The sequence below is a fragment of the Podarcis liolepis genome (assembly GCF_965112155.1).
Source record: "Podarcis liolepis genome assembly, chromosome: 1".
Lineage (NCBI taxonomy): Eukaryota > Metazoa > Chordata > Lepidosauria > Squamata > Lacertidae > Podarcis > Podarcis liolepis.
Window position 1 is genome coordinate 48659271 of NC_139554.1, and position 576716 is coordinate 49235986.

The 576716-nt window shown below is 41.4% G+C and overlaps 9 protein-coding genes and 2 long non-coding RNA genes across 72 annotated transcripts; 5 read left to right on the forward strand and 6 right to left on the reverse strand.

Annotated features, from left to right (window-relative positions):
• Positions 1-16291: 16291 nt before the first annotated feature.
• LOC310686919 (retinol dehydrogenase 12-like) lies at positions 16292-28842 on the forward strand. 4 transcript variants are annotated; one of them, XM_083461453.1, is made up of 8 exons: positions 16606-18068; positions 18103-18351; positions 20330-20448; positions 21212-21367; positions 23514-23618; positions 24185-24394; positions 25853-26042; positions 27177-28842. In XM_083461453.1, exons 2-8 carry the CDS (start codon positions 18191-18193, stop codon positions 27277-27279), a joined length of 1044 nt encoding a protein of 347 aa, XP_083317579.1. In that variant the 5' UTR covers positions 16606-18068; positions 18103-18190; the 3' UTR covers positions 27280-28842. The 4 variants fall into 4 exon arrangements, with proteins under 4 accessions (XP_083317580.1, XP_083317581.1, XP_083317582.1 ...); XM_083461454.1 differs by lacking the exons at positions 16606-18068; positions 18103-18351 and adding an exon at positions 16292-16487; XM_083461455.1 differs by lacking the exons at positions 16606-18068; positions 18103-18351 and adding an exon at positions 16295-16424.
• Positions 28830-72283, reverse strand: ZFYVE26 (zinc finger FYVE-type containing 26). 4 transcript variants are annotated; one of them, XM_083459481.1, is made up of 42 exons: positions 72145-72283; positions 70714-70911; positions 69733-69811; positions 68478-68567; positions 65243-65783; positions 64944-65074; positions 63918-64082; positions 63693-63781; positions 63206-63369; positions 62189-62401; positions 59576-60235; positions 58467-58559; positions 57758-57829; positions 56905-57053; positions 56035-56233; positions 54838-55101; positions 54554-54664; positions 52639-52803; positions 51290-51517; positions 50827-50932; positions 49942-50681; positions 48823-49019; positions 48492-48596; positions 48018-48140; positions 47288-47464; positions 46877-47123; positions 46200-46298; positions 45740-45897; positions 45361-45530; positions 45038-45069; positions 43963-44096; positions 42852-43072; positions 42500-42647; positions 41433-41642; positions 38746-38961; positions 37791-37988; positions 37034-37236; positions 35883-36024; positions 34982-35041; positions 33342-33524; positions 32777-32821; positions 28830-31300 (listed from the first exon to the last, which is right to left on the reverse strand). In XM_083459481.1, exons 2-42 carry the CDS (start codon positions 70902-70904, stop codon positions 31091-31093), a joined length of 7728 nt encoding a protein of 2575 aa, XP_083315607.1. In that variant the 5' UTR covers positions 70905-70911; positions 72145-72283; the 3' UTR covers positions 28830-31090. The 4 variants fall into 4 exon arrangements, with proteins under 4 accessions (XP_083315607.1, XP_083315605.1, XP_083315608.1 ...); XM_083459479.1 differs by having other exon boundaries at positions 38746-38964; XM_083459482.1 differs by having other exon boundaries at positions 70714-70908; positions 72145-72267.
• On the forward strand, positions 72142-79800 carry LOC310687121 (galectin-related protein A-like). Of its 5 annotated transcripts, none has more exons than XM_083461743.1 (5): positions 72142-72280; positions 73827-73920; positions 77440-77528; positions 78835-79009; positions 79491-79800. In XM_083461743.1, the coding sequence occupies exons 2-5, from the start codon at positions 73894-73896 to the stop codon at positions 79632-79634; spliced, it is 435 nt and encodes a 144-aa protein (XP_083317869.1). In that variant the 5' UTR covers positions 72142-72280; positions 73827-73893; the 3' UTR covers positions 79635-79800. The 5 variants fall into 5 exon arrangements, with proteins under 5 accessions (XP_083317869.1, XP_083317868.1, XP_083317871.1 ...); XM_083461742.1 differs by lacking the exon at positions 72142-72280 and adding an exon at positions 72309-72417; XM_083461745.1 differs by lacking the exon at positions 72142-72280 and adding an exon at positions 72407-72428.
• Positions 79801-80820: 1020 nt separating this feature from the next.
• Positions 80821-91967, reverse strand: PLEK2 (pleckstrin 2). Its single transcript, XM_083461440.1, has 9 exons — positions 91419-91967; positions 89219-89380; positions 88445-88626; positions 87289-87380; positions 86159-86346; positions 85384-85485; positions 84014-84097; positions 83029-83107; positions 80821-82157 (listed from the first exon to the last, which is right to left on the reverse strand). The coding sequence occupies exons 1-9, from the start codon at positions 91464-91466 to the stop codon at positions 82030-82032; spliced, it is 1065 nt and encodes a 354-aa protein (XP_083317566.1). The 5' UTR covers positions 91467-91967; the 3' UTR covers positions 80821-82029.
• Positions 91968-96898: 4931 nt separating this feature from the next.
• On the reverse strand, positions 96899-108267 carry EIF2S1 (eukaryotic translation initiation factor 2 subunit alpha). 2 transcript variants are annotated; one of them, XM_083461494.1, is made up of 8 exons: positions 107979-108267; positions 107046-107287; positions 106728-106807; positions 103115-103266; positions 101124-101230; positions 100080-100177; positions 99310-99453; positions 96899-97289 (listed from the first exon to the last, which is right to left on the reverse strand). In XM_083461494.1, exons 2-8 carry the CDS (start codon positions 107284-107286, stop codon positions 97164-97166), a joined length of 948 nt encoding a protein of 315 aa, XP_083317620.1. In that variant the 5' UTR covers position 107287; positions 107979-108267; the 3' UTR covers positions 96899-97163. The 2 variants fall into 2 exon arrangements, with proteins under 2 accessions (XP_083317620.1, XP_083317619.1); XM_083461493.1 differs by lacking the exon at positions 107979-108267 and adding an exon at positions 107436-107569.
• Positions 107713-108486, forward strand: LOC310687155. Its single transcript, XR_014516276.1, has 2 exons — positions 107713-107851; positions 107917-108486. It is a non-coding gene; the product is annotated as an uncharacterized lncRNA (long non-coding RNA).
• A 692-nt stretch (positions 108487-109178) lies between these two features.
• Positions 109179-119388, forward strand: ATP6V1D (ATPase H+ transporting V1 subunit D). Its single transcript, XM_083461661.1, has 9 exons — positions 109179-109395; positions 112098-112215; positions 112414-112493; positions 113419-113486; positions 114248-114292; positions 115205-115308; positions 116246-116312; positions 117027-117105; positions 118715-119388. Exons 1-9 carry the CDS (start codon positions 109355-109357, stop codon positions 118854-118856), a joined length of 744 nt encoding a protein of 247 aa, XP_083317787.1. The 5' UTR covers positions 109179-109354; the 3' UTR covers positions 118857-119388.
• A 1340-nt stretch (positions 119389-120728) lies between these two features.
• On the reverse strand, positions 120729-173249 carry PALS1 (protein associated with LIN7 1, MAGUK p55 family member). 7 transcript variants are annotated; one of them, XM_083460399.1, is made up of 16 exons: positions 172927-173205; positions 159084-159149; positions 158436-158545; positions 153234-153753; positions 143975-144183; positions 140234-140311; positions 139369-139515; positions 135472-135633; positions 134276-134353; positions 132124-132307; positions 131662-131733; positions 130577-130687; positions 129930-130097; positions 128926-129128; positions 127520-127630; positions 120729-125151 (listed from the first exon to the last, which is right to left on the reverse strand). In XM_083460399.1, the coding sequence occupies exons 4-16, from the start codon at positions 153634-153636 to the stop codon at positions 124975-124977; spliced, it is 2103 nt and encodes a 700-aa protein (XP_083316525.1). In that variant the 5' UTR covers positions 153637-153753; positions 158436-158545; positions 159084-159149; positions 172927-173205; the 3' UTR covers positions 120729-124974. The 7 variants fall into 7 exon arrangements, with proteins under 7 accessions (XP_083316525.1, XP_083316523.1, XP_083316526.1 ...); XM_083460397.1 differs by having other exon boundaries at positions 158436-158651; XM_083460400.1 differs by lacking the exon at positions 159084-159149.
• A 90-nt stretch (positions 173250-173339) lies between these two features.
• LOC310687141 lies at positions 173340-190930 on the forward strand. 2 transcript variants are annotated; one of them, XR_014516250.1, is made up of 3 exons: positions 173340-173615; positions 175485-175552; positions 190773-190930. It is a non-coding gene; the product is annotated as an uncharacterized lncRNA (long non-coding RNA). The 2 variants fall into 2 exon arrangements; XR_014516251.1 differs by having other exon boundaries at positions 173340-173596.
• On the reverse strand, positions 181765-199859 carry GARIN2 (golgi associated RAB2 interactor family member 2). 6 transcript variants are annotated; one of them, XM_083461541.1, is made up of 9 exons: positions 199581-199856; positions 198008-198189; positions 194524-194673; positions 192680-192882; positions 189011-189266; positions 188326-188585; positions 186254-186300; positions 182365-182423; positions 181765-181968 (listed from the first exon to the last, which is right to left on the reverse strand). In XM_083461541.1, the coding sequence occupies exons 3-8, from the start codon at positions 194605-194607 to the stop codon at positions 182365-182367; spliced, it is 909 nt and encodes a 302-aa protein (XP_083317667.1). In that variant the 5' UTR covers positions 194608-194673; positions 198008-198189; positions 199581-199856; the 3' UTR covers positions 181765-181968. The 6 variants fall into 6 exon arrangements, with proteins under 6 accessions (XP_083317667.1, XP_083317670.1, XP_083317666.1 ...); XM_083461544.1 differs by lacking the exon at positions 198008-198189 and having other exon boundaries at positions 189197-189266; positions 199581-199859; XM_083461540.1 differs by lacking the exon at positions 198008-198189 and having other exon boundaries at positions 199581-199855.
• Positions 199860-205450: 5591 nt separating this feature from the next.
• GPHN (gephyrin) lies at positions 205451-445446 on the reverse strand. Of its 39 annotated transcripts, XM_083460123.1 has the most exons (29): positions 445246-445424; positions 402361-402439; positions 401898-401975; positions 377723-377780; positions 360404-360496; positions 342860-342898; positions 319958-320052; positions 307434-307500; positions 296154-296426; positions 294291-294398; positions 284812-284946; positions 271685-271741; positions 269000-269071; positions 262911-262952; positions 240675-240717; positions 236163-236300; positions 234342-234434; positions 233642-233697; positions 232932-233051; positions 230757-230815; positions 230429-230582; positions 228674-228795; positions 216130-216162; positions 212566-212653; positions 211355-211428; positions 210506-210570; positions 209958-210061; positions 209547-209643; positions 205451-206451 (listed from the first exon to the last, which is right to left on the reverse strand). In XM_083460123.1, exons 1-29 carry the CDS (start codon positions 445307-445309, stop codon positions 206318-206320), a joined length of 2640 nt encoding a protein of 879 aa, XP_083316249.1. In that variant the 5' UTR covers positions 445310-445424; the 3' UTR covers positions 205451-206317. The 39 variants fall into 39 exon arrangements, with proteins under 39 accessions (XP_083316249.1, XP_083316271.1, XP_083316260.1 ...); XM_083460145.1 differs by lacking the exon at positions 401898-401975 and having other exon boundaries at positions 236133-236300; positions 445246-445423; XM_083460134.1 differs by lacking the exon at positions 216130-216162 and having other exon boundaries at positions 445246-445422.
• Positions 445447-576716: the final 131270 nt, after the last annotated feature.

The following is a 576716-nucleotide window of genomic DNA, read 5'->3' on the forward strand; positions in this document are numbered from 1 at the left end:
GGCTTGCCAACATCTCCCCCAGGCAGGGGGCGGGCTCCGCAGCTCACCCCCTGCTTCGGGATGCAGGCTGCCGCCCCAAGCCTTGCGCGCAAGGCTTGCCGGCATGGGTCGGGATCGAAGCGCTGCCGACCCCCAGCATTTAAAACCTTCCCGGGACACGGGGAGATTTTAAAATGCTGGGGGTCGGCAGCGAACGCTTCGCTCCCGCCCGCCAGCATTTTAAGATCGCCCGGGGCAGGCGGGGGGAAGGCAGGCGGGGGGAGCAAAGACTTTTGCCCCCCGCCGGCCTTCAGAAGAGGTCCTCTTCTGAAGGCCGGCTGTGGGTGAAAGTCTTTGCTCCCGACCGCCAGCATTTCCCTATGGGCTTTCGTCTTGCGATGCAAGCCCATAGGGAAATTCGTCTTGCGAAGCGCCTCCAAAACAGAAAACCCTTTCGTCTTGTGGGTTTTCCATCTTGCGAGGCATTCGTCTTGCGGGGTACCACTGTATTATTTTTTTATGTGCTGAGTCAGAATCTTCTTCCTTCACTTCACATTGAAAACTCTTTTTTAAAAACCCACAAAACACTGCACGCTTTATCTGAAAATGGAAGTCTGTAGTCACATCCACACCAAACATTTAAAGCACATTTGTACCATTTTGACAGTCATGGCTCCCCACAAAGTATCCTGAGAACTGTAGTTTACCCCCCAAGCTACAATTCCCAGCACCCTTAAAATTACAGTTCTCAGGATTCTTTGAGGAAAGCCAAGCTTAGGGTTGAAGGTCCTGTGTGAGTGCCTGGAGGTGGTTGGAGGATGGATGGCGGCTCACAGTGAAAGGAAACAGTTAGGGTTACCCCAAACAGCCCTAAAAACTGTTTGTGGGTGCGGCTGCTAGCATCTCGGAACGAGCATGGGGACATGGGTCTGGGAAATGCACAGTCCGATTGGCCCAGTCAATCTGAACATTGTGAGCCTCCAGCCAGTCCATCCCGATCACCAGGGGGAACCGGGGCATGGAGTAAGAGAGTTTGTGTACTGGTCCAGTAAACGCTTCCGCTGCGCCATCAGTAACGGCTCTCTTTGCAGAGCATTAATTAAGTCCAGTGCAGAGATTCTTGTTGCAGTACAAGCTTCAAAGTCTCAGCAGCAAATAAATAACGACACAGGGAAGCCTGTCTTTCCAAAGACAGGTTTATTGCAGAAAGATAACAGAAACACCTCCGGAGCTTTCGGACATTTTTGCTTCACGCCCCACACCACGCAGAGAAAACAAACACTCTTTATATACTGAGCAACTTAACAACTTAACAAGCTTGACTACTTAAAGTTACATGACATTGCTAACTTGCCAGCGTCTTAGGTTTCACACCCTAACACCCCCTCTCGCTGGCAATACAAAAAACAAAATTATTTCAGACCCATTTCTTCACAAAAGTTTTCATGCCGCTGAAACCCAAGCGGTTTTGTAAAACCATCAGCTTGATTTTCATGACTGGGACAGTAATTTAATTTAACAATTCCTGCTTTTACCGTTTGACAAACATTTTGAAAGCGGATATCCAAATGTTTTGTACGACCTTTAAACTGCCCATTTTGTGCTAACTTAAGACACGGTTGATTATCACCCCATACAGTGATTGGAGTGATGGCCTTTTCATACATCTCTTGTGCCAAGCATTTGTAAAATTCTAGATCTCTACATAACTCAGACAAGGCACAGAACTCAGCTTCTGTTGATGACAAAGTAAACAGGTTCTGTTTCTTGGATCTCCACCCAATCAGAGAGTTACCAAATTTTATTACACAGCCAGACACTGATTTTCTATCCTTTAAATTTGCCCAATCACTATCTGCCCAACAAGTAATCTGTGCTTGTCCTTCCGAAGATAATTCAAGGCAAAAATCTTTGGTGTATTGTAAATATCTTAACACTCTTTGAATTCCTTTCCATGCATTTACACTAGGTTTCAAAGCTTCTCTGCTGAGTAAGTTAACAGCGTAAGCAATATCTGGTCTACTCCATTGCGAAATATGAAGTAAGCTTCCCAGTGCTGACTGAAAAATTTCAGCACGCTTGAATTCAGCACTATCCTTGAACTCATTGTCTTTTACAAAACCCATTTCCATTGGTGTTCTAACACCCGCACACTCCATCATGTTAAACTTTTTCAACATTTGCAATATCTTGCCTTTTTGATTCAGTAGAAAACTGCCATTTTTGGTCCTATCTATCTGAACACCAAGATAGACCTTCACATCACCAAGATTCTTAACTTTGAAGTGTTTATTTAACTCTTTGGCTAGTTTTTTTACTTGTTCTTGTGTCTTTGAAGTATAAATCAGGTCATCTACATAAACAAGCAAAGATTCTTGAGCATCTCCTGAACTTCTTAAATATAAGCAATTGTCAGCCTTGCTCCTGCTAAAACCAATGCCTACCAAAACGTCATTCAAACACTCATTCCAATTATGAGCAGATTGCTTGAGTCCATAAATAGATTTATGTAGTTTCCATACCTGATTTGATTTACCAACTTTCAATCCTGGTGGTAGCTCCATATAGAGCTCTTCAGCCAAGTCTGAATGAAGATAAGCTGTAGAGACATCAAATTGATTCACTTTGAACCCTTTCTGAGCAGCAACTGCTAATAGTGCCCGTAGGGTTTCACTCCTTGAAGTGGGTGCATAGACTTCGGAATAATGTAACCCCTTTCTTTGCGTAAAACCTCGAGCTACAAGCCTTGCTTTGTACTCTGGTTTCCCCATCGCTGTTGTCTTTATCCTGTACACCCACCTACAACTTACTGCCTTGGTACCTTCTGGCAGTTTGGTGATGGAAAACACACCCAGTTCTTTCATAGAATTCAACTCCTTTTGCATGGCCTCACGCCACCTACTGGCCTCCTCCTGGGGTAATTGCTCAACCTCCTCAAAACTTTCAGGTTCGCAGTTTGCCAAACCAGCCCAAACACTAATAGCTTGGTACCTTTCAGGAGGTTTACCTTTGTTGGTACGCTTAGAACGCTTTAACAGTTCCTGCGATGTTCCTTCAGTTTCCCCCTCTGACCCAGAATCACTAGTCGTCACCTGTTTGTCACTAGTAGTTGAAGAACTTTCTGATTCTGACTTTACACGTCTCTCTTGCTGTACAGGTGAACTTTTAGAGCTAGAAGATTCTGACTTTACAGACTTGGGTGAACTAGACGATTTCTCACCCTCGTCCTCAGACTCAAATTCCTCAGTCTGTTCTGGAACTAATACCTGCCCTGGGGCCTGAGTTTCATTGTTACTGCTCACCACATCAAATAGTATGTCAGGATTTCCATGAATTTTATTCCAACCATCCTGTTCACAAAATTCCGCACTTCTGCTGATTGTGACTTTCGTTTGATTGCCTTCTACATTCACAAATCTCCAACCTTTTGTGTTTGCTTGATAACCATAGAAAAACATTTCTTTAGACCTAGGATCGCCTTTCCTACATTGTGCCCTAGGCACCAGCACATAAGCACGACATCCAAAAACTCTTAGATGATCAATTTTTGGTTTTTTCCCAAATAGCATGAAGTAAGGAGTGTTGCCTACTGTGCTATTGTACACTCTGTTAAAAGTATAATTCGCATACAGTGCAGCCTCAGCCCAAAAACGCTGTGGAAGTTCAGAATCAAACAGCAAAGCAGCACTGGCTTCCTGTAATGTTCGAAATTTTCTTTCGGCATCTGCATTCTCCTGTGGTGAATAGGGATTGGTAAGTCTATGAACTATACCTTTCCTTTTTAACCACGTCTCCAGAGTGTGGTTCACATATTCCCCACCACGATCTGATTGTATTTTACGTACCCTGGTGTCAAATTTACATTCGACTTCTCCAATCCAATCCATCAGGATGGAAGCTGCTTGTGATTTTTCTTTCAGAAAGAAAACCCAACTAGCCCTTGAAAAGTCATCCACCAAAATTTGCATAAATCTCACACCTCCAAGCGATTTGACTGGCATAGGGCCACACACGTCTGTGTGCACAAGTTCAAAGGGTTTCTTGCTTACTCTATCAGATCTAGGATAGTTACATGTCTTAACCTTAGCATGTTTACAAGCACAACAATCCAGAAAATTTGGACAGGGTTTAATGTTACACTCCTCAGCTAAATCTGGCATCTTGCTTACATACTTAAAGCATATATGAGCTAACCTTCTGTGTAGTAGATGTGCACAACCTGTATGAGGAGCCTTATTTACACACTTAGCTTGCGCTTCACCTGTTGAACATCTACCTGCTGCTAACTGCTCTTCAACCAAAACGAAAAGCCCATCCTCACAGGGAATTTTAACTAGCTCCTTTCCCTGTTTCGAAATGGTGCACACATCATTTTCAAACTCAACCTTAAAACCACTTTTTACCAGGCATGACACACTCAAAAGTCCATTCTTCATTCCTGGAAGAACAAAAACAGGAAGGTTAGTTTGCAAACAGTTAACAAAAATTGTGCCTTTAAGGTTCATTTCTCGTTTACTATTGTCTGCTATAGTCACGGTTTTTGCAACTGGCAATGTCTTGCAGTTCATCAAGCAGCCACTAGATGTCGCTGGAACTAAACTGTGACTTGCTCCACTGTCAATTATCCACTTCAAGTTTGTTGGCTCCTTTTAGGACTCTGTTGTGCTGCCATTGCAGATAGTCCCTTATCAGCACCTGCTCCCCCTCTGGATCGTTGATTCTTGTAGTTCTCACGTCGTCTTCCCCTGTAACTCCGGAAACTGGCCTTGGACTGTTGAAATTCCTGTTGCTTTTCTGGACACTTTGCTATCAAATGAAACCTGCTGCCACATCGAAAACATGACTTGCTGGCCATAGCAGACACTTGTGAGGCTTCCTTACAGCTCTGCCTGCTAGTTTCCCCACGCTGGGAATTATCTGAACATCCAACCCTTGGGGTATTTGAATTATCAATACGTTTTCAATGATGTTGATATTCTTGTTCACACAATCTACCAGTCACATAATTCATATTCAGCTGGTCCTCTGGCAAAACTTGTAAAGTTAGTACTAAGTTTTCAAACCCTGCATGCAGGCTGCTAAGCAGAGTATAAACTTTAATATTTTCAGGAAAATTCACACCTAAAGATGACAGTCGGTTGAAATACTCAGTCATCTGTGACGTGTGTTCAACCACACTATCCCCTGGCTTCAATTTCAACTCATACAAAGCACGTATAATGTTCACCTTCTCTCCGGGCGTGGCTCTATGGTGAATTCGCCTAAGAGCTTCCCAAATTTCAAATGCAGACCTTAAATTTTCCACATGAGGTAATTGGGAATCGTCTATCGATACCATCAACATGCATCTAGCTTTAGTGTCCATTTTATCATGTTCCCTGTTCTGAGCATGTGCAGCAGCCTGTTGCTCTGCTGTGGCATCTGCTGCAACAGCCACAAACGGCTTTCGCCTCTGGACATAGTCAGCCCACACTTCTTTGGCTTCCAACCAGACTTGAGCCCTCTTATGCCACTGCACGTAATTAGCAGAGTTCAGCTTTGTAAAGGGAACCTGGAAATTTTCCACTGCCATTCTTGGGGTCTGCTGCTACTCCCTCTGTGTGCCCTTTCTTCTCTTTCCCCTTGGGATTTGTTTTACTCACTTTTCAGACGCCTCCAGCCTCCTCTGAAGCCTTTTAAACTTTTTTTCTCCGTCTCTTCACTAGCAACCTACCACCGTCTTCTGTTTTTATTAACAAAACACAAACACAACGGGAGGTCAAGCTAGCCTTTTGCAGCTAATGAAGCTGTAAATCTTCACTTACGCAGCTCACTCAATTTTCTGCAGCCTCTCAGTTCCTTTAAGAGCTGGATTTATGACCAAGCCGGTCTTCTCTCATCCGAAAGCTGCTTTCACTTTCTCTGCACACAATACAGCTGTAGAAACGTAGAAGGAGCCATAACCTAAGAGAGTTTGTGTACTGGTCCAGTAAACGCTTCCGCTGCGCTATCAGCAATGGCTCTCTTTGCAGAATCTTCACTTACGCAGCTCACTCAATTTTCTGCAGCCTCTCAGTTCCTTTAAGAGCTGGATTTATGACCAAGCCGGTCTTCTCTCATCCGAAAGCTGCTTTCACTTTCTCTGCACACAATACAGCTGTAGAAACGTAGAAGGAGCCATAACCTAAGAGAGTTTGTGTACTGGTCCAGTAAACGCTTCCACTGCGCCATCAGCAACGGCTCTCTTTGCAGAGCATTAATTAAGTCCAGTGCAGAGATTCTTGTTGCAGTACAAGCTTCAAAGTCTCAGCAGCAAAGAAATAACGACACAGGGAAGCCTGTCTTTCCAAAGACAGGTTTATTGCAGAAAGATAACAGAAACACCTCCGGAGCTGTCGGACATTTTTGCTTCACGCCCCACACCACGCAGAGAAAACAAACACTCTTTATATACTGAGCAACTTAACAACTTAACGAGCTTGACTACTTAAAGTTACATGACATTGCTAACTTGCCAGCGTCTTAGGTTTCACACCCTAACATGGAGGCAATGTCCAAAGTTCGCACCTCCCGGTGCTCCTGGAGACACAAGACAAAGGGCTGGGTCTCCCGAGTGACGCCCCATCAATTGCCTCCACCTGTACCAGTTCTAGCTTTTTCTGAAGTGGCACCTGATGATGAGCAGCAAAGGCAGCGTCCATATAGGAGCGGGTTGCCCCCGAATCTACCAGAGCGTGGGTAAGAATCCAGGGCCCACCTGGAAGGTAAAGACGCACCGGAACCATGAGATGTCGCAATTCCACTGGTGTGGGCCCCTCTTGCATGGTTTGGGACTCCAGGTTGCTAGGCCCTTCGGCTACCGAGGTTGGCGGTTTCCCTGCAGCTGGCATCTTCTCGGGACAGGACCGGGCGTAATGTCCACTCCCACCGCAGTACAGACACAGGTTTCCCTCCCAACGCCGCGTCTTCTCCGAGGGGGAGAGGCGAGGTCGCGCAGCCCCAAGCTGCGTTAGCTCGTCCGGCAACTCGGCTGTGGCCGTGGACCTGCTGGGAATGACTGGAGCCAGGAGCTGGGAGTGCTGGCAGTCCCGGGCCTGGCGATGGTCCTCCAACCGATTGTCTATCTGCAGGCTCCGCTGAATGAGGGCATCCAGCGTGGTGGAACGATCCATCATGGCCAACTGATCCAGTATCTCGTCCGACAGTCCCTCAAGATACTGGTCCCAAAGTGCAGCGTCATTCCAAGACAAGTCCTGCGCCAACAGCCGAAATTCTGTGGCATAGGCGGTGGCTGTGGACTTGTCCTGTCTCAACCGTCGAATCACCCGATTGGCTTGGCTCTCCTTCAGAGGGTTGCCAAACGCAGTCTCTAAGTGGTTACAAAACCCCACATAGTCTGTTAGCAAAGGAGAGTCTTGCCGAAGCAGTGGCAAAGCCCACTTGGCCGCCTGGTCCTTTAACAAACTGACCAAAAAATGCACCTTGGTGCGGTCGTCAGGGAAGTTCCGGGCTTGCCCCTGAATATACAACTTGGCCTGGGCGAGGAACATGGGAAAGCTGGCCAGGTCCCCATCAAATTTCTCTGGCAAGGCCACTGGGTACTTGCCTGGAGCTGGGGCATCGGCCCCAGGAGCTGGTAGGACGTCCAACCGCTGCTGAAGCGCTGTAACCACATCGCTTAGCTGCTGAATGGTGTGGGTCAAGGCCTGGTTCTCCTGGGCCAATGCCACCTGCGCAGCTGCCTGGTCAGCCATGGCCTCTGGCTCTTCCCGAACGCACCCCAACAAAGGGGGAGTGTGGGTATGGCAGGAGCAAACTGTGCTGGTCCAGGGGGGAGGTTAATGTGGGGCGAGGTCCAGGACCTGAGTCGAGGGTTGGCAGACAGTCCTCCATGGGTGAAGCGGGGTCCACAGCGAGGAGCCAGGCAAGGACAGGAACTCTGGGGGAACAGGACTGGATGCTGACCAAAACAGCTCTTCAACGACATTGCTCCCGCAACCTGGGACCAGGCTGACTGGCCTTTATCTTCTCTGAGGCCAGGGGCGGTCCCAGCCCCCAGGTGACCCGCCTCTCCTGGCCTTAAGGCGAGCACTCCTCCTGGGAGAAACCAGTTCCCTCCGCCTGTCTGCCCTGAGCCTCTGCAGCTCAGGAGAGGCCAGTGGGTTACTGGACCCAGGAGGAAACCCACTTTCCCCAGACAGGGCTGGGAGAGGCGCACCTGTAGGCAATGCATCCTCAATCGCCTCCGGAGCCAGAGTGGATTCACCTGGTGCCTGCTCCTGAGGATCCGGCACAGGTGCAGGCACTTCAGAATCAAGGCCCTGCCCCAGCTCAGCTGGCCCTGGAGGCGGGGACTCCTGTGCAGGCTGGGATTCCTCCGGTTCAGCCTCTGAATCGGATTCCCAGGCCATCACAAATATTTTGATTTAAACATCAACAAACAAACAAATATCGATATAGTTTGGGATGCCAGTAAGGCAGTTTTAAGAGGTTTTCTGATTCAATAAAACAGTTATAGGAAAAAGTTGAGAGAACAAAAAAAAGAAGAGATACTCACTCAATTAAGAGATTGTCAAAAAAAATTAATAACTAAACCTAGGGAGGAATGAAATAAGCAATTGTATAAGATGTTGCAAACACAATATTCAGTGTTAATAGACCAAGAAGTGGAATGGATAATTAAGTCAATGAAACAAAAATTATTTGAATCAGCAAATAAAACGGGGAAATTTTTGGCGTGGCAATTAAGAAAAAAAACCGTGATTAACAAAATAAAAATAGAAGAGCAACGTTTGGAAGACCCTAATGAAATAAAGAAAAGCTTCCTTAAATTTTACTAAAAATTATATAAAAGAGAAGAGGAAGATATAACAGAAATAGAAAAATACTTAGAAGACAATAGAATTGAATGTTTAACGAAAGAGGAGAAAAGCCAACTAAACAAACCCATAAAAATAGAGGAAATCCAAGAGGCGATAAAGAGGATGAAACTAGGGAAAGCCCCAGGGCCTGATGGTTTATCGGCTAAGCATTATAAAGTCCTGGAAGAACATCTAACACCGGAGTTGTGCGAAGTAACAAATAACATTTTAAGAGGAGGAAAGATACCAGATTCCTGGAAAGAAGCATACATTACGTTGATACCCAAACCAGACTCAGATAAACTCAATATTAAGAACTACAGACCGATATCATTATTAAATAATGACTATAAAATTTATGCAGAAGTAATGGCGAATCGGCTCAAAAAATGTTTAATCAATCTTATTCTTACGGACCAAGCCGGATTTCTACCCAATAGGCAATTAAAAGATAATGTAAGACACATAATAAATATTATTGAATACTTGTAATGTAAAAATGAAATCCCTGCGGCATTAATTTTTATTGACGCCGAAAAGGCTTTCGATAATGTATCTTGGCAATTATTATTAAAATGTATGGAAACAGGAGGGATAGAGGGCACATTCTTTTTTTTTTATAAAATTTTTATTTGGTTTTCTGCTTTTATAAAGACAAAACATACACAAAGAAGACAAAAGACAAAAACATGTATAAAATCAGCAAATCCCCATTTCATAACCTTGTTCCTTGACTTCCCCCCACCTCCCCTCGTGCATCCCAGTTTCAAGATTATATCAGCAAGTTGGTGTTTCTCCTCTTAACAATCTTATTCATCTTATTACCTTTTTTATAATAAAAATTGATTTTCATAAGTTGGACTTAAGCTCTCTTCCATCGATTTTCATTTTATCTTAATTAAGAGTCATCTTAACCAAACCTAGAAGTCTTAAGAGTTTATAAGAGTCTCTTCTTCCCTCCCTCCCATCCCCGGTTTTTGTCCCTTCCCAATAAAAATCCAAATTCGAGATTCTCAGCCTGGGTTCCTCACGTCCGAGGCTTTCAAATCTCTTTCAGTCCCTCTTCGCCTGTCCTGTTGGTAGTCCTTTATGTCAGTCGTCAAGTCTGGGAAAAGTTCTTTCACCATCAAAGTGTATCCTCTTCCCACAAGAAGATTCCAAAGTGACTGCTGAAGAATTTCCGCAAAGTCTATCCCTTCAAAGTCTAAATCCAAACGGAGGCCCCAATCATATTTCTTTATTTTAAATTCCTGTATTCCATTTTGTCTTGGGACCTCCTCCTTCTTCTTCTGTGTCTTTCGCAGACTTGTGGTAGATATGTTCCCAGCGTCTCCTTGCTTGTATTCCGCAGATGTCAACTTTTGGTTGTTGCTTCCCAGGATTACTTCTTCTTTTTCTTGTTGTTTAGTCTCTTCCAGCTCTGTAGATATTGTTTCCCAATCAGCTGTGGATTCTTTCTCATTAAGGTCCTCAATACAAAGAGCAGAGTTGCCTGTTCCCAAGGTCATAGTCTCAAGTTGTTTATTCATGGCCAAGCTCTGCTCTTGTAAGATTCCCACCAGTTGAAACATCCTTTCGATTTCCACTAGTAACTTTCCTTCCACAGCCATTGTATCCATTGTAGTTTCACAGAATTCCCCCTAGGGGGAATCTGGTTACTTATTTGCCTTTTCACTAACAATCCTTTAACTGATTATTGTTACTTTGTTTCCAACAGTTTTGTCTCAATTATAACTCGTCTTAGTCCAGAGGGATCTTAAATGGCAATTTCTCACTTTAAACCGCCCGTTTGGCAGCTTTGACAGCTGTCAAACTCCGCAGCTCTTACGCAGGCAGAAAAGCAGGACGTTCCCGAGCCCGGGAGGGGGGGTTGTTTAAAACAAAAGTAAGGTTTCCAAAACTCCGCTCTCCAGCCCAAAATTTCCTTTAATTAAATCTTGGAAGTTAATGTCCTTTTTCACTCACCCCGCCAAGGGTAGGCTCTCCAGCTTAGCTCTTGTGTCGTTGCTTAGATCGTCTGCAAGGGGGGGGGGTGCGGACTTCCTTTTGGCACACCCCCCGGTCGTCTCTAATTCAGGGTAAAAATTTTTAAAGTCCCAATCCGTCTTACTCACGGGTAGTTCTTTCAGTCCAGATTTTCAAGGAAGGAAGTCGGCGCTCTCTGGTTATGGCTCGCGGCTTCGCTCCACCGAGGTAGCGATCGACTCTCAGTGCCACGCCACCCCCGTATCCCCTCCGCAGCCTTTAAAAAGGCTCTTTGCGAATCAGGGGGGGGCGCTTAAGGCACCCGCCGAGTCTTCAGTCCGCAGGCTTCCGCGCCTGCGGTTTTTAAGGGTCCCCGCGTCGCCGGCGCGGCAAAGACCCATCCTCAGTGGAGCCGATTCCCTCCGGAGCTCGGAGGAAATCCGCCATTTCCAGATCGCGTCAACCCGGAAGTCCCCTAGAGGGCACATTCTTGGAGGGAATAAAAGTGATCTATTCGGATCAAAGAGCTAAACTGATTATCAATAATAACTTAACTGACTCATTTGAAATCTCGAGGGGAACAAGACAGGGATGCCCTCTGTCACCTCTTTTGTTTATAATGGTGCTAGAAATAATTTCGAATAAGATAAGGAAAATATCAGAGATACGTGGAATTAGAATTGGTGTAAAATAATATAAACTGAAAGCATACGCTGATGATTTGATGTTATCGTTAGAAGATCCACAAAAAAGTGTTGGTAAAGTGTTAGAATTATTAGAGGAATTTGGAAAGTTATCCGGCTTTAAGCTAAATAAAACCAAAACCAAAATGATGACTAAGAACATGAAGGAAGATTTAAGAAACCATCTCGAGTCACAGACTGGGATTAAAGTGGTAAAAAAGGTAAAATACCTGGGAATATGATTAACCACGAAAAACATAAACTTAATGGAAGATAATTTGTATAACACCTGGAAAGAAATAAAAAAGGACTTAGATACTTGGAACAGGATAAAACTCTCATATAGGGACGCGGGTGGCGCTGTGGGTAAAAGCCTCAGCGCCTAGGACTTGCTGATCGAAAGGTTGGTGGTTCGAATCCCCGTGGCGGGGTGCGCTCCCGTCGCTCGGTCCCAGCGCCTGCCAACCTAGCAGTTCGAAAGCACCCCCGGGTGCAAGTAAATAAATAGGGACCGCTCACTGGCGGGAAGGTAAACGGCGTTTCCGTGTGCTGCTCTGGTGTCGGTTCGCCAGAGCAGCTTCATCACGCTGGCCACGTGACCCGGAAGTGTCTGCGGACAGTGCTGGCTCCCGGGCTATAGAGTGAGATGAGCGCACAACCCTAGAGTCTGTCAAGACTGGCCTGTATGGGCAGGGGTACTTTTACCTTTACCTTTAAAACTCTCATGGTCTGGAAGAATGGCGGTAATTAAGATGAATATACTGCCGAAACTGCTGTTTTTATTCCAAAATATTCCGGTAATTAGGGGAACCTCGGTATTTAAAGAATGGCAAAAAACTCTCTTGAAATTTATTTGGCAGGGGAAAAGACCGAGAATTAAATTTAAATTACTCATGGACCGAAGAGACAGAGGAGGATTTGCGGTTCCAAATCTGAGATTATATTATGAAGCCTCGTGCCTTTGTTGGATCAAAGAATGGATTGTTATAAAGAACACAGATTTCCTGGACTTAGAAGGTTTTAACATCAGATTTGGATGACACGCATATCTGTGGCACAATAAAGAAAAGGTCCATAAAGGATTCTCTAACCATATTATTAGAGGGCCACTGCTTGAGGTATGGGAGAAAAATAAAAAGCTGCTCGAAAGAAATACTCCCTGGTGGTCATCACCAATTGACATCTTAACAGTTAAAAAAATAAACACAGAAGGTGAAAGATGGACTTATGAAGATCTTCTAGTAAGAACAGAAAAAGGATGGGAAATCAGATCATATGAAGAGATAAAGAATAAATTAACAGGTTGGTTCCAGTTTCACCAAATTAATGCTCTGTGGACTGAAGATAAAAAGGCAGGGATGAATGAAAAAAAATCCAGATACCAGGTAGAAATATTAGAAGGTAAATCTAAACTTCTATCCAAAATGTATAACCAGTTACTAGAATGGGATACCAAAGATGAAGAGATAAAAGAAGTAATGGTAAAATGGGCGATAGATTTTGGATATAATTTAGAATATGACAGTTGGGTGAGACTTTAGAATAAAGGAATGAAATTCACAGCTTGTACGGCACTTAGAGAAAATATGGAAAAAATGATGTACAGATGGTACATCACACCTGTAAAAGTGGAAAAAATGTACAAGACTGGAGATAAAACATGTTGGAAATGTAAAACACATAGAATGTAGTGGCGTCCACCCTGTGGAACACCCTCCCCTCAGATGTGAAGGAAATAAGCAGCTATCTTCTCTTTAAAAGACATCTGAAGGCAGCCCTGTTTAGGGAAGTTTTTAATATTTAATGCTGCATTGTTTTTAACACTCGATTGGAAGCTGCCCAGAGTGGTGGGGGAAACTCAGCCAGATTTGGGGGGGGGGGGTATAAATAAAAAATTATTATTAGTATTATTATGTGTTCTCTTTTTTTAGGACACATTCTCTTTTTTGGGAGGAAATTTTCTGTCCCAGTAGATTTTTTAAATTTGCCAAAATGTCTCTGGCTATACTTTCTGAATGAGATACATATATAAGTGGTGGTTAAATACTTGCTTTCCTCCTCTCTCTTCCTGCAACCCCCCCCCCCCCAATATATCAGAGCTTCTATAGCATACATATAGTAGGGGTATTTAAAATGAGAGTCTCCACAGTGTCCTCTTTTTTTGCTCTTCAAAATATGGAAACCCTAACATGATGTGGATGCGATTACAATAAATAAGATGCTGGAAATGAATGAGGAAACACAAATAATCTATAATTCCAGTATAATGTCTAGGAATACAGTTGGAAACTATTAATCCCATGCACTCGGGGAAATGCAGTTTGGGAAAGGCGGGACACAAGCTGCATTTGTGAGAGCAAAAATAATAATAACCTCTTTTACCCAGTGCTCGGAGATTTAGCAAATGTATCCTCTCACACACTGCTCAGTTTACTGTACGGGTTTTTCTTTGCTCATCCAATGCTTTTCTAAGAGTAAAAGCAGCTGCAAGGGAAGCCAATGGAACGCAATGCCACAACGAAGATGCCTCATTGTCAGACAACGGAAAGGCCAGTCTTCACTTTTCTTCTGTCTATGGCTTCCCTTGAAGACTGATGGAACTTCCACTCCAATACTTAACTCTTCACTTTCCGGTGCACTTTTCAGAGTGGGGAGCGGGTTGGGGAGAGCCACGTTAGCTTTTACTGCAAAAGGCAACCGACGGAGTCAGGTACTGAAGGTATTGGGGCCTTTATATGTCCGGCTGTCCTTTGTCAACTACAAATTGTCACTGTTTTTTGTGTTGAATATATGCTATATGGCAATTTACACGGGTGGCGCTGTGGGTCCCTGCTCCTGCCAACCTAGCAGTTCGAAAGCACCCCAAAAGTGCAAGTAGATAAATAGGTACCACTCTGGCAGGAAGGTAAACAGCGTTTCCGTGCGCTGCTCTGGTTTGCCAGAAGCAGCTTAGTCATGCTGGCCACATTGAGGCATCTAATCATAGCCTGCATTTTTATCAAGGCTTATAGTTTGATTAGGGTCTGTATTTTAAAATGAGCTTAAAGATTTTCAAATGTTTTATGCCAGGCAGAAGACCAGCTGCCTAAGTACTTTGGCAAGATGTTTATCCTCCTGGACAAGGGGGCCCCCTGATTTATAGCAGAAAGCAATTCTCAAAGTCGTAAAAAGGGAATTACATGCTGAGAGCAAGGTTACACAGACCCTACATAATTAAGAGTTTGGTAAATAGTAAAATAAAACCATGTGCCTCCATTAAACTTGAAGCATATCTTCCTAAGGTTAAAAGGCCAAGAGCAAATGGAAAAGAAACTGGCTGGAGAAGGGGAATGTAAACAGAAGAGGCTTTTTTCCTATTTTATTTTGAGGCTGTAAACTCTTCCTTCCTATTACTTTGAGAAGGCTTATTCTTCTAAAAAGCTATCTATGATAATGTATGAAATATACTGCCTTAAATGTAATTATGCAAAGGATCTAGAAAGAAAGAAATGTTAAATTCTTATTTCATAGAGTCATATTGCTGTAGGAGACCAGAGGGGCAAAAGAGCCCAGCCCCCTGCCAGACAGGAGACGCCATCCAAGCAGTCCTGATATATGGTTGTCAGGCCATTGTTTAAAGACCTCCAAAAAGGAGATCTTTCATGATGATGCATGAGAATGTGAACCCAAGATCCCTGACATCTGTCTAAGATAAAAATTTAAAACTATTAACCATCTGTTTTGAAGGGCAATAGGGCAAGGAGGGCAAGAGGTGAGCTGGTAATTAAGGTTCCTTGTTGAGACAAATGTAAGATATATGACTACTTATTTGTCATTTATAGATAGAAGAATATATAGCTTTTTGTATCCCATAAAAGGCAATAGGAAATGGGTGTATCTTTTAGGATTGGTTATAGCAATCAGCCAATAGGAAATTCAACCAGGCTGATTGGACAGAGGCAGCCAAAGGAGGAGCAAGGGGCCTGGGCTGAGGGAATATAAGTGCTGGCCATAATGACAGGAGACCAGGCCAGAGCTTGGTAACCATATACCACTGTGCCTCTCATTTATTTGTCTGACAAATAAATAATTATTTTAATTTCTCTATTGCTGCGTTGAATATTTCATTCCAGCTAAGCGTTAACCACAAGCAGGGTGCTACAACATGACCCGGAAACTGCACGCTGGCTCCCTCGGCCAATAAAGCGAGATGAGCGCCACAACTCCATTTGGTCACAACTTTACCTTTACCCTTTACTTTATATGCTATATGGTAATTTATGGACCTAATAGGTATCTAAACCATTTGCACATGTTGCCATGCAACCAGTCCATGCAGAATGTAGGCACCCTATATATAGAAATGAGCAAACCAGTGATATTTTAGGGATCAGGCTATCAGGCGGGGCCCATTACTTACACCATAGGAGTCTACACAACACAAAACACTGTTGCTGTACGTAGGTTTTATTTTTTTATCTTATATTTTGGAAATGTATATCCAGTTTTTTTCCCTTTAATCCCCCCCGCTTAAACTATAGCTTGTTTAGTTTATACGTAAATCCAGCACTAGGTGGCACCAGCACTGAGAAGAAATGCTTTCAAATAAGCAAAGACTACCAAGTCGGCTTCCAATGCAAAACACACGGAGTTTTTACCGCAGAAGTGCCTTTAAAACGTAGCTTCAGCGACACGACGGGTGAAAAATGGCCAACGGCGTGTTCGGGCGCTTACCGGAAGCTTAGATTGAGTGTCGTTCTATTTCTTTCCTAAATCTACGGCGCACCAATGAATGGGTTCTCGCCCCGCCCCCTCTCTGCCCCGCCCCATCTCGCTCTCTCCCTCCCGCCAATCCCAGCACTCTGGGCGCTCACGCTTCTCCTTTCCGGCTGCTCCTGTGCGGCTTCGCGCGTCGCTGAGAGGTTCTTGCTGCGAGAGCCGGAGTCGGCGGAGAGGCGACGATGCTCGGCTTCGTGGGGTCCGTGCTGGCGCTGTTCGCGTCTTTCCCCCTCCTGGTATTTGTGGTTGCTCCTATCTTCAGGTCTGTGATTGGTGGGCTTAGACTTGCAGCTTTTTCAGCTCCTGCCTCTGCAACAACTTCCTTGGCTAAACGAGCTTCGACGTGATGAGGTTATATGGCAGATTTCAAAACTAAAAATCTCCTTTTGACACCGGTTTAGCTGTTAAATATTTCTTTCTTAACGCCTGTTTCTTCCTTCACTTACTGTTTTGGCTGTTTCGAAATTTGTCTGTTTTTCACCTAATCCATTCATTTCTTAAATGCTTTTGTCATAAACTCCTGTCTTTCCATTCCCCTGTTTATTTCGGTTTATTTTCTTATTTTTGTATTTCTCTGGTTTTCCTTTATCTTAGCCTTTAAATATGCTTTTTCCGGGGTGAGATGGGACACAACTGCAGCAAATAACTTGATTTTATGAAATTCAAGAAGCAGGGTGGGAAGGTGGAAACGTGGCTACCATGTTCTAACTGAAGTTAAAGTTCAGCAGATAAGGGACAGGTGGAAATTAAGGGAATGCAGATCTTCCCATCTCTGAGGTTTACTGACAGGAAAAACTGCTGTAATTTTAAAATGTATTGTGGAGAGGATTCCTAGTCACATCCTAAAGTACAAATGAAAGAGACAGGGTATCTTTGGGCACTACTTTATATAATTCCCTGAACCAGTTAACTGATTAGGAGGCTGTCAAAGGTCTTGGAATAAAATGATCCTGTCTTTGTATTTTCCTTGGGTAACTGTTCCTACCCATTGTGTAAGATTCCCACAATCTTCTGTTAGAAAGTTTTTACAGTAAAAGTTTTAAAGATCCATGTGGGGGAGGGTCTAAGAACTCAAGGGATAAAAACCGAATAAAACTGGAAAAACACTGCTAATACTAATTCTACCTTATAATAGTAATAATAATTTTATTATTTCTATGTCGCCCATCTGACTGGGTTGCCCCAGCAACTCTGGGTGGCTCCCAACAGAATATTAAAAACAATAAAACATCAAACATTACCCGAGAATGTTCTAAAACCAACTTAATTTACCTTTCACTTAGTTGTCTGTTATGTTTGCATAGTGTGTCTGTGTGAATGTTCTAACACTGTAAAAAAACAAGGACATAGCTTTCTGGTAGCTGATAATAAGGTTTTCTTTGATCAGGGGAGCCAATGGGGGGGGGCGGAGGAAGAAATGGGTTTTCAGCTCATGCTGAAAGGTGAACTGTGTTGCACCAGGGAAGAACATTCCACAGCTGTGTGATATTTTATGTTATGGTGATATAGAAATGCTTTTTAGAAATAGAAAATCTGGACTTCCACTGTGAAAGCCAAAGCACCTTGGACATTACTCAGTGACTAGAAGGAGTCACCCAGCAGATCTTAACTGCTGGGCAGAAGAATACCAAAAGAGGTGCTCCTTCAGATAACCGAGTCATAATTTCAGGGCTCTGTACATAAGTACTAAAACTTTGAATTTGCACAGTAGCATATAGGCAGCCAGAACAAACTCTTCAGAACCAGTGTCATATGATTCCAAGCAGCTTTATCCAAACACTCTGTTCTCTGGCAGTTGCAGCTGATGTAAAATACAATCTAAGCTGGAGGCTAACCGAGGTAGGCTGTCACTGTGGCCAGGCTGTCACTGTGGCCAGGCTGTCACTGTGGCCAGGCTGTCACTGTCCAGGCACAGCTGTAGCTGGCAAACTACCTGAAGTTGGAAATAGGTGCTCTGTGCCGTTGATGCTACTTGGGCCTCCAGTGGTAACATCTGGATCAAAGAGTACTCCTAAGCTCATGGGGAGTGTGACCCAGTTCAGAACTGGTCTCTTACAAGGCACTAGAACCACCAACCCACAGCATCTCTGTCTTGTTAGGATTCAGCTTCAGTCAAGAATCTCAAGGCAAGAATTGGTATAAACTTGTTGAACCAATTCTTGCTTCAATGTGATAACTGTGAAGATTAAAAATCTCTTTATAAACAACAAAGAACAAAACCTACCAGGTATTGGTTGGGCCGTATTGGTTCCATGCAACACTGAATATGATGCTATATTAGTTCCCATCCCATTGGCTGAGTTTTCTGAGTAGATGTTATAAAAAGAAGCCTTATTCACCAGATGCTCCCCAGCAGCTTTTGTTAAGAAAATTTCTCCTTATGGCTTCTTCCTTGAATAACTCCAGTTCAGTATAGGCTGGCATTACTGACTAATTGCCCCATAATTATTTGGTTTCTGTTCCCAGTATGTGTATGTTTTGGGTGTGGGGGGGCAGAGGTCCTATTAGCTTTTAAATTAATTTCATCCCCCCCCCTTTAGTGTGAAATAGCACTATTTTGTAATTAAACAATTATAGGAAGCAAGTAATGGAAGCCCCACACTTAACCACTGTGGGGAACAGGATCCAATTAATTGTGTAGAGACAAAGGGGCAATTTATCAGTAATGCCAAGAAGGGATGGAGGTAATAATGCCACACAAAAGCAAGATGGCAGACCTGTCCCCCTTCACACTATCCTAGTGGCATGGTATGATGTGATATCATAGAATCATAGAGTTGGAATAGACCACAAGGGCCATCGAGTCCAACCCCCTGCCAAGCAGGAAACAGCATCAGAGCATGTCAGGGAACTGCCATCAGTGACGGAGGGAGAGAGCAAGCTCCAGAGGGATCCCAGAGAGCGTCCCGGGATTGGGAGAGGCAGCCCATGGGGAAGGGAATCAGCGTAGCTCCAGTGGAGAAGGGGGGCAGATGGGGGAATCAGCGAGGTGGTCACATGACTCCTTGCCGGGGACCAGCAGGGAGAGGAAGGGTCCTCCGCTGCCTACGCCCTCCTTGCACAGAAGGCTTCCGCGCAGGGAGAGTAGGAGGAGACTGGGCGTCAAAGAGCTTCTTTGCTGGAAGAAGTTTAAGAAACGCCCACTGACGGATTCTGCCAGCGATTGAGACAGCCACGGGTGAGTGGCTGTCCGGACAGGAAAGGTTCACTCAGGCAACCCAGCCAGGTGTTGGCACAGGCTTACGAACGAGCAACCCCTAGAACCATTACAGAGCACTCCTGACATATGGTTGTCAAGCCTCTGCTTAAAGACCTCCAAAGAAGGAGACTCCACCACACTCCTTGGCAGCAAATTCCACTGTCAAACAGCTCTTACTGTCAGGAAGTTCTTCCTAATGTTTAGGTGGAATCTTCTTTCTTGTAGTTTGGATCCATTGCTCCGTGTCCGCCTCTCTGGAGATCTCACATCTCTAAATGGAATATCACAGCTATCTAAGTGAGGCTGATAAAGTGGGTCTTTCCACCCAACTGATACCTTCTCAAGGTGGCTATGATATGCTTACATGGCTCCTGATGGTGTGGGATTGTGTCCCAGAGAAGTGACTTCCATGTGGCTGTGTATGTGTGTGTGTTTAGGATTGCTAATGTATATTGGTCACATACAAGTTAGAAAAATAAGCGACAGTCCCTCTCCCCATCATCAACAGTTAACTGTAGGTGCAACAGTGGCCTGTAGGTGCAATCAGAAAAGTCTGATTAGAAAACGGGCCATTCAAAGCAAATCTGGAGAGAAATCTGGAGAGAAATTGTGAAGAGTGTTTTCTTTACGTCTGCATATGAGGGAAGGGTCTGTCATTCCAATAGGCACCTGCAGAGCTGTCTAGTAAGCAATTATCTTTCTACTTCTGGGCCTTTCTACTTGAGATACAAAGGTTGTGGTCTTGCTTCACCTTTTTGTTGTTGTTTTAGAATTATGGAGGTGAACTTTTCTCAGAGTCATTTTCATAGCGTAGACTTGACTGTGCATATTTAACATGTAAACAAAGTAGCAGTTTGCCACATTCATTGAATCTGTGATTGACTGATGTGTCCTTATTTTTGTAGGAAGTTTATTGCAGGAGGAGTATGCAAGTCTGCCGCGAAGCTCAATGGGAAGGTTGTTGTGATCACAGGGGCCAACACCGGCATTGGGAAGGAAACTGCCCGAGACCTTGCAGGAAGAGGCAAGTTGCTTATCCCCACCCACCAGCAGTTTTCTCCTGTGACAAGCCTTTCACAAGGCATGCAGGAGGGATAATAAAAAGGGCAACCCTAACCATGTATTAAATTCAATGGGGCTTACTACCTGGTGAGTGCAATTAGGCTTGCAGCCTTGAGCACTATCTGTGCTGAAGATTTAATTTGGCCAGAACACCTTCTTCTCATGTTTTCTGGTGTGATGTGGGAAGCCTTGGGAGACAAACACATGAGGCGTTCCCAAAGTAAAGGAAGGATTGAACTCTGATTAATAAGAATACACACAGAGGCTTGAACCAGCAAGATCCTGGGAAGGGTGTGTTTTCTTCACCTTACTAGAGCTGTAAATTAATAGTTTGTTTTGGAACAAGTTGGTCTGAAGCCTTCTTATTCCCTTATATTCTGCCTTTCTCAAGGCGACTCACAGCATAGATTTGAATAGATATGTCAAAGAACATACAATATATATAACTATTAAAAAGCAAGTAAGTAACCCTATAAAACAACACTGAAAACCATTAAACACGTATAAATTATAACACCCACCCTCCGAGGTGTGACTGACTGGCTAGAGATCTGAACAAATGGCATCATTTTATTGCTGGTCCTGTTCAACATACTATTGAAAATCTGTTGTAATTCTAAGGATGGGACTTGAGTCATTTACCTGGAACCTTTTTGAGCCACATAGTTTCTACTTTCTGTACCCCTTTGTGTTGTTCATTAATTCCCTGCTTTTCCTTTTTGCAGGTGCCAAAGTCATCCTTGCTTGCAGAGATATGGCAAAGGCAGAAAAAGCAGCCTGTGAAATCCGGACCACAACAGGGAATCAGCAGGTTACAGCAAAGAAACTGGACTTGGCAGACACCAAGTCGATTCGAGAATTTGCTGAGAATTTCCTCAAAGGTACCGTATTTTGCGCCCCATAAGACGCTCCGGCCCATAAGACGCACCTAGTTTTTTTGGGGGGAAATAAAGAAAAAAAAATTTATTTCCCCCCCAGGTGCGGGGCTGGAAGAACCAGGTCGGGGAACAGTGGGAAGGCACGCTCTGCCTCCCCGCTGTCCCCCGAGCTTGTGGGGCTGGCGATGCACCAGTCCCGGGAGGGCAGGCAGCTCTGTGCCGCCATCCTGAGCGGGGCGGGTCTTAGCGCCCCGCTCGGGATGGCGGCTGAGACCTGCCTGCGGTCCCGCGACGGCAGGCAGCTCTCTGCCGCCATCCCGAGCGGGGCGGGACTTAGCGCCCCGCTCGGGATGGCGGCAGAGACCTGCCTGCGGTCCCGCGACTCAGGCAGCTCTCTGCCGCCATCCCGAGTGGGGCGGGACTTAGCGCCCCGCTCGGGATGGTGGCAGAGACCTGCCTGCGGTCCCGCGGCGGCAGGCAGCTCTCTGCCGCCATCCCGAGTGGGGCGGGACTTAGCGCCCCGCTCGGGATGGTGGCAGAGACCTGCCTGCGGTCCCGCGATGCAGGCAGCTCTTTGCCGCCATCCCGAGTGGGGCGGGACTTAGCGCCCCGCTCGGGATGGTGGCAGAGACCTGCCTGCGGTCCCGCGACGCAGGCAGCTCTCTGCCGCCATCCCGAGTGGGGCGGGACTTAGCGCCCCGCTCGGGATGGCGGCAGAGACCTGCCTGCGGTCCCGCGACGGCAGGCAGCTCTCTGCCGCCATCCCGAGTGGGGCGGGACTTAGCGCCCCGCTCGGGATGGCGGCAGAGACCTGCCTGCGGTCCCGCGACGGCAGGCAGCTCTCTGCCGCCATCCCGAGTGGGGCGGGACTTAGCGCCCCGCTCGGGATGGCGGCAGAGACCTGCCTGCGGTCCCGCGACGCAGGCAGCTCTCTGCTGCCATCCCGAGTGGGGCGGGACTTAGCGCCCCGCTCGGGATGGCGGCAGAGACCTGCCTGCGGTCCCGCGACGCAGGCAGCTCTCTGCCGCCATCCCGAGCGGGGCGGGACTTAGCGCCCCGCTCGGGATGGGGGCGCAGAGCTGCGCTGGTCCCAGGACCGCAGGCAGCTCTGCACGGCCACCGGGAGCGGGGCGGAGCTTCTCCCCGGCTCCCGGTGGCCGGGCAGAGCTGTGCTGGTCCCGGGATTGCAGGCAGCTCTGCGCAACCCTCGGAGCCGGTCTTCCGAGGGTTGCGCAGAGCTTCCTGAAGCCTGGAGAGCGAGAGGGGTCGGTACGCACCGACCCCCCTCGCTCTCCAGGCTTCAGCGAAAGCCTGCATTCGCCCCATAAGACGCAGGCACATTTCCCCTTCATTTTTGGAGGGGGAAAAGTGCGTCTTATGGGGCGAAAAATACGGTATGTTTGAGACTCCTTGGTCGTGTTTGCATGTAATGCTAAGCCAAAGTATGGCTTGGCAAGAATGAACAAGCATGGAATAAAAAATGTGACCACTTTGCTCCTTCCCTGGTCCTCCTGCTGCTGTATAACTAGAGCAAAGCCATAATTGTTTTATGTCCAAACCTAGTTTTGTGGTTGTATTTTGTGGTTTATTTGCTCAAAATGGGGGGCTTGAATCCATGGCCCTGAGATTAAGATTCTCATGCTCTACTAACTGTTTCAACCCTTATTTGAAATCAGTTGCTTTTCTTCAAATATTTTGCTTCACTGTGTATAATACATGAGCCCAGCATAGAAACATTTCTTTGGTTGTTCAGAGACTTGGATTCCAACAGCACAATCCTATGTAAGTTATGTTGAGTTCAATGGGACTTAACACCCAGGTGAAAATGTATAGGATTTCAGTCTTACCATGACATCTGACACTGTAAAACAAGACTGTTGGGTTTGAGGTAATCAGAAAATCAGTTTGCCCATGACTGGAAATAAAACTTACTATATTGCATCAGGCCACCATTCAAAGTTATTGCACAACCTGTCCTCGTACATGTAGACCCATGCTCTGAGGCAGTCTGCAAGACTAATGAATCATGGGAGGAACTGCAAAACAGGAGTTAAGCTGACAGCCATGAGGCAGACCGTGTTGTGCTATCACTAGGGTTTTATCTTGGTTTTCCTATTTCATAGTGTGCCCTGCATGTGCTTTCTTGTAGAGGAGAAAGAACTCCATATCCTCATTAACAATGCAGGGGTTATGATGTGCCCCTACTCCAAGACAGCCGATGGCTTTGAGATGCATCTAGGAGTCAACCACCTGGGTAAGGTCCTGAGGTGTGGGTTGGGTGAATGGGTTTTCCCTTTTTACATTAATAATGTTTTGGAATGTTTCTAGTTGGCTAACAGTACTGTCGTATCTCGCCAGGTCCCGGGCACTACTAAAGATTAAGTTAAGGTTTGATTTCCCTCTGGTTGGTTCCATCACCAACTATTCCAGGACACACACACATTTAGGGTATCTAGAAATTTTACCTCTTTGTCATGACTTGAACATACATTTACCCCATTGGATGTGTGATGGGAGCTGAAATTGCCTATTATAATTACTAAAATACTTTGGCCCTGATTTCATACTCCCATCTCATACTCCCATCACCTTGAGCATTTTGGTTACACTGTTACATCCCCAGTCTTAAATAACTTTTGGGACCTGGTATTGCCACCCACAGAACTTCTCTGGAGGAATCTCCCTCTTTGGGGATTTTTACTTCATTTGGCCTTGTGTCCTGTTTGTCATACCGAGCGACATTCCTGTAACATTAAAAAGAGTTTTTGCTGCATCCTGGGTAGAATTGCACCCAAAGCTTCATCGCCCTTTCTCTTCCAGGGCACTTCCTTCTAACATTCCTGTTGATAGACTGCCTGAAGCAGTCGGCACCAGCACGCATAGTCAATGTATCCTCACTGGCCCATCATGGTGGGAGGATTCGCTTCCATGACCTCCAGGGCGAGAAGTCCTACAATCGGAGCCTGGCATACTGTCATAGCAAACTGGCCAATATTCTCTTTACCCGGGAGTTGGCCAGACGACTGCAAGGTGAGCTGGAAGGATGTAGCGGCCTCTTGTTCAGAATCTCATCTTAAAAAGAGCTTAGTGTGACTTTGTATGGTGGGAAACTGGGATTGTTTTTGGGGAGGAGGGAGGTTTAAAAGAGTGACCTATGCAGACGATGTCTCAGTTTTCTTAAATATTTGTTCAAGGATCTGGACAGACAGTGCAGATTGTGAGCTGAAATCAAAGGGAAGACATACTGTAGCAATCTATAGGTGCTCTATAGTTGCAGTCCTAAGTACACTTGAGTTTTATTTATGTACTTGTTTCTTTGTGCGAGTTGCACGGTGCCTTTCTGCCAAGGTGGTTTATAACTTTAAAACACTAGAACAAATGCACTGTATAAAATTCAAGGTGACAGAGCCCTCCAAGGCCAACTGGGAGCTGATGTTACGTCTGCTCCCTAGCCTGAGTTCTCTCACTTCTGCCTGCCTTCAGAGCACGCAGGTCTTCAACAGCCCCAGGAAGGTGGGGGAGAGGCTGCCCAACATCTCTGTCTGGCTGTTGATGGTTGTGTCAGAAGCTGATGCTGTGTGCTTCCTGGCTTGGCTACCCAGAGCTCTCATAGCTCCCAGTAAGTTTCTGAGCACAATTCAAAGTGTTGGTGCTGACCTTTAAAGCCCTAAACGGCCTCGGTCCAGTATACCTGAAGGAGCGTCTCTACCTCCATCGTTCTGCCAGGACACTGAGGTCCAGCGCCGAGGGCCTTCTGGCAGTTCCCTCGCTGCGAGAAGCCAAGTCACAGGGAACTAGGCAGAGGGCCTTCTTGGTAGTGGCGCCCGCCCTGTGGAACGCCCTCCCACCAGATGTCAAAGAGAAAAATAACTACCAAACTACTTTTAGAAGACATCTAAAGGCAGCCCTGTTTAGGGAAGCTTTTAATGTTTAATAAGTTATTGTATTTTAGTGTTTTGTTGGAAGCCGCCCAGAGTGGCTGGGAAACCCAGCCAGATGGGCAGGGTATAATTTATTTATTTATTTATTTATTTATTTATTTTTATTATTGGATTGCAGTAGTATGGAACACATTGGACTTAATCCCAGTCAACGATTGATGGGATTGAACTACACCTTCAAAAAGACAGCACATGTTGGCACCAGGGACTTTTTTTGGCAAAGGCTCTACCCACTAAATAGTTCCAAGGAAGTATACCTTAGGGTTGTATCTGGGTGTGTGTGTGTGCGCGCACGTGCTTGTTTGTTTTCAGGAGCAAACGACAGCCAGCGGCAATAGATTGTGTGTCATATCAGTACCGTTAAACGTACTTTTTTATATAGACACATGAGAAATACTTGTGTTTTCATTTCCAGGTGCAAACTAATCTTTTTTGTTCTGTGGCAATTCAGACAAACAAAATAAGGGATCCATTTTGCTTTTTATGTTGGTTTATGTGCCTGCTTCCAAAATGCTTTTCTAAAGCACGCATGATTCCTCCCTTGTAGGCACTGGCGTCACTGTAAATGTCCTGCATCCTGGAACAGTCTCTTCTGAATTACCCCGCCATTCAACTATATTAGATACTGTATGGAAAAGGTCGTCTTTCTTCTTGAAGACACCGGTGGAAGGAGCCCAAACCAGTGTGTATTGTGCAGTGGCAGAGGAGCTGGAATCAGTGAGTGGGAAGTATTTCAGGTGAGTTGAGGCTGTGGAAGAATTGGCATTGGGTTGCAGAGTGGGGAAACAATGGTTTAATCCAGATCTCAAGGATGTCTTCAGGGCTAAGCAACGACACGAGGCTTGGGAGAACAATGTCAACCGAATGAGTCAGATTGCAACCAGAACAAGCTGGACTCCTTTTGAGCCACAGAAAATGCAAAAAATTACCTATCAGGGACGGATTTTCCTAACGCCTACATCTCTTGTAAAGAAGGGAGGGCCCCAATCTAGCTGTGTGCATGATAGTAGACTGCTAACAGCAGTATCATATGGGCAGCACCAACTTTCTCTTGGGAAGGGCTGGACGTCCAAAACTGGCACCCTTGCCTAAATGAATGGTGATCTCAGGCCATTGTTGACCATGTGTTCTGCACTACATCTGTGCTTAACCCAGTTTTGCCCACCCTGGTGCTCTTGAGTTGGTGCTAAGACTCCCAGTTTCCATCAGCCCCAGTCAGCATAGCGAATGGTAAGGGTACTGGAAGTTGTAGTCTACTATCATTTGGAAGGCTGCAGGTTGGGAAAGACTGCTCTAACCAGTGATGCTGGTAGCGATCCATATTTGGGAGCTATGTGTACAGCCCTCCCTGCCCTGGGTTCTTAATGTAGCTGGGGATATGTAGCCCAAAGGCATTTGCTTCATGCTTGTTAAATCAGGCTGGCTGAGAAATTCCATCATAGTATTGGGTATTAAGGTGTGTGATGTCTCAGCTCTTCAAAAGGTAGAGGTAGGTTCTAATGCAACATGGAGATGCAAAGATACCGCTGAGCTGAATACATAGCAGCTACACCAACTGTTACGTTTGCAGGAAGTAGAGGCTGCATTTAGGGAAAGTGCAGACTGCTATAAACTTGTGCCAGCAGATAAGACGACTCAAGCGATGGAGACTTGAGCATGTATTTTCACATACCTGCTTCCCTAAACTGCTCCAATTCAGACACTAGGTGGGAGCTGACCGTTTTGTTTCCACTCCTCATAAAATCACTCCGCAGATAGGAAGATGAGAAGGGTTCTAACCTGATAGTTTTGTGTTTTTTTCATATTTGCTAGCCCCAGCTTTCGATTATGCCATCCTGAATTCCTAATAGAAACTTTCCTTTATGTGACAGTGACTGCAAACCAGCATATGTATCTCCTCAAGGACGCAATGAAGAAACAGCGAAGAAGCTGTGGGACGTCAGCTGTGAACTATTGGGCATCCATTGGGACTGAACGAGGGGTGATCTTTCCCTAGAGTTGTACATGCCTAGTGAGTTATTTCTTGGAAAAGGCAAACACTGTCAGAGCTGAAGGATGCAGCTCCTACACGGTCATTTGATACCCATGTTTTGAATTTTGTTTATTATAAAGAGAGCCGTTCAAGGCTTTCATATACACAACATAGCTATCAGCATGCTCTGGTTTCCAACATGAGAACAGCCATCCTCCTCTTGGTTTGATACATAAATATGGAAGGAGCAGTTGCCAAAATACAAGCATGCATTGTACCTAGTCTCTCACTCCTCAGTGTTGATTTGTTTGATAAATTAATCACTATTACATTTAGGTTCCTGATGGAGGTTAATTGAGATCTGTCAATCCGGCTACAGTAGATACTTGCTTGTACTGCTACTTTATCTTTTACGAGAAGCCAGCTTTTTGCTGGCCTCTGGAACATAAAATGTGATCAGAAATGGTGCATTGAGAGGTTTAGACCTGCAAATGGAATATTGTTTCTGGAAGCATTATATGATAGCTAGTTGAGGCCAGTTCAGTTCAGGGCAAGTTGAGTTTAAACACATAGGTTTAACTTCCATGTAGATTTGGGGTCCAATTACACTTTTGAACTTGAGTTGTGAGGATATCACAAAATGGCTGCCACACATTAAACACTCCACATAAGGCAAGCTGCTGAGATGAAGATAGGAGTTGCTTGCTCAAATCAGTAAGTACAAGGTGTGTGTATTCTGAGCTCCAAAACTCTTGCTTTAAGCCTCGCATTTTCTAGTCAACCAGCCAATTCCCACCAATGCAGAGAAGGCCAGCCTTTCTTCTTAAATCAGTTCTTCAAAATCTGTTTTGATTTCCTGCCCCATGACCAAATTGCCTCTTGTACTCAGGTACAGACATTTCTTGCTCCCTCCCTCTCCTTGGTGTCAACACAACTTCAGGCTGCTAGTGTATAATTTAGAACTATTTAATTGAATGTTGTCTGTGGGGAGAATGGCTAGTGGACCCTGAAAAGAAGAATGAACCAATCAAAGTGGTGGTGGGGGGCCTAAACAGACAGCATGGGGGAAAGCATGAAATAACTTTAATTCTCTCTGGGTTAAAAAGAGCTTGGTGGGTGTCCTAGTAGATATCTTGGTATTACAGTAGGGAGCTTAGCTGTAAATTGATCATACCATTATTTTGTATAACGTAAGTGCTTTGTTAGTATCTAACAGCCCTTTGTCAGAACAATAGAGCCATGGGGTGGGCATGGTATTCTTAATTTTCTGAGGGTAAATGAGAAATAAATCCAGCAGCATGCCTTTTGAGTATTTAGTTGTTGGACAGATAACTTTTACAAGGAGTCAGATTCTGCATAAATGTTTGGTGCTGTGACCTCAAGTTGGCTTACAGGAAAAAAAAGTTCTGCTTGCATCGAGGGGACTTTAACATAATTTAAGTAAAGTAATGCAAAGTCCATTTTCTTTGCTTTTAAACATTGATCTCTATGATTTAATTTAATGTAATTTAATACAAAATCCCAACATGTGTCAAAGTTAAACTAAATGAAATAAATTGACAAAATATGCTTTATTCCTGTTCATTATGGACAGAAGTTCATCTCTCATCAAGGGTCAACATTTGTTCATCTCATCAACACCAGTATTTATAAGGCAGGGCAATTTATAGGACAGGTTTTGCTGGTGGAAAAAAACACCTTAGAGTGAGCCACTAAGGAATTTTGAGTTGCAAACAATGTAAAGTGCATAGAGTACAGTGCAAAAGGGAACACAGAATTAGTCTAGAATCTTCACCATAGCAGGGTCTATTGTTTCTCCTGTGAAGACGTAAGTAAGAGACAGGCAAGGGAATGAGAGATGTATAGCAACTTAAAATACTGTATATAGGAATTAGTGCTTTTCTCTCCCCCCCCATGCTTTCCCATGAGAAAACTGATCAATACCACGTACAGTCACATCATGTTCTTCTGAAGCCCAGTAGAAATTCAGTTCTGACAGACAGAAAAGCAGCTTTTGTAAGCCTTAAATTCCTAATAGGATAATCTTCAAGACTGAGGAGGTGGAAGAACTTGAAAGCTGAATGTATATAACTTAAGCTGCAAGCTATTTCTGGACACCAAATCCCATGAGCTAATTGTTCCTAGCATTTGTGGCTATGATGTAATGCTAAGACCCATAAATAAAGGTCAACCATGTTAAAGTTAAAAGGAAAGGACGATATTAACCTTAAAAACCCGAGTGTTTTAAGGTGTAAACAATTAAGTATGCTTATGGACTGATTGTGCATCATGGCACAGCAGTTAACTTACCATCACTTTAGTGCAGCGACATCACCTACAATTCAATTCCTACACCCCCTTGTAATCAATTAGGTTCCCTTTTCACAGAAACTGATGGGCCCCATCAACTGAGTTGAAGGGTTTTAGCTGGATGCCCTGCCTTAGATTTAAAAGGAATTTTAAAGCCCACTGCAAATTATGCTTCCAATTGTGGTAACTGGAAAGACAGCAGGATAGACAGGTAATTAGCGAATGGGATGACAAAAACCAGGTACTGGGCATTACATTTAGAATCAGTCCAGACTCCCGAAGGGTCTAGGCCACGCTCTAAGTGGCTGTGGGGGCAACTTCCTCTCTGGATTCTATTTACTATTTAACTTTATACGTTGATTGCATCACATGGCAATGTGCAGAATTATGCACAGCTCCACTACTACTCATACTTACAGCAAGACATTGTGGCTTTCATTGAGTGCTTCTGGCTGACAGCAACTGCTTAAAGTTGCTGCTACAGAGGCAACTTTATTGAAAGATTTGTGGCAAACAGATTCCAAGCTTGCACAACTATCTCACCCCTATAATTGCTTGGCCTAAGCTGCCACTCTGCACTCTGCTCCAGTTAGTTCACATATACACACAATAGTTATTTCACTCAAATGTCTTCTGTTCTGCAAAGTTGGTTTTGGTCAATGAATAGATCATTAAAGTTTATGACTTGTGAGAAAATATAATTAAATCAACCACCCACTGGAGGTGTATTTTCTACAACAGAGAGGACAATTTTCTACAATAATTTTCACGCTATGCACATGTCGTAAAAAGCTTTGCTAAGTCCACAGATGGCAGCTTTAACAATTGGAACTTGTTTCCAAATTTCACATATCAAACCAGTTTAAGGATCTTACAACTGACCAGTGGTACAAGTACAGTTTGCTCCAGGAATTAGGCTATCCTAGTATCTGTCAATTAGCAGCAGTACAAAGTGCATCTCAGCAAACTTGTGTGTTTCTCGAAACAGGAAAGGAAGCTTCCTCCTCATAAGAATTTCCCATTGCTTTCCAATACCTATAGGAGAAACAGCACATACCTGTACAAAAGCAAATCCTAGAGATGTATCTGCTACATATTCCAAAATTCAAAACCCACATTACTATCTCTTTATACAGCTTTGCCTGTGATACAGTTTTGCTTTAGCAGAATCACAAGATAAGTTCCAAACTAGATTTAACCGTTGTGGGTTTTAAATTAATAAAACAATGCCCAGGGGATACATGTACTGATAGCAGCACAGGAGAATATGGTTGATGAAAGACTGAAACATTAACAGAACACACCCTGAGGTAGAGATAGTTGGTTGTCATCAGGACATGATTGGCACTTTTAGTCAGCAGTCTTTTCCTTTTCAGAAGAGGCATTGGAGCAGCTCCTTTCCAACCCGCCGCCATACATAGACTAAGCTGATCTGACCAACACAATGCAGAGCCTTCCCTTTATAAAAAAGCAAACCACCAACAATGATACGCTTGATGGAAGTCACTTCTTGGAGCCCTGAGTGAGCCAGCTTCTTGGTTTGGTGTGGTGCACTGAAAGCCACTGGCTGCAGATGGCTTGCACCACATCTTCCCCACTATCCTCAGCCAACTGCCGTACATGCAGGACCAACTGCACAGCGCGAGCGTTTTCTTGTCTCACTGAGACCAGGTAAGCGGAACGTAGCTTGTGGCATTTCAGATATGCTTGGATCTGAAACAGAGAGAGAAAAGGGTGGGATTTTTCCTTCTGCAAGTGAATTTCTACTTAACAGGATGGGGCTCTCTCACCACCTTCCTGGTATAGCCCCGTACACTTCCACCCTCTCCCTTGCCAATCTGCTTGAGGGCTGGGGGAATCCTCTAGAAAAGCATGGGATGTGATGGAAAGGATTGCAGCTGGACGTGGGAATCGGTCAAAACACAGGGAATAGAGAGAAGAGTCAGACCACTGATCCACCTAATTCAGTGTCCTCAACACTGCCTAGCAGCAGCTCTCCAAGGTTTCAGACAGGAGAGCCCTATGTGAAGATGGTGAGGATTGGACCTTTTGAATGCAAAGCATGTGCTCTGCCATTGAGCCACAACCTTTCTCTAAGAGTGACAAACCTCCACAAACCTTATGTGAGTGGAAATGTGGGAACTTTTGAATCAGAGCCAAAAAGCATTAGCTGGGTCCCTAGAATGGCAATACACACGCAAGGTTGGGACGATTCCAAGTATTGGAACAGCTGGCATGGCTGCTCTGTTGATCAGGAACTGGAATGCATTAATTACCAAATCTTAAAATAAATCTCAATACTGATCAGCCTGGGAAGTTGGCTAGGACAAATTCAATTTCTGTCTGGAGCTTTTAGAATTGACAAACAAGTGATCAGAATGGATATTGCTTTAGTCTCAAGGATACTATACATCTTTCCTTTCCCGTTGTTTATTTAACAAAGGGTGGGGAATCTGAGGCCCTCCTGGTTAACTACACTGCTTTTGGCTGATGGAATTACATCCCTGCACCGTCTGGAGGGTCCAAATTCCCCACCAGCCATTCAACCTACCATTTTTTCCATTGCATAAAAAGAATGAAGCTCGTTTAAGAGAATTGGGGTTTCAATATCCACTATTCGAGAAGCCCTATTTGAAAAATAGCACAAAGCTATGCTGTTTCATTCGTGAAAAGCAAGTATTTTAGTTGTGGCTTTCTCTGAGAGCAGCAGCCTTTTGCAAAGAGAATTTACCAGCATTAGAAACACTACAATGGATGTGTTCACTAACAGGAGAGAAAGAATCAAATTCTGGAATAATGAGCAGCTCAGGGCACACAAAGGATTCATTGACGGTCTCATCTGTCTGCAGCCTCTGCAAAAGTTTGCCACGAAAAACAAAAGTGCAGGCTAAATAATTATGCTCCAGATTCTGCAGGGGACCCTCCAGGTCTTTTGACAAGGTTTTTCCATTGACGGGACAGCTAGATGAGGAGCCTAATCTTCAACAGCTCATGAGTTATATAAAGGGTTATATAGCCAGACTTTCAAAGCAGCTTTCTTTTATTCTTTTGAGGCCACATCCTTGCAAGTATCACTGAATCTTCTGATACTTGCTGCTAAATCTAGAGAGCACAAGATAATGAAAGAAGCAGGAAAGACTACAAAAGTTGGGTCTTCTCCAGGATCAATGTATCCTATTCTTCACTTACCTTGTTTTCATCACTGTCCATATCCTTGATCAGATCGTCCAGATCCTGTAACCCACAAAGAAAAAAAACCAGTTGTAAGATCGCCATGACATGATATTTCATTGTTAAACAATGAATCCCTTATATCTATTCCAAATTTGATGACACATTAAGAATTACAGGGCTCTACAGGATGATGCCAAAGAGACAGCTAGCCACTTTTGCATGGATGGATTTCAGTTTGTTGCACTCTATGGATATAGACATGGTGCTTTGAGAGATGGGGCCCACCATGTGTTTGCTCCACACTTGCCCTCCTTAAGTGATAACAACTAGAAGGAGAAAGGCGATTGGTTGGGCCAGGAGGTAAAAACTTCCTGGATTATGAGAGGAAAGGGTCTCGGCCAGCTTGAAAGAAGCTCCTCATAAGAAGCCCCTCATGAAAGCATGACAAGCAAAATGAGAATAATTCAGTCTTGGAGATTACTAAAAGTTGTTACCTGCATTCCAAGCACACAATTCTTATTTGCAGAATGTAAATAAAATAGGGTTGCGCCTTTTCTTTCCAGGAAAAGAACAAGATTACCTCAGCAGGAATAGAATCAGACTCGTCCAGACAGTTTAAGAGGACGTTGTCCCCATCAGTTTTATCTTCAGCACCAGATTCCTTGATGCACTTAAGGAGCTGCCTGATCTTACTGTACTTCTGCTGCTTCACCAGCTGTCTGGCCACTTTAATGTATACATCAGCAGCCTCCAGCTGGAAATCCTAAGGTGGAAGAACCAATATGATTTCAAAACACACAAACACTTCCCTACAACCAGAATTGAGCTTTACTGATACAGGAGCAATAAGGATCTGGGAAAACTGCCTTGTCATGCAGAAGTCCTGTGGTAGTGTGTACTATCAAACCTTTGCATGCCTTTATATAAATTTAGCCACTGTGATGCTACAGAATCCTCCTTCAATGGCCCCTACTCTGTATCTACCTTGCTCTGTCCCCATTTAAGATTAGTCCTCATTAGGGCTATAGCATCACTTAAACAAGTTCATGCAATTCAGTCAGCTAAGATATATTTTAAATCGTGTGACAGCCATTCTCTCATATGCATCCCACCAAGTTCAACACACAGGCCAAGCTATCAAATGACTCTGCAATAACTACACCCTTACACACACCGATATGACAGTAAGTCCCACTGAGCTGTGTGTGACTTAGTCCAACACTATTTACAGTATGCAAGCTTCCTTAGGTTTTAAAAGTCAAAAATTCTTTGGCCAAAGGTTATCTGTTCCTAGTTTAATCACATAAAATTCACCATCCCAGACCACTGGTCATTATGGCTGGGACTGATGGGAGTTCAGAGTCCAGCAACATCTGAGAGGACCACAGGTTAGCCTCCTCAGATTAAACAGCGTATATGAAAGTGAGTGAAATCAAGTCAAACCCATCAGGTCAAACTGGTTTTACAGCAGCAGATTTTCAGAGGTTCAGACAGGGGTCCTTTCCAGAAACAAGGACATAAAGCCTTCTGTATGCGAAGCAGGTGCTCTAGCACTCAGCTACACCTCTTCTACCTCATTTTTAAAAGCCTGGGAAAATGCTTGAGCCACCTGAATATCAACAAATGTCAGCTATGGTGGCATTGGGTCCCTCACACAGTTATTTCAGCAAAGACTTGGCAATAATGCGGGAAGGGTGTGTGGAACTCACCATTCATGTCTGTATACCTCTACAAGAGATACTGAATATTTGGCAAATATAAAGTTGGACTCAACTAAAGCTGCAACTCTAAGTGGAGGGTTTAGGTTCATGAGACTTTTGGCAAGAATGTGTTTGCTGTGAGTATTGTGAACCTGATCAGGAGAGCTTTAAACTAAATCCTGAGGAGAAGGGAGACAAAATTACAGACAGGAGAATACTGAGTACTGGGGAAAATAACGTCATAGATGCTCAGGCAGCAGAGGTGGTGCTACAGAAACGTGCTAAAGGGCAAGAAACTACAAGAAGGAAGCAGCTGGAGGGAATGACTCAAGGTTTCAGTTGTCTCTATACTAAAGCTATACTAAAAACCTAACGCAATTATGAAAACAGAAGCTTCTAACTCAAGTTTTTATAGACACCTAAAAGATACATGGCAAAAATGCTGGGGTTTCCTTATCTGCTTTGGTGAGAATTGTAAGGAATCAACATTATGTATAACATCATCTTAGGTTCACCGTACCTGTAGAACTCTAAACGCAATCCCAAAGCCTTCTTCAATGTTTTTACCTTCCAGCATGACCTGAGAAGAAATAGCAGCAGCAAAAAGGTTGAGTATTGTTCAAACAACCCACAGTTAGTACTGTCAGCTCCATAACACAAACAGGATTCTTATTCCCTCTTTCCAAGCTTAAGGACAGCATCCAGTTTTGGAAAAGTGATATTTATTATTTTCAATTTATTTATTTAATATACTTATACCCTGCCTTTCTTCCAAGTTGGGATTCAAGGCAGCTTACAATTATAAAACACAGCATAACAGAAACAAACTAGCTGAAAACGATTAAATTGCAACATATCTAAAACCAGGAATGAAAATATAATTTGCCCTGGGTCAGGGATCAGTATCTTCTGCACCTTAGTTTCCAAAGAACTGTCTGAAGATGAAGGTCATAGCCTGGCAGTGGAGGAAAAAGGAAAAAGCCTCTCTTCAGAATGAATTCTACAATATGAAAGCAGCCATGGATAAAAATCTCTCTTGTATCTCCTCATCCAGTCCTGCTGCTGCTGCTGTGTGAGAAGCCAAAATTAAGCTTAGCATGAGGTCCAAACCAGAATTTGTGCATTATCTTGCAAACCACAAGTTGTAACTAAGGTTGGTTTTTGGGTTTACTCCTTGTGGTTTGTATGCAGTGAGACAAACCTTGAGTCCAGGTTTGGACAACACACTACACGAAACCATGGTTTAGTTAGAAGTACAGAAACCATGATCTCTTCTCTGGGAACCTGTGCGTTTGCCCTAAGCCATAGTTTGTCCTAGTGTTAGATGGAAACCAGCTCTCTGTAGGCTACACTCAGTGCTGTTTATAGTATTCAGTTTTGATACCTATAACTATGCCATGATTTTATGAGGCACTCAGTACCTTGCAAGCTACTTCCATCTTCATTTGATTGTTTCCAAAGAGCGTAGGTACAGACGAGACAGTCAGAGATGAGGCTCCCAATTTTTCGCACCGATGAAGGAATCTTGTCACTTCCAGTTGAAGCTCAACTGTATTGATATGCCTGATTTAGGGGGAAATGCTTCATTACACAATACAATCATACCTTGGATCTCACTGCCTTGGTACTCGTCTGTTTTGGTTCCCGTACGCCACAAACTCTTAAATGAATATTCCGGTTTGTGAACGTTTTTTAGAAGCTGAACGTCTGACGCGGCTTCTGATTGAGTGTATGAAGCTCCTGCAGCCCATCGGAAGCTGCGCCTTGGTTTTTGAATGTTTTTGGAAGTCGAACAGACTTCTGTAATGGATTCTGTTCGAGAACCAAGGTACGACTGTACAGAAAAGTTTTTTTTTTTAAAAAAAGCAATGCCTTCACATATCACTGAGTCTATTAATAATAATATTAATAAATATTTACTTATTTTTCCTTTCCCAGAATAAAAATCTTTAAACACTTTGTGAGCAAAAGGAAACAAAAAGAATGTCCTCATTAAAGAAAAACACACAAGCATTACTCAAGTATATCATGGAAAACATTGCATGCTAGATTTACTCTGTAAGATAAGAGAGGGTGGACGTGTCAACACATAAGACAGTATTCAACAAATACCTCCTGTCAGCTTAAGAATTTCCACTTGTTCAATCGGGATTTCCTCCCTTTCTACTCCTCACCCCCATCCCAAATCTGCTCTGGAGGTTTGAAGGAAACCCAAGAAAAGATATATTGGGGGGAGGAGAGGTGGGAACATTTTGTTGTTCAAGCAGAAATCATTTTGCTGACAGGACACATTACTTAATGCTATTTAGACAAAACCCACACTCCAAAATATCCACAGAGATATGCCTTGTTAAAATGGAGTTGAGCATGAGAAACTTTAAGAGAAATGAATTCAAGACACTAGAGTCACAATACCTCAAAAATATTGAACTTAAACCAACTGATTTTTAAGAGCATGGATGCTTATGGTAAAAGTCCTGAAGAATGCCTTATCACACTGTTCAGGGAAACTGTATGATCAATAAAACGGAGAATGAAAAATATGTCATCAAACGATAACATCTGCTGGTACCTTGAGACGTCAGGAGCAGACATTTTCTTACGGAAAGTACATGTAACCTTTTTTCTTCCCGAACTCCTTGAAACTTCCTGTAGGTAAACTTTGAGATGGTCCTTGACCTTCAACAGCCAGGTATGCCTTTCTCCCAATTCAGCATAAGACTTTGCATTGTGAGTGAAAAATCTAATACAGGTCATAGCAGCACGGACTTGATCCTGAAAGACAGGAGTGTTAAGATGGGTAAGCCTTCAAATTGTGTATCATTGGTGAAAACCACTTAGCAACTCTTCAGAACATATTTAACTATACAGAAGGGACTGGACATAAGCAGTGATGGGATGGGTTTGCAAACTCTATTATAGCAGAGATTCCTAAGTTAGGAACCCAAAAGAACCCCCCTCACTGCGTACATGAACAAACAGCACATATTGAGGCTCTTTCCCAAAATACAGGAAATATTGTCCAACTTTCCTGACAAAAAGTTCAGAACATTTAAAACTGCAACATGAGAAGTACATCACCCACCCTGTGGAACGCCCTCCCACCAAATGTCAAAGCGAAAAACAATTACCAGACTTATAGAAGACATCTGAAGGCAGCCCTGTTTACAGAAGCTTTTAATGTTTCACGGACTATTGTATTTTAATATTTTGTTGGAAGCTGCCCAGAGTGGCTGGGGAAACCCAGCCAGATAGGCAGGGTATAAATAATAAATTATTATCATCGTCATCATCACCATCATCACCATCATCAACCCCCCCACTCTTACCTTCATAAATTGTTGCAATTCATATAAGATATGATAGTAATTCTTTTTCTGCAAATGTTTGCAAGCTGCAATGAGATAAGCACCCCAGCTAGCTAGACCCGGGTCAATCGTTTCCAGCAAGTTTTCCAACATGTGAAGTTTTCCACTGGTATAGCTTGGGATAAATATCCCTTCAATAAATACTTCATGTGGGCTCTCCTAAAACAGAGAAAAATTCAAGCGTTTAGACGGTCTTGCCTCATTCATATAATTACTTTAGGAAGAAAAGCCTCTGTTATTGGGCTACAGTAGACTGCACGTTTTTCATAAAAGTTACATTTGTCCAATTCTCAGATCAGGCTGAAAATTGTTTTTGGGTATGAAGGCAGACACAGCAGAAGTTGAGTTAGGGGAGTCTCAACATGAGACTTCTCTTGAAAGCCTGCGAATACCTACCAAACACTATGCTGTTCTAATAGTCACAAGACATCTTAAAACTGAAATATTTCCTGGCACTATTTACACTTGCCAATAAATCTTGGAGGCACTTGAACAAGGCCTCAGCCATTTTATGAAGGGAGTCATAACATGGAAAATAAAAGGGCTATTTTCAAGGCAGAAGGGAACACAGCACACATTGTTCAAGGGCGGCTAGTCATAGCAATAAAATAGGCAAGATTTTCAAAACAGGACAACTTCAACAAAAGATTGAGACCAAGGTCAAGGTCCTCACAATATTGAGAAAACTAGTTTCATAGCAAAGTAACATGTCCCCATAATATACCACCTGGAACCTATCCAAATTAAGAGACATGGAAACCTGAACCTGCAACCCTCCAGCTGTTGTATTCCAGCTCTCATTGTCCACATGACCAATGGCCAAGGGTGATGGGAGTTGTAGTCCTGCAACATCTGGAGGACCACAGGTTCATCACCCCTTACTAGAAAAACCTCCAGGAGGAACAGTCTGTCTCACCTTATTTAACAAATGCAGCAGTGCTTCTCTCATGCAGTCGTGCCTCATATAAAAACGAATGATTGCTAGATTGGTGCCATAGTTGTGCAGATAGAAGAGGCACTCTTGGTAGTAGCTGTTGTGTTGAATCTTCCCCTCAGGTATCAGCTCCAGGGATAGGCTTCGTGTCCTTAGTGTTGCTTCCAGTTCCTTCAAAGTGGCAAAGTAGTCGTCATCCTGCTACCAAAAAAAGCAGAGAATCAAACATCACAAGTTCTTGTGAGGAGATGTCTGTTCACCATATGGTCCTGCTGGAGGAAGGAAGAGGAAAGCAATTTCTACAGATTCCTACATTCCTTGGCAATACCACCACCGAAAGCTGCTCCAAAGGATAGAGGGACCCTCCAGTACAGTGTGGCAGGTGATGCAGGACGATTTTTTTTTAAAAAAAGTTACCAATCACTCCCTGTACCACAAATACCTTCCTCCAGAGGCCCTTCCATTTTTCTGAGCAGAAAGACACTCTGATCCAAATCATAATCTAGAAATGAGCTGCACAGTTATGCTATGTGGGCAATATCTAACATCCAGTTTCCTCTTTCTCTGACCCAGTGCAAGTCAACATAGAGTGGAAAACTGCTTAACCCCTGCAAACAGGTAGGTTTCAGTATGGCACCACATCGTCTATCTACACCACAATAGCACATAACACAATGTGGCCACTATTATCAACAGCAGTTCACAAGCAGCAAGTTGCAAGCAACATTCCTTTATCAATTCCAATTCCTCTCCAGCCCTTTCTCCAAGGTGGTCAAAGCAGCATGCATGGTTCTCACTCCCTCTTCATATCATCCTCCAAATCACTTTGTGAGAAGCAAGTGAATGCCCGGCTCCCAGTCACCATGCGACTTCTGTGCCTAAATTGGGTCTTGGATCTGGGTCTCCCCAGTCCCAAATCCAGCACTACATAAGATTGGATCTGCACATCAGGGATGGAGAATGTGTGGCTCTCTGGATGCTGTTGAACAGAAACTCCCACCAGACCCAGCCAGCAAGACCAGTGGTCAGGGATGATGGGAGTTGTAGTCACTTTCTTGCTCTACATGCTGTTGTCCATGTCAGCTTTTAGTAAGAATGGCAACAGGCCAGATGGTAATCCCAAATGTCAAACACCAGAATAATACATGCCTGGCATTTTGTCCCATGTCAGCAAAGAGCCATAGATACCCTGATTTCACTTTCTTCTTCCCTAGTGTACAGCTTGAAGGCACAAAGAAAATAATTCCAAACCAAGACAAGATGTTCTTGATGCACACTTTGTTGGCATGGATTTAACTGTGTCTTCAATATTTTCTGCATCTAACCTTGACTTGGACATTCTACCACATGCCATTTTTAGCTGCAGCCTGCATACCACCTAAACAGAAGGTTCAGGTTACATTAAAAATAAAGTACGCACATCTCCAGCGCTGTTAGTTGTAGAAATAAAAAGAAAAGCACAGGCAATGTTCTAACTATATGCTCACTAAATCATAAACTTGCCCCTGCAATGACCACACACAAAAACATAAATAGGCAGTAAGCATTAGCTTCTTATTTTTAAGTATCTTTTAAAAGTACATTTAGGTACTTATACTGCACTTTTCAGAGCAAAAGGCTTTACAAAGTGGCTTACAATACTGAATGGGTAGGCATATAATTTAAAAGCAATAACAATTCAATATAACAATTTTCTTCTAAATAGCAGATTTTATTGAATTGTTATGTTTAATTGTTTTTACTTTTAAATTGTATTCCTACCCATTAAGTATTGTTAAGTTCAACAAAACGGGACAGTTTAAAGACTTTATAAAACAGGAAGGCCTTTGGAGCAAGTCCCCAAAGCATGGGGGAGGGAGATGCTGATGATTTACTATTTATACCTTGCCCATCTGATTGGGTTGCCCCAGCCACTCTGGATGGCTTCCAATATAATAAAAATAATAAATTATTATTATTATAAAAACACAGCAAAACATCAAACATTATAACTTCCCTAAACAGGGCTGCCTTCAGATGTCTTCTAAAAGTCAGATAGTTGTTTATTTCCTTGATGTCTGATGGGAGGGCGATCGACTACCGAGAAGGCCCTCTGCCTGGTTCCCTGTAACCTCACTTCTCGCAGTGAGGGAACCGCCAGAAGGCCCTTGGAGTTGGACCTCAGTGTCCACGCTGTACAATGGGAGTGGAGCTGCTCCTTTAGGTATACTGGGCTTGGCACAGTTCCATAGAACAGCCTTTGCCAACCTGGTGTCCTCCAGTATTTTGGACTACAACTACCAACAGTCCCAACCAGCACAGTTGTAATCCAAAAGCCTATCACTTGGATCTGAGTTATGGTGGGCAGCAGGTCTTTAGATGCCATCACTCAAGGTTTGGGGAGAATAATGTGGACATAGGCAATCACAGAGATAACTTGGTCCCAGATTAAATACAAACAGGACCTTTTTTTTAGCTGGAAATACTGAACTCAGTTCCGGCACTCTCAGGGTGCCCAGCCATGGCCCTTCTAAGAGAACGAGTGAGGCGTTCATGGTGAGTTCCAGCACCTCTTTTTCTAGAAAAATAGCACTGAATACCAGTACCCTAGCATGTTTAATGTTCTGGCTGTAGCTTAAATCTACCCCAGGAGACCAGCTGTTGAGGAAGGAGGAAGACTGGATTCTTACCACTGAGATAATGGGCTTCACTGTGGACTCCAGGTACTGTATCACATCTTGGACCAGTCTTGAGCCTGAGTCTAGCTGGTTCAAGTCAAGAGGTGGCTTTAGGCACCGGCTGAATTTCTCTCTGGCGGCAGAGAGGTTGCCAGCTTTAAGACAGGCCATGCCCCAGGCATGCCATGCCCCACCTGGATCCAGGCCAGTCTTCGTGGAAACCTAAAATGAACAGGTTATTGAAAACAGTCACCAAAATATGAGATAATCTCCCCCTCAGTCTTCCATAGTCATCTTTTGTTTTCTGAAGAAAAAAAATGTACACACGTGCAATTGCAACGTCTACCTGCTCACTTTTGTTGCTCTTTTCTAACTCTGAAGTTTTTCTAGCTCTACAGTATTATTTTTGAGCTGCAGTAATCATGACCCGAAAGCTGTACGCCAGCTCTCTCGGCCAATAAAGTGAGATGAGCGCCACAACCCCAGAGTCATCCGCGACTGGACCTAATGGTCAGGGGTCCCTTTACCTTTAATCAGAGCTGAACACTATTGGCCTATTACTATTGTACACTATTGTGGTCACTATTGGCAGTTTTATTGGAGTGCATTTGTCACAATACTGAGAAGGTACATTTCAGATATTAAGAATTTAAGAAATCTTAATATATATTCTTAGAAACAAAGACCATGACTAATGGGTTTTAAAAAATTTCCTATTACAGCTACAATAGAACCAAATAGTCCCCCAATTAAGCATGTCTTTAAATCCCAGCCCCACCAATAAAAGCTGACCTGTACCAATTAATCAACAAATGCTTAGTTAATTAATCTACTAATTATATAGTTGCTTTTTAAAAAAAACAACACCGAGCATTGGTTTTCTATATTTTATAAAACACAGAACCAAGCCCAAAAGGCTAATAGGTGTCTTTGTGAGGGAAGAGATGCTTCAAGTTGAAGTTCAAACACCCCAATATGTGTGTTCTCTAAATGAAGGCAATCTCTGTGCAAGAACAGAGCAATGATTTGAAGGAGCCCTGAGGCTGTACTCCAGAGCTGCTTCTCTCCCCATGCATTACCTCTACGGCTAGCTGATAGTATTCTGCTTCCAAAAGCTGATTTCTTAGCCTTGTAACTGCTGTAGGCTCCAATATCTGATCCAGACAGGGAACACGACGATATGAAGCAGTGACTAAAATATGTAGCACATCGACTTTGCTGATGTAGCTGTTGGCGGAGTTAAAATAAGATACAAAAGTTAGAGGCAGCACAAACACTGGGATCCACCAAACTGTGAAAAATTCAGCCCAGTCCTTATATAAATGTTTCAGTCTCTGCTATAGACCACTTTCTGCTGCATCCCCCTCAACATGAGCCAGGCCTGTCTGACTACTTTGGGAAGGCATCTCAGGAGAACCGCAGACCACTTACCTGTCACAGAGAGCTAAATCTTGGCTCATCCCAGCTTTTACAAACATCATTTTGGCACTGAAGAGCAGTTGTTTCATGATATCCGTGAGGAGGCCAGCATCCACTTCGGGGTTTGTCAGCCCTCGAGAAAGCTTGCAGCAGTGATCTATCAACTGGTGACCACAGGCTACGCTGTCCGAATGGAGATTGAAGATGGCAATACACAAGGAAGCACTGGGTGCCTGAACATTAGGAGAGGCAAGGGAAAGGCAGAGGTAATTGTGAGTCCACCTGCAGGCTGCAGCTGAAGAGCTAAAGTGTACTCAGCCAAAAAGACAGGAGCAGAACAATATTCTTCACTATAAAACTCAAAGAGATAGAAGAGACTGTTGACCCCTGCTGTGTTGACCAGATGCATAGTAAGCTCAGACCCAATAACCATGTCCAAAATGCAGGCAGCACAATATGGCCCCCTTCCCAGCACCACTACTGCCAGCACATAGTACAATATCCAATTTATTAGAATGACTGCGACCCTGTCCACAACGGGAGCTTACATCTGAACTGCACAGGGTCCACACGCACAACATACTAAGCTTTAACAGAAGATCTTCAGGCTGCTAAAATGCAAGCTTTAGCTTCTAATTAGAGAAGCAAATCATCTTACAAAGAAGTGCTACCACATAAACTGCTATCATGAAGTAGGAACCCAGTCAAAGGAAGAGACAGAAGTGCCCAGGCCGCTTATTTTCTTCATTCTCTCTGCTAATCTGCCACAAATGAACTTGAAAGCCCCAACATCACCTCATTCACTTGCTAGAGCAAGGAGTGTACACCAATTATCCTGGTGCTCCAGTAGATGATGCATTGGGGTGGAGCAGGGACACTTCCTTGTGTTCCCTCGCTACTATTTTTGCAATATAACAGAACTGTTTCCCCAAAGCCCAGGGATGTCATCTGGATCTTTTCTCCCTCCCTGGTGTTCTTGGGTTCCATTTCTCAATTTCTTTTCTATCTTCTCTCCCCACTGGTTTCCTATTCTTCTTTTCTGCCCCGCTGCCAACTTTTCCTTGCTTGCCCTATCATGTGCCATATCGGAAGTCCACTTCCCCCTTTTAGAGCACACACTTACCTGCTCATAATAAAACTCAGTGCGCACAATTTCATTCTCCTCTTCTCTCAAAGAAAGAAGCCACTCGAGTTCTGTTATTTTGGGTATTTGCACCACTGCAGAGTAATCTGAGCATTCATTATCGGAGGACGCAACTGCCGTTGACAGAACACACAAGAAATCAGGACAAGAAGTCACATGTTACAATTTGGAATCAGACATCTGTTCCGACCCCTGCTCAGTAAAGGGTCTGTGAAGCAGGGTGCAACTACAGCAGGAAAGGGGAACCCTGCTTCCAGGGGCTGCCAACCATCAGCTCTATAGCAGGTAAGGGAAAAGACTTGGATGTTGTGTACGAATTGCAGCTCCTTCCTTTGCAAAAGATGATTAAAGCAAAGTGGGGAACTGGCTCAGTGCACTTCTGTTCCCTGTCAATATGGGGGGGGGCAGTCCTTGCAAATTTGAAACTGCATGCATACGATTTTCAGAATGCAATACATTTTGAAGTTTAAGACCTTGAATAGCTCTAAGCTTACACTTCTTCTGGGATGACTGAGTTGTTTCTGCCTTGTGCACCGTAAGGGCAGATAAAGGATACTGAAAAGCTTTTCTAACCAACTTTGTAAAAGCCTATGAAGAAAACAAAGAGAAACTTGAATGATTTGGAATTAAATACAGGCATCTGTTTCCATGGAGAAAGGAAAGGGGGGTGTATGACCCCGTTTACTACCAGAACAATGTTCCATCAGCTTTACACCAGAGTAATGTGGCCTTCAGTTCCAAAAAAGGTTCTCACTCTTGAACTACAACATTACGAAAAGACAGGGCATGGGTGAGGGGTTGGGGAGTCCCAAGGGCAAATAGCCCAAGGAGTCCTCTAGCCAGTCATGACAACACATTGTGACTTCCAAATCTTGCCATGTTTTCCAGCAAGTAATTTGGCCAGGTTAGCCATGCAATGCATTAGAAAGCTCATGCCACTATGCATTTGTTACGTCTTTGAAGATGCTTCAGGGCTTGCCCATGTTGCCCACAAGCAACATTAACTGTGAAGTCAGTCCTGTAATACATGCCAGCAAAATGCAAATCTCCTCACCTTCCTCTTGGTCCTGATCCTCCACTTTTGTACTATGAAAAGAGAAAAACAAAGATGCTTCATACCTATTCAAACATGCGCCGAAAAGTTAAATTCAGTAAAGCAAGTGTTTTCATAACATTAAATCAAACTCTGAAGCCCTACCCATAGTCCCACTGTTGGAACTAGAAACAGGAAGAGCAGGAACTAGAAATAGACTTTTCCTCCTCATTGAAACTCTCAGGGGGTGGGGAGACCCACAAGAAATGCTAAAATGATTCACTAGTTGATATCAAAGGCTAGCATTCCAGATACAAAAAAATGGGGAAAGATTGTTTACACACATTTCTGCCTCAGGGGGCAAGTCCTCTGAGCCCTCCTTGTTGTAATAATTGTAGCACTGGTCACAAACACGAGCCGGGTTTTCCCTACACTCTTCCACCGTCATTTTCTTGGTTGAACACGAGCTGCACACCAGCCTCCCGCAACGTCTGCAGTGATGTCGTCTATTAAACTGAGACACAAAGAGGAACTTTGAAGGGAGCAATAGCATTTCAGTGGTTAACATTTTACCCATTCAAGACCCACAGCCATTTGGATCTTTGGGGCACACTAGCAAATACGACTGACAGAAGTGCAGCAAGCTGGCCAAAGAGCCAACGGCAGACACACCCGTTCAAGTGTTCCCGTTACATGTCAAGTATGGCCTTGGGGGTTCCTCACCATAGTAAAACGTTCCGTTTTGCAGACCATGCACGTGACTTCAGTCTCATCGGGAATCCATTGCTGTTTTGGTGGGGGCTTCTCTGGTGGCACAAACTCCTCTGGGGACACAGTTTGCTGTAGGCTTCTCTCTCTCATGCTGGAAGAATGCGTTGCATCTTGATGATAAACAAGAAACGAAACCAAAAAATGGAGAATTGAAATATTATATTTATTTATTTCATAAAATGTATATACCACTAGATTGTAAGTAAAAGCCTCAAAACAATCACTGCTACCCTTCAGTGACAAGGCAATGCAAAGGATGTGCTAGTAGAAGTTCTTGTATGAGCTTTTGGTGGGGCTCATCCATTGAATCCCACCCAGAAATTATTATTTTTTAAACTACTACAGCAGAAAGCAGATTTATGAGAAAAACACAAGTATGAACACAACATCCAGCCATTAGACCTTCTCTCACCAGGAGAATTAACTGGAAACTGTTCCGTTGATTCTGATTTAGACAACGTATCAGACTCGGATCCCCGACACAAATTCTCCTGCATCTGAATCACAGAATCTAAAGGCAAAAGAGAAAACCATTTTTATCTGCAGCAAAGAAGATTAGAATGATTCATCCAAAACTGGATCAGCACATGTGATTCAAGTGACTACAGTTTTTGTACAAGCAATTTACTAACCCAATGGCATGCACAAGAAGGTTCAGACTTTTGCATCTAAGCAAAAGGAGAACAATACGGATATTTAGAAACATAGGGATACTAGGCCTTCTAATGCTCTTTTTCCTCAACTCTTTTGACTACACCATCTTAAAAATATACAAAAAGTTGAGCCAGAAGAAGTAAGGGGCTTGGTTCACTGCCTTATGCCCTTTGAATGCAGGCTCCACTGCCACGGTCAGTAAAACACATTAGTAGTACTGCACTGTGTGGCATTAAGGAAAACAGGAGAAGAAATGGAGCAGCACAGGGGCTTTTCAATTAAGTTGCAAGCCAAAACCATGGGGTCACAGAACCCAAAGCGATAAGGTGGATTTGGCTAGAATCCAATCTGCCTTACCAGCTGAGAATCTGTCATGTTTGGTTAAAGAGCACATGGAATATCTTCACTGATTAGAGATTCCCAAAAGCAAGTCACCTGATCTTTTCTCTTTTAACGAGAAAGGGAAGTCAAGGGCTTTCCCAGCATACTTGGAGAGCAAGGCATCAATGTCTTCTACCGTAAAGCCTATCTCTTGCCCAACCAAGAGCTGGTGCAGTGTCTGTACAGCCACAGCTACCCAATCCACCTTCATGTTCATCAAGAGCTGCTCCAACATGAGCAGTGGCTTGCAGGACAGGTGAGAGTAGTTAGCACGGTAAGGCTCGGGCAGAGTCAGTAAGACCTTGGATGTAGAAACAGAAGAGAAACAAAATTAATTTATTTCATAAAATTTATATAATGCCTGATGATTATTATTTTTTTAACCCAACCCTGAAACCTCTCTCCTTACTTGAGGGAAGAACCCCAAAACCCAGCAATGCAGTTGCAAATTTCACATCTGCTTACCTTTGATCCCATATAAAGGGCCTGAATTTCATTATGGCGCATAATTGTTAAGTGTTTGTAGAAGTGTGTGGTGAGATAATCTGCAAGGAAATGAGAAGCTGCCAGGCTGGGATGTTTATCAAGACACTGTTCACTTATGACCAGCTGAATGTCTGGGTCTTCTATCCTTTGCAAGAGCTACAAAGAAAGTGAACAATGGAGAGTTAATTCAGATCATAAAATAATTTCACACTACCAGCTGAAGACATCTGCAACCTAAAATTAACTGTTTAACACAGCTCTACACTGCACTTTATGAGGCTAGGTTTTCACGGCAGCACCAAAGAAATATATCAATCACAATACAGGAAATACAGATAATGAGGCAGAAAAGACAACTAAAAACATTCCAAGCACAATGGGACCTAGCAAATGGCTGCTCATTTTATGATGAAGGCTGCTGAGCAGGGCTACAAGAAGGAGGCCTTCCTGCTGGTACACCATATGACTCTACCACAAACAAGTGTCATACATGGAAGGGAAATGGATTTGTGTCCACAGGAACCATAATTTGCCAAAGGCTCCTGGGCACGTGCTTGTCATTTGCTCAGACACAGCCACCCACCGGAGACACCCACTGAATACAGGAAATCATTTTCCTCCCTAATGTGCAAAGTGTCCCATTACTGACATCTTTAAGATTGCAAAATGATTTTGGAGGAGGATAAATCAGAAAAAACAAAGCAGTTACCTGCAAAGCCTTTTCTGTGTCTCCCATTTCCAACAAATGAAGGAGATGCTCTTGGTGAAGATTGATCAAATCATCTCTTGGAACAGGATACAAGTTCCCCCATTCTTCACATAATTCATGATCCTAGGATAAAGACAAACAGCTCTTTCTTGTATTGCCATCACTCTGATACTGGAAATCCGGAAAACCTTAGATGAGAAGAGCTTTCTGCAAGACCAACCAATTTATTTGTAGAAAGTTGTTTCTCTGCTAGGCAAGGAAACAATGGATGTGAAAGGTGCAGTTCCTTTCTACAGCATGACTAGGAAAGAAAACCCCAACTGTGGATTTCTCAGAAGTCACCAGTTAGCCATTGCAAGAAAATTGGATGTGGGACTAGATGGGACTCTGGGCTTGGGGGAGAATCTGGGGGAAATTGCGTATTGTGCAGGATCAAGCTTCCAAGGGAGGAAAGACGCACAAAAAATAGCCTACCTTTGCCTCCAAAATCACTCCTACAACAGTTTGGGGGTCATCAGTGCAGGCTCTTTTCAGGTCCTGCCAGTCATGCCAGAGTGTGACATCTTGTAGACTTAGAATCTGACAAAATAAAACAAATACAACTGAACAGCCCCTTCAGCAATCTCTCTCTCTACTTTTAAAAAGGACTAAGGCAGACAACTGAACCAGGAATTATTCTAAATTACAAGTGGTCTGCTGTCAAAAGACCAGAAAGAGCTATCATTGCCTTTATATAACCTAGCAGCCGAAAGACACCAAAAAATCTGGGAGAAATATTCTACCCCCAAATAAAATGATTTATTACCTTTTGATAAACCTGAAGCTCTCTTGTTTTGCTCTTCAGCTCAGATCTGAGTTCTTCGGGCACCTCAGGGTCGCAGGCACAATAAGCCAAGATTTCTAGACAAGCTTCCAAGGGCCAGTTATCCAGACAGCGCAGGGCCAACCTGCTCCTCAGCAAGGCATCTCTCACTCGGAACAGGTATTGCCAACCATCCTTACCTGGAAAGGAAGAATACACCAGAGATCTGAAGCTTGGCTTTAGAGTACTGTATGCTTTAGCTGCACAGCATTAAGGTGACGCAAAGTAGGGTAGCAGCAACGGCATTAGGAACATCAAAAGCTGCCTTATACTGAATCAGACCCTCTCTCCAGGGTTTCAGGCAGGAGTCTTTCCCAGCCTGATCTGGAGATGCTGGTCACTGGATCTGGGACCTTCTGAATGCAAAGCATGTGCTCTGCCCACTGAGCTACAGCCTGCCTCTTCCCCCTCTGTATGGAACCACAGTTGGGGGAATAACATGGCTATTGCTGCTTTTCTATTTCTACTCTACCTCCACCCTACTCTCAAGCAGGCCCACTTATCAGATGTTTCCAGCTCCAGGGTTACCAGAGGAATGGTTTCCAAACATTTCCACACATGGACCACTTAAAAACTGCTGATGGTCTTGGTGGAGCACCTAATGATTTTTATGTCTGCCACAGCAACTGTAGCGAATGGTGCTTTATGCTGTAATTACATTTATTACTTTTATTTCTGATATTTCATTTTATTGTATTGCAATCTGCATTCCATAGAATTCCCAATGCAATAAAATATTTAAAAAATGAAAGAAGCTATACAAATACAATAAAAATAATATGCGTATTTAACGCATTTAATGCCACACACAGAAGCCTGCACACCACTGAATGAAGCATGTATACCATGGTTGGTCCATGGACTACAGTTTGGGAACCCCTGACCTAGAGGAAACATCATGGGCCCAAGTCTCAGACTGAGTGGCAAAACCATGGTTTGTCACTGTATCCAAAGTGCCTCAACACATTTTCCATTTCCTTCCAAAACTAGACGACTGAGTCGTCAGTTCCTGGTCTGCAGCCCAAAGTGCCATTTCTACAAGAAAAATAACCCCTTCTTTACCATCAGCAGCAGCACAGCTGAGTACGGCATCCTGCACGGTGATTAGCTCTTCCGTGTCCTGGCTGCAGAGATTCAAGATCTGGAGGGCTCTGGGCCAGTCCCCTGTGCTGAGAGCTTGCTCAAAGTTCTCCATCAACACCTCAACAGCCATAACAGAATGCAACCCCAGGAAGAGCAGCGACACATAAGGCTTGCCACACAGTGCACTAGCCAAGCCTTTCCCCTCATCCTGAGGGTCCTGAAGGGGCTCACACATGGCAAGAAGAAAGCTCTCCAGAAATGGAAACTCCTTTAACAGTGCTTCACATTCCTTGGCAATGTGCTCCATAGACAAGGGCACTTCCCGTTTGCCTCGAAAGTCCATCCACAACAGGCCCTGCTTGGGGGTCTTCTGAGCCTTCGACACACTAAGACAAGCCACGGCAGCTGTCAGTTTTGACTGAGATTTCAAGAAGGCGAGGGTGGAAGATGTGAGCATGTGCTGGTTCTGGTCAGGCAGAGTGGGAGAAGGATGCCCAGAGAGGTCCTCAGAGTCCATGGCGGGATTGTGGACTGGCACCTCCACGTCAGGCAGACAGTGATAGGCATGCAGGTGTGCCAGGCTACTAATGTTGGTCAAAAGGATCCTGGTCTGGTTGCTTTGCCTGGTACAGCACAGAGGCAATGCCTTACAGCAGCAGCTGATGATCACTTCTTGCACATTTAGGTTGAGTTCTTCTTTGGCCAGCAGCAAAGACAGCCTGCACGATTGAGGAACAGAAAGTACAATAAATTTAGCAGTACACTAAGCGCTGCATTAAAGAGAGTGAGTAGTATACAAGGTAAACCCAGGTTTGCTATTGATCGTACACAATACACCCGCCCGTGTTTGAAGAAAGTCAGTACCTGTCAGGAGCAACCTGTCTCTCAAACAAAAGCTGGGACAGCAAATGGGGAGGACTCTGCTGAAGTAATAGGAAAGGGTTTGCCACTCTTAACTCCGTAGATTGATCTAGAATTAAAGAAAGGATATTGTAAAAGTGTCATGTCAACTTGATTCCACGCTATGCTCCTAAAATCTGCTCTTGGCATGCAGCAATGCTGCATGTTTTTGAAACAAACTTCTTAGTGCTCCCGTTTCTGCTGCACAGATGCAAAATAGGTTACCTTAGAAAAAGGTTGTCATAGGCAGAGAATCAGTGACACAGGCACAGGTAAAGTTACCCACTAGGACCTGGGAGACTAGGGTTTAAATCCCCACTCAGCCATGAAACTCACTTGAGGTTAAGAAGCTAGTTCCCCCACCCATATTGATATTTCTTGAATTAAAACGTGGATTAGCTTGTTCCAATGGTGAGAGATCTCCCACCTAGCTCTGGAGTGAGGCTTCGGAGAAGAACAGCAGCCAGCCTGTTAATATAGTCAAAGAAGCTTTGCACATAGAGGTTTTGCACAGGGCTCCCTTCAAGGGTCTGAGCATGTTGCTCCAGGGTTCTCAGCAAGAGTTTGAACTGATTAGAAATGGGATGTGCCTCCAATTCTGCGGGTTTCAAAGAAGCCTGTTCTGCTAACGCAGCCAGCAGGTTCCCCTTGGAATCTATTAAAACCAAAAAGAAAGAAAAAGATTAGAGGTGAAATGCTCTCTCTCAAAGAACACAGAATCACTCTTTATTTCTCCGCATCCCACATAACCCTTTCCATTCAAGTGAGAGCCAGTGTGGCATAAGGGTGAGAGTGTTGAACTAGGACCTGGGAGACTAGGGTTTAAATCCCCACTCAGCCATGAAGCTCACTGGGTGGCCTTGGGCCTCTCAGCCTAACCTACCTCACAGGGTTTCCTGAGGATTAAATGAGAAGGGCTGAACTGTGAACGCCACCCTGAGCTCCTTGGAGAAAAAACATATGGGATAGAAATGGAATGCACAAATAAGAAATAAACAGCCTGTCTTGGTACAAACATTCTTTCCACCAGCAGGTGAAGTCTTGAGGAAATTTTACATCTAAGAATGTTAAATGGGAATAATTAAGAAGCACTTTTATCCATTATTTTGTACCAGATTATGAGGTAGATATTTATGACTTGATCAGGGTAAATTTTTAAAAACCCAATATTTAACATTTTCCTAGAAATATATACTCATGTTGAATAAGAATTATTTCAGAATTTTCCAAGTAATCTAAAATTGGGGGCTAAATTTAAAATTTAAATATGGAGAAACACATACTGTATTTTTTCATGTATAACACGCCCCCGTGTATAAGACACCCCCGATTTTGGGGGACTACAACTTAAGAAAATGGGGGGAGATTGCTCTGAGTTGTTGAGCTTTTTTAGGGGATTGCCTAAACTCACTCACCTGCCTGACCTACGCTGCCACTCGCACACGTCGCAAAAGCCACCTATCGTCTGTCCCCTCACCAGCAGAAGCCACCAATCACCCACCCAATTGCCGCAGTGAAAGCCAATCAACAAAACAGCCCTTGCAGCAGCCACCAATAACACGCCCAATAGCCACTGACAAACTCCAGCTCACGGCAGCAACCAATGCCAGGTCCTCGCTATGCACTATCTGTGTATAAGACGACCCCACATTTTCACATAATTTTAAAATAAAAAACTCATCTTATGCAGTACAGTAGTTCAAATCAAGAAAAAAGTTTGAGTGATTTACTTTAAGATAGCCATTAAGATACACACAGACTCATGCACACACTTACCTGAAGACTCTTCTACATGTGCCAGTCTTTGAAGGATTTGGTCAAAGTCTTGTGATAACACAATCTGGCTGGTAATACAGTTCTCGGTCAGGACAGGGTAACAAGTCTGCATGAGGTCAGCAATGCTGCAGTGGAAGTGATTGCTTATTTTCTCATCGGAGATTTCTGTTGGGAAACAAGACGCAAGAGTCAATTAATACCAAATCTGAATGTTGTTTCAAATATGGTATAGATATATGAAGGACACATGAAGGGGCCTAAGTGGCATAACTGAGGTTCACTGTTGAGCTGAGTCAATGCATCATGCAGACAGATGTCTTGCATTGAATAAGACCATTGCTCCATCTAGCCCAGTACCATCGAATGATTGGCAGCAGCTCTCTGAAGCATCAGCTCAGGATCACTAAAACTCCCAACTTAGATACTCTCTGGTTTCCAAGGGCCGATTCACATATTCAGTTTTGCTATCTGGAACTCAGCTTCCATGAACACCAGGTGTGGGGAACCTGGGGCCCTCTAGACATTGCTGAACTACAACTCCCATCAGCCCTAGCAAGCATGGCCAACAGTCAGAGATGATGGGAGCAGTAGTTCAGCAACATCCAGAGAGTCAAATGTTCCGCACACTTGATGTGCACCAATATTTGTGAGGGTTTTTCCTGCTGGGGTACCCACCAGTTGGGCAGTGAACAACAACTGCTGAAACAATACTCACAACAGAACGAAGACTTATGAGGAACGGCTAAGGGAGCTGGGCATGTTTAGCCTGGAGAAGAGGAGGTTAAGGGGTGATATGATAGCCATGTTCAAATATATAAAAGGATGTCACATAGAGGAGGGAGAAAGGTTGTTTTCTGCTGCTCCAGAGAAGCGGACACGGAGCAATGGATTCAAACTACAAGAAAGAAGATTCCACCTAAACATTAGGAAGAACTTCCTGACAGTAAGAGCTGTTCGACAGTGGAATTTGCTGCCAAGGAGTGTGGTGGAGTCTCCTTCTTTGGAGGTCTTTAAGCAGAGGCTTGACAACCATATGTCAGGAGTGCTCTGATGGGGTTTCCTGCTTGGCAGGGGGTTGGACTCGATGGCCCTTGTGGTCTCTTCCAACTCTATGATTCTATGATTCTATGATTCTATGATTCTATGACTCAATACACAGTTCATAGCCGTAATCTAATAAGGAGAGTCCTTCTGAATAAAGTATGGGCAGTGGTAAAACTGCTTCCCCATGCCAATATAGCCAGCTTAACAGAATGTAGGTCTGCATCTGTCCCTATCTTCTTGCTCAGGTTAATTAAATACATTTATATCCATCTTTCCTAACGGTTCACGGTGGCGAACAACAAGCACACACAATCATAAGAAGAAATCACGCAAGCAAACAAAAATATAAAAGCCACATAAAATACTCATGTTTTAAAAAATGTTTAAAACCAGCAGCAGGAAATGCAAACATTAAATTCACAGAGCAAACATTCAAATGAAGTCAGTGAACTGAGGTGCAGCAAAACAGACGGTCAAAGGCTGAAGGCCTTTCCAAAAGAGTAAAGGTGCTAAAGCTGCCATTGGCAGAATGGAGAAAGGAGTGGTTTTCAGTTATTCCCCCTTGCCATCCAGCCTCAAGATGCCCCACACCTAAACTTACTCTGAATGAGAAGATGTAAGGTGTGAGAGGGGGCTGCAAAGAGAAGAGGGATTCACAAAAACTGCTTCTCTCCATTTTCCACTGACAGAAGCCTTACAGTCAGCTGAGCAACACCACAGGATGCAACCCAAAGTCTTCACCCTTCAGCCGATGTCCAACAGAGAGGAAGCCAGATGAGCTGACCTCAGGAGGGAGATCTATAGCCCAGGGGTGACTCTCAAGAATCGGTCCTCGAGGTGTAAGCCAATAAATGATGTTTAAATCAGTTACCTGATTTAGGCTGCCCTTGTGATGTGTTGATAATTTTACTTATTTGTTGAAGAACTGCTGGGAAACCCCTCATGCCAAGAAAGCCCTGGAGAACAGAATCAAGTCTTCGGCCTGGTATCAGATGCAGAAGGCAAAGAAAGAAAACACAGGAGAGAGAGAGAAACTAATTATGCTGACAGGATTACATGCAAAGTCTATGGTGGCCATAGCTGTTGTAGTTACTTTTAGTGCTAAACATTTTGTTTTTCAAGGTCAAAGCACCTAAACAGAGGAGAGAAACTTACCCTTAGTTTCAAGGCTGTTATGCAACTTCCTATCTGCCGTCTCCAAGAGCTGCTTGCACGTTTTCCATAAGTGGCACTGAGTAGACGCCAAGTCAAAGAGAGCCATAGCGGAGGGGCAGAGGCCCTCAACAACATTTCTCAGAGGGTCTGTATGCTCTAGCTGGAGACTGTTGGCCCAAAAGCTCTCTTGGAGCATAGGGACAAGGCCTTCTGAAGGGGCAAGGAGCTTGTTGGTAACATCCGAAATCGAGTAGAACACCATACCTTGGGAAACCAAGAGAGAAAGCTTCATCAATGATTTGGGGCCACAGTTAACAGGCAACATGGGATTTCAGTCCTGAATATGTCAGACCCCTCCCTAGGTTACACTCTCATTATTGTCCAAAACTGAGAGTCCACAGCTCCCTTTCATGCTTAGTATGGCTTTAGATGACACAGCAGAGAACAGAGGCTGCTTATTCCCTCACTGTATCCAATACCAACATGGATTCCTTACTTGCATGTTTTTATTTGTCCCTCATCGCTCTTAGGTAAGCATGCCCCCACTTCGTGTGTGTGTGTGTGTGTGTGTGTGTGTGTGTGTGTGTGTGTCCACATACTCTATTACTGTGATTTACAAAACGGAACATTTTTTATTTATACTGCAAAACATTTTCGTTTCTGAACTGTTCTGTGATGCTTTTATAGCACTCTCTTTATTTTACTGTGATCAGGAAAAAGTGAGGGACAGAAGACAATTGACAAAATGTGCTGCAACCAAGAGCGCCTGATGCAAACGTAAGGAAAGTAATTTCTTGCTGAGCTACTCCCCTTGCAGCATTAGTTTTAGAGAACACCTGTGACAATCTTATTTTTTAGACACCCTTCAGGGGCGGTGGGGGTGGGGAGAGACACTGAATTTCCAAGAGGCCTGCACAGCTTTCGTCCCATCAAGCCAAATCCAGACCGCCAGCTTTGGACTGCAGCCCACTGGGGGCTTGCTTGCACCCACTCTATGTTTGCAGTCCCAGCAGGCAGAAAAATCAATAGGGGTTGGGGTTTGTTTATTTTTAAGCCTATGGTGGGACACAAAGCAGATTACATAGTAAGCTGCAGTTTAATTCCCTTGAAAGTCATACCCGTGCTGTGTGTGTGTGTCTGTCTGTCTGTCTTCCCCACCCAGTTTCCAAATTTTAAAGCCAACAGCCAAGTCTGCACCTGCTGCTGCAGCACTTCCAATGGCCTGCAGTGTTGAACGGCCACTTCCAGACTGTTTGAGGTTTCCAGATCCCTCAGATGACTGGTGCTCAATCTTGTGCTCCACTTTTGCCAGCTCCTTGATCACTTCTTGGTAACGCTCCAAGAATATCAGCTCACCATAGGAAGAAGACGCCTCCAAACTAAACATCATCGCCACCTGTCATTGTGGAATTGAGAGAAACCACGTACGTACATATTAGGCGGGAGAAGTATTTTTTAATTAATGTTCCAGATGTTCTCTTGGGGGGGGGGGAATGATAAATTATCCTCTACTGGCAAACTCTTCTTTCCTTTTTCTGAAGTTCCTATTGAAACACAGCATAGATCCAGAGATTTTTCTAGAAAGATCAGTGGGGCAAATAAATCTACTGCTACCAGGTTTCTACCCCTGACAGGCTGTGGGTGACCAACACATTTCCAATATTGTGTGTCTCCTGCTTCTCCCATCCCAAACGGAATTTCCTTTATTATGTAAACAAAATCTTTTTTTTTTTTTAAATGAAGAAATTATTAACTTGCAATCATATCTTAGATATAGAAGGATTAGTAAGCCCCTAATATCTTTTCTGGAAGAAGTCTAGACTTAAAACAATCAATTTCCTGAACATTAAAAAAAAAAATCCCTACTAAATCTGGCAGGGGAGGAAGCAGACGGCTGGGAGAGGGCCATTTGCCACATCAAGACTGTAGATGCAGGGTCAGTATGCAGAATGTGCACAGAATAGCTAGAAACCATGGGAGATTAATCCCATATAATGGATGCACAATAACTTCCAGGAGAAACCAGCTACTTTCAAAACAAACACCACACAGTGGCTATTGAGTTACCTGATGAGCTTCTACGTAGTTACCCCTCAAGATACAGGCAACAAGAAGAGATTCAGGTGGGGAAAGCATCATTGGGATGAGGGAGTTCTGTTGAGGCTTTATCCTGTATTCTACATCACTGCAGCCAGTTAGTGAACTCTCACTTCCATCTAAAAATGGCAGGAAGGTGGAGGGAGGGAGATGTAACAGTTAACAGGTAATCACTATTGAACCTGAACTGGGGAAGATGTACACAAAGTAAGCAGTCGGTGCCAGCTCCTGCTGTTTTTGGGTAATTGCAGAACAGTCAAGAGGTTTTTAATCAGTTAAAAATGTTAATGTATGTGCTGTCCTTCAGCATTTTTAACCAGGGTGGCCAACAGTTGATAAAGAAATTAATAATAAAACCCTTAAAAATTATATCTCTGCAGCAAAATAAAAATTAACACTTCAGCAGAATTTCAGAAGAGAAAATAAAGAATATCTTAATATACTGTGCTTCTTTTGAGGGTGATAGGGTGGTTTACAACACAAAGGTGAAAACACAAAATGCATATAACAACAAAGAATATTAACCCCCTCCTACAAACACAAATTAATAGGCCATACATTGTTTAATCAGCCAAAGGCTTGGTTATAGAGAAACAATTTTTGCCTAGCACCTAAAGATATGTAGTGAAAGTGCCAGGTGAGCCTCCCTGAGGAGAGCATTCCACAAATGGGGAACCACTGCAGAAAAGGCCCCTTCTCGTGTTGCCACCCTCTTCTCCTGGCTCTTGAAAGACATATGAGCAGGCAGTAGTCATGCCACCATGGAGGGGGCATTTCATGGCAAGCGAAGCATGGCAGTGCGACCAAGGAAGATGCCCTGTACCTGATGTGCTGGTGAGACTTAACTCACTGCTTGTGCTTGCCAGTGATGGGTCTGAGGTTTCCTTCTTCTGACCTGAAGAAGAAAACAAGCAGTTTGAGAAACACAATTTGGCCACACAAAGCAATTGAGAACATTTTATTGCAGGTTCCATGGGAATGATGGAAAGAGAGAAGCCAGTAACATTGATATGCTTGTTTGGCGATTCATCGTTGTTAAAAGAATAGCTTGTCAAGCCTTGGGGAGGGAGCCTCAGAGGGGCTTCTCTCTCACATAGAGGACACTGACTAGCACTTACAACATATTGATACTTGTTTTTCTTTGGCCCCAAGCCTAAGGTGAGCACTGAAAGTTATACAGTTGGGTTTTTTAATATATATTTTAAAGATATATTTTATTAAATATCCATAAAATTCACATAAACATTCCAATAAATAATGGATTTTGCTTTTATATCTATCTATCTATCTATCTATCTATCTATCTATCTATCTATCTATCTATAGATATATAGATATATAGATATATATAAACAGACTGATTTTTCTTTTTTCAACAAAAGAAAAATCAGTCTTTTTTATTATAATAATATCTGATTCAGGGCTCTAGTTGTAGACCAGGATGGGTCACAGCCCCACAAATCCCCACAATCACAGACATGAAGTTCTGAAAGAGGGGAACACAAGGTTCTCACACATTTTCTTCACCTCACCTGGCTTTGGCCTTTGAGACAGGCTGTGCCTCCTCTTTGAGCTGGACCCCCTGGTTAAGTTTCCACATGTTTTGCTGGGAACACGTTGACCTCCTAGAAGAGCAACAGTCAGCTACTGCGTTGGGACTCCATTATTTATTTCAGTTCGAGCACACATTCAACGCAAGCAATGCTAGCATAAAGTAACCATGCAAGTAGAAGGTAGAAGCTGCCATCTCACGCATTCCTAGCTTAACACACGGAATAAAACTCAAGTTCAAGTATAAAACCATTAAATGATGGAGTTTTAAGTTCTAGCCACAACATTGAAGCTATTGTGTAAACCAGTGGTAGTCAACCTTTTTATACCTACCACTCACTAATGCATCTTTCTTGATGGTAATATTTCCTTACTGCCCACCAGTGCTCAATGGAAGGAGGATTCAACTTGTGGCATAGAAACCCCTACCGCCCACCTAGAATCCCGAAAGGCCCACTAGTGGGTGGTAGGGACCAGATTGACAACCCCGTGTAAACAGACACATTTACTTCTGGATGGGCAGTAAGAGCTATGTTTTGCAGAGCTCGGGGAATTTATGAAGGGTGAGGATTTGTGGCAGATAATCTAAAAAGGGCACTGGGAAACACTGGAATGGGCTTACTGACAACAGAGAAGCACCTTCTAGTGCAGTCTCACAGTAAGCTGCCTAGAATTAGGGACAACCATCAAAAATAATGATGGTTACGCTTGACTTCGGCCGGTGAAACCATTCTGGGCAAACCACATCCACCTGTCCTAGCCCCAGAGTCATACATTAAGTCAGGTGTGGGGCAGGTAAGGGCTTTGCCAAAAGAGGCATTGCAAGTGCTGCCATCTGAAACAGCTGCTATAACAAAGGCAGGAGCCTTCATTATAGGCATCTTGCTGCCTGTGAGATGCTGGCCCTGCCCACCTGTCAAACTGGCCCCACCCACCCCTCTCAAGGCACATCCTAATAAGGATCTGACCCATGGAGCCATGGACATGTGCTCTATTTCTTCCCTGGCTCCTTGACGGTATGAAGACTCTTGCTGCTTGCTTGGCCTTATCAAAGCACCACTGAAGTAGTAAACCACTTGGAACCCCTTACCTGCATTTCTGTTGCTGAGCACTATTTTGTGCCGCCACTGAGCTTCAGAGAGGTACTTGGAGAGCAGCTGCACACGACAACCAAAGCCATCTCTGTTAACAGACACATTCAAGCAGTCCAGCAGTGCAAGCTCCTCCTGAGCCACATGCTTCGAGTCCCAGGGGGAAGAGCCCTCCATTTCTTTCAGATGGTCCTGGAGCACGTTGAGAATGATCTCCATTGCTACATCATCCGCTAAAAACCCAGAGGTGTCACGGACAAAATGCTTCAAATCCAGATGGCTCCAGCTGAAGGACTCACATTTGTTGCTATCTGACTGCAAATCTTGAAGCTTTGGGATGCTGAAATGCTCGTGAGAGGTACTGTAGGCAGTGCATGTCTCAGGTCTCCTTCCGGGCTCTGCCGAGTGCTGTGGACTCGCTGAGGTGGAAGAGCCTTGGCTAGCACAACGCTCAAGCCTCCTGACAGCACAGTTCTTTTTCTCAAGGACAGACTCTTCTGTGTTGTCCTCCTCGTGGGGATCATCACTGCAGAGGTCGCTGTAGGAGACAAAGAGCAAGGAGAAGATGTTCTCCAGGAGTTCCAGGCGTAGAGGAACAGGGACAGTCCTTAAAAACTGCTGGCACTTGGCAAGATACTGAGCAAAGAGACCTGCATAATCTGCATTTGGGAAAACAAAACATTAGAAACAGATTTACTATTTCCCCTGCTCTCCTCATTCAAGGACTAGATGCTCAATATAAAGGTAACTATGGAACTATGGGAGTCATGCACCTGACCTCTCTAGCCCTGTCTTCTTCCACTTCTTCCTCCTCCAGCATTTTCTTCTACCCTTTCTACCTTCTCCCCCTTCACATTTTATGACTTCCCTAGGAAACCCGTACACGTACCCCCTTGTAAGTTCTTTGGGATAGGGACCTATCATATCTGTTCTTTGCAAAGCAACATAGACACACAGATGGTGCAGTATATATAAAAACCTCTTCACATAACAAATCTCTGTAGGCATGCCAATATCCAGTATAAATATCATTTATTTCTAACTCCATATAAAAAGAATATGTACGATAAACTTTTATATCGTTTACAAAAACAAAACTCAAGAGGGGAAAAAGAAATATAAATGTGCCTGAAAATTAGGCAACATTCATATCCCAGCCACCTGTCTTAAATGTCCCCAGCTTAAAAACTCTCCGGAGGGTTTTGATACAGCCGCAGAATAAAGAAGGGAGGGGTAAGCATTTAGTTGGACATTCAACATCACGTAGGCAACACTGGCCATTTCCAAAAACAGAATGCAGGCTGTGCCTTATACCAAGTCAGAGAGTCGATGCGTCTAAGTCAGTGACTGGCAGCAGCTCTCCAGGGTTTTCAGGGAGAGGGTCCTTCCCAGCCCTAGAGACTCTGGGGATTGAACCCGGTACCTTCTGCATGCAAGTCATGTGCTTTACCACTAAGCTACAGCTCTTGCCCTGACACATTAGCCCATCTCATCCAGAAAATAGAAGCAGGGTACAGAATTAGACTAGAAGCACTAGGATAAGGGAGTCAAAGAGAAGGAGTCTACAGATTCATGTCTAACTCAATCTATAAATATAACCCAAATGCTATCCTCAACTGTGAGCCCATATTAAATAATTCAATTCACAGCTAATCAGGAAACAATTCACATTTTGACCTTGTGCAACAGCTGTCGTGCTATTTTACACACCTGTAAAAATAAAGAAAGACGTAATTGCTCCTACAGTAAGGGTGAATTCTCAGCACAAGGCCTCCACAAATCAGCCCATGGGTATACCTAAACCTTCCACATATGATTGCAACTGCCAATGTAAACTTTCCCTCAGCTTTAAAAGGATTTTTATGTAACTGTAAAGGGATAAAAAAGGGGAAATATGCAATAATACTTCCCTATACGTTATGATCCACCTATTCCAGTTTGTGCACTCATAAAGTCTCCTTGTAGCAGCAATGAATGGCTTTAGGGAGGGTGGAAGAAAGAGAAGTGCATGTGGCACCTGCCCCTCCACAAAAGCTTACAGCTTAGTGGGCCAGAGTGTGGTACCCAAAGAGCTAAACCTCTGGGGCAATGCCTTGCTACTTTGGAGCACCCTACACCAGTGATGGCCAAACTTGGCCCTGCAGCTGTTTTGGGACTACAACTCCCATCATCCTTAGCTAACTGGTCAGGCACGATGGGAATTGTAGTCCCAAAGCAGCTGGAGGGCCAGGTTTGGCCACCACTGCCCTACACCTCTAGAAATCACTTACTGATCCTATGGACTCCTTTCTACACCATTATCTATAAATCCTTACTTGGTGATTGTCTCCTTCCATAAATCCCACATTTCCCCTATGAAGTCTGGGCCAGTGGAGATATCACTGCCAAAGAAATTGATGGGGCAAAGGAACGAAAGCACACCATCCCATCCGAACATGGAACATGGTGAAATGATGGCACAGCAGATTGCAGTCTCTCCTGCTGCACCAGCATTACAGTTCTGGGGAAAAAAACCCTATTCAGGTGTGTCTTGTTCTGCAGAAAGAAGTAGATGAACACCAAATAAAAAGCAACAATGACTTTTGTTACAAGGTATGTGGAAGCTACCAGACCTGGGCAAAGGGGCTGATCTGCAGATTGGCATTCACCAGGCATCTCCTCAGGGAGGCCATTGACAAAAAAGTTCCTGCAGTCTTTGCAATGTGAATCTTTGTGTGCATTGACACAGAGGGCATATATGGCATATTTCATGGCACAAAATGCCTGGAACAGAATGAGATTGCGACGCAGACTCAAATGACTGGAAGCTACCATCGCCGTTGAATCTATAAAAAAAAGAGAAAGTGGGAAATGGAAAGTTGAGTTTGCTCAGCTGTAGGGAAGTTATTAACATTTCGGTTGTTTCCAGAGCCTGGAATCAGTGCTCCCACCCAATCCCAAACAAGGTTAGAGAAGCTGCAGACCAACAATGGGTGTAGCACATGGGGTTGTGTGTGTGTCTGAGGGAGAGAAGGAAAAACAGAGAAACAGGTTGGGGCTGCATTGTGAGTGGATGTGGGCTTTAACCTTTTATCCTCATTGCAGCCCCAATAGAAATTGTCTCTGTCTATACCTTCATTTCACAATGAGAAGAGAGCTTTGAATTGTACCAGTGGGAGACACCCCCCCCCCCCGAAACGTACACACACACATATGGTTCCAATTAGGACCACAGCAGGAGCAAAGGCTTGCAGTTCACCTCCCCGAGTGCCACAGTCCCCATCTGCCTCATCCCCATATACATTGGCTATTAATGTCACCTAAAAAAGCATGCACACCAGTTCATGAGTTGCTTTCAGTTTCAAAGAATCATAGCCTAGCATTCTGTAGGAACCAAGCTCTGGTTAGTTTCTAAACAAGCCAACATCAAACTATGTGCTATGAAGCTGACTTCTTTAACTGACCATAGTTTTCTTTCAAACCACAGTCTCTGGTTCGTAGGCAACACTAAGCCAAGATTCTTAGAAACTCAAAAGAAAATGCTAGCAAAGCCCTTCTTGCCATGACAAACAAGAGTGTATCCAACAAACAGGTTAGATGGACACTTGGTCTTATCTATAGCCATCTCTTCCCCCCCCCCCCCCATTTACCATGAGCTTCTTCAGTGTCCCTGGCTGGAATTGCCTGAAGAAGTTCAGTGACAGCTTCTTCGTTCAGGGCCACAAGATTAGTAAGGTGGTGCAGAAAGTAAAGGGATGTGTGGGACTCCAAACTGTGCAAGTGCTGCAGAAGAACCTTCTCTGGGATAATATTACTGCAAGAGAAAAGAAGCCTAGTTTCAATGGCAGCAAGATTAGCTTGTAACCACACATTTTTTCAAGAGAAGGATTCACAACCCTCTGATTCAGATTTTTCTGCATGAAGTCTTTTATATACCTGTTAAGGGGAATGCAAGTTGAGTGCTTAATGTGTGTAGCAACTGGCCATTGCACACATTCCCCAGGCCTCATGGACATCAACCATGACGTGCACATCCAGCCTCGCTGAACATGTGTATATCAAATGAATTTCATGCTTTCTCCAGCCATTGTGCATAATTCTCAACAGGTTTCCCCACCACCACCACCATGCTGTTACCTATTCTGTTGAATACACCATTCAAGAACTTCCACTTGGGCACACAGTCCATCACAGAAGTCTTTTAATACTGAGTCATTGTGGAGACCCTGTTAAAAAGAAATAGGTTTGCATCCATTCAAAGCAAAAAAGCCCTCCAATTCCTCTTCTTAAGAAACTGACTGGAATCAAAGCCAGGGAAAACATTGTGCCTTCCCCTCACAGGCTTGATAAGGCCTGACGTACCTGAGATTTGTGAAGAGTCCACAGCAGCATTTTTGCCGACTCTAAACTGTGACACTGAGTCCACCCTAACAATATCAGGAGGCGACTGAGGTGGCTGAATTCTCGCCGTAGTAAACTGTTGAGGCTGGAGAAGTCTTCCCTTTTCAATAAAGTTAATGCTGTACCCTAGAGAAAAGAACGACTTGTTTGTTTTAAGACTGTGGAATGCCTGAGTGGGAAGGAGAGTTAAAACTGCAAAGTTAAATTTGCCAATGTTAAAAACAGTTCTAAGAGATTTTTCATGTTCTGTTCCTCTGGCCTGTAGGGAGGCAGCCCCTGGAAAATCTATGGATAAAATGTGCTATCACAACCCCTCTCTCTTAGTTCCAAATGACTCCTTCAGCATTTTATGAAGACATAGTGATGATCCAAAACCTGTACTAGGCATGGACCAATTCAAAGGGACTACGGCTATGGAGAATGCATGCCTTGTATGCGTCAAGGTTCCATGTTCAATCGAGAGCATCTTGGGTACAAAGACCCTTTATTGAGATCTCAGAGAGCTAGCTATTGCCAATTGGGTTGGACAGTACTTACAGTGGACATTCAGCCTGACTCCATAGAAGCAGATGCTAATATCTATATTAAGTGCTTCAACTCACTAAAATGCCATTCACCTTTATACACTATTTACACTCTGGTTTCAGACCTTTTCAAAGGCACCATTTCATAACATATGAAGGGTGTTACCCGTAGCAAGCCCCTTGATTTAGATAGGTAAGCCCACCTTCAAAAATAAACAAATCCAAGAAAGAAACACCTAAATTACACCATGAATCAGAGTAAGCATCTACATGAAGCACACAGATTTATAGTTTGCAGTTCACTGACCTAACTATTAAGCCACTAAAACTGCAGCACATTTGCCAAAGATCTTGATGATAATGCTGGTAGTGAGTTCACAACGTTCTTTGCCTATCTCAGAAACAATGGCAGCCACATGATCCATTACTCAACTCCCATGTGAATGTCTCATAAGTGATTTACCAGAATTTGTTCCAAAAAGTGCTTGTTGCTGCTCAGGCAGTAGAAATAGGCAGCTTTCCAAGAAGGAGCGTGTTCACGATCCAAGAACAATGCCATCACTGCCCGCTCTACATCCAGCTGTTCAGATGTACCTGAAACACCCATAAGTTGGGTTAATTTCACATATAGTAAGACACAGAATAGCACCAAGATGGACAGGCTCTCTATACATTTTAGCTACAGTCACCAATTATCTCCTGGTTAAACTAAGCCAACAGTTATCATTGTACAGCAAAGAGAACATGCAAATTTAAACAAACCTTTGCCAGGTGACTTCAGTCCCAGTAGCTTCTCTCTCATCTTCTCAATGAATACACTGCTGAACAGATTGAGCAAGGCATGGCTGTCTTTCCTGAGCAGACAGCCAAGCAGCCTCTCTTCTTTCAGCGGGCTCCGCTCAGCCCAACAGGCATCCAGAAGTTCTCGGCAGAGAAGCCGTAGCTCTCCAGTCTGATTCTCCACCTCCAAATTCAACATGCCAAGGGCACGATAAATTTCATCCACGGCCTCGCTCCCACCAGATTCTGACAACTCTGGATTTAGCTGGAGGCGCTTCAAATATTTTAGGGACTCCCAGAGAAAGTCAACGAAGATGTGTTGTGGAGAGCCGCTGTGTGAGAGCGAAGAGCTCTGCTCGGCAGAATCTCTCTGGAGAAGCTCCAAGATGGCTTGCAGCTTCCGAGGAGCCTGCAACAGCATCTTTCGGAGAGCAGAGAACACCTCGGCACTGAACAGCTGCACGGCTCCATCTCTCGGCTTCCTATTTGGCCCATGCCTGTTTCCAAAAGCTTCATATAGTTCCTGGGGAAACAGCTGGATTAACAGAAGATTCTTTCCACAAATACAACTGGGAGACGTAAAGAGGTAAGCAGATATATAAAATATGGAGCAGCTGTCAACAGTATTGGCCCAGTTTACACTGGAGGTCTAAGAGAGCCCCAAACATAGTTAAACATCTGCAGCTGGACAGCCCCATTCCAACTCTATCTGCATACTGCAGCTACAAGGATTCTTCATGTAGCACCAGAGGAGAAATGATATTGTTGGGTCCCTGAGACTTCCTTGCTCCTCTCTGGTGCTACAAGAAGTATCCCCTAAGTGGCAGAGAATGAATGAACTGATGGTGAAAAAACAGAGAAAAGACTGGAATTAGGTTCACTAGATGACTGTAGAACCAATAGCTGCTACAGAGAAGCAGAGATGTCTGGCCACAGCGAGGATCTTTTTAATTCTCCTGTGTGAACTGGGCCATTGTCTGCTATCTAGGCCAAAGAACAAATACTGCAAACACTATTAATGCTCATAGCTATTGAAAAGAAATCAGTAAGAAGATGCAAAATTGACAGAAACAAGAGGAGAAATAAATGATCGGATAGTGATGCTGTCCAGCAATTAGAGGGCCAAATGTTCCCCACCCCTGCAGTGGAGAAACTCCCTTTCTCCCCATGCTGCTCCTGCTGATAAAGGTGAATTATCAGGTTATTATAACTCCCAATCAGAGACACTCTATCCCACTTGTCACACTCTGGTTAGATTTCCTTCATTTTTGCCAGGAAATAGCTTCTTTGCAAGAAAACTTATGAACATGACTGTTAAACAAGTAAAGGGCAGAATGAGCATCAAGCATTTCATTATCAAAATACTTTCACATGTGCTAGCCTCTCTTGTGGGACGCGGGTGGCGCTGTGGGTTAAACCATAGAGCCTAGGACTTGCTGATCAGAAGGTTGGTGGTTCGAATCCCCGCGACAGGGTGAGCTCCCGTTGCTCGGTACCTGCTCCTGCCAACCTAGCAGTTCAAAAGCACGTCAAAGTGCAAGTAGATAAATAGGTACTGCTCCGGCGGGAAGGTAAATGGTGTTTCCGTGTGCTGCTCTGGTTCGCCAAAGCGGCTTAGTCATGCTGGCCACATGACCCAGAAGCTGTACGCCGGCTCCCTCGGCCAATAAAGCGAGATGAGCACCACAACCCCAGAGTCGGCCACGACTGGACCTAATGGTCAGGGGTCCCTTTACCTTTACCTAGCCTCTCTTGTAAATTTATTCTACACCTAAAGAGTAGGCCAGGGAGCACTTTAAAATCAAAGCAGTAGTTATCAGCTTTAAATCATGAAGTAAAGGTTTTAGAAAGCCTTATCAAAAGCTAGTTACATTTTCAAAGGGAAGCTAAACCAGCTGCATCTTGTACAGAAAGCTGCATGGTTTTCTCTTCTTCTTTCAGTCCTATTTAAGGGGTTTCTCACCACAGCCATTATGTAGCTGGTTACAGATGTCTGAGTCACATGAGTTTCTGACTGCATTTTGTTAATCATGACACATGATCCTAGAGCACCTTTCTCTTCCACAAACATTCATTTTCTTTAATGAAGTTTTTTACACAAGTAGAATGATGTGGTAATATAGGATGCAATAATATCAAAAATAAACTGGTGACCTCTTAAAACAAGTAGAACTCATAAACAGTGTTCCTGAAAAAAATTAAATCAGTTGAACCATTTGGTATTCGATCTCAGGTTGGCAATATCCAGTCCAGAACCGAAAGCAAAGCACTTACAGAAAAAAACTGAGAAGCCTAAGAGTTTGACACGAAGACTCAGAACTTTTCCTATTACCTAGACCTTTGGGACTAGAAGATAGAACTATGCAGGTCCACTAGCAGTCTGAACAATACTTCATTATGGACCTTAAAACTGAACAACTTTTCCGGAATTGAAGTGGGCCTAACAATTTTACTACACAAAGGCAGGCAGTTCCCCAACTGTTGTTTATGAGTTATGTTGGGAGGTCCAGAATCCGACATATTAGGTTAAAAACAAGCAACCATCCATCAACCTTCCCAAGAGAGGTGACAAAGCGATAAGATAAAATCGTAACATAGGAATCTATTTTATACCAAGTCAGACCACTGGTCCATCAAGCTAGGTACAACCCACACAGACTCCAGAGTTTCAAGCAGGATTCTTTCCCAACCCTTCCTAGAGCTGCCAGCATTTTAACCTGGGGCCTTTTGAATGAAAAGCATGTGCTCCCCCACTCAGCTTGGCCCTTCCCCAAATTAATGCTTCCAAAGTATGACTGTTCCCCTTGAAAGGATCAGTGACATTCCCAATAATCAGTCATCTTCAGAAGGCTGGAGCTGACTGGCAATAAACTTAAGCATAAGGGGGAAGCCTCGCTGGCAAACATCCATAGAGATGGCAATCAAAACACTCAAGAAAACTAGGTAACATAGGTTATATTTTTTTAACAAGCCACACAAAGTTCACTTAAATAGGCATGGATTCGGACCAACAACTGAAGTGGTGACTGCTCATCTGAATCACAGCCAGCTAACTCCTGGATCACCCCACATTTCATATGAATTCCAGGAGTTGGAATTATCTCAGGGCTGTACTGCTCAGCTGAATTCACTGTTCATACACAAGCTTTGCACACATAAGAGCAACATTAAATGTAACACCTGTTGAACCAAGTTCACCCTCAAGAAGCAATCACACCTTTAGAACAGCATGTGAGACATCCTTTTCTAGTTCTTCTAGGAGGAGCAAGAACTCAGTTTCTCTCTGGAGAGCTTCTGGAACTGTTTTCTGGAATGATTGGAGGAGAGAGAGAAAAGAAATTGGAATATGTATTAGAATAGGTATGCAAATAAAATACTGTATTTTTCTGTGTATAACCCCCCCCCCATGTATAACACAACCCCTATTTTGGGGGACTCAAATTGATGAAAATGGGGGAAGACGACCCCCGTTTTTAACATTATTTTAGAGTAAAAAAACCTAGTCTTATACACAGAAAAGTACGGTATATCTACTGAGAGCTTCTTGGTAGACATTTTAGATGTTTTAAAGCTTTTAGGAGCTGGGGAGAGATTGCAACTTATTTCCCAGTCTACTTTGATACTTCCTGCTCAAATAGACCAATTTCAAATAGACAGGCATACAGTCAACAACTTTTACTTGCCAGTACTTATAAACCAAATATTTGGTTCAATTAGTTTTAAAAAATGACAGCTACAATCTAAGGAAACAATTTGTGGGAACCTTGCAGAGAGCTGGAGGGTGGTGCTTTGGGGGGGGGGCATTGCCAAATCTAAAAGAATTTTTTTGCCCCACTGATTCAGTAAGACTGCCAACTTTCTTACTGAGTCAACTCCTATGACTATACCAGCTGCTTAGCACACAGAAACGAAGCAGAATATTTTCTTATCACTTTATCCCCATGTCAGAATCTATATCTGTGTAAGTTCTGCATGTCAGTCTGCCTTTCAATGCACAAGGGCAGGAACATCAAAAACTTAGAACTGCCACTGGTGTTTTGCAAGAACTGAAAAGAAAGCATCATTATATGCATCATTTTGCTATTTGAACAGAGCTAGCTATTTTGCATTGTGGCCTATCCATTCAGAATATCAACAGGACTTGCACTATCAAACTAATTGAAGAAGAGCATAATGTTACGGTCATAGCCAGGCATAGGCAAACTCAGCTCTCCAGATGTTTTGAGACTACAGTTCCCATCACCCCTGACCACTGGTCCTGTTAGCTAGGAATCATGGTAGTTGTAGTCCCAAAACAGCTGGAGGGCCGAGTTTGCCTATGCCTGGTCATAGCCAAAGCCTTCTTTAATAGCCTTCTGATTTATTTATTTTTGTAAAACAGCAGCAATTATCAAACTTCATTGGGTGCTACAAAATTTCTCAAATTAGGACAGAAGTATTTTCTTATCTGGAATGGAACAGATTTTTTTTACCTGCTCCCATGCGAGCCACGTCTGCAAAACAAGGAGCCAAAACCAAGCAAGTTTTTGAGGACTGTGGTTCGATCCACACCTACAAGGAGACATCCCCAAATTAGTCATTTTTCATACTAAATTCATTTATCTAGAAATGTCAGTAACTTTTGAACTGCTTTGAACTGCAGCCCTAGCGAGAGCAGCTCATAACCCCCCAAAGCAATGGTGCTCAAAGCTCTACCACAATCGAATCCATTCTTGAACAAAGGAAATTCAAAGGGAGACTGCAAGAGGAAAGCAGTAAATGTAAGTATATCAAGAGGTTCAGTACTATTGCTTGTCTATGGAATTGCCACAATCATTTGTCATCACATTACATGTAATAACTGACTTACAAATGTCAGGATACATTGCTTTTTGTGAATCGTCCCTGTTATGTAATTCTTACCATCTTCACATCTGCATTCCACTTCCTGCTTTCCTCAAAGTTCACAATCACTCTTCCCCTCTGCAAATATCTATGTTCCTGCTATTCAGGATAACACTTCATGTATCCAATGGTGAACTGGAGTTGACAGAAGTCGATATCATAATAAATTTGTTAGTCAATAACCTTTGTTATTTGTGTTGCAAAAGACTAACACCGCTGCCCTTTTGAAATTACTGTAATAAGGAACACACTCAAAACATACTTTAAGGCTGCATTCACTTTAATATTTCAATATTTTAATGTTGTATTTTAATCTTGTTTTTAAGTTGTATTCATTCAACTTGTTTTTATTATTGCTTGTTAGCCACCCTGAGCCCGGCCTTGGCTGGGAAGGGCAGGGTATAAATTAAAATTATTAATATTATTATTACCTGGGAATAAGCCCCACTGAAAATAATGGGACTTTCTTTGGAGCATCTATGTACAGGACTGCACTGTAATATTTTAAAACTTGCAACTTTTTCACACACTTTCAACTGTTAGTTACCAAAAGTCGATGTAGTGCTCACCTTAGATGAGAAGGGCAGACTATTAAAGCATGAAGGATCCTTTCCACTTTTTCACAGCCATCTTCCTGCCACCGGTGTAATTGAGGAATGCAGGCCTGTGCAAGTTCCCAGTCTTCCCTCTTCACACAATCACAAAAAAACCAGAAGAGCCGTTCCAGGGATGCAGATTCCTCCTTACCAAATGGATGCATCTTCCTGCTTCAAAATGCAAAGACTGGAACACATTAGATCCTATTCTTAAATCATATCTGTCAAACATTCACTTACAATGCACTTCCTAAAATGAGAGATGGAAATTTACAGAAAGATTCATGTCTAGAAGTGGAACTTTAGTCTTTCCATACACAAAGTAAAAATGTCTAGCAGGACAGACAGCTAACCTAATACATTTGATTGTCCACAAAAACAAACAAACACTTTTATAAAATAACAAGAATAGCAATTGTCTTGTTTGCCCATTGAAAATCCTTAAAAACATTTGCAGGTAAACAGGTGAGAGTGAAAACAGGAAAGTGTAAACTGCAGCTGTCTAGCCTTCCCTCAGGCCTAACAATAACAAGTTGAGAGACTAAGCTGATCTTGAGTGGAAATACAGGGGACAGTATGGATGGCAAGGGAAGCTATAAAAAGGGATTAAATCTCTGTGAGGATATGGAAATCTCTGAGGGTGCTGGGGCTGAGCCTAAGCCAGAGACGGTTAGCAAATTCTGCATTAAGAAGAGCAAAACCTTTTAGCCCAGCAAGAATTATTCCTGCAGGTTAAAAAACTCCCCAAAAACTTTAAGTCATCTAGTGGACTCATTAATAAACCAGGGCTCATTTATTATACCTGAACAGTTCTTATGGTGCCACATTCGACTTAACTGCTCTGTGGGAAACTTTTCACTGCCAAATAAACTTTGCCCAGCTAATCTATGATGAATCAAGCCCCATTGGTCATGCAACTTGCTCCAATTCACATTTCAGTTTCTTAAAGAAGTACCTTGAGAGGCAGTACTATTCAAGTATCAAGCTTAAAAGTAGGTACCTTCACTCAGAATTACGTCCCACCAAACCAGCTCAGTAGAGCTAACTCCAAAGAGGGCAAAGGAATGTAGCACTGACGTTCCGTGGCTGCTTTTTATACTTGACAACTTTGCTAAAAGGTTACTCTCATCACGTGGGCAACTGTTAATTTAAAAGCCTGGCTATATTTAAATAACCACCCGCAACAGTCTACTAGTGCCTTCCTCGCTCGTCTCGGCAAGCAAGCTGCCGTGCCCATCTCATGTGAACTTCTCCGCCTAAATACCCCCGGCAGGAGGCTCTCCTGCGTCTCTTCTCACCCAGCGGAGTTTTTCCTTTTCGCCCCCACCCTCCGCATACTTTCCCCCGGCATGCAAAGGCAGCGCAGGCAGCGAACCAGCAACTCGTGCCTCGCATAGGACCCACCTGGAAGAGAGGTCCAACCACCAGTAGAATATACACTCGCCTCGCCTCAGGAGCTTATCCTACTGTCATCAGCGCTACCTGCACTCCCATACATAATCAAGTCCGGTTGCCGCGGCCATGTTGAAAAGCTAATCAGGTGATCGAAGCGACAGGCGGAACAACCGGCTTATTGGGCAAGGGGGACGCCATCTTTCTCTAGGGCATCGAAGCCCAACAGTTGCCATCTCTGAAGCGGGCAAAAATATCACGTGTCTGGAAAGACAGGCGCTCGTGGTCCGCATAACGTACAATTTATTTACTGATTTTTAAAATTTTGTATTCATCCGAAGATCCCGTTCTCCCTTATCCTCTCTAGTTCGGTTGGCTGGGATTTACCCAGATTTACCATACAGTCCTCCTTTATTCCACTAGCTGGCCGGATCCCTAGCTTTCGTTATAGAAAATAAAATAAGCTAGTGTCTCATCAGGCAAAACGTGTAGGCCTTCCGAGCCATTCTTTTTTTTAAAAAAAAAAGCTACTGTAGCCTGCTGTCATATTTTAATGTTGCTAGCAAATGAAGCAAGTAATAGCTGTGACCGACATTTAGGAAAGCAGAGCACACAGACTAAAATGCTAGACTGACACACCTACTGTCTGGAACTTCTTGATTCATTTTGAAGTCTGGAGGCGACTTCAACGGAGAAATGGTTATGGCCCTATAGAAAACAATTCTGAAATTGAGGGTTATTGTGTAGCTGTGATTGGGCCTGTGCACCCCAAAACAAAAGGTAGTAAGTCTCTCCAAGTCATCTTTTACATCAAGAAAACGGATCACCCCAACCTTTGCAAACATATTAAACAGTTAACATGCCAATACTTAATGCTAATAAAATTAATCATTAAGAGAATAGGGGGTATTTTATATGGCAAAGTGGTCTAATATTGTTATACTCATATTGCTAAGAGGTGGAAGAGAGTACAGTAGTTTACTACAACCCTGCAGTGCAGTTCAGAAAATCCAGGACTGGTATATTTCAGGAAATACCTTTGTGGGACCCACATTACATGTGAATGCATCTAGTCCCTTTGGAGGGAGGTGACTCTTTTATAGTGTTTATTATTAGAGCTTCTAATAGCAAATAACTCCTTAGGTCAATGAAGACTGCAATCTCTCTTACCTTGGAGTAAGTCCTGCAGAACTGAGTGTTACTTGCTTCTGATTATAGGATTGTGATGTGTAGGGTGAAAAAACTTGTTATATTTTCATTTCATTGGGTGCCATTTACTTCACCATTCAGGTCTGATCGTGAACTAATTTACTTCAGCCTTATTGTCAGTCTTAGTGCTTTTCAACACAATGACTTTCATGTACTTCCAGGCATTATTTATTTATATGCCATTGTATGTGACAAGGGTACAAGTATATCCTCTATTATATGTGTATAAAAACTGTTGTTGTTTTTGCACCTCTGAAGCCATTATTTGAAACTTACTGGTTGATCCATGGCAAAATGAAAATTCCCCTATTCCCAAAGCATTATGTCAAATATTCTTCCCTCTTACTCTGTCCAGCATCCATCTGAAGATGTCGACTGTTGTGTGACTCAGCTATCTGCATGGGTGGTGTCTAACTGGTGTTTGCTAGAGATAATGTTCCCCACTACATCCTCTATTCTGGCTCTTTTGTTTGTTTTGCTTATAGGCAGGAAAAGAACAAAACTTTTTCCATAGACTTCTAAGAAGGCCTGCGTGTAACAGGCCAAAAAAACATGACGGAAAATGACAGGTGCACAACTGTAAGTATTGAAAAATCTACTTTCTTGCAAGCCTATTTACCGTATTTGTTGCTCTATAAGACTCACTTTTTCCCTCCTAAAAAGTAAGGGGGAATGTGTGTGCGTCTTATGGAGCGAATGCAGGCTGTGCAGCTATCCCAGAAGCCAGAACAGCAAGAGGGATCGCTGCTTTCACTGCACAGCGATCCCTCTTGTTGTTCTGGCATCTGAAATTCAGATTATTATTTTTCTTGTTTTCCTCTTCCAAAAACTAGTTGCGTCTTATGGTCTGGTGCGTCTTATAGAGCGAAAAATACGGTATTTGTGTAAGTATGTAAAGAGGAAGAGGCGAATGAGTTTTTATTTAACTTATTCATTTTAATGTTACATCTCTTTGAATCCTGGGGGGAAAAATCAGATATGGATTTGCCTGCCAGTGCTAATCCCGTAAATGTCTTTGTTTGGCTGCAGCATCCACATTGTTCAGACAGAGTGCTATTAAATGCTTCTGATGCACTGAAATCAGAAGCAGAAAAAGAGGGCTCATAGAGTGGGAGGCCACACAAACTGAACCAGTCTGTTCCCCTTTGCGAGTACAGCAGCATACATTTCCTCCATACATTTACCATATTGTAAATAAGCCAAGCGATTCTCTACCCATTTTAAGTGACTATGTCAGTGAAAGGTGTCAGTCAAGGCTGCAGTTCCTGCCAACCATGAAATTATTAGTTGTGAGATAACATGATTGTTTTAGATGTTTGAAACTGCTTTAAGTCCATTTTTATTTTTCATTTTTAAAAAATCACTTGCCACCTTGGCAAGAAGGGCAGGATATAAATTTAATAATAATAAATTGCCACGGAATGCAGTGAGACTTACTTCTGAGTAAATCAATTGAGAACCAGGCTGCACAAGGAAAGCTACTGCAAAGTACTTCTGTGGCTGGCATTTTAAGATTAAGATTCTGTAGAAATAACTGGTTAAATTGAAAATGGGAAATGTTTTGCAACTGTGAGGCTTTAACAAACCAATGACGGTCATGGAAACTTTTAAAAAATGCATATCAAGTAACCACACCCATCCTTGTGGATGGCAGGGCCAGGAATCAATCTAGATTGAAAGCAGCATGCTAAAGACAAGCATGAACTATTCCAGACTGAGAAAACACTATATTTTTGTGCTACAAATGGCTTGGTGTTTGTGCAGGCATTGTGGTGCAGTACAGAATCAATCTGCAAGGAGCTTTTATTTTTGGAATGAAGCACTTTTCAGGAGCAAATAGATCTAGATTGTTTGTGTACTATGTAGAGAAAAACAAGCACTCAGTTTCCTTTGATTCTAGAATAAAATGTCATGTGCACAGCTTAAGAGTCATCCAGTACAGTACATTTTTGTACTGGCAGTTCATAATTGCTCTGGGAGGTGTTTGGACACACATTTCAAACATTCCAGATTACATTCCATTCTGTGATCAGTGCTTTTTCATTGTCTAGCAAGTATTCATGCGATAGGTCCCCTCACTCCATCTCTCCAAAGGACTGGAGGGAAAGAGTTGAAAGTTATGCCTGAATACGAGATTAGTGGTTTTGTTCTTGGAGTATTCAAGAAGGTTTCAATGAAGGATTGCTATGCCTCTAGTGAGCAAGGGATGTGGCATCTTTGACCCTCCAGATGTTGTTGGACTCAAGAGCTCCCATCAGTTGCAGCCAGCATAGCCAATGGTCATTTTAATACATCAACATCTGGAGGGCCACAGGTGCATTATCCCTGCTGAGTAGCCATCTCTCTTAAACAGGATTTGGCAGTGGGTATAGGGTGGGAGGAGATTGTAATGTTTCAAAAACTGGCAAAGTATTTACAACCAGAGACCATGCTTTAGCATATAAATAAAAAACAATAGTTCTGAAATAAGAGGCATATTGTTATGTGCTACCCCAATCTCTGAGTGGTGAGAAATTCCAGGAGTTCCAGTGCTTACCTAGGGTTTGGCTTCCTTGAAATGAAAGTCAGTGGAGACAACACTTTCTTTAGGATCAGGGGTAGCATTTCCCATTTCATCGCTTGTGTCCTCCCCTGCAGTTTTATCCTCACAAAAGCCCTTTGAGGTAGCTAAGGAAGAGAGAGATGGGTCACCTAGTGAGCTTCATAGCATAGGATTTGACTCTGGGGCTGTGTATACACCATACATTTGAAGCACTTTACCTCTCACAGAACCACAATTTCCAGCACCCTTAATAAACTACAGTTCCTAGATTCTTTGGGGGGAAGTCATGTGCTTTAAATATATGTTGTGTGTACACAGCCACAGGTCTCCATTTCCAGTCTGACATTGTAAGCATTGTATTACACTGACTGTTCACTACACATTTATTAAGTCTAGAGCAGGGGTCAGCAACCTTTTTCAGCTGTGGGCCGGTCCACTATCCCTCAGACCATGTGGTGGGCCAGACTATATTTTGAAAGAAAATATGAATGAATTCCTATGCCCCACAAATAACCCAGAGATGCATTTTAAATAAAAGCACACATTCTACTCATGTAAAAACACCAGGCAGGCCTCACAAATAACCCGGAGATGCATTTTAAATAAAAGGACACATTCTACTCATGTAAAAACACACTGATTCCCGAACCATCTGCAGGCCGGATTGAGAAGGCGATTGGGCTGCATCCATCCCCTGGGCCTTAGTTTGCCTACCCCTGGTCTAGAGTAACCAAAGTGTGAAACGAGGTTATTCAACCTTTTCGGGCTTGAGGGTACATTTGGAACTGTTGGAGGTACCATAAATATCCATTTGACGGAAGAAAAACAGGTGATGCTCACCCACCCCCATAACATGCAAAACACCTAGTCCTCCCCGCAAACTCCCCCAAATAAAACCGAGACAAAAAAAGCAGGCAATCTTTCTAAAAGTCAGCTCCCTAACCAACCAAAAGCCCAAAAAACTACTTTAAAAAATTGAGAGGGGTCAGGGCCAAGGGGGCTGTCTGAAAATGATGTAGGGCCCACATTGCGGGCCCCAGGTGTAAAGAAATGCTTTCATGAGGCAGCGCAATCCTCAGCAAGACCTACGGTCCAAGGTAGCACTCTTGTGTACAGTTATCTGGGTGTAACCCTCAGTGAACTCCAGTTAAAAGGTTTGAGCTTCACACCCATTTTCCTTTCTCCTGCAGGGTGGCTCTTTGGATGAAAGACTGTAGCTCGGTTGTAGGTAGAGCACTTGCTCTGCACGCATAAGGTCCCAGGGTCAAACCCCAGCATCTCCAGAGAGGACTGGGAATGTCCGCTGTCTGAAACCCTGGAGAGCCACTGCCAGTCACATTATTCCAGTACCGAGCAAGATGAACCAATAGTCTGACTTGGCATAAGGCAGATTTCTATGTTGTTGTTTTTAATGCAGAGCTTAAAAGACAGGTACACCTAGGAAGAAAACTCCTGTGTACGTATAGTATTAGTAATAGATAAATATGCAGCTTTGTATTTTATTGTACAGATGTCATTTTCAAACACATATTCAGAATTATTGTTTCCCCCATTAGGTGGAGAAATACGTCGGTGAGATTAAAGGAGGACTAAGGCCAACCATGAAAATCACTATCATGGGGGTAATATGCCCTGCCCCCAAGAGGCAAGTGTGTCAGCCGGCATTCTAGCAGCTGCTTCATGGATGTATCTGGCGAAAATTGCTCATAGGTGCAGATCTATTGAGAATAGCATTAGCTGGGCAAAAAGGGAGAGATAGTATCGTCAATATGGAGAACATCAGAGGAGCACTGAACATAATTCACTATTTCTGAGCACTGTAGCTCAGCACAGCATAACTGACCATTCTTAGCTCACACATCCAGACACTAGTCCCTTCCAATTCTAATCTTCTATGATTCCATAATTAAGTCTCCTGTGAAGCCAAAGTAATCACTCAAAAAGATGGCTGCCTGCTGGAACTCTGCATGCTTCTTTCAATTCGCCTTCACTGGGGATGGGTAATCCTGCTGACCCATCTCTGCTTCAGTTGTGGCTGGAGCACTGAATGATCCTGATTCATCACAGAATTGCCTCTACTGTCACCAAGGCTCCCTATTGCCCCCCCCCCCCGCATGAGCCAGTGCTTGTGCTTCCATCCTTCCCATTGGGAGGGCAGGGGAAAGGGGTCGTAATTTTGCTGTATTTGTTTGTTTGACTGGATCATTCCAACACTTCTGATGCAAAGATGGAGGAGAAATAGCTGTTCCCAGAGGAGGCATTCCCAGAATAATGCCCCATGCACAGAGCCAGCCATACCAGTAGGCAGAAAGCGGGAACCCAACTGTTCCTTCTGTACCCCCCCCCCCAGCTGTTTTCTTCTGTTGCTGTTTTGTTCTGCCTTGTCCCTCTAATCTGGCCTGCTGCTTTATGTGTACTGCAAGAAGCTATCCCATCACCCCTGGTGCTGAAGGAAAATTAATCTGCATGTCTGGTCAGCTGTTTAAAATTTGCTTAAGTAGCCACGCACAATGCATCATCGCCTCATATATCTGTGCTGTTTCTTACAGAGCACTATGATGATGTCACACTAAAAAGGCAGGCTCTATGTCATTTCTGATGTATGTTTCTGGACAGCTCTCATAATGCTTTTTCAGCGTCTAGGCGAGTGCAGTTTAGCTACTTTTCTCCAATTGCAGCTGGAGGTAAGCATTTAATGCAGGGTTGGAGAACCTGTGGCCCTCCAGAGAAATTGCTGGGCTCCCACCAACCCCAGGCTACATGGCCCATGGCGAAGGATGGTGGGAGCTGCAGTAACAGCATTTGGAGGGCCACAGCTTTCACATCCTTAGACTAGGCCATACTTACCCTGGAAACAAATATGACATTATAATGCCACAGCATGTGATAAATGAGCTCACTATTATGTTAGATTGTTGAATTGTTACTTATCACATGTTCATTCCTTCAAGTTTTTCAGTGACTTTGCTCTGTGACCCCATGGATGCCAATCTGGACATTGGGCTGTTGTTTGCAGTCAGCTTTCTTGAGAAATCCATTGTCCGGAATTCACGGATTGCTGGGAAATGGGGTAAAGAGGAAAAGACCATTCCCTACTTCCCATTTACAACAGGGGAGTCATTTAAGGTAATTTTACTTGCTAGTATGGGAGACAGATATATAGACAGAGATATAAACTGCCTAAGACTCGCTGGCCCAGTATTGTCTCCTTTGACTGACAGCAGCTCTCCAAGGCCTCAGGCAGATTTTCTCTTTCAACTCTTCTGATCATCTAACTATAGGTGCTTGGAACTAAAGTTGTAGTCGTGTTTGTAATAAACATGTCCTCTATTTGCTCCATCTGTATTTACAGGATCAAAAGGAAGACCATTTATTTATTTATAAAGATATTTCTAGACTGTCAAGTCATAATAAAATATGGTTGCCATTTAAGTACGGTAGATCTTCCAGTGTAATATTTCCAATTGATTTTCAAAAGCATCTACGCATAATCAAGTCCCATTGAAATCAATAAGCTTTCGACTCATTACTTTGTGGGCGCCCAACTTTATTGGGATTGCTGTCAGTCTCTGCCCCTGCCACCCATGGATCTCCTTTGTTTTTTCAGATGGAGCTCTTGTGTGAACATCAGCAGATTCGGGTTTTGCTTGATGGACGTCAGCTCTGCAGTTTCACTCACCGTGTGCAGCCTATGCAAAGGGTGACAGCTTTACAAATCTCCGGAGACATCAAGCTCACCAAAGTGGCTTGAAGAAAAGAATATATAATCCCCTATCTCCCCTTGGTTGGTGAAGAAATGTTCTCCTTATGCCATTGGATATTGTTCCTTACTTTTGCTCTTATGTGTGCTTCTTGAGATTTTAAATGAAGGCTGAGCTCTATAAATAGCCTTATTATACCTTGATAAGTTGCAGCAATATATTTCAATGTGCATTCTTTTCAAGCTGCAGCACTTTTGTCTATGGCTGTTTACACATCACCAGCTTAAAACTCAGATTCTTTTTCTCAATTCAGATTGAAGCTGGATTGAGGAGAAACGCATCAAAACACAGTATTTAATAAGAAATGACAGGGTAGATTTGAAGCGTAGCTATCATCATGTGTACACTATTTCCTAAACCAGCAATGGGAGGATGTAGAGTTAATGAGACTATGTACACAGCCTATAATAAGCTACCATATGGTAAAAGGCAGCACATATGTAGTTGTACTTTTTTCTAGCTGTACATCATCTGATCTGAAGCATTTCTGGTGTGGACAGTCATGCAATGACAACATGAAGAAAACAATGTGGTGAGAAAAAGGAGCATTCCTAATAAATCAGTCCCTATTCCACATCATGTGCATGCCCCCAACATAAGGGTGGATCAGACTAGGAAGACAGGACTTTACATGCACCTTTTCCCTAACAGTTGCATTTTAAGAAGCCAATATACAGAATTTATATGAATTAGTCTCAAGGTCTCATCAAGCTTTCCTATGTGAAGGGGATGGTGAATGTGGACTATAGCTCTCATCATCCCTGACCATTGGTTATGCTGACTGGGGCTGAAAGAAACTGGAGTCTCACAACATCTGGAGGGCAACAGATTCCCCATTCTTGCTATGACTTCAGAGAAAACACACAGAATTCTCTGTGGGTGCATTTGGGATCTGGGCAAATGTTTTGGTATGAAAGGTTGGATGCACAGAAAATAGTAATTTCCAAAACTGAGTGGGAGGGTTTCATATTATAGTGTTTAAAAATATATGCTCAGGCTTGAACCGGCAACCAAACACAGCAACTCTGCACATCATCTTTCCCTCTGGTTGTGACTGTTGAGTTTTATTATATAAAGTTGTTTTCCACAAACAACCAAATCCATAGGCCAACTTTATGCTTGTCAGCAAGTCTCTTGTGCTTTTGAAATTATTAACATTTAAAGGCATACCACAAGTGGCTCATCACTGTTTATTTTATTTTTTAAAAAACTTTTTTTGCAATTTTACAGCTGCAGAATAAATAAACAAATCGGAAATACAAACAAATCATAGAAAAGATCATACAAAAAAAATATGGAAGATCATTAAAACATACCCCAAATATCACTTTTAAATATGGTAATTACCTTCTGTGAAACCTCATTGTCAGAGCTTCTTAAGTGTTTCATGGGACATTTTTACTTAAAAAAGAAAAGAAAATACTATATTTGGCATGCAGTTCAATCTGCAGGAGTTACCCATCTTGAGACATCTAGCCTCATTATCCTCTACAGAAATTAATTTCCCACAGGTAAAACACAACATAAAAAATATTGGACCTGCCATTTCCCCTTTTCCTCTGCCTTCTGGCAGAAGGTACTTCTGCTTGTAAGAGGTGAACTGTTCTCAGGAACTCAAACTGGCCAGTGGGCTCTATACATGAACTTTCATATGGTCATACACAAATAGGCCAGCTTAAAAATGTATAATATGCTATAAAAAAACAGAACTGAAGCTTAAAACCATCTAAAAGCTGGCAATGAAATTGGGAGGAATTCAGTGTTGCGCTATGATGAACCTTCCGTTTGTACAAGTATTTCATCTTGACAGGCAGAAAAGTTTCCCCTGCTCTTCTCCCTCTGCATGCTATTCTGGGTGTTCTCTGGACACACACACCCTAGGCAACTTCAGGGGGAATGGAAGGAGGAAAGGAGAAAGACCCATTGCACAAGTGGGAATCCTTATGCAGGGCTTCTGCTGATGGGGCTTGTTAGGCGAATCCCATCCTATATCCTTCTGGGCTGTAAAGGTGAATGGAAACGGATGGCAGAGGTCCAATTCAATTTCCAAGCTTGATGTCCCCATTCTAGGTTTGTCCAATTCTGTGTCATGTGATTTAGCTTTACTCAGATGAATGTACCTGGTTGAGTATTCAGAATTCCCAGAATGATTCTAGGAAAATGATGCATAAGTATTGTGGACCACATACAGGAACTGACTTATGAAAAAATCTGAATGTACAAGTCTTCAGATAGGGAAAGTGTGGTGAAGGCCCGAGTAGATTTGTTGGATGCAGGCTTTCTGTTTGGCTGAAACAACTCACTTATGCACCTCAAAAACCAACCATTATATTACCCCCAAAGCAATGATCCAAGTCTATGGTTTTGTCCACATAATGCAAATGTCTATGTTAGCTGTTTGATGGCTTCAATCCAGCTTGCCCTCTCTGCCTTGGAACTGGCCTGTATAAAGTAGTGAATGTCATTCTTTGTTATGATTTTGAAGAGGTTGCCCTGCACATTCCCTTTCACTCCTGCAACAAAAAGGAAAAGGAGGGGAATGTTAGCAAGGCGCAGGGACAACACAATTGCTGCAGTAACAGCAAAATCTCACAAGGGAGAGAGTTTGATAACTCAACACAGTTTTGCTTTTGTTGATAAAAGAGTGTACCACTGCATTGATATGAATACAGGCTTGGATCTGGATCCAGCTAACCCGGTGTGCTAGCAGAAGCTAGTGCAAGGGCTCCCGCTAACACAGTGGGTTTCTTCCCCCTCTTGTCTGCCTGAACACCCACACACCTTGTCCAAATCCACTTTGGAGGGTTGGGAGAATCCCTAGAACAGCAGAAGGGGAAAGGGTGTACCATTTCATCTGAAAAGCAGAAATGCTTGCACTGATCAGAAGAGTGATGTGATGTTGAATTCTTTACATGACCTCCCATCCACGCAAGTGCCATGAAAGGCCAAAAAAGCAACACTTATTTTCTCCATGCTATACTGTCCTTAATCTGGCGATATGGCTGCTTGAGCCAGCTATTTATAATCAAGAGAGCTACAGCCAGTCCTATTGTCACAGTTTTTCAAGGTGCCCTAATTGGTGCTCAGACTGGAGAAGGGGCAAACAGGGCCTGGCCCCCTGGCCTTTATGACAATTTCCTAAACTACTGTTTTTGGAAACCTACAGGGGAGGTGTGATTTGACTAAAATAGGAGGGTGTGGATTTCATTATGCCCATCACCATTACCATTTAATCTCCCATAACTGGGAGCCCAGGCCCTAATATCTGAAATGGCTTCAGCTTTCCCAGTGTAATCAGCTGATTCACACTAAACTTTATTCATAAATAAGAAAAGAACATGTGAAGAGCTCCACAACCAAAGGAACTGTTATGTTCATACTTGCCTGTTGGGACTCCATTATCTTCCAATGCTGAGACAAGGCAACCACGGAGAGAGAATCCTCCAACCGGTCGGTTATCTTCCTATGGTGGGTGGAAAGAGTCCAAATGGAGAAGTAAGGAATATGAATTATATGTTCTATGCAACACATTTTATTTTGGCAAGACATGCAGTAGCTGGCCACATCAGCACAACATGAATCTTGTCCCAGCCTGTTCCTCTTTGGGCTAGGCCTCTGGAGGTTCTAGGTGTTAATTATGTAAAGAGGTAGTATCTTAATTTAAAAAATTATACATGTCTTCCTCCAAAGTGTTTTAATAACAGAGCTGAATTCTAAAGACAAGGGGGGAATTATAGGAACCTAGGAAGCTGTCTTATACTGCATCAGACAGTTTGTCCATCTATTATTTAATAGTTGATTCCATTTATGACTTGCCTTAATAAAAACATTATCTAGGCAACATACACAGCAAGATCAAAAAACCAACACATATTATATAATTCAATGAAATCATAAATAAATTGATAAAATCAACCCAGCAGTGTTATAAATCCAATCTAGATCAACACAGGCTGTGAATTATACCTTTGAAGCATATTTCCCCCCCTCAAATAATTCTGGGCACCGTAGTTTCTTAAGGGTTTCTGGAAATTATAAATCTGTGAGGAGTAAATTGCGGTGCCCAAAATTCTTTGAAGGAAATGAGCTTTAAATATATGGTGTGCACACAGCCACAGACCAAACTCCAGCAACCAACCTAATTAGCATAACAACAAAACACAGCGCCATGTGGCCTTGCCCCTACAATTGAGGGAGCGGGGGAACGAAATGCACACACACCCCAGGATGCCACATTTGTTGACCACAAGAGGTTTAGTTTCAGCCTCACATGATTCTAACTTAAGCACAAAAAAATTCAGATCTATTTTACCAAAAAGTTACACACAAGACATGAGATAGTTTATGTACTGGGAGTCCACCATCTCACCTTTGTGGGGTCATAATAGTGTAGGAAAGCAGGGTCAGCCCTCAGGACAAAGCGCCTCACCTTCCAGTTTTTCCTCTTGTGTCCCTAAAAGTTGAAAAGATTAATAGATCCATTTCACCTTCCATTTCTCAGTTTGTCCTTCTGAAATGGCCTGTAGATCTGCATACACTGAGACATTTCTCGTTATCTGTTTTACCACATTTTATCTTCACAACAGTCCTGTGAAACAGGTTTAGCCCAGAGGAATATTGTCATAGCCAAGTAAGTTAGACAAAGAAACATCGTCGGAGGCAGAATTGAAGTCATTGTGCATTTTGCTAAGCCACTACATCAACTTCCTTTCCTAGCTCAAACAATTAAAGACAGAAGTTTCTGAATAGCAACTGTAGGCTAGATTCAAATGCTTGTTTTTGAGAACCAAATTTGCTTCAGAATCGGAATATAATAATGTACACATTGGGACCGCTGTTTCATAGAAGATCTGATTTTAGTGCAAATTATTTTGGAATTCTGCTGAGAATGACAATTCAAAAGGATCACTTGGTGCACAAATCCTTCTGGGGGATTCTATTCACCAAGGCACTTCACAATGGTCTCTTAATTCCATTTTAACTTTCAGTGCACTGAAGTGTGTGGGGGAACAACCTGATTTACAAAACTATTTGAAATCAGTATAGATAGTTCTGTGTCGGGGCGGGGGGGGGGCGGGAATCAAAGGCTTTCCTGGTCAGAAAATTGTTTTTTCCGATTATGATTTGAACAGCATTCCTTATGTCACACAGAAAGCTAAACCATACATTTACATTTAGAAATATCACAAGGCCCAGGGCTTTTTGTGTTGTACCACATCAGGTGAAAGATTGTGTTTCTCAATTATTCTCCACCTCAAACATTATTTGCTAAAGGAAAGGTAACATATCTGCAAGGATTCCAGTTAGTGTACTAAAGGCATATATATATTTCCTACTGAAGTATTAGGCATAGAACACCACATTTTTTTCCTATACATTTGGTCCTATGTGCACTCTTTTGCAACACTGTTCATGTGATTGTGATCTTAGGGTTGTATTCAACAGTACGTCAGCAGACTTCACTTCTCCTCTCTCTCCTCTCCTCATGTGCCCCCCTCAGTTCTACTCCAGATCCTCCCCCAATGCACTGGAGCAGTTTTCGAGGGTGGGCACGAGCAGAAGAGGAGAGAGAAGTCCCATTGGACAAGTGGAAGTTTATTGTACAAGCAGATACAACCCATATTATTTAATTTTATAACCCAACTTTCTTCTTTAAAAAGAGCTTAAGAAGACACTAAATACAGCATTGCCCAGTCTCCCATTCTCCACTTGCCAACATGATTCAGAAGTCATGGTTACCTGTTTTATTAAAAATCCTTGTTTTAAAATGGTGCCACTCAGTTCAATAATGTTAAGATGAATATTTTCTTTGGAGGTGGTTCTCTTCTTATAGTTTTCTGCCTGCAATAAAAATTAAAGATATTGGGGAAATTGGGGGTAGCGGTAGCAAAACGAGTACAAAATACAGAAGCGTTCCTTTCCTCCTTTAACATGGAACTTTTCATTTCTCAGTCATAGAAATTTCCATCTTCAAAGCAGTTTTTTTGCCAGACACAATAAACAGCAGGGATGGTCTCAGCACCCAGTATCCTCAGGCAGTTGGCAGGACCCCAATGCTCTTAAAGTGCCCACCGCTACTGATGTCACTCCTAGGCAGCTGGCTCACAACCACCCATTGCAGGTCTCAGCACTGCTGCCACCACTCCCAGCAAATAATGCTGCTAGAGAGGCCCAGAGGGCCTTTTGCTGCCCCCTCACTAATAAACAGGCACAGAAGTGCATAAATTAAGTTTCATTATTGCAGCTACAATGAGCTGTTCCCATATTGCATCCAGATAAACGCCAAACTGTTGCTGTTGCACGTCCACACCCAACCCAAAGTCCAACTACAGTATTAGTCAGATATAACTTGGAAAGCATTAGAAAGATTTTGCCCCAGTTATCTTTTGGCCTGATTTTCATTTGCTGCAAATCTTTCCTATCAGTCTCTCCAATGCGTATGCACACTGTGCCCCCGTTTTTTTTTAGTGTCCTCATGTGCAGAAAGGAGACTTCCAGAAATCCCATCACTTACAAATGTGTACAGAGCTGTAGAGTCATCCAAAAACTGCTCTGTCAAATCACCATTCCTCATGGCTTCAACACTGCGGGCTCCCACAGGCTTAATGAAATTTTCGTCCACCAACACAGAGGCCAGGGTGACAGCCTCTAGACGGGAGGCTGCAAAGCTATTGGAAATCAGCCAGTCAACCAGCACAGAGCCTGAAAAGAATCAAGGCAAAAACAGGTGAGCAAAAACAGCAAACAGCCAGTCAATTCCCAAGGAAGGTAGAGGTTTTTAGTACTCATCCTCTAATAGAGAAATGAGTCTTAAATTGTAATCTAACCTGACTGAAGAGCAGACATTTGCATGCACATTTTCATAAACTTGGCAGGTAGCACTGTCTTTCTGGATAACCTCATTCTAGACCAGCCCAAGACACTTTGCAGCCAAAGGGAACCCTTTCAACTGTACAATTCTATGATTCTGTGAAGCGCGCACACATACAATTCACAAATGATACCTAAAATTAGAGGTGTTTGGGCTCTAGACTGTATTTTCCCCTTACATTTTAATCTTGCCTTTCCTTTAAGGAGCATAGTACAGTGTAGACGGGTCTCCCTCTTTCATTTCATCCTCATCACAGCCCAGGGAGGTAGATTAGGCTGAGACGCCATGATTGGCTCAAAGTCACCCAGTGAACTTCACGGCCAAGTAGGGAATTGAACCCAAATCCCCTGGTCCTAAAGCAATTGAGGAGTAGCCAATGTGGTGCCCTCCAACTGCAGTTGGACCAACTGCAATCACCTCTAGACATTTGTTTAGCTGGCTGGGGCTGATAGAAGTTGTAGTTCAACACCATATGAAGGGCACCATGTTAGCTACCCACCCCACACTCCAAACACTACCCAAATACTAGGTTTGGAACCAACTCCCACTAATGCGTAAGTACCTCCATCTAATCACCAACATGTGAGGTCTGGCTGTAGCTACTAGTGGGAGAGAAATCACTGAAGATGTATTGTTCATGTCCCAGGGCTGTGCCCTAATAATGAAAACAAGGTTCTGAAGCTGCACCATGGTGGGCCCTGGGAGAAAACAACATTCCTTTGCATCAGATTATATTGAAGTACTAGGAGGCTAATAACATGCGGTTTGCCTACCTGTAAAACTTTCTTTATATGTGCTGCCTTGTTCTGTGTTGGGTGTGAGCTTAATTCCACTGCTGCTGTCATGCATTTTGTCCACAATGTGACTGGAAAAAAACCAGCAAAAAGGTTAATGTTTAAGAAAACAGAGAATCCGGTTTTGTGAGGGGACTCAAATCCCTCTGTCTCAATTCATACAGCCAATAAAGAGCACAGTTTCGATTGAAAGTACCTCAGGCATGAGTGGAAGGCAATTCCAGTTACACACAGGAGAGTACCATTGATTTCTGTCCCTTCAGTCCTCTACCCTTGATTCAATCAAGTAGTGGCGTAGTGGTGGGGGGGCGGCATGGGGCAATTGCCCTGGATGCACAATTGGGGGTGGCAGGCGAACCAGGCTGGGGAATGCGGGGGATGATATTCACCCTCCACATGTCCCTCCCCCGCCTGTGAGTGCCTGCCCGGTGGCGGTGGCAAGGGCCAGATGAGCACACTCTACACCCGCCCCGGGTGCTGGCAAACAGCACTATGCCCTTGCTTGAATGCATCTCATTCTATGTTGCTGTCAAGTAAGCTCAGTCTTGGGACTATATTCCAGTGGGGTCCCTCTTTAGATGGTAAGGCGTATTACTTCACTTCAAAATGTGGTAAACCAGCCTTGCTGCCTTTGGGGGTCCTCCTGGTCATTCTATGAAGTGGGGCTCTGAGCTTCTGCCCCAAAGTCCTGCCCTGATGGCACCCACTGTCCAGAGAGTCCCCTGAGCCTCAGGTCTATAAAAACATAAGAGCAGCCCTGCAGAATCAGACCAAACGTCAACCTAATCCAGCATTTATTCTCCTGCAGTAGCCAAGCAGATGTCCATGGGGAGCCCACAAACTTCTTCCCCTTAACAACCATGAGTGGTTAGCCCAAACAAACCTTGGCTACAACTTATGGTTTGTCTGAATTGAGACAAACCACAATCTTGGATTCAGACATAATGTTAAACTAAACCATGGCTTAGCTTCAGGTAGCACAGCAGCAGAACTGGGGGAGAAGTGAAGCAGCCATGACATTTGCTATGAGCATGTTCACATTTAGCAACAGTCTGGCTTAGTGTTATATACAAACTGGGCTACACACACCCCACAAATTGCAGGAAAGAAGATGGAAGGATTATTTAACACTTACTTCAGGCTGATATTTGAGGGCAGTTTGAAGGAATTTTTCATGCGGTGAAGTTGCTGGACTTGCACTGGGTTGCCAGCATGAATAGCACCAGTTATATCCAACGCCCAGGCATCACGCTCTTCTCGAGAGCAGAAATCGAGGAAATACTCTGTGTTTGTTTTTGTCTTCAGTTTAATGACCAACTACAAATAAACCCACAAGAAACAACATTACATTATTTGCTAGAAATTATCAGTGCATCACTCAGAAATATTTACTGAAATTTGAGAGATCTTGAACCGCTTTGCCTTTCTGGTGATAAACAGATGTGATCAAACATTTTCACAGGTAAAACTACATGATAAATCTACCTGTGTTTTATTTATCATATCTATCTATCTATCTATCTATCTATCTATCTATCTATCATCTATCTACCTACCATCTCCTGGAAATTAAGGATAAGTGTGGGTTTCAGGTGTGCTGCTTTGATGTGTGAATACTATAATATGTTCAATTTTTTAAAATACAGTATGATAAAGTTGTATATCTATCACTTGCCTTTCCTAGCTAAACTAGAGAAAATGTGTAAGATTTGTGATAGGATCTCACAACATTTTTTCAGAAGTAGCCAGTTTCAACACTGCTCTTCACCCCTAGCTAATGGGAGAATGTCCTAGCTAATATGACCCACACATACACGGTACCAGCACTGCCCCCTTCTAATATGTTCCATTTTCTAGAGCCAACACAGCAACAGTAATTTATACCAAATGGGAAGAGAATTGGACATACCGGCCTGTTATACTCCAAACATGGACAAGTCATTGTGCAGCCATCCAAAATAATCCTGCCCTTTGGAGAAGGCTCTTTCTTTCCTCCCACAACTTTATAATAGAGCAGTCTGTCCTGGAGAAGAACAAACCACCTTGCTTTCCAGTTGTGGACAACATGTCCCTGCAAACAAAAAGTGTCAATCTTAGGTGCAACTTATAAACAACATTTATTACCTGCTTTACTCACTGCACTCAGTTGATAATTTATATAGCCTCTAATGTGCTCTCATCTGGTAGGACTTTAAAACGAGTTCTTACCTTCTTTCCACAAATCCAAGGTTTCCCCAGATGTACTTTAGTGATTCCACAAGCGAGCTTTTTGCAACGATAGCACATTTTCCCAGGCAGTCATTATAGGTATATGATCACAATAACCTGGTGCCAGTACTGAGTACCCTAGTATCCCCGGGGAAAAGCACTAACTACTATTATACAATGGGAAAGATGCTGATTCACCCCAACTAATGAAATAGATTTGTCTCACTCAGATCCAAATTCAGTTTTACAGTCACTAGACATGAGTGGTTCTCAAAAGGTCCTACTCTACCATGCAGCAAGGTAGGGCAGTAGATTTTTATTTATTTTTTGCAATAGTTTTTTTTTTGGGGGGGGGGAATCCAATACTTTTTGAAGTGGTGGGCCCTAGCATGGGGGAGGCATCATTTGGTACTCTGCCTCAGGCAGTGACATGTTTTTGGTGTTCCTCACCTTTAATTTTTACAACAGAGAGGATTCAAACCATACATAGCATGGAGTGGGGTTCTAGCTTTAAAAACCCTGATTTCAGAAAATGCTCTCAAGTCCCATACAGCAGTTCTCATCTGTTTTTAGTTTACCCAACATATTGCTATCTCAACAACATGACGGGACATTTCACTGTTGGAGGCAGTTTGCCTCTGAATATCAGGTGTTGGAAGCACAATGGACAGAGATTGCAGGTTTCCCATAGACATCGTCTGGCAACTGTGAAAGCAAGATGTTGGACTAGGTGGGCCTTTGGCCTGATCCAGAAGTTCTTTGCTTATCTTCTTCACTCTACCCCCAAGCAGATGGCTCTGTCAGCCAACTGCAGTACTACGTAGTCTCTGTTCCATTTTCCCTGTTTTCCCTTAGTGGGGCTAATGGAAACCTCTGGGAGCAACTTAGATCAGGGAAAGAGCATGGTGGGGAGGAGAAAGAATAAATGCCCAATCAAATTAGGAATTCTGTGGCTTCTCTGAAGTAGAGAAAAGAAATTCATTCATTAATTTCCTGCATCATGTGCAATTTGGCCCTTAGACATGAGCATAGGGAAAGCACATTGGACTGGATAAATTGTTAGAAATTAGGGCCCTTCTGAAGATCTGATAAAGACAATGACAGATTAAGAGAGGTGGTATATTTCAGATATTGCAAAAGGATAATTTGAATAACTTGGGCTACATTTTGAACCTGGAGCCCTCCTACCATAAATTGAGTGTGCACAATAAAAGGCAAAAGATCAAGATGAGCAGACAGGTAGAGCAAGAAGAACTAGATTGTTGCTCTGACCTGTTGCACCCTAGGTCAGAAGGGCAGGATATAGGGAGAGCTGCTTGAAAAGAAGACAAGAATAAAAGATGACAGCAGCGGTGGATCTTGAGGAGATCTGCATGCATGCAAGACAGGACCTGACATTGAATAAGATGCTGCAGGTCAGAGCAAGAGAGGAATGTTAGCAGAATGTTAGCACAGCACTCTAGAGCAGTATCTAAACCTTATACATCCTTTGCTTAGCTATGGGAGACATTCATGTTGGAAAAGTAATAATCTGGCAAAATGTATTTACTTCTGACATTTATAGCTCACTCTCTTTCCCAAACAAGGGCAAACACATTTTTAAAGAGGAGGTTGCAAGTCTGAAACCACCTAGAGATAAAACTGTGGCTGCACATTACAACCGTGGCTGTGTGTGTGCTCTCCCATTCATTCACTCTGCCTCCGGGACTCTCACACCACTGATTTGGGAAGCGGTGTACACATGCCATTAGCCACAATCCATATCTATCTTGTCGTTCCTTATGAAACATTGCTTATTGATGTCCCCCCCCCCCCAAAACCAGCAAGAGAAGCTGAGAAAAAGAACAAACTAGTTGTGTTTTAAGCTGGTAATGTACACATCGCCTGTGACTGCAGCTTACCTTTTTAACAAGAAAGCCTTCCTTCAGAATTCCACTCCCTTCCTCCATGCTGATCCAGTAGGAGGTGAATGTGCCTTCCAAGACGTCTGCGGGCAACTGCAAGCCGATCTCTCTGCATGAGGAGTTTTAAAACAGTGACTGTTTTCTTAGCCACCTCCTCCTCTGCTGTGACGTCTACACCCCTCCCTACCCAGGAGACAATAGGCAAATAGTGAGCTGGCACTGGGAGATCACCTGTCCTTAAGGGAATACAAAACAGGGAAAGTTTAACAAGATAATTGTACCATAGCAGTACTTCCCCTAGAACTGTGAATGGATCAAGCTCATTGAATGACTCAGAAGATATTAGTCAGCCATCCGGATTATACAACACAGGAAGGAGACAGACCTTCTGTATATAGAAGCCAAGGACTGGAGGTTCCCATGTTTTGTTCACTGGGCATTTCCATTTTTAATATATTGTTTATTGTTATCTCCGTGTACTACAACATACCAGGGACAAACACTGTGGCTACCACAGGACTTGGACTCGGTCCAGTATACCTGAACAAACGTCTCCACCCACATTGTTCAGCCACATTGTTCACTGAGGTCCAGCTCCAAGGGACTTCTGGCAGTTCCCTCACTGTGAGAAGGTTACAGGGAATGAGGCAGAGGGACTTCTCAGTAGTGGCACCCAACCTGTGGAATGCTCTCCCATCGGATGTCAAGGAAATAAACAACTATCTGACTTTTACAAGACATCTGAAGGCAGCCCTATTTAGGGAAGTTTTTAGTGTTTGATGTTTTATTGTGCTTTTAATATTCTGTCAGGAGCCCCCTAGAGTGGCTGGGAAAACCCAGTCGGATATTATTATTATTATTATTATTAGTAATAGCAGCTGCAGGGAAAAGGAGCAATGTAAGTGAACTGAACTCAAGAAAGGAAAAATGAAAAACCTGGGGAATCAAAATACAAATATTTCTCTATTCTATGAAAATATTTTCAATACCAATGAATTTACTATGCAATGGCTGTGACCTTACCCAGCACATGTGTGCACCAAATCAACATGAATGTTAGGGTTCTTAAGCTACATTAGTCCCATCAAGTACACACAAACACATTCCAGTCTCCTACTAAGTCATAAACTCGTTTTTAAAACAACACCACTAAAAGAAAAAGCAGGTTTATAGTTTGACATAGGGTCAGCGCCCGTGATAAAAATGGCTGAAAATGCAAAAACACATTATTGTGCTTGCATAATCTCTTATACATACATTGGTCATTGTTTGGATTTGTAGATAAGAGTAGAATCTAAAGCCTATAATGTGCATGGGTTTCTATGAAGGGAAGTTCTAGCATACAGAAATCACCTGAGGAGAAAGTACACAAATGTTGTTATTGTTGGCATCTGTCCGTCTCAAGAGACAATGGAGTGTTTCTCCGGAGGCAAAGTCTGCATTAGCAGCGCCCTGGGGTGCAAGCCTGGGCAGTGTGCGTGGAGGTCCAAGGACATATTGGAGCTGATGGCTCATGCTCCACAGTTCCAATCCAGTAGATCCAATGTACATACATGGGCTTCCGAAACGCACAGAGGGCTTCTGTTTGCACAGGGACTTTTCTCATAACCTCAAACCCAGGGACATTTCCAGGTTTACGGCACTGCTTCTGACATTGACATGAACAAGGAAGTCCTAAATTGTATAGAGCTCTGTATTTTTTGTTGTTTTGAATTTACTGACGTATTCTGTATTTTGTATATTTGTATGTTAATTGTTCTCTATTTTAATGTTTCTTTGCTGTAACCTGCTTTGGGCCCAGCTTGTTATGGGAAAACAGCACATATAAACAATCAGTCACTCAATATGTGCATTGGAGCCTTATGGATCCATAGAGAAGGGAGAAAGTCTTTAGAAAAGTGGCTTCAGATGTTGCTTTAAGTTAGCCTTTCTGCTTTAGAAACCTTTAGTCTCAAGGCTAGCAACATTCTTCCATGCTATTGTGAGGTTTACCAGTCTCCTCAATCACTGTGTGGCAGAAAGCAGGCTTTGTTGGTCAAAACATATGACTTAAAGTAGGATCATAGAGATAAGAATTCAGTAAGGGCAAAATTCATGCCATGCTTGTAATACTTCTGAAATACTTGCTGTTGTCCCGCTTGAGATAACAATCTGAACTCTAACAGCGTGAGTCACAGGATAGGAAACATTAGTCACCTCATCATCGTCCCACATAGTATCCAGGCTATGGGCACACAGAAGATTGTGGAGTGGGTAGGAGACAAATAAGAAGGCATTTGTTTTTCCCTTTATAGAGCACTGATAGAATGATCTGGTATAAGAAGTCAACCCAACAACTTGCTTATTTTCTTGGCCGGGGTGGCCAACTTCTGTATTCCTAGAGACACCTTTCAAACACTGACCTTAGGGCTGGAATGATCTGTATATTATTCCAGCCAGCTGCCCTGGCTGCCTGTTCCCTTCCAGGCCCACCTACCCACCATGTGAACCTGCCTGAGCCCTGGGTTCAGCTACGGCAGTCCTGCTTGTATGCTGGCAGTAGGGGTAGCTCTTTTATAACTAAGATGATAGGTTGCTGATTTTGCTATTTTGGCAATTTTGTTATTATGCACAGGGGGAGAGGACAGGGAGAAGAAGTTCCATTGCGCTAAAAGAATTACTTTGTGGATATCATCCTATGGTTTTCAATGCAAATGAGCAGTGTGCTGGCACATACTGAAATTGTGGCTGCTTTGCTTCTACGCTGCTGTTTGTTACATAGCCAGGAAACAAGTGATGGTCTAGCGTGTCATGCTGTCTGAAAACAGCCTTCTGGTATGTTTCTTTCTAAATAAGCCAATGACAAAACCTTGGTTACCACTCATAATTTGTTTGGAAAGAAACAAACCACAGGGTTTGATGTAACAAGTTAGTCTATGGCTTGTTTCCTGGTAGTGGTTGGAACAAAATGCCCACTACCTCAGCACCGGTATGCTCTTAATTCACATGAAACCGGTTTAACTATGGCTGTGATGTGCAGTCAAGTAAGTGGTTGTGGATTAGGGTTTGTATAGTTTAATCTTTCTTGAAATGAAATGGTTTTACTGCTCTATTTATATTTTGATTTTCTTGTTAATTTTAAAATGTTTTTATTGTGCATTGTGTATCACTTTGGGAAGATATTTGTAGCCTGAAAGGTGACTAAGAAGTTTATCAAATAAAATAAATAGAGCAAACTCTAATGGATGATAAGGCTCTAGAAGTTATCACTGAGCGGCAAGGACTTAAAAAATGCAAATACTGTACTGGATAGTGGGAAGTCATAAGGGCGTGTGTATCAGGGAAAGGGCTAACTCAGAGATGAATGTGTTTCCTGAACGATCCCTCACAGATCCTTTCTAGCGTACTTTCGAAAAAGCAATTCAGCAAAATGTACATTCAACAAATGTGGAAAGCCAACATTACTTTTCCTAGAAGAGAAATGGGGTTCAAAATCTTTTACTACATGTTAAAGGTCACCAAAAACCAGATTTTTAAAAATAAAAAACCCCACTACTTTGGGTTTCTTTTCTAAAATCAAGCAGTATATAGTTTATGAAATAAAATAAATAAATAAAATAAGCTTGTATTCTCGCTCTCAATACAGCAAAACAATCTTTGGGGGGGGGGAGGTTTGAAGTCCTGAAAGTTTTCTGTAAGGAACAAATCTTCACAATTAAAGGAAGTGACTAGATAGGTTTGTTTTGAATGCCAGGGTCTGAGAAGGGGTGTTGTGGTGGTGCAAGGAGTCTTAACCATCTTAAGGTTATGCCTAAGAGCTCTCAGACCTTCCTAGCTATAGGAGGCTGTTGTTACAGCCAAGGGACAATTGATAAGAGAGCGGGAAAATAACATTTAGAATCATTAATACAATTAAAGATTGATATATACTAATTATTTCTAGTCTCTGCTGTGTGATGGTTTTTAATGAGGTAGTTCTAGCTTTCATATTGTTTTGTGCTGCTTTCAGATCTTAGCATTGAACTTTACTATACTATTGTGCTTTTTAATCTTTTTATATTGACTTACTGTATGCCACCTGGAGTTTCAAGTAACCAATATAAAACACACACATTACCATGTATATTATAGCATTCCACACACAAACAAGGTGGAGGCTGAATATCTGAGTGTAGGTAAGAGTTCAAAGCAGAGATCTGATTTTCAGCATTGCTTAACTTGTCATCACAAGCAGCTCCAGATTTAGTAGTAAACATAACCTCATGTCATAGAAGACAGGTAGAAGCCTGTATGCGTGTAAGACTCAACACAGACAGTGATGTCAGGCTCATGAAAACAGACATAGCTGCAGGATCTAATCAGAACCAGGTGTTTGCTCTTTGTCCTGTAGAGTAGACCACCCACATCAAGAGAGGGAGAAGTGAGAAGTCACCTGTCTGAGATTTCTGTCAGAACTTTTCTGAGGTCCTCAAGATTTCCTTTGGTGGGGAAAAGTTTGCAGCCGTATTTGTATTGTGTGCCATAGGCGTAAGCATTAAATTTATCAGCTACAGGTCTTAATGGTCATCAACACTGGAATACAACCATTTTCGTTTTCTACCCTAGGAGCAGAAAAGGCTATTTTCCTCAGTGACATTCCTCCCAGTTGGGATTACTGGGAAATACACAATTACATGTGAAGGTTCTCAGGATTTCTCTGTTCCACCAAAAGCTGCTGTGAAAATGAAACATGTGATTGTAATCTCTGTAGAATTTTTAGGTGCACTGCAGCATGTGTTCCTATAATATTGTTCCTAAATTGTTCCTATAATATTGAATCTATAATACTGCTGAATTTGCATGTTCACTACCTACATTTCCCCTCTCATGAAATAAGGGAACCCCTACATGAGAAATTGGCCTTATACCTTCACTTAAACATCAAATGATTAACTTAAAATAATGGCAGGATTCCTACCACCTCATTCAAATTTTGTAAGTTAAGATACCTTCTTTCTGTAGCAACACTTAAACCCAACAGCCGTAAACAGAGTATCTGGATTTTCTGATGCACGACAATGAACACAGAAACTTAGACGTGTAGAGTTGGGTCACGTAGTTCAACCACCTGCAATGCAGGAATCACATCACTGATGTTTCTTGGGGCGGTTGTGAGCTAGCCCAGGACATTTTGTTGCATCAGGCAAATGACAAAATTGTGCCCTCTGCACCTCCCTTCCCCAATTCCACATTCAGAAGCTGACTGGACTGGCAGTTAAATTGACTTGATTTTATCACCTTTAGCAGCAAGTCCTTCGCCCCATGTGCATTAAAACTCTCTTAAGAATGTGAAAAGAGGAAGAAGAAAAACCTAGATAAATATCCAAGAAATTTATTGAATATTTGCATGAGTACAGTCTGCGGAGGAATACTGGTTTAATTTCCAGAAACCTCACTACCAGACATACTGAATGGTTGCTCATCTTGATTTGTTAGATATGAAGATAGTAAATACAACCTTTAGACAATGCCTGGTTTATTGTGGGGAAGGGAATTACATCTTCAGAGAGAAGCATCTTCCCTTTGAGGAAGTTAAGCAGCACTTTTGAAGCAGATAGCAGATGGTTTCTTGTCTCTTCAAAATTTGGTCTCATCAAAATTCGAAAATATTAAAGTCTTTTCTTGTGGAGTTTTCAATATCAAGACACCTTATCACTCAAAGGTGTTGTCACTGGCTGGTGTTTGTTTGTATAACTGCAACCCTTTTCTTTAATCCCATGCAATTTAGTCTTCAGTTTTTGCTTCCATCTCCTCGGCATCATCATCTCCATCCACTTCAGCATTCTCACGCTCCAATCTTTCCAGCTGTCTTGCAAGCTCAGTCTCATCAGTGTCAGTAACCACCTTGGGCTGAAACGTCACAAATATGATCAACATTTAAGTTATCTTTCAGTGTGACCTAGAAACCAGTTAAACAGATGTGCTTGCATCAAAAAGGCTTCACACAACTAGAGTGAATGCAGCTTACTTGCCCAAATGTTAAAAACAATGATGTATCAATCTGCTAGATACATTGCCAAAAGGCTGCAAGACCAATGAACAGCAGTAGTTTGTAATAATGTCCTGCAAATGATGCTGTTGAAGCTCCATCTCAAACACTTATGTGCAGGCCTGTGTCCTCAAGGAGGTTTCACTACAGCTCAGTTTGCAGCATGCTGCCTGGTTTGCGATTGTAGTCTTAAGATCACCACCCAGTTCTCTGCAGTATCTTTTCCAACTGTTGCCGCTACTAAATAGCCTTTTTGTGTTGTATTTTATTCTGTCAAATTGCTTTGAGACAGTTTATAATAATAAATAATAATACTTATGTTTTATACTGGCTGAGCAGGTTAAACCTGGAGATAGTATATGAGATACTACCCAACAACTTAAGAGGATTTCTCTCACAAGACATAAAAGTGCTCTACTTTAAATCCAAATCGTACCTGCGATGGAGCATTGTGCTCTGAGAGTATAGTTTCCCCTGGAATCAGCGTTTGGGCTGAATTCCCAATAGCAGCCAGTTGTGTGGTTTCAATGTTTGCAAGCAAGATGTTTGCAAGCAGAATTTACTCATAGGCATTCTACATATACAGTTTCCAGTACAGTAGTACCTCAGCTTACAGACGATTCAGGTTACAGACTCCGCTAACCCAGAAATAGTACCTCGGGTTAAGAACTTTGCTTCAGGATGAGAACAGAAAACGCACGGCGGCGGCATGGCAGCAGCGGGAAGCCCCATTAGCTAAAGTGGTGCTTCAGGTTAAGAACAGTTTCAGGTTAAGAACAGACCTCCAGAACGAATTAAGTTCTTAACCCAAGGTACCACTCTATCTTTCTACTTGAGATAAGAAGTAGTGACATTTCTAATAAATGGAAGGATCAGTATCAATTGTGTGCTGAAAATACGGCTAGTGTTTAATAATCCTTTAGCATATTTTCTTTTAAGATGTCAGCTTCTGCTGCTATGCTAAAGTTAGGAACAAAGGCAACTGCGGTGAAGAAAGCGCACCATACCCCCTCCTGCTGGACAAAATGAGCAACCTGAAAACCTGTCAGCTGCAGAGCCGGTGACTTTACCTTCACATAACCTTTCTTTGCAAACTATTCCCCAGTCCTTACAGACCCATTTAAGCCACTTTTCAGGTCAAGGGAAGGAAAGTGGAAAGATGGGAGAGAAGGATGCTGTAGTGTTCTGACTAATGTATGGCTGACCAAGGGTAAATAAGAGTCCCTAAAGAAAGACACCTCCCCTCAGCACCAAAGTACAGGGTACACAAAAAGATGGTGTTCAGATACGGTATAAGGATATTAACATTATGGTCCAAGTACTAAAAATAATGGACAAGTAAATTTTTTGGAAGCTCAAGCTACCACAACACACCTTGACCTTGGCCTGATATGGCAACCGGTGCAGATCTCTGGGGTGCTATATGCTGAAAGGGTCTCACTCCTGTCCATAACTATGCTGCAGCATTCTGCACAAACTGGATCAAGGGCAAGGCAAGCCACACCACACAGAGTGCACTGTAGTAATCTACTCTTGAAGTCACCAGTTCCTGAACTACTGTGGAGTATTTGTTGTTAAGTTATAATTAGTGTTTGGTCGCTTTTAATTATTGCTATTCTGGTTTTAAAATGTGCATTTTGTTTTGAATCATTATTCTGGTTCAAATGTATTTTAGTTTTATTTCTTAAAGTCTATAAGCCATTTGGAGGCTTTTTTTGTGAAAAGTGACAAGTGAAATAAACACAAGACAGTGGATTGGATGGGAGTATCTTTCTTTCTCCAAAGTTGGGGCCCACAATCCCAAAAATTTGAAGGAGCAGGAAGGTGGTCTTCAGGTTAGCAACCAGCACTGGTTAGGAGAAGAGACTGCAGTATACTTACTTCCATCTGCACATTGAAGACTCCCCTTTTCTCTTCAATCTTTTCTTTGATAACAGCCATGGCTTGGCTAAGGACAGAAAGGCCTTCAGTCCTCTCCAGTGTTGTTGTGGTCATCACATATCGAGGAGGAGCTATCAGATTAATCTACAAAAGGTGTGCAAAAAACAAGCCTACAAGTCTGGAAAAAATATTGTACCACCACAGAGAAAAACGGGATTTCCAGGATGTGTGGAAAATGCTACTTTGATATTACAGTAATGAGTAATGAGCAAAAGAGGACATAACTATGTCTTGTTTTCTCTTGCAACGATTTTCGCCCCAGTAACAGAAAACGGTTCATAGTAAAAATGCAACAATGTGAAATAAATACAGGCAACAGCTATTTTGCATGTGTTCAAGGTACATGCGCGCTGTTGTCAGACACGGAAGAGGGCGTAACAGGGCGAGCTTACATGCGCCCTGCTGTCGCAAGTGACGATCCAGAATACAACCCCTGCACAAATCGGGAGTTGTCTGTAACATAATACCCCCAGTAAAATGGGGACATTCCCAAAGTCATAACTAGATTTCCTCTCAAGTGGACTACTCCGAGAGGATTTCTCTCACTCACCACCCTTCTCCATCACACACACAATTTACATGAGGTCTATATCATGAATGCGTGTGTTAAAACCACAAGCAGGTATCATCCAATGTCACAGCTGATGCAGGACGCTGCAAATTTCTCATATTCATAGTTTTCCAGAACACACATCTTGGCTGTCACTTACTTTAATAGGCATGCTTTCTGTGGAACAGCACAGGCCAGCTCTGAGAGCTTCTTTCACTGCATCAATACCCTCATAGCCATAACAGGCAACTTCAATATCTAAATGGGTCATAATGACAGATTACGTTAAAACACAGATAAAATATTATCCAAGAAAGATGGCAGAGATTAAAACCTGTCATTTATTCTATTATTACTCGGCCCTCTGTATTTTAATACTCCTCTCATAAATTTATCTCCAATCAGAACAAGTGCACTGAAACTTCGTAGCTAAGACATGGCTTGTCTGATAGATCAATAGAACACTGTGCACACAGTCCATACAGACTCTTGCAAAGCAATCTTGTTAACAAGATGGCAAACTATGGGCATGACAATACTTCAGTTAGATGGTTCCACAGCTGGCTGAACATCCAAGCCTAATGAGAATGACTTCATGTCAAACTGGGTGCCACAGGGCTCTGTCCTAGTTCCTGCACTGTTCAACATGGTCATAAAAGGGATGCAAAAAAGCCCTTGTGCTTCCCATTTTAACTTGTTTTATTCTTCAGACAGAATTTCCATGTAGCACTAGTTTATGAGCTAGCAGACATGTCAGGATTAGTCTCAACAATCCTGCAACCACTCCCCAGTGATTCATAACATGCAACTAGTATTGCTGCGGTCAAGCCTGATCTTGCATAATAGCATAATTAGCTCTGAGACTGTCATATTCCTTCAAGAAGCTTTAGGGAAGTCCTAAGTTAAAAACATGAAAAGTTAAATGACTAGTTAGATTGCTCAAGTAACTCACAACTATAAACTCTAAAGGCAAGGATGACAAGCTTCAGGTAGTTTTACAGGAATCCAGTCAAACAGCTTATTTGTGTGATCTCATTCACAACATTTTGTACAACATATGTGCAGAAAACTTGTTGTCAAAGTAAACTCACCAAGCATATCTTTATTCATCCATGTAGGATATTCTTCCATAAGACTGCAATGAGGAGCTCAGTCTAAATTAACAAGCCTCGTTTCTTTAATCAATTCTGTTCTGGGGACTTACCTGCTCGAATTTTGACTGCTTGTGGTGTCAGGCGCCTATTGATATTATCAATTAGCACACGCTTCTCATCTTCTGTCAGATCTAGTCCATCAAGGATTGCAGGATCCCTAGTAAAAAACCCAAAAATGTAAGCCTGCTAGCATTCCTTAAAATGCATTTTAACAGGAGAGAAAGGACCAACACTGAGGCATTTGTGTTGGAAATAATGGAAAGCAGGAGGGATTTGCGTGAACATGTTCTCCAGTCTTTCTCCTGCCTATGGTTAAGAAATAGGTACTGGCCTAAATCATTCCAGCTATCATTTGTTTGTAAACACAATTTATAGTACAATACTGTCCAAGCATTATTACAAAATGTAACTTTTTAATATAACTTTAAATATTGTAAACAAAAAGTATGTCTACATTCTCAAGAGAATTTTTTTTATAAAAAACCCCCAAATTACTACTTTATAACAATTGTTTTGTCAACATAAATTTAAACTGTTACATCCTTTAAAAATTGTATTTTATAATATTCTTAATAAGGGTATCACTGTGTACATGCACTTATTATTCTAGTACATTAGTCCATTTTTCAGTGAAACAACTATCTTGTAATCTTTGATCTCTGACTCTAATGTAGTATACCGTAACTAGTTATATTTTATATTTAATTTATTATAGAAAAGTACTATGTTCTTTATTTCAGAGAATTACCGAACATATTAAATACATCTGAGCTATGCAGTGCTTTTTTTCTAAAATAACGTTTAGGGGTACTCTCATTTTCCTACTCATATTGAAATACTGCTCCTCAATGATGCCAAACTTAGATTCACAAAATATCTAGGGGTATGCGTACCCTTGTGTGTCCCCCAGAAAAAAAGCACTGCAGCTATGTCAATTATCTTCAACAATTGTTACTATGCCCTGTATACATTTTATTAAGGCTAACGGGGAGTTAGATGCCATAAAAACAGAATTTTTACAAAAAACCCTCCTTGTACCATAACAGACACTTTGAATTTTATACATGTTTCCAAATATAATCCCATACATATGATAACAGCTTGCTATCACTTATCCAAGCAGTTAAAATCTAACACAAACCTATTCCTAAGTAAACTAGTTGCTATTTAAACATACTAATCTCATAGAAGCAGACCTTGTGCATCATTAGTCTTAACTTCATCTGCACATTCTGCTATAGCTGTTAAGTTTGTAGTGCTCTATGGTATCTCAACTGCCTTAATTCAGTTTGCAGGTAGGGGCTCGTGTGACCACATGAATTTGATACAAAACAAATCCATTTCAAATAGATCAGTGAAATGAAGGATTCTTGCAAAGCCTTCTCAGGAACATGTTTTAATATGAAGAAATATTCCATCAATAGCAATAAGCATGAACAAGAAATGAATGCAGAAAGGTAGTCCTGCAGGTTATTCTGTAGTCTTTAATATTTATTTTCCCTTAAAGATAAAGGTAAAGGGACCCCTGACCATTAGGTCCAGTCGTGACCAACTCTGGGGTTGCGGCGCTCATTTTGCTTTATTGGCCGAGCGAGCCGGCATACAGCTTCCAGGTCATGTGGCCAGCATGACTACGCCACTTCTGGCGAACCAGAGCAGTGCACGGAAACGCCATTTACCTTCCCGCGGGAGCGGTACCTATTTATCTACTTGCACTTTGATGTGCTTTCGAACTGCTAGGTTGGCAGGAGCAGGGACTGAGCAACGGGAGCTCACCCTGTCGCGGGGATTCGAACCACCGACCTTCTGATCAGCAAGCCCTAGGCTCTGTGGTTTAACCCACAGCGTCACCCACGTCCCTCTTATTTCCCCTTAAACCTCATTAAAATCTAAACATTACCAAAAGTAGCTGTATCTGAACTGACATTTGGTGATCAGTCAGGCAAAGAAGGTTCGTTGCATATGACATTTTATAACAAACTAAACCCACTGAAACGTTTCTGATCAGGGGCAATACAAGCTGAAAAAGTAGTGTACTTACGAAACTGCATGCTTGAAAGCATCATATGCACCATATCCAGGCCTTTTATACTTGTCATCAAATACCCAAGCAGTTCTCTGGAACAGGCTCTCCAGCTGTTCATCCTTTGTGTATTCCAAAACCTCAGCAACATGGCGAAGGATGCTGTAAACCTACATACAACAAGGAAAATGTTCAAAAATGCATACAATTACTTCCAATGTGGAGAATAATGCATATGAAAAAATACAGATGGGTGACAATTGCTTGTGCATTTTGCACATTAAGATACCTTTTCTGAAAGAAACACTGGCCACCTTCACACCTAACACTAAGTCAAACCATGGCTTAACACAAAGATGCTGGCCCCTGGTAAGGAGAACACAAGCCACTTTGCTCCACCCCAGTTCTTTTAGCTCTACACAGCAGCTTACCATGGCCAAGGAGGAATCATAGTATTGTAGAGTTGGAAGGTACCCCGAGGGCCATCTAGTCCAACCCTTTACAATGTAGGAATCTCAATTAAAGCATACATGACAGGTGAATATCAAACCATTGCTTAAAAACCTCCACAGAAGTAGAGTCCAAAAGGGAACGTGTTCTATTGTTAAACAGGTCTTACTGTCACAAAGATCTTCCTGATGTTTAGTTGGAATCTCCTTTCTTATAACTTGAATCCATTGGTTTGTATCCTACCCTCTGGAGAAGGAGTAAACAAGCTTGCTCCATCTTTCACGTGACAGTCCTTTAGATATCTGAAGATGGCTGTATTATCTCCTCTTTTCCAGTCTAAACATACCCAACGTCCTCAACCATTCCTCATAAGGCTTGGTTTCAGGACCCTTGGTCATCTTGGTTGCCCTCCTCTGCACTTGTTCCAGCTTGGACAAAGTACTATTACTTCCCTTGATCTGGACATTTTACCTCTGTTGATACAGCCTAGAACAGTGTTAGTTTCTTTTAGCTGCATCACACTGTTGACTCATGCTAAGCTTGTGGTCTACTAAGACCCCCAAATCCTTTTCACCTGGACTACCAGCAAGCCAGGTGTCTCCCATCTTATATTAGTGCAGCTGGTTCTTCCTGCCTAAGTGAAGAAGCTTACATTTGTCCCTATTGAAATGTATTTTGTTGGTTTTGGCCCAGTTCTCCAATCTACTACAGTCATCTTGGATCCTGATTCGGTCCTCTGTGACATTGGCTACCCCTCCCAGTTTGGTATTACCAGCAAATTTGATGAGCATCCCCTCAATACCCTCATTCAGGTCATTTATAAAGATGCTGAACAACAATGGGCTCAGGAAAGACCCCTACAGCACCCCATCTGTCACCTTTTTTTGACAATGATGAACCATGATTGATCACTGTGGGTTTGGTCAGTCAACCAGTTACAAATCCATCTAATAGTTATCTCAGCTAAGTCAGATGCTGGTATAAGTGCTGCACTATGCTAAAAATATCAAGGAGCAACAAGGAGGGTGCAAGCTCCTTTCTGGAATGTTTGTGTGGTCCCAGTAAGTCATAGTTTGGCTTACTGTGAAATGTGAATGAGGCCACTAAAGATTTCTTTTCCTAAAAATGTTTAAATAAGAATCTGTGTAGTTATTTTAATTTTATTGCAGTACAATTCAGTAAAACAAGTGTACCCCAGGGGCACAAAACCTCTAACCTAGAAGGGATCCTCTGAGGCTTCCCATCTGGTCCTCTCCTCTTTGGCCCTGTCCCTCCCCCTGTGCTGCCTAAAGGAAAGAGTGGGGAAAGCAGCAAATTCCAGGTGCTGGAAGTCCAATCTGCTTTGGCCCCCTGGTGTGTGTGAGAGTGAAAGAGAGGTAGAGGCTCTTTTGCCCTTTGTTCCACCCCAATTTGGATTAGGATCCTACTGGCACTGTCCCACAAGGATCAATTTAAAACTTTTGGGCAATGCAAACTGCAGATGTGGGAGATGTCGAGCTGGATTCTCGACAGGGAGATCCAACTGAGACTCAAGTGCAAAACCACTTTACAAACGCTCATCTTGGTGCAGAAACCATTCAACAGTAGGAAAAGGTTGCACAGAAGAACATGCTACCACACTCACCTAACAACTATAAGGCTGCATCATATTATCACACTACACTGAAATTTTGCCAGCTTCTTTAATATTCTTCATGAAATTCTGAAATGGAGCCAGTGCTCTCTTACTTTTATAGTCATGCTGTATATTGCACATTGAACTGCAACTTGCATTTGCATGCTATTTAAAAACAAATGTGTCCAACAAATATCAGTGTTGTTCGTGCAAATCAACACATCAAGTTTATGGCTCTCCCTTCTATTTCTTTATATATCAAATTCTGGATTGAGGTGTCACCAGTATGTTGATGACATGCAGTTCTATTTCTCCATTAACATCTGAATCAGGAGAGGCTGTGAAAGTTCTGGACTGGTCTCTGGATGCAGTGGTGGACTGGATGAGAGTCAATGAACTCTGTTTAAATCCTGGGAAGATGGAGGCTCTTTGGGTAGGTGACTCCCATATTCAGGAAATTGGCAAGTTACCTGTTCTAGATTATTATTATTTATTAATTTTGTATACCGCTCTTCATCTGAATTTCACAGGGCAGTTCACAACATAAAAATACAAAATGAGAACACAAAAAACAAAATAATAAAGCAAGTCAATAACTTCCCTCCCACAAACACATTTAAAAGCCCATGGAATGATTAATCAACCAACAGCCTGGTTACAGAGAAATGCTTTTGTCTGGTGCCTGACAAGAATGAGAAACTGAGCCTTTAGCATCAGTCCTGTGGAATGTCTTTACCAATGGAGATTCAACAGGCCCCTTCTGGCCAACTTCTAAATGCCTGCTGAAAACTTATCTATTCCTCCAGACCTATGAAGACAATTAAGAGTACATCCCCCACAATGGTCTATGGATGTTGGTTTTCAATTTCTTTTTTCTTTTAACTTGTTTTTAACTTTTTCTGATGCCACTGTCAGGTTTTATATTTTTATACTGTAACCTGCTGTGGTATATTTTTATGATACAATGGTATATAATTTTTTATAAATAACTAAGATGAAACAGACAAAAGGTAACACAAAATCACTTTCATGCAGGTAAATTCAGAGGCATTTTCAGTAATACAGAACAATATATATCACATTTCTTCTCAATGTTCTTGTTCATTTAAATCAGGCTTAGAAAAGTTCTTGCCAGTCCTAAACACTCTAAACAATTATTAACACTACTGCATAAACTGTCATTGCAGGGGTGGGGAACCTGTGGCCCTGCGGATCAGGGTTGGCAACATGGTGCCCACACAGTATAGCTGACTACAACTCCCATCACCACTGGCAATACTAGCTGTGGCTGATGTGAGTTCAGAAGCATCTGGAGCATATACACTGGCTACCCTTGCTCCAGATGACAGATTCCTAACCCCTCATCTGCATGGTCAATGACTAGGGATGATGAGAGCTGCACTCCAACATCTGGAGGGCTACAGGTTCCCCACCTGCATCATGAAGCAAAATAACTCAAGGTACATTTTTTTCAAACATAAGAATATCATGTACACAGTTACCAGTAGAATTTACATCCACTCCATTCTGCAAAGTACTAGAATAACCAATAATATGGTAACTTACTGTTTTTGATTTGGTGAATTTGTCTTCACATTTTATTGCCTCTTCTGGAGAGACTCTTCTTTTTGACAAGTCAATATAACCTAATTAATACAAAATGAAATATCTCAAAACAGTGAAGATTCAACACAACTTCTAAACTCATAAAAATGCCACTTTTATCTACTTAAAGGCAGCAGAAAACACTTCTTGTTTCAGGAAGAAAAGTTTTACAAGCCCACTTTACTTTTCTATATAGAAGCCAGCTACAGGTAGGCTATGACAGAATGCATTAGACTGCATACTCAGAATTTGAAATAACACTCTAGAATTTTAACTTACCTTTCTCTTTATCCACCCTTATGACAACAACACATTCATTTCTTCCAATTCGAATGAGTTTGTTTATAGAACGGATACGTCTTCTGGACAACTCACTGAGCAGAATCATGCCCTCGATATTGTTATATTCCAGTAGGCTAACATATGCTCCCATTTCTGCAATGGAGCGGACGTTGACCATGACCACATCTTCAACTTCTGGAAATTTATGCTGGTAAAACCTACAACTTAGTCCAGGCATCCTGCAAAATTATATCGAGAGACAATTTATTAATTTGTAACAGCCCAAACCGAATCATGATATGGCGAACAGTAACATCTATTTAGACTGTTCTGGTACTGGAAAAATTTCCCATTTTCCTGCAGCTGGCAGAAAAAAGGAAAACATACCAGACACGCATGTTTGCAGAACGCTGCTTAGAAACCTCCTTGTCACTCTCTGTGTTCTGGGCCGACATTATGGTCGCCGCAACAACTACATCGCTATGAAACCCTCTCGTTTTTCTCCGTCCAGTTCCCCTGCGGACGGTTATTGACTAGTTCTCCTCCCGAAACACCAAACGTGGGGGCTGTGTGACAAAGCGCAACTTAAGGAGAGGCGTCGCGGCGGCGGTGGGGGACGGGGGACGGGACGGGTGTCCTTTTGTGACATAACCCGCACCTCACCGAGGGAGGCCTGTGTCCCAAGAGAAGCGCGGCCGGGAAGCCGATGCCTCACGTCGGAAGAGGCCCCGCGGTCCCCTCGCGCGGCAGCCAAGGAACGGGATGGGGAGACTCCGTCTCGGCCTGCCGGGCGCGCCCCGCGAGTATCCCGCATGGCGGAGGACACCCACCCACCCCCTCGCTCGCCGCGGCCGGGCGCCGGTCACAGAGCGGCCCTCCTCCCGCTCGTAGGCCGCCCCGGAGCGGCCGGCCCTCCTGCCGCTTGCTCACCTGTCTCTTCCACAGGCCGCGCTCTCTGCGCTCCGGGCTGGGGTCTCGGCCGACTGCTCGTATCCGCCTCTGGTCACAGCGTGTACCCCGCCTCAAAATGCGCAGCCGCCATCCCGCCTCTTCCGGAAGCATTTTCGGGAAAAGTAGCCGGAAGCATTTCTACCCAGCTGCTCCCATAAGTCTTTGGTTGCCCTGATAGACGGGAGGGCGGGAAGGAAAAGGCTCGCGCGACACGACCACCAAGCCTTATTAGCGCCTCCCGCCCGCAGCGGAATTCCTTCTCTGCACAGAGATAGAAAAGGGTAGAATGGTCACAACGGCTATTAGTATTGGGAAGACGAGGCAGAATACAAGGATTTCTCAGGTTGCAGTCAGACTTGTACATTTACCATAGTTAGAGGTGGAGCTGAGGTTCGTTTGGCTTTCCAACCCGCCCCCCGCCGCCAAAAAAAGAAATCGCATGCAAGGGTGCTGCGTATTTAAATATTTCAAAACTTAAAAAAGCAAATACATCTCTTTTTACTCAAGCTCTCCCTGCTGACCCATAATATTGGACGCTGTTTTATTTGAATCCTCTGAATCTTTTGCTTTTATACTGTTGCTTTAATGGTTTTAAGTTGTACTTTTGTTTTAATGGATCTTGGCTTGTGTCCAGTGCCTTTAAAAAAATACTTAAAAGCGGGGGAGGGGGGAATCGAAATTTTGCGCACAAAATAAGATCCGGTTGTGAAACTGCAGCAACTCCTGTTACTGCTGATATCGCAGCGGCTGATGTGTACACTGTGCAGCCACGGTTAAGCTCCGCTCGTGGAGGTCTCCGCACAGTCTCTCTTCTGCCCCAGGATACCAAATAAATAAATAAATAAATAAATAAATAAATAAGGAATTTGGACCGCCTGTGTGAGCCTAACGTACAACAACAAAGGCAAAGGGTAAATGGATTGTATCATTAAAAATCCAAGGGATGGAGCAGCGCCACAATGGGGAATTAGAGCATGTGGCGGATTTCCACTTCTGTTGAATCCGTTTCTCTGCGACGTACAGTCGGCGGGTCCTCCGCAGTTGCACTTATCTCGGAAGTCAGGGCTTTGGACCATAGAGTTTTTGCCAAAGCTCTCCTGTCTAGGATTCTGGCTCTATGCCTTTTGACGCGGTGCCCGCCGGGCTACGCGCCCAGACGAGCCGAGGAGGAGGTGCCTCCTCGGTGACGGGCGGCGTGGGGGGCGGGGCTTCGTGGTTGGAAGCGGAACTGGAGGCCGCGGTGCCCTTGGTAACCAAGAGGAGTCACGTGACAGGAGCGGGAGCCCAGCTGAGAGAAGGAAGCGAAGGAGCCAGCGGCGTCTCCCGAGCAATCTCCGCCGACCACCCCGGGCAAGATGTCAGGCAAAGACAGGATCGAGGTTTTCCCTTCGCGGATGTGAGTGGCCTTCCTGGTCCTTTCGGGGCCTCCCTTGGGCGGTGGGGGGTGCCGGTCAGTTCCTTCCCTGCGGCCCCACAGCCGGACACTGTGCGCTGGGGGGGGGGGTGTTGAGCTCTCAAATTCAAGCTGCCACGGATCAGCCACAACACCCTTTAGCCGCCGTCACGCGGGTGCATTTTCTCACCCTTGTAATTCCCAATGGAAGGGTGCGATCCGTTTTCAGCGGCCTTAAGAGCCCAATAGAATGGTAGCTATTTTGGATTGCTTCAATTCGCGTTGAATTTGGAGAGCGCTTTGGGGTGCAGAATTTGATACTCGTCAAATTCTGTTTCGAATCCCATAACTATCACCAATGTATTGATTGGCGTTGGTTAAATTTACAAGGGGTTGTGGGAGGAATGCGTTGGAATAAAAAGGTGATGTTACCTGTCATGTAAGTGTCTCTCCCCCCACCCCCCCCATTCAGACAAGTCAGGCTTGTAGGCTTAAAAAATGGGGAAGTGAAATGTGAGTTGTTTCCAGGTCAAAATGGCAAATGCTTTGTCATATGGTCAGATGTCTTTGACAATTATGGAACAAGGTTGTCATTTTATCTGACTATGCAATGCTTGAAATGTCTCCTATTATTAATAATATGTTTGTATTAGAGACACTTTTTACTAGTCAGAGGATGATAGGAAGGGGCAGTACTAAAGGGGAAAAAAGAGGAAAGTGAAGCCTCAAAATGATGCTCAAAAGTAGAAAGCTTATTCTAGTACATAAGATTGCAACCTTAGTAATTTCAAAATAGAAACTTCTTAATAACAAACAACTGTGTTCAGCTTTCAAACTGAATTTTGAGAGGGAGAACTGAGTTTCCTTATGAGCACTCATATTTTGAAGGCTGTAAGTCTTCTGTTTCTTTTAAGTGCCATAAAATTAATTGTACTTCTAGCGCCTAGCTTGGCAGTTTCTCATTTTCGCACATTTCCATACTGTTGTGTTAACTTGGAAGTCCCACTGATTTCAGTGGAATTTTCTCTAGGCAGCTATGCATTAAATTTCACCCTTGCAGTACAATCATATGCAGAGTTTTTATTATGAGTATAGATTCCTGCTCCTTACATAGATCAGCCATATTTCCAGTATGTTTGCTGAATCTGGCATGGCATTCTTGATAGTAAACAGAGGCATGTTTAGTATCCACACACAGTTTTGCTGAATCTTGTTCCAACTAGTAAATGAGTTAGTCTGACATAGAGAGGCAGTGGTGCAAGCCAGTCAGTGCAGGAATACAGACACCAGACCTTCCCTTCATTTAAAGAAGTTCCAGTTCTCTTCCTCAAGTTGTTTTCCAGCTTAGGCGGTTCCTGGGAGACATATTATAAACTCTCTAAGGAATTACCATGAAATCTCCTTATTCAATATTTCTAGTACTGCCCAAAATTAGTTTGTTGTTATGTTTCCAATTACTTTTCCTTGGAGATCATGGGAATCATGGGTGGACACAGCAATTACTGAACAGGCAAAAACCATTGAATTCAGGCAAATCCATAGAGTGAGCACAGACCGTTGTTTACTGTGTGGCAGCTGCTTGCTACCATTCTTTGAGATAATTGCAAGCATGTAGAAAGCAAGTTGTGTCTAGCCATTAGGTGAAGCCAATGTTATTGCTTCTTGCTACGATTATAAAAGTGAGGCAAGGGCCTGCAGTGGTTGTCTCATTATGTGCCAGTTTTCAAATATCCACCATTTGTCATAGGATTGCCTCTGTCCATGCTGCTGTTCATACATTACCAGGTAGCTCCCTTTTCTAACCTGGAACTTCATATTGAGAAAAGTAGTATGTGATGTGATTTGGTTTGTGTTGAATGGTAGAAGAGACAGCTCATAATGCAAAACAAATTATTGAGTTTCCAGTAAGGAACTTAGCTTATGATATGGTTTCGATATTTCTAAAAGTGAAAATTCGGACACAAAGGTTGCTGATCTTCTTTTGGCAGAGTGAACGAATTCTAAAGTTCTCTTGTCAGCACTTCCATAGCAGCCTCCCCATAAATCTGGAGTTTGTCATCTTTGTTTATTTGGTATGGGGATGCAAACGTGTTTAGAATTGCAGCCTAAAGGTTATAAGCTTATTTCTTCTCCTTCTTCTCCTTCGGCAATCACTCATAGCCAAGTAAGATTGTCTTCCATGAACACAGTCTTAACAGTGAGTCCATAAGTGACTGTGGAGGCCAGTTCTGGATCCACAAGGCCTTCTACAGTGGAGACATAGGTTTCCGGGCAGGAGTTGATTGTGGTGAGGGTTTGCCAAGCATGCCTTCCTCTTAGCTCGTTTCTCCCTTTCGTCCTGAGTTCGAGCATCTTCAAAGTCCATGACACCTTTGGTAAAGGCTGTTCTCCAATTGGACACTCGTAGGCCAGTGTTCCCCAGTTATTGGTGTTTATACTACATTTTTTAAAGATTTGCCTTGAGAGATTCTTTAAACCTCTTTTATGATGTACCCTTCAGTGCACAGTAGGTATTATTACAGAGTAAACAAGCATAGGATTAGACTGTCAGACATGTGTTGTAAGTGTATGTTCAAGTTATGTGAGCCAAATAATATTTCCTCTTGTTTTTAGGAATGTGCCTTTTCAGGAACAATCTTCTCTTTCTCCCAGATCATCTCCAGTGACAAGATCAAAAGTATTTATCACTTTTTTGAATTTGACAGGGCTCAGACCATCATGAAGGCCCGTTTGAAAGGAGCCCAGACAGGTCGCAACCTTTTGAAGAAGAAATCTGATGCTCTAACTATGAGATTCCGGCAGATTCTTAAAAAAATTATTGAGGTAGGGTGTTTTAATGTACTGAATTTACCTGTGAAATAAAGCTAAAGAATTTCCAATGTACGAACCATTATAATAGCAGGAATGAGTTTTGCTCTTTTTAAAACAAGAACAAAACAGGCCCATTCCAGACTTAACTCTCAATTGTAACCTGTATATTGGTTTCAGAAAATGTCCTTTTTTTTTGGGTTGTGTTTGCAGACAAAGATGTTGATGGGTGAGGTGATGAGAGAAGCAGCCTTTTCTCTTGCTGAGGCAAAGTTCACAGCTGGAGACTTCAGGTAAACCTCACAAATGGGTGTAGTTGAGGGAACTTCTGTGTGAGACATTTGGCCTTCCTCAAGAGGTGAACCATTCCTTTCTGTTTATGGGGGAGATTGGGAGGAAAATGAAAATTCTGCAGCAGATCCTTTAAGAGGAAAAGGTAGAAAGCAAAGCCCATAGGAAATTAAATATATTTCCAGAGTGTCTGCAAAGATAAACGAGCAGAAGAAAAATATGAGGGCAGGAAATAACACTAAAGTTGTGATAGACTCCACAGTGTTCTAAATATTACTACCTACCTTCATATTTTAGCTTCTTCTAGTTGACAAATGACTCCTTGAGTTTCTGTGACTTTGTGTTCCAGTAGCAGTCATCGATTACTCTTTAAAACAAATTACCACTGCATTGCCCACAGCGCATCAGAGCATGTTTTGAAGACTGATCAGCATGGTTTGCTGTGATCACTGCTTTGAACATTATAAAAATGGCAGTTCACTAATCATGATTTCAGAAACGTTTTAGGAATAAATTGTAGGAATGTTTTAAAATGCGACGTCCCATTTCACAGGCATAAAACATTTCTGTTATCACATTTATGAATAAGAAAAACAGCAGTGCATTTTTATTGGCTCAAGAGCTGGAACCTTTAATTCAGCTTAGTACTGTATTTGGGGGGAAACAGAACCTCTAGTACTTTTCTGCTTTATAGGATACCATGATGTTGTGTTATGTATACACTGTCCTGGGTTTAAGCCTCACAAGTGAGACTTGCTCTGAGAAAACATACATGGAATTGTGCAGCAGGTGCTAGGACCAGGTTTTACATTTCTATGTATGCTGCTGTGTTCGCATTAAACATACTTCATGAAAACTAAGAAAATATACTGGCAATTGCTTCCTCAAATCCGTTGAATACGTACTGATACATATTTGTTTCTGCAGTACAACTGTGATTCAGAATGTGAACAAAGCTCAGGTCAAGATCAGAGCTAAGAAAGACAATGTAGCAGGTGTGTATCTTTATGCTACGCATGTTATAATTATTTTAAATTCTATTTATTTAATTATTTAAGTCACGGAGAAACTACCACATTGTTCAGTGAGGCTTATAGTAGAATCAAATAGTTGGAGTGGACTTTGAAGGTTATCGAGGTCCAATTCCTGTTCAATGCAGAATCTAATAGATTGCTAGCCAGCCACTCTTTAAATGCCTCCAGCACTGGAGAGCCCACCACTTCCCAAGGCTGTCTGTGATACTGTTGAAACAGGAGGAAGCTTCTAAAGTTTATCCAAAATCTGCTTCTCCGCCATTTTCACTTGTTTGTTCTAGATTTGGAGCAATAGATAATAATTGTTCTATATTCTGTGAGAGCCCTTCATATATTTGAAGCCTGTCATGTCTCCCCTTAAATACTTTTTCTTAAGCCTAAATATACCCAGCTCTTTCAGCTGTTGCTCATAGGTTTCCTGACTTTTCACACTACTGCTGGCCCTGCTCTGGGCGCACTTCAGTCATCAGTGTTTTTATTAAAATGTGGCTCATTTTATAAACTGAGCTTCAGAGGATGTGTTCTGCTTCATTTATGCCATCATTTCTCATGACATCTGAACTTGGAAACTGTGATTTAAGTGCTCCCTATAAACCAGAATCAAATTGGCTTTAGGTCCCAAAGGGTGTGGTCATGAGCGTTATGAGGACAAGATGGAAGCCAGAATAGAAATTAGGAAGTGGAATTCATTAATTGCACAAACTGCTGTGTATCTTTTACAGGTGTGACCCTGCCGGTTTTTGAACATTACCAAGAAGGAGGAGACAGTAAGAAGTGATTTTTCTTTTCTTTTCCTTATCTCAAGAGGTTTTGATGTGATCTTAGCTTTAATATGCCATGTTTGAGACCCTTGAAAACTGTGTCTTCTGTAACTGGCCTGTAGTATAATATAATAGCAATGGTTATGTGGACTATTTACAGCTTCTCTGTAAATGTTTAGGGGAGAATTTAACATTGCACTCTTCTGATCATTCTGTCAAGTGCAAGTATTTCTGCTTGCCTGATGAAATGATCCCCCTCTTTGCCCCTGTGTGCTGTTCTGAGGGTTCTCCCTGCCTTCCATGGCAGATTTTTTTTTGCGGGGGGGGGGGGAGTCCCTTTACACTAGCAGGAGCCCTTGCACCGACTTCCGCTAGTACTCTGGGACTAGCCCTCAATTTTTAAAAAACCATGGGTTGCTTTTAGAGGAGAGGTTAACATGTGAAAGACCACAGGGTGTGGTGTCTTTTAAAATGCAATCCTGAGCTTTGGGAAGTTATGGAAACTCATGCTATTTACTTTAGTAGCGTCAAGATTGCATTCTTTGGGCAATATCACTTGTGCGATGGGACTTCCCCTTCCTTTTGCAGTCCTACCTCCACCCCACTCCTAAATTTGTTCTGGAGGGTTCTCCAACCCTCTGGATCAGACTTTGAGGGTACAGGGATTGGAGAGGAAGGGGAAATTCTATCACACTGGTGGAAACCCATTCTGCAAGTGTCCTCCTGACACCATCAGATATATTCCTTTACAACTATTTGCATTTTCCATATTAGAAGTGGAAGCTGAGATGAGTGGCTTTGCAGCTGTCTCATGCTTGGAACCATCCTCCACCCCACAGTAAATATTCTGATGGTTTAGTTTTCTGTTTGGTGGTTGATTTTTCGTTGCTGCTAAATGTTCCGGGTGAATTCTTTCAGGTTATGAGCTGACTGGTTTAGCCAGAGGTGGAGAGCAGCTGGCCAAACTGAAAAGGAACTATGCCAAAGCAGTAGAACTCCTTGTGGAATTGGCCTCTCTGCAGGTAGGTGGAGAAAGAAAACTATTAAAAGGACCTCTGGTATGGCTGTATATATAATAATTCTTTGTGAGGTCTTTTTAAAGTATCTGCTTTCTTTTCTAATTGATCATCCGTAGTTGTTTCTAAGATATACTTTGAGGACAAGAGGAACTGCATATTGTGCTCTGACCTGAAGTCGGGGGTGCATGGTGGTGGCCAGGGAGTGGTTTTGGGGTAGGTGTAGCTATATGACTTTCGTTTAAGGGAAAATTAGATTGCAGCCTTTGGACTTGGCTTCCAAAACACTGATGAGCTGACAGTTGCACAGAATCCCACCTTGTTGCAATAAGTTTGTGCTATTCTCTCAACTTCTTTGAAAGGAGCACACAGCTGGGTCTTTTTGTTGAGTTGCTGAATCTGAATTATCAGCCTGGTAGAACTTTGTGTGCTCACTTTTGTGTGCGCTTGTGGATGTACACATTGTACAATAGCCCCTTCCCTTTGCCACTAACAGTATATAGGCTATAGTTTGCTGTGCAAGAATTAGCAACACCCCCCGTTTTCCACCTTACAAATTAACACTAGAATGTGGGTAAATCAGCACTAGGAGTGCGGGCAGCCTGTTTTTATTTTGCCATCTCCTAATGGTAGGCTGGTGCAAACAACAACAACAACAACAACAACAACAAAAACAAAACAAACACAAAACACAAAAACAACTGCTAGTAAGTTTGGAAGACTGAGCTGTCAATAAATACTCTATTTAGGGAAACTTGCATGTGAAATACCAAGTGAGTGACCAAGCCTGCATGATGCCAGATCAATTTATCTTTCTTAGCAATAAAAGTCCCATATATTTGCTGACATGTCTCTGCTCAGGGTTGAGGTACAAAGAGCTAGTGCATCATGCTTTTTTCGCACAAATATCTAATTTTCTACTCATTCTTTCCCCTTTCTATAGACTTCGTTTGTTACACTAGATGAAGCCATCAAGATAACCAATAGGCGTGTGAATGCTATTGAGCATGGTGAGTCAAAGTTAACTTAAGTTGCTCAGCCTGATACCTTCCAGATGTTTTGGACTACAACTGTTGGGGATGATGGGAGTTGAAGTCCAAAACATCAGTGTGTTCTAACTATGGTGAATGAGCTGGTTTGCATAACAGGGCGAGCAATATGTGGGCTCTCAGATTGCAGCTGCTTTGCTCCTCCTCAGTCCATTTGGCTTAGGGTCTCATCTGAACCAGGTCCAAATGGAGAGCATAACCAAAAAAATACTGCCCACCATAAATTGGGTAGTAAATGAAGCTTCCTAATATGCATCCTAATACCATGATGTGATTCAGAGCTGTGCTGATGGATGGCTTTTCCAAGGCCCCATTTCATAGTACTATCTTGGAAGAGGTCAGAATCTAGAAGAACCATCTCTCCAAGATGACCCTTTCCCCCCACAACCACTATGTTTGTGGCCCCTGGAACACCACATCACTGTGAAGCCTTTTTCCTTTTGCTCTGTCACACTCTGACCATCCTGTGTAGTGCTTAAATTACTGTGCCATACAACGAACTATGCATCTAACTCAGGGGTTGACAACCTGGGCACCCCTTGGCAGGAGATCAGACTATACACATATCTATGTATGTTCAAAAACCATAGATGGCAATCACCAGAATAACTTTTGCATGGCTGCCCTCCTTGTATTTATAGAATCATACTTACTAATAGCAATTTCTTTTTATAGTGATTATTCCCAGGATTGAACGTACACTCTCTTATATCATAACTGAGTTGGATGAGCGAGAGCGAGAGGAGTTTTACAGGTGAGTGACTTGGCCATCCAAAAATAGGAAATTATGAATCTGGAAAATATTGTTGGTATTGTGCAGATATTAAGTAAGAAAAATATGTCTAAGACCTTCAGCCTAAGTCATTATGCCAGTCTGGTTATTCAGAGCTTGGAGTTGCTTCAGGAAAGTTTGCTTTAGCAGGAGGCTCTGCTGATTATTGTTGTTGTGGACCACTTCAAAAACACTTGTTGGGAAGAGGTTTATAAACCCTTAAATGAAGAACATTTGTATATTTTTTTAAAGTACATATATTGGTGGCATTTCTTCTCCCGAGCACTTCCCTTTGAGTATCCTCAGGAACAGAATTATGTGGAGAAATAAAAATGTAAACTGAGTTGCATATGGGTATAGCCAATGGCTGCTGACACCATTTTCCAGAATCACAGTTGCACTTTTTTTGCCCTCTGTGATCTTGGGAATCGCTGCTAAGCACTGCAAGTGGAATTAAAATAGCTGCCCTGGGATGGAGTCTTTTGAGCCCACAAATGCCTCTGTTAACCAGAGAGGAGGGAATTTTTGCACACTCAACGTTTTTCTTGCAGCTCCACCAGTTTTCATCCTCATTTTGTAAGGTCTCCCAATTCTGTGGAGTCTATTGGGGTGGGAACCTGCAGTGAGGAAGAGTTAGCAAAAATGGCCTCCCCCTTCTTGGATTCCACTCTGTACGAGTGTGCAACCTAGTTCATACTGATCCCCCAACAGTCCTTGCTAACCTGATGTCCTCCAGATATTTTAGACTACATCTCCTATCAACCCACAGACAAGTTGGCTGGGACTAATGGAAGTTGTACTCCAAAAGATCTGGAGGACACCAGGTAGTTCCTTTTCTCACCCCTGCTCTAAGCAATAACCTCACTTTTTCTAGGAAGAAATTCAATTTTTAAATAATTGTGCCAAAAGAAAGCAGGTGTTTAGGGCTGCAAACAACTTTCAAAGCTACAATGGAAAGTACACCTCCACCTCCAAATGTTGGTACATTTTGCCCTTAAATTTTCAGCTAAGTTCCACCGAATTGATGGCCCATTACTGTCAACTATTTGAAACAAACAAACAAACAAAAATCCTTCCAGTAGCACCTTAGAGACCAGCTAAGTATGTTATTGGTATGAGCTTTCGTGTGCATGCACACTTATCTGAAGAAGTGTGCATGCACACGAAAGCTCATACCAATAACAAACTTTTGTTTCGACTACGGCAGACCAACACGGCTACCTGCCTGTAACTGTCAACTATTTCTCTTTGGCATAGAATACAAATTTATATTAACTTATGTTTACCAAAGCCTTCAAATGCAGTGTGTCAAATGGAACAATTTATCATCTAAGGGGTGGCACACTGGGACTGCGACACCCACACATAACAGCACAGTTGAGTTTCCTCTCCTCCTGGTGCATAGGAAAGCACTCAGTGCACCAAGCCATTGCAGGGGATGAGAAGCCCTAGCTTTTCCTCAAACTTTGTGAAATTGGAAATAAAATCCCGATAATGGCTGTGTCACATTTCAGGGTGGGGTGTGGAATGTAGGAATGACCTGCTATCTGCACACCAGCTTTACAATAATTTGCACTATTTTTCTCTGTAGATTAAAGAAGATCCAGGAGAAGAAGAAGATACTGAAAGAAAAGAATGAAAAACTGCAAGAGTTGCAGAGGGCTGCTGGACAGCTGCGCGAGCCTGCTAATTTGCTTGCGGAGGAAAAGGATGAGGATCTTCTCTTTGAATAGCTGTGGACATCTGTTACAATGCAGGACTCAGAACAGTGAGTTTGAGATACAGTTCTGGACACATTGTGATGCTTTTGTGGCTCTTCATTTGGTGTATTAGCCTGTGCTGTCCAGTCTGGATTTATTCCAGGATTTTTTTCTGTTGTGGAAAATAGCTGGTTTGTCCATTGAACACATGCATGAAGCAGAAACATTTCCAGTTCTACATATCTCCATTTAATTTAGTTGGCAGAGAAGTATTGCCACTTCTGCTTCTGCTGTTCTCTCAGCTGTACTTAACTTCATTTTCCCCACATACTGCCAAATTCTTGTGAGCAAAGTTCCTTGTTTTGACCTGCTTTGTGTTCACAAGTGACAGCAACTGTAATAACTTATTAAATGAACAGGCTTCTTTCTTCAAAATGCAATTTTAAAAAAATCTGTGTGATCACATTGTATCTTTTTGTTTCTAAAAGAAAGAATGGTTTCCATTTTATGTTGTATTTGCCAACTCATCTGTGCTGTAAAATCAGTAAAGGAACCTGTGTCTAAACTTGTGTCATTTTTGTAAAACATTTATTAAATCTCCAAAATAGGTAGGTGGGAACTAGTTGAGTGAACAGGATTTCTCTTTTGCATCTGAACAACTATTCTATAGTTACTTGAACTCTGAAGCAGCTGAAAAAGGCATCCTCTTGTCAAAATCTCCCTTACTCAGTGCATGCTTACTTGTCCTGCAATTTGACAGAAAGCTGGCCCTAACAAGCAGGCTGGAAAACATGTTATAATATCATGCCAATGTTAGGATTGTCCTACATACACTGTCATGTGATAGACAACAATCCCATGACTGCAAACATGGAGCAGGAATCCTAACAGCCATATGGTAAGTAATCCTATACAGTACAAGGCTATTGTTCTTAATAGAATAGGAGTTGAACATAGTGTTTTTGCCCTTGGGCTGTTATCAGAAAAGGAGCAACCATTTCCCTATGCAACTGGTGTGTTTATATGGGCTGCCATAGGTGGCACCAGCCTCTCTCTACTCCATAGGGGTTTATAGTTTCTTCAGCGCTGCCTACCTAACACAGCTATGGTTGTGTCCTGTGCTGCATGCATTTAGCATTCATAGTCTTACTGAATTAAGAATGTGGGAAGTTCTTGGGAGTAGATGTGGTTTAGCTCCTTGAGATAGTGCAGCAGCTGAAGGATGCCTGGATAGGGATTCCTCAAAAGATCTAACCAAACTTTTAACTTGATTCTAGCAAGTGTCTGGAAGCACCTAATGATTTGAGACAGACATGACTACTCATGAAGTTCCACACCAGCAAAGAATTGATCCACTTAGTGAACAGTTAAGGAAATCACTATCACAGCAACTAATGGTGACCTAACGGAACTTAGAACAGTTCCACTCTTGAAATAAGCTTGTAATAATGCTTAAACTGGTAAGTCTACAATTTTAGAAGCATAAGGCAACATTAGTATTGGTTTACTGAAGCAAGAATGAGTCACTGGAGTTATACTTTCAATTTACCTTGTACACCATACTTCTCTTCACCTTCAAACATAGCAAAACAGCACCCAGCAGGACTGAAATCCCCATCAGCTTGATAAGACACTAGGCATGGGTTGGGAGAAATGGCCTTGTGTTCCACCTTGGAACTTCTGGTGGTTTGGCTTGTGGTCTGGAGATTCATTAATTCTGCTCTGCATGCAACAAAAACAGTACTACATCCAGAAGTGGGAGGGGTGATTCTAAATAATAAGGCATTTAAAATGAGTTGTGAATTCCAAAAAAAGATGCATACAAATTCTCCTCTCCCCTCCCCTCATTGCACCAAGTTCACATAAGGTGCTGATTTATTTAAAGAATACACTTTGTGTGCAATATAAGTAATAAGTGACCTTTATTTTTGGTAAGCAAATAATGATGCAAGATATGCCAATTCCTTTCCAAGGGACAGAGAAAAACCTCCACAATTAAACATATGCTTATTCAAGTTTCATTTTTCAGTCAAGTACCTTATTTTCCATCATGATGTTACAAACTTGTGCTGAAGTTTTAAGCCATGTTAAAGATATGCTGAAACATTTATAAAGCAGGGTTGTTTTTAATAATCTCAGGACCACTCTGGCGTATTGGGACCACACTGGCTCCTGGAACTACTTTGCTCCTCCATGGTCTTTTTTTTAGTCAACTGTGTTCTCTGAATTCTCACGTGGTTAAATTCTCTTCACCACCCCCAAGCTGCAGCTAAGAATACATTGATTATACACCTTATCGTTAGTGAGGACAGAGCTTAACCAAGAGCTCAGCTCAGTGTAATTGGGGGAGTAAAAACCTGGTAGGAACAGAGATGGATTTTTGTTTTTTTTAAAAGAGGAGGCTGCAAGCTCTGGGAACCCACACATTTCCATAGGCCATTCTGGTTATGAGGTTGCCTTTAGGAACCAAATGACACAGCCAACTCTCTGCAACAAAAGTTACTGTGTGTGAAGCTGTGCCTATGCACTTCTGGGGAGCATATTCTGCCACGATGGAGCACACAAAGGGTCTTAGGTACCATGACCAAGTAGGCTTTGGAACACACCTTCCAACTCTACAAATAAGTGACTGCACTGACTGAGCTACAAGGGCAGTATCTGCTTGACAGCTCAATACAAAACATTAGATGCACAAGATTGCACTGATGAAGCTGAATGCCAATAAGGCTTCAGGATAGTACAAAGATGAGCTGGCTTTTGCTTCCCTGCCTTTTGTTAGCATATAGTGGCTGTAGGCTGTACCACCATACCACCCCTGGCACTGGCAGCCAGCACAGCAGCATGGATGCAACTTGGAGCAATCTTGATACTGCTTTCCATAACACTACAGTCTGCACACAAAGCTGCAGCTGTTTTATACAACCCTCTATATTTATTTCCTGGCACAGTAGCCTGTAGTACTAAGCCACTAGGAAGTGAAATATATTACCTCACAGTTACATTTACAATAGTATACTTGAAGGCTAGGAATATTATTTTACATGTTTACATTAATGTGCAGTTTATAATAGCTCAAAATAGAGTGCACGTAGATGTCAAGCTTCAACCTGGGCATTGTGTAGAGATATACTGTATTACCTTAAAAAGCTATTTTGTTATCCCTTCACCCTTTCTCTTTCCATTTTTAAAGAAATATTACAGTCATGGTTTGTTTACAAGGCATATCTTTCACTTGGTTAATCAAATATTTCCCCCTATTTAACTAGCCTAGAATAGAACAGCACTTGTTGCAAAGCTCATTATAATACACAATATTGTATCCTCTGAAAGAAGTTTAGGATTTTCTTCCCTCATCCAAACAGATATGCCCATTTTTCTGTAATTACAATATTGTGGAACATCCTTTTCCAAATGTCAGTAGTAGAGTAATTGACAGATATCAATTTAGTTATACTGGATGATTTCTGAAAGCCCTCTTAATTATTATTGTTTGCCACAGTTGCATTTCTATAGCCAGAGCTTGGTGTGGATTTTTAGGCCACCACTCTTCTCTCAAAGGACAGCAGGTGGCAGGCACATTTAATATATATAGTAATTTCTGCATTTAAAAGACTATGTCCAATTGATTTATTAATCATCTTAGAAATTCAGAAGGGGGATAGGAAAAACAAATGGGATTTTACTGTTAATACATCACTCTTAACCAGTATAGTATGCCAAAACCAGTATTTCATATACTGTCCTAGAATGCATCATGGATTACACCAGCATTTTCTTAACATTTAAACCTAAGATACTGATAGAGTTGTAGAATTATTTCACATGGCTGTAAAAGTAATTAAATTTAGACCTCATGGACATCAGCACCATAACTCTTAAGATGATGAAAAATACATACATTTGGGTAATGCACAGACTATACAATGCAGATAAAACACTTTCCATTCCTTAACCATAGGTAAAGAAGTGGGAGCAGGCCATGGCACTGTGTGCGCTCTCCCTAGCCTTCTCTTTGTGTGCGGATTCTACCATCCTTAACCATGAACCTTCATCTCTGCACAATCCTGAACGTTTGTTAAGTCTTAAGATAGGATTTGTAAACCACTTCAAATACTGATTCTGAATGCCAGTGATCAAGCTTCACCATGGTTTAACAGTAGTGTAGACATAGCAAAGCATAGTTAAGACAAGGGAGGGATGAGGAATTGTGCGAGAAAAAGGAAGGGGAAAGGACTGAATAATCCCATAGCCCATTCCTGATCCCCTATGCATGCTTAAAGGGTGGGAAGCCTTACATCTGCACTAGCCCAGAGTTTCTGAATTTTGTTGTCTACTATCACATCAAAGCAAAGCAAGGAAGAAACACAACATTCATTTTTCTGCTTTGTATTCTAAGCAAAGTTGACAATTTGAGATAAATCACTATTTTTCAGGTTGACAGTGATACATAGATTATTCCATATCACTTCTATTTCCTACCCAAAGGCTTCATTGGATAGAGGCACAGTGTTGAGTGATTTTACAATCTCTTGATAAATGTGCGACGCTTAAAGATCATATGCATATACTCTGCAGAGGAGGGGAGCTGTTGGTTGATTCCAGATTTCTCTTTTCTCCCATGGTGGGGGAGTGGATCATAATACTAAGAGAGGAATTTCAGTTCTTAAATAGTATTACCCCCCTCCCCCCAATTCTCCATATGTCAATGTATACTGTATGTTCAACTATGAACACAAAAAAGTTTCAATCCTGCTTGGATTTTCTGTTTAATCCTTCAGAGAAAAATATGAAAGAACATGGAAAGACTAATTCTTAACTATTAGGTTATATTCAACTACATGTTGAAGTAGTTCCAGTGTATGACAGTATATAAAAATAAAAGCTATGATTGAGAACAAAGAAAACTATTCATATTCACATTAAGGGTGCCACAAAGCAACAAAGCTAATCAGTTTCAAAGGCAGCTACAATTAGAGAAGTTTCATAAATGCAATAGCTGTAATATTTGAACCTTTATGGGTATTTTCAATTGCATATAAGGATATGCTGGTTCTAGAAACAGAACACATCAGGTTCCTAATTTAGTAACATTCACATTCTTCCACTAGTTTTGTTTTACAACAGTATCAATTAAATCCAGGATGATAACTGGGTTACTTAATATTATAAACTCCACTTTATAACTACCTACATGATCAACAGCCATGAGACACCTTGTGCCTAGGTATAAAAATACAAGAAAATATTCTAATATTCATCATCCCAAAGTCTGTTTCCTTGGTTATAAAAGACAAATTTACATTTTAAGGAAGCAAAGTATTCTTTTAAAAAATCCATATAAGAATTTCTATTTTCATAAAAATATAGCTTCCCATCTAAACTCTTCTATAGTCCCATGTGTTAACCGTGGCTCTCAATCAATTGATATAGCAAAGAGGAAAAAATTCATAAAATACCACATCTAAAATATCAGCAGATATATATATATATATATATAACCTTCCATAGGACTTACTGTTATTTAATTAGCTGTGAATCTGATTTACAAACTAACTAAAGACAAAAAAGTTTGAAATATTTACAATGTACACATCTTCAAAAATTGCAGTGCGATTAGATAATGGAATGTTTCAACAACAATTTGAAGCCCAAGAAGGCAACTTCAAATCAAAGTAGCCCCTTTATACATTTGAGAGTACTTGTAGATTAATTCCTTCATTCCCCTTGTAGGTATATTCCTTTATCCAATATTCTGTAAAGGTGTTTTTGCAAACTACCATCATGTCCGCAACATAATTAACTTAAAAACGTTAAATAACAATCAGTTTTTATAGTGATCAAGGACTGTATACATATATTTACCTTGAGAAAAAACTCTAGTCAGAAAAGGTAAATTTAAAGCAGCCGCTTGAAAGTGTTTTCAAATGATTAAAAATGTAGTGGCTTGTTCAAAATGTCAATGTCTGGGAAAAAGGTAGTGAAAGATCAGACATTCAAAATCACAGTAGAATGGTGTCAGACTGTATGAGTATTATTTTTTTAAAGCACACAGTTAATCCGTGCACACAGAGGACTAGAGGTTAATCCATCATCTAATATACAGGGTGAGCATTCTTCTATTGGCAAGGTCCTTTTCTTCCTTGTAACTCTTTCACCGTAGCCAGGAGGATGGAACCCACTGAGGTTCTGTATCAAGTTTGTTAATTAAACGAAGTAATTCTTGGTATGCTTTGTCAATATCAGAATTCACAATAGCTGTGTCGAAGTAATGGCCATTATTTTGCTCCATCTCTCGGGTTTTCTCTATAATTTCCCGAAGTTCATCAGGCTGAAATTTAAACGAAAGTATATTATATCAACTGATCAAATGTCAGTGTCTTGTGAAAAAGCAGCATTAGATTGATTAGGACGACACAAAGTACTGGCAGGTCTGAAAGTCGATGTATCACTAGGGCACAATCTTATAATCCCTGGGATAATGTCCCAGGGATCATAGGAATTTGCAGAACGCCCTTTTGCTGATAACCATGCTCATCTCCTCATTCCAAGCAAAGATCAGGACCTAAACAAGACTGTTGACTAAACCTGCAGGAAAATCCCCTAATGACCTCATAAAACCATCTGGATCGATTAGGGTTTGGGAGCAGACCTTCTAATTTGATCCTTCCCTCCTATGGAGGTTATAAGTCAAAATAGATCAGATGATGATCTGTCCATGACAGAATCACAACTGGCTCCCACAACATAGAAACAGTCTAGTGTGTTTCCTGCCACAATGTTAGCCCGGTTATAGTTTCAGAAAGAGCCATGGTTGGCATGGAGGCCATAACATTCTGAGCTTCTTCAGATGAAGCAACTTTCTGACATAAACACTGAGGATCCCAGTACAAGCTGCCTCAAGGTCCTCAACACTATGTCCAAGATTACCTCCAAGAGCTTAGGGAGGGAGACTTTTAGGCAGCAGAATAGATGATACACCAATATAACCCCTGTCCTTTCTTGGGTTCCCAATACCAGGTATACATATGCAATCCTGATCACCTGTCAAACGGGATATCTGATCTGGGGGGGGCTGAACCCCTAAAGGACAAATCTACCCCATGGCCAAGCTTAAATAGCTGATGTGCTGTGAAACCTGGAAGATTCTATTTTAAACAGGGAACTGAATGCAAAATTTAAGATAAATGCACTTTAGTGATCACCAACAGTCATGTCAGCCAGCTGAGATGGCTTCTGCTTTTTGTCCTTTTCTAAGTACAGTGGTATCTTGGTTTGCAACTGCTTTGCATTACAACCATTTTGGATTACAACCATGTCAAACCCGGAAGTGCGTGTCCCTTTTTTTTGGATTACAACCCATTTTTTTTTTATTACAACCCATTTTTTTTGTATTACAACCGATTTTGGGGGGGAGGCCCCACTGGCGAAAGCACGCCTCGGGTTACAACCTGTTTTGGTTTGCAACCGGACCGCCAGAATGGTTTACAAACTTAATCCATTCCAGAAATCCGTTCTTAAACCAAAACGTTCTTAAACCAAGGTGTGCTTTCCCATAGCAGTGGGGGACTCAATTTACAAATGGAACACACTCAACAGGAAGCGAAACATGTTATTATTCCAAGGCAAAGTTCACAAACCAAAACACCTACTTCCGGGTTTGCAGCATTCTTAATCCAAGTTGTTCATAAACTAAGCCATAGGTAGGCAAACTAAGGTCCGGGGACTGGATCCAGCCCAATCGCCTTCTAAATTTGGCCCACAGATGGTCTGGGAATCAGCGTGTTTTTGCATGAATAGAATGTATCCTTTTATTTAAAATGCATCTCTGGGTTACTTGTGGGGCCTGCCTAGTTTTTTTACATGAGTAGAATGTGTGTTTTTATTTAAAATGTATCTCTGGGTTATTTGTGGGGCATAGGAATTCGTTCATTTCCCTCCCCCCCAAAAAATATAGTCCAGCCCCCCACAAGGTCTGAGGGACTGTGGACTGGCCCCCTGCTGAAAAAGTTTGCTCACCCCTGTACTAAGCTGTTCTTAAACCAAGCTAGCACTGTAATACATTGACAAACTGAAAACACTATCAAAAATAGCTGGCCAGCACCACCTGGTGGCAGAAACTAGGAGGAACACATCAAAACAGAGAATCCAAAAAGAAAAAATTCAGCAGGAACTCAGCATCTGCCACACATTCTGCCTATAATAAAGGGAATACCAAGTAAAGTAGAATTTTGTCAGTAGAATTTGTAACCAATGCACACATGTGAGTGGAAAAAAATCAGCTCATGCAGCAAGACCTCTACTTTCTCCAACCATGCTCAACATGCTAGAGGTTTTGGGGACTCTCAAGAAGAATGTGGCAGTTTCCTTGCTTGAAAGGGTGACGTAGTGTCAGCTTCCTCACCCCTCATATATATATATTTACTTAAAAGTGTCCCAATTCAGTAAGCACTCATCATGTATTACTGATGTGTATTTGGACACAAGCAGTAGGAGGATGTCATAACCCTGAACAGGAGCAGCAGAACCCACCAACACTGAATTCTGTGGCATAAAGTTAGGTCTGCAATTCTGCCTGTGTCTTCTCATACTGAATTTTGTGACTGCTGCATGCTACACAGCTAGCATATTTGAAGAAAATGTGTGTCGGAGCACCAGGGGCTGAATGCACTGTTATAAACACTATATGTGAATATTACCTTTGGATTTTTGCCCTCTTTGGCCAGTAATGCACGAAGCCGCTCTTGTGAAGGTGGTGCAATGAAGATAATATATGGCTTCAAGTCTGAATTGCGAAGGCTCTTCAGTGACTGTTGGGAAATATAAATCTGTACTATTAATATTTTCATAAAACAAAGCAAAACCATAATTCATACCAATTATCTATTGTCAATACAATTTATGCATGCAACATTATACATAAATGGTGACTTTCTACGCTAATGGTTGTGCAAGGCTTCTACCTAGAAAAGCCAGTTTGCTCCTGGAGAAACGAGCTTAACAAGTTACAACATGTGATCTCAAAAATCGTTCAGTTGGGGCTGCACAAATAACCAAAAAAAGGAACTTAAACTTCATGAACTACACAAGCTAGCAAAGAGATAGTTACATTGAAACTAGAGCTGAAAACTGCAACTGATACAGGGTAGCCGAGTCCAATTTTCCTAATAGTAGACCATGCTACTTATCCAGATGACAGTTCTTCTGACAGCAGCAAAATGGAGAAGACAACAGAAAAATGATAATGATCATGTATGCATCTCTGCAATTCTAAAATGATTATGTGTACAGGAACTGTGAGGAACTGACGTTTTATATTCTAATGACTAAATTTTTTGAATTTGGACAGTCCACATTCTTACTATGAGTTGCTCTTTACGTGGTGAAGAATATAATATTCTACATCCTTGCTAAGTGTGGTTACAATAATTCTGCTATTTACAGTATTAGTGTATTTTTATAGAGTAATTTGCTATTTCTTCATATTTAGTCTTGAAAACACAGATAGCATATAATTCAAGACTTAGCAACATGTGGTCCACAGATGCTTTTAAATGACCTAACAAGATGAGGATTCTGAATAAAGTCTAACATGACCACAGTGAAAGTGGATGAAGCATGAAGAACCTTTGATTATAGCTGCTTCTCACTGTGTATGGTGCATGAGTTACACTGGTGATTGCTATGGTAAACATGAAATGTGAATGGGAGACTGAAAGCAACATTACTGCATGTCCACTGCATGTTTAAGGATGCATATCTTCCTTTTACATGTCTACTGGGGTAAGGAAAGTTACAATGGGGAGTTCTCCAAAGAGAAAACTGAAGAGTGATGTATTTAGGAATTAGTCTTACGAAAACTGCTCAGTACCTATAACCACTGAATATGTAGAGTGGGCAACTAATGTACAAATTTATTGCCTGCACAGAAGCATATTAGGGAAGTCGCATACATCTGATCTAGGAGAAATTTTAGTGTATACATAGGCAGATTTCACATTTGTATCAAAACCAACTAAACTAAGGCCTTCATCAACAACACATTCTAACTGAACTACTGCAACATAGAACCTAGGATTTCAATGTCCAAAAGAACTTCTATTACCTGTGTGTGGATATTTAAAAGACATATCTTTCCAGAATTGATCACTTGCCGGACAGAGTCTATGCTGGTACCATACAGATTCTTCTCAAATTCACCATGCTCAATAAACTTTCCTGCTGCTATGTCGGCCTCAAATACTTGCCGTGATACAAAATGGTAATCTCTGCCAGCCACTTCATTGTCTCTCCTATTTCGTGTTGTATCTGAAAAGACCAGTAAACAAATCTAATTTAAGACTTCTGTGTCTTTTAACCGTTTTGAAGGCATTTTTGTTATGTCAGTTTGCAAGATATGAAAAACAGCTACTTGGAAAGAAACCCTTTTCAGCAGACTGTATAAGTGCAAAATTAACAATGTTGACCTTTAGAGTCTTTCAGCCAGAAAGAATCGCAAACTCTTAACTGGGCTAAAAAAATAGTTCCATAATACAGCAGTTGCTGGCACATGTCCAACTGTGCATAACACATGTCCAGTCATGCAAATGTACTTCGAACAAAAACATGAAGCAGGGGATGTCAGATGCAACTGAAAATACAGGAGAATGCAAGGTAGCAAAATCACCTTCCTGTAAATGAGAATTTAACTAAGTTACTTCAATAAACTGCCTTGTTCTTATGAATGGGATCAAAGTAGTGGTACAATCAGAATAGGGACTTTGTGGCAGAAGTCCAGGGCTCCACTCAGCAGAATAAGCAGAAGGGCCCAAAATGGAGCAGGGCTGCCTTACTACACTTTTAGTTAATTTAATACACATAATCATCTAACGATGGGGGGAGAGTTATAATACCATTAAAAATTACATATCTGCATCACTGGGTCAAAGGACATTTTTTATAGTAACTCCCTACATTTGTATTGGGGAAGACTTTACTAAAGCAACTTTCCTCCATACTAAGGTATATAGCGTGGTACTGAACTGAACTTGCAAAAATGATGTAAGGTCAGGCAGCAAGGGTTTGACATCAGAACACAAGACAGTTCTGTGCCCCAGCCTTTCAACTTACGAGGAACTGCAGAAGCAAATCTGTCAGCTTCGTGATTCATTAACCTTTGCCGAAGTTCATTCTGGCCACAGTTTTGTGGACCGATCAGGACAATGGGTCGTTTCCTATTTGCTGGTTGGTGATAAAGCGACATTTCCTCATAAGTCAAGATCTCCTCGTTGTCATAATCTTGAGAAAACAAGGCCAAAATAAGTATGGCATATTTGATTAGGAAGAAATAAACATGGGGTGATAGTCAACTATATTTTACTCAAGAGTAGGCCTGCTGAAATTACTGCACCTAACTGCCATGTTCATTAATTTCAGTGGGTCTACTCTAAGTAAAACTGAATTGAATACCTCAGAACAGCTTTAAAAAACAAGTCTTTTATTGTTGTGTAATAGTTTTGTTATCATTTCTTCACATTAATTGAATGCCAAAGGATCAGTGTCCAAGGCTTATCACTTCTAAAATCAATGTTTATTACAGTCACAGACTAGCAGTTTACTTCTAAAACATAAAAACCCATAGAAAATTCACTATTATAATCAGGAAAGAAATATTAGAAAACATATTGTCCAGATAATATAGAAATAACTATGGGTGAATATTTATGCGCAATTATTTTAACACATCGTAAGCTGAAAAATAAATCAGTTGCACTAACCAGAAAAAATACTGGAAGATAGCTGAAATCCCTTCTTACCGTCATTTTTATTGGCATTATACAGAACCTTTTTCCTTTTCTTTTTATTTTTCTTCGCACACCAAAGTTTCCCTAGAATTTAAAAAATAGAGAGTCAAAGTTGTCCGAATATATAACTAAGATTCCAGCTGCAATTATTTATTTTATAAAGCATGTTAAACTGATAGCTGTTGTACACAAATTAAACACAAGGCAGACCCTGCTCACACAGACTTACGATCTAAAGGAGGAATGGAGAACATGTCTTACTTCAGATGCTGCTGGTCTGCAACTCCCATCATACCTGATCACTGGCCATACTAGCTGGGGATGATGGGAGTTGGACCAGCAACATGTGGCCACCCTGATCTCAAGGAACAGCTGTGACATGTTAGAGAGGAAGAAAAAGTAAGTAAAGTGAATAAGCCATGGTGAAAGAAGTGTCTTAAGGAGGCACTTGGAATATCAAAACAGTGGATAGTTGTCATATTGGAAATGTGATATCATTTTTTTAAAGAACTGGCTATACTAGCAAGAACAAGTAGAAGGAAAGTTCATAGAGGTTTGTACTCCCTACTTGGTCTGTATATCAGTATTAAGGAACTGCTACTTCTGTCTTCTGTCAGTGAGACCACACATGCAAAACTGTCCATTCCCCTTGGTTATTTATCTTTTTAATTTTTAAAAATGAACACTCCCCCACCTGAGTACAATACATCCATATATGTAATCAAGGAGGACAAAACACATGGTACGACTTCTAGGTTCTACCTGAGTCAAAGTGCAATAGATGGCTAAATCACACTCAGAATAGACCCATGTAGATCAATTGTCTGCTGATTTCAGTGAGTCTACACTGAGTACATTAAGTTTCACCCAAATATGACAGTATCTCAGCAAAAGTTGCTTAGTCAGTTTAGCTCTCCTTAAACATGTTATGGAAGTTGTGGTTAAATGCTCACTATCACTGAAGTATTTGAACTGAAAAAGAGGAGCTACAGTTCAAGGACTGAGTTTCTTTTAAGATTATTAGTTATCACAGGTATTTCATGAAGATTTTCATCTACCTGATTTTTCTGGTTCTTTGTCTTCCTCTATAGTTTGCTTCATAGCTTCTCTTTGTTGCTGAAAACTTTTCCCTTAATGATAAAATACATTTAACAATTAGTAATGAGAAATTATTGCAATTTCAGAGTACACCACTGTTTCAAGAGTGATCACATTTCAAAATGCACTGAGATTTTGATCCCTATAAGCGCTTTGAGGAAGATAATCCCACAATAAGAATTCTTCTCATACCTCTGCATCAGTTTTTTCATTTTGTTTTTGTTTTTAAATGCCAAAGTTAAAAGACATCTACAACATTAGGCCTCCTGTTGGGAATTTGGTCATATCAGCAGCTCACCAAAGGAGGAAACTATGCAACAACAATTCAAAGCAACATCCCAGTAGTTCAACAACAATGGTATCTGAAACTTCTTTGTAAAAAACAGATTCAATATACACATAAATATTTCATGATTAAATACCTGGAATGAGGCCTGCCAAAGGCTGATTTTCTTCATCTCCATCTCGATAAGCTTGCCACCAGTTTGGATCTTCTTGGCTGATCACATGGAGTATATCTCCCTTTTGAAAGGATAAGCCTAGCTCTCTGCATGGGACATAGGGGTCATCAGATGGATCATAGTCAAAGTGAGCTTTCACATGGATCTAGAAAATATAGAGGTATACACATAAATATGGACTGGAATTGCAAGTATTAATCTCTGACAATATGTTCCTTTTGTATATAAGAGATCCCACTTTCACTTCAAATACAGAATGAAAAGCTCAAGCATAAATAAAAATATAATATGGTATAGAAGGCAATTAAAAATTAGGAACAATTAACTGGGCAGTAAGTAACTTTGACGTGGCAAGAGGGGTTCCCCTCTACAACTTAGACCTGAAAAGGCAGACTCAAATTTAAATCAGAGAGACAGAAGAGAGCACTAATTTTCTATTCTCGGATCATCTCCAAAGGAAAGTTTGCCTCTGCCCACCTCCAAAACAGCCTAAGCCATTATGGAATGTGTGTGAACTCAGGCTGGGTCTGCCTGCTCTCCTGCTTAACTATCCCAAGCAAGCTCCAACCAGTTTCTCCATCCAAATTGTCAGGGAAAGTGCAGCATTACAAAGCTGCGGCACATGTACATGCACGTGGGAGATGGCTAGGGAAAGTGTGCTCCAGATACTTCTGTGCACTCATTAGCAAGGTGTTTTTTCCAAGCACAATCAACCAAATAACACAGAGATGGGAGACAGCTAGAACAAACTTTCTTGTAGCGAACAATACCAATTTTAAAATAAATTTGACACTTGCATTATGAAAACATTGATGACTTGATGTTTGCGCCTGGTTCCCCCCCCCCCCCGCCTCCACCACTTTCATTTTTTAATGAGAAGTCATTCTGCTTACATAGGGTGGGGTGGGAAATGTCACTCTGAGCTCAATGAAAGGGCACTTTGATGCATACCTATAAGAGGAATATCCTGGTGGCACAGAAAAAAGTGGGGGAGGCGCAGGCAAATGAATCTCAACTGAAAGCACACCCCAAATCAAGGCATTATCTACCATTTGCATATACAACTCACTACAGAAACAAGACACTTATAAAAAATATCTAAGGAGCTTAAGGAATAAAATCAATACAACAAATGTGGTTTCTGCTCTCAGAATCTAGTATGAAAACCTTATTTCTTCACTAAGACATAAGTAAACACTCAAGACATTTCTAAACTGAAAGGTTCCCTGCTTAAAGCTGATGCAGTTTTGTGATGAAAATGAAGATGGTTTGTATCAGATGGTAATGCAGAACCTGAAATGGGATTAACAAGTAACGGATTGTACTAAAAAAATATGTGCATGAAAAAGGTCATTTGCACAACAGGACTTCCTTCCCCTTCTCTACTGGCCACTGTGCCTCCCCAAAGCCTCCTGTGGAATCAGGGGACTGCAGGGAAGATCTGGGATATAGTACAGGGAGAGTTAAAAATCAGATGAAGATTGCTTGTATTAGCAGCACATGACATGCTAGAAACATCTGTTGTGTTTAACAGCTCACGTCTAATCACCCAGAAAGCCTTTTGCTCCATCATCCAATCCTTATCTACTTTTCTCCTGCCTCTTAAACAGGAAATCTTGCTTGCCAAAGACATCCCTCTAATATTCCCAGTCACTCAAAGGATTCTAAGTGTCCCAAAACCCATTTTTTCCTCCTCCGCAAAATGCCTACTCAGGAAAAGGTACTGCTTGGCAAGGCCAAGGATAAGAATAGTTTTATTATTCTCCTTACTTTATATAACAAATGGATTGCCTGTGTCATGTGTTTTCAATAGTGTCAAAAAGTGATGTTAAGGTAGGGTTGCCATACGTCTGGAATTTCCCAGACCTAGCCGGAAAACTGAAGTTGGAAGCACTGTCTGGACGTATGGCAACCTTATGTTATGGGACAACTTACAATTGCTTCCACCAACATTTTCAAAATCTCTTCTTAAAGCATGGCTAATTAAATGTAGTCTACTATTCAGTGAAGGAGACACACGAGACTTCAATAGCAACAAAAAGAGAATATAAAACTGACTGAACACCTGCGATTAAGGTAAGTTATATACTGGAAATATGCCACAAGAACATACCACTGTCTCTTTTGTGGGTGGTGGCTTACTCTGCTGACTGGGAATCAGGACAAATGTCAGCGTGCCGTGCATGTCCGCCTGTGAGGAAAAGCACATTCATTAGTAACTGACAACTTAAAAACAGCCTTGAAGTTAGACACTCACTCATGGGGAGCAACAATGGGTTGGGTGAAGGGGAGGGGAGGAATTTCAAGCTGCTGCTCTTACAGGTCTTTCTTCTCCCTGAACTCTAATCTTAGTTTCCCTACCTCTATTTGGAAGTGCTCTAGTCTAGCATATTTATGTGACAAATTGCCTCCACTTTTCAGAAAACAGCCTGGTCCCCAAACAAGGAGATAAATGGCTTCACATGCTTCAGGTCACCATTGAGACAAAGAATGCTTGATTAAGTGGACTCTGGTATAACCCAGGAAGGCAATTCTTGTGCTTTATGTCTCAAGTCTCACCTCTTAATGTCAACAGGCATGGCTAGCCCAGACACTACACCCATAAGTAATGTGCCAGGCTAGGTAATGCTAAAATAAAGTCAGATGGTGCTCCTAGGGCAGCACAACTGGAATTTACTAAGGAAATGGAAATGACACCCAAAGGCAGGATGATGCAGCTTTGTAGCTGAACCCAGTCCATGGGAATTATTCAATTCAAAGCTGACTGGACAAAAAGGACATGGAACCTTCTGGAGTGCCAGGTTAAAAGAAGAGTTGGACTTTGATCATTTCCTAGTATGTCCTAATACAAACTTGGAACATTTCCTAATAGGTTCTGGCATATTCAGGAACAGGTGGTGCAGAACAATCCACATTCTAGACATAAAAGTCTCATACAATTATACATAGCATTCAAGTAATATAATCCTAAATACTTTTATAAAGCCCTGCTTATATTAAATGTCTCACTCCTAGGACTGCACTCTGTTACACCTCCAGGAAAGAAGCATTTCAGAACTGATGAGCAAGTATTAACAACCCTGCAAGCTGCTACCATTTGTGCTGAAGGCAATTACAGGAGGCTGTCCTCCTCTGACCTTAGAAACTGTAACAAGACATAGGCTGTCTGCAAGGTATGCAGGGGTCAAACATTTTAAGCATAGCTGCTGGCAAAACATATCAAAGTCTGAACTGGAATTTAACAAATTTAAATGCACAAGTCGGATCATAGTAAGTAGCAGAATACCATGAAAGCAAGGCTCAACATACCAGTAAATCAAAAACCTCATTAACATCCTTTCCACGAATTTCAATTCCGTTAATTTCCAGAACTTCATCACCTTCATGCAACAGCCCACTCTTCTCTGCAGCACCTCCCTTCACTATTCGACTAATGATGACTGAATCCATTTCATTGCGTACTGTAGCGCCCTGCATAATTAAAAGTGATAATTTAAAAGTGTCAGACATTTTCTATAATTGTGGTGCAGTGGATAAAGTAGAATTGGGAAGACACAGGTTCAAATCCCCAATCAGTCTTGCGTTAGTCTATAACTCTAGTCTAACTCACTTCATAAGACAATGTATGCTGAATACTACCCTGAACTCCTGATGATGGGCAGAGCAGAAATATAACCAACAATAAATAACATTTCTGAAAATACAAGTTCTCTACAGTTTCTAAGGAATACTGTAATTTTATAGTTAGCACATCAGAGAAAAGTCTAAGAGAAGACAATAACAACAAAATGAGCCTGAATAAGCTTTTCTTGTTTTGCAGGGAGGCACAGTATCCAGCTCATCAAAACATTCTTCCCATTTTTAGTTGGGATTTTGAAAGCTTCTCTTCTTAATGAATTTTAATTATTGACTTACACTGTTTTTAATGATGCTCTTATATTGCTATCTTGCTGTGCTTCTAGATGATATGACATTTAATAGATTTATTACTGTTATTCTGGATTTGCCACACTGACATTTTAAGAAGAGAATGTGAAATGATCATGAAGTCACTATTAAAAACATTTAATGATTGCAATTAAAGGAACAAGACAGGGAGGGTCTTAGCTTTACCTGAAGCACCTCATGTAGTAATGGTGCTGTTAAATCAAATCTGTGCTAAGGGTATTTTGTTGTAAGCAATCTTTGTTGTAACCAATCTTTTTTAATTAAAGAATGTGTTACATTAGCATCAATACTTGTGGCTCAGTGAGTTAAAAGCTGCCCTTTCCTTTTGTTGCTATATAGCCGTAGTCAAGGACAGTTACCCACAGCGTTGGAGGGGGACAAGTAAAGGATCATTCATCCCCATGAAGTGACATTTTATTATTCTTTCTGATCCACAACACCAGAAACCTTGTTTAGGTGGTGATGAGGGTTGAGACATGATCAGGTCCTAGTGGAACTACCAAAAGGTGCAGCCTAGGCATGCTTGCTTATTGATCTTTGTTATAAATTACCACATGGAAATTCTGAAATGCATAAAGCAGTGAGGAAAATACTAGTGTATGAAGAAACACAGTAGCACTACCAAATCTGTATCTTAAATTCGAAATACTGTAGCTTCAGTCACTGATCAGATTTGAGAGGTACATTAGGGAATACAGGAACAGGCAATTAAGTTCAATTTTCCAATAAAAACGTCATTCTACAAACAAGTAAAAATGAAAACCACCACCTAGGTCTTCCAACAATAGGATATAATTAAATTTTCAGCATAGCCTGAGAACATGAGCCATCAATTTCATGTTCCATTCCACAAAATCAGGAGTGCTACAAATTAATGCTCTTGCACTATAGATTACAAGTGGAACTGCAATTGATCGTCTATTCTCCAAGAGGTCTCCTGCTTCTTAAAGCGTCCATCTCACCTTAAAGTGCAGGAATGAAATAGCTATGTGGGCAGTATTGCTCCCTCTCATTTTCCCACCTCTTATTATCGCTGCACACTCATTCTCTCAACATTTTTGAAGCTGTTGCTTCTCAGACATTTTAGTAGTGTGCATGAGGAAGATATGATTTGTGGCTTGGGGTGGTATGTGCATGCACATCAACAAACCTTTGACAACCCAATCTCTTTGCCAGCTACAGCGTCCTCTCCTTGTCAAAAGTGTCAAAAGCTGGAGAGTTAGACCTGTTACCACTGCTGTTCAAAGCTGCTCCTGAGTGCATTAAGTCATTTAAAAAAACAACAACACTTACCATATTTTTTGCCCTATAGGACGCACTTTTTCTCCTCCAAAAATGAAGGCGAAATGTGTGTGCGCCCTATGAGGCGAATGCAGGCTTTCGCTGAAGCCTGGAGAGTGAGAGGCGTCGGTGCGCACCGACCCCTCTCGCTCTCCAGGCTTCAGGAAGCTATCTGCAAGCCTTGTGAGCCCGGCGGGAGTTGCCGCCGGGCTCGAAAGGCTTGCAGGCAGCAACCTGCAGCCCAAAGCACAGGTGTCCGCAAGCCTTGCGCGCCCAGTGGGAGTTGCTGCCGGGCTCGAAAGGCTTGCGGATAGCAGCCTGTTCTGGGGGCTGGGGGGGGGGAATATTTTTTTTTATTCATCCCCCCCCCCCAAAAAAACCAAGGTGCATCCTATGGGCCGGTGCGCCCTATAGGGTGAAAAATACGGTAGTTGTGCTATTTCACCATGGAAAACGGAAAAAATTGTGCCATGGGCTGACTGTGAAGGTACATACAGATACACATATAAAGAGTGAACTCTAAGCAATGCTTTGTACATTGTGAAGGGAGGTAAGCAGGTTAAGGAAAAATCTGCCTAGAAACTTGAACTCCTTTATTTGTAATCTAAGATGGCAGGAAAAGGGAAGGCTGGCAGCAACATCTTTTCATTTTTAAAAAAAGAACTGCAGATGATGGTGACTGTCATGGGACATTGCTCTATATGGAGGGGGGAGGCAGATCTCTTCTCTCCCCAGCTTCCTCCCTTTCTGTTTGTGGGGGGCAAACCTTCCCACTGTGTTTTCTAGGAGCATATAAGGAACAGAGAAGATTCTGAGGAAAGCCTCCCACCCTGTACCTGTATTCATTTTTTTAAAAATCAGAGGTGCAACTGCAAGTTGTCTTTAGAGTAGGCATTATTTCACCCAAGAGGCTACAAGGAGCAGCCAGATCCTGTGATTCACTTTATTAACAGTTATCCAGTCTGATTTGGTACCTTTATGTAGAGCACAGCCACAGGTTGTTAGAGCTGTGTGCTGAGACTTTATTCAATAACAATGGACAATGGAGAATATGAGACATTTCCAGAAGTGGTGAGAAGGGTGTGGCTGGAGCGATGTCTTAATTGACCATGAATAGATTAGAATACACTGAGTACCATAATGTAAGATTTAGATAAGATATATATATATGTGTGTGCGAGATATTATATCATACAAGATTATATCTTGTATTTCATTTGGTTTGAAATTTTTGTTTCTGTATACTGTCATTGCTATCCTCACACATGAACACAATAAAAAACCTTTAAAAACCCACAATGTAAGGATACTGCTTTTACTCCAATTAAGAACTGCTGTTTTCAAGGGGAGCACTAAGGAACCCCTGAAAATATGTGTAACCGTTTTAAAAAGCAACAGCACAGCTGAATTTTCCCTCATTAAAAACCTAATTGAAGTGTGGGGGCTAAGGACATTTAGTTCCAGGAAGCAATTAATTAGTTGAGAGCCAGTGTTCCAGCTGTTTTAGATCAAGGGAAAGGAGAAAAAAACAGCTCTGAATCAGGAATGCAGGGCAAATGATAAATAAAGGAAGGGTACCCCTAAACCTCATTCATCCTCTTCAGGGTAACTCCTCTTACTGTTCACCAACTGCGCATTTTCCCATCCACATTTGCAAAAATATTGTGATGCTCCTCATAAGACTGTCCAAGGCAAGAAAAAAGATGGATGTAGACTAGGAAAATATGGGAGGATTACAAACAGATCACAGTGCCATGTGGGTCAACTGTACAATTTCATGAAGAAGGCATGTCAATTGCACATTAAAAGCAGAATCTGGGATCACCCTAAGAAAAGGTACTTGCACCTGTCCTTTCTTATATCTGAGTGTGTCAGCATTTTTTTAAAGAGAGAATGTGCCACAGAGATCAGACCGAGTAATACGAAAGTACTATGGTATTCATCTTTTTATTGGCTCTCTTGCCTCGGTATACTCACCAATGGAATATCTCTAGCCTTTTCAATGCGAACTATTTTAACTGTCTCTCCTCCATACAGACCTACATTCTCATAAATCTTTTCATCCGTCACTGGCTCTGGTTGCATTTCCTGCTCAGCAACTTTATCATGAGCCAACAGCAGTGCCTAGTGTAAAACAAACAGTGCCATTTATAGAAAGTGATATTCACACATTAGAGGTAATTTATTATAAGTGGGACACTTTAAAAAATCCAAGCAGATAAAGATTCAATGTGCAGGCTACGGTCCAAGGCAGTCATATCATACATGTTTTCTCTTGCTTTCAGCATGGATGGGTAGCTACATAACAGAGCTATAACCAAGAATTATGGTTGACTGAACAAAGGACTGTGCTTTCATAAATGCAGGCTGTGACCATTATTACAACAGAAAATAGCTGTTGCCCATTTGTTTTTGTTTTAATATTTAATTGCAGTTGTCCTGTGAAGGTGTAGCACATGAGGCAGCTGCACATTCCTCATGAGATGTTTGACTCATACCTGTATCTTACTGGCAAAACTTCAAAATAGCAGGATGCACACTTAGCAGAGAACTTATGTAGCTGGAATTTTGAAGTTTTTAGTCAAAAAGGAAAGCTACTGTTTAGGTGTGTGTTTGCAGTATGCAACTATTATTTATTTGAATCATGACCATGGAACTTTACTATATTAGGCAGGAGGGGAAAAGTCTGAAATTTACAATTGTTGTTGTTGCTGAAATTTACAATACAATTTACAATTTACAATACAAATTTACAATTGTTGTTGCTGAAATTTACAATACGTAGACATTAAGAAAACAATGGAAATCTTTTTTCATTTGCAAATAAACAGTTTATTCCTACCTGAATATGAGGGGCATTCAATAAAGAATTAAGTTCCAATCCGTCTTTCTGATGGCTTGGCTTCAAAACACTCTGTACCTGAAACACAGGTAAACACCAAAAATACGATGATGTCTAATATCCTACCCCATAACACACACAAACACCTGAAATAAGAATACATTCTTACACCCTTTAAGAATACATTTCCAGAATTAAAAAAGGCAGAACTTCATGTTACATAAACAAACACTGGTTCCCAAACCATTTTCATAGACTAAAGAACATACACACAGACACTTTTAAGAGCAAGAGAGAGTGAGAGTGTTTAACCCTTTCTTCCAACCACAATTATTTTTCCTCTAGCTAGGCCAGTCTGGAAATAGGCTTGCAGAGTGAATACTGGTGAGAGGGCAGGGCTGACAGGGCAGAGCTGAACATCCCCCTCCTTCACGATTGAGGCTATGAGACAGGCAAAATAATTTCAAAGAGAAAGGATGTCTGCAGAATATACAGATCATACTCATTTCTGTACTTCAAAGTGAATGATGTTTCCTTCAAAACCAGCGTGGCACTAGCTTTGATCCACCATCAATACCTTGTTAACAGTTAAAAAAAGGGAGGGAAGGACCAGAAATCGAGGTGGAACAGCAAAAAAATGTGTGTGAGTATTGGGGGACGTTTGGCACTACAATATTAACTCCCATACCCTGGAAAAGTTAATTGCTTTACAGACTGACATTCAGATCTGTAAGGAGTCTTGCTTAAAACAGGCTGAGTCTATTGGGCAGTTAGGATGTACAACACAGAGGCCATGTGAATGCGTGGTTCAGAGATCCATGGATCAGGTGTATTTTTTATTCTGGGCAGGGTTGCACTTTCCCTGAAAGAACAAGTATGAAGTTTGGGGTTACTCTGAGAACCATCATTGTTACTTACTGGAGGTCCATGTAAGTGCAGTGGCAAAGAGCATCTTTGACTAGTTCTGGCTGGTATGCCAACTACAATTCCTTCTGGATGGTTACAGTTTAGTCACAGTCATGCTGGTAAACTCAAGATTAGACTGCTGTAACAAGCTGTCCATGTGGGGCTGCCCTGAGACTTGGTATGGAAGCTGCAACTAGTGTAGAATACCACAGGTAGGTTGCTTACTAGCACATCCTACTGCATGCATGTAACACCTCTCCTGAATGAACTGTACTGATGGTCATTTTGCTCCCAAGCCAAGTTTAAAGTTCTGTTATTTACATAAGGGCCTAAAGAATCTGGGAACCAGTCAACTAAGATCTTCAGAGAGTCCCTTCCATGGCCTGCTCTGATCTATCTAGCAACAACCAGCAAAGGGCTCTCACTACATGTTATGAAATAGTTTCCCCTCAGTAATGTGTTTCTGCGAGCAATTAACAACTTTTTTGTTCACCCAGGTATCTGTAGATTGTTGAGTGCTGGATTGTTTACTCTCCATTTCCTGCATTTATTATATGACTACTTTTCTACATATTTTTATTTGTTTTAATGCAATGTTGTTTTAAACATGCTGTACACCGCTTTGGTACGTCATGTGAAAAGCAGCATAGAAGTGCTTTTATAAACAAACAAACAAACATTTCTTCCTTAGAAATCCTAAACAAACTGTCACTTAGAAGGTCCACTCTATTATTATGCTATGGGGTCTAGAACTTTAATATCTTGCCAATGTGCGACAGAGCATTCCATGCCAGAAACTACTTTCTTGAATCTTGCATCAGCTGATCTTTGAGGCTCAACACTCAGACTATTTCCCCCTAATCCTAGCCCTCAATTTTGCCGCGTTTAACTGGCTTTAAAATCAATGTAATTAAATTTGATGTTCAACAGCTATTTTTATAACAGAGACAGAGTGCACCACATTATTTTAGGGAGTTAATCTCCACATAAATTCCTTAAGCCTGCATGCTTTGCTCAGCCTCCTAATTAAATTAAAGTTTCAGAAAAATAGATAAATCATATTTTCCTTGCCTTGTTATTAAAACTACCTTTTGTCCGTAACAACAGTGAGGAAATAGTTGGATTGAGAATTATCCTACACAGTACTCACATTTAAGCAATAAAGCAAACAACATACTCTATTTTGAATATTAGTCAGAAAGTACAAGGAATGCCTCCCAGTAGGGCATATGCACAGCATCCATGCACTTATCCAAGCTATTGAAAATACTTTCTTATGGCCCTTTTTAAAAGGAAAACTAAAAAAATGAGGGCTCTTCTGATACAGACATAGACCTCAAATTAAGCAGCTGGTCCTATTTTCTTGTGGTATTGAATATGAAAAAACTTAGGATAGTTATTTATTGTTATTGACCCAGGCTTCCAGTTCTCATAGGGACCTTGCAAAGTAGCTGTTCAAAATAGACTGTTCTTAAAATTGCAGCCATATTTTCATTAGATAGATAAAAACTAATATTGTTTTCTTTTTGTTATAAGACAAGGCATCCTAATAAATGTTTGCTCAATATTATAAGCTATTCAGATATAACAGAATGCACAGTATCTGTGTATGAAAAAATAGAATCTCAACAAGCAAAATATATTTTAGCCTGAAATGCTTTGAATACTTTACATCTATTATATATTCTAAATATTATTGTTATTATTTTAAAAAATAGTATTAATAAAGCCATCCACATCTCAAACATCCTAGGAATTCCAGATGGCAAGAAGCAATGTAAACATTCAAAGTAGCAAAATAAACATATAGGCTGTTAAAGTACTTTATATAACTGGCTAGTCCAAAGTAGCAGTAGTTGTCAGTCTTCTGAACATTAGCAGAAACAAAATCCAATTCATTCTACAGAATTTAAGTTAACAAGACTCACTAGCTGATTTGTTGAGGTACTGAATGAACTCAGATCTGTGCCTGCATGCAATTGCTTCACATTTGTAAAAATTACACATGCAGTGTCTGCTACTATCAGCCTGGTAGTAACAAGAAAAGTGGACATTTACTGCCAAGTCCATGTTAACTTTTGCTTCCTTTACTAATTTAAATGTGTTAGAAAAATAGAACAAATTGCCAGAAGTGGTAGAAGCAGAAAAGGTAAAGGCTTGCTTCAAGCACCTATTTAGGTGATAACCAAAACACTGGTTTGTTATAGTAAGCTGCTTTACTTGCAATACACTTTCTTTTTTAGAGGCTATTAATTTAGTAAAAGCAATTCAATGCTGAATAGCATACCATGCTGATGTTATTTAGTTTTTGGCCAGGATCTTATGAGCTACTTTAAGAACATACAAGGGTTTGGGGGATTACAGTGAAACTTTAAACTATTTCTCTGACCAGACTACCACTCCATACCAAAATGTGCTTTTGGGAGACTCCTTAGGTTATTAGAAATGAGATATGGTAGGCTGCTGTTTAAGACACAACAGTAATAAGCTCAGTGTCCATTTCGGCATGCATAACTAGTCAGATGATCCTTTGGGTCCTGGGTATTGAATTGTATCCGAAGTACGAAGCCTAAACGAGGAAGCTTGCAGAAGAACAGAGATATCTTTTAAATCAATTAGGATACTGAACACTGTTGTCTGCCATCTTACATTTCTACTGATAAAACTTCTACCTTCTCAGAGTCTGAAGTTATTTTCTTCTGGACAAAGAAAACAGATAGTAATACAGGCTATATGCTGGTTCCCCTCCCCATTTTAATGACATAGCTATGACTGGCAATTTGAAATAAGCTACTACTAGTTTCATTATTGGATGGGAATGTACACTATACATACCTCTTGTGCAAGCTCTTGCGCATTGGAGATAAGTGGGTATGGTGGACTGGTTTTGTTCATATGCACGGTAACCGCATTATGTATTTTAAATGCATTTTGAAAGTCGGTGTTTTGAACCAGCTGTAAAATTAGAGCTATTTCCTCTTGGCTTTGGGGATCTACCAGGGTGTGCTGAACATGTTTCAGAGATGATAGAAGCTCCTCAACTTCTAAAAAGAAAATTGAAATACATTACTTAGCCTGAATATATAAGGTAAATGAAACAAAAAAAGAAAAGCCTCATTCTGAACAACTGAATATGATATAAGATGAAAGGCACAAATAGAAGAGCAAGGCTTTGCAGGAAAAAAATTAAAACTGCCCTTTTCAAATTATTTTTGCTATTATAAATATTGGGCTTGATAAACCTAAGTTAACAGTGGTATAAAATTATTATTCAACAATGTATCTTTTCTATGCTTTTTAGCATATTGCTTCAAGTCATAATTAGTGTCCAATAAATTCCAACATTAGTATGGTAAGATCAATGGTTGATTACACAATGGCCCTGTTCATACATCACTGTAAAGTTCAGATGTGTTTTAAATGTAAATGTACTTAATTACTGCAATTCCACATCACACATGAGTTGGCTCCTAATGAAAAGGCTTACAAAAATCAGACAACTTGCAAAAAACCCGTGGCTGCTTGCTTTGCTATACAGCAGGGAAAATGCTAGAGATCCCAACTGAGCAAGATTTAACCCTCAGTCATCAGCTGATGTGCAGGGGATTAAATTTTGCTGCTTTGTCTGGAAACAGGTGCACAGCAAAGGCAAAATTGAACCCTGCCCTCCTGGGCATCAGATGACATGCACGATATCAGCAGATTGACAGGTGGACATGATTTTGGAAAAATAGCCTCACTGGCCAAATTGGACCCCCTGGGGGCCAAGAATGACGTATGGGCTAGAGGTTCCTCACCTCTGCACTAAACCACAGTGAAACTTTGGCTTCACATTGTGGCTTGTTTGGAGTGCAAACAAAACCCTATTTCAGATACAATGCTCAGTCAGGAATTGTGATTTATTTCTCTCATGTAATACCAGGGAAGATCAAAACAGGAGAGTTCAGTGTGTTCATTGTAAACAACTCACTGTGGTTTGCTGTGATGTGCAAGGTAAAAGAGGAAGCCAGGACAGTGAGTGGGATCCATCCCGCTGGCTGTCTTGGCTTATGCCATAGTGAACGGCTCTGTCCCTTCCCCCACCTCCCAGAAAAGCCCCCAAGAGCCGCGCTCCCTTTAAAGAGCGCGCGGCTCTTGCGGGAGGAAAGCCAGTAGGCTTGCTTTCGCTGAAGCCAGGAGGGCAAGAGGGATCGGTGCGCACCGATCCAGCTTGCTCTCCTGGCTTCAGGGGTAGCCCCGCAAAGCCTCCTGAGCAAAGATGGAGGAGTGCTCCCTCTTAGCTCAGGATGCTTTGCATTGCTTTCTTATTTCTTGTTTTCCTCCCCTAAAAACTAGGTGCGTCCAATCGTCCGGTGCATCTAATAGAGCGAAAAATACGGTAGATCACTAAGGGTCCACGATCAAGGAACAGTCTATGTAGGTCTTGTTTGGTAGTAGCAGCACTTGCTTTAGGATCCTATTCCTCCCTGGAACTTCATGCCACTTCTTCTGGGTGTCCCACACAACTTAATTCAGAACTGCTCACACTCATGAGACTGTTTTCCCTGAACAGGAAGGGTTCATAACACCACTGTGCTATATACTCAGATGATTACACAAAGGAAGATAAATTATGCACTGTTGTCAGTTCTATGGATGTAAAAGTCACAACTTTCTTATGGCTTAAAGCCAAATAGTTTAATTGTGGGGGAGGAGGAGTAGAGGATAAGGCAGAGATAGCTCTATCATTCCACAACACACACACACACAGCCTGAAATATGAAAGGAAAAGAGAACAGAAAATGAATTCTTGAGTTGTGAACTCTCATTGGAACATAAATGATTTTTATCTCATTTTGTACTTTGAAAAGTAGTAAAGATTCTTTGAAAAGTAGTAAAGATTCATTCTTCAGAAGGGTTTAAAAGTACCGTATTTTTCGCCCTATAGGACGCACTTTTTCCCTTCCAAAAATGGAGGGGAAATGTGTGTGCGTCCTATGGGGAGGATGCGCACCGACCCCTCTCGCTCTCCAGGCTTCAGGAAAGCCCCACTGCCAGCCCCACAAGCTGGGGGACAGCGGGGAGGCGCAGCGTGCCATCCCGCCGTCTCCCGTGGTCCAGAGCCTGGTGGGGGGAGAAGCGAGCTTCTCTCCCCACCAGCCCCACAAGCTGGGGGACAACAGGGAGGCGCGCTGCGCCTTCCCACTGTCCCCCGACCTGGTTCGGAGGCTGGCCGGGGGGGGGGGGAGAAGCCCACTTCTCCCTGCCACCAGCCCCGCAAGCTTGGGGGACAGGGCGGAGGCGCAGCGTGCCCAGGCTTAGCTTTGCACAGCTCTCCGCAAGCCATGGGAGCCCGGCGCTGGGCTCCCACACTTGCGGAGAGCTGCATATTCTGGGGGCTGGGGTCGGGGGAAGCTCGGGCTTCCCCCGCCCCAGCCCCGCAGCTGGGGGGAAAATAATTTTTTCCCCTTTATTCCCCCTCCCCCCCAAAAAATTAGGTGCGTCCTATGAGCCGGTGCGTCCTATAGGGCAAAAAATACGGTAAGTAATATCGAGACACAGGTGGCATGCATATTTTATCAGAAACATTTAATGAAAGGCAACATAAAAAGTCGCCAAAAGACATACTATATTGGAAGTGAATGACCTGGTTCATATGTCACTTTAAACCATAGGATAAACTCTGATTTAAAGTCCATGAGTTTACCATTGTAGTTTGTTGGGAGAAAAAGAAACCATGAGCACAGGTTCACATATTGTGGAAAGAGAAGCCTCTGGTTTGTTTGTTTCCTAGCACACTAATGAAAGGAGCAGGGGAGGAGTGAAGCAAAGTCTTTTGAGCTAACCTATGGTTTAATGTGACACGCAAGCCAGTTTAATATGTTAATACGAATTGATAGGCAATTTGTACCCATAATTGCAGTGTAATTTTAACTCTGCAGAAATATTTCTCTCGCCCCGCCCCACCCTCAGAAATTATTAATACACATGTGATGGGTACATTAGCCTGCTTAGCATTTTGCCTCTTCTGCATAACCACCTCCTCCCAACAAAAACAAGGCTCTTATAACACTTCTTGTGCCCCTGTATTCTCTCTCTTCCAGATATGAACTCTGGCAGCTCAAAGAACCCAGAACAGAGCATGAAGGCTGCCCCCCCCCCACAACACACACATAATGTGTTGGGGGGGGGGGAGAATTTCCCTCAAGCACCACCTCTTCTCACAAAATATGAACACCTTAAGAGGCTAAAGAAGGACTGCAATAAGAGTGAATGTTGAAAAGGTAAAAGGGCAAAAACATTCCACTGTTCTCATACAGTAAAGACAACCCTATTCTATCTTGGCTTCACAAACAGCAACATAGGCATTACAAGTTTAATTCTAGATTTGGTATGTTGGTCTTAAAAATATAGATACATCACAATAACTCCCATTTTCTAGCTAAAGCGATGAGTCATACATTAATATTTACTCCCCACAGCTTTTCACAATTAAAAGAAAACATAGGCTGGCACAAAAAGGACTACAAATGGTATTCTGTATATGTACAGGAGCTTTTTAGCTCTTCTCTCATGCTGACGGTGGACAAAGGTCTGAAGCAGAGAAGCATCTCAATAAGTACAAAGATATGCTAGCAGAAGGAAAAAGCTGCCCACCCTTCCTCTCCCAAACTTGAAGAGAACATGGTTTACTCACAATAAAGCAAGATTTCTTCTCAATACTTTGGAACTGTTACTTTTACCTTATGCGATACTCTATATTTTCTGATTTCAGCAGCAACAGGGTAGACATCCAATGTGCATATCACTCAAATTAATACCAGATAATAAACAGAAGTGCAACTAAGGGGAGGATTCCTTTTCAGCATGACAGGAAAGCAGATTTGAAGGAGGCAGAGGAAATTGTGCTGGGTCATATTAAATAAATGTTGAACTAGGCATCTCTGAAGAGTAGGACAGGCAATAATATATGCCCTGCTCTCTGAAGCAAATTCTTATTTGGGAACATCACTAGTAATTAACAGGTGAAAGGACCATTTTCTTTTGGAAATTTACAACCCAAGGCAATGAATGCATGATTTAAATATGACAAAATCTAAAAGCAGCTATATTTAAAGTAAAAAAAAAAATGAGGAAGAGGAGGGAATAGCTGCAGGGTTGTTGTATTTTTGCTTTCTTCCTTGAAAAACAAAATTCAAACTATAGCCAACTTGCATCCTGAAGAAAAATACAAATGCAAACAGAAACAATAGTCCTGTGTGAGTATGTGTTATTAAAAATGCAGAATCACTTATGCTTAACATACAGAACAGTAATACCATATTTTTCCGTGTATTAGACGAGGTTTCTTAACTCAAAAATCGTGTCAAAAAACTGGCGTCATCCAATACACAGATAGTGGCATGGGGGGGGGGGGAGTGACACACCCGCCCGCCGGTTGGCTGGAGTGCAACTTCCCGTGATGCCACTGTGCGCAGGAAACACTCCCTAGATTGTTTCCCGCATGCAGCAACATCAGGGGAAGTTGCACTCCAGCCAACCGGCTGGCTGGCGGGAGCGCAACGTCCCCCGATGCCACAGCATGAGGGAAACGATCTAGAGAGTGTTTCCTGCCCGCAGCTGTGTGTGGGGGGGGGGGAAAGCTCAACAACTTTGTGCTATCTCCTCTCATTTTCTTAAAACTGAGTCCCCCAAAATAGGGGGGGGTGTCTTATACATGGGGGAGTCTTATAGATGGAAAAGTATGGTATATCAATGGGTGAAGTGTTTGATTTATTCATTTATGATTTTTGAAGAAAAGTACTCATATGACAAACTAGTGAGGGAAGGAACAATGTTAGCAAACTGCCACATTCCTGGGGTACAATAGCAGTTATATGCTGCTCCTTTCCAAATAAAATAAAATATAAAATAAAATAAAATAAAAGATATAGAATTCTTTGCACAGCCACACATTTAAACCAAGTTTGACAGCTTTCAGAGCAAGCTAGAATTTTGTTTTGAAGTTCAGCAAAAGTGTCAAATGTTGAATCTAGAAAGCAGAAAATATGCCACGCTTACAGAAAAATCCGTGCTATAAATACACAGTGCAGTTCTTTAGTGCTTATTTTCTTCTACCCTTTGAAATTTAAAGATGTCAATATTCAGCTACTCGTAAGCAAAACTACTTTGAAGACTTGAGACCTCACTTACATGTGATCTGCAAAATTTCACATAAATGTGAGTATTTCCCCTACAAGTTCCTCAAATTAGCAAGTATTTATTCTAGTATTTATGCACTAATGCATAAAATGTCAGTCTTATTTTACTGGAGACTGAAGAAAGACAGAGTCAAAAAATATTAAAACAGGTGAAAAACCATAATCCCTGCAGATGTCGTTTAATCCTTTCCACCCTTGCTGAAGGAAATCCCTATTCTGAATGTTGCTTTAGCAAGTTAATGTTAAAGTTTTGGATGCAACCAAAAGAATTCTAAACCTTTGGGACTTTCTCCCCACAAACCATCAGAATGAACTGATGGGACTAATCTGTAAGCACGCTCAAGCCAGCCTCAGTGGCTTGCCACCCTACAGAACCAACATGTATGGTAAATGGTATCAAGAAGGACTACACATGGAACAAGAGCGTTGCCGACTAGTAGGTCCTAACCAATGCCTAGGCTGTGAATGCTACTCAGGCTGTATTTTGGTGACAGTTGCCAATGTCTCCATGAAGTCCCATCTGGCAGAGCTTTTCCAAATAGTGAAAGCCATCCTTGGATGGGTTCTCTCTCAGCAGAGATTAAGCCATTCCACACCTGCTGTGATGGGCTTTCACATATATTAATCCTCCCTGCACGACACTGTAACTGCCAGGAATTTAGCAGAACACTCTCATGAGTAAAATCCATAAGGCAGAATGCAGTCAGATCCACATAACAATTCTGTAGCATTTCCATGCGGAATGCTATGAAAAATTATGTTTGGGGAAACAATGCCTGGGCATTGGTTAGGACTTTGGCTACAGAAAGCAGAATCTTTTAATGAAATAAAGAATTAAGAGAATGGATACTGGACCCCCTACATATACTGTATCCAAGACTGGTTACTGGTCTGCAAAAATCAAGTCACAACTGTAGCATTTTCTCAAATTAAATCTCTTCTCATCACCACAGCAACAGGTTCAGACTGCTTGCTCTAAGTCATGGGTAGGCAAACTAAGGTTTGTGGGCTGGATCAGGCCCAATTGCCTTCTGGATCCAGCCCGCGGACAGTCCGGGAATTGCCGTGTGGATCGCCAGGGCGTGTTCTTTCCCTCTCCCTTCCTCTCCCTCTCCCTTCCTCTCCCTCACACGAGGGCGGTGGCTCCTCCCTCCCTCCTCCTGGCTTCTCCCCGCCCTGCCTAGAGGAGGAAGGGGGGTGGGCTTTGTTGGTGCCAGCAGCAGCACTCAAGCGGCCACCCTTTTGCGCGCTCATCGCCCCGCCCCCCCCTGCTGCTCGCAAGTCACAGGTAAGCAGCCACCGGGGCTCATGGTGCTCTTGCATCATTCCCCCCCCCAAAAAAAAATATAGTCCCCCCACAAGGTCTGAGGGACAGTGGACCAGTCCCCTGCTGAAAAAGTTTGCTGACCCCTGCTCTAAGTCATATTTATAAAGTTAAAATACAACCAATGCCTTTAAAGGCAACACAGGTCAGCAATTTATAAAATTGATGCAAAGTAACAGTAACTGAACTGAAGAATTGAAACACTATTATATTGTAGCTAACAAATCATTTGTTGCAGATGAAAGTAAAAGTGCATATCTATATTGTTGTGATTACCTATGATGGATGTAGCTAATTTCATTAAAAACCATGTATTGTTCCAGAAACATTTTCTTTTAAGTCCAGCGGCAATTTTACCCAAGTTCCTTACTACAAAACAGTTCAGATGATCTACCCAGCCATATTTACTGACACTTAATCATGGTTGCATGTGATATCTGATTTGACAAAGGATGGTTAGCAACTGGCTAGCAAACCGCAAATCAAGTTACGGGTACGGACTACAAGAAAATGTTTCAGTGTAGAGTGCTCCTGTTCAAGCCTTAACCCTCTTCATTTACCCGCTTTTCTGTGCCCATCCTGCAAACCAGTCAGCATTGTGTGGGTTCCTCCCTTAAGGTTTAGTTGTAAAATGTTACCATATTTCTGTCATATGTGGGAATCTATCAACCCTGCTTCTACAGTGGTGCCTCGCAAGACGAAAATAATCCGTTCCGCGAGTCTCTTCATCTAGCAGTTTTTTCGTCTTGCGAAGCAACCCTATTAGCGGCTTAGCGGATTAGCGCTATTAGCGGTTTAGCGGCTATTAAAGGCTTAGCGGCTAATATATTAGCGGCTTAGAAAAAGGGGGGGAGCGAAAAAAATCGCAAGACTCGCAAGACGTTTTCGTCTTGCAAAGAAAGCCCATAGGGAAATTTGTCTTGCGAAGCGCATCAACAAACGGAAAACCCTTTCGTCTAGCGGGTTTTTCGTCTTGCGAGGCATTCGTCTTGCGGGGCACCACTGTATCTCCTCTTGTGTTTGGATGGTGCTATTTTAGCTACATAACAAACCTGGTTCTTTTGAATGCCAATTCTTATTAGTGTATATATGATTATGGTTTGAGGTGGATTGCAAATCATAACTTGTGTGGCATGATGTCTGACTTGACATGCTATTGTTATAGCCACTGCTTTGCCTCCAGAGGTCACTGCAACTAGAGACTTAGGTGTTGAAGAGACAGAAAATGAACTAGATAAGAATTTGCACAACCCAGTTTGGTGTGATTTATCAACTCCCATAATATAAAGAAAACTTTCAGTCTAACATTATAGCAGCTAGAAAATTACCTTTAACCACCTTTAGATATCTTACTGCTTTACACTTAATTTACTCCAACAATTATATTAGGTCATCATTTTACTCAAATAATATGCCCATCAGTAGGAATGTATATAGGAATATAGTCCAAACCTAGGGGAATAGATATTTGCTTTCATAAATTCTGCACTATCATTTAGTTATTAATTTATACAACACTATCCATGTACATGTTTCTTGACAGGTCCTCAGACTAAGGGCTTCAGGAATGGGAAAAATGGAGGTGGAATAAACAGAGGGTAAATGTGTGATTATTTCAGTTATACATACTTTGGCTAAGCTATAATAGGATTGTTGTTGTTATGTGCCCAGGCAGTAGCTTTGTTGCTTGTTCATGTATAGTGACACTAATTTTTAACTGTTAACTTCCAGTCCTGTCAGGCATAGCAAATATTATTGTTGCCCTTTGCCTGGTGTCTCCCCAGGCATGGCTGTTTGGCTTACCATGTATTTCTCCTTAACATCTCAGTATGTTAGATTTGCATTAATTTATTTGCAATACAAACATTTTGCTTAGAGCCTCTCTGTTGTTCACTCTCATTAGTATGCATCTCATATTCATGCATGGCATGTGCTTTGCCTAGTAAGTTTCTGAAATGCTTTCTGAACTTAAAACAAATATAAAAGCAGCATTTTAAAGCGCTCTCCAAATGTTATCCTGCAGAGCACATGGTTCCTAAATTTTATTTATTTGAACAATTTATACTGCTATACTACAATTGTCTCTAAGTAGTTTACAATGATACAATACAAAAAGTAAAAATCAATTAAAACCATTAACATCAAACTTCAAATGAAATGCCTGCTGGGGGAAAAAAAGTCTTCATTAGATGCTGCAAGTTCAGTAGGGAGGGGACCTGTCTGACGTCAATCAGAAGGAAGTTCCACAAAATTGGGCCCACAGTTCTAAACACACGGAACCTGGTGGTTATGGGCTGTGTATATGATCCTTGGGGAACCGCTAACAGTGACTCCCCTGAAGACCTGTGTTCAATTTAGGGATACAAGTGATTAAGAGATCCTTGAGGTTTCCTGGACACGAATTGTTAAGGGCCTTGTAAATTAATACAAGCCCCCTGAACCTGGCTTGGTAGCATATGGGCAGCCAGTGAAAAATTTCTGAGCACCAGAGTTAGGTGCTGGTGATAGTCTATCCCCATCAACTGTGTAGCTGCAGCATTTGGCACCAGCAGGAGTTTCATTAAAAAGTTTCATTCCAAGTTATACATACCTAGGATTTTCACAGCACAATGTGGGCTCTCTAGAATAACTCCTTCGCCTGTGTCAAACATAGGGTTGTCTATTCCAGTTTTGGGAGGAATTTGAGCTAGCTTCTTCAACCGCATAGAAGAATTAAGGTCCAGTTCCTGTTTTTTCCCATCTTCTTCCCGCCTTCGCCTTAGGTCCTCTTGTTGTTGTCTAATTCGCTCAAGTTGAGCACTCCTCCGCAGTGGCATCATCCTGGTTCCCAGATCACCAGGGCAATCAACAGCCATCTCTCTGTGCCTCTGAGGCTCCTCAAGCGGTACAAGATCCACATTTTTTGTTTCACTGTCAGAATCTTCTGTTATATGCCCATTCATATGAGAGGTTGTCATTGTTGTATGCAGTAAGTCGTACCACTTGTCAGACATAAACTCTATTATAAGGCCTATTTTCCTGAAGGTACCACTTAAAATCCATTATAGAATGAACCAGTTCTTCATATGCGTCACCAGATCAAGATGAAAATAAATTTCCAACAAGAAAATCTGAGAAAATATAAAAACAACACAGTAAAATTAACTTCACCTAATGTTACAGTTACATTCAGTTGCTATCAGTAAATTTAGCAGAAATACTTGGGTACAGAGATTTCCACATTCTCCCTCCAAGGTAAAAAGCCAATTGCTCATATTGTGGGCGAATTTGTACACTGCTACATGTACAAATGCAGATAACTACACTGGCAGAGGAAGGGAAGGACCCTCAAAACCAGCAGGTAACCTAAAAGTTCCCAAGGCTGTATGTGCAATGCACACAGGTGAATCGGTACTTGGATAAGCACAACATAATACGATTTAGTAATTAGTTGTTCTTTTAAAAAAATTTATTAAAGATTTGTTTACCAAAATATGTGCATTGTCTTTTTTCAAGTTGTATTTTATTTCAGATCAGTTTCATTTGTTGTGAGACGTGAGTGTTGCACAGAGTTTGAGGTTAGGAAGAAAAGAGGGGGAATGGTGATAGGGGTGGGGTCAGGTGGCAATTCTTCTATTCTTCTACTTAGTGTTTGTGTGGGGTTTTGTGTCAGCATCACTTGTATGGGTTCTCTTACTATTTGCTTGTTTACTTCCTTGGCTGTGAGAGGTTGGGGTGGGGCCTAAGGTGTGGTAGGTTATCTTTGGTTGGCTGTAGTGAGATTTGTTTTTGTTTGTGAGTGGGGTGTGTGTGTGTGTGTGTGTATTTTTGGATCAGGTTAGCCAAAATGGTTTGCATGCCGTCAGCGGATTCTTGTTGCCTTGTTGGGTTACATATGTGATAAAGGGGAACCATACCAGGGTGAAGGCGTCGTCTCCTATTTGTCTCCGTGTCAGTTTCAGTTTATTGGTTAGTTTTTCTAATAAGGCTTTTTTCCATACTATTTGATACCATTGGTCTATGCTTACTTCTGACAGGTCTCTCCAGTGTCTGGCTATGATGCTTCTGGCTGCTGAGAGAAAGTGGGTTATGAGCTCTTTATAATGTGAGTGGGCATTATTATCTTGGAAGATGTTCACTACGGCCAGTTCTGGGGTGTGTTCTAATACCTGTTTAGTTATTTTGCATATTTCTTGTAGGACTGCTGTCAAGAAGGATTTGATTTTAAGGCATTCCGACCGCATGTGGAAGTTCTGAAGATTTAATTTACAGGAAGTTTGTTACTCTAATTTTATCACATAGATTTTCCCATCAGTAAAAGTCCTTGCTTTAGGAATCACTGAGAGCTTCCTTATTTCCCTCCTATGAGTTTTCAAGGCTCACAGTCTTCCCTCAACTAAGACAGCAATTCTAACCCCAGATCTGGCTGCTGGTGGGAGCTACTAACTCCACCACAATAAAGGAACCCTGTCATGTCCAATGAAAGTTTGGAAAAGTGCATGCTACCACCTGCAATGTTCCCACTGGTGGCAATGACTAATGGAACTAATGCAGCAAAAAATGTCAGGAACAACTGCCCTCTCCTCCACACCTTTTACCAAGGCTGGTAGAAGGCGTAGGTCTTTAGATGCAGTTGTGGATCTGCCACCCTGTCCTATTCTGCTGTTCCTGGCTAGTCCTTTAGATTGTTCTGTTACCTAGCTTCAGGTTAACTGTGCCACTGTTGTAGACCACCATGTAGGTCACCATTATCAGTTTCTGACCTCTCTCATTTGCCTTTGTTACTCAGAAGAACAACAACAGTTCAGTTAAAACAACGACTAAAAATGTTTTTGATTTCATTATGCCCATCTTCAAAGCTTATAGTTTAGAAAATGATTATTCTGCACTGGTTTCAAACTGGGAGGATTCCTTCCCACTTTGATTCACAATCCACAGTTGGCATATCTCATTTTGAATATTGTGGTTTATACAAAAAACATAAAGGATACCGGCTTCAAATTATGTAACATACAGGAGGTGTACTTTTTAAAAACTTTATTGCTGAATGGTCTGAGTGATCATCATTTAATTAGCACATGATGGCTGTTAAGGAAAGACTGACCATGACAAAGTTTCAAACTTAGTAAAACAAGTTTCTGTTTACACTGTTTAATTCCCTTTACTCCCATCTACTTAAAATAAATGATAGAATCTGGAGGAGTACATCGGCCTTGGTCTTAGTAATTAGCAATAAAGAAAACATGCTATGTTTAACGTTATACTACAAGCTGAATGATTAAATTAAAAGTGTAATACTACAAAATCTGAAGAATCATAAATAACCAGGACTATATTGATTTGCAAGTGCATTCTTTAAGCAAGATTCCTTGTGGATTGACAGGAGAGAGGAAGTTGGTGGGTGAGAAAAACACACTAACAGTCAGGGACACTGGTCTCAGGAACAGTAGAAGTCATTCCAGCTACTAGGTTTTACAAGCTCAAATATGTGTAAGTAAATGTCTAGCTCATAAAGGGTAAGCAAGCAGAAGTAAGTCACCAAGCTATTTTGTCTATAGAGCATGAATGTACAAGAGAAACTGGGAGATATTTCATGATTTTGCTATGAAATAAGCCAGAAAAATAAAGATTTTAAGTAAAATGGTCTATTTATAAATCACATTGATTCATTAGACTAAAAATGAAAAACATAAGGATAAATTTAAATTAAATTAAAATTATTAGGATCAATTTAAAAGTTATAAAAACTCCTTTGTGTTATGCCAGAGTTAGGCAACCTGTGACTTTCCAGATAATGTTGGTCTCCAGTAATCATCAGCACAGCTAATGGCCCAGGATTACTCTCCCTCCGTCCGTCCGTCCGTCCCTCCCCCCCCCCTCTCTCTCTCTCACACACACACACCACCCTTCATCCAAAATTCACAGGGCAGTTCATGACATAAAAATACAAAAGAACAGAAATTATCTAATCTAATCCAACCAAGCTCCCTCTTTTCACAAACACATCTAAAAGGCCACAGAATTTTCATCAGGCTAAAAGGCCTGGTTATAGAGAAAGGTTTTGCCTGGGACCTAAAGATATGTAATGAAGGTGCTAGGCAAGCCTCCCTAAGGCGAGCATTCCACAACCAGGGAGCCAGTGCAAAAAAGCCCTGTTCTCATGTTGCCACCTTCTGGATCTCTAGTGGAGGAGGGACATGAAGAGCCTCTGATGATGATTGCAGGGTCTGGGTTGCTTCATTTGGGGAGAGGTGGTCCTTGAGGTATTGCAGACCTGAGCTGTTTAAGGCTTTATAGGTCAAAACCAGCACTTTGCACTGGGCCTGGAAACTAATTAGCAGTCAGTGTAGTTGGGCCAGGATTGGTGTAATATGCTGAAAGCCTCTTGCACCAGTGAGCAGCCTGGCCACCAAATTCTGCACCAGCTGAAGTTTCTAAACCATCTACAAAGGCTTACCAGAGCACAGACGACAGAAATTAGGTTATGCCTTTCCAGATAGAGGCACAGCTAGGCCACCAGCCGAAGCTGATGGCACTCTGCACCACTGAGGCCACCTGAGATTCAAGTGACAGCAAAGGATGCAAGAGTATCCCCAAGCTACATACCCGCTGCTGCAGAGGGAGCAAAACCCCATCAAGAGCAGGGAACCTTCCATCCATCCTGTCTAGAGAACTGCCCACTAACAGAGCCTCATTCGTATCTGGATTGAGCTTGTTTGTTGGCTCTCATCCAGTACATTACCAAGGCAAAACCAAGGTGTTTCATGTTGTAAGGGCCAGGGCCTTTTCAGTACTGGCCCCAATCTGGTGGAAGAGACTAGGGCCCTGCGGGACTTGACATCTTTCCATAGGGCCTGCAAGACAGAGCTGTTCCGCCTGGCCTTTGGTTTGGACTCAGTCAGACCCTTATGTTTCCTGCCCCTTATGGTTTTTTTTATCTAGGAGCTACTATTAAAATGAGGCTGCATTTTAAATTGTATTTTAACCCATATTTTAATAAATTGGTTTCTCCCCCCTCCATTATGTTTTTATTGTAATTTTACTGGTGTTAGCTGCCCTGAGCCCGGCTCTGGCCAGGGAGGCCAGGGTATAAATAAAAAAAAATATTTTTTATTATTATGTCACCCTGTGGTCTCCATGAAGGTTGGTATATAAATAAAATAAGTACTACTCAGAATTGTTTTAAAGGTTTTCTTGCACATCAAATCTGAGGATATTGATTTCAACGGTACAGCAGAGCAAGATGTCTTCAAATACAAACAAGTTCAAAGGTCATTATAAATGTGCAGTTAATTAATTTAATTTAATTAAACAAGTAATACCACAATACAGTTTCTGTAAAAGGAAAGAGAGCATTGTTTTTAATCAAATTTAGAATTTGTTGGAAAGAGTTGGAGAACAACACTAAGAGTCCCAAATCAACTCCTTGCTTGTTGTCAGTCTCACCAATTTAGCAGGACTTAAATCTGTGACTGAAGAACGTTGATTAATCACACCAGTGCACCAATCTACACAGCCTGATTATTGCACTAACTAAGAACAACACTGAGTTCAAAGTCACTTCATAATTTCTAGTAAACATCTAAAATACGTAGATGGTGGGAAATGACCACACTAACGGAAGACTTTAATTTTTGTATCTATAATGGAAGCATTTTATTTCCAGCTACTGCAGTCTTTGAAGCTCATATAAAAAGATGCCAACATTGAGTAGATAGATCCTGAAAAAGATGCCAATCAATATTGAGTAGATATATACTGAAATAATGGAACATGGTTTAATTCCCTTCATTTCCTCTCTCATGTCTCCCACCTTTGGGCAGCAGCTGGAACTCCTCATTTATACCAGATTAGCATTCCATTGGCACTCTCAGGAGCTGACTGTTTGTTTCCATAGCAACAGCTCTGCCAGCTAGCCTGCAACTTGTGCAAAGAAAAAACTTAAATCATGAAATCGCAACCAGCCATTCCTCTGTCTTCTCAGATTCTTTTCTACTGAAGTCAGGTAACAGTGATTAGCATCCTAAGCCTGTTAAACAGAAAATTAGATGATTACTCATATGCAAAGCTGTACTACATCTTCCTACTAGCTGTATCAAGCTCAGTTGGCAGATGGCTAAAGCTTCCTAGTAAGTAGAAGTAATGATGTCAAAACCTCTAAAGAACAGCACGTAAACTATCTGCTCTATTTACGTCAGTTATCTGAGACCACTTAATACTGACTCAGGTGAAAATTCACTTTATGTGATAGGCAAAAATAATAATAATTGTAGATTTAATTTAAAAGTGTAAACTATCAGGTTCACTTATACTAATGCAGTGTGCACTTTAGAAAACCTTGAAGAGTGGACTGCTTAACAGTTCAGCTGATTTATTGGTCTTCCAATCACCATGAACAGATATCCCCACTATTCATTTCCTGTAAAGCTTATTCACAAATTGGGGGAAAGAGTCTACCCACCTACAAAGTAGTTCTAGTTTCTCCAACCAATCAATAATACAACCTGGAGGATCAGACATCAGTTTCCTGGCACAGGTAAAATTACATTTTCAATGCCACCTCTTAGAAAATGCAATTAAGTGTTATAGGTCTCACTTATAAATATTGTGAAACCCATTTTGATTGGCTCCAAAGCAGTGTTAGAAACTCAGATATATAAGCTAGGTGCCAAACCAGAGTTACAGTTGCCAAAATGGAATGCCTAGTTGCCATTTTGGGGCCAGTCGGTTCAAATGTGGTGTTTTTCAATATGACTTTTTGGTTCCTGAAATTCATTCTGATTGTGCAGATAAAATGTAATGAATAGAATTCTACAGGATGTGTTGCTAGTGTGTGAAAACAGTCAAGATCCAAGCATCCCCAAGCATGCACCTCCAGAAGGTGGAGACGTCAGGCACCATCCTGGAACCTAGGCATCTTCACTTGGTTGCAAGGAACAAAATGAACATGGCGAATTTTAAACACTGTTCCAAAGAACAACACACAGTGATTCATGAACACAGTGGCTTTTCATACCCCATTTCTTGGTACAGCCTTTCATGTCCTCCAAAAATCCACTTGATGATCAAAGGGCTACCAAGAGTGGTTACAGTATGGGACACCAGGGATGGGGGAGAATTGACAACTTCTCTATGAACAAATGCAAGAGACACTTCAGATCCAAACCTTATTCCAAAACAGTTCAACATCATGGTTAGCTGCTCCTTAGCTCCTGGCAATTTGCTTCTCTGGAACCCCCCCTTCAGAATAAAAATTTGCTTGTGCCACACAGAATTTTTTATTGATAAGAAATACATTGGAAAACAAAAAGAAACAACCCCTAGCAGTGCTAAAACACATAGAACACAACTACTTTATAATATGACCATGAGACATCCAGAAAGTATAAAAGAACGCAGCTACATAAGAACATGAATCATTCTCAAAATATAATTATAAACAAGCCTCTCACATATGTACCTTAAGTATTATACAAACTCAGTGAGAGGTGGGAGCTTCCTTTTGCTGGGTAATCTCATTTATATTAGGTCTAATGTGAGATAAACACTCATCTCAACACCAGAAAGAAGCCTTTCTCTTTTCTGATCTTTCATAGTTGTCAGAGTTGAAAACCCCTGTTCACAATATGTCATGGAGAACTGTAGAATAATAGCCCATGCTCTTGGAGAGAGGCATGGATACTGTTTCTGATCACAGATTATTATTATTTTTAATTTTTTTTAATACTAACTATACTGCACTGAAATGTTTAAATGTTTCTTTGATTGTCCTTGACTATTCCTACCACACTTGCTATCCTCCCCTGCCACATCTGTGGTGCACCACATCCTTTAAGAACCACTGTCTTAGGGGGATTGCACCACATCCTTTAAGAACCACTGTCTTAGGGGGATGAGCGAGTGCTACTCTTACTCTTGCTTGACTTTTGCTGCAGCTTTCAATAGCATGAACGATGGAATCCTCCTGGATTACCTCTGCAAGTTGGGGACACAGTACAGGAGGTACCACTACTTCTGTGATCATTTCTAGACAGTAAGCATTGGATGACTGCCTTTCAGCTCCTTTGCAATTGTGTTGTAGGATGCTGCAGTGCCCCTTCCCCAAATGCTATTTAACTTCTATATGAAGCAGCTGGGTGCAGTCATTAGGTGATTTGGGTCACAGACACAGAGTCATCAGTATGCTGATGACACACATCTCTATTTCTCTGTAACATCTGAATCAGGTATTACTGCACAAGTCCTTGGCCAGTACCTGGACTTAAGAGGTGGGCTGGAGTGGTGAATATAAAAGAAACCTCACTCCTGGTAAGATCGAAGTCCTATGTGTGAATAGTTCCTAGGTCTGATCAACTGCATGTTCAGTATGGAGTTGAACTACATCTGAAGAAGCAGGCTGTTAGGCTAAGAGTACTTCTCGATTGCTGATGCTGGAGGCCAAATGTCTTCAGTGGCTAGGAGTGCTTTCTACTAGCTTTGGCTGATATGCCACAAATAGCTACAGTGATATATGCAATGCAACCTCAAGACTGGATTATTGCAATGCACTCTTATGTGTGTCAACTCTTGACTAGAAGTTGCAGTTAGTGCAAAATGCAGCAGCCAGATTGTGACAATTTTGTTGAAACAACTGCATGGGCGTTGGGGCAACTATATGCTGTTGGACCAGGTTTAAGGCATTTTATTTTATAAAGGTTCCCCACCCCGTTGAAGGTTAAATTATACACTGAAACTACAATCATATGTAAGATTTTCCTATATAATTCTCAAATGCCTCATGGCTATCACAGCCCAGAACTGCATTAAATCTCAGCCATTGGACACCTGATGGACCTTGAGACCACAGCCTCCTCAGTTTGTAATCTGTAAAATGGAAGTAATGGCTTAATTCACAGGACTATTTGTTAGAGGCATGGGAAAGGTTATGGAATGAAGGAATAAAATTTACTGCCTGTAGCACATTAAAAGAAAATATTATGAAAATGATGTATAGGTGGTATTTAACACCAACTAAACTTGCTAAAATATAAAAGAGAAGAAATGTTGGAAATGTAAAGAAAAGGAAGGGAATTTCTATCATATGTGGTGGACATGTAGTAAAGGCTTACTGGGAAATGATAAATAATGAGTTAAAGAAAATGTACAAAAGTACATTTGTCAAAAAACCAGAAGCATTCTTATTGGGTATAGTAGCTGAAGAAATTCCAAAGAAAGACCAAAAACTGTTTAGATATGCAACAACGGCAGTGAGGACTTTGCTAGCCCCAAAACGGAAGCAACAGGAATTACCGATTGAAGAGTGGTAGACGAAGATGATGGAATATGCAGAGCTGGCGAAGCTGACCAGGAAAATCCGAAACCAACGTGATCAAACTTTCCAAAAAGACTGGGGCAAATTTATACAATATTTGAAGGACAACTGCAACCAATTAACAACACTACCAGTACTGACTTAAGACGACTTGTAAAATTTCCGATTTATACCTTTTTACACAAATATTTTAAAATGGGGCAATAGAAATGGATGAAATGTAAACAAATGCTATGACATAGAAAGGAATTATGGTAACCATGAGGCGGGAGGGAGGGAAGTTAATTAGCTCATATGAGCAAATAATAGTGTTAAAAAATAAGATTATATTTAAATAATATAAAATGGAAAATTAATAAAGTATTATAAAAAATAATTCACAGGACTATTCTTAGGATAAATGAAATAGGAATTATGAACCACTTCTCAACTCAAGAGACTAATACAATTGTTAAGAGGATCATAAAGCAATTTATAACCTGGGACATTCCTGAATATTTTAAGGTTTTACAAGAAAGAGACCATCAATCAGTTGATGATGTCAGCTAGGAACAGTAGGATTCGGCTACTCCCGTTTCAGGCAGGAGTGGTTATTGTTAGTCATCACTTCAGTTTCATTCCATTCATTTTACACTTACTAGAACTTTGAGAGCGCAATGACATCAGATTTTGCAAGCTTCAGAGACAACTATTTCTCTCATGACATACCACATTTTTCAGTGCACTAGATGAAGCAGAATTCTCTTTATAACCTGGGAATTTCCAGTGCCATCGTTGCTTCAACTGCACATGGGAAGCCAGTTTTGACTTACCTATCAGAATGATACATAGCTATGTCATTTATGTTTACCATTTGGCTGGAATTAAGATAAGACTTCTAAGTGTGGTTTTAGGAATGCTGCATTATCAGCTGAAGAGAAGGTTAAACAGAGAAATTAAAACATAGCCTTTTCTTACTTTTTAAGTCTATCGTTTAGTTCAGTGGGAGTTTTATGTCTTAGCATAGCCGGTAAAGGCAATTAGAGGCATTTGTTAAGCAGTAGGAGATTCAGTGAAGTCTACCTGATTTCAGAAAAATAAGCAGTTCTGTGTTTCTCTTTGTGATCTTTCTAGAATAATATATGTATTACCTTAACTACGAAAAGGTATATGAACCTATCAGTTAAGGAGTTCAGTAAGGTCAGCCAAAACCTGACTCACCAAAGACTTGACACTCCCAAGCTGAGAAGGGATAGATGTCTTTGAAGTTATGCTTGAACTTTGCAGTCCAGCATGGCTGAAAGGATGAGGCCCCACTTGCATTACCCAGTTCAGAGCTGGGAAGGAAAGGCGGGCCTTGTTCCCACAATGAGCTGGAAGGAGTACTAGGCAACTCTAAAGTTCAATGTAACATCAAGATCTGGCTCAAGAGGGAACAAGTCCTTCTGAGGCCAGCATGGCAAAGACAAACTGCTCACAACTTCTGAGTTGAGCAGAAGGAAGGAAACTCATTCTCATGGGCCTAGCACAACATCGGAGTGAGTCCTTGCCCTACTCAGGAACTTGAAAATGGTGAGGTTTTTTTGGTCTAATGGCAACTGCAACATACTCAAATGACATACAGTGGTGCCCCGCAAGACGAATGCCTCGCAAGACGAAAACTCGCTAGATGAAAGGGTTTTTCGGTTTTGCGTTGCTTCGCTAGACGAATTTCCCTATGGGCTTGCTTTGCAAGACGAAAATGTCTTGCGCTTTTTTTTTAAAGCCGCTTAAAGAGGCGCAGTTGCGACGGAGCGTGCTTCGCAAGACGAAAAGACTCGTGGAACGAATTCTTTTCGTCTTGCGAGGCACCACTGTATTTTCAGCATTGGAAACTTTTCTGTAAAGAAAATCACACCTAACATTTTCTGTTATCATTTTTTCCTAAAAATTCATTGTTTAATGATATCAGTAGTATAATGAATAGATATAATACCAGTCAAACTGATCAGCGCCAAAGTTTTAATTAATTAATTAAATTTTATGAAGAATCCCAGGAAACACATTTCTCTCCTTGACAGTATTCCTATAAAACATCTCTCTCCCCCTCACCTGTCCCTCTTTCTCTCTTTCACATATACACCCCCAACCCAAAATCCAGCTCAAATTCACATGTGACCTAAGTGAAAGTTAAAATTTTGTTGAAGTAGATTAGTGGAACATATAATGCACACCTCATGGGGTGTACCAGTTTTTGCCTGTTAATAGTTCTTCGTAACTTTTTCTTTAAATTTAGATAGCATAAAATAAGTGAATGTCTGCTGTTGAATCCTCATGTCTTAGACTTTACCCTAATAAATAAGATCCTAGAGACCCTACATGCAGTGTTATTACATTAGGCTCCTCAGTCCAGTAGGACGTAACAAGACCTATGATATATTAACTAGAAAAGTATGTCCACTGCACTGAGTCTAACTTAGAATTGTAGAGCTGGAAGGGACCCCAAAGGTAATCTAGTCCAACCTCTAGTCCTGTAATGTAGGAATCTCAACTGAAGCACCCCTGACAGATGGTCCACAACTTGGGAAGCCACACAGGGAGCCTCATGTGGCACTGGATGAGAGATAGAAGCCATGACATCCAATAGCACAAACTGACTGTAGTTAATTGCTGCACAGGTTTAGAGGGTATCCTGCATGACGACAGCGTTTACTTGTGGCATGAATGCTTTGATTGAATTGGAAAGCAACATATAGCAATGCATTGCTATTTTCCCCAACCCGGAGGGCTCTAATTCCCATCAGTCCAAGTCAGCATGGCTAATGAAGAAGGATGATGGAAGACGATGGAAGGCTGAGGTACAGGATCTTTCTTGTTCACTCCAGTGTGACACTGTTTCCAGTACTGTATGTGGAAAGACCCAGCTTCAAAGCAGTGTACCGTCTGATTGACAATTGCAAGTCCCCTCTTTAACTCATATGAAGAACCAATCATGCAGGCTGAAAAAAAATGCATGATCTGCCACTAAAGATGTACCTTGCATTTTGAGAAAATCCTCAGGGCAACACAGAGATTGAATTGGTTGCACCCAATACATATAACAGAAGGACTGTGTCAAGCAAAAATATTATCCTTCAGATCCAATGTAGCAAGCAGACACATGAGCCTCCCACAGAATACATCTGATAAAGCAGGACCTATTGGTAAATTTCTAAATGTTTTGTAGCCAACTTGAGTTGTATTCAAAGTAGTGCTAAGAAAGATGGCCTGTTAGCGCAAGGATTTCCATTTGTGCAGCAAAATTTTCCTTTCTCCTTCCTCTGTGTGCCCCATGTGTTCTAGGAGTTCCCCACACACTCTGGAGCAGATTTGAGGATGGTGCAGTAGGAAAACCGGGGGGGGGGGGGAGTTCTGTTGCACATGAGAGTCCTTGCACAGAGAGGACCCATTAGTTGGATACTGCTCCAGGTGTCTACAATCAAAGTACAGTGGTACCTAGGGTTACATATGCTTCAGGTTACAGACTCCGCTAACCCAGAAATAGTACCTCAGGTTAAGAACTTTGCTTCAGGATGAGAACGGGAATCACGCGGCGGTGGTGCGGCAGCAGCGGGAGGCCCCATTAGCTAAAGTGGCGCTTCAAGTTAAGAACGGACCTCCAGAACGAATTAAGTATGTAACCAGAGGTATCACTGTAGTTCCTGAAAGCATGAATTTTGCCCATCCCTGCCCCATGTTCCATTGTAGAATGCTTTCTTTGCCCATGAATATGAAATACATTTGTTAAAAATGACACCCTATTCTGTGCAATATAAATTCAAAGTGGCCAATACAATTTAAAATCAAATTAAATTGAAATCCAATAAAGCGTATAACAAATAGCAAAATATCAGCAACATAAATCTTAAAAGGACCTAATTAAAATATGCCCACTGAAATAAAACTGGCTTAAATGTGCACTTTAAAAGCAGGCAGTGAAGGAACCAGAAACCTGCCTAGGAAGATGCTTTCATAATTTGGACATTGCAATAAAAAGTCCTGTCTCTTCATCCCCAAATAAACAAACCATCAGTGGAAAACCACAAGGACTTAGAAAGTAGAGCCAAGTTCTTCAGCAGGTTCAGGCTGGAGGAGAATAATTCCTCTGAACCTCAGCCCAACACAGGCAACTTACGTTTCTGAAGACCAAAGTGGGCATTTTGAATTGAGGTTGGCAAAAGTGATGTCCAGAGAAGTTGGTACATAACTGGCATTGTATTATCAGTCCTGCTAGCCCCAGACAACAAGCCTGGCACAGCATTCTGGATCAAATGTAGTTTGAAGACTGTCCTCAAAGGCAGTCTCACGAAGTGCAGTATATCCAAACGAACCTGGAGCTGGCCTGGGAATGAATGACCATGTCCAGATCTAACTTTAGGAATGCAAACAGCTGGAATTCCAGCTAAAATTGATAAAAGGCACTCCTGTTAACTGCTGTTACCTGCACGTTCAGAAATGCAGAGGGATCCAAACTGCAAATTGATTGACGGTGCAATGTGGGGCTTTATAAAATACATTTCAAAATGTTGATTGGATTCAGAATCTGTGTCAGAGTCATGCTCATAACCCTTCATTCCAAATTTGAATTGTAGTTCCCTTCCAAATTTGAATTACAGTATTTGTAGGCTTCCTGCAAATTCTTCACTACACCTCAGGTCCCCAAAAGTTGGGCTTGTCATGAATATCTGCTAAAAACTGATGGGATGCCTCCTGCCACAGGGTAGAAGGCGTGAGGTCTGCCTGCCTTGTGAGTGCTCAGCTAACTGAAGAACCACAGCATGGTAAGAAATTCACAAGATAAGCTTTAACAAGTCAATATACCAGAGTCCAGTTAAGTAGTCACATACATCAACAACTAATTACACTGATAGGCAATAACTTAAACTAGCAAATAGTGTACATGCAAGTTTACTTCCCTACAAAATGTTTAACCAGCCTGATACCAGTCAGTTAAGTACAGAGTTTGACAGCAACATTTATTTAAAATATTTGTGTTCCAGATTTAAGGTTCGATGTGGCTCCTACAATATGTTTTATAAATAATCAAGAAATTCAGTTGTCAGTAGCAAACATTATTACTAAAGACCAGCCCTCCATTATATAACAAAATAAGAGGGGGGAAATGGATCTTACAGCTTCTCCAATAAGGGGAGGAACTAGTAAGAAAGGTTCTGTTCCTAGCTGTTGAGAACTTCATCTAATGTATTGGTGTTAAATGAAGAAAGTCTTATCAGAGGATGTCACTTAATATGGAGATTCATAAATGGAGGGGCAATCTCTATTAATTCCAGTCCACACAGGGCTTCAAAGGTAAGCACTTCAAATTGGACCCGAAAGCTAACATTTCAGCAAGTTTTTAATGCTTCATTTTTTTATTATGTTTTTATATGCTGCAAACTGCCCAGAGTGGCTGGGGATATCCAGCCAGATGGGCAGGGTATAAATAACAAAATTATTAAAATTATTGTTTTTACTTTTCATTGTTTCTGCTGAGGCTGCTGGACAACTGCACTGCACTTGTCAGAGTCCTCCGTGTGCCAGTAGTGGTTTAGTCATGTTGGCTACATGACCCGGAAAGCTGTCTGTAGAGAAACACTGGCTCCCTCGGCCTGAGATCAGTGCTGCACCCCATAGTCGCCTTTGACTGGACTTAACCGTCCAGGGATCCTTTACCTTTACTAATTTACTTCAGCTGGTAACTGGGAATGGGTACTTGGGATTGGTGGCAAGACAGCAGCAAGATCTGTAAGTTGCCCCTTTCTTTGAATTTTGTGATGCAAGTATTCCCTGGTCAGTGTTAAGTTGCCAGATGACAGATTTGGAACCATAAAATATTAATCTTTTGGTGAGAGGTCACCATCTATCTGCTCTCGGTGTGCTTGCTGTCTTGCTACTGAATGCATTGCCATTGCTGTTTTGGTGCTTAGAGTTGGTGGCAAGACAGCAACAAGATCTGCAAGTTGCCCCTTTCTTTGAATTTTGATAATGCATTCACTAGCAATACAGCAAACCTAAAAAGGGGAGGTGATCAAGCAGACACAGGTAGTAACAGATGCTCCAAATGCAGCAGCTATCAGTCAGGGACATCCAACACACTGAGCATGCACCAGGTTCAGAATCACACTCCTATTTCAACCAGGTGGTTGAGACTGAACTACAGCAGTATATACACAGAGATATACATGCCTAAGGAGCAGCTGGCAGGACACTGAGAGAAGATGGCTAAGTTTCGTCCGCTACAGCAATAAAGGGACACGGGTGGCGCTGTGGGTTAAACGACAGAGCCTAAGACTTGCCGATCAGAAGGTCGGCGGTTTGAATCCCTGCAACGGGGTGAGCTCCCGTTGCTCGGTCCCTGCTCCTGTCCACCTAGCAGTTCAAAAGCACGTTAACGTGCAAGTAGATAAATAGGTACCGCTCTGGCGGGAAGGTAAACGGCATTTCCGTGTGCTGCTCTGGTTTGCCAGAAGTGGCTTAGTCATGCTGGCCACATGACCCAGAAGCTGTACGCCTGCTCCCTTGGCCAATAAAGGGAGATGAGCACCGTAACCCCAGAGTCGGTCACGAGTGGACATAATGGTCAGGAGTCCCTTTACCTTTACAGCAATAAAGTTGTATCTCATCACATGTGTTTTACTGGATGAGAATGACTTCCATTGACAAATAAATGGTGGTAGGTATGAACACTGGATAAAACTGTTAGATCTAATTGCATCTTGTGTGCTAAATGAACCATCACAATGGCTCTAATGAGCAAAGTAAGTGATTGTTCCTCTTCAAGTTTGGAATATTTTCCTTGGCACAGCAGCATGCTTCAGACTGAACCGATGCTCTGTTCCAGCTCCTTACTTCTCATTCTATAATCAGATAGTTTTACTGACATATTAGAAGCCTTTTTTTTTGCTTATAAGTGCTTATATTTATTATAATGATATTGCCAGTTTTCAATTCCAAATCAAACTGAGGAATTAATCCATCACTATTTCACCATGTCTTGTAGATTCATTTCAGACTATAACTGCTATTGCTATCAGTATTACACTGTTGTCTGTGGAATGGATACATACAAAAAATAATGGTGTTAAAACATGGAATAAGTGGCTCAGCTTAAAACTCACTTGTGTGCAATCCAAGCAAAGTTAAGTACTTTTAAGTCTCACTGATTTCAGTGGGAGAGATTTAAGCACACATTTAATTCTCCTGTTGAAATTAATGGGACAAAGTACTTAGTTTCAGCTGGAGTGTGTTCTTAGTGTTTACAAAGTTCAGCAATCAAAAGGAAAGCCACGTATTTCAAAAGCATCTGCTTACCTCTCTGAAGTTTCACCCAGGTAAGATACTTAATAGTCACTATAAAATTGCTCTATTCCAGAAATTTAAGCTTATTCAGGCAATGATTCACAGTAAAAATAATCAGAAACAGATTTTGTATTTGTAATAACTAGCAAGTGGTATTAAGTTCACATTAATTTATTTTAAACTGTTATAGCACATCTACATGAATTGGTTTCTAAGCATACTATTACGTTTGCAAGGCTCCAACTCTTAAATTCATGATGAAGTTTATTTCCTATATGATCTGTGCTTCTTTAATTATCCAAGACTTGTTTTTCATTTCAAATATTTTTGAACTATTTTACATCCAGGGCTGATCTGTAGATTAAATTTGTTATGAACTTTGATGAAAAAATATTGAACACAATTCTGCCTTTCTTCTTGTTGCCTTTAAAGTCTTAATTCTGACACAGGGAAGCTTAAATTCATACTGCTATAGTATGAATTTTTGAGACAATGATGATAGATTAATTACACACCTTAATAAAAATCCCTTTAGCCAATGCCCACCTCCTGTTTAGATAGTCACACAATGAAGTACACCTTCCCCAAATATTTGCATAAAGAAAGCAGATTCTGAGGGACAGGCAATACAAATATGCCATATTAGTGATAATCTATACCTACAACCACTGAAAGGAATATAAATAGAATAAGAATATAAAAATTAAATTGTGACACGATCAAAGGTTAATTGAAAATAAACAAAAAATGATGCCAAGTTTCTGTTTGGGCCCACTTTGGCTGGCTAGGGCTAAGCCAGAAGATAGGTAGGTTTTAATTTTAATCTTTTATAAATATTGTAACACACTGGGCCCACAGGATGGAGCATACTAGAAATTTGAACCAGATTGACTTGTTGCTAGCTGGTGCCCTTTTAAGCTTTAAATGACAGGATAGAATAGGTTGTTTCAATGGCCAAAGCAGATCCTTAATACTACTAGCTCAAGAATGACTTATCGACCACCCAGCAGGAGAAAAAAGCCTAGCTGATCACGTCTTAGCTCATTAACTCTAAAGGTCTCACTTAATTCTACTGTTGCTAACCAAGAAACCAAATTTAGAATTCATCTTCTAGCCTCAAAAAAGTTATCTCACCACTATGGAAAAAGATTAAAAGGAAAACCACTTATTTCCCCCCAGAATTAACAGTTTCTTCCAAGGTTGATTCCTACCATAGGTCTTAAATTTTGAGCATGAACAATCTTTATTTACCATTAAAAGCAAGCTAACCACACATACACCATCCTATTACCCAGCCTAGAGAAGTCTAACAGCAATTCAGAAAGACATAAGCAAAACAACTGTTTTGCACTTATGTATCTTTAATATTTAACAGCTGCCTTTCCACTCATTGCTACTTAGGGCGATTAAACGTTAAAAATACAATATAAATAACACACCAATAAAACGACCACTCTAATACAACACAAACCATGTATGTATATGACCTATTAAGCATTTTAAGTCACTGACATCAATTAGATTTAAGCCTATGTGCTGCTGTCTGTCCCACTCCAAACAATGCAACTTAGAAGTGCTTAACTTTGACCAGCGGAATATAGGAAATAGCCTTATATCGTGCTAGTCTATTGGTCTATCTTGCTGGCAACAACTCATCAGAGTTTCAGCCCTATTTGGAGGCACCAGGGGCTAAATCTAGGGCCTTTACATGAAACACACATGCCCTAACATTGAGCTACTGCTGTTCCCCTTAGGTTGGCTTATGGCTGAACTCTGCTCCGTAACTTTAAGTGACATTAGCCGAGCAATATGTTAGCAATGATAGAATCATGTTTTCAGGTCACCTGCTTCAAATAAGAACTCTTAAGTGATCAGTGCCTGTTGAAAACCTTTCTCTTCCACAAGCCTTCTGAGTATGTACATCTACAGCCTGCATAGTGATACAGTTATCAGTGTTCTTGTTTAAGTGCAAGTGATTACAGTATTATTTATGCTTAACTGGATTTTTATGCTTTATTGTTGTTTACATTGTTACCCACTCAGATCATTTATGATGAAGGGCAGGAAATATATTCAACAAACGGTTTGCAATCTCTTTAAAAACAAACACGTTGACTAACAAGCCTTTTTTAACAGTGTTTACTGCAGAAAATGTTTCTAGGGGCAACACTACTGTTGTTTTCTTCAGTTCAAACTACAGTATTTGAACAAGATTATTTATTTTGCATTTGATAACCAGACATTGCATATTATTTAAGAGTATACTATAGCCTTTAAGTGGTTTTTTATTTTTAATTAAAAAGAAAGTGATCTCATATAATCCTCACCTGCATTTAGAGAATACAACTTCCTCTGTAGAACAGGAAGTGAGAAATCTGAAGCTCACTGGCTCCAAAATTTGTGGAACTCTTTCCGTGTTCCTTTTATACTAAGGTTCAACTACTTAATTCAACTTAGCATTTTCAAATTGAATTGTCAACATATGTTGTCATCCCAACTGCAGCAATCAACACAGCACCACAGAGATGGCATATTTCAGATATTTATTTTCCCCCTTTTCTAAAATCCTACAAAAGTTTTCTGAAATATTGGCTGAAAAACTACAAAATATATCACTTACTGTTTAGCAAAAGCAAAAATATCTCTTCTCTTTTCTACTCTTGCTGGGCAATATGCTAATATACAGTGCCATATGTCCTATATACAGTTCCAACTTTCATTCAAGATTGACCAAAACAAAGAAATTGTGATGGGTGGGGTGCAGACTCAGAGCTTGGTGTTTTAATACTTATTACAGTCCCGAGATACATTCACAGAGACAAGACGGCTTTATCTACAAAATACTTCAAAAACCGCACTTTCCCGATCAGAGGTTCCAAATGGTATCGCAACATTAACCCACCCAGCACGTAATTCGGAATAGATAGCGTGTTGCCGGTACACAAGGTAATCCTTCCTGCAAACGCCCTCCATGCCGGCAGAGACTAATGGCTTTACAAGGCCAACTCCCCAAACATGGGACTTCCAGCAGGTTGCGAAAAGGGGGCCGGATTAAGCACAGGACACACTGAAATAGAACGTGTGTGAGCCAACAATGGAAATAGCTGCACCTAAAGGAAACCCAAGAGACAGGCATGGCAAAAGGGGTCCTTTGATGAAGCAGCCCAAGACGCGGGTTACACACAAACTGCAAATACCTTAGGATTAACGCAAAAGAGCGTAAAAGGGGGAGGGGGAGAGAATAAATGTCAACAAACAAGACTGCCTCTTCAGTTTCTACTCAGGCACGTACACAGAGAGAGACAGGAGATATAAACAGGCAGGAAGAGAAAGCACGGAGGCAAGGCGGGGGTGGGAAAGGTCTCGAGAAGTAACCAGCCAGACACGGAGACAGAAGTTCACACACACGCACACACACACGCACAGGGGAGGGGGGAGGAGGAAGAGGCTGAGGAAGACAACATGTAAGAGGAGCAGCGCCACCTTCTCCCCGGCACACTCCCCGCAACCAGACGCCTCAGGAAAGGGGTCTCGGCTCCCACAAGAGCCCAAACGCACACACGGGAGAAGGGCAGGGCGACTAACTTTGGGGGCCAACTTCCAACGCGCCTCCCCCCGCCCGCCCCTCTCTCTCTCTCGGAGGAGGAGACGACCTGTTGAGCGGCTTCAGGGCTAAGTCAGAAAAAGGGCGTCTCACCTTCGCGTTCCTACTGAAAGCAGCACCGGACGGGGCTCAGCCTAAATCGGGAGAGGGAGGAGGCGCGCGCCCGGCAGCTCCGCTTCTTCACTTGAGGCCCCTCAGAATAACAGACGCGGGCCGGAGACAGGCAGCGAGACACAGCCCTCCCAATTCACCCCGCGCGCAGCCGCCCAGGGAGGAAGGCAGAGCCGAGCACCACAACTTCGGCTGCCGCCGCCGCCCCGCCTCCTGTGCCAGATCCCCAGCAACGAAACCGACTTCCCACGCTGCGCGCATGTGCGCACCAGTTTCTCCCTCTCTCTCTCTCTCCTCCCCCCCCCATCTCGCCTCTCTCTCCCCCGCCCCATCCTCAAGCCCCTCCTCGCGAGGGTAGGGGCGAGCTCCTGGAAACGTGCGCCTGCCCTCTGCTGCCGAGTGTTCTCCAGACGTCACGGTAGCTGAGCGCGAGCGAGTTTCTTCTCGCGCTCCCTCACGCGCAGCTACCTCGCGCGAATTCCTCTCCCCAGCTCCGCGTCTCCTGATCACCTCCAACCGCAGCTTGCCAGAACCGTCGAAAATGCCTTTGACCGTGTGAGGGAAAGGATGGCGGGTGGTCGTGAGAACTCTTGAGGGGAAGGAAGGCGGGGTTGGCGCTGCCCCTGCCCACTCCGCTTATAACAGCCTCTCTGTAGGTAGAAATGGAGCAGGTGAAGTTTCTCAACCCTGGGTTAAGTTTCTCTCATGCGTTTACGTGGCGGGCCGCGTTCAGATGATTATAAACCATTTTGTGAATAAGCAGCAGCCCTTTAGTTCATTAATTAAGTTAAATGTAAATGCAAGGTAACTTATAATTAACAAAAGGTGTTAGCTCATTTGTAAAAAGCCCAAGACCACATGTTGGCCTTTTTATTTAACAAAACCCGCTTGACGGTAGTACATAGAACAATTTACACAAAGCAACACCAAAATAATAATAATAATAATAATTTATTTATACCCCGCCGACTCTGGGCGGCTCCCAAACAAGTGTTAAAAACAATACAGCATTAAATATCAAAAACTTCCCTAAATAAAACGTTTCATTTATCAATAAAATGATTAAAACAGATTAAAAACATTTCAAAAGGTAATTAAAATCAACAATACACTAAAAATTATAAGATACCAATCAAATCAATAGTTAAGAATGGAGTGGAACTATTTTGAAGATTACATGTCAAAATATTATTCTAAAAATGACATGCTAATAGGTTTAGAATAAAAAATGTATTTCAATAAAGAAAGAAGGAAAAATCAGAATTTAACAGAAATAATTATAGAACGCAAGGAAAAAAAGGTAGAAATAAATATAAAGAAGTCAAATTGCTGTGGAGGGAAGTAGAGGGTGGGCGGTGGGTTTTATAATTAAGTGTATAATTATGCAGCTGTTGTAATTTAGATACTATATTTTATGTGAGGGAATCATTGGGAATTTTGGTTATTATGTATATATGTTAAGTTTCAATTAAGATCTTTGGGGGGGGGAACTACCCTCAGACTATTCAAGGAAACCCCCCAAAACCCCAATTCGCTAAAAACGGACTAAAACACATGTAAGTTCTATATGTCTGAATAGGCCTGCCTAAACAAAAATATTTTAAGCAGGTATCAAAAAGTATAATAAAGGTGCCTGCCTGATACTGATAGGGAGTTCCAAAGTGTTGGTGCTTTTCTTTTGAGAATTTCTTTCACGATAATAAGCATGCACCAGAGTCAAACAGCAGTTAAAATAAATTTGTGCCATCACCTCACTAGCCCATGAACACAATTTGCCCTTAAACACTTCCTTCTCACCTTATGCTGCATAAACCCACTCCACTAACATAAGAGATTAGGCTGGGGGCGGCAAGCAGATACACCTGGCCTTTGTCACCTGAAATGTATATTTTCATATCACAGTGTAGTTTACAATGTAAAAACACAGCAGGAAAGTGAAGAGGGGATTGTGAATCAACTAAAAGGAAAGTGGGAACCAGTAGATTCCCCCTGAAGAATGGGCTGTTTGGCTGCACATTTGATTACACTTGGAAATAAGGTCCCCTGTAAATATTCCCAAATAAATTGATTATAAGGACTATTCCCCACCCCCTTGGAGCTGAATTGGCCCTGTATTCCTTCCGAATACTTAAGCCGGGAAGCAGAGTGATCATGCCTGTTATGAAAAGGTCCAAAGTTAATACAGTGGTACCTCGGGTTAAGAACTTAATTTGTTCTGGAGGTCCGTTCTTAACCTGAAACTGTTCTTAACCTGAAGCACCACTTTAGCTAATGGGGCCTCCCACTGCTGCCGTGCTGTTGGAGCACGATTTCTGTTCTCATCCTGAAGCAAAGTTCTTAACCCGAGGTACTATTTCTGGGTTAGCTGAGTCTGTAACCTGAAGCATATGTAACCTGAAGCATATGTAACCCAAGGTACCACTGTAATAACATCTGCCTCTTCCTGAGTGCTGTCCCTTTGAGGTGTACCTCCTCTCAGGGAATTGCATCAGGCATCAGTCCAGATTTCTTTTAAAACTAAGCTACATTCTTATTTCCAGAAGTAACATCTCCATGTGAAATGTTCACCTATTAATACTTGGAGATAACACTCAAAACATAACTATTGGTAAGTAACCTCTATTTCTTTCTTGAAATAAAGCAATAGAAAAAGTAACCTGAACTGAAATATTTGAACTTTGGGCTTTTTCTGGAAATAATACAATAAAACAATGAGATTGATCTGATGCAATCTCTAATTTCATATTGGAGTATACCCTGGGGGTGGTTAGAAAGTAAATTATTGTGCACAGCAGAAGCACTGGCAAAATTCTAGTACACCACCTAGTACAGCACTCTAGTATTGAGTGCTGGAATTCTTGCAAAGAACTTTGGACTAGGTGACTTTAATGTAGGAAGGCATTTTTATGTTCTTAATCAAGACTGCACCGCAAGTTCTTAGATAATTAAGACTTAAGAGATGCCAAGTATGCACTCTTGCTTTGCATATTTAACAGGTAGTGGTGTTCTTTGAGAATCATAGGTTGAATAGAAAGGGTAAACAATGCTGAGCTGAAATATTTGGAAACTTCTTAGACTAAAAATTATATAAAAATGAAACAGACAGGTAGCAAAATAAGTACCCAAATAGTGTCTTATCTTACAACCAGTTAATAGTTCAGCAATCCAAAGTGACTTTTATATTTTTAGTGCTGCTATCTTTGGATACTAACCTGTTGAATATTTATGTTACTCTGTGATGTCTTAGGGTATTTAGTAAAAGCAGATCAGGTGTCAGTTGCATGTTTTATATTACATTTTAAAGCAATTTCTACTATCAGGCTAGAAAGTTTCCTCTATTTAGGGGGAAAACACAATTAAGAAAAACATTTAGTTTTTAAGGTCCTTCAGATATGTAACTCAAAAGTTTATTCGTGCAAATAAATAAATAGGAATGTGGAATTGTAAAAAACCCAAAAAACCCTGGGCCATGATGTTACACTTTAGGATGTGTGGACATAATTTTACTGTTAATGTGGAATTCCTTTTAAGATGCAGTATGGTGTTGTACAAGGCCATAATCAGTAACAATATTCCAATGGATGAACCATGAGCTCAGCTGAATATTTGTTTGATGCTACTCTTGCCGGTCCCATTGTCCAATAAACGAGTCCCTCTTCAGCTTTATAATCAGTTTCTCTCTTTGAAAGTAGGAACAGCTATGAAGGCAGCACAACATATGGTTCTGAGCATACCCGTTGCCCCACTGAAGCATATTATTGCACACCATCCCAATTTCAGAGCAGTACAAGATTACTGTACTGGAGTTCTAGGCAATCAATGGGGGTTTCTGTTTTCTTTTGGAAATGAGGCACAGTGGAGACTTGTATTTATAATATGTGGCTTATTTACACATATATACAACCTGTACCTGCGATGGAGGGGTTCACAACATCATCACCCCAAAAAGGTATTGCTTCTTCCTTAGTCATAGCCTTGGATTCAAACAGAAATCAAACACTGTGTTCTGACCCTCCCCTCAGCTTTCCAGCTTGTTTCTTTCCTTCTAAGTGAAGTTATTGCTTCCTAACCTCTCTGTTCTAAACTCTGGCTTTATTTGTTGAGGGAGAGGGGCTCACCCATTTGAGGTCTCACACTTGAGCCCTCAATCCTTTGTTCTCCTAATGGCCCAGGCAATTACCTTATCAGGAAGCTAGCCTGGCTTATTTTTTAAACACCTGCTGGACCTTGGGGTTCAGTAGGCTTGATTAGATTTCAACACATATTGGATTTGGGGATTAAAAGGGTCCAGCACCCACAAATTTATAATAATATTACTTGAGCAGCTCCATTTTCAGTTACCTTTTTATTGGTAAGAATTCTCAGAAGATAACCATGTTAGTTTGCTATGGCAAAAACAACAATGAAGAGCCATGTGGTACAGTAAGTCAAGTCTCAAGCAAGGTGGAGAGCTTAAAGGTTTTTCCACACCATGTATGCTTGGGATTACCCAGTGTGAAAAACTCCTTTAAGTCGTTGCTTTGCTTGCTGGGCAAGGCTTGCTCACAACACTGGCTTTGGGATACTCTCACCAGATTTTGCGGTACAATCAGAGTTCCCTTGAGATCTTGTGTGAGCATCCCTAGCCCTCTAGAGCCAACATTGTGAGTGGGCTTTGCCTCTCAAGCAAGGCTGAGAGCTTAAAACCCCTTTTTGTACTGGGTAACCCAAGTTGACCTGGGACTCATCTACACATTTTAAAAATGAGTTTAAAAATGGTTATGATAATCCTATAACCATATGACATTCTTTTAAAATGTCAATACAGTGGTACCTCAGATTTCGAACTTAATCTGTTCCTGAAGTCTGTTCTTAAACCAAATCTGTTCTTAAACTGAGGCGCGCTTTCCCAAATGAGGCCTCCCGCCGCCGGTGCCCTCCCACCGTTCAGCTTCTGCTCGTAGACCAAGGTAAAGTTCGCAAACCGGAACACTACTTCCAGTTTTGCGGGGTTTGTAAACCGAATAGTTCGTAAAAAGGACTGTCCGTAAACTGAGGTACTACTGTAATGCGTTATTGAGACGTGACACCAGAGGGTGCTGCAGAACCCACTCCCCATCAAATAAGAGGGAGCCAGGGATGTTCTTGTGAGGACTTGTGGGATAATCCAAGTTCTTGTGAGCTCTCAAGAGCTAGTGCTATGAATGGGCCTTCCCCATCAAGCAAGGCTGAGAGCTTAAAAGCTTTTTTATGCTGGGTAACCCAGACCCACCACAAAAGAGCTTCTAAGTTCTTGGCCTTTCCTGCAGAGATAGCCCTGTTGAGTGCACAGGCTTTGGGAGTGCTGGGGATGCTCTCTCTCACTCTTCCTCACCTGATAGCTATGGGGCCACTCAGAGGATTTGGAATATATGCAACTTACACATATATGCATAACTTTTGGAATCAAACCCCCGTGTAAGATGAGGGATTATTGTACTTTAAAGACTGGAAAATTTATCATAGCACAAGCTTTCATAGACTAGAGTCCACTTCTTTAGATGCATGAAGCATCATCCTAAGTTGAAGGAATGGATATGTATATAGAAGGATATTGGTCTAAATAGATGTAAATAAAAAGATGACGTACAGAAGTTAGCATAATATGAAATGCAAAAAATGCAAACTGTGACAATTATTGTGAAGCTGAAATATATGTAAAGTAATTACAAAAACTTTTCACAAATCTTGTGTTGATAACAATTTTTTTGGCACAGGTAAGCTAATAAATACATATAGTGAGAGAAATGATATTACAGTATAATGATTCCAGACACAGGTGATAGAATTTAACTTCATGATAAATTTTAATTCAGTAGTTACATATTGGAGAGTTACTTTGAATTTCCTGTGTTCACAATTGGCTACTTTAAGGTCAGTTGCTGATTTTCTTTGGAGCCTGTCAGCTTTGGACCATATTTCATGAATGCTTATGCCATTATAGATCTGCTGGAGTTAAAGGTACAACAAAACTTACTGTACAAACTTTTTCAATTTATCATTAAATAAACAAGGCAATGTTCAATGCTCACATTTTTTATAATTCTCTTAATTATGACAAAATAAGAATAGTATCTGCACAAAAACTTAGTTAGACTACAGGACAAAGTGTTTGATAATGTTGCCCTCCAGAGGAGGAATGAGATACCACAGGAAGAAAAGTGGGAAGAGGAAACAATTTCCAAGCATTCTCTAATGGCAATCATGGTATTTCACAAATAATGAAGTAAGTAGTGGAGAGAGTCTATTCTTTCTAATGGGCCTATACTCAGTCCAATTGTTAATAATTTATTTGGCACTTTTGCAGTCCTGTCCTGTTAATGTTTACTCAGAAATTGTTTGCATTGGGGCTCAGGATCTTCACAAACTTGGCGGAGTTTCAGGCCTGATGAACATAGCAGCTCATGCCCTGTAGGTCCTACTCCATGAAATCAGTTACCGAGACTAAAAGTTGCTGCTTCCCCACAACCGTCTATGTCTCCTCCTCTCCAGGGCTTCTTGCAGGCAATCAGAGATCATGTGCTCTTCCTGTTTTGCTCTTCCTGTCTTTGCTCTTCCTGTTTGATACATTTCCTGGTTCTGGGAGTCAGGAGGGAGAGGAGCTTGTCACAGCAGGAGAGGGGACACCTGTGACTCTTCACTAGCTTGATTCATCTCTGCCTCTCGACTTCCCCCCTTCCACTCACCTCCTTCAGCTTCTGCCCCTGATTCTTGACTTCTCTCTGCCACAGGCTCTCCCCACTCTCTAAGTCTTGCTACCCCTTTGGCTTCCAACACTTCCTCTTCCCAGTCATCTCCTTCTTCTCCACTCATCATTGTCCCACCACTACTCTCCAGGGTCTGAGCCTTCTTCCCTTGGTGGTTCCCCAGCTGGGGATTCATCTGTGTCCAACCAGTCAATGACAGATGGATAGACATCTTTCTTTATCTGCCTATATACATAAAAATGTAAAGCTGTCATCACTCTGCAGTTTGCAGTCTTCCACAGTATGTTCACATAATGTGTTACACTCCTAATACCATGTGTTGTCTTTAACACACAGTTCCAGAATCAATGCAGTAGTTTAGAACAGGTATTTTATTAACAAGCAAACACCCATGTAGGAACAATATCTACCAACTGATCTTAACCTTCTCTAATAGAAGAAGCTATGTGACAGGCTTGATCCAAGTGACAGGCTTCCTCCCAAAAGTCGAAATGTGTTGACTCATTGGCCACTTTCAACATGGGCATTACATGAAGGGGGATCACACATAGTATGGGGTTGTGACACCACACCTCTGGTCCCCCTTCTGCAGTAATACATAAAAACATGAGAGCCTGCGGGATCAGGCCAGTGATTCATCTAGTCTAGCATCCTATTCTCACGGTGGCCAACCAGATGCCTATGGGAAGCCTGCAAGTAGGACCTGAGTGCAACAACACTCTTTCCTTCTGTGGTTTCCAGCAACTGGTATACAGAGGCATATTGACTCCTTTGACAGTGAGGGCTAAACATTGCCATGGTGGCTAGTAGCCATTGATAGGCTTATCCTCCATTAATTTGTCTAATCCTTTTAAAAAGTCATCCAAGTTGGTGGCCATCACTACCTCCAGTGGAAGCAAATTCCATAGTTTATATATGCACTGTGTGAAGTTATTTTGTCTGTCCTGAATCGTCCTACATGTAACTTCATGGGATGTCCCTAAGTTCTAGTGTTATGATGGAGGGAGAAAAATGTTTCTCCATCCACTTTCTCCATTCATGCATAATTTTATACATGTCTATCATGTCACTTCTTACTCGCCTTTTCTTTATACTAAAATGCCCCAGATGTTGTAACCTTTCTGCATAGCGTTGTTCCATCCCCTTGATCATTTTGGTTACCTTTTGTTGAACCTTCCCAACTCCACAATATCCTTTTTGAAGTGAGGTGACTAGGACTGTATGCAGCCATGCCATAGATTTATATAGTAGCTTTATTATATTAGCAGTTTTATTTTCAATTCCTTATTTTCAATTTTATCCCTAGCATGGAGTTTGACTTTTTAACAGCTGCTGCACATTGGGTCAACATTGTTATTGAACCATTCACCATGACCCCAAAGTATTGTTCCTGGACAGTCACTGCCAGTTCAGACTGCATGAGCATAGATGTGAAATCAATATTTTTACCCCAACATGTATCACTTTGCACTTTACACTGAATTGCATGTGCCATTTTACTGCCAATTTACTCAGTTTGGGGTGGTCTTTTTTTAGTTCTTTACAGTTCATTTTCACATTAATGACCCAGAAAAATATAGTGTCAACATTACTGGCCTCATCACTGGTGTCTACATGTCAAGCATGGAATAAGGGAAAGGTTATGTATGAAGACCTCTTCATGTGTAGACTTTCTCTGAGTTCTGGATTCCTGATTGTACAGGCCTAACAGCAATGCCTAATATGGATACTAGGGATGTATCGAGGTACATTACCTTTCTAATGTGATTCTCCTTCTTGTGACAACATAAGTGTGAAGGGACTATTGCATGTTCTCAAAACTAGTTGCCAATCTTTTCCTTTCTTTCACATGGTCTGAGTGCATTGCAAACTGGTATAGATTATGACATTATTTGCATCACTATAGCATATTGCAAGTTTATTTGATAAGCAAAAGAACTTAAGATATACCCACATCAAATTTCCTGTAATATAAGTGTTTTAAAAAGAAAATTACAATTCTGAACCGTAAGTGGAGATGATGGTTAAAACACTGACAAGTCATGTTGCTAATGTTTGGTGAAATACTCAACAAAAGAAGAAATATGTACTACTGTTTTAACCATGTTTATTTTTATGATATTAGAATGGAACAATTCTACAGTTTATAGATTTCTAATCCCCATCTGAACATGTTGTTCTCTTCTTTTGCTCAGTGTCTTCAGTTTGTTTGCTTCCTTTTCGTATCAGATGTACAGAGATCCGTTTTTAATGCTAGTTGTAAAAAACTACCTTGGCTTACTGACATTCTTTAGGATCCCTGTAAAGAAACAGGAGGAACATGAGGAAAATGCAGCCTAGGAAAGCAGATAATAGAGTGTGTGAGAAAAAGAGAGAGAGGAAGGAAGCAGAACACAGAGATCTGTAATATCTCTCTTTGTCAGATTCAGAGTGCTGTCATGTGTCTCAGCTGCTTGACGTAATATAAAAATAGTAATGTGAAATATAATAATGTGAATTACATGAAGCATCACATGAAAATTAGATCTTATTATTGAAAAGTTGTGAACACAGCTGAAAAATACACAGCTTATGAGTGTGCATGCAGGGTGGTGGCGGCAGAATATCCTTTTTGGGGAATAGTATAGTGGTAAATGGAAAAGAAATGAGGAAAAGGTGTGGTAGTAAGACGAAACAAAAAAAATGGAAAGATTACCTAGAATAGAAGGGGGAAAGAAAGGTTAATCAGAAGTGGGGCAGTTATACTAGAAACAGCTAAAGAGTGCAGAAAAAGCAACAGTGTGAAAAGAGAGAGAAAAAATGAGGGAAGAGTCAGTTTTTGACAGTTTATAGATGTGTAATGAAAAAATGCACAAAACACACATCAACATTTTGTTTTCCTTTCTCTCAGTACCAGAAACTTTGTTCAAGTAACCAGAAAGTGACTGTGAATTCAGGGTAATGACTCAAGAACTCAAGTTTGACTTATTTTTTGCCTTTGATGCTGGTGCTATTTTTCAGACAATGAACTGGCTAAATTGCAATTCTGGTGCTGATGACTTTGGCACATATTTTTGGTACAATATTTTATATAATATAGCTTACTCTGCAAGCAAATGTAACATTTCAGTCTGCCGCTGCAAATCCCTCCTCTTCCAATCTGAGATTGAATAACGTTTTCTGCACCCCTCTATACTCTTGCACATGTGCTTAAATTTATTCTTTGTTGGAATGCTCATAGTAGGACTATATATTCTCCATTTTGTGCAAGAGAGAAAATGATACATAATTTCCTGGCTTTTCTAGTAATCATGGTATCTGGAACTATACATATAGTTTACACTAGGGGAAATGCCTGTACTATCTTTTTATTTCCACAGAAGGCACATATAATTATGGTTACTTAATGTAGAACTTAAATTCCATTTAAATTAATTGCATAGTTTGTATGCATACAGGCTTACAATAAAAATAAAAAAAAAAATCATAAATGAATTGATTTCTAAAAGGCCGTAATGCCCTCATTCTTCAACTTAACACTGAGCATGTTGCACAAAAATGTTACTGTTGCATGATGAAATTTAAACTACTCTTGTTATGTTAAGCTAAGAAAATGGGCATATGACACTGCACACTTTCATCAGTTTATTGTTCCACATTTTGACCTTTACATTGGCATGTAATGAAATACTGTTAGCGTCTTTCAAACATTTTGGAGAGGTTCTGCACAGTCACTGTATTGTGTGTTTGTGAGGGTAGATTACAGCAGCAAAGCATGCTCCCCCCTTTGTACAATCAGCATTCTCCAGGTGTCTGAAAGGGGGCTTTGAAATACAGGACTATGGGCTTGGATTGCTATTGCTATGTTCAGGGAAAGAAGGAAGAAAAAGAAATTCATAAGATGCTATAAGATTCAACAATTCTTCATTGGCTCTTTTAATTGAGTTTATATTAGCCATGATGACTTACAGTGAACTGACATTCAGACTTTGATTTCTATCCATTGGTTGTGTTACCTTTTTAACTGAAGCTTTTCTCAAACCCTCTTTGAATTTATTGTGGTTTGTTTCCAGTTATAAGTGAGTGCTCATAAGGATGCAATACATTGAATAATGGCAAAGAAACCAAAAAATACACCACCCATATTGCATCAAATTTTCCCCACAAGTGAAGCTTGGATTCAGTCTCTCCATTACATACAAGTAATGGACACTGTCAAAGCTGAGAGCACTGAATTGAACGGATGCTCATCAAATTTGCAGATGACACCAAACTGGAAGGGGTTGCTAATTGTTCCACAATTTAAGAAGGATGTTGACAAGCTGGAACATGTGCAGAGTGGGGCAACCAAGATGATCAGGAGTCTGGAAACAGCTCCCTTGAAGGAGCTGGGTATGTTTAGCTTGGAAAAAGAGACTGAGGGGAGATATGATTGCCATCTTCAAATATCTTAAGGGCTATCACATTGAAGAGGGAACATGCTTGTTTTCTCCTGCTCTGGAGGGTAGGACTCAAACCAAAGGCTTCAAGTTACTAGAAAGGAGATTTCAGCTAAACATTCAGAAAAAAACTTTCTGACAGTAAGAGCTGTTTGACAATGGAACAAACTCCCACAAGAGGTGGTGGACTCTCCTTAGTTGGAGGTTTTTAAGCAGATGTTGGATGGTCATCTGTCATGGATGCTTTAGCTAAGATTCCTGCATTGCAAGGGGTTGGACTAGATGATTCTATGATCACCTTTTGGAAGTGTGTATGTACACATAGGTTTTCATGCATAGGAGATAACATGATCCACATGCAGAAGACTATTTCTGCAGGCAAATCACCCTCTCTAGATTGAGGTGACAGGCTGTAAAATACTTTGTTGATGAGAAGCAAGTAGTGTCACAGGTAGTTCTTCAGGTTGTCTGATCAAAGCTGATGTGAATTAGGTAGTAAAATATTATTAAATTAAAAATATAATTACTGAATGCTAAATGTGATTCACAGATAAATATTGACTTCATAAACTACTCAAATGTCATATATGTATTTCTGAAAATATATATTGCAAACCTTTGGTGGGGGAAGAACGCCTGTGCCCACATCAATCCCTGCTTTGCTGGCCCAGCTTCTGGTCATTAATTGCATGGAGTTGAAATGCAATATGCATAGTCATCCAATAAACCAAGTATTTACTGTACTGTCCAAATGTGTGCTGGTCTAGATTGCACAAACTGGACTTAGAACATTGAACTTTATGCTTCATTCCCCATTTAAATGTTGCTTCCAAAGTCAGCACAATTCCATCCCTTAATCATGCATAGATGCTACACACTTTCAGATATAGATGCACAGAACAGCACATAAGTAGATGCCTGAGATATCTATATGCCTATGAGCAAATTAAAAGCTAGCTTTGTATAATATTTTAGGGCACTTGTTGTGATTGCAGTGTCACAGGTATCAGAGTAAAGCACAGAAGCCATAGATTTGTAAACAGATGTTAGTTTTGGCCAATGAAGTCTGATGAAATCAATAAAAGAAAAAGAAACATTGAAGTAAATGCAGTCTTTCAAACCTCTGAAACTATTTTGGAAGTTTTGACTTCAGTTGACTGAACTGGCTTAGCTGCTGAGGTGTTATGGAATATTTGTAAACATCCTCACTGCTCACAAGTTAAACCACATGCACACCAAATCTCGGGAAAGATAGCAAAAAATTGTTCATGTGAGTGAATGATGTGTGCAGATGAGAGGGTTATGTGCATGATGTATCTTTGTGTATATGTATGAGCACTACATGAATGCTGTAAATCCGTCTATGTGAAGGAGAGAATGAAGGAGAAATTGCATACAGAGAAAGTATTACTGCACAAAACTCTTCTGCAAATGTTTACAGGTCTCCACATGTCATTGCCCTAATGCTGGACACACAGCAGAGAGTGTTGGACGTGTAAATATATTTTTGTGTGGCTGAATTCCAAAGGGTAATGACTGTTTAACTCACAGAGACAACATAGGTGTTGTTTTTATTAGTCGCCTTTGATTGGACTTAACCGTCCACGGGTCTTTTACCTTTACCTTTTACCTTTGTTTTTGTTTTTATTTATTATTAATTTTTGTTCTTTCAGAAACCTGTTCCAAGGTGGCTTGTAATGAAATATAAAAATACAGTGAAACAAAAAGATCAAAGCATAATAATAAAACAACAAAACCAAGAAGCAGAAAAGAGAACAGCATAAAAAACCAGGCACTGGAGATAAACTAGACAAAAATGCCTGGGAAAATAAAAAGATATTTGCCAAGCACCAGAATGACATTAAACTAAGCAAGTGAGAGTGTTCTGTAGTTGGGAGAACACAATAACAAAGGTCATTTTTCTATTCACCACCTGCCGCAGCTGTGACAGCAGCTCCCAAAAAAACACATCTGAAGATGGGGCATTCCCATGTTGCATAACCCAGAAAAGATGAAATACTACTAAGCTGAATAGACAGACCATTCGCCAGTGGCACCTCCCACTTATTGGGATAATTTTTCAGTTTATGGCTCCCATATGGAAAAATATAAATATAATAGCTATGAGGGCAGAATGGGAAAAATCATTTCAAATGTCATTCATACCTGCAGTCTGCAGTCTTTTCCCCGTAATAGAAAAAAATTCTTGTCCCCTGAAATCAGTAAAGATAATAATAATAATACTTCAATTGAAAGCAATAATACTGAAATGAGTTTCTATTTCAGGGCTGTACACATCTAAGCAAATAGTTTCCCACCTCCATGCTTACTGAATAAAGCATGACTTTTTCCAGAGATGAAGCAGTGAGTGGGAGGGGAGGGCTTTGCTTTTTGCCGTCATAACCTTTAGTTCTGTTTTTAACTGTGAAAACTGGCAAATTACTCCCAATTAGCTACATATAGTTGTGCTGCCTTTGCTAAAATATGTGGGAATGTAAATATCACAGATCTGTAGTTCTTCAGTTTTTCAGATCCATGGCCCATTTTGATAAATCCATGTGGACATTTTATGATGCAGTTAATAGCTTCAACCGCACAGCCATCTAGTCCCAAATGCCAATAGCAATCTTTCTATTTTACAGAGGGGGAAATGAGCCCATTAACTGAAGAAAGGAGCCACAATGACCAGAAAGTACATTCACTTTTAAAATGGCTTTTCCCCATTAGCTACATTAGCTACATTTGGAAGTGGTACATTAGACACTAAAAGGTGATTTTAGCATCACTTTTGAAAATGACTATTCAATCTGTGAAAAGGTTGGGAGTTAGACTTGGGTCTTACAACTCTTATATAGCATTGATTGGATCACATCAGTTCTCAACATAGCAAGTGCCCATCAAGTACCTTTTGTTAATGATTCTCCCCCACCTCACCCACTGCCGAACAGTGATTAAAGATAATATTTTAAAGAACACAAAAATTATTAAATCTGTATGACCTAGTACATTATTGTAGGTTTCTGTTCTATGGAAACAACTGACTTGTAATGTCAAAAGCTCTCTGCTCAAAAATTATCAGTGACCCTGGTAATATTTTTGTGCAGAAGCTCACCATAATTTGAGACTTGCTACACTTGGTTTTGATTATCTGTGTTTTGGTATCTTGCTCTAAACAAGGCTATGTCCATCTTAGGTCTAAAACTGAGATCCTACATTCTGAAAAAGGAGCTTCCTATGAAGCTGAACTTTTTGTGTGTTATAATGAAATAAATAAATCCTCAAGTTGATTAGATTTGTTTGAGAGCAATGACAAACTGAGCTTTTAGTGTCATTGGCCCAGTCCTGTGGAACACCCTGTCAATAGAGGTTCAGCGGGTGCATTCTGTGCTAACTTTAAAATGCCTGCTGAAAACTTCTCTATTCAACCAGGCCTATGCAGGCAATTAAAAGTATGGTACATCCCCCACAGCAGTCTCTTGTTTTTGTTTTTGTTTTTTACTTTTAACTTGCTTTTAACAATTTAATGATTTTATTGTCTGTTTTTATGTTTTTATATTGTTGCATAAATATTTTTATAAAGAAGGAAATAATAAAGAGCTCGAAAGGCTGTGTTACTGAGCAGACAAACATGATGTAACACAAAATAAAATTGGAATAGATGCTGGAAGATTGTGTTATGGGTTAGTGGGGAAACAGGGATTCCTCCAAATCCCTGGATGCCAGATTTCCACCTCTAGTTTCTTGGGTACTGAGGTTTAATCGGAGCTGACAGACTGAGCTTGACATTAAACCATCTACAATACAAAAGACCCTACAGGAAACTGAGGGAGAGGTTGCCAGGTCAACGTGGGTGTGATGTAAGTCAGAAAAAAACTTGTCCTTTTATATAGGTTTTTTTGGTAAAGTGTTCTAAGAACAAGAATGGGGAAGCAAGGAGAATTCCAAGTAGTGCTGGCTGGAGGACACCAGGGGCTATGACTGGCTGCTGCTTTGGACCTAAGCTTACTGAATCTATCAGAGGAGCCATGAGGTACACTCTTGGGGCATAATGTTCTGTACCCCCTCCAGTGAAGGCTGTAGCTGTAAATATGTGTAAAATAAAGACACTAGTCTCCACCGCGCCTCAATTTTCCAGCAACCCTGGGTGAGCACCTGGAACCCCCTGGAATTTTGCTATCGCTTGGCAGAGATTGTGGGTGGCATGTAACAATAGATAATGATTATGATGAATCACATACCTAGATTTACTCCTTGAGATAGTCCTCTTCATTAATTCTTGACTATACTTCAGTTTTTCTGAGTTTGCAGCACTGGGATTTTTCATGCAGCTGTCAGAAGAAACTGTGGCCTGGCTATGGCTCTTAGGAAATTCTTCAATAGGACCTACTATATCAGAAATGGTGACTCGTTTCGAAGGCATTTTCTTGATTATTTCTGGTTTTATTATTGGCTCTTGGCTGGTTTGTGGTTTTGTGGGAGTCTCTGCTTGATTGTATCCCTTTGGGAGCAACAAAGACAAGAGGGAGTATAGCATATGTTAAAAGCTCAGTACAGAATCAGTCCCACTCACATTCTTTGAACTTGCCATGGAGAAGTGTGTTCAAAGTGACGACAGTGATTAGCTGACACATACTCAAAACAGTCTGAAACAATTAAGTGAAAAAGAAACCCAGTATATATCATCCTTCACCCAAAGATCACAGGGCGGTTTACAGCATAAAAATACAAAATGAAAACACAAAATACATATTTAGGACTACATTGTGCAGGATGGGTTTCTTGGCATTGGGCAAACCAACAGGAGCTTGCTCATGCAGGTTTTTAAAAACTACACTTTACCAAAAAAATTACCATTTTATGTTCTCAAGGTCCTCCCCACCTTTTTTCCAACAATCTTAAACTATATACCCAAATAGCACTCACTTGTAGTGCCTTGCTTGTTGTGGCTCTGTTTTCCTCCTGAGTCTTAAAATCTTTATATAGGGTATTGACTGAAGAAGTTTTATATTTAGATTTCAGTAGACTGATGAGCCGCACCCACTGTCGGAAGAGCTGGGGCTGTTTCTGTAGTGGCTCACAGAGTTCTAGGTAGTAGGCACGGCCACTCACCAGCTTCAGTTTGATGCGTCTTTTCTTAGCATTGTGAACAGTAACGTCTACAAACTTCAAGGGTAAGAACCTACAAGAAAATGATTGTGTGAATTCCTGCTAGCTGTACTTCACTGAATTACTACATAAAGTGAGAGGAAAATGGGATCCAAGAGAGTAGGGAACTGACTGAAATAAGTGGAGGCATATTTCAAGAAGGCCGCTATGCACTGTCAGTTTGAGTTACATGTAGGCAACAGAAAATAAAGGCACATAGTGTATCCACTATGTTTTTTTATCATAGAAAAACTTACTTATGTGCATATGACAGCAATAAGTCACATGGCATTCTTTTTCAATCCACCCTGATCTCCCAACCGCCTGCACTGCTGGTAAAGATAATTTTGGCCTAATTGTGCAGTCCACAAAGAAGAATCAGCTAATGTCACTAGAAAAACCTGTCCAATTATGTAACTTTTCAAGGTAGCGCTCTTTTTTGCACAATGGGCTAACTAAGAATACGGAATTCCATACATATACCTACTAAAACTGCCATTTGTTGGAGAAATTCCCACCATTTATTGTGTTACCTGTTACTTGTGTTACCTGTTACACTTGTTGAAGGCTTTAGCAGAAAAGTTACTCATAAATATTCAAAATAGGTAATTTATTTAACTATAAAATGGACAAGAAATTACCGTAAATATGCACAACAATGCCCGCATTGGTAAGACATAGCAGGTATTTCATTCTACAGTGGTGAAGGCGGAGCATTCTTTGAAATCTGGAAGATTTGTCCAAAATAAAATTCTATGGCCTGGAACTACCTTGCTTTTACAGTTCTTAAGCAAGCTGCTCTGGGATCCTTTTCATTTGAAGAATGGGGTAGCAATGCTTAAAAATATATAGTTCCTGCTTCTTGATCTCTTGTTGGCTTTTGATACCATCAACCATGATTTCCTCCTGGACTGGCTCCAGGGAATGGGATTTGTGGGCATTGCATTACAATGGTTCCAACCCTGCCTTCAGGACTGACTCCAGTCTTATCTCCGGTGGCATGCAATATCTACAGTTGTTAGGAGATTTGTGCTAAGGTGCTATCAGTATGCTGATGATGCTCAGCTTCTTTTTGCTATAATATCTGAATCAGAAGAGGCTGTGAAGTCCCTGGGTCATTGCCTGGATGCAGTGGTGCAGTGGATGAAGAAAAACAAGCTGTTGAATCCTGGCAAGACAAAAGCAGTATGGGAGAGTAGCCAGGTCTGAGAAATTGGTCAACTGCCTACCTTGGATGGGGTTGAACTCCCCATGAAGGAGCAGGTTCACAGTTTGGGGATGCTTCTGAATCCAGCTCTGTCACTGGAGGCTCAGGTAGCCTCAGTGGCTAGAAGTTTGTTTTATCAGCTGTGACTGGTTTGACAGCTATGGCCTTGCCACAGTAGTTCATTCATTGGTTACTTCAAGATTGGATTACAGCAATGCACTTGTATATGGGGCTTCCCTTGTGCTTGATCCAGAAGCTACAGTTAGTGCAGAATGCTGCAGCATGATTGCTAACAGGGGTGAGGCCTTGTAAACATTTAATATCTTTTCACAGATATCTGCACTGGTTGCTGATTTGCTGCTGGGCCAAGTTCAAGAAGATTGCCTTACCCCACATGTACCCAGATGACCTCTTTGATGAGTGGAAATAGCACTACCACAGGTGCCACATAATACCTGTTACGCAGTGTTTAGATTGTTTAGTGTGGCAGCACCTACCGTATTTTTCGCTCTATAACACGCACCCGACCATAACACGCATGTAGTTTTTAGAGGAGGAAAATCTGTAGGCATGCCACCCGTAGGCATTCCCTCCATAACACGCACAGACATTTCCCCTTACCTTCTAGGAGGAAAAAAGTGAGTGTTATGGTGCAAAAAATACGGTACATTTTGGAATTCCCTGCCTACTGATCTCAAGCATGCACCTTGATTGTATTCTTTTTGGCGCCTACTAAAAACATTCTTGCTTAGACAAGCCTACCCAAGTGCTTAGAAAGTTGATGTGAATTTTAACCTGTTGTAGTATTTTTACTTTTTGTACGCGGAGGTGCTAAAAACTATGGCAAGCTGTCTCCCTAGATGGTTTGTGGGTTGCCTCTGGTTCTGGTGCAGGTCAAATAAATACAGCCCCAGCTCCCTCATTCTCTTAGAAGAGAAGAAGAAGAAGAGTTTGGATTTGATATCCCGCCTTTCACTCCCCTTCAGGAGTCTCAAAGCGGCTAACATTCTCCTTTCCCTTCCTCCCCCACAGCAAACACTCTGTGAGGTGAGTGGGGCTGAGAGACTTCAAAGAAGTGTGACTGGCCCAAGGTCACCCAGCAGCTGCATGTGGAGGAGCGGAGACGCGAACCCGGTTCCCCAGATTACGTGACTACCGCTCTTAACCACTACACCACACTGGCTCTTAGATACAGGCGGATGGCTAGGGCAGCTCGGAGGGGCCTTTGCACAAACATGTGTGGGTGCAATGGTAGAGGCCTGGCTGGAAAGCTTAAAGCCTGCTGCTGCTACATGGGAGACAAGATTGAAGAAAAGGAAATATGAATTGGCTCCACCCCGTAGCTTTAATAATTGCAGCTAGGAAAAGCTGAGGGCTAGATAGAGTCCTAGATCTAAAAAAAGTGTAGATTTGCACTCGCTGGGCAGATTCCGTTTTGACTTGAAATGTTTGTTTTGGGCTTCTCAGAAGTACATAAAGTCAAGAAAAAGGAGTGGGGAGTGTTGGCCCAGCACCCTCTGGCTGAAAAAACAGCACTGCTTATATTTCTGTTTATTTAAAACATGTATACACTGCCTTTCATCGTACCAGATTTCAGGGCAATATACAGAGCATAAAACAATTAAATAAAACTCAGTCTGAAGATAAGAGCAACCAAGCAAATTTCAAAACTGACACTAAAGTGCCTGGGTAAATAATATTTTTTGCCTGGCACTTAAAAGATGGTTGTGTTGGCACAAGGGAAACATATTTGGGGAGGGTATAGCCAAACCTGGGGTAGCGCAGCTGAAAAAAGCCCTTGCCCTGAGTGATGTCAGCCTCAGTTCAGAAGGGAGAGATCTATCTCTCTGCTCTGCATAAGTGCCTTATGCCAGTCTTATAACTATGGATGGAGGACATGGCATTGTTTCTCACCCCATCCTCTTGTGTAGTACTATAAATTCAGGCATTTAAACAATGTTGCCATTGGAGTTGGGGTGCAAACATCACATATTTTCATCCTATCAATAAAAGAGTGCCACCAACTGGACAAATTGTGCTGCTGAAAATTTCATTCATGATGCGCATTGTGGATTCTTGGTGAAAAAGGTTTATGTATAGATACTTTACTATTTTAATACTCTGTAGAAATAGTGAAAATTGGGAGATTCTGTTACCATTTCCCCATACCAAATTATAAGAGTCAACTTGAATTTATGCAATATCTGCAGTCTTTTCATGCCTCCTCAGTACTAACTCACCTGGTGAGCACTAGTTCATCTTCAGAATTTGATTGTCTTCTGCTTGATGGGCGTGCTGAAATGGCTTCCTGGGAGGACGAAGAAGCTGCATGTGCAAGCACCATCACATTTGGCAATGACTGGCTTGAGCTGGAGGCACAAATGCCCATGGTCACATAGTTGGGGCGATTGTGAAGGTAAATTGATTCACCCCTTCTATTCACCTGCAAAGAGATAAGAGGTTATTTTAGGCATATAAAATAAATATTATTTCAAAAGCATATGAAAACACATCGTATTGCAATTATGATATTGGAAAGGGAAGGAAGGCTCAAGAAAGATGTGTATGTGAGAAAAGAGAAGAATTTAAGTCAAAAGCTTGCAAAACTAACATAGTGGAAATGTTGGAAGTAGCTTCAAGTGTGATGCTGGAAAACCCAATGACTGTTATCCTGCAGGCAGGGTGGATAAAAATCTATGATTTAAAAAATAAATAAAATGGATTTTTTTTTTATTTCAATCAGATTTTTAAAAATTTCAATTGGCTTTATAAAAATAAAATGCTTTTGGAGGAAAAAAATCTTTCTAAAGATAGTTTTCTATTTAAGTTAAATTATAATCCAAATGATTTGATTTTAATTATGTAGCATGAGGCTTTATATGGAATGTTTAATTTTTTTGGTAAATGAATTCCATTAATCCATTCAAAATATCATGCTCTTCCAGAGGTTTCTGTAAGATTATTTGGGGCAGTTTTTCTAACAAGAATATATTATCACAGATGCTTGTTTTTGCAGTTCTCTAAAGTGTGAATTTGTGTCTGCAGAGATAACATGCCTTTTCTTCACAGGAAAAATGTTATAAAATAAACATACAGAGTTGAGGGGGGAAACTTAATCCCATTGTTCCTTTGCAAATTTCTTTACACAGAATCAACCCCTTACTACTTAAATGGTAAGTTCCGTGTGAAGCAGTAAAAATGAAACTGCAACCTTATGACCAGAATACTCCACAAGTCTTGGGATCTTTGTTTTAATAATGTGCAAGTCAGTTGCATGTCTGTGCAACTCAGACTTGAGGCAAGTGCTGAACGTACTTCAGGGCTGGCAACCTCTTCCCAATCCCACTGGGTTCCAACAGCTGCACTGATACTTAATAGGCACCTGAATGTAGAAGCAAATCCAAAGGTGTGGTGGTGGAAATAGTAACTGGGATCTGTCTTTGGCGAGACCTTGAAGTGCTTGCCAGTCAACTAATAAGAGTTGATAAGAAAAATCACGTGTTGATGAAGCTCTTGTTTTCGTACGCCCACTTCTCTGTGCAGCTCTACAATTCCTGTAAAACTAGATCTGAGTTTCTAAGCCAAAACAAGCCCCAGGGGTAATCTTTTCAGGCAACCAGGGCAGTTAGCCTTGAAACTTAACTGAAATTGATCCAGACACTTTGGAATTTATCCACTGGAATTTCCCCTCCCTCTCCTCCACCCATATACTCCTCTAGTATCCCCAAATATGTTCTGGAGAGTTGAGGAACTGCCAGAGCGGATTTGGGGGGTGCACAGGGAGAGGGGAGGGAAGGAAAGTTCCCTTGCCCTCATGGAAGTCTATCTGTAGGTACTAGGTTTTAGCCTGTATACATATTACCACTTCACTCTGGCTTCAGTGCACACCTACCACCGGTGTTTGAATTTGTGTACACATTTTCCCTCAAACGCTCATGAGACAGCTTCATGAATAGGAATTTGGAGGGTTGCAGGCACGGTAAACTAGACTCTGTTTTCTACAGTTGAGTCTGTGGCATTTGTAGGCGTTCATGCTCTGCTCAGTTGCCAGTCTAAACAGTAGTATTCTAAAAAAATTAGTTACCTGAACAAAATTGCTTTCAAACACAGGAGCAGATCTCAAGGGAATATATTCTCCTCTTTCAAGAATTTTTTTAAGATCTCCCATAATAGGAATGTGAAATGCAGATTTGGTGTGTTTAGTGGGCTTCCTAAACTTCGGTTGCTTTTACGCCTACACATAAGACAAGAACAAAATGACATTGGAAATTAATAAGGCACAGCATGGAAAAAGGCTAACTCAGAATAGCATAGAGAGCTAAGAAAATTTATAAATCTTTGCCAGGCACATAATGTAGTGAAGTTATTACTATTCTAAATTACCGTATGTTCTCAGGAGCCTTTCCCATAGGCTATTACACATAGAATCATAAAATTGTAAAGTCAGAAGGGACTTGAGGGTCATCTAGTCCAGCCCCCTCAGTATAGGAATCTCAACTGGTCATTTAGTTTTTTCTGGCATGGTTTGAGTCCTGGAACATCTATCAAAATGTGTTGATCATTTTCTACAGTCTCATGTTAGTAAGTCAGATACGTTTATTAAGGATACTACACATTTCATTCAAATCATAGAACAAAGTACAATGATGGAATCATATTCTAGTCACTTTAGATTTACAGTCTTTGTATACATCTATTCCCTTGGATAAGGGACGTGGGTGGCGCTGTGGGTTAAACCACTGAGCCTAGGACTTGCTGATTGGAAGGTTGGCAGTTCGAATCCCCGCAACGGGGTGAGCTCCTGTTCCTCGGTCCCTGCTCCTGCCAACCTAGCAGTTCGAAAGCACATCAAAGTGCAAGTAGATAAATAGGTACCGCTCTGGCAGGAAGGTAAACAGCGTTTCTGTGCGCTGCTCTGGTTCGCCAGAAGTGGCTTAGTCATGCTGGCCGCCTGACCGGGAAGCTTTACGCCGGCTCCCTCGGCCAATAAAGTGAGATGAGCGCTGCAACCCCAGAGTCGGTCACGACTGGACCTAATGGTTAGGGGTCCCTTTACCTTTACCTATTCCCTTGGATGAGGCGAGGTTTGTTCTTGAGGATACTCTAAATGCTTAGAAGCCTTTTGACCCTCTCCCTCCCTTCTTCCTGATGGAATGAATCGGCTTGATTTTAGAAAAGATTTCCCCCCCAGGTTTGATCACAATTTTTATTACAAAATCAGAGTTGTTTCAGTGGGTTCACCATTTGCCCCTAGTGAGGCAAATTTATTCATGTGTCAATCTGAAAAACAATGGGTTTTGGATCCCAACACTAACCCTTATTTTCATGCTATTAAGTTTTTAAAATGCTATATAGATGACACATTTAATATATTTTCCAGTGAACAGCATTTGGATGTCCTGGACAATTGGCTTAATTCAGTTCATCCCACGGTTAAATTTAGTTTGCAACATAACAGACAGGCCATCTCCCTTTTAGACATGACTGTATATATAAGCTTCCAAAGGGCAATTGGGCGTTAAAAATTATACTAAATCTGCAGATAAACATTTCCTTTTAATATATGAGTCCTTTCATTCAAGACACTTGAGAGACAGCCTCCCTTCCAGTCACATGATTAGAATAAAACTGAACTCATCTCAACCTGGGGGTTTTGTTCAGGACTCCAGAACATTAGCTAACAAATTCAAAATAGAGAATACCCAGAACACATTATCAACAATACAGTCCAGAGGGTGTCCAATGTTAATAGGAAGCAACTTTTTCAAAAACAGGAAATAATTAAACAACAGAGGATAACATTCACCTTTGAGTTTTCTAGCTTATCTATGAAAATCAAAAAGCTAATAAAGAAACATTGGCACATCATTCAACACATCCCCAGACGTGATCTTCCCCCTCTAATTGGTTGGAGAAGGGGCAAAACTATTAAACAATCCTTAGTCATATTCTATTCTATTCTATTCTATTCTATTCTATTCTATTCTATTCTATTCTATTCTATTCTATTCTATTCTATTCTTCAACAGGAAACATCTCCCAATGCAGTTAAGGGTCATTATATATGTGGGCACTGCAGGGTCTGTGATATGTTACTTAATGTTAGAGAATTTCAGGATCCACAGTCTGGACACATTTGGAAATTGAACCTTTTTGCAATTCACCTGTCATCATGGATCATGTATGGGATTATACGCCCATGTGGCATAATGCATGTGGGTATGACACTGAGATGTGTATGGATAAGAATTCTGGAACATATGTATAGACAAAATGTTATGGATGCACCCCTGGTGCAACACTACATTGAATATGGCCATACAGATTAGGATTTACAGTTTTTGGTGTTACAGGCTTACAAGTATAAAACCTTGCATTTGTCCGTGTTGAAATTTATTTTGTTAGTCCTACAATCTGTTAAGGTCATCTTGAATACTGATTTTGTATTCTGTGGCACTGGCTAACACTTTGGTGTTATCTGCAAATTTGATGAGCATCCCCTCAATTTCTTCATGCAGGTAGTTTATAAGAATGTTGAACAACTCCAAGCCCAGGACAGAACCCAGGGCACCCCATTTGTCACTTTTTTTCTAGGACGATGAGGAACGCTCTTTGGGTTGGGTCAGTCAACCAGCTACAAATCCACCTAACAGTTATGTCATCCGGCTCACATTTTACCAGCTTTTCTGCAATAATATTGTGGAGGTATTTGTCAAAACCTTACTGAAATCAAGTTACACTACATCCACGGCATTCCCTTGATCAACCAAGCTTGTAAGAGCGCGGGGTGTCTTCTAGCTTTGTGCTAGTTGCTGTGAATAACTAGAGCAAGGATGAGGACACAATTGCAGACTTCTGCTTTTAACTATGGATCGCTATGACAACTCTCATTTTACATACCTATGAAAAAGAGGACATGTCCAGGAAAAAGAGGACATATGGCAATCCTAAAATATGTTACCAAGGGAGGGAGATACAGGGCTGGTGACAAGTTTTGAGGGCTTTGGGGCATATTCGCCTAAGATGGTCACTGTAATTTAGGGGTTGGAGGAAACATGGTTCGTAGGGGTAAGCGGGATATGCACCTCAAGTATGCATGTTCATGGCCCTTTGATGAGGGCAAGACCAAATATGCATCAAAATGGCAACATTGGCTCTCAGCAAGTGGGAAAGGTGGAAGAGAAAGGACAGGTGGGCTGTTTAGCTAGTCTGGGTTCTCGTAAGTACCTGACTTTGATAATTTTAAGCTCAACCATGGGAAAATACTAAGTAACAATGTTTTCTCTGAAGCATGCAGTAGGTGTAGTTTTGATCTCGTATTGTAATCAGTGAAACTCATAAGTCTGATTAGGCAGATAAAAACAATTAGCTTACTGGGTTTTTAAAACATTATTTAACTAAAAATAAATAATAGGTTGGGCCAGTAAGCAATGATGTATCCCTTTAATTGCAAACAGTAATTGTGCTACTTATCTGATTCCCAATATTACATACTTTCGTCTAATATTTTGTCTCCCTAAAGGAGCTTCTGTATCTTATTCTCTTATTTTAGAAGAGTAATGTCTTACATGGAGGGCCAGACCAAAGGAAACATGTGGCACCAACATTTGATCCAAGTCAAGTAGCACGTGTTACTTTATAGAGTTTGTCTAGGCAATGGCTGGTATCTAGAAGTGAGGTAATGCCATGTCACAATAGGGGCGATCTATAGAAAACAGAGCCCTGAAGCAGTGTCATCATAGTGCAAGGCCTAAGATGAGACAATAGAACATCAGTACACATAACAGACATTAAAAATGCTTTCAGAGAGAAGGCTAGACTTGAACCCCTTTGCCTGACATCCTTATTTCTGGGTCTAAGGAATATTCTCTTTGTGTGGGAGCATTACAATAAGTACTCCACAGCTGTTGCTTTAAGTAGTATAGCTGAGAAAGTTTTCCATTTCATCCTGCAGCATCATAAATAAATTTGTAATCCCAGTTAGTATTGTATTCTAATTCTTAAGCAAGAATCTTCCTGCAAGATCAGGAGTGTTGAATTGGGTTTGTCTACCGCAGAGGACGAGATGGTTGGATAGTGTTCTTGAAGCTACCAGCATGAGTTTGACCAAACAGCGGGAGGCAGTGGAAGACAGGAGTGCCTGGCGTGCTCTGGTCCATGGGGTCACGAAGAGTCGGACATGACTAAACGACTAAACAACAACAACAACTGCAAAAAGTGGACCAAACAAATTTTCCCATCATCACTAGCAAATATGTGGCTGGGGCAGGTTCTGTTGTAATTCTTGGTATTGTTAATTTTTTATAAGTAGACTGAAAACACCACACCCTTCAGAAACATACTATGTTATCAGATACAGTTCTAGGAAAGGGGCACAGTCAGGGTGTGATGGGAAAGAAATAGGATGGTGGACCACCATCTAGGCTTCTAAACTACAATACATGCGGCTATTCTAGTGCAAACGTGTAGGTCTACTATGTTGTAATAAGGCTTCAGTGGCTCAAATCCTCACTCATTTGTAAAGTTCATTTTGGTGACCTTGATCCAATAATTATTACTAGTCTAACCTATTTTATAGGGTTTTTGTGAGGATAAATTGGATCCCTGTATGTCGCCTTGAGCTCCTTGGAATAAAGTTGGAATGCTATTTATTTTTTATTTAAATATTTCAATGCCATTTTTTGCAAAAACATTTCAGAGCATTATGCATCAATTTAAAACAATATAACTATTCAAGAAATATAGACATCATAGACTAGATTAAGAATAAACAAAAAATGAGTGAGCTGGTGACATACATGCAATTTCAAAAAAATAAGTGACATAGCAAGATAAACCTGCCCACCTGCCTGAAACAAGACAGTGCATGCCTGTTTGTTAGTGAAGCTAATGCAGCTATGCATGTGTGTTAAAATTGTGATTTCTTACTAAATTTCTGTATTCAGTATTTTTAGAGATCAACTTTCAAAATATGCTCACAAAATCAGTTTAGATTTACAGTTACATAACAAAGATAGTGATTAATCAGAAAGTTTAAAAATGCATAATTTTAGTTCCGAAAACAACAGGTATTTAGAGATAAAATATTCAAAAAAATTCATAATTGAGGTGATAAATATATAACCAAATAAATACACTTGCCTGTATAGTTGCTTGTGTAGGGTGCTGGACTTGCTTTCACTCTTAACAAAAATCTAGTTTTCTTAATGCAGAAGATTGTTGAGGATTGGTTGGCTGATAAATTTAGAGTTGTAAAGTTGGCAAGCTGCATTGGCATTCCATGGTTTCTCCCCAGAAATGCCAAGCTCCTTTTAGTCTTTCATGACATCAACTGGACGATGACCTCTGTCCTCAAAAGGTCCTCCTTGACCTGGTCAGGAGCAAATAGTGTACAAGTAACAAAGGTTTGAAAACTAAACCAACCTCCCCTGTCCCAGAAGGTTCTGAGGTAATAATACCTTATTAGCATATTTCAGTCAAGTAAAGCAGTCATTACTGTCTTTGCTTTGCAACCTTTTCTAGGCTAGGATAAGGAGGATAAGGAGATATTGTAAGGTGCAAGCAAAACACCAGGGCACATCACTATTTCCTGATGTAAAAATTTAAATATTCTGGTGCTGTATGCCACATTTGTTAATATGGCAAACCAAATTTGGTGACAGACACCAGACTTTGTGAAAAAATAAAAACAGTAAAAAAAATTGTAAGCAGGAAGTTAGAGTGGAAAAATGAACAGAAAAGTGTGTGTGAGAGAGAGAGAGAGAGCGCGAGAGAGCTCAGACGCTTGAACACACATTATGCTATTCAGAAAAGACATTTGAGGTTCAAAATGCAGCTTTGAAAAATAGTCAGCTCAGCAGTGATACGATCTTGTTTCTATCCTGTCCTGAATTCCAGAATTGCAGACTCCTGTAGAGTAGATGCCAGTAGAAATTTAGAATAATTAACAACTTCTAGAGATCTGATCAGGATCAGGCTAAAGTTCCCCTTGCTGAGCTCAAGAAACGATATCTGGATTGAATTGTGCAGCAATCTTTGTTATTGACCAGAGTTTCCAATTGTCTTTTCTATTATGGACCATCAGCCTGCCCCTTACATTCAACCTCCTTCCAGGTCTGTCAATGTCATAGAATTTACGAGGATTTTTAAAAGATATTTTTTGTTCTTTTTCTTTAGTGTAACTGGTTTATTTAGTGTAAAACTTGACCATTGTTCGTGTTTTACTTTTTGTTTTCAGCACAGCATATTCCCATCTTTAACTGACTGACAAAATAGTGCCTCTGTTGTGCAGATTGACTGCTTTTCACATCTCTGTTTTCTCCTAGATATGTCTCTAATATTGAGCCATTACTTCCCAAAAGCAAAATTGTCATTTTCCTTTTCTTCATCCACTATTTTTTTCAACCAATATTCAAATGCAGTAATTGTTTGATTCAACTGGGAAGTGTAGTCAGTTATAGGGTATAGAATATGACTACAGATGACTAGCAAGAATAGTTTAGAAAAATAATGATCCAAAATGGTGGATGTGAGACTTAATAGTACATTATACGCTATACAAGTGCAAATATGCTGAACAATACATAACTGGCATATTTTTGTGGATGGGAGAGAGATTTACAGGCCCCAGGGTAGAAGTGACCTCCTCTCCAGAATAGAAGACTATGCTATTACATTGGCTAATATCTTCCACACACCATATGCAATTAATGTAAATGAAAATTGGGCTTGTAATCAGTAAGATTTGGTGTGGTGGTGTAAAGCCAGAACTAATTAGGAACTGGATTTTTATAAATTTAAATCTGTATTGACATCACCAATGAATGGCTAATAAACAATTGGTGGAATATCATGTGTAACAAGACTAACATTTTCAGTTAGCAATAGACATCATTATCATCATCTGAGGCAGATTTGACTAAATCCTTGATAATAAATCTCTTAATATTCTGATCAAGCACATGGCAATTCTTAGGAGTTTAAGAAACCCCCATCAACCACCTTCTGTTTTCACAGCTTTCTCTGACAGCTAAGTTGAAGAGTTCATTACGTTTGTGATTTTCACAATAGCACTGGACAGCTTTCGGATGATAATTTTTAGCTCTAGCCATTTCCCATAAGCTTTGAACTAATGACAAATGAAAGACTCGACACCTATTAGCAAAACCCTTAGTCATCCAGTTCTCTAAAGGTGATGTATTATCTCTTTTATGTGACATGAAGGCCGACAGAATTTAATATCCTTCTACAACAGAGAATGAAAAATGAAATTGTTGTAATAAGAGACTAAGAAATAGGTTTAGAAAAAAAGCTGTTAGGTTAGCTCATAATTCTGCTCACTCAGAAGATAGTGTGGGAAGTGTTCCATAGATGAATCCTGTGTTTAGGGTAGTAAGGATTTCGGTACCAGCTGACCCACATGCAGAGAGGGCACAGCTAGATTTGCAGAGCTTCATGAAGAGAATTAAGAACTGCTGAAAGGCATTTTGAAGTATTCTCATGACAAATATTACAAAGAAGAGGACAAGAAGGAGAAAAATCAAAGAAAAATTGAGATTATAGGAAAATGTCTATTACTTCATCCATTTAAACATATTTTAACTATTCTAGTAGTTACACTAGATTGAAACTGGCATATGCATTCTTTTGACCAGGTCATGTAGAAGAGCAGCAGAATCACTTCTACCATTTTACCTAAAACATATCTGAGTAAAAGGAGCCAAAGGTGCCAATATTATGATACTATATATGCCAGATAAAATTTGTGCTACCTATAGTTTAGAACCCAAACCATGGTTTAAAAGAAGAGTGTCCACTTTCATCTCTTGTCTGCTCAGTACTCCAGTAGATGCAGAAAAGCAAAGATCAGTTGTATCCAATGTGCCCTGAACGGAATTCTGCTCATGAAATGAGAATTCTACTTTTTACCTCTAACTCAACTGCTGCTGCTTTTGAGGGCATGTGTGGGGCAGCAGGGGAGACGAGAGGAAGTGCATTGTGCAAGTGGAAGTCACTTGCCTCCCAGAACAGGAATGTTGGATACTGCACATAGCACAAACTATAGTTTGCAAAACTGTTTCAAACTATGGTTCCTGATTCTGGTTTCCTAGCAAATAGCAAACAATGGTTGGTCAATTTAGATGGCATGTTAAACAATAGAACATACTTAGGGAAACCCACCCTAAGGTAATGCATCCCGTACCCAAGAAATTGCAAAGGAAGCTATTAAAACTCAACACACAAACTATAATTCAGAAGCAGCCTGCCATTACTATCCTAAATGAACCAAAGAATATAACAATTCTTTCTGCATAACATGCACCGTATGAGCATAAACACATGAATACATTTGAAAAAACACTGTCAGCTTCAAAGTTGTAATAATTCTCTCCAAGGCAGCCAGTACATCATCTAGAAAAAAAGAAAAGAAAACCTAGGACCAGTGAGATCTATCAGCTGGAATCAGGTGCAAAGATATACACTTAATTAAATAGTTTTGAGCTCAGTAATTAGTTTTGAATACCAGAATGAAATGATCTATACACAAATTCATTTCTTGTTAGACCCAGTGCTTTTTTTCTGGGGGTATGCAGGGGTATGCATACCCCTAAACATTTTGTGAATCTAATTTTGGACTCATTGAGGGGCGGTATGTCAATATGAGTAGGAAAATGAGAGTACCCCATAACATTTATTTAGAAAAAAGCACTGGTTAGACCCAAGCTTTTTTGATTTCAGCAGAATATTTTGGCGGGTGAGTTCAGTATTTCATGTAATCCCTGTTTCTCAACTGTTTCTTCAACTTGGCTCCAAGTACTCCTTCCACTCTGCCTGCTAAAACAGCCTTATTTGCATTGATCTTGTCTTGGCCTTTGAACTATGAATTCACCTCCTCTTGGTTCCTCTGCTTGGCTACTTTCTGATACGACCTTCCTGGTTATTCTTGTTGTTCACCAATGTTCTTGATTAGGCAGAGAACTGCCCCCTTTCCAAGTCAAGACAGCTTTTATTTTATTTATTTGTTAAATTTCTATACTGCCCTTCATCCAAGGATCATAGGGCAGTTTACAGTATAAAGTCACCTTTTCTACCGAAGATAAAAGTGCAGGGTTTCAACCTAGTTTTCATCATGTGAACCCTTACATTCCACCTGGTCATCTGGGAATTGTGTTGGGCTGCTGTTGGGCTTCCAAGCAGATAGTGCTACATATGTAGCTGGCACAATCTTGGCAATGATGGCAGTTCTAGGGTCATTGCACTGTTAACTTGAAGCATGAAGCTGAAAACGAAAGGTTGATGCCAGACTTGTATTCTAAAAATATTAAAAATTAGCAATAGGTGTAATATATACATGGTTCACCACTGAAGAGGGCTAAATGTGTGGAGATGAAAAGTCCAGTTTGCCTGGTCACCATATTTGCACTGTCTTTGTCTTCTCAATATTTTCTTCTTATTGCTGACACAAAAAATGATCACACAGCGGGAAAGCATATTTTTCATTGGATCATCTGGTTTTCTTGGCATTGTTTTGTGCAGTCATGCATTCATGAAAGAGTTGCTCAACGGTACAATGCATAGTGATATTTTTATAAGTTAATATTATAGGGAGAAGCATAGCCCCACTAATAGCACAAGGGAGGAAGTAGTGCCAATGAAGATTGGGAGCAGTTTTTTCTGGAAAATAATGAACAACTATTTGTAAACATGTGCTTCATTTCTAATTCAGCAGTTAAGATACAAAAGCAGTACAAATCCTGTGAAAGAAACACCACGTACATCTTGAGCTGTCTGAAACTGTAACATAGTCAAACTCTCAGTACACTATTGGGCAGCCACAATGATGAGTGTACCTGAAACACTTTTGCCACAGCTTTTCTCTGCACTAAGCTTCAAGTATTTTATAGTCATAATAAATATAGTTAATGCAGAAAAGAGGATGGGTAGATTATCTAAATTATAACTATAAACAAATAAAAGAATGAATTAGGTGCCCTATGCACCAGACAATATCACACACACCTGACAATGCTATATTCACATCGTTGGTTTATGTGATAGTTGTACTGTGTACAGGGTACTTTTTATGTGAGTCTTTTTTTTTAATAAATATTGTTAAGAAGGCATAACAACAGTAAATCTATTTGCATGAAGAACTCAGATGAAAATCTGTTTCATTATTCCACATCTTAAAGGCAATTCTTAAAACCGTCTGCCTGAATTGCTTGCATTTTTTACTTAGTAACCTGGAAACGCATCTATTTTAGCCTAGTGACTTTTGGTATACACTATACTTTAGTTGCAGCAAACTGTTTCCAAAATAAACAGTTGTAAAAGTGAAGAGGAAGTTGACAGAAAGAGTAGTTGTGGAAATCAATGATGCCATTTCTACACTTGAATCTCAGCTCATTATTTCAGGACTTAATTATCTACATGTGTTAGCATTGTGTCTTAGAGCAATGATGTCAATTTCTTAGGACCAAATGTTTTAATTAAATTAAATCTCAATGTTAGAGACACATTATATAGGTGGCATTGACAATTGCCTACTTGGATTTTATGAGCTGGATCCAAACAATCCTGTGCATAAGCACTAAGTGCAGGATAGGAATGGCCAAATTCCCTTTCCAACTATGTCCTCTTCTGCTAAGTTTAGCCTGACTCCATAGTATCCCACAACACCCAGGAGTGTCTTTTTTCAGGGATATAAAGGACTGGATGGGGAGCACCCAAGTCAGCACTGGTATGTGTGTGGTAATCTGCATGCGGTCCTTTGGATCCCTGTCTATTTGTATACATCAGTGCAACATATTCACTGAAATTTTGTCCAGGGACCCCAGTCTAATATTGCACAAACAAGAAGATAGCACTTCATATTTTTTTAGAGAGGTCTCTGCAGAATCTCCCCATTGGCATCTTCTTTGCTCAAATGTGTTCTTTAACCATAAAATCCCCACCTCCCCAAAAGAAAGAGTTCTTTTCTCTTATTAAACAACAAGGCTAACACAGTCACCTTTTAAATAATGATCCAGGATTTTTTTATTCATTTAAGTTTCAGTATCATTACAGAAAATGTTATGGTACAGAGTTGTTTAACATTAGTTTTATTTCTTTTCTCATTTAATTTCCACACGAATGCTGGTAACACTAATATCTGTACAAGATCAGTCTTTGATTTTTTAAGATTTTAATTCTGTACATTTTTAAATGTATTGGTTAAAAAGGCTGTCAGCACTTAAGGAAGCAATTTTTGTTGTTTGTTTAAACAAAAGGTATCCAGTTACTGCCCAATAGTACTGAGCTGGGTGGCTGCTGGGATGACAGATATCCCTGAACGCGCAGCAAGGGGTGAAAACCTCGGGGCTTGGTCGGGTTCCCAATGCAGCCACTCTGCTTTTGGCACTGTGCACATCAACACGAGATACAAGATAAAGAACAAGCAGAAGCTTTCTGTGAAGCGGTTATGAAGCATACTAATAAGGGAAATCCAAGTGTTGTCTACGCTAGTATAAATAAGCAGACAGCCTTGTTTTAAGAGCATAAGTAGTTGTATCTTAAAGATGAGAAAAAACACAAGTTCTGCAGGCACCTACCGCTGTCTACTAAAAGCTACCGCTATCAGAACTAGCATTGAACACACAAAGCAATTGCAAGAAAGGAAAAAGTTGCTTTGATATAATCAGAATAGATTTCTTTAAGATTTGTTTTTAAAGTTTTTTTTAAAAGGTATTTATTTAAATTCATTTGAAATATAGTTCAAGGTGTTGACTATACTGATCAACTTTTATCCAAATCAGAAAAACTAGCTGTGCCGTTGCATATTACAGGATACAGTCAATGATATGTGGACATGCATCAAAACTTCTCTCTTGCTGGTGACATCATAGTCTTCCAATGACCATGACATCAACCACCTCGCCCTTATGAAGTTCCACATACTGCTCTGTCTTTGGAGGTAGCATCAACAGTCCATTGGCACTGCGCATACTCATCAGACGACTGCTCATCTGGTTCCCTACAGAGAAGCAAATAAGTCTTGTTAGCAGGGTAAATGCCACAGAACAGTGCAGCGTATGAAGCCAGTTCCCAAAAATTAATTTTAAAGCGACAATGGTCACAAATGGTGAAGATCTGCTGTTTGAAGTAAAATGTGGGCAATATCCAGGAAATAGATCTCTCTTTCCCCCTTAGAATTCTCAAGCAGAAATGCCTTTTTACCACATCTTTTTTATTTTAAGCTTGCACATTTTAATTATCACATGCACCACTTTCCTAGTTTATCTTCCAAATAACCCCATACTGAATTACAATCTGTAATAGGATGTGTCAAAACTGAACTACTACAGCCCTACCCCCAAATTTATTTCATATAACATTAGCCTTAACATTTAACATATACCACTCAGAGATGATAGTGTTATTTTTTGTTCTTTCATATCTAGCAGTTTTAGGCACATTATAAATATGCTAGTATTCCAGAATCTGAACACTGGTGTGGACAAAGCAGTTCACATATGAGGTTCCTGTGCAATTTTTAGCAATGATTTAAAATCTTCCAGAACTAAATAAATCTCAAAGAATACACTCCAGAATCTAGATATATTTTTTCCATTTCCAATATCAAACTTAGATATTGAGTTTTATTAGAAAGGAAGCTTGAGTTTGAAGTGGGCAACTTGTCTAAGATATGTCAGCTTTTTCTCCTGAGCTGTGCAAGGTTTTAAAAGCTTTTAGCGTCTCTCATTATCCCAGACATTGGGTAGAGGTAAAATGGAGGCTCTCTCATTGGAAGTGACATCACAAGTAATGTCCAGTAGTTATGTAGTACCTCACACACTCCTAAGAAGAAAAAGTCTTGAGGTGTTGACAATGAAGGGAATTAAAATATTGCTAGAAATAATACGTTGCAGTCTGAACACTAGTAAAACTTGTTTTCCCAGCAAAAGAAAAAAAGCCTAAAGGGAAAATATCTGTACTCCCCTACAATGTACAATGAGTACAAATGGATCACTCCCAGCCAAACTCAACTCAAGACTAGGGCTTTTTTCCAGCGATAACTCCCCAGAACTCAGTTCCACCACCTCTCAGGTGATGTCCGACACCTCTTGTTTAAGACCTAAGCGAGCACAGTATGCCAGTGAAAATGGGTAAAGCTTCTTGGTTCTCAAGATGGACACAGTGGCCATGAGACCAACGCAGCCTTCGTCAACCACGTTTTGGATTACTATTCCCATCAGTCCCAGCCAACATCTTGAGGGCACCAGGTTGGTGAAAGCAAGTCTAATGTCTATTGTTGCTGTCTTGAGCACATTCTTGAGGAAAGGTAGTGTGTGCATGTATGTGTGCATTTGTAGCTATATACAGTGGTACCTTGGGTTACAGATGCTTCAGGTTACAGACTCCGCTAATCCAGAAATAGTACCTCGGGTTAAGAACTTTGCTTCAGGATGAGAACAGAAATCGCACAGCAGCAGCAGCGGGAAGCCCCATTAGCTAATGTTGTACTTCAGGTTAAGAACAGTTTCAGGTTAAGAACGAACCTCCAGAATGAATTAAGTTCTTAACCCGAGGTACCACTGTATATGCATCTCTAAGTACACACACACGCACACACACACAGTGGTACTCTACTTACGTTCACCTCTGGTTACGTATCCTTCGGGATACATACGTGGCAAACCTGGATGTATTTTTCCAGGTTTTGCTATGCGTGCAGGCGCAGAAGCGCTCCACTGCTGCACACGCATGCGCAGAAGCGGTCCCTCAGGTTGTGGAAACCTCAGGATCCGACCGGAGCTCAGGAACGGATCCTGTCCGCAACAGGAGGTACCACTGTATATATTTATCTGTATCTGTCTGTCTATATATCTATATCTGTATCTGTATATCTTAGGGGTAGTAATATGGGCTCCTAGCCTGATTTGCATAGTTTGCGGCCTTATTATCTGATAGAATATTTTTTCTTCATATAGCCCAAACTCCTTCTTCTGAAATAGTAGTCATGCTGGCGTAGTAAAGGTAAAGGGACCCCTGACCATTAGGTCCAGTCGTGACTGACTCTGGGGTTGCGACGCTCATCTCGCTTTATTGGCCGAGGGAGCCGCCGTACAGCTTCCGGGTCATGTGGCCAGCATGACTAAGCTGCTTCTGGCGAACCAGAGCAGCGCACGGAAACGCCGTTTACCTTCCTGCTGGTGCGGTACCTATTTACCTACTTGCACTTTGACGTGCTTTCGAACTGCTCGGTTTGCAGGAGCAGGGACCGAGCAGCGGGAGCTCACCCCGTCGCAGGGATTCAAACCGTCAACCTTCTGATCGGCAAGTCCTAGGCTCTGTGGTTAAACCCACAGCTTGCTGGCGGTAGTATCCATGTTCAAAGAACAGGAAGCAATAGTATTTGAAGATTTTGCTTCTATAGTGTTAAACAACAAAACATTGGGAGGGATTCAATGTTCTAATCTGATTGTTCTGCCAGACAGAACAATCCCCCCTCTCCTACCCTGCATGCTGTTCTGTGGGTTCTCCTATCCCTACATATCAAACCTTGGGGAGTGCAGGAGGAGGAGAGGGTAGAAGCAATGCTGCACAAGTGAAAGTGCTTTCACAGGGCTTCTACTATTGAGATTCATTAGTGGAATCCTGCCCATTATTTGTGAAAACTAAAGTACAGTGAAACCTCGGTTTTTGAACGTAATCTGTTCCAGGAGACCGTCAGACTTCCAAAATGTTTGAAAACCAAGAATCAATGGGCTGGCTGCAGAGTCAATGAAAAAAAATTAAAAATGCACCTCGGAAGGCGTGCAACTTCCAAGATGCGTTCTATGGCCTTTGAAATGGGGGGGGGGGCTGTTTTGTTTTCGTTTGTTACTGTATTTTTGAGATTTTATATTATAAACCATCCTGTAATCCTTGGGCAGTATAGAAATAATCATAATCATCAACATCTTAGCTTGTGGGAAGGTAGGTTGGGACTACCTTTCACATGGTACATGACCCTCACAAGTAGAGAAAGCACAAGTCATTCACGGTTCCTTTCATTTCTCCATATTCTGCAACCCGTAAACCCAGTCAAGGAGCACAAGAAATAGAAAACGACAGTAAACAGCTAACCTGTACTTTGTGCCCAAGGCAGTGGTTCTTGGTGATGCCAAGTCAGTATGCACCGATGATATTCTGGACGAGGGTCCAATTTCACATCACATGATAACTGTGGAAAAGCATGCACAGAAAGAAAATACTATGTCATGTACAAAGTTTGCAGGGTGGTTAATACAATGTTGGCTGTTTATTGAACAGTCATTTTGATTTGTTTGTTGGGAAGTTATATGACATAATGGCAAGCAATTATTATCTCAGTTGCTGTGTTTGTAGTGCAAGAGCACCAAATCCACTTTAATGGTGCAGCCTGAATTTCCCCGTATGTGATCGACACCATGTGCAAAAATGGCAGGAATCAGGAAGGGGGCACACCAGTGACTACACAGAGTGCCTCAGAAGCTCGTTGTATATTTAAAAACTCACCCTGGCTTTTATGATAGTGGGACGAGGATCCAGGATTCCCTGCATCTTCCTCAGTGCTGGGACAACAAAAAGATTGCAGGTAACAACTGCTGACACAGGATTCCCTGGAGGAAAAAGAAAAAACCCACAACAGTTGATAGATCAGCAATGTAGAATTATTTAGGGAATGACCTCCCCCCCCAAAAATGTTACTTTGCTGTACAGCTGTGCTAGGAACAGATGATATATTTTACCTGCAGCAGGGATAGTGAACCAGAGCCTTCCATATGTTGTTGGACAATTCTCATCACCGCTGACCATTGCCTATGCCTAGGGGTGACAGATGTTATAGTCCAAAAACATCTGGAAAGCTGCAGGTTCCCTTCACTAGAGCCATAGGCATTATTGCATATTAAAGATGTAACAGTATATAGTGCACAAATGCGAGATTACAAAGATAATTCATTTAAGAACTAGAGGTCCAAACATAAAAACCTTTGCATTTTGTTTTGGATTTTGTTTGTGTTATCCATGAAGGACAATTATAATTATAATTCAACGAACCTTACCTGGGAGTGCAAATATTATTTTTCTTACACCATCAATATCCAAAGTTGCAAAGGTTGTTGGCAACCTAGGGGGGAAAAAGTCAGCTGCTAAAACTATTTATTTAACAAAATTTGTATAAAACTTAATTGTAAACAGACCCTCTGAACAGTTTTTAACGAAACTATAAAAATAAAATTATACCTTAAAATTGTCAATAGAAATCAATGTTAAAAGCAAGTTTATAAATAGCAAAATGAATAATATCATCAGTTAAAAGAACTACCGTAGATATAACATGGGATGTTAAAAGAAGCAGCCCTGTGTCTCCTTCACCTATCTCCCCTGTAATGTTTAGTGCAACAAAATATGTGTAGTAAAGTTAATATGACTTTCCCTGTCCCCTCAAACAGCAGCCAGGGGCAGAGAAACTCTCAATGTGATAATGATGTGTAATGGGGAGAAACTGAAGATGCATCCAGCTTTGGTCTTTTATACAGTGATTGATTGGCAATACATCTGTAAGTGACAGGGGCTTAGAGTTGTATCTGTGCCGTGAGGTTAAAAGTCTTAAGGAATGTTTCAGGAGGAAGGTAGATAAAGGTGAAGGACCCCTGGATGGTTAAGTCCAGTCAAAAGCAACTATGGGGTGCGGCACTCATCTCACTTTTCAGGCCGAGGGAGGTTTCATCCTACAGGCCTTTTCTCTTCCCCCCCTTTAGATCTCTCCTCTGACACAACATAGTTGTAAAATGTTCCTAAAGCCCCAAACCTGTGTCTGCTGGCATTATAGGAAACTCCTACCAGATCGGACTATTTTGCCTATCTGGTAGTATATCCAAGACCATATCTAACTGGGAAATATTACTCACCCTGGTTTCATAAAAACCCTGCCAAAGTGAATCTGAGCGTGAAGATCAATGTCCAGCACCTGTTTAAGATAGTCCTGTTTTAAAAATAAAAACAAAGTTTTCAAGGTATTTACAACACCTAATTTTTCAAAAGTATTAATTAAGATATGTAGGATGACACCTTGTTCAGTCCTAGAAGTTTTATTTATTAAGTAAATTTGAATCCTGCCTTTCTATCAAACGGCACTCAAGGTAGCCAACAAAAAATTACAAATACATCAAAACACATAAAATATAATAAAATGGCAATCATAGATCTTTTATTACTGAACCCCACTTGTCATTCTAAGAAGTTGGATGTTGACGCTTGGGGGGGTTTCAAAATTAATTGCATCTCAGAGTGAAGTTTACTATCAAAATTAACTAGATAAATCACTAGACCAATTAAGAATGGACATTAATTGCCACCCACAGAACAGAGGAAGAACAACTAATATGTCAATTCTTTCCATGTGTGGGCTAGTTCTGACCAGAATGATCCTTTGCCTGGTGTACTGAGATGCAAAGGGATCCTCAAATTACGTGGGTTACTTATGCCGCATTCTTAAAACTGAGGCATTCCAGAGTTATCCCATATTTAAAGGTTTTTCCAAACAATTATTGAAAATGTGGCACAGCTTCACAAGCTCATCTCACCACTTCTTCAATTCTATGTAGACCACAAAAACATTCTACCAGTATCTAATAGTTTGGGGTAGGAAGTGATAATAGCTTAGCAATGGGTCACATGACCCTGTTGCTCTTTGTCCTGTTAAACAAGAAGACAATCTATCTTTGGTTCTCTGTGACACAGAATATCTAAAAGCCTAGGAGTGGTGAACTATGGTTACCCTTTCTTTTCTACATTTATTTCTGAATTTTACACCTGCCCTTCAATGACCAATTGATATTTCCAGGGTGGCTTACACAAGAAAAGAAAAGAAACAACAAATCCTTTAACCTTGGAAACTTTGTTCAGTACAGTAGAGTACAGCAAAAAAATTAAGGGTTTTTCTTTCTTAATTTGGAAACCTTTCAAGTGGCCTCCCCACAACAATAGGAGATCCAGACCCTGCTCAGATTTCCTCTGTTATCATTAGCACTTAACATTTCTGAATATGTTTCTATGTTTCTCTTCCTATTGCTTCATCTCTGGCTTAACTTCCCGGCCTCAACATAGTTTTTGCACATACCTTTTCACCCATGGACACACCTCCTGATGTGATGATTACATCAGCACGACTGATACCCTCATTCAAGGCATTAAGTAAATCATCTGGACTGAAGGAGAACAAAAGCAAGCAGGTTAATGACCATTAATTTGTACATTCCAACTACTTTAAAAGGGGGGAGGGGGATACATACATCTCTGCAAAAACAACAACCAAAAAACGCAACCAAATGTAAACACATCTTTTTAAGCAGGCAGAACATATTCTCCAAGAGTAAAACTATCAAGAAACAGTAATAGTAGGCACAGTATTTTGTTCGTGTACCGGAAATGTTAACTGAATGCACAAGCAATCTTGGTATGCAGTTACGCTAGTCCAGACTAATTCTGAATATAGCAATATTAATGTAGTCAGTCACATAGTGCATTACAACAATTCAGATGGATGGGCTACTGCAGGATAACATTAAGCAGCAGCCAGAAAAGGAGGGAGGGAAAGAATAATAATAATTTACTTTATACCTTTCAGAGAGGCAATGAAAACCCCATATTTTCCAATTTTTAAAATTTTATTCTCTACCGCTCATGATGAATGTCAAAACTATAAATGGTCTCAGCTCAGTTAATGCTGTTGGAAACGAACAGTGATTAACAAAATCTGTCCCAAATTCAAACTGTGCTGCTGTTTGTGAGCTCTCATTCCTACTCCAGTGCAGCCCCCAGCTGCAGCTGGATAGGGTTAGCTGTTCAGGAGGTCCTTGTCACATATGATTAGAGCATAGTTGGGCATCTATGAAGTTCACCACACCAGAGGTGTGTGAGTGTGTCTGAACTGCAGACTTCCTAAATTGGTTCCTTCAACCTGGTTACTACCTGATCATCTGTTCTTCTAGCATGTGTGCGGCAATTAGAGGAGATAGGGCAACATTGTCCTGTCACCTAGCTCTCTGCTTCTGGGTGGCAATGTGGTTTGGGCCCAGAGACAGAATGCAAGCAAACTGATGTAGTGAGGTGCCTGCAGCCCTGTTCAGGAAGCTCCCCACCCCCACCCCCAGAAGGCATATGGCCAAGATGGCCCCATATCTTAGAGCTAGCACTGATAAATGGTATCTTGAAACTGTCTTGGTCTCTGTAAACTTATACGTTATGAACTTTGAACACATTTGTATCATTGTCTATTATGTAATATTCCAGATAAAAGGAAACTATGAACGTTAGTTATATGTTTTGAAAGAATTATCTAACCAACACCATCATAGAAACACCAAAAAACAATGAAAATGTATAAAGAGTAGCTTATGAATGAACACTTAAGACTACATAATGAACATGTATATATGTAAACATGAATGATAGTCACTGTTGTGACAATTGCAACAGTTTCTCCAAACATCTCAACTGTTAGATAAGATCTAGAGTGCAAATCATTTCATCCTTCATCATTGAAAGAATTATCTGCCATCACTTTCCCACAACAGTTTCCTTCTTGTGTAGGAACAGACCTGCAAAAATTTACTTCCAAAGTTCAAACCTATAAGCATATGTTAAGAATATGGGAATGATCCACTCCCACTGTGAGCACAGCTTCCACATAGGCATGGGCATAGTCAGGATTTATTGGGGGGTGGGCAGACATTATGCAGTGTAATTGGTCAGTTAGGTAAGTATTTTTATTTACTAGATGGGGGCAACTGCACCCCCTGGCTACACTTATGCACATAGGAGCCCTGTTTTCTTCCTTGGCAATGTATAAGACCATTCTGTGAAAAGGGAGGTCTTTGTGCATCTCCAGTATCTCTCCTTCTCACCTGGATACAAGTTACTTGTGCTCAGAGTATGACACAGGGATCTGGAGTGGTGGTAAGAAATGAGGAAGAAATTGAAGTTATAACTAAAGTCTTCCAGAAAAGAAGGGTCACCCAACAGAATGAGACGTCTCTTTGGAGAATATGTCCTGAGGAATAACAGTATGAGAATTTCTAAGCATCTTCTATAGATGCAATTGCCCTTCTCACAACAATGCAAATAATATAGTTGGATATATCAAAGTGAAGAAAATCTACTAATGTCACGAGGGAAGTTAAAGATAGAATATAACGTCCATTGGGAGATCTAATATTAAGTAGAAAGGTCTTTAGAGAAGTCACGTTCAGAGAAAATTGCAAGAGATTTTTAATTTTTAATTAAACCTGTGTGCAGTAGTGTCAGGTGCAGCAGTGGATGGGGGATGCTGCTGCTCTCCTGGCTTCCAAACACAGCATGTTGCTGGTGCTTACTAGAAGGGGAGTGCAAGGTGCGGGAAGCTCTGCGTAGTCTGGGTGCATAATGGCAAAAGCAGCAGATTGGCTCCACCATGCTGCGCTGTACTGAGTTCCCCAGGCCTTGCCACTCCAGTAAGCACCAGCAACACACTGTGCTAGGAAGCTGGGAGAGCAGTGGTGCTCTGCCTCCGCTGCCCAATTGGCCACTACTAGCATGACTGAATTGGTAACTTCAGGTACACTGAGTTTAGTTTAGAAAATGTAATGAAATACGTCATTCTTGTATCATACAAAAAATAAACATGCATATCACTACGGAAAGCTCAACGAGAACTCCCTGTTTATATGTAAAGTAGCAAGCCACACTTCATTGGAACAGGCAGGATTTGTCTTAAGAGAAGGCCAATACACAGAAGGACCATGGGGAAGAAATCTGTATGTTCTGTACCTAGAGATGTATTTTTCTCCCACCCAAAGCGTCCCTGCTGGGTCATCCCTGTATCAGTGATGGTGGACAAGCTGTGTTCTCACTGCAAAGTTGTCACACATTGCAGTGATTTAGTTTTCCCCACTGGAATGAATGGCAGCCATGGATGAAAGAAAAACAGTATATGCAGGGATATCAGTGACTTGGGGACTAAACCTGTATGTTGACACCCACAACCCCAGGGGCAGATTCCTTCCTCTTTAGCTCTCCCCCAAATTACTGACCATTTTCTTGTCCAAATAACTTAGTGAGAACCATGATGAATTACATGACCCTACACCAGGGGTCTGCAACCCGCGGCTCCGGAGCCGCATGTGGCTCTTTTACACCTTTACTGCGGTGGATACTAGCGAGGGGAGGAGGCGCATTGTGCGCCTCGACACTCCCCACTGTGGCAGGCGCTGTACTGGCTGTGACGTCGCATGGGGGCGGTGCATGCGTTAGTCCTGACGTCACCTTCCCGCCCGCTGTCAGATCGCGGCTCTGGAGATATATTTGTTTTAAATGTCGCAATGGTTTTGCGGCTCCCAGGTTTTTTTTCCTTCGGAAATGGGTCCAAGTGGCTCTTTTTGTCTTAAAGGTTGCAGACCCCTGCCCTACACCCTTATCTATATAGGCTCAATTCTAAGTTTCCTTACTTGGTCATAATGGTGTGTGCTGGAACCCAGGAACCAGGCACCTAGCTGTAAGGGAGTATGTGGGAAGCTGACCTCACTAGGGAAATTCCAGACCCCTTTACATATATATTCAAGGTTGTGGGTTTTTTGTTTTTAGTCTAGCCCCTTTACTTGCAGAGATATAAGGAAAAGCATGCAGGAACTATTCTAGCTGCTCCTACCTTCCAGAGTTCTGGCCAATGAGTTCAAAGGTACTGAAAAGCACAAGGTATATTTTTAAACTTTGAAAGATTTGAAACTGTTTTTTAAAATATTTAATACAATTAGATACTTGTAAACATATATGGCAACGTGTACCTAGGTTCTGGCTGTTCTGCATCAATTCTCTTGCTGTATCCTTAGCTCCCCACGCCACAAAGTTTCTGACTACATACCTGCTAGTAACTGGTTTATAGTCAAAATAATTGGAAGCACCTCAAAATCTACACGTTGCTAACTGGTGAAAACCTTTTGTAAAGAATAATGATCTGATAAAAAATATGCTGTCATATGTGAAGAAACAAAGTTAATTTAAAAAAAAGATTTGATGCTTATATTATAACCCACTTAATATAGGGTTCAGATAATCTTTGTGAGAGTTAATTTCTAATATGTACTTTTCTACTCTTTCCCAAATATTCTGGCAATTTCACGTTAAATGTATATGCCACATGTGTCTATATAATATATTTTACACCAAATGCTAATGCAACTTTTGGTAGTCTTTGGTTTATAATACAGCTAATACAAAGCAAACAACAGTTATGTTTTACTCACATTAGCAGACAGGACAAATTAGCAAGCTCATATGCACCCAGCAGGTATTAATTTTGTCTCTTGCTTCATCTGTCATACCACAACCAAAAAGCTGGATTTGGATTGATGGAAAATGGACAAGAGCATCTGATAAGTCAGCATAGCATTTGCAATTGCCATGCTATGATCAGGATATACCTATCTCACATGACTGTAAAAACAAACAAGACAGGAATGCAATGCACACCTTTAAAGAATTTTATAAATTTTAATCTGACTGTGCTTATCAGGCTTGTTGTAAAAAAGATGGTTACAGACCAGAACACAACACAGCATAGCCAACTGCAGATTTAAGGTTTTAAACTTTGCTCCAATGTAATGTATTTTCCCAATGAGTTTTTAGCCTATGGTGCCTCATCCATGATTTTCTGTCCTTCATGAAGTTCTTGCTAGAAAATACACTCTTTCACGCAGCTTAGTAAAAGCTCCCACTAACTTTCCTTTTGCACTGTCACTGCCAATATGGAATGCTAAGAATTGCAAGTCATCTCATATGTCACACCTCTATATTGGGAACGCCAACAGGAACATGGAAAAATAATGAGATAGGTCTATGTGTTGTATCAATACGTAAACAAAATATCCCTGTGGATCGTTATACTTATTCACAATCTTTATAATCAATCTTTCCATTAAAAATGCCAAAGAGAGCTAATTGTAAAATCCATAATTAAAATCCCCCACACTAATCCACAAACGAGTAAACAAAATGACAATGAAGTTAGATAACAGCAACTAGTTAAAAACAGGGATGCATCCAATTAAGTTTTATGCAAAGTAAAATTAATGAAATTAATGGGCCTGTTAGTCCTGTCCATTCATTTCAACACTTTACTCGGAGTATGACTAATGTTGGATACCAACCATAATTAAATTAGAAATACAAATTAAAAGACAACAACTTAAGCCTAACAGGCTAAGTCTCTTTAAATTAAAAGGTTTTTGCCTGTCAGTGGAGTGAAAACTACTACAAACATCCAAGGAAAATCCAGGGTAATCAAACATATCACTGAAATTTTCCTCAGTGCAATTAATGGTGCTTTTAAGATTGCAAGCCTCAATTTAAACTTTAATCTCCCTCCCTCATGGGCAAGGGTTGCTCATGCCTTCCACATTGGGAGATAAGACAACTGTTCCTCTGGAGAAATAAGACAACTGTTACTCTGGAGAAATTCCCTTGAAAATACAACATGTGAAGAAATCTTGTACAGTATCACACATTTTATTACCTGCTAACTTGAGGAAGATGTTTTTCGGATTGTCTTAAAAAAGTTCCCATAGAGGACTTGACAGATGATTCCTGCCAGTGCAGTTCATAAAAGAACATATCTATGCTCAAATGTTTCCTATCTGAAGAACAGTAAAACTTAAGAGATATTCACACATTACTTCCCTTATAAGGAAACATGTACCCCACTTTGCCTTCTCCAGACGGAAAATTAGCCAGGCCAGGCCAGGCGCTGGCTGAAGCAGTTTTCTAGACTGAAACCTTTATGTTTCCCTGACCTCCTGGAGAAATGGAGGGGCTGCCACATACTGACCCTTTCTTGTCCTGGGTAGCACTAGCAGTACCTCACTCTGGAAACAGCATTTGCCAAAGATTGAAGAGCAGTTGCTGCCAGGTGAGGCACAGCTGCTTTCTGAGAGTAGTCAGAAAAAAGCAAGGGGGTGAGCTACAATGTGGCGTAGTGGTTAAGAGCGGTGGACTCGTAACCTGGTGAACCGGGTTCGCGTCCCTGCTCCTCCACATGCAGCTGCTGGGTGACCTTGGGCTAGTCACACTTCTCTGAAGTCTCTCAGCCCCACTCACCTCACAGAGTGTTTGTTGTGGGGGAGGAAGGGAAAGGAGACTGTTAGCCGCTTTGAGACTCCTTAGAGTAGTGATAAAGCGGGATATCAAATCCAAACTCTTCTTCTTCTTCTACAGTACTTGTGGAAGCCTTCTAACTAGTTCTGTCTTCCTCTGTTAGCTAGCAGTGGAAGGGTAGAGGCTCTCTTCTTCTAAATTCCAAAACAGGTGGAAGGGAAGGCAAAAACAGGTTCCTCTTTGACTCAACCCTATGTCTAGGATCATTTTGTATTATCCACATGCAGCTATCTTGAGGAGAAAGTGCTATGATGACGATCCTGGAATCAAATAATTTGGTACAGATAAACCTACTACACGTTTGTTGTCATTCTACAGAATGTTAACTCTCCCCTACGCCACCTTAAACTGTCAATTTCCACAGAGCAACATCAGTGATTATTCAACAGAATACAATTCTTGCGACAGATAATAAGAGCAGAATGATAATGATTTACACATCAGGCTCTATAATTTTTTATTTAAGATACTGCTGACAATAATATATGCTCTATAAGGAATATGTGTGTTTTATGGAACTATGCATGTTGCCAGTTAAGCACAGAACCAAGCTTTCTCTGGATAATTAGAAATCATTGCTTTCATCATATTGATATAAGGAAGCAAAGTACAGCGGACGCTCGGGTTACGAACGTGATCCGTGCGGGAGGCACGTTTGCAACCTGCATCGTTCACAACCTGCAGCACCGCGTCTGTGCACGCATGGGTTGTGATTTGGCGCTTTTGTGCATGCGCAAAGCGCAATTTAGTGCTTCTGCGCATGTGCGAGTGCCAAAACCCGGAAGTAACCTGTTCCAGTACTTCCGGGTTCGGCACGGTGCGCAACCCGAAAACGCACAACCTGAAGTGTCTGTAACCCGAGGTATGACTGTACTGAGCTCACTGTGCTATGCCTGTGCCTAAAATGCTTCTGAATCTGTTATGATCTCTGTTACCTTTGCCAATCCAAGAAGCATCGCAAACATCTAATTGCTCCATTGTTCTACCCTTAATCTGTAGACAAAATTACTATGCAGCAGATGGCAGATCAATTTTGTAACTAATTTGCAGCATAACAAAGCCAGCAGTATATATATATTTAAAACAAACTGATACAATGACATCATCACAGAAATATTAGATTATTTCAGATTGGAAAAGTCTTACGAGTCCTTCTGGAAGTGACACTCTTGTTTTTCACCACTTTAAAACTAACGGGATGGAAATCACTTAATGAACAGATTGATTACTAACTGATTATATAAGTGATATTAAAATAATCCAAAAATTAATGCTCAATACTTGGTAGAATCTGCTTGGAAAACTTCATCAGCAGTACAGAACATCTTGATTGCATACATTATTTTATTAGGGCCAATTGCATTTAAAATGCTAAAATCTGTTTCTGGACTGGATAACTTTTGACTATAGGTGGGGGCTCACATGATTGCCTGCTCCTCTATAACAAATTATTTCCGTTCTGTAGAAAATTAAATATGAGGCAAAAAGGTTTTCACCTAGCTTTCTCCATGACATACTGTTTTTCTGTGTGGAGCAAATCCATAGGTAGGAAAGGAGTGCTACTTTCAGAAAGGTTCACAAGGTTCTTTCAGTCTGAAAGAATCTAGTACGGCTTTCTTTGGAAAGGTATAGTGTGGCTATAGTTATCCATACTCTAGTAACCTCTAGGATGGATTGCAGCAGTGCACTTTATGTAGGATTGCCCTTGAAGACAATCTGGAAGTTGCAACTACAGTAGCTAGGGTGCTGGTGGAAGCAGTGAACCATTAGCATATAGCTTCTGTCCTCAAACATCTACAGTACATTGGTTGTCAATATCCAGTATCCAGTATCCGTATCAAATACAAGCTGTTTATGTTGACATTTAAAGCTGTGAATGGCCTGTGACCCAAATATCTGAGTGAATGCCTTCTCCCATAGCAATCTGCCTGCCCATTAAGATCAGTAGGAGGGGGTCTCCTGGTGATCCCAGCATTAAATGAGACATATAGTGGAGGGGGCATGGGAATACCTTTTTAGGGGTGGCTCCATGTCTCTGAAACAATCTCTCTATGGAAGTGAGTCTTGCCCCGGCCAGGAACTTAAAACTGAAGCAGCTTCTGGGAATACCACCTATGAAGGTTCTGGTGAGGCAACTGCCTTGAGCTAATCCCACCTGAGTCCAGTATGCCAGCATGGGAGATAGTCAACATTTTTTGTCAGACTTTTAGAGACATGGGCTAAGTCATTTTTATGCTGTTGCTAACTATGTTATTTATATAATTTAGGATAATGACTTTAATGTTTTGTTCATTATGTATTTTGCTTTTTTTTTTTTGCAAACTGCCCTGTGATCCCTGTGATCATTTTTGAAGGGTGATATAGAAATATCTCTCTCTCTCTCTCTCTCTCTCTCTCTCTCTCTCCATATATAGTGATGTCATTTCAATCCTGACTCTCTACCAGCAGTCAGGTAGCCCAGGCACAAGTTTACAATCTTAAAGGTACTAATTAAAATGAAACACCTCAAAAGTCCTCATCCAATAAGCCAATGAGCATTTAAGGAGACTGTTTTAACTGAATTTCCAGTAGAGTTTTACTTGACCTTCAATTTAATACCTCTCTTTGCTAGACTATGCTTTATTGATCCCTTATGAATTTTTTTCTGTCACTTGTTCATTAAAACTGGCAACCATCTCTGTTAGCCTTCTCATTATATCATCACTCTGAAATATACAGTTAATATGAAGTCAAAATTAAGCAATATGGCATGACAGGATTTAGCACTGGGGACTGAATTATCACAGTCCTGTTCCAACTCGATTCTCTATAGATCATAATGTACTCCATGGATCACTCATACAGTGTTCTCTTCTCCACTAATCTTTTTACCCAGCTGAATCTCTCAATTACCGCAAGTCACTTTTCCCATATTTGTTATATTAATATTTGAAAATGCAATGATTCTTACAATTTAATACATCAACCAATTTCACTTTGAAGATTTTACCTCAAACCTGGAGCAAGAGATCCCCTTAATTAGCCATTTTACACTATGGTAATAGTGCACATGAGGCCTACAGAGAACATGTTAGGAGTCTACAATACCAAACCAAGGTCAGTGTCTAAATCTAGAAAAATTAACTTACTTATCAGAACTCAGTTGTTACTATAAGTTTAGTCTAAGATGAAGGAACAGAAACAAAGACTCCAAGCAATTCTACAGAAGGAGAAAAATTCAGAGCAAATGGGGCAGATGTTCAAATATCACCTCTCCCACATTTCTATCTTCATCCTTTTCTTCAAGTCTTTCGGAGACGTAATGTATATTAAGCACTTCACTGTCAGAGCTGGAGTTACCGTTAGACACACCAAGGCGATTGCATCAGGTGTCATGATCCTGAGATAGCATACCCCACTGCTGTGCCTACTGGTTGCCACTGCCACTGGAGAAGCAGTGAGCTCTCGCTGCTGCAACTGCCTTTCTTCACCTCTCTGGCAATGGGGGGGGGGCAGGAGGCATCATGGGTAGTGCTGGAGCTCCCACCCTCACCCCCAGCACCAGAAAAATGAGGAGAAGTGGTGGTAGCAGCAGAACTCCAGCTTCAGCACAGGAGTGGAGCCGGAGGCAGCAACTACCTGTTTTCTTCAGGTGGCGAAATGGGATGGGTTGCCCATGCTCACCATTGTTTCATACTCACCAAAGGGCTAAAACAACTAACATTTCATTTGTGTGATTATTTACATAACTGTATCATCAAATGGCTTAATAAGAGGAAAAAGCTAACTGAAGTCCCATCCATTGGCAACATTTGACTCCTCAGCTCCCAACATTGTCTCCATCCACAGCCAATCTACCAGGCTGCATCAGAAGAGGCCATTCCCTGCCCCCCCCGGCCCCCAGTTTCGCAGGGAATAACTTTTAGAAAATACTTCCAATCATCATCTAAAAATGGGAAGGGGACTTAAGAATTGGTGCCTGCGTTTTTGTATTTGCCTATTCCTTTCCTTTTTCTTTTGTTATGTGTCTTACAGTGTAAGCTATTATTTTTAATGGCATACTACTTTGAGTGTTTTAGAATAAAGCCAATATATAAAGGTATTAAATAAACAGACTCTATATATCTATATCTATAGGCTATGTAGCAGTGGAATATTAAAGAAAATGATTTAACGAGTATTATGGGAGATGAAAGCTAGAATTCTACGCTCAGTATGGTGGGCAACCATTTTCCTTGGAGGGCTCAATTGCCTTAGGGGTAATCTGTTTGGGCTGTGTGCTAAAACACCCCCACCCTCTTACAAGGAATGGGAAGTGATGCTCTTATCACAAAAACATAGGAAGCTGCCTTATACTGAGTTATTTTTTATGCATAATTTTTTTTTAATTAAAACTTTTTTGATACAAGTTAAATGGGGGGAAGAAAGAATGAAAGAAGAATAGAGAAAAGAGAAAAGAAAGGGAAAAGAAAAGGGCTTCTGATTTTCCTTCTGTCAGTTACATAAAAATAATTATTCAAAACTTTCACTCCACAACAATATCTAACTATTCCATTTTCCATGATCTAGTATTTTTCCAATCTTCAAACCCAAATATCACGCGTTCATCTTCCTTTTCTTGCAAAATGTCCAAAACTGGTTCCCAATTAATATTGATAAATGTCAGCAATAGTTTTTCTCTAATTAACAGTATCACCTTGGCCTTCAACAATTGCAGCAACCATGCCTCCATATTAAATAATGGTAACTCTTTCCCATTCTGAGGGCATAGGCGTCTCTCCACTGTGAACATACATTGATGCAGTATTCCATATCCATTGGTCCGGACTATGTTCTGTATCCAATTTCTACTTCCTGTCGTATTTACGTTTTTTTCAACCTTATCTTATCCATATAACTTCATTTTTGTTTTCCAAAATCTCAGCTTTATCATTTGGTTGCTTCATTTCTCCATACACTTGTATAGTAGGTTCTTCCATTTCATCAAATGTTCCTTCTACATTTGCCATAGCTTCATCTCTCAGCCCTACCATAGTTTCATTTCTCAGTCCTTTGTCATTTAGATCCACCATGTCATTTTTGATCCCGTTTCCCATTTCAACCATTGCTTGTTTAGTTTCATTCCTCATTTCATTTACTCCTTTTAATCTTGTCAATTTTTAATCTGTTTTTTCCTCTAAAACCTCTATTTTTCTGTTAATAAACTTTGTTAGCTCTGTCATCATCTGCTTAAGAATATCCACAGTAAGCAAGGACCCTGAAGTTCTCCTTCTTTATCCCACCTCTTCCCCTCCTTCTGCCTCTCTCTTTTCTCTTCTTGTAAGTGGCATTCTGAATGTTGAAGCTTTTCCTGCTTCACTTTTAAAAATTATTAGGAGTTCTGTCTCTAAACAGCTTCTGCCACTTCAGCAATTTCACAGCTTGCAAAAGCTTAACTTTGTCTACACTGAGTGACAGCAGCTCTCCAGTGTTTCAGACTGGGGGGTCTCTCCCAGGCCTGCTTGGAGCTTCTGCGGATTAAACCTGAGATCTTCCGCATGTAAAGCAAACACTCTATCATTGAGCCACAGCACTGCTTTGAGTCATGGCTCTTCCCCTTAAAATAGACAGAGAAGCATTCAGGGCTGCTCCAGCTATTGGAATTAATAATAAAAGTTTAATACTACATTTTCTCAGAGTTTCAATAAAAAGAAAATTCTAAATGTGACCTCCTTGCCTTCATTGCTTTATCTAGGGAAGGGTGGGGGAGGCATAGTAGACAACTGCAAACCAGAGTCCATGTGAGGAAACCTGAGAGCTTGTGGGGAGGAAATGTGCAAGCCCAAAGCTTTTTACCAACTTCCTTACTCCTTTCCCCTCTCAAGCTCCAAGATCCCTTGGATTCTTGATCCCTACAAGTCATTCCTCCACCCTCTCCAGCCAGTGTTTGTGGAACATAAAGCAACTGGTGAGATTATGGTTCAGGAGAGGAGGTAATGTAGGAGAGTGAGAAAGCCTATCAGATGAGCCATGGGGTACACAGAGGTCTGGGAGATGCAAAACTGCACTGGGATTCCTTGTGGCAGTGAGGACATTAAAGCCTCTACTTCCTAGTGATCCCGATGCAGCCAAGATTGCTGCCCTTATACTGATATTAGGCCGTGATATTTTGCAGCAAGAGGTGAGGGGAAGGAAGCTTTTGCAGCCAAGGGTTCCATGGGGCCTGTGGTTGCCTGCATATGGTGTTTGTAGTTAATAAGGAAAGAGATGTGTGTTTGTTGGGGGGAACAACTCTCAATCATATTTTAAGTGATTCAGTGAGCTTGAGAAAGGCATATACTAATGGAGAAAGCTAGGGAGGCATTTGACTGCCTGCTAGTTGAATCTCTAGCTTGTGGCTCTTGATGGAACTGTTTACTTTCAGTGGCACAGACGATTAACATGCCTGATATGTTCCTTAACAATACAGAAGTACTCTTATTGATAAAATCAAAATAAATAATAAAAGTTGAAATTATTTTCTGTTTTCACATTCTAAAATAAGCACTTTCAACTGTTTGCTTCAAGCACTTGTTTCAGATACAAATGAAGTGCTTCATGTTAACCATCCTCCAAAATAATTTAATGCTTTGAGTGTAATTACACTACACCACATAAAGAGGTCAAGTTAAGCAAAAAGACAAAATTAGTGTCCTGTGTACATTAGTCATGCTCTCAGAAGTCACTAAACAGCCGGAAACAGTGGTGGCTTGTATTTCATGCAGATAACTTATTGAATATTGTATTTCGAATTTCCAAATGTCTAGAGACTGACATATATTCATGATTAAAAAGAATAGACTAAAGGAGAATACAAGACTTTTATGTATTTTACTGCTAAAACTATCCTTTTTTTATTTATAACCAGCACCTAACAGATTAGCTTAATGCAATAGCTGCTTGTCTCAGTGTCAAAAGATTCCTTGCAGGTGAGAATTTCAGGCTAGTGTGCAAACTGTACATTTCATAACAACTATTAAGCATGATAGACATGGAAACTGGGCCACCGTCTTAATACAGAGATTTATTTTTAATAGATTTTATTTTCAATAACAAAATATTCAAAATGGAGTTAATAATTTTAATGGTATAAATATACTAAGATGTGATTGATATGGGAGAATCTGATTTTGAAGATAAGGGATTCTACAATTGTGGACTCGTGGCCCAACCCAAATGATGCTTACTCAAGAAGTGTGCTTAAGATCACAGCCTTAGAAACAATTGCTGATCTTCTTTAAAAAAATAAGGGTGATTTATAAAGAATCTTGTCTATGATAAATGTATTCAACTATATGTGTGCCAACTTATTCACCAAACATATAAGAGAGATTTATAGTGATAGGCTGGGATAATAATAATAATAATAATAATAATAATAATAATAATAATAATAATAATAATAATATTTTATTGGTTATAAACTGTTAGCATTCCAAGAGCTGCTTAAGGCCTGCCCCCCTAAGGAAGTTTCAAAAGATGTCACCATGTTCAATGCTATTTACTCCCAAGCCTTTTTTAGGATTGTAGCCTTATAGACTTAAGGCTTATGGGTATAATACTTAGCACTTATTCAGCATATCTAAAAATAAGAGATAATTTTGTAGTGCTTGTATTGGTGACACCTTTAGTTTGATACTAATTGTTTAAACTGTTTAATCTTGGGCAATGATAATCCTATTACAAATACAAATATAGATTTGTCAGAACATTCTGTTTATCTCACTGATGACAACGGTCATCATGTATCCAAGAGAGACACATGTTTAATTCCTATCTACCTTTCTGAAAGTCAGCCAATAAAGTGATTTAAAACCATATTATGAATAGTCCCAGGATGTCATTCCCCAAACCAGAAGTTTTCTTGAAACACTTGGAATATAACAAACAAACAAATAACAATAGTTTCCCCCCCAAAATATTTCCACAGTTGAAAGCTTAATGTCTAAGTGGGTCATTATGGAGACTGAATAATAAGTATAGTTAACTATCATGTGAAAAAATATCTGATGAGTCATCACGTGCCATAACTAATAGACAGGGTTTCTTTAAATTTCAGTATTAAGAAATATGTTGGAATGTCATATTTTATATTCAGTGACATGTCTAGACAGATTGTTCTTTTATTAGTCATTATTGACTGAAAGCAGACCAAATAATCAGGAAAAACTCAAGCTGTGGAAACTATTGCGTTTAAGAGCTCAGATGAGAACACACTTTCAAATGTAAACAAGCAATAAACAAAGGTATACAATAATGACAGATTATGTTCAGGAGACACAAATCTATAATAAGTATTCAGAAATCCATCTAGATTTTCAGATGCTCCCTGAGAAGTAATGTTGAAAATGGCATGTACTTTTTCAACTAAACATGCAACAACAAAATTAATGATGTAAATACAGTTGTGGGAAAAAGAAAGTGCACCCTCTTTGAATTCTGTGGTTTTACATATGAAGACATAATAACAATCATTTTGTTCCTTAGCAGGTCTTAAAATTAGGTAAATGCAACCTCAGATGAACAACAACACATGACATACTACACCATGTCATGATTTATTTAACAGAAATAAAGCCAAAATGGAAACGCCATGTGTTAAAAACTAAGTACACCTTATGATTCAATAGCTTGTTGAACTCCCTTTAGCAGCAATAACTTGAAGTAATTGTTTTATGTAGGACTTTACATTTTCTGTTTTCTACCTAGAATAGGCTTAGCGTAGTGGTTATAGTGTGGGAGACCAAGGTTCAAATTCTCTCTCAGCCATGAAGCTTACTGACCTTGGGCTAGTCACTGTTCTTGGACTAACCTATTTCACAGAATTTGAGCATAAATGGGGAGGAGGAGAACTACATACTCCACCTTGAGATCCTAGGAGAAGGTGGGATATAAATGGAATGACAAACAAATACATTTTAAAAACATTTCACGTTTGATCTTGCCATGACAGCAGCACTGCATCATCACACACACAAGCACCATATTCTTCATTGGTCTACCATCATATCGCCTTGCCATTTCTCCTGCCACTCAGCTCTTGTCTAAACTCATCACCTTACACAGAAAACTTGACACAGATTTATGGGGTTTTTTTGCCCCCCCCCCAGCCTGTGCATCTGGTGGGGGGCAGTTTTGCCAATGCCTAGGTATGCTTCTGGCTATGGCCATTCTCTAACATCCTTAGGACTTCAACTTTTTGGCCTTTTCTTATTCTTTCTTTCTTTCCTTCATCTTTTCTTTTTCCCTGTCTCATTAATTGTATTTATTTATTCACCACACATATATCTCACCTTTCATCCAAGGAGCTCAAGGTGGCATTCATGGTTCTCGCGCCTTCTCATTTTATCCTCACAACAACCCTGTGGGATCGGTCAGGTCACCCACCTGACTTCATTGAAGATTTGAACCCTGCTGGTCTCCCCATGTCCTAGCTGGTATATCTATCAGTCTTCTTCTTTCCCCCCATCTCTCAGTACATTTCTATGTGAATCTATCACACAACGACATTCTCTCTACTTCAATGATGATAATCTGCATATCCCTCCACAAATTTTTGCATCTCTCTCACATGTGCCAGTGAATCTACGTCATCCCAATCTACCCCATCCTTGGCTCTTAGATGTGCCTGTGCCTGCATGCCCCCACCCACCTTACAGTTAGTCCCACCCCCCCATCTCCTGAACCTTCCATCCCTTACAGGCTTGAACCTAACTTAGCATCCCAGTTCAATGAAGTCAAGCACATTCCCGTTCACCATCTGGGAGAGGTGGGTGGCAATGTAGTTTTTTTTTAATCAATGGAAAGAACTTTCTGCTCTTGCTTAAAAAGAAATTAGTTTGGAAAACCCATAGTGGTAAGGAAAAAGTCTGAACCCACAAACGGCTAAAGCTCCAAGTTGTTGAACTCCCTAGTCAGAGAGGAAGATATTTCTCTCTGCAAGAAATCAATTCTGCTTCCAAGGACAAAATACGACATTGTCAGATATTTTAAAATAACCCCTGTATGGAAAATAAGTCAAAGAGTTATAAACATGCAGTACATACTTATCTCCCACAATCCCCAAGTTGATTGTTGGGTACCCATGTTCTTGAATTGTTGCTAGAAGAGTTGAACGATTACTGTCTCTGATCTTTCCTGGTAGCAGGTCATCTTCAGGATTCAATAGCTATAAAACCAGAATCAAAATACCTGAATATTCACCTTCACAGTGAATAAAACATAAAACAGATGTAGATGTTTTGATATTGGACTACTGCAACGTGCTCTAAATGGGGCTACCTTTGAAGGTGACCCAGAAACTACAACTAATCCAGAACGTGGCAGGTAGACTGGTGACTGGGAGTGGCCGCTGAGACCACGTAACACTAAAAGACCTACATTGGCTCCCAGTAAGTTTCCGAGCACAATTCAAAGTGTTGGTGCTGACCTTTAAAGCCCTAAATGGCCTCGTCCCAGTATACCTGAAGGAGCGTCTCCACCCCCATCGTTCAGCCCGGACACTGAGGTCCAGTGCTGAGGGCCTTCTGGTGGTTCCCTCACTGCGAGAAGTGAAGTTACAGGGAACCAGGCAGAGGGCCTTCTCGGTAGTGGTGCCTGCCCTGTGGAACGTCCTCCCATCAGATGTCAAATAAATAAATAACTATCAGACTTTTAGAAGACATCTGAAGGCAGCCCTGTTTAGGGAAGCTTTTAATACTGGATGAATCATTGTATTTTAATATTCTGCTGGAAGCCACCTAGAGTGGCTGGGGAAACCCAGCCAGATGGGCGTGATATAAATAATAAATTATTATTATTATTATTATTATTATTATTATTATTATTATTATTATTATTATTATTATTAATTTTATTTGACTTTCTATTCAGATCATAAAACGATAGTAGATTTAGTCTGTAATATTCATTTTGTTGGGAAGTATGCTTTATGTATTCAGGATAAGGATTATGTTACCAGTATCTCAAATGGAGCTGTTTGAAACCAAGTAACTATTTAGAAATATAATTAAATTACTTTGCTCGCAACAATAAAATTCTCTATCGCAGAATGTGCCCATTACTATTGGACTTATTGAACACTGTGTATGAATCAGCATTTGTGGTTTATTTCTGCCAAACAACCCATGGCAAGCTAATAACAAACTTTGTTTCTCTCTGATCTGAACTATTCATTGAGTTGCTACCTTGTTAAGACCAAGATGTTGCTGGTAGTGAAACCAAGGAGAGGGAAGAGAAATCTTGGTAGTGGGGATGTGGGAAGAAGGGGTAAGTCTGAATCTTTTCATCACAAGTGTTCTGTATGTTTGGTATAAACACTGCTTCGCATCAGGCCGTCTCCAAACCATGAACTGTATCACCCTTTCCCCATCCTCTTTGTCTCCTTCTACTTCAAATCTCTAGCACCCAACCTCTGCTTTTTGTTGGGAATTTCCACCTTTGACCATAGGTGTATAGCTGTAGTATTTCTTCTATTGAACACTGAATTACATCTCTTCCTGGTCAGCGTCGCTTTCTCAACCAATGTCCCACCTCTTTATTTTCCAACCCATGTAAGTTTATCTTTGGTTTTAAACATTTGGGTAATGGTGGTTAATTTTTTACTTTTGCATTAAGTGCATACATATAAAGTAAATATAGCACATTTACAGAATCTTCCTGTGAAAGCAGGCACAAAAATAATAGTTTTTGGCAGAAAATCATCATTAACATTGGAAACAGTCCATAAAAAGGTGCTGGCAGCTTTAGTCAAAATACAACTGCCATGCTTGCAGAAGTTTGGTTAGCAGATTTTTCCTTACTTCATTCCCTGTGGACATTACTGCAACCACTGGAAACTTGTTAACTTCAACTTCTGTTACTCCAACAGTTGCTAGGAGACCTATCTCTGATGGACCCATATGGGTTCCCTTGGCCAGCACACATTCACCTCTTTTAATGTCATGTCCTATAGGTCTAGAAATGCATCAGAAAAGGAAAAAAAAATGGATTCAAGTTATCTGACCAAACACCAAGCAGGGCTGATAAAACTTATAAAATTTCAAAAGCTATTTATGCTAGAAACATATTAAACTGCTATTTTAGTTTTCAAAAGCAGTATGCAGTTGTGAAAACACGTAATTCACTGACCTGATATCTTGGCCTGGTCGAGCCTGCACCAGAATGCGCACCTCAAGTTCTTCGGTGCCCTGCAATAAAAGAAACAAGCTTTCTTAATATGTGTTAAACAAAGTTAAATAAGGTACTGTCTCTTATCAGGCTTCATTGGGTATGAATGAAACTCAAGGTATGTTATAGAACGTTCTGTTCATATCAGATTTAAGCTCATATAATTCAAACATACATGCAATATTAGAGTTACGTGTGTCCAATTTATGCATGACTGCAACTGCACACATCACAGCAACCGCTAAGTGGCCAGAAAAGGGTGCGGAACAGGAGTGGGGCAGGGGTGGAACAGGCTTATGCCCGCTCCACCGTCACACGCAGTGACCCAGAATGCGACTCGCATGTAAACTGGGGGGTTGCCTGTATTGCTTTAAAAACGTGTTCTAAAGAATGTTAAAATCCTACTGTAGTTTTGAGTCTATTGTGCTGGAAAAAGTGATTAATTTCCCACTGTGTCTTCTTTATTTGATTCAGAATATTAAGAAGAGCTGGGCTGTATTGAAACGGCGTTTCTATGCGCTCTGGCTTCCATCACAGTGTCCTATTGCACCAGAAGCAGTTTCGTCATGCTGGCCACATGACCCAGAAAGCTGTCTGTGGACAAACGCCGGCTCCCTTGGCCTGAAGCAAGATGAGCGCCGCAACCCCATAGTTGCCTTTGACTGGATTTAACTGTCCAGGGGTCCTTTACCTTTACTTATTGAAACTAATATTGAAACTAATAACAGTTTACATGCCAGCTCAGTAATCACGAAACATAAAGGAAAAAGCTTAATTGCTACACACCTAAAGGGTAGTTTTGCATTGACATCACAGGGTCATCAGGTGGAGCTCTTGCTCCACCTGCTGGACAACAGTAGGAGAAAACTCTTGGGAAGTAGGCAGCTCCCATTTCAGTTTTGTGGATTATCCAAGCCTGAACAGCCATCAAGGTCACACACATCATTAAAGGAAACAACCTAGCTGCCTGCTTCCCTAACTCTAATTTACTAGAATTTAAGAAGAGCTGCTGCCAACTGGGCTGTAAAAACATCAAAACATCATGTTGCAGTCCATACTAAGGTGTGGACCCTATGTAGTCAATGTAAAACTATCCTTCAGGTACCCATTGTACATTTCCCCATTGACATCATAGTTTCATTTTGTTGGGAGATACAAAAGCTTTCCCAATTATGGTAGGTCCTAACAGCAACAATATGCACCATGACTGTGGGAGGGCCTGCTGCTTCTGCTTCGGTGAAAACATCCATTTTATAGTGCCTTATAAATGTGCTGGGAGCTCAGGTATCCATCCCGCATACCAATGCAAGGGTAAAGAAGGCCACTGAGGCAGCTCCTTCCCCAGTAGAGTGAACTGCCATTGCTATGCAGGCGCGTATCCATCTGAGCAATGCAGATGGCATTGTTTTCTTGCTCAGAATAGGGGTGGGAAGAAAGGAGCAAAATGTGTCTCCGTTTGTCTGAAGTCCTTAGTTCTGAAACTGAAATGGGAGCTGCCTAGTTTTTCTTCTGTCTTCATCTGCCAGATGGAACTAGAGCTCAGCCTGATGACCCAATGTTAGTGGGAAAATGGATGTGTGGGGAAGGATATACCTCTCCTTCTCGTAGTGATAAGCTGACAGACAGGTTGAGAACCAATTATCTTTTAAAAATAAAAAATAATAAAAATACTCTTACTACATGTGGTAAATTCTGTGAACCGCCCTGAGACCCCCAGGTATAGGGTGGTATATAAATTCAAATAACAACAACAACAATAATAAGGGGTGGATTTTTAAGGATTCTGGAGGGATCTCTTAAGCATGCAATTGCTAAAGCTTTAAATAGCACTTTTGAGACCTATGTAGTATAGGATAAATGAAATATCTCAGTCCCCCGTCTTCCAGTAGTCCCTCATCCTGCTCTCATGAGTCCTAGTCATTACCTGCCTCAATCCAATCAAGGCAAAATTAATGATAAAAATTCAATGCAAACAAAAGCAAGAACAGAGATTGCAAAATTGCACAAACTGTCATTTGTTTCAAATGTGTATTTCTATGTATAGCCAAACTTATTTGATTACAGACTGCTGAGTGATTCTCTGGAGCCATGCTGCTGTACGTAGCAGGAACAAGGATTTTTAACGTTCTTACTCACATCATCTGATTCCCTGATGAGTTCTGTGTCTTCCACCTGCACCACAGCGTCAGCACCACAGGGTATTGGAGCACCAGTTGTAACTCTCATTACCTGACCAGGCATTACAGTTTGAGTTGGCTGAAAAATATCAGGGAATGTAATTTTAATTGTTTTAAAGGAACAAGAGGTCCCAAGAGGCACTAAATTATGCAGAAATAACTTGGAATGAAAAAAGTCTTTCTATTAGTGACATTTTTTTACCAAATTTTGATTAGCTCTGTTCACATAAAGACAATTAAAACAAATTGCATATATAAAAACAATTTAAAAATTATATTTATATAAAACAGTTTAAAGCAACAACAGTGCATACATAAAATCAATAGAGACTTGCTTTTGACATGGTATGGAATGGACCTGCTAATCAGATGGTATCTGTGGGATACCTTCTCCTTTATAACACAGTGAGTTTGCAGGGTGTATGGCACTCTTTTAGGTATCCTGGACCCAAGCTTTATAGAGCTGTGTATACCAGTACTAGCCCCTTCAGCCTAGCTTGGTAACTAATTGGCAGCTAGCGGCTGACATGCTCTCCAAACTAGGCTGTCTATAGGATCATCACAAATTATTTATACTTCCTTTTTAAAAGCAGTGAAATGTGTATTGTACATCATATATTAGGGGAAAACACTTTTCAACAAAGGAAAATTAAAATATAGTGCACTCACTTGTTCACCAGCTTGGGATTCCCCAATGATGAAACGATCCCCAGGTCCATCAGCAGCTGTTAATAATACAGCAACAAGATAATTACAATTGTTGCTTAAACAGACATTAATAGGATTATTACTATTGTTCTTTACTTCATAACTCTTCCTCCAAATCCAATTGGCAATTATGATTTCTATAGATTTTTTTTTTTTAAAGTGAAGAGTTTATCAAGTTGTTCCACATCTCTCTCCCTGTTTTTATTACTGATGCACACCAAGCAGGACTCCTTTTCCATTATAAGATTCTGGATTATCCAAAATTTACTGGTGTTGAACAACAGCACTAGCAGTTGAGAGGGCTGACTGTGTATCCCACATTATGTTGGCTGGAAAAAGGTCAGAAGAGGGGACAGCTCTCAGATATCTCTTCCTTCTCCTTCATGTTCCTTCACCCTGGGTGCTAATTAAAAAAGCCCCCAAAGAACAATATTGAGTAGAACACAGCTCAATGCTTCAAATAAAGTTACTTTTAAAGGTATGTACGAAAAACATGTAAAGACTATTTGTGTTTGTTCTGTAACTAACCTGAATCAATTTCATAAAGGGAAGGACTAACGTGCCCCCTTGCCCTTTGGGCACCACTGAACATGTAAAGCAATCTAGTGTAAAGCTGAACTCTCAAAAACATTATTTCATGGTCAAAACCACGAGTATTTACCTCTGACAGCATAGCCATCTTTTACTGAAGCTGGGAAGGGTGGTAGGTTGTCTTTTGCATAAACATCTTGGGCAAGGACTCTGCCCATTCCATCTAATATGAGAGAGGCAAAATCTTTGTTAGCAAACATTGACTGCAAAACAGTTCCAATGACAAACTAAGTTCATATGTGCACAATACTGCTAATACTGCTACTGTGTGGTCCTCCAGATATTGTTGGACTCAGCCCCAGCCAGCATGGCCAATGGAGTTGTGGTCCAGTAACATCTGGAGGGCCACAGTTTCCTGGCATAAAAGCAGCTTTCAATTTATGTCAATGATAATTAGTGACTAGAGAAATTCAGTCTGGAACAGAGGTAAAAGATTAGATTCAGCTAGCCATCAATTTACATTACAATTAATATGGAGATAGTGAGAGCAAGGACGTCAACCTCTTATTTACTTATCTATCCTTTGTTCAAGGAGTGCAAGAGGGTGAACAAACCTCCCCAACTGTATTCTATCCTCAGAAAGCTATGATTTTTTTTTGGGGGGGGGGGGAACTTATTCAGGAAAAAGAATACTGTATATCACATGCTATTCTTAGCTGTGAGCATAACAGCAGCATTCATGATGAGCATTTCCTCCCCTAGTTTATATCCTAACTGCTGCTACCTTCTCAATCACCTTGCCCAAAAATGGTTTATTGGTGCCTGGGAGGTAGTTAGCACAGACTTTTTTTGTGACTGGCTGCACCACTATGCCCTTCAAGGCAGTGGGTACACATCACCATGTAATAAAGTGGTCACCACACCCTTCGATTCACCCAGTCAACCCTCCACAGCTGACACAAAGCAGCCAGGATTGATGTGGGTCAAGACGGCATGTAATAGGCTGCAGAGCTACAAGTGTCTTGTCCACATCTTCAGCATCAATAGCTGAAACTAACAGAAGAAAATTGTATACGATGGTATATCAAGACACCTCAACAGACGTGTGTCATTCAAGTCCACATGAAGACAGGTGATTTCTTCCCTTCAAAATTCCCTGCAAATTTGACACAGTAGGTCTCTGAAGGCTCAAAGACTGGGTTAAAAATGGCAGATGAAAGCAACCTTGTATCACTTGGAAAAGTTCTGTTGGATGGGTATTTGAGGTGGCAAAATAGGCCTTTTTGCTATAGTTTCAGGCCTTAGCAACAATTGTGGTTCATCTCTGCTATTTAAGTCACTAATTTGCTTCTGATTGGGGCTGTCCACACACAGCAGTATATGTACATAGTTGCAATGAAATATGTACATTTTCATTAGCCAATATTTCAGATATTTTCATACTTTTGTCATGATATTAATCTCTACTTGAGCTTCAAGAGACTAAACAGTGAAGCAGGGTTCCCATGACCAAATTGCAACAATTCTAAGCTGTAGGCAAACCATTCTCTCAAATTCAGTCCCCTCATATGCAATATGGGGATAGTAACACATCCACTCCAACTAAATAATTGTTGTAAAGATTACCAAGATGGGGGTCTGCTTTGCATGTAATGCAACTAAGCCATGATTTATTAGACCACGGTTTACTAGATTGTCTAAACCCTGTCCTGTAGCTTAAACATTATTTATTAACCATGAACAAATCACGCACAAAAGCCATGATTTGTTTCGTTGGTTTATCAACCTTGGGTTATGTTACCAATGGATTAGTGTGATGTGAGAACTTGGCTCTTGTATATAAAATGTGCCGAACGCTAAAGAGCTATGCACTACACAAAAAGCAAGTAAATAAAAATTCAACAATGCTCCCCTTCTTTACTTTCTGGATGTTTGAGGTTATATGAAATACCTCGATAATTTATTATTTCTGTTCCAAGCACTGGGGTCATCTCCAGCACTGTGATGAAGGCTTTGTCCATAGATGTTAATGGAAATGGAGACATACGGTGTCTTCTTGCCACCTTTGTAATGTCTACAGCACTATGACCTGCAGAAGATGAATATGTATGTTAGGGGGAAAAGAAACATGGTATTTTCTCAGGAAGATAACACTGTGATATAAACATTTCGCTGCCCCTTAACAGTTGCTTGCCAACAATACAGTCGTACCTTGGATCCCGAATGCCTTGGTACTCGGACGTTTTGGCTCCTGAATGCCGCAAACCCGGAAGTGAGTGTTCTGGTTTGCGAACGTTCTTTGGAACCTGAACGTCCAATGTGGCTTCCATGGCTTCTGGTTGGCTGCTGGAGCTTACTGCAGTCAATTGAAAGCCGTGCTTTGGATTCCAAACATTTTGGAAGTCTAACAGACTTCCAAAACAGATTCCGTTCGACTTCCAAGGTACAACTGTACAGCACACAGTACTCTCACATAGGGCCTAAATGTGCACTCTGGGCTCCATCCTTCCCAACAACTGCCAGGTTGTACATGGTTGTATGAAAAGAAAGCCCAACATGCAATCTCCTGTTCATGAGTAGGAGCTTCGCAAGATTGGGAAACTTAATTGTGATTGTGTCCCAATCACTATGAGTCCCTAACCTGTGAGCAGGAGTTCATGTGTTGAGCTTCCATTTTACAAAACTCTGTACCACATGGGCTGTTGGGGGTGGGGAAATCAATGTGAGGGTAGGGCTAAAAGCGTGGCCCTACTCCTCACTCTACACTTATGTCCTAAGCATGAGTAACATTTGAATAGGAATAAATTCTTGACTACATCCAGCTGGGAAATGAAAACGTCATTTAAAGGTGCACATCAGTTTAGATCTGTTGATTTATAAAGTACCACCCTAAAAAATAACAACCCAGACACAACTGGGAATACAGCATGTAATCAGCAGAACTGGTAATGTTAAACAGTGTTAAAGTGACTATTCTATTGAAGAATCCATTAGACGTTTTATTGACCACCAAAGTGTGTTTAAGATGCAAATGAGTTAGAACACCTACATTGCTTATCTCCTAAAAGTTCTCTTAATATTTTACAGAACTGAGACAGATATCTCCAAGAATTCTCCCATGCTCACATACAATGAAATGCCATATTCTGAAGTGCTAATATGCAGGTGACATTAAATAAGCATTTCCATCTCAAAGACAAATTACACTAAGTCACTTTATTATCTAGAAAATCAGAAGCTTTTGGAAGCAAAATTGTTGTTAATTTGGGAGAGTCATTTTGAATCAATACTATGTCATGTTTCTCTAAACATGCAATTAACACTATCTTGTCATTATTTCATTTTTATGATAGTGCTTGTTATGATTGGCTTTTTATTCAGCTCTTCCTATGACTTAAGCAATATTTCTGTGGCAAATCATGTCAATTGTTGGAGACTTAATTAAGGTTAGAGGAAAAAGGCTCTAATTTTCTAAGGTTTTCTGTTACTCAAGCTGGCATCTTGCTTCAGGTTCAGGTTTATTGATTGTGTTAATAACACAAGGACAAAACAGCCTTTATGTGATATTAAGTTTAGCATACTTCAGATTAATGGCAAACACCCTTCAATGGATGCTGATTTGTGGACATTACTTTCACTAAATGCAACAAAAGGATCAATCACGATATTAAAATTATTTCTCATGAAATTCAAAACTACTATCATGGTTGCAAAATATTTACTTGACGAATAAAAGAAGAGCCCTGAAAGCTTATGAGCATCTAGCTGCAGCAAGTGCCAAGGAAGGCAGGGTCTCTGTGATATATTCCCTACTGATACAATCCCAGTTCTCTTCACTTACTACTTTTAAATTAATATGGGAGATGATTCTGAATGATTCTCAGTGGATTAAAATCTGGTCCACCCGTCCTTTTAGGTCTGTGTCTGCTAACATTAGAGATAATTTTTAAAGGTGGTCCACTGTTGGTTTTTAACCCTGGTTCAACTAGCTCATATTGCAAGATCTGGTTCCCTCCTATGCTGGTGGGATTGTAAGGTATGAGGAACATATTGGCATATGTGGTGGGGATGTAACTATGTACACAAGTTCTGGAAGCCAGTTGTAATGGAGATTGGTATTATTACCGCCAAACAAGTCATCTTAGACACTAAGCTATGCCTCTTATCAAATTTTGATAGTTCCAATGCTGACCTTGATTCTCAACAATTAATTTTGTATCTGTTGGTTGCCACTCATCTAGTGATCTCCCAAGGGTGGAAGGATAAATCTTGTCGTTCTACGGATCCATGGTTTAAAAAAGTCACGATAAACTGACTCATAAAACACATGCCACCAACTTTGCTTCTGCTTGACCAAACAATCTTGTGGTTGGCACATTCCCAGTAAATAGGAGTTTAATTGGCAACATTCATGAATATTTGTATGTTTGTTACAAATATGAACTTTGTATTCCACCATGGAATATATTTTAAGTCACTCATTTTTTAAAGCTTTCTATAATTATTATTTTATTATCTTGCAATTTTATTCTGTTTTTAATTAAAAGAAGAAAAATAGAATAAAATCTTATAAGAAGACCAAAGCCTGCATTTATTTGGTTTTCCTTCTGTGCATAGTTGAAAACACTCATGGAAATTAAGTCTCCAAATAAAATCTGATTTCTGTAATTTGCCACCTTTCAAGGAGTGATTCATTATTAACCAACCTCAAGAGACTGAAAAGTCGGAAAGGAAAAAATCAGGAAGATCAACAGGAAGAGACAGCTTCAGATTTTATTTTAAAACACTGTATAATTTTTTATACTGTATAGTTGTTGTCAAGGGGAACATCGGTTACAAGGATGAGTTTCTTCAGCCTCGTGGGATTCCATGCTGCATATACTAACAGATTTAAGTTAACTTCTAAAGTAACTCATTATATTCTTCAAAGCAGTATGTATGCTGAAGAGGAATGGGGAAACCCCAGAACAGGTTTAGGGGTGGAAGGAAGGAGAGGGTGGAAAGTGCTGTTGTCCAAGTGGAAGTCATTCTGGGTGCAGATACAGCTACTTAGTACTACATTGAATACAACCCTTTGCCCACTCCTCCAAAGGAATTACTCTGCTCAATAAATGGATGGAAAGCAATGCCTAATTGTTGTTTATATAGCCCCCCCTCTCCTTTCTTGGGATGAACTGAAAAAGTGCAATAAAATATTTTTCAAAATACCCTCCCAAAACATTTTTAGATGTACACACATGTACACATATGAGTGAGCATGCGCACACTGTTTTGCATTTATCTGCAAAGATCCCTTCATAGTGATATTTCTGGATACACATTTGCCCATGTTACTGTATGGTCAAGCAAGGAGCATACTTCCATCACTGTCTGTGCTTAGCTGGAACACAGTTCTGACCAGGCAGAGAAATGGAAAGAAGGGCTGCAGCCTTAAGACTGCTCTGCCCATGGTCTTTCCTCACATTCTCAATTTCTAGGTTGGTGAAAGATAACAGCTCAATCTCGATGTCATAATAAATTATGGTTTATTATTAAATGAAGAAGTCTTGGGCCTGTCAACTCCCTCCCCCACTCTTCAACTAGGCTATTAGGAGATTGGAAACTTTCACTTTGATTTGTAATTAACCACGTAGTTTAGCATTATGTCTGAATAAATAGTGGCTGGTCTTAAAAACCGTTTGTGAAACAAGCCAACTTCCAGTTATGGTTTATGAACCTGACTTGTTTCAATAAAGCATAGTTAAGATTAACCACAGTCCAGGTTCAGGCATAACAGTAACTTGTGCTTAACTGAAAACAGATGTGAAAGCTTCTCATCTCCTTATGGCCAGAGGAGGATGGGTACGGTAGTAGTTAAGGCTTGTTCACGTAACAATAAACCATCATTTACCATTATGTCCCAATGATGTTAATAGGACCCTGACATTTTGGGCGGTATTGAACTAACTCTCTGCACATGGAATAAGGCCCACTAGTGCAATGGGACGTCCCATTTTCTCTCCCTGTAAATCACCTCTAGAGGGCTGAAGCAGAACAGATTTAGCGAGTATGTGTGGGGAGGAAGGGGAAGGGTCTTATGGGCCAAGGGGTTTTGCTTATACTAGTCATAGGAAGACTTTAAAAGTGTTCAGGGCATTTGTCTATTCATGACCACTGGCAGGGCCGGATTAAGACCTTTAGATGCCCTAAGCACCTAAAAGATTTTGGCGCCCCCATATACATCTAATTCAAAATATAACCAATAATAAACTATAAAATAAATATTTTTAAAAATGAAATAAAACCTACAGTAAGATGGAAAATAATGTTTATTTTTTCTGTATTTTTTTCTGTATAAATTTGAGTATCTCAGTTCTGCATTATATTATCTACTCTCATTGTGATTGCAAAGAATCTTAGAATATGTGCAGCTTACACTATGAATTGCCATTTACTAAGAAACATTCAAGTATGCAATACTTACTGGCTCTGAGGATATTCTCCTTACTGCTGCACCTGGATTGGACCTGTAGAGACAAGCACAGAACTGGTGAGGCAGAACAAACAGGCACAAGTCACCATAGAAATTTAATGGGCAAGCTCCTGGGACCTGGAGATAGAGGCTTTACTCTCTTTTTTGCACTTTACCATTTATATCTGTTACATGATACATACTTAATACAATTATTGGTTGACAGTCTTAATCATACATAGGCATTAAAAATAAACCAACCTATAATAGAACAAACTTTGATTAAATAAGTAAGAATAATATTTCAAGATGTATATTTAACTTTAATGACAGATTTAAATTCAAGCTTCATTACAAATCATGATAGAAAGGTGACTAGTTCCAATTCTTGCATTTTACTCCAAATCACAGTATTTACGTGAATCTAATGCGCACCTGTTTTCAAAACCTTGAAACAAAAAATTTGCTGTGTCAGCAGTGTTTTTCAAGCTTGCAATCAAATATAATCTAATGTGCACCCTAATTTTCAGGACGTAATTTGGCCAAAAAAGTGTGCATTACGTTTGAGTAAATCTGGCAGTACAAAAATATTAACATATTATTGAAGATACTTAAAGCTTATTTTAATCAATTATCTAGGATATAAAAATAAGATAATATGAGAAGAAATTGTTGGGTTTTGGTAACTTTTTACAACTTAATTTCACAAGTGTATCAATTATTTTTCCTAAGAATATGAATAATAATGAGGTGTTTAAAACTACTTTGAAGAGATACTTCTGTTGTACCTTGGATCCCAAACACCCTGCAAGTCAAACGTTTTGGCTCCTGAACACTGCAACCCCGGAAGTGACTGTTCCGGTTTGCGAACCATTTTTGGAAGCCTAATGTCCGATGGGGCTTCTGCGGCTTCCAATTGGCTGCAGGAGCTTCCTGCAGCCAATCATTAGCTGTGCTTTGGTTTCCGAACATTTTGGAAGTCAAATGGATTTCTGGAATGGATTCCGTTCAACTTCCAAGGTACGACTGTATTATCCATCTGCTTTGGTGGTGGTGTTTTACATTAAAAATACCAGCGTAAACACTGCTCTTGGCAGTGAGAGCCAGTGTGGTGTAGTGGTTAAGAGCGGTAGTCACGTAATCTGGGAAACCGGGTTCGTGTCTCCGCTCCTCCACATGCAGCTGCTGGGTGACCTTGGGCCAGTCACACTTCTGTGAAGTCTCTCAGCCCCACTCACCTCACAGAGTGTTTGTTGTGGGGGAGGAAGGGAAAGGAGAATGTTAGCCGCTTTGAGACTCCTGAAGGGGAGTGAAAGGCGGGATATCAAATCCAAACTCTTCTTCTTCTTCTTCTTCTGCTCCTACTTAAGTCTATAATATGATTTTCCATTAGGGACTTTTTGGACAACTAAGCAGAATGTATATAGAATCTATATGAAACAAGGAGCTTGTTTTGATCTTTCATTTACTAGACTGGCCTGGATATATTGCTAAATCATAGTTTAGCAAAACGTGTACAAACTGCTCCAAGCCTCAGGCTTGTACACCCTTCCCCTCTTCTTTGTACTTCTAAACTAACCAGAACACCATTACCATAACACTGAGAACTGTGGTTAATTTTAACTATGGTTCAAACAAATCAGGATGAATTAATAGATTACAATACTGAGTTTGGAAATATAGGGGAATAATGTGAAAGCAGATCTCCTCTTCTGGAGTGTCAGAGGACAAGTGTGATGGAGAAGTATGCAAGCCCAAGGCTTCCCACAGCTCATGCTTGTAATGCTAAAACCATGGTTTGGTGTTATATCTAAACTGGCCCACACACTGTTGAATCTACACAAGTGCTCTAGAAATATTTGGAACAGATGCTCAGAAGACCAATGCTTTGGGAGTGAGCAGATAATGCATGGATACCAGTGCATGAATATATTTTAGCAACCACTAAAAACATTTGGATCACCATTTGAAAGCATTCCTTTTGCGCAATTCTAATGACATTGTTTATGATATACTAGTAATCTCAACAATATTTCTAATCTCAACTATTACAGATGTAATTTCCTTAAAGCTGTGAATGACAGGACAGGACAAATATTTTTATTCTTGTTAAATGTTCAAAAATGCATCAAGGAGGGAAAGGATGTAAGTTAGATTTAAGTACTGTGTGAAAAATGACATACTTACTGGATTTCCCTTCCAGGGCCCAACAATAAAATATTTACAAACATAAGACACACCACCTGCCTCATTTCAATGGAGAGTGTCAAAGGATATGTGAATTTGTTGGTGCACACAGAGACGTAACCACCCTAGAATTCACACATATAAGAGATCTGTGCAGGCACTTGTGCACATATTGATCTCTGAATCTGGGAGTAGAACTTTCTTATGTTCTTCTAAAGACTCAATGGGTCTTCAAAAATATTTGGAACTTCTGAAGGAGGAAGAAAGGAAAAAGAACATCTTAAAATTCAGATTCCAGATTGCATTTGTAGATTTACCTGTAAATAAAGCACATTTGATATTTAGATTACTAAGAGGAAAAAGCAGGAGGACTGTATCATTGTTCCTGCAATTCTTTTTGAGTAAATGGACACCTGAATTAATTGATAATGTAAATTTAATTAAATTATAAACCTCTTTCTTCTGTTCCACAGCAGCTTGCCCCAAACACATATATCTACACAATGAGTTGGAGGTCTACATCATTTATCACAACTCTATTTATTACAATGGAATACATTATGACAATAATGTTGCAACTTATAGTGGCTTATGGTTGTCCTTCCCTGAAAAAAAATGTTATGTTTTAAAGTAACAAAAACAAAAGAAACCCACCCATCTCCACCAAACATTACAATTATATTTTAAATAAAATAATGATGCCACATTTTGGCCCACAGTTGGTCTCCCGTCCCAGGTTATTGGAATCAAAGTAATATAAATTCTAATAACAGAGGAAGTTGTTATATTGGATCTATCATAAAACAATTCTGGACCAAAGAGGTAAAATGGTACATGTGTGCAGTGTGTGTGTGTGTGTGTGTGTGTGTGTGTGTGTTGGGTTCAGATTCCAAATATGTGGTATGCAAAAAATGGTGCTGTTTCTAACTGGTGGAAAAACAAATGGGCAAGATGCAAATAAAATAATTAAAACACACAGACCTAAAAGGAGAGAAGGTACAAGAACAAAATACAAACACAAGACAATCTAGAAAATGATGTATGGAAATATAAAAATGATCCATAGGGCACAGATAAGAGGGCAGATGGTAAAGACAATACTGAAGTAGTAAAAATGGAAGTCAAGAGAATCTGCAACAAAGTGTAAAAACAGAAGGAGCCCAAAACCATAGCGCAAAGCTAAGTTTGCGAATGGAAAATAGCTCCTTTGAGCAGTAATAGTTACTCTCGAGTCGTAGCCTCTATTCCTCCTGAGTTCATCTTTAAGCCCTTCCAATTTATAGTGGAGCTAGTGCATGGACAAAAACAAGAAATTTATAATGAGCAAAGCAGCTGAGACTTGTAGGTTGACTCATCTAATATTAAAAAGGCTCTCAGACTAACACTCTAGCCATGTTGAAAAGGAGGTGGCAAAAAAAGGGAGCTCGTTTTAAAAGCAGTCTCTGAGAGGAATTTTCTTTTGCAAATACAAATTACTTAAATGGCAAATCTGTGGGCTGTTTTGGAGGCCTCAGGATTTCAAATGGGCTCATTCAAAATGGTTTTAAATGCCAAAAGAGACCGAGTTGTTCCAATACACGTGTGCCTTAATTAAGAACGGCTACAGGACTTAGGGGAACAGGAAGAACATGTGCCTTGTACTGTTCCTCTGTACTTCTGTGCATAGTATGAAATAGAACTTCTGTATCTCTACCTTTATCCTCCTGAAGGAGGGAAAGGTTGTGTATCTTACTGCAAGGTAAGTAGCAAAAGTTCTATTTTAGAAGCTTCAGGGAAGCACAGGGACAGAAAGAAAGAAAATAATGAATTTCATGCCCCACTTGCTTATCCAAACCATCCAAAGCTACTGTGAGACTTGGTTCTTGTGTTATGCAAACTGTGAACTGGTATGGCTGCTTCCCATATCATTCTGGTAATGTTTGAAAGGAAGTGATTATGTGGACAGATTTAGCTGATACTGTTACTTTCCATGCTTGTGCAAACATCAGTGTGCAGACATATGTAGACTGAAATTCTCTATTTTGTGACACTGCAGGATATCTAGGCTGCAGTTATATGCACATTTACCTGGGATTAAGCACTGTTGACTACAGAGGTTCTGGAACATGTAATTAAACAGCCAGTCTGAGCACTTAGAAAATGATGCTGTGATTACTAAGACCCAGCATGAGTTTCTCAAAAACAAGTCATGCCAACTGAATCTCATTTTTCTTCTTCTTTTCTTACAAGCTTGGTGGATCAGGGAAATATTGTGGAGGTACTGCATCTTGATTTCAGTAAGGCTTTTGATATGAAATTCTTCTGGAGTCTGGTAAAATGTGGGGTGGCTGAGGTTAACTGTTAAGTGGATTTGTAGCTGGTTGAGTGACTGAACCCAAAGAGTGCTCACTCATGGTTCCTCATCGCCTTAGAAAACAGTGACAAGTACAGTGCTGCAGGGTTTTGTCCTAGACCCATTGTAGTCCAACATCTTTATAAATGACTTGGATGAAGGTGTTGAGGGGATGCTCATCAAATTGGCAGATGACACCAAACTGGGAGGGGTATCCTATTCCGCAGAAGACTGAATTGGGCTTCAAGATGACCTCAACAGATTGGAGAACTGGGCCCAAACTAACAACATGAATTTCACTTAGACAGGAATAACCAGCTGCACTAATACATGATAGGGGTACATGTGAAAAGGATCTAGGGGGTCTTAGTAGACCATCAGCTTAACATGAGTCTGTATTGTGATGCTGCAGCAAAAAAAGCTAATGTTGTTCTAGGCTGCATCAACAGAAGTACAGTGCCCCTATCAAGGGAAGTAATGGTGCCACTCTATTCTGTCTTGGTCAGACCCCACCTGGAGTACTATATCTAATTCTAGGCATCACAGTTCAAGAAGGATATTGATAAGCTAGAACGTGTGCAGAGGAGGGCAACCAAGATTATCAAGGGTCTGAAAACCAAGCCATATGAGGAATGGTTGAGGGAGCTGAGTATGTTTAGTCTGGATATGTTTAGCCTGCTTTCACTGTTTTGAAGTTTAAATTAGTGCACTCTTGTTATATTTGTGTTTTAAACACTGAGGAGCACTTCTTCCACAAAAATGAGCATTAAGCCACAAGTGAAATAAAACACTTAAAGCAGACAGAGAATGGTTAAAACATACTTGCTAACATAGCTACCAACTATGATAGATCAAAGTCACGAAACATTTGACAGCAATAAATGTTTTTAAAATCCACCTCATTTTTTATTGTAACATTAAAGTGCCTCAGGGATTAATGCTACAAAAGAAATTATATGAAAAATCCATGCTAAACATGAAAAATTAAATAAAAACATAACCAACCGCATCAAACCAAAACCACAGTTGAAGAAGAAAGCAGAGAGAAACCTTGAACATGTGACTATAATCTTGAGGAAAGATTCAAGAAATTACTTACCTTTTATAGATCATAACAAGATTAGCACAGGGCAGGTACAATTAAAAGCCAAGAGTCAAGGTAAAATGAATTGCTATACAATGATGAAGAATTTCGAAGCCAACATGATAAGCTAACTCTTATGAAGAACATTTCAGCTCACATTTAATACAGTACAGAGGACACTGACATCAAAACAATTTTTTGCCACTGACAGAGAATAGTGATTTTGTTCAAGAGGAATAGTGGAAAGCTAACCCATAATCTATACAATTTATGGGAAAGCTTATAATTCATCTTCATAGTGACATGCAGTATGTGGAACCACCAGCAGAAAAGCAAATTAGTAGACATATACACACAGTGTTGACTAAAATATAGGAAAGGGTAATGGATTATCTAAGCTATAATGAAGGAAGCAAGAGAAGCAAAGCACAGCAGCAACTATGAAGTGAGAATTTTCTTTTAAATTTATGCATATTTAAGTCTGCACACAAAATATTATTCGTATAATATACCACAGGTTGTGGCTTTGCATAAATGCAGAGCTCTTATTGCCCTTCATACAATATTAAAGTTGGTGGCAAAAGAGCTATATTTTCATATAGGTATGAAGTTCTTCTGCTGACGTTTTCATTGAGCACAGAACTAAACACCCTAAAATTTTTCCCTGAAATATAAGATCTTAATTACTGTTTTCTTTTGTTTAAATGCTTCACTTGAATACAACTGGTATCTATTATTTTAGCAACATTCAAGCTTCATCCAATGTTGATATTTGGGATTACGTCTCTGACAAATACAATCTATGAGGCTTTGGATGTTACTGACACAGTGCCACTAGTAGAAGGTGTTCCTTATTCAGCTGGCAAGTTGTTGTTTTGTAAAATTTTGAAGGAATTTCTAGAGACATCTCTTGCCTACTTTCCAAAAATCACTTGACATTGTTTTTGTCATGTCCAAAGTAATTTGTAAGTTTGGAGACATACGAAAATACCTGAGGCATATAATAATATATCAAACACGGAGCAAGTTACTTGTAATATCAAAGATTAGTTTTGTGAACTGCAGTATAATACATTTTTATGTATCTTCAGAGATGGATAATAACTGACTGAGTGTGCTGTGTCAATTCAATATAAAAATAAAATATAAAAATAAATTCAATATAAAAATAAAAGATACAATTAGTCCCCCACATGATTTTTCTTTAGAAACCTTTCATCTCTTAAAATGAACATTCATCTCTTTCATAAATGTCTTTTGTGTGTGTACCATTGTCAGGATCCCTTAATCACTGAGGACTGAATCCAGTTGTGTCCTTGCAGTCACAGAAAGGCTTTTGATCCAGTTGATCCACAGTAATGGAAAAGGAGGGGAGGCAACTTTTGTGGCTTGCTCTTTTTCCTTGCAGCCCCCTGAAAATGTGGTGCAGAGGTTTGGGGGAGCCTTTCTAACAGCATGGGAGAGGCACAGGAGGCTGCAGGAGCAATTGGGGAAAATAACTTACCGCATTGGCCCGGATATAAGGCATACTTCCCCCCCAAATTCCGATTGTGAAAAGTTAAAGTGCGGCTTATATTTGCGACCTTACGGTATCACCGCTGAAACAGCTGCCCACAAGGGCCGTTGGGGTTGCGGGACAATGGTGCCCGTCCCGACCGTGTCTCCCAAGCCTCCCCCGAGCTGCCGTAAGGAAGGGAGAAGGGGGGGAGGCCGCCAGCAAAGCAGCGTGCCCCCCCCGAAGCAGCCCGGGAGCATGGGACAATGGCGCACAGCCTGCCTGCTGCTCCCAAGCCTCCCCTGACACTGGCTTGGGGAGGTAGTGCCAGGAGGCGGTAGAGCCGGGAGGTGGGCCACACCCGCAAATAAGGCTTGAATTTTAAAAGTGTGGCTTATTTGTGGGTGCGTCTTATATTCAGGCCAATACAGTATCTCCTCTTCTATTACTATATGCCTCCGCTAAATCAAAGACTCATCTGCAAATGGAAGGACTCTTGCGGAAGAGCACCATTAGAGACATCCATGAAATCTTACGAAATCTTACAGAATTGTATGACCCTCATAATGTTCCCCCCTCCTTTTTTGCCGTTCATAGTTGATTAGCTGAATAAAACCTATAATTCAGAAGAATCTGCCCTCCTACTGACAACTTGCAGGCATACAGATAGGTATTGACCTGCATGTATTTTTAACATTAACTATATTACTTGATGTAGCTATTCTGCCTTAAAAATTCCCTTGAAAAGATCTCAGAATGGTTTCTATTGTTTAAAAAATTAAAACTCTCAACACATCACTGAGGTATAATGACACTGATATGGGATAAGTTGTACTTAAAAAACATTATTGATCTGATTTTTAAAGGCGTTAATTGCCCCCTTAAAGACTATTTGCTTGAAGCAGGACTACACCTTTCCTTCATTATATTTGTATGCTTACCAAGCTAGTAACACAGGATTGAGGCTAATTTCATTTTAGTGCTAAATCGCATTGCTCCAAAGTAATCACCCACACATAATACGTTGATGGAAGAAGTGCTGTGACAGGAGTACTGATTGTTTTTCAGCAGGAATATCAACCCAGGATCCATCAAAATACCAATAAAACAAACATAGAAGTTCAAACTTCTGGGTTGTTTTTTTAATCTTAAAAGTACTTTATAGGCCAAACACATTGCATTAGAATGGGCCGGAACACTGTAGATTCCAGAATATTGATGTAATACGCTTCTGGCAACTTAATATGTTGGTGAAGCAGCTAGAATGATCTATTTCTACACATTTTCAGGGACAGGCCTGTGCTTTCCTTACTAATAAAGTAAGAGTGATTGTAAGCATCATGTAAAAAAGATTTCAGAAAGTGAAAACGGTCAAACAAATTAATGCAAATTAATGCAGTTTCTAAAACCATGAAAGTTAACAAACACCTGCTTGATAGGTCACCTGTCAAAGTGGCCTAGGGAAGATTCACCCCTTCTGGATTCAGCCCTCTGGCTTGATCCATTTCCCCACCTCTGGTTTAGAAACCAAAACTGAATTAATGCATGCTACACAATTACTGTATTTTTCCATGTATAAGGCTATATTTTTCCCTAAATTTTTGACGTTTAAAATAAGGGGCCGTCTTCTAAATGGATAGTGCATAGTGCATTTTCTTAATTTCGAGTCCCCCAAAATAGGGGGCGTCTTATACACGGGGGCGTGTTATACACAGAAAAATACAGTATCTCACTTTTTAGACTATAGTGGCCTCCCTTCCCTAAAAAGAAGATAAGTTATTGGAGGTGTATAGTACTGTGCATTACTCTATCTTCTTGAACAGGAGAGGCCAACATACATTTTCTCCTTTTGTCACAACTCTAGGAGACTGACAGATATATATGTCCTACTTTCCTCCTATATCAATCATGTTCATGGAAGTGAGGCCTATTTTATTTCTCAAGCAGCTAGGGAAAGAAAATAGTAAACCATATTTCTCCTTGCTTCCATGTGCAGCCATACATCATGAATTCTTGTTTTGGTCCCATATAAAAAGTGTGTGTCCCTTGATTTCATCTAGATATAGTTAGGTCTGAACTATCTATCAGGGAAGAAGTTTTAATAGATATTGGTGATATGAAAAATGGATCCATGCTCAAAAACTTTAGGTAATATTTATTTTAAAGAAGTACCGGTAAGTCCTCTTGCCATTTTGGTAAAAAGAAAGAAAAATCACCAACAATAATTGCATATTAAGATTGATGCTCCCAAATCCAGTAAGAAATAATAGGTATCTAATCTAGATCTATTTAACAATTAATTTTAGATTGAAACAGTGTCAGAGAGATTGCATGTGTTTTTTCCAAATTATATTAACAGTTAACAGGCGTTATCTGGCAGTAGTCAGTGGTTGACTCATCTTAAATAAAAGCAGGCATAAAATTAATACCTCATTAATCTGAAGAAGGATCGGAATAGAAACATGATCATACAAATGTAAGTCTACAATACAGCACAATTAAGGGATGCCATAGACTGGAGAAATCAGGAAACTGATTTCTGGGCTGAGGGTGGCTAGATCTACAAAAATCCTGCTACATGAAATGAGCAAAGGTAGGGGTAGTTATATGATGTAGGTGGAGAGGATGTCTAATAACTTGGGTTGCAAAATGGAGTATAAATTGAATATTGCATTAAGTACAGCATTGCGAGATTACATTGATAAAGTTAAGAGTGCTTGTTTATTATTTTACAAGTTTGGCAGTTACTGTTGCTGAGTTTGGAGATAGGTAGTAGAGCTCAGGTATTAAGAAGTTTGACTTCAAAGAGCACATGATGGGAGCTAAGAGAATACTTCCATAATAAGTAGACATGATTAGCAATATAGTATAATTTCCCATTGCACAGGAAGCTAAAATAAATATACAATTATAGTGTTTTTATGTTGTTCTGAAAATACCAAGCAACATTTGAATTTAGAATGCATAGGGGCATAGGCTTTTCACAGCATTGGAAAGAATAAATGAATCACCCTAGTCCAATTCCCTGATCTAAGACTGGATATTCCACCAGATCACCAACAAAGTCCTGACCAATATTTTATATACACACCTTTCCCAAAAAGTAGTAAATATCTAAGTTAGGATGGAAATGAAAACAAAAAAGTAAGGTTGCCCATTTTAATTGTATGTACTTGGGGGGATATTTTTCATTCTTAACTTACATACTGGATTAACTGCTCAATTTCTCAGTTTGAAATTCAATTCACATTTCCACATCAGTTTACGATTTTTTTCATAAAATCCTCATGAAAAATTTATCAGAATTTTAGTGTTGATTTATGTCCCAAGACACTTTTGTTTGTAGTTTTGACTAATGTACAGATTTTTGCAAGCAAACTATAATGTATTTTTGTGTGCTATTCTCACCAATATATAATTTTTATTTTATCTCATAAAATTTATGCAGTGCTTGATTGTAAAAAATCTCAAAGCGGTTCACAAAAAAGAAAAAAAACAATAACATTGTCAATAAGAAGAATTAACAACAATAATTTAAGACTTCCAAAAAGTTAAAATAACAATCAACTAAAAACAGATTAAAACTCGCATCAACTTTCTAAATATCTAGGTAGGCTTGTCTACAGAAAAATGTTTATAGCAGGGGCCAAAAGAAGTAACAGTGAAGGCACCTGCCTGATATCAATAGGCAGTTTCAAAGTGTAGGTATCGCAACACATTTTTATACACATCTTTCCCTAGTATATGTGAGTTTTAAAGGACAGCTGTGTTTCAGTTTGTGTCTTATTTTGGAAAGTGTGAATTACGTAGATTCTTGTTGAAACTGAAACAAAATCAAATTTCTTTCCCACCCCTAGTGGTGTCCTGTAAGGCAAGAACAATTGCACCCCTAGATTTGTGTTACGTCTCAGCCAGGGAAGTCCACATCAGAGGAGAGTATCATGTCAAGCTCTGCAATATCTCAAGGACCACCTCTCGCCATATGAACCAGCCTGGATCCTGTGATCTTCATTTGAGGCCCTTCTTTGTGTGCCTCCTCCATGAGAGGTCTAGAAGGTGGCAATACAAGAACTGGCCTTTTCTGTGGTGCCTCCCCTTATGTGGAATGCTCTCCCTAGGGAGACTTGCCTGGTATCTTCATTACGTATTTTTAGGTGCCACGCAAAACTATTTCTCTATAACCAGGCTTTGGGCTGATTAATATTCAACAGGCTTTTAAATATGTTTGCTTTTATTATGTGTTTTGCATTCTCATTTTGTATTTATATGTCGTGAACCGCCATGTGATCTTTGGGTAAAGGGTGGTATACAAATTTAATAAATAATACAACAACAATAATAAAATAATGTCCCAGACAGGAAAGTCCTCATCAGGATAGGCCCAGAAGGGCCCAGGCTTGTACCTCTATCTGGAGGTGAAAAGAAGAAGAGTTTGGACTTGATATCCCGCCTTTCACTCCCCTTAAGGAGTCTCAAAGCGGCTAACAATCTCCTTTCCCTTCCTCCCCCATAACAGACACTCTGTGAGGTGAGTGAGGCTGAGAGACTTCAGAGAAGTGTGACTAGCCCAAGGTCACCCAGCGGCTGCATGTGGAGGAGCGGGGACGTGAACCCGGTTCACCAGATTACGAGTCCACTGCTCTTAATCACTACACCACGCTGGGCTGGGATCCTGTGATAAGGCAGAGGAGGGGTTGTCTATACTCAGCGTGAGTTCAGCCTCCATCACTGAGACTGAATGGGTCCCACGTCCAAGGGGAAGGTGGTGCCTTAAACACCAGATGGAAACCCTAACCTCTCTTCTTGCCTGACCCTTTGTTGTGGAGCTGGACCTTGGACCAGTCCTGGATACAGCTTTGGTCACTTCTCCATTGGTATTGCTGCTGGCAAGTCTCCTATTTACTCAAAAGCCCAGAGAGAATAAGACAATTCTAAAATGTATTCATTGATGCGTGTTTTTCTCTTTTTAAATCTACCAAATAAGAAAATAAGAAAAAATCTGGGATTAAGGGGTTTTCTCAGGACAGTGGAGAGTGTGTATCCCACTGGGTAGTAGTGGCAGCACTCACCATTCTTCTGTTAGGAAATGCTCTATGGGGGCTGGAACAAAAAATGGGGAGTCGAGGAGGATCAATTGGGGTGTGTGAGAAACATTCCTATTTTCATATGAGGAATGTTGGAGAGTGGGAGATTATGCCTTAAACAACTGCTCCCTCTGTTATTTTCACATAGGAAATGTGTGCAAACAGTTCATGATGTGTCATGATCGTCTGTTGTTCAAAGAAAAAAAAGTTCCACTAGGCATGTCTAAATTCTTGGGGATGCCTAAGATAGATATCTGAATCTGTTAATGACATTAGATAAACAATAAAAATGTTTGGATAGACCGGAACTCTACAATAACCAATTACTATAAAATAGAAATACAGTGGTGCCTCGCAAGACGAAATTAATTCGTTCCGCGAGTTTTTTCGTCTTGCGAAGCACGGTGTCGGGAAAGTTTTGGAAAACCTTCAAAAATCACCAAAGTCTTCAAAAACCTCAAAAAGGGGGGTGCTTGGGAGGGAGAGGCGGTCGTGGGGCGTGGGGGGAGGCGGGGCGGAGGTTGCTGCCTGAGCCCCCGGGATCGGTTCGGCTCACCTTGCTCCGACCCTTTGCACTACAGTCGGCGCCGTCTTGCTGCTGCTGCTGCTGTCGCCATGGTAGTCAAAACTCCTACCGGCCTAAAAGCTGTCTGGTACAAAATCCCTTCTGCAGCAGCAGCCCGAAAGAAAGCGAGAGCACCAGCCAGCCAGCCGCCCGCTGCGGGCAGGAGGGAGCGTCGGCGACAGTGGATGCCTATTGCCCCTGTTGCTGCTGCAGCCGGCCAGCCAGCCAGAAGCGTGCGAGCGGAGAGGGGTGCATCCAGCCTGTTGGAGAGGAGCGCGGGGGCACGTCCCCGGTGGCTCCCGAGCTGACCTTGCCTGGCCCGCCGCCTTCCGCACTGCCAAAGGGCGACTCACCTGCTCCCTGCGCTGCGCTGGGACTAACTCGAGCGGGGCGAGGAGAACACACACTCGCGCGCACACACACCGAGAGGCAAACTTGCTGCAGCCGTCGACGTCGCGGGGTTGGAAAGCGCGGAGATGCAGGTAGGGGGCGCCCCTCGCAGGGCGAGCACCGGAGGGCCCGGGCAGGCGCTCTTGTCACCGCCGGGGCGCTGGGGGGGGGAGAAGGAAGGAGCCCCGTCCGAAGAGCCCCGGAGCCTGGCCTCCCTAACTGGGAGTTGTGGGGAGGGAAGTGTGCGCGCCTTGCTATTTTTCGCCGAAACAAAGCTCCCTCTCCCTCAGAACCCGCCTTCACGCGTTCTTGCCCCTACGGAGATGCACACCGCGTGCTATGAGTTGCTCCTTGAAGTCAAGTCACAACTGTATTAACGGTTTTAAGAAAAAGGAAACAAACTTGCAAGCCCATAGGGAAAATCGTCTTGCGAAGCAACTCAAAAACGGAAAACCCTTTCGTCTTGCGAGTTTTCCGTCTTGCGAGGCATTCGTCTTGTGAGGTACCACTGTATTGTTTATTAATGAGCTACCACCTCTAGTGAAACTTGCAAGGGATCATTTCTTAATTAAGCTATTAAAGCTGCAATACTTGCCATCAAACTGAGACATGGTTCCAAGTAAACATGCCAAAGATTACATTGCATGATGACTGAACGAATTAAACAGAAAGCACAGAAAAAAGGATGACAAACTGCAAGGAGTTCTGCATAGGCTTTTAGAAAAGTAGAGGTGCCCTGTAATAAAAAACTTCTTAAAACACTCAAATAACATTACTTGCAATTTGTCCCTATTAATGAAGAACTCCAAGCTGGGATATCTACATATCCTTTCAACAAAACCTTTTCATAAGCTCACTTTACACTGTACAGATATATGCTATCCCCTGCTTTAGGCATCAATCTCAACACCAAAGAATATTTAACAGATACTTAACATGCAATGATGAAAACCTAAAGCATCAAGTAAGATTTTCTTGCTGTAGATTGGGGTGGGGTTTGGCAGTTTGTTATGAGAGGCGTATGGGTTTGAATAAAGAAATAGAAAGTAAATGGAAAACATTATTTTCTAGCCACTTCATCTGTATATATGCACAAGCACATGCGTAGGAATTCTGTATTCTGGAAGAAAATAAACATTTCCCAAATGCTACTAAAAATCCTACTAAAGACTGATTGCAAGGTGTCTTATCTTCAGGCTTAAAAACAATCAAACCAACATAAAACTGTCAAGATGCTCTGGATTTCAAATGTGTCAAATATTAGCTTCCAAGCTAGTGTGGAAGCCAGTCAACTATTTTCAACCATGTCAGGTATTTCTAAAGTCATAGTGACCTGAAGAGAGAATCAGGATTCAAGATGACCTAAACAGATTGGAGAACCGAGCCAAAACTAACAAAACGAATTTCAATAGGAACAGCCAAAGGGCTGTCATATGGTTGATGAAGCAAGCTTGGTTTTCCTGCTCCGCAGGGTAGGACCTGAAACAATAGCTTCAAGTTACAAGAAAGGAGATTCCGACTAAACATCAGAAGGAACTTTCTGGCAGTAAGAGCTGTTGGACAGTGGAATGGACTCCCTTGGGAGGTGGTGGACTCTCCTTCCTTGGAGGTTTTAAGCAGAGGTTGGAGAGTCCTGCATCACAGGGGTTGAACTAGATGACCATTGGGTCCCTTCCAGCTCTATACTTCTGGCTTTCTAATCAATATGGAAATATCTTGATTGATTTCAGATATACATCATGACTCCTTTTTGAAAATGACTCATTTTACTTTCAACTTCTCCAACAATATAAACTGATACCAGAAAAAAAGAAAAATAAGAACTGATTTCATGGTGTGCATTTATGTTTTATTTTCAATCTGAAGGCTCTTGGTAGTTGTGGCTGTGAACAACATTTTATTGCTTTTTTTTCAAGCCAGAAACTTTTAAAAGATGTATACAAAATATGGAATTAAAAAATCAACTTTATTCATGATGCCCCCCCCAGTGTCTTTACCTGCCAATAGTTGGTATCGTGGCGCTGTGGGTTAAACCACTGAGCCTAGGACTTGCCGATCAGAAGGTCAGCGGTTCGAATTCCCGCAACGGGGTGAGCTCCCGTTGTTCGGTCCCTGCTCCTGCCAACCTAGCAGTTCGAAAGCACGTCAAAGTGCAAGTAGATAAATAGGTACCGCTCCAGCAGGAAGGTAAACGGCGTTTCTGAGCGCTGCTCTGGTTCACCAGAAGTGGCTTAGTCATGCTGGCCACATGACCTGGAAACAGTACACTGGCTCCCTCAACCAGTAAAGCGAGATGAGCGCCGCAACCCCAGAGTTGGCCACAACTGGACCTAATAGTCAGGGGTCCCTTTACCTTTACCTTTTAGTTGATATTATTTATTTGCATATTGTGTCTTCTTTTCTTTTGGGGTAACATAACCCACTTTTTAAATAGTAACATCCTCTATCACAACAGGCATTTTGAAATAGTGCCAAATAAAAGAGCAAGCTGTAAAATATTAGTTGTTCTTCTCCATGATAATCATTGTCTTTAAACAAATGCAAACTTTTGATATAAAAGCTTATTTGTCTTGAATTTTCCTAACTTTTTAGCCTTTCAGATAGCATTATCATTTGTATAAAATAGAATAGGCTGACTTAAAAAACCCAAATCCAGTTCTACAAGCAATATATGTTCTTGTTCTAGTCATTTATTTTTTCAGTGTACAAAATCGTATTGGAAACTGAAGGATATTGTTACTGAAGTATATTGAAATGATATAGTTTTGGCAGATATATATTTGACTGCTGCTGTGCCTTCCGCAAGCAAACTGAAAGGCTTCCTTCATTATTTTGTTTCAGCATTTTTCAAACATAGCACATGCAAGAAGCCAGAAAGAGATGGATAGAGTCACAGGAAAGGGAAAGCTGAAGGTGACAGTAAATGGCTGTGATACAAAGGCAGACATATATATATATTTAAAAAATGTGTCCACTGAAAACTATCTATGGGGAGTTTCATAAATAAGCAGAGTGTGGACCACCCAGTTACATACCAATCATAGGCAACACTGTATAAAATACAGAGCTGAAGGCCAAGTAATTTTATACATGAGTGCAGCTAATGTGATCTAATATTTTAAGTGAGAAAGTTTTAATGAAATGTCATTAAAAAAGAATAGATATATCTATGACCAAAAGAGCTACACTTAATTATGATTGCATGTTTAATAAAGTGTGTATTAAAAGTCTCCTTGACAAGAATTATACATAAGAGAATATTCATCAAAGGGTCAACCTTTCTCAGAGATTACTAAATTCTACCATAGCTAATAATAAAAGTCTATATAGAGTGTCATAATATAGCCATAGGTCCTGCATACTAGGAAACTGGAGAAGCAGAACTTTAATGGTCCAGGACTGACTTGGTGGCATATTGAAAGTGTAACCCTATTTAATGCAAGTAATCTATAATGCCTTGAGATTATGAAACATTTTAGTGGAGTTAACTACTAGATATTTCTATATACAACAAATCAATTAAGCTACAACACAGCTTGGTTGCAGCTATTCAGTAACAGTTTATTTTCTTTTGGGAAAGGCTTCAGAATTATTCCAAATTGTCTGTCTCCCTTGCGTTGCCAGAACTAAATTTCTAAATCAAAGTTTTCTGCATAATAGAACTAATCTCTTCCAAAGTTGTGTGTGTGCTGCTCAGATGCACTGCAACAGAAATTTATCTTACATATCAAAATTACAAATCCATACAATAGAGCTTGCTCTTGTTTTGATATAGGGTGGTATTTAACAATATGTATATACCACTCAATTGTAGGAAAACCTTTAAGTAGTTTACAAAACTATAAAACAATGAAATTCTCAAAAATAGTTAAAACTGGTATTTAAAAACATTCTAAATATGATTAAAATCAATAGTACCCCAAAAGTGATAAAACACATGTAACTTCTACATGCCTGGATAGCCTTGCTTGAACAAAATATATATTTAGCAGGCACTGAAAAAATACAGCGAAGGCGCCTGTCGGATGTTAATAGACAGGGAGTTCCAAACTGTAGGTGCTGTGGCACCTGTAATAGTGGCAGTTTCACAGATCAAAGTGGTTAAGTGGATACATATGGGGTAAGGTGATCCCACAAGTCAACTGGTCTCAAGCTGCTAAGGGATTTATACACAAATAGTAATATTTTGAACTCGGCCAAGTAGGAAATGGGCAATCAGAGCAGACAGAGTCTCACTCTCATCAGCAATCATGCTTCAATATTCTGCATTAACGGCAGCTTCTGGATCAAGCACAAGGGAAACCCCACACATAGTGCAATGAAATAATCCAGTCTTTAAGTCATCAATGCTAGTCTTACTCAGAGTAAGTCATCAATGCTAGTCTTACTCAATTCAGAGTGGACTTACTGAAGCTCATGGGCATGACTTAATTTAAGTTTATTGATTTCAATGAACAGGACTTAGTTGAATACAAATCTTAGTTTAGTAAAGCTGGAATTCAATGCAGTGCAAAGTGGGGTATGTATGCAGGGAACAACCAGGGCACAGTGTGTGGGGTGGGTGTGCCAGAGAGGCCGTGTCTCCGGGCATGGATTTTTGAGGGGGCACAAAGCAGGGGCGCGCGCGCGCGCACACACACACACACACACACACACACAGAGCACTGGAGGAACCAGCGCTCGTGGAGAGGAGCACTAGGCAGGGCCATGGTGGGGGCACTGGTGTGGGGGTACCTGCTTTGCACTCACCAAGTGCCACATCAGCTGGCAGGGCTTCCCCCGCGTGGGTGGGTAGGGCTGGGATGCCTCAATGGGCTCCTCCACCCTTTGTGCCCTGCCCCTCCAGCACATGAGTGCCCGCCCCTTACTACTAATGAGGGGATCTCATAGTGCAAGAGGACTTCATTTCATGCATGCGTCAACTTAGTTGGTGCCCTTGGTCTTTGAAGAAAATATTGGGGCCTGCACAGAAGCTAGTGAAGGGGTCCTGCTAGCACTGTAGGGCTTCCCCCCTCTCCTCTTCTGTGCACCTCTTGTGCCTCCCCCTAAATATGCTCTGGAGGATCAGGTGAACCCCCAGAAAAACACGAAGGGAAAGAAGAGGGGGGCATCATTTTGCCTGGCAAGCATAAATCCTTGTGCTGATAGAACAATCAGAATAGTGTCATGTTGAATGCTTCCCTATAGCTATTATCTTGGTAGAGGCTCTTATTTCACTGAACATAAGGAACTGATAATTTATGAAAAGATCCCATAATAATACAGTGTCCTGTAACTATAATAGACACTCATTCTGTTAAACCCAAGTTGTTGTTGTTTCTTGGAAACAGTTCATTGTGGTTTCTTGCAATTTAAAGCTCTCATCCTTTTAATGACATGGGTGAAATTAACTTTCAACAAGCTTTAACAGCATTGAAAGTTTGCGATGCATTTACATGATGGAACAATTCCAAGAACATGAATATCCATCAGGATCAACTATAAAGGAAGACATGTAAAAGTGACTTTTTAAAATGCAAGAAAAAGAAGATGGAAAAAGGGGCATCTGCTAATGCAAGAATATGCATAGTTTCCCACAAACAGTGTTCACTAGAAAAACCAAAGAAACAACATACGCATCAGCAGATGTCTGTAGAGAACATACTATACTTTAATCAGTCACATAAACCCTGCAGATTAATAAATTTGTTTAAGGAATCAACAAAATGTATTAGGTCTATGTTCAGTTCAAAGAAGACATAAAACTCATATAACCAGTCCTTTTGGAAGATTGTCTTCTCAGGAGTTTCAGTTTTCCATGAAAACACATAGATAGGTTCATTTTCCAAATGTCAGTAGTACAGTCCAACTGGTGGCCTTGCAGTCAGGGAATGGCTTTTGACTCAGTGGATACCTCTGGTAACGGAACAAGGGGTGAGGCAATTTTTGCCCATTTTTCCTCCCCATTTTTCCTCCCTCGCCAAAAGAAATATGCTCCAGAGAGCCGGGGGACCCTCCAGAACAGGGTAGAAGAGGACTACAAGGGGAAATAAGGAAAAACAAAACAAAAACCAGCCCAAGCATCTTTCCCTCTTCTGCTAGCAGAAGTGTCTACTAGATCAGAAGCCCTCTTATGAGTGCAAGATTTGAAAAGTGACAGGATGAACTCAGGTCTTCTGTATATCATGACTAACACGTGCAAGTGCTTCACAGTGGCCAACCAAATGCCAGGGGGTGCAACTATGCAGGTGATTAAGATTATGGTCTTCCTGTTTGTCTCCAGCAGCTAGTGTTCAGATAAGCACATCAACTAAAGCAACAGCTGCCACTGCTTATCATAGTGATCCTAGCTAAGTCAAGACTAAACCTGTATATGCCTCCCCATGTATAAACAAGGAAAAAATGTTTTCAACTTCTAATATTTACTTTAGGTCCTAGTAAGGGGCAGGAAAAAAATGAAGCTCAGGGTGAAATGGCTCAGGGTTGTTATAGGGATTAAAAAGCTGACTTGATAATAACAGAGCTTGCCAAAATATTGAGTAGTCTCATTAGTCCATATCCCATTCCATCAACCCAAGTAATAAGGCTAAGTTTATATAACTGCTTGTTTGGAACTGACAGGGAAACTTGACAATAAACATCTGGCCTACTTAAGAAACAAACAAAGCAAGCCTAGTTGGGGTGGGGATGGGGTGGGAGAAATAGAACCTTGTTCTACAAGTTCTCATAGCATCTTATTTGGAAGATAAAGGTACTAATGGCTTCTGTGCTTTTAATATAGAGTGACTGCATGCATTTTGGGGGGGAAGGAAAGCCACATGTATTTAAAGTTCAGGAAAGCTGTGGTAAAAAAAACGCCCTAATTCTAGCCCTTTCAGTTGTACAATATAATGAAACAAACACTGAATATCTGATATATTGTCACTTTAGTATATTTTAAAATGCGCACAGCAGTTCACATAGTTGGACAGGAGAGTTTCAGAACTACAGTGACTGGTCCTCTCATGTCAGTGCTGGGATTAGGCTATAAATCTCTGTAGCAGAACAGGGCAGATATATTGGTGCTTTCTTCATGCACAACACAGTTGCTGTTTGTCACGGGCATTCAGCTATTATGTGCACAATGTCCCTGGAACCCTTGAGCTGGTGCAACATCACACCTCTTAGTGAGCCAAGGGGTTTTTTTTAAAAAGAGCTTAGCATAATTTTCCAGGTACTGAACACAGTTGCAGGGCCGCAAACTACAATCTGCATCATTCCTCTTGATAAAACTGACCTATCTCTAGACCGCATGGACTAGAGATAATCATTGACATCTATGGAAGATGTCATCTTCCATAGATGGCTGGATAAATCCAGCCAGCTATATTGACTACACTGGTAGATACTTAGCAAGCATTTGTAATGATATCTAGCATGATCCATTCCTTCCCATATATAAAGAATTCTTCTAACTTAAAAAAGATCCCCACTGGCATTCTAATGAGTCCTCATCCAACTTAACAGGCATGCTGCCACTCTGCTGACTGTACTGAAACAGACCTGCCTATTCCTTATAATGCGAGTTCCTTCAACACCTTACTTAGCTTTTCAGTAATCTGATCTTCTCCAGACCTCTGGTGTGCAGCCTACTTCCACAAAGAGCATGAATAAGTGAACATGAGTATATGTACAGAGCAGGTCAGGGGATAACTAAGGTATGGGAAGGTCTCATTTATTGGGAAGTAGCCACATGTTTTGCCTACCACAGCAGCACCACACCTGGCTAGAGGTGGGAAGGAAGGGCTGAAAACAATGCCCATGGGCAGTTCTTCTATGTCTGCCTGTGGAAAGTCTCTGTAAGCACAGGAGGGAGGCTGGCTGTAAACATTTTCTATATAACAGTTATGTTCTGATGCTTGAATAGCAAAGGATGCATAGTAATTTGTTAGTAGACACCTGCATAGGATAGATCAGGGGTTGCAATCTTTTTTGGGCCAGTGGGCACATTCGCAGTTTTGAGAATGTGCTGTAGGCACTAGTCACAAAATGGCTGCTGTGGGGTGTGCGGCATAAGACAAAATGGTTGCAACATCTAAAAGAGCTGAAATCACGAAATAATGCAGGCATGTGCCCCAAAATGGAAAAAAGGCACCTAAACCAGCTGAACACTCACAGAGAAGCTCTTTGCACCTCTCATCTGCTCAGGACAGAAGGAAGGGTGAGTGTCCAGTTTTGCCATCTAATGAAATGTGGGCATTTTTAAGGAGACGTGTTCAAGGGAGGAGAGGCTGAGCTAGTAGTGCAAATGGGAACTAAGCAGGAAAAGCAAACAATCTCTCATGCATTGGGAATCTTTGAGGGGATATTTACGGAGACTTTCCATGGGAACCACAGGAGGCATTGGTACAACACAGAGGTGCTGCATTGGCAGTCTCTGGGATAGATATTACACCTAAAATATCTTACAGTGCTTTCTTAAAGAAACAGATACTACATCATAAATCCTGTTTCAAAGAGATTTATCAGATGTATTTGATTTGTGTTTCTGAATATTTCCCATTATAGAGAAACTTTGTCCAATATTTGCAAGCATTCTATTTCAAAAAAAAGAAGAATTAAGGGAAAGCATTGTTGGATGAAACAACAAGCAATTCTACCACTATCCCTGAAAACACAGGGACAGTTTGTGTGCATATGATTTTAATGTGACTATATTCAGTATTAAATCTATATATTCTCAAAGTAATTCATATATAAAAAGGTAACTATTAATCTGAAGGAACTTTTTAATTTCTGGATGGCCTTGTTATCATCAGAGTTCATGAACTTGTGGAAGGAACATTTTTAAAAAGCTGTAGAGCATGTTATATTTATGTGTAGTAATTACACAGTATAATCATAGATTATCAAATGTGTCTCCCATTAAAGGTATAGTGCTATGCAGTAAGTGTTGGCATTTACACCAGGGTGATTTCAAACTGCTATGGTGGTATTAAACCATGCTGGACATGGTTGCAGGTTATCATGCAGAACCAATCGCACAAACTGATTTTTCCTCACTTGTGTATGGTGCAAGACCAAATAAAATAAAATAAAATAAAGGGTGATGAGTGACAATTTTGACTGTGACAGATCACGTGCAAAATATACCTCAGAAACACTATAGGTGGATGAGCACGAAGGGAGCCGAGCCTGGTTGTGCAGTGGGGAAAAGAAAACATTGTTAAAAAAGAAATGATGGCACAGTAGGTCTTAGAAGGTTTTCTGTTTAGGTGGTTCCAGCACTGAGACATTAGCAGGGGGTTCATTTCATTCCCAAAACCAGATTTTCATACACATTTTTTTTTAATAGATTAGGCCATTTAAGGTGGAAACTCTAAAATACAAGTACTTTAAAACTGAACTTACATCTTACTTTATTTCCTAATAAGAAGCACCCTCTGGGATGACTGATTATCTTGATTTCAGAAATCCATAATTGTCAACTTTTAAAAAAGCTATATACATACAAAAGAACTTGAAGATTTATATGGGCAAATACTCCAGGTTTACTATTATTTAAATTCTACAGCCTGATCATAAGCATATTTACACAAGAGTAAATTTAACTGATCTGGGGGATCTGTTTTTGGATTGTAGCCTTAATGTATTCATGATCCTACCCCACAGGTTCCCTATGCCCAGTTTCAGGGGATCAATTGATTGAGACAGTTTTAACTGGCAAGGGAAAATGTTCATCTGTGGGAATGTGTGCTAAGGACATATTAAACTTCTTGCTGGAGTGGGAATTGGGAGGCATGGTGGCACTGATCCATTCTGGAGTGGCTAGGCTTGCCATACGTCAGGAAAATTCCTGACATGTCCTGGTTTTCAGGTGTAAAAATGGCATTGGGGGAATTTTGCCAAATTGGCAAAATGTCAGGGAAAACCTGGATGTACGGCAACGTGATGGAAAAAGCAGTGGAAAAGATAAAAACCACTATTCTTGCATTATGTTTCTCCCCAAAAGCTCTACAATTTTGTGGGTGTCAGGAATTTCCCTTTTTGAAATACGGCAAGCCTAGGAGTGGCGGGTCCAGAAGTGGCATTGTGAGACTAAGGTTCTACTCCATACTACAGGAGAACTGTGATGAAAATCTTCCTTTCACTTTAGGGTATAATTTGTACCTCATGAAATTGCAAGGTGTGTATGCGTCTGTTAGTTTTGCAAGGGAGGGTAGATTCAAAACATTTACGGGGGTAAGAGGCTTTGCAGGATTTGAGGCAGCAGTTATTTTCTTAAGCTTTTCTTCCTTAAACAGAAAAAGAATGTCATTGCTTGAAGTGGCAACACAGCTCCAATCATCAGCCCACTGCCTTCTTCTGTTCTACACAATCCCCAAATGTAAATGATACTATGTCATGACATGGTCTTGTTCCATGGCCATTGTTGGCCAAGTCATATCTTTTTTTAAAAAAACCACACACCAAATGATGCCCTGGGTGTGGTGCTGTGTCATGACACATTCCTGTTCAGACATTCTGTGCTTTTCACCATTTCCCTGAAATTTCCAAAAATCATGAAACTGAATTTGCAATGGTTACTCAATTTCCAGGCTCAGATTAAAGGTTTAAGACTAGGTTCTTTGATGTACTACCTACACCTATAATAACTTGCCTGGGACTTAAGGCTGGCTACAGATTTCCTCTGGCCTGCCATATGACAAATAAACCTGGTGGGTACCAGGAATAGGCCCTTTTCAATGGTGGCCCCCCAGTTGTGGAATGCCATACTCTAAGAACTCAGGCTGACAGACTCTGCTGCAATCTCTTAGGGGACCCTAAATATATTTTTATTTCACCAAGTTTTTAACTGATGACTCCTTATAACGTATATAATTTTATGTGATATGGCTTTTATCACATGTAAGTTGTTCAATTATTTTGCCTTTAGAATTTTACTTGTAAGTTGTCTTCTGAGGAATTGCTCTAAAAGTTTAAGCAGGAATAAATAAAATAATAACTAAGAGTGGTATCTAACATTAGTCATACTCAGAAGCTGTACAAAGAACTTAACCACCCTGACACGGGGTGATTAAATCACTTAAAATATTTTAGATGAGTGTCATTACATATATCCATTATATATAATAAAGCATATGCACACTGATATACATGGTGTTATGACATTAAATGGTTCTGGCTATCATTCTTATGTTATGCCCTGAGAAAATATTTGACTTTGATTTTAGCATATGAAATTACTGGGGATACTGAACCCAGTAACCCTGAGAAATAAGAATAAACAGCACAAAAATGATCATTTGTAAACCATGTTGTCAGTTTTCACATAGGCAGCTTATGCTGTGTTATCAGAAGTTGTTTTAGGATAATATACTGCACAGGATAAGGAGGTAGTCCAAAACAAATTTATTTTGATGAGTTCTCTTAGTTTGACTTGGTGCAAGTGTTTTTAATGATATCTGACAAGGCAGAGCTATTCTGGTTCCTTTATTCATATACACATTTCAGCAAACTATGTTAATATATATGCTTATATATAACCTGTGGTGCGAGGAATCCTATATTACTTGTGTGGTTAAATTGTTCTGTGGTCTCATTATGCTTAAGCTAAACCTGCCTTTTAAGTGTTCGAAAGTTATTCCTGCTGACATTAGCTACCATAAAAGTTTCCTTTGCCTCCTCTCATGCTAATATATTTTCATCATTTGAAAAACAACAACACTAAATTACTTTCCTCTATATACAACTAGGAAATGGAGTAACAGTTCAAAAGTTTACTGCATGACATGTCAGTAAGCGTTAACCATATCTGTATGAAAGATAAGTTCCAAGATAAATCTGTCTCTCTTCTTCTTATGAACTCCCTTAGGAAAGCCTTTGTCTCACAGCCTGAGTGCCTGCACGCTTGCAATATGGGTATAATAATACTGACCTCCCTTACTGGGCCAGTATTACTTGAGGGTTTCAAGGCATGGTTTGAAGGAATATGGAGCAGTGGCCTTGCTTGAGCCAAGGAGGTTGGGATCTGGTCAGTGCCTGGATGGGAGACTGCTTGGGAACCCCATATCCACTGCCTTGAGTTCCAGACAGGATATAAATAGGACAATAAATAGGTAGATAGACAGGTAGAAAAATGGTGTCAGTTCAATCAGTGTAAAATGACTACTAAATCAAATCAGAACCGAACTAGAGATAGGAATGGGGAAAATCAAATAGTATTTGCCGCAGTTCTTAATTGCTTCTGCCGATGAAGAACGAAATGTTCTTAAACCTGAGACATAATTGGGGGAACAAACAGTACCCCTAAATCCAGTCACTGAGAAACAGAGGCAGATGAAGACCTACTCCAATGGTGTCTTTAATTTACACCCTGCATGTTGTTCCATTAAATTAATAGCTGTGATTTATTACAATGGATTTTTGAAAAACATGCTCATTATCCTAGACACTAAAAGGAGCACAGAGCTGGGACAGGGCTTATACTGTTACTCTTTCCAACCACATGCATCTAATCCACTATAGTCACACCTATTTCCCCTAGTTTTCTACTTTTTATTAATTATTAATTATTATTAGATATTGATCATTAACGGCTGTCCTTTGGCAATGTTCAGGCAACATTTGGGCAATCTGATGGTAATGTCAAGAACCTGGAGCACAGACTGAAGTGGAAAGAGCACAGTGACTCTGAAAGAGATCTTTAAAAAAGAAAAAAAGCTCATATACCAAACAAATCTTGGGGCCTGTGCATAATCCTTAGAATGTTTAAAAATATTATCATTCATTGCTTTATTAGGAGCTTAATTTACACAAAACTATGGATAGGTTTTTTTCTGTGATGTAAGAAGATTAACATTTTAAAAGGGTCCTTTTCATTTAATATTTTTGGAAATGTTTAGCATGTTTAAAAGGTTGACTTTTAAAAGTTTGAGACAGCCAAAATGTCCTTTTGGTTTATTAGTGAGGCGACTAATTAATGCAACAGATACAGCGTTTGAAACAATGCAAAGGTTCCACCTTAAATAGGCACAGAATTATGAATTACCTTAGTTTTCAATTTATTTGGGAGAGGCAGTAGCCAAAGCTATTAAACAAAATGCTTAAAATACCATACATCTATCCCACTGTACATCTGCAATAAATCCTTTTCCAAAACCAGGCTGGTATATATGACAATGAACTTCAACTCTCACCTACTTTCCCCCCTTTGCTTTTGTCTCAGATTATTTCAACAAATAAGTTATATTGTTGTTTTGTCATTGTATCATTGTTTGGTTGTATCACTGTGTGGTTTGATCAGTGAGTCCATCTTCTTTTCCATCCATCCTCATAAGCAAAACATATGCTGCAAGTGCCATATGAAATCTGGCAGATGAACCCCAACCACAAGATTATTCATGGCACCTGTGGAATCTTTGCTATTTTCTCTGTCCATAAAGTAACTCTCCTCAGCAATATTAAATATTGTCATGTGAAAGAGAACAATTTTACGTGTTTCAATCTCAAACCATTTCATCAAAATTTATGAGCAGTTTATGGTTTGCTTTTATACTACAACTTGAGAGAAAATTCACACAATATCTGCCCAAACTCAGGATCACTATTCAATGTTCTGTCTATGTGTTAATTATTACTGCAAAATGGGAATGGGAGTTAAGAATTAGCCTTTCATTTTCTTCAGAGAATGAATGAATTCAAAATGGGAGGAAAATCCCACAAATGTTGCTTCTACCCTAGCTCTTTTTCTGGAATTGGCATCATTAGTACATGTAGTTTTAACAGAGAATCTAAATGATGCTGCATATTCTGTGATGACCTTTTGAAAAACAAACAAGCAAACAAAACAATAGCAAAATATTGATATTCTGCATATTCTTTGACATTTGGGGAAACTAAAGCAGCACAATCGCCTTACATCTGACCCTTGGGATTTGACTTCTATGTCCAGATGGTATATATTTGGTGATTTAAAAAACAACAACATTATAGTACCACTTTCTGTCAATGACATTACTATTCTGGATCTTGAATCCAACTTGTGATATATTAAACAATGCATCCACAACCTTGAAGATAATGGATGAAAAAGGGTGTGTGGACATTACTGTAAAGTGGCTGATGTGCAATTAGCGATCTGGTTATAGTTATTCCAATTCAGATTCTTACTCCATTTTCAGAACTTGGTGCATTTTCCATGTTTTTATTGTAATGTTTAGTGTCAAACTAGCAGTGATATTTTTTTCTTGTACTTTGCCCTGTGTGGTTGATTTTTATTTTTAAACTATCTAGTGCTCCTGCCACTGCTATTCCTAGACTTGGGGCCAAACTGCACATTACATGTAGTTGCTTAATCCCTTTGCTTCCTACTAATTGTACATGCAAGACCACATGCTCCAAGCTGCTGTCCCATCCATGAGGGGAAAAGCACCTAGAGGTTGCTTTTCACTAAACAAAACTTAGTGAAACTAAGTTTAGTTTAGTAAACCTCACTAACCAACTGCATGTAATATATAACTTAGCTGCCAGGAATAACACTCCCCCCCCCCCATGTTGTAAATCTGTAATGTTAGTGCAGTTCTAGAAGTTAAAAACAAAGAATTTCAAAGTAAACAGTAAAAAAGCAAAGGTACAGATGATCTAAAAAGTGTTCATTTAAATGAGGACAGGGATCTTTGGATCTTCAGATGTTGTTGGACTACAACTTCCAACATCCCTGGCCGCTGGTGGAGGCTGATGGGAGTTGGAGTCAAACCATATTTGGAGTATCAAAGGTTCCCCAGCCATGACTTAACCTGATGCCTAGGGTAGGAGTGGCCTTCCAGATTCTAGCAACCCCAGCCACCATTGTCAATAGTCAGAAATGATGGGAACACTAGTCCAACAACCTGCAGGAGGATCACAAGTTAGCCACCCTAGCCTTGAAATTTGCTTTGCAATTAGGAAATGACTTCAGGTGATGGTTTAATTTTGGAAAGGATTTTTTGTTGTTGCTCAATGGGAAAGCACAAAATTTACTTAATATTTAACGCATATTAGGGTTTTCTCTTAAATTAAACCCTGTGAAATTATGCCAAATTTTCATGGATATTTGAATGAAACCCCAGCTAGAAAAAGAAACAGAAGAAGGGAAAAGAGAGAAAGGGGAAAAAGATGGGGATGAGAGGACAAACCAATCAGATTTGGTGTTACCAGCCAACGGAAGTTTTTAAAAAACAAATCACCGAGTGAAATCGTACATTTACTCGGAGAGAGCATCCTTTGACATTTCCTTCTAGGTGATCTCTGAGCTCCTCCAGCTTTCGATGGAGCTACATGTAAACATCAGAAAATGAATTGAAAATTATACCTATTCTCTTTTCATGTTTGTTGTTTCCATTCTTTTTATAAAAAAGATAAGATCATAGCGCAACACATTTCTCACTGCCTTTGCAATACATCAAACATTTTATCAACACAAATATATGCTCCATATACTCTGACAAGAAAACAACTCATTTGGTTAAATCAGCAATTATTTTTTCAACATGTAAAAGTTAGTTCAGTTAGTAAATACAGGTTGTTTAGTGATCATTGCCTTTAGCAAACTCCCTAATTTTCAAGCATTGTTTGTAGCAAGGAGAGTGCTGAAATATTGTAGATTGTTTTCAGTGGGCAAAGTACCAAAAACTGGGTCTTCCATGCAATTTCTAAATGTTCATAGCCCATTCTGATGCCTAAATTGGCTACTGCTGAACGCTAACAGCAACAATTCTTATATTTAGTAGAGTACTGAATTAAGAAATCTAACGAAAGTATCAGTAGGTTTTGAAAGATGACCTAAATTTCAAAAGACACGGGGTAAATGAACTTGGATCCAATGATAAGTGAATGCATGGGATTTCACAGAAGGAAAGTTTACCATCTCCTCATTCTGCTGCAGTAGTCTGAACCTCTGAACAAACTCTCCAATGTGGAACATGGGGCTGCTGGATGGGATCATCTCAAAACCAGGCAGACACACCTTTTATGAATGCCTGGTTTGAGGCTGTCCTCCCTTTCTCCCTCCCTTGGAAAGGCCTGGGGAGGAGCAGTTGGCTGTGGTGGGGAGGGAATAGCAAAATTTCCTTCTAAGAGCTTCCTTCTTTTCACTGATCTTCGGATCCAATCCACTGAATTCAAAACCCAAAGTGCTGCATTTATTCAAGTATAAACTTACAAATCTTGCATACAAGTTTGCGGTAAGGATAGATCTTTTTTTTTGGAATACAATTTGAAAGCTGGATTCACAGTTAATTATGTACATATATTTTCAATGGCTATTTTTATTTTCCATTAAACGTGGACTGAAACTTGTTCTGTCCACTGCAGCAAAAGTATCCAACAATGCAAAGTATATCTTCGACTGCACCACAACCATAAATTAAAAGGGGGGGGAAATCAGCCTCACAGAAAGACAGTGAGGAATGTTGTAGTTGCCTTTCAGCATCATTGGCACAAGCGTAATAGCAACTTTTTCCTTTTTTCTATTATGAAATCAATTGTATGGAATTGAATATGGGAAATAGGTGCATAATTACACTTTTCCCTTCCCCCTGTTTATGCTCAGTGCAACAACACTTTCACACGGAGCAGCTGTATAGAGCGGTATTAAGAGAAAAGAGAGGATGGCTTGTCCTGGAATAAAGGTGATACACACGCACGCACACAAACACAAAATATATTTTTGAAAAAAATTGAGAAGGCAGGATTGGCAAGGAGAGTGCAGAATGAAGAAAGAAAATTAGTGCTTCATGTGGTGCAAAAAATAACTGAAGTGAGAAGTGAAATAGTGCAAGGATTAAAAACGAGAGGCCACAATTATTGCTAAATATTAACAAGGTAACCTATGCCATGCCATGTGTTCAAAACGTGTTCATAAACTGGATTTTTACATGTGTTTTTTAAAGAACATAACAGCATCTCTCAGAAGACTGTATGGGCAAGGGCAGATTAAATAATAATCTTGGAACTCAATGTTATAAACTATAGATGGAAACTGCTTTAGGAAGCTGACTAATTTGCCACAGTTTTGACTTAATTAGTTGCACTTAGTTCCCATTAAAACGAATGGGGAAAGTTAGCCTTGATTTAAGTCTTTTTGATTTCAGTGGAAATCAAAAGGCAACTAACTTAGCATGGATCCAGCTCACCAGACATTTGTGTAATTCTTTAAAATGAACAAAGAAGGCAGTAAAGGGGCCTAGCCCTGCAGTAATTTTAACAGCCTTGTTATTCAGAAATGTCTCACAAGATCTCTCTCCCCATATTTCCCATTTTCACTCTTCTTAAGCATATATACACACAACAAATTCAGCTAATTTGATTACAAAATGAGTATTTTTAAAGTATAAAGTAAAAACTGAGAAGTCAATCAACAATCTTACATTTGAAACAGGAAAACTGCATGTTTTAATCTGACTTCATCCACAAATCACTTAAACGACAAAACTTGAATCTAAGCAACCTTATCCTATTTAAATAAATGAAACTAAGCCATTTTAGTGCCACTAAGTGGTTTAAAAGAGAAGAACGTGTCATTGTTTTTATATAAATGTAGCATGAACATAATTTTATTCTTGCCATCTATCAGAGAAGTGTTAATTATTCACAAATGGTAGGCTTCTTAAGGAAACTTCGGCTATTCCCCCGCCCCCCGATACGTAGTAACATCCAGAGCTAGGCACTTGGCAACTTGCCTTTGGCTAACTGAATTATGGTGGCTCTTGTGTAGCACAGAAACAAACAAAATGTGATCCAACAGTGATAAAAACACTGAAATAAAAACAATGAAATGGTGAGAAAGATAATAGCCCCACCCTCTGCCTCCCCTCCCCGCTCCCTCCAAAATAAAAGTGTAGGCTATAGAAGAAAACTTGCAAAATAAAAGTTAGAAACATATTTACTTTGAGGGATCCAACTCTACTAGCAACTCCTTTGCTTTCATCCGGGCGTCTAATTTGCTACAATGGGGGAAGATGGATAAAAAAGACAGAAGAATAAAGAAAAAAGTGAACTTAAAAAAATTTCCACACAGTCAGTTAGCAGTGCATGCAAGACATCAATTTGACTTTCTGACACACTTCTAGGGAACAAGGACACAGACTCTTATTTCTGGATCACATTATGACTCGTTTGCTGAATTCTTCTCTTTAATTACGGATTCAGTACTGAAAGTGTGCATGCGATAGTTGTTACTAATATTTTAAAAAATACATAAACCATAATATATTTGAAATCCTGGATTTGGTTCATGACGAATGAAGTACTGACACAAAGATAGGACAAATGTCTTTGTCTTTAAGCCAGGTCAGTGAACTTGTGCTATGTGCGATGGTTGAAGAGTGTCAAGCACACAAATTAGAGACATGAGTATTGCAAAGCTTTCAGCCCTGCGAAATATTAGTGATAACTGGCAGAATTATATACAGCTGCCCCATGTTAAAAGAAATTAGGATATTAGACACAGTCCTTAGTTCCCAATTAAATAATTTTGCTGCCCAGCCAGAAAATTTTAATGCCATACCAACAGCAACTTAACAATAGCCAAGACACGTCTTAGTTTTGCTTTCAATACGAGCCTCCTTGTTGTTTTCCTTGCTTATGTTACGGTAATTCTGTATTGTGCAGAGGAATGAAGAAACAGTTCTGTAGCTACTGCTTATCAAGCTTTCATATTGCTAGGAAGAAAATTTAAAAGTAAGCAGAAAAACGTTATACACTAAAGAATCTTCATTTTTATCATTTATATTTTTATAAAAATGGTAAATAAGCTTACTAAATAATATCAAGTCCAAAGTTTTGTATGTGATTCAGATGAAACATTTAAATTTGTGTAAATAATGGAAAAGGTTCCTACTAGAATGGACTGGATAACAAATAGGCAATACTAGGAATACATAATATCCCATGCTGCTCTACTAGATGCAACAGGACTTCTATCTCCCCTCCTCACCACCAAAGGCCCCCCAAAGAAGCTCCTCTGAACTTCTTCTCCTCGCCTCTTTCCTGCAGGCCCCACCCACCCTGCTCCAGAAATTTCCTCAACATTCTGGAGCAGACTTATGGAATACACAGGGGGTTGGGAAGGAATTCTGTTGCAAAAGCAGAATTCCGTTGCAAAAATGAGCTGACACTATTTGATGTCATCCAATAATAGACAGTCTCAAAAGGTAACTCATTTTGACAATATGGAAGATTCCAATTGGTTCAAAGTAAAGTGCACATTTTCAGACATAATAAAAGGCTGAGCAGATCTCTTGTCATTTGGCTGGCTAACAAGTAGTTAGCTGCAGACGCTGGTCATCCAACAGGTCAATAGGTCATAAGACTACCTCTCTAACCTTGAGCTAGAGGAGGCCTTTCCAAACTTTTCATGTTGGTGACACACTTTTTAGACATGCATCATTTCACGACACAGTAAATCAGTTTTACTAGCAAGCCAGAGATTAAATTAACCCTGGGAGGAGCATGGGAAGCGTTTGTGTGACAAACCTACACACTGCAGCTGACACACTAATGTGTCGCAAACGCACAGTTTGGAAAGCCCTGAGCTAGAGGCTTAATATTTCTGTGCCTTAATTCCCCATTTATTAAAATGGCATATTGCGCAAGTGTTTTGATTAGAAATTCATAGAATGCATACAAGTGTAAGCAGAAAAGATATAAGCGAAAATGAGAAACCCACAAGTGAAAAGGCTTGTTGCAATATTTTCTTCTCAAAAAGGAATTCAGACAGTATGTTTGCTAAGCACCTAGGTCAGAGAAATAAAACAGGCGAAACTATATAACAGGAAAAGTGGAAGTTAGGTAACATAATAAAGCAGATAACAAAATGCAGTGGGTTGGAATAATAAACAACGGGGAGTGAAAAGCAAAGAAAGAGGAAAAAGATCATACAACAAGAGCTAAGGGGGAGGGGTAAATGAAGTAAAGGAGTTTTTATATAGGCTCCAAAATACAGGCAATTGCACTGGAGGTTCAATATTACAGAAGATACAGACATCAACATCAATTCAAAATATTGAAAGAAAGTCTAAAGATTGCATTCCTAAAAGTACCTAACTAATCAATTTCTCTTATATTAAATAATGGGAATAATTCCTCCAATAGGAGCTGAATTATTAACAAAAAGGAAATGTACAGCAAATCAAGTATTATTATTTTTTGAACACAATAATCTAAAAATGCCATGTTTTGCTACTATTTTATCTTCTTTGAAATGATTTTAAACTTGTTACTACTAGATAGCAATTTTTGAAACTGTTACAATGTTTCACTGTATTACACAATCAAGAACAAATATAGGGCACAGGGCTTCCAGCGCTGAGGCACAGGGACATTTCTGGCTGGGATCCAAAAGATGCCTCTTCTGCTAGCGCATGTGCAGAATTTTGCCTCATCTGCAGCTCCCCCAACCTGCCTCTAGAGGCTCCAGAACAGTGTATTGTGGACTGAGGGATGGTGGTGAATTGATAATTCCAATCTGCTTTCCTAGAATCTAGCAACTGGGAAAGCAGTTTCCCAGGAGGATTTGAAGAAGAGAAACACCAAGCAGTGAAAGGTTATAACACTCCACTCCCTCTCCCTGATTTATCTCTGCTTTAAATCCTCTACTAATACAGGGGAAATTTGACTGAGAGAAAAGTAAGGAAAAGTCATTATTCGATAGGATTGAAGGAAACCTTCAGACACACACTATTGTTTCATAAGCAGCTCTGAGGTGAACGGAAAGCAAGCATATCTGTGAGAATGTGTATTTTATTCTACAGATGTCTTAGCAGTCAGTTTGCACAGCCCAAGAAATACAAATAGGCAACTGATGGTGAATATGCAGCAGAATATATTTCTGAGACCAGCCTCAAGCGTCACAAGTATTTGGAAGTAAAAGTTTTCACAGGTTTTTTTTGCTAACTTGGGGCTGTAGCTGTGAGCCCAAACATTTGGTGAAGAAATTTAGGACTATAGAAAAATTAAGAAGCACCCTGCATACAGTGGTAGTTAATAACAATGACACAGAAACATCTCAGGTGCTCAAAATTTTGAGCTAAACACTCTTTTATCATCTCTGAAGAAATGAGCAACCAAAACTTTGTGGATATTTATCACACTTTTGCCAAAAGTAGTATGAATCTATTGAGGCATCTGAGGTCTGGAATGGAGTAGAAAATACTCTTCCTGAAGGAGTAGTTTTTTTATTCAATTGTTCTTTCTGTAAAATGCTCCCCCACCCCCCCAAAAAAAACCTTTTGAAAAATGAAGGTTATGGCCTGTGAAGTTTTTTTTGTTTTGTTATGTGAAGTCCAAAACAAACAAGAAGGTTCAGAAAAAGGGAGACTCTTGAAGGTATCCTAAATGATGACTCAGGGTAGCTACCGGTATTTGTTATGGTTCTTTTAGTGCCAATGGTGTTGGAGCTGTTTGTGGCAGGCAATTTGTACATAGCATATCTCCAGGATGGGGGTTAGAGTGTCTTCATCTGTATCTAAACTAGATGAAGTATGTAGATGAGTTTTGTGGTCAGAGAATGATCAACTCATACAAACATATAAATATTGAGCTATATTAATATTGATACCATGGGGTAAGGAAAGCCATGAATCTAAATAAAACTGCTAGTACATGAATGCTAGCAATGGATAAGAAAGCCTCAAACATATGGCCAAGCTTTAAAAACTGTCAAGAAGTAATTTTAATGGAAGTAACCACTTGGAAAATAATTCTAGAAAAAAAAAATTAGTATAGAATCTCTGGTTTATTAAGTTAGAAACTGATCTTTCTCAAAGAGAGCAAACACTGTTATGCTATGTCATAAATTATAAGTATATTTTAATCATTAAGAAATTTAATGTTTTGTTATGCCACCCACGCATTTCTACTACCTCATACCCTCCAACATTTCTCCAATGAAAATACAGTGGTGCCCCGCAAGACGAATGCCTCGCAAGACGGAAAACCCGCTAGACGAAAGGGTTTTCCGTTTTGGAGGTGCTTCGCAAAACGAATTTCCTATGGGCTTGCTTTGCAAGACGAAAATGTCTTGCGAGTTCCTGCAGGTTTTTTTTCCTTCCCCCCCTTTTCCCCAAACCGCTTATCAGCTGATCCTAAGCCGCTAAGCCGCTTAACAGCTGATCCGTTAAGCCGCTTATCAGCTGATCCACTAAGCCACTTATCAGCTGATCCGCTAAGCCGCTTAACAGCTGATCCGCTAAGCCGCTTATCAGCTGATCCGCTAAGCCGCTAAACCGCTTATCAGATGATCCGCTAAGCCCGCTAATAGCGCTAAGCCGCTAAGCCGCTAATGGGCTTGCTTCGCAAGACAAAAAAACCGCAAGATGAAGAGACTCGCGGAACGGATTCTTTTCGTCTTGCGAGGCACCACTGTAGGGACATCCCATTCCATAATGATAATTTTACTATTTATAACCCACAAATCTTACTGGGTTGCCCCAGCCACTCTGGGCAGCTTCCAACATATATAAAAACATAATAAAACATTAAACATAAAATAACTTCCCTATACAGGATTGCCTTCAGCATGCTCGGGGGGGTGGATAACTCCATACCCTCTAACATTTCTCCAATGAAAATAGGGACATCCTAAGGAAAAGTGGGACATTCCAGGATAAAATCAGGAACCGGGACGGCTTCTCTAAATCAGGGATGTCCCTGGAAAATAGGGACTCTTGAAGGGTTTACTATCTCCATTCCAAGACATAAAAATGGTGTTATAGTTCAGTTTTCATAAAAAAATAATTACACTGAAAGGAAAACTTTTCTGAAAGGAGACACAGGTATACAGAAGCTAAAGGGACAATATGCATTCTCATAATTCTGATAGTCAGACTTCATTAAGTCTCAATGACTTAAGTGTGCCCATTCTAAGCCAGCAGCAGTCAATAACATGGCTTACTGACACAGTGGGCTGCTGGAGCTTACTGAGAGGGAGAGGGGAGGAGCTTGGCCCGGTTCAGCATGTGGCAGCAGGAATAACAGACTGCCTCTGCCATCATGCACCACACCCTCTCGGTAAGTGTCAGCGACCCACTGTGCCTGGAGGGTAATGGTGCCCCACTGGCACTGCCTCCCTGGTCACTACTGCTCCAAGCATAACTAAGTCTGCACCCATTCCATGAGCCCTTATCAAAATTAAGTAAATGACACTTAAATCCTATTGAAATCAATATCACATCAGGTGATTTCATATTATAGATTATCAACCATTTTTAATCACATGGCTAGGCAGTCATAATCAAGTATACATCTCTACTGCCAGCATTTCCCATCAAATTTGTGCACACTTTGGACACCTGTTCAAGTTCTCAGATATAAAACAGGAATGCAGTACAATAATTGAAAACATCTTTAGGGAATGTGAAACACAACTCACACTTTCTATCTATTCAATTTAAAATAGAAAACAATTTGTCGGAAAAAAGATTCAAAGAAGTATGTATGTTAAAAGATTACTTAGTTGGTTTTGTGCTTCTAGATCAAAGGTCTAAAATAACCTATAAAATACCCAATTTCTATTTATTATCCCTTGATATAAAATGAAATATAACATTATTCATGTATATAAAACATTAGGCTTTCCATATTATAGCTATGGAAATCTCTTACCTTTAAAACAAAATTCTATTAGAAATTCTTTAAAATATTCATAGACATATTTCCCAACACTCAAATCAGTTAATATATAACAAACACAAGAACAATAATTAAGCATACAACGCAAAGTCCAAAAAGCTCAATAAAACTTAGCAGCAATCAAATAAATCCAAAACTGTCTGTAAATGCCTCAACAGTCCAAAGCCTTCCAAAATAAATAAGTGTTCTGTTTTGTGCAAGCTGTAGAGAGTAGTTTGGGTTAAATTTCTCTCTCAAAATACTAGAACCTGGGGCCATCCAATGAAGCAGAATTTGGAAGATTCAGGACAGAAAAAAGAAAGAAATTCCTTCCACAAGACGTAGTGGTGGCCACCAATATGGATTATTTTAGACTAATTTATGGAGGATAATACTACTATAATAATATCTAGTCATGACAGCTATGTTCTACCTCCATTGTTGGACACAGTATGCCTCCTGAATACCAGTACAGGTCTGAAGAGCATTTTCAAGGACCCCAATAATGTTTGCAGGATTCAGGCTCTGAGTTAAGCTCAACAAAGGTTTCTACCTCATATAGTGAAGCCATGTACAGGGCCTGATTTACTGTACCCAGAATGGAGGCTCAGAATAGGCAAGACACTCTTTTAAGTACATTATTTCCAGTGTGTGAAAATCTTAAGAAAGCTACACTTTAGCATCATACAGTTATGTGTGGAAGCTCACAGGCAGTCAGTGCAGCTGCCACCGACCTGGTTGGATGCTTTTGCCTCCCAAAATTTATCAAAAAGCAATCTGCAGCATTATGTGCAAGCCATAACGCCAGAATTATCTTCAAGGACAGCCCCACGTAAAGCACATTGCAGCAGTCAATCATAGAGGTTATGAAAGCATACATCTATGGATGTAGCATGATATAGAAATTTAATAAATAATAATAATAAAATAATAATAATAAAAGGTAAGCATGGTCAGAACCTGGATCTCAAAAAAGGGACACATAGACCTAATAAAAGTCTATATTTATTTAGTTAGACTGTGAGATTACTGAGTAAGATGTGCCTGCAGAGTGTTGCAGAGTTAAAATCATTTGTAGAGCAGTATGTGCAAAATATAACAGCATGGATATTTTTTAAATCTGACTGCTGGATGGCCCAATGTTGAAGCAACACTTTTTCTCCATTTTAACACGGTCATTTGTAGTCATCTCACAGTGGTGACCCACATAGAAGTCAGCCTGTTTAATGCATGTAATCCCTTTTAAATCTCAGTTACCTAATGGTAGGGTAGGTCAATACCATGATGAACACATGGATTTATGACTTGAAGAGAATGTAGGGGTAGACAATGTGGTGCTTCCTGATGCCTATGGCCTTATACTCCCATCAGTCCCAGTTGGCATGGCTAATGGTCAGGGATGAAAAATAAATAAAGAAGAGTAGTAACAACTCCACAAGATAAGTAAGATGATATATATCCATTTTTTAAACTTAATGATTATATTATATGGACAAAATCTTAAGTTGCCCTTCTGAAACAGAAGAGCACCTCCCATTCATGGAAGGAATGTGACCCAGATGAGGCTCCCTCTTGCTCTCAGTGATGGTGGGGACTGGGAGATGATTTTCATTGGTTACCTCTTCCTCCTGCTGCCCCCCCCCCCACCTCCCATACTGATCTGGAGCATCCCCAACACTAGAGCAGAATCTTAAGGGGCTACAGGGGAATTGGCAAAATCTCCCTTCCTCCTAACAGCAACATACCAAATGGAGATCTGCTAATGAGAACATAGGAACCAAGTCATAATGTTTAGAAACGGAGAGATGAATCTCAGATATCCAAAATGGGTGATTGGAAGAAAAATACTAGGCTAGATAGCCAACGTAGAATCAAAATAAGTAATGAAAAAGGGGCAAAAAATGTTCTATCAGTCAGCTTTAGTCAATCCCTACTGGTTCAAGGTAAGTGCAAAAGAAAGGAGAGTTGTAAAAAATACATTTGGAGCCTTAAAAATGCCTGCTACTTAATATGCAGTAAAAACATTGTTATTACAAAGTAAAGGACATGGGTTTATATAGTTTAGCATCACAAAACTAATACCAAAGGGAAAGAACAAAGTAGCAAACACTTCCTGATTACCAAAATATGCTAGGAGGGATGGCCTTAAAAAACACAACCGCCCCTAGCTCTGAGCATGCTCTGATAGGTCTACTAAATCTACTCGGAGGCAGACCTACTAATGTTGTGCTATGGCTGTACGCTAATTTTTGTGTTCTGATTGGTGGGACTGCCATCATGACAACAGGAGGAGGCTGGAACCTGTAAAACTGCTAGGGCTACTAAGAAAATACATTTTTAAAACTCTGTTCCTCTGCCTGGAGATGAATGGGAGAGACCTCCTGGCCAAAGCAATAGTCTGGATCAGGCATGACTGAACAGTGGAGAGAGCTGACTGCCCAGAGAACGGGAGACTGGCAGAAATGTCTCCAGGGAGTTCCTCTAAGTTGAAATGAAATTTTGGGCAAAACTACTGTACATGTATTAGGCGTGGGTGGTGCTGTGGGTTAAACCACAGAGCCTAGGACTTGCTGATCAGAAGGTCGGCGGTTCGAATCCCCGCGACGGGGTGAGCTCTTGTTGCTCGGTCCCAGCTCCTGCCAACCTAGCAGTTCGAAAGCACGTCAAAGTTCAAGTAGATAAATAGGTACCGCTCCGGCGGGAAGGTAAATGGCATTTCCGTGCGCTACTCTGGTTCACCAGAAGCGGCTTAGCCATGCTGGCCACATGACCTGGAGCTGTACGCCAGCTCCCTTGGCCAATAAAGCAAGATGAGCGCCGCAACCCCAGAGCTGGCCATGACTGGACCTAATGGTCAGGGGTCCCTTTACCTTTACCTTACTGTATATGTAAAAAACAAAACAAAAAGCTTTTGCCTTTTATTTTTTAACTGGGTTTTTGCTTCCATAAGCAGCGTTGTAATCCTAGGGTCAGATTATTCTTCAGGGGATGAGGCTGAGGATTTGGAGTTGGAATTGCCCTCAGGGCCAGTGGACCTGGACGTACATACTAAACCAGAAGCACTTGTACAAGAGGAGCCCATTGTGCCAGTACCTCCTGGGCCTGAGGAGGTTGTATTGCCCTCCTTGAACAGCAGTTCAGAAGCTTCAGTAGAGCCATTGCCGCCTCTGCTCCACTGGAGTCAATAGCTGCTAAGACGAGTTGGGTCCCTTCATATTCAGAGAATTTCATGGAAAGCAGAACTAGCGACTGTGGCACAGCTCCAGCTCCTATTTAAGGCTCTTGTCTTTTTTTCATGTTTTTTATGACAGAATATGGTTTTTTCTGTCATTCTGCACTTTTTATGGTCATGTCTATTGCCCCTTAAAACACGTTAATGTCTAAATGTTCAGCTGTCTTCTGCCAATTGATGTATTTCCCTTTTTAGCAAGAATTCTCTGTATCTTTGGGTTATTTTACAAGACTTCACTATTTATTACATTTACCAAATATCTTAATTTTTCAATAGTTCATCATGAGAAAAGATAAAACGGTTTGACCAAAATAGTTTAGTTAACAAGAAATTGGATTAGAAAGCACAAAGTCTCTGCACCATTTTTAGCAGATTGATTCTCGGTAACCTGTCCAGTTTTTTGCACAGAGGTCACATTGCCTGGTGTAGGGGGAGGAGCAGTTGACAAGAGATGTGTGAATAACAAAGGATATATTTTTTACAAAGACTAAAATCTTTGACCTAGTTAGTGATTATCATTTTCAAACTCCGCTCCTCATTTTATATCTAAAATTAGGATAGCAGCAGGATGAGAAATTTAATCTTCAGCAAATTAAATTCCCCATCATGCTCTCTGAAATAAGAATTAGATATAGCCTTTGGCTAGATAAGTAAGCCATAGTACAAATATTTAACAGTAAAGAAAGAGACTTAGTCATAATGAACATTATTCCCCATTTTATTTTTCCTAGTCTTACTGAAGAATAGCTATACTGACTTAAAACTGGTGCAATGAAATGGAAAGCAAGACACTTTGTTGGAAATGCTTAACCCTTCAAAGCCTGCTACAATTTCCCCCCTGTTTTTGGCTACCATTGCCAGCAATTCTACTTTAGATTTCATGCTATTATATTTATCAGGATGTATTTCAAAGATGTCTGGCAAATGCAATTTCAACGAGTTCAACCTAACAAGTCAAAGTGATCTCAGGGCTAGTTTATACACGGAAGCAGTCTGCTTGCCGTTGCTCCATACAATTCTTCCCAATCAACCCTTGAGTGTGAAATTGAAGAGAGATACAACAGCATGTACAGAGCTGCAGACAGATACAGCCAGCAGTGGTAAGCAGCGATTTCTCTGAGAATACTTGCTGGACAAAAACCTGACATGATAGTGAAAATGACTGCCTTCTACTGCTGGCTATATGTATTTAGAGCTCAGGTCACAGTGACATTTCTCCATGTGCTTCTGTACCAGGGACAATCAAGAGAGATTGCACAAAAGGGGGGAAGGGGGGGGGAAGCATCCTGTTTGCATGAGTGAGCTGGCCGACACACTACTAATGACCTAGCTACTACAATAAGCACAAAACAAAACCCCCAAAATATATTAAATTCACCTATCAAAATTAACAAGGGATTTCTCTTAAAAGCAGTCATTTTTTAATATCATGGGATGCCAGTAAGATAAAATATCACGTGTGTGTGTGTGTGTGTGTGTGTGTGTGTGTGTGTATGTATATATATATATATATATATATATATATATATATATATATATGGTGTGTGTGTGTGTGCACACACTACATCATAGCATCCCTGAGACTCTGTACCCAGCACACTCCCTTACATCCACCTCTGTATCTCTCTGTGTGTATAGATATAGATAGATAGATAGATAGATAGATATAATATAAATATGTGTGTGTTTATGCTAAAACTTTGACATTTACTCAGAATGCAGCTTTAATTAGCTTACAAGTATCTCTCCAAGATGTAATTTTGAAAACAGTATAGTGCATCAAATTATAAACCAGATAGAATTTCGTAAAGAAATCATGATGCATTTTTTCCAGCACTCCTGATTAAATTTTACTATACAGGTTTTCTCTGAAAAGAGGAATGAAACCGTTAAAAAAGTTCCAGACATTTGAAATCTAATAATTTTCCTCTGACATATAAAGTGGACACTATTTAAATTTCATTTAACAAGATAGAACCTGAAAAATCCCAAACTATCCAGTGTAAATTCAGTATGAGCAGGAAGGAAGGAATGTTCTAGCATTCAAACAATGCTTAATGGAATTCTCAAGTGCATGATTTCTCTAACTTACACTCTACTGTCATAAAAATCAAGCAGTACATCATCACAACATTGGTTCACTTAGTAGTATTAACGTATGTCAGGAAGTAAGTTAGCCTATCTATAGCAATAGCAGGATAATTCAGAGTTTATTTAACAATAATAGTTACAACGTGCTAGAGCTTTTCAAAGGATAAAAAATAACAATCCCAAACTTTTCTGAACAATCCAAATGTTGGCATTGAAGGGTTTGTTTTTTCTCAATAGTCTAAAAATAATTGAAACCTGGAAGGTTTCAATCACCTTTTATTAGGTACTGGTAAAGCGAAGGCATGGCCCCCAGACACACCGTGCTGATATAGTAAGATATAAAATGTTCTATAAAGTATTCACTGCTGTAACTCAGTGAATAACAGAACCCTTGAGTCATGGATCTTCTTGCACCAAAGCCTAAATGCAATCTGTGCATCTCCTCTCCCTTTCCCCAGCATAATAGGTTAAAAGTCAACACAGGGCATCTGATAGCAGATAGCCACTTGTAATTCTCCAAGCTGTCCAATCCAGCACTGCTATTTGGCCTGGGCATGCACATGTGGTTACAGATGGCTCTGGGAACTTTTGGAAGTGGCTGGTGAGCAGTAAGAGACATATAGATTTAGAGACTGCTGGGAAATTGGAGGGAAAGGAAAACTGGAACCATGTGGTATCAAAAATTGTGGGGCCTTAGGTCATTGGTATTACATGCACTGCATGTAGAAAGTTCAATGCTGAATATCCAGCTTCCCCAGCTGAAAAACTTCAGTGTATCTCTGCATAGCAACAACTGACAAAAGGAATTTGAAACATTAAAATTCTGCTTAAACTCAGCTTCTAAAAATGGCACCTTTTGTATCAACATGTTTTTCTACACAGAGAAATTAAGGCACAGACCTCAAGAACTGAGCCTATAATTTTTACTTCTCTTGTTCACTCAAGTTTAATAAACTTCCAAGTTTTCCCCCAATAATAGTATTTCAAAGTATGTCTCAGTTTATTTTGAACCCCACTGATGAAAGAAACAAATTCAAGTGCAATTTAAAGTTCCAACAAGCTTCTTTAGGAAACCCATTTTATATTGTCCACCAATTCCTCAAATCTGTTTTAACATAGACACGCAATCAGTATTAAATGCCAAAACATTGAAACAAAGATAAGTCAGTGGCTGGGTATGTTACTATGACTTGCTGATACAAAATAAATAAATTCGGCAAAAAAAGTTAACTGCCAGACACTTGCAATCATTTTAAGAATCTGGGAACCACAATCAATTAGATAAGATGGATTACTTTTTACCATTTCCTTTATTAAACACTGCAATATTGAACAAGTCAGAAAGAAAGCTTTTTGATATGATATGTACCAATTGAATACAGATGAGGAATTCACTTGCTAAAATAAATTATATATTTACTGCTCTTGCTAGTTGCCGAACTTTGCTACAAATATATCACACATTGAGTGTTATACCAAACATATTGGATCACCTGCATAAGTAAAACCAGTGTGAAATAATACCTAAAATACTGACTAGTAGTCTAAAAGGTTGGCATTAAAACTTTCTTTCTATGTAATTTAGAATTTCCAAAGAGAAGGCAGCAAGTATCCAAGTTAAATAAACATTGTTTGGCTTGAAAGTGTTTTAAATATGCTAAGATGATGCTGAGGCAGAGAAATGCCACAGATCAAGAAGTCACAAATGTTTTTGCAGAAAGCATACTATTAGTCTAGTTCTACTGACTCAGGGGCAGGGTTAACTGCACTTTCCTGGGGGAATAAAACACTGTAAGGGATTCATGACTAGTATTGCAATAGAGAACAGACAAGCACTTTTAGATATAAGAATTGCAGGCTTAACGGCAGTGGTTCAAAAGAACAGCAGCCATTTAATCTAAGAACGTTCATACCCTCTTTCTTCTTTCACACTATTGCTTGGACAGCAATGCATGTACAAGTGAACTATCTTTCACACATTTATCAGTCTCCACAGAGTAAGTTTCCATGCGAGCAGCAGAAGGCATTTATCAACCAGACAAATCACACATCCCATGAATATTGGACAGGCACAGTACTTACTTTTGGTGTTGGGCAGGAAGCAGTGGAGAGGCGAGAGGTGGCCTGTGCACGAGGAGATTCTGAAGGGGTAGTGCTAAGTGAGGCCGTGTCTCGTGGAAGCACCTGAACACCACGAGATATGATGGAATCTGGAATCTAAGCATAAAAATAAATTTAGTTAATTTCACACTGCATTATAAAATGGCTCAATATCAAAATATTTATATTCAAAATAGACTATAGTGCCAACTTGAATAAAATATTGCGGGGGGCCCAGGTAAGCCTCACTCTGCCTAACCAATCACATGATGCAGTGCACAGACATCATTCAAATCACAATGCCCGTCAACTTTGGGGAGCCCCAGCCCCTTCAAAACTTTTTGGGGGGAGCGAAGCCCCCATGGCACCTAGGAGTTGGCTCCTATGGAGCAGATTATCATTTTCCTCCCTCCTGGTAATCAGGGTGGGGGGCACTGGGCAGTCTTGGGGTTAGGGCTTGCATCCTCTCCAACACAAACGCCTGCTCATAGGGCTCTGGGCTCCCTTTGTTGACCTGTCATCTCTGAGTATATTTCTATATGAATTAAAGAAAAATGGTAGCATGTTGCCCAAAGTATTGTGAGGGAGTGAGAAGTTACCCCGAGAAGAGCTAATGGGTGGAGAAGCATCATGCTGAACTTGAGAGTGGAGTTGCTGAGCTTGAATAATAAGCTTCTGGTTCTTCAACTCTTCAAAAATATTTATGAGCCATTTCTTTACAGTGCATTTGGGATCCCTTCTTAATTTAATTTTTACAACCTGTTTTCACCCCCTTTTAGAATAGAACAGACTTTTTAGAATCCAATATAATGATAATTATATATTTCCCAGCATTAGTATTAGTACTAATTAGTAGTACTAATTAGTACTAATGCCATCAGTACCAGTAGTACTAATTAGTACTAATATCATCAGTACCAGGAGAAGAAGTAGAAGTCCTGAAGTCCTGGAGGTAGTAAAGGACTGAATGTTCGCAAAAAACTGAAGCTCAATCCATAAAGATAGGAAGTGCTATGGGTGGATGGTTCCCACATCCAGAAGCTGGCAGAATAACCAGTTCTTAATGGGGATGCACTCCCCTTGAAGGTGCAGATGTGCAGTTTGAAGGTACTCCTGGACTCATCATTGACACTTTTGAGGGACTTGGTGGTACCTATACCCAACTTTGGCTGACACACCAGACATTTATAAGTAGGGATCTCCTGGCTGCAGGGATCAAAAGAATATATATATCTCACTATTAGCTTGTGTAGTTTTTCAGTTTTGTGAAAATCTGAGGGATCAAAAGAAAAAAAAACACACACCCAACTTTCTCCATTCACTAGAAATAGTTACAAGCACAGATAGAAAAGAAATGAAAGCACTGAGGAAGCAATGAGCATGGAAAGGGGAACAGCCAAAATGATGATCGATCCACCCACAAAAACAAATTGTCTGTGACTTTGTGTGGAGCAGTTTGGAGCTCAGTTTCACCAAATCAAACTATCCCCATATAGGGTAAACTGAAATTTACAGGGAGAAGGCATAGAGATTGATGTTGTTTGAGGGTAACACCACATATACTACACATATTAAATGTAAATGCAAACAGCTACAAATACACTAAACTCTGATGCAGACAAGCCCATAGTCTTGCCCTTGTGGAAATCAGCAAGCAGTCCCTCTGTATGAAGCCTCAGAAGCACAGCATTCCCCCCACCACTTGAACAGGACAACGGTATCCTTCTCCCATGAAACAGCAATGGGAAGAAGAAGAGTCCCTGGAGGAGAAAGGAAAGACTAACAGGTGTGACCAATGGACTCCATACTGATCAGTCAGGGAATCAGAAGGGCAACAGGGGTTCCCATACTATGCAATGAACATTACTGGTATATGGGCTGGGATATGGTTTCACTTAAGACTAATTTGGCTGCTTTTATTTCTTACACAAATATGAGGCTGGGAAGAGCCTTTCTTCTATCTGTATGCTCTGATGAAATGTGGGGAAAGCCTGTGTTTTATTTTTCTGTGCAATTCAGGGGTTCAGAAATAGGGAAAGCTGCCTTTCTCTCTTAATTTGGTGGGCAGAGGAGGTGGGCAAGGGCGTCGGGTATAGGGGGTGCAAGGGGCTTCAGCCCCAATATTTTTAAGCAAGGGGCTGATCCCCCCCTATTGAGGGGGTTGCCATCCCCTACTCTCTCTGGATGATTTTTTGCCCTCTGTACCCCACAGCAATTGCCAAAAAATTGTGGGTGAGAGATATAAACCAAGGAATTGGGGTCATATTCTAGTCCAACCCCCTGCAATGCAGAAACATTGACATGATTTTTGACAATTTCTCCATCCTTCTGCAGACCTCAGTGTCACTTCCCATGCTGTTCCAGAAGGTCTCCTGCACTTTATGGAAAATAGTTTTGAGGGGCACAGTGGGCTGAAGGAATAATTGAAAAAGCCCCCACCTGTAGGAACACCCAATTAGTGGAATTCTGCTGCAGGCAAGGCTGGAACCAAGCCAGTAGTATTCAGATCCTAAAAGCACCTTTGTTTGTAAACAATTCCATTGTTCAAAATGCATTTAGCCAGGGATTTCTGATTCATATGTTAATATCTAAAGAAATGAAGTTAGTGAAAAATGAATTTAGTAAATGGATTTCTTCTTATTACTTCTATTTTTGCTCTCAGTATTCTGATTCTCTGAGGAAATATTCCAATGATTTTGAGTTAGCTGACTAAATCTTCTACAGGTTCCTTATGGATGTTTGTGAAAACCAGAGAGTAAGGGGACATTTTTATATTTTCCCTAGGCTACTCCACAGTATTGGGCAGCTCAGAGAGGTAAACTCACATAGCTGGTTTTCTCAATTTCCCTTAAGAATACAAAAACCCTATTAGACTTTTATAAGTTTGTTGAATTATCCCATTTTTGCCACTTATATTTGTAGAAATGCTTACATTTCAAGCTAAAATCATATCTACATGTGGCCATTACTGATTTTTTTTAATTCCAAATTTCAGTTTTACTGTTATTCTGAGAATAAGGCTACTTTTATTAATGAGATTTTAGAAAGAAAGCCAAGTAAGTGACCAGCAACAGCAGAATATGTCTGATAACAGAGGAAGAAATTAGCACAATGAAATTAACAGAGAAGCACTCAAAAGGGAAGCACTGTTTAAGCCTTGGGGCATGAAAATAAGGCACCCGTTTAATACAAGTGAATGGAGATGAAGACACACTAAGACGTTTGCTCTATAGAAGCAAATGACATACTTTAGGATAAAAGCCTTTAAAATGGTCAATTAGGTCATGAAAGAAACTGGTGTCTTCCCTATTTCTCTTATGAGATGCTCCCCACTTTTTCAGCAGCTGGTAGAGTGATTCTGCCCAGGATGATAAGCTGCTCACACCTCTCTCTTTTCAGCTCCACTTCACTGCTTCCTCTCTGTTCCATTAAGGCAGTGTTTCCCAACCTTTTTTGGGCAAAGGCACACTTGTTTCATGAAAAAAATCTCGAGGCACACCACCATGCCAGATGGGGAAAGGTCACTTTTTACTTATGTAAAAAAATAATAAAAAAAATAGTAACAGCATAGAAGGTAATGGTTAGGCTAGCATCCCTCTTCCAAATATGCTAGGTTTTTATTTGCAGGGACTGTTCTACATGGGAAAGCATTCAGCACTGTCATTCTCCCATCTGCCATCTGAATTGGTACTATTCTGGGTCAACTTACTCTGCTGCATGTGTAGATGAAAATGGCACCAAGTGTGGGGGAGGGGGCAGAACAGGTTTCAGATACAGGATATTAAGCATACACGTACTTCAGATTGAACTGGTTGCTTGCTTTGCAAGTTTTCATTTCCCAAATGACTGCCTTGGCAAGCGCAATACCTACCAGGCTCAACGCCGGTCTCGCGCTGCCGCTCCCCACGCTCTCAAGGACCCGGGAGGAGGAAGGCGTGAAGGCAATCCCGAAGGTGCGAAAACCTCGCGCATGCGCAGGCCTTCCGCCTGCGACAGCCCAGTAGGCCGGCCGAAGCGAGCGGCGATGGGATGTGGGAGGGAGCTCGCTCGCCGCCCCGCGTGTGCCTATGTGGGGCACGTTACAGCCCCGTGACGTCAGCGCCACGCAGGCAGCCAGACGGCGAGAGCCCCGCGCTGGGCGGCCTCTCCTCGCCGCCGCCGCCCCGCCTCTCACTGCCCGACTCGCCCACCTCCCTCCCACGGCACACCAGACAATGTCTCGCGGCACACTAGTGTGCTGCGGAACACTGGTTGGGAAACACTGCATTAAGGTATATATTCTAGGATAATGTACCACTGAGTTTTCAAGTCACAAGTTTATTGCCCAGTAAATACAAGTGAGATGGCTAGCACAAGCACTGAAGAAGAAAACCATCTGCAAAAAGCAGATGGTGGCAGCACCAGCTGCATGACTTCAAAATAATTTTTAGAGCATGCATGGGGAACCTCTAGCCAATGGCTCAAATTTGGCTTTATTTTGGCTGTTTCTCTTGAAGCCACACACACTGCTCTCTCCCCCCCCCCCCACACACTGATGTCATATGATATCAGATGTGAGGCAGGTAAAGCCACAGCTGCAAATTAAGAGCTCCAGAGTGCTTGAAATATGGCACCAAATGGAGCTCCTGAAGGAAGATTATCCTTGCTTAAAGTCTTGCTTTAAGCAATAAAGTTTGCAGCTATGGTTTAAATTCAAGCTGGGGCTGCAAAGCAAGAATCAGGAGCACACTCTGAAGTTTAATCACTTGAGTCGTATGATGTCATTAGTGTAAGGTTAGTATCAAATAAAATAAAAACTAACCTGCAGTATCATCATCATCACATCATCACAATCATATTTCTATACCAGTGTTGGGTTATTAGGGGAGGGGGTAGTATGTCTGGTGTGCTCCTTTGTGCTCCTTCTGGGGTAGTTTGTCCACCTTTGGTCTCTACTCCGCACTGAGCTCTCACCAGCAGCTCCTAGAAGCTGTCAGCACGCAACAGTGGCCACTCCCTGGGAAACAGCTTCAACTGGCCAGCTAAATCAGGTGAGGGTAGTCAATAGGTCCCAAACCCTCAGTGAGTTAAGGACTTCCCTGCATATGAATACTAGCTCTGGCAGATTGTGTGGACAAGACCAATAGTGGGTTCAACGGTCAATAAGGCAGTTACTGCACATGCTGCTGTAGAAGTGAGGGGCAGATGGGGTTCGCCAGCCTGGGAAGGTAGCCCATCTAGGAGAAGGAAAACACTGATCCTAAACCTCTGCTGCCTTGTGGATATACTCATTCATGATAAAGGCTTTGTTTTGGGAGTAAACCCTAAGGAAACATCCATGCTTGTTGTGGGACATCTTTGCGAAAAGACAAGGCTAAGGAGTAAGTGCTACACAAATCTGGAGTCCCTAAGATGGTTGGATGGCATCTTGTATGCCTCCTTCTGGCAACTCCTGCAGCCCACTTTCCTTGGTGCTCAATGAGGCTGAAAGTGGGGTCTTGTCATCTGGGCAGCCCAGGACTTCCATACACACTTGTGTCCTGGATAGGTCACAATGCAGGAGGAAACAGTTATGAGTTACTGGTCTCTACAGTCACAGCAGGCGCTGTAATTCTCTAGTGGTTTGACTTCAGTCCCAGTGGCACACTCTATTGTCTCGTGAGACAAACGGATGCGAACAACATCTGAGGATCACAGGGCGGTTTACAATATAAAAACACAAAACTACATACCATAGTAACAAACAAAAAGAATACCACTCCAGTTTAAAAGGCCTTGGATGGTTTAATCAGCCAAAGGCCTAGGAGAAGATGAAAGCTTTTTCCTGGCGCCTAAAGATATGTAATGGAAGTGTCAGGCAAGCCTCCCTGGGGAGAGCATTACACAAGTGGGAAGCCCATTCTCATGTTGTCATCCTCTGAACCTCTCATGGAGGAGGCACTCATAGAGGGATCTCAGATGATGACTGCAGGGTCCAGGTTGGTTCATATGAGCAGATAAGGTTCACATAAGACTTTTATATTTCTTTTCCCAGTCACCTGTCAAAAGTGGCCTGCAGAGGCTAGACCAGTTCTGGATCCAACCTGCTGGTCAGATCAATTTCCCTACCTGCCCCTGCTCTAGAGCTCATTGGGAAAAACCCATCATATAAAACTTTGAAAATTGTAAAAGAAAACCAGTAATTTCATGACATAATCATCTAGTGACTGGTCCTCTTATGTTCTTGCTATCATCTTAGGCTAGTAACCTAATTACATTAATTTGGTCTACTGTTACAAACAATTGAACCTGAAGATACTAGGACAAACTTGAACGAATATGCACTTTCATATCTTTTCTGCTACTAAATTATCCAAAGATTAGTATAAAATAAAAACTAACCCACAAAATAAAGTCCTTAAGATGTTATCTCTTTCTGAGGCTATGTTTATCCCATAGCTGTCAACTTTTCCCTTTTCTTGAGAGGAATCCTATTCGGAATAAGGGAATTTCCTTTAAAAAAGGGAAATGTTGACAGCTATGGTTTATGCACATACTTAACTGCTGAATTGAGTGGACCAAGGTCATACTGATTCTTTCCTCATGTCTTCTAAATCTGAGAAACTGGCACATTTTACATAATTAGACCATAACAATCTCTATGGTACTATAGAACTTTTTTGGGGAGTTTTTTCATACAAATCAGTTTAGCATTTCTACTTAATAATCTTCTTTAAAGCAACAGTAAACCATGAAGAATTTCACTTATTTAAAAATAAACTAGATGTATCACAAAAGTTTAAAGAAGTATGGAATTTAAGACCAGATGGCACAAGAGGTTGTTAATATTGCAAAAATTGGCTGATGTTGCTCAATAGCTTTCATGTTATAATGCTTTTTATATAATTAAAAATTGCAGTTCACAAGAATGGAATTACTTTGGTAGCCTTTTTAGGAACAGAGGGCGATATCCAGCATAAAAAATACTCTTGAGTATGGCTTTTTAACACCAGTAGTTCAGGAAAGTTTAGTAGAAATGATTCATAGAAATGCATTAGCTAAATAAAGGGAGTTCTGATAAAATGAAGTCATCTTTAAATCTGCAATCAAACATATATTTCCTGGGAAGGTTCTGTGTCAGTATGATAGTCCTTTCCCTCTATCTGTAACTGTCTGCATACGGATGCAGAGGATACAAAACTGGGGGTGGAAGTGGGCTTCGTCTCAGCTGAGATCAAAGACCTGGTCGCTGCTTCAGATGGTAAGACTGGCTAAGCACAGTAAATTGTCATCACCCCACCTCACTCCCCACAAAAGTAGCCTTTGGATGTACAGTTTGACCTCAGAGAGCCCAATCCATTCCTGTTCTGTTGTAGAGACACAACTCCAGGGGCTGTGAGCCCCCTCTCTTCTTTCATCTCACCTGAGTCTGGGGAAGAAAGAACATACCCTGAAAATAAAAAAACCTAATTTTTCTATATCTCTATCTGGAGGATACCCATTCCACCTGTATGCTTCCTTTTTCTAGGGGCAAGCACAATGGTGTAGGGGGGAGTGTGTGCAAGCATGAAGGAAAAAAGGAAGGAGAAAGCAGAGGGTGGGAGAACAGGCATGGAAGAGAGGGAGTGGAGGTGAGTAGGGAAGAGAGACCAAGAGGGGGAGGGCAGAAGTGGTAGGACAAAGAGTGATGGGAAGGAAGAGGGGTCAAAGATCAGGACAGAAGGGGAAGGAAGAGTAGGTCAGTGGTGGACTTTAAGCTCTCAGATTTCAGTGGTGCCCTATGTAACGCTAAAATTCAGATGGGCATCACCCCCACCTCTCATGCTCCATTCTACAGTATTGTTTTGGTGCCTCCTGCAGTGTGATGCCCAGTGAGACTGCACGATTTGTGCCACCCTAAAACTTTCTCTGGGTACATGAAAATTAGATAGGGAGGAGGAGAGATGAGAGGAGGACGAAAACAACTGAGTACATTGTTGCTTGACGGCAAACACAAAAGTTAATTTAATTGCTACAAATGGCTACTTGCATAATATTTTTTGGAGAGTAGTAATATTTCTGAAGTGTTGAGTTCTGGAAAAACTGGGATTAGAGCAGCAATCTTTACTTAACTGAAAGGGAATTAATTAGCTCTGTCTCCACAGGAAAAAAAGAAGCAAAAGGGACCTGCACTTGATTTGTTTTGTTGGCTGAGTGAGCATGCAGGTAAAAGAAAAGGATAATCACATTTGTCGTTACCATGGTAATCATTCCAACTTTATCCTTGCAGAAAGTGCAGCAAAATGATTGCTGCATATCCACTGCGAGGAAATATTTCCTTGGGAGAGGTTGAAGAAGGGAGACTCTGTTCTTGTACACAGAGGCCTCTGGGAGTTAAAACTGGGAGAAAAACTCCTGTTTCTCCACTCCCTCCATCAATATCTTGCCAATGAGCAGGAAGTGAAAGAGATCTGTGTCCTTCCCTCTGCCCCTCTCGTAGTTTATTTATTTTGTAGGTTTATATTCTACTTTTCAACCAGAGTCCTCAAAGTGGCTAACTATAGCTTTAAAATGCAACAGTTATGTTGTAAGTGGGAAGGTGAAGGTCAAAGGGAAGGAGATCCCCACTCTGCTGTTCATTCTCCCATGTCTTCCACATCTCTATGCACATAGGGGCAACAGAGATGAGGACATTCATTTTTGCTGACACAGTTAGTAGGACACAAACAATGGTGTTTTAAGTTCAATTATAGATTCTTTTCTGATTCTATTAGCCTCAGCTTTCTAACACAGTCAGTCAGATACCGTTTTTCAGAGTCAGAAGGAGGTTATTGTCCAGATTTCAATTGTATGTTGAGGGAGCAATTATTTGCCGTGCCAAAATGATCTGATGGCTGACTAACTGGCTATATTAATATTCTCTTTAAACCACAATGTACTGCTCACTTAGGAGGGGGAACTGACACACATACAAAAGACAATTTAGATACTATCTGTTCAGTTTTCACTTTCTGAGTCAAGCAAAGCCAACAACAAGAACTGGATTAGGATTAGGATGAATAAGTGGTAGAAAAGTGTTAGTGATGGATACCAGAAATATCTGGCTGTCATCCAAGGCCAAGCGATTTGAAGCCCAGATGCAGCCACCAATGCTCTATAGAATTGAAGGAACCTTTGAGCGTTGCAGTAACAGAAATACCATAATACAGAAAGTAAAAAATGTCTGAGGCAGTTTTCATTGCTGATCAAATTGCCAGAACGTCTTTAAACCAAACCAAAAAGCTTCTATCTGGGAGCAACCAATATCTTACAATTAATGCTTCACATCTAAAATAAATGATCTTAAACTCTATATACTTGATAAGAGTGTACTGAATAACAATTTAGTTCATGTTTGCTCAGAACACAACACTATGATAGTGGGAATAAACGAACAGCTGTGTCTCCTCCTTATACAGAGTGGAGGAGGCAGGCAGAATGTCTGCAGATATTCATGCAAAAACCCTCTGGTAGGTGTGTCTTACCGGTTTTCCTGCACTGCCTGATGCGTGATGGGAATAACAGATGAGACCAGGAATGGGATGTTCACCTTTTGCCATGATAACAGCAGAACTGGTGTAGGATGGATGCTTCTAATGTACAATACATAATAACTATGAATACAGTGACAGCAAAACATGAAACTAAACAAGCAGTGACATAGAGGAACAAGGATGAAAACATGGAATACCTGAATACAAGTTGCTTAATGAGCACAACTAGTTTAGATCTCAGGTATTTTTCTGCTTTTAAAAGAGCAAATGGATAACATAACCACAGTACCTTGGAGGAGGGCACACCAAGGGTGTAGGATGTTGCCCAATATCCAATGCCTGGCAACAGTCTTATTCTGCTGCCCAATTGGCAACAGCTATGGAAGGAAGCAGATTGAAGAGCACCCAATGCCTCCATCACTTGCTTAGTCACCTCTTCCTTGGCATCCCATGCCATTCTGCAACATGAAATATTGAAAGCAACACAGGCTCACAAGAGGCTCCTAAGCTCTTGTGGGGTGCCCAGGACTTTCAGTGAGCACATTTGCTTCCCCATCGCTGTGGTAACAAGGCTGCAATGTGCAATGCCCTTTACTTGTGCTGCTTTTAAAAGAGCTGTGTGCACTGCCTAACAGTTGCTGCATCAGGACTTTCCTCGCCCAAGACTGTGGGTGGACAAGAACCATCCAGATCACTGTGACTGGGGTGGCGAGGGCACAATTCCATGTAATATTATGAACTATTGTTTAAAATTCAGCTTCTACTAGTCACAAATGACTATCTGCATCATGCTCGCACAATGTGATATACACATTTAAAGAAAACAGTTTTATACATGGGTAAAATATTGTATTGAGATCATTTGAAGACATGATCCCTGAACTACAAGAACGCTGATATTCAGGGCTCAATTCATAAAATGAGGGGTTTCAGGCAATGTATAAGGCATGATGCAGACACCTAGACCTCCATTCCAGGTTTCAACTCTACCTTGCTAGGACTTGAATCTCTCTTAAGCTTGAGTCAGGCTATCTATTACCGATATCCCAACTGAATAAGCATGTTTAATCTAGCAAAAACAAATTCTTCACAGAGACAGATAGATACACCATTTGTGCCTATTTAGCTTCCATTGATTTTTAAAAAGTGAATCTTGATACCCAGAAGCTTGGCCTGAACTTCTTAGGGCCCATCTGAATCCAGAGACGTGGAAGAGCACCAAGGTGTACTGCTGCAGATGCACATAGAGAGTGCCATCACTCAATCCAGTCTCCAGGTTTCTTGGTAAACAGGTGCTCTGTGAGTGTGTGTGTGTGTGTGCGCACACACACACACACGTAGTGATTCTACAAGGGCTTCATTTTCATGTCAGAAAATGACATTTCTCAAGTTATTACTAGGTTCTTTCACCTACCATGGCTCATGGTTTTGAATTAAAGACTAATGGCTCCTAAGAGCAAAAAGTGCTCGTGCTTCCTTCACTGAAGCATTTTGAGCCCACTGCTTCTGACAATGGAGGGAGCCCTGGCATAGCATTCAATGTTGCATGGATGGCGCAGTCAGAGAGGAAAACTAACAGAAATGGGTGACCCTTCTTTGTTTAAGCATAAATGCTTTCCTCTTGTGCTACGTTACTGTGAGATCTATGCCACTGTACTTCATGTAATGGGGGGGGGGGGAGGGAAATGCTATACAGAGAAAACTTAAAATTATGTGATTAAAATGGAAAGACCTCTTATGTCTGTAACTCTAGACTGACACAAATTAAATGCATTCCTGAAAAGTAACTAGCTGTTCAGGGAAAGTACCTGAGATAGAAACCAGTGTGCCGCTTTGCACAGAACCTTAACTCACCTTAGCTGCAATGGCTGCAGCAGTTATATGTGAGGAGGAACTATCCTCTGTTGAAGCAACTCCACTATCTTTTTTCTCTTCCTCCTCTTCCTCACACTGTACACCTTTGTCTTCTGTCTGCTTGTGTGGGCTGATGGTTGGAGGTGGAGAAAGAGGTGGTGGTGGTGAAGGTAGATCTTCAAGTTCATCATGCACCTCTTTTACTTTTACAATGGCATCCCGCAAAAGGTCAATGGCATGAGGTAGGGCTGGCAGTATAAACTGAAAGCATTCCTGTGCACAATGAGAAAAATGACAATGAACACTTACCTATAAATGATAATAGCTATTGAGCAGTTCTAATATTAAAGTTGACTAGTGATCTGATATGTATGTTGTTTTTAGGGGCACGTTACTGATTTGATATTATATTGATTTGATATTCAAATTCACTAAAGTTGCAGACTTCTTAATTTTCTGTTTTACTTTATAATGTGTATGTCACAGTTAAAGTCTCTAGGCTTTTCATTTCCTTTTGTCCTAATGGGCTGTAGAAAATTATAATTCTGTGGCTGAAGAAATTCTAGAAATATAAATATTATACAACACTATTTCAAAAAGTGGTAGGGTTGGGGGTTTTTCCATGAAACAAAGTGTTGAATTATTTCAACAATATTAAAATAAATAGCACTTAGTACTGAACCTAGCAATAACACTATCATCTTTCTGCTGTGATTCATTATACAGACCCATTCACTTTTCTAGAGGTGTCCTTTTGATTTTAACATTTAATGTACCTTCTCACAATTCACAACACCTAGCATTTTTCTTGGTTTTGCCCACGTAACAACATTCATGTGGGGTAAAGCACATATTTTCTTATTTAATACAAAGCAAACAGTGGCTGAGAAGGTATGATTTGCTCAAAGGCATGCCCTCAATCCCATCAGGCAGGACTTGGACTCAGTCCAAATCAAACTTTCTTTACACTAGTAGACACAGTCCAATTTTTGTCCATACATATATCAAACTGGATAAAGGAATGCTCTTATATATCTTAAGATCACACTAGAAGACTTTCAGAATAAATAGAACTGGATTCAGAGAGAAAAAAAGAACTCAATGTGGCAGTGAAATCAGACTTCCCTGCCTCTTCTCCTTCAGCTGATACTTCCTCCACGGCTTCCTAATGGTTTAGGGACTCTCTTTAATGTGCTGCAGTACAGTATAAGAGAACTCTGGCAATCAGGCAGAGGCAACTTTCAGGAGTGGAGTTCCTGCTGGTGGAAGTTACTTCTGCCTGATTTCCCCTTCAGTTCCCCTGGTCAAAACCACTCCATTCAGCAGTGGTCCCTAATCCTCAGTACCCTTTCTGGGAGATGCTGGTGGGAGAATGGGCCGAGGAAGTCTGCTTTCATCAACCACATAACATATGTTTCTCTTTGGATCCCACTGATGGTATTATTCTGACTTAACCACTGGCAAGGACAATCATTTAGATGATTGTTATTGCTTGGTGTTTGTTTTTATCCTTCTAAGACAGAACATATGATGTTGACTTATACCACGTCAGACCAATGGTTCAGCAAGCTCAACAGTACTACCTGGGATCCTTAAAGAAAAACAAGAACTGAAGATGGAGGAGACTGAACCTGGGACTTGTACAACTGTGGCACTAAAACTGGCAACAAAACATCAGATAAAGCAACAGGAGTAAATAGCAGGTGATGGTAGCAGAAAAAACAATTCCAGACAACCTCCCAGGAGAAGCCTAGAAAAAGGCCTCTGATGGCAATTGCATACTTAAAGCAGTCCTTCCAATACTCTGATTCAAGTCATTTGTGTAAACTTCCTTTTGAAATTTAGCACTCATTGGTAGACCACATAAGAATAAAATTATGCAGCCCAAATTTAAAGGAATGAATAGATGATGTTTGATTGTCAGTATGAAAGTGTTTGGACTCTGCCTTGGTAATACTCAACTTATTGTACTTATAAAAAAATTCCTTCCAGTAGCACCTTAAAGACCAACTAAGTTAGTTATTGGTATGAGCTTTCGTGTGCATGCACACTTCTTCAGATACCTGTGCATGCACACGAAAGCTCATACCAAGAACTAACTTAGTTGGTCTTTAAGGTGCTACTGGAAGGAATTTTTTTATTTTGACTATGGCAGACCAACACGGCTACCTGTCTGTAACTTATTGTACTTGTTATGCTTATTTTCTATGCATCTTGGTAGTTTCTATTCCAAGTTATTCTACTGTTGGAAAAGTTCAGAAAAGGGCAGACAAAATGATAAAGCTGATGGAGGAAAGGTTACAACATTTGGGGATTTTTAATTTAGAGAAAAGGCGAGTAAGTGGGCACATGATAGAGGTGTATAAAATTATGCATGGTGTGGAGCAAGTGGATAGAGAAAGGCTTTTCTCCCTCATAAGACCAAAACTTGTGGAAATCCAATGATGCTAAATACTGGAAGAATTAGGACAGGCAAAAGAAAGTACACAATGCATAGTTAAACTATGGCATTCTCTCCCACAAGAGGCAGTGATAGCCACCAACTTGGTTGACTTTAAAAGAGGATTAGACAAATTCATTGAGGTAAAGGCATGGAGGTTGGAGGCAGTATGCTTCTGAATACCAGTTACTGGTAGGGCTGGCCCAACTGTGAGGTGGACTGAGGCAGCTGGCTTGGACAGTGAAATTCCACAGAGCAGTGCCTCTGCAGGCACCCTGCCCGCTCTTGCTGCCTCTGGAGAAGAGATTGCAGCTTCTGGCAAAATGTCGCTGGAAGCTGCCAGATGATCCCCACTAAGCAAGGCTTCAGCGTGGGGTGGCAAAATGGGAACAGGCCATCCCTAGTTAGTGTTGTAATCAGGTACTGATGGCATGCTTCCCACATGCATCTGGTTGGTCACTATGAGAAAAGAGGGTGCTAGACTAGATGGGCCACTGGCCTAATCCAGCAGGCTCTTCTTATGTTCAGTAAGTTAGGAGGAGGAAATTAAAAAGGATCTAAATAAAGTTTGCTGTAGAGTGTCCACTTACTAAAATTGAAAGTTTACCAGTTTTCAATGGTGCATAAGGGTAATTTCTGATTGATACAGCACAGCTCTTGTTTGCTGTTCCTTTTTGCGTGCCAGCATACTGTTTTTGCTTTATGCAATTCTGCCCTTTCCTCTTATCCACGTGCCTTGCCTTACTAAGTCATTGTACTCTGCCTGACTGTTCTTATATGTCTATCTATTTTTCATAGAACATAATTGGCCCATTGTCCTACCCATCTACCTGCACACCTCAAATACTTCAAATACATCCCCCTTCTTCCTAGTTTGTAAAGCAGATCTATTCCAAGCCTTTATACCTTCTCTTCCTCATCTCAAGTTTCCAGAAGTCTGACTGGAAAAAGAAGTGAAGAAAAACTGGTTAAGAAGGGGGCACTTAAAATAATCTACAGTGGTACCTCAGGTTACAAATATGCTGGGTTACAGACTCCGCTAACTTGGAAGTAGTACCTCGGGTTAAGAACTTTACCTCAGGATGAGAACAGAAATTGTGTGGTGGTGGTGGGGCAGGAGGCCCCATTAGCTAAAGTGGTACCTCGGGTTAAGAACGGTTTCAGGTTAAGAACGGGCCTCCAGAACGAATTACGTTTGTAACCAGTGGTACCACTGTATTCATCTTTGATTCCATTTACTTGTGTCAACGAAGCACTCAGTTACATATATTCTAGCCCTGCTTTGCTAGACCAGACAAAATTAGATCTAATCCAGCATCCTGACTGATAGCCATCTATAGACTTTTTCTTCATAATTTGTCTAATCTTTAAAAGCCATCTAAGATAATGGCCATTTCCACATCTTGTGGCAGTTTACAAACTAATTGTGTGATGTGAAATATTATCTTTTGTCCATCTTAAATCTACTCCCAATTAATTTCATAGGGTGTTGCTGGAGTTCTAATATTACAGGAGGGAAATAAGCACAAAGAACATCTGAACAGAAAAGTGAGGGATGACCAACTTCTGCATTGACAGGGGCACTCCATTTTCCTTATAGGAGTCCAAGAGGGATTTGAAGCTTGATTTCAACAAGCTGGTTTTGTAAATTTAGGCAATGCACACAGGAGTCTTCCAAACACAGAAGCCATCATTTGTGACAGCTATGATGAGACCCTTCCCCTCCAAACAGGGCACCATTTGAAGGAGCTGTGCTGTACCTCAAGTGAATTTGTCTGAAGAAAGGTGAGATGGTGACTTGAAAATAACAATACACAAAAAGGAAAATTGAAAAAAATCTTCCAGAGCTCTAGAGTTCTCTGCAACACTGTTTTGAAACTGCTGAAAGAGAAGGAGAACCAAGCAGAAAGGTGTTTGCCTGCCCCTCAAGTTATGTATATAACTTAGGAACTTACACTTAACTCTATTTTTCTGAGCTTTAGTTTTCCAAGGTTTTGTTCTATTTAGGTACAGATTTCTTCTTTTTCTTCTTTGGCTGAGTAAGATTGTCTTACATGAACAAGGTGTTAACAGCGAGTCCGTAAGTGACTGTGGAGGCCATTTCTGGAGCCCTACATCCTTCCACAGTGTGGACATTGGTTTCCAGGTAGGATTTGATCACGGTGAGGATTTGCCAAACGTACCCTCCTCTTGGACGTGGGTGGCGCTGTGGGTTAAACCACAGAGCCTAGGGCTTGCCAATCAGAAGGTCGGCAGTTCGAATCCCCATGACGGGGTGAGCTCCCGTTGCTTGGTCCCTGCTCCTGCCAATCTAGCAGTTTGAAAGCATGTCAAAGTGCAAGTAGATAAATAGGTACCGCTCTAGCGGGAAGGTAAACGGTGTTTCCGTGCACTGCTCTGGTTCGCCAGAAGCGGCTTAGTCATGCTGGCCACATGACCCGGAAGCTGTATGTCAGCTCCCTTGGCCAATAAAGCAAGATGAGCGCTGCAACCCCAGAGTCGTCCGCAACTGGACCTAATGGTCAGGGGTCCCTTTACCTTTACCTTCCTCTTAGCTTGTTTCTCCTTTTCACCCTGAGTTCCGGCTTCTTCAAAGTCCATGAAACCTTTGGTAAAGGCTGTTCTCCAATTGGAGTGCTCGCAGGCCAGTGTTTCCCAGTTATCAGTGCTTATACAACGTTTTTAAAGATTTGCCTTGAGAGCGTCTTTATACATCTTTCGTTGTCCCCTGGTATTTCACTTTCCATTCTTAAGTTGGGAATAGAGTAGTTGCTTTGGAAGACGATAATCAGGCATCCAAACAACATCACCACTCCAATAAAGTTGATGTTAAAGAATTATTGCTTTGACACTGATGATCTTTGCTTCTTCCAGTACACTGACATTAGTTCATCTGTCTTCCCATGTGATGTGTAAAATTTTCTGGAGACATTGTTGATGGAATCTTTTGAGGAGTCAGAGATGGCCATGTGAAGAGCTTGCTTGTGGGAACAAGATGGGGTGATCATATCATTGTGTACAGAAACACTTGAAGGATATCAGTTTCAGTCAAGCATAACTGTTTTCTTTTTTGTGGTTTCTGTGCAGTCTCAAAAATGGAAAAATAGTGAGCTGACATGCCAGGTGGAAGATGCAGACTTCCCATAAAAAAGTTAAACTTTAAAAGTTGTTTCCTTGAAGTTGTATCCCTTCATGCAACTCACTGACTTTAATGCTTTATGGAGATAGGTGTAGATCACATTGAAACATTTATAAAGCACCAATCACTTTCAGAAATGCAGTCCTTGAGGTCTGCATTTTTGTAGTGTGAATGTGAACTCCTAAGAGACCCTATACTTGGACTAAATTGTAATATAGTTTTAATAACTAAAACAATCCATCTGGAAACAAGACTAGGCAGAAACTTTATTCCTCTCTCCAAAATGTTTATTAACTCTATGAAATATTCAGCAACAGTTTGCCTGACACTCAAGGTGTAGCACACTCACCCATTATCATCCTGAAGATCAGAAAAAAATAAAAGCCCAACATAATATATTTAGTGATATGAAAATGAGAAACTTGCTTAGAGTATTTACCTAACAAGCATGAAAAATGAAACTTAAGATATCATACATCTCAAAGCATAAGCTGCAAGTAATCACCATATCAGATTTTTATTGTTTATACCAAATAGCCATTACAATATACATCACAAGACAAAATATATTTCAACAAAAAATTAATACAGGAGGAGGTTAGCTTATACATTTTCAAAGGTGCAAACTGTAAAAACTTAAAATGTTCCCCTAATCTTCTAAATCAAAAATTCTGTTGCCAGTCAACACTGCTTTAGGTAAAAAAAAACTTTACTTTCTCACAGCTGGCACTTATAAAGCTACACTATAGTTAACAAATCTGTTTACAGTCAGCAATCATGTAACTTTAAATTAATTTTATTGACCTTCCATGAAATTATGAAAAGAAGACAGAGATCTATCCCTTGGTAAGTTAGATAAAGGACAATACAAAACATAAAGCAAAATGTATTCAAACTCATCTGACCTGCATATACTGAAATTATAATTTATGTATTTATTTTTAAATTTACTAGTCAGATAATATTTGTACATAATTTAGAATCAATCCAAGCCTTTGCTGTAAAAAGGCCTGGAGAACATATGGCTATTAACTCAAAGAGTTTTAAAACCCACTTCAAATGAACAAGGGGAAAATTCCCTTGAGGCACCAGAGTTTTTCTAGTGGATATAAGGGAACCAAACCTCTAGGTCTTAACATCTAACTACATGCTACATTAGTCATTCACCTGAGCCAACAATTCACTTCACGTCTAGCAGATTAAAATCCATTTTAATTACAGGATACAAATTTCTTAAATAAGCTACTGTTGGAATTTTTACCATCACATGATATATGAGTAGAATTTCTCCATACTCATAAAAGGATCTCTACTGAAGACAGGCTCCTGAAGAAGAGATCCGATCCTCTAAACCAGGCTTCCTCAAACTCGGCCTTCCAGATGTTTTTGGCCTACAACTCCCATAATCCCTAGGTAGCAGAACCAGTGGTCAGGGATGATGGGAACTGTAGTCTCAAAATATCTGGAGGGCCAAGTTTGAGGAAGCCTGCTCTAAACCCTCAGATGAAGAGACTGGGTATTGTGATATAACAGAGACACCTCTATTGGATATTTATAGAACCGGAAAATGTGAATAACTGAAAACACTTTCTGTAGGTTACATAATGTAGCATTATCAAAAGCAATAATCTGGGAAACAAATAAAGTTGTCGCTAGAGGTTATATTATATCACAACTGCCTTCCTATATCAAAAAAGAAATGCTTAAAATTACAAAAGATATAGAGATTTTAGAAAGCAAAAAGAAATTTAAACACTCTAAAGAACCATATGAGAACTTCATTGACAGTAAAGCTACTTGTTTTAGGAGAGCCTTCTGTTAGTCGAACAGGGATCAAATTGATCTTTGGCACATACCCACACACCCGAAAAACTGCTCTAAAACAGTATAGAAAGTGATGTTGGAGTCTGCAAAGGGAATGTCTGAAGATTCCCTTGAACCAAGTTTTGCTGATAAAAGGCTCAACTGGAAGCCTTCCATCAATGGAAAGACACCAATATATACAAACTCCTATCTGAAAAAGGGTAAGTTATATAAATTGTGATATTGTTATGAGTTAGTGGGTGGAAGAAAAGTATCCACATGACTGTGACCAGATTTATCACTCTAACAATTAAACATATACAGTTATACCTCGGGTTGCAAACGTGATCTGTGTGGGAGGCATATTGCAACCCGCAGCACATGCGCGTGACATGATTCTGCGCTTCTGCGCATGACGTCATTTTGCGCTACTGCGCATGCACGAGCGCCGAAACCCAGAAGTAACCCGTTCTGGTACTTCCGGGTTCAGTGAGGTCCGCAACCCGAAAACGCACAACTCGCAGCGTTCGCAACAATGCCACTTATCAGAATAATGGGGCCAATTATGTTATTTTCTGGAAAACAGATGAACTATTTATAATGGATCATGAACTTCTTCACTAGGAAAGCACCCCCACCCTCTAGCTCTCTTCTTCATACCAATAGTATAACCTCAATGTCTGATGTGCCTGCTTCCCTCCAGTAAAGTGATTGTTTTCTAGAAAGTGGCAATATTTCCTTCATTGCTCCAGCACTCATTTCTCATTACTTGTAGGAATTGGCCTTTTGTTTTTTGTTGCTCTCATCTTTTTATATTCCTTCTGCAATGGTTCTAAATAAACTTTGCCTCTGAAACTTGGCCTTCTTATGTACTAACCCATTTAGAGTAGAGGGAGGGATCTTTCAACATGGCCTTAGAGTTTTTGGCACTGAGGTCTTCTCATGGAATCCATGCACATTTCCCTTTCATTCTGGACTCACAACTGATATGGATAAAAATGAAATGGGTTTCTGAGGAGTTTATAGTCATATTTTTCATTATGACTTATTTGCATTTGATAGGATTGTTATAGGATGTATAGCGTTTGTTGTATATTTTCGCATTTCTGCCTTTTGTACAGCAACGTAGGAAGGTGGTAAAAATAATAATAATGAAATGAACTTCTCAATGGAAGAGGTACTCCATGCAGTTTGGCTGGCTACATATATATATATATTCCATCACACCTCCCTCCCACAAAGCTGTCTATAAATTAGAAGTGCTGTCACTTCAAGACATAAAAGAATGCTGAAAAATCTGATATGGCAACTTGCACTCTGAACAAATAATAATGAGGGGTCTGTGGTCAACCAAATGAGTGATATCATTTACTGAGGTAAAAATTCTAGATAGTCATCCACAGCAATACTATAAACTAATCTAATTAATTATATACAAATAATAACTCAGAGTGTAAGTTGAAGTAAAGAGTCAGAATATCATTTCCAAAGAGGAAATGTTTACAGACATTTCAGGGAGAGAGAATGCTGTCCTCTACCTCCCCTCAGCGTGAGTGAAGATGGATAAACTAATCAAAAGGGAAACAATTTATGCTGTTGAAAAATCTCTGGAAGACATAACTAGCTTTCATTTTGCTGCACAAGATGACCCTTCCACTGAATTGCCAGGCTCCATTCAATGAAAGGATCGGTTTCATTATAAAACCGGCAAAATCTAAAGGGGCTTCCAGTTACTGAACACATTTGCCAACAAATAGGTACATTTGTATATTACATATGCATTATATACAAAATCAAAAAGAGAGGCATTAAACTGTACAACATCTTTACAATACTTCTACTTCCCTTCTGAGTGAAACTGTGGCCAAAGCTTTTAACATATACTGGTTACAATTTGATAAATTTTCTTATCCAGTTTACTTCATTGAATGTTTCTTGGTCTTCTATTGTATTTTCTCTACTCAAGCTCACATATCTTATTATAGTAGCTTGTGAAAAATAAATACTTCATATCACCAATGGTTTAGAACAAAGGCAACAGATAAAAAAGTAATTTTCCTAAATGTAGCCAACTTGATTTAGGGAGACTGCCACATATTTTTTTGACAGTGAAATAAATAAATATTATTTTCTAATTCCAAGTCTTAGAGCAATTGATTTCTACTATAGCTATATACAAACTTTTAAAAGCTAAACAATTACCTAACCACTATCCTAATATCTTATAACTTCTCAGGTGTTTATAGACTCAATGGTATGGTGGCATAAAGGTGACAATTGTTCAAACATAAAATTTTGTTTTGTTTCCAGTGTGGGTCATACTTACTCTGGTTGAGGTATAAGGGGATCACAGGTTTTTCATCTCACTTTATTAAGAGTCCTTACTGCTGGATATTAGTGAAAGCTACCACATAAAAGAATCTCAGATCTCTCAAGTGTTACTGACAGGAAGATTCAAAGTTTTAAAGCACCCTAAACCAGCTCATGTTACCTTGCTTCAAAATTTATTAAGGGAGTTTGCCGCACCATGAATATATGCTCCCTCCACTTACATTTTCAGTTGAACAGAACACTTGCTGACATATAAACTGTGGCTTAAGTAGTTCCTTGAAACAAGGGTTGCAAACCAGTTTCAAACTGATTTGCATTGTTTTAATTCAAGGCATTTTAACTCAAAGATTTATATCAGTAAGAAGAAAAGCTGCTTTTTATATAACTGATTTAAATCGAGTTAAGCAAACTTTTTCAATTATTTCTTAAATAATGGTGCAAATCTGATCACCAAAATCATATTATTTTATCACTAAATATATTATCATTGTAGGGCTTCATTTTTGCAAATAAATCTTGCATATCCTTTCTTGCACTACATACAATGTGCACTGTTCCCTTTTTAACCTATAAAATATTCCCAAAGATAATACAGAAATCTGCACATTGGAAAATTTTGTCTTCTTTTCTATGTTACTCTGACTTTGCACAATCTCACACTCACAAAAACAAAGTAGAAAGTGAAACTGAAATACCCACAACTGAAAGGTCAAAGCATAGCCTGATAGTTTACTGGGCAGACCAGAGAGGTTTCTCTTTATTGGGTGAACAGGAAATGTCTGTATTTTGTAGGAAACTATTCATAGCTAAGAAATTATAAAATTGGTTATTTTTTTTTTAAAAAAAAACACCTCCTTTAACTCATTATGTTAAAGCAGTGGTACTGATTCAGTTTCCAGATTAAAAATAAAATAATAACAAACTTAAATAATACTATTTGTTACTGCAGTTGTTGTTATTATGATTATTACATCATTGATTTTTATCTACTCTACCACTGTTTGCCCATTTGGACAACATGGCAAACTATTTTGACAAACCAGCAAGTGTTATATCTAACCAGGTATGTGAGCAGATAAGAGAAAAGAGCTTATGTGAACCAACAGCCACAGCTGCCATTTCGGTTTCAAAAAGCAATCATGTATCACTGAACAATGATGCCACATAATGTATAGATTTGCCCCAACACATTTTAAATCAACTCGGTAATGTAACTTCAGATATGTGCCATAATTCAGCAATATTCTATACATAAGTGGTATGATGCACATATACCCACCCAGAAGGGCTCCCTCATTTATTTCAGAGGATTGGGCTGAATAGTTACCAGTTGACCTTCAGATACCAAACAACTTGAAGCCTTTGTCTTGATAACTGGGATGATGGCATTGTAGGTTTCACAAGATGGAACACTAATGTTCATTAAAAATAATGTTCACCTTATTGTTTCATTGTTAATTTCATGGTTGTTACAATTCATGGGAGAAGTAACTTAAAAGGCAAAATTATTCTCCTTACCCAGATCCATCATGAATATTAATGATTTTTTCCCCAGAATACTGCTTACCTGGGACCCCTTCTTGCTACCTGGAAGATTAATTATAAGAGTTTTCCCTCTGATGCCGCATACAGGTCTGAAAAGAGAAGAAATTGTGATGAATATCAATGCACAGGAAACATCAACACTGGACCTAAAAGTTTTATTATCCATAACTGTCTACCAATGGTCAAGACAGGGGAGGTCTTAAGATGTGCTCAGTAGAAACAGACCATTCAATACAACGGACCAATTTGATTTAAATATATTTGATTAAAGCGTTCCATCAACAAATTAAGCATGGTATGAGCACGAAAGCTTTCCAAAAGTGGGAACCAAAGTAGCAACTCTTAACGGTTTTAACAGTAGCAAAGCATAATTATTACATAGCATCTCTTTCAAAAATAGTGCCCTCATTGATTGATTGATTGATTGATTGATTGACTGATTGACTGAACTAGTAAACAATCTATGTTAGGGTTAGAGGGAATACTTCATTCCCATGATGTTTTCAAGACATGTGAGACGAGGCACATTGTCCACAACCTGTTAAATAGAATACTTCACCATTTTATTTATGGGTAGAGAAGAGGGGGAAGATTTCAAATAATACTTTCTAGGATGGCCAGAAATTCTCCAACATTTTGGAGGAAATCTAAACAAGAAAATATTCCTTTCTTTTCAGCACTGGATTAAACATGACTTTCTCATTCATGCACTCTTGAATTTCAGCAACTGGCTAAAATGTTTTTAAATGTTTTAAACCATTCTAATTTTGGTTCCTCAGTTTTGTTTTTGTCGGGTTGATGTTGGTGAAATGTTTAGTGGGGGTAGTTGCTATTTTAATTTGGGTATAACTGTAAACTGTTCATTATTGTTATTATTGTTGTTGTTGGTTTCTATTGATTTACTGGTTTGTTTGTTGCTTGTATAGGATATTTTGTTTTTTAATGTTTGGTGCTTTGTTGTGTTTTTATATATGTTGTAAGCCACCAAGAGTGGCTGGGGAAACCCAGCAAGATGGGTGGGATATAAATTACAAAATTATTATTATTAAAAACATTTTTGTTTGCTCAGGTTTAATGAGCTTTATGTAGCTATTTTGTTGTATTTCATTGCTCTGCTCTGTGTCTTGTTTTAAATTGTGAGTTTCAAAAGTTTTTTTTCTTTTTGACTTCGTCTTTTTATTGTAAACAACCCAGATACAAATAGCAAAAAGTAATAACCAAATCAGTTTTCAGAAAAAAATATTGCTATGTCCTGGCCCATATTTTGCCATGGAGCAGAAAGGATCCAGGGTCCCTTCAAGATTCTAAGACTAAAGAGTAATTTACTGACTTAAATGTGAATATTATAATTTTATATGGCTTTTTCTCCCCTTCTATATTCTCTGGATTCATGAAGTAACCATTAAAATCCAACATAAAAATAAATTTTGTATTCTGTATTATCTAGCTGACTATACCTGCTACAGTTAGACCCATGATATGATATAAAGGGTATAAAATAAAACACATAATTTAATTAAGGTCTAAAATACATTCTACAGATGAAGTGTTAATATAGGTCTTTGATTAATTCAGACATGTACAGAAACTCTGTTTACAGAGAAATGACAGTTTTAAATCACTTTAAACACTAAAAATTTCATTAACTTTATTGCAAGCTTATGAAAATGCATAAAATACACAAAATCCAGAGCAATGGTATTTAATTTTAAATAATAATATTTCAATTTTTTTACTTATGAAAGGTTACCTAACAATTCCAAAATAACAATTCAGTAGGCTTGAATGGTAAATTTTACTGATAACTCTTGAGATGCATACAGTGGTACCTTGGGTTAAGAACTTAATTTGTTCTGGAGGTCCATTCTTAAGCTGAAACTGTTCTTAACCTGAAGCAACACTTTAGCTAATGGGGCCTCCCACTGCTGCTGTGCTGCTGGAGCACGATTTCAGTTCTCATCCTGAAGCAAAGTTCTTAACCTGAGGTACTATTTCTGGGTTAGCGGAGTGTGTAACCCGAGGTACCACTGTAGTCTGAAATGAAAGGCTTATATTTTGATAGCCTCCCTTCATATTATGCGAAAAGCAAAATTTATGCATTATATTCATGGTATCCCTAATTTTCTTTAAGCCTTGTCTCACATCTTGTCGGTCAGATGACTGCTTTCTGATAGATTTCCTGTCTTTTGCATTAAAATTTTTTTCTCTGGATTTTATAGCCCTTGTGGTGAATACTGAGAAATTGTGGGGTGCAGGTAAAGTAGAAGCACACATTTTTCATTAAAGAAGTATTTTTACCTGCTACTATATTTCTGATGAGTTGTCCTAAATTTTTTCAAATGAAGTTCTTAGCACTATAACCCCGACTCACCTGAATGCATAGCAGCCAAGGCTCCAGGCACTTAGCTCCAGTCATATCATCATCAGTCTAACCATCGATTCAAGGCAGGAATGAATCCATTTCCTGGTTCATTCATCCTGATCAGATGTTCAGTGCTATGAACAATAAGCTGATGAATGTAAGCCCTCTGGGGCTAAGCCAGGACAAGAACTGCACATACTGCTCTTGCTTGCAAATGCAGATTCTTATGCAGCTAGGAACACATGTGCAGAAGATTGCTTCTGTGTATGTAAGGCACAGCTTCAACTAGGCATACAGTATTTGTTTTTCTTCATGCAAACATCACCAGTGCAGGAAACGAAGCAAATAAACCTTAAAGGTACGCTGGAAGCACCATTTGCAACCCAATATGCTTTAAATCAAGATAATCAAGGGCTGGCAATAAAAAAAGGTATTAATAATGTCAAATAATCACAAAAACTGTTAAAAACAACAGCACATTGTGACTCATTCAAAATAAATATATGTCACAGCTTGTTGCATGGAAAAGGCAAGCAACAAGTAACTGTTTCACAGAAATAAAAACTCAATTATTTCTCTTTAAGAAAACCCACTCTGAATCCACAAGTATTTTCAACAAACACATATAATAATCTATAGCAAAACTGTATGTTTGTTTACAGATGATAGACAACCACAGACTCCTAAGATGCTCTTTCTGATACCCCTAATTTTATAAGAACAAACTCTCAGCATACTATAAGCAAATCAGCAAGGAACCAGTATATATTAATTTTATTGCCAATTTTTCTCTATCCACATAGAAAGTGATCACTATCCTTTTGAGCATATTTTAGCTTTCAATATTGCTGGAGGTCAGCTATCTTACTGACATAATTGGAGTCAATGGGTCTTGGGGACCAGAAGAATGAAGTAGTCTGAGGCTCTCTGGCTCTCAGATTAATTTGATGAGATCTGACCAATTAATAATGCTTCATCCTCATTGTCTTTTGTGGAAAGCCTCTTTAATTATTTACCAACAGGCAGCAGACAGACCTTTTCTAATTACACCATATATCTCATATCAGAATTTTGGCCCGTCCACTGTGTGGTATGATAAGAACTGCAAGAATGCTAAAAAGGACTCTGGTTAAATTCTCCAGACAACACTGTAAACTAAAAATGGAAGTAGCCACTGAACAGCTCATCAAATTTAGATCACTTTATAAATGCCTCATACATCAAAAAAAGCAAAAAGCAAGAATATAGCAGAACTCAGTGGAAAGTTTTAGCCTCGGTTGTCAGAGAAATAATGAGTATAAGTTTTCGGCTATCATTCCTTGTGGACTGGCTAAGTGAAGAGGGGTTACTAAAGCTCAGATTTCAACTGATGATTAGACTAATTATTTTACAAAACTATATAACTCTTCAACAGCTTCTCCTCCCCTTTGGTGGATTACTGAGTTTTCTCTAACTGGGATCCAGCAACTTCATGTATGGTCAAATCTCTGAATGTTCCAACTAGGTCAAATAAGGCCTCAAGGGAAGATCACATGTATCTCAAACTGTTTAATATGCATTCTAACTGTGGCATTCTCTCCTCAATAAATTGTTTATTGATATTGGCTTGACAGGCTTAATTCCTTTATGGTTGGAACTGTCTGTGGTTTATCCTTTTTTAAAATCAGTTTGTTGCATGTTTCCTGTAAAACTTATTTCTGCTTAAGTTGCAGGCGTGTATCTCCTGCAACTGTATTCTGTCTGAAGAGAAAGCTGGAGTTAGAAATTCGTATTCCACTATTAATTGTTGCCATACTCTGTTCCATCTTATTGGGGAAATGGTTAAAAATATCCATTGTTGACCTATCCTCAGCTTTTGAGTTGCTAGATAGAAGCAGTCCTTGGGCTAAGAAGCCGATGCTTCTTCAAAGTCTGGGCCATGATACATTTGTTAAAATTAAAGTAGGCAGCAGTGGACCTCTATCTGACCCAATTCCAACTATGAACATAGTTAAAGAGGAATGTTTTTGGTGCTTTTGCTTTTCAGCCTTTATGTCAATGTTCTGGGTAAATTGTTTGGGAAATTGGATGCCATAGGAAATAGAAAGGTCAGCATCATTCTATGCATGGGGCAGTCTGAAAAAGCAGATGGATCTGCTGCCCAGTTTCTATCAGAAGGAACAGCTTAATATTAATATTTTTTTCTAAAACTAAAGTGCTTGCATTCAGTAAGCGATCTCCCACATATAACTGGATAAATTATTTTGTTATTTAGGGTTTCACTTTGCAGCTAATTCTTCTTTGATGGCCCATAAGGATGCTACTCTAATTAAAGTAAGACATCTTGTTGGAACTAGTTTGAATTCTTTTTATACAAAGGGAGGACAGCAGATTGCTCCAGCCCTTAAAATCTTTTTGACCAAGGTTGATTCTTCCATTGAACACTGTCCAGGAGTTGGAGAAAGTTCAAAATTCATTACTAAGGGAAGTACTGCATTACCTGTTGGTACTCCTGTTGCTTATGTTGGTGCAGAAGTAGACTGGCCCTCTGCCCAGACTAAAATACAAGTCAAATTATTTGAGATTTTCTAGGCTGTATCCATGTATCAAATTGGCTCACCAGAAAGCTAATTATTTGGATCTAATTAGTAGAGCTGCGCAACTGATTTATCCATATTCGGAACAGAGTCGATTTATGCCAAATCCAAATCAGGCCCAAGACAGCTACAAATTGTTCCAGAGCAGTCCAGGTGGACTCAAATTGATCTGTAGTGATTTGTGCCAATCTGGAACTAAAGAATAGTTCATCTAAGTCCAAGGAGAACTATAAGGAGAACGCTAGTGGGGAGAGACAGGGAAGTCATTTGTGTTCCAGAAATATGATACTCATTACTATAGCACAAACGGATAACACATGGATGTTTTGGGCTGCCACTATTCTCTCGTGCACTAACATATCTGGAAGCACACTCTGCCCAGTGCCCCAGAAGATTCCTCCCTCCCTGCATAGTCACATAAAGATGGAATATAGTGACATTCCTGATCTGAAATCTGTTGCATTCCAAACTGGAGAAACACTAATAACAAAGTATCAGAAATATGAACTGCAGGTTTACTCCTAAAATTGAGTGACTTCTAGGTCGAAAATTATTATTTTTTAAAAAAAGAGGGGGTGAGGGAGATTGACTACACGATCATTTTCTAAATAACAGAGACAAATGCTTGTCTAGATCCTGGGAAAGAGCCTGTACAGGCAAGGCAGATATGAGGAGTTGACAAGAAGGAAGCGAGACAGGAATGAGCAACTAGGAGAAGGCTGGCAAAGTGAAGGAAGAACAGCAGGGTGGGGCGCAATCAGGACAGCATTTGTGCACGTGGAAACGTTTGTTGTCTGATGCCAGCAAGGAAAAAATAAAGCCCAATCACTGTGGGAAAGGGGTAGAGTTATTTGGGTCCAAGAAAGCTTGTACCATTCCAAAGAAATACACTGAGTCAAAGAACAGGGTTCTAGTTCAGTTAAAAGAAAATATGTGGTGAGGACCATGGCAATAACTAACAGCAGTACATAGAGTCTCTAGCTCACCATTATGTGTTATGAACCAGGCCGTTGTAATTATGTCAGGTCACATAGGAAGTTGAATTAGAAGGTACAGGGGAAGGGGGAAGACTCTATTTGTGGTTGCTATTTTCAGCAGCACCTTTGTGTTCTTTGCAAAATACCATTCCATCAGAAGCTACACTTATCTCTTAGCCCCCCTCCACTTTGCATTGACATCTCCTGTACACATATGTGAGGAACCTTATGTTCCTTATTTCAACTCACAAAGCTGGAGCATCATGTTCTAAGGCTGATAACTTCCTTTAGTAGATTGGCTATTTGTGAAAATTCTGTGAGTGCAGATTAGTTCAATCATAATTAGTGCCACTCAGGACAACCACTGAAACACCCCTAAATTTATAACAATGTAGATTTGGTGGATAACTACCATCATAACTCAAAATGTTTAAAAAGTTTCAGATTCAGAAGAATCTAGGTCTAATATAGACTTAGATATAGAATCTAATCACTATTTGTATACAAAAAGCACCATATGATAATTTAACAAAAGTGGTTAGGCCAGAATAGTAATAATGGTCTAGAAACAGCACCTCATAAGAACAAAGTAAGGGAAACACTGGCAGGTGAAGTACTGATTCATATAGAATAGATATTTTCCACCATGTATTGCTACATGATCACCAAGCGTATTTTAGCACACCATTTCACTACTGCTTCGTTTGAAGCGAATACATTCAGAAGCAATTTTTGCAATTGGAGCTGCCTCAACACAGTAATTGAACAGTCTTACTGAACAAGCATGTTAAGCTGAAATCACATGAAGGAAAGTAGCTGAGTAAACACAGCCTCAAGTTACCAACAGAAACTGGCTACACCTTGAAGATGGATTCCAAACAGGCTTGTGCAATACTTTCTTACAGTTAGGGATTCAAGAAGGAAATGACATTTGACATCTGTGAAGCAGATTTGTGTCATTTTCCTCATCCTAGTAAGTGTATCAAACACATTAGCAACAAAGCAAGCAAAGTTAAAATAACTATCAGAAATACAGTAACTGCTTTGGTAACCATTCAGTAGCAAAGTCTCAAGCCTGAACTAGACATGATAGTAATATATCAGTGTATTTCCTTCACATAATCACCTTCCTGCAATCTCTTTCCCCACCCCGTTTTCCTCCTTAGCAGGGTTCCGATTTCAGAAGTATTACTGGTTGGGAGAAAAGGACTCGGAGAAAGGGAGTGTGGAGCAGTAAGCAATAAGGCGAGGTTTTGTACTCCTCACCCATGCACCCCTTTGCGTTTTAAAAAAGAGATACCCCTTCTCTTTCTATATGGGGGGAACTTATTTAAGTTTAAGGTCATCACCACATTGCATACTGTTTTCATCTCCCTCTCACACAGCTACTCTTATTTACACAAGTACACCCTTCACTCCCATCTCTGTATTCATACATACGCAAATCCATCCACACACATCCACATTCCCTACAACCATTTCATTCTCCCCATCACCCCCTTTTTCTGCTCTCCTCCCCCTTCTATCCCCCCTGCCTGTGGCAATTAAGCTTAGAGGGAGAAAACTCCCGTGGGCATCAGTAGGAGCTTTTTCTGTTTAACTGCTGTGCAAATAGAATTGTTGGTGGGGGTGGCAATGAACGGCTGAGGGTTAGCCTCTTTCCAGTTGCCACTCCCATGAAAATTGCCTGTCCATGTGACAATGGGAACTCTCTGCCTTCTAACATCACATGAGAGTGAGCAAGGCCAACAGGAAGAATATGCAAGGCAAATCCAAAGGCTCCACAGATTGGCTCCTCTAAGTGATATGGGCAGTTCTGTGTTTAAAGCCCACCCTCATTTTAGAGTACTTCCAGAATAGTCTTTGTTCCTCAGTGATATTTCAAAGTCTTATGAGATTTACAGTTAATTAAGCTGCTTAACGGACACATTACACACAATCCCAATCACATTCATACACAATGACAATTTCACTGCCACTTTGGCGGCAAGGAGGAGAATAAAGATAATCCAATGCTTGAATGGTACAATGAACTGTCTAGTTTTGGAAATGAGTCTACTTTTAATTCGTTTAACATTTCCCCCTTTTAACTGCAAAACTGAAAAATTAGAAATACAATAAAATAATGATAGGAAAGAAACCCAATGAACAACATTATTTGCCAGTCTTCTTTGCCATTGAAAGAGCAGAAACGCTAACTTTTATAGAACACTCATAATGTGTTCTTGTTGAATTATTTATACTTAAGTATTTCATTTTACAATTCATCTTGAAAGCTAAATGTGACCACCTAATCTCTGTTCCCCCACCCCATCATAGGTGACCACCTAATCTCTGTTCCCCCACCCCATCATAATTATGTTCAACTCAAGAGAGGCACAATATTAATTTTCTCTAATACAGACTTCCTCAATCTGGTGCTAGATGGTTTGAATGATGAACTCCCATCTTTCTGACAACTGGCTAGGCTGGCTGGAGCTGATGGAATCTGTAGCCAAAAACATCTGGGCCTGGGGGACACTAGGCTGGGGAAGACTGTTCTAACAAATACTTAGTAAAGTGAATTTCCTTGAGATCTCACAAACATGAACCAAGTCAGTTATACCTGTGTCATGTACAGACAGGCCACAAACCCATGACAACGACAACACATGTGGATACCACTTATGCAGCCTCTGGCATTAAAAAAATAATCCCTTCTTAGCAACTGCTCTTATTGTTGTTATAAAGTTGTTATAAAGCAGTTGTTATAAAGAAAGCTGGGAGTTTAGTGGAGGCAAAGTGAGAGGAAAATTCTCATAAAAATGCAGGGATATGTACCGAGCTTTGTTCTTTGCTAGCAACTATGACTATAAATAATTTATTTTATTATGACTAAATTATTCATTTTTATTTATTTTCTATATTTATAGGAACCGTTTTAAAGTATGTTCTCTGTTGAATAGTGCTTACAAGCTAATTAATGAGCAAGTTTCATGCCATCTTAAAGTATGACTACATTAGAAGTTAATTTATTTCAGGGAAAACTTACAATACAGTCCTTTTCTGGATTGTGTCCATGATAAGAAAATCACTGCTAGGTGAGCAGGGCTACTGAATGAAAGAACAAGCCAAGAAGTTGCTAGCAGCTATTAATTCACTAGACAGCCTTAGGCAAGTCAGCATTTCCCTGCATCAGCTGAAGTAGTGTATAAAAGTGCAATGTTTTTATACATGCAGATTCACAAGAAAGTTTCAGAATAAGATCTTTAACCAGATTTTCCCCTACCAAACACCTCGATGTCATTTTTAATTTTTACCAATACTAACCAATCAAAATGTCATTTTTTAAAACTTAAATCAGTATTAGCATTTTAAGAATTAGACACCTATGCCAGCTCAATTGTACATATAGAGTGACAAAGAAGGAAGAATGCTACCCTAAATATAGCACTGAAGATAATTTTCTAGGAAATGTATCACCGTGTAACACAAGTTACACTATTTTTGAAAAAAAACTGTTGTAGATCTAAAAGACACTATGCACAAAAAAGGTAAGGAGCAGTGCTAACAAACATATGCTGACAACAAAGGTCTATCTTTGAAGGGTGAAGTGCTTAAGGTCTCAAGCAACAAAAACACTGGAAATCTGTAGCCAAAACATGTTTTCAAAATGCAGTACTGTTTAACCATTCCACATAGCTCTTTCAAGCATTTTAAACATTAGTTCTTATAATCTGATGTGGGGAGAGAACTTCCAGCCCATGGGTCAAATCTGGACAACGAGGCCTCCCCATTTGGCTGCAAGGCTATTTTGGCCAAACCACATGCACCTGCCTTGCACCTGACATCATAAATGTCAAGGCTTGGTCAGGTGGTTGCCAGGTGCTTCAGAAGCTCTGAGCAAAGCATTTTGTAAGCCCTGAGTTCATCACTTGCCAAGTATAGGGTTTTGCAAAGGTCACTGAGCAGCACTTCCCAAGTGACCAACAAACGGTTGTTGGGAACTTGGGAAGTGCTGTGCAAGGGCCTTTGCAAGCACTTCCAATTTACAGTGTCTACCAAACCCCTTTTGGCCAAGTCATATATAGATGGGCCTGCTTTTGCTATCAGCTAAACATTAGGAAGAACTTTTAGATGGTAAGAGCTGCAGGACAGACTCCCTCTGAAGATGGTGGACTCTCCTTTATGGGAGGTTTTGAAGCAGCAGTTGGATGGCAATCTGTCATGCATGCTTCAGTTGAGGTTCTTGCATTGCAGGGGGCTGGACTACATTACCATCATGGTCCCTTCCAACTCTACAATTCTAGGATTCCATGACAGAAGTCTATTGGTATCTGAGTAACACTGATCCCATCCAATACAAGTGATGAGGTTGCTTTAAAACAATATCTTCCAGCAGGGCATCTTTCCATGGCTATTGCAAGATGATACTATGCCACAGCCTGTTAGGCCATGGAAGCTTAGCAAGTTCTTTATAGGTTTCAAAAGAGTTTTGGCAGTTACATGTAATTGTATTTGGAAGCATCTTCATTTTCAAGTTGCTATATTTCAGTTGCTCTTGTGGTCTGGAAGTGCAACAGTAGAACAGTAGAAACCTCCACAACATATTGAAAGATTGGAGCAGTCTCTCTTGGCTCATCGGGTTTGGTGATGTCACCAGCTGTCTACACCTCTTCTTATGAGAACATCAGACAGAAAGTGGGCTAGATTAGCAAAATTTTCATCCATGGCAATACATTATCTCTATATCTGCAGTAGCCGCACATCAAGCACCCCACCAAGTTGTATTGGCCCCTTCAAATACATTTGAGGGGATTGTGTGGCAGCCTTTGTAGAATACACTTCAATGTAATAATCCGAAATGACACCAACTTGTGTGAACATAAATTTGTGAGTTATAGTAGCAAGGTGGTGAATAATTCCAGGTGCAATGTCCTGTTGTGATCCCTTTCAAGATTTCCATAATTCTCATATAAATTGTTCAGATTACAAAGTTTGAATTGTCACCACTGAGTATTTAAGTTCTCTATAACTATTCCAGAATGTGGCAGCTAGACTGGTGACTGGGAATGGCCACTGGGACCATATAACACTGGTCCTAAAGGATCTACACTGGCTCCCAGTATGTTTCTGAGCACAATTCAAAGTGTTGATGCTAACCTTTAAAGCCCTAAACTGCCTCGGCCCTGTATACCTGAAGGAGTGTCTCCACCACCATTCAGCCCAGACACGGAGGTCCAAATTCAAGGAACTTCTTGCGGGTCCCACACTGTGAGAAGTGAAGCTACAGGGAACCAGGCAAAGGACCTTCTCAACAGTAGGGCCGTTCCTGTGGAACACCCTCCCATCAGATATCAAGGAGATAAATAACTATACAACTTTTAGAAGACCCGGTTAGATGGGTGAGGTATAAATAATAAAATGCTGTTCAGCAGTTCAAGCTGCTATGTGGTCAGAAAACCTGGCCAATCTATTACACATTATTGATATTATCGTTTTTAGCAAAATTTAGCAGCTTCTCTGACTTAGATGTTGCCAGTGACATAGTGCACCTTTGTTGTTGCCATTTGCAAAACATACAAAGTTTACACTGACTCCTTTAAGTTTCAAACAAGAGGCATCAAAACTCCAACAAAGTTTTATTTTAGGAGAAAGCAGGTAAAAATATGAAAAGGAGAACTCACAGTAAGGTAGGCCTGCAGCTCCTAGCTAGAATAAACCCTCTTCTAAATTACCCAGCTTACATCACATCCCACAATAACCAGGAAATCACTTTTAAATAAAATGTAATGGTTTGTTCATGTTCCATAGGCCATGCGCCTCAGTTTGGCAAGTCAGTATTGTACATAATTGTTACCTTTATTAACAAGAAGCAGCTTTGATGACATGGGTCAGGAACACTGAAGTTAGTATCTATATGCTGTTTATTTCATGTGTTTTTTTGTCTTTGTAACTGTTTTAAGAGGTATGGCTGTGTCTTCTATTCACTGTAATTTTGTAAGTATCTATCTGACTTAGACATTCAGTGCAATTGTAGGAAAAATGTTGGCTGCTAAATATATAGTAGACTTGAAATAGCTGTGTGGGATGGTTAAAACAGTTTTGCTTTCCAAAGCCATGTTTTGGCCAATTTCCAGTGTGCTTATTGCTCTTGCCCTTATGGCACTTCACCCTTAAAATGTAAGACTACTACAGCTATTATATATTTGGTCGCACAGCTGCTTACCTTCATCTTGGTGTACAGTATGTCTAAATCAGTTCATCACTTTCAGAAATGTGACAGTTAACCTAAAAATAGCCTATCCCATGCCATTCACTGATATGTGACTTTGAAAATGAACTTTTCTTTGTAGGTGGCATCCACCCACATCCTCTTTGTCCCCCTACGTAAAATTGATCTGGCATGGATACCTGCTTTTTAACACACTGAAACCATTAACTCATTTTCTAAAGTACTTTCAAATATTGGCTGGCCTATTAACATGCCAGAGGTCCCAAAAGGATAAATCAGGAGCCTCAAAAAAGTGTATCTACCTGAATCTGAAAATGATGAAGGGGCCAAGTATTAATGTATTGCTCAATGCAACCATTCCACCACCTTAAATATTTCTAGAGAAATAATTCATGGTATTTTTGTTAATATTCTTACCTAGAGAGCATGCCCAGAGGTGTAACATTAAGTGATCCCATCAGCATTGCCAAGGCCATCCCTGGGGCCTCTCGTTCTATTACTTCTTTAGTAGCCTGTAATCAAAGATTAAACAGCAGACTGAGTGAAAACAACAAAAAGAAAGTAAAATTAATATAAAACTAAATAAAAACTGAAATCTCCGTCCTTTTCCTGATGACTATGTAGCATGAATTTCAGTAGTGAATGTTACAGACTCAGGGCATATAACCAGTAAACACTCATCCACTAAGATTAGCTTCTGTGGAAGCTTGCATTACATTCCACTACAATCTAGGACTTTCTGATCATACACTAGTCAGGTTTGCACATCAAATTAAACCATAGTTTAAAAACAAGCTATTGTTTAATGCAGTGAACTAATGCATGCTGTTGAAAAGTTCTCACTCTGTTCCTCTCCTGCTGTTCTGTCACCAGGAAACAAGCCAGACTCCAAACCTTGACTCAAGTTTCTCAAGTGGGTGCCATAGCCATAGTAAGAGAACAAGGGAGGTGTTAATGGTGAGTTCCGGCACCTCTTTTTCTAGAAAAATAGCACTGCATGAGTGGCAGCAGCAGCAGGACGTGGGGGAGGAGAGGCACAATAACTTCTCAGCAGCATGCACCAGTATGCTTACATGAAACCATAGCTTGTTTTAAACTAATGTGACATATGAAAGAGGCCAACGTATCTGTTTATGCAAAAGTAAGTCTAAGTAACCATAAGGATGCTCAATTAACATGACATTTAGTTTGCGAATGGTTAACAACCATTGGCCACAAAATACTTAAGCCATGCAAATAATAGATTTGCTTTGCTTATAGCCTCACCTGGCCCAGTAGATTTCTCACAGAAATCTAAGTAACCTTAACAGTGCATATGGTTAATGAAAGGTAATGACTTATATAACCTTTCAAAATGGTTACTATCTTTTGCCAAGAATGCATGTCTTCCATCCATGACTTGCAATCAATGGTTTTCAAATCTGCTATATTTCCACTTTAGAAGCTAAGATATCATCAGAATGCTATAGTAACATTTGCCACCTACTTCGTATAAGAAATTCCTCAATGAAGGAACTACAACTTCCCATAGAGATGTCACAAACAGTAAGAAAATATATGGGGTAGTTTTTAGAATTGAAATAATAGTATATTTTCAATTGCAGTAAACTTTTAAAAGAAAAGCTAGGTTTAAAATGAAACCTAAACTTAATAAAATGTATTCAGAGAAGGTTAAAATTATCTTTGACCAGTCAAACCCCAAACTCTTATCAAATACAGGAATAGATAGGAAATTATGGACTGAAGGGACAAAGGAAGAAAAGGAGAAAAACACTTAAATACAACTAGATCAGATGCTTATGTGTTCTGGTTTTCTAAACAAATCTTCAGCTCAAATTCAAACCAGCAATTGGGCAGGAAGGAGAAAAGTGGCATGATGAATAAAGCTACTTGGTTTCAGGAGTGAAGATGTATAACTCCATCCCTTGTAGTGAGTCTGTTTTCTTCAAGCCTAAGCTTTAAAGCAAAACTTCTGGTGGCCTGTTAGCTTTTCCTCTCCCCGGTAAAGGCAAAAAATAAAATAAAAAATAAGCTATCTCTTGGACTAAAGGGGAAGTCCACTACTTATGTGCTGGAGTCATCTGTGTGGGAGGGACATTTTTTCAGTGGCGTAGCGTGGGTTGTCAGCACCCGGGGCAAGGCAAGTAATTTGTGCCCCCTAACCCGTGGATTTGCGCCCCCTAACCCATGGATTTGCACCCCCTAACCCCCAGATGTTGCGCCCGGTGCGGCCGGCCCCCCCTGCACCCCCCACGCTACGCCACTGCATTTTTTGGCTGCAGCCCAAACAGAAAGTAGGCAGCATGAGTCATCCTGAGGTTCACTCTGACACCTCTCCCCTTGCTCCAGGTTTCTGGACTGTATTACCTCTGCCCTATGTTGCATACTTAAGCAGCCAGATCCTGGCTCTCTCCTGCATGGAATATATGAGGTCATTTCCAAACTGTGAGTGTTCCTATGTTTCAGTTCATTAGTCTTTGATATTGAAAATGGTGTCTTTCCCCTGAGACCATAAACATAAGCTGTTTCACTTGTTTGGGAGGTAGGGAAATTGCAAGTTGTTGAATTACTTAACATTTTTAGGGGGGAAATTCTAACGAGATTCTAAGACCCAGTTCACATGTAATGCTCTCAAAGGTAGGCCTATCCTGTGGAAATTGGAACTTTATAGACCATATAATATGCTGTATTTGGGCTGTGGCTCAGTGGGAGAACATCTGCTTTACATGCAGAAGGTTCTAGGATCAAATTATTACATCTCCAGATAGGGCTTGGAACTTTCCTAGCCTGAAGCCATGGATAGTCAATGCTAGTCAGCAACACTGAGTTAGACAGACCAATGGCCTGACTTGGCTTTCTGTCTTCCTAATACCACTGGCAATGACACGCCAATGACATCAATCATTAGGCGATCGTTTGCATAATGAGTTGACAATTTCTACTGATTCCTATGGGAAAAAAGCTAATGTGCTCCTGACCACAGAATTCTGACCCCCCCCCAAAAAACCTCCCCAAGAAACCTCAGAAAAAAGCTCCTGATTTGTCCAGTTGCTCCCCTTCCCGCAGCTAACTACAGAAGTAAAAAAATCTGAATCTGTGCTGTGTATAGTGAGGTTTGGGTACTAATTCCTAGTGTTCAGATAAGTGAATTTTCCCATTGCCAACTTTCATAAAGTAGGACCTGCGTGTACAGGGCCCTCCACTTATGCACATTCCACTCACACATGACTGCATTTATGCAGGTCGTCGCTAAATACATACCGTATTTTTTGCACCCTAACACTCACTTTTTTCCTCCTAAAAAGTAAAGGGAAATGTCTGTGCGTGTTATGGAGGGAATGCCTACGGGTGGCATGCCTACGGATTTTCCTCCTCTAAAAACTACGTGCGTGTTATGGTCAGGTGCGTGTTATAGAGCCTTCCCTTGGCCAGGGCTGCTGCCTGGAAGTTGCTTGGGGGCTCTGTCTGAACGAGGGAAGGTGCCCTTCAATCAATCAGCAGCACAGAGCAGGAGGTACCTTCTCTCGGCACCTGCTGCTCTGCTGCACATCCGCACCCCAATCCTGGCACCATTTCTACTGGGCGTCCTCCTCAGCCAGCCACTGCCATGTGCACTGGCTCCCCTCAGGCAAGCAGGCAGGCTCAGGCACTCACAGGCTGAGTGACTGTCAACGCAAGTCTCTCTCTCTCTCTCTCTCTCTCTCTCTCTCTCTCTCTCTCTCCCTTCCCTTCCCTGTACACCTGCCATATTAAAGTGGAGTCCTCCCCACTTTTCACAATTTCAATTATGCATGCAGGGCCCCGGAACGCAACTCCTGGGTAAGTGGGGACGGGACATGCCTGCAGTGTAAACTCTGGTTTTAGGAGGTTCTTTTTCAGTTTTTCAGTTATACAGTTTTTAAACACAATATTAATTAACACTGAAAGTAATGTTCTATTTACAATGTGTATAGCAACAAATTACAAAGTTAGTTTGTGGTAGGGGGAGTCTTGGGGACCCAAAGGATGAAAAGGTTTATGGATTTTGTGGCTCATGAAAGTTTATGTCACAATAACTTTAAAGGTGCCACAAGACCCTCTCTTGTGGAAGTATGTCCTAGGTAGCAGACAGAAAAAAAAATAGTAAAAATGACCATAATAATTAAAATTGGAACTATTTTCTTTAATAGTACTTAACATTTGTATAGTGTTTTCACTAAATGCTTCACTCACATTATATAATTGCAATCCTTTCAAACAATCCTGCAAAATAAGTCAGTATTATTACTTCTAATGTTGTGGATACGGACTAAAGCTGGGAGGGAGTAGTTGTCTAAGTTAGATTCACTTAGTGATTTCATGGTGGAGGTGAGGTTTAAACAAAGATTTTCATAGTTCATCTCTTAATCACTATAATCATCATACTACATCAGCTTTATACCAAGTTTATCAGCAAAATGGAGGTTGCAAAACAAATTATAAAGTCCAAATGCTTTCACAGCTTTCCCTCTTTGAAATAAGGGATAGATGGAGGGAAAACAATTTGGTTGGTACGGACTGTTGCACAATGTAGACTTTACCCCACTGGAGCAAGCCATCATTTTAAATGTAACTACTCTGTATAACAAAACTACCTCCTTGTATCCAGCTATGTAAGCATAAATTATAATTTCTGAGGAACACACAGATCACATTCTGAACATGATCAGATTTCATATTTGAGCAAGTTGAATAATTTACCAACATCAATCAACTAACATTAACCAACTATCAAATAGAAAAGCAGTATTCCCATCACTATAAAAGCAACTTTTATTATCTGAACAGAATGGTGGTAGAAGAAAGGATTAGTTTGAAGATTCAAATAAAGATTCAATGAGGTTAATCCAAGGAACAATTATTGCTAATTGAAATTCACAAGACTAGTCCTGTGCAAGATTCAACCATCAAAACAGAAATAATGTAAAAGTGGAGTTGCTTTAGCCATTCAGATATAATCTGCTATTGCTTTGAGAAAAAAATGTCCTTCAAGTACAATGTGCTAATGATTTTGGACTTTTATTGTTAAATACAAGTATTAAAACCTAACTTTTCTTTTTAAAAAGTATATACTCTATCATATAACTCATTCATGAGATTTTCAAAAAGCGCGTCAGATTACAGAAGTTCTAATAAGATAATGAATCTCCATTTTAGCCCTCTAGAAATAGCAAAGGCTACCACTCTCTGGCAGACTAGGAAGCGAAATAAACACTAACACTAAGGCCTAAGACTAAGGACATTCTTATAGTTATGTATGCTATGAAAGTACATTTCTAATCTTATCAGGATGCAAATCCTTTTTGAGTGTTCAATCTTAAAACAACAGAATATGATTTTCACTGTATATTCCAAAGTGCGTACATGCTGCAATAAATATTTATTTGCAAAATGCATGCAAGCATTCCTTACTGTCTAAGAGTCTCTCTAGACAGTTTAATCACAAGGTAAAACTGTTTCTGGAAGGTACTGGTTTAGCTTGCAAATGGACAATGGAATGATCAGAAATGATGGAAGGCTCCCTCACAAAAAGTATTATTACACCAAAAAAGCAGCCTGTCAGGGAGTGAGGTTTCCTTGACATTTAATTTTATATGAAGCAACGTTACCAAGCCTTAATGTGTCCCTGATAATATGTTTAATACTAAAACATGGATGTACAGTGGACCCTCGGCTTATGTTACCTTCAGGTAACGTAACCTTTGGGTTGCGAACGCAGCAAACGCGTGTGCAGAAGTGGTCCTCCAGCTACGAAATCTTCAGGATACGGCCAGGCCTCCGGAACAGATCCCGTTCGTAACTGGGGGTACCACTGTATGTGTATTACCATGAATTTATGGTATTTTGTGATCTTGGATTAAGACCTGTGGCATACTATGAAAAGAAGGGGGCCCTGTATTACCAGGGGGAGTTAACATGAACCACAGGGGCCCAATTTCAATGCAAAATGATTTTGTTTATTATTGCAAGTATCAAAATGATATCAAGGAGTAAATTGCATAATTTGAATCATCAAAATGCAATTATCTACAGAGAATTATAAAATTATAGAGTTGGAAGAGACCACAAGGGTCATCTAGTCAATGAAGCAATGCAGGAATCTTTTGCCCAATGTGGGGCTTGAACCCACAACCCTGAGATTAAGACTCGTGCTCTACGAACTGAGGTATCCTTGGCAGTTTGCGGAAAACACTGAGTGGAATGATCTAGCAGGCTGAAATGAAAAGCTAGATGCAATAAGAAAAGTTTGAATGCACATGACACAGGTTTGAGCAATCCAAGGACAGAAAAGACAGCAGGATTTGGAAAGTGAAGAATACAGAGAAAAATGTGGCAATAGTTATGGTTCCAAGTAGTGTAAGTTTCACAGATAAGAAGGAGACTCTGGATCTAAGCCATAATCTACCATTTGTTTTGCAGATGGTGCTTTCCCCTTAATATCTTGATGTAAAACTCAATGGTGGCGGCGGGGGGCAACCTCCTAAGATGATTCTGAAATAAAGGATTTCTTCAAAAATTATACGCTACAGTGGTACCTCGGATTACACACGCTTCAGGTTACATATGTGTCAGGGAACTGCCATCGGAAGGACAGGAGGTGCAAAGGCTCCCTGAGGTTGAAAGAGACGTAGCAGCTGAAGAGGGAACCAGTAGGGGGCGAGCAGGAACTTCCAGGGAAAGTGAGTCGGAGGGATGGCTCAGAGACGTTTCCAGCGAAAACAGTGGAGAGGTTTCAGGACCTCCTATAGGGACACCCACTCCTCGCCGGAAACTGTCACGCAGAGAGTCCAGAAGACGTGTTTCCGTGAAAGAGCTCTTATGTTGGAAACGTTTCCGAAAACAACCACTTTCGGATTCTACTAGCGATTGACGCAGCCATGCCGGAGGGGCTCCGTCACAGGCAGAGGTTTGAAAACCTGATCAAACTCTGAGGGACTTGCATTTTACGCACAAGCAGCTCATCATCCCATCACAGCAATCCGAAAGTCCCTGAAAGCCAGCTTGTGCAAGCAGCGGCATCATGAGCGACCCAGCCGGAACCGGAGGAGCAGGAGCAGCTGGAGGAGGTCCAAGCCTGGAAGAAAGGTACAGGGCGTTGGAGATCCAGCTTGCCATGCAAACGGCGAGGCTTGAGGAGAGGAGGGCTCAGGATGCAGAAAAGGGAAAGGAGAAAACCACCTCGATCGCCAGAAAGGTGCCAGGATTGGTGCAGAAATTCGGGGGGGATCCCAGAAACTATCATGCCTTTAGAACTGAGATGCAATACGCTCTCAACCTGCAGTATGATGACTTCCCCGACGAGGAATCGCGAGTGGCTTTTGTAATTGGCCATCTCGAAGGGGGGGCGAAGGATTGGGTTCGACCCCTGATGGCAGTGAATAATGAGATCCTAAAGGACACGAGGAAGTTTTTTCGTGCCATGGACCTGATGTTTTCCAGCGACATTGAGCAGGGAGTGGTGCGAAGGCAGTTAATGGCTTGCAAACAGGGGAGCCGATCTGTCCGTGAGTACTGGACTGAGTTTACTATGTTGATTCACAAATTGGGGTGGGACCTATCGGCGGAACCCATCCAGATGCTTTTCGAAGAGGGGCTTTCTTCGGCCGTTAAAGATGAATTGTCCCGGGGGCCAAGGGCCGAGTCTATGGATCAGCTGACCAAATCAGCGCTGGCCATAGGAGCGCGCCAGGAAGCGAGGGCTTTGGAAAGGCGGGAAGGGAAAGGAGAACGTTGGAGGGAACTGCGCATTCCAGACATTCCAGAGCCACCTTTCCCGCCGGCAGAGCCGATGGAAGTTGGAACAGCGCGGGCGCGCGCAGTTTCAAATCCCAGTGAAGGGCGGAAGAAGGAGGGAAAGAGCGCCAAGAAATGTTATCTCTGCCAACAGCCAGGGCACTTTGCCAGAGTCTGCCCACAAAGAAAGGAATGGCAAGGGATGGCAGGAGCTGTTGGGGAGAGGGAGGAAGAAAGCAAGGAGCAAGTAAAAGCCAACGCCTGGCTGCCACCGTTGGGGCACAGCAGCCAGGCCAAAGAGCAGTGAAAGTGCCCACGCCAGAACCAACCAGACCTGCTTTAGTGATAGAAGTGTCACTAGAGCTGCAAAATGGACACCCACTACAGGTCAAGGCGCTTTTGGATTCAGGCAGCTCCTGTAATTTTATGAGTAAGGAGTTTGCAGCTGAGCACCAGATACAGACCATCCCTTTAAGTAACCCCTTGCAGGTGACCACGATTGACGGCAGAGAGCTGTTGGGAGGAGAAGTTAGCCAACAGACTGTCCCAATGATAATGAGGGTGGCAAGGCACACTGAACCAATAGCATTTAATGTGGCCACCTTGGGAGGAGCGCCCATCATTTTGGGGATGAGCTGGCTGGCGCTACATGACCCGCTAGTGGGCTGGCATCAGAGGGTGGTCTCATTTGGGTCAGCGTATTGCCTAGAACACTGCAAGCAGGGGAAGGTTCCGGGAGGAGCTGGCGTCACCCTAGCCGGGGTGGAAGTAATGGATAAAGGGAAAGTGCCCCCACAATACGCAGATCTGAGCAACGTATTCAGCGAAAGGGAAGCAGACAAGCTGCCGCCGCATAGACCCTTTGACTGTCAAATCAACCTACTCCCTGGGGCTCAACTCCCAGTGGGCAAGCTGTACGCCATGTCTGACAGGGAGATGCAGGAGTTGAGGGAGTTCATTGACAAGAACCTGAAGCGAGGTTTCATCAGAGAGTCACGAGCGGTGGGGGGCAGCCCAGTGTTTTTTGTGGACAAAAAAAACACCGATAAGCCGAGATTGGTTGTGGACTTTAGGGCCCTCAATGCCGTGTCGGAACCCCTGGCTTTTCCGATGCCCCGAATTGATGACCTTTTGACCCGGGTGAGGAAGGGGAAAATTTTTACAAAGCTGGACCTGCGGGGAGCGTACAATCTGATACGCATAAGGAAGGGGGATGAATGGAAGACCACCATGTTCACCCCTTTGGGGGCCTTTGAATACCTCGTTATGCCCTTCGGTCTACAAGCAGGCTCGGCGTGCTTTCAAGCTTTTATGAACCACGTCCTGGGACCTTTGCTCTACAAGAATTGTGTGGCCTTTTTAGACGACGTGTTGGTGTATTCGGAGGATGAGGAGCAGCACGTGAAGGACGTTCGAGAAGTGTTGGGCAAGCTGCAAGCCAACCAGCTGTGGGTGAAACTGGAGAAGTGCCAGTTTCATACCAAGGAGGTGGAATTCCTGGGGTACCGCTTGTCAGACAAGGGATTGGCCATGGACCCAGGCAAGGTCCAAGCGGTACTGGAATGGAAGACACCGAAGACCAAGAAGGATGTGCAAAGATTCCTGGGGTTTGGGAACTTTTATAGGAAGTTCATCAAGAACTTTGCACATTTGACGGCGCCCATCACCGACTGCCTCAGCAGCAAGAAGAAATTTGTTTGGACGGCGGAGGCGGAGCGAGCATTTGAAGAACTAAAAAGGGCTTTCGCCTCGGAAGAACAACTTCTGCATGTGGACTTACGAAAACCCATGAGAGTGGAAACCGATGCGTCCGACCGGGCTATCGGAGCAGTACTTCTTCAACCCGGGAGGAGTACGTTGGAGTGGAGACCTTGTGCCTTCTTCTCGAGGAAGCTGAATAAATCCGAGAGGAACTACACGGTGTATGACAGGGAACTACTCGCCATCCACGAAGCGTTCCGGAGGTGGAGACATTTATTGATTGGGGCACAACACAAGGTGCAAGTGTGCACCGACCACAAGAATTTAGAGTATTGGAGAACAGCTCGAGTACTCAACCAACGACAAGTCAGATGGGCCCAGGAATTTTCCAAATTCCACTTTGAAATTTGTTATGTGCCAGGCCCAGAAAACGTCAGGGCGGATGCCCTCTCACGCAAACCAGAGTATTTGGAGGGGGAGGGGGCAATCGAAGAGAGACATGTCATCCCTGAGGACCGCTGGGTGTGTGGGGCGGTGATGGTGGGGCAACGTGAACTGGTACAGGAAACGGAAAATGATGAATATGCCCAGGATAAGCTCAGAGGTCTCAGGGGGGAGGGCGAGAGCCCCGGAGGTTTTGAGGAAAGAAATGGGGCATTGTATTACAAAGGGGCACTGTATATACCCGAAGGTGAATTGAGGGGAAGAATACTCAAGCAGTTGCACGATAGCCCCACGGCGGGACATTTTGGGCAACACAAGACCATGTGGTTGGTGACCCGGGAATTTTGGTGGCCCAAGGTGAGGGAAGATGTAAAGGAGTATGTAAGAGGGTGTGACCAATGTCAGCGAGCCAAAGGGGAAAGAAGGGCACCGGCAGGGTTATTAGAACCATTACCCACACCAGAACGGCCTTGGGAAGCGGTATCAATAGATTTTATGACGGATCTGCCGAAATCCAAGGGGAAAACAGCCATCATGGTAGTAGTAGACCTGTTAACTAAGATGTGCCACTTTGTGGCATGCTCACATGCAGTCACAGCGGAAGAAACAGCGAAGTTGTTTGTAGAACACATCTTTAGGTTGCACGGCGCCCCCTTGAGGGTGATCTCAGACCGCGGCAAACAATTTACTTCCAGGTTCTGGAGGAAGCTCATGAGCTTGCTGCATGTGGAAGTCAATTTTTCGACTGCCCGGCACCCAGAAACCAACGGGCAGGCGGAAAGAGCAAATGGCATACTCCAACAATATCTGAGGTGTTATGTCAATGACAGAGAGAACGATTGGGCCGAAAAGTTGGCGCTGGCAGAATTTGCCTACAATAATGCGGAGAATGTGTCCACAGGGATGAGCCCCTTTTTGGCTAATTACGGGTGTCACCCCAGGGCTTTTCCAGGGGAGGGAGGGGAGAGATGGAGCGTCCCAGCGGCCGAGCATTTTGTAGAAGAGATGGAAGCGATCCATCTGCAGCTCCAGCTCAACTTAGAAAGGGCCAAGGCACAATATAAGAAGCAGGCAGACAAGAACAGGAGGGAAGGTGAAACCATAAGGGTGGGCGATCAGGTGTGGCTGTCAACCCAAGGGTTGCCGTTCAAAGGGGGCTGTAAGAAATTGAGGCCCAAAAGATTGGGACCCTTCGAGGTCATTCAGCAGGTCAACCCAGTGGCTTTCAAACTCCGGTTACCCAACCACATGAAATTGCACCCAGTGTTCCACAGGTCGTTACTGTCACCATACAGGGGGGGGCGTGCAGGGGAGCACGCCAGGGAACCAGACTTGGAAGAAAGGGAACGCAGCAACCATGTAGCGGAAATTCTCGATTCCAGGTGGAAGGGAAATCAGGTAGAGTATTTGGTGGCGTGGGAAGGGGAACCGGAGTCGGAAAACACCTGGGTGACTGCAGGGGAGGTCAATGACGAGGTTTTAACAGAAACGTTCCACCGAAGATTCCCTAGGAAACCACAGCCGGTAGAAAGGTTTAGGAGGGAGTACTTTGGCACCACCGACGAGGAACAGGAAATGGAAGGATTCGCGGAGTCGGATTTGGAAGAGGGAATAGACTCCGATGACGAGGAGTATCGAGAGACGAGGGACAGTAGCAGGTGGAGGGAAGTGTTCGAAACTTCGGACGATGATGAAGGTTCTTTCAGGGGTTTTACTTCCTCCCAGCCCGGAGGGGAGGAGACGGGAGGGGGTGAAGGGGGCCCTGGAGGGGAGGTGGATGTCAGGGAACTGCCATCGGAAGGACAGGAGGTGCAAAGGCTCCCTGAGGTTGAAAGAGACGTAGCAGCTGAAGAGGGAACCAGTAGGGGGCGAGCAGGAACTTCCAGGGAAAGTGAGTCGGAGGGATGGCTCAGAGACGTTTCCAGCGAAAACAGTGGAGAGGTTTCAGGACCTCCTATAGGGACACCCACTCCTCGCCGGAAACTGTCACGCAGAGAGTCCAGAAGACGTGTTTCCGTGAAAGAGCTCTTATGTTGGAAACGTTTCCGAAAACAACCACTTTCGGATTCTACTAGCGATTGACGCAGCCATGCCGGAGGGGCTCCGTCACAGGCAGAGGTTTGAAAACCTGATCAAACTCTGAGGGACTTGCATTTTACGCACAAGCAGCTCATCATCCCATCACAATATGCTTCAGGTTACAGACTCCGCTAACCCAGAAATAGTACCTTGGGTTAAGAACTTTGCTTCAGGATGAGAACAGAAATCGTGCTCCGGCGGTGCGGCAGCAGCGGGAGGCCCCATTAGCTAAAGTGGTGCTTCAGGTTAAGAACAGTTTCAGGTTAAGAACTGACCTCCGGAACGAATTAAGTACTTAACCCGAGATACCACTGTACTTGTAGTTTCTGACTAAGCCAAAGAAAGCAACAAATGTGGAGAAGAGGCAAAGGAACAGAGGAGAAAGGGAATCAGCTACAGTTGAAGGAATCTGTTTTTGTGGACATCCCACAAACTGAGGCAGGAAGATATTGGGAGTTCTGTGAGAGAAACAGAGGTGGTAGATGCTATCATTAATAGATGCAAATAATTCCTGACTAGTTTACTGGTGGAGGTAATGCTGTTATTGGCAGGGCTAAATAATAGCCAAATGCTAGGGTTGTATGTTTTAGAAGAAGCTGTTACTGCTTCTTCTCATTCCCCTCAGGACAAGATGATCCTTCAGATGCCACTATGGCAGTTGGGGGAAGGAAGGTCACTCTGGGAGCTGGATGGTGGCAACTCTCAAGCTTCTTCTTTTTCAACTCCCCTCAGGGAGCATTTTAAAACTATCCAAGTTGGTGGCTATCAGTACATCTTGTGGGAGAGAGTTCTGTAGTTTAACTATGCATTGTTTAAAGAAGTACAGTGGTACCTCGGTTTACGAACTTAATCCGTTCTGGAAGTCTGTTCTTAAACCAAAACCTTTCTTAAACCGAGGCACGCTTTCCCTAATAAGGCCTCCCGTAGCCGGTGCCCTTCCACCGTTCGGATTCCGTTCTTAGACGGAGGTAAAGTTCTCAAACCAGGACACTACTTCTGGTTTTGAGGAGTTCGTAAACTGAATCGTTCGCAAATAGGACTGTTCTTAAACCGAGGTACCACTGTACAAAACTCGGTTGTTGAACATAATCCGTTCTGGAAGATGTTCAACTTCCGAAATCTTCAACAACCTGAAAGAGGAAGCCTCAATACAATAGGGAAACTCAAAACAAAAGCCGCGTAGCACATTTGGCTTCCGAAAATTGTTCAAAAGCCGGAGTAGTTACTTTTGGTTTTTTGGCGTTCAGGAGCCAAAACATTCTAAAATGGAGGCGTTCGGGAACCAAGGTTTGACTGTACTTCATTTTGTCCATCCTGCACTTTCCAACATTCAGCCTCCTTGGATGGTGCCTAGCTCTATATGACAATGCATAAATTTAGACCTCTGTCATCTCCCTCCCCCTTAAAAAAATGTAACTTTGCCTCATTTCACTCCAACTCCTTGATCATTTTAGTTGTCCTTTTCTGAACCTTTCCCAACTTTTCTGTTTTCTGGTACAACCGTAAAATGTGGGAACATGAGAAAGAGACATGTTTAATATTCTATCTAAGAAATTTTATTACAAACATTAAGGAAGATTTGCCATTTTTAAAGGAATCTTGTAGCAGAAGTTTAATTAAAGACTAAGGGTGGGATTTACAATGAATGAGTCCTATCAAAACAAGCCCTATGCAAGGGCTTCTACTTTTTTTAAAAACCAGGGCTTTCCTCCCTCTCCTCCCATACATCTCCCCAGTGCCCCCAAAATTGGCTAGGGGAGGATCAAAATAACCCCCAAAACAGCACAAAGTGGGAGAAGAGGGGTATCATTCCATCCAGCAAGCTGCAATGCTTGTTCTAATGGGGCGTTCATCATGGCACAATATTGAATTCCACTCTAAACTTGCATGTATGCGTGTATTTAGAATATCCCACGATATAGTCTCAAAGGGCAACTTTTAAAAAAATATACAATTCAGCTATATTTGAAAAAAGAAGATCTGCATATATAAGAAATAATATGCTACCAGGTTTATTCAGGCAACGTTTTTTGCCATCAATTGTGGTCTCCTGTGGTGTTGTCAGGCTGCAGCCCAGATGTTCTATGAGGATCTTTTGTTATATGATTTTTCACAGGCTACAAATAGCTCTCAGATGCAGTTTCCCCAAGCTAGATCACTGAAACTCTGTGCCCATGGGTTTTGGAAACCTTACTCTGGATTTTATCTATTTAATGATAATTGTTGATGAAAGCAAATTTTTTGGCATGTAAGCTCCTTCATTAGGGTCCCCAGAATGATGATCAAGTGATTTGATCCAATCATGCTATCACAAGGAGGCACTACACAAAATGGAAATAATTCACACTTTGCTTCAGAGCCTACTGAGAAAATCCAAAATTTAACAAGATACAAAATGTATTTACATGAATTGTCAGAGTCTGACAAGTATGAAAGACTCCTGAGTAAGCTTTGCAGCCGAAGACAATTTTGTTTCAACAAGCTTTTCCACCTGAATGAAAATATCTCTGCTTTATGTGTTCATTTTGTATTGTTTTAAATTTTGTGCTGAATGTTTTTTAAAAAACTATTTTAGCTTGCTTTTTAAATTGTATGTAGTGACATTGCCTTGAGTTGCATGTAAAAGGCAATTTGTAAATTAAACAACAACATATTCATACATCTATTATATAATATGTGCTAATGGGGTTCTGAATCTCCCAATTATCAGTTACATGAACTGCAGCTATCTGGCCTCAGAATGCTCCAGTAGGTAACCAAACCTGGTCTAAACAAGGATTTAACAATACACTGTACACATTATTTGTGAACACATATACAAGAATATTATTCTTCACGCTTCAAGTAATGAAATGCTTTTCTGAGCTTTTCACAAACACTTGTACCTTAATTTATGTACTAAGATCCCTCTTCTTTGTCCTTGAGCAGAATGACACTTTGAAGAGGGTGCTAGTACAAGATGCAAAAGAGCTCCATAAACAATGATCCTGCAGCCCAGGGAGCCCTTCAATAGAATTCAAGTCAGGAAAAAAATGACCTTGACAAATAGCCTTAGCTAGCAGGCACTGCAATTATTAAATATGTATAGGCTATGGAAGACTAAAAATGGAAAGGACAGCAAGCTCAGATAAGCAATTTTATCCTATATGTGACATTAAATATAGTGACTGTAGAGGAGGTATCTGTATCTTTGTCCTGTAGTAGAATTATTCTTATGCCAGATCTCTAAAGGATGTCCTTTGGAAGAAGTTAGGTATTATTGCCCCTTAACAAAACAGAATTATCCACTTTCGCCCACGAAAGCTGGTGCTTTATTTCACAAAAAAGGCTGACACAATAAAAAGTAGCGAAATTCCAACTAAACACGTCTCAGTCCTGGTAAATCAGAATGAGAAGTTCCATAGGTACATAAAGACTGCATGGACATCACATTAATCAAATAGTTGGACAACTCATTGATGTTAAAAGGTCTTAATTTGAGGTAGGGTTCTAAAAATAAAAGGGGAAAGAAACTCATCCAGAGCAACCCCTGAGATCAGGAAAACATAGTTTCGGTGTAGCGCATTGGGTTGAGGACATGAAAACAGTTACACAGGGAATGGCTCTGCAAAACGTAGAGGGGTACAGATAGGAACTGGTTAATGTTAGCCTATTGACTGTCTGCACTACAGAGAAAACAGGAACTCACAAAGGCCTTGCATACATAAAGATGGGGTAAAATGAAGGCAGATAAGAGAACTAGGTGAGGAAACTGTTCTTCTACTACTACCAGACCCTCCTAAGAAAAGCTTGCTCATTCTTTGCATGTGTCAGATAATATGTTCACATCATTTTTTTTAATCTCCCAAGTTTATACCTTATAAAGATACACATTGTAGATTACTGATAGTATTCCAATCAATGGCCTGTGTCTGTTACTCTAAATTATACCCACCTGGTTTTCTATTAGTAATTTGTCAAATGCTATAGTTTTATCCATCATTTTGACTTTCACTGCAGAGCACTGGGGACAGGGATGGGTAGAAGATAAAGCATTTGCCTCTGCTTCTAGCTCCAGTCTTAACAAGTTCATTTATTTATCTGCATATAAATTACCAGAGGGATATGTGAGTCACTATATTAATACACAAAAACTTGAAATATGGTGCCTAAGTTCTGTTTGATTAACTACTTTACATAATCTGTGCTCCGATTTCTTCATAGACTTAGCAACCAATTGTATCTTACACAGTTAGTTTGTTAAACTACATGAAACAAAAGTGGAGGAAAGTTTGAGATCAGAAGAACTGGATACACTGCAGGGGAACTGAGATACTGAATGAAGAGACTGAGACATAATGAGTATAGAAAGTGAGCAAGCTGTGAAATTGCAACTACTACTTAACAGCCAGTTTAGAAGAGTTACAAGTAAAGACTGGTAATGCTAAGGTTTGACGACAACAATGTCATTATGTGACCTCAATCAAATAGTGTATTTTAGGTATTTCTGCTTTAACTGTCATTGCTTACAATGTGGCTCATTGACATATAGCTGAACAAAACTTTACACAGGCTTTTTTCCTCTGTCTGTTGCACAAATGTACTGAGTACAACCCCTGAACTATGGATGCCACTGAGGCAATGTCCTTTGCAACTGTACAGTGCAAATTGATTAACATCACAGTAGTTTCACATTTTGGAAATTCTTAAAAATACTGGGGATCAATTCAGTTCCCCACAAGTGTAGCATGGGTTGAGGTTCCCATAAGATTAATAGATTCCCTACCCCTCCATTCCCCACCCTAGTTGCTTGTATACACTAACACATACAGGTTGATGAGCAGGCGCCACTACTGGCCATCAAGAGAAAGTCTTGGTTTACCTGTCATGTACCTTCATCCAACCCTCAACCAAATGACTCATGCTCCAATCCACACAGGCTTTACATTTCCCTAGTGGCCATTCACTCTGTCTGCATGCATAGGCTCCATTTTGCCTATGGGAATCATTTGCATTCAAGGTGGTCAGGATCATATACAATGAGTTAATTTTTTAAGTATAAAATTACTACAGAATGCACAATTATCTTTTGCACAAATGCAAACATTACCTGGAAATAACATAATGGCATCTAATGTAAATGAGATGTCAAAGAACCATATATCACCAAAAATAATCATGTAGAAAAAGGCGGAATCATAATATATCAATACAATGTGGACAATGGGAAGGAACAAGTTTATTGGTGAATTGTGGAAAGAGTTTTGAACTATAGAAAACTAAAAACTGTGGGAGGGGAAGTACAATACCGCAAAAGACAAGTCACTAAAGGCACAAAAAATATTTTAATAGTAACTGCTCTTACTATTTTCTGTTTCAAAAATAGAACACTCTAGGAAAAGAGACTAAAGCCATTTCAAACCTTAGACAAAACCCACAAATATCTTTGAGAAAAAGGTGAAACAGATCAAGTGAAAGGGGGATAGTTCTAAATATGTGTTTGATTTATAGTTAGGTAGGTGCTACTGATCTTAAGTTCTAAAAGAATACATACATTTATTCCTGAAACCTAAAGGTGGATATACAATGATGAATAATGCTGGATTTGCCAGAAAAATATAAAAGGTAATTCCTAGAAAGTCTATAGATATTAACACTCATTTCAAATTTGAAGTATGCTTTCTGTTTTGACTCTTTTCCTTCAGCACAACGGGAGTGATTGTGAACCACCCTAGGCATTTTTAATTGAAAGGTGGTGCAGAAATGTTTTAACTACAGTACATAAAATGCACAAACACAGATCTGGTAGAGAAAAGATGCTTATACAACTCTCCTATGGGGAAAAAATCTATTATGTTCACATGTGTACCACTTCCAACAGGGAAATGTACAAGCGCTCTTTAACATTAGAGAGGCAAATAAAAGGAATGCAAGTCATTCATACTTTGTTTCTGTGATTGCCAGAATGTAGAAAGATTTTGCAAAAGCAATGAGTCTCCACTAGCAACTGTTGCATTTGATTCCTGTTTTGCACAACATTAAAACTCATCCGCAAAAAAGCCCTCACACTAGTGGACAAAGAACATTGGCTACAGCCCATTGTGTTGAACATTCTGTGCTGCATAACACAAATTGATAAGGCCTGAAATCTAAATAAATTTATAATTCTTTCCTATAAAAAAACTGTGTATTATTTAAGTTCTGTTTCTGCAGTCAGGCAAGCAAGAAGAACAGTTTTTCATGCCCTTAAGTGGCCACCATAAAAGACTAGGGCTGTGTCGGTTTTGGTAGGTCAAACATTTTGCATGGTCTAGTAAGTTTATTAAAGCCAATTAGAGTTTAAACATGAATCATAAACCTCTAGAATAGTTTATAGTTCAGATAGTTTAAAAACTCACATTGTAATTTATTCAGAGTGGGTTCTCCACTACTTCAGGTGTTTTTCAATTCTTTACCGCCTCCTGGCGGCCGCACGCACACGCCACAGGGCATGTTGACGTCATGCCCACAAGCCAGGGGACATCCTCAAGATATGTCAGCACGTCCTGCAGATTGTGTGAGTGACATCAGCACACTGCAGGGTGTGCACGCACACCGTGGGGCATGCCTTCATCATGCGTGCATGCCATGAGGTGTGTGCATGGTGCAATGATGTTGCAGCCCTGGGCTGCCTCAATTGTGAGGGCTGTGTTGTGTGATGATCACACATTCAGGTTTTTTGTTCTATTATCTGCATGCATGTTATCTAAATTCCTTCTGTATATAGATCGTAGTTGTGATAAATTCTGAAATGTGTAAAGTGACCCTGAGAACTTTATTACCAGTATACCTCTTAGCTGTGATTTGCTACTCAAGTGCTTGGTTGCTTTTGTGGATAAAAGGAATGCTTTAGGTATTCTCCAGTTTCTCAGCTGGGGATTCTCCAACTGGCATTATAATCCCTCTCTCCCTCACTGTTTACTATAGTATGCAGGGGAGGCTTAGCTGAGAGTTTGCAGATACTCTCTCATCTGAAAAGGCCTTCTTCTGACTACCTTTGGACAGTTTGGTGACTGAGCAGGTGGGAGGGCAGATATATACGGTCTATATATATTGTGTGGTGGTGAGTAATTACCTATTAGTAATATGAGATGTCAATATAGTGTTTTTTTAAAAAAGAAGATTGCTCATACTGAACTTTTAAGTTCAGCTTTAAACAGTATTATTTTCACTTCACTAGCCACACTTCAGTGGTATAAAGTAAGCTTCACTGATGATTCAAAGGCTTAAAACAATCTCTAAAACGTTTGCAGAATGATCACCTAGATTCCATGAAAATACTACAAATGATATCAACAAAAACTACCACCACCAGGACGCAAAACAACTCTAGTAACCACAACTATCATGTTTGAGTGGAGGCAATATGGATACAAAATTGTCTAGAACAACAACTTCAAGCATGCTTTGTCTAAAACTTTGAAAACAACACATGTTGGATAAAATATGTACATGCTTTTGATACCATGAGCTTTGCAGGCAGCACATTGCTAGGGAGAGCAGAAGTCATGACTTGGCAAAATGAGATGTACCTGGTTAGAGGGGAAAGAACAATCTTTATGAGGCCAAAAACTGAACTGACTACATTTGATGTTCTACCTTTATCTAACTTACAAAAAATATTGTAAGACCTCAATGGTCCTATTGCTACAATCTGTATGGCTAAGTAATTTCTTAAATCCTATTCTGTAGAGTAGGGCTCAGATGAAGATAATGCCCTGAATCACACACCATTTCATTTTTTGAATAAATAAATACTTGGTTAAAAGAAAATCACAGAAGTCCACATATCAGCAAGATTAAATCTTTGAAGCCTCATGAAGATCAGATATCAATAAAATTTTTGTACTGTCAATAGATACAAGGATACAAATATTTTCCACATACAATAGGATGTGGAATACATCCTACAATAGATACAGCAAGGATACAAATATTTTCCACATACAAAATGGAAACTGGTTCAAAGGTATAAATTAATTTTCTAAGTTTAATGAGAAATAAAACTACAACTCCGGTGCCATGTGATTCTAAAGAGCTGAGGATATTTTGTGATTACATGACAAAAAGACAAAGTGCTTATTGTAAGAAAAATATAACAGAACAATACGGGGTAAAGATATAGCTGAGAGTTTTAATTGGGGAGTTTATTTTTCAGAATTTCAAAGGTGTGTGTTTAAAAATCTGAACCTAAAACAGCTGAAATGTCCAAACTAGATCAAGATAGCATACACATGTTGGGTGTTCTTAAAAGGGGGAAAGAAAAGGAGTTTATAAGAAATTAGGATTGAAAATTCTTTTTGGACTCTGGGAAACCTAAATGTTGCAAATAATTCAGTACCCTTATTTTAATTGCGGTTGCAAGAAACTAATAAGAAAACCACCAGCTTTAAAAAATATTAAAAACTTTGGTTAATATAATAAGAGAAAGTTCCTTGGAAGAGATGGTAAAACAAACGAAAATTATTTTGAATGAAAGATTGTAGTTTGGCTTCAGACACTAGAGACAATGGACTAAAATAAATTAAAATGCTATAAACTGATAAGCACACAAGACAAAGTAGTTTTCAAAAAAGAAGAAACTGAAGAATAGAATTTCAGTTTGAATACGAGGAATGTCAGTCAAGAAAAACTAATAACATTGGGCGTAAAGTTGCAAATAAAAATAATGCAAGTTTACATGAATTGTGAAAAATCACAGGCTTCATAAAATGAAACAAATATTGCTATTATGTTGCTGGAATGTGTGTGCATCATTCACTATTTCAGTTGAAAAGTCCATCCTACTTTATTAGCAACTTTCCTGTTGAAATCCCCCCCTGATATTTCAGCAGTTACAATTTTCAGTTGAAAGAGTATCAAATAATTCATTTGCAATTAGGTTTGCCGGCTTTAAAAACAAAAACAAAAGCAGTGAATTGGATAGTATATGTTAGAAAAGTTTAAACCTAACACTTTCAGTTATACTTTTAAACTTTTACATGATGCAGGAAAGCAAAAATTTATGTCGCTTAGAATTGGATAATGAGGATTTATCTACGAGCCACTCAGTCCCATACAACACAATTTGTTGTCATTTCAAAATGCATGAAGGAGGGAGCAAAGACATTAAAAACGTGCAGAGAGCAGTGACTGGAAATTAGAGGAAGTCATGCAAAACTTACTATTTCCACTAGAATTCCTTATAATTTAAGCAACTATACAATATTCCAAGAAAACCAGCCTTCCCAGTGCTGCAAGCTCCACAAATTCTAACAAAATTCAGACTTTAGTTCATTCAATGTGAAGCCATTAATACAAGTCTCAACTACATTCTCTGTTAGTTGGCCGGCTGCAGAAATGTTTTTTTAAAGTTAGGTGATAATGGGAAAGAGAGTATCAGCAACAGACATGAGTTATGTCAGCTGTGTGGAACACAGGTAGAAGTTAAGAACACAGGTTCTTAGATTTTGAAACTTATAACAGAAGTGATAGTGCTGTGAATGAACATTTGAAGCTGGGATACATTTGGTACTGCACTAAGAATATTTTCAAAAGAAAAAAAGTTACCGTCTTTTAAAAAGCTGATATCTTTTGCCAGACTCCTCAGAACTTTTTTCTGAGTCAAAGGTTTGCTCAGCAACACCACCCCCTCTTCAATTCTGCCATAAAATCAATACATTAAATGGAATCTTTTCTACTTTTTCTTTAGGATAGACTACAATAAGCTGGAGGAATCACATCAGCTAAGTCAACAGTGAGATGTTTTCAGCTTTGCCCTTCATACAACAGAATGACTTGCCACATACCTAGTAATGGTGAGATAGTCATTTGTTTTGTATGTTATATAGCTGGCTTTTTTGTAATAGGTAAACTAGATATGTTTACCTATTGGTCTCCCTAACTCTTTAAAATCAACATTGCAAAATAAGTTAGGGTACACTTAACAGGCAGTCAAACTCAGAATCAAGTAATTGAAACATCACCCTTGCAATTCCTTCCCTCATTTATGATCATGGTCTAATTTGCTGAAACAAGAGATCCAACTTTAATCTGCCTGAGTTTGTTTCACTATCAATAAAATGATAGGATAAATAATTAACTATGTTATGTAGCCATAGTGAAATCATTTCAGTAAGTTTGGCATGAACCACTTCATAAACATAAATTGTTCTTGCTACTAATCTTTGTGCATATTGTAAAGTATCTTAGTTTTATGAGGTAAATAATGGAAGAAAAGACTAAAAATGAGATCCAGACTCCCTCAATCTATCTAGAGGCGGAGATTGAGTATTCTGATGAAAATAGAAAGGAATACATTTACAAAATGTGGGTATGTGAGCTTGAATAAGGGCATGTTTGAGCCAATCAGAGCATTTTTCATTTCCTCACATTTTTACTTAGATTTTTGGAAGAGTAAGCAGTAAAGAAGCAAAAAGAGGAATGGCAAACAATCAGCAGATGAGCACGATTGCATAAACACAGCAATGCTGATGTGTAATCAGAGTCCGAGGGCAGCACAAGTTATATGTAAGCTAGTGGTCAAGCGGACAAGGCAGGAGGGAAAAGACAAAACAGGCAACAAGTTGATAGAGCAGTATCAATCAATCAGCAGGTGCACAAAGCATCAGAACAGCAGTTCCATGAAGTCAGCAGATGCACACAGCAGCAAGGGAGCAATGCTAGCCAGTGAAAAGAGAGAAGTTCAGTTGGAGGTACTGCCTATAAGCAGTCATATACAAATGGCAGCAAGGATACATGGGCAGTACATTGGGCAGTCTTATGCCACGCAATCAGTGGTGAAGAGGACCATTCCAGGAAATCAAGCAGCAAAATAGTATATTGCAATGCCAGGCAGCCAGCAAGTAGACAAAGCAGAAAGAAAGCAATGAGCGCCATATCATTTTTTTAAAAGCAGAGTTTGAAGAGCGCTGTGCCCATGAATAATCAGATAAAGCTGCTGGCAAGGAGGAAAGAGAAGCTCTTGAACAGATTGCCAGGGCAGTGAGATGACATTATTCTTTCGGAACGAAGTATATTTTAAGTGAAAGAACCCCAGAATCTGGATGCTCATCTTCCAGTAACAGCATTAGATCAACATAGTGTATTGTGAAAATCCACAAGAGTACAGCACACAAATGGAAATGAGGCTGAGCCCTAGTGCCTGAGGGAGGCCTGGGGACCCTCCTATAAATGAAATTAAAGAATGAGAATCCACAAGGAAATTAAAGAAATGGGAACGCGTCTAAAATTGTTTCTAATAAATGATTTCAAAATAAAATAAACCAAAATACTAGCAAAGAGCTGGATTAGAAATGATTGGCTGGGATTGAAGATGTTGCTTACCCCTCTCTGGAGCCCACAAAATGGGAATGTTGGGAATTTCTGCAGCAGAAAAACAGAAGAGAAAAAGGGATTTCTGACTCCCAGGTTCAAGGAAAAGCAGGTCAATTTAGGGATGGTGACGTGCTTAGAGCACAACAAGAACTGGACAGAACCTTTGCCCATTCCCAGATGCAAACGTTTTCTGAGATTTGAGAAAGGTTTGAAAATCCCACAGCATTTTAATATCACAATCTCCCACCTCTATTCACAAAAACAACATCACTTACCTGCAGTTAGTTTTCTTCGAAGAGTTTGATGACATAGAGCCTACATATAGCGTGAGGGCATCTCTCTTGGGTACAGGCACACACACACAAAATCAAAAAACCTTTCAAAATGAATTGATTTAAAGAAACAGGAACTGTGCAGATGGTAGCAAGTGGCAAAATGATCTCATTAAGTGGATCAACACTTTCTTCTAAATTCAAGTTTACCTTTTATTTCTTGAAATATTTGTGTTTGGGGCTCAAAGTGGGATTTAGGTGGACAATAGTTTCCTACGAAAATTAGTTACACCAGGGAGCTTTCGTTCCTTCATTAAGTGGTCACCCACAAAGAGCCACACATAAGGTTGAGCAAAGTCATGCTCAGAAATCAGAAATGGACACAAGGACCCTTAAATCTGATTATATGTATATTATTAGTGAATGTTCTCATAAAACCATCAGTAAAGTAATTTGGTGGTGTTCATTATGTGGAAAATAGAAGGATAAAGATTGTGTTATATCATATATTAATTTATAGCACACTAGTATGATCCATTCTTCCTACATTTTGTTCTGGAAAGGCAGTATGATTATGAATCAATGATTCTGTTTCAGCTACATGCCTGGCAAAACTACTCTTTAGGTGATAACTTTAGTTGGTGTGTCTGCTGGGAGTTAAGGTCTCTTTCTTTCTCAAAATACAATGTATAAATCTGCAATATTACACAGAGTGCATGAGACATATGTTGGCAGAAATGTAGTTTAAGTTTATTTTATGTAATTAAGAGATACAAAAAAAAATATAGATCAACATACTTTCATGAAAGTATTCACTAGACAAAACTGTGCAGACACACCAATGTGCAACAGGAAATAAATAAATAAGTGATGGTAGTGCTATCACATTTAGTCCAGTATGACAAGGAAACACAGCTGGAAAAGTAACATGCACTGTACTTTATACAAAAAACCAAAGTTGTGTGCCTATTGGGTACATATTCAGGTGAAGTAGTAGACTACTTAGGAATTTTTATGTAAGAACATGAAAATTTTGTAAGATAAGAATCATGTTTGCCATATCCTGTTTGCCATACAATAATATAGCAGTGGTTCATAAGTGGAATAATTCATCAATTACTTTACATTTAAGACAGGGGTCCTCTCTCAGAATACTTCTTCACAGACGTACTGCAGAAGCTAATTAAAATATATATTTCAATGCAGTTAGTGATGGAGACTCCAGGAGATAAGTCTGTCTTGAACCCAAGAACAAGATTTATGACTAAAAGCAAAATAAGAGCAAGCATGGATTTAAGTGTTGAAAGGATATTTTTAGAAAGTGTATGCAGACATTAATAAATGTAGTGACAGTAAGAGGATGAATGGATCCCATAACTCTGATTTAACAATATATGGCACATTTGCTGTACCTCATATTGTGACCTAAATTAAAGTCGCTTAGAAAGGAAAACTAGCATAAACAGAAAGCCCACAGGAGAACAGAAATGTAAGTAACTAACAGACTATCATACCAAAAGCTAATTCTCTCATTGAGCATCAACTCATGAATCACAGTCACTGTTCTAGATGCTATACTAGTATTTATCAATTTGCCTAAAAATATGACATATAAAAGTAGCAGCTTTCGTAGCATAAGGCACATAAATGTTATTAAAGTCACTAGATTTTTTTTTTGAAATAAATGAATTTAGGGTTCAGGTTCTAATCATTCATATTCCACTAATAAAATGAACCAAGCTTACGTCCAATTGCAGTATGTATAACTAAGCATATGTTTCTTTAAAATGTATCCTCCTCTGCCTCCTTCTCCTCATTGATTTGTTAATCAGCTTCTAAGCAACCCTCTCAAGGCATTTTACACCTAAGAGTATTAAAAACAGTTAAAAACACAAAAAGGCAAATATGTTTAAAATGAGATTAAAATGCTAACATAGCAGACACTCATGGTAAAGACCCATTTTTAAAGCTGGGAAGGGAAGGCCTGCCAGAACAAAAATGCCACTAATGGTTTCAAAAAACTGCAGATAGTGGGCCCTGTTGTATATCTGCATTAATGCTATTTTACACAATGGAGAGGCCACACTACAAGCCCTGCTCCAAGTTACTGCAGAACAGGCTTTTGAGATCTTTGGAATTTGCAGGAAAATTGTTCCACACACCACAGCAATCTGCTTGATCTACTAATGCGCAACAAGTATCAGAAATATGTGATATACCCATCCTGAAGGAATGTTAGAATTTTCCAGTATTATTCTGTTGCTGCAATGCAGGATTAACAAGGGAGAGATGGGTGAAAAAATATTCTGAATATGGACATGAATATCACAGCTGTGCTATAGGACTGCATGATGATATGATAGAACAAGCTGTATTTCCTCTGATCCAGCCAATTATAATGTGGTGCTATCACATTTCAAAAATCAGTAAATACTATTAAATGTGGGGTGGGATTCAGTTAATGAGTCCCATCAGAGTATGTGCACAACAGAAATTTAATAAATAAAATACAATGCTGTGGGAAGTATTGTTTTTGTTTGTTACTATGCTATGTTATGAATTTTGTGTTTCTATATTGTAAACTGCCCTGTGATCCTCAGATGAAGTGCGGCATAGAAATTTAATAAAATAAATCAATAAATTTCAGTCCAGTTCAGGGGTATGCTTGCCTAAACAGGTGTCTTCATGAGCCAGAGAACTACCATCACTGATTGGGCCTCTTGTATTTTAGCAGTGAGGGCTATCCACAACACTAGTGCCACCAGTGAAAAGCCTGGCTTTTGTGTTACCACAAGCTGGTAATCATTAGGCTGTGGCAAAACTAACTGGGTTACATTAGTTGATGATAGTACCCTACCAAGAAGTGAAGAGGAAGATCGTTTTTCAGGTAGAATCATAGAATCATAGAATCATAGAGTTGGAAGAGACCACAAGGGCCATCGAGTCCAACCCCCTGCCAAGCAGGAAACACCATCAGAGCACTTCTGACATATGGTTGTCAAGCCTCTGCTTAAAGACCTCCAAAGTAGGAGACTCCACCACACTCCTTGGCAGCAAATTCCACTGTCGAACAGCTCTTACTGTCAGGAAGTTCTTCCTAATGTTTAGGTGGAATCTTCTTTCTTGTAGTTTGGATCCATTGCTCCGTGTCCGCTTCTCTGGAGCAGCAGAAAACAACCTTTCTCCCTCCTCTATGTGACATCCTTTTATATATTTGAACATGGCTATCATATCACCCCTTAACCTCCTCTTCTCCAGGCTAAACATGCCCAGCTCCCTTAGCCGTTCCTCATAAGGCATCGTTTCCAGGCCTTTGACCATTTTGGTTGCCCTCCTCTGGACACGTTCCAGTTTGTCAGTGTCCTGAGGTAACATGGTCCAGAGTTTTTTAGGACGTTGAACGCAAGTAGCAGAACCTTAAAACTGGCTTGGTGGCTAATAGGGGAGGGCACTAGTGTGATAAGGAGCACCACTTACCACAAGGGCTGCAATATTCTGTGCCAGCTGCATTGGCGGAGACCCATATAGAGTACATCATAGTAATCCAGACACGAGGTTATCAATGCATGTGTCACAGTGGCCAACTTAGCACTGTCCAATAAAGGGCACAGTTGACATACCAGCTGAAGCTGATGATAGGTGCTCTTTGCCACAGAGGCCAGCTGGGCCTCAATGGACAACGACGGCTCCAAGAGTTCCCCTAAACTGCATACCTGTGCTTTCAGAGGGAGTGCAACCCCATCTAGAATAGACAGACTCAGCAGTGATCAAATCTGGGAACCTCTTACCCAGAGTGTCTCTGTCTTAGCAGGATTCAGTACTCGGTAACCCTATATCCTTCTAGGTTGGAGTGAAGAACACAAAACACATTAGCCTGCTTGTGGAAATGATGGCCACCAGGAAAGCTATTGTGAATATGAGCAGCTGCAGATTCCAAGTAGTTTCACAAAGTTTTGGTAAGATACACACAGGTCTCACTTCCTGAACACAATTTGTCCCTTGGAAATTGTTCGTTAGGCAAGAGTTTGCATAATGGGTTGTCAATTTCCATTGATCCCTATGGGAAAATTTCTAATACATTTATGGCCATGGAATTTTGACCCCCGAAAGCAAAACAACAGAAAAAATGTTCTCTGATTTGTGTTCTTCTTCTGTTCCTTAGTCAACCAAAGAAGGCAATGTGCCAGCCACAAAAAATCATGCATCAAAAGCAAAATTTTCAATATACCAATTAAAAACCAGATCTCAATGCACAAATCCTTCCATCTGTAAAATCCAATATCTAGGGCAGTATTTTGAGGTAGTGCTAAAAGCTAACTAAGATGGTACCAGGTTAAGCTCAAGAGAAGGATGTTCTGCAACTGGGGTACTGCCACTTAGATGGTCCTTTCAGGGTCCTGGTATCCTGGTCCTGATGCTGGTATAACTAAAAGGACCTCCCCAGTAGATCTAAGCTCATGGGCAGGACAGTCACACCTTCAGACAGCTTGGTCCTATAACTTGTAGGGTATTAAATGTTGGAGTCAGCCCTGTAAATTTGGCTCCGTAGCAAACAGGCAGCAAGTGCAGACCTTTAAGGACTGGCGCAACATGGTATTGCACAGTCAAATGCTGGTGGTATCAGAAGCCATTGCAAAAATGTGAGGAATTAGTTGTGTTGCCCCCTTCCTGACACAAGTTATGAATCAGAGCAACCAAAGTCATGCTGGTGCCTAAAATGATCTAGATAAAATCTTTCCCCATTCTCTCAAGTACCTTGTCTGAAAATGGGTATTTGTGACCAGGTGATAGTTGTTATGCACGTCTGGGTTCAGAGAGGGCTTCCTGAGGAGGAGTCCAATGGTTTAAAGCTATAATACTTTCCCTGGAAATGTCTCTAGAAGATATGGACAGGAGATATTGTTCATCTGCACAATACAGTCCCCTGCCCCCGGGATATTGTTATGTGCTTCCACCATTTTTTAATTAAAAAGATAAGATCAGGAAGGTTTTGATGACTGTTGAAATACTAATACTGCTGTCATGGTTTGCAGGATTTATCACTGGACACTCTGAAACAACGAAGGGAACTTCGCCCCATAATACTCAAATGGCAAGGGGCAGGAATAAGATGCTATTGGGCTTTTCCCTTTAGTTTAGTAGTCACCAAAGGAAACACATCACTCTCAGCCACCAGCCTCAAAGAAGCCCCAGAACTATTAACAACTCTAGAACAGGAATGTCCACCTGAGGTTATTGATTTTTTTGGAGAGCAAGATAGTGAGCCCATTGGTGAAGATGATCCAGCTCAGGAGCCCATGCGAGACCTAAGGAAAGCCATCAACAATCAAAAAGAGGAATGGGACAAGGAACAAGCAGCACTGCACATATTTCAGAAAGTTTACTATATTCTCAAATGACCAGAAAATGAACAGGAACTAAGGCAGAACTAATACAAGGCTAGAATGCTGTTTCAAAGAGAAAAGGACTCCTTTTCTGCAGAAGCAAAAGCAATTGGACTGGATGATATGAAAATATAAACATCTGGAAGGTACCTTGGATTTTAGGCATGAGGTTTAAAATAAAATGTCTACTTTAATGTACCCTATCATTTAAAATAAGCCTGTTTTTTATGCTTATGGTTTACTCTATACCCACAGTGGTACTGGAGTGCCCTCTACTGTTGAAAGAGGACACACACCTTGATGTATGTTTTACAGGTTTTAGGTTAAAATTAAAAGGTTTTTTCCCCAAATTGTGATATAAGTAGATTTATTATAAAAATAACTGAACTGCCTAATAGGAGCAAAAATGTGGAAGGTTTAGACTGGTGAAAGGCACTATTGATTATTTTCTAAAATGAGTACAAGTATTAATGTAGTTACTTTAAAAGTGAAGTAGTTGGGAGATCCAATAAAATGGGCCAGAATGGCAACTTATTTGTTCAACTTATGGATCCACATACAGCCATTGATCCAACTTATGGATCCACATACAGCCATTTTGCAATAAATCCATAAAATAGCTGAAAAAATGCAGTGCTTATACAGTCATAGGTCAGCCAACGGTTCATAGTGAGCAGCTCCAATAAATTAATACATTCATGATTTAATTGGAAAATATTTTGAAATTACATCTGCTACAATTAGGATAAATAATACAGATTCACAAAAATGTCCACTCAGCTGCAGGACAAAACAACGTTGTCAATTATCACCTTTATTATTTGCTCTAATTATAGAACCCCTGAAATTATGTCAATTCTGGCAGAAAAGGGTATAACTATCAATGGAAGGGAATACATTTTGGGACGATACTGTTTCATGTACACCAGGCCCGGTTAATGTTGGAAAGTTAATCAGTATAGACAGCGGTGGAGGAAGCCGCTCGGGTGCCTGGGGCGGTGTGCCCAGGCGCGGGGCGAGCCAGCCATAGGGGCGGGGCTCACTGCTGCGGGGCCTCCAGAATCTGCCTGCCTCCTCCCACTCAGCTGTCCTACAACTGGGGGGAGGCAGCGGGCTGACCGTTTGGGGCAGCGTGGAGCCTGCACATGCCCAAGCCACAGCGTCTCTCCCAGGAGAGATGCATGACTTGGGTGCACTGCAGGCCCTGCGGAGAGTGCCGCCCAGCAATTTGTTACCCCCCCTCAGTGGTGACACCCGGGGTGGCCACACCCACTGCACCCCCCTTCCTCCACCCCTGAGTATAGAACTGGATACCTTTTTATGTCTCGGGATTTAAGGTAATTTTTCAAAAATTGGCAGTAATGTTCTTTCAAACTCCCTTGCAACTTCAAGAAACCTTCTCCAAAATATTACAAATCCCAATAGCTAGAAAAAGCTTCAGATACTTAGGTTACCCATTCAGGGTACCCATAATTGAAACAAATTATAGCAAAGTATGGAAAACAATAAATATGGGTATACAATGTTGGAGTAACATGAAATGTTCTATTATGCATCAACTGGCTGCAACTAAAAACAATGCTTGTTCCAAAATTACTCTTTTTATTTTAAACATTACTAGTTTGGATCCCACCAGCCCACATGTCCAAATGGCAAAAAGCAAAACAAATTCCTATTTCAATCAGGCAGACCATGCATTTAAAATACCTTTGCTGTACCCTCAACCAACTGTTGGAGGATGAGGACTCCTAAATCTAAACAGCTATTACAACACATGTCAACTTAGCAACATGACAGACCTAATGTTTGGCAATAAGGGAACTCAATGGAGCACATTAGAGAATACTGGCTTAGTAATCCATTCACACTTACAACTTTCAAAATTTGGAGTAAATGGGCAAAGGTTTTGATTCCAGGCCGCTCACCCATTATTCCATTACTGTTCTACACAGTTTTCCAAAAAACAAAACAAAACAAAACAAAGCCTATAATAGAGATTTGTGGAATGAAAATCAATTCTATTATTTGAAAGATTTTTACACAGATGGGACAACCGCTTACCATTAATGTTGTGGTGTTTCCCAGCATATACACCAGGTGAGGGCAGGGCACAGAAGGTGAACATAACCCACCACACCAGCCCAGCCCTTGCTGCCGATGCAGCCAGGCATATGTGTGAGAGGGGCACGGAGGGTTCATGGAACCCGTGTGCCAGCTCAACCCTAACCACTGAAGCCAAGCAGGGCTGCACTGCACCACCTGCCCACCCACTCAGGGAAGAGTCCAGCTGGCTGACATGGCTCTTGGTGGGTGAGTCTCCCAGACGCTGGACAGTCGGCCATTCAGCGAGGGGGCTGGGGACGTGCCAGTGAGGCCAGGCCGGGCTTTGGGGCCCCCAGACCCCCAGTAGCGGGCAGGGTGGGATGGGGATCCCTGTGTGGGAGTGCCTGGCTCACACTCCCTAAAAATCATGGGCCCAGGGCTACAGTCCCCCTGGGGCCCCCATGCCAGGCCCCTGCAGTAATGAGATGCAAATTCATTTGGGAAATGTTCAGATATCATGGCTATTAGGCTACCAATTAAGGTCCTTTTGAACAAATTGTCAGATTAAAAATGAAGCCATAAGACAATAAACAAAATATGAAAAAATAATAGTGGAAGAAGGGCTAACGTCTTATTTGTATAAATCTATTATAGACGTTCAATTTTGCTTGCAGCAAAATTTGCGGCAAAATTTGAGAAGGTGGTGGGAACTAAATTGGAATTTAGAAATTGTAAAAGAGGCATGGAAAACACTGTGGACAAAAGTGCCGTACAAATCCCTACTGGCAACCACCTGAGAAAGAGTTTTTAAAATTGTGTATTGGCTGGTTTTTAAGACCTAGGTGCCTAGTTTATATAAAACCAAACAGTTCTCCGCTGTGTTAGGGAGGATGTCCCACTACAGGGACGTATTAATGAATGTTGTGGGAGTGTCCAAAAATAGAAAAGATCTGGAAAAATATATTTACAGCAATAACTTTGATAACAAGGCAGACAGTCCCCATGACCCCAGGACTCTCTCTACTTAACGTGCATAGTCATGATGTGTTGTAAATTAAAAACAAAGAGCTCATAACACATATATTCACCACTACAGTAACAACTATTGCTGGAACATAGAAATCATTGCAATTATTAACTGTGGACCAATGATATAATGCAATTTGGCAAACAGCATTACTGGAAAAACTGACATAAAAAATAAAAGTAGTGAGAGGCCAAAAGAAACACGACAATTTTTACATAGTCTGGTGTGACTTTATTGATTACACAAATAATGAGGAATATGGTAGAACAGTACCCATAGCTTACAGCACAGGCTGGTGTGCATGAAGTACATATTTTATTTTATTTTCCCTTCCTCCTCCCTCCCCCTTCTTATAAATTCTAACTGTTATTGATACAAAATACCTTTTTACTTATGGTCACCAATCTAAGCAATACACATTACTATACATCATTTCACATATGTAATAATTTTGGTATATACACTTTGACCCAACTTTGTCAATATATTCAGAAATGTTGATCTGAGTGTTTATTGTAGATTTATTTTTTTATTTGTTATGTAATTGCTGCATGTCATATGCTCTAATGGAAACAAAGATATATAGTGGTACCTCAGGTTAAGTACTTAATTCGTTCCGGAGGTCCGTTCTTAACCTGAAACTGTTCTTAACCTGAAGCACCACTTTAATTAATGGGGCCTCCCACTGCCGCTGCACCGCCGTAGCACAATTTTTGTTCTCATCCTGAAGCAAAGTTCTTAACCCGAGTTACTATTTCTGGGTTAGCGGAGTTTGTAACCTGAAGCATATGTAACATGAAGCGTATGTAACCCGAGGTACCGCTGTATCTCAATGCAACTATGTTAAACAGTTCAAGGGTAAAGAAGACAACGGCATGTTTGAATGATGTAGGGAAGGAACCACAGGAAAGAGAGGATGGTTGTATGGCATAGAGGAGAAATAAGGTTGGGGTAGTACCAGTCAGAAGATGGGAAGTAATGGGACTGGAGAGGCACAAAGAGAGGTGAGATGAGGACAACAGGGTAGTTGACTCATCAAGTGAAACAGGGAATAAAGAGGAAACAGTTAATAAAGGTGTATGGGGTATGGGGGACCACTGAAGATTCCCAATAAATGCACAGTCTGATTAAACATAATTTTTAGCATACATGTGTATTGCATATGGTAAAAAAATTAAAGTGCCATGTTATATTTTAATGGATAAATGCCTTCTGTTGTAAGCACACATAGCGGTGAATTCCTGATACAGGTTACTCTGCATGGAGACTTAGCCATAATAGCAATACTCTCATGATGTGCTTGTTTCGAAAGATGATTGTGAGTGTGCTGCTGTAATAATGTGATGTAAATTCAAAGAAAAGTCAGAATATTTTTCCAAAACAAAATATTGGCATAAGGTTTATAATGGTGTGTACCTTCTACGGTTTTGTGCTCAATGAAGAGTCTCCTCAATGAGTGACTTATCAGCTTGGGAAAAATGTAAAAATGATTTAGGGGACCAGGACAAGTCTTGCAAGGATAAAGACAAGCCATTTTTCTTACGGTTGGAAAACTGCTCAGCAAAATAATTTCTAGTTTCTCCCCAATCAAATTTCAGTGAAAGTAAAAGAGATTTTTAGCAGATTACCACAGACTAATAATAATGTTTCCTGATTCTACTTTCTTTGGCAAAACTTAATCCCTTTACTATTTACAAATCATATTATTACATAACACAGCAAGTGCATATCAAGTAAAATGGTATTGTACTGCTGCCTGCTATACATAATGAAATCTATTTCCACTACAAACAGACCTCCATGAGAATCATTATAAATTGTTCTCAAGGATATTAGCAATCAAATAAATACCTCAGCAATGTAGCCCAGAGGAAAGAGATCAGAACACCTAATGCACTTATGTGTACGCAACAAACTCTCTCTCTTTTTTCTGCAACATAAAGAAATATATTCCAAAACTTGTGGTGCTCATTACAGTGGGAACTTGGAAATAAATAAAAATAATGAATAGTATGCAATATTCAAAGTATTTAACATTTATTGTCTTGTAATAATCACTTCAGGGCTACATTGGTTTGCATGTTGCTTTTGTACATGAACATTCCCCCCAATTTGATCAGAATGGCATTTTAAGCTGTGCATTGGGGCTGAGCAACAATACAGTGATTTGCCTATAGTCACCCAGAAAAACGTAATGCCAGGACCCAAAATTTTACACTCAAACCTACTGTTTATAGCTCAGTGGTTCTGAAGCTATGTTCCAAGGAACAATGGGATTCTCCAGAAGCTTATGAATTTCCTCAGTGAAGTAGCTAATGGCAGAAAGTATCTCTAGAAAGTAGCTTGTTCCTTTCTACCAATTTGTGCATGGAGTTCATGCAGAATAACAGTGAGCCCTAACAGGCCTGGGCAAAGGCCTGGTGAACTGAATGTGCACCCTAAAACGTTTTTCAGAATTCTCTACAAGATACAACAGTTCTTTAGTATATGTGCTTGAGTTCCTTGAAAGACAAGTTAACATGGAATATTCCCTAAAGCTAGAAAGTTAGAAAACCATTCATCTAGCCATGTACCATATTAGTTCTTCACAGCCATATCAGATAATATTGTACATTTCTACTGTTTCAATCAAATTCTAAGACCTGACAAGGGAATAGGGTAAATCCAATTACCACTCTCCTTCAGTAACTGATAGGAAATGGATTGGGGACCTGTAGACAAAGCTTATACAAATTACAGAAGAAAATGGAAGAGCAAGGTAAAAGAGAGTGGAGAGTGAGTAAAACAATAGCTTTAAACCAGGAAAATATTGAAACAGATTTTGTTTTTTAAATACTTGTACCCTTATTTTCTGTCTTGGCAATGAGACACCTACTAGGCAGCTATACTTTCCACTACAAAAAAATACAGTAATATAGCTGAACAATAATGGTTAACAGCGTAAAGGACAAGGATGTCTTCAGGTCTGCTAAAGTCTTGTCTATGGCTGGATACATGTGAATTCCATGAAGCAGAATTTAGATTAGGGATGTGAGCTGACATGGGAAAGCATGTAGAAATAGGAGTTTTTAGCATCTAACAAAATGTGTATGCATAACTTCAATCAGCAGCATGTTACACAAGGCAGGTCTCACTTATTAAAAGTATTTATAATCCAACCTTCATGTACAAATACCAAGGTATAACCCACACAATATTGGAGGGTATGCTATAACCTCCTCCTATAGGAGCCATCATAGTCTCTAATACTGAGTATCCTCCAAACAATACAACTAAATGCCAAAGAAGGGCTGCAACTCAGTGGAAGGGCACATACTTTGCATGCAAAACATCCCAATTTTGTTTCTTTGAACTTGCGTTTATATTTTAGCATTTTAATAGGAAGTTCCTAAATGATAAACTATTAGGGTGGTATGGCAACCATTTATTTAATTTATATGCCACCCTAAAGTGACAGAAATCTTTGGAGAGATCTATTGGATTAAGGACTTAAATTACTATTGTGTCTGTCTTTTACACGTCTATGCAGATACCAGGTTGTCTATTGTAATTCATTAAAAAGAATGATCATCCGCTTTTGTTTTGGTTCATATTTACAATAATTTAATCACAATAATAATTTATTTTTAATACCCCGCCCATCTGACTGGGTTACCTCAGCCACTATGGGCAGCTTCCAACGGAAATATCGGAAACAACAACAGCAACATCAAACATTAAAGCTTCCCAAACCAGGGCTGCCTTCAGATTTCTCCAAAAAATTATAAAATGGTTTAACTCTTTTGACATCTGCCAGGAGGGTTACTACATAGGTGAATAGGGGGAATTTCATAGGTCAAAGAGCAATCTGTGCAGGACACTTAGGTGGGGAAGGCAGCTGGATGCTAGTCCTGTGGTTCCTGATAAATCAAGAGGGATTTGGCTGAGAAGAGCAGGGTGTGCTGTTTCAAAGTAATAGCTGTGGCCTCCCAGAATTCACCCCACCTGGGGGTTAATAGGGAGTTAATAGGGGGTGTGGTGGCAGCTTGGGTCACAACTGGCCTATCTTCTAAGACAGTTGTGCAAAGGAGTTCATAAAGAAGCTCTATTATCCTCTCCCTTCTGTTACAGGGTGCATAATGGACAGAGTGGAATTTTGAGAAATTTAATTTCTCCACTAGTGTTCAACCATCTTCAGTATCAGTTAAGGTCCAGATTGTTTAGCTATGCATTCACATAGCTTCAAGACCAGGTAAAGAAAGTTAAATGGACTTCCAGAAGGTATGGGGGGAAACTTTCAGTCAAAATTCACAAAGCACATGCTATTGCTGCTTCCTCATTTTTGCTTTTTGAGTTTTCCTTCTCTTAATATGCTACTCTTGCCAAGATGAATCAAGAGTGTCGGTCCGCCACTGCCTTTAGTCATACGATGGCTGTATGTTAAACTTCCAAACAGTGAATATAAGTTGAAAATTTGGCAGAAAGTTAGACTGGAGAAGAAGCACAAGGAAAAGTAAACAGAAAACGTAAGGGGTGGTTAGTGCCAGGGGACTGGCAGGACACCAGAAAGTGTGTACCAGGGAAAGTGGGGCTGCAGTCTGACTCAGGAGAGGAGGGCAGTGATTTGTGACGCTGGGGAAGCTTTAGAGCTGGAGGGTGGAGCACAGAATGGGTCAAAAAAAGAGGAAGAGGCAGGTCTGGCAAGTGAAGGGCTGGGTGCTCTCCTGCAGCCCTGTCTCCCAGAACCAGAAGTGAATAGAAGAGGGAAGAGCAGAGGAAGCTTCCACGGTGGCGTAGTCTCCGATTGTGTGCATGCAGCCCATCAGGGAAAAGTTCATAAACTGGTGGAGAGGAAGTGGTCCCCTATCTGCAACTGCTCCATGGAGCACAGACCTGGGAATAGCTGCCTAGACTCTAGACTGGTATACGTGGCTATTCAGAGCCACAGAAATGACTGTTAAGTGTCAGCTTGACAATAAAGAGTTAACTATCTGCCATGCGCATTCCTATGGCTGGTGAGCTTCTGTTTTGCAATCCTGGTTTCAAGGACAAGTGCAAACTAACGTGTGGATGAGCTAGCAATCTATGGTTTACCACAATCTAAGAAGCAACAAACAAAGCAGAAAGTAAAGAGAAGAGAGAGAAGAAGGCAAGGTTCATTCCTGAGGCACTAAATCATGGCTGGGCATTATGGGCAAACTGACTTTAAAGTTGAACGCAAGCAGGAAAAAAGGGAGACAAATTAAACACAGGTGGAATGCAATAAACACAAAGAAGAAGAGAGCAACAATACAAATGTAAAAAAGCAGACAATGCACACATAATATAGACATATATTCTAAATTCAAAATAAGCAATGAAGAGATGAAACCAAATATGATTCTCTCATAAAATATCTTCTGAGGAGGAGATATGAGGAGAAAAATTCAGAAGCTCTAAAGGAAGTTCTTTTGTTGTGTGACTTAGTCAGCAGTCAAAAAGAAACCGACAGAGCCTTGGTCCTGCCCTTGTGCCATGCAGGGGGACAGGATTTCCCTACTCAGGGGTAAGGGCCTCAAGGCTATTCTGAACACTGGAATTTCAAAAATGGTATCTGTGCAGGTAGAGATCTCATTTACTAACTGCCCAAAGACCACAAATAAGAACCAAATTAATTTATTGGAGGTTTTTAAGCAGAGGTTGGATGATCATATGTCATGTATGATTTGGTTGAAATTCCTGCATTGCAGAGGACTGGACAAGATGACCTCTGGGGTCCCTTTCCAACTCTGCAATTCTATTAGTCTACATTATTCAGAGTCCTTTTGGCAATTTATTTCATGATTAAATTACAGGCCCACACGGGTTTCAAAATTGCAACCAGCCTGGCATACAACCCAAATAGGTTCTAAAGTATTTAGAATACCATATCTGAGAAAACTGGCTTACGACAGCTAACAAAAAGCAATACACTAAAGTTCTGGCTATTTTTAAAAGAAGAGCATTGAATATTGATACACTGAGAAACGAACTATTTTATGTGCTTGTTTAATTTGTGTGGTTCTTCCCACACAATAGTCTCAAAGTGACTAACAACAGTAATAATTTTAAAAGTACAATAGATAAAAAAGTCAATTCTAAAAACAACACACTCAAAGTTAATCCACAAAATCAATCACAGGACCTTCCCACCCTCTCATTAGTAAATCCCAGAATCAATGCTTTTCTGAACATAATACTTGCAGGGGTTCTTTGTCTTTTCTACATTTTCTCCCTCTTTTGTTTTTAAACTTTAATTTACTGGATTCTGCCAATGCAGCAAATATATTATTGAACACTGATACAAATATATTATGCTGCTAAACTTGACACAAAAATGTTAGCATAATGGAAAAATGAGTGATCTCCAAGCAATGCATCTAGAATGAGAGAAATATAAGATAGATAAATATTTAAAGAGCATTTGTGTCCTTACAGGTATAATTCCTAAATGACCCAACTTGTTCAGAAGTTAAAATAAATCTTAAGAACAATTTTTCCATCTCTGCAGCACTTACTGCTAGTCATAACTTTTAGTCATACTGAATACATTATTTTTCCTCAACTTTTTGTCTTTATTTTCCAACCTGATTTTTTTTTTTTTGTAACAAAGCAAGAATATACAGCTAAATCTAGAAATGACACTCACAAGAAAGGCTGGTAGATCATGGGAACTGTAATTACAAGTAGTTAACCTCTGGTTTAAAAATCCATCAAAATTATATTTCTACAAGTGGGCAAAGCTACAACAAAGCTTTGCCCTGGGCAACAGTGGAGGAGATTTTCTCACTATCCTCCTGGCACAGACAAAAGGCATGGAAATTTCTCTCATTAACAGCCAGTCTCTGCCAGTCTCATGAGGCAGATTGCCAACCCTCTCTCTTGCCAGGCTGTCTGAGCCTGGGTGCCAGCAATGTGACACAGATGGCACTCTAAGTGGCATGTATGATGAAACTGACTTTGTTCTTACGCATTGCCTCCCCTCTTGTGTTTGCTCTCAACTGTTAAACTGCAGCTTGTGCTATGAGGGGACAACTCAGCAGACCCACCCCCTCCTTGCCTTCCTGCTCCATCCCCCCTTTACAGGTGAGTATATACATGCATGGTTTTCCTTTATCTGTTTTTGATAGGTTAGTTCCTTCTTGGTGGTTGTTTTAATTATTTTATTTTTTCATACCTTCTGGGAAAAAAACAATATATGTCACCTAATGAAGCAGCAACCTCAATTCTGTTTGTGGGTGGCTCCGATTCACCTCAACTTGGTCAACACAGGGCCCCAGAGAATGATTAAAAAGCAATACTGTAACTAAAAACACCACGAACTATTCTGAGAGCTTGCCACCCAAATACTTCTGCTTTAGGTTGTGATAGTTCGGTTGCATATATGCCCTCCACTTCTCAAGGAATAAATCAATTGCTTCCAAATTCAAGTGATACTTATCTTCAAGGCGGAAGCTTTTAACCTCAAGCCAACCTTTTTCTAATAGTCGTTTTAAAGATTGATGTTAAAAGATTGATAAAAGTACAGCAATACACCATGAATAAAATACTAGTGTCTTTAGACTATTTGAAGTGTAACAAAGTAAATCATACTATTATGGAGATTAATCCTGTCTCTGCTCACTCCCCCCACAAGCACACACTACACATGAGGGACTACGTCTGACAGCTGGATTGGGTTGAAATCAAAAATAAAGTTCTAGTCTTTCTGATGGAAGAGTCATTATTAATACGCAGAGCATGTATTCTCCAAGGTCCTGCTAACATATACAGCCACCCTTATGGTATTCATGGATGCATGGTACAACACCACGTTACTGAGAGCAGAAGTATTAAGGATGTGAGCATACAAATTTATCCATCTGATTGGTATCTTCCCTCCCAAAAGGACTCCAGTGGCATGGGAAAGATTTGTCTTGCTGGCCTAGCCGCACAGTCTCTTTATTCATATTCACATATGGCCCTGCAGTATGGGGCTGTAACTCACAGAAGCAGCTCTCATACTACTGACTAAATATGTGAAAGGGACCTGACATTGCCAGGATCGAGAAAATCAACTGCTTGAATATCCCTAAGATTAATGAACACAAGGAAAGATAGTTTCCTCACTGTGGCCTTGTACCAAAGCAGACCAAAGGAAAAGAGTAGAAGCATAGTATAGTTAAAGATTCCTGTGGGAGTAACCTTAAGGAAGAAAAAACTGCAAAAATGGGTGGAATAGGAGTAGGCTGTCATAAATCCTCCTTGGCAAATCAAAGCACACATTGTGGGGCTGGTGCACCTTCTTTGGTAACTATCCACAGCTCCCTAGGGAGGCCTGCTTTATACTGTACTTTGAAAACAACTTCCATAGAATAATCTCCATGTCCCTGTTAGATATATACATAGTTGTCAACTTTCAGATTTGAAAATAAGGGATCAGCAGCCTCGAAAATAAGGGATCAGCAGCTTCACCTGCCCCGGGGACAGTCTATGCGATATATAACAATCCGGGATAGCAGCGGGAAGCAGCGGGAAATGGCGCTGGAATAAGTGAATTTCCCACAAAAAAAGGGAAGGTTGACAGCTATGGAGATATGTCAGCAAGTGACACAACTGAGAAAACAGGAACACCGTAAAGTAGCATGCACACAAATACAAGCCTCCTTATGGCACCGAAGTAAAATCAATTGTTTGCTTTTGAACTATTTAATACAGGTCTTTTTTTGGTTTATTTTAGAAATGCAATGAAATTTTATATTATATCAAATTCCTTCTGAGACATCACATATAGAAGAACATTATTGGTATTTTCAAAAGGCAGATGGCTTTAAAGATAAAACTCTCTCACCTCTGGTGTGACATCCCTTGGCGCAAATCCTGTTCCTCCAGTAGTTAAAATCAAGTTAAGCTCCTTTTCATCACACCAGTCTATCAATGTCTCCTGGGGGGGAAAACACACACACACAAAGAAATATGTTATCAGATTTTCATGTTCATAAATAAATAAATGACAGAGCAAATTCAAACTGTGCATTTTATTTTATGAATAACTGTATTGCCTTTAATTTAATCCTAAATATTGATAGTAAACTTCATTTAAAGCACTGATATTAATAGATGTGGAGGAAATTTAAAATAAATTTAAAATACCAATCGTTTCCAGTTCCAAAAATATATCAAGTGTAGGTTGATATCTAATAGAATACAATTGCTCATCCTGTTTTGTCCCTCCTTTCTCCCAAGAAGGAGCCTAAACTTTTGGTTTACAAAATATCGAAGTTCCCAACCCTGAAAACACAAACAAAACTGTTTAGTATTAACAATAGACCATCCTGATCATAGGAAAGAAATATTAGTAACGCATTCCTTGAATTTCTAAACAAATATGTAACAGTATTTTCAAGAGCCCATAAAGCCTAGAATTGCATGACACATGAAAATGTAGAAACCATGAAAATGAAACTTTATATTTGTTCACACTCAGCTCTTTTTGCCATTCCTTCTTACTTTACTCTCTTTTGCCATCTTCCAACTTCAAAACACAGGCAATAAGGTCCTTAAAGCAGGAGCCTCTATTGTGATTATATTGCTCTGTAAAGTGATGTTTATTTTGATGGCTTTATATAAATAATAGCAAATTTGCCACCCCAGAAACAGCACTTCAGTACAAAGGATTGAATCAATCCTTCAATGGAAAAAGTTGAGAAACAAATTTATGTTGGAATTCATAAAAAAAAAAAAGTACTACTCTGTCCGGTTTTTTCCCTACCAGGAAGCAAAAGGTACAGTAATCTTAGCAGATGTGTCCTAAGGTTATCACTAGTAAGCCCGCAACTTACATGGGGTTTACATTCCTGCGATCACACCTAAAGCCAAAATCACATATAGTCAAAACACACTGGGTTCAATGGTGGATGGGACTGCCAAAGTCTTTTTTTCCTGGAGCGAAAAAAATATTCAGTAGAGTGATCTGAATATTGCCAGACGCTGATCATTATAATCAGACTATCTCGGTTCAGGAGGGCCCACAGTCTGCATACTAGCCAAACATTATTGAGGGCAAGGGTAAAGAAATGGGAGCAGCATACTGGGGGAAGGTGAGATCAGTGTGATCCTTCCTCAATCCACATCCCAGAGCTATACAGCATTCTTTCCCCATGAATTTAATACACTGTTTAGAGGGGCATGACCCTGACAAAGGTTAACGATTCTGGAATAAATTGGGGAAACAAGAAGAAGAAGAGAAGAAGAGTTTGGACTTGATATCCCGCTTTATCACTACCCGAAGGAGTCTCAAAGCGGCTAACATTCTCCTTTCCCTTCCTCCCCCACAACAAACACTCTGTGAGGTGAGTGGGGCTGAGAGACTTCAGGGAAGTGTGACTGACCCAAGGTCACCCAGCAGCTGCATGTGGAGGAGCGGAGACGCGAACCCGGTTCCCCAGATTACGAGACTACCGCTCTTAACCACTACACCACACTGGCTCACAGGAGGAACTCCCTCCTGTGGTATGTACAATCAACCCTACCTTCCCCTTGTATCAGGCCTTATTTCTATTTGCTTTCCATTATTTATACTGGTCTGGAGTTTTAAAATGGTTATTTCTCTCTGTGTTTTATCTTTGGTGGTCTGGATTAGGATATTTTGTTAATATTTTATAACATGTTTTTTACATTGCTTTTAATGAATGTTTGTTTACATTAAATTTATATCAGGTTGGTTCTGTTGTCAGCCACTTTGTGGAAGGTTGTGTCTGGAAAAAAATGTGATATAATATAATGATTTAATAAGAAACATCAGCATTAACCACTGCTACATTAGTAGATACATCAAAGTACTAATCTTGCTATACATAGACAATTTATTTCATAAATTCTTTAAGCTACATTTACTGAAACGAACACCACAGAAATTGTAAAGACTTTAGATCCCTTACTAGGAATTTGATTTTCAACTAATTAAAATTAAATAAATTAAATGATGACTTATTGCCAGTTATTTTTCTCAGCATGGTTGCAAGCATCTGATATACAGCCCTATGATTATTTCCAGAACATTTTAGGCTAAAACAGCAATTATAGATTACAATGTAAGAAAACAGGTCTAAGATTCAAGAATAGCTTACAGCTAGATGTTAACCAGAATTTCTTTACTCAGAATTGGCCATTTGTCAATGTTTCAAAGAGATGAAACTGAAGATTGCTCAGTTGCTACTGAGGCCACAAATAAAATGGTTACTTGTCATTAAATTAGTAACAGCTGTAGATAGCTTAAAATTCAAATCAACAGGGAGACTTCAATAATTGGGGCCTCAAGAGTTAACAGTACCATCACTTACATGAAACACAAAAGTTAACTGTCTACAACAATGAAAGGTAGTAAACATGTTCTGCTCTGCATACCAAACAAAATTTCATTTTATAGCATCATCTCAATCAAAGCAACACACAACAGAATATACAACAGAATATGATCAAATAATTATAACTGCTAAAGAAAATGAACAATCAACAACACCCATGTTAAATGACCCATGTCTAGGAAGGTGAAAATGATTTTCTATATACCTTTTTAAAATGTTCTTTATACACACACAAGCCCACACACCCTAAATTTTACTTGAAGCGAATTCTTCAAGGTGCTTTAATAAAAAGCTAACATGGAACCATATAAAAATAATTTAATAATTTTGGTGTACGGTTTTTAAAGAAATGAATACAATTATGAATTGTTATATTATTCCTTCTCCCCAGCTTGCATTGCTATCTATTTTTTGTCTCATTTCTAGAGAGACCTAAACTGAGCTATTATTTCTTTTTGGTATTGGAACATGCTTGACCCATAACTACACATCTGCAGGTTTGATTTTATTACATATGTCAATAAGGAAGAACATAGTTCATCCCCTCCCTTTGCTTATCAGTAGATTTGGTTAATTCAATGATATATAATATTGTTATTCAGTAAGATTCATCTCAGCCACAGAAATTAGTTGCTAAGTTGCTGGGTAAAGGGTCCTCCCCACCCCTCAGTTAAACCTCACTGTAAGCTTAATGGAGGGGGGCAGGTGCTTCGTGCCTGCCTCCCCCCACCTTCATTAAACAGCTTGCCTGGGCTGGGCTGGTGTTCCTCATGTTGCAGTTGGCATGGATGCCTATTAGCAGCCAGCAAACTGCAGTGTGATGACGTTTTACACTCTTGCGTATACAGGAAGATTGTGCATATAAGAATTAAGAGCGTTAAAGGGAAACGCCTGCTGAAGGTTTTTGTTAAGCTGCACACATGAAGACACAGCAGTTTTGGTACTAAGTAACATGAAATTTGCATCATTGTAATTTTAATATGGGCAACCAAAATTAGTGTCCTCGGCTATTCCTGTTGTGTTTGAATCAGACACCAAGTGGCGCTTTCTTCTATGAAAGGACTATTCCTGCATAGAAACAAATTTCCTTGCGCAAAACATGAGTCATTTTTAGAACTGTGAAAACTCATGGAAATCCCTCAGGGCTACAGAGTGTGCATATACACACTCACACTCATAACACTGAAAGAAAGAGACACACAGAGCAACCTTTAAAAGAATACCAAGCTATTTATGTGCTTTCAAAAGGCTCCTTATAGTAGTGATGAGCCCACATCATTTTCGTAACATCTGACTACCTCTTTTTATTCTACAGGATAAAAGTACTTCTAACAGCCCAATCCTCTGCGTCTTTCCTTTAAATCCTTCCTTGCATTTGGCTTTACTGCTGGTAAATTATCATTCAACTCCTCTAAAGCTATTTAAAATCACCCCACTTAATAGTACTTCAAGTTTTGAAAGGTGAACCAATAACATTATGTTTGTGTGTAGTCAAAATATCTCAGTAGCATTTGAATCAATACAGCATTTGCTCAGCATTCAGAAGCTCACAGGTTCAATCCTTGGCATCTCCAGGTAGGCTTAAGAGAGAACCTTGTACGGAGACCTGCTGCCTGACCATGTAAACAGTTCTGAGATAGATGGACCAAAGGTCTGACATAATATAAGGCAGTTTCCTATGTTTCTATAGCTGCTTTTATACAAAGAATATCTGAGCACTGTGATTCTGTAAAATGCACCTGATACTAAAAGAATTCAAAGTGATCAATCAAGTTCATTGGAAAACATTTTATCCTCTTAGTGCAGTGCTTACGATTTCATTATCAGCTAGAAAAGATTTAGAGCATGTTCACATATGCACAGACTTAATTTGATTTCTCTGCACATCTTGAAGAACTGAAAAGCACAGCAGTGCTGAACAAGGGGCTTTCTAGACACTGCCAATCAGAAGTGACTGCAAAGCCCCCTTTTGCCAAGCCTCGCCTTTACCTGCCTGGTACCTGCCATAAATGGCATCAGGAATAGGACAGGTGGGCATGACTTGCACTAACAGCCTTGTGGACCAAATGGAGAGGCTTGATGGATCAAATTTACAACACAGACTGGAGGTTCCCAGCCCCTGAATAAAAGCAACCAACACTGTTCTTAGCAGAGCTGAGGTGCTCTGTTAAGATAACTATGAAGCCCCAATGTGCTACTGAGATACATGGAGGTGCCAGGGTTCGGGTTTGTTTTAACTGGATTGGGGGGCAGGGCGGCTAGGTAAAGGTAAAGGGACCCCTGACCATTAGGTCCAATTGTGACCGACTCTGGGGTTGCGGAACTCATCTCGCTTTATTGGCCGAGGGAGCCGGCGTACAGCTTCCGGGTCATCCCAAAACACAGCTCAGTGAGGATTGAGCATGTTCAGTGGCCACAAAATGCAGAGTGTATATTGGGGGTAAAGCGGGATGGAATGGATTATTTTGAAAAATGGACCTGAGCAATCTAACAGATCAGTTACGTGAGTCATTGCATCTGTGAAGACATTTTCATGTGTAAAATAGCCTTTCCTGACAATAAACAGGGAAGAAGCTTCTCATGCTTGCATTGTTATTTAACTCTACTCCACATTTTTTAATAGGATAAAACCAGCCCTTCAAAATCTTTGTACTGTTAAGTTATTTGTAGCACAAGAGCAGGGAACTTCAGGCCCAGGTCTCTCTTCTGGTGCTTGAGACTCTCCCCATTGAAATGTGACAATGTTCCTTACTTGCTTGAATGGAGAGTTAAGTTTATAAACCTGCATCACTAGACTGTAGTCTACAGTATAAAGTCACAGCTGTTGCTTGCCCACTTTGGCCTGCTCATTGCTGGCATGCAGTCAGGTTCCCCACCCCTGTCCAAATGGAACATTAAATTAATTAAAACAGCTGGCTTTCAAAATGTTGGGTGAAAATAGTAAACCATCAAAAGAAAAAAATCTTTTTAGAAACGTCAGTAAAATTAGTAAAAGCAAAAGCAGCAACAATTAGTAAGACCATATATCTTCCATCTCAGTTTTTGAGATTGCTACCCTGGGCTCCTTTGAGAGGAAGAGTGGGGTATAACTTTAACAAACAAACAAATCTTTCCCAATAGTCTCTATGTGATGCAATACAAGCCAATTAAAAAACCTTTCTGAGCTTCAAAAGCAGCTTTGACACAACACTGGGTATGTGTACACCAAAGTAACTCCATCTTGGACCTGATGTATCTGAAAGGTTACTGAAGGTTGTTTTAAAAGTTTGATGAAAGAGTCCATCCCCCGTCCTCACCACCAAATGTTGTAAGCTTTGCAAAAAGGAATTCAGTTAACGTCTATACCAAAGATGCTTCTTTTATTGTGTAGGTGTTATCTTCAGAATTACCACTGAGATCACTAATTATCTTAATTCTCTCTGATTTATGAGAGTTCATTTGAATTTGTGTGGGTGATGACAACTTTAGGATTATATCTTAGACCTGCTCTTTACCTCACTGGGTAAAAATACCCTTTCCAAGATCACCAGTTCCTTGATCTTCAAAAGCAACCCCACGGGAATGCTAACTTGTTAAACCACCACCACACTTTTCCAGTGCCACTTCCCAATATCCAACGCCCTATACCTCATAAAAAGCTTAACATGGGAACATAAGAAGGCCCATCTAATCCAGCATTCTGTTTTTACAGTGACAAATCAGATACCTATGAAAGCCCATAAGCAGGGCATGAGCATAATAGGCCTCCCCCTCCAACAGCTGCTTGTGAGAAGTGAAGTTACAGGGAACCATGAGGGGTCTTCTTGGTAGCGGTGCCCTCCCTGTGGCACACCCTCCCTTCAGATGTCAAGAAGATAAAGAATTACATAGCTTTTAGAAGACATCTGAAGACAGCCCTGTATCAGGAAGTTTTTAATGTTTGATGTTTTTATTATGTTTTTAGATATGCTGTAAGCTGCCCAGAGTGCTGGGGAAACCCAGACAGATGGGCGGAATAAAATGTTGTTGTTGTTGTTGTTGTTGTTGTTGTTGTTGTTGTTGTTGTTATAGGGAGTGGGTGGTGCTGTGGTCTGAACCACTGAGCCTCTTGGGCTTGCTGATTGGAAAGTTGGCAGTTCGAATCCCTGCAATGGGGTGAGCTCCTATTGCTCTGTCACAGCTCCTGCTAACCTAGCAGTTTGAAACCACAACAGTGCAAGTAGATAAATAGGTACCACTGTGGCGGGAAGGTAAACGGCGTTTCCGTGCGCTCTTGCTTCCGTCATGGTGTTCTGTTGCGTCAGAAGCAGTTTAGTCATGCTGGCCACATGACCCAGAAAGCTGTCTGTGGACAAACGCTGGCTCCCTCGGCCTGAAAACGAGATGAGCGCCGCAACCCCACAGTCACCTTTGACTGGACTTAATCGTCCAGGGGTCATTTACCTTTACCTTTTTTTTAACCTATGATGATGATGATGATGATGATGATGATTAAGCCTAATAGGTTAAGAAGTCAAATAAATCAAGTTAGGAATTAGCATATTGTTATGTTTCTTCTCCAGTCTTCTATTTCTCATGTGCTGCTTCTTGAGTTTTACAGTGTTATAAATTTGATTCTACACTTTATGAAGCTGTATTGTGTGCTAATAAAGTTTTGAATAATATTTGTACTTTGTGGCTCCATTGAAAATTAAATAATTTAATTGGACAGAGCTGCAAACTGGAGAATTACTTGCCTTTATCACCTAAACTTAATTAAGGCCAATTTGCCAAGGACAAACTACTAGGGGGAAAGTCAAAATACTCAAGCCTTTCAATACACCTAACCATGATCTCACAGGATCATGATCTCACAGCCATGATTAAATGTTAAATTTTCTGATTGGCATTTTCTGATGACACAAGTTAAAAAGTGCAATCCAATACTTGTATATTCTGAACTAAGCACTGTGTCATGGTCCATCCAGATAAGGAAGACACATGTCCGATATAGTTAATTCTTTATTGGAAACAGGAACACTTTCAGTGCTTCCACAGTGCTCTGGCTACACATGCTAACACACTTCTAGCCTCTAGGGAGCTATCCACAGATCTGGGCCAAAAGAGCAGTTGCAGCAACAGTGGGGCCCCTCCTCTCCTCCAGCTTATATACCCTCCTTTGATGGGCTGTGTGCTCACAACCTGCGCTGTGTGCTTCTCCCTGCACGGAAGTTGTCACTGCTCTTCCCTTTTCAAGCCCCCCCCCCTGGTTCTAGGAGACAGTGGGGAGGGGGAAGGTGAGGAATCTACTGACCCATCCCTCACATAAACCGTCCCTTCCTCCTCCACCTTGGACTGCCCCGACTCTCCCTCCTCCCCTGGCTCCTGCCTTGCAGGTGGTGTGACACCCCATAAATCATTGGTTCCCTCTCTCGGGTCACTCCCCCTGGTCCCCTGCTTCTGCCACACACTCTTTGGAGCCCTGTCAGTCCCTGACACACCACCGAGTTCCAACACATATGTGCACATAGGATTGCAGCCTAGAAAATTAAACTCACTGCACCTTTATTGAACTCTGATGACTCACTGACAGTATTTCTTCTTTGCACTTCTCAAGGATGGTCAAGTCACATCATTTCTAAAACCCTACTGGTAATCCAGATATAAACAGACAAAATACTGCCACAGAAAATCAAATCATACTATTTGTAGGTATACTCAAGCATGTTTTCATTGTGGTAGAGCTTTCCCCCATATTTGAGAATATCTAAAAAAGAACAAACACTAATTCAGTGCCCTGTCTGAAAGTGTGGGGAGGCTTTGGAGGACACTTTTTATTTCACGAACTGAAATTTGTACCTGAAATTTTTGCAGCTATAAAATATTTCTCCTCTAATATATAAACATGGGGAAATCAGGGAAGAGAACAAAGGAGAAACTCTATTTATCTCCCGTTTGGATTAAGGCATAATTGCAAAACTCTATGGTGTCTGGTTAAACTTGGATCAGAACAAGGATACGTATGTGAGAAAAGGGCACGAGATTTGGATCTAAGAATAACCAGGAAAAAATAGAACTGGATTTGGGGCACTCCATTCTAATATTATTTCAACAGATCTAAATGAGAACTATTTTAAAACCCTCTATCAATGGCATTTAACACCTTTTAAATTGAATTTAATATGGAAGTTAGGATCAGATAAATGTTGGAGATGTGGCTCAAATAAAGCAGATTACATACACATATTTTCTTGTTATAGCAATTCCAATATGCCAGAATATCTAACATGTTTCTGATGCTATCTTTTAACTGTCTTTTAGGCAGAAATCCACATTGATTGTGATGAACATGATCCTGTAAAATCCAACCTTATGCTGCTTTCAACCTGCTATAACAGTATTCCTTTATGCTCTTTATCTTTAGTTTATTTTGTGTGTGTGTGAATGATTAAAAAAATTACTAACATTATGAAAATGTGCAAAGATAATCAATTTATTTTAAAATTGGTCTCTATTCATATTGGAATTATTCTTTGGGTGGGTGGAATTAACAATGGAGCCATGCCCCATCGAGATGTAAAAAGAAAAGTTGATTTTATATATTTTTTTTCTACAGAGGAAAAAAATAAGAAATGACTGTAATAAAGAAAATATAACTCAAAATTGATATTACATTAAAATTGCTATTATTTTTTTAAACAAAACAGAGTTAAAAGAATTATTCAATATTAATTCACAAATAACAGAACTATACTGATGTAGTAACATGTTGGAAACAGCTTGTAAGACAGTGCTCTTTTGCAGAGCAGGAGTGGGGCAGGGGCAGAGCGGGGTGTTCAAACTGCATGTGATTTCACGCAAACATGCAATGACCTGGAATGCACCCACCATGCAAATCAGGGGTTGCCTGTATATCCCATTTAAAGATTATTTCCTGGGTTTCCTTCTTGTTGCTTTATATATTTCTTTATTTGGTTCTATTTTGATGTTTTTTAATTTATATATATTTTTTAATTTCCAGAAAAAAAGGTTGTAAAATACTTTGCATAAAGCATTATCTAACAAGATCTGGTGACAATCTACATAGTCCATATACAATTATAGATCACTGTTGAACAAATACAGAGATAAAATAAAACCAAAATAAATAAACCTTTTCATGTTTTTTATCTCCAGGTGTTGTTTTCTTTTCCTTGCACAGATGACCTTCAGCTCAATTTACCTTTTCTGATTTATCCTCTTCTATCTTAATTGATATTGCTTAATCACCCACTGGGTGACTTCTCATTTTCTAACACTGAACTCTGGTAAAACTGGGCTCCAGCTCTTTACTCATTCTTTTCCTTTTTCTCAGGCATTCTTTCCATTTTCTTTGCCAGAAAAAAATCCATATCTCTTCCCAAAATTGGTTATCTCTTTGTGAGTTCAGTGAGACACCTCCTGAGCAAATATGGTTGGGAATGCATTGTTAAGTATTAATGGTCTAGATGATATCAGATTGCCATCTCTCAGCAGCCCCAAATAGGATGGCCAAAATGATCAGGGGTGATGTGTGTGTTGTAGTTCAGCGACAACTGGATGGCATCTCCCATATCTGGTTAAACAACATGCCTTCAGTCAGGAGCTTTGAGGCTCAGCAGTTTTCAAACCCAGCAATACTTTACAAACAGATTTGAAAGGCTACCTCTAGATTAAACAAAATGAGGTGAGTCTAGATACAGACAGAAGCAGCTGCAGATTTGGATGTATCTTGATTTAATCATATTGAGAAAATGATGTTTTTGTTAGTGATAGAAAAGGCAGTAGCAGCAGCATTTATTTACACCTGCATGAAATTAACAAGAGCAAAGGCAAAAAGAAAACCTTTATAGCTACCATTGAACATAACTGCTGAAGAAATTTATAAAGATCGTGCTGAGATGAAATCAACTACTCTCTGAGGTGTCAAGAGTACTTTGTTTTTTAATTCATACCATGGGTATTGTTGCTAATTTCAGAAATGTATGCACACACATCCACAAGAGATTTCACAAGAATGCCAAAAAACAGCAGCAGGGTAGAGGATATAATTTGGGGTTTATAAAGAAAAAAGGCACAAGAGGAATGGAGGAATATGGGGAAAACAAAATAAACAGTGTTTCCCCAAGCACTAAGCCTATGGTGATGAAAGCAGATAGGCATTTATATAGTTATGTCACTGAAGTCCATTGCTTCCAATTTCAAATCTGTCCGGATTGTAATGTTTTAGATGTATTCTGAAATGAATAGGAAAGAGCCCGCATGACTATTAGCCATCAACAGCCTTATCCTCCATGAATTTGTCTAATCCAAGTTGGTGGCCATCAGTACCTCTTGTGGGAATGAATCCCATATGTGATGTGTTAAGAAGCGCTTTATTTTGTCTGTTCTGAATCTTTCAGCTTCAACATTCAGTTTCACTGGATGCCCACAAGTTCTATCATCATCATCATCATCATCATCATCATCATCATCATCTTAATTTATTCATGCCACACTTTTCCCTGATGGGACTCAAGGCAGCTTATAGATAAAGGAAAGAAGTGCTAAAACACAAAAACTCAGTAATTAAAATACTAGTAAACCTTGATAGAATCAAAACTATATACATATATTAAATCTGTTTAGAACACGTTCTAATGTTATGGGAAAGAGAGAAAAACTTTTCTTTGTCCATTTTCTCCATATCATGCATAATTTTATATACTTCTACATGATTTTGCATGCATAATTTTATATACTTTTATATACTGCCAATTTGGATACAATAAAGGAACTGGAGGCCCCTCGACTATCCTCGGGTCCAGTATTGGACCACTTCGACCGGATATCCCCAGCCGATGTGGACAGACTCCTCTGAGCTGGAAAGCCCACCACCTGTCCTCTTGACCCGTGCCCGTCTTGGCTGATTAGAGCGTGTCCAGACGAGGTGTGGGCCCTCCTGGGGGATATCATCAATTTGTCCCATGGCACGGGGACATTCCCAGGGGAACTGAAGGAGGCAGTGGTGTGCCCGCTCTTAAAGAAAACATAATTAGATCCTTTAGATCTATCCAATTACCACCTGGTTTCGAATATTCCGTTCCTGGGTAAGGTGATTGAGAGAGCGGTTGCTGAACAGCTTGGTGGGTTTCTGGATGAAACATCGGCTCTGGATGCATTTCAGTCCGGCTTCCGCGCTGGTCATGGGACCGAGACGGCTCTGGTTGCCCTGACAGATGATCTTCGTAGACAGCTGGATCGAGGCGGGTCGGGGCTGCTGATTCTTCTAGATCTGTCAGCAGCTTTCGACATGGTCGATCACGAGCTTCTGGACCACCGCCTTGCAGACGTGGGGATCCAGGCCACAGTCCTTCAATGGCTGCGCTCGTTTCTCTCTGGTCGGGGACAGAGGGTGGCGCTTGGGGGGGAATTGTCACCGCGCCACTCCTTGGTGTGTGGAGTACCTCAGGGTGCAATACTCTCCCTGATGCTTTTCAACATCTTTATGCGCCCCCTCGCCCAGCTTGTTCGGAGTTTTGGGCTGGGTTGCCATCAGTATGCCGATGACACCCAACTCTATCTGTTGATGGATGGCCATCCTGACTCGGCCCCAGACACACTGACCAAATGTTTGGAAGCTGTGGCTGGATGGTTACGTGGGAGCCGGTTGAAGCTAAATCCTTCAAAGGCAGAGGTCCTGTGGCTGGGACGGGGCGATATGGGATTGGGGGGGGGGCAACTCCCATCTCTTGCGGGGGCGCAATTAGTGCCAGCACCGTCCGTTAAGAGTTTGGGTGTAATCTTCGACACCTCCCTTTCCATGGAGGCGCAGATTGCAGCTATAACAAAGGCAGCATTTTTCCATCTCCACCAAGCTAAGCAGTTGGCTCCTTACCTCTCTCGCCCTGACCTAGCCACTGTGATCCACGCGACGGTCACCTCCAGACTGGATTATTGTAACTCGCTCTACGTGGGGCTGCCCTTGAGACTGACCCAGAAACTCCAGCGGGTGCAGAATGCTGCAGCGAGACTCCTTACGAGGTCTTCGCTGCGAGATCACATTCACCCGGTGCTATACCAGCTGCACTGGCTCCCGGTGGAGTACAGGATCAGGTTTAAGGTGCTGGTTTTAACCTTTAAAGCCCTATACGGCCTAGGACCCTCGTACCTACGGGGCCGCCTCTCCTGGTATGCCCCACAGAGAAACTTGCGGTCTTCAAATAAAAACATCTTGAAGGTCCCAGGCCACAGAGAAGTTAGGCTGGCCTCAACTAGAGCCAGGGCTTTTTCGGCTGTGGCTCCGATCTGGTGGAACACTCTGCCACAAGAGACCAGGGCCCTGCGGGACTTGACATCTTTCTGCAGGGCCTGCAAGACAGAGCTGTTCCACCAGGCCTTTGGCCAGGGCACAGCCTGACTCTCTCCCTCGGCAATCTTCGCGGAGCTCTGGCCCAATGGTTGCCAGTGGCTTGAATTAATTAATTTTATAATGAATGGTTTTAGAGTGTTGTTTATGCTGTACTTTTGTACTGTTTTATTGTTGTTAGCCGCCCTGAGCCTGGCTTCGGCTGGGGAGGGCGGGATATAAATAAAATTTATTATTATTATTATTCCTTTTTACAGCTATAACAAAGGCGGCATTTTTTCATCTCCACCAAGCTAAGCAGTTGGCTCCTTACCTCTCTCGCCCTGACCTAGCCACACGACGGTCACCTCCAGACTTGATTATTCTAACTCACTCTATGTGGGGCTGCCCTTAAGACTGACCCAGAAACTCCAGCGGGTGCAGAATGCTGCGACAAGACTCCTTAAGGGGTCCATGCCGCGGGATCACATTCACCCAGTGCTATACTAGCTGCACTGGCTCCCAGTGGAGTACAGGATCAGGTTTAAGGTGCTGGTTTTAACCTTTAAAGACCAATACGTCCTAGGACCCTCATACCTACAGGACCGCCTCTCCTGGTATGTCCCATGGAGGACCTCTGAGCCCAACTTTAGCCAGGGAGGGCGGGATAATAATAATAATAATAATAATAATAATAATAATAATAATAATTCCTCATAAGGGAGTTGCTCTGTAAATGTTACTCTGTGAAAGCCCCTATGAATGCATCACCATAAGGACAGCCTGATTTTTAAAGTGCAATCATTCCGCTGCCAAGCAGTTCATGTAGCTTTGCATTTTAAAATTGTTTAAAATAAAGGACAGCTTTGATACCAACAACAAAAAGCTAACTGTTTAAACTACAGTTGGGATAAAATGACTCCAATGCAAAACACAAGAGTTCAGGAGCTTAAATGGATGAAATATTTAATCAAGTCATTGTCTCATTTCTGGCACACAGTCAAATAAGAAATAGTTAGACTTAAAACATGGTTTAATATGAATTTTCATTTTCTCAAAGGACTCCAAATTATTTACAGCTACAGTCCTGCTCTACAAGAGTTCCAAGATTAAAGCTATTTGCTGCCCAAATACGTACATAATACAAAATAGATACATAATCTTGAGCCCCAGCCTTATCAGGTGTAACAGATCATAATGAGAATTAGCTACTCTAGCTGTACTGCAGGCCCAATCCAAAGTGCTTAAATGGCTCAGGCAGCAATATCTCAATGACTGCCTCTCCCCGTATGAACCGCCCCAGACCCTGTGATCATCATCCGAGGTCCTCCTTTGTGTGAGAAGTCTGGAGGGTGGCAACACAAGAGCAGGCCTTTTCTGCAATGGCTCCCCATTTGTGGAATTCTCTTCCCAAAGAGGTTTGCCTGGCACCTTCATTAAATGTCTTTAGGTGCCAGGTGAAAACGTTTCTCTATAAGCAGACATTTGGCTGATCAAACATTCTATGGGCTTTTTAATGTGTTTGTGGGAGGGGGATTAATGGTTGTTGTTGTTTTTTCATTATGTATTTTGAGTTCTCATTTTGTATTTTTTTTGTTGTGAACTGCCCTGTGATCTTCAGTTATCACACAGTTTACAAATTTAATAAATAAATCAAATCAATAAATAGACCAGATGCTCTGATAGGCTTCAGTAGGGATATTTTTATTGTTACAGAGCTGGCTTTCCAGAGATGTGAACAGACAGTTTTATCATAAGTTGATTTTTTTTATTTGCACATTAAAGGCTGGGGGGGGGGGGGAATTTCTGTGTTGAAGCACTTATCAGGTTTTTCAATTGATCTAGCGGGTGAAAACAAAGAATGCCACTCTTCCCTAATTTTGTTTCACTTGCCTAGATGAATTTTCCATCATCAAAAGCAAATGGTAAACTAAGCAGTTAAAACAACCACCTTCCCTGGCTGTTTCCCTCCACAAACTATAGCTGTCAGCTGTCGCAAGTCACACAACCCTTTTCTTGCAACTCCAGTATAACCAGCTTCCTCCAGGGGGGACAAAAACTCATGTGCTTGCATTTATCAAACATGTAGTTGTTCATATCCATATAAAATGGAGGCAGGGTCTACATTTTATATCAAAATGAATGCAGGGGGGAAAGGAGCAGAACTCATTTACAGAATCAGAACTAGACTGGGGGGAAACAGCTTAAAGCAGTCAAGCAGGGAAAGTTTAAGTACAATATGGTAGTAAGTTTCACGCTTCTCTCTCATCCACTTACTTACCCCTATCCTTGCTTTATAGATCAATAGACAAGTAGTTGTTCAATAAACATGTAAACATCTGGTTTGACCCTCAGTTTCTAAAAATGCTAATTAGAAATTAGAAAATTCCTTAGGAGCAGATTCCATTATTCGTAAGCATGGACTCACTGAAGGATGAGGCACACATGTGTCCTGATCCACAGGCCTGTGGAAGTGGTTTGATGCAGGGATACCAAACCAAGATGTCCAAAATGTCAGTGATCAGTTCTAATGCTTTATTAGAAAGCATAGACTTTCAACACAGACTGCAGAGCCTTTCTGTCTTTACAGACTTGGGACAGACACCAAAACAGCCTACACTCAGGAAAGCATTTGTGCATTAGTTATACAAAAACCAGTATATGTCAGTTTGGCCAGAACCTCCCATTGGTTCATCTGCTGATGAAGGCATATGTGGCAAGCCTCCAAGTCTTATGGATAGCTCCCATCCCTAGGACAATAACCAAGCTTCCCAAGCCCACAGATCAGCATAGCATCAAAGCAAGCCAATATCAAAGTAAGTGTATAAACATATATGAGCTCATTCTTGCAGCAACTACCAATTAATCCCAAGTTTATCTTGACTACCAAGATGGAGTTCACAGGCCTTCCAGAACATTATCCCCCTTTGGTTCTACACAACATGTTAGGATGCACTAAGAGGTTTTCTATATAACTGTTTTATAACAGAGATATATCTTTCTTGGCTGCCTTTAAAATTGTGTGGATTTGTCATGACTTGCATGCGTCTTTTAAAATTGAACTCATACAAGAAAAAATAATGCCAATTCCTTCCACTCCTCCTACTAGTTGCTTCAGAGAACTAACACTGAGGGGATGGAGTGGAATAACTGCAAAATTCTGTGTAGTAATAATAGGTTTCATCATAATCCCAAAGCAAATCTTAAACTAGAGGTTAAAATATTGGAAACAAATATGAACATCATATCTTAGCATAGGATTGTAATGGATTCTACAAAAGCTGCTAAGATAGTCTTGCCTCTACAGAAGAACGTTCATATGGAACTTTCTTTGATAATGAAGATAAATTGACAATAATAAACCTAGGCTGCTGGTGAGCTAATAATCCTAGGGTGGTAGCCAAGCAGAGTAAATGCTTCTTTTATAAGAATCTGGCAAATTGCCCCACTGTCTGTCTGCATATTCTGTTTCTTTTGAGGAATGCTGCATATTAATATTTCCAAATTGCCTTAGGAAACAAGAGCATCCCTGATCTGAAAGGTAGAGCAGAAATTATAGTCTGCCCTCTGTGTCTGGGCCAGCTATTTCAAGCTGAAAGCAACAGTTGTAGACAAATTCCTAGCAACTGTAGCTCTGTGAGATTTGGGAATAAATGGAGTAATCCCTTCTCACTTTTTACCAAGGACTATTTTGCTACATTTAAAACAATCCTTTAAAAAATAAGATTTTTAGACTACATTCTTCTCACAGCTTTCTGTGAATAACTTAGAAGAATGAATCTTTAAATATTCTAAGTAAGATTTTTATGTTGAACCATCAGCCAAATCATCAAATTTACAGAGAGTTGATCTGTTGCATCAAAAAACCCCAAAAGAGTCTTGTGGCACCTGAAAGACTAACAAGTTGTTATGATGTAAGCTTTTGTGAACCACAATCCATATTTGCAGATGAATGAAGTGTCATCCTGACCTCACCCCACCCTCTAAAAAACTCAGGTCAGGATAAACCCTGATGGTATAAACTGTAGTCTTCAAAAACATATGCCATAAGAAACTTGTTAGTCTAAGATGCCCCACATCATTTTGTTATACTTAAAAAAAATAGCCAGCTTACTTTGCTGATTCAACTAGAAAGCAGAGCTTAACTATTGCCTAATTAAATGCTCAATAGCATTAATTAATACACAAGCTAAAAATAGAGTATGACAGGAAAGCTTTTGTGCTGTTTCCCAGGTTGATGCAAATGGTTTTGACTTTGCAGAATTGCAGCTAAAATAATTAATCAACATTCTGTGTAAAAAGGAGCTTGAACAAATGAATAGAAAAGACAAAAGCAATACTTCCATTATGTTATTCCAGGTGTTGTGGTAGCTGTTGAATGACCAGAAACTTGAATTTAATTATTAAGTAATTTAATTTAAAATCAGTAAATCATCATTGTACATTTCAGCATACATAAAAAAATTAAAGCACTGAACAAAAATGGTTATTAAAATGATACCTTGATTTCGTCTATTTCATCTGGCACTATCTTGTATGCAGATACAGTCCCGCCTAACCTGAAATTTGGAAAAGAAAATATTCTCAAAATCCAGTAACAGTATGGAATAAACAAATTGATGCTAACCACATAAGCCCATCTCTATGGTTCATTTCTGGGAGCAAACTGCGCTAAGATACCCAAGAAGCTTATGCATTGCTGCAACAGTGCACGCTGGCATGCTAGACAAAACATCTGAAGTTGGTACATTAGCTAACATGGTGGACATTTGCATACATGAGGTTTAAAGAAGCTCTTGTTTTAAATGTGCTTGCGATTTTTATTTGCATATTACAAATGTCTCATCTCTAGTTTCTCTTCTGCATGAGCAAGGATCAAATGTTTACAAAACAAAACTTCAGTAAAGTACTTCTAATGGTTACAAAGTCATCCCTAGATTCAGGTGGGTAGCTGTGTTGGTCTGATGCAGTCAAAATAAGTAAAAAATTTAAAAAATTGTCCAGTAGCACCTTAGAAACCAACTAAGTTTGTTCTGGGTATAAGCTTTTGTGTGCCCACTCAGCCCGCCTTCAGCCTCCCTCCCAGCTGTAGGGCGGGCTGAGTGGGAGGAGGCAAGCAGACTACGGAGGGCCCGCTGCTCGCCACTGCGAGGAGCTGCAACTGCCAGAGTATGTATGGTGGCAAGTACCGCATCAATTTCTATATTTAATTGCTATATTCCATGTAGAAGACTGGCGTGCTCTGGTCCATGGGGTCATGAAGAGTCGGACACGATATAAGACGACCCACGTTTTCAAACTTAAAAAAATGGGGGGGGGGAGCTCGTCTTATACACAGAAAAGTACGGTATATAGAGGTCTATACAGTAGTAGAAAAAGCTTATTATGGTCACAAACCAATAAAATTCAGTACAGAATGAAGCATACATTTCAATTAAAACATATTACAACAGCTAAAATATTCCAGCAGTTAAAACAAGTACAAATACTTATACGTTCTTATCCTGCTAGGTGCCAGCAATTTCCCACCTGATCTGCATTAATATTAGATATTGCTGGAAGAAAAGAGCTGCAGAGATAAAAATGGAATTTACTAATATGTGCCCTTGAAAAAAAGAGTAGTAAATTACTACGGGGACACTAACAAATCACTTTGAAACTCCCACTTGTTTATTTTCGTGCAAGTGGTAAGTTATTTTTCTGAAAGTTTTCAAAAATCTGTCAATTCTTCAACCACCTCTTCAACCACCTCCAGTGTGGCATTTGTAACTTCTGGTGATATTATTGATCTGACTGCCCAGCTCAAACCTGGCAAAGCCTCTGACCCATATTCTATACTACCTGATCTCTTCAGAATCTCATCCAAAATGGTGGGCTCCTCTACTCTCAGTTCTTTTACTTCTATTAACAAAACTGGAAAGACCCCTGACATTAGGAGCAAAGCAATTATAGTTTCTATTTGAAAAGAAGGTATTGGGACTAATCCATCTAATTAGCATCACATCAGCCTTCTTTCAGTTATTGGGAAACTTTATGTCAGATTTTTTAAATGTAAGCTTTTATCTTGGATAGAGACTAATAGCATCACTGGTGAAAAACAGATTGGGTTCAAAGCTAGTCATTCAACCTTAGACCATTGCAGTGTATTAACTCCTCTGGCAGAGGAATACACTGGTGGTAAGCTTTTCACTGCTTTTATTGATCTGAAGTCTGTCTTGATTTGTTCTTAAGGAAATTGCTAAAAATTGCATAATTACACAGTGTAATTGATAGCCCAGGTAAAATCTAGGAATCAGTTCCACAATCTGACCCTACACATATTGGATTTTATGTGCATGCACTATATTCAAAAGTTAAGCCCACATGAGAACATCTAGTGGCTTGGAAACACTGTCATTCCCTCTTCCCAACACACCAGCAGGAAATATCAGAATACCATCAGTGGTGGTTACATTTTGTTGCAACTCCCCATGTGAAATACCATATTTTTTCGTGCATAAGACTAGGTTTTTCCCCTTTAAAAGTAATGTCAAAAATTAGGGGGTGTCTTATACTCTGGGCCATCTTCCCCCATTTTCTTAAATTTGAGTCCCCCAAAATAGGGGGCATCTTATACATGGGGTTGTCTTATAGATCCCTCTTACAATGTAGATTACGTATACACCAGTATATAATTACATACCTTCTGAACAAATTTCTGTTAATAAGAGTTCTGGAATTTTTTTTTGGGGGGGGGTGGCCTACAGGAAGTAAGTCCTCATGTACTAGACACTCTATATCACTGATACAAGAGCCAACTTCAATTTAAAAAATAACTCCAAAATTGGGTAACATATTTTTTTTCAATCTTGTGGCCTATATTACAAACAAAGACCTATCTTTGTTAGTTTATTCTCAAAACCCACCATAAAGTAAATCAAGACCAACAGGAGTCACAAAATAGTTACCAAGCTTCTTTATGGGCTAACACCTTTGTTTTGTGTGTCACTTTGAGTGTCACTCTCGCAAGTTAGCTACACATACTGATTGTTGCATGAAACGTGTAACATTAGTGTTTTTCAAAATAAACATGCAATATGTGGGCACTACACACACTGCTTCTAGAAATTGGCTCAGTCTAAGAAAATTGTCAGACACTCAAATTAAATCTTTCATTAACCCAAATTCTGTTACAGGAACACCTTTTCAATGCTCCGACACCATATGTATTGATCTGAGGTGAGAAAGATTTCCAATACTGTGCAATCCAGTTAAAAAGGAGTAAATCAGTGCATAAAGATTACAGCTTCTGAAAGTAATCTGATAAAGCTTCAGGTTGGCTGTTTCTAAAAACTAGCTGTTTCTTATCTAACCATGTCCTTTTTTCAAATCAGGGTTAGGGAGCAAGAGTTAAATCGACATTTAAGTCTTGGATTTTGGGTGTGCAGAGCAAAACTTGCGCTCCTCATCTGTTTGGTATTTTTTTAGCCAAACTGTATGGCTACATAATAGCCTTCCCCATCCTGGGAATACAACTCCCATCATTACAGACCATTGGTCATGCTGACTGGGGCTGATGGAATTTGTAGTTCAAGATATATGTAAGGCTGGGGACGGCTGTACTACTCTATGATCAACTGTGGATTGAGTTCCAGCTTACTACATCTTTGTCTTAGGATCAGCAGCTTTCTCCTCTTGCTTGCTAACTTCAGGAGAAATGACAAAGAGCTGCTAGAACTTATCTAGGTGAGCTAGAAAGCTTCAGTAACATCTTAATAGTACCTTAATACTACTATAGAAAGCTATTACTGACCAGTTTAGCAAAGTTGTTGCACACATTTCTAAAAATAATGCTAGTAACAGGCACTATACTTCTAAATATATAAAAAAAGCTTTGCCAAATTTTATTTAAAGAACTCATTTTATACAGAGATAGTATGAACAAATCAAAGAACACATTTGGGAAGAATGTGCCTTGCTGTTTGTGGTCTGTCATCCCAAACTACAGAATATGGAAAATAAAATATTTTATCATTTTGATTTCTTCCACATCAGGTCTTTTGTTGTTGAATATACAGAATGCCTTGGTATGTGTTGAATTGTGTTGTACAACAGTCATGAATAACTGAAGTATTGAAATAGTAAAGCTTTACTCCCTATTGCCACCCATGTTTAGAGAAGCATTTAGTATGGAATCAGATTTCAAATAAAATTATAGTTGTTTTGGGACTGTGGTCCATATTGCTCTGTTCATGTAATTTCATTATATACAATTTTATGTTCAGAAAATTGCAATAAACTAAACCACTTTTAAAACCTTAATAAATGAGTCAGCTGAATTCAGTGAAGCAATCTAAAAATAACTCCATCTAGCCTAGTTGTTGTTATTTGCAGAAGTGCTCAGATGCCACTTTAATTAACATGATCTTTTGCTCAGTAGGTAATAATATTCAAATAATACAATATCTTTCATTGCCATCCAAAAACTAATTATTAAAATTGAGTGTTTCCCTCCTAAAGCACACACTACTCACATTTTATCAGATCCATCATGCATGTGCTCTACTTTCTCATGGGTTATATTCAATATTTTTTTTGGGGGGGGGGAATGCTGTTTATGTTCAGAGTTATAGGTATCTTATGTTGGCTAAAAGTCCACAATCTAGAACACTGGAAGTGAAAGCTGATGTCTTAACAGATGTACCCTGTGATCAGTAATGATGTGCAACACCACAAGTGATACTTGCTTACAACCTACCCTCCATGCACCCACACTTTTCCTTTTAGGGTTTTTAAGGCCCAAATTGATGAAGTGCTTGCAATAGAGCAAAAGTGACCCACATTGTTCCAGTCCTACATTGCCTTATGAAGCACCTAGGTCTAACTGTATTGCTAGAAGTATACTCCTGTCAGTTGACCCATGTTTGTTTATTGCTTACATCAGCAGTTAGCAGGATAGGTTATAGTGGGAAGAAACTTTATTCTAGCTCCATCCTTATGCAGGCTCACCAGTAGAGATATATTAAGTTACCCATGTTCATTGCTTCATGCATTCACCCTAAGATAAGTTGTCTCTGTTCTGCTGCAGTTTGGTTGCTGCCAAATACATTATTCTTCTCACTGTCCACACCATGGGCAGAATCTTAATTATTTTGAGGCATAATTATTGCATTTACTACAGGATTTCACAGCCTTCTCTGCATTTCCCCCTTACTCACTGCCTTTGAAGTGCTTTGTGCTTCTTTAAAGTGTGTGTGTGTTTTGTCATTGTCTTTTCATAGCAAATGAAGTAACTAATTACCCATCAATTAGCCATCTCCCCACAGAGATTCTTTGTGTACATGTGTACCTTTCAAAAATTGGTGCTTCTCTCTACACAGATCTATTTGTGTTCATTTGAAAAGCATTTTTCCCTTTAGCTGCTCACTAGTCTGTTACATCCTGTAGTGACTTGCTGATAAGGGGAAATGAGGTCACCCGGGAAGATTATTCTCTGTGGTAAAGGGTAGGGAGCAAGTGTGAAAGATGGCAGTGTGGGGGATGGGAGAAGAAGAGAGAAAGCAGGGAAGCTGCTAGCCAAGCCTAGTGGCTGGCACAAGGGGAAGAGGGAAGCTTGACACTGAGAAGCGAAATGTGGGACAGAGGTGGACCCTTGAGGCTCTAAAGGCAGGGGCAAACAGTTACCAGGGTGGGGGGTGGGGAGCCTCCATCTGAAGCTCCAGAAGAGAAAAAGGGGACTGAGCAAATTTCTCTCAGTTTTGAAAAAATGTACAGTTGCATACAGGGCAAGTCTATAAATGTCTATTCATAAGTAAGTAAATATTAAACAGTTTCATTAATACATCTTCTTATAATTACACAATAAGATTATTCCTGGTTTTTACTGCAGAAGCCGATAAGACTTCCACCCAAGAGCTTCCAACCCCAAAAGTCCTATGACACGAGCAACAGCTGCAAAAATATTTTTTTCATTCTCCGATATGAGTAAAGAAGCATGCTTAGCTCAGAAATTTTATGCATTGATAAAGAAGTCTTGGATATTAACTGTCCATCATTCCAACAAAGGGGCACTACAATTAAATTAACTGGGCTTACTTCCAGGTAAGGGTCTAAGATTGCAGCCTTAGTCTGTATGTTTACTTAAAAAGAAAATCCAAAAGAGATTAGAGAGGCTTTCTCCATAGTAAACATACACAGCATTGTATTCTTTGAAATGCTGTTTTTGCGACTTCTGAACAATCTTCAGTTTCTTCATTGGGAGTCTTGAAAGTTTGATGTTTCAACTTTCCCCCCTGTAGCCTTATGATATGTAGAAATCCAATGGATAAAGCTTTCCTAGCAGGAATACGCAGTAATGGGAGCAATTCACCTGCTGGTTTTTTACCCCGTCATGCACCCAGCTGTTAGCACCCAGCCAGGGAAAACTAGAAATCCTGCATATGCTATATCATATTCACAGCCTTCCCATTCCCTTCACTTTTTAGTGTAAAAGAGGACAGTCATACCTCGGGTTGCGAATGTGAGCCATGTGGGAGGCACGTTCGCAACCCACAGCGATGTGTCTGCGCACACACATGACGCAATTCAGCACTTCTGTGCATGAGGTCATTTTGCAGTTCTGCGCATGCACAAGTGCCGAAACCCGGAAGTCACCCATTCTGGTACTTCCGGGTTCGGCGCGGTCCGCAACCCGCAGCGTTTGTAACCCGAGGTATGACTGTACTTTAAAGACACTGCTAACAGCATCATAGACTACTGTTCTGATGGTATTTGGAGTAAAAACCCAATCTTATATATGAGATTTACATGTATAATCTTACATGTTTACTCAGAATATGTTTCACTGGGTTCAATGTAGCTTGCATCCAGGTAAATGTTCGTAGCTTACAAAAGTAATTTCTGCACCCATTTGTTTTTGTCATAATTATCCGCTATCCCTACATAGGGTTTTTGTGTGTGGCAGTACAGTAAGATGGAATGTCATGAACAAGAAGAACAGCAGAATATTCATTCACTACCATGTTGAGATTTCCAGCAGAAGGCACACTGCAAGACATCTGGGATTGATTTGGAACTTGAGTTGCTTGTTGCAAATAAAACACGATGAATGGTATAGTGCTGTAGTTGAAAAGAAGTGATATGTGGAAGGGTTTTGCATCCTCTTCCAGCTCATCACCTCTTTCCTTCAAATTCCACTTTTCCCACACCACTTCACAACAGAAAAATATATATGGACTAAGGTTTCACAGCTCAGCTGTCAAACTTCCTATTTTATGTAAGTCCCTGTGAACACCTTTTATAGGGGAAGAGGTATTGCCCTACAAATGCACTGGAATGTAAAAAATGAAGCAATCCATGTCTTCTCAAAGTCTGAATGTTCACTGGCCTCATGCTGCAAAGATATGCCTTTTCTTGTTGCCTCATTAAAATCTATGAAACAGAGTTTCAAATTCTTAGTTTCCATTACTGGTATCATCATTAGTCATAATGGTGCTATGAAACAGAGCTACATGCACCACACCCCAAGTACCACTCCTGCATCAGAGGAGACCCTCATCTCCCACTATTTAACTCATCCTGTAGCAAGAAATAGGCATGGTTGACTCACAGGAAGATTCCTCTGACAATGCAGCAAGGCTTAGCTACTTCATAAGGCAAAACAGGAAAAGGACAAAATGAGACATATTTGGGGATCCCAAGCATTTACTTCATCCTTCCTATTTGGATTTGTGCTTAAAAGACCAAGAAAAACTGTAGATTCATGAAGGGTAAGTTATTTAAGTACAATTTGTGATGTTGCACAACATCATTGCTGATCACGGGCTGTATCTGCATGCAAATCATTCTTAGCTTTCAATTTCACACATTGTGGAGCTTGAGCAAACATGAGAAAACTGACAAGTTTTTTATCATTGATTTCTGTGGTTTTTGGAAAGGAAACATATGAAAATATTGGGTTCCGTTAAATGTTTCAGTGTTTAGGGGGAGTGGGGGCATTTGATGGCATATGTGTTGGAGAGGTCAGGGAGTGTGTTGTTGCAGGAGGCAGGTGCCCATGGGCCTCCAAAGTTGGCAACCTTCCCTTATCTAACCACTGCACGACACTGTCATATGCATAACTAAAGGGATAGGCATAGCATATGAAATCCACTAGGGGACTCTCCCCAGTAAACAATGAATTAACAGCACTTTTACTGTGTGTTCACTGTATTAAATACTGTATCTTTCCATGTATAAGACTGTTTTCTTAACATTTTTAATGATAAATTGGGTTAATATGGTAAGTATAGGTGTCATCTTATACACGGGAAAATATGTTAGTTGGATTGTTAATTCAAAACACAGAAGGTGTTTATAGAAAAACACAGTGCCAGCATTTATTATACTTATCATATACTTTATACAGTGTATACATATACGCAGACTTAAATGTTATGTATATATAATCTTGATTATACTAAGAGATGTGAATAAAAATAAATCAAATTAGAATTTATTCCAATCCACAGTTTAGAATGATGTTTGCTTTTCAACAACAGCAGACATATAGGCTAAAGTGCATTTGTGGTGATCCAGACCACCACCTACTACCTTGATGAACCTTGATGTTTCCCCCCCACATCACCAGCACACTTTGGAGATCAGTTGTTTTAGTTCAGTTAACCCTGTGCATGCAACATTTTGTTTGATTATATATATATATAATCATTACAATAAACTTAAAGACCTTAGTTCTTTCAAGAGGAGATGTGGAGATCCTGCGGCCCTCCAAATGTTGCTAGATAAACTGTATTCAGCCCCAGCATGGCCAGTGGCCAGGAAAGTTCTTTCACTCATAACTGAGCTGAGCAACAATATGGTCAAGCTGAGACAATATTCTTCCTGATCTTGACCCTACATATTGGGGCGGCAGTGGGGGTACTTCCTTTCTACTTCACCTAACTGGTGTGCTCTGACAACACTAAATATCCATATATGGGTCAAAGTAGTATGTGCATGACTACAATAAGTCCAAATATATTTCAATGTGCATTATGTCAGTAGCAAGATCCCACTAACAATTCAGTAGTCAATCATCTGATAAGCAAATAGCTAGTTTAAAATATAGTCACACATGGATGTCCAAAGCAGTTTGGAGGCAGAGAACAGCAATCTTGTTCCCCATAAGGGATATTCCGGGTATAAACACACCCAATATATGCTTGCACAATTTTAAGCAAGGGAATTGCCTGCATGCATTTTTTCCCAAGCAAGAGGCAGTATTTCAAGCAGTACACAATTCTTTGGGTGGGCAGGATTCATATTGGGTAAATCTATTATGATGCTATTTGGAAAAATTATCCTATTTTACTATTAGAAACCACTTTATTCCAATGTAGGTCAAAAGTACAACCTAGAGTGGCTGGGATTTTTTATTCCCTGTAAAAAAAATGGTGTTGGCCCACAAGAAAATTCCAAAATCCATTTTAGGTCAATACTAGGCCAACCAAGGGGATGCGGGTGGTGCTGTGGGTTAAACCACAGAGCCTAGGACTTGCCAATCAGAAGGTCGGTGGTTCGAATCCCCGTGACGGGGTGAGCGCCCGTTGTTCAGTCCCTGCTCCTGCCAACCTAGCAGTTTGAAAGCACGTCAAAGTACAAGTAGATAAATAGGTACCGCTCCGGTGGGAAGGTAAATGGCGTTTCCGTGCACTGCTCTGGTTCCCCAGAAGTGGCTTAGTCATGCTGGCCACATGACCCAGAAGCTGTACTCCGGCTCTCTCGGCTAATAAAGCGAGATGAGTGCCGCAACCCCAGAGTCGGCCACGACTGGACCTAATAGTCAGGGGTCCCTTTACCTTTACTTTAGGCCAACCAAAATATCACAGTATAGTGAGCAATCTTCCAAGTTCTCCAGAACCTTGTTGGCTAGCTGATAAACTGATTGGAGACTTATAATTAAGCAGTATATAAATGAATATATAAATAACAGAGCAATGCAGGGGGAGAAGAAAATATTTTTAGCTGATGTTGAAACCATACATGTAGTCATAATCTTAAAACTATGATTTCCATTTTAAGACTGTGGCCATATAACCGTTTTCCTGCCTTCAACATCAACCAAAAAATAATAAAAATCATTCCACCAACCCACATTATTTGTAGTTCACTGTAATAGGTAGACAGATATCCAGAGTTTTGTCTCTGAACGAACATCCAGGAGTTAAGCTCTTTACACATGGCCCCTCTAATTGGAATTGACAAGGACTTTCATAATCTAAGTTCTGAGCATTAGGGAGGTGGATTTGTCCTCTAAGTAAAAGTCTCATTGGCCACCTAGACTACCAACATCAAAAATGAAGATTTCTTCTCACTGGACAAAATGGCATGCTGTCTTAAGAAAGAAGCCTGTTTATCTAGCCACAAGCTCCCGCAAGTAAGTGAGACTTTATCCCCAATCCTTGCCTTCTTAGAAACATATTTATTTATTTACTTCATGTGCCACCCTTTCTTCACAAGGAACCCAGGGTGGCTAACAATATAAAACTGTATAAAGCACTTACAGTACAAAATAAAACCAATCAAGAACAAAATAACACAATGGGGAATTCAATATGGTGCTATTGCAATTGTTCTGTCAATGCAAGTTTTTCAGCTTGTCTGATGGAAGGATCAACCCTCTCCCAGCCCCATCCTGAGCAGGAGAAGACGGGGGAGAAACCCAGTTGCACTAACATAACTTCTTGACTATAACAGCCTATCTCTCCTGTTGATCATTGACAGCAGATGGAAGGATATTGGGCAAGATGTTCTATCAGGTACTTAGGCTGTAAGTTGTTTAGGGCTTTATATACTTTTAACAAAACCTTGAATCAGGCCCAGTAACTGAGAGGCAGCCAGGGCAGTACTTTAGGAATCGGAGTGACATGATTTTTCCTTGTTTCCCAAAAGCAACTGAGTTGCAATATTCTGTATTGGCTGCAGTTCCCCTTCTTCAAGGGTAGCACCATGTAGAATGTGTAACAGTAATCTCTCTGCAGGATGTTATCAGAGCATGGATTACTGAGCCCAAATTTTTTTAATCCATGAACAGTTGGATGATCAGGAATTCAAGTATGCTCTTTCTCAGAAACCCATTTAGTACAGCAAACTATGCACATGCTTTGTCCTCTGAGATTCTGTTCAATCAGGAAACGTACAACATATAGCTAAATTAGACTGATTTTACTGATTTTATTTCCATGCATAAGTGTATATATGTATGTGACTGTCACCTTTGCTTTTTCCTTCTTTCCCTTTCCAACAAAATTGTTTGGCTTCCTTGGTTTTAAAAGGCAATTCTTTTGAATTTCTCATTGGAATTTTCACCACATGTGTCTTAAGGATATTTCACAAGGTTTTGTTAAGTTCTATATCCACTGGGTTTTGGGAACATAAATCTAGAGCTTCTCTTTTTACTTTTTCCTGCAGATGGACTAAAGGGAAAGATCCTGGGCAAAAAGCTTAGAAATTCTTCAAGGAGCTGGGCAGACTAGGCTGTGACAGGAAGTTCACCAACACTCTTTTTTAAGGGGGGGCGTGTACAAAAAGGAAAACCCTATATCATTACTGTCATCCATCATATTCACATAGGTGGTTTATTAGCTGACAGTTTTAAAGAATTGAACAAAGTAAATTTATTGGAAGAAAATGTCCATGCTCATCTTGGGTGCCCTCCAAGCAATGCACTACAATCACATGCGTCACAGCAAAGGACCTACTCATAACCAAAACTAGCTATAATGCCGTTCTAATCTACTTTCTTTGATCAAAACATGCAAATTTAGGATTTCAAAACTGGACTTCCCCAGCTCAATTTTCACCTCTTAGCAACTTTTTAGCATTAGTCTCTCGCTCTCTTATTTTTTATTAAAATAATATATAAATATAAATATGGGGCAGATAGCCCCGCAACAAAGACTAAGCACATTCAGTAACCATGAGATGTTGACTAACTGTTGTGGGAGGAGGGGGGAAGGAGAAGGCACTGGGATGGCTGTAATGGTGTATCCTGGAAGAAAGCACGGCTGTTGGGTACTCTGAATTCCCAGGTAGTGAGGATATACTGCAACCTTTATTGTAGGTTCCATTTACAGGGCTTTAGTGCTCAAGCCCATGAACACAGACTCCATATTTCAATGTTTCCCACATGATTGTGAATTTGAGGCCTTCTGTTCACAGAAATCATTGAGTTAACTGTGAAACATTGGGAAAGCCACCCACAGTTCTAGCCCTCAAAATCATTTTCTGGGTCATCAAGTGCTTGGTGCATTCTACATTACTCCCCAAATGTGACACTGGACATAAGGTAAATCCTTATTTAAGATTGCTCACAGTTGGATTCCTGCCAGCCCTCAAGCCTTCCCTGTAGCTGATTGCCCTTCTAGTCAGCTGCACTCTGCAGTGTGACTGGACGGAGGAAAGAATTGTTTAAAAGATTGAATGTTACGGGAGGGGAGGGAGAGTACACAGGAAGACAGAATGTTCAGGATTTGTTTGTTAAAACAGTTGGTGGGTTTTGGACTAGGAGAAAGAGTTTAGAAATTTCTTGGGTTTGGAATAAGACTAGGAGAATAGATCTCCTGTTTTGAAAATTTCTGTAAAAAAATAAGAGTAAAAATAAACAGGCTCAGAGATTGAGATTTTCCATTCTCTCTGAAGGAAAAATTGTTAATGCTGCTATGTCTTACATGAAATTAATGTTTTAAGGATTTGATCAGTCACCCCAAAGTCAAGTATTCATGGTGAATAATACTTGACAAACTTGGTGGCAGTAGTGGAATATAAAAGGTAAAAACAAACCATTCAGATCATTTGGTGTTATTAAATCTGAGTCCATTCTATCTGAGCTTAAGAATGTAAGAGCCCTGCTGGATAAGACCCAAGGCCTATCTAGTCCAGCATCCTATTCTCAGGGTGGCCTACAGGAAACCTGGAAGCAGAAAAGGAATGCAAGAACACTCCCCATACAGTGGTACCTCGGGTTAAGTACTTAATTCGTTCCGGAGGTCCGTTCTTAACCTGGAGCACCACTTTAGCTAATGGGGCCTGCTGCTGCTGCTGCGCCACAGGAGCACGATTTCTGTTCTCATCCTGAAGCAAAGTTCTTAACCTGAAGCACTATTTCTGGGTTAGCGGAGTCTGTAAACTGAAGCGTATGTAACCTGAAGCGTATGTAACCCAGCAAGTAGCCTTCAGAGATACCATTCAGAGGCATTCTGCCTCTAATACTGGAGATAGTAAATAGCCATCATAGCAAGTAGTCATTCATGTCCTTATCGTCCATGAAATTATCTAATCTCCCCTTTTAAAACAATCAAACTTTGAGGCAACCACTATGTCTTGTGAGGGTGAATTCCATAGTCTGACTCTGAGGAAGTATTTGCATTGAATCTTCCAGCACTTAGCTTCATGGGATGGCCCTGGGATCTAGTATTATGAGGGGGAGAAAAACTACTCACATTCTCAGCACCATGCATATTATACACATCTATCATTCCCTGGCCCCCCATCACCTTTTCTCTAAACAAAAAAGATACAAATATTGTAGTTTTTCCTCAAAGGGGGAGTTGTTCTATTCCCTTGATCATTTTGGTTGCCCTTTTCTAAACCTTTTCCAGCTTTGCAATATCCTTTTTTGCGGTGAGGTTGAACTTATCTGAGAATACAGCCATGGGCAGCTGGGTTTCTAATTCTTAGTTTCAATATATATTTAAAAAAGCATTTAAACTGCTTCCAAATCTGGACAGAATCTTAAAATTGTGCAAAAAAAAAAAATGCTTGCATATTTACAGCATGGTGGAGCAATTTTTGTCTGCTCCATCTGATTGGTAATTTATCTATGGATGTCACACATTAAATCCAACAGACAGGAATGTCAGCTAGGTTTAAGGAAAATGTGCTCAGTGACTTTGAAAGTTCCCACTGGGGCATCAGATGCTTGACCGGCCAGCTCATTAAACATGATAAAGATCTGAAGCTTCATGAGGGGAGAAATATGCAGAACTTGAAAAAAAAATCCCCATAAAACATTCCAACTCTCATTGTTTAGACAAAGAAGAATGCTTTTTAAAAGCCATTTTGAGATACAGTTGGTGGGCTGATGACTCCCTAAAGTGCAGCTATTTATTACAATGGGGACTAGGTAATAAATTATGTTCCTTGCTTCAGCTTTAAAGACAGTGCTTTTTTATACAGGGATGGATATTTTCAAAGCAAGTACTCCTTTGGGAAGGGCACAAAAATATGTAGCAGTACAGCAATCAATGAATTATCGCAGAATTATCTCTCCCTTCCTTCAGTAAACCCCACTCTACTTGGCAAGAAAAACATTTCTGTAAGAGTGATTTGCCTCCTCTAACCAGATCAATTATTCTGTTTTTTTTTCATAAACACTACACATAACACCTTTTCATAACACTTTGCATTACTGACCCTATTCCACACTCCATTTCATTATTCCAATCAAGCATATCAGTTCAGCGACTTTACTTCATTACTTGAACAATGAAGACAACTATGCATATGTAAACTACAATGTGTGTATACATAAACTACAAATCGGAAACAACCTCTAATTCAACTAACTGTGTGGTGATTGCTGCAACTTGAATGGATAGTGTGTGAAACTCAGCCACCGTGTATAGTCACTGGATTGTGGAGCATGTGCATGAATCAACAGTCATATGAACATAGGAAGAGCTGGCTGGATCAAGCCAATGGACCATCTAATTCAGCACCCTGTTTTCACAATGGCCACCCAGATGCCTGTGGGAAAGCAACAAGGAGGACGTGAGCACAAGAGCACCCTTCTCTCCTGAGGCTTCCAGCAACTGACATTCAGAGGCATTACTGCATCTGATAGTGGAGGAAGAGCACAGCCATTGTGGCGAGTAGCCATTGGTAGACTTATTCTCCATTGATTTGTCCAATCCTCTTTAAAAACCATCCAGGGTGGTGGCCATCACTGCTTCCAATGGGAGCAAGTTCAATAATTTAACTATGCGCTATGTGAATAATTGGATACGGGTGGCGCTGTGGGGTAAACCACAGAGCCTAGGACTTGCCGATCAGAAGGTCGGCGGTTCAAATCCCTGCTCCTGCCAACCTAGAAGTTCGAAAGCACGTCAAAGTGCAAGTAGATAAATAGGTACTGCTCTGGCAGGAAGGTAAACGGCGTTTCCGTGCGCTGCTCTGGTTCGCCAGAAGCGGCTTAGTCATGCCGCCACATGACCCGGAAGCTGTACGCCGGCTCCCTCGGCCAATAAAGCGAGATGAGCGCCGCAACCCCAGAGTTGGCCATGACTGGACCTAATGGTCAGGGGTCCCTTTACCTTTACCTTATGTGAATAAGTACTTTTAAAAATCTGTCCTCAATCTTCCAACATTCAGCTTCATTAGATGTCTATGCGTTGCAGTTATGACAGAGGGAGAAAATAATTTCTCTGTCCACTTTCTTCACGTCATGCATAACTTTTTAAACTTTTATCATTTTGCCTCTTATTTGCCTTTTCTCTGAACTAAAATGTCCCAAACGCTGCAACCTTTCCTCATAGAGGAGTAGCTTCATCTCTTTGAACATCTTGGTTGACCTTTTCAGAACCTTTTCCAACTCTACAATATCCTTTTTGCAGTGCAGTGACCAGAAATATTTATAGTATTCCAAATACAGTCACACCATAAGTTTTTGTAATTATGAAATAAAGGCTATGTTTATATACCGTCTTGATTTTCCTAATTCCAATTTATGTTCTATCTATCTTATTCCAGCTTATTTACCCAGCACAAAATTGGTGACTTAGGAAAAAGCAAGTGTTAAGACAACAAGCTCAATGAAAGACCACAGTGAAGCTACTTTAAAAACTGGTATTTGGTCCCTATGGAAAACCTAGAGACAACTAGGTTACAAAAGGATAGGAAGCCCACAGAGCATCAAACTAAAGATAAAAAACATTCATTCAAAACCCACTATTTTAAAGCAGAGTTACTATTAATAGGCTTTAATGCAAATCACCATAATGGCAGTAGGCTGTTTTTTACCTTGAATATCTTTTTCAGAGCACAAAAAGCAATGCTATCCCTTGCAGCGGCAATCAAAGCCTCACTTGGTTTTTCTCCAAGCCCTATCACCTGACTTGAAATGCTTATTCATGCATATTACTATCCTGGATAAATGTCAAGGTGTGTTTCATAGCTGTAATGCTTCTTATTTTAAGCTGCCAAATGTGTATGCTTCCAAACTCACAATGATACTCTTCAAAGCTGATGAAATTTTGCTGGAGAAGTTTCTCTTTCCTCTGCAAACCAGCTACAGTTATAGTACCTGCCAAAGGACATCACATTTTTTTCCAATTCTGACTTCCCAATGTTTTGGTTTTCTGAATAACATAATTAATAAAAAGATTTCAAAACCTTATCTTGCAGTGTAGCATTTAGAAAGGAGTGAACTATCAGGCAAATCTTGCCCCCTGTCACTACCATCTATAAACTACCACCACTAACCATCTCGCTACCAACTCCAATTCCCATATTTTATTCCTTCTTTCTATCATTTACAGCAGGCTTCCTTAACCTTGGCCCTCCAGATGTTTTTGGCCTACAGCTCCCATGATCCATAGCTAGCAGGACCAGTGGTCAGGAATGATGGGAATTGTAGTCTCAAAACATCTGTAGGGCTGAGGTTGAGGAAGCCTAATTTACAGCATCTTCCAGGACTACGTGAAGAAGGAATCTGAAAAATGCACATTTTTCAGTGGGTTGTAGACTGTGGAGAAGTGACAAAGGGAATATAGAGTAGTTGTAAGGCAGCTATTCCACATGTTCATGTTTTTGCTCTTTTAGCTGTGTGACAAGAAGAGAAAGCTAAATAAGGCTACTTCCTGTGCACTGATTGCCAAAAAGAAGACCAAACCTATACATTCTTAAGGAAATCAGCCCTGAGTGCTCACTGGAAGGACAGATCCTGAAGCTGAGGCTCCAATACTCTGGCCACATCATGAGAAGAGAAGACTCCCTGGAAAAGACCCTGATGTGGGGAAAGATGGAGGGCACAAGGAGAAGGGGACGATAGAGGATGAAATGGTTGGACAGTGCTCTTGAAGCTACCAACTTGAGTTTGACCAAACTGCAGGAAACAGTGGAAGACAGGAGTGTCTGGCATGTTCTGGTCCATGGGGTCACGAAGAGTTGGACACGACTAAACGACTAAACAACAACAAGGCTCTGTGGCCCCATAATCAGCTTCAAAGGACTGGGGAATTATCCAAAGCAGGTCCCCCCCTGCAGAAGTGGCGATAAATTTCACTGATAGCATGAGTGTAGAAGTAGAGATGCCCCACCTTTCCATATGTGATGGATGTTGCTTTTCCTTAAAAAGGAAACTTAACTTTATAGGTTTTTCACAGCAGAAATTCTCTGAAATTGAGTTAAGTAAAAATAATAATGAAGTTCAAATTGTAAGGTAAGAGGGCTAAGGCAATTTGAGATTACCGAGTAAGGCATTATGAAAAATGAACTGCAAAATAAGTGCTATTTGGACTTTTGCTGCAACTAAAGGTGATTCTAAATACAGCTGAACTGATGTTAAAGCTGAAAGCTAGGAACTACTGGTGCCAGGGGAAATGTGAATTCTTCAAGTGTATTTTCCTTACAGAAATTCCTGGACTTTTATTTCTTACATTCCTGTGTTTTGAACAAATATTTCAGTATGTATTTATGTCCATTTTGTCTCATGTGCTTATTTTAATGATTTGTTTGGTACAGGGTTTCATATTATATAAACACAAAAAGAAGAAAACAATTGACCATTTTGTTTTACAGTATAAAAGACAATGTATGCAGAGACTAATCTGTTAACCTCCTAGAAGTAGTCTCCTGCTACAAACTCTTGGATTTAGAAGTAAAAAATAAAAAAAAAATCTGGGTTTAATTTTCTCTCTCCCACAATTTCATTCCATAATTGTGTGTTTAAATTGACACTGAGGGAAAACCTGAAGAAGTTTACATTAAAAATAATTATAGGGAGAGATAGCTCCTTTTGTAAGATTTAACACGCATGCGCGCGCGCACACACACACACACACACACTCCTGAAAGGACCAATACTCCCCAAAAGGAGTCAACCAGTGAAGGCCAATGAAACCAAAAAGTATTTTATCCAAGAAATTAACACCTTCCTGAATTAACAAACCAAAATAAGGTCCATCAAAGTAGAAATAGCCACCAATTTTTAAAAGAAAGCTGCAACATTTTACCTATTTCTGTGTTAAAAGGTGGAAGTGAATAAATTGGCAGGAATTGGTTTAATTTCCAATTATTCAACTGTACTCCACATTATTATTTATCATATTTCTTACTTGCCCTCAACAAGATAGATATATATACAGTCATACCTCGGGTTGAAGTTGCTTCAGGTTGAGCGCTTTCGGGTTGCGTTCCGTAGCAAACCGGAAGTAATGGAATGCGTTACTTCCAGGTTTCGCTGCTCACACATGCGCAGACAGTCAAAATGACGTCACGTGCATGCGCGGAAGCGGCAAATTGCGCCCCGGGTTGCGTTCGCTTCAGGATGTGAACGGGGCTCCAGAACAGATCCCGTTTGTATCCAGAGGTACCACTGTATAGATATATAGATATATATAATTTGTATAGCGCCCTTCATCTGTAGATCCAAATATTTCTTGAATGGAGGTCCTTTCCTCAAAGATGGTAGATATAGCTGCTCCTTTAACGGAAAAAGCCAGAATACTCTGACAAAGGCAAATTTGTAAACCAAAGCAATGCATTTCTTTAATCATCTAGATTTAGATAGGAATGCTTAAGCAATGCAGGATGACAGGAAACAAACAGGCTGCAAAATTGTTCTTGTGGTTTAGGGTGCTTTCAGAAGGAATCCCATTCCATTAAAAAAAAACAGCAACAATCACACACTGGCAAACTCAGGTTGTGCAATTACAGCTGATTTGGAGATTTTGCACAAAATAACCTTGCCTGCCCCACCAAAAAAACAGTCTTTTGTGGGGAAATCCACTGGAAAGTGTATGATAATGCTTGCTTGAGACAACATCACAAAGAAATCAGAATAAATTGCTCAGTTAATAGCAAGTGCCATCTAACCTCCACACAAAAAACTCAGGATGAATTCTCAACAAACAGGTTTTCTAGAAGCAACCTTAGTGTGTGACTAATGAGGAATCTGAGAACTCAGAAAACATCAAAAAAATGCAATTTCTTCTTCTTACAAGTTACCAGGTGAGCAAAGAAGCGATTTCAATGAGACAGTTCTTAAGGGGCTTGAAAGCACACTGTAAAAGAGTACGCTGCGCAACACTCAGGCTACATGAGGAGGCATAATGACCTAGTGGAGGCAAAATCAAAAAGATGTGCCTCTATGGAATTTTTAAAAGTTAAGAGGTTGTGATTTTCTGTTCATCCAGTTATGCCTGAAGGTGAGAGGCTGGAGGTCAGATATATTTCTGGAGAAATATAAGATATTACACACTAAGACTGTAGTAGGAGATTTCTTCCATTATATGCAGCAATCAAGAAAAGGCCTTCCATATACTGAAGTGTAAGAAGAGCATATAATTAAGGTCTTCCGTGATACAAGGAAAGTGAACATCGACTGAGGGCACCATTTCACTGCAAATCAACAAAGCATCAGGTGAAATAGTTGCATTTAAGGGTAAAGGAGTGGGCTTTGATAAAGGTAGTCAGGGATCCTCAATCACAAAGACCACGGGGGGGGGGATGACTTGGTGAGGACTTTGTCCTCTTCTTGGTCCCTGAATGATTGTTCTGATAAGTGGTAGAGGTGGAAAGGCATACAGAATAACTATCAGCCAGCATGACTGTAATGCTACTTGCCTCCCTAATCTTTCTACCCATCTCTTTGCATTGCAGACAAAAATTAACATTCAGATCCATTACTTGACAGAAGACGGCCTGATTCATTGCCCACTCTATGTTGTCTATCTGCTGGTGTTGCTTGTCAAGCTATCCCTTCAGATGTCTTTCCAAGATGGATTTCAGCCTTTTTTCTGCCCACTGAAGATGTTGAACGCCTATTGGATAAGTTGTGGGAAGAGAGTGCCTCATTGTCAGCTCAGTGCTGTCTTCCCTGATTAACACGTGCTTATTCCTCAGTTGAGGGATGCAGGTGGCGCTGTGAGCTCAACCACAGAGCCTAGGACTTGCCGATCAGTAGGTCGGCGGTTCGAATCCCTGCGAAGGGGTGAGCTCCCGTTGCTCGGACCCTGCTCCTGTCAACCTAGCAGTTCGAAAGCACGTCAAAGTGCAAGTAGATAAATAGGTACCACTCCAGCGGGAAGGTAAACGGCGTTTCCGTGCACTGCTCTGGTTCGCCAGAAGCGGCTTAGTCATGCTGGCCACATGACCCAGAAGCTGTACGCCGGCTGCCCTCGGCCAATAATGCGAGATGAGCGACGCAACCCCAGAGTTGGTCACGACTGGACCTAATGGTCAGGGGTCCCTTTAAGAAGAAGAAGAAGAGTTTGGATTTGATATCCCGCTTTATCACTACCCGAAGGAGTCTCAAAGCAGCTAACATTCTCCTTTCCCTTCCTCCCCCACAACAAACACTCTGTGAGGTGAGTGAGGCTGAGAGACATCAGAGAAGTGTGACTAGCCCAAGGTCACCCAGCAGCTGCATGTGGGGGAGCGGAGACGTGAACCCGGTTCCCCAGATTACAAGTCCACCGCTCCTAACCACTACACCACACTGGCTCTCTTACCTTTACTACCAAAACGATAAGACCAGAGACAAACCTCAGACCATTGAGAGCCAGGTTAGTTTTACCCTACTAATGGGTGCTGTAGTTGAGGTTCCTGCATTGCAGGGGGTTGGGCTAGATGACCCTCAGAGTCCCCTCCAACTCTATAATTCTATGATTCTATAATTCTGACTGCTCTTTGACAGTAAAAGACAGCATTTCTCCCCACCTGATGTTATCTCTGATTTTGGCATGGTGGTGCTTAGATCAGAGATCTTTCTAACTGACCCACAACTAGATGACTGTGTTTTGCCCAAAATTGCTTTGGAGACAAATGGAGATGCCTGGTGGGTCAAATGTGGCTGAAAGGGCAGAAGTTCCAGACTGCTGGAATAATCTAAGGTTGAAAACTTACCTAGAATTAAGATACATTGTGCAAAGTAGGACCTGTTTCCAAGCAAACATACATGGGAATGTGCTGCATTCAGTTATTGGTTAAGCCCTAACGTTTACCAAACTTTCAGAGTAGGAATAAGTCAAGCATTTACTGGACCTTAAATAAGATCTGCTCAGTGATTTAGTTTCCTGTTTTATTGTATATGTGTGAAATGTTAATGGAACTGATTTTATTGTTGTGTAATGCCTTGCCGATCAGAAGGTCGGTGGTTCAAATCCCCGCGATGGGGTGAGCTCCCGTTGCTTGGTCCGTGCTCCTGCCAACCTGGCAGTTTGAAAGCACGTCAAAGTGCAAGTAGATAAATAGGTACCTCTCCGGCGGGAAGGTAAATGGCGTTTCCGTGCGCTGCTCTGGTTCGCCAGAAGCGGCTTAGTCATGCTGACCACATGACCCGGAAGCTGTACACCGGCTCCCTCGGCCAATAAAGCGAGATGAGCACCACAACCCCAGAGTTGGTCACGACTGGACCTAATGGTCAGGGGTCCCTTTACCTTTACTGCCTTGAGACGTGTTAATGGCAGTGCATAGTTTTTAAATAAGTAAGTAAGTAAGTAAGTAAGTAAGTAAGTAAGTAAGTAAGTAAATGACTATAAGTACTCGTTTTCACCAGGGTCCCTAGCCACTTTTATCATTTTTATTTGTCACTCACTGTCATATTTTTCAGTGTGTCTATATTCTTCTTGGATTATGGCTAAAAATGGGGAGATGAAAACTGTAGAACTTGTAGTATTGTAGGACTGCTGGAAAGGCTAAACAGAGTTTGTGCTCTGGATGGATCAAGACTGCCCAATGGTATTACAATATTTCTGAGGTAAGATCTCAGTCTCATTCTATAAATTCTAGGCTTAGAACTCCCCATTTACAGGCTTGGTTTCTGTTTTTCTATAGATGAAAAGATACTAAGATATTCATGACTACAGATGGTGTGCACTCTTTTGCATTTTCTCCATGTCAATAGACACTTTGACCTGGCTTGCCTCCTATTAGAAATTAAAATTATTTTTCCTACTCTTTTTTCCCTCTCTCTCCCCATCTGTTCAGAGAGAAAAAAAATAAGAGACACACAGAGGGCACTAAAATGTTCTGTGCTATTTTTATATGCTTTTCCACAATTCTGAAGTCACAGAAGCACAGCTGAAAAAAATCTTTCTTAGTCAATTAATAGAAAAAAAACTAGTGTAGATTTTTTAAAAAATGAAAACAAAGCCAAAAAACCCCCACTGGAAATATTATGAAATATGACTCTCAATGAGATAGGAATGAAACATTCAAAGTAGCAGGCTTTTAGCTATGCAATGCCTTCTTAAAAGTATCAGTCTGGGTGGGGGCCAGCAGGTGCTGCCTCCTAGGCCTAATCCAGTCCCTTGATTATCAGCTACCCTTTCCCACCAGTTTTCAAGCACATCCTCAAATACCACAGGAGAATGGGAGGGAGGGAGACATACAGAGAAATTAAGCAAGGTTTGTGGTCTAGGTGGTTCCTGGATCTAGTTGAATCCACAAACCAAGTGATGGATGTTGCCAGGTATGCTTTTGCTTGGCTTAGCCTGGTGCACCAGCTGTGCTCGTTTCTGTAAGAGACATATCTGGCTGTGGCAACACATGCTTTAATCACATCACAATTTGATTAATGAAATATGCTTGACAAGAGGCTGCCTTTCAAGATGCTTTGGAAACTGAAATTGATGCAGAATGTGCCAGTTAGGTTCTTTATCTGTGCCTTAATAACACCACATGTTCCTGCTATAACAGGTTTCCTAAATTCCAATGTGTTTCCAGTCCTAAATTGAAACTCTGGTTATGACCTTTAGAATCCTAATAAGGTTTCAGACTTGGATAGCTGAATAACTGCGTGGTTTTGTTTGTATTAGCCTCATTAAAACCATCAATGCATATTATTTTTCATATCCTGCCAATGGCTGAGGTGCATTTTGCCTAGTGAAATGGGGGCAAAACTTGGCTCTCACCACAATTCCAAGCCCACCCATTTGAAACTCAAATTTCTGGCTAGAAAACTGTCTTGGGAAGAAATTGCTAACAACTTAATGTTAAATTTGGTGAATCACTAAAAATATTTTTAATAAGAAGCTAATTAAAGCAAACATTACTCTTTGTTAGAGGCAGGATAAGTAAATCCACAGTTTTATAGTAAGTTATGAAAATCAAACACTTACTGAGCTGTATAAAAATGTTTAAACCTCACACTTTAGGCAAAGTTTGCTGGTTCAAGGTAATTATAGGGAAAAAAATATTCAGCTTAATTGCGCCAGTGCAGGCAGAACCTATAAATCAGGTGTTTGTGTGTTTTTTCTTCAGGTACCTCCACACTAGACATTTAGGGTTGTATTTAACAAAGCGCTAAGCAGATCATTCCATCAGTACAATAATCCCTCCTTACACAGCAGAATGGTCCACCACTCCTCCCACTGTGCACCTCCTAAATCTGTTATGGGTTTCCCCCAACCTTGCAGGCCAGATTGGGTGATAGCATGGGGGACGGAGAGTGGGGGAAATACCCTTGCACTAGCACAAAAATGCAGTTGAATACTGCCCTTGAGACGTGGGTGGCATTGTGATCTAAACCACAGAGCCTAGGACTTGCCAATCAGAAGGTCGGCGGTTCGAATCCCCGTGAGAGGGTGAGCTCCTGTTGCTCGGTCCCTGCTCCTGCCAACCTAGCAGTGCAAGTAGATAAATAGGTACCGCTCCGGCAGGAAGGTAAACGGCGTTTCCGTGTGCTGCTCTGATTCGCCAGAAGCAGCTTAGTCATGCTGGCCACATGACCTGGAAGCTGTACGCCAGCTCCCTTGGCCAGTAAAACAAGATGAGTGCCACAACCCCAGAGTCATCCGCGACAGGACCTAACAGTCAGGGGTCCCTTTGCCTTTACTGCCCTTAGAGTTAATTGCCATGGTTTATGCACTCATTTTTAAGGGGCATCCAAACAATGCCATCCAATCATTGTATTGTCCTGCACATACCCTAATATTCTTCCATCTTTTCTCAGACCACAAAAAGTTCCATTTCTTTTTCTAAAAAAAAAAGTAGCATAGTACTAATCTGTCTTTTAAAAATGGTGGGCTTTCACACAGGCGATGTATCAGGGAAGTGAAGATATCACAGCTCAATATATAACCTTTGAGGTGGTTATCTTTTTCTCTAGTTTAAGCTTTTTAAAAACTGAAAGCTTGCTACAGAATAAAAAAATACACCACTTATTATCCAGATTGCTAAAATAGTGGTAAACAGAAGTTATTTTAAGAAAACAGTAATGCTGTGTGCTCAACACTATTTTAGAAACTTGGTTAAAAATAGCACTGACCAGAAAGGGTAATTTAAAATCCTTTTTAATATATATAATTAACATTGTAACACTACAACACTTTTCATTTAAAAAACGTAGCCAGAAAAATGTTTTAGTGCTAATTAATCAAGAGATTAAAAAAAAATAGTGATAAAATGGCAACAACCACAAAAATTATAGTGAATACCTGCTGGACTTCAACTGGCTGTTCAGGTGAGCTGGACCTTCTCCTGTCCCACCAACAGCAGCTATGTCACACCCATTGCTGGGGATGGAACGTTACAGGATGAAAACATAGAAATAGTGGGGTTTACACATATAAAACACACAATACTCCTAATGGCTTGGAAAGTCAGTTGCAATTCCACTTGTAGTGTACAATAGAAAATTAATGACTGGGTGGCAGTCTTCTTTTAACATGAGAGGAAAATAAGTTCATGTTATCAGATTTTACTTTCCTATTCCCTATAGACTGAGCATGGAACTGAGTATTGTAAGACTTAGTTGAGAAAACAATCATCCCTCTGGCCTGACCTATTGAGGTGGTAATGTTTGGGTTTTCTGTGTGTTTATTTATTTTAGAGATGATCTGTTATCAATTTGTGGCTTAATTAGAAATCCATTATTCATACATTGAGATAGATACTTACAAAGAAGGATCTTGGACGAGGTCTTTAAGGTTTATCCCACTACGATCCTCTGCAAGGTTCCTGAAGCAACTGTCACTCACTAAAAAAAGAGAAAGAGAAATACAAGAGATGAAAATATGTTACACATGTATCGTACCTTCAAATCAATTAAATGATGTTGGTCTTATGGTAAAATTTTACTAAAAGACTTCAGTATTTTACTGTATTCTAAAGATTATTAATATGAAACAATGCTGACTGAAAAAGCACAATGTCAAAATCAGGATACTGAATACCAAGAATACAAAATGCCTCATCTAGGAATTAAAATACTGCAAACCTATTTGGTTCTGAACAGTGAGACAACCCTAACAAACTATTAAAACAGGATAAGACACTTTGAGGACCAAACTAGACACAACACAGACGGAGACATGAAAAGAAGTACATGCCCAACATGTTTAGATCTAAAGTGGTGGGGAGCGAGTCAGGAAAACATACTTTAACGGTAAAAGTTACTTGGGGTAGAAAGAACTATGACAGTAAAAAAAAAAAATCCCACAATATTGCTGGGAGTGGCCTTCATACATTTGTGTAGAACCTGTGGCCCTCCAGATTTCCTATCAGCCCTGGCCATTGATGATGTTGGCTGGAGCTGATGGGAGACCAACATCTGGAAGCCCAAAGGCTCCCCACCACTGGTATAGACTCTATAGAGTTGAGCTTTTTAGTTTGCTGGTGACTTAGCTTTGCCTACTTTTTAGCCAATATTCTGTCTCGGTAGGTAGCTATGTCTTTACCAACCCCAGCAGCTGCCAGAACATTTAATTTCACCTGTTCTTACCCCAGGCCACAAAGAATTTGCTGATGACAGAAAACTGGGACAAAACTACCAATCCCACAGAGTATAAGATTAAAATTCAAAATGACCTAGATAATTGCTGAATTTCATTTTGTGTTTCTTACATCTCAATGTTTCAAAGCCAAGCATAAACATATTACTCATTACAAAGAAAAAAATGTATATGCAAATTTCAGGAAGTTGGGGGGGGGAGAGCTATAGTCTATGTCAGGCACGGGCAGACTCGGCCCTCCAGATGTTTTTGGGACTACAACTCCCATCATCCCTAGCTAACAGGACCAGTGGTCAAGGATGGTGGGAATTGTAGTCCCAAAACATCTGGAGGGCCAAGGTTGCCCATGCCTGGTCTATGTGTTAAGGAACCAAGGTACAGCCCCCAGCTGAGGTTACCTTATGGGCTATTTTAATTGAAGGAAACATAACTGTTATAGTGAATTACTGAGGGTTAGTATGTATAAAAGGGGATGCAACAGAGCCTCTCTATTCAGCATCATCTAGGCCTCAGCTGAAGTACTATGCCCAGATTCCATTATTCATAGACTTACTGTTGACATTTGGAGAAACCAACATTCTGGTTGAAATCTGAAGCTCTGGCACTTTCAAATCCTGCTAAACTGTGGCAGTCATATTGAAGTCTACCCCGCCCCCCCAGGATTACTTGAACTATCAAATTTTCCTCACAAAGTGAACAAGGAAGACCATGCCTCTGTATGAACCAAGCCTCTGAGCCATCAGAAGCTTATAAGAAGAGCCAAACTCACACAAGATGTTGTCTGCATGATGGAGGGTTGAGATCACTCCATTAAGGACAATGCTGGCATTTGAGAACAAATGGTGCCTGTGAAGTTCCTTTGAGATTATCAAAGTTCTTCAGCTGCCCCCTGGTCCTTAAAGCTAGGAGGAGCAGGTAGGACAGTTCTGCAGTGCTCTTTCCAGCAGTTAAAGGAAGACTGAACAGAATAGCGATTGTAGGGTGTACAGGCAGGCTTTCCCTTAACAATTTGCAAGTTTGGAATACGTTTCCAGCATTTTCAATTTAACTTGCTAGACCTGTAGGTCTCATGGTGTATGGAATGTTATTTTAACACTCAACACCTAAAGTAGATGTGAGCTTATAGTGTGTAAACATCAAGCAAAGCAAGCGTTTCCTAATGCCCTTGAGAACAGCCCAGAGGAGAACTTCACTGTAATGTTCTTGTTCCATTGAATACTAGATCATACTATTACCCAAAGAGGCTCTCCTATTATGAACGCATGTAATAGATAAAGGCAGAAAACTAAGCACAGTTCCACACATACATATACAATATATAAAGATAAACTATATTAATGATTCATTTCAATTATTAATATACATAGCTGGTATGCATGAAAAATGATTTTCATTTAAAGATCAGAGAAATTTTCTTCTACAAATTATTTTAAAATATGCAAGGTAATATTTGCGTACACCCATAAAATATGTGTTGCACCTTTTCACTTTTTCAGTTCACCATTTTGCAGCATCTTGTTCTCCCAGAGATATGTCATATAACTTTTCTATACACATCTCAAATTACATTTACCAGTAGCATTCAATCTGTGTTTACTTTCTGTTGGTGGTTCATGGTGTTAATATCATTGGCAAATAATTTTCAAGTGTATCAGCACTGGCAGTTTCCTGAAGAAAGTAGTTTTGGGCACAGTAGGAAGCAATATTTGTGTGAAAAAATATTTTTTAAAAAATGCAGACATCCATATATTTCAGAGAACAAAGTTTATGGATTATGTCATCATTGTTCCAATATTTTCCATTCTATTAAAAATGATGGTTTCTAGTATCCTTCTGTCCCATCGCCACTCCTGCTACTCACTCCATGTGTTATATATATAGCTGAGCTTCTGCAGAGTGGAGCATTTCTACTCATAGGCTCCCTACACAATTTAAAACCCTAAAAGATCAACATCCTGAGTTGTACATGAGCAAGCATCCCACTATAGAATCTCAGCTCCCAAAATGTGGAAGGCAGCAGAGAGAATGACAAAGGGGGTGGATGCAATTCCATAGACTATTTTGGCTCTTCTGTGGAATCTGTTGCCCCACCACACTGAAAAGAGCATAGAAGGGATTGATTTCTTTCTTTGAGGGTAAAAAGACGTGGATACTGAAAACTATGAAAAATCTTGTTCCTGGAAATGTGCTTCTGCACTGGGTGTAAAAGCAGCTTCCCAGAGAGTGTATGCCAACTGAAGCAAGGCTGGTGCTCAGTAGCCATTTCTGATATTTTAAATCACTATCAGTATGCACTGAATTCTATTAATTGTTTGAATAATTTGTTTGTTTGAAAAGTAGAACACAAATATCAAATCAAGTATCAAACCAATTCTGTCTCAAAGTCAGGTCTGAATCTGCACAGAAATCAGTTTTTTTCCAGGAGAGTCTGCAGCTTGACTGCCACCACCCTCTCAAGCCCCTTACCCAAAACTTACTAGTGCTGGCCAGCTACTTAAGGATGCAACGGAGGCAGCAAAATAAGCTGCTAGGTGTATGTGCTTGTTAATAGTTTCCATATTATCACCTGGTCACCATTTCCCAGCACTTTGTTAGCCACACACACACATATTCAATCATTCAAGATTTTTATGTCCTGCCCTTCCTCCAACCTGAAGCGAAGTATTAGAGCAAACAGTATGCAATACTACTTTTATTTTCTCTCCCCCCCTCAAAGTAGCACACCCCCATAAAAAAAATATACTGCACAGGAAGCTCCTTTGGGGTGGGGGAAGGTGCCAGATGAAGCACTCAACAGAGGGAAATGCTGCTCAGGAATACTTTAGTCCTGCTGTACGTGCACAAAACCAGGACAAAAAAATATGAATAAGAGGGCTAACTGGATCAGAGCCAAAGTGTTTTTAAGCACAGTCGGGAAAACAAGAAACTGCAGATTGAGATTCTGTTTTTCACAGGCTGTGTCATACTCTCTAACCATAATGAAATGAGACATTTATCTTTTGTAATCATTGACCCAATGTATTACAACTGTTTCTAATGATGTATTTCTTAAGCCTTGCAACATTTTCTGTGACCAAGGGCCACTGAACCTATTTGGTGTTCCTCAATCTTAATTTTATTCATAACTCAGCTATGCTGGAATGCAACTGTGCTTTCCTATGCACAATAAGTCATGCTGGAGTTGGAGGCACGACTCAAAACTGAGTACTTTCAAATGAAGAATAAGAATAATAATAGCCATTATTTGCGCACTAGACTGAAAACAAAAACAGAGTAAAGGCAGCTTTAACTTAGAAAGGTGATGCCCCAGATCTTAGGAACTATGAGCAGAGTTCCACTAATTGAACAGCAGTTTTCCACTTCCTTCTTTTAGGTGCTGTCTTCTGCAACCCCCCCAAAAAAACCATATCATTCAATTCAGCATAGACAGCTGAAGCTGCAGAAGAAAATAAGAAGTCAAACACACTCTTTCATTGCACAGCAGAAAGACTTTGAACTTGGCCCAGTAGAATAATGGCAGCCAAATCCAGCTTTGCCAGCACAAGTGTAACACACCACCTTCAACAGCCTTGCCACAACATTCCATATGAGCTACTATAGCTTCCAGGATTCCCAACACAGAGTGCACTGCAATAATCCAGCCTGGCAGCTACCAATACCTACAGTACTGTAGGCTAACGTATCCAAATCTAGGAACAGCCAAAGCTGCTACACTAGCAGTAGCTGGCAGGAATTACTATTAGCTACCAAAGCCACGTGGTCTCCAGTGACAGAGATAGAGCTGGGAGTACCCCCAACCCCAAGTTATGTATCTGCTCAGATAAAGTGCACTCACATCCAAAACAGGTGACTGACCTATTTCCTGGACCCAGTAACTACTTACTCACACAGCTTCTACCTTATCAAGATTCAAACTCAGATTATTGGCCATCATCCAGCCCACCACTGTGCCCAAGCATCATACTAGTTCCTGCACTGTCATACCTCATGGAGAACTAAGTTATACTGTCATCAACAGCGTGATGAGACCACACTCCAAATCCCCTAATAACCACTCCCAGCAGTTTCATATAGATGTCAAAAAGCATTAGGAATAAATTGGTGCCCTGCAGAACCTCACAACAGTGTAACACCCAGTGGGTCAAAGAACACTCGCCCAATGATGCTCTCTGGAACAGACCTTGGGGATGGGAACAGAACCACTGTAAAACAATGCCCACCCCACAGAGTCAGTCTAAAAGGATACCACAGCTCTTTGTATAAAAAGCCTCAAAGAGATTGAGAAGAAGAAGCAAGGTCGCACTTCCCTCTTTCTCTCACAACAATGAATGAATGAATGAATGAATGAATTTATTACGGTCATAGACCAGAAGAAAAGAAAAAAACATAAAAGGCAGCAATAATTTACAAGGGAATGATGGTGTCAATTAAAAGTTGTAAAATTATACATAAAAACAATACACATATACACACACACCCACCCACCCACACACACACACACACTCACATATGCACTACAGTATATGTATGGGCTTAAAAAAAGGGGGGGCTTATCCAGGGGTCAGATCTTTTACTTTTTTACAGCTAATGCCCTCCGCTTGATCGCGGCCGCAGAAAACTTGGCCACTTTCAGTGTTACTTCTGGGTTTTTATCTCCTAGTAGGATTTTCAGCCGCTGAGATTCAGATCGACCTGGAAATTTCTGAACTATAGGGGAGATAAACAGTAACCTGATATCCCCGTAAAGGTCGCAGTGTAACAGCACATGTGAAGCCGTTTCCACCTCCTTCAGACCACATGGGCAAACTCGTTCAGCATAGGGTGTGCCCTCGTATCTGCCCTTTAGTAAGGCAGATGGCAATACATCAAATCTGGTAAGGGTAAACGCCCGCCTATATTTTGCGATTTGTAGGTCCAGCAAATATGGGGTTGGATTAAACCCTTTTCCATAATCTTGGATAGCTGGATATTTATCTATCTTGCTCATATGGTCCTGAAGCTCTACATCTCCTATTCGCTGGCTCACCATCATTTTAGCCTTTTCAAAGCCTGAGGCTATGAGTTCTTGTGGGGAAAGCCCCAGGCCCCTCAATTTTTCATAAAGCGACAATCTCCATTTAGACTGGAACGGGTCTAGTAGAGTCAATGGAGCCACTCCCACTGGGAAAAATATGAGTTTTAGCCAGAAGTGAATCTTCAGGATCCAGATCCTGGCATTAATAGGGAGTTGGCCTACCTCCAGCCTAATGGCAGTGTTAGGGACACAGGTAGGTAACCCTAGTAGGGAGCGATAAAATTTAGTTTGTACAGATTCCAGGGACTTGAGTTTTTGACAATTAAATATCTGGGTGCCATACATCAATTGTGGAAGTATTTTTGCAACAAAGACCTGGGAGGCAGCAGGAACATATTGACCTCCTTTTCTGTAGAAGAATCTTATGATAGCTCTGGAAGATCTTTGCGCATTTACAATGGAATTCTTAATCTGATGGCACCAAGATCCCTTCTCATCAAAAATTATTCCAAGATATCTAAAAGATGTTACTTGCTCAATAGGTTGGTTATTAATTTTCCATTTATGTCGGAGTTTTCTCTTGGAGAACACCATAATTTTTGATTTAGTGTAATTTATTATTAGGTGTTCAGCTTCGCAATACTCTGTAAGAGCTCGTAAAAGTTTTCTTAGACCCACACAAGAGAAGGAAATAAGTGCCGCATCATCTGCGTACAAAAGGACCGGGATTGGTGTATTATTTAGATTTGGGGAATGAGTACTTGCTTCCTCCATCTTTCCGACTAAGGAGTTTATATAGAAGTTAAAAAGAATAGGGGCAAGAACACAGCCTTGCTTGACACCATGGGAACTTTGGATTTCCTTTGATAGGTTCCCATAACGGTCGCATCTAACACGGATCCGAGTATTTTCATGTAGTCTACGGATAAGAAGCAAAAGACGTCTATCAATGTTTGTGACATTTAGTTTTTCCCAAAGTCTGTGCCGGGGTATCGAGTCGAAGGCTGATTTGAAATCTATAAAGGCTACATAGAGAGAGCCTCCTTTCTTTGAGGTGTATTTCTCCACTAGATGTTGCAATACCAATCCTTGGTCTAGAGTTGATCTATGTGCCCTGAAACCAGCCTGGGCTTCCTTTAGGATGTGCTCCTGTTCCAGCCAGTCCGCAAACTTTTCACGTAAGTGAGTTGCATAAAGTTTGCTGATGATGCTTAAGAGACTGATTGGTCTGTAATTGGCTGGATCAAGTTTACAGCCTTTCTTGAATATGGGAACGATGATTGCCAATCCCCAGTCCTCTGGTATTATTGCTGTTTGATCTATGCTGGTGAAAAGGGTGGCAAGGACTGGGGCCCACCAGTCAATATTGGCTTTGAGAAGTTCAGGAGAGATGTTATCTGCTCCCGGGGCTTTTCTGTGTTTGAGAGCCTGAATAAGCCTCCTAATCTCCGCGACCGACACCGGAGGCCACTCATCACCTGCCGCACACTGTATTAGTGGCTGTGTCAAAGGCAGAGCTGAATATGAAGATTGGAAAAATGCCTCCCAAGTCCCTGCAGGTATAGTATACTCCACTTCTGAGGAAGTAGATCGCACTCCATTTGCTACCAGTCTCCAGAAGGTGGCCGAAACTCTCTCTCTGGATGCATCTATTAGGCATTTCCATTCTCTTTTCTGTGCCAGGAGTTTTTTGTTTTTGATCAAGATTTTATAATTTCGTTTATCTTCAAACCAGCCCGTGGGGAGTTGGGGTAAATTGGCAGATCTATAATTCTTGTATTTTTTCAGTAAATTTAGCTTCATATCCTGACATTCTTGATCAAACCAGGGTTTGGAGTTTTTATATACTGAGGATTGCCTACTTGGCCTGTTCCTTTTTTCCTTCAGGGAATCTTGAAGGAGTAAAATTAACTCCTGAAATAAATTTATCTTTAATTCATGGCTTGAGGAAGTTATAAGGTTTTCTCTCTTAGTGAGGAATTCCTTTGAGCATAGCCTACTTGAAATTTCCTTATGCAGTTCATCTGTCCATCTAATGCGCGAATATCTGAGCTCCAAAGCTGTAGGGCTCGAATGCTCGATTTTTTCAGCGCAGGATAAATCCTTTCCCGCAGCTACGAGTGCACTTAATGGCAGATGGTCACTGTCTAAGCGCTCCTCCACTTTGCATTCCAGAGCTTTGTTTTGAAGATCATACGACACGATTATGTAATCAATTGTGGAGGCGCCATTGTTAGATATAAATGTAAATTCTCCGACCTTCTCCCCCTCTGTACGGCCATTTAGTATAACCAAGTCCAACTTACTGACCAAGTGTAGTAGGCATAAGCCGGCATAATTGCAGCCTTTATCCTTTGAGATTCTAGCTGGTATTGGGAGGGTTTCCTCTATAATGGGGACTGTTTCGTGGAAATGGGCACACAAAGCCTCATCAGATTGTCCAGTTCTGGCATTTAGGTCGCCTGCCACCACCACAGAGGCATCAGGAAATTGATTTAGTAGTTTGTCAAGATACTGTTCTAACTGAGCCCAAGTATTTCTTATCAATCTTTTCTCTCTTTGTGGGGGTAGGTATGCATTAATCAGCAGCCAGCTGTGGGTTCTCCACTGTACTTGCACAGCTGTGGCCAGATGGTCTAGTGGGTCTAGTTTTTTAAATGTGGCCCTTAGCCTTGTTGAGATTAAAGTAACTAACCCACCTTTAACTCGCCCCCCTCTAGTACTTAAAAGACCTGGGAGGGAGAACGCAGAAAAACCGTTTAACTCCACTTCACTTGTGCTCCAGGTCTCCTGGAGAAACGCAATGTCATGTCTCTGGATATATTTAACAAAGGATTGGTCAGAAACCCTCTTTTGCCAACCTGCAATATTCCAAGTTAGCAAGGCAAGGTTGCACGTTGTCTTGCCAAAAATTGATCTTAGTCAATTTGCCTTTGAGAGATTTTTTGGGCCTATCTTTTTATCTGTTGGTTGGATTTCATTCATTTTGGCAATGTCCATAGATGTATTATCGCCCAGGTACTCAATGGAATCAGTTGAAGGGTGCAGCGTGCTAACATTAGTGATCAGTACTCCTTTTTTTGGCGAATCTACCTTGAAGTGTTCTATTTGACTGATACCAAGTTCATCCTCATCCAGGTATCTCATGCTGGTCCAAGAGCGCGTTGTGGTTGTCATAGGGATGGTTTCCTTCTTAGATGGTAGATTGTTGCTGTCCCTTACGCACTGTGTTAGATCTGTTGCTGTCAGGTTTATCTCTGCAGCTGCAGAGGTATTATAAGGGTAGTCTTTCGTGGTTGCCATAGGGATGGTTTCCTTCTTAGATGGTAGATTGTTGCTGTCCCTTACACACTGTGTTAGATCTGTTGTTAACAGGTTTATCTCCGCAATTGTAGAGGTATTATAAGAGTAATCTTTCATGGGGTCTGTCTTGGCTTTTTCAGAGAGGTTCTCTTTCTTCAATTGGTCCGTTGCCGGTTCTTTCTCTCTTACTTTTTCCTGAGCATTCATCTCTGTTAACTTATTTCTAAGGGTCTCCAATCTTCTCAAGATCTCAGATTGGGCAAAGAAAGGCAGCAATCCAAACTGATTTATTAATGCCTTTTCTTCTGGATAGAAGTTATCCATCCCCTCATTAGGCAATCTCATCTCCTGTCTTAGTTTCAAGGGCCCTTGCTCAGTATGTTCCAGTTTGTCTTTTGAGTGTCCTCTCTCCTCCTTTGGTTGACAAGTAAATCTTACCTCAGCTGTCGTAAACTCATCAGGGAACAATTTCAAACATGTGCTGTTTTCGAAAAATCTTGTTACCGCTATCCTTTTCTTTGACAGCAGATGTCTTGATCTATATATATATTTAGCCAAGTTTTGATCTTTGAAGGAGGCAATCACTCGCAGAGAATATCCATTGTAGAATATGAAATCTACTGAGGTAATGTCATTTAATTTTATTTTCCCTGGCAGCATATCATCTAAAATATTCACAAAATGCACCGAGCGTTCTTCCTGTGTAAGGAAGCCCTTTGGCTTCGGGTAGTTGAGAAAAGCTAGCTTCCTATCTGCCAACATCAGTTTCCATCCTTTATCCTGCGGCAAGTCTTGCCCTGCTACTGGCTCATCTTGAAATCTGCCATAATCAATAGTATGGGGTGAGTCTTCTTTAATATTTATGGATCCTTGGGGTTTCAGCATAGAGCACCCGGGTAGTGATTCCGTTTCCTCACTTGTTTTGTTTGGCAGCAATGATGTTTCTTTCAAAGACTTCAGCTGGATCTTTTTTCCTGGATCCACACTGTTGTTCTCTCTGCTGCCATGTATAGCAGGTTTGTTAGAGTTTGTTTTTGATTTTATTGGAATCAGCTTATATAGTCTTTTCCAGCATACTTTGCATGCACGTCGGTTTGTAACAGATTTCCTTGCAGTTTTTATGTTCTTACTTTTCTTTTTAGTTTCAGCTTTCTTCTTATGGGATCTCTTACTAATGCCTCGCTTCTTTTGATTTACTTCGATAGGAAATTCAGTTTTAGGGACAGATACATACAGCCCTATGTCCTTTCCTTGGTGTAAATGATTTTCCGCTGCTGATCCTTGTGTGCACTTGCTGGTTGCTGGTTGCTTTGTATATTCTGGCTCTTGAGGGGTGATTTGTGGATCAACACCATGAGGTTCTGAGCCTTTAGCTTGGAGGGGATAATTTTCCACTAATGTCAGGAGCAGCCCATTTGTTATTGTTAAGTATTTTTTCATAGCTGCCAAATCCAGATTTATAGAGAGCAGCCAGTCCTGAGGATAGCAGTCGTTGTTTTCCGTCTGGGAGCCCATAGATGAAGTCTGGGGTTTCTGGGAGTTTCGGGTTTCTTCCTGTAACTCTGAAGATAATATCTCAGCCAAGACTATTTCATGGGCCAGGCTCATTGTATTTCTATTTTGGTTGTTATTCTCCGTGTCCTGTATTCCTCTAGAGAAGGTTGAGTGATCTTGAGCAGCAGAGGGAAAAAGAAGAGCCTCATCCTGCTTCAACTCAGCCATCTCAGCCATCTTTTGCTCATTTCCATTTCCATTTCCATTCTCGTTGTCCCTTGTATGTAAAAAGTATTGCGTGATTTTACTCTGTTTCTCATAACACTCCTGGAGCAATGGACTTGTCACTATCCCCAGGTCCCTACGTTTCTTTCTAGTAAGTACCATTTGTAAATCTTTGTCCACCCAGCTATGGGCTAAGGTCCAAAATGAGGCAGGATTTGGGATAGCTGTTTGTAATTTGTAATTTGATAGCTTATAGTTCAGAGCGTAACACGGAGTTGGCAATAAATCAGCTGTCACCCGTTTTCCTTATTGTCGGTCAGACTTGAGGGCGCGGCATCGCGGGGAGCAAAACCCTCCGGACATCAAGATAACAAGGTAACAAGGTAGCAAAGGAGCTCTTTTTTTTTAGAAGCAACAAGCTAAAAGGACTATTAAACTACTTAAAAAACTCTGGAGGAGTTAAAATATATTATAAAGGGAGTTTCAAAGGTTGGCTCGGTGTCAAGCCTGTTTAAAAAGCAGATTTAGAACTTGCCTCAGATAACCTCCAGAACTCTGCAGCTAGTTCGGCGGCCATCTTTCCTCCCCCGGACATTAATCTCTCTCACAATGTGAGGGCGATCTGGCTGCGACATCTGTCACCCCATTGATCGCCAGGGTTGATTCGGCTGATCTGGCTGGCTAGGCGGGTGTCCCCTTCCTCCCTCACCGCTCCATGTGCGTCCCTCCCGAAGCTGCGCGCTCGGTGGAAGAGGACGACCATCCCAGATAGAAGGAGTGTACCGTTCTTCGGTCAAGGGTATACGATAGCTGCGCTCCCCTGCTAGAACCTCCAAACAAGCTCTCTCACAACAAAAGTCACACACCAGGGCAACCAAGACTGATTCTATCCCCAAACCAGTCCTGAACCTAGACTAGAATGGGTAGCTAATATCTTCCAATAAACTTTGCAGTAGTCCCACTACCCTCTACAAGTCCCTCCCCCAACATATATATTTGCAACTAGTTGGTCACTCTCGCAAACCATGAAGTTCAGGGTACAGAGTAGTACTTTCTTTTCTCCATCCTCAATCTTCACATTCAGCTTCATTGGATGTCCCCAAGTTCTAGAGTTATGAGAAGGGGAATTATCTATCAACTTTCTACATACCATACACTTCTATCATGTCAGTTCTAACTTGACTTCTCTCCAAATTCAAAAGCCTCAAATGCTGCAGCCTTTCTGCATAGAGGAGTTTCTCCATCCCACTAATCACGTTGTTTGCCCTTTTCTGAACCTTTTCCTGCTCTACAATATCCCTTTGAAAGTGAGACAAACTGAATTATACATAGTATTCCAAACACAGCTGCACCATAGTTTTGTTTAACACCATTATAGAATCATAGAATCATAGAGTTGGAATAGACCACAAGGGCCATCAAGTCCAACCCCCTGCCAAGCAGGAAACACCATCAGAGCACTCCTGACATATGGTTGTCAAGCCTCTGCTTAAAGACCTCCAAAGTAGGAGACTCCACCACACTCCTTGGCAGCAAATTCCACTGTCGAACAGTTCTTACTGTCAGGAAGTTCTTCCTAATGTTTAGGTGGAATCTTCTTTCTTGTAGTTTGGATCCATTGCTCCGTGTCCGCTTCTCTGGAGCAGCAGGAAACAACCTTTCTCCCTCCTCTATATGACATCCTTTTATATATTTGAACATGGCTATCATATCACCCCTTAACCTCCTCTTCTCCAGGCTAAACATGCCCAGCTCCCTTAGCCGTTCCTCATAAGGCATCATTTCCAGGCCTTTGACCATTTTGGTTGCCCTCCTCTGGACACGTTCCAGTTTGTCAGTGTCCTTCTTGAACTGTGGTGCCCAGAACTGGACACAGTACTCCAGGTGAGGTCTGACCAGAGCAGAATACAGTGGCACTATTACTTCCCTTGATCTAGATGCTATACTCCTATTGATGCAGCCCAGAATTGCATTGGCTTTTTTAGCTGCCGCGTCACACTGTTGGCTCATGTCAAGTTTGTGGTCAACCAAGACTCCTAGATCCTTTTCACATGTACTGCTCTCAAGCCAGGTGTCACCCATCTTGTATTTGTGCCTCTCATTTTTTTTGCCCAAGTGCAATACTTTACATTTCTCCCTGTTAAAGTTCATCTTGTTTGTTTTGGCCCAGTTCTCTAATCTGTCAAGGTCATTTTGAAGTGTGATCCTGTCCTCTGGGGTGTTAGCCACCCCTCCCAGTTTGGTGTCATCTGCAAATTTGATCAGGATGCCCTTGAGTCCATCATCCAAGTCGTTGATAAAGATGTTGAATAAGACCAGGGCCCAAGACAGAACCCTGTGGCACCCCACTAGTCACTCTTCTCCAGGATGAAGAGGAACCATTGATGAGCACCCTTTGGGTTCGGTCAGTCAGCCACTTACAAATCCACTGAGTGGTAGCATAGTCAAGACCGCATTTTACCAGCTTCTTTACAAGACCAGCTTCTTTATGATATTGGAAGTTTTATTTTCAATTCCTTTCCTAACAGTGCAGCCACACACTAGGTAAGCATCTTCACTGTATGACCCCATAAGTGTATATGTGAAATTTAAGACACCCCCCCGCAACTTGCATCACATTACTCTTGTTTACATTTTTAACAATGTGGACATATTGGACTCAATTCAAAGTTCCTTGCGTTAATGTCCTATTCCAAGCATGTATGCTGATGATTCCAAATGTACACGCCAAGCTTACCAACTCAAAGAAAATGGAAGTGACTTTTACAAAGGGGCCCCTCCCACTAGATTCTAGCCAATGTCTGCACAAATCAGTCAACTGGTTCTTTCCATGAAGAGAGAAGCCTGAAGTTAAATAATTTATCAGTGTGCCTTGGATGTCTAACAAAATCCAGGAGTACAAAAATAGTCTCAAGACATATAGAAAGAAAAAAGATTAATTGCTTCAAAACTACCAATAGCAAAACATCTGGATTATAGAAGTGTTGTTCTCTGCCACAAGTTTATATAGTATCATCTGCAGAGATGATTCAATACATTTTAGGTAGAAAATGCAAATGGCATCCCCACACCTACCCCATCAAGGTGGAAGAAGCAAGATTTAAGAAATTGCTGCCATCTAATGGAAACTCAAAAACTGTTGCTCAGTATGAAATTATGTTTGTGTAACTACAAAGTCTGTCCTTTTAGGGATTTTGTGACAATGTATCTTTATTCCAAGCCATGGTTGTGAAATTTCTCCTATCATGCCCCTTTAGAATTCGTCTGGGCACTTCAAAATCATTTTGATGGGGATGGTGAAAAACATGTATTTATTCTACAGAAAAATGAAATCCAAAGTGCTAATGTTCAACACAGTCCTACTTTAAAGTTTTTTTCTTATTTTGTAAGCTGCAGACCTGTACTACTGTATTCAGAAAGAAATATATTTTATTCTTGAGCATTCAGAACCACAGGCTATATGGGCAAATGTTAGGTTGTGCTTTTACCCTATTAAATACCTATATTTTTCTTTGAATCCCTGTTGAGTCATTGGAAAAACTATAATATCTATTAGACTTAAAGAAACCTGCAATTGATGTCTTATTTTAAACTTAGGATTGCTTGGGCAATTTGCCATCTGAATTTCCCTTCTGATTTTGGGGCTCCAAGTTACCTTATCTCACTTGCAGAACAGCGCCAATGAATTAACAACCCACCATTAACCAGACTTTGTTCATGCTGCTATACATGGCATGTGTAATTTGAAACATTTTAAAGTTCATAATTCTTACTGGTTACTGATGTGGACGTGCATAACTTCATCAGGATACCTTCCTGGCCAATGCCTTAATCAATATGTATAAATAAAAAATTCCTTCCAGTAGCACCTTAAAGACCAACTAAGTAAGGTGCTACTGGAAGGAATTTTTTATTTTGACTATGGCAGACCAACACGGCTACCTATCTACTACTGGAACCATGGAACGCTCAATATGTATATACACTTATGCACATCAGTAAGTGTAAAGAAAGAAACACCTGAAAGTTGCTGTACACGCACTAATTCCAAAAAGAAGTGTTCAAAACAAATTAAACTAGAGTTCAGACAGAGAAAAGCATAAGGCAGAACAACTCCTGGAATAATAGTGACACACAAACCATCCACTCATCCCCAGTTTTAATCAATTGAGTTCTCTTACTAAGTGGTGACATTTCCTATTGGAGCCACTTCAAACTAAGTTTCAGTTTTGTCCAATTTGCTTATATTTTTTAATCAAGGCAAGTTAACAGCTATCATTTAGATTTAAATGTTAACAGTCTTAATTGTTTAATTAAAAGCATAAGCCCTCCCTCCACACAACAAGATGTATTTAACAAAACATATCCATAATTATTTAGACATGTGTGAAAGATTTGTAGTTACATAATCTGTCATATTTTGCATAATTTGAAGTTACTGAATGAAGAACGAGCTAGACTGTTTTTTAGAACACTGAAGCAGAGCAGGTGTGGCTGAATAGCTAAGATTTGCTATTACCATGCTAGGCTTAGTCTTGTAATATGAGGAAATAGCACACAGACCTTAGTTTATTGAATATAAGAAGGAAGCAAAGTAAACCTGCATAGATAGAAAAATGAACATGTGATAAATGTGTTAAATTTTAGCTTAGGAAACATTATTACATAAGTAACAATGTCTGACAAGTCAGTAGAAAATACTGAGGAGGTTTATCAAACTATGAGCAACATATTAAAACAAATATGCAGTGTGTTCACACTACAACATCTGAACTCTGAAGGACCATAAAGTGACTGTTAAAAAAAAAAGGTTTAAAATCTTTTGAAAAAATATAGTTATTCAGGTTTGTCTTTCAGTTGTCATTTACCTTCTGAAATTCTCTAGAGACAAAGCATTTCCCCCCTAGCTTCTTGGAAAATTTGACACCACCTTAACTAGTGTTGCTCTACGCTGCAACCGTTAACAAAGGAGCTTGTATCAAAGACATATAATTAGTGTTTGGTTCTTTGATCGTAAGAGGTGCTGAAAATTGTAAGTCTTTATTAATAGCCACTTGCAAAATCAGACTTTAGATGCCATAATATCTCTAAATTAGGTTCTGTGAACTATCTAAAGATAAAATAACTCATTACTAAAAATATCTTTGTTTCTGAAGGAAATATAGTGATGTTTCTTCCACAAGAGAAAATGAAAGCATTTTAGCTCAAGGATTGTAAACTACTCAGACCATATAATTCAGAGATTCTGAATCATCTTCATGTGCGAGTTCACATCTTTTAAAATGTTTCCTCACAGGCATGGTCTTGCCAACTATACTGTGATTGGAAATTTAATCATAGCCAACTTGCATGTTTTTGCATACGTTAGCGTTCTAGTGAATTTTACAAAAGCTTTGCAAATTCTGTCCCTGATATTATTTCCTCTAGTCAATTTGTATCTCCAAGTGTGCCCTTTAAATGACAGCAAGCTCTTTGATCCAGTGGAAAAGGGAGAAGGCAATTTCCTTTTCTTCCGCAACCTCCAACACCACTCCAAAGGCTTCCACAAGCCTCCAGAGCAGATTTGATGGGGTGCAGGGGGCTGCAGAGGGAAGGCGGAATCAGAAAAGATTTCATTCCCTCCTCCTTTCTACTCATGGCAGCTTCCTCTGGAACAAAGAGCCTTCCATCAGAGAATGGATAAAACCCTTAGGGGAAAAAGTAATTCTACATACAGAACCATTATTACTAAATACGCCTTGCACCTGGACAAGAGATTGTTGCTCTCAAGTTAACACAAAACTAAAAAGAAAAACCCAAATCAATCTGGGTAACACTTGCAAAGAGAAGAGGAGTGTCCTGCAGCCAATCGGAAGCCGCGCCGGATGTTCGGCTTCCGAAAATCACTTGAAAACCGGAACATACAGTTCCGGGTTTCGATCGTTTGGGAGCCAATTTGTTTGGGAGCCAAGGCATTTGAGATCCAAGGTACGACTGTAAAATACAGCTAAAATGAAAAAACTAAAAACTTATTTAAGATAATTGTTAAAAATGATTAAACTATAATAGAATTAAAACAATATTTAAAGAGCAACATACCAATGAAGATCAACTGCTAGGGGCCAGTGATAGGTAAGGTCTATTTCATTCTTGTCTGTAAGCTTCCCAGCAGATTGCTGGACTCAATGGATCTTTGTTCTCAAGAGTAATGTTCTTGTGCTCATCCTTTTATATTAGCCAGTATGTTTGAGGATGGGGTATAGTGATGTACTGACACATGGTTCTCTCAAAATCTGCATCTGCTCTTAAACAACAGAACTTGGGCACATCTCTTAGAGAATGGACACATTTGAATGAAATCTTCATATGTTTCAGAGAAATGCAGTAAACAGAATATTTGAGATTCAGCATAGATTTATACTAGGTCACTAAAACTGCCATCCCAGCTGTTTATGGTTCTCCAGCTTTTCTGCAAGGACACTCTGCTTAGAAACAGCAGTTAGAGCCCCATTAAAAAAAGGCAGGTGCAGCAATCTGGTATTTAAAAAACAGCCAGAGAAGCCAGCAATGGAGAATACTCTTCCTATATTCTTACTAATTGTGAAAAACCCTTACTACTCTAGTCACACAGTGCATAGTGATTCGTAGACAGACAAGTTGCTATTTTGAGCTTTTGCACTCTCAGATTGATCCACAATATAGCTGTTCTCTTGAAACTGCAGCAATTGTGTAAGCCGCTTATTATTATTTTTTGAAATAGAAAATTTGAAAGACTGGCTATATGATGACAAGATGCCTCCTGCTTACAAGATTATAATATTTTGTCTATAAACACATGTTATTTTCTCATCTATCCCTTTATTTAAGATGAGTGGGTACAGTTTTGCATTACACAAGTACTACTGGAATTCCAAGAGTAAAAGAAAATGGTGCCAGTGGAACCAGATTTTTACTCCAGATACTTTAGGAATGTAGTAGTAAACTTAGAAACTTACTATTTGAGAGATAGAAGCGTCAATACCAATATCAAGAGGATTCAGAGATCTGCTTAAGCATGGCAGAATATCAAAGCATCAAATGAAGTCATATGATGGGATCTGAAGAGCTAAGTGAGCATGCCTAAGGTACTTCCACATGAATACCATGGGGGGTTGTTGTTTTTAGTAGTAGTAGTAGTATACCGCCCTTCATCTGAAGATCTCAGGGCAGTTCATAGCATAAAAATATAAAATAAAAACACAAATGTCATAATAAAAACAATAACAAAACAAACCGATAATCCTCCCAAACACATTTAAAAGGACATAGAATGGTTGAAGCCTGGTTGAAGAACATTTTTGCCTGGCACTAAGATGTATAATAAAAGTGCCAGGTGAGCCTCCCTGGGGAGAGTATTCCACAAGCAGGGAGCCACTGCAGAAAAGGCCCATTCTCTGTTGCCAGCCCCCAGTCCTCTTATGAAGGAGACACATGAAGTAGGGCCTCAGATGATGATTTCAGGGTTCAAGTAGATTCATATGGGGAGGGGCAGTCTTTGGGGTATTGCGGTCCTGAGCCACTTAAGGTTTTCTGGGTCAAAATCAGTGCTTTGAATTGGGCCTGGAAATTAATTGGTAGCCAGTGTAGTTGGGTGAGGATCGGTATGCTCAAACTGTCTTGCCCCAGTGAGCAACCTGGCCAGCAAATTCTGCACCAGCTGCACCTGTATTCAGAGTTAACCCCACATACAATATGTTGAAGTAATCTAAACTAGAGGTTACTATAGCACAGACAACAGAAGTTAAGCTACCCCTGTCCAGATAGGGGCACAGCTGGGCTACCAACTGAAGCTGATGGAAGGCACTCCACACCACTGAGGCCAGCAGCAACGGATCCAGAAGTACCCCCAAATTGTATACCTGCTCTTTTAAAGAAAGTGTAACCTCATCAAGAGCAGGCAAACTCCCATCTATCCAGTATAGGGAAACAGCCACTAACAGTGTCTCAGTCTTATCTGGATTAAGCTTCGTTATGTTGGCTCTAATCCAGTTCATTACTGAGGCAAAACAATGGTCAGCACATCCACTGCCATACCTGCAGATGTAAAGGAGAAGTAGAGCTGTGTCTCATCAGTATATTGCTGACAATGTAATCCAAAACTCCAGATAACCCCAATGTAAGGGGTGTGTGAGCATTTTAGTTCCCTGGCAAGCTCTAGTCAGCCCAGCTGCATTAGGATTGTAAAGGAAAGGCACTTTCTACTTTAGACTCTCAAAAAGCATTTCTTCACCTTACTTGGAACCTAAAATGACTACAAAAAAATTATCATTTCCTAAAATGAGTAATCAAACAAAAATAAAATTGAAAGGAATCTTGTTGAAGCTTATTCAGGAGTAAATTTACACATCAAAACTCCTTGAAAGGGTTTGCTCAGAACAAGAAGAGGGATGGGTGGCAAAAAGCCTCAAAGGGGGGGGGGGGTGGTCCATTCTAAAAGGAAACCAGAGGGTCTCAGCTGATCTTATGGAAATGCAGTCTTTCAATGAGCCCATGACCAATTAAATCCAATTCAAAACTTGACCGCAGATAGACAACTGCTGCACATGGAAGTTCCACTTTTGACAAACGATTAGCTTTTACTGGAAGGGATGCTCATCTTCCCTTTGGTCATACAGTCATAATACTTCCTAGGATTCTTTTGTATTCAAATGATATACTGCCTACTTTTTATGTGTTAATGTTTGTGTTTGTTAGTTTTGTATATATGTATTTATTTATGTATTTATGTGTATGTATGCAAACACTCATGGGGGGGGGTAGGGTGCCAAACTGGGTCTTTGACCCTGGTGACAGAAAGCCTAATTTCAGCCCTGATGAGGGAAAGTAAAGCCTAAATGGTTTGGGTCTTGACTATCTTAGGCAACGTCCTCTGTAATGTAAATATTCCCATGGAGGCCATGCTTCAGGTTCCATTGTATGGGGAGGTCTAGATTAGCCTTTTCAGGAGCAGATATGATGAAGTGAAATGAAACATTCAATCAGTCTTCTCTCTGGCAGCCTTCCAAAACCAGGATAAAATATTTTTCTACTTCATTTGACTCTTTTGAGTTTTGTTCTTTTTGCTTGTGTTTTTGTTTTTGCTTGTGTCTTATGGGCATTTAACTTATAATATTTAAAAATATCTTACTGGTCATTTTATAAATTGCTTTTGACGTTTATCAAAGAGCAGTATGGAAATATTTAAATCAAAGTAAACTAGCAAGCAGTACCAGCAGCAGGGGCAGCAGCAACTTTCACAGGGTCATACACCACAAGTGGGTTTGAGCCAAAAGACTGTTGGGAGCTAGGTCATTAAACCACTGCAACTCTCTGGAAAACCATCAAGATTCTTAGACCCAAGTAATTTTCTGCATTCTTTGTCATGCTCTACCCATCCCCAGTGGGACTGGGCCCTTGCGGATTTTGTTACCTGCTCTCCTCTCCACACCTATCCATACAAACATTTGGGAATCAACTTTAGCCTGCCTCTCTAACCAACAGTTCCTTAGAAGAATGTCACATTTCAGGACAGTTGCATCCATTTGCCTAGAAGCACCTTGATGGGAGCCTGAAAGTTGATGCAAAGGGACTTGCATTTCCAACACCTTGAGGTATTCTGCTGGGGATCTGAAAGGTGATACAAAGACAATCCTGGGAAAGTGTATTTGCCATGTAGCTCTTGCAATAAAAAGGAGCATGTACAACTGACACATTGGTCTCAAAGACTGTGTAGGAAGTATAAGAACTTAAGAGTTACAGTCATCTTTGAAGAAAGACCTCTACAGCACACCAAGGAGCAATATGGAGCCTTTATATCATCCTGCTCCATTCTCTGTGTTACTAGAATGGCCATTTAGTTAGGCAGAGAAACAATTGCTTGTAACTATATCCCTGCACAGCACGTAGTGTATGACTTGGAACTCCTCAATAAATGAAGTTATTACATATTTTGAAAACTGGAACCAATGCCTTAATTTCTATATCTTCCACCTCTGATCCTGATTTGCATTCATAACATGGCTAGGGTGACCTGTGTGAAACCTGGAGAGTCACTGCCAGTCAGTGGGTACAATACTGTGCTAGATGGATCAATAGACTGACTTACAATGAGGCACCTTCTTATGTTCCTGTGGAAGAGATTGTTGAGCAGGGTTTCATAATCTCACACATCCCTCTCATGAGAAATGAGCCAGGCTCTGCTGAGGAAGATGAACTTGAGGTTTCTCCCAAACCTAGAGGTAAAGACAAGGGACAAAATCCTATCCCTTTCCCAGCTCCAAGGTTGGGCTGAAGTCTGGGATTTGTGTCAGCTCTGTGCTTGCTGGGTGCAAGTGCAGAGCCCAACAAGCACTTACCTCCAAAGGTAGAGGTGTAAGGTTTATCTCTGCATTTGATAATTACCCCAAGCTTGGAGCACACTGCATTAATGGGAACTTGGGAGAACCTTTTAGGCACAGAAACAGGGTAACCCCCCCTTCCACTTCTGAACTGGGGGGGGGGGGGCGTGGTTATATTCTGCAGCCCTCCCCAGTTCCAAGTTTAGAGCTGGAGAGAAAATGATATATTTTCCAGGTTTGAGCTACATTTCAGAGAGGCAAGGGACAAAATCATGCCCCTTGGGTGAGGAAAGGCCCTGGCAACAACCTTTTTTCTTGGCCAATAAACATTTTGTGTGAATTTTAAATTTCAGTCAACTACTCAGCACAAAATTCTTGCAGGAACAGTTGTATTCCATAATTAATTCATGAGGAAACAACATTTCTTACATTATTCTTTTGACAGAGTGAATTACAGTAAAAGTGGGTGTGCAACTCAAGACTGCTCAAATGTGTACCAGTATACACAAGCACTATAGAATAATGGAGCAAAATAGACCTTTGGGTTCATTGAAACCAGTCCCCCTTCAGAAAATTCTTTCTTGAAACCATCCCTGACAGATGTTAACTCATCCTCTTCTAAAATATCTTATTTAATGCTGATATCTTAATAATTACTATGCCATATAGTTCTGATAGATCATAGTCCTAAAGGCCTCCCGTGCAGATGAAGAGAAATCATCAGATTACAGCATTGATTTCTGGTTTAGTTGTAATTTATTATTTCTTCATTTCAATAAGCAGCCAGTGAAATATGAGTGATACTATACAGCAATAAGTGAAGACTTGCTCAGAGCAACTCTCCCATATACCAATTAGCATTGTTCATGCAAAAGTTCCCCTGCCTTAGAGAAGGTACATAATCTGAATTTGACAGAAAATTACTCACTTTGTTTATGTCATGAAACTATTCAATCTTCTCACTAAAATCATGCATGTGATCATCCTCTTAACATCCAAGTATAAGTAGTACATTAAATAGCCAAAACAATTTGTACCCTTCCAATTGAGATCTTTTGTTAGGTCTTCAAAGGAACTTTAATAAGCCAAGATATGAACAAACTAACTGCTTGAGGTGAGGGTAGGAAGTACAGAAAACAAAGTGGGAGGAGGAATGAAACAGAGTATCCTGGAGAAGGGCATGGCTGGCTGACAAAATGAAAAGGAGCCCACCACACTGCAACATTTCTGTTAGTCTACTGTACAGACTATGCTAAAAACTTGTGCTACACACTCTCCAGAAAACTGAACATCTGGCTGGGAAAGGGCCACGGCTCAGTGGCAGAGAATCTGCTTTGCAACTTTAATCCCCAACATCTCTGGATAGGGCTGGGAGAGATTGCTGTCTGAAATTCTGGACAGCTGCTGCCAGTCAATATAGACAATACTAAAAGTTGGATCAATGATCTGACGCCTATATTACTATCAACATCCCGTATGGCAAATAGAAAAAGATCAAGAATGACACCTCAGGTTTGGAACACAGCATACAGAACTGAACTGGACACAGCCATGCACTGGGCAGAAATGCTTCAAAACAAGGGAAGTGATTTTTTTTAAATAATTCATTTATCTAAGGAAAAAGAAAACTAACATATGTCTCTATTGACCCAGTTAGGACACCCTGAACTCACCTAGCAATACTGTAAATCAAGCTGCACACTGAGCCAGGCAAAACAGTCCTTTCTTTCACAAGGCCTGGCCTTCTGCCCTACTAAATCTACACAGATGATACCATTCTGTACTATGCAGAAGCATTTTCCTGTCACCTACAACTCAAGTAATATTTCTATCATGAAACATTCCTTGAGTTGAACCAGCATCAACTACCTTTTCCCCATGACACCAACGGAAAGTGCACTGACAAACAACAAACATATTCTCAACAACACAGGAAGAATTCTGCATGGGCATCTCTAGATGCTTGTTAATTAGATTAGATTCTTACACTGAGTGCTACCACCATCATGCCCAAGCAAATGTAATCAACAAGCAGGATAATTTACCTCACTATCTCAGCTGTACAGAACATGATGCCATCCACACTCTCAGAAGCAATACTGAAGTCATAGTCAAAAGCATGCATGTGATATATGGCATGATCTGCAGGCAAAGCCCTTCTGCATTCTACATAAGACAAGCTAATCTCTACGCAAAATTATAAAGGTAAAGGACCCCTGACAGTTAAATCCAGTCGCGAACAACTCTGGGGTTGCGGCGCTCATCTCGCTTTACTGGCCGAGGGAGCCAACGTTTGTCTGCAGACAGTTTTTCCGGGTCATGTAGCTAGCATGTGGCCAGCGAAACCAGATGGAATGGAAGTTGTTGGAGGAATAATGATCTGTTGAGGTGTAACAGATGTGCACTGGGCAGTGGAAGGTGGATTGTGAGCATCCTAAGGAGAGCGACACTTTAAATATAATTATTACTTATTAAATTTACATACTTCCCCATACCCACAGGTCTCAGGGCAGTTCACAAGATAGCATCACAATATAAAAACACAAAATACATAACCAAAACAAAAACAAACCAATCACCACATCCATAAATCCCATCCAAAGTACCCAAATCAGAATGTAGTTTAGAGAGAAAATACTGTAGTTCTGTTTTACAGTTGAGTAACCATTCTAAAAAACCCCTCAGTCTTTACCATTATTTCTTCTAAAGCAAATCTCCTTAATGATTATGATAGGCAAGTGTCACACAAAGGCAATTACAGTTTCTTTGATAGTAGTTCTACAAATACTGTAGCTACACTGCCGCCTATAATAGTTCTAGAACAGGTCCTATTAACCTTTCAATTCAAGGGTTAAACATTTATATCAAACAGCACATTACAAAGAACCTACTCATAACTAACCTTCTAAATCCTCTACACAACTCACGCCGCATCAACATTTCATTTTTAATATATTTGTAGCCCTCTTCCAGTTGCAGCTACTGATTTTGTCTGTAAAAATGTTAACTCAATAGCCTCTTTAAATGTATGATAAATTATGTGTGGCAAATACAGTTCTATCTCAAAAGTACATTTCATATACTTTTTGGAAAGGGATGCTATGGACTAAGAAAATTAACAGCAGTTAATTCTGAAGAGCAATACACTTTGCTCTTTCTAAGAATAAACTTGAGGTGTTTAGAAAATCCTGTTCTGATAGAACATTTCTCCATGAACACTGTAAAATTAGGCAGAACACTAATTTTACTTTGTGCTGTGTGAAGTAGTACCTTCTTTTATCTGTCCTGTATCTTCTAACATTCAGCTTCATTGGGCGATTCTGCGTTCTATTACTATGATGAAGGGAGGAAAAAGTCCTCTGTCTACTTTCTCTACACCATGCATAACCTCATATATTCTATTGGATCCAACCAGTACTATTTTTCTAGAAAAAGAGGTGCCAGAACTCACCATGAATGCCTCCTTTGTTCTCTCATAATGGCAATGGGGCCTACCTGAAAGGTGCCAGAACTGAGTTCTGGTGAGTTCTGGCTGAAAAAAAGCCCAGGGTCCAACCCATGCTATTTTTCTAAACTAAAAAGCCCCTAATATTGTAACATTTACTCGCAGATGAGTTGCTCCAACCCAGGGGGATAAAAATCAATTTAAAAATAAAATAAAAATCAGATTTATTTTTTTAAATCAGATTTTTTTAAAAAATCAGATTTTTAAAATAAAATGCTTTTGGAGGAAAAATCTTTCTAAATATAGTCTTCAATTTAAGTTACATTATAGTCCAAATACTATTCATCAGGAAATAAGGATTTGTTTTAAGTTTTTCATGTGTGCTAAAACTCAGTCACTGGTGGCGCTGTGGTCTAAACCACAGAGCCTAGGGCTTGCCGATCAGAAGGTCGGCAGTTCGAATCCCCATGGCAGGGTGAGCTCCCATTGTTCGGTCCCAGCTCCTGCCCACCTAGCAGTTTGAAAGCACGTCAAAGTGCAAGTAGATAAACAGGTACTGCTCCAGTGGGAAGGTAAACGGTGTTTTCGTGCGCTGCACTGGTTTTGCCAGAAGCAGCTTAGTCATGCTGGCCACATGACCCGGAAGCTGTACGCCGGCTCCCTCGGCCAGTAAAGCAAGGTGAGCGCCGCAACCAAGTGTTGTCTGCGACTGCACCTAACGGAGAGGGGTCCCTTTACCTTTAAAACTCGGTCTAAGTAAAAAAAAAAAAAAAAAAAGTTTAACCACATCAGTTAACAAACATGGATACGTATGCTATAATGTTATTATTTTAGTTAAATAAATTGTTTAAATGGTTATTAAGGAAATGATTATTTTTCTCCTTCCAATAAAGTACAGCAGAAAAGTTGTCCAAATATAAACAGTTAACTTATTAAACCTCACCATAATTTCATAATTATCTGTCTATGTGTTTCTAGTAGTATAACCAAATCAGTAATTTTTGATGTAACTGTAAAAACTATTCTGAAAATTTATTATTCCAAAAATGAAACCTTCATATGGTTGTAAATATTAAGATTATACCAGCAAGAATGAGTCTTTCTGTAAAAAAAAAAGATTCAAATCAAGCCTTACTGACTAGTGATTTAAATTGATTTGATTTAAATCAAATCCGCCCTGCTCCAACCCCTTGATCTTTTCAGTCTGAACCTTTTCTGACACTACAATAGCCTTTTTGAGCTTAGGTGACCACAACTGTACAGAGTATTCCAAGTGTACCAAAAATTTGTATAATGCACCATAGATTTGTATAATGGCATTGGACACTGACAGTTTTCATAACATGGGATTCATACTTTTCACAGCTGCCACACACTGAGTCAACATCTTCATGGAGTTATCCTCTATGATCCCAAAGTCTCATTCCTAGTTAGTCACTGCCAGTTGAGACCCTATTAGTGCATATGTGAAGTTGGAATTCTTCCCCTGATATGCATCACTCGCATACACCAAAGGCAATAATTCATTATCTGAAGTGCTATAATCCTGATTTGATATTCTTTGGATTCTGAGCCAGTACTCAACAATATCAACATTTTGCCCAATCTCTTCACTTCACTTCCATTTGGCACTGATCTGTGGGCTAGGACTGCCCATCTTTAGGGCTACCAAACATCCAGATTTTCCTGGACATTACCAGGATTTCAAAGATGGAATTGACGTCCGGTGGGGGTGGATTTCTGAAATGTGATGCTTTGTCCTAGATCTTAGGCAAGTCAATCTTAAAATCTTTTTAAAAGCTCAATAACTTGTACTGATTTGAAATATGGCAACCCTACCCAACTTGGAGCAGAATCTAAATGCAGACCTCATGTCTAGAACATGCACCCTGATTTTTGTACTTCTGATGCCCAGGCCGCAGGCCCTTGTTCCCCTTACTCCCTACTGTACAGTGGACGCTCGGCTTGCGAACGTGATCCGTGTGGGATGCACGTTCGCAACCTGCAGCGTTCGCAACCCGCAGTGGCATGTCTGTGCATGTGTGGGTTGCAATTCAGAGCTTCTGCACATGCACAACCACCAAAACCCGGAAGTAACCCGTTCCGGTACTTCCAGGTTTCAGCGGGTCCGTAACCCGAAAAAACGCAACCTGAAGCATCTGTAACCCGAGGTATGACTGTATGTTGTAAGCCGCCCAGAGTGACTGGGGAAACCCATCCAGGTGGGTGGGGTATAAATAATAAATACAATCATCATCATCATTATTACTATGTGTGACATTCAGCCTGATGATTAGTTCTGGAGAACTTAAAAGTTAGCTTACTTGTGTGACATTTGGTTGCTCCTAAAAAGAGATGTTGCCAAACTATGGATTATGGAGTTTTTTCTTGTCAATCAACATGCATGTATTTATTTGCTCTTCTCCCTAAGAGGAGCACAGAGCAGTCAACAAAATGACACAGCAATAAAAAAGTCATAACTTACATATAAAACATCAGTGTCTGCAAGAAGGTTGATTACATCCCAAAGGCCTAGTTAAAAAATGCTTTCACCTTGTGCCTAAATGAGGACAATGTGGGGGGGGGGGGAGAGAGAAACCAACTGTCATTTGCCAACTTTGTTTTTTATTGCTTTAGCAAGTTTCAAGAAGGGTAAAACTACAACATTCCAGTCCTCAATTGTCAATAGGCTTCTGCTTAGAGCAGGATCAGAGAACCTGTGGCCATTTCAGACACTGTTTGACTACAACTCCCACCATCCCCTACCTTGTGGGCTGAGGCTGATGTGTGGTCAAGATCAATAACATCTGGAGGACTAAAGAGTAAAATTTTAATGGAAACTTCTAGAGAAGCACATTTCTACATTTGCTTTGCACACGTTTATGCCTACAATAAGCAATGGATTGCATCAACTGCCAATAAAGTTAAAAGATTAAAGGAGTAGGAGTACAGGAATAATCACCATGTTCCAAATGAGCTGGCAGTATCAAAGCCCAGTTAGTTTCCAGAAATTCAAACACACAGAATGAGCAACAGAAAGATGACACAAGTTGCTGCAAGTTGGAACTGGCCAGATTCCAAAAAAAACAGAGGGAAAGTAAGAGTTAGAGATAGACAACAGAAAGGGAAATGGCTTCAAGAACACATTAAAAACAAAACTGTGTAAACTCTTGTCACTTGAACCAAGTAGATATACAAATATGTGAACCCTAAGGACAATGAGATAAAGTAGAAATACCACCAGAGTTGGAGACTGATCATCCTTTATTAAATAGAAATACCTACCAATAAAAACCAACCAGTGTGCTTGACATTAAAATGAAATTAAAGCTTTAGCAGCAGCACAAAAACTCTCTGGACGATGTCACTCGCAGTGCCTTACTCTGAGGAATCTGTACCTCAGAACAAAGTTTGCGAGCCTACATCGCCAGTCAGTGCAAGCACATGAGCAGTTGGGGTGCCAGCCTGAATAAACTACTGGGGGGACAGGTAAGCCCTGACCCACATAATCCGTCGCAAGGCACGCACACACACACCATTTGAATGGCAATGCCCATCAACTTGGGGGGGGGGGCAGCCACCTCAAATAATTGGGGGGGGGCAAAGGGACCTCAGCCTCTAGGAACTGGCGCCTATGTGAGCAGTCATAAAGGAGTGAATTGTGACAGCAGTGGGTGGGCAGGAGGGAGGGAGCAGCAGTGTTTGAGAATGGCAGTCAGCAGTGCTATTTGCAGTAAAGGTGGCTAGTTCAAAACACATGAAATGGAGGGGGTTCACAAGCTATCAGCTGAGGAGAGTGTCTTAATTCACATCATGGAAGGGCTTGTCCTGCTTACCTCCGCAACATCCTCCTTTTGTTGGGAAGCGTCTGTAGCACCCGAACAACCTGTCTTTGACTCTCACGTGTTCCCTCCCTTTTCCGGACAGGAGCTTTTCCAGGCAAACAGGAGGCAACCACAACATTCTACACTTCAACTATGCACCTAGCCTGCAAGTGTCTTCAGGAGATGGGAAAATGCAGAAAATGGATGAAGCCTTTTGGAATCCTAAACTAGAAATAGTAAAGGATTGCCCTGTCTAACTTTTGTGTGCCATGTAGGTATGAGGAATTTCTGCGAGAAAGAGATGCCAACACTAAACTATTTTTGCTATTCTGCAACCAGAGACATCTGTAATTATATTTTATACTGACATTACAAACTCTTACAACAGAGGCTGAGCAGGCAAACCTGTGATATGTATGAATGTAACTTGCACTTTGACAGCAATGTGGCAGACAGTTCAACATATGAAATAATGGAAAAACTTCACCTCTAAGCCAAGAAAAACTGCATCTGATTTCCTCCCCTGCTGTGCAACTACTAAAAGCAATGGAATAAAAAGAGGTGAGAAATTTGCTCTGGAGGGTAAAGAAAAGAGGTTTCCATTTTATTCACTAAAAGGAAAAAACACTTACACCAGCACACATAAGTTATAAGTAAATCATCTACTGCAAATTGAAATAAGGCAGCAGACCTAAGCATGCTCACTTGAAAAATAACTATCAAAATCAACAGAACTTACTTTAGAAAGCATCTGTTAGGAATGAAAGCATCCAAACAGCCATTGCTTTTTCACAGATCTAGCATGTAAGACAAATATTTCTCATCATAAATGCAACCCCACCCCACCCCATCATGCACCCCTCTCCACATTTTCTTCTGGTGCTGCCACTGGTCTTCATTCAGATGAACAGAATATAAGGCAGGGACCACCAACATTTCAGGTTACTGGGTAACTCTGAAATGGGTGTGGGTCTCAGTCACAAAATGGCTGTCAAGGGCTCGCTCCCACATCTAAATGAGCAGGAGCGGAGGAAACAAGGCTGCTAAATGGTACAGGGGTTCTCCTTCCATCTCAAGGCACCTACATCAGCCACTAGGTGCACTCACTCACAGAGAGAAGCTCTGTTCGCATTTCCTCAGTTTAGAAAATATGATGATCAGTGCTATTTTTCTAGAAAAAGAGGTGCAGGAACTCACCATGAATGCCTCCCTCATTATCTTATAATAGCAATGGCGCCCACCAGAAAGGTGGGCAAGTCAGAGAAGTAGGGGGCTGCTCCGCTGGGGAGGGCAAAGCTGCTTCCTCCCTGGCAAGATGAGGTGCCAGGGTGAAACCCTCTCAGTGATTTCACCCCGATGCCTCGCAGCACTGTGGTAGGAAGCAGGGTTTTGAACATCGTGATGTACTGTCAGATCACTATGTTTGCCTGGTAATACTCTGTACACTACTCTTTTCAATGCCTGCTGATAACATTTTTGTTTAGATAAGCCTACCCAGATATGTAGAATTTTGACATACAATTTAATCTGTTTTTATTTTATCATTGATCATAATTGTTTTTGAATGTTTCAAATAATTGTTTGTAACTGTTTTCACTGATAATTTATTGCTTTACTCTTTTTGAATGGTTTTTTTACAGTCAAATAGTGTGTGTGTGTGTGTGTGTAATGAAATAACACACCCTCTTATACCCTACATATTCTCATCAGTTCAGGAACCTCTTGAACAATAATGAACCAACATACTTACTGTCATTTTAGTTCTATGTAGCCCATGCCTTCCCAAACACCCATCGTTTTCAAACCACAGTCCATAATCTAGGGAATTAAAGCCCATCTGTTTACAACAGCTGCACATGACCACTAGAACATGACTTGTCCCTTGTGGATCACTTCATTTTACCAGGAGTATTGATTAAAACCCCACAGTGCCACCCCCCTGCTTCAACCTGACTACCAGTGCGTTATTGTTTTGATCCTTTCAGCATTCTTCATTACACCACACTAGTGTCCACCTGGATAAGCAACATTGGCTGACTGCCAGTTGTTTTAATAAGCTTTGGCAACTTTTCAAGAATGACTTTAATGCACACTCAAGGCAAACAGTGCAGGCCTCGGGATACTAAAGCAGGTCAGCAAACAAATCCCTATCAAAGTACATACCCAATCACAACAATCCCTCTGATTCTTTTGGAAGTGGGAAACTTCCTGCTACTCACCTCTAAACATTTTTCAATATTTTTTGTTTTTTAGTATCTTCTCCACCATATTACTATAACTATAATCTCCCTTTTTCCAGCCTCCAGTTTCTGTTTTAAAAAATATTTCTTCATTATTATTTTGCACATCAAATTTTCAATACTAAGGGAAATTTCTCCAGACAAGGTTTTCAGCAGTGCAGTTTTCCTGACTGTTGGTCTAAAGGCTTTCTTCATGCCTTCGTACATTTTGCAAGTGTTGCTGCTTTCAGCAGTGAGTTGAATACTCTGACAAAGCCGTAGCCAGGAGTAACTGGCACATCATCTGGCAATCCACTGGGCATCTCTCCTTGCTTTTCTCAGTGCAGCAAGTGTATTCTTGTAGGGCGCACACTTGAAGTTTGCAAGAGCCTCGTGCTCTGCAGCAATAACAAGCTCCATGTCCTCAATGCCATCCTCAAACCAGTCAGGGATCTGCTTCTGTCTTTTGCCAAAGGAGGATGTAGCTGTATTGTAGGTTGCTGCTTTGATGTAGTTCCTCCTTTTTTCAACACTGTCTCTCAATAGATATTGTTCGATGGAATCAGAGAAGCAATCCCAAAGTTCTGGTACTGCTGGCAGTATTGATTCATGGCCACACAAATTGTGATATTGGTCAGTCCTCTTTGGCTGCAGAAGGATCTTGCTCACCACCAGAGAGTGATCAGTGTTGCAGTTGGCATTGTGATAGCTCCGTGTGACACAAACACAGTTCAGTATTCACCACCTGGTGATAATCAGGTCCAGGTGGTACCAGTGGCCTGACCTTGGATGTCTCCACGACACTTGCTGTTGTTGTTTTAAATTTTATTTATTACATTTAGACATAGGGCATTAAACAGTTACATAAAATGAGAATGAAAATAAATAGTCTATGTTCAGATAAACATTTCTGATTATATTAACAAAATTATTTATATCTTATTTATTACAGATATGAAATTATGTATAACAATGTGTACGCTTAGATTGTAACCATTAGTAAAAGGTATTTTCTTATCAAGAACAATTTTAATTTTTGTCAAATTGCATTATACCATTGCTCCATAGTCAAAAATTGTAATGATTTCCATCTCTTGACAATGGTTGTTTTTGCAGCAATTAACAGATGTGTTATGAGTTATTTATTTCCAATTTGCAACATAGCATGACTATACAAATTAAGCAGAGCTAGTCTTGGAGTCATGGGAACTGTTTGCCTTGTACTTAAAGGTATTTCAGTAAATATGTTTTTTCCCAAAACCTTTCTATTTTTGGACACTCCCACCATATATGCTGATATGTCCTTATAGTGGGTCTTCCTCCCCAACACAAGGGAGAACTGTCCAGTTTTATATTAGCTAGGAATCAAGGTGTTAAGTACCAGCCATGTACAATTTTAAGGGCTCTTTCTTTTGTTGTTGCCGATATAGATTTGTATGACGCTTTAATCCACAGACTGTTCCATGTCTCCTCTTCAATTTCTAAATTCCAATTTCAATTCCCACCACCTTCTCAAATTTTGCTGAGGGCAAAATTGAACCTCAATAATAAAAAGGTAAAGGGACCCCTGACCATTAGGTCCAGTCGTGGACGACTCTGGGGTTGTGGCGCTCATCTCGCTTTATTGGCCGAGGGAGCCGGCGTACAGCTTCTGGGTCATGTGGCCAGCATGACAAGCCGCTTCTGGCGAACCAGAGCAGCGCACGGAAACACCATTTGCCTTCCCGCCGGAGCAGTACCTATTTATCTACTTGCACTTTGAGGTGCTTTCGAACTGCTAGGTGAGCAGGAGCTGGGACCAAGCAACGGGAGCTCACCCCGTCGCGGGGATTCGAACCGCCGACCTTCTGATCGGCAAGTCCTAGGCTCTGTGGTTTAACCAACAGCACCACCCGCGTCCCTAACCTCAATAATAGATTTATACAAATATGATATTAATCCATTTGCCGTTATATTTTATTTGACTATTATTCCTATATTGTTAATTGCCTCATGACTTCATTTTTAACCTGGAAATTTGTTTTAAAGGACCTTAATTGGTAACGCATGGTATTTCTATTTCACAAATGAATTTGCATTTCCTTGAAGGTAAGTGGTATTCCATTTTTTGTAAAACTCTTTCAAATAATATGGTTTGTTTCCACACATCTATATTATAGGCTCTATATTTATCTTTAAAAAGTACGGTGGGTCCTTATCAGAGAGATGTTGTTTGCAGATGATGCATTCTTGACAGCACACTCTGAGGAAGCTCTACAGTTTCATCAACCATTCTGCCCAAACCTTTCTATCAGCCTGACAGATACCAACATTCTGGGACAGGGCGTTTTCTGCATTCCACACATTAGCAGTGCTGACCACACATCTAAGGTAGTAGGTGATTTTGTCTATCAGCATACTGGCAAAGCCGGCTATGGCAATAACTCGCCTTTCCAGAAAAAAGTATTGGAGAATGTGATGCTAACGACCAATACCAAGAAGAAGGTCTAGCAACCATGCTTGTTGAGCATGCTGCTTTATGGTAGTGAGACATGGGCAACTTAAACCCGCCTCAATGCCTTCCACATGCACGCTGTGTCAGGAAGATTGTGGGCATCAAATGGCAGGACAAAGTCTCGAACATCCCCTACAGTCCTGTCTCAGCAACATCTATGCTGGTTTGGTCATGTCAACAGAATGGAAGATGGCGGGATCCCCAAGGATGTGCTCTATGGAGCTGGCTTCAGGCACCAGGCCCACTGACTGATCACCTCTGCAGTACAAAGATGTCTGTAAATGCAACATGAAGGCTGGCAACATTTGGAATCCCTCCACATGCAGCTGCTGGGTGACCTTGGGCCAGTCACACTTCTGTGAAGTCTCTCAGCCCCACTCACCTCACAGAGTGTTTGTTGTGGGGGAGGAAGGGAAAGGAGAATGTTAGCCGCTTTGAGACTCCTGAAGGGGAGTGAAAGGCGGGATATCAAATCCAAACTCCTCTTCTTCTTCTTCTTCTTCTTCTTCTTCTTCTTCTTCTTCTTCTTCTTGTAGATGACCACAACACCTAGAGACAGTCAATCAGGTTGTGTATCCCCACAGTGACCAGAGGAGGAATGACCAGTGGGAGGAGCGCAAAGAAGAAATGGCACGGTACATATGCATCAGCACCACCCGATGCTTTCATCTGCCATACCTGATGTCTTTATCTGCCCCAGCTGAAACAAAACACCTTTCCTGTATCTGGAGCCACAGCTGGTGCTGAAACTCTGCAATGGTTTGACTTCACCCACGAAGGCAGACCCTTCCATTTCCATGTAAGAAATGCAGATATATAAGATATTCGCAAGATGGCTCCTGAAACATAGGTTGTGGGCGCCATAACAGAATGTTTAGTCTCTTTTTTTTAAGTTGCACGTTCGATTTATTTTTTTGAAACACATGAACTAATGCATAGTTCACATCTGTGACACACTGTTAATAGCACATTTTTAATAGCAATTCGTAATTGGACACAACAAACACATATGGTGCTCAACCCCTGCAATAGTGGCAAAAATTAATATTTACAAATACTGGTGTGTGTGTGTGTGTGTGTGTGTGTGTGTGTGTGTGTGTGTTTTATGCAAGGTATTGTGCTAGCTTTGAACTTACATGTTTGGGGTTGGGAGGGAAGGCAAAATGGCACATGGAAGGCAGCAGCCAGCAATCTCACTTTGGGATCAGACAGTGATATCATTTTGGGGTGGGGGGAAGAGGCAAAGTGACAATGTGAATTGCCAAAACAAAGGTAATTTAAAGCACTAAAATCTCAAAGAAATACTCTGATTTAAGAAACAAAGAAGACTGAAGAAAGTTTAGCAGCATCTCCTAGAAAAAGCCCTCAATTTGAATGTAGGCTTATAAACCTATCTGGGGACTTAACATACTGCAAGGCAAGCAATAATAATAATACACACTTTCCTCTCCATCATATATAAAGGTAAAGGACCCCTAAACGGTTAAGTCTAGTCAAAGACGACTATGGGGTGTGGTGCTCATCTCGTTTCAGGCCGAGGGAGCCAGTGTTTGTCCACAGATTTCTGTGTCATATGGCAAGCATGACTAAACTGCTTCTGGTGCAATGGAACACCGTGGCAGAAGCCAGAGTACACGTAAATGCTGTTTACCTTCCCGCCGCAGCGATACCTATTTATCTACTTGCATTGGTGTGCTTTTGAACTGCTAGGTTGGCAGAAGCTGGGACAGAGCGATGGGAGCTCACTTTGTCGCAGAGATTTGAACCGCTGACCTTCTGATCAGCAAGCCCAATAGACTCAGTGGTTTAGACCACAGTGCCACCCGCATCCCATCATAGGGAGAGAGAGAGAGAGAGAATGATTTAACAAACAGCCTTCTCCAACCTGGTACCCCTGAGCTATTTTGTAATTCCCATTAGTCCCAGCCAGCATAGCTAACAATTTGGGATAATCAGAGTTGCAGTTCACCAGGTCTGGAAAGGCTTACTTAGCATATGAGTCACAGTTCCCACTTGACTGCTCATATGGAAACGCCATTTATGTGATTTTGCCACTTCCCTGCTACTTTCGGGAGGGAAGAAAACTTGCCCAATCTTAGGAATGAAGGGCATAGTTAAACTATACCTTCAGATTCCTGAAACTTTAGGACACATATTATAATAGCATTAAGATGCTCTAAATGTTATCTTCTACTTCAGTATACATGAAAAAGATACATATATTCTAGGGTTAAAACATTAGAGGGGGTTGCTTAGCAAGTTAAACAGTACAGTGGTACCCCGCAAGACGAACGCCTCGCAAGACGGAAAACCCGCTAGACGAAAGGGTTTTCCGTTTTGGAGGCGCTTCGCAAAACGAATTTCCCTATGGGCTTGCTTCGCAAGACGACAGCCCATAGGGAAATCTCAGGGACAGCGGGGAAGCGCAGCGCGTCTTCCCCACTGTCCTCGGACCTCCTCCCGCCGCCGGCTTCGGAACGAAGCTCCGATGCCGGGCGGCGGAGGGGGAAAGCCTCCCGCCGCCGCGCGGCATCGGGACGAAGCCCCGGTGCCGGGCGGCGGAGGGGGAAAGCCTCCCGCCGCCGCGCGGCATCGGGACGAAGCCCCGGTGCCGGGCGGCGGAGGGGGAAAGCCTCCCGCCGCCGCGCGGCATCGGGACGAAGCCCCGGTGCCGGGCGGCGGAGGGGGAAAGCCTCCCGCCGCCGCGCGGCATCGGGAGGAAGCCCCGGTGCCGGGCGGCGGAGGGGGAAAGCCTCCCGCCGCCGCGCGGCATCGGGAGGAAGCCCCGGTGCCGGGCGGCGGAGGGGGAAAGCCTCCCGCCGCCGCGCGGCATCGGGAGGAAGCCCCGGTGCCGGGCGGCGGAGGGGGAAAGCCTCCCGCCGCCGCGCGGCATCGGGAGGAAGCCCCGGTGCCGGGCGGCGGAGGGGGAAAGCCTCCCGCCGCCGCGCGGCATCGGGACGAAGCCCCGGTGCCGGGCGGCGGAGGGGGAAAGCCTCCCGCCGCCGCGCGGCATCGGGACGAAGCCCCGGTGCCGGGCGGCGGAGGGGGAAAGCCTCCCGCCGCCGCGCGGCATCGGGAGGAAGCCCCGGTGCCGGGCGGCGGAGGGGGAAAGCCTCCCGCCGCCGCGCGGCATCGGGACGAAGCCCCGGTGCCGGGCGGCGGAGGGGGAAAGCCTCCCGCCGCCGCGCGGCATCGGGACGAAGCCCCGGTGCCCGGCGGCGGAGGGGGAACGTCTCCCCCCGCCGCGCGGCATCGGGACGAAGCTCCGATGCCGGGAGGGGGAGGGGGAAAGCCTTCTCCCGCCGCCCGGCATCGGATGGCTTTCCTGAAGACTTGGGGTGGGAGGAGGGTTTTCCTTCCCACCGCCAACATTCAGAATGCTGTTCTGAATGTTGGCGGTGGGGAGGAAAAACCCTCCTCCCACGCAAGCCCCGGGAACAGAGGGAAAGCGCTGCGCCCCTTCCCCTCTGTTCCCGTACCTGTCCTGAAGGCTTGCGGTGCGGAGAAAAGCCCTTCTCCGCACCGCCAGCCTGGCAAGCGGTTTCCCTAGGAACGCATTAATTGATTTTCAATGCATTCCTATGGGAAACCGTGCTTCGCAAGACGAAAAACCCGCAAGAAGAAAAAACTTGCGGAACGAATTAATTTCGTCTTGCGAGGCACCACTGTATCTGGCACCAAACATCTAGAAATAATAAATTATGAGATTATATGTACCTGTTTACCTGTACATTCCAATCTTACTCCTTGTACTCTGTCCAATAGAGACCCTAGACAACTAGATTAGAACTAAATGTCAAGCATAGTATTTACATTCCTGTGTCAAGATAAGATGGAGTGTTAAGAATAAGATGTAATTAAATGATGATTGAATGCATACTTGAATGTGTAATCAGTATGTGTGCGTATGTGTTTAATGTGCAAATGCATCTGTTTATAAGTTTATAACTATAGTCATTGCTGTGAAGAGGAATGCCAATAGTACATTATATTGAATCCAGGGAGAAATAGAAGTTCCCAGCTTCACATCTTCAAAAATATGAAAAGTACCAAACAGCACCCCAAGCAGGGCTTTTGCATCCTGAACCACAAAACTGTTTCTTTTTTAAAAAGGGTGTGTGTGTTGAGATTAGTTTCAAAAGTGTATGATGGAGCAAGAGAACTCTACTGGTCAAAGAAAGATGTCAGAAGTTTCACTCAGAATGCTCAGGCCCTTGGGTGCACCTAAAATGGCTTTCCAAACTGTGACTATGGAAGGCTGTAAACAAGACACACATCGGAATGCTCTGCTGGCTCAGTCCAAAGGTCCATAAAGCCCAACATCCTGTTTGCCACAATGGGAAACCAGATGCCTCTGTGAAAACCACAAGCAGTGCATGAACTAAAAGCATGGGAAGCTGTGGTCTTCCTGATGTCTCAACTCCTATTGCAATTTTCCCCTTTAATAAATACTGGGTGAGCAAGGTGGCCATACCTTAAACCAGTGATTCTCAGACAGTGAACTGGGAGCCTGGGTCCTGAGTAATTTTCAGCTGGGCCTCAATGCTTCCGTCTGCCAAGTGCCTCCTCACTTGCCTGCCCCACCCCCTCCTATTGATTTGATATTAATAGAAAATTATGTTGGCGATTGCCAACGGATGATGTCAAATACTTCTTCTATCTGCCATCATTATTGACAGGCTGTGTGCCACCTGTTTTGTGAGTGATAGGCTTCTGCAATTTTCTGCCCTTTCGAGTGGGCTGTGGGGTAGAAAGTTTGGGAAGCCCTGGCTTAGAAAACTTTGCCATTACCTTATCTTTGCAAAGAACAAAAACCACTACTGGAGTATGGATTTGACTTGAAAGAACACATTGGCAAAGTAAACATGCCATTTATTCTCCCTGTGCCCATTAAATAGGGTTGCTGCACTTGCTCTGAATATGGAAGTCCTAACTACTTACCTTCCACCAAGGGGGTGATGAAATTGACAGCAGCATGTCCTAGATTACACCAGAACTATGCCTATGATTCCTGGGTAGGAAAAAAATTAAGTAAGAGTGTTCTGGTGGAAAACACATAGTGTGGTTTTAATTGAAATCATTCCTGGCCAATGGATGCTTGAAGTAAGTGCATACACTAGATTTTTTTTTACAGCAACTGAAACCTTCTCTTATCTGAAACCAAGAGAAATTGATGATTTTTGCAACATTATGATTGTTTTCCAATTACATGGTAGATGACCGGTCAGAATCTGAACCATATTCATATATATCAGGAAACAGGTTTCATGGCATCAATGGGACTTACTTCCAAAATCCTGCTTAAGACTAGGCTGTAAGTTTACTAACTCAATAATTTCAGGATAGACTACATGTAGTACTCAGAGCTCCTTGGTGATGAGGAATATCTCAAGCCTTATTTCACTATTGTAGCAAATCCATCACTCAATGGTTCTAGATATTAACTCTTATTTCAAGGCTACGCTTCTGCAGCCACTGCACTGAGATCAGCTATGCCAAAAAGTTCAAAGTGATCAACATTCACAAAAAAAGCATAGATGTTAGTACCATTACAGTGGTGCCCCGCAAGACGAATGCCTCGCAAGACGAAAAACTCGCTAGACGAAAGGGTTTTGTGGTTTTTGAGCTGCTTCGCAAGACGAATTTCCCTATCGGCTTGCTTCGCAAAACAAAAACGTCTTGCGTTTTTTGCAAGTTTGTTTCCTTTTTCTTAACACCCTTAATACAGTTGCGACTTGACTTCGAGGAGCAACTCATAGAATGCGGTGTGCTAGCCTTTTTTGAGGTTTTTGGCGATTTTTGAAGCTTTTCCAAAACTTTTCCGACACCGTGCTTCGCAAGACGAAAAATTCGCTAGACGAAAAAACTCGCGGAACGAATTAATTTCGTCTTGCGAGGCACCACTGTATTTACTTTACTTCTGTTCAAAAGTGAACAGAAAAATAAATTATAACCATGTATTTCTAAATACCCATAGGGAAATTCGTCTTGCGAAGCAGCTCAAAAACCGCAAGACCCTCAACCATGATAACAGCAATATACTGCACTAATCTACAGAACATTCCTACTGGTTGCCCTACAGTTGATTAACTTAATTCCCCCAAAATTTAGCCATTTAGCTCTAACCTGACAACTTTCAGAAAGCACTAAGACATTTTTTAAAATTTGAATTGAATTGTGGGAGTAACCAAAAAGGTAAGGATTTAACTTTTACATCAAATTATATTTTTAATTGTATTTTTAAATGTCTTGACAAACAACGCTATCAAAGATCACATATAAAACAGGTAGAGTTTTGTGGACAAAGCTCTTAAACACACAGGATACCTTCATACTATTCACTATAGAACTACTGTATCTGTCTCACAATGAAAGGAAAGAATAATAACATACTTCAATATAATTGCTATGAAAAACCTATCAGTACTTTTAGCATTTGCCTAACCAATCAATGCAACACTTATAGTACATTAAAATATTGATGCTTATAGACTCTTTTATAAAACTTTATGAATATGAAACAACTGAAAAATGAAGAGCTCATACTACACCAATAAACTAACTTCCAATTATTTCTAAAATGCTACATAAGAAACACAGTAGCGATGATTATACCAAATCCAGAGGAATTAAAATTGGTTCTACATCATAAATTACTTTGATAATACCTACAGATTCCATCTGCAATTCTAATAAACATCCATCAAACTGTAATTATTAAATTACAGGAGGCAAAACTTAAAAGACACAGAAAACATTCAGGTTAAAATAATATGTCTTTTGAATCAGTTTCACATCTTTCTGTAGAATAGGAATTACACCAACCAGACAAATAAAGAAATTTTGCAACACTTGCAAGAAAATCATTACACTAAGACAGAAAACTTTTCAAGAAGCATATATCCTGTACAACCATCATTTGTTTTTATAATTTTTCTAAAAAATGATTAAGTCAAACAATTGGGTTTGCTTTATTCCCAAATGCAACATAAAGATGGTCAGAACTACCATTTAATAAAGTAAACCAGGCCCCACAAAACAAAATTCAAAATGTATTTGCATATACTTCCCCCTAGACATTTATGTGACTTCTGTAAGAACCCCTGCCTCTGAGAGTATAGATAAGGAAAATATGCAAATAGGAAGACAAAACAATTCCAGCAGTTTAAATTTCATACCTTGCCAAACCACATCTGCCATATTTAACGATCCAGTTGTCTAATGCCGAAGCATCATTAAGATTTATGTTTTTCTTACAGCAGCGGCTTCTAGAACTTTGTACTCTGCCACAATATTCTTGCAAGAAAGGCTTGACAGAAGGAAAAGGAAGAGAATTTCAAGCCTAACAACTACATTCTATTGGCAGCTACTGAAGATGAAAATCAGAGGCTGGTAGTTTCAGTACCAAGAGAAGAGAACAGCGCATCATCAGACTGGGATTTCCCAGTCACATTCACACTCAGGAAGGTTCCAAGTTGCTATTCATAGGCAGGCCATAGGCTCCCGCAAAATCTGGGGCAGCCAAGTACGCAGTACATGAATACAGAACCTTTTTTTTTAAGAAGAGAGGCATTTTTATTTAATACCACAAGGAAAAAAAATACTTTGCTGTTCTATTTCTCATTCAGCTGTTTTATCTTCTCACATTCTGTAACAAGATTCCTTCAGGGGACAGAGAGCCGCTCTCACCCAGTCTCAATTAAAAGGAATATGAAAATATGTGCAAGAAAAATCTCTAGGGTTTTCCAACTCCCACTGGCCTGCCTCCCCCTCCTACTGATCATCATACACTTCCAATTTAATCTCATAGATCATTCAAACCCTCTAGCTTTGTCTTCAGCTATCTAAGACAGACATCTAGGCAGCCATATCACCAAAAAGAGAAATGGGAAAGGGGGGAATCAAAGCTCCATACTACATACTCACTAAAGAGCTATGCCCTGGAAGAAAATTCCCAAGTGAACAGAAGGCTAGTATTGGAGATCAGCCCCATTGGGCAACTGCCAAGATCCCAGCCCCTTAGGCACACTCACTGACACCAACCCTAAGTATCTATCTGCCTCTGAATGCCACAAGCCAAAAAAGAAGTCACCACACAAGATGTATTGGTTCCCTGCTTCTGTGTACAGGCCACCTTCTTCCAGTGTGGCCCAAAGCAGGCAGCAAGGGGAACACTTAACCAACCTCTCTCTCCAGGTGATGGTGAGAATTGGTCCCAACACTGCTGCTCAGAGAGAGCCGGGAAACAAGTGGCAGTGGCTGCTTGGGTAGGGTGGTGAGCAAGTGGCAGTGGCAAGCAAGAGTCACTGCCCCTACTCAATCACTCCTTTTCTCTGGTTGGCACAGCTGGGAGGACTGGGCCTACTGGGTTCAATTCCAATCAACACATGACCTGCCACCTCTGTTGCTTGGTCACCTGTGCACTTAAGTAACCAGGGCAACAAGCAGTCAATGCCACCCAACTCTTCCCCGCTCCCTCTGGCCAGTGCAATGGAACCAATTCAATCCACCACACGACAGCAGCAGCTGCTCCCTGCAGCTTCCTTTGCTTCTGTCCACCTGGTTAGGAGAGCCAACAGCAGCCACCCAGCTCACAGAGTCGCCCTCTGGGTGGCAAGGCTGGGCCCAATCCCTTCTGCCGTGCCACCCAGAGAAAGTGTGGAGGCGTCGGTAGCGGGTCCCTGGCTGCTGCCTTCGCTGCTCACTTGCCCGCTCGAGCGGACGAGAGGTGGAGGCGGTTGGTTACGAGGCGCCGGCTGCTGCTTCTCCCTCTGGGCAGCGCAGCGGGGGAGATCGGTCCCACTAGGGGAGGGGGGTAACCAAGGGCATGTTACTGGTGGGGGTGGCATCCAGCGTTTGGAAACAGCCCCGCACCCATTAGCAAACCCCCCCCCCACGCCTCCAAATACACACACACAGACAGCCTCCTCCGGAATGAAATGGACCCAGTGTGAAGGAAGGAAAAATTTGCAAAGGAAAGCCACCTCGGCCTAAGCTGAAGGCGATCCCCTCCCGCGGTGAAAGCTGAGAGGGGTGCCCAGCTCGGATTCCTCCGGGGCCTGTGGGAAGCCAAGGCGAGCATGCCGCTCCTGGCCATGCATCCGCTTTCCCTGAGCACCTGAATCTCCCTCGGCGCCCGAGGCAAACCCAGCACCGCCGCTTCTCCCCCCTTTTTTATCCCCCCCCCCATCGCCTGCCTTCCTCCCTCCACGCGGGTTATTTACGGGCCAGTCCCCAGCGGGAGCGGAGAACTCGAGGCTGCGGCACTGAACAGCCTCCCGCCCGCATGCGGCAGCAACAGCAGCGCCCAATCCCACCACCAGCAGCCTTACTCTCGCTCGCTCGCTCGCTCGCCCGCCAAGCCAGCTTTTCCCGTCCTCCCTCTCTTCCACCTCAGCCGGCGACGCCGGGGACGCTGCCGAGGCCGAGCTCGGAAGGAAGCCGGGGGTGGTGGGGGGCGAGAGAGCGCACACGCGAGCCGGCGAGGGGCGCTCGGGCTCCGGGTGCAGCGGCGTCGGAGCCACGGCCGGGAAAGGAGGAGGAGGTGGCGGCGGTTGAGGCAGCGGCAATGGAGCTGGCAGCGGCACGACGGAGGCGGCGGCGGCGGCGGCGGCTGAGGGGACACCCAGCGTGGAGCGGCCTGACCGCGAGCCCCGACCCGTAGCCACCTCTGCCCCGCTTCGCGGTCGCGGTTCGTTACCTGTGAGGACCCCGACGCGGATTTGGTGGTCGTGGTTCGTTAAAATCATCCCCTCCGACGCCATGTTTCCCAGCGCAGCCACCGCACTGACAGGGAGGCGGGTGGGGGGGAAATTAGGGGGGGGAGAAGGAGCGCGAGAGCGGGGAAGGGGAGGAGGAGGAGGGGAGAAGGGAACGCGCGGGAGGCGGAGCCAGCGGGGAGAGGGGACGGGGCGGGGGGCGGTGTCAGGCGCCCAAGGGGCGGGGCTGCGAAGCCGAAGTGCATGGAGTGGGGCGGGGAGGGGCGGAACCTCGGGGAAAGCGGACGAACCAGGCTCGGTGGGGGAGGAGCCGAAAAGAACGCGGGCGAGTTCCTGGCCGGAGGAGGACTTCTCAAGTGCTTGGGCTCAGGCAGCAGCAATCGAGCGCCGGGAGAGCGGGCCATGCCTTGGCTCGTTCGGTTCTGCTTCTTTTCCGCCTCCTCCGTCGGATCCGATTGGGCTGCGAGGCGCGTTGGGGGAGGTCCTGTTGTACCGGTGCTGGGGGAATCCGAACAGGGTGCTTTCCTTTCCCCGCCGCAGAAAATACCTGAATCTCGCCTGTCTTCAGAATCCCCATTGCTTCTTTTCCGTACTAATGAAATGACATGATTATTCGGGGACCTGGAGCAGTTGGAACATGCCGGCATTTTCCGGCATGTACCTGCACTGCACCCACACCAACATCAGTCACCATTTTTACATCCACACGTACTTGACTGCATCACGCTGCACTGGCACATACTGCACTGCATTCATACGTGCAGGCAACTGCACGCGCACTTACTGCATTTGACGGGCAAATTCTCGCCCTCCAAACACATCGCTCTGAGACTCATTCACATTGCAGCCACGTTTCCTGCTCTGTATTGTATGCACGCTCCATATGCCCAATGGGAGTTTATTGGTATGGCAGGGCGTAGAAAGGTTGTGAAATGGAAGCAGAGAAATACAGCGTTCAGGTATTTGGAACAGCTAAATTCAAACCACAAGAGCTTTGGTCGTTTAATTTTGCTCATTACTGATGTATAGCACATGCAAGCACACTGCGATGCATTCTCCCACATTCCATTCACATTCACTCATTGCATTGCATAACCCTGCATCACTCTGCAGGTTCACACACCTGCATTGCTTTAAAATACATACAGCAAAAACACATGACAGTACTGTACCCACTTTCACTTTCAGTGCATGTACACAGGCTTTGCAGTTGCATTGCTAAGGGCCATGATGGGAGCTTGGCAATTAATGTTAATAAACTGACAGAGTATCAAATTCACAAACCATAACACAGTTGCTCACCATAAACAAAAATATGCATACACCTATGTTTTTCATGCATGCACTCTAAAGGACCTTGTGCTGTTTTGAAAAGTTCAGTGGCATTTCATACAACAACTTTTAAAATATTAGATTAGACAGATTAATTAACTCTTCTAGTTTAATACAGTAATAGTGATAAACAGTGAGGTTTCACTAGCAGATCTTCCAAATAGTGCAGAAGTCATTCATTATAAGAACCAAAAAGTATAACAACTACTGAAAATCATTTTAATATAACTTGTTTTGACATTAAGCTCTTCTTCAATAATTTGAATCCACTCACAACATATTTAAATAAGAAGGTATAAATAAAATACAAAAACTATAGAAGGTAAGATATTCAAAATGAAAGTCCAAACCAGAATAAAAACAAACTCACGTTCAATGCAAGTTTAATCCTGGCCCTTAGAAATGCATCAAAATACAAATATTTTACCATAGGTTTCAAACAGGAACTCTACAACTGTGGAACAGTCAACAATGCACATCTGTTTGCATGAAACCATTGTGTCAAGTTGGCATTTGCAGCCTAATCCTATGCATATTTACTTGGAAGTCACTCTCACTGGGTTCAAATGCGGCATACTCCCAAGTAAGTATACATGGGATCTCAGCCTTATTTATATATTCATGTGGCGCATTTTCCACTGTTCACGTGCTATTCAAAGCAGCTTACAAACAAAATGAAAGTATGAGCTAGTAGTACACATAAACTAATGGAATAGTTTGGATGATTTTTTTTGGCCAAACGCAGAGAATATGATAGGAGTGTGATGAGACCATGTGGAAGAGCCAGTTGGAAGCCCCAAGAATATTAGGATCAAAAATAGCACCCCGGAATTGATTCAGAAAGTTATATAGGTAGTGTAACTTTTGGAATCCTGCTGAAATACACTGGCCCGTTACGAGGCAGGATAGCACATACAACCACTGAGTTAGAAAAGACTGTGGAGGTCATCTCGTCCCTCTGATCAATGCAGGATTTGCCACCTCGAGTGCAACTACAGCATCCTTGATCATTCTAAGCCTCTTCTTAAATTCACTGCTGAATTACTGTTAAAGGGTTTAACCCAAAACCTCTTCCCTGCAGTGCCCACCCCTTTGGAGTAACAAAGTCTGTTGAATCCTGCATTTTTTGTTTGGTTTTGAGTAGTTTATATACTGCCAGCTGCTTTAACCAATAAACTGATGGAAATGTTGATCAGAATCAGATGCAGCATTGACCACTTGGGAATGCCACTATAAGTCTTTCCAATCTTATGTTAATCTTACCAGTAAAATCCACTTATTTTTCTGAGGAATAGGATTCCTTCAGAGCAAGTTGAATATATGACATTAACTGTGGGTGGGTTTTAAAGGCATCTTGTGGGACATTTAACAGCAGACTCCTTGTGGTATAATAATTTATAATAATAATAATAATTCATTATTTATACCCCTTCCCATCTTGGCTGCGTTTCCCAGCCAGATAAATATTTATTTAATCAATTCATTATTTCATGAAATGTGTATACACCGCTATATATATATATATATATATATATATATATATATATATATATATTTGCTTTCGTAGATTTTCACGGGTACAGGAATGCAGGTTTTGGTGTCTTCGGGTGTCTTCCCGTGTAAGAGTTGGGGTGTCTAGGCGACGTTTCGACGAGGTCTCACTCGTCATCTTCAGGCTGGTGCTTTCGGCTTCTTGTTACTGGAACAGAGCTCTGTTCCAGTAACAAGAAGCCGAAAGCACCAGCCTGAAGATGACGAGTGAGACCTCGTCGAAACGTCGCCTAGACACCCCAACTCTTACACGGGAAGACACCCGAAGACACCAAAACCTGCATATATATATATATATATATATATATAAAACCCACCTCACAAAGCTGTTTACAAAAACATGATAGTGTACTTTTGTGGGGGGGGAGGATGCTCCAAGATTCCTACAGGGAACCAAAACAAGAAGGAGTTAAATGGAGGCAAAAGTAAGCAAGGGAAGAATGTGTGTTAATTTCAGTTAGAATGATGCAGATGGATTAGGGGAATAACCCAAGGCTACCTATAAATGTTGAGTTCTGAAGAAGCACTTAAATAAGAGAGGCATTCCAGGAGGTAGGGTTATTTCAGGGAGTAAGAGACCTTTGGGTGGCTGAGGATGATAGAGTTGAATAAATGACATTTACAAGAAGAATTAACCTCCTAATCACCTTTTCTCTAAACAAAAAAAGTCCCCAATGCTGTAATCCTTCCCCATAAGGGAGTCACTCCATCCCCTTGATCATTTTGGCTGCCCTTTTCTGAACCTTTTCCAGTTCTACAATATCCTTTTTGGGATAAGGTGACCAGAACTGTACACAGTATTCCAAATGCGGTTGCACCACATTTTTTGCATAATGGCATTATAGAATCATAGAACTGTAGAGTTGGAAGGGATCCCGAGGGTCATCTAGTCCAATCTCTTGCAATGTAGGAATATTTCAGAAGTATTATATATCAACAGTATTATTTTCAGTTCCTTTCAGAATGATCCGCTAGCATGGAATTTGCCTTTTTCACACACTGGATCGACATCTTCATTGAGCTATCCACTGCGACTCCAAGGTCTCTTTTCTGCTTAGCCAGTTCAGACCCCATGACCTTATATGTGAAAATAAATTCTTTTGCCCTGACATGCATCACTTTACACCTTTTGCATTGAATTTCATTTGCCATATTGCCATTCATTCTGTTTGAAGAGGTCCTTTGGGGGCTTGTGACGGACAGCAGAGCCAGACCAGAGTCTGGTGATGCAGTCTGCCTGAAATTCCACCAGAGTGCTGGAACCTCTCTCTGATTGGCTGCAGAGTCAGCTAGACACAAAGGGGGGAGGGGAGAATAAAAGGAGCAGTTTCTGAGGGAGAGACCCGGAAGCCCGGCTCCCTCGGCCTATAGAGCAAGATGAGCGTGCAATCCCAGAGTCGTCTGTGACTGGACCTAACGGTCTGGGGTACCTTTACCTTTACCTAAGGTTCAGGTTGAGAGATAGGGTTTGGTTTTGAGAGATAGGGTTGGATTTGAGAAGACAGGATTTGATTTGAGGTGTTAGGCAGGTTTCTGGTTGGGATACAGAACCAGTTCTCTCTATCTCACTCCCTGAGTTAAACATACTCATCCATAGTGAGAGGATAGAGCCTTACAGCTTGGATAAGGGGACCGGGCTAGGGGTTTGGGAAATGTATATAGACAGGAGTGTCCTGGGAGGGCTGAGTCTGAGCCAGGAGAGGCAGATCCTGTGGGAATTTAGGCTACCTGGGTGTCAGTATAGCCAGGAGGGGAGAATTCCTCTAGGTACTTGTTATGTACTGAGTTGAATAGGATCCAAAAGGCAGCAGTCTGATTGGTCCTAGAACAATAGGGTCCAGAATGCAGCAGTCTGATTGGTCCACAGGAGCCACCCAATCCAGCTCCAGGTGAAAGTGAATCCGCAGCCAGATTGGCCTACAGGTGAATCCCGGAATTAGCCAATCACGTGGGGCCCATTGTGTAAATAATGTATATAATATGTAACGTTGTATTGTTTTTAACACTTGATTGGGAGCCGCCCAGAGTGGCTGGGGAAACTCAGCCAGATGGGCAGGGTATAAATAATAAATTATTATTATTATTATTATTATTATATTATTATTATTATTATTATTATTATTATTATAAAGCAGACATTGTGGGGGGACTTCCATTCCTCCTCACCACTATGAGCTGAATAAAGAGCATGAAATCCACTCTCGACTCTGAGTATATTTCAGTACTGAAGACTCCCAACCAGCAACAAGGGGTGAGGTGATCTCCTGGGTCTATTATACCATTTAGAAGACCTCAGGTGTGGGATGGTTAAGAGAGTGGGTAACTGAGGAAAAGTGCCCCTTGCACATGAACCACAGTATTAAGCCGTGAAGGAAGCGATATGGTGTTGTAATATCTAAGTGACAGAAACTGAGTTGAGCATTTTACCATCTATTCTGGAAAACTGAATATTTATCTACTGTACCTGAAGTGTCCCAAATGATTTTCAGTAGCTGAAGTTTAAGAAGAGTTGTGTTTATAATATTTTGTTTAAGCCTGAGACATCTTATAGTTAGTTAAAGTAAATAAGTTAACTTCTATCTGAAAGAACACATTTCCTGACCCACTTTGTTTCATAAACTTCCTTTTGCTTAATAAAACTTCTTGTTTGTTTGATCAACTCCTGCCTGAGACTCTAAATCATTAAGTTTTCCCTCACACAACTCCCCCACTGGATAATCTGTGGTAAATTGTAGAAATTCATGTAAATGGTGTACCATGAGGTGGGTGCACTATATTTAATTGGGGTCAGTTAGCTGGAGTGGATCCGCTGCATTATTAATTGGTGGTATTAAGTGATCGTGTCCGCTATAGGCCATTCACAATCTCTTTTTGTTTTAACCACCCTGAACAATTTAGGCCTCAGCTACATTAGTTAAAAAACAACATTTGAATTTGTTAAAAACATGCAACACCAGATGGCACTAGAGAGCAAAAGAAATTTCTATGCAATTTTCACATAGCGGTTTTTTCTCTTTTGCTATAACAATTTAATTTCTGACTTATTTATAGCGGGGGGTTTTCCTGTGTGTGGATCCACCCTTGCTATCACCAACAAACCTGGCCACCTCACTGCTAACTCCTAACAGGTCCAAAAGCAGAGATCTCAAGAGCAATTTCTACTCTGTTATCAGGAGCAGGTCAGCAGTAAATCACATGGCATCAGTGAAGTTAACTCTTTATTCAAGGAAACAAGATCAACCCAGGAGGTCAGGCCTAGTGAGCACAGCAATTCATCCCAGTAGATCTTGCCTCTATGAAACAGTTGTTGGGGCTGGAGATCCCCCACCTTCCCATAGTTGTCTAAGTCTCCTCCTCCCTCATGTTCTTTCCAAGCAATCTGAGACTGCGTCGCCGTGCCTGTCTCTGCTCCTTCCTCTTCATACCTCTTCTGGTTCTCATTCTAGGAGACCCCCTGGCTTCTTCAGCAGCCTGACTCATCTCTGCCTCTTGGACTCCCTCCTCCCCTGCTACTGCTTCTGGATTGCTTCCTGACAGACTCTTCCTGCTCAGTAAACCCAGTTACCTCTTCTGCTTCCAAAACCTACTTCTCCCAGTCTGCTCCCTCTTACCACTCATTGTCACCACCAGCCTCCAAGCTCTAAACCTTCTTCCCTTGGGGGTTCCCCAGCTGGTGCCTCCCACCATTCCTTGTCATCCAGCCAGCCAGTCCATGACATCTGTGCTTCATGTTACTTAACCAATTCCTGATCTACAAGAGAACCTCTCCTCTAATTCCAGGACTGCTAGGCTTACTCGGGAGTCTTTGTTGAGGGACCTTGTCAAAAGCTTGCTGAAAGTTCCAGGTACACATCTATCTACAGTATATGCTTGTTGACACTCTCAAATAACTCTAATGGGTTTGTGAGACAGGACTTGCCCCTGCAGAAGCAATGCAGGTTCTGCTGGTTCTCAGCCACAAAGGTCAAGCTTTCTTTCAAAAATGTGGACTGTGGTCAAAACCTTTTGTTGCAAAGCAGAATGCCATAAAACTTATTTTCCTGATTGATTTATTCCAGATAGCAGACTATTTGTTGCTCTATATAACATGAATACAGGATTTGGAATCATAATTATAGCCATGTTGGAGTGTAATTAATGTACACAGAAAAATTCTAATCATCATAAACAAATGATGGGAACTAAAACTAGAGAATATTTGCATTAGATTAATGAGGTTTAGTATAATCCTGGAGATTAAAGTGTTGTATATGTGGCAGGGATGCTTTAAAAAGAAATTGTCTGAAAATTATCTGAGGCAAACACTTAAGAAGATTTAAAACATCTGCCTGATATTAATTCCTTAACTCAGTATTTTACAGTGCCTGTGGCTCCCCCCCCCCCAGCAATTCCTTTTATTTTAAAATGTGCTATCTATTGCAGATAGTCTATTTGACTAGCTCAAAAGGTCAATAATAGGATCCAAGATTTTACTTCTTTTTCACTGGTGCAAAGCCAATGAAGTCACAATACTAGCTGTCGCAGTAGACCATTAATAGAATTTTATCTCCATTATCCAAGTGAGGTAAAATGACTAATTGGCTCAATGGTCCAGTAATGCAATGGATACATTCATTTCATTTATTGCTGTGAATTCAAGAAGCTCAAGTACCTGTCATACAGTAAAAAATAGTAATAGCACATATAGCCTACCAAGTAACATTTAGCCTTGTGGTGGGTATTCAAGTTACTGTTATCTGATACTCTCAAGGAAAACATTTATCAGTAAGAATAAACTCTACAAACTTCTTCCTTTTCTGAAAATGATACCTCTGAAAAAATGAACACACAGTCAACAAGAACCATCATGGCAAATAACCACATATTTTCTTTTGAATTTAGTATAGTTATATCTCAAGTAGTTCTGCAAAATTTGGAGTGACTAACAGCAAAACAAAAATGGAATAGTAATACAAAAGAGACATTTCATTTCCCCAGTCAGGTAACTGTCATAGGGTAAAGATGGTAATAGCTTACATTGCCTTTCATGTCTAGGTAACAACTCTACTAAATATGTAAATAAAAACCCCATTTTGTTAATGCTAATTAATGTTGCTGCTTTCTGACATGCTCTTATACTTGCATTTTTTTCTTTAGAAGGAAAAGAAATCCAGTTGTAAATGCTGAAACAAGTACAGCTGAATTGTAATTCACTCAAATACAATAAACATTCAACCACAATATAAGGGAAGCTTATATGGTCTGTACATTTAAAAATTTAAAAGATATAGTGAAAGCGAAGTTTTAAGCACCTTTTTTAAATAAAGAAAAATGCCCATATGCTCCCCTGCCCTGCAACTCAATATGCATATTTGCAAATAAAGCAGGGTTGCAAAAAGCATTTCACATTTCTAGTACTTCCTTCTCACAAAGAAATTGACCATGTGAAAAAAATGAGGGTGGAAGCGAGAAAGCAAGGGACGCAAAAGCCCTCAGGCCAAGCATGCATTTGAAACATATGGGCATGGCAGAAGGAACCTTTGGGTCACAGGTGTATCTTTAGACCTTTCCAGACTGTTGCTATTTTCAGGTGGGATTCAATCAATTCTGTGTTGATGTCTACAGATGTGACATGAATGTTGGCAACATTAACCTCACTGTGTGGGAATCCCTTGCAGACGACTGCAATCAGGTATCCACAATCAGGTATCCACTGCAATCAATGTATCCACCCCAGTGACCAGAAGAGGAATGACTGCTGGGAGAAGCACACAAAAAAGAACCGCCATGGTGCATCTGCACAACCAGACACCTTAATCTGCCCCAGCTGCAACCAGGGGTGGAGGAAGGGGTGTGTGGTGGGTGCGCCCTGGGCTGCTCTGGGTGTCACAACTGAGGGGGTGACAAAATGCCGGGCAGCACTCACCACGGGGCCTGCAGCACACCTGAGCCTGGGAAAGACGTGGTGGTTTGAGCGTGTGCAGACTCCGCGCTGCCCAAATGGTCTGCCTGCCGCCTCCACCCCAGCTGTAGGGCAGCTGAGTGGGAGGAGACAGGCAGACTCCTTCCCCTATGTGTGGCTCGCACCACCCCAATTGCCTGAGCGGCTTCCTCCACTGCTGGCTGCAACAAAACATCTGTCTCTCATATATTGGTCTCTACGGCCACAGCAGGTGCTGTAACTCCCCAATGGTTTGACTTCACGCCCAAAAGGCACCCTTCCAGATGCCATCGAGACAGATGCCAACAATTCTGCACAACAAACTTCCTTCCCCCAAGGATCTGACTTTTTGCAGCAATGAAAGTGACAGGAAAATGCACTGAAAAGTGTGGGGTAACAGCTGCTTTGATGCAATGCCATCTAATCAGAATGAATCCTCAATAATCAGTTCATCTGGAAATGCCCCTACATCAGAGCTGTAGCTAGGTGATCTTGTGCCCCTGGCAGAACCGTCCAGATTGCGCCCCCTAGCCATGGACAAATGAGCTCCTCTTTCTGCCTCGCCTCCAACCCTCCAAAATATAGATATATTTATCAACATATTTTAAAGCCAATTTTGCACACACCCCTCGCCTGTGCCCCTGGCGGGGCCCTTCCTCACCACCCCCAGCTACGGCCCTGCCCTACATTACTAGAGTTGCTGCACCCAGAAGCCGGGCAGATCTGCAGATTCAGGCGGTGACCATTTTGTGTGGGGGTTCCATTCCTGGCCCCAGCACACGTTGGCAGAGCACACATAAACCCACCCTGCCCTGTTACTCCCGCGTTCTGCAGTCAGCAGTTGTGCGTCAATTGGATGTGCGTAAAATGGTCGCCGCCTGTACTTCATATGTCATCACTACTGAATTTCCTTCCCTTATTTGCCCATCGCTTTCAAACCTGACAGTGTGTACAGTGGTACCTTGAGTTACATATGCTCCAGGTTACATACGCTTCAGGTTACAGACTCTGCTAACCCAGAATAGTACCTCGGGTTAAGAACTTTGCTTCAGGATGAGAACAGGAATTGGGCTCCGGCAGCATGGCGGCAGCAGGAGGCCCCATTAGCTAAAGTGGTGCTTCAGGTTAAGATCAGTTTCAGGTTAAGAACGGACCTCCGGAACGAATTAAGTACTTAACCTGAGGTACCACTGTATTGCACAAACAAAATTATGTGATTACAGTAAGCTTGCAACTTAAGTGGGGGTTACATTCCAGGGATCGTGTCTAAAGCCAAAATCATGTATAGTCAAAACACAGTGGGTTCAATAGCGGGTGGGATTGCCAAAGTCTTTTTTCCTGGATGCCCATCCCCTTTCTGCCCCCTTTTCATTCATTCATTCATTCATTTATTTGCCAAGCGCATAAAGCTAAATGTGCACAAGTTAAATGCTTGCAAGTTGCGGGCTAACTGCTGCAATCCTGAACATGCTTACCCTGGTGCAACCCTCAGTGAGGCACATCTGTATAAATACACAGGAATTGGACTGCCAGTGCCTGAACTTTCAGTTATCTGCAGAAATGAAACATAATTTAAATCATGATGAAGATGCCAGGAAATGCGTGTAGCTAAAGTTATACAGTATTCTCTTAGAATGCTTCCCCTTGAGTTCAGGTACACCTGAGAGCTCTAGAGAGCTAATCAATCTGCTGCTGGCACAATAATAAAAATCTATGAATAGGGAGGATGGTTTACCAGCAGTGCTTTGCCTGGATGAAGCTCAACCAACCAGTGAGGGAGCTGAGACACCTTGACAGGTTGGGTCAGAAGTGGATGACATTGGGTAATGACATCTGGGATCAATTGCTGCTGAGCAAGATCAGGCCTTCCTCTCTCAGAGAACAATCTCCATCTCTGGCCAGTGTCTCTATAGCTGGGAGACGGCCAGGCTGCCTGCTCATTTTGGGTTCATCTGAGAACTGCTGCAGCAGAAAAAAGATATGCTATTTTATATTTTATCTTTCCCTAGTTTGTTGGGGAGTGAGGATACTGGACAACCGGGAATCTTTAGCTATCCAGCATTCATGTGGACAAAAGGTGGTTGGAAAGGGTAGGGGGAGAAAAGAACTATTTGTTTGAAAAAGGGGCACCAACATTTTGAAAATATGTTGCCTTGGGCAGTTCTCAAAAATACAGAAAAGCAGATTGCCATGGCTCCGTTGTGGGATATGAGCTGGAAGGGAGGATAATTTAAAGAATGGGGACAACAAACGACAGTATTTGGGTTGGAACTGAAACAGAAGTGAAAGAGGAATTAAACAGGAATAAAATTATATTAAAAAGACCCTGCTGAGTCAGGTCCATTTAGTCTAGCATCCTATTTTCACAGCAGCCAACCAGGTGCCTACAGAAAACCTGCAAGCAGGACCAGAATGCAACACCACTCGCCCCACTTGGGATTCCCAGCAACTGGTATTCAGAGGCATATTGCCTCTGACAGCGGAGTTAAGTAATTGGATACTCACTTAGAAAATATTTTGTGCAAAGCAGAACATACCAAACAATGGACAAATTGTTTAAATGCACTATACATTTAAAGCAGCATCATACGACTTTAAGAAGTTATGCCTTCCTGCAAATAATATCTGGAAGTGTAGCTTTTTAAGGGGCCTGAGAGTTTGGGGGAGATCCCTATTCCTCTCACAGAGCTACAATTCTCAGAGTGGTTTAAGCAATCCTAGGGTACTCTGGGAATTGTAGCTCATATTTCAAATGCAAGAATAGAGTTTAGATTGTTAACATTAAAACCCAGATTGCCACAAATTGTACTGCAACACACATAGATGAGGCATATGAATCTTGCCCTGTATCATGTCCCAAATTTGCTCTATCCTCTCTCTTAAGACTTTCATCCTCCTTCTTGGCAATTCTGCAATAAACAGACCACAGAATGTTATGCTTCTTACCCTCCTTGTGGGTCCCAAATTCCAGCATGTCTCTTATGGCCACAACCATCTGGTGAAGCCTTCCCCACTTTGAGGTGGAGGTTCTTTCCATCAGTAGGCATCCCCTTATGCCTGTTTGCTTTTACTCTTACCACATCACCAGCCCCTGGGGTATGCTTCCCCTACACGGGTGGCACTGTGGGTTGAACCACAGAGCCTAGGGCTTGCCAATAAGAAGGTTGGTGGTTTGAATCCCCACAACGGGGTGAGCTCCCGTTGCTCGGTCCCTGTTCCTGCCCACCTAGCAGTTCGAAAGCACGTCAAAGTGCAAGTAGATAAATAGGTACCACTCCAGCAGGAAGGTAAACGGCATTTCCGTACGCTGCTCTGGTTTGCCAGAAGCGGCTTAGTCATGCTGGCCACGTGACCCGGAAGCTGTATGCCGGCTCCCTCGGCCAATAAAGTGAGATGAGCGCTGCAACCCCAGAGTTGGTCACGACTGTACCTAATGGTCAGGGGTCCCTTTACCTTTACCTAAGTACCTTTACCTTCCTCTCTGATCTGTTTCTTTCCCCTTTGGTAATGCTTGCTCAGCAGTAAACTATCCTCTCTTAATTCGCCACAGGTGATCCTCTTTCTCCCTGTTCTGCTCTAGTCCATGGCTTACTCCTGCCTCCTTTTGCTTTCCAAGGTTTTTGCCTGTGCGCTACCTGGCTCTCTGCTTGTTCTTCCCCATTTCATGCTCGCTCACACATTTACACTCCCTTTGTGTCCTCTATTCCAGTCTCCCCACTCTTAGATGAGGCTCTGATTGCAGCTTCATGTGCTCACACTCTTTTACAGGCTCCCATTCATCCTCACTCTCTCTGCTGCTGCCTCTTTCACTCCTGCTTCAGTTCCTGTATGCTGATTTGTTAGCTCCTGGTTTCTTTCTCTTTCTTGGTGGCAGAAACCCAACGTGTCTTTCACCCTGCCTTTATTCACTGTTGGGCAGAGTGGCCTGCTTTCTTTGCAATGTGTCACTTCCAGTTAGACAGATGGCACCGTGTCATGCTGGAAAGGATTCCTCCTGACCCCTTCTCACAGTGCCATTCAAGGAGACAAACAGGTGTTTGTAGAAAAGTTTAAAATCAAGGTGTAAAAGCGTCCCTTTGGTAACTGACTATATACAGACTTAGGATTATGCCTTTCACCACTTTTATTTAAAAATATGTACTGCTTGGATCCTTTTGAGTTATGGGATACCGTTGTCCCACTGCAGTTCCCCAGTACTCCCTGAAAAAATGTTTCTGGGGATTGGGGGACACCTTGGGATGGTGTGGGAGGGGGCTGAATTTGGAAGAGGGAATTGGCAAAAAAAAAAACCCTCCCTCCCCATGTGAATGGAGGAGTAGCTTGAAATCCTAGGATACTACCTTCAGCATATCCTGATTGTTCAGATCAAATATTTTTCAAAGGCAAAACACCAGATAAAGCAGCATAACTCAATATCCAATCACATGCATTTTTGAATTAGGATCCCGCTCACGTTTGATGCTGCTGACAAAGTTATATAGACCTCAAATGAAAGAAGCTAATAATAGAAACAGGTCCGGTTATATGTTTTATAATAAAACAGCAAAATTAGTATTTGCAAGTTATAGGTCCTGCTTCCAACAGGAAATTAATATACTATTTTTTTAATGTCACAGTTTTACAAGAGAACACCTGGCATTCTTTTGTCATGGGCTTTGATTAAAATGTGACTAATTATAACACAGGAAGTGCCATAATTAATAAGGATGCCTTATCTGAGCTAACTTGTGACCTTCATTTCCTCCCCCCCTCCCAGTATGATGACTAATTGGTCTGATAATTAAGACATTTAGAAAATAGAAGCAGTTTTCAGACAGAAATGCCAAGGTGTGTGAGAGAGTGTGTACATTTTAATTTTCTTCCTCTCTGTGATTTGCTGCAGTGGGTTTATTTGTCCAGTTCCAATGGCCTTTTTATATAATATGGACCCTCATTTATTCATAGTTATAGCATCACAGATGGATTAGTTCTATCTTCTGGTAAAAGCAGCAACACCCTTTCAGACTGCTTGTCAAGATCTTCTCCAATGATTCTTTGAAGTATTTTTTTAAAAAAACCAAATTATTTTCCAGTGCATACTTTTCTCAAATAATGATGCCATGGGATTTGTTCTTCATGGGCAGGGCAGGCGGAAACTTTCTCACACTACTTAAGTTAAGCTGAAATGCCTCTCAGCAATATGATACATTCATGTACATTCTCTCGGTTTGAATGATTTATTTATAACTGAATAATAATACTAGGGAAGGTTTGCGGGGAGTGGATAAATTTTTGTAATCAAAACCATTTCCATGATTATTCTAAAGTTTTGAATGCTTTCTTGCAGTGCCTGATAAATATCATGCTTAGGACCAAAGAAGGAATTCAGCTGCTAAGAATGGATATGGGATCCCCAGTTGACAGGGAATGTCTGCAAAGTGATGTGGGAGGGGGCAGTGCAATCTGCTTGGGGGAAAGCAGCTGTTGGGGGGAAGAGCTATACATTAGCTCAGTTGGTAGAGCCAGGGGCAGCGGAAGGGGGGTGCGGGGTCCAGGTGTCACCACTGAGGGGGGTGACAAAATGCCGGGCAGCACTCACTGCGGGGCCTGCAGTGCGCCCGAGCCACACGCCTTTTCTGGGAGAGACGTGGTGGCTTGGGCGTGTGCAGGCTCCACACTGTCCAAACGGTTCACCCCCTAGCTGTAGGGCAGCTGAGTGGCAGGAGGCGGGCAGACTCCAGAAGCCCCACGGTGCACCCAAGAGGCTTCCTCCACCACTGGGTGGGGCATGAGACTCTATGCCTGAGGTAGAGCATGAGAGCCCCATGTTGGGCAAATGATTTCTGCATTGCAGGGGGTTAGACTAGATGACTCTCAATGTCCCTTCCGGCTCTATTATTTCCTCTCCCTCCCTGTTTCTCCCCCACAACCTCTGTTTTCAGCTGTGGTTCTCAGAGGTGTTTGTCATGTAACTGAGAAATATAGCAGGGATGGTGGAAGGACTGCTCCTGCTGTTCAGCCATAGCTGGGAGTTACCCTATTTTATGTCTGCTTCTATTGTCATGTCTCCAGAAGACCATGAGGATTATTGATGAAAAAGTGGTAGCTGATCTGGCTACGTCAGTTCTAGTGATGGAACTTTCCATGCACTTCCACCTTACCACCATCGCCTGTGTTATGAATTTGACCTGCTAACAATGCTGTTCTCTTCCAAAGAAAAAGAGATCTACTATCTTAGCCTTGATGTTACTCTTGGTAACAAATATTTAGAAACATTCACAAGTAGGTTCCCTTTAAAACTGGGCCCTGCTAGGCCTCCAGAACCTCCAACTACAGCAAACTTCGGGGGAAAGTAGAGCAACCAGGAGGAACTAACGTTAATGACAAGAATGGAAAAATTCAATTCTGTGCCACTTTGGTGCAAGCGGCTTGGAACTTTCTGCTGATTCTCAGTGACAGTCATGTGAGACCTTGACATCTTGGATGATGATAAGGTTAGAAGGAAATACCATGCCATCAGCATAATGAGATTTTAAGGAATGTAAAAACGGCAACAGACATGACACCTAAACAAATGTAGAATCATTATTGAACTGTCTTGGAAAGTGTCAGGGTGCCCGTCCAGATGGGTGGGACATAGATAAAATAATAATAATAATAATAATAATAATAATAATAATAATACCCTAGGCAGAGAAATGCTGAAGATGAAAGGGTTCCAGTTACTCCTACCTTGTAATCTACATTTTACACAGGAAATCCCAATTTCCTGGTGCAATTCATGATTAACATGAAAGGTGTTAAAAGAATCATTTCTAATCTCTCTCTGCTGTCTATTCAACTTTGCTTCATTTGCTTTCACCCAGCTGAAGGCCACAGGATCCTGACCCACAACCCTGGATGGATAACTATGAACTTTATTCCAAACTCTAATGTGCCAGGGTACTTGGAAATTCTATTTCACAACTAGATGGCCTTGAGCAAGTTAGAAGGCCAAATCTTCAATTATGATAGGTAATAGCAAACTCTAGTCTAGAGAGGTTTGTCAATGGAATTATCCTATTCTCATGCCACTTTTCAAAGGTGCTCTACTGAATTGCTGTAAGTTCCTTTATTTTCTTCCATTTTCACATTATTATACATATTCTATCCGAATAAACTGAATGATTTGATTTTGTTAAAATCTTAAATCTGTGGTTTTTATAACGGATTATGCTTTGCTCCTGGTCTCACTTGTTGCTAATGAGCAAATTCAAACCTTGATTAGAGCACCAGTTAACACTCTTGCAATGGCCAGGTAAGCACTAGATAATCACTAACTATACTCTTTCAGGTAGAAAAGAACTCAGACTTTCTGTGATAACTCCAATTACACTAGATTCATTCCCATCCATCTCTGGCAGATATTTCACACACTGTCTCACAAATAAAATGGCTATACCTCTTTTAACAGGAGTGGATGAAATCTAAAAGTACACTAGCCCCTACTTATTGAATAAATTCTGCCAAATTGCAGGTGAATAGATGCATTTTGTTCTGGGCATCTATAAAATGCAGTCTTTTCCCCAAAAGGAACAGTCTCCTTTTTATTTTAGGATAGAATTTGACTAAATCAGAGCAAGACTAGTATTCTGTCCCAAGTCTATGTATCACAGGTCTCCATAGATAATTAAATATTGATATATGCATTTTTTGTTGGTGTGTGCGTAAATTTAAATAATTAGAAGTAAATGCAGGACAGATTGGGTTTATGAAATAACATGTGCAGAATTGTTATGGACCAGCTATAGACAGAACCATGCATCTATTGTTACAACTCCAGTCATCTCTGACTTATGACTGATAGAATATATATAAAAGGAAGCAATCCCTGTACAGTTCTGCTGGAAGCGAACGAGCAAAATACTAAGAACAGGCACAGGAGAACTCAACAGAGATGAGAGAAGCAAAATATCTGTATTATCTTAAGGGAACTAGAAATTACAGGATTTTGTTCCTTTTTAAAACAACAACATATCACAGATAAGAAATACTACTGATGCACAATTTTAGGTACACCCAACATTCAGAACATGTCAGGAACAAAAAAAATAAGGATCCCCCCAAAAGGCAACAACCCTCCCACCACACCTCTCTCTTCTCCTACACTACTTTGTACACATAGTTTGGGGAAAGAAACATGCATGCCATGCTTTGGGCTACCCAGGAGAAAAATGTTTACTATTGTCTGTTCAGCAGAAAGTCAGGCTTTATCCCAGAACTGGAGCTGGAAGAAAAAGCTTCTGTTTATTTGACTTGATATACTCCAAGAACAGATGCCAGACTGCAAAGAAGTCCATTGCTTTAGCTTTTCCTCTGGCAAGTTTTAAGTCAATGTTTCCACCACAGAGTCTACGCAGCTATACAACAAAAGTTAAGGTATCTGCCAGTTTCCAGTGATCTCCAAACTAGTCACCAACAGTAAAAAAAAAAAGACTTGCATTTTACATCTTCATTTACACCATCTCGCGCATTGAGAAGTGCCAGTTGCAGAGACAAATGTACATTATTGTTTGTGATGATTGCTATTTCTTGGAAAATCAGAAACCAATAAGAAAAGACTTGCAGGACAATTCCAGCACATATGTACATAAGTTCCTTGCACCTCACATCCACTCTACAGTTGCATCCTCTAGAGCCAGATATGTGTGCTAAATGCATGGGCTGAGAGATACCAGTGAGAAATTCATTTTAAAGAAAGTCCCCTGGCCTTTGCAGCAGTGGATTATTCCAGATATTTGACCATGCCTCTTCTGAAATTACTTGCTCTATGTCTCGTTCCCAAACTCCCTTTAACAAAGAGAATGAGTTTGTACTCTTGAGAAAGAGTATATCTTTAAAACTAATCCTTTTCTACTGCATTCAAATTCTAAAATTAAGCACTCAAAAATCTCTTTGTCCAGATTTCTTTATTGATGTTTTAGTAATGAAATGATGTGCTTGGTGAAGAATGAGTCAACTGATGCACAGGCCTTGCAATTTATTGACTGATTTCTATATAGATAAAGGTTGTTCATAAAAGTCTATTAAATGGTGCAACCCACTGCCAGGCCAGTCCTTAAACTGAGCCACCTTGTATGGCAGGATTAGTATAACACTAGGGGAAGCAATGGAGATATATCCTCCATGGGTTTATACTCCCATGGGTTCTAGATTTCATTAGGAATGACTGCTGGCCTAGCATTTTGAGTTTAAACTTGTCTGTTAGAAAACTTTCATGTTTAGCCATGGTCTGTGCATATCATCATGCACGTAGGCTATTATATTATGGAACAGGGTTTTGTTCCTAAGAGCAGGACCTTCCCACCTCCTCCCCACTTCATCTCCCTGAAACTTCCCACCCCCAAAGCTGCTCTTGAAGTCAGGGCACCACTGGATAAATCATGGCATGTAGCATGGGAGCCACTGCTGGAGTAGGGTATCGGGGAAACCTGGAGATACCTCCTTGGGTAAGGAGAACTGGTATCCACTCATACAAGCAGCTCTATGGATCCAGCCCACTGTTACCTAGAGAGCTAGTGTTGTTTGATACACTTTCCCCAGCTGAATTGATGCAGTAAAACCAACTCAAAGGGTATACAAAAATAACGCACAAACACTATAGATAGTTGTCTGGGTTTACCAGCTACACAACAGCTATCAAATCTGGAGTGGCATTGAATTTTGACTCATATTTATAGAGAAGTTGAGCTGTTCTGGATTTTGCAAGTGTACAGTATATTGTTTTGTACTGTAATATACATGACCAGTTTTGTTGATTCTGAAAATTTCATTCATGGCAAAGCTTGATGCTAAATGCTGTTTTCCTTCCATTTTTAAACAGTCAGTGACACTGAAGCACTTCGCTCAGTAACTGCTTTTTAGTAAACCCAGTGTTGTTTAAAACAGATACCCATATTTCTGCTTTAAACGTATAGTGCTTATCAGTGGTCCTTACACATTGTGCCTTATATAGTACTATTGACTTTATAAAGTGTACATAAGTATCAATGGACATGCACATGCATTAAAGGTGTTTTTAAAACATGTTCTATTTAATCTTTGCAGACTAGCAGACTGAATCTAGTGCTAAGAGAACCGCTTGCCTAATCAGGTGTCAAGGTTATTGGGCCACAGCGACGACACAACTATCTCCTGTTGATCCTAGTATCCAGCACCAACGTCCAGTGCTTCCAAGCAAACCACATGGAAACTGCCAATCTTTCTTTCTTCTCCAATCCCTTCTAGTACAAGTAGAATGAGGTATTGAGGGCCAGTCCAATGAGCTTATCCCCCATGGACTCAGGTGCAACATACAGGATAATGTTTGGTGTCTGAACTATTTCTATCCTTCCAGTTACCAATTAATTACACAATCAGCCGTGCTGGGAACTACCACTGGGATGCAGGTTAATGGATAACTCTTGTTCTGGCAGAACAGTTTGTTCCTCATCTCATTCTACAACGTGGTTAACACAGACCTGAGCCACTGAAGGGATTTTGTGTCACTAAAACGCTGAGCTACAGAAACCTCCCCTCAGTAGCTATAATGGACCATACTGCTCTGACTGCAGTACAAGGTGTATATTTGGAAAGAGGTGCTCAAATTTCCAGAATGCTAGTCTAAAACAAAATCATATCAAGGGAGAATATGGGGCAACGGCTAATGCATCATTACTCATTATCAAAGTGGTAGATGGGACTCATGAGGCAAGCAGGACTGTCCAAGAGCTGTTTAATCTGGGTCCAAGTGATAAGACCAAGAAATGCTGCCAGAGACAGTGGAGGGTGTGCAACTAAATAATTGCATGAGAAGAACAACTTCCTTTTATGGAACAGGACTTCCCCCATCTGTTCTAGAAATCTGTTCTAAGGTTCTCCTAAGCAGGGTTGGGGTTTGGCAGAAGGTTCATGTGGGGAAAATAATTCCACTCGTGCAATTATTTAGATGAATACCAACCAGTAATTTAAATCCAGAAACCGGGGAATTTGAAGCCTACGTACAGTCTGTTCTGAACTTTCACCCATGTTTTCCACAAAAAATAAGACCTGAGTTCAAAAGGGCAGGAACTCCTCTCTTTGCTTCTAGCTATTATTTTTTTCTTGGGTGAGCAAGTCACAGGTATTTCCCCATATTTTAATGGATAACTCCCACCTGGTGTGGGTGGGGGGAGACAGAAGTGATGAAGTGGCAGCCTGCAAACTGGACCAAGTCTGCCAAGCCATCCACTGCAGGCCACAAACTTCCAGCCCCAAACAGCAGTGTCAACAATAGTGCTTTAAAAGGTACTTCTCCTCCCTTTAATATGCTGCTGTTCTAGGAGGTTGAAGTGGAAATAGGAAGGAGCACTCCAGTATGCTTCACTGTTTCTTGAGCTAGGAAAGGCGTGGGGAGAGGGAAGAGATAGGGTCTAAACTTTACGCCCTAAAGTTACCCCAGAGTAGGTAGCTTGTGTCAGTCTTGCAATTAAGTCTATGATTGGTACAGAAAATCACTGAATTATAGAATTCAATGGAAGAGACCGCAGGAGTTATCCAATCCAACCCCCTGCAATTCAGGAATCGTGCACCTGTGTGCAGATGTATGGAACCATTGGTCCTCCAGATGTTGCTGAACTACAACTCCCATCAGCCCCTGCAAGCACGGCCAACAGTCGTGGGTGATGGTTGTAGATTACAGCAACATCTGGAGGACCAAAAGTTCTCCATATCCAGCTTTGTGCTTTACACCTCTGCTCAAAGTTCTACAAAGCAGCAAAATTCATTGTTTGGTTGACCTTCTGAGCTTACAGAGTTCAGAGGATTGTCACGAGGCTAACTTAAGTTGAGAATTACTAGATTCTTCATACTTCAAACATCTGAGGGGCAGTTATGCCAACGATTGAGCAGACTTGTCTCTGGTATATCAGAGGCCAAAGTTTGAACCAATGGTTGAAAACTGCGGGGAGCAGATTTGGGCTAGTCTTTAGGAGAATCTTCCTTATGCTATGAGTTGTTTAACAGTGGACCAGGCTACCTCCGGAGGTGGTGGACTCTTCCTCACTGCAGGTGTTTAAGCAGACCCTGAACAGATGTCTGTCAGGGATACTGCAGTAGCATTCTGCATCACAAGTCCCTCCAATATCTCTGATTTAATAATTCTTTGCCACTTGTGGGAAACATTCTGCCCTCCAGATATTGCTGAACGACAACTCTCATCACACCTGGCCAGTGGTCATGCTTGCTGATGGGGCTTGTAAGTTCAGCAACATATGGAGATCCAAAAGTTTCCCATCCCTATTATATGCTATAGAAATTATATGTAAAATAATATGAATGTGAACAAAGTAAAAACCAAACCAGACCACTTGTTTGGAACATAACTGATAATCTTAGGCCAAAAGGAAGCTGTTTTTTTTGAGAACTGGCTCTCAGCAACAACAGCAGATAAATTTATTGACTGCTGTGCTAATCAAATAAGCCAATCTAATTTAAAATCAAAGAAAAGTAGAAACCAAAGAACAAACTCAAGAGATCAATTATGGAAGGACTTTTCAAGGTAATTGCAATTTATTAAACATTATTTCAAGGTGAAAGAGGTGTACTGTATGTAGTTTATATATATCTGTAAGTGGGAACAAGCATATTGAAAGGAGCTCAGCTATTCACATTTGAAAGAAAAATACCCATTGATGAATAGCAATGATATATAGGGGCAGTAGCGCATGAATAACAGGAAGATTGATGGACATATGAAGTGGAAGGAGATGTTTGTTCTCCCCTGGATGCATGCACTATTTCCATTAATCCTGCTGTGTGAATTATACATGCACATCAGCAGAAGAATATTATATATACACATACCAATTAAAGGCTGATGGCTTGAGAAACAAAGCCACATCAATGGAGATTGCCGTCCCATACAGTACTCCAAGTGTTGAGCTGTAAATTATCTCATTAAAATGATTAATTACATACATTTAGGAACAAATTATAGTTATTTTCTAGACATTGTGTGGACACCTATTCACCAAACAGACTAATGGCTTTAAGCCTTGGAAACTGGTGCTGATGGGCCATATAAAAGCTGCCGTGCCTAATAAACATGTGTATACATTCTTTAAACAACAGAGATTATGCTTGAACAATTGTATTTAGATTATATAATCTAGACATATATTCCAAAGACAGCTCAGATGTTTAGATTCCTTTTTTCACTTCTGGAAGTCTGTATGTGGATTTCAGATATTGCAACTATGTGACCTCCAACATCCACTTGTGGTGGTGGAGCCCAGCTGTGGAATGCCCTGAAAAATAAATTAAGCTGAGAGAAAGGTCACAATGAGCTTCATGGAAAAGTAGGAATTTGAACCTGGGTCTCTCTAGTCATAGGCTGACTCTCTAAACACTATACTGCATTGGCTCTGAAATGTTGAGAATGTGGTCCTGTCAGTTGTTGGAGATAAGGACATTATTTGCCCCCAGTTTTCACCTTCTGCTTGCTGATGGCTGTAATTTTCTGTGCTCCGAGGCAACCTTTCCCAATTCTATGGGTTTCTATCAAAGAGTAATGTCCTAAAACACACTGGGCAACGCTGATGACCTTCTTCAAGAAGTATACAGTATTGATGTGCATCCGTTCTGTGTGTGGGGTGAATAAGAGGGTGAATCAATGCAATTTGGGAGTCTTCCCTGCACCCTGAATAGTATCAGAAGCACTACAAAGCCCTGTGTTACTCTGTTGTCTCTGTACTTTTCTGAGCTCCTAAAATTATGTTGGGTGAGGTTGGTACATCTTCCCTACCAGGAAAGGCTAAGAAGTTGAGCCCTTTTTGTTTAGAAAAATGAGATGAGCAAAAAGCAAGGTCAAGATGAGAGTGGGGCATGTCTGCTACTTGAGTCTTGGTTGGTCTCATGACTGGGGCACCCAAGTCTCATGGCACCCATTTATACTACCTGGGGATCTATAAGTGGTCAATCTGGCAGGTGCAAAGATTTAGGGCTGATTCATGATATGTATATGTAAGACTCTTCTCCCATATCATTCTAGATGGGTTCTCACAATCACATGTAGTAGAAGTACATGCGAGGGGAATGTGGGGTCATGCTAGCTAGCCCTGCCCCTGAGTTGCCTCCTCTCTGGCTGTTGTATGAAGGGATTCCATATATCTGCCAATGTCAGCAGGAGGAATCACCATTGGCCCAATATTCTTCTCATGTGGCAGTCCTATATTAAAAGCACATCTTAAGGGGATTGTGTGAACCACCCTCCCTGATTCTTGTGCTTCTGGTCATACATTGGTCATCTTTGAAGGTCTTTTTTGTTTTGTTTTGGGAGACTGCCAGGAGAATACTGACTCTATTTTGGCTGTATCCATTTTCACCCCTGCTGGAGTGATGAGGTGGCCAAGGAAACCAATGGTAGCAAGGTCGAATGCACATATCTCTCACTTAGCATACAGCTTGTACTCCCAGAGCCTCTGCGACACTGCTTTCGCATTCATCTCATGTAACTGAGAATTGGCTGAATAAATCGGAATGTCATCTTTGTAAACTATCAGTAACTGGTCCAAGTAATTGCTAAAAATATCATTCATAATATATTGAGAAACCACTGGGGCATTCCATTGTCCAAAAGGCATGCCCATGTACACATAATGCCCATATCTTGTCTGCAAAGCCATTTTCTATTCATCTCTCTGCTTTATCCAGACCAGGTTGTAAGCTCCCCTCAGATCCAGCTTAGTGAATACTGTAGATGTGCAAATATACTTCAGGTGCTATAGAATCAGAGGGAAAGTGGTGGCTGGGTATCGTGATTTGATTAAGAGCTCTGAAGTCCCAGCTCTCCACATAAGATAGAGACAGATGCACTTTAAAACAAAAAACCACAACAAACTCCACCCACAAATAAGATCTGCAACTCTTATTCCATCATGAATTTTACATTCATATGTCCAAATTGTTGTCCGCTATTATTTGTAAAGATGTATCAACAAATTTATCTTCTTTTTCTCTGTCGTCTGTACAGGAAATGTAATTATGTATTTGTCAGAATAGTTTATTTCAGAATCACACACACACACACACACACACACACACACACACACACACATCCCCTTGGCATGTATCATCATGAAGTTTCTTCCTGTAGCATGAAAAATTTCAAGTGTGAGTCAAAATTATGAGTCAAAACCCCAAAATTCTTGACACTGATTTGTACAATATAATGGTAAAAATCAGGTTGAGAGTCATTGTGTGCCACTGAAACAACTGCACATTACTTCTCTGTTCATCCCTTCTTCCTCTTCCTCTGTTGATTCCCTTTTGTCAAATTTTTAGATGTAAGCTCCTACAGAAACATGGATCAGCCACACCCTGTCCAATCTGTCAGTATTTTCATCCCTCCCATTGCAAAGATCACCAGATCATGTTTGTTTTACTTTCTGCCTGTGAAAAAGACGGGGGCGGAAACTACTCTTCCAGACTTCCGTCCCTAGTACTTACTGTGTGGTTTTTTCCTTTGAGCTGTCTAGAGACAAGATGGCAGTATGAAAGAACTGCTTCACTCGTGCATGTTTGTTATGTTCTTTTATTTATTTAATCCGTAGAAACAAATTAGGTATGCAACAAAACCTCCACAGCTTTGCTTCCGTTACTCTGCTGCTTTTGAGGTGCTCACACCAGCAAATGTGAGTCCACTGCACTAGGACCTATTCCTTGGGAATGCTGTGCTGCTTTTCCTGTGATTGGAAGGTCGAAGAAGGTGCTCCCGACACCCAGCCCATGCAGGCGCTGAAGACACGGGCTGTACATGGGTGTATGGAAACAATCTACTATGACGCAGCTCCACGGAGAGCACAAGGTGAGGTAGGATGTTACAGACTACCTGCCACATCTCCTTCCACCCCCAAAGCATGGAAGCTATTAAAAATCTGCCCGAAAAAAAGTTCTGTTACTTATTGCTCTTATTTTTTTCTTTCCCGTTTCAATCTGAAAACAGAACTGGTTTATGAATTAGTCATTAGTCTGGGACCTAGGCTCTTCTCAGGTTTTTTTCGTACATAGAAACTAAAGAAATGGGTAACCCAGAAGGACCTGCAATTTCTAAGATGTGGAGGCCCAATTGTGTCTATTCCAGTGCCAAAAACGGGATGGAAAGGTTCATGCGAGATTAATATGGCTGCATAAAGAAGTGGCCACTTTTAACTGAAAGTGAAATCAAGATCAAATGTGAAGCATGCAGGAAAGGGAATATATATATATATATATATATATATATATATATATATATATATATAGAAGCAAGAGCATGCCTCTACAGAGATTAATAAATGGTTCAGGATAAAATTACAAAAATGGTACTAAGTGAATTAGATGAGCTAGAGATGTTGGAAGCAATATGCAAAAGTGTCAGGAAGATGAAGCAGGGTTGGTGCTGACATATAACATACGTGCAAGGAGATATTGTTGCATTTCCAGTTTGAGAGAAGTCCTGCTGGATCAGATCAAAGGCCCATCTAGTCCAGTCTTCAGTTCCCTGAGTGATGAACCAGATGCTAACGGGAAGCCCACAAGCAGGCCAGGAGTAAAGGAAGGGTGCAGTGTTTCCCCAGCAACTGGTCTTCGGATGCATTTCTTTCTTTCTTTCTTTCTCTTATTAGAAAGGGATCTATGATCAGATAAACAGGGGGTAGGGAGGTGATGAAATCAGTATTTAAGTCATCAGGGCCTGATGAAACATACTTCAGGTGCTCAGGGAAGCAGCTGATGAAAATTCAGCACCACTGGCATTTATATTTGAGATGACACAGAGGGCAGAAACGATCCCAGAAGGCTGCAGAATAGTGACATTTTCTATCTTTGGGTAAAGGAAGATTGAGAAGATTATAGTTCAGTTCAAGATTTGCATACTAAGGGAGTTTAGGAGATTATCTGCAATTGTGTTTTGGATGGAATTATAATAGTACCTCTGCCAAGTGCAGCTGAAGCAGCTTCTGTCCAAAATTGCAGCTGTAGGATGCAGCTGTACCTACTTCCTGCTTGCTGGCCAGAATTTTAGCTGTCAGAACAAGCATTGTCCTAACTGATGCTCATTGTATGACACCAATGGTAGATGAGAGGAGTATAGTTCTCCTGATGGTAAAAGACTGATAGCACTCTCCTAGCCATATCCAAAGGACTGCTAGTGTTGTCCAGGATGCTCTATGCCAGTGTTTCCCAACCTTTTTTGGGCAAAGGCACACTTGTTTCATAAAAAAAATTTCGAGGCACACCACCATGCCAGATGGGGAAAGGTCATTTTACTTATGTAAAAAAAGATAAAAAAATTGTAACAGCATAGAAGGTAATGGTTAGGCTAGCATCCCTCTTCCAAATATGCTAGGTTTTTATTTGCAGGGACTGTTCTACATGGGAAAGCATTCAGCACTGTCATTCTCCCATCTGCCATCTGAATTGGTACTATTCTGGGTCAACTTACTCTGCTGCATGTGTAGATGAAAATGGCACCAAGTGTGGGGGAGGGGGCAGAACAGGTTTCAGATACATAGACAGAAGCTGGCTCTAAGATCTGCCTGCCATTGCACTCTGAGGTGTGAATCCTATGGAACGAAGCAAACCCACTTATATTCTTACATACGGTCCTTTTAATGCACAAGGTAACAAAATATGTTAACTTGCTCCAGCAGTTTTATGTTGTAACATACTGAAAAGACTGTCGAAGTCTCGTGCTCCCCCAGCCTTCGCCAGCCCTGCGCCCTCCGGATGTTTCGGGCTACCAGCCATGCTCCCCTCAGTCTCAACCTAATATCCCCAAGTGTTTCATATTTACTAGGAAATAACTCCCGCTGGTACAACGGAACTTCCTCCCAAGCAAGTCCATCTCTCGGTTTACATCCACGAGCTCGGGGCTGCGGCGTCCAGGAGGCGACAGCCCCGCCCAATGGCCCCGAGGGGATCCCGGAAGGGAGGCTTCGGCGCGGCGGCGGCCCCTGCGCGTTTCGCCTCAGGCTCCGCGGGGGCGGCAGCGACAGGCTGCGCGGCTCCTCCTCGGGCCGCTAGGCAGAGCCAGAGCAGCGCGGGAGGGCAGCGGAAAGGGCGGGTCCGTCGCTATAGAGACGCCCGCTTGGGTGGCGCTCGAGGTAGCTCCGCCTGGCCCGCGAGTCCTGCGAAGCGCTCTTCCCCGGGGCCTGTGGCGCAGGCGCAGGCGCAGAGCGGCGCGGCGGAGGGCCGCTTCCCTCCCCCGCCCGGAGCGGCATTTAAAGGGGAAGTGGGCCCTTTCCCGCGGCCGGCCTCCTCCGTCGTCGGCGCCCGGCTCTCCTATGGCCTGGCCCGGGGCGCGGAGGGCGCGGAGAGTGGCAGTCGGGGCCGGGGGGCCATGGCTGCTCCCGGGGCGTCGCGCTTCCTCTACGAGCTGCCCGCCGCCCCGCCTCTCGTCGCCCGACTCCCTCCAGGCAACATCTCGCGGCACACGCGGCAACGTCTCGCGGCACACTAGTGTGCCGCGGAACACCGGTTGGGAAACACTGCTCTATGCTACAGAGTTGTAATTGTGCATCTGGGTGTCAGAATTAAATAACTCGTCATCCTTTGCTGGGCACTGAAAGTTACATTGATTGTAGCAGCTATCATAAAAGTGAATGTTTATGGTATCATGCTTTGTAGGCACAGAGGCATTCATACACTACTTAATTAGTTTTCTTGTTTGTGGATACTGGTTACACCAATGGTGTTGCTGGTTAATGGAAGAATCTGCTCTCATTACTGATTAAAAAGGCAATACCTTCAGGGTTTGTGTGCAGCACCTCTCAGATGTCCAGCAAGCCTGAGAACGAAACACTCTGACTGAATTGCAACTCCTCAGATTCCTCAATATTTAGGCTGCAATCCTAACACCACTTACCTAGGAGCAAACCTTATTAAATTCAATGGAACTACTTTCTGAATAAACATGGTTAGGATTGCACTGTAAATTGCTGTGCAAATGGCATTTAAAAAAAATGGTTTATAGGACAAAGTATTCACCACTGTAGCACACCTGTATATTTCTGTTGTGTCCACATACATGCTTTCTTGCTTAAGAGTTGATTTGATATTTAGACACCTGCGTAGGGTGGGAGAAAATTCTCAGAACTGGGACTTTGACGGCATTAATGAATAAGAGTCTATAGCCAAGCTCCACATAAAAGGCATCTTGAAAGAGACCAACAATGCTTTATTTGGAATGAGGGATATATATATATATATATATATATATATATATATATATATGACAAGAGGCAAGGTCACAGAAGCACGAACACAGGCCAACAGGTCTCACAACAAATGTAACTGATACGCAGAAAATACAACCTGAAAAAAGAGACAATGCACGTACTTTTGTAAACCAAGAAAATCTCTAATAAAAATAATGTTAAACAAAAACAAAAGGTTTGCAGGCCTCGGCACACACCCTTTCTAGTACACCTCCAAAGAAGCAGAAAAGGAAAAGGGGAATATAAAATTGTACAAAATATTGTGATTTCACCAAATTATCTGTAGTAATAGTGCTAATAATGCTAATAATTATAATGATGCCTCTGTACTGGACTCCCCCCCCCATCAAAAAAGAACAACAACTTAGGGACAATTTTTGCTATGCAGGCAGCAGGAACAAACAATGACTGCTATATCCTCTCTGCCCCCCCGCCCCCCAATATTCAGATGAGGCCCATCCCAACCTGTTTATTCTTTCCCCAGTACCTCATTTTTTAAAAAGGCTCCCACCAGGCACACATGTCCATCAAGTAGCCGGCTGCTGGCTGAAACCCATGGCAGCTACGCAGAAAAACAAACACAGTAGTTTTCATGCTTCTTCCCTAACCCCCTATCCAACACACACACCATTTGAAAAGCTTCTCAGATAGTTGTTTGAGGTGGCCGGCAGGCGGCAAAACAAATAAAGCAGCAAACCAATCAACCCTCATGCTTCTTCCACTACCTATTTTTTACCCATCCCCAGCTATCCCAGCCCCACCTTCATTTAAAAAAGAACAAATGTCTCTCGTCTTCATTTTAAGAGGTCCTCCAGACTTCCTTTGGTGCTGTGCTTTCCAGGCACAGGTCAGCACTTTAAAGCGCTGCGTCCAAGCGGTTTCTTTTGTCCCAGTGCTTTCTCCAGGAAAATCCACATTCAACCACTGATTCAGAGCAAACGGCATCCGCAAAAAAAATAATAATCCTGGTTATTCTGATTCAGTGATGAAATGCAGGTTTTCCTTGGGAAATCACCAAGACCAAAAAAACCCCACACTCAGACATGGAACTTTAAAGCCTACATCTAGAAACGCAGCACAAAAGAAAGTCTGGATGAGCCCCAACTATACTAGTTATTTTCAGCTACTTGGGCAGTGTCACTTCTGTCTCCCTCTCCCAATTTTGGCCATAGGGTTTGGTTTTGTATTTTATCTACAGCTGTATCCTCTCAAGCAACCTTGCTCATTTGTCCCTCCATGCCTATGGTATTATAATTCCTTCATTGCTGCCTACATACCCACCTACGCTATTATAATTCCTTCTTTGTGGATTGCTTGCCTAGGCTTTTATTATTCACCGCTTGCATTGACATTTTACAAAAAGGTTATGGTTGTTGTTTTTTTTAAAAAAAAAGTTTAAAAAAACAGAAAGAAGCCCTTGACGTACCTGTTTGAAATTTAACCAAGTTTCAGGGTTAATCTCCTCGTGGGGGCTACTACGTCTGAAGGTTTTATGTGTCAATGTGAAACCCTCTCCCTGATCCCCAGAAAGTTATGGCCATTTTTGTTTCCCAGTGCAAGTTAATTGGTGGACCAAAGCTTTGCTTTTCTGAAGGTTGCTTCGAATTTGGGGTCTGAGGTGAGGGCGATCCAAAGTGAAGGCAGGCCCGAATCAAAGCACTGAAGTAGGCTCCAGAGTGAGGTGGGTATGCCTAGATCTATATAAGTTCACACACACACATTTTACCAAATCACATCTCTCATTTTCTTAAATTTGCAGTTCTGAGCTGTGAGAGTCTCACAGTTTGCCCCAACGTGCACAAAACCAAGCTGAGAAACTATTCCGCCTTGAGACCTCTGGTTGTAGGGCGGTCTATAAAGTCAATAAATAATAATAATAATATTCAAAAGCCCCAAAATTAAGAAATGTCAAAATTTGAGGCCCTCTTTGAGCTTGAGTCTCCAGGCCAAATGGCACTCCTGGCATACCCACCCTCCAATAGGTCCTGTTTTGTGTTTGTGTACTTGTACACAACACATCTTAACAATAATATTTGCTCCTCTGGGTCTTCCAGCCTCCAGCCCATTTAATGATTTTGTGTGCGCGCAACACATGCACAGGTACACACCAAAGCCTCTCCTCTGTTTTATAGGTGGCCTCTGCTTGCTAATGGAATTAAACATGATTTTGATATGGAGGGATAAAGCAAAACTTATTGTAGGAAGAGCTTTGTTATCGTATGGAGCTCCGGAGTTTTCCTTGTCCTGATCTTCATGCTTCGCTGAATTGTATTTAGCAACGACAGTATTTGATCAGACTGGTGATGGCCTCTACACAGCATGCAGAGTATATTAGTCTGATTTCAGGCAGAGCTGCCCATGGCACAAACGAGATTCCTACTCCCTCTAGTGCAGCAAGTGTGCATGCAGAAGACGCTGTCTATTACACTATTTAAACAAGAACTGAACAGCCATTCCATGGCTACGCTGTAATAAAGAGGAACATTTAAGAAAGAACAACCTTGAGATAAAAACATTAAACCAAGATGCTGAGCATTAGCATTCCACCAGAGATGAAATTCTTATTTGGCAGCCTGGTGAAGGAAGCGCTGGATGTCTCTAAATTAAATAAATAACCTGGGGTGAAATCACAGCTCAAACAAGTGTGTGTGCTTTAGCATTAGTTTGCCAGCCTCAGTTCCTACCTGTAAAGTGGGAACGATAATGAGCACACGTCAAGATAAACACAGTAAGGGTTGTAGTCATATTTAACAGAGTTAAGGCAGAGGCATTGCTAAAACAAACTGGTTTTGCTGGAGGCTGTTTTATTCTTTACATAAGAAGCTCAGCTGCTGGTGCACAGTTGCCATACCTAGTTCTCACTGGTTGTGGATCTATACCGGGGTGTACTATTGCAAACTGCAGGTAGGGGCTCACATGACTGAATGCTTTTCCATTCCAGAAAAAAAACCAACCCCTGCGTATCTATAATTAAGTGCCGAAGGAAAGGCTAGGTTTGAATGCTTCTTATTTTCCTTAACATCTAATTTTCAATTAAATATATATATATGAATGAGTATTCAGACTTGTGCACCTCCACTTGTAGCCAGAAATGGTCTAGCCCAAACATAGTTTCCGCACCTCTGTGAGAACTCTGATCTCATTAACAGCAAAGGTGTGGCTTAATTTCTTCATAAACTGTGCAAGCCTTAGCTGGGTGTAAAACTAATAAATACCTTTTAAAGTTCCTTGGATGCCGTGAGAGAGTAATGCAATACCCTAGTTGTGTTGGGGGCAGGAGAAGAGAAATATGCTGCTGCTGTTGTGGCAGAACAGCTTCTGTATCCTATATGTGCTCAGCCTGGCAGGGAATGGGAAAGCACGCAGCCAGAAGGTTTTTTTAAAAAATAGTTTTTTCAATGGCATAAAAACAACAGACAGGCTGCTACTGCCCACAAGTCTGGAACTGGGCTGGTGCTGATGCCCATACTGAGACGGCCACTAAATCCACCATGGCAAGGACAGAGTTCCCAGCGTACCCCCTTCATCACAGCACACACCATGATGCCATAGCAACCTCATTCCATCAGCTTCAGTGGCACAATCCTCAACAACCCCAGTACAGCCAGTCCCAGGCAATCCCACAGGAAGGGATCCAAAATCCCAATCATTGTGTACAACCAGGGCAACGCACACAGGCAGAGAGGAGGAAGAGCCCATCAAACGGAGCAACCACACAGCTACCAGGGCACGAGGCCTGCAGAAAGCCCACACAGGACCCACCCAGCGAAGGAAATACTCCTTTGCCAAGCAGCCAAAGGAAAGGGCCAGGACACTCAGCAAGGGGAGCCACAGGCACACGGACAAGGAGTGCTCACTGCATAGGGCATGAATTTGGGAAGCAGGGGGTGATAGCTGGAGCCTCACTAGGAGAAAAGAGAAAAATGCCACCGCTCACCCTTTACATACTGGGCAAAAGAGAGGGAGGTCCCACAACTTGCTTCAATACTGCAGGTAGCACAGAGCAGTTCCTTGATGGCTCAGCCACAGCAGCAGACATAGCATGAGGCATTTGTAAGAAGGTTGCATCTTAAAGAGGGGTACAAACTAAACAAGCAGTTTTATTTGTTTCATGGGCTACTATTTCTGCCAATTGAAGCCACTTGTTATAGGGACTCTGAGCCCCCTGTTTTCTCATTTCCTGTGTGGGGAAAATGCTATTACGATTTAAGACCTGGAAGCATTCGGCCTTGGGAATAGATTCTCCCATCATAAATAGGAGAAGGATCATCAAGGGGATGGAGGGGGATCGCTTCCTTCCAAAAAACCTATGGCGCTCGTGCCAACAGAAATACGAGAGCATCCATATGACAAGGGCGGTACATATCACTCCTACCCACCAAACCCAATATCTCCATGGTTCCTCCCACCAATACTCGGGGTTCATTTCTAGTTTTCTTTTACAGCTGAAGGGCCCACTGATACTCGTATTCAATTATTTCCTGGGCCTCAGGGGTAACTTTCCACTTCTCTGCTAAGGCACCTACTATACGGAGCAATTTCCCTACAATCCCTTGTGGGTGGACTGGGCTCTCGTGTTGTCTCTTCAAGATATTATACCCAAAAGGGGCTTCTCCCTCTTCATATATCAGCATGCACCCACAGGAATATGTCCACCCCTGCAATGGCCTGACACTTGGGGTGACTATATCAAGGGGTTCCGGGCCCAATACCAAAAGTCCGATTGGTGCCTCTGAATTTGCTGGAGAGCAAGTTTCTACGTTGGGGACGCTGCCCGCGGGTGCCCCTCCCATCCAATTCTTCAGCCGTGCGTGGAGATATCAGCCTCCGGAGTGATATCAGCAGGGCGGTTGTCTACCGGGCGTCTGGAGATGGTCAGCCGAAGGGAATTCTCTGGATCTGGTGTTACTGTCCAGTCTGAAATGGCTTTCTTCACTCGAGTATGGTGGACCCACGGGGTGATGCCGGCAACCTTCACAGCAGTAGGGGTAGAGAGTAGCACAGTGTAGGGTCCCCTCCAGCAGGGCTGTAGGGGGGCTCGCTGCCAGTCTTTCACCCACACTTCGTCACCTGGCTCGAACTGATGGAACGGTTCAGTTAACACACATGGGGTGCGAGCCTGGGTCCACCTGTTGAGATAAGAAAGAACTCGGGAGAGTGACTGTACATAATTATTCAATTGCACATCTTGGCTAACATATGGAGTTAACATTCTAACATATGGAACTGGTCTCCCAAACATAACTTCAAAAGGTGACAAATGGGTCCGTTTTGACGGGAGACTGCGGACCCTGAGTAATGCCAAGGGCAACATGGTCACCCAATTAGACCCGGTCTCCTGTGTCAGCTTGGACAGCTGATTCTTTAGAGTTCTGTTCATTCTCTCTACTTTTCCAGAACTCTGGGGTCTATAAGCAGTATGCAGCTTCCAGTTGATCTGGAGCGCTTTAGCCAGTCCCTGTAGGACTGCATGAACAAATGCTGGTCCATTGTCAGATCCTATGGACCTTGGCAGTCCATAGCGAGGGATGATTTCCCTAAGCAGGCACCTGGTTGCTTCAAGTGCCTTTTCAGTCTTTGTGGGCCATGCTTCAACCCATCCGGTGTAGGTGCACACTGCTACCAGCAGGTAGCGGTGCAGTCCACAACGGGGTAATTCAGTAAAGTCCACGACAAGATCTTCCATAGGTGCAGTTCCACTGTGTTGAATCCCTGGGGGAGCCAGTGGTCCGGCTCTGGGATTATTCTTTTGACACAGCAGGCATTTCCTGGAGATCTGGGCTGCCAGTTGGTAAAGGTGGGCTATATAGAAGCATTTTTCCAGCTGCTTGGTTGTAGCATCTGGTCCTATGTGGGTTGAATCATGGTATCTCTGAGTAACCTGCCGAGAAAGGGACTCCGGAATCCATATCCTGTCATCAGGGGTAAGGTACCATCCTTCGTTGGACAACGTCAACCCCTGAGCGTCTGCAGTGTCCCTTTCCTGCTTCGTATAAGCTGGCTTGTCAGTAGTGCTTAAAATCTCTTCTGGGACCAGTGCTCCAATAACCGAGGCAGGGGCCAGTTCTTGGGCTGCTTCCTTGGCTACTCTGTCTGCCAATCGGTTTCCTCTGGCCACTTCCCCTGGTCCAGTCTTGTGTCCATAACAATGGATAACTGCCACTGCCTCGGGCTCCCATACAGCATCCAGAAGGTTCAATAAGGCTTGTGGGTGGGCCACCTGGCTTCCTCTGGAGGTAAGCAAACCTCTTTCTTTCCATAAGGCTCCATGGGCATGTAAAGTCAGGAATGCATACTTAGAATCTGTATAAATGTTTATCTTCTGTCCCTTTGCCAGGCTCAGGGCTCTGGTAAGCGCAGTTAGCTCTGCCAGCTGGGCCGATGTTCCAGGTGGGAGTGACTTTGCTTCGATCACCTGGTCTTCCAGGGCTACCACTGCATAGCCTGCCTTCCGCTGTCCAGTCTCAACAAAGCTGCTTCCATCTACAAACCATGAAGGCCAGTGGGGGTTTGCCTCATCTTTTAGGTCAGGTCTGCTGGAATATACTTCATCCATCACTTCAATGCAATCGTGCATCTGCTCCTCACCTTCTCCTACCGGCAACAGGGTAGCTGGGTTGAGGGCGGTGGTAACCTGGAACTTCAAACGCGGGTGCAACAATAGCATCTGGCACTTTCTCATTTTTGCTTGGGAGAGGAAATAGGTACCCTTCATATCAAGCAGAGCTGGGACTGCATGCGGAGTCACACAAACAGTGTCTTGGCCAAAAGTAAATTTGTCTGCTTTTTGCAGTAGGGTGGCTACTGCCACTATTGCTCTCATGCATGGCGGTAAACCTTGTTCTGTAGGCGTCAGGCGCTCAGATAGGTATGCCACGGGCTGCTGCCAGCTTCCCAATTTTTGGCATAGCACTCCCTTTGCTGTTCCCTGGTCTTCATCCACAAATAGGGAGAAAGGCTTCTCAGGATTTGGGATGCCCAACGCTGGTGCTTGCTGCAATGCCTTTTTCAGATCCTTGAAGGCATGCTGTTGCTCTTCTCCCCACACAAAGGGGTCCTTTTCAGTTCCTCTGGTTGACTCATGCAGAGGCTTGGCAATTGTGCTGTAGTCTGGTATCCATATTCTACAGAATCCTGCTGAGCCCAAAAAGCTGCGAAGTTCCCTGCGATTCTTTGGCTCTGGAATCTGGATGATGGCTTGCTTCCTTTCTTCCCTTAGGGTCCGTCGCTGATGGGATATATCAAATCCAAGGTATTTCACGGTGGGTTGACATATCTGGGCCTTTTTCTTAGATACTCGGTATCCTGCTCCAGCCAGGTGATTTAACAAGTCCTTGGTGGCCTCCATACACGTGCTCTCGTCTGAACAGGCCAAAAGAAGATCATCCACGTACTGCATCAAGACTCTGCGCGGACTGGTGGGGAAGCTAGACAGGTCCGAGGCCAATGCAACCCCAAAAAGGGTTGGAGAATTCTTGAAGCCTTGTGGAAGCCTCGTCCACGTGTATTGCACCCTGGTGCCTGTTCCCGGATCTGTCCATTGAAATGCAAACAGGGGCTGACTTTCTTCTGCCAGGCGGCAACAGAAGAATGCATCCTTCAAGTCCAATACGGTGAAATAACATGCGGTGGGAGGTATTAGACTCAACAGCGTGTAAGGATTGGGCACATTGGGGTGGAGGGTCTCCACGGCCTGGTTGACTAATCTAAGGTCTTGGACCGGGCGGTACGAGCCATCTTCCTTCTTCACCGGCAAGAGTGGGGTGTTCCACTGAGATTGACACTGTCTCAGGATGCCATGGCGAAGTAACCGTTCCAAATGTACCCATACTCCTTCCGCAGCTCTTCGGGGGATAGGATATTGGTTCACAGCCACAGGGTTGGCGAATGGCTTGGGCTTGACTATTATAGGTGGGATGTTCTTTGCCATTCCGGGCGGGTTGCTTTCTGCCCATACACCAGGGTTAACTTCTTGCAGGAGGTCTTCTGGAATAATCCCCTCCTCTTCTTCTACCATCATTAAGCGCCAGTGTTCCCTCAAGGGTACCTCTAAGGAGAACTCTCCTGCTTGCCCTGTAGTCATTGTCACTTCTCCTGTCGGTTGGAAGGAAATCTGGGCTTGCAATTTTGATAGCAGGTCTCGGCCCAATAATGGGATGGGACACTCTGGTATATACAAAAACTTGTGTTGGACCACTTGGCTGCCCAGGCGACAGGCAACAGATTGCAAGAAGGGGGCTCTTTGTGATTTGCCTGTAGCTCCTATTATGTTAATTGTTTGCTTGGTGGGCTTGGACACTGGTACTGGCAAAACAGAGTGGGCGGCTCCTGTGTCAACCATGAAGGGGATGGTTCGGTTCCCTGTTTGTATTTTGACCATGGGCTCACGGGAACCTAAATCAGCTGGGCCCGGTCTGTCCTAGTATTCTTCCTCCTCCTCTCTCAGGCTCATCGCGGCGGGCTGTCTTTGGGCTGGAGGGTGCCAGGGAGGTCCCTGTCCACGTCCTCTACCCCTGCCTGTATTTGCAGATGTCCAAGGTCTCAGTTCTTGTCCAGGTCCCATGGGGATTGGGCCTGGGATTCGCTCTCCTCGTCCTCCTCCACCTGAGTGAGCCTGTGGGCATTCTCTTTTCCAGTGCCCTTCCTGCCGGCAGATGGCGCACTGGTTCCTCCCCAGACGGCCTTGCCCTCCTCCCCGGGCACTTCCTCTTTCCTGAGGGGTGGGTGCGGTAGCCTGTAGCGCCATCAACTTCTTTGCTTGATACTTCTCCTTTTTCTTTTGTGCCTCTTCCTCCCTCTGATTATAAGTGGTTTGAGCCAGTTCTAACATCCACTCAAGGGTGTGGCCCATGAACCCCTCGTGTTTTTGAATCTTTCGGCGGACATCGGGCGCCGCTTGGGCCACAAAGGCAGCTTTTATGATAGGGGCGTTGGCAGCCTCATCTGGGTCCACAGGAGTATACTGGCGGTAGGCTTCCTTCAGGCGTTCTAAATATGCTCCTGGGGCCTCTTCATTCCCCTGCACTACCTCTCTAACCTTCACAAAGTTGGTGGGTTTCCTAGCTGCCCTTCTCATACCATTTAACACATTCTGGCGGTAGGTAGTGAGGATGTTCTGGCCATCAACAGTCTGATAATTCCAATTCGGGGTGTTTTCTGGATATCCTGCTGCCATAGCTGGATCCTGCACTCCCTGCGCTCTCAGGTGTGCTCGGGCTTCAGCATGGATTCGCCTAGTTTCTTCTGTGGTTAGCAGCGCATCCATCAAATACTGCACATCATCAAAGGTGGGATTATAAGTTTTAAAAATCCCTTCAAACAGCTTTATGATCTTCGCTGGGTTTTCCTCAAAGGATGGGTTTTGATTTCTCCAGTTACAGACATCTGCACTTGAAAAGGGTATATGCTGGACCGTGTAGGTCCGTTCTGCTTCCGCTCCATTAGCCCCTGGAGGTCCTGGTGGGTCATAAACCCTTCGGAGGGGCATTACTCCGACCCCACCCTTTTTCTGTGCCTCATGGGACTTATGGAAGGCTGCCCTGGTTGCTGCTTCTATCCATTCCCTCTGCCATTTCTTCCTTTGTGTTGAGGAGCATCCTGCTGCAGCCAACACGTGGGGGCTAACATCCACTTCTTCTGCATAGGGTTGTACATACTGTTGCAATCTCAAAGACTGATACTGAGTCCACTCTCTTCCCTTCTTTGCTAACTCAACCAATCCCTTTACAAATTCCTCATCATCCTCTTCTTCCTCTTCTGATTCATTAGCCTTGGGGGGGTTCAGGCTGGGGGCTGGCTCCTCCCGGTGCCTGGGGGCCTGGGTCCAGGGGAGGGGCAGTTGGTGGAGCATAGGGTGGAGGTGGTTTAATGACTTCCCTCTCCTCTTCTCCTGGGTCTGGTATCACTGGGGGCTTTTCTGACTTCCCTGTCGGTCGAACTGCACAAACTGTACTTTGTGGGGCGTCGCCTCGGCAGGCTTTCAACCACGATGGGTTCTTTTCTACATTGGTTTTCCAAGTAGAAATGTAGGGGATCTGGTCTGGGTGGACGTTCAAGATATTTTGATACAGTGGGTTGATTAGTTGCAAATCAAAGCTCCCCTCCGAGGGCCAGTTAGTTTGTTGCAAGGGCCAGTCAACCTCACATAATGTTTTCATCCTCTGTTGCCTTAATTTGATTCCCCAAACATCATGCTTTGTGGCTGCTTTCCAGTTGTTTAAAAAACATTCCAGATGACTACATTGGCTTGCCCCAGACCCCATTTTCAGGTACTCTGCTGCTAACAGGTTGTAAATTCTTTCACTCTCCACACACTACAGCCCTACAATCGCTCGGCCAAAGGGGACACTAAGCCCTGGCCCACACTTGACAATTCAGTCACTAGAGTATCTGACATGCAACATACAACATACAAAACACATCAATATAATTTCAACATGTAACACACTAAACACACCAAAATAATTTCAGCATGCAATACACAAAACACACCAAAATAATTTCAGCATGCAATACACAAAACACACCAAAATAATTTCAGCATGCAATACACAAAACACACCAAAATAATTTTCCCCTCTGTTCCCCTTTTTACCAAACCTTAGTGGTGGCACACCACTGCCACGCCCTTTTTTCTTCCCTTCCTGGCTGCACTCTACTGCATAACCAGGTGAGGCTGATCAGGCCTCCCTCTTTTCCCTTGGGCCCACGCCCACGCCCTTTCCCTTGGGCTTACCGTTTTTCTGCTGCGGATTCCCTTCCCTGGCCAGTCCTCTTTCCTCCCTCGACCTGGGTCCTTGCTCCGGAGCGGTGTGGCTGGTTCCCCCCACAAATTGGCAGGGCGCGCGCGTGGAGCCTGCAATCACCGATCCGAGCTGTCCACCAGGTCGAGCCTGGCTCTCTCCAGCCCTCTGAGGTGGGGCAGATTCCCGGTCAGGGAACCAAGATGTAGGCTGAGCCTAGTCCATGCCAGGGAATCGTTGGCCCGCGTCCTCAGATCCAGAGAGAGAGCAAAAGAAAACACCAGGAAAGATCCTTCTTTGGAGGAAAGCAGTTTTATTCTCTGAGCTCAGAGACAGCCAGCAGAATAAATTCTGGAAGACTGGCTGCCCAGAAATATGCCTCTGCAGACTTTCTTATACCTTGAGAAAGCTCCCTCCCTCCTCCCCCAAACACCCTCCAAAAACTTCCCCAATCAACTGGAAAGTTTTCAACTTATTTTTTTATATGGCATGGCATGTCTATTTTGTTAGCCTTCTAAGCAGTCCTCCCTATTTTCCCTATACATGTCTTTCTAAGCGTCCTGCATCCCCTCCTCCCGTCTCCTCCGTATGTGTCTTTTTTATCTTGCATTCCTAAAGTAAGAAAGCGAGGGGCCTTTCTGCAGGTCTGGCTATTTCTAGCTTACAGTCTCTGTCTTATCTTGCATTCCTTCGAGGGGCCTTTTTTGCAGGTCTGGTTATTTCTAGCTCAGAAATTGACTTAGATCCAAGGTACAGAGAATATAGAAGATCCTTCTTAGGTACAAGGTACAAGGTATAGAAAGCATATAGAAAGCAACCCTTCCCTCTCCCTTCAGGTTAAACCACTTCACATTTCAAAAGGTGAATGAGAACCCCATTCTTAGGCATGTTTGATCCAATCTACAGGAATGCTGCATGGATGGATAGCCTGACCCTGCCATGGGTCAAATTGTGCTTTAAAGGTAAAGGGACCCCTGACCATTAGGTCCAGTCGTGGCCGACTCTGGGGTTGCAGCACATCTCGCTTTATTGGCTGAGGAAGCTGGCGTACAGCTTCCGGGTCATGTGGCCAGCATGACTAAGCTGCTTTTGGCGAACCAGAGCAGCACATGGAAATGCTGTTTACCTTCCTGCCGGAGCGGTATTTATTTATCTACTTGCACTTTGATGTGCTTTCGAACTGCTAGGTTGGCAGGAGCAGAGACAGAGCAACGGGAGCTCACCCTGTGGCGGGGATTTGAACCGCCGACCTTCTGATCAGCAAGTCCTAGGCTCTGTGGTTTAACCCACAGCGCCACCCGCGTCCCTTAATTGTCCTTTAGCCCCTTTCTATTATTTCCCCAAGAAGTTGTGTTACATGCCAGTGGAATTCACATCCTCTCCTCCTTCTCATTCTCTTCCTGACCTGCCTGTGTTATACACACCAGTTGTGTACCCTAAAAGTCATGCCACTTTCACTCCAACAGAGGAAGCAGGGACCATTGCCTCTGAGGGGCAAGCTCCCTTCAAAATCTCCTCTTAGAAGCAGCTGAAGTAAGATGATGATACCAGGATGTGGATGAGGGATCCATATCTCCCATTCCTCCTCTGCAGCACCAAGAGAAACACATGTGGCAAAGTCAAAGCCTGATCTGAATTGCATCTGGGATGGAGTGGATCCCAAAAGGGAGGCATGTGTGTGTTATTGCCAACTTGTCACCCCAGCATGGCTCCTGTGCCTTAGACAATGGCTTGGGATACAGCAGTGTAGCAGGTGCAATGTCCCTGGTGGCACTTTGCATAACTCTCTGTCATGGAGCTTGGAAGGATATCAGGAGGGCAAGTAGATTAACAATACCATGGAGGAAAAGCTAGAAACACCCTGGTCACAGGGTGGTCTTCTCTTATGGCCTGCCAACATAATCTGAAGTGTTCACCAATTGCATCTGTCATGGCAACGTATCTTGCACTCTGCCGCATTCTATGCCTCCTCCCCAGTCAGTGACTCTCAAATAGGATTGTGCCCTAAATCATCTAGTGGAATACTTTGAAATCACCAAGCAGGGAAAAGTGCTGTACAAGCACCAATCAATGGTTCTTTGCTATATATAGTATCATTTTGCCTCTTACTGGCTTACAACAGCCTGTGTGAAGAGAAATACAGACAGTCAGAGAGAGTATGAAAGCTCATCAAGGCCACACACTCAAAAATAGAGTGAATTTCCCCTGCCTTGGCAAATAAATTATTTATTTCGCGAGTCATCTCTAAATGGTTCGCTTTTATATCAGATGATTGCCATGGCTTCTTTTAATCACTTGAACACTTTAAAAAAATTGATTAGCCCTTTGCATAATTAAGAAACCATTAAGTAGCAGCCATGCTTAGATTAAAAAATCCTTCTGATTAGTAACAGATTTGCACAACACAGACGTGCCATTTTGCAATCTGCACTCATAAACCATATTTTAGTTGGAATATTAATATGATTATATGGCTTTCCTCAGTAAATACAGAATGGGACAATAAGTAATTTTAAATTGAAATAATTGAGATTAGATTGTGGTTTAGTAATAGTGCAGGAATAGGGGAGAGACGCAGTGGTTGACATCTGCTCTGCAGAAATAGCCACTGATTCATGAAGTAATATGCAATAAAGGCATCTTCTGGGAGAGAGGAACAGAAAGAGAATCGCCATTTATCTGGCAATACCCACTCTATCTGAGTGGCATCGTCCCTGTTGACTTAGAAGAGTTGCATTTACCCGATGAACTCCAGTGGGCCTACAGGTCCTCTGTTCCTCCAAATATCTATACAGTGGTACCTTGGGTTAAGAACTTAATTCGTTCTGGAGGTATGTTCTTAACCTGAAACTGTTCTTAGCTAACATGGCCTCCTGCTGCTGCTGCGCCGCTGCTGCACAATTTCTGTTCTCATCCTGGAGCAAAGTTCTTAACCTGAGGTACTATTTCTGGGTTAGCGGAGTCTATAGCCTGAAGCGTCTGTAACCCGAGGTACCACTGTAAACCTAAGGGAACTATCAAGCCCCAAAGAACTTATTCTGTGTTTTGCAATGTAAAAAGGGCAAATAAACCTTTTTTCATTGCAGATAATTTATTTCTAAGATGGGATATTATAGAAATGAACAATGGAGGCAGAGTCTTTCAAAGTGTGTCTTCCCAGGGATTCAATTCCAGTGGATCATAATGTTCCCAATATTTTTGGCATGGCACAAGCGTGCTAAACTATCTCTGCACTGGTGTGTGTTTGTGTGGAGGCCTTAAGCAGCTTAAACCTTTCCTTCTCACGGCTTAGTCTCTACTTTATCAAAAGTTGCCACCGCTTTAAACCTTAAATTGATGCAACTACCCCTTTCACAAATACAGGGTGATATTCACAACTAAGTTTTACTCAGGGTAGGCTCATTGAAATTAAGGGGCCTACATCATGTTCATCAATTCTACTCTGAGGTAAACCATAGTAGCTGGGTGTAGGCACAGGACAAAACCGAACAGTACTGCTTATATAAAAGTAAAACAAAGATAAAGTTGATTACAGGTTGCTATTAATATAATATACTAGAAAATGCACACTATTAATGGTTGCTTTAACAAGATACATAGGATACTTGCTCTAGTCCCCCGTCCCCCGTAATACTCTTAAACTATTACCTTTCGTAACTCCAGCCCGCAGGGTTGCCAAGAGGGCTTCATTTCTCTCTGGTCCCTTTCCACCTCCATCAAAGTCTTCACTCTGGTCAGCTTCCATCTGCTGTCACTCTAGCCTTCACTCTTCCAAAGGCTGCTGCTGGAGTCTCCCATTCCTGTCTTGCAGACCTTCAGAGCCCTTGTCTCAAGTTATTTCATCTTACAGATTTGCTTCTCCTTCTCCTCTCAGCTTCCTCTAAGTCCCTCACTGAAACTCTTTTATCATCAAACAACCCTTTATTGTGACATCCCCCCACCCCCAGCACGGAACCTGGCTTCATTTCCCCTCCAGCCAATCAATTTGTTTCTGATGGAATCTGGAAACTCCATTGATCTAAAATACCGGGCCAATAGATTTGAATGACATGTCCATCAAACTACCAGTCATAAAATGACTGCTGTTTTATGCTACTGCTTTGTATATAAAAGTCAAAACCCAGTATGTGTATAGTGCTTTCCCTCCTAAAATAATGTTTAGGGGTACTCTCATTTTCCTACTCATATTGAAATACTGCCCCTCAATGAGGCCAAACTTAGATTCACAAAATGTTTAGGGGTATGTGTACCCCTGCGGCGCCCCAGAAAAAAAGCACTGCGTACAGCCATTTTCTTAGCAGCAGTGACAGTTTGTCACTCAGCACACTGCTAGCGGCCTTGTATATTTTGTATCTTCCCTCTGGCTCTAGCAAGAGGTAAGAGACACAGCTTTCCTTCGTGTAGTTTACATTCTGATCAGCATATAAATCATTAAAACACTCTTTTAAGGGTGAAACTTTACCTCACAGCAATATGGTTTCTCCACTTTTCAAAGATAGGATTTTGCAAAGCTCTCACGACTTTCATCCATTCTTTTTCCCCCTTATTCATTTTTTGGTTACCAAACTGTATTGTAAAGTTTTCTGAGATTGAAGCTTAACAAAAAACAAAACAAAACAAAATTATTCTGTGTCACAGTCCTTTAGTCTATATTAACACCACTTTGAGTAATCCATTTCAATTTTAGAAAGGGTTCTTTCATGCTGCATGAATCATTGCAAAATCCAAGTGTTTTAAAGATGTACCTTCAGTCATGACAGCCTGAATTCTCATGCAAACTTTTCAGCTGAGAGATGGAAACATACAGATACATCCTGTTCAATTGTAGATGACCTGTGGCAACAGGCCTGACCCAGAATTTTTAAAGAACAAATCAATAGCCTTTTAAGAAGATGCAATTTATCAAACCTTAGCAGTTGTCAGGGAACTCCTGAGAATTTCCAAAAATAAACTGAAAATACAGTTAACTGTCAGGATTTCATTAAAGGGAGGGAAACCAAGCTGAAGAGAGAGAGAGAATATAGGTGAACTCCTGAAAGGAGAGGAATTAAAATCACTTCAAAAGCTCTTTTTGTGTTATAAACCATCACAGACAACTTGATGAATTTTTAAAAGAAACAAAAAATTATTTTAGTACAGAACAAAATGGAGGTGATGAGTTGGAGCAGAAGATGGGGTACTCCTTTGAGCAAGAATGGCAACAGAAGTAGAATTGCAAATTACTTTGTAGAGCTATACTTCTTCTAAGAATACTGATGGCACCTAAACTCAAGCCTACAAGTAAATAAATAAACAAACCTCCTCAACACTCTGCCCTAACCATATTGCAGGGAAGTACCTTAATCTCCATTTAAATAAATGGTGTTCCAGAAATCAATGTCATCTCTATGTTTGAAGCAGCTGTTCATATATTTTCTTAATAGGCCAGTGGCATTAGGGTGGTTTATCACTGACACTTCTGCCCTCCCAAACATTCCTGGAAGATAATAACCCAAAATGGACTTTGGCAGGTCAATTTGCTTCTCCATGATTGGTTAGAGGACCCAAAATAAGAAGTGCAGTTCAAGTGAGATTAAAAGAAAAGAGAAAAAGCACCTTTGAGAACGCAATTAGTTACTTATAATGGTTTTGTGTGTGTGTGTGTGTGTGTGTCCGGCTCTACAACCTGAGCTCTTAAAGCAACTTACAAACCTCAAAATAAAGCCATAATAAGTACCACAATAATATAGTAGAATAATAGCTATGAAAAGCCTGACTAAACACATACATCTTAGCCATTTTTCCAAGGCTCAAAAAGGAGAGCTTGGCAGCCTTCCCTTGGAGCAGATTGCATAACAACAATGGATTCACCAAGAAGACCCTCACTTCAGAAAATGGCCCACTCTAATGCAGAACTCATCACATTACTCTGAGGCACATGGACAGGATGATAGTGGAAATATGGCAAAATAATTTATGTAATGGGAGATGCCATCCTTGCTTCTGCAGGTTATCCTTAGTATGAGATGAAAAAGATAAAGTACATTAATAATTATAAATAATAATAATAAGAAGAAGCAGCCTTTATTGTCACTACACCACCTGTGTGCAGTGAAATTAAATGAGCCCCCCCCATACACTCAGTCTTGTTTGCGCTCTGTGTGCTTGTCAGAAGTCAATTGCACCACTATTTTTTCCCATTCAGTGGCCCAACAGCCCACGGATAAAAACTGTTCTTTAACCTGTTGGTGCGGCTGACTATACTTCTGTATCTCCTGCCCGAAGGTAGGAGATTAAAGAGGTGCTGGCCAGGATGTGAGTCATCCCTAAGAATTTTCCTCGCTCTCCTGAGGCAGCGGTCTCCTGCGATGTCATCTAGTGAACTCAGGGGACAGCTTGTGATATCATGTGCTGTATTCGCCACCCTTTGTCGGGACTTCTTGTCCATGTCTGTCAAACCAGCGTACCACACTGTTATACAGTATGAAAGGACACTTTCTATTGTGGCCCGGTAGAAGGAGATCATCAATTTTTGTTTGACATTGTTTTTTCCCAAGACCCTGAGGAAATGGAGTCTCTCTTGGGCCTTCCTAACCACCTGGGTTGTATTGATTTTCCAAGTGAGGTCTTCACTAAGGTAAACTCCCAGGAATTTAAAGGAAGAGACTCTCTCCACAGACACACCCCTGATATACAGCGGGGCTAGTTCCTCTCTCTTCCTCTGAAAGTCCAACACCATCTCCTTTGTCTTGCTGATACTTAGGTGCAAGTTGTTCTCTACTAGGCACCATGTGGAGACTTTTTGAACCTCCTCCCTGTACGCTGGTTCATCTCCACCTGTAATTAGACCCATTCTGGTGGTATCATCTGCAAACTTAATAACTACAGTGGATGGATCAGATGAAATACAATCACAGGTATACAATGAGTACAGGTAGGGACTCAGCACAGATCCCTGTGGGGTGCCAGTGCTGAGCTTCAGAGAGGTAGATGTAACAGGCCCAATCCTCACTATTGGTGTGCGATCCCTCAGAAAGTCTTTAATCCAATCGCAGATGGTAGGGGAAAGGTCCAGGTCCATCAGCTTTTTAATAAGAATGTCAGGAAGGATGGTATTAAAAGCCGAGCTATAATCAATAAACAGCATTCTGACATAATTCCCCGGTCTCTCCATTAATTAGATTTAGAGACTGCAATCAAAAGCATAAGTTAATAAATTTGATTTCTTCTTTTGTATTATTGCTCTCAGATACCAGCTGCGTTATTTGGTATCATTAGTAAATTTTGCCACCTCTGTCCTCACCCCTAACAGTGGATCATTTATGGGGAAGTTAAGAAAACACACAAATCCAACACTGTGGGAAGCCACTTGTGAGAACTTTCCATTCATCTTTATCTTCTGCTTTCTGCTCTTTAATTAGTGACTAATCTATAAGAGGATCTCTCGTCTTATCCCCTCTCTGCTAAGTCTGCTTAGGAGCGTTTGGTGAGCGACTTTTAGTAGTTCTGGTACACAATGTCTCCTGGATTACTTGCTATCAAGATTCTTGTTGACACTCTTAAAGAACTCTAAGAGGTTAGTGAGGCAGGACATACTATGGTAGAAGCAATGATGATCTTCATCAAGACTTGTCCTCCTATGTTCTACATAGCCTTCTCCTTAAATGTTTCCTACCAATTCATATGAAACAGACATAAAACTAACTGGCAGGTCATCCATCCCACCTCCAACTCCCCCCCTTTAAAACTGATGTTACTCTGGCCACCTTCCAGATAGTAAGTCTGATCTTAGGGACAAGTTACGTATCTTTGTTAAAGACCAATAATTTTACATTGGAGTTTTAATAACTTTTTGTTGGATATTGTCTGGACCTGGTGGTTATTTGTTAATCTTTCTTAATTTCTTGATAAAACCTAGATCGTCATCTCTTGTCATCAATATTTGCCTGAATTCTAAAGACTTCCTTCTTAAAAAATGTCAATTTGTGTGTCCTTGTTCCATATACCCATCAGTGAAGGCAGAAACAAAGAATCCATTCAACTTCTCTGCATGCCCCTTAACCTTCTGCAGCACACCTTTAACTCCCCTAGGCTGCAATCCTATGCACATTTACCTGGGAGAAAGCTCCTTTGAACCCAAAGGGACTTCTGAGTTGGCATGTATAGATTGTGCTATTAGGAACATAGGAAATTGCCCCATGGCAAGTCAGACCCTTGGTTCATTTCACCCAATATTGTCTACAATGACGAGCAGTGACTCTCCATGGTTTCAGACCAAGGTGTCTCCAGCCCTACCTGGCGATGCCAGAGATTGAATCTAGGGCTTTATAAATACAGCATAGCCCTTCACTTATCATCCAGTGGTACAACTGACTCCCTTATTGGTTTCTTGCTTCTGATGCATTAAAATAATCTTTTTCTTTAAAAAAGAGTGTTTTAAAATAGCTTTGCCTTAATATATATTTTTAAAGCAAATTAATCAAATTCTTCCTCCTCCTGTTCTTCTTTTATATCCCTTTTTGTATTCCTTTTGACAAAATCTGTGTTTCCTTCCATTCTGCTCCTTTGGGCAAGGTTCCCATGTTCTGAAGAAAACCTATTGCCTCTGATTGCTGCCTTGACTCTTCTCATTAACCACATGGGTGTCCTCTTGGACATGATAGTATCTTTCCTGATAGGCCAATCAATATACTATATATGCAGGGTTGCATATTTTGATGAGGTTTCAGCACACTTACTTTTTTATGGATTACTGACAGTGGGGCTATATAAAAGCAAGTGGCTTGAATTTACGCTATTTCTCTCCTCCAGGCAAACATGTGCCTCATGTATTCTAGACATGTAGGAAGGGACACTGAGCTATAATTTACAATGTGCAGCAACAGCTGTCATGTTCTGGTTGTGGATCAGGTGAGCAAACCTCTGTTTTAAGCATCTGCTGAATGAGTGAGTCAGATCCCTGACACTGTAATAGCAGGAAACCCACTGCTGAACCTGCAGATCCCTGTTTTGTGAGAATGCGTTCTGAATAAAATGGCCCTCAGACATGCTAATCTGACTTGCTCATCCTGTAGCATGATTCTTAGGCAAAATGTCATCTAAAACAAAAACCACATATCAGGGTAGCTCCAGGATTCTGGCCCACATGTAATTGGTATCTCTAGGATTCTTAATTCAAAGAGAAATAGTGGGTGGTGTTAAGCCTTTCTGGGAATATATCAATAGAAGCAGAAAATATTCAGCAGCTCCTTGTTTTTTTCTTTTCCCAAGGTTTTTCAGGTCACTGAGAATGAAAAATCAACACTGCACATTGCTTGCTTCCATCAAAAAACCTACCATAGTAAGGAGAAATTTGAAAATGTACCAAGCAGGTTTCTTTTCTGTGTATAAACATTTATGCATATGTAAATGGGAGTGTCATTAATTCTAATTGCCGAAAGGAGATTGACACTAACTCAGATCCTCTGTCCCTATGGAGAGATAGAACCTGCTTGCTGGAGTGTAGTAGCATATCTTGCAGGCTGTGTACAGAATCACTGATGAAGTGCTGCAGCAGCTGAATTGCGGGAATGCTAGTGAGTGTTGTAGAAGGAGAAGAGAGCATTTGTTGTGCATGCTGAACAAGAATTAAAATAGGCTGCCTGTGTACGTGTGCGCGCGTACAGATATTAGCCAGGCGTAATCAGTCTGTTCAGTTTCCTTTAATATTTCACTGCAAATTGGACACAAAGGGAGGTCATTTTGGTTTGCTAATTGGCTGTTTTGCACATGATACAGCATTATTGCCTGGATTCCCCCAAACTGACGGTAGTTTCTGCCCCTCAAGGGAGCAGCTGCACAGATGAACCACCCACACAATAAAGGTGCTAAACTGGATAAGCAAGTAATCACAGGTATTCTGCAGGCTTGGGAAGGTTATGAGAGATGGGATGATGAAACAAATATGCTGGCACAAGTTAATTTATCGCTGTGAAAGCAAATCAAGATGATTACACTATAAAGTATGCTTCCCCATTCTCCCCTTCCCGAAAACAAGGACTGGAGGTAGTTTCCCAAGCAGAAAAAGATCTTGCTTTTCACCAGCATCTTTTTATAATATAAAAGGGGGAGAGGTAGATATATACTTTTAGTATAGATATATACTTTAATTTAAGAACTCATCTGCTGACAAGGTATGATTTTCATTGCCATTTTAATGAATTTATAGGTTGAATGTGTTTAGTCAGCTGTGCAATGCAAGCCCTAGATACTGCAGACTGGAGGAGGTTAGGATGTGGTTATATCTACCCCCCTCCAGCTAAGCCAAGTCCATGCTAGCTCAGTGTAAATTCCACCCTACTGCTATGTCTGCTGGAAGTCAGTGGATGGAGAATGTGCCTGCTACAGGAGACATGCCTGATACAAAGCCTACCCAAAGGGGCAGGCGGAATAGCCCTGTCTTACAAGTCCGGCGAAAGGAGGTTAAATCCTGAAGGGCCCTAGTCTCATGGGACAGAGCATTCCACCAGGTCAGAGCCATCACTGAAAAGGCCCTGGCCCTGGTGGAGGATAGTCTGACTTCCTTAGGGCCCGTGACATCTACACTATGGTTATTCATGGACCTTAAGGTCCTCCGTGGGGCATACCAGGAGAGGGGGGGTCCTGTAAATATGAGGGCCCTAAGCCACAAAGGGCTTTAAAGGTCAAAACCAGCACCTTGAACCTGACCCTATACTCCACCGGGAGCCAGTGCAACTGGTAAAGCACTGGCTGAATACGCTCCCATGGCAGTGACCCTGTGAGGAGCCTTGCTGCAGCATTCTGCACCCGCTGGAGTTTGTGGGACAGTTTCAAGGGCAGCCCCACGTAACTTGCGCCTCCATGGAAAGGGGAGCATCAAGGATTACACCCAAACTCTTAACGGAAGGCACTGGCACTAATTGGGCCCCTGCAGAAGAAGGGAGTTGGTCCCTCATCCCCATGCCATCCTGACCCAGCCAGAGGACCTCTGTCTTCGAAGGATTTAGTTTCAATTGGCTCCCACAAAACCATCCAGCAACAGCCTCCAAGCATCTGGTCAGTGTGTCTGGGGCCAAGTCGGTGTGGCCATCCATCAACAGATAGAGCTGAGTGCCATCAGCATATTGGTGACAACCCAGCCCAAAGCTCTGGACAATCTGGGCAAGGGGGTGCATAAAGTTGTTAAAAAGCATTGGGGAGAGGATTGCACCCTGCGGCACTCCACACACCGAGGAGTGGCGCGATGACATCTCCCTCCCTAGCGCCACCCTCTGTCCCCAACCAGAGATAAAAGAGCACGGCCATTGTTGGGCTGTGCCCTATATCCCCACGTCGGTGAGGGGGTGGTCCAGAAGATAATGATCGACCATATCTAAGGTAATTGGATAGATCTGAAGGATCTAATGGAGGTTTCTTTAAGAGCAGACACACCACTGCTTCCTTCAGCTCCCCTGGGAATGTCCCCGTGCCAAGGGACAAATTGATAATTTCAACCAGGAGAATCTGTACGATGTCTGGGCATGTCCTAATCAGCCAAGATGGGCATGGATCAAGGAGGCAAGTGGTGGGCCTGCCAGCTCGGAGGAATCTATCCACATCAGCAGGGAGTATCTGATCGAAATGGTCCAACACTGGACCCGAAGACAGTTGAGGGGCCTCCAGTTCTATTACTGTATCTAAATTGGCAGGGAGGTCACGGTGGAGCAACAGGACTTTCTCTGCAAAAAAGCTCGCAAATGCTATGAGTCGAATTTGTGCTTAAATTTGGTTGTCCCCCTAAGGACGTTATCGACCTAATTATTTAAAAAAGTTGTGTCGGGTGAGAGCTAGCAGATGCAATGGCAGCTGCCCATGGGGCAGGGCGAGCTAGGGCAGGACACTTCACGGGGCCTTCAAGGATTCTGCCTGCCTCCTCCCACTCAGCCGCCGTACAGTGGCGGGCAGACTGTTTGGGGCAGCATGGAGCCTGTGGGTGCCCAAGCCACTGTGTCACTCCCAGGAGAGACACATGGCTTGGGAGCTCTGCAGGCCCCGCATTGAGTGCCGTCCACCATTTTGTCACCCCCCTCAGTGGTGACACCTGGGGCGGGCGGCCCCCACTGATCCCCTTCCTCTACCCCTAATCATGGTGACTTGTACATTGCACTGTGGGAAGCATCCTGCAATACACCAGCCACTTTGAACACTCTTTGAGCAAAGTTTGTTCTCCAAACAACCTAAATGACAACACCTTGCCTCAAAGCTTCTGTCTCTCACAGGAACCGAGCAGTAGGTCTCAGGACAATGAGAGGCAGCACCAAACACTCCCAAAGAGCAGCTGGTATGGAACCCAACCCCAATGTTAGTTGAGGAAGTAGGGCGGCCTCTGCAGGGAAAGTCCCAGGCAACTCTTATCCCTTGAAAGGAGGGTTGGCAGCAGTGGGAAACACTCCCTCCCCACAAGTTGGAGCAGCGGCTCCAGTTCTCCATATAGCCTCACACCCCCAGAACCGTACCCAAGCCCTGTTTCCCATGTCTTTCTCCATATGCAAACACGCTGAGGCCACAGCAATTGTCTGCATGCCAATGCATGCCAATGCATGCCTTTGTGAGCATGGAAAGGTGGTATGAGCCACCATCTTAGCTTGGGACTGCTGGGATAGCACATATGTGAAGGGGTACGGGGCCAGGGGGATCACCAAAAGGCATCAGTAGGCTGCTTGGGTTGACTGGGAAAGGCCATGTCACTACCCAAAGTATCCAGGCCAAGTGTCTGAATGACCAGGGCTAGCAGCTGCCTATGACATACCCTTGGGGTCCCTCTCCCTTCCTCCATGCCTCTTGTCCTGGCTTTTCGAGTCTGACATATGTGGCAGAGCTGTTCTCACTATGCTTTTGAGAGGATCCATTTTTCAGTCTGGTTGAAATGAATGCCTTCTTAACCCCTTTATTTCTGCCTTTTCTAGAAAACTATTGGCAAAATATTTCTACAGATGGACCCCCTTCCTAACTACTGCACTGTGAATCTGCTGAGCATACTACTTGCTTCCAAAAAAGAACATGTGGATTACAGTTCTGCTGGTATGGTTCTTCAACTAATACTGTAACTTGTTATTGTGAATCTGCAATTCCTAAATTTTATTTTGTTCCTATATATATTTTTAAGACACACACACACACACACACAATAAACCCTGACAGATAGGTGGACGAACTGTTCCTTATACTGGACAGACAGATTATGAGAGGAATAATCTGAGATAGTTTAGAGAGCTAAAATGTATGAAGAAATAAGCACCAGGTTTTGATTATATTTTCACTATACAGTTGAGGGAATGTAGTCTTGGAAAAGCACATGTTAAAAATTGGTGGCATACACTTTACCAATATTATTGTCACCATCTTGGGTGGAATTACATATTTTTAGTAAGAATTGGATATTCATTGTATCTTTACAACAGTGGGTGCACATCTTATATTGAGGAGGAAACTTGTTATTAAGATTTCTAGTAAATGGAAGATTCTGTCAAAATGGATGCCCTGGTGGGATATTAGCATTAATGATATCACACCAACTCTTTCTAGCTTAAGTCTACTCTTTCTTTCTTTTTTGTTCATGATGTCATAGTTACATTAGCAGGAGAAACTGCTGTGGTAATGATATGTCTATGGCTGGGTTATTTCTTTGTATATTTGATTTAGGCTACATTTTTAACATTATATAGCTAACTTGTACCATTTATTGGACCCACTCACTTTTGACTTTGTTATAACCACAAGGCACTCTCCACATCTTTCAAACCTTTAATTATCCCTCAGCTTTGTGGGTCCTGGGCTGACATGGCCAAACAATGATATGTCAGTTATTTGCTTAATTTGTTTCCTGTTCCACACCAAGGTCAAAGTTTCCAAACAAGTGAATGGAAATTACAGAGTGAAAACTGCCTTATACCGGAACAGAATTGTAGATGGGCATTGATAATCCTTTGAAAATCATAGTTAATTTATTCCCATAGTCTTCTATTCAATTAGTTGGGAGGGAGAAATGAAATTTGCTTGGAAAAATGTCTTCTTGTTTAGGCATATCTAATAGTTCACTGAAAATATTTGATATTCAGATGGCAAAAGTAATGCAGCGTTGTTAGTTATGTAAGTTGAGTGGTAAAATGTATGTACCCTGTTTGGGATCAATTATATAACTTGCCAGCACCTTGGAAGCACAGCATATTGCACGTAAAGGATACAAATACCAACAATTTCAAATGCCTATTTTGTAATTATTTTGAACATGCAATCTTAAATTGGCTTTTTTGCAAGTGTGTATTAGGAAAGCCTTATTGTTTAGAAGAACCCAAATGAATATTACTGGAAAATATTTTTCATTGCTCAGTCAGCTCTAGTAATTACATTCTGCTGACCTAGATTCTCCCTGCTGATGCAGTTGAGTACAGTATTCTTTTTGCTTCCTTAACAAAACTGTTGTGTAGTACTGCTGTGTGCTGTTTAACAGCTACTACACTGCATACCAGCAACAAGATATATCACAGTGATGGCTCAATAGACTGCACATAATGCACACCGAGCCCCTCCGATGGAAGTTGTTAGTGAAATGCTATATTTTAAATTTTTTTTAATACACAATAAACATTATGGCACACTAAAGGGGCAACAAACCTGAGGGGGCGCTGATACCATAGATTGCTTACAAGGTCAGATCATTGTAGGGAATTTCGCAGGCTACTGCCAAGCTGCTCTTTGAGACTTGTCAATCCAAAATGCTAAAAATAATGACTTCCTGGTCCAAATTACAAGCTTGAAAATATCCTCATAAAGTTAGATTTTGCTTATTTACCTGGTGTTTTGGAGCCCAAGGGATTCTATGGCAGTTTCTTTTTATTCTCACCAAACCACAGCAATTGATTTGTTTAAAAAAGAAACATATAATAATAATAATAATAATAATAATAATAATAATAATAATAATAATAATAATTTATTTCTACCCCGCCCATCTGGCTGGGTCTCCCCAGCCACTCTGGGTGGCTTCCAACAGAAGGTTAAAAATACATTAAAACATCAGTCGTTAAAGTTTCCTAAACATTTCCCTAAATTTAAGTTCCCAAAGTTCTCCTTCAGCAATTCTCATGTTCTCAAAATCTTTCTTTCTGGAAAGGCTAAAATTATGTCAGGAACCCTGGTCGCCATCACCAGTGATGGGATTGTGATGCTATTTTTGTTACAGGAACACAAAACCAGCTTCCACTGCCCAAAATATCTGCAGTTCCCTTCCTCCAAATGCTTTATAGTTATACAATCTAGGACACCACTTCCCCCCCAGCCCAGAACATGTATACGTAGGGTTGCCACACATCTGGAATTTCCCAGACAGAATACTGCAGCCGCAAGCAGTGTCTGGGCCAAAGACACCTCAACAACTCTTGACAATCCACAAACTAACCTAGGCTTTCTTCTTCTTTTTCCTCTTAAAAATAAAAAAGAGAGAAAACAGTGGTGATACTACTGGTATTTCCCATCTTAGATTGTTACATGAACTCCTTGTGGGTCTCGGCTATGCATTTAAGAGCAGTTCTGAACGCAATTGTGTCAGTGCCTTCATCACACAGCACCTCTGTTTCTACTGTTAACCAACCTGCCCAGTCATACGTGATTTAGTTTGAAAGGTTGTGCCACATTCTTAAAAAACTTCTGGTAAGCTGTTGTTATTGCTAGCTCGGCCTTATCAAAAGGGGTCTCTAGTTCAAATCCCATCTCTGCTATGAACTCAGTATGTGGGAAAAGCTACAGCTCATTGGCAGAGCACATGCTTTACAAACAGAATGTTCCAGGTTCAGTCTCTGGCAGCTCCAGGTCAGTGTCAGGCACTGACAGGGCTCTGATGAATGTGTGGTGGATGCAGTGGGGTGGGGGAAGGATGACCCAGGAGATTGGGGGCAGTTATTTATGGAGTTTGGGGCCACCCGTGGGGCAGGAGCCGAGGCACGGAGGGAGGGAAGGGGCAGGATTCTAGTAGCCAGAGATGGGGGACACAGCCCAGACAGGCTGTTCAGGCAAGGGGTTAGCCAGCTGAATCCCTGCCACCCCCGGACCCAATGCCTCCTAGAAGCAGGAGGGGCTTGGAAAGGGAAGCGCAGCAACGACTTATGTGCAGAAGACTCAGGTTGCATCAGACGAGACTACATAAACCTGGGGGAGTGGGTGGCCATGGTCCCACTGTTGCTTCAACTGCTACCGGGAAAAGTTAATGCCAGCTACGTAGACATTAGAAGTGTGTGTGTGTGTGTGTGTGTGTGTGTGTGTGTTGTCTGTATCTAGTGCACCCAGGGCAGGATTTAGGTCTGATGAGGCTTATGCTCTTGAAGGTAATGGGGCCCTTTATATGTCCAGCTATCCTTTGTCAAGAACAAATTGTCACTGTTTTTTGTGTTGAATATATGCCATATAGTAATTTGTGGACCTAATAGGTATCTAAAGCCATTTGCACATGTGGCCATGCAACCTTCCATGTAGAATGTAGGCACCCTATATACAGAAATGAGCAAACCAGTGATATTTTAGGGAGCAGGCTAGCAGGTGGGGCCCATTACTTACATCACAGGAGCCTACACAACACAAAACACTGTTGCTGTACGTAGGTTTTATTTTATTTGTTTTTTTACCTTATATTTTGGAAATGTACATCCAGGGTTTTTTTTCCTTTAATTTTTTTGGGAGCCCCCAAGAGAGTGGGACCCTAAGCTATAGCTTGTTTAGCTTATACGTAAATCTGGCACTGGTGCACCTTGGAAGCTGCTGTTAAGTGCATGATTTTATCAATCAAGAATTAACGATCAGCTGTTTGCCTTCCTTAACTGGGTGTGCATGGGACAGTAGAGCTGGGGATGCCCCCTGTCTGAAATCCTAGAGAGCAGCTTCCAGTTGCCGCTGGCACCAATGGTGTGTCTTGGTATAAGGCATTTCAACATGTGACTCTGTTCTATGTGGTACTGAGGCATGTCACTAGCTCTCACCCTCTGGAGTTGCTGCTTGCTGGGATGGTGCATGAGAAGAGCAGGGCTGTGGTGAGGCTGAGGCTGCATAGCTGCACCAACAGGACTCCACCAGCCCCAGTCCCTAAAGCCACCCTGTCTCCACACCATCCTGGCAAGTGCCAGGGATGGCACTGTTGAGAAGGTAACAATGTGGTGATATTGCCTCACCGTGCTGACTACTGCTGTCACATCTCCATCTGCTATATGGGGATCATAATATCTTACAACTTAAAGCTACTGTGAGATTACTGAGGTAATTTGTGAACTGCTTTGAACACTCCAGCGTGCCCAAGATCGCTCTTCCTTCCTGTGGTTTCCAGCAATTGGTATTCGGAAGGATACTGCTTCCAATCATAAAAGCAAAACAATAGTAGCCATTGATAGCTTTATCTTCCATGCAAAAGTCCACTGCCATTGCTTTCTTCCTTTGCCAAATATTCGCCTCCGCTTTGAGGATAAGGCTGATTAATCCATTTTAGCTAACTTAACAAATTTGGAAGACTGTTAACTGGCCACTTACATCTGAGTAGTTTCCTCCTTAAAAAAAATCTTTTTAGCTCACTTATTAGACCCCCAAGGGCTGAATTGCATGAACCTCTAACTAATGATGGTGGATTTGCAAGGCGCTTGTAGCAGCAAAACAGAATCTGCATGGTTTTCAAATCTGGGGTGTATGTCTGAGTTAGGGGGGTTACTGGGCAATCATGGCCACTTTTATTGGCACTATTTCCTGCTGACACATAAAATAGAATAACAAAGGCTACCAAAACTAATACAATACTGAACATGACAACCAAGCGTATTATGTTTCTTTCTGATCCTCTGTTGCCTGACAGACCATTGCCATCATATTCTTTGTCACTATGTAATTTGCTATAGATAGAAAGCCCTTTAACAATAGCAAAAGCATCACATCTCACGATGTGGAGAACTGATCATTTATCACAACTGGCCGCGTAGTGAGGTGAGCTTTTCTCCGCCCCGAGAGTCACATATGAAAGTGGGATTGCAGAGCTGTGGCGGCCAGTTGACGCAGTTCACTGCATTTCCAGACAAGTAAGTGTAGCCACATAGGGAGACCGCAATATAGAAAAGATAGCATTTAAGCAATGCTTTAGAGTGCTCAAAGTATATCAGGACCAAACTAGATGAGACATCATCATTCAAAGTACTATACATATCAGGACCAAACTAGATGAGACAACATCATTCATGCAATTGGCAGTTCTGTGAATGGCTTTTTACGAGTAAATTACAGGGCAGGATCCCTGATGTGGATCAGAAACCCAGGTGTGGGAGTTACAGATTTTGAATCATTCCCCCCCCCCCCGCTGTAATCCTGATCTGGATTGCTTCCTGCAACTGCTGCATTAAAGTTCTCTTCTCCCTCAGCCAGGGTCCTGATCCAGATTGACCCCCAAACCTGACCATATACATTAAAAAGATACGTATTTAATAGGAGTGTGTGACAATTGAGGTGTGTAACTTAAACCACCATGAAAGACACTTCTATGTTTTTATTAAGGGTCAAACTAGAAGTGACATTAAGTGTGTTATTAGTCCTTGCATGGTTTTTAACAAAATAAAAGTGAGAGAGAGAGAGAGAGAGAGAGAGAGAGAGAGAGAGAGACCACAGGACCATTGCATAGGGAAAGCAAGGCTGTAACCCAATTTTCCTGCAATGTCCCTGATCTAAATTGCCCCCTTATATCTTCCAATTTTCTCAGAAGAAAAGCTTTCTTCATGGGGTAAAGAGCAGGCATGGTGGACCCAATTACAACTCTGCCCCCTTGATACTGAGTACTGAATCAAGCAAGGAAGGCTGAGGTGGGGGAGTCACTGTGGTCCAGTTAAAACATCAATTTAGCTTGGAGTGGCTCTTGACCCACTATCTGGTAAAATTTGGGTTTGCAGTGTCAGTCCCACCCCGTAGGATAGTGGTGATTCTGTTGAGGCCCTTGTCTCATTGTGGAATACTGAGATGAGGAGGGCAATTGACATGATCACCCCAGAGTATCTTGTTTGACACTGTGGAGCACACTGTACTTCTTGGTTCTCTCCGGAGCTAGGAGCAATGAAGGCAGTCTGGGTGACAGCTAGAGCAGAAGTGGTGCAAGACTTGGTGTGAAAGCTAACAGAATAGCAATTAGAATGCATAGCCGCAACGATCACATAGTGATGATGGCAGTCAAAAAGGCCCACATTGCTGCCTCCATCGCAACATCAAGTAGCCGCCTAGCAAGAGCTCTTTCTTTCAAGTAGTAAAAATAATAAGACCAGGACGGTGTTGGCGACAGAGAATTAAAGCCACTCTCTCCACACACCACACTTTTGATCCAGTTCACTATCTGTAACTGATATGTGCATATATATTTGCAAAAAAAATATCTCTGAAATGTGCTGAAGCATTTTTCACCGGAAGTTTTACTCAGTGCTTTCTTTTGAACACACTCGCTCTTAATCATTGCCTCCCTATGCCTCTTCTCCTCTCTCCATCACCACCAATCTCTCTGAACCCTGCTATGTTGAGCCTCTTTTCTTCCACTCCACAGTACTAATTTCTCTCTCTGCATCACCACGGGGATGAAACCCCCAATCTAACTTACCCTCTTCTTTTGAAATTTCCTCTTCTGGCAGTTTCTCTGCAACCACCATATTTTTCTCTGTGTGTTGTTGAACTCTTTCTTCTTCCTGCACCACCACAAGCCTCTCTCTCTGTGCTTCCATGTATGTTACCCATCTTTTTCTGTTTTTCCACCTGCTAGTATCTTTGCACTCATACCTCTCAGCACCCCCCTTTCTGCACCCCATAGATCTCTCTGATCCTCATGTTATTCTATTATTATTATTATTATTATTATTATTATTATTATTATTATTATTATTATTATTTCCTCCTTTCCTTTCCTCTAAGGAGTTCAAAGTGGCATACATGGTTCTTCCCTTCTCCCTGAGGGCTCATCCACACTTAGCTTTCGCCCTGCACTTTCCAGGCACAGGGCTGTTCTTTAAAGCACAGTGTCCAGTGCTTTCCCTGTGAAATCCTGCTCTCTAACACTGAATTGGAACAATTTGGGGTTTTTGTGGATTGCCATTTGTTCCGATTCACTGGTAAAGAGCAGGTTTTTGTGGGGAAAGTGCTAGTCCAGGAAAACCCCCCCCCACACTTGGACATCATGCCTTGAAGCATGGACCTGTGCCTAAAAATGCGACAAAAAAAGGAAGTCTGGATGAGCCCTGAGAGATAGTGATTGACCCAAGTACACCTAGTGAGCTTCAAGGCTGAACATGGATTTGAACTCTAGTCCTCCAGCTCCTAATCAGATACTGTAACCACAATACCATACACATTTTTTATTTCTGCATCGTACAGTTCTTCCTTCCTTCCTTCCTTCCTTCCTTCCTTCCTTCCTTCCTTCCTTCCCCATCCTACAGGTCACCTCTCCGTTTGTCCCCTTTTCATCTTCTGGTCTCTCTCCCTTTAGCTCTATTTCTATTTCCCACCCACTCCAACCTCTACACCACCTTGCCGAGTCCACAACAAGATCTCACAAGGCCTTTTTACTCTCCAAAGTGTTCACATACTGAAGAGGTCTCAGATGCAGGACCTTGAAACATGGCTCACTGCTGGGCAGTTGCAGCAGTCTGGAAAAACTGGCACTAACTCTAACACACACTTCTGATTCCAGGGACAGGAGAAGCAAGGCCATTGTCCAAGAGTTCTCCCATCTTGGATTTGAGAGGCCTAAGCAGGCCCTGAGTGCTTCCGGAAAGAGGAGGGAAAAGATAATGGGTATGTGACATATCCACAATGGACATGGACAATAATCAATGTGGGAGTGGAAATGGTCCATGGGGCCTTCTGGTATACAGATTCACCATAAAGTCAATCAAATTGCAGATGGGGGAGGGAATTAAGGCTGAGAGATACTGTCATATTTAAAGCTATCTAGTGCAGAGGTTTTCAACCTTTTTGAGTTCACAGCTCCCTTGACTAACTACATTCTTTCTGCAGCACCCCTGTGGGGCTCAGGAAATCAGTTATGTTACCCCTTGCCTGCAGAGCTGGCAGCCTCTCACCCCTTTTCGAACACCCTCCCTTGTGGAGTGTTTCCTCGGCCTCCTCTCCTTGGGAATCCTCTGGGAAGCTGCTGCTGCTTCTCCTGGTCTCTGAACTCCCCCCCCCCCCAAGAGAGGTGCCTCCTCACACTGCCCCACAGGGGCCTGGGACTTGCCTGTCCATTCCCAACAGCAAGGGCTGGCAAACTGGCTTTCTGGGTTCCCTTGCCCACTTGCTTTCTTACTGTGGGGCCACTTCAGCTCCTGGCAACCAGCACCCCATGACCAGCCCCAGAGGAACCATTCTCCTGTGGAGCTTGTAGCCAGGGCTGCTGTAGCAAACAGTTGTGCAAGCCTTTGGGAGGCAGAGACGTGAGAAGGCATCAGAGGAGGGATGGACAGGAAAGAGGGACAGAGGCCAGTGTTGCCCACAGCACCACAACCATCATTCAAGGCACTCCAGGGTGCCATGGCACACTGGTTGAAAACCACTGATCTAGTGTGTTTGTGGCTGGTGAGATGTGAACAAAATTGCAAATGAGATGTTTGTGTGGAAGAAGCTGAATCTAATTAGCAATCCCCTTAAACGTTTTGTATTTTTTTTTTGAGGGGGTTGTGACTGTCACCCTACCACTTTTATATCCACTGAAATGTTCCTTACTTGTTCTGTGAGCAAGCTCTAAGCACTTGGGCTTCAGTGGGTTCTGGACCACAGTTTTCTGTAACATGCTGTCCACCAATGTGGAGGGTATCATTTAGCTATTTAAATTTTGTTTATCTCATCATCCATTTGAGGCAATCAGCAGTCTCATTAAAACAATATCTGGGCTGGGTGTTCACACCTTTAAAATTCCTTGGGAGTCAGATTACTATTAACAATTTAATATATTTTATTCTTCAGAGAATGGAAAACAAATATCTACTTAAGTCAGTTGGGGAGTGCAAGATCACTTTCGTTACAAACTCCTGTTGTTCTACTCTCCTTATTAAACACAAGCTTTCAAAACAGGGCATGTCACCTCTTACATCTATTCATAAACTAAGCACTTACCATTTTTAGTGGTAGAGATCCTGTAGGTTTTTTTGTTTTGTTTTTTGACATATTGCCACATGACACCATCATAATTCAGCTAGAATACCAGGATGATGTACTAAAAAAACCCTCACTTTTTTCTAAGGCAAAAAACTTGACTTCTGTAAAAGATCTGGAATAGACTCTCAGTATTCTCTATATTTTCAAGCATTATCCTGACCAAAGGTGCAGACAATCAGCTACAAATTCAATATTAAAAAACAACAGATCAAATAGCAGGTATACCACCATAAATGGTAAGTGTGGGAAGCCCAATGCCGCCTCTGGTGTCCCTCTGGGGTTGCAGGACATCAGGTCCAAACTCCAGCCCAATGGTGCCATTAAGTACGCCGCCACCCCATATTTGCACATAGACACACGGCTGCTCCTTTCCCCTAGCATAGATTCCCCCTTCCTTCTACAAGTAATAAACCATAAAACATCCTTTATGGGCCTCCCCTCCATTCCCTTCATGGATGAGGAAAAGGAAAACCCAGCTCGTCTTACAAGTAGGAAAGCTGTGCTGATATTCATCCTAGTTGAACTATTCTAGATTTACATTCACTTGATGATGAGATATAATCTGTCTTCTCCCTTTTGCTTCTCCAGATAAGGAGAACAGCAGGAATGTGGACTTGAGATTCTTCTTTCGTTTTGTCTCGAGGCTACCCCATCCTAATGCTTGACTTCACTGAGCAGATTTGGTCGGCAGAGTTAGACAGCAATCATCTGATTTCTGAGCAAGGATGAGAAAATGATTTTGTGCATTTCCCCAGCAGCACAGCTTTTCATAGATAGGCAATCTAATATTCTAAAACAGGTTACGGCAGTGGAGCATGTATTTTGTTATTTATACATCTTACTTTTCCTTAAAAGTCCTAGGCAGCTAATAGTCCAAGAGTAAGCAACAGTATCAAAAGCCCCATTCAGCCATTGTACCCGCATGTAGGACCAACGTTTGTGTGTGGAGTTGTGCCACCAATATTACACATGCCAGCTAGCCTTGCTTCCAGGAGCCTGTGCACCCAGCGCAGACATCGGCAGGAAGGGAGCCTTCATGTGTATAGCTGTATACCTTCCAACACAACATGGCCCAGATCCAGGATATCCATCTTCCAGGTCCACACTCCCATGTGAGTCATACGACCCACAAAAAGGTCATGCCCCTCCAAAAGTGCTTTTTCAGGCACAACATCCAAAAATGCATGTTTTGGGTCACCACGCAAAATTTCTGCCCTGAAAAAAGTGTGGTGCCCCAAAATGCATGTTTTTGAGCACCATGCACAACCAAAGTGCAGTCTGAAATTGTGTGCCATCATGGCAGCCATTTTGGCTACTGCCCTCTTGTGGAATGTCCCATTTTTTCCAGGACAGCTGTGTGCAGAAATGCTCCTTCTAATGTTACAAAAGTCAGGCGCTTGCCCCTCTCTCTGCCAAGCAGAGGCAAGAACCCATGGGGTCCCAGGCACCCACATAGGTTTGGTTCCTTTGGAGAATGGAAGACATGGTGGAGACTGTCACGGCTTTAAGAAACATGACTTATTCACCTATTTACACTTTCAGTCTGCATGGAGGGAGTCCAAATATTACCGCATGGTCATTTCAAGAGGCAGCAGCACAGGCAACCTTCAGCCTTCCTGCCCAAGATGGATCTCAGCTCTTCTTCCCTCAGCAACTATTGCCCCCCCCCAGCAGTTACCCTGGTAACTGCTAGAGTGGATATGTAAGGGAATGTTTGGCCCAGCTAGTCAAAACTTCCTGTTCCTCCTGGCCTGGAGCATCATTTCTTGCTGTAACTAGTGGGTGGGCATGATCTTTCCAGACCTGGTAAAAGGCCAAGGCATGCTGCCACTCTCTCTCTCTCTTCCATCTTCTATTCGTCCTGCGAACTTCCTGGAATGAACTGCTAGTTGCCAGCCAAGCAGTCCCCCAGGTCATCTCCCTTATGGGATAAACCTGTTAGTATAAGTTTGTAAGTTTAAACCTTAAAATGACTCCATGGCAAAGTAAAAATAACAAACAAGATAAACATATTTATAATCCAACAGCCTTCCTACAAAGGAAGGTCTTTGGCATACAGGGGTAATCTGTTGAAGATTTTTGGAGTTACTAGGGTAGTCATTGATAGATGACACATGATTCATGGGCATAGAAACTACCTAAAAATGTAGAAATGCAAGTACAGTGGTACCTCGGGTTAAGTACTTAATTCGTTCTGGAGGTCCATTCTTAACCTGAAACTGTTCTTAACCTGAAGCACCACTTTAACTAATGGGGCCTCCTGCTGCCACTGCACCGCTGGAGCATGATTTCTGTTCTCATGCTGAAGCAAAGTTCTTAACCCGAGGTACTATTTCTGGGTTAGCGGAGTCTGTAATCTGAAGCGTTTGTAACCTGAAGCGTATGTAACCTGAGGTACCACTGTAGAAGAATTTGGGTTGAAAATTGAAGGCCAAGCTACTCTTGGCATTAAATATGTTTTTTCTCTGAAAGTTAAAACTGCATTGGGACGGGGTACTGACAATTAATGGAATCAGAGCAAGTGGGGAATTAACCCTTCCTTTTTCCTGCAGAGATCCTGAGGAAAACCCTTCTTCTGAAGCTAGTATTTGCTTGAGGGGAAACTTCCACTTGGCACCAATAGGGGATTTCCTCCCAAAGTAAATTCGAGCTTCAGAAGAGGCATTTCCCTCAGTGCTGCAGCAGGGAAGGAAAGCGTTAACCTCACTCTGCTCTTGCTCTGCTCTGATTTCATTGATTTATGGTTCCCCCATTTGGTGAAATTTATGTTTTTTAAAACCTGCATATTACATGCAAAGACTGATTTAAGGTTTTGTGTCCAGTAATAATACAAGAATCAGTGAACAGAGGGGCTGATCATGCAAGGTGGTGGTGGGGAGAGAAGGCATGTGCTATCTACCAATTATTCGGAAGTGGCATCACTTCTTCTACAACTGCCATTTGTTCAGATCAGAAAAGGAGATCTGCACACAGAAACAGGCGGTGCCTATTTACATGTATATCCATTTCATTGCTAACCTAGGCACCACTGAACCAACTGGAGGCATCTTCTGATGTGCTGGGATGAGAATGCTATGTATACTTTTTGTGTACCACTGGAGCTGCAGCGGGGCTCGTGTATTAGTACAGTGGTACCTCGCAAGACAAATGCCTCGCAAGACGGAAAACTCGCAAAACGAAAGGGTTTTTTGAGCTGCTTCGCAAGACGATTTTCCCTATGGGCTTGCTTTGCAAGACGGAAACGTCTTGCAAGTTTGTTTCCTTTTTCTTAACACCGTTAATACAGTTGCGACTTGACTTCGAGGAGCAACTCATAGCACGTGGTGTGGTAGCCTTTTTTGAGGTTTTTGAAGACTTTGGTGATTTTTGAAGCTTTTCCAAAACTTTTCCGACACCGTGCTTTGCAAGACGACAAAACTTGCAGAATGATTTAATTTCGTCTTGCGAGGCACCACTGTATTAAACTTGACACTTTTTTAAAGCTGACTTTGTTGTGGTCTTCCTCCGTTTGGAAAACACCTCTCAGTTGAAGTTTGTCCTACCATATGAAGCAATAATAGAAATTGCAGAGGTAAGGGGTGTATTTTTTTTTAACTGCCAGCTTGTGCTTGCAAGGAGATGGTTTGCTGAATCCATTGATGCTTGGCATGATGTGCAATTGTTCTATTGGTGTTCATGGGGATTGCAAACATTCCTCAATGGGGGAACAGACCTCTAGCTACTGGCAACAGAACAAAAGCAAAGGTTGTTAACTTTACAGATTGTGTTCATTTGTTTGTTGCATCTTAATTACTGCCCCTGGGTGCAGAAGAGAACACGTCTGGCAAAGGGCAAAAGTAGTAGAAGAAAAGGCTCTTGTTTCACCCTCCAAGAAGGGCCATGCATTGTACAGCTCACTGCGCCATGGAGGGAAAAGCAGAGGCTATATATAGGTGTGGCCTAGGGCAGGCACACAGGCTGCACGCAAGCACAGTGATGCTAATCAGAAACCAAATAAAGCTGCTGTCTGAGTGAATCAGTTGGTGAGTCAGCAAAGCGTCTGGAGAAGGAACAGCAGGCACAGCTGTTGCTAGGATACCATGGTTGCAGTAAAGAAAAGTAGCACAATTTGGTTTTCCCTAATTGATAACTTCCCCCCTCCCCGCATTTTCTTTCATCTAAAATAAAATTGGGTTGAACTGCAGGATGACGTTAATTTATAATCTACCGTTTTTATTAAAAAAAGATTGTGATTAAAAAGCACAAAAGCCCTAAAAATAAAGCAGCGTTCAAATTGCACGGCAAGCACGTGAGCAGCAGTATCATCTCCTACTGTATACAGTGAGCTGTTTTGCATGACACGGGAAGGCAAAGGATGGCTCGGTGAGACCACATGAATGTGGGGGTTCCCAGAAGAGGTGCTTGCAGATGGTTTGTTCCTCCCAGTTCCTTTTGCAGCTGCACTGAGCTAAGCCAAGGTTTGGCTTAGTGTCTCCTCCAAACTGACATGGGGTTAAGCACCCTCCACTAACCGTGAGCTGTTGTTGTTTAGTCATTTAGTCGTGTCTGAATCTTCGTGACCCCATGGACCAGAGCACGCCAGGCACTTCTGTCTTCCACTGCATCCCACAGTTTGGTCAAACTCATGTTAGTAGCTTCAAGAACACTGTCCAACCATCTAGTCCTCTGTTGTCCCCTTCTCCTTGTGCCCTCAATCTTCCCCAACATCAGGGTCTTTTCCAGGGAGTCTTCTCTTCTCACGAGGTGGCCAAAGTATTGGAGCCTCTGTCCTTCCAGTGAGCACCCAGGGCTGATTTTGTTAAGAATGGATAGGCTTGATCTTCTTGCAGTCCATGGGACTCTCAAGAGTCTCCTCCAGCACCATAATTCAAAAGCATCAATTCTTTGGTGATAAGCCTTCTTTATGGTCCAGCTCAAGACCAAACTTGGTTTGTGGTTAGTGAACAGAGAGTGGCAGCTAGAATTCTGTTTCAGATTAAGTTAAGCTTTGCCTTAGTTCAGCGTGGCACAGTCGTAAAAAGGGCCAAGAATGAGCAAAGTGGCTGCAAGGGTTTTCTGGGAGCCTTCACATGGTTTTGTTCCTTTGGTTTACTGGGTTATGCAAAACAGGTTGGTGCCTTTCATCCTGTAATTCTTTCCACGTTTGCATCTCAATTTGATGTATAGGTTTTAATATTCAGTGCCTAGGAGAATTATTATTCTGTGATTGTGTACAGTATTAAACGTTGCACAATATATAGCACTGTGTAATAGTTGTCTGCCAGGGTGCATCACATTGTCCATTGTTGTTACCATTGTTAAGCATCTGAGCTATGACTAATGTTTGTGATAACAGAAAACCCTGATCTGTGGAATACGTGTCTGTACAAAATTGCACTTGATTAGAGAAATAGTGTGTTCTTAACAGCACAATTCTAGGCATCTCTACTCAGTAGAAAGGCCTGTTGAGTTGAATGAGACTTATTCCCTGGGAAGCATAACGTTTTATATTAACTACACTGCATACACACACTTTAAGTTAAAACATTAACCAGTTAACAAAGATTCTAGTACAATAATTAATTTTAATTATTAATTGTTTTCAATAATGGAAAACTAAATTGAATTGATATAGTTCACAAACACACAATATGGTCTCTAGACATAGCCAAATTTGTTCCACTTGCAGAAAAGTAGTACAGTATTTGGGGACTAACGAAGACTTCAATCAATCAATCATTTTATTTGTATGCTGCCTTTTCAAAGTTAAAACCATTCTCAAGGCAGCTTACAACATATAACAGATTACATAGCAACAAACATAACACAAGTAGTCATAAACAATAAATGCTTGTTGACTATGTGTGATGTGGGGTTGCAATCATATCACTGGGGAACAATTTTTTTTCATTTTCTGTTGCATGAGATTTTTCAACTGTTCTTATATGTTCTTTCAATGCTGATTTCAAATTTGAAATCAATTTTCGTGTACATGCTATAGTTCTCTTTCAATTTCCGACTTTTGCCGATACGTCATATTTACACTGGGGATAAGTGGACACTGACACGTTGATCTACCCTAATCACATGTAATTATTGTTTTGCAAACTTATTTTTTCTTTATTTTTATAGTTTTGTAACCTAAATATTTGTATTTTTCAGATCAGACCATGGCTTCTTCAAGTAGACAAACATGTGTAAACAAGCCTGATGCCTTTTGTTATGTATGTGGCTGCTACGCACTTCCTTGTCAAAGACGCAATATAACAGCGTTTGTGAGGCGTGCCTATAAAAGCTATTTTGAAATTCCTCTGAGTGACCAAGACAAGAAATGGGTGCCGCATATTGTTTGTCACAATTGTGAGGAAATGCTTAGAGACTGGACAAAAGGAAAACGGAAGGGTATGCCTTTTGGGGTTCCCATGGTTTGGCGAGAACCCAAGGATCACACAAGTGACTACTATTTTTGTCTGGTCAATACGAAGGGTATCGGCAAGAAAAACAGACATGCTGTTGCCTATCCCAGTATTCCTTCAGCAATTAGCCTTATCCCGCACTCTGAGGAACTCCCAATTCCAGCTTTTAAGGGGTTTCTCTCTTCTGAAGATGAAAGAAGTAAACATGGTGAGGAAGATCATGAGGATTTTGGGAAGGTGCATGGAGAAATGGCTGTAGAATCCGAAGACTCCTCATCTGAGCAGCAATCAGCCCCACAGCAGTTTGGCCAACCAGAACTGAATGACTTAGTCATGATTTGGGCCTCTCCAAGAATGCAGCTGAGTTATTAGCATCCAGGCTGCAAGAAAAACATCTACTGCACCACTCGGCAAAAGTGACATATTTCCGAAAGAGGGACCAGGATTTTGTGGTCTTCTTTTCAGAAGACAAGCACTTTGTTTACTGTCATGATATCCCAGGCCTTCTCTGCCAATTAGGTATTACACCATACAATTCAATGGAATGGCGCTTATTTCTTGATAGCTCTAAGTGTAGTCTCAAGTGTGTTCTCTTGCACAACAGAAACGTCTATGGAGCGGTTCCCATTGGTCACTCATTGCAGTTGCGAGAAGAATATAATGACATAAAAATTGTGATTGGCTTACTCAAATATTACGAGCACAACTGGATCATCTGTGTGGATCTCAAAATGGTCAATTTCTTGCTTGGACAACAGATATCAAGTACCCGTGCTGTCTGTGCATGTGGGACAGCCGAGCTCGAGACAAACACTGGATAAAGAAGGAGTGGCACATCCGTGAAACTCTGGAAGCATGTGAATGAACCAATTGTCAGCCAGGACAGGATCATTTCCCCTCCACTCCACATCAAGCTTGGCTTGATGAAACAGTTCGTGAAGGCATTAAATACTGAAGGTAAATGTTTTCAACATTTGGTTGCAGCTTTTCCTGCTTTGTCATAGAATCATAGAATCATAGAGTTGGAAGAGACCACAAGGGCCATCGAGTCCAACCCCCTGCCAAGCAGGAAACACGATCAGAGCACTCCTGTCTTTCGAGAAGATCAAAGCAGGTGTGTTTGTCTTTTGAGAAGATCAAAGCAGGTGTGTTTGATGGACCTCAAATTCGTGCCCTTGTTCGAGATGAGGAATTTGTCAGGAAGATGAATGGCAAAGAGAAGAAAGTGTGGCAGTCTTTCTTGGCAGTTATCAAAAACTTCATTGGCAACAAAAAAGCAGACAACTATGAGGTTGTGGTTGAAAAAAATGTTGTTGGCTTTCCACAGTCTTGGGTGCAATATGAGTGTGAAGCTCCATTTCCTGAACAGTCACCTAGATCAATTCCCTGAAAACCTTGGGGCAGTCAGTGATGAACAGGGAGAGTGCTTCCATCAAGACCTGAAGACATGGAAGAGCGTTATCAAGGGCTATGGGACAAAATTATGATGTCAGACTACTGTTGGACCATCAAACGAGAATCCCCTGTGCAAGTCCACAAACGTAAGAGCTACAAGTGCAAATTCTTACCTGAATAACAACAGCTTGTGGATACTGTGTATCCCAAGGGAACACATTTTTTTTGCATACCTCCAACTGTACATAAATACTGTATACATGTCATTTTCAATGCTATACATGTCATGTTCACTGCTATATAAGTCACTTACATTTATACTCATATTGTACTACTTTGGCAAGGGTTTAATAAAATATTGAATTCTTGCATTGTGAAAACAAAGATTATGGTGAAAAGTGAATTGCAAAAAAAACTAGAGCTTACAGAACAAAACCAACTTCAGATATGAAATCAGCATGTCGAAATTAGGTTAGAACAACTGCAGGTGTCAATGCAACAAATATTTTGTTTCCCAGTGATTCCATACTGTGGTAAACCAGTCATCATAGCTGCAACAATGCATGTTGGAATGTGTGATCACAGGCCAGGGTGGCCAAAGCATCATAAGCTCTAATCCAGAGACCCCTAGGACTAGCTGGGACTGGAATCCTGGAAGGCTGGAACTGAGAAAGCAAGGCCCCCAAAGGGTCATAAGCCTCACTCCCTTCACTCACATCCGAAGGACCGTAAGCCTCAAAAACAGTGGATGACATGGAAGTGCCAGACTGGGACTCAGGCTGTCCCCCAAATTGCTGGGCCAGCGTCTCGAGTTCAGTATTGAACCTTGCAATGGCAGCCGGGTCTGAACCAATATTAGCCACAATTGAACCCAAGTGATCCGGCGTATGCTGAGGAATTGCGGAGGCCGGTGCTGAACGCAGGGATTGCAATGGACCCCTAATCACCCTCTTAGAAGGGAGAGCAGGCCTGGGATTCCTTTTAACAGGCATCTTGATCCCTTCATTACTGGGGGGGGGGGTTATTAAATTAACCGCAATATACAATGGCACTCCCGCCAAATTAAAATGGCGCTCCCACCAAAACCAGATGGGGCTGAACCTCTCCCAGGGCAAAAGGTAACCCAAAATGGCGACCAGGCTGAGATGGGGGGGGGGGGAGAATTCCCGCCCTTAGAAAACCCCAACCAGCTTCTTTTTAATTTTGCGATACGGTTATAATGAAATCGCTGCTGACAGGAGAGGGGACTCTCAATAATGCTCAACAATGAAATTGGTTAAATGCAGCCACCCAAGGCAGCGACACTTGCAAAATTCCCGAGGCCGCTAAGGCTCCAAAGCCCCGAAGCCACAGCCGCAGCTCAAAGGGAAAGAAGCTGCTGTATATTTGCGCCCCGTGGGCAGAGATTAAAGAAGAAGCAGCAAGCTCCCTAAAACGGGAGCTCTCAGGGGCTGAAAGCCCCGTGGGGCAAAAGCTCCGCCAGAGGAAGGGGAAAGGGAAGGGGAAGGGATCAACTTAAACTGGGGGAAAGGGACAATTAAGAAATGAATTAACAACTAAAAAAGAAAAGGGAATAACGGAAAGATATCACCAAAGACGATTGTTGAAGGCAAGTCTCTCGGCTGCACAGAGGACAAGCTCTTAGCTGTTCCGATGCACGAGCCGAAAGAGGAAGCTCTGGGTCACATGCATAGGTATATATAGGTTCCTTGGCACATTTAGACAGCTCCCCATTGGCCAGATTAAACCCAGCAATGAGGGACCTGCCAATCAGGTGTTGTGGCTGTCCAATATACCCACCCACAACCAGAAAGTCAGTCTCCAGGTATTACCACGACACATACCCTCTTTTAGGGAGGACATGCTTTCTCAGTTTGTATTTTTATGTTGTGAACTGCCCTGTGACCTTTGGATGGAGGTCAATATACAAATTTAATAAATAATGATAATATTATTTGCTCTTAGCCTAACCTACCTCACAGGGGTATTATGGGGATAAAGTGGGAGGTGCAAGAACCACATACGCCACTGTGAGCTACTTGGAGGAAAGGTGGGATATTAATGTACAGTGGTACCTCGCAAGACGAATGCCTCGCAAGACAAAAAACTCGCTAGACGAAAGGTTTTTCCGTTTTCGATTTGCCTCGCAAGACGAATTTCCCTATGGGCTTGTTTCGCAAGACGAAAACGTCTCGCGACTTTGTTTCCTTTGTCTAAAAACAAAGACATGTTTTGTTTATAAAGTTAATTTATTTTCCCTTCAATTTTTGAACTGCTCTTTACAGTATGTGTGACTTTAAAGAGCAGTTAATAAACTGTTGTTGTACCAAATTTGGCTTTGTTTGGACTTTTTTTGACCATAGGAACGCATTAATTGATTTTCAATGCATTCCTATGGGATTTCGTGATTCGCAAGACGAAAAATTCGCTAGACGACAAAACTTGCGGAACGAATTAATTTCGTCTTGCGGGGCACCACTGTAATGATTTTTTTTCCAAAATGGATAATATCAGAATGCAAAAAAGCACAAGCAATCCCCAAATGCTCTGCTTTTGCTATATATATGAATCACATCCCACATATTACCAGAATTTCAGCATGGAGCGAGTATGGGATATCATATCACATGACCGGACTTCTGAAAGCTGCTGCCCCACACATTCTCCTCACGAGGCAACATTTCATCTGAGTCCAACAGCCTTCAACGATTAACACTGTGATGCCAAAAAAATCATCACTGGGAGTATCTAATCTAATCTATCCCTCTATCCAAATATACATTTTTACTTAATATTTTTATGGACTATTTCAAGGGGGGAATGCAAACCTTTTGTTATGAACCTTTTATTGAGTGTTATTGAGAGCACTCGATAAAATTAATCATCATCATCATCATCATCTGGACAGTTATTCACCACTTTTGCTCCCTGTGGTAAATGACTGGTATACCACTGTCTTGTTCCTGCATATCAAGGTCTAGAAAAGGTCTGCCTTTTTTACTATATTGTTAGACTTAGATTCCCCGATTGTCACTTGGTGCAAAGTCGGGGTGGTGGAGGGGAGAAAACAGAGAAGAGGTTTCCTGCTCCATTTTTATTGTTATGAACTCAAATCAAATCTTGCGTAATGGCATTCAAGGTAAACTTTTGTTTACTAAGTGGGCACAGCTGCCCAGAATATGTTTAATTTTCTGGTTTATGTCAACCCACTCCAATGGTTCCTGTTGCATGCAAAATAGCAGCTACCGTTTTAACACAATAACTAGTGTCTAAAGTCAGTCATTATGACCATCAGATAAGGCTATGGGATTGACACATTAAAATATACACAGAAAAGTTTGTCAGGGAAATAGAGCTGCCTGGTAGAGAACGTTTGAAAAGTCAAACACTTCAGTCCTATGCATGATTACTCAGAGTTAATCTTGCTAAGTAAAATGGGGCTTGCTCCCAAGTAAGTGTACATAGGACTGTAGCTAAAAGTCGTATGTATTTATATTCATATACATATACGGTATAAGAGGCAGGGTGGGGTGGGGGCCAGATTTTGGCCTCACACAGGGTACCACTGAAATTTGAAAGACCAAAGTCTGCCCCCGCTCAGAGGCATCAGGCTCCTCAGGCGCAGGAGGCCTCTGGAGTAATGGAGCCTTGAAGCTGGACTAACCAGTTGAGTTGGGTCTTGGTGACCAGGCTACATAAACTCTTAGCTGCAGCTTGTTAGTAGTAGGACAACACAGGTCCTTAGCTCTGTGTAACCTGGCTTTTGGTTCCTGTGGCCTAGTCTGACTGAATATGTGCTACTGAGTGTTGAGGGGTGGGAAGGGAGGCTTGTTTCATTTCATTGTACACAGGTTGTACAATGACAGTAAAGGTATTATTATTATTACTACCTTGCTCTTGAACCCTGCCAAGCTTTGCTGTGTTTGACTTTGGACTTGCCTCACGACCCTCTTATTGTACCACGTCAACTCTTGGACTGCCTCACAGTGCTTCACCTCAGTTACCACTGAATGCCCTATGTATCTGGATTGCCCTTATAGGCAACTGACCAAGGCAGATGCATCCATGCAAATCTTTATCAGACCAGCAGCCCACAAATATCTGTTTTAGCCATGTGTAGAATACGGAAGGCTCATTGGAAGGACAGATCCAGAAGCTGAGGCTCCAATACTTGGGCCACCTCATGAGAAGAGAAGACTCCCTGGAAAAGACCCTGATGTTGGGAAAGATGGAGGGCACAAGGAGAAGGGGACGACAGAGGACGAGATGGTTGGGCAGTGTTCTTGAAGCTACCAACATGAGTTTGACCAAACTGCGGGAGGCAGTGGAAGACAGGAGTGCCTGGTGTGCTCTGGTCCATGGGGTCATGAAGAGTCGAACATGACTAAACGACTAAACAACAACAAGAACATGGACAGCCTGAAAGAAATCAGGGACTAACTCCCTTCCCATTGTCCCTGAAGGCAATTCTTACTTGTCATTTGAATAGCTATGTATAAGCTGCCTTAATGGTCATTTAACACCCTTTCTGCCCTCAGGGAATCATTTTCACATAGATTTTTGAAAGAGAGGAGTCTGGGGAGTGCTCTGAGGCACTCTCACAGCTCACACCTGGTGCTAGTGAGATATGTATGGTAGATTCTAACCAGTGACCTGTGTAAAGCGTGACTGCCCCCTAGAATGTGCTCAGCATTTCTCTAGCTAAATTCAGTATAAGATAAGATCTTTAACGCCACATAAGGTATCTCTGGAGCAATTCATCTATCATTATGAATCTTCTTGTCATAGAAAACAGTTCCATAGAAAACCAAAGATCTAATCTAATACAACATGCTAGTGGTACAATTGCTTAGTCTTCAAATCCTTTATAATATATGATCGAATCACCTGCCTCCTCAAAAATATCTGATGAAGGTATCACAGTCTAAGGAAACTTAATTTCCCCCCAAAGCGTTCTTGGAAATATTATTTGCCATTATTATTGGCTGTTATTAATTATACTGTTCACCCTCCTTCTTACCCTACCTCTTGAGGTTGCTAGTTTACATGGTAACAGGAACCCAAAAGATTAAACCAGTTAAAATTAAAATCTTCAGTTATTTTGATACAAGTCTCTCTCTAGATGCATTCATTTTCTTTTGGATTGAAATCAACCTGCTCCAATATCACAGCTTTTAAAAAAATTACTGCTTTTTAAAATTTACATCAAGATTTATATCCTACCATTTTGCAGAAATCTTATGGTAGTAGCAATGAAAGTACAGTATCGTTTCATTTCAGATCCTCAAGCTAAGTGGCCCTCAGAAGTGTAAAAATGGTGCTCTGCAGAAATGGCAGCAGAACAAGATGCCCACCACTGGAACTCCTCTGCTTGCCCCCCAAGAGGCTGGAAATTCCTCAGGCCAGCATAGCAGAGGAGCATACCAGAATGTTGATCCCTAACCCCACTCACTGGACTGACATGCCCATTAACATGGTGAGAATTCTCCTGCCATAGACTCTAATGGAGGGGATGGAATAAAATGGAGATGTGTCTTTCTACTACCGTGGTACCTTGGTTCTCAAACGCCTTGGTTCTCAAACGCCTTGGTTCCCAAACATTTAAAACCTGAAGTGAGTGTTCCAGTTTTCGAATGTTTGTTGGAAGCTGTACGTCCGATGTGCTTGTTGGCTATTGTTTCTGGGACGCCTAAACCAATCAGAAGCTGCGCCTTGGTTTTCAAACATTTCGGAGGTCAAACGGACTTCCGGAACAGATTGAGTTTGGTGCTTTTGTTTTTGTTATTTATTTTACATTTTTGTTTTTGAGGCTTTTTCAGTTAATTTGCTTTTGTGACTGTGTGGAACCCAGTTCAGCTACTGATTGATTGATTGTGTGACTGCAGAAATGGATAAAAGCCCCCCATCCAAACAATGACTATCATTAGCGCAGGTAAGAAAACATTTTAATTTTTATCATCTACAATACTGTCTTATTTATTTTATAGTACAGTACATTGATTATTGCTTTCATTTTATGGACCAATGGTCTCGTTAGATAGTAAAATTCATGTTCAATTGCTGTTTTAGGGGTTGTGGGAAGCTTCCCACGAGCTAAGATGATGATGTTGATGTTGATGTTGATGTTGATGATTATGATTATGATTATTTCTATACTGCCCTTCATCCAAGGATTACAGGATGGCTTAGAATATAAAATCTCAAAAATACAGTAACAAACAAAAACAAAACAGCCCTCCCCCCCAGTTCCAAAGGCTATAGAACCCATCTTGGAAGTTGCAACAGTGTCACGTTGGAGTGAACAAGAAAGATCCTGTACCTGGAATGGATTAATCCCTATTGCATTACTTTCTATGGGAAAGCACGCCTTGGTTTTGGAACACTTTGGTTTTGGAACGGACTTCCAGAACAGATTAAGTTTGAGAACCGAGGTACCACTGTACATCCTTTCTGTTTTCCTCCTCTCCTCCCTAGTTGGGGATTTTTTGGATGTAGCATTGCTAGTACCAGAGGGCCTTGGATGGAGCTCAGAAAATTCATAGCCATAGGATTCCTTGGACCACATACAAATATATACAGTATTTAAAATAACTGAAAACAGCAGATAAAAAAGCAGCCAAGATGATAATTTAGGGATTAATAACAAAATATAAAAGAAATTAGATGCTATTAAAAGCTTGAGAAAATATTGTTATTATTATTATTATTCATTTCATCTCTATACCGCTATATATTTTTAAGAAAAATCTCAAAGCGGTTTACAGAACATTAAAACATCAACAAAACTTTCCGGAATAAAGCATTACCAAAGAAAGACAAATATAAAGTATACAGTCAAAGCAACATAATTAACAGGAAACTAAACCAAAATATTTGTCAAAACAAAACATTACAAAGGAGGTCAACTGCAGAATATATATTTAATACAAACATAGTTAACAAAAAAATCTAAAACATTTCAAAAGATAAGAGAAGTCAAATATAAAATGCACATTTAAAACAGCATAATTAAAAAGAGAATAAAATATTACCATAAGCACAGAACATATGAGAGATGGTGGACTCTCCTTCCTTGGAGATTTTTAAGCAGATGATGGCTGTCCATCTGTCATAGATGCTTTAGCTAAGATTCCTGAACTTCACGGGATTGGACTAGATGACCCTTGGGTCCCTTCCAACTCTAAGATTCTATGATTCTACATCTGCTGCTGTTGCTGTCCACCTGCCAGTGGTGGTCCATGGTGGCCAGTGGCTTTGGAAGCTCAGGCTTGGTGGTTTGGGTCTGCACTAAGAAACAGCCAATATGGCCTCTGGCCTCTTCAGCAGCCTCAGCTTTTGTAGCTCAAGTCAGTCAGGGCCCTGGCCTCCCATACCCAGTGGAAAAGGGATTGCAAGGCAGGGAGCAGTGAACAAATTTTGCCAGGTGCCTAAAAGGTACCAGGCAAACCACAGCCTGGGCACCACCACCACTGGTAGCTGCCCACAGAGCTTCAGATGTTGGGAGCACCTGGAGAAAATATGCCGAAGGAGATCTTAAAAAGCAGGCAAGGTTATTCATTTTGGTCTTATGAAACAAATGTTTGGTTGAAATATGCAGGTGTTCGCTTTAGAATACTCACATGGCGGTTATTATTTCTGACAAATAAGGACAACCAAAGCCAGACTTGGATCACTGAAGAGTTCTCACTTCTAATTCAGGGCTACAATCTCACTCAACACTCTCCAATCACAGTGCTTGGCAAGGTTCTAAAATGCAGGAAGTTCATACTGTTTTCACTCTTTTCTAAGTTCTTTCTCTTGGAAGGAATTTGGCGAAGTATTTGTTCAATCTCTGTTTAGCTCCAACTCTGATTCTGGTTTGATTCTCAAACTAACTCTGACCTGCTTGGCAATTCTTTCAGTCCTGGCTTCTGATCTTCTGGCTTGATCCCTGGACTGTTCTGATGTGTTCCATGGCATATTTCCCACTTGCTTCTGCCTCAGACACAGGCCACTCCTTGATGCCATTCACCACCTAATGTGAAAGCAGTGTTGTTGTTTTATAAGAGGGCAAAGTAATTTAGAAACCTGAAAAAGGGAGTACAGTACACTCTAAATATTAGGGAGGCTGATAAATTCCTGCAAGAATGTCCTTACCAAAATAATCGCTGATGCAACAAGAGCTTTCATCTTCTTACAGCACCCTTTAATGGTATGCCGAGGAATAATTCATTAAACAACAAGCAGCCATGCAGGGTTATGCCAAGGATTAAAGGAGTCTTATGTCAGGACACTGGTGGTTTTTCATGCTGCCATTCGACTGACAGTTTTCTCCAAGCACTGTGGGAAGCCACTGACAACTCAGCAATAGCAGCAGCAAATTATACAAGGGTTTGGCAGAATGAGGGCCTTATTTGAATACAAGACTGCTCCAGTAACACCAACAGGAAGTGGAATTTCAGAAGCCTCTCAGCTGAATGCAGGCTACTGTGGGAATGAGACCTAATGTTATTGAGTTGTAGATGTGGGCCAACACCAGTCACAATGTAAAATAATGCTAATAGTCTCACAGTAATGGGAAAGGGCTTACAAAAAAACAGCAGTGAGAAGACATAGTCTTTATTAAAGCACATTAAAATGTTTGCTGCGGGATTGGTTTCCCCTTTCAGACCTCTGCGTTCCACATAGGGAAGTCTAAAGCGGCATGGCAGCAGAGATGAAATATTGGGGGTGAACTTAGAAGTAAGGGTCGGCTTTTGCTCCACACACAAGTAACTGTGTGAATAGGGTTGTGTGAGTAATAGTATCCCAAAGAAGAAATAAGTTTATTCATAGCTGCTTCTAGTCACTAACAACCATATTTCAACCTACAGCAGCCTATTAAAAATGGGCAAGGAAGGGAGGGGTGATAACTGCTTACAAATCTGACTCCCTTTCATGCCAAGAGAGGGTTTTTTTCCCCCTCTCCACCATACTAAATATTTAACTTTCCCCAATGCAAAGCTGTTCTTGCACTGTGTGCACAATAAGAGAGAAATCTGTCAAGAAAATCACAAAGAGAAACAAAACGACCTGAAACTGAACTCCATGTGAGAGGAAAGAAGAAATCTGTTAGATGCCAAAAAAAGGTACTGTGCACCTTGAGGAATTCAGCAGCGTAAGCTGTATCGATTCTATCTGGTTAAGGAAGGATTGTTATGAAAGAGGAAACTATGACTAGAACTCTTTGTGTTCGGTCTACACAAATATAGAGTGAATTGTGTGGCCTTTAGGCCCTTCACAGCACCCTCAGCATACAGACTCACCGGATGCTTCCTTTAGACCCATCTCCCCTTAGCTCTATGTTGTGAGGGCTAATTTGTGCAATTGAGACCACAAGGGTTATCTCAAGGACTCAGTTTTTTACGATTCAAAATTAGCCATGTATAAGAAATGGAAGGGTCTTTCTGTCAACCTCTAGATAGAACTACTTGGAATCTAGACACATATAAAAAATGATTTTTTAAAAAAATTGTTTTGAAAAATATATTGAATTTGCCATAGCTCACCATCACCAACTAGTGTCACATTTGTATAATGCACTTTACAATACACTTAAAACATTTTATTTTAAGCTGTATAGCTGAGCCCCTAGACTCTCTGAATCCACAAAGGCTCCCCCTAGCAGAAATACCACATCAGGCTCAAACAAAAGCTTGAATCACAAATGCATCTACAATACTCAATTTTTCAACACGCATGTGGTTACTGTACTGTACATTGATAACTGGCAGTTGACTGTGTGACCTGAATGCTGACTTGGATCCTGATTGTCCTCCCATGAAGAAAGGGCCTTGTGAGTCAGTGCCGGTTCCCCCTTGTGGAAGGGTGGCAAGGGGCAATATTCACGGACTCTCTTTCTCTGCTAGACCCCCATCTCACCTCCCACATTGTTCTATGGGATCTCCTGGCCATCTGGAGCTGATTTTCAGTGGGACATGGGACTCCAGGGGTTGGGGGCAGAGATCTGTGAAAATAACCTCCCCTCTTTCTGCCAATGGAAGCATTCTGCAGGCAGAGTTCCATTCACAGATTCTCAAAATCCACCCAAGTCATCTTTAAGACCGTGTGAGGCTCTCTAACGTTCGATCTGTGGGAGCCCATTTACACTTTCCACCATTTCTCAGTGGTGTCTCTGGAGCACCCTCCCTGTAGACATCCTTCTGTCTCCCTGCTGCCTTCTTTTTCTTTTTTAAAATAAACTTTTAATGCTTTAAAATTTCCATGCTGCTGATTTTGATATATTTTTCAGATTGCTGTTTTTAGTATAATCTGTATTTTTTGTTTTCTGCATGTCTTACATTGTGAAGTTGCTCTGAATAGGGCTATAATGTCCTAGGCTCCTTTGGGAGAGGAAGGGTGGGGCATAAACAGAATAGATAATAATAGGTAGAAGAAGACAGTCTAAATAATAAATGGATTGATTGATCAATAACAAGAAGTCAAAGCAGCTGAGACATCATCAATAACATTGGCAGCAATAAAAATAATAATCGCTTATTCTGTGCTTTTAAAGTCCTGGGCAAATAAAGTTTTGATCTGGTCCCCACAGTTAATTATTTTTCAATTAAAAATAATTAGGGGGTTGCAGACAAGTCATTCCAGAGCTGGGATGCTGCTACTAGAGAGAAGGTCCTATCTCCAGTAACTATTCACCTAGTCTCTCAGTGGAGAGGAACCCAAATAAAGCATTTGAAGGTTCTCCTGATCAACTAGTAAGCAGAGCAGGTGGTTATTTAAATGTCCCACCACTGCATTGCCATACTGGGACAAAAATCACTAATGATTTCTTGCTTTGTTATGAAGCTGTTAAATGGGAAGCCCTCAAAACATGAAAGCAGAAGTTGGTAATACTAATTGTAAGTTATCCTGAGAAGCATGAGATTCTTAATGGATCTACTGAAAAGATGTTTGCATCCACATGACTCAGGGACCCTTTGTCAAACCGGTGGTGGTGGTGTTTAGAGTTCATAAAATGAGCCATATTCTCCTCTGTTTCTTTATCTTCTTTCTTGTGCTGACCTTAGTTCTGTGAAATAATGGGGGGGGGGACCTCTGAGATGATATGTATGTTCATCATAGACAGCAGTGATGCAACTTGGGGTCTCAAATTTTAGCAGCGCCCTGTGTGATGCCAAAATTCGGTTCCCTCTGTCTCTTGCCTTCCATTCTACATCATAGTTGCAGAGGCCCTGTGCCCAGTGCGGCTGCACTCCTCCAAGTCCCAGAAACCCAAAGAGAGAAAATATCTTGCACATCTGTTTTTTTGCTTTTGCTGTAATGGGCAGAACTGGGACTCCAGGATCTTACCCAGCTTGTGAGGTCCCACTTTGCGTATTACATTGGAAGTGGAAATAGCACAGGTTTAAGACTCTTAAATTTCCAGATACTCCATTCCTTGTGCATTTTGTCTGGTGTTAACTGTGCTCCACCATGTTCAATTTCTTTCTTACTCTAAAAAAGTTGTTGAGTTGGGTGGATAAAAAGTCAGCCAACTCTCTGTCAAATATCTTTGTCCTTTATTTTAGCTTTAAGTAAATAAGATAATAAAAAATTAAAAGATAATAAAAAATAAAAATGTATGCAAAAAGTTGTATTTTTCTTTAAAAGATGATCTTGTTTTAGACACCTGGACCAGCATAAGAAGAAAAATATCATTTTGCATTGTGCAGTATTAAACATTGCAATAGCACATAGGCTACCAAAAGTGCATAGGCTACCAAAAGATCTATGCTAACCTGCTTTATAAATTATATTAGAGTTGCGCTATGCATTAGTAGGCATTAATTCACCTGTGCTATGTTGTATCTTGAAAATACCATTATATAATCATACCCAGAACAATTTCAAAAAATCAACATTACATACCCATGTGATGTTTTCCTGCAAGCTTGTGAATAAGGGATGGAAATGACATAAAGATAAGGTCCTGCAGAGGGCAGCAGTTGTTCAAATTTCAGCAACAGTCCAGAGAGCTAGTTATAAATGGAGTGCTCTCACTGTGGCTGTCACAGTGTATATAGCGTGAATACTAAAGATTTTTTAAAAGGTGACATGTTTCGCTAGTAGTCACAGAACCAGACAGCCTCACCTTTCATGCTACTATGCTTTTGGCAGCAACAAAAGAAAAATACCAGTTCTATGTTTAAACTGAGGTGCTTCATAGACGCTGCTATTGGTGGCAAGATGCTGATACTTCTAAAGACATGTGAAATCCAATTCCACCTTCAAAATGCCTATATTACTTCATATTCAACACATTTCCACATGTAAAGTACCACCCAACAAACACACACACACACATATATATATACATAGATCAATCTCACTGTGTTCAGTAGGGCTCACTCTTGTAATATTTTACTTACTCGGTTTTCTACACCCATATCATATATGTCCCATACATACAGGCCCTTAACAAGGTATCTTTTTCTGCATGATTTATTGGTTCCACCTTACCAGTCTTTCCTTTTCCTGGAATGCAGAGATGTAGCAAGCGCCCTTTCTAGTAGGTAGCTAATTTGGTTCAGAGGGTCCTCTTTATTCTTTAATCAATGCATTTCTCATGGCAGAAGAACAATGCTGCTGCAATACAAACAGACGCAAAACACACGCATTTGAGCTTGCACTTCAATTCAGTGCAAAAATAAGGGCTTTCACACACACACACACACACACACACACACACACACACACTGTGCAAATCCTTTTGGGACATTTGAGGATAAAAGAGCCTCTCCAAATGTCCTGTGATTTGGGAATGGAAAGTGAGAGAGCACACTGAATGTGACCTAGTTGGGAACACTCTGTTTACTGAACACACTGTTCACTCCCAGTGGAAAATCCTTGGTGACATTTGCTGTTTTGATAACAGGCTGAAGAGTAAACTGTGCTTCTGACAGGCTAGTTACCCCCTGATGACTGAGTAGCAAAGGAGAAGTAATGTGAGAAGGCAAATCTGCTGAAAATAACTGCAGACATCATCAGAAAAAGTGCATCTGATTAATTTCTGCTATATGCCTGTTCCCCCTACAGCATCTTCTCTTGCTTTGCCTCCTATGGTGGTGGGAACTGGCCCTGGCTGTCATGGAGGTTCCACAGTGGCTAATTCTTCCAAGGAGGCTAAAGCAAAGCACAGCCCAGTGAACTGGGAGAAAGGGTCCAAGGAGGGAAGATGAGGGGAAGCAAAAGAAGCCAAAAATACTGGTTTGTGCATACTGTTCTACTGTTGTAGAATCTAGGATGATAATGAAAAGAATATGACATAAGGGGGCTGAGACATTTCAGTTTTATATCGAGGCCTGAAGGTATTTTTTTGGGATGTAGCAACACTGCTGCACCCTGAAAGATGAAAATGGAAAAAAGAAATAGTTGAAATGATACATGTGATTTTCTTGCTTTGCAGTAGTTTGTGCTAGTAGATCTACTTTTGATCTATGACATTCCACAGTAGGCCTGTAGAACTAGACAAATTACGGTAAACTCTCCAAAAGGCCATATATCAAATCCATCCCCAGAACTATTGGTGAATGGTCGCTTCGCATTTTGTTATTTTGTGTGGCAAAACATTCACTGATACCAGTGCTGGACTTTGGGCTCTCAAATGTCTGTGGTGCCCTGTGTGACACTCAAATTTGGCACCCCCTGCCCCTTGCTCTCTGTTCTACAGCATTGCTGTGTTGCCCTCTGCAGTGTGGTGCCCAGTGCAGCCAAACCAGTCACGCTACCCTAAAACTGCCTCTGCAGATACCCACTATCTGAAAGGCTAAGATAGTCTTGGTCTAACTGGTGCCTTCCAGATGCTTTGGACCACAACTCCCATCAGCCCCAGTGTATAGTTCTAGTTCCAAACATCTGAAGGATGCCAGGTTGGCCAAGGCTGTGCTAAGATGTTTAGGCGCCATATTGGGAAAGGAAAGAATGATGCTTTAAGACTCACCCGAGAGTACTGCAGGACAGGCATTGCTGTGTTAGTTTCCTCCAAACCTGCTAATTATATTTTACAAAAATCTTCTAAGAACAGCCAATAAGAGACTCTGCCAGGCACACCATCAACCAGCTTAGCCATACCCAGATAATAAGGGGCCTCTTTCTCTGTTCACATGCTGTGAACTGGAGACCCCTTCTAAGATTCATGTCTGATCCGAAACCTTAAATAACAGCAGTGCTACGAACTTTGCTAATGGCTTTGATATAAAATGCTATATTAAAATGCAGAGTGTGGAGCCATCCAGTGGGCTTTGGTATAGATTACAAGTATATTCATAAAGCATGCCATGTTCATAATTGTAATCTCTGCTGAAGCTCATGGTCATCAGTGGAGTATGGGCTTCTTTATTTAACAGTGCAACCCTCTATGTGTTGACGCAGAAGTAAGCCCCACTGAGTTCAGTGAGACTTATTCCCTGATGGGGTTGCCTTCTATATCACCAAATGACATACTCAGCAGATTAAAACTGACCTTCTTTAACACCGAGGAAACCAAGCAAAGGCACCACCTTTGCAAAGCAAAGGGTTGGCTGAAGGACTGTCAGATCTGAAGTGCACACAGCAACTTCCAGCTGAGAGCAGAAATTGACAAGAAAGCCCCATTTGATGATTAAGTAGCTCTTAATTCCCCCCTATATAATTTCAGGTAATGTATAATAATACTAATATAGTATTTCTGAGCTGTCAAAGATATCAGAGACAAGAATGCACAAGCTATAAGGAGTTACAAACTGAGGTAACTGAAAATTACTTTTCACTGAAACATACTTTTATCCCACTGAGGAACTGTTAAGTGGGCAGATCACAGCCAATATAAACTCATAAAAATGCACACTGAAGAGAGATTACAGAGTTCCATGCCTTGCATAAATATGTCTCATAGCACATGGTGTGATTAGGTTTTAAAGGGCAAGCAGTGTGGGGGGTCATGTGGTATGCTTTGTGAGGGAGTGGCCTGTAGCTTTTGTTCATGGGTCCCCTTCCTTTCACAAGGCTTTACTTCCAGCTCCTCCTTCACTCACGGTGCATCTCATGTTCAATATGGCCTAGTTTTTCTACCACTTTTAGGATGTGAGTGCATTCCTGGGCTATGCCCCCCCCCAAAAAAAACTGTGTTAAAGGCAAACTCCTTGAAAACTGTAATGGAAATGGAAGGGGATCTATTAGGGATGTGCAGAATATTTCCTCATAAATTTTATCGGTTTTATCAAAACTCTTTTTGGGAGTTGTCGCTGCCTGTGGAATTCCTTAGTTGTTTTGCCCAGGCACCAGCCTCCTACTTTCCTTGAAATTTCACTTAAAGCAAAACTGGTTCAGAATTTAAGGATGGGTAGAATTCTCCCCAGCATTGTAATTACATTTACAGTGGTACCTCGGGTTAGGAACTTAATTCATTCTGGAGGTCCGTTCTTAACCTGAAACTGTTCTTAACCTGAGGTACCACTTTAGCTAATGGGGCCTCCCACTGCCGCCACACGATTTCTGTTCTCATCCTGAAGCAAAGTTCTTAACCCGAGGTACTATTTCTAGGTTAGCGGAATTTGTAACCTGAAGTGTCTGTAAACTGAAGTGTCTGTAACCCAAGATACCACTGTAATGGAAACTCTTGTTTTTGTATTCCCTTGAAACATTTTGCATGAGTGCAAACCTACAAATTGGAGGTGAAATGTAATGAGAAATCCTGTTACTGGCATTTAGTGCAGCGTTCCCCAACCTGATGTCCTTCTGATGTTTTGGACTGTATATATTGCTTTTACGCAATACAGTTCAAAAGGATTCTTTTAAAAGAGGGTTATTACTTAAATAATGAAATGAAAGAAAAGGGTTTTTAAAAGTTACATAGTGCAGGTATAGCCAATGCAGTGCCCTCTAGATGGTCAACAACTCCATCTCCCAACATGGCCAATAGTCAGAGGTGCTGGGAGTTGCAGTCCAACAACTTCCGAATGTCACCACAAGCTGCACTGGATTTAGGTCACTAGAGCTGGAATTCAACATTGTGCGGTTACAAATGTTCAATCTGTGCAAGCATATCAGCTTGTCAGATGGAACGATCCTCCTCCCCCATCCCATTGGGGTGTGAAGAGGGTGCACTGAGGTGAGAAGAGGGGAGGGAAGCCACCTTGTGCAAGGGCTTCCACTCACAAGGTTTGTTAGGTGAATCCTGCTCTGTGTTTCTAGGAGTGCCATATTGCTGAGGCACTAACTCTGCCAGGTAGGCAAAAGCAGAGAGATTACATGAATTCAAAGGATTATGAAGACCTTTAAAAACATATTAGGATATTAGCAGATGGTATACTTGTGGCACTACTTTACTGAGCTCCCAACATCATAAATGAGCCCCAAAAGACTGTATTCTAGACTGATTTGGGAGAAAATTTATGAATCGGCATACAAATGAGGCCAAAACAGCAATGACTCCTTGGAGTCATTTCATGTGTCACTTTTTGTACTCAGGAACCTACATCCAAACCCAAAAGAAATGTAATCAGTGCCATTTATGAATGGCTCTCACACACATAAATCACAGCTTTTACTAGCAAAATATATGTGAAAGGAGGCCCAGTAGGGATAGTAACTTCCAAGGCAGGGAATGCAATTTGGACATCTGTGCTGAATATGAATCAGCCCCCAAAAGTCCTTGTAGTGGCAGCTGATTGTTGTAACTGTTACCTTGTTAAGCCTTTCTAAGCCTTGCCAGCTTCATTTTGCAGCCTTATGCCACGAATATGGCCACATTCAACAGAAGTTTCATTGCTTTCAATGGTTTGCCTATAAGCCCTGCCTTCCATCCAGTCTTCTGCACTTTGTCCAGAGACAAATCTAGGTTGGCCACGGAATGTAGACTTACAAGGGAACTACATCCAACCTTGGCTCCCTAATGTATAACATATTCTTGTGGGACTCACCCCTTACATTTTTAGGTGCACATTTAAAACACCTTAAGTAAGATATCTAGGGAGGGTAGAGCAGTGGTAGGGAACAAGACTTGCATGCAGAAGGACCTAGGTTCAGCCCCTGGCACATCATCAAGCAGATGATGATTCAAAATACTTTTCTCTGAGAACTAGACTGCCTCTGTCAGAGTAGACAACACTGAACTAGATGGACAAACTGTCTGATTGGTGTAAGGCAGCTTCCCATGCACACATAAAAATATTTGTTTATTTACTTTATTTATAAAAATATGTATATACCACAGCATCATAAAGATATATCACTGCGGTTTACAACAATATAAAAACATGAAACCAAACAATAAAAGTTAAAAGTTAAAAGCAAAAAGAAATTAAGAGCAAACCTCAATAGACTATTGTGGGGAATGTACTTTTAATTACCTGCATAGACCTGGCAAGACATAAAAGCTCTCAATAGGCATTTAAAAGTAGGCACAGAAGGTGCCTGCTGAATCTCTAGCCTTAGGGTGTTTCGCAGGACTGGACCAATGGCACCAAGGGCTCGGTTTTTCATTGTTGTCAAACGAGCTTCACCAAAGATGCTCCTGCAGATGATCTCAGTGATTGAGCTGGAGTATAAGGGTTCAGGTGATCCCTGAGATATCCTGGATCCAAATTATTCTGGGCTTTATAATTCAATACAAGAACAAGAACCATGAATACAATGCAAGAACCACAAACCTGGTTCGGTAGCAAGTGGGTAGCCAGTGCTGCTGTTTTAACAGTGGTGTCACATGTTCTTGACCAGAAACTTCCACCAGCAATCCGGCCACAGCATTCTGCACCAGCTGGAGCTTCTGAACTAGACCCAACAGCAGACCTACATAGAGTGTATTACAGTAATCTAGTTGCAAGGTTACCAATGCATGAAGTACAGTGGCTAGGCTATACCTGCCCAGGAATGGCCATAGTTGGTGAACTAGACAAAGCTGGTAAAAGGCACTTGTAGCCATATGGGCCTCTAGTGACAAAGGTTTATCCAGGAGTACCCCCAAACTATGCACTTACTCCTTAAGAAGGAGTGCAACCTCACCAAGAACAGATAACTTGCCAATTTCCTGAACATGGGAACCACTCACCCAAAGAGCCTCCATCTTCCCATGATTCAAAACCAGTTTATTGGCCCTCATCCAGTCCACCAATGCATCCAGACACCAGTCCAAAGTTTTCACACCCTCTCCTGATTCAGATGTTATGGAGAAGCAGAGCTGCGTGTCATCAGCATACTGGTGACACCTTGCTCCAAAATTATTAAATAGCACTGGGCAGAGAATAGTACCCTGCAGAGGCCCATTGCATAGATGTCAGGCTGAGGAAGACTCACTTCAATGACATGACCCTGAAGATGCGAATGGAACCCCCCATTATACAGTGCTTCCGATACCCATCTCACCAGATCAGTCCAGGAGAATACTATGGTCGATGGTATCAAAAGCCACTGAGAAATCAATTAGAAGTAACAGGGCCACACTCCCCCTGTCCATCTCATGATAAAGTCACCCTTCAGGTCAACCAAGGCTGATTCAGTTCTGGAACCAAGTCTGAACCCAGATTGTATTGGAGCTAGATAATCAGTCTCTTCCAGGAGCACCTGCATCCACCTCCTCTGCCAAGAAAAGGACTGTTGGTGACTGGTCTATAGTTGTTACACTCTGTTGGGTCTGGTGAAGGCTTTCTGAGGAGGGGATGCCCTCTTTAAGGGCAGTGGGCATCACTCCATCATGCAAGGATGCATTTACCACTCCCTTTGACCCATTCAGGGACGCTGGGGTGGCGTCCCCCTCCTCAGAAAGCCTTTAATAAGCCAGGATGAACAAGGATCTAACTGGCCGGTGGTCAGGTGCATCGCTGCAAATATCTTGTCCACATCTTCAGTCCGCATCACCAGGAAATAACCCCACAACATTGGGCTCGATGTTGTATTGGAAACTTCAGCTGGTACTGTACTATGGATGAAGTGGCCCTCATAATTCAGCTGTAGTAATGCCCAGTTGCAATGGGTCTCAAAGCAAGAAGACCAGAGGAAGTCTGCCTTTTCTCATCTAGCCTGAACATCCTACCTGCCAGTTCACTTTCTCCCCCTCCCCCCTTTCTCTGTGTTTATACTCTTTAGTGACACTGGTTGGCAATATCCATGGTAGTGGAGTGCCCTCACCAGTAACTATGAGGGCTTCTATGCCCATGTTGAGAATAAGAGGAAACACAGCAGAGGAAACACAGCCCAGAATAACTAAGGAGATAATACAAGAATACTTGGCTAGTTTAGATGTATTCAAGTCTCCAGGGCCAGATGAACTGCATCCAAGAGTATTAAAAGAACTGGCAGATGTGATCTCAGAACCACTGGCAGTCATCTTTGAGAATTCCTGGAGAACAGGCGAAGTCCCGGCAGATAGGAGGAGGGCAAATGTTGTCCCTATTTTCAAAAAGGGGAAAAGAGAGGACCCAAATAATTATCACCCAGTCAGTCTGACATCAATACCAGGGAAGATTCTGGAGCAGATCATTAAGCAAACAGCCTGTGAGCACCTAGAAAGGAATGCTGTGATCACCAATAGTCAGCATGGATTTCTGAAAAATAAGTCATGTCAGACTAACCTGATCTCATTTTTTGACAGAATTACAAGCCTGGTAGATGAAGGGAACACAGTGGATGTAGCCTACCTTGATTTCAGCAAGGCATTTGACAAGGTGCCCCATGATATTCTTGTAAAGAAGCTGGTAAAATGCGGTCTTGACTATGCTACCACTCAGTGGATTTGTAACTGGCTGACTGGCCGAACCCAAAGGGTGCTCATCAATGGTTCCTCTTCATCCTGGAGAAGAGTGACTAGTGGGGTGCCACAGGGTTCTGTCTTGGGCCCGGTCTTATTTAACATCTTCATCAATGACTTGGATGATGGACTCAAGGGCATCCTGATCAAATTTGCAGATGACACCAAACTGGGAGGGGTGGCTAACACCCCAGAGGACAGGATCACACTTCAAAACGACCTTGACAGATTAGAGAACTGGGCCAAAACAAACAAGATGAACTTTAACAGGGAGAAATGTAAAGTATTGCACTTGGGCAAAAAAAATGAGAGGCAGAAATACAAGATGGGTGACACCTGGCTTGAGAGCAGTACATGTGAAAAGGATCTAGGAGTATTGGTTGACCACAAACTTGACATGAGCCAACAGTGTGACGCGGCAGCTAAAAAAGCCAATGCAATTCTGGGCTGCATCAATAGGAGTATAGCATCTAGATCAAGGGAAGTAATAGTGCCACTGTATTCTGCTCTGGTCAGACCTCACCTGGAGTACTGTGTCCAGTTCTGGGCACCACAGTTCAAGAAGGACACTGACAAACTGGAACGTGTCCAGAGGAGGGCAACCACAATGGTCAAAGGCCTGGAAACGATGCCTTATGAGGAACGGCTAAGGGAGCTGGGCATGTTTAGCCTGGAGAAGAGGAGGTTAAGGGGTGATATGATAGCCATGTTCAAATATATAAAAGGATGTCATATAGAGGAGGGAGAAAGGTTGTTTTCTGCTGCTCCAGAGAAGCGGACACGGAGCAATGGATCCAAACTACAAGAAAGAAGATTCCACCTAAACATTAGGAAGAACTTCCTGACAGTAAGAGCTGTTCAACAGTGGAATTTGCTGCCAAGGAGTGTGGTGGAGTCTCCTACTTTGGAGGTCTTTAAGCAGAGGCTTGACAACCATATGTCAGGAGTGCTCTGATGGTGTTTCCTGCTTGGCAGGGGGTTGGACTCGATGGCCCTTGTGGTCTATTCCAACTCTATGATTCTATGATTCTATGCTTCTATGATTCTAAGTCCTGTGCCCTTGCGTGAGAGTCTTCACTGTTTTTACAAATCCTCTTAAGCCATTGTGTCTACTTAGCAGCTATACAGGGCAGTTAGTTTCTTTTGTACAAAACATGCTGGGAAATTTTGTCTCCTTTGGCTTTTGTGCAAGCTTTTGATTCCTGGCTTTATGCCAGGAAATACTGGCATTTTGTCACCTCCATGAAAGGCCTCAGTCCCTCCTGATGGCTGATAGCCTTTCAGTTAATTAAAATGTTTCACTGTATAATAATAGCTGCTGAGGTGAATTCTTGGCCAAAGATGCTTCCTTTCGCTGCTGACATATTTATTTTCACTGACAGGTTCTTAGAAAATTTGAGAAAAGCTAATTATGTGCCTCATCTCTCATTTCCAGGGTTGAAGCAGACAGATACATTTGCTTTATGTTTCCTTTTTTGTTGAGAGGGAGCATAGAGCTATCATGGCTGGGGGAGCTGACTGAAGAATTGATTGTACAAGGAAGCCGGTGCAGCCTTGGACAAGAATCTGTTTCTGGAGACCACCACCAATCCTGGATTTATAAATTGCTAGCACCATCCTTTATTGCTGAGACTTCTATTAAATAAGCCTCCTGGTGATTCAAGATAAAACATTTCCTTCTCTCTTGTTCAGTCTCTTCTTCTAAATGGAGTCAAGCTGAATTACCTCATGGATAAGAGACCTCTGTCAGCTGGCGGAAGGGATAATGGTGATTCAGTAGACAATCCTTTCTTATGAGTCAGTGGTGTTGCAACACTGCAGTGTTGTGAGACAAATGCACTGATAATGGTGGGCCTCACTTACTCAGAGGAATCATAAAAAAGTTCTGCTACGCTTTGTTATACACTGAGCTATAATGGGGACATTATTCTTTTAATTTCATGGCTTGACATTTCTTTCCCAGAAAGCATGTAGAGTGACCAGTATAGAATATATGTCCTCAACCCAGTTACTCCTATGCTTATGTTCTCCACTGACATGAATGTCTCCTTCGTGGACCTTTTGGAAACTACATAAACAAGGGCTGGGTACATATGATGCATTGAAAGCACATTTCTTCCTCCCACGAATCATGGAAATTGTAGTTTACCCCTCACAGAGCTACAATTCACAGCACACTTCAAAACCCACAGTTTGCATGATTCTTTGGGGAAAGTTATATCCGTGAATGTATGTTGTGTATGCAGCCAAGGGCAGTGGTAAACACTAGCAGAAACATTTTGGTTATATATTTTTTTATCTCCTATGTGGGGCTGGAGGTGGGGTAGTGGTTGAGGAGAAGGAAGAGGGACAGTTACTTAGGAATAAAAGCATTTATGTGCTTTAATCTCACATTCTAGAATGTGACAATTCTAGCATAGCCCAGGACATGCAAGCCTGAGTGTGATGACAGAGCAAATTGTGCCCTAGGAAAAGTATCAGATTTCTGTGGCGTTGGCATCCTCTCGTACTCTAATTAAATATACATGAGATTGAGTTTTAAAGAGGACTAGCAAGCTGGGTGTAAAATTTCTCTTCTGGAAAGTGAGAAGTTGAAGAGTCACCGAAAGAGTGAAGTAATGCACACTGGTCCATTTATGAAATACACAGTTTTCCCCCTCACCCAAACTATGAAATTGCTGAACACAGACAGAAATATGGTTTCTAGAAAAACCACATGACAATGAAGAAGGATTCCGTGGCATTTGTGTGCCTAGCAAAAAAGAATTCCAGTTTAATGTGTGTGGGTGAATACAACCAAGTGAGATCAATTGGCTGTTTAAGGAACCAGATGTTTATAGTATCTAAATTCATATGTGAAGTGGGATCTCCACTTAGAGGCCAATACATGTGAGAGCAATTCTTCCTCCTCAAAAACACACCTGCAGGTATGTGGGGTGTGAGTGTGGTGTGATGTACACACTGGGTGTCAAAGTGACCCATAATACAGAGCACTGTTTTGCGGTGCTGCTGCAAAGCCATCTTTTTCGGTGTCTGTCTTCATTTGCTGTGTGAAACAAGATTGATATTGCCCTCAGGCTCTTATCAGCCGACACACAGGATACAAAATTTGGCTCCACGGATCCATGGACGTAGTGGAATATTTTGCTTGATGGCACTGCCAGGTTTGCTTTGGCTTGTTTAGAACCCATTAGAATCCATTCAGCTGCAAAAGATTTCCCCTCCATTTCTATTTCCTCAGGCTCAATTACACCCAATGAAATGGAAGTAACTAGAATGTGAAAGTAGCTCACTTGAGACGCACAATGCAAATTTCATTTCAATGAAGTCATCATACAAGGAAACAATTGGCCCAGAAGTTTAAGGTAGTTAACCAATATTCTCTCATGCGAAGTAGCTTGTCATCAATGTATGCTGCTATTGAAAGCCCCATTTATTGCCTAGCAAACCAAGTGGAAGGGGACCAAACAGCCACAAGCCCAACCTCAACTTGAGTTTGGAAAGAGCATTCAAATCAGTTTAAAGTTATAAATAGTCGCAAAACACGGCCTATGTGCATGCAGTCAACCATAGGCAAGGAGATATTTAGTGACCCTCAAACAATACTGCAGGAAACTATGATTGGGGTGGCCTCCATCCCTGCCTCTCGAGAGACAGACACCATGTCAGGTTGGATGCACAACACTGCTTATTGACAGCTACATGAGCACTATGAGTTTTCCCACAGCGCTCGTGTGTTCAATAATGTACATTTTACAAATAGAGCTTGGGTCCTTTCAATCTCCATTTGTGACTTGGCTCCTGAACTGTTGGCTGCCTCTCACCTCGCAGCAGTGAGCTGCTGCAGCAGCAGCTCTTAGCTTCCTGCCCTCACAACTACGGAAGCAAGAGGATAAGTTCCTCGGTTTCCCACTTGGGCTGCACCTCATATTCCTCTGCCTCCCAACGCATCGCCTGTCTCCTTCTTCAGACTTCTGGCTGCACAACCATAGAGAAAAAGTGCCCCCAGTCCTGGATGCATCCCCAAAGTGACATCATTGTAGAGCCTCCTGGGAGTCAGATGTGCCCAGTGGCTGAAAGGCCAGGCAGGATGCAAGGGAAGCTGTTGCGCCCACTGTTCATATAAAGAAAAAGCGCTTTAAACCAGCACCCCTCAGGGGGAATTGTTTAGTATTGTACACCAAGCTTCAAGATAGAGAAAAATAGTACTGTCAGCCAGGTGGCATTTGCAAATCCTCCTTAGAATCTAGAACAAGTGACCTTAAAAACACTCAGAGCAGCTCCACGCTTGAAGCAGCCACAACTCAACTGATGTTCCAGGAGTGTTTCCCACAGGCCACAACATGCATATAAAGTGCGAACGACAGATTCACTCTGTGATTGTATAGAAGAAGTGCATCTCTTGAAATACACCCATGTAATATACGTACTGTGGGTCAAGGAGCTGGAGCCGAAACAGGTGCGTGCACACTGGTGTTTAATTAAGGCCTTCACACTTTACATGCTTGCTGTGAGAAACACCAGCTGTAACGTCAGTGTACTTGCAGGAAACACGGTTGCCATGGAAATGGTGAAGCTCCTCTTAATGGCATTTCAGCTCTTTTCACGTATGCGCCGTTGAAGGCCTTGAAGGAGCAGAGATTGCCCCAGTAGGGACCTTGATATTGAAAAAAACCTCTGAGGGTGGTTGAAGTAGATTATATAAGACGCAGTTTCTTTGTGTGGGGAGGACGGAGGATCTCTCTGGCTTCTCACCTCTGTCTACAAACCCAGCAACATGAGCTGAGTAGAATCCTCCAGCACAGAGAAGAAAAACTGTCTCTTGCATTACTCCTTGGCCTCCTCATCTGTCTCTTTTGTTTTGATATTCCTAATTTAGACTCAGTGTTTGAAGTCTGCAGGTGGAGCTCTTGTTCAGGTTCAGGATTTCTGATTCAAGTGTGGGATCAGAGCAAGAGAAGTTATTTCCTGAGGGCAGTGAAAAACAACTACCAGACTTTTAGAAGACATCTGAAGGCAGCCCTGTTTAGGGAAGCTTTTAATGTTTGACGGACTATTGTATTTTAATATTTTGTTGGAAACCACCCAGAGTGGCTGGGGAAACCCAGCCAGATGGGCAGGGTATAAATAATAAATTATTATTATTATTATTCAGTTCCTGTGAGGCATGGAATAATGAAGAAGCAGTTGCAGATTTGCCTCGGGAGCCGCTACCTATTAGTTTGGCCTCTGAATCTTCTTGGTTCAGTTCCCACACCAACAATTCTTAAACTGTAGCTCATGGAATACTGGTAATCCATTATGCAATTTCCCTTTTTTTCTTACAGAAGAAACTACCAAAGCAAATGGCGATAAATTTTGTGTGCTTTCTTGGGAGTAGCTCCAGGGAACAGTGACACTTACTTGGAAATAGGCAATATATAGGCTTCAGTTGGACAGCTTCTCACTTTCTACCCTTAGAAGCAGTTGGACTTAATGCGCAGAGAAAGGGAACAGGGTTTCACATACTGCAGTTATTGCTTGGTTCTCTGGATAGGTTTTTGTGCATACATTGAGTTGTCATTGAGATGTACATTGAGTAGTGTTAAGACACTTCTGGGCTCCACTCCAGACATTTGGTACACTTGCATTAGCATGCAGAAGGAGTTCAGTTTTAATTCCGGAGCTTTCCAAGCAGCTTTAGATTTGGCAGCCGTCTTGTAATTAAATGTGAAGGTCTTCAAAGAATGAGGAAACTGCAAAGGTTGCTCACAATGCAACAAATCTTAAACCCTGATGCTATAAATCTATTTATCATATACAGGTATGTTTTTCTATTATTTGTCTCTTTGGCCAGAAGAGTGTGCACACTACGATTGCAGGCATGTTTTGAATCAATACAGTGTAGTAGCAGCTTAGTTCAAGTTGGATGTCACTCTCCCTCTTCAAAAGAAACATCAGGAAAGCCCACAGTCGGATCTAAGAAGCATTACCTCTTTGTACAGAAGCAAAGCTTCTATCAGTCCCAAGTCTAAAGGAAAACAGTAAGAAGTGCATAGAATACAGTCGATGTTGCCGGAAATATTGTGGGCAAATAGACACATTTCTTGCCGCTCTTGGTGGGAATACCCAGCAGCTCAAAAATTCTCGGCTTCTATACTTTTGTAGCAGACTGTGCAGTACTTTCTGTAGGGGAATCCTAAATTGGTTCTGTTGCAGAGAGATTGTGCTTTGTCACCATTACGGATGGAGGAGAATTTTGTTTCAGTTTGCATTTAACAGTGAGCCTATCTAATTTGCTCTTTCTGAAACAATACACAAACGGAAACAGCCATCCTTCAAAGTTTACATTTCTCCAAATTTTGCAGTGCAGTCCTCCAGCTAAGTAATGTGTACAAAAATGCATATACTAGGGTAAAGTGTTCCTAAAAATGCATGTATTCATAAAGATAGCATGCAGAACTGCATTATATTAGAGAAAATTCCTTTGAAGAAATGTGTATATTAGGCAACATTGCATACAAGAATTTGCATAGTAGGATAAATTTGCAATAAAATGCTGACAAATTTTCAGGAAGTTTTTTAAAAAAACACAAATTGATGTGGAAATGTGGAAAATTGATCTAAAAATGAGAAACCAAATTGATTCACCCATACAAAGGCATCATCTTTTGCTTATTTTTGACAGTAAATATAATTTCCATGTTTTCAGACAGGGGTCTCTCCCAGCCTTACCTAGAATACCAAGCCAAACTTTGTGTAAAGGTGATTTTTATAGTGCTCTAAGCAGTGACCCAATCCCCAAAATCACATCTTATCTGTTCAATCAAATCAGACTATCTTACACACTCCTGGTACTAGGGCACACATGCTTTTATTCATTGTTACTGTAATGTTGTGGGCAGGAGCGCAAAGTCTGATGAAATAGCTCTGGTGGCTTATATTGTGCTAAATGTTGATAGAGGACTCAGTCACTCTGCTGATGCAATACAGGTGACTCTCCCCTTACGCAGGGGATACGTTCCAGTCCCCACATGCATAAGTGAAATTGTTTGAAGTGGGGAGCACCCTCAAAACACCCTCTCTGCCTCTCTCTCTTCAATCCATACCACAAATACTGTATCCAAATATACCGACAACCAGAATTGAAGCTCTGGGGCCAGCAGGAGGATGAATAGAAAAGTTGTTGTTGCTGCTGCGCTACCCTGCACATCAGTTGGTAGGCGGGGAGGCTGAGCAGTATAAACAAGGGCCTGTTGTGCCTCAGGTCTCTTTGGGCCTTCTTCTGATATCCATTGACATCCTTTTCAGGCTCTGGAGAGGATCTGCTCGTGAAGCACAAGGACTCTCCAGCTCTCTCTTTCAATTTCTAGGTTTGAATTGAATTAGTTATTTCCCAGCACAACATGTATATGCGGTCACATGAAAGTAAAATGCGTGTGTGTGTAAGTTTGGTGTGTGTGTGTGTCTGTACTATCTGTTGTGTTACTAGAGGTGATGTAAATATGAGTCTGGTATAATTTATTGAATTCTCAACTTTACACAGTTGTACACAATCCAGCCTTTCTCAGCCTCAGCCTCTTCCACTCTTACATAATAATGGTTGTTATCATGATGCCTGAGATTACACAAAGTCTTTAAGGCAAGGACGGGGAGCTGGTAGCCCTCCAGATGTTGCCAGTCTCAAAATCCCAACACCCCGGTCACTGGCCATGCTGGGTGGTGCTGATGGGACTTGGAGTTCAACAGCATCTGAAGAGCCACAAGTTCACCACACCTGCTTTAGGGGAAAGTTCCATATACATGATATTATTGTTGCTATGTGAACAGAGGGTCACAAGGCCTAATCATATGTACCAAAGTGAATGCATAGCTGACTAGGCTGACTCAGTTTTAACATAATATGTTTTCTTCCTGGGAGGAAACAACCGGTAACTTTAAACTACAATCCATATTTTAGGTACAAAACAAGGTTAACTTAACATTTTCATAGTTCTTGCTTTCTGTGCTTAGTGTTCTGATTTCCCACCTAATGAAAACTCATATATCTTGTGCTTTACTGTGATTACAGCAATTTGCAAATATGCACACACCCCTGCATTTTCCAGGCTATTTTCCGATCACAATGGGCCATGCCCAGTAAAGGGCACTAGACATTTCATGTACGTGAGACCGACTGTCTCAGGCCCATTCCTCATAAATTTGGATGGCTCCCGCCTTACACGGCATCAGTTCATGCGCGCTATGCAAAGGGCGACTGCTGCCTGTGGTTTACCCCCAGCTGAACTCCTTTTGGATTAGGGCCGCCACCACAGCAATGCATTTGGGACTCTCAGCTGAATGGATGAAGGACTTGGGGTGGTGGAAGTCTGATATTTTCAAGGGATATATTCGTAAGACCTGGTGATTGTTCACGGTATACCTGACCTGGCTTTGTTACCTTCTTTTGCTTTCAGAAAACGTTGTGGTGCACATTTGGATTACAGGCCACAGCATTGTTCACTGGACTAGTAACCATGCCATCAACTGTGGCCTGGGGTGCAGGCTGGACCTTCCACTAAAACAAACAAACAAACAAACAAACAAACAAACAAACAAACAAACGTTTCCTGAATCTCACGGAAGTGGGTACGCTTTTAGCATTCATTAATTTTACAATGTTTCTTAAGATAAATTTTAAATTTCTTCCAATCTTCATCCGCCATTTCTTTCCCCTGGTCACGGATTCTGACAGTCATTTCAGCCAGTCCCATGTAGTCTATCACCTTCATCTGCCATTCTTCCAGAGTGGGTAGATCTTGTGTCTTCCAATACTTTGCGATAAGTATTCTTGCTGCTGTTGTAGCATACATTAAAAAAATTCTGTCTTTCTTTGACACCAATTGGCCGACAATGCCCAAGAGAAAGGCCTCTGGTTTCTTAAGGAAGAAAGGTGTAGCCTTTTACGAGGGACGAGAGAGGACTGCAGACCTCTGGTGCCTTTTTATAGCAAACTATATCTCTACAAATGTTAAGCAGATTGGAAGCAGGCACTGGGAACAGCAGTCTGGTTTTTGCCAACCAACTAAAAAAAAGAAGTAAATTCAGTTCCCTCCCTTCAGCAAACTAAAAAAAAGTGAGCTACACAGAGCTAAAAGAACAAACACATTGAAGAAAGGCACATTCACAGCAATGGGGGGGGGGGAAATGCCTCTTTTTAAGGAAAACCCCCAGAATATGGAATCAGATATCTATTACAGTTGGTACAATATATGAGACTTGAAGCCAGCAGCCAAAACACTGACTGCTTACTTCAAATCAACATTTGAGATTTTCCCTCAGTTCTTTCCTTAGGGTTGCCAGCTCACAAAGCTGCAGCAGTAGTAAAAGCTACGTGTAGAATCCCCTTGTTTGGGTCAAGATACTAAACAACCCCACCCCCGTTTTGCTCTCTGGCTCCCAGCTCCCAGCCTTCCATAGCAAAATTCAAGTGTGGAGAGGCATCCCACACTGAGTTTCTTATCTGTTTAGCCCTTTCTTGCCTTAATTCTTTGTCTCCTCTGCCTCTTTCTACAAGCCACATTGCCCAACCTACTTCCCTTTCACATTCAGTTTCTTCCTGCATTGCCTCTAATTCTGCCCACTCCCATCAGTCTCCATGCCTGCATGCTCCTTGCCCCTTAGCTTCCATATGTTCTTGGATCTCTTCCCAATTCTCAGCCTGCCCCCATGAGAAGCTTTTCATCCCAGCCAAATGGATAATTTCTCCTTCCCATAGAAAGTGGACTGCAAACTGGTAAATTTCATGTGTGACTGTCTGGATGCTCTGTGCTGTGACACAGTAGCCTTTTGAATGCTTTCAGGGAGTGGAGGTTTCAGTGGCGAGGGAGCAAAACTTGCCATATTCTGCTTGTTGCCACTATTCCACTCCCCACTCTGTCTCTGGAAGGGCATTATGTGTCATACATAATCAATGTTGTGGCATGTATTTATTGTATTGTATTCTGCCCCTGTTTTGCTTCACAGTAAATGGGGTTTTTAATATTTTAAATAAAAGAACATAATGTTCCAAAAGGAAGGGTGGATAATCAGAATTTTAGTGAAATCCACCACCTTTCTCTTGGAATGGTGCCATGTGACTCTCTTTCTGTGAAATAATGCTTGCCACCCTCGAAGGACCATTGCTGCCACAAAAACTGGTGGAAAAAGAAGTTTTAACATACACTACGGGTGTAAATGCCCACATTCACTACACTGCAGAATCACAATACTTTTAACAATAGTCAAGTAGTTTCAAAACACGAGAATCCCCCCCAGGACCAGACATTATAACATAGCCTCAAATCTCTCAGAAGACATCTGCTGTGACTCCAAAGTACAGTACTCTTTAAGTTTGTTAGATACTAGTAGATGGATTGCACATATAAACAGAGCAAAGTAATGCAAAAAAAGAATTGTGGTGACAATTTCTGTGCCCACCTTAAGCAGAAAATCATCTCTGTATGGTATTAGTAACGTTCCAATCTCTTTATTACTAACTGTTGCTGAAATGCCACGGACAGAATCTGAATTCGCGAGCCTGCTAATTAAATAAATAAAAGCTGCCTTATATGGAAGAAGAGTAGCTGTGAGTAGGATTGCCTTCCGCAGTGCATGGATAAAGGATGTCTAAAAAAATTAGGCCATTTCAACCTGGCTGGCTTCAGAGCTTGTTCAGTGTGACATTTCAGCAATGACTAGATTTCCGAAGCATGAAGCAAGTAAGCGTCCACCAAGGGCTTTACATAGAGCAATCAAGCATCCCCTTGTGCATCTTCACATAGGGCAGGTGTGGGAAACCTGTGACCCTCCAGATGTTGCTGAACTGCAGCTCCCACCATCCCTGGCAATTGGCCATGCTTGCGCAGGCTGATGGGAGTTGTAGTTCAGCAACTTCTGGAGGAAATGGGTTCCCCACCCTTGACTTGGATAATACAATGTATGAAAGTCCTGAACATGGGAAACTCTGTAATGTTGGGGGGGGGACTGTGTCTGAAAGAATCTGTGAATGATGGGGCCATTTGTCCAGTCCAGCAATGTGGCAACCCCTGATGCTCACACAGAAGAGGAGAAAAGGCTTGGGGTTATGTCCTGCTTTGTGGTGACTAGGCTGGGTGCAAGGCAAGGCATGGTTCAGGCTGGGTACAGGACAAGCTGAGGCAAGGTGGGGCACAACAGAACTCCAGCTCAATGGAGACAAGGCTCAGACTGTGCTCTAGGAACACAGAGCTCTGACATTGGTTCAGGAAGAATGGACCCTATACAGTGGTACCTCGGGTTAAGTACTTAATTCATTCTGGAGGTCCGTTCTTAAGCTGAAACTGTTCTTAACCTGAAGCACCACTTTAATGGGGCCTCCTGCTTCCGCTGCGCCGCCGGTGTGCAATTTCTGTTCTCATCCTGAAGCAAAGTTCTTAACCCGAGGTACTATTTCTGGGTTAGCGGAGTCTGTAATCTGAAGCGTTTGTAACCTGAAGTGTATTTAACCTGAGGTACCACTGTATAGTCATTGTTGTAGCAGCAGCAGCTTCCATCCACACTGGAAGCTACTGCTGTAAGGAACAGGGCCCAGCCCTCCCCAGCAGGTTCCTATTGGGATGGAACAGAGGAGTACCTGGTCCCCCTGGGTTGTCTGCAATGGTGTCCTCTGAGGATGACAGTGCAATATCTGCTAGCCCAGCAGGCTTGTCTGGGAGCACTGTTTCTAGGGTTGGTCTGCACGTTCCTCCCCTTCTGGTTTGGGGCCCTTGACTCCATCACCTGAGGAGGAATCTGATCCCTGGCCCTTGACAGGTTAGAAGCTCCAGTTGGCTACAGACAAATGAGGTATTCTGAACCAGTATCCTTTCCAATTTCAAGAGGTTTTAGTTCTGCTTATCTCCTCATGTTGTAAGGTAGCATCAATGCTAGAGTGCTCAACAATGAGGGCACAAATGGCTCGTTTTGCATTTCCTTGCTTATTGGCTTTTAAAATGTTCTGATCTTATGGCTTTGCACTTAATGGAGGGTGGAATTTTTTTTGCTGCTGAATATTTATGCAATCATAACAGTATTTCGTACCATTTGTGCTAAGCGTGGCTTGCCAGAGCAGCTTTTGAGAATGCAGAATGCTAATCTTTCATAGGCGGCATCATGCAACCTCCCACCTGTTCCATTAGTTTGAGATGTCTCCATAAATCCCCCACTATTAGATAGTAACTACCTTGTAAATCCCAAGCCAATAATCAATTGGCTAACACCCACTTTATGGTAATTGCTCTGTAATTAAACCATTAGCACTTAGAATAGGCCCAACATTAAAGTTCTTAATCAAATATTTCCTTCAGGCTTTCTGTCAATAAAAAAGGCCTGATGGTACATGATGCTTGAACCATGTAATTAAACAATGTAAACTATATCACCATGATTTCTTATGCCTCTTTAATTGCTCAGACATTTAAATGCCACATTATTATTTAAGAAATTCAGCGGCACTTCAAAGAAGAGAAGAAAACTGTCCCAGTTACATCTAACATAAATGAATCGATAAAAACCAATTCGTCCACAATGGAAGCCTAATTACTCACTCAGTCACCCAGATCAAGTGTTTCCGTTTCCTAGTAACTGACATAGTGCAATTCCTATTTACACCTGCATCTTAAGATAACCCTCATTAAAAGAAAATGCCTTTCTACTTTGTTTTTGTCCTTGAGTGAGCTCAGGCTTATTCAGCAAGACACAATCAATATGAACTCTCTAAACTGCTGTCTTATCAAGTAGATGTACCTTCCCGCGCAGTCGTCTTTTGAGAGTGGAAGCCATTTTGGAAGCCAGAGTGAAATCTCTAGACAACGTTTCTACATTGGCTGTGTTCACATGCCATATGAATCTAGAGGTGGGGAACCTTTTCCAACCCAAGGGGCATATGAGCAGCCTTTTGGGGGGCCATATGCCAGGGGCAAGAAGGGCTGGAGGCAAAAGTGGGCAGAAGAACAGATATGGCTCTTCCCTTTTCATAGCAGGCTGAATTCCAGCTCCCATTTCTCTCCATCCAGGCAAGTAAGCGATGTTATTACAGTTGAAAGACACATTCCAACCAGACAAAATCACTTAAGGAGGACACAGAGCAGGGCCAATGAGGGATGCAGCATGGGAATAGTTATGGGGGCCAGACAGAGAGGCCTGGAGGGCTACATTTAACCCTCAGGTCTAAGTTTACCCACCCCTGCATCAAACCTCAGTACTGTTTAACTGTGGCTTATTGCAAATGAGCAGGCTCCCTCTTTCCAAAGTGCACTGATTCTAGGTGCTGATTTACTAGAAGGAGGATAGAGGACAATCACTTCATTGTAGCTTCCTTCCATGTTGCTCTACTGTACTGTTATAAGTTTTTTGGGGGGCATCCCCCTAAAACCTAGAAATCAATAAATGGTAGGATTTTGATTATTTGGATCTGAAGGGAGAAATATAAGCTGCAGAGGAATTCCTGAGCTAGCCTGTGCAAAACACCCCAGCCAAGCTAGGGCCATTAAGGAACAACACAGGGCCATTGAGAACCATTGGCAGTGCAAGAGAACTGTTCTTCTCCCCACCCTGAGGTGAAGAAAGACTGGAGATTTGGGAGGTTGCCAGGGTAGCTGGGTGTGAGGCGGCAGGAAAAGAGTGTTTTTAGCAAGGTGTGATGGGAAGAAGGAGGAAGAGAACAAGGACAGAGTTCCATATTGAGCAGGCTGGCTGAAGGCTGGCTGGGAAGGAGATACCTTTAACTCCAGTGCTGTACTGCTGTATTGCTGTAGGACTGTTTGACTGTTTCTGACAAGAAGACAGTGGACCTAAAAAAGAGACTGGAGACTGGAATCTCGAGGACTTGAGTAAAATATATTGTCAGAAGCTGTAGGGGGTAATACAAGGTACTAGAAGGCAAAAACACACACAGCAACCAAATCACATTTACAGTGAATGTGAGTATTTCTTGACCCTTTGCTTGGAAGCCTCCCCCCCCCCCCAATTCTGTCAATCTTCTTGAGACAGCAAACTTAGTCTGTGAACTCTGGATTAAGAAGAACTCCTACAGTTTTTCTAATTGCTGGGGGAAAAGAATCCCTGCTTTCCCATTATCTTTCACAGAGTACAGGTGGCAAATTAAAATATCATGCTACATGGAGATGTGTGAATGTATCTCCACTTTTGGTTACTTGATAACTGTTGTGGGAATCACATTTTTATAGCTCTGCTGTCTTACACAGTGGGGGTTACCCTTCTTCTGATGCCATTTTCTTGACTTAAATTGTTTTCCTAGAGCTGCTATACACCTTTCCGGATCAGTAAAACAGTGGGGGCACAAAGGGTTAAACTCCCTTCTTTGCAGTGCTATTTTTCTAGAAAAAGAAGTGCCGGAACTCACCATGAATGCCTTCCTTGTTCTCTTATAATGGAAATGGTGCCCACCTGAGAGGTGCCAGAACTGAGTTCCGGCGAGTTCTGCTTGGGAAAAAAAGGCCTGTGTCCTTCTCATGACAAGGTTTAATCTAAAAGACGCTAACCAATTACCAGAAAAGAGATTCTGACCTAAATCAGGAAGAACGTTCTGAGCTGTTTGATAGCGAAATGGACTCCCTCAGAAGGTGGTGGACTCTAGCAGAAGGATGCTTTAGTTGAGATTCTTGCATTTCAGGGGGTTCAGCTAAATGGCCCTTGGGTTCCCTTCCAGCTCTACAATTTTATGATTCTATAAAACACTGCTTGGTTTAGAGTGGCTGAAGACAGGGCGAGAGCACCTTTAACAGTTGTATTAAAAAGGGAGTTTCTTTCCTAAGCAATGAAAGATGCAGGAGCTCTGCCAAAGTCCCCCTCCCCCAATTTGGCCATGATCCCCAAGTTGCTGTTGTTTTGTTTTTAAAGGGAAAATGTGAAGAGTTTCACTTACATGAGTTCTACATAATGTTTTCATAACAGGCGCTGAATAACTAATCTTTGTGACTACAGTGGACACTTGGGTTGCGAACGTGATCCGTGCGGGAGGCACATTCGCAACCTTCAGCGTTCGCAACCCGCAGCGCCGTGTCTGCGCACGCATGGGTCGCAATTCACCGCTTCTGCGCATGCACAAAGCGTGATTTAGTGCTTCTGCGCATTCATGAGTGTTGAAACCCAGAAGTAACCCGTTCCGGTACTTCTGGGCTCGGTGTGGTGCGCAACCCAAAAATGCACAACCTGAAGCGCCTGTAACCTGAGGTATGACTGTAGTTCCTAGCTTCAACTGAATTGAAACTGAAAGACATGTAACTGCATTTACTCAGACCCTCCAATTGTCCTTATTTTCCAGGGACAGCCCTGAATTTACAGAAGCTGTCCCAGTTTCTGATTTGATCCTGAAATGTCCCACTTTTCCTTAGGATGTTGGAAAAATGTTGGAGGGTAGGGAGTTATCCGACCCCCGAGTCATCTGAAGTCAACCTTGTATAGGAAAGGTTTTTTTTTAAAATATTTAATGTTTTATTATGTTTTTAAATATGTTGGAAGGTGCCTAGAGTGGCTGGGACATGCCTGTCAGATGGGTGGGGCATAAATAGTATATAAAAAAATATATTATGGAATAAGGCGTCCCTGGGACATGGGTGGCGCTGTGGGTTAAATCACAGAGCCTAGGACTTGCCGATCAGAAGGTCGGTGGTTCAAATCCCCGCGACAGGATGAGCTCCCGTTGCTCAGTCCCTGCTCCTGCCAACCTAGTAGTTCGAAAGCACGTCAAAGTGCAAGTAGATAAATAGGTACTGCTCCAGCGGGAAGGTAAACGGCGTTTCCATGTGCTGCTCTGGTTCGCCAGAAGCAGCTTAGTCATGCTGGCCACATGACCCGGAAGCTGTACGCCGGCTCCCTCGGCCATTAAAGAGAGATGAGCGCCACAACCCCAGAGTCGGCTACGACTGGACCTAATGGTCAGGGGTCCCTTTACCTTTAAGACGTCCCTATTTTCATCAGAGAAATGTTGGACGATATGATTTACTAAGATTAATCTCTTGTTAACCTTCTCTCTCTTTTTCTTTCCTTCTTCCCTGCCTTGCCCTTTGTGGCTTTCATCACTTCTTGCTTGTAAGCTCCTTGGGGAAGAGAAGTTGTTCATTTAATTGAGTTTTATTCCACCTTTAAAGCTCTCTACCTTCTTAAGATGATTTACAGAATAATCACTATAAACACAACATAATAGGCTTGCAAAAACAAAACATTTAAATAACAGTAAATTATTACAGATAAAACAGTAATTAAACACACTACCATAAAATCACCCAAATGGCACATTGAACAAACAAACAAACAAACAAACAAACAAACAAACAAAATATTTAGGCCTTTCCTAACAGAGGCTGACAGTACAACTATTGGATTAAAATGCACAAGTAATTCCTGGGTCTGCTGGGCTGGGCATTTGTTTCCTTCCCCTCTGTGCATTTCTTTTAATTATTATATTGTCTTTCCACAGAATTTCACTCTTTGAATAAAGTGGAGTCTCATTTTCCCCCACTCCATTCACAGCTGATCTGTGCATTCGATTCTGGTAATGAGCTTTGCTTTTTCCTGGCAGAAGGAGAGAGGGGCACAAATTCAATTCAAAGAGCTCTCCTAAAATGAGAAACTACATTTTTGATGAAATAAATAGGAAAGGGGGTTGGATCTTCAATCATTATGATGTCCAAAGTTCAAAATGCTTGGAAACTGAAGCAACATAAAATACTAGAGTTCATTATACCTGTAAATGCAGCAATGATGCTGAAATGGAGTGGAGGTTAAAGCTGGCACATATATGAGTCGTATATTACACTGTACCCAAAACGAACTCTAAAAGATACTATAAAAAAATATTTAAAAAGCAGCCAGGATCTATAATACTTATAGAATGATGCCCCTGCCACTAATTTTGACCATGAGTGAATAAATGCCTATCGTTTTTAAAATACATTAATTTTTCATTTTGGGCAAATGTGAAAAAGCCTGCTATCAAATGGTGATGTTTTGTTTCAGTTATATTAGTCTCCCTGTCTTAAAATAATACAAAAATGCATTTGATGTCTAGGAAGAATAAAGGAAGAAGGTTATTCAACAAATATCAGAAGAACGAAAGGACTTTCAGCTGAATCCTATTGCATGCCATTGCTGCTTCCTTTTCTATCATGTAAAAGGATAATTCCACACACTGCAATGTTTCATTTCAGGTCCCTCTCATTACCTTTGACATTTAAGCACTAACAGATGAAAGAGAAGGGGAGTGAAATATCAGGTGCTGGGAATCACAGGTGGGGCACTGTTGCTTCTTTTGTTGTTGTTTAGTCGTTTAGGCGTGTCCGACTCTTCGTGACCCCATGGACCAGAGCACGCCAGGCACTCCTGTCTTCCCCTACCTCCCGCAGTTTGGTCAGACTCATGTTTGTAGCTTCGAGAACACTATCCAACCATCTCGTCCTCTGTTGTCCCCTTCTCCTTGTGCCCTCCATCTTTCCCAGCATCAGGGTCTTTTCCAGGGAGTCTTCTCTTCTCATGAGGTGGCCAAAGTACTGGAGCCTCAGCTTCACGATCTGTCCTTCCAGTGAGCACTCAGGGCTGATTTCCTTAAGAATGGATATGTTTGATCTTCTTGCAGTCCATGGGACTCTCAAGAGTCTCCTCCAGCACCATAATTCAAATTCTTTTACGGGTTTCTTGTAAGTCTTCATAAAATTGGTCAATTTCAGTTTCTTCAGCATCAGTAGTTGGTGCATAAACTTGGATTACTGTGATGTTAAAAGGTCTGCCTTGGATTCGTATCGAGATCATTCTATCATTTTTGAGATTGCATCCCAGTACAGCTTTCGCCACTCTTTTGTTGACTATGAGGGCCACTCCATTTCTTTTACGGGTTTCTTGCCCACAGTAGTAGATATGATAGTCATCCGAACTGAATTTACCCATTCCCGTCCATTTTAGTTCACTGATGCCCAGGATGTCAATATTTATTCTTGCCATCTCATTTTTGACATTTTGACATTTTGACATCCAACTTACCCAGGTTCATGGTTCTTACATTCCAGGTTCCTATGCAATATTTTTCTTTACAGCATTGGACTTTTCTTTCGCTTCCAGGCATATCCGCAACTGAGCGTCCTTTCGGCTTTGGCCCAGCCGCTTCATCAGCTCTGGATCTACTTGTACTTGTCCTCCGCTCTTCCCCAGTAGCATGTTGGACGCTTTCTGACCTGAGGGGCTCATCTTCCAGTGTCATAACTTTTATATGCCTGTTGTCTTTGTCCATGGAGTTTTCTTGGCAGGGATACTGGAGTGGCTTGCCGGTTCCTGCTCCAGGTGGATCACGTTTGGTCAAAACTCTCCACTATGACCTGTCCATCTTGGGTGGCCCTGCACAGCATAGCTCATAGCTTCTCTGAGTTATTCAAGCCCCTTCGCCACGGCAAGGCAGTGATCCATGAAGGGGGTTGCTTCTTAGGAGGTGCTTTGTCTTAGGAGGCTACTATCTGGAGGAGGAGGGACCACCAAATGCTTGTGGGCTTCCTGTAGGCATCTGTTTGGCCACTGTGAGAATGGAATGCTGGACTAGATGGTCCTTTGGGTTTTTCATAGGTTCTTATGCTTTTGATGACTAGAGTGTCACCTTGACACAGATGTAGGCTTCTGACGCAAGCAGAGATGATTATCCAACCAGGAGTGGTGCCTCCATCAGCTCTCCTGCTGCTTAATGGTGCTCCATTAGTCATCATGCAGCAATTGCTGACAGTTTTGCCTAGTCGACCATCTCACCAGACGCCACAATTTGGCGACCCCTTTCTTGAAGGAACTCTCTTATGGAAAAGGAGCTATGGCAGGAAAGACAGTTGTAATTGCCTTCTAAGGCACAGCAATCGGGAGCTCTCGAAGCAAGGTCCATAATAATTGTGTGATTCCTGCTGAATTCTCCCAAGTAAGCAAGGGAATATTGACATTTCTAACATAATAGTGTTCATTGCAGTAGCCTCTCTGGCATGCAATTGTTCCCAGTAAAGATCCCACAAAAGATAATTATGTGAATACATGTGTAAGATATGAGTTCACATTTACAAACTCATAGGCATACAGGCAGAGCTGGAGACAGGTGGAAAAGTCTTCAGGGAAATGTAAATTTAAACTTAAATTCCAGTTACTTTCCAGTGTATACTTTATCTTAAACCATAGACACTTTCTCTGATTCACCACAATGGCACCACACTGATTGGTCAGAGCAAGGCTAAAATACAACCATAGTCTTCTGACACAAACACAGTTCAAACTGAATAACAGGGAGTTTTGAATCCTTGGTTCAAATCTACTGTCTGCTATGAACTCACCAGGTGGCTATAGGCAAGCCTTCATCTCTTAGTCTCAATTCCCCATCTGCAGTAGTGAGCTAATAATATTGACAGTATTGTTGTGAACAGCAAAATTATTTCTGTGAAGCACTTTGACACTTCAAATGCTTCTTCTCTTTCTCCTACTGCTTCCATGGTCATCATTTTTATCACTTTTAATTCTTAATTTTTATTTAATTGTGGATAAATGACATTATACAGTACAGGCTTCAGGCAAAAGAATATAAAATCATGATCCCAGTGTAAACACCTCAACTTTTTAAAAACCCAACAGCAGAGACTTTCTAAAGGAATTTAGGAATCATTTGCAGCAACAATCCTTAACTCAACAAACACATACACCAATAATAAGGCATCTTGCTTCTCATGCTCAAACCATTGTAAACTCAACCAAGTTTGATTCTCATACTCAAACAACTGTAAAGTCATAACTAATACTGGGCCAAAAACTAATGTTACAATACAGTAATTGAATAAAGGCATCTAAGTAGATCTTTTCTGTCAACTGCCCTGAGACCTCCAGGTATAGGGTGGTATATAAAAATCAATCAATCAATCAATCAATCAATCAATAGCTAGCTAGCTAGCTGTGCTGTTTTCTTAATCTGTTTTCTTAATGCAGAGGGTGGGAGAGAGCAGCACCAAATACACTTGCACCTCTTACATATCCCAGTTTACCAGCAACTCTTAAGCCAGCTCATATTATAAATTAATACCTAGCTTCTGTCAGGCTGTAAGTCAAATCAAACCTGCACAAAGAAGCAATCTTTGTATTTTATTCACTCGATAGCAGAAGTATCCTCTACTAACAAACTTTTTTTAAAAAATAGTTGCAGATTTCATTTTGTCCTAAATTAACTTGTCAGAAACCACGAACTTGCCCCTGAAATGCCATCAGTGCTTGGCATGCACTGTTGTGTCTAGCGGAGTAGCTAGCTGCTCGGGTGCCCGGTGCAGGGGCGTGTCCTGCAGCCAGGGGCGGGGTGATCCTCCCATGGGGGCGGGGCAAGCCTCTCCGGCACTTGGAGCCTCTCTGCCGCCTCCCCCTCAGCTGTAGGGCGGCTGAGGTGGTAGGCAGACGCAAGTCCCACATTGCTGTTTCAGGCAGTGAGGAACCTGCAGGCACCTAAGCCACCACGTCACTCCTAAAAAGTTTTGTGATCCCATTTTTTTTTAAAAAAAACTCATTTTGTCACCCTCCCCCCAGTGATGCCACCCAGGGAGGACAGAGATTTCCTCTGTTAGTATTTGCTCTATGGGGGGAGGGAAAGGCTAAACCTCTCCCTCCTTTGTGCTGAGGTCATAATCTGGATTGGATTTTAATGTTAAAAATCCAAACCAACAATATTGCAAGTGAAGTGTTTAAATTAATGTGTCATTAGGCCTTTATGAGCTTCCCAAAGTCTGGGCTTCACATGAGATCAAGAATATGGGACGCGGGTGGTGCTGTGGGTAAAACCTCATTGCCTAGGGCTTGCTGATCGCATGGTCGGTGGTTCGAATCCCCGCAGCGGGGTGAGCTCCCGTCTTTCGGTCCCAGCTCCTGCCCACCTAGCAGTTCGAAAGCACCCTTAAGTGCAAGTAGATAAATAGGTACCGCTGTCTCTGGACAGCGCTGGCCCCCAGCCTCTTAAGTGAGATGGGCGCACAACCCTAGAGTCGGACACGACTGGCCCGTACGGGCAGGGGTACCTTTACCTTTACCTTAATAGTTGCTTTAGACTCACTTGTGGATTTGCCTTCTAGTTTTATTCCTGTGGCTCATGGCTTTCTGAAGGGCTTGGTTGCATTATCGACAGTGCAGATGTTCCAGCTGCAGAATAAGAAGTGTCCTGTATGAAAAGAAGCTGCCTGTAAGCACCAGCACAACATCTGAACCAAATTGCAGTTGACCTTTTCCTCCACTAAGGGGAACCATTTCTCGTTCTTCTAAGTCACATTTTGTTTTCATTCTCTCTCTCCCTTGATCAATGCAGTAGTCACCACAACTCCAACAGAACAACTGCATGCATATTTTCTTATACTTGTATTCAGTGAGGTTCACTCCCTATTACTGTACCAAGGATAGAAGCAGACTGCAGTGGATCTGAAAATTTCCTTTGTAAATTTCAGCTGCAGTCCTAAACACTCTTCTTGTTAGACCTGTCAGTTTTGGTTTTTCTCAATTTCCCATTTTTCCAATCTTAAATTCAGTTATCCATGTTTCCACATCAGTTTCTGATTTTTTTAAAAGAAGAAAAATCTTTATGAAATTTTTATCATTTCAGTGTAAATTTATCTTAATATGAACATTTCTGTATGTAATTTTGCCTTATGTACACCTTGTTTTGGGGGGGATATGATTGATTGCTCCTAATATGTGCATTTTTGTACACATTACTTGGCTGGAGAACAGCATTACAAAATTGAAAAATTCAGAAAATCCCCACACATTGAACATAACAGGACTACCTTCCAAATAAGCAAATATAGAATAGTGCTGCAAGTCTTTCTAATTGTTTGCTGCCTTGAAATTCTAATCTGAGGAAGGGTAAAATGTAGTGTGAATTTAGGAATAAAGTGGCAGCTTTGTTGTCTACATTTGTGGTTATGTCTACATAAGCAGTTCACAAAAGTATGAAATAAAACTTTAAAAAATATTGATCAAAACAGGTATTAAAATATCCAAAGCTTATTAAAATCAACAGTAGCTGAAAAGAAATAAGACACGTGTACTAATATAGCATGGAGATAATGTTTACAGTGAGATGTGTCCTTTGTTCTTTAGTTGATCTACTGAAGATATGACTTAAAGTGTGCATTTATTTCCCTCCTTTTTATACTTGCTAATAATCAGATTTATGCACTCCTGTCCCCTCCAGTCCTCTGCATGTCTCAAAATAGCCCAAAATAGCTCTGGAGGCTTGGAGGACCATCTGGAGCAGATTTGGTAGGCGTGGTACATGCATAGAACAGAAGCAGAAGAAATGGAAGTCCCATTATGCCAGTGAAACCCCACTGGCGTGGCACTGGAGACAACACATTATTATTTATGAAGCACCTTTCATATAAATTTCAAAGCAATTTGCAACCCGATAACAAAACAAACAAATAAATTTAAAATTTGAACAAACATCCTAGGCTTAGACCTAACATTTTTCGTCCAGCTAGGCATTTGGGGATGAAGACATTATCTGAGGGTGAGACAGAAGCAGAGAAGGAAGCATTCTTCGCTGCTGCATAGTAGGCACAATTATGTGCTCTAACATGTGCTCTGTCCACAGTCCATGGTGCTGAAAAGTCCAAAGTGCTACAAAGATGGAGGAGCAGAAATACAGCTAGAGGCCAAGGTTTCATGAGCATTATGAAACTCACCACCAAGAAAAGATTTTGCACAGTTCCTATAGATCTCTGTGACCTGAAACGGCTTATAGATCTTTAGTACATGGAAAGAAAGCTCTATTTATTACAAGTAGTATTATTTATTAAACTTATGAGTCACCTGTCACCTGAAGCAACTTACAGCAAAGAAAAATATGGAATGCATATTAGGGGGGGAATAATATATTAAAATTTCATATAACATAACGTCCATGGGAAAACAGAAAAACAAAGCAGCCTTATAAATAGCAGTGAACAGCATTAACAATACTAAAATAATAAACAAAGCAATACTCTGACCCACTAATTAGCAAATAAAGAAAGGTCCAAAAATTGTTCACGTCGATCCACCATTCCCCCTCCCCATTTAACCTCCCCACCCCACCCAAAAGTCTGCTGTCAAGGCCAGCTATTACAAATGGGTAGGTCCAATGTCCTCCAGGGATGGGCCAGTATCTCTCCTCTCCATTTTTTTTTTTTTTGGGGGGGGGAGCAGTAGCAAAGCAAAGCAAAAGCAGGAAAATGGCAAGAAAGATGGTTTTACCTGCTTTGCAGTTTACCCAACTATTGCTCCTCTCCTCATCAAAGACAAATAGCAAAATCTCTTGGCCACATTCACTCCTTCTCTTTAAGAACTGAAAGCGTTCCGCTGCGATATCCAAAACCCAAACACCATAGCAATGATTTGGGTGACAAATGAGGAAAATGGGGTTATTATTAGGCCGCTGTAAATATGAGATGTTTTATGCAAGGCCCACAATATCATCAACACTGGTTCTTATGCCATTGCCGTCGTCGTCCTTGTGAACAGTTAAGTTTTCACAAGCCGCATGCTTTTGAACTCTGAAAATGTCATCAGTTTTTTTACTTGCAAATAAGATGGCTGGATTGCACCAAACTACATAAAAATCATTTTCATCTAAGCATTACTGAAAATGTAGTATGAGATTGACAAGTGTTATGAACAGCAACTTCTTGGACGCAGCAGGAAATACTTAATGCATCTAAATCATCTGACATAATTTGGGATATTGCCTACTCATAAATGGATAGTTTCTTTCATGTCAGCATGTGATAGCTTGTATACAGCCAGCACAGCTACTTTCTAACTGATCATTCCATTTACTAAGATGGTGATCTCAATACTAGATATAAAAGGATCCCTTGGAAAGGCAGTGCTGCACTCTTAACAGATTCAGCTTCATAGGCTGTCATACATAGCTATCACATATCTTATATCACCTGCTGTAATCATCGTACCTACAGGACCGCCTCTCTTGGTATGCCCTGCGGAGGACCTTACGGTCCATAAATAACAACACTTTGGAGGTCCTGGACCTCAAGGGGGTTAGATTGGCCTCAACCAGGGCCAAGGCCTTTTCAGCACTGGCCCTGACCTTGTGGAATGCTCTGTTGCGGGAGACCAGGGCCCTGTGGGATTTGACATCTTTCCACAGGGCCTGCAAGACAGAGTTGTTTCACCAAGCCTTTGGTCTGGACTCAGTCTGACCCACCCCTTCTCCTTTTTTTTGATGGAACTCCTTATATGGGATCCTGCATATAAATTTTCCCTTGGCCCTTTTGCTGGCCCATGTAGGACCAGCATGGATAGCTGGCCCTGGTGAATATTTGATGTTTCCTCCCCCCATGGTCTTGATTTATGGGCCGCCAGTAAAACAAGGCTGCATTTTAAGCTGAATTTTAGGCTGTATTTTAAGCTGTATTTTAATCAATTGGGTTTTGTTTTGTTTTGTTTTTGTTTTTTAAACTGTATTTTATATCTGGTGTTAGCCGCCCTGAGCCCGATCTTGGCCAGGGAGGGGCGGGGTATAAATAAAACTATCATCATCATCATCATCATAATCATCACTGCCACTGCTGAAACCTGAACAAAGGCACAACACCGAAGAGCAAGTGTTGAAAAATTTGAAGAAAGGGGTGGAGTCTGAATATATACCGTATAAGATGATGCTTTTTGCTAAAAAAAGTTAGGCAAAAGTTGGGTGTCATCTTATACACGGGTAGTGAATGCAATGGGGGGATGTGCGATTATTGGCAGCAGCAAGCAGGAGACTGGCAGCGGCGACTGAGCGGGTGGTTGGTGGTTGCAGCAAGGCCTGCTGGCAATTAGCTGTGGCAATTGGGCAGGTGATTGATGGCTGTGGTGAGGTGGGCAGGTGATTGGTGGCTGAGGCAAGTGGGCGGGTGGGCTGTTAGTGGCTGCGAGCGGGCAGACAATTGGCCACTGTGGCGAGGTGTGCGATTGGCAGTGACTGTGGCAAACGATTGGCAGTGGCGGGCAGGCGAGTGAGTGATTGGTGGAAGTGACCTCCCCCACCCCCCAAAAGCTAAACAACTTAATTTTGGGTTAAAAAAACAGGGGTCATCTTATACATGGGGGTGTCTTATACACGGAAAAATATGGTAATACGATTCAACCCCTCTCCCCTTTCCACATGATCAAGAGGAGGAGTTTAGAAGCTTTTGCTTTTGTTTTTACTTAACTGCAGTTTCCTGTGCCATCCAAACTGGGAACTGTGGTTAATATTAATAGTGGTTTCGGCAAGCCAACTTCAGAAACCATGATTTGAAGTTGGCTTGTTTGAAACTAAGCATTATTAACATCAACCACAGTTTGTTGGTCTGGATGACATAAGCTGTTGTGTATAGCTAAAAGCAAAACAAGTTTCTGAACTCCTTCTGATTGCATAGGGGGAGGTGAAGGAAAGTAGATATGGCTCAAGCTTGCTTTGGCCCATTCCTGCTCATGCAGATCATGCATGAACACAGCCAATAACAAGAAAAAACAAATTCCCTTTGTCTGGAGACATTTAACTTAAATAGCTGGTTGTGGATCTTTTTCCAAGGTGGCACACTGTGCCTTGGAATGCAGCAATGCATTTTGAGGGTTGAGGCCTCAGGAAAGGGCCAAAGAGGGCAGAGTAAGTTTGAATTATGTTTGTCCCAATGCTGGCTTCCTTTGTTTGTGCTCTGCCATTTTATATTGCCTGTTTGCTTAGCTGGTTTGCTTTTCCTGATATAAATTCACTGAGAATACAATTGTACATGACTAGAATCTGTGCCTCAGTGTTTGCAACTCACAGGAGAATGGCCCGTCTACCAGTGAAGATTTCTGAGCTGCCACCCACGAGGCCAGCAAGCAGCTGTGATCACTGATGGTTGTACTTTGAGAACTTCATTGCAAAAACCTGTCTCTATAAAGCAAAAGTGAAGGTGTGGGAATTGTTCTTACAATTAACCAGATGGATTTGAGATTTCAGTCAGTCAACTCAGCTCCGCCGCTTCTGCCTTAGGCTATCTAAATATGTATAAAATGGGTTATGAAAAATCAATATTGTATTCATACTGAGACTGCCCTAATGCCCTGTATTATATGAAACCATCCTTGAAAAATTGATCTTTTCTGATAGTGAAGGGATGCGAGAATTTCACAATTTTCCCTCTTTATGATATCATAATTAAATATTATAGTTCCAGAGCTGAGGCTGCTTATAGTTTCCCTTTCATGATCCTTTTTCAAAATTGCTCTGTATTTTTTTAAAAAATGTTTACAGCTGCAATTTTAACAGAAGACTTCCCTAAGGATGGATATCTCTAACTTGTTTTCCTTGATTTTCATTCACTCTCCTAATTTTTTAAAAAATGCTTGCTTTTTTATTGTGTGTGTATGTGCATGCACACACCTGTATTAATAATGCCCCTTATGTTTGCTGTTTAAATAAGTAAACACTAGACAGGTTCCAACTAATGCAGTCTGTCATCAGAAGGATTTCTCCTTGTGCTGTGGAACTTCCTCCCTCCCCACACCCAGTGGGTGCCCTGCACCTTCCTCAACACTGCTGCAGAGAGGTGGGGAACCCCTAGAACAGGTGATGTGCAGGGGGAAGGAGGGGATGCATTGCACAAGCAGAAAGTCTCACCATGGCTAAATGTAGTAATTGGATACCCCCATCTGTAGTTAGTAGGAATGTCATGAGAAAGTGAATAGGGTTGCTTGCAAAAGCAAATGTGCCTGTTTTAGTTGTTGTGAATAGTGACCTAGCCACTGTGTTCCACACGATGATCACCTCCAGATGTGATTATTGTAACTCACTCTACGCGGGGTTGCCCTTGAGACTGACCCAGAAACTCCAGCTGGTGCAGAATGCCGCAGAACGACGCCTTATGGGGTCACATTCGCTGCGGGATCACATTCACCCAGTTATATACCAGCTGCACTGGCTTCCAGTGGAATACAGGATCAGATTTAAGCTGCTGGTTTTAATTTTTAAAGCTCTATACAGCCTAGGACCCTTGTACCTACGGGACCGCCTCTCCTGGTGTGTCCCACGGAGGACGTTACGGTCTTCAAACAAAAACATCTTGGAGGTCCCGGGCCACAGGGAGGTTAGGCTGGCCTTGACCAGAGCCAGGGCTTTTTCGGCTGTGGCCCCAATCTGGTGGAACGCTCTGTCACAGGGGACTAGGGCCCTGCGGGATTTGACATTTTTCCACAGGGCCTGCAAGGCAGAGCTGTTCCACTAGTCTTTGGCCAAGGCACAGTCTGACACCCTCCTTTGGTAAGCCTCATAGAATTCTAGCCCGATGGTTGCCATTAATTTGATTCTGAATGCATTTTAGAATGAATTGATTTCAGAATGTATTTCTATTAATTGATTGTGATTTTATGTAAACTGTGTTACTTTTACTGCTGTTAGCCGCTCCGAGCCCGGCTTTGGCTGGAGAGGGCAGGATATAAATAACATTTTATTATTATTGTTATTATTAAGTTGATGGTGAAGAAATTCAACTGAGTTCTCACTTACCTATGAATCTACTTAATTTGCAATTCAGGAACTGAAACATGCTTTGAAATTCACACTTCTCCAAATTTTGCAAAGCAGTTCTCCTGCCAAGTAATGTGTAGGAAAACACATATATTGCGGCAAAGCGTCCATAAAAATGTGTATGTTCATGAAAGTAGCATACAAAATGCATTATTTTAGGTGGATGTCACTTTGCAAAAATGTATATATTAGGCAAAATTGCATATAAACATGTGTATATGTGTACATATGTGTACATGTTTACGAACATGAGTTTGACCAAACTGCGGGAGGCAGTGGAAGACAGGAGTGCCTGGCGTGCTTTGGTCCATGGGGTCACGAAGAGTCGGACACAACTAAACAACAACATATTAGGAGAAATTCACACTAAAATGCTGAGGAAGGTATTTGCACTACATGTCCCAGCATCCTCAGGAGGAGAAAGATACCCTTTGCATTACTTTCTTCCACAAAGAAGGCTCTCTGAGCTTCAGACATTATTCTTACTGTTCCATGGGTTATAACTGATGCATTCTTCCATATAAGCTCATTCCTAGCAGGCTTAAATAATCCTATAAGTCCCTACTCCAAATGCTATGATAATAGGAAATTGGCTAAAAGAAGCCGGGCATTTTCAGTGGGCATATTTTTCTCATGGAAATCTCTCTCTAGGGAAGCTTGCATGGCCTCATCACGGCCGATTCCCATTTGCCTGGTGAAAACACACCTGTGCTTTTAAAGAAGGATTTGGTAAATTCTATATTATTTTGTAATAATGTTAGGATTTTCTCATTTTTTTCAGCATGGTTTTTCATTGTTGTGTTTCCACTGCTGTCTTTTAAAAAAATTCAATACAGGAGAGAGTGCCACCTGCCCTTGCAGAGATTGAGTAGTGAATCAGGGTCTCTAGGGGGCAGCCTGCAATCTCTACTGGTTTTCTCTTGGCTCACATCCAAAAATAATGGCACATTCTCACAAAGGAAGCACCACCTCAGTTTTCTGGGCAGCATGACAACTACAAAGGTTCCAGACACGTGTCATTCAGGTGCACCTCTGGAATTGGCTGCATGTGTAAAAAAGGATACTTGCTAATACTGCACTGCAACCTAGAAAGAGAGGAAATTGCTTTATACTGACTCAAGCCACTAGTTAATCCAGCTCAGTATTTTCTGTGTTAACTGGCAATGGCTCTCTAGATAAAGTTTCCAAGCCACACTAGGAGATGTCAGAGATGGAACCCAGGACCTTTTGTATGCAAAACCACTGAGCTACAGCTCTTCCCAAATGGCTGATGAAACTGCCTACGTAATGGCATGTGGTAACACCACATTGTAATCTGCTCTTGAAACTTCTCTATGTTTCCGAAGTGGCTTGTCTTTCACAGCCTGCAGGAAGGTGGGAAATGAGAAGTTCAATTTCTAGAAAAGGGACTTGGTAAAGCTCAGAATTAAGGCTGTGGTTTTGCTTCTGCTGCTGGAACATAACTGTGCCACTGCTAGGTATCTTTGCCTGCCTTAATGGAAGTATATGGTGCCCACATGCTGGTAAAGAAAATGAAAACCATAATGTTGCCACAAGGCCTAATTAATTGTTGTCTGCAGTGAAGATGCAGGATGCAGAAAGTACTGTAGAGGTGCCAAGCAGGCTGTCTGGAGAGTTTACTACACGGTTTATCCTTGGTCATGCCTGCAATGCCAGAACCACAGGGTCATTTCACACTGCCCAAGGAGTTCCCTGATATGTAATGTGTTGTCTCAGTTGCATAGCCCAATGCCAGGCGAATGATTTATTAGCAAAGGCAGGAGCTTAAATTATAAATCAACCAAACATGACAAGCTATTAGAAAATTATTCTTCCCAAATGGAGCACATGACAAACAAAATCAGTCCGGTGAGTACTTTTATCTGCTGCCTGATTATATCCCAAGGTGATTGTGATTAAATTGGGCAGGTAGCCTCAGAAAGACCACCTATCCCTTTAGCGACACAGGCATTCCCAGGAGGATAATCACGGAGACTGCTGCATTCTGTAGCAAGTTAAAGCCTGCCACCTAGTGCCCACTGCTAACTGTAGATATGTCCATATTAATTGCACTAGCCTGATTCCCTGCATATCTCCAGAAAAGAGCTGCACAGATCTAGCGTTAATTCTTTGGGAGAATATTGGCAAGTGATAATTCCTTCTGAGAGTGAATAAATTAATGACTATCTGAGATTAGTTTTAACCTTGGTAATGCAGGAGAAAAGACAAATATAGGTACATAAGTTCTAATGTCCTGATCTAAACGAACCTGACTTAAACTGAGCCAGACCAGGACCAAATTAAGACCTCTAGAGGCCCTAAGCACTGAAAAGAGAATGGTGCCCCCCAGTATAATCTAATAAAAACAGTACTAAAACATAACATAAAATGTTATTTTTCAAGATGACAGGAAACTTACATGTATGTTGGTATGTGCATGCATGTACTGTATGTTGTGTCATATGACAGGATCTGATTTCTGATTTTCTCACATTCCTTCAGTCTATTTGTCCTGTCTCCCACTCAATGAAGATCTCACTCGGGCTGTTCTTATATAAAAATTTTTAATGCTCAGATCAGTGTGTTCCCCAGGCAAAATTCTGTTAAAAGGCACAGCAGGTTCTACATAAGCATAAGCAAAGGTGTTGATCCAACAACAACATGCAACCCATTATAAGAGAAAGGGTCAGGCAAAACTTAGCGAAAGTTGGGGGACTCAGGAGGAATAACTGAGTGGGCCCCATTGCTGCCCTCCGGCATCTGTCACCGGAAGGGTTGGCTATGTGTCTGTCTTTCCCTTTGCCACCAAATCTCTGATCACTCAAATAGCTTCTGGGGGACCCAGTTTTGATTTGGAGGGAACTTGATTTGGCTCAGACACCTCCCAAATATATCTGAATCAGCCCAGTTTGGCTTTGGATTCAGGATTCATCTTATGTGATGCATAGCCCTAGTATTACTGGGCATTCTTGCAAACAGACACACACCCACACACCCCTTCTTGTATAATGTATTCTGGCTACACATTCTGGATTGAGTAAGGAAGCACATCATACCACTTTTCTCCATAATGGAATGATTGGCAAAATAATTGCTTTACTATTCTGGTACTTATATCTGAATATCTTTGAGCTGCTATAGATCAGGGTCCCCATCATCCCTGACTACTGGTCATGCTAGCTAGGGGTGATGGGACTTGTAGTCAAAAAACAACTGGAGACCCACATTTTGGAAACCCTGCTTTAGAGTAAAGCATGGTTAGCCAATGTGCTCCCCATTGTTAAACTGCAACTCCCATCAGCCCTAGCTAGCAGGACCAGCAGTCAGGGGAAATGGGAGTGGGAGTCCAGCAATATCTAGAGGGAATCACATTGGCTGCCACTAGATTAAAGAGGATCAAGTAAACATTTTGCTTTGCTCAAAGGAGGACATTCTTGTATGCTAATTTTCTATGTAAGATTTGAGTGTGCTTGCAAAGACATACCTCAAGTTGCCATGAAATTAATCCATGAATTATAAAGCCAATAAATGCATGGTTGCTTCTTTTATTATTACATTAAAAAAGGAGATGTGTTTTTGGTACTTTAACAAGCTGAGGGTAGCAAATTAGATATTAACATGATTATGAAATTGCAATGAATGATATTATCTGATCGTGGTTCTGTTCAATGGAACTCTGTGGGGAAGGAAAGGTTGACTCCATTAGTGGAATCAAATGTTAATTTTTAAAAGGACACATCCCAATTGAGTAAACAGGGCAGAATCAATTGCACTTGGGGATCCAAATCAGTAACAATTAGCACCATCTTTCTGTATAGCTTTTTTAGAAGCTATGCAAATGCTTTTATAATGAAATCCTTCAGCAAATACTGTGGTGAGCACAGCAAACTAAGGTAGGTCTCATGAGATTTTTTATGAGATCTCTCCAGAACCTGCTGCCATGGCCAGTTCTGCTTCTCCATCAGTGGCAGAGGTGGCAGGATGGCTGGGCTTCCACCACCAGAGGCTGGTGCCTCAGCCTGCCTCACGGGTGGGCCGGCCCTGTGTGTGTATCATCCCTTTCTGTTGCTTTTTCAGTACTGTTATGTATTTAAGTTCTCACCCTGGGCCAGCAGGGGGATACTGTAGATAGTTATGCAAATGAAGGATCAAAAGTGATGTTCAGTGATTGGATAGTTTGTATGCAAATGAAGGATTGAAAGTGACGTTCAGTGATTGGATAGTTTTAGAAAGTTGCTACAGTTACGTTGTTCTGGAGCTCTGTATAAGCAGGCTGACCGAGCTCTTCAGTTCAGTTCTGTTCCAGCTTACAAATAAAGAGCTGCTTTGGAAGAATCGCTGTGTCGTCTGATATGTTCGCCCACAACTTAACAAGTACATTGGTTGGTGGATTTCAGCCTTGTTCCTGGCAAATGTGCATCCATGCACACAAATATCCACACATTTCCACCAAGGATGGCGATTCTTGCATAATTGCTAAGCAACCTCTCTGTCTACCAGCAAGAATCTTAGCCCTTCTTTATTCTCAACAGCCACCTTACACAGTTCCTGAAGTGCCTATCAAAATCACCTTCACATTGCACTGAAACCCTAAAGGTACAGTTTCAGTCATGACATTTCAGTACGTTCTTCTGGTTCAGTTTCACTAAGTGGGTGGAGAGTAATAGACAGATATGCAGCATTCAGCAGCAGTGGAGAGACCTCTGTGTTTCCAAGTACAAATGGTGATAGACAGGATGGAACGCTACTCTCATAGTATAAAGTTTCTGCACTCCAGTTAATTACTTCACATGCTATTTGCTTTGCATGACGTTCTTTCTCCAGTAATTGAATATATCGCCGGGTAGCTTCAACGTTAGTCACTGCCGCTGACTATATTTGTTACATGTCATCTGGTGTGTGTGGCCTGCAGCATCATTTGGATCCTGCTCAGTGTCTGCTGTGCAGTTAATTCCTTGCTGGTTTCCACACACCATGAATGTTGCCAAACTGGAGCCCTTCTGTGCAGTTGAAACACTGTTCTTGCGCAAAGAAGAGAAAGTGAAATTGCCACTGTATTTCCACACAAAACACCTCATGTATTTGGGGGTGTCCCAACCACAAGGTGCCAATCCAGCACTCCAGGAAACAGCCTGATTTGATACGACATGCTACATAGGTTGCCCAAGCTGGTTTGAGGTCCACCTGTGTCTCCTTAATCTCTCTCCCCTGTTCATGTGAATCCAAATTTCAAAGCCAGAATGGTTTTCCCACATGGGCAGCCATTTCAGTTTTAGAATGCATAATAAAGGGATGCCGTCATCGCTTCTAGAACCCACTTGCATAATATATTTCAAACACTATCACACCACTTGATAAGTCATGGCTTCTCCCCAGGAATGCTGGGAACTGTAGTTTGTTGAGGGTGCTGAGAGTTGTTAGGAGGACCCCCCATTCCCCTGGAAATAAAGTGGTAAACATACTAAGAGTTCTTCAACATGAAGCCTGTGGGCCACACACCGCCTCATTGCATGGGGGGGAGGGGAGCAAAGCCAAAATTTGATGCCTCCCTTTTAGCCCTTGCACTGCCTTCTCAAAGTAGGATAAGCAAGGCACCAGGTTTGGGGAAGGAGTTGCAAGACTCTTACAGGGTCTGAGAGCCCTACTCCCCAAAGCTGGGAAGGCCCTAACTAGGTTTGGGGCCTTCCCTTGGAGAAGCAAAGCAGTGGTGAACTTTGGGCTCTCAGATTTCAGTGATGCCCTGGGAGACACTACAATTCTGTGCCCCCACCTCTTGTGCTCTGTTCTACAGAATTGTTGTGGCACTCAGCATGGCCAAACTGGTCAGGCTACCCTAAAACTGCTTCTGAGGGAGGACTCAAGGACCCTGCCTGAGCCTTCACACCTTCTCAAAGCCCAGTTCCTTGCTTAACTGGCTTTGGGAAGTCAGTGCAAAGGCTGGGGGGAGGCATCAAATGTTGCTGAGGGCTTTAAAAAAAAGGCCTTGAGGGTCGCATGTGGCCTTTGGGCTGTGTTGGACCACCCTGTGCTAGGTTATGGAACTGAGGAGGCAGTGAGTAGGGCTCCAAACACCACTCTATATGCCTCTTGCTTGTAAAGTCAGAAGAGTGGTACTAAGAATGATACATACTTGTGGAAATTGGTGCTGCTCTTCTATGCTGCAAAAAACCCCCAGATTTTCTGTAGTCTGAAAAACAGCAGAAGCAGCATGGGGAAGAGAGGAAATTGCCGTGATTTAATGACAATGTATTCTGTCCGCCCTGTAAATAGTGAGAGAATAAAGCATAGCCATCCCAGAGTATTCTCTGAATGCACTTTGAGTTAGTAGGAAGTAGGCAAGGAAGATGAAGAACAAAAGACTCATCTTCTCATATTCCTCTGTGATGCATGAACGTGTGTACACACACACACACACACACACACACACGATAGAGAGATTTAAATCTCTTTTTAAACACCCACACACCAGTGTTTTGCACACTAAATTACCAGTCTTTATATGTAAAACTTACACACAAGCACCCATGTACTTACTCACACACCTACTCCTGAAGCAAAATTTAGGGTGTGAGTTGTGGTCCTTCAAACACCTTGACAATAGTTTGATAAATGAGTGCTAAGTCACTTTTCATGCTGTGTAAAAAATGCACATTAAGGTCTTGACAGATTCCCATGAGACTTGAGAATCAGGGGTTCCTGGCAATGGCCGGTGGTGTAAGTCTACACAACTATAGTGAAGACAACAAATCCACAACTGTTTCAGCAAGCTGAGGAAAGAGTATGATGCTATATTTTGTACTACTGCTACTATGTTGTTTTTATTTTTAGAGAGTTAGGAGTTCAATGCAGACAATGAAGAGAAATCCTATTAACAAGTCTGTTTCTCTGCATTTGAGGTTGCTGTTATATTGTTTCAATGCCTGGGCCTGTGAGGCTTAAATAAACTTCCCAAAGATTTTCTTCTTTGACTTTAATGCCAAATGTCTGTTATTCCTTCTGGTTATCCTCCTTGGATAACTGTCTAAAACAATGCTTTGGAGTTTTCCTGGGTAGAGAGAGGAATAAAATACAACAGCATAAAAGAACAAGACAGACTAAAGCATTTTCTGGAATAAGCTAGTGAGATATTTTCAGGCTTCTAGCCAAGTCACATAGTTTCTGAAAAGGTTCCTGCCACTTATGCATAATTTTTCTTGTTAACATGAAGCAGAACTGCTGTTGCTGAGCCTGTTGTGTTTGCAAGGAATTTGTTGTTAATATTTATACTTTAGAAAAAGCCAAGGAATGAAAGTACAGAGAAAACTTATTGATAGAATGCCTGGCAGAAACACGCAAGTCTCCATCATCAACCTGCTACTCTAGTTTAGCAAGATCCACTTTCATTTGGGAACTCAGTTCATTAGAAGAGCCTTGCTGGATCAAGTCAGTGCCCAACTAGTCCAGCATCCTGTTCTCACAGTTTTGGGTGGCTGGCATCCATCTGTCTCTGGAGACAGTGGGAGAGTGTGCCCAACCTGATAGCTGTGGGAATCCTACAAGCAAGACCTGAGTGCAACAACACTCTCCCCACATGTGATCTCAAGCTCTCCTAAGCAGGAACTGGTGGTGTGGCTGGTTGGAGGCAAGGGGAATCGAAGTAGGTTGTGGTGGAATGGAGTCAGAGCCGTAGATAGGTGATCTTGCGCCCCTGGCAGAACCGTCCAGATTGCGCCCCCTAGCCATGGACAAATTGGCTCTTCTTTCTGCCTCTCCTCCAACCCCAACCCCCCATCCATTTCCTCACACACTTCACCTTGTAATTAATTCTTTTTTTGTAATGAATTCTGATTGAAGGAGGCCAAAACAGAGAGAGTACACCAAGATGGGGAAGGCTGACCTAGATGACGGTATATAGGCATCTCCCCACTTACACACGGGCTACTGAAATTCTAAATAAAACCCGTGGACTTACTTTGTTTATATGGGAACGTAAGTAAGAAGCATCAGCTGTACCATGGAGTCTAATACTGCAGAGTCAGTATTATGTTAAAGCCCATGGAACATTGTTAAAAAAGAAATTTGGCCACCTCTACTGAAGGAGCTTTGACAGCTCTGGTCCACAGAATAGGCATCATCCATTCCATCAGCGGATGTAATGTCAGTTAATGCTTTCCAAGTTAACTCCCTCTGATGGCAAATGCTGGAAGACATTGGCATTTAGTAATAGTCTAGCCTTTAATTATAGTTGGGCATCATGCCATAAAATAAATCAGATTTTACAAGGTCATGAAATGCCTTGTGGAGGCATGCCTGTGTGACTGGCTGCTGTGCTAGGTGGGATGAACACCACAATTTCTGGAACTGATCCCACTTGTCAGTGTCTATAGGTAAGAAGGCTGAACACTGAAAAAAAATCATAATCCACATTACATCTTTGTTCTGTGATACAGTTATTAACAAAAGGCTAAAAACAATGGCAATGGAACACAGGAAACAGTCAGACCAATGAACCATGTAGCTCATTATTGTTTACAATGATTAACAATAGCTCTCCAGAGTTTTGGGTTCTGTTCCTGGCCCTATCTGACTTCCGTTTGGTGTAGCTCCACCTAAAAGAGGTGACGGCAAGGCCTCTGCTTTAAAATGCTGGATCATTTACAGTTTCCCAAAATTATTTCATTTTTGGGCAAAGTGCTCAAGCCTGTGTTGGCATCTTGGTTCCAGGTGTTTCTGGGTGAGGTGGGATTTATGTATAATGTTGGAAACCACTTATATGTGTGTGTGTGTGTGTGTGTGTGTGTGTGTGTATAATCAAGTGTATTCTCAGAGCTTCTGTCTATAATCTTGGAGAATTCTTGGAGAACAGTTGAGGTTCCTGCCGAATGGAGGTGGGCAAATGTCTGCATCTTCAAAAAGGGGGGAAAAATAAGAGCCAGGTAACTACCAACTGGTCACCTTGACATCAATACAAGGAAAGGTGCTAGAACAGATAATTAAACCATTGGTCTGTGAGCACTTAGAAAAGGATGCTGTAATTACCAAGACTCAGCATGGGTTTCTTGAAAACAAGTCACGCTGGGTGAATCTCAGTTTTGATAGAGTTACAAGCTTGGTGGATCAGGGAAATGCTGTGGACATAGTGTATCTTGGTTTCAGTAATGCTTTTGACGAAGTCCCCCATAATATTCTTGTGGAGAAGCTGGTAAAATGGGGACTAGATGAGGTAACTGTTAGGTGGATTTCTAGTTGGTTGACTGACTGAACCCAAAGAGTGCTCACTAATGGTTCATTGTGAATGTTTTTAAGTCTTTCTTGGTTGGGTGGTTCCAGAAAGTGGTGCTGTGGGCCTCTTAGATGCCTTGACCTCAAGGTTCCATCTTGCACCAGTGCTATCATCGCCAATCTGTGACCTTGGGTTCCATTGGAGGGTATGACAAGATGGTGGCTTGGCAATTTAGTGCTGCTGCTTCTCCTGTAGTTGAATGCTGCTGTCTGTATTGCAAACTTTGGAATGTACCACTGTCAGCATGAGGTGTGGTGTGTGTGGATGTAGTCTTGTAGTTGTCCTAGAGATGTCCCTTCTTGTTGTAGGTACAGTGCTTTATTGGTTTCCTACATGTTCTGTTTAGTGAATAAAGGCTGGGTTGAAAATTCAGAAAACTGCTTCTGATGGAAGATTATCCTAAAACAGACTGATCAACCTGGTTTATTGACCTAGCATTTGATTGGCAAACATTTGTTTCCATATATTGTCATCTTAGAATAATCATCTTAGGTTACTTCAGAAACATCTGGAGGACCAAATTTCCCTACACCTGAGCTAGGGGTCTTGACACTAAAAATCTGGAAGCCAGTCTGATGAAGGTGGTCCTGTGTGTTAAAACACACTACCATGTGGCCACATAACTGAAAGTTTTATTAAAACTAGGGCAGGCTCAGTCTAAGAGCCACAACTCCCTCTTGTTCTTTGTGTGGGCTAGAGAGAAAAACAACAGCATCAAGAGGATGTGACAGGCCTCTCAAAAGATATCCCCAGAATTGGAAAGAGATGGCAATGTGGGGCAGTCCAATTTTCCTAGGAGTGGAATAAACAGAACGAAATGCAAACTCATTTGACAGAGATCACAAACATGCATTCAGCAGTCTTACAGAAGGACAGACAGACGGGCTCTCTTTCATTTGGAATGCTTCATTGGCTTTCTGCCATTACTGAAACCCCAGGGAAGTCAGAAACCCCTCTGCTTTCAGACAGCATTATAATTATTCCATTTAAATGACTCTCCTCAGTGAATACCGAACTTTGGAACATAGCACACTGGGATGACAAATGCCCCCCCTTTAATTTTTTATTTCAATCTGAAAACATAATACTGTGAACAAAAGTGGCCTGTTGAGCCCGTACAAGCTAGCTATGCTCCTAACCAGATCCCATTTCAGCCGAGTAATAGACAGGCCAGATGGCAAAGCACAGTGATGCTTGTTTAACTCCACACAGCTCCAGCAAAGCTGCTGTGAGGGTACCGTGTTCCAAAACAGGATGAAAGATATCAGAGGTGGCAGCAGTCATGATGGAAAGCTTTCTGCTTGTTGTTTGTTTTCCGAGGAATAGGGAAGCACTTTTGATGTTATATCAAAGAGGGCAAGGGCTCTGATTTATCTTATCTGAACTACGGCCATGGAAACCCCCCACTGAACAAGCCAAGATGAGATGCTGTTGACCCATTTTTTTATTGTGTCAATAGCTTTAAACAGCAGATTGCAGGGCCTGATCAAGAAGAAGACCCTGCTGGATCAGGCAAATGACCCATCTAGTCCAGCGTCTTGTTTTCACAGTGGTCAACCTGATGCCTATGGGAAACCCACAAGCTGGACAACAGTCCTCTTCTCTCCTGTGGTTTTCAGCAACTTGTATTCAGAAGCATTACTGCCTCCAAATGTGGAGGAAGAGCACAGCCCTCAGTTTTAGTAGCCCTTGGGATTGGGACCCAGGTGTATATTGGGAAGGGTTGAGTTTTTTTGCTCCTTGTTGACTCAGGGGCTCTGCCCAACTATTTTCATTGGGGGGAAAAAGCTCCAATTGACATCAATAGGAGTTTTCCCCCAAGGCAAGCAGTAGGAGAGAGCGTAAAGATGCTCTATATATGCTGCACCAGAGCAAGGGAGCTTAGAGGAAATGTCTCTCTTTCTCTCCCTCCTACTTTTCTGGTTTCATTGCAATATTCTTTCATAAGGAAAACAAAACAAAACATGAAAGTCAAAAACCTGAAACAAAAAACACACAACCTGAAACACAAATGTTGCAATGACATCCTGACAGCACATTTATATGATGTAACACCCTCCAAATACTCTCTTATTTTAACTGTCTTTGATAACTATCATTTCCCACAGTATTCCAAGAGTGCATGCACCATAGTGATAAACCTTCCTAGTTCAAACTATGCAGGATAACTCAAAAGCTACTTGAATTTTGGCCTTGGCTTTTGTATAACTAATAGTTAAAGATGCTTCCCCAATGAGCATCAGTGCCTTTTGACAGTGGGTGGGTAGTAATAATGGACATGTCCCATGCACTTGGATAGGTGCTGGAGAAAATCAGTTTGGCAATTTGAACATAGTCTCTAGGCCCAGGGCAGGCAGCTGAGAATCTCAGGAGGCTCTAAGGACATGCTTTTGGGGGGAACTAATGCTTCTGTAAATAGGAATTTAAAAATAAATAAATATGTGTGTCCCACCTTGGAAATGGCCTTGGCTCAGCAATAAAGCTGAGCATGCAGATGGTCCCACCTGAAACCCTGGAAAGCTTTTGCTAGTCATTCCCTGCCCAATACACACAACTTGAAGACAGGATCGCAGAGTGGTTCAACTAACCTGGAAATGACAGGCTAGGCTTAATAAAGTCTGTCACAATTCTTGACTATTCTGCTCAGCTGATAGGGTTGCCATATGCCCTCTTCCCCCCAGACACATCCTCTTTTTCATGGGTAGTGACACCATAGTGATTTCATAGTTAAAAGTAGAAGTCAGCAAATGTGTCCTCTTTTTTGCTCTTCAAAATATGGTAACCCTAGCTCAGCACATAAGGTCACTGTCTGCCTGGGCACCAGACTGAACACTCCTGAAGCAGCTTTGGTCCTTAGATCAGAATCACACATGGTGCGTATCAGGAAGGGAGGCTTCAGGTCAGTCTCTTTGTCTCTCTCTGCTTTGCATTCGAATCATCCCTCTGCTACTCCTGAACACAGCAAGTAGTAATCTCTTCCTGTCAGTCTTTGTCCTCATCTACACAGGAACTGTGCTAGAGAACCCTCTTACAGCCTGGCAGTACTGCTGTGACCTCTGATGCAAGGAAGAATGAGAAGAGTGTGTTCCTGCCAGTGTGGTGTAGTGGGTAAGAGCGATAGACTGGTGAACGGGGTTCAATTCCCCGCTCCTCCACATTCAGCTGCTGGGTGACCTTGTGCTAGTCACACTTCTTTGAAATCTCTCAGCCCCACTCACCTCACAGAGTGTTTGTTGTGAGGGAGGAAGGGAAAGGAGATTGTTAGCCGCTTTGAGACTCCTTAGAGTAGTGATATCAAATCCAAACTCCTCCTCCTCCTTTGTTTTATATGTTTTTATATGCTTTTACTGTTGTTTGGGACCTTTCCCCCTTTTCTAATTATACTGTTTGTTTGTTTGTTTAAAAAATATTGCGCAGTGGTACCTCAGGTTAAGAACTTAATTCGTTCTGGAGCTCTGTTCTTAACCTGAAACTATTCTTAACCTGAAGCACCACTTTAGCTAATGGGGCCTCCTGATGCCACTGTGCCGCTGCTGCATGATTTCTGTTCTCATCCTGAAGCAAAATTCTTAACCCGAGGTACTATTTCTGGGTTAGTGGAGTCTGTAACCTGAAGTGTATTTAACCAGAGGTACCACTGTATACTGCTTAGATATCTTAACAATATTAAGTGGTTTAAAAGTGCTAACAAGCAAACAAGCAAGCAAGCAAGCAAGCAAGCAAACAAACAAACAAAGATAAGGAAATGGTCAGGAAGAATAAAGGTAAAAGGTACAGGATCCCTGGATGGTTAAGTCTGGTTGAATTTGACTATGGGGTGTGGTGCTCATCTCCGCTTTCTGGCTGAGGGAGCTGGCGTTTGTCCACAGACAGCATTCTGGGACATGTGGCCAGCATGATTAAACCATTTCTGGCACAACAGGACACCCTGATGGAAGCCAGAGCACACAGAAATGCTGTTCACCTTCTTGCCTATTTCTCTATTCATGCTGGTATGCTTTTGAACTGCTACATGAGCAAGAGCTGGGACAGAGCAATGGGAGCTCACCCTGTCATGCAGATGTGAACTGCCGACCTTGCGACCGGCAAGCCCAAGAGGCTCTGTGGTTTAGACCACAGTGTCACCTGCGTCAGGAAGAATAACGGAGTAGTGATGGAGGTAAATGAGGAAACAGCAACCAGAAGGTGACTCAATACTTAAACAGAGAGAAGGCACTGACAGGAGAGGTTCATGTTGCCTGCTGTAAACTGTTCTGCAGACACCCTTTTTACACTACCTGGCCTAAGCTTTCGCTGCTACTGCTGCCCAAATGACACACACCAATATGCGCAAAAGCCTCTCCTTTTCTTGATAGCCAATCAGTGGCAGCAGCTGAGTGGTACAGCCCACTCACCCCCCCCCCCACACACTGTGATTGCTCTGAATTCAAGTTTGTGGTCTGGGGCAGACTTTGGGCTCTTCCTCCTCTCTAGTCTAAAGCATTGTTTGGGTGCCCCCTGCAGCGCAGTGCCCATTGTGGCTGAACCGGTCTCACTACCCTTGATTAAGCAAAGTGGAAGGACTTCTAAGGACAATGAAATGTTTGATTGCTGATTCTGTGACAATTCGAAAGCCAGTTTCCTCTTACACTTATGTATTCAAAGTAGCTTCAATGTTGTGCCTCATTCTCTGAGGCCAAAGTAATTTTAAATTGCCAAGTTTTTTGGGGGGTGGGAATTATCAAATCTGATTTGTGATGCTCAGTACTTAGCTCTGTATACTTTCCCAGACCCTCCAAGTGTCCGTATTTTTCCAGGGACAGTCCCAGATTTACAGAAGCTGCCCCAGTTTCTGATTTGATCCTAGAATGCTTTTCCTTAGGATGTCCCTATTTTCATCAGAGAAATGTTGGAGGGTATGGAGTTATCCAACGTTGAGCCATCTGAAGGCAGTCCTGTATAGGGAAGTTTTGAAAATGTTTAATGTTTTATTATGTTTTTATATATGCTGGAAGCCACCAGAGTGGCTGGGATGTGCAGGGAATAATAATAATAATACAGTGGTACGTTGGGTTACATACGCTTCAGGTTACATACGCGTCAGGTTACAGACTCCGCTAACCCAGAAATATTACCTCGGGTTAAGAACTTTGCTTCAGGATGAGAACACAAATTGTGCAGCAGCGGCGCAGTGGCAGCAGGAGGCCTCATTAGCTAAAGTGGTGCTTCAGGTTAAGAGCAGTTTCAGGTTAAGAACAGACCTCCAGAACGAATTAAGTTCTTAACCTGAGGTACCACTGTAATAATAATAATAATAATAATAATAATAATAATAATAATAATGACATCCCTATTTTCATTGGAGAAATGTTGGAGGGATGTACTTTCCTCTTCAGCGAGCTGGATGAGATGGACTTAGAATGCAAACATCAACACCAACATCAGTCTCTTTTCCAGGCAATGACTTTCACATATCTCTGAGCTGACTTTCTCTCTGAGATAGGTCTGGGCATCCCATCAACTCTAATTCTTGCTGACCTTCCTGGAGCATTTTCCATTCCGCCAACTGCGGGGATCTTTCTCCGCAGAGCTGAGAGCATGCCGTGGCCTTTCAGACATCATGGCCTGCCACTGCTTTCACTTCTCAGGCTGTCATCAAGGATAAGGGCTTTTGTAACACCTCGCTGAGGAAGTGTGTGTTGCTGTTTTCTAGGTGCTCAGATCCAGTTTTTTGGGAGGGAGAAATTTGCAAGAGGTTAAGTGGGGCAACAACTTGAGTCAGAGGACTGTTAAGCTAGTGGTTATACAACTGTTTTGTTTTCCAGAGTGCTACCCACTGAGCAGCTGGGGATGGAACATCACTTTGGTCTCTGTATTTCCTTTGTCCTCAGAAAGCACACACACACACACACACACACACACACACACACACACACACCTGGACTGAAAGTCCTGGGTTCTTTCCAACTCATTATACTGAAACTTTGTTATATACTATTTCATTTTCATGTAAGAGCGATTTTGAAACTCCAGGTTTGTTATTCTCAGCCTTTTAACAACAATGTATTGGGCTTTCATGTTATAAAAGAAGGGAAAATTCAATTATTTTCTTCAAGCGTAAGGTACATTGACTTGTTGATTAGACAGGCAGACATTTCCTCTTCAAAAGATAGGCCTTTCCCAAGTTTTATTTTA

What these genes read in the sequence shown, in the direction of transcription:
- LOC310686919 (XM_083461453.1), top strand. Translation starts at nt 18,191, where the DNA reads ATGCTACTTGGGCCTCCAGTGGTAACATCTGGATCAAAGAGTACTCCT. An exon ending in TGCTGAGAATTTCCTCAAAG is followed by an intron (nt 21,368 to 23,513) that starts GTACCGTATTTT and finishes GCTTTCTTGTAG; the next exon opens with AGGAGAAAGAACTCCATATC. An exon ending in GTTGGCCAGACGACTGCAAG is followed by an intron (nt 24,395 to 25,852) that starts GTGAGCTGGAAG and finishes CCTCCCTTGTAG; the next exon opens with GCACTGGCGTCACTGTAAAT.
- ZFYVE26 (XM_083459479.1), bottom strand. Translation starts at nt 70,904, where the DNA reads ATGCATCCATTTGGTAAGGAGGAATCTGCATCCCTGGAACGGCTCTTC. An exon ending in GCTCAGCAACAGAAATGCAG is followed by an intron (nt 58,560 to 59,575) that starts GTAAGGGGTTCC and finishes TTGCTCTTCTAG; the next exon opens with GAGGTCAACGTGTTCCCAGC. An exon ending in AATTGCAACAATTTATGAAG is followed by an intron (nt 37,237 to 37,790) that starts GTAAGAGTGGGG and finishes CCTGTCTTTCAG; the next exon opens with GATCAAGTCCGTGCTGCTAT.
- LOC310687121 (XM_083461743.1), top strand. Translation starts at nt 73,894, where the DNA reads ATGACGGAAAATGACAGGTGCACAACT. An exon ending in AAAATGACAGGTGCACAACT is followed by an intron (nt 73,921 to 77,439) that starts GTAAGTATTGAA and finishes TTCCCCCATTAG; the next exon opens with GTGGAGAAATACGTCGGTGA. An exon ending in CAACAGGGGAGTCATTTAAG is followed by an intron (nt 79,010 to 79,490) that starts GTAATTTTACTT and finishes TTGTTTTTTCAG; the next exon opens with ATGGAGCTCTTGTGTGAACA.
- PLEK2 (XM_083461440.1), bottom strand. Translation starts at nt 91,466, where the DNA reads ATGGAGGAAGGGAGTGGAATTCTGAAGGAAGGCTTTCTTGTTAAAAAG. An exon ending in CCCTCAAATATCAGCCTGAA is followed by an intron (nt 87,381 to 88,444) that starts GTAAGTGTTAAA and finishes GTTTTTTTCCAG; the next exon opens with TCACATTGTGGACAAAATGC. An exon ending in CTACAGCTCTGTACACATTT is followed by an intron (nt 85,486 to 86,158) that starts GTAAGTGATGGG and finishes TTTTTATTGCAG; the next exon opens with GCAGAAAACTATAAGAAGAG.
- EIF2S1 (XM_083461493.1), bottom strand. Translation starts at nt 107,503, where the DNA reads ATGTCGGCCCAGAACACAGAGAGTGACAAGGAGGTTTCTAAGCAGCGT. An exon ending in GCTTTCAAGCATGCAGTTTC is followed by an intron (nt 101,231 to 103,114) that starts GTAAGTACACTA and finishes GTTTTTTACTAG; the next exon opens with GGATCCTGCAATCCTTGATG. An exon ending in CAGAAAGCATGCCTATTAAA is followed by an intron (nt 99,454 to 100,079) that starts GTAAGTGACAGC and finishes CACCTTTTGTAG; the next exon opens with ATTAATCTGATAGCTCCTCC.
- ATP6V1D (XM_083461661.1), top strand. Translation starts at nt 109,355, where the DNA reads ATGTCAGGCAAAGACAGGATCGAGGTTTTCCCTTCGCGGAT. An exon ending in TTACCAAGAAGGAGGAGACA is followed by an intron (nt 114,293 to 115,204) that starts GTAAGAAGTGAT and finishes GAATTCTTTCAG; the next exon opens with GTTATGAGCTGACTGGTTTA. An exon ending in GAGCGAGAGGAGTTTTACAG is followed by an intron (nt 117,106 to 118,714) that starts GTGAGTGACTTG and finishes TTTTCTCTGTAG; the next exon opens with ATTAAAGAAGATCCAGGAGA.
- PALS1 (XM_083460401.1), bottom strand. Translation starts at nt 153,636, where the DNA reads ATGTCTGACAAGTGGTACGACTTACTGCATACAACAATGACAACCTCT. An exon ending in TTTGGCAGGCCTCATTCCAG is followed by an intron (nt 131,734 to 132,123) that starts GTATTTAATCAT and finishes TTTATCATTAAG; the next exon opens with GGAAAAGTTTTCAGCAACAA. An exon ending in ATCTTCCAGTATTTTTTCTG is followed by an intron (nt 130,098 to 130,576) that starts GTTAGTGCAACT and finishes TGTTTTCTCAAG; the next exon opens with ATTATGACAACGAGGAGATC.
- GARIN2 (XM_083461541.1), bottom strand. Translation starts at nt 194,607, where the DNA reads ATGGGAGATCTTAAAAAAATTCTTGAAAGAGGAGAATATATTCCCTTG. An exon ending in GATGAACTAGTGCTCACCAG is followed by an intron (nt 189,267 to 192,679) that starts GTGAGTTAGTAC and finishes ATTTTCTTGTAG; the next exon opens with GTTCTTACCCTTGAAGTTTG. An exon ending in CAACAAGCAAGGCACTACAA is followed by an intron (nt 188,586 to 189,010) that starts GTGAGTGCTATT and finishes TTGCTCCCAAAG; the next exon opens with GGATACAATCAAGCAGAGAC.
- GPHN (XM_083460123.1), bottom strand. Translation starts at nt 445,309, where the DNA reads ATGGCGTCGGAGGGGATGATTTTAACGAACCACGACCACCAAATCCGC. An exon ending in CTCGTCCAAGATCCTTCTTT is followed by an intron (nt 401,976 to 402,360) that starts GTAAGTATCTAT and finishes TTCCATCCCCAG; the next exon opens with CAATGGGTGTGACATAGCTG. An exon ending in AGCCAGTTGAAGTCCAGCAG is followed by an intron (nt 377,781 to 401,897) that starts GTATTCACTATA and finishes TCCAAATTTCAG; the next exon opens with GTTAGGCGGGACTGTATCTG.